The 576,716-nt window shown below is 39.1% G+C and overlaps 7 protein-coding genes and 2 long non-coding RNA genes across 39 annotated transcripts; 4 read left to right on the top strand and 5 right to left on the bottom strand.

The window, feature by feature from the left end:
• Nucleotides 1-69,420: 69,420 nt before the first annotated feature.
• SPP1 (secreted phosphoprotein 1) lies at nucleotides 69,421-77,028 on the top strand. 2 transcript variants are annotated; one of them, XM_017667097.3, is made up of 7 exons: nucleotides 69,423-69,563; nucleotides 70,692-70,759; nucleotides 70,872-70,910; nucleotides 73,829-73,909; nucleotides 74,177-74,218; nucleotides 75,251-75,535; nucleotides 76,219-77,028. In XM_017667097.3, exons 2-7 carry the CDS (start codon nucleotides 70,706-70,708, stop codon nucleotides 76,591-76,593), a joined length of 876 nt encoding a protein of 291 aa, XP_017522586.2. In that variant the 5' UTR covers nucleotides 69,423-69,563; nucleotides 70,692-70,705; the 3' UTR covers nucleotides 76,594-77,028. The 2 variants fall into 2 exon arrangements, with proteins under 2 accessions (XP_017522587.2, XP_017522586.2); XM_017667098.3 differs by lacking the exon at nucleotides 74,177-74,218 and having other exon boundaries at nucleotides 69,421-69,563.
• Nucleotides 77,029-123,865: 46,837 nt separating this feature from the next.
• PKD2 (polycystin 2, transient receptor potential cation channel) lies at nucleotides 123,866-168,864 on the top strand. The gene is made up of 15 exons (XM_073237321.1): nucleotides 123,866-124,524; nucleotides 131,720-131,833; nucleotides 142,296-142,429; nucleotides 144,128-144,378; nucleotides 148,126-148,350; nucleotides 150,737-150,965; nucleotides 155,118-155,285; nucleotides 157,577-157,758; nucleotides 158,849-158,969; nucleotides 159,731-159,829; nucleotides 162,288-162,409; nucleotides 162,663-162,780; nucleotides 164,436-164,599; nucleotides 166,022-166,169; nucleotides 166,525-168,864. The coding sequence occupies exons 1-15, from the start codon at nucleotides 123,978-123,980 to the stop codon at nucleotides 166,759-166,761; spliced, it is 2,859 nt and encodes a 952-aa protein (XP_073093422.1). The 5' UTR covers nucleotides 123,866-123,977; the 3' UTR covers nucleotides 166,762-168,864.
• Nucleotides 130,605-336,040, bottom strand: ABCG2 (ATP binding cassette subfamily G member 2 (JR blood group)). 14 transcript variants are annotated; one of them, XR_012131672.1, is made up of 21 exons: nucleotides 311,027-311,654; nucleotides 207,863-208,084; nucleotides 200,900-200,959; nucleotides 200,187-200,301; nucleotides 199,442-199,594; nucleotides 196,977-197,134; nucleotides 194,165-194,316; nucleotides 192,558-192,662; nucleotides 191,291-191,538; nucleotides 188,290-188,372; nucleotides 185,033-185,122; nucleotides 183,775-183,899; nucleotides 181,552-181,706; nucleotides 179,651-179,740; nucleotides 178,709-178,791; nucleotides 141,393-141,518; nucleotides 140,108-140,202; nucleotides 139,547-139,688; nucleotides 133,796-135,602; nucleotides 132,384-132,434; nucleotides 130,605-131,049 (listed from the first exon to the last, which is right to left on the bottom strand). XR_012131672.1 is itself a non-coding variant. In XM_037021132.2 (17 exons), the coding sequence occupies exons 3-17, from the start codon at nucleotides 208,063-208,065 to the stop codon at nucleotides 176,775-176,777; spliced, it is 1,968 nt and encodes a 655-aa protein (XP_036877027.1). In that variant the 5' UTR covers nucleotides 208,066-208,084; nucleotides 311,027-311,427; nucleotides 335,616-336,040; the 3' UTR covers nucleotides 176,718-176,774. The 14 variants fall into 14 exon arrangements, 9 of the variants coding, with proteins under 9 accessions (XP_073093425.1, XP_036877027.1, XP_017504872.2 ...); XR_012131670.1 differs by having other exon boundaries at nucleotides 140,108-141,518; XR_012131671.1 differs by having other exon boundaries at nucleotides 139,547-140,202.
• Nucleotides 336,041-336,802: 762 nt separating this feature from the next.
• PPM1K (protein phosphatase, Mg2+/Mn2+ dependent 1K) lies at nucleotides 336,803-361,473 on the bottom strand. Of its 3 annotated transcripts, none has more exons than XM_017642792.3 (7): nucleotides 361,212-361,473; nucleotides 352,383-352,895; nucleotides 351,379-351,479; nucleotides 344,215-344,380; nucleotides 343,916-344,060; nucleotides 342,815-342,949; nucleotides 336,803-340,470 (listed from the first exon to the last, which is right to left on the bottom strand). In XM_017642792.3, exons 2-7 carry the CDS (start codon nucleotides 352,820-352,822, stop codon nucleotides 340,339-340,341), a joined length of 1,119 nt encoding a protein of 372 aa, XP_017498281.1. In that variant the 5' UTR covers nucleotides 352,823-352,895; nucleotides 361,212-361,473; the 3' UTR covers nucleotides 336,803-340,338. The 3 variants fall into 3 exon arrangements, with proteins under 3 accessions (XP_017498281.1, XP_017498282.1, XP_017498283.1); XM_017642793.3 differs by lacking the exon at nucleotides 361,212-361,473 and adding an exon at nucleotides 360,463-361,080; XM_017642794.3 differs by lacking the exon at nucleotides 361,212-361,473 and adding an exon at nucleotides 360,220-360,412.
• A 61,312-nt stretch (nucleotides 361,474-422,785) lies between these two features.
• On the top strand, nucleotides 422,786-482,136 carry LOC118972932 (uncharacterized). 3 transcript variants are annotated; one of them, XR_005062082.2, is made up of 6 exons: nucleotides 422,786-423,154; nucleotides 445,191-445,329; nucleotides 445,854-445,923; nucleotides 465,134-465,216; nucleotides 472,032-472,105; nucleotides 481,728-482,136. It is a non-coding gene; the product is annotated as an uncharacterized lncRNA (long non-coding RNA). The 3 variants fall into 3 exon arrangements; XR_012131668.1 differs by lacking the exon at nucleotides 465,134-465,216 and having other exon boundaries at nucleotides 481,731-482,135; XR_005062081.2 differs by lacking the exon at nucleotides 465,134-465,216 and having other exon boundaries at nucleotides 481,728-482,135.
• LOC118972931 (uncharacterized) lies at nucleotides 471,838-486,864 on the bottom strand. 2 transcript variants are annotated; one of them, XR_012131667.1, is made up of 6 exons: nucleotides 486,730-486,864; nucleotides 483,178-483,233; nucleotides 475,288-475,417; nucleotides 474,457-474,520; nucleotides 473,517-473,697; nucleotides 471,838-472,046 (listed from the first exon to the last, which is right to left on the bottom strand). It is a non-coding gene; the product is annotated as an uncharacterized lncRNA (long non-coding RNA). The 2 variants fall into 2 exon arrangements; XR_005062080.2 differs by lacking the exon at nucleotides 474,457-474,520.
• On the top strand, nucleotides 485,731-550,988 carry HERC5 (HECT and RLD domain containing E3 ubiquitin protein ligase 5). 12 transcript variants are annotated; one of them, XM_073237312.1, is made up of 24 exons: nucleotides 485,731-487,542; nucleotides 489,429-489,549; nucleotides 490,204-490,280; nucleotides 492,086-492,187; nucleotides 492,583-492,804; nucleotides 493,957-494,048; nucleotides 494,292-494,422; nucleotides 496,284-496,429; nucleotides 497,918-497,994; nucleotides 498,703-498,806; nucleotides 506,951-507,010; nucleotides 508,545-508,638; nucleotides 511,265-511,454; nucleotides 512,647-512,801; nucleotides 518,028-518,141; nucleotides 519,060-519,170; nucleotides 519,946-520,116; nucleotides 522,326-522,469; nucleotides 523,065-523,231; nucleotides 546,899-546,965; nucleotides 547,840-547,910; nucleotides 549,327-549,510; nucleotides 549,594-549,696; nucleotides 550,707-550,988. In XM_073237312.1, exons 1-24 carry the CDS (start codon nucleotides 487,284-487,286, stop codon nucleotides 550,910-550,912), a joined length of 3,168 nt encoding a protein of 1,055 aa, XP_073093413.1. In that variant the 5' UTR covers nucleotides 485,731-487,283; the 3' UTR covers nucleotides 550,913-550,988. The 12 variants fall into 12 exon arrangements, 9 of the variants coding, with proteins under 9 accessions (XP_073093413.1, XP_073093414.1, XP_073093415.1 ...); XM_073237315.1 differs by lacking the exon at nucleotides 485,731-487,542 and adding an exon at nucleotides 487,584-488,033; XR_012131664.1 differs by lacking the exons at nucleotides 549,327-549,510; nucleotides 549,594-549,696 and adding an exon at nucleotides 547,424-547,556 and having other exon boundaries at nucleotides 550,707-550,831.
• Nucleotides 550,989-555,981: 4,993 nt separating this feature from the next.
• PIGY (phosphatidylinositol glycan anchor biosynthesis class Y) lies at nucleotides 555,982-556,775 on the bottom strand. The gene has a single exon (XM_017656133.3). The coding sequence runs from the start codon at nucleotides 556,773-556,775 to the stop codon at nucleotides 556,560-556,562; it is 216 nt and encodes a 71-aa protein (XP_017511622.1). The 3' UTR covers nucleotides 555,982-556,559.
• Nucleotides 556,776-556,821: 46 nt separating this feature from the next.
• PYURF (PIGY upstream open reading frame) lies at nucleotides 556,822-558,638 on the bottom strand. Its single transcript, XM_017656132.3, has 2 exons — nucleotides 558,348-558,638; nucleotides 556,822-557,009 (listed from the first exon to the last, which is right to left on the bottom strand). Exons 1-2 carry the CDS (start codon nucleotides 558,548-558,550, stop codon nucleotides 556,874-556,876), a joined length of 339 nt encoding a protein of 112 aa, XP_017511621.1. The 5' UTR covers nucleotides 558,551-558,638; the 3' UTR covers nucleotides 556,822-556,873.
• Between the last annotated feature and the right edge of the window lie 18,078 nt (nucleotides 558,639-576,716).

Here is a 576,716-nt window from a genome sequence, read left to right as displayed (position 1 = left end):
AATAAACTGAAAACCTTTTAAGCATGTTTGGGTGCGCACTGTGCTCTTTGCAGAACACCCCTCTGAGACCAGACTGCATGTGACAGCTTCAATAAGGCGGCATAAACCAAGGCAGCTGCTCTGTAGCACTAGGCCTGTAGGCTGTCAGGTGCTCACACAGGCTTTCTCACAGGGTGGGAATGCAAGTGGCACTGCTGGCTCAGCATGGAATGGGCACTCTGTCCATCACCCAGTCTAAGAGCAGACTGCTGACCACAGTAGGCAGATGCCTTCGATGCTTTGAAACGTATGGAGGCTACAGGGCAGGACCTTGGGAGACTAGGCCTCAGTGGCACCTAGTCATGCCCTCTTCTTTGATAAATGAGTGTTTTCCTCTTTAGAATCAGTTTGAACACACACATATGCTTGCTTTTCTAGACTAATCGTGCTTATTTCAAAAGACCTCTTCTGCTCGTAGGATATAGGAAGGGAATTTCTTATACTCAGTAGGCCTGGAGCACCTTCACACTTTTCATGGGGTACATTTATCTAATTATGTTCCTGGGAAGTCACATCATCTATCATGAACTATAAAGTAATAAGATTATTTTTTCACTAGTACATCAAAATATAAGTAAATGTTTTATTTCTGTAAGGTCACCATGGGTGATTTTTATTTAATCCAAAAACAACAACATTGTTGCAACTGTTTGTGAAATAACTGAGTAACTTTGGAAGTAACTTTCAGAACTGTGTAATGAGCACATAAGAAAGTGTCATTTTACAGTTACACCTCATTAACTGTATTCAGCTGCACTGACTTTTCTCCATATCAAATTCATCTCCAAAGTATGGAAACTTGCCATCAGACAATGGGAAGTGGTTCTGAGGGCAACTGAAAAGACAAGCTCAACCCCGTTTTAAGCACTGTTAAGCTGACTTAAATGAATGGATCATCTCCCTTTCAGACTGATTCTAAAGTGAAAATAGTCATTTTAAAAGTCTGTATTTTAGGCAGGAGCCTTTTAAAATACATTTTTATTGAGATACAATTCATATACCATAAAACTGCCTAAAAGCATAAAATTTGGTGGTTTTTAGTTTATTCACATACATGCTCTATGACTTGTACCATCATCACCACTGATGTCAGAACATTTTCATAACCCCCGACAGGAAACCCACACTCATGAGCAATATTCTAAAGAAGGGATCACCTCACATTCTCATAACCCCCTTTTAAAAGGAATTAGAATTAAAATGCTCCCCATATATTGTGGTCAAACAAACTGCTATTCTCTTCTGTCTTTCCCATTCTCCTCCTTGCCTCCATCAATGATTGGATGTCTAGTACACTTCCTGGTACTGAGATACAGCCAGGAACAAGTCAGATATGGGCCTTGATCTCTTGGAAACTTCCATATTGCTGGGAAGACCTATTAAACAACTAGTTTGAAGTCTGAATATTCTGATGAAAGCAGAAGCAGAAAAATCTATTTTTGACACAAATGACCATAAGTAATCTTAGTTTAATTGATTATTCAGATTGTCAGTCTCTGCACCTTATATATAAAATCCCATCTCTTCTGAGGTGGCATCTAATGATGCCAATCATATCCAGAAAATTTCTCTTAGCTATAATCCAGTATTATAGGCACGACTATTAGCATGACTGTGCTAGTTTAGTTTAGCAAAAGTTTTTATTTTTGAATCTTTATTCTTTTAAGAGCCAAACTGATCCTTTTTCTGCTCAAACCAGAAACATATAAATTTTACTAATTTTCTTTAAATTTGGAACTGTAACATATACTTTTATCCTGAAATATTTCAAGTCAAAAAAATTTGGTAGACTGAGGTACCAGTATATATTATATAAGTCCCTGTATTAGTTTCCTAGGACTGCCACAAACTGGGTGACTCAGAATAACAGAAATTTATTACCTTACAGTTGTTCAAAGGCAAGAAGTCAGAAATTAAGGTGTTGGCAAGGCCATTTTCCCTCTGAAACCTGTAGGAAAGGATCTTTCCTTGCTTCTTCCTAGATTTTGGTGGTTTGCTGGCAATCTTTGGTATTCCCTGGCTTAGAGATTTATCATTCCAATCCTCCATCTTCATGCAGCATCTTCTTCAGTAAATATTTGTCTCTGTGTCCAAATTTCCCCTTTTTCTAAGGACTGTAGACTAAAAGGACACCAGTCATTTTAGATTAGGGCCTACCCTAATGTCCTCCTTTTCACTTGATCACCTCTACAAAGACCCTATCTTCAAAAAAGGTCATGTTGTAAAGTACTGGAGGCTAGGATTTCAACATGACATTTCAACCCATAACAGCCCCCTGTAAAATGATACAATTTTTATTGATGATTGCATTAAATAACTAGACTGAACTACTCCATTCTGCACTGTATAAATCACTTTTATTTTTAGCAGAAAGTTTTTAGGAATTTTTTTAGTCAATCTACAAGTTAAAGAAGGCTATGTGTTATCTTTTCTACAAATGTAGTTTTTCTCCATTGTTCATGAAGAAGAGTCTTTAAGAGAGTAAATAAGAATCCTTAGGTCAATTTTTTTTAAATTGTGGAGATTTCTATCACTTTGAAAAGAACCTAACAATAAAGGAAAATTCATAAAGAAACATTATTATGGCACAGAACTAGATTTTCTTTTCTTATGACATTATGCCTTTATATCCAAGTGATTGAGCAGTTAGATATGATAAGAAAGGCACAGTGAAACACTGAGAAGTCTGCAGTCGACTGTATTATGAGGCAGAACAAGAGTAAATCCTTGAATTCAACAAATATTTATCAAGTGCAAGGTATGTGTATCTATCATACTAGGCAGTATGAGAATGGAAATATGGGGTAGGCCTGCCTTTAAGGAGTTTATTTCCTTAAAATAAAAATAAGATAAATATTGAAATACCTATTACAGAACATACTTCTTAAAAACAGAGCTGGCAAAGATTGATTCCAGATGAGAAAAGTGGAAAGTAAAGTAGAACTTTGCAATAGAAATGTATTTCCACCAATCAAAAGTGGAATAATGGTGATTAAAACACCTGCTTTAAGTATTAACGCTGTTCTTAAGTACTGAAATAGTACTTTATGGTGTAATACTGTGACTTCAATTTCTTTAACTGAAATCTTAATCTTTTATGTCTTGAGTTATACCCAAATGATAGTAGATGGCATTAAAATTTTGAATTGAACAGAGATGCACTGATTTTGTTTGTTTTTATAGATTCACTAATATTTAAAGCATTTTCATTCACCCATAATCCTCAGAGGACAAAGAAAATAACAATGGACAAAGCAAAGCTTCTATTACAAGATGATTTTCACTCTAGTTCAAGAACCAGAATGTAAATATGGTAGTATTTAAATTTATGTAATTATGTATCAGAATTTCTATCTATACATAATGAACCCAAGAGGATAAAGACAAACCTGAAAACCTCCTTTGAAACTAAAACTCAAGTTTGTTATCAACTGAAACACCTTCAAACACACACTATCATACATTCTCATACATACAAAAGTTCACAAGGCTGTCTTTAAAATTATCAAACAAGAAATGGTGTCAGCAACAACTTCTATTTGAAGGTAGCACATAACTAGTCTCCCCATTTCCTCATGAATGCAAAGTCAGAAAGAGCTTTATACATACAATCAATGTTAGTACAATTAAGGGACTGTACTGTTAAAGACTGTAATGTTTTTCAGACATCAAATATCTACTTCTAAATTTTATAATTATTTTTATTTGGTGTTAGCTTTTTAAACAATAATTCATTTTAATAATTTTTTGTCTGTTGATACATAGAGTGGGAGGAGTGGAGTGGTAACCAGGCTGAAAGACAGGTTGGAGCCTAACTAAAAAAGTCACAAAGAGACGCTGCGAGGAACTCTGCGCAGAAGTGTAGCTTCATAAGAGCTCAAAGGATTGTGTCATAAGGCGGAACTAGAGAGCAGCAAGTAAGAGATGCAGAGACCAAGGAGAAGATCAACCGAACTGAGACTTTTTCCGAATCATAACCAGTCATGCATGGGCTAGTGAGGCCAAGAAATGGACTGGGCATCCTGGGGAAGAGAAGGCTGGGCACGAGGGCAAGTCTGCATCACCAGCAACCTCATGTTTGGTCCATTTCTACTTCCCTCCCTGCCCTCGTGCCCCAGAGAGAACCTTCCCTTTTCATATACATTGTTTTAAATTCTTGAATGAACTCTCCCCTTAAATTTTTACTGGCATAAATCACTAGTTTCTTAAATTCAACATACCTAAAATTTAACCCACACTCCTACCCACAGCTAGTCCACACGCCACTGTCCTGCATTCCCCATCTTGCTGTGATGACCCCCTCCCCAACAGAACCCAAGTGAAATATTCAGCCTTCCTTTTGCCTTACCAGGTGTCACCAAGTCCTCTATAATCCACCTTCCAACACTCTCTAGAAACATCCTGACCTCTACATCTCTGTTGGTAGTTAAGACTTTTACCTGTTCTTGCCTGGACAAGATGATCATTCTGTATGGATTCTGTATGGATCATTCTGTATGTATTTGGATCTTCTTCCTCCTCTCAATAATCCATTTTCCATGCTGCTACAGAAAAAGACATTTCTATAATGCAAATATGATCTCATTACAGTCCCGCTTTGTATCATTGAATATATTTTCACTGTCTCCAAGATAGAGGAAAACCTCCTTAATGTGAGTTACAAGGTCCTTCAGGATCCAGCCCCAGCCTACCCATGGAGCTTCATCTCCTACTATTCCCTATATATGCTGTGTTGCCAAACTGGTGGCTTGTAATAAGTATCCTGAACAGCCCTTGCTAACAGCCTTTGTCATGCTCTTCCCTTGCCTAGAATGCTCCTCCCTCTGTTCCCCATGCTATTAGTTTCTTCTTGCTACTGTAATAAATTATTACAAACTTGGTGGCTAAAAATACCACCAATATTTTTCTCTTATAATCTGGAGACCAGAAACTGAACTCAGTCTCAGTGGGCTAAAATCAAGGTGTTAGCAGGGCTGGTTCCTTCTGGAAGGTCTAGAGAAGAGTTCATTTTCTTCATTTTTCCAGCTTCTGGAGATCACGTGCATTCCTGGCCCCTTCCTTGCACTACTCCAACCTCTGGCTCCCAGCCTTCAGTCTCTTTTCTTGTCAAATCTCTCTCTGCCTCCCTTTTAGGACATTTAAGATTATACTTTGGAACCAACTAGATAATCCAGAATACTCTCTCCATCTCAAAATACTTAATCCCATCTGCAAAATCCCTTTTGCCATTTTAGGGTAATTCTCGCAGGTTCCAAGGACTAGGACCTGGTATCTTTGGGGCCATTATTCAGCTTATCACACTTACCTTTTCATACTTCAGCCTTTGCAGACACAGCTTAAACATTTTCTCTTCTCTGGGAAATTCCATAACATACTACTGCTCCTCATTACTACCCCCAATTACCCCCAACTGGGTACCTCACTAAGATGACCAACTGTCTGTGTTTGGCTGGGACTGAGGGGGTTCCCAGGACATAGGACTTCTTGTGCTAAAATTGGAAAACTGCCCAGCAGATCAGGGTGAATCAGGTACTCAAGACCTCACCTTTCTTTCTATATCACACTGTGAATCCCTCATCACATTGAATTTTAATATGTAAAATCAGTTCTCTTGTCATTCTTTTTGCTGGACTATGGGCAGGACTATGCTTCTTTCCGGCAGATCCTCATGCTCAGTTTCTAGCACAGAGCAGATGCTCCCTACGTGAATGAATGTTAATGGAGCAGCCCCGCAACAGCAGACAATCTAGGCAAACTGGAAATTTCCTATCCTGCCACTAGAACCAAAACAAAACAGAAATCCATAAACACCAGTCTGATGTGCTATATTCTCTCAGTTATCTTTTTCTTTTCTTTTCCATTTGCACTTGCAAATTTGGGTTAAACTAGGTACAGTTCTTTGCAAGAATCCAAATATTCACAGTTCTTTACAGAATACATTGCTGAACAAACACAGGCTCTACTATTTATAGCTAATTGCTTCACCATTTTCTTGTCTTATCTGTTTCTCGAATGCCCCTTGCATAAACAAAGCAGATTGAAATACATTTTCTGTGAGTCTTACATTTCTTTATTCTCTTAAATGCTGATAAAATTGAGCCACTCAGGGAATTTACGCCATGAATGTCCCAACAGCTGGAGCACCAGACATGTGACTCACTGTGATAACACATCCAACCAGCAACCTCCAACCAACTTTGTTTACCTCTACATAAGTGTCCTTGGGCAAACGTGCCCTGCAAGTTACCCTGAGTTAATGGAAATGTAACTGAGGTAAACATTAAAAAGCAAGATTCAAGAACCTCTTTTAGCCATTGATTCTACAGGCCCAGTTGAGAGAAAAGTTATTTCTATTGCTAAGTAATGAATACATTTATACCCTGATACCAGATATGCCTAAATGCTTATTAGGAACAATATGAATGGAAACCCTGGACAAGGTAAGGGAATGGAGACAAGAAAGAATTAAATACACATCATCTGCTGCCCATAGTTTTAAAGAGAGAGAGAGAGAAAGTAGAAATTGAAAACCTGTTTATGCTATGTATATGCAAAACCATAAGCAGTGTAAGAAGATGAGATGTTCTTGATGAATGAGGAAATTAAACTTGGTGCTTTTAAATGAAGATGGAATATATTTTATCAAGAGATATCTAGATCTATAATGATAAGCTATACCATTTATTTGAAATTGAATCAGATCAATAAAAGTGAAGAATTTAGCCCAAATGCAATAGAGGGAAATATCTGGAAGACCCCAAAAACATAACACTATAGTTAAAAAGTAAATTATATTTAGTTTGGAAAATATCTTAAACTCTATTTAAGGTTTAAAGATCTTTTCTTTAATGTTTGGTAGGGATACAAAGCTTTTAATGAGTCTCCTCAGATTATATCTAAAGTAAAGTTAATCTGAATTCTTCATGAAAGAGGAGAATCCATAAAGAGTTATGACAGATGAGCTCTGATTTGAATCCTGGATGCACAGCTCTTTAAGCTCACCTATTACTTGCTTACAAGTAAGTCACTATAGTTATAATTTCACCTCTACACCCACTGAAGAATCATCTATCAAAGGACTGATTGGTTTTTGCCACTTGGTGAGCTACAAGGATGAACAAAGAAAACAGCTATTTGTGCTGTCCATACATGAGACATTATGCTACTCAAAAGGAAAATGAAATGTCCCCTCCTTTCACAGGGTCTGACCTGCTGGATACCTTATTCCAATGGATTAAAATAAATAACTGACATTAGTAGCTGATTTAGATAATCTCTTTCATTAAACCACGAAAGAAATTGGAAGGCTCAACTAAATTTGTGTTAAATATTAACTTCTATCAGGAATTGAAGCTGAAAGGCTCACTAGCAGAACAGGAAATTGTATTTTATGAATCCACATCACCGGCCTCTATCATGTTTGAGGAATACTGGGTGGCATTAATAATCCCAAATGGCTAAAAATCCACAAATAATGTATTTGGTCTTCATAAGGTTTTTTGTTTTGTTTTTAATTTTTTGATTTCTGACTCTCTAATTAGATGGTTATTTTACTTCTTTGAGTCCCTAATACCTCATTTTAGAGGTTTAGAATTTTATAGTGGAGGTGATCATCTAAGGCAGTGACTCCCTAATTTTTTAATTAGGTTAACCAGTAACAATTTGCCAAATTTGGTAACTTATTTAAAGTTGCTACCTTTGTATTTTGTCTGGTACATGAAAAAAAGAACAATTACCAACTACCATCATAATTTCATAAAAGAAAGGATATCTTCACTCCAAAAGAAAGCAGAAGGCTTATAATCTTCAGCGGCAAAAGAGAGAGCAAAATATATCTGAATAAATTTGGCTATCTGAAAAACTTAGCAATTTGTTTTCTCTTTTATCACAGACTAAGTAGAACTTTGTCAAAAATGAACACTGATCCACTATTGTTTGAAAACCACTGATCTAATTCCATCTCCTAACCTTCAGCTGAAGAAATTAAAACTCAGGGTCACTTAGTCAGAATACTGTATTAGGGTACTCCAGAGAAACAGAACCAGTAGGATATATATATATATACACTGGCCATTTACTTTAAGGAATTGTTATTAATTGCAAGGAATGGAAAGTACAAAATCTGTACGGTAAGCCAGCAAGTTTGAGTCAAAGGTTCAAAGCTCAGCTAGAATTTTTATGTTGCAGTCTTGAGGTAGAATTTTCTCCTTCAGGAAACCTCAGCCTTTGCTCTTAAAGTTTTCAACTGCTTGGATGAGGTTCCCCCATATTATGAAGGGTAATCTGCTTTGCTTAAAGTCAACGTATTGTAAATGTTAATCACAAATAAAACAATACCTTTACAACAACATCTAGACTAGTATTTGCCAAATACTTGGGCACTGTACTCTAGCTAAGTTGACACAAAAGCAATCATCACAGAGTTGACTAGTTTTGGGTGGCCAGGTATCCTGACTTCCTAGAGTAGGTACTCTATCCTACTTCTCTGACCCCACCTGCACCAATTAAGCCAATACTACTTCTTTTATATACCATTAATTTGGAGGATTAAATGAGATTGATTATATTTTTTATCTGACTATACCCAACATATAAAACTAGTAGAACTAACACTTTACCCTAGATCTGTAAAGATTATTAATTAGGATTATAGTTTCACCATTTTGTACATTCTCATATTCTAAAGCAAAGTAACAAAGTCAGGCAATGAACTAATTTTATCAAAATTGCAGATGATACAAAATCAATGTTGTAAATAATTTTATAATGAAGTTAATTAATAACCATTATGCAAAATCACATGAGCATAATTTTCTCAAAAGAAAAAAATATATCAAAATATCTATGTCTAGTTAAAAGACTTAAAGACTCTATTCCAAAATAACAATTATATCTGATGGTAACATAGATACTCTTTTCCTTTTAAATTTTTCATGTACTTTTCAGTCTTTTTAACAATGTTCACGTTTAGTTTTTGTAATCGTAAGAATCAACTACATTTTTAAACCCAAAGAAAAAAGTAAGTCCAACATTATATTTGTGTCAGTATGTTATGCCAACATGCTCTTAAATTTATTTGAAATAACACAGTTGTACATATTCAAATAAACAGATATTTTCATTTTGGTTTCATCTTGGTTGACTGGTTTGATAAAAATCCAAATCACATGCCAGTGAGTAAACTCACTGACCCACATGATCTTCTGAAAAACATTTTTTTAAGTGTGTAGTTGTGTTTCACAAACATTGAGAAGCAATAACTTTGGGAAGGTGGGGAGCAACATTTGTGTAAAATGCATGTGCCAGAAATTATAATGACAAAAAAGGAACCTAATGTCAAACATTTCAATAAATTACACTCTGTACTCTAGAACATTCTACTGGGAGGAGACCATCATTGAGTGGATGTATATTTTCTTTTCTTGCAATGCAGTGTATGAAGATTATTATAAAAGTATATGCAATATGTGATCTTTAATGTTTAAATATAAAAAATAAGTATATGCTTGTTTTTAATGGTAAAACTTAGAAATCAGATAGAAAAATCATGCATTTATTTCACTTCCTGTTAGTTTTTTAAAAAAAGGAAAAGCTAAAACAATGAAGAATTTTATAGGAGAGAAAAATGAAATTAACACTGTCAAATTCTATTCTGACTACATGTGATATTAAAGAGCAAAGAGATGCTTGGCCTTGTTTATAGAATTTGGAATCACAGTTATAAACAGACTCCATGAAGATTATATGGGTTGGGTTTTTTTAAGTATTATTCATTTTAAGTTTCATCACAAAATCATAAAAAGATTAAGGACATAAAAACAGAGAAGAAGAGTAAATATAACAGTTGGGATTATTTGTGTTGTAAGTTTCATAAACTCAACCCAAACTGGCTTAAGGAAAAGGAGAATTCATTGGTTCATGTAACTAAAAAATCAAGGGGAATGCTGGCTTCAATTGTGGCTGGATCTAGGAACACATAGGAAGTTACAAAGACCTGGCCTCTCTACATCTCCTTAATCTGCTCTTCTCCATTTTTAATTCTATTACTCAAAGTTCTCAATTCCAAACAACAGAAACCAACATTGGCTAATTTAAGCAGAAAAATTAATTTATTAAAAGATTTTAGCTAGCTCAGAGCTTAACTAAGAGACTTGAGAACCAGATTTGGAGACTTGTAGCCAGAAACACAACCCCAAATCACATTAAGACCCAGCCCACGGGAGACACCGCTGCCAGCACAGCTGGACCTAAGAGTTCTAATCCCATGCACTGAATACTCCTGTTAGAACCATTGCTAGTGGTACTTCTAGAGATGGGGTAAAGCTGACACTGCCTTCTCAGAATGGAATCCTTCTTGCTTTACTGATTTCTGATTAAAAGTCTGGCAAGAGTGGGTCTGACTGTCAGAGCCTAGAACACATACATCCTAGGACAAGAAAGAATAGGAAGGCAAGATTATAGAGGAAGCTAGTCTCATAAATTGGGGAAATGCTTCAACATAGGAAAGTTGTTCCAAGACGCTGAGTGGCCAAAAATAATAAAAAATATACACCACACCCTTCTTTCATAGGCCTTATATGCTGCCAATGGCTGCCAACAACTCCAGAATTAACATCTCCTCAGGTTCAGGTCCTTCAGAGGAAAGGCCTGGGCTATCCCCAGTAGACCTCACAGAACACTTTTGGCCCACTGGCTATGATGATGTTTCATGCCCAACTCCAAACCACATGGTCTAGGGTATGTGCAGCTTTGATTGGCTGACTCTGGATCACATGCTCTCCTCTGGAGCTGAAAGTGAAGCATTTGAAGTGCTTGTTCTGAGAGCAGAGAAGATGTACTTCCCAGACTGAAGGTGGTAGTTAGTTTCCAGAAGAGTGAATGGATGAAAGGATAAGGAGGCAAAAGTGACAGATGATTCCCACAAATATTTTGATATCCAACAGTTTCTTAGTTTCACCACAAGTGGAGCAAAATTGGTTAGACCATGTGCTCTGATTTGGGTGATCTTTGGTCATAATAATGATAGTTGCAGTATAGTAATAATAATATAAATCTAGCATGTGTAAGGAACTAGGCTGCTCTCTATTTATACACCTTTCAACAACCTGATGCTGGATATTACTATCACCTCCGTTTTACAAACGAAGGGACTGAGGTACAGGATGCTAAATAATTTGGTCAAGGTCAGAGACTTGTCTGAGTAAAGTAACTGAGATTTGAACCCAGGCAGTCTGACTCCAGAATCCATTCTCTTAACTATATATGATAGATTCTATAGAGAGTGAGTGAGTTACCTGTCACTGGTGATATTTAAGAATCCAGGTGACTGCCAGTGAGGGAGATGTGAAAGGTATTTTGCTATTTAAAAGATGATTAATCCTCTTTGTTACCTCCTCTCAGTAGGCGGTATATGCAGAAGCACTCTGTGAAGACCTTACAATCATTTCTCTGTGGCTCAGCAGTGTGGGTTCTGGGGCATGGGGCGATCAGACAGAGGGGATTGTGTGAGTCATGTTTCTCTGGCTGGTCCAGTTTGTCAGTATGTTCTAGGTCTGTGGCATGCCTGGGTATTAGCAGTTATTCTGCACTCCAAAAATTGCCCTAGCATGCATAACCGTTAACCAGTGGATGCCCATGTCCACACTTCCAGGCAGCTTTAGCAGTCTGGGCCTTCTCAAAGATCTGCTGTCTATAGACAAAAAAGCTTTGCTAACTGGTCTACCAGCCACTCATTCCCCATGCCATGCCCACCTGATGCCAAGGAAGAGCTGCAAAGCCTTCACAGGTCTCTTACACAAATTTATTAGTCACAATACAAATTCCATTTAGAAGATTATCTAATACCAATTAACTTTTGCCAGTCTCCACATTTGGCTATGGCAATTTTTACTTTTCTTCTAAACTGAATCATGTTAAACATTCAACCTGTGGCAGCAAAGTTAATTATGTTCATATGTGCTCTAGACAGACATCCCTGTCCCCAGCCTCAAAATCATTGCCTCCCCCTTCTTTCAGCTGGCAGAGCCTTATTCCTGTGACAGAGGCTGAAAATGTCAGATTCAGCTGTTTCTACTGTAACATCATTGCTGGAAATACTTGTTTTCAGCAAGATTAGTTTTAGTAAATAGAACTTAGAGGAAAAATGGGGTTAAAGGTAGATGATTCAAATCCTATGCAACTTATTGCAAGAATGCTAACAAAAATAATAATGGTATTTCAGAATATAATTTGAACAGCCCTAGGCAGGCAGATTAGCATAGCTGGAGCTACTGAAGATATAATAAAAATGCATTAAAATAACATGGACTGTTCACTTACGGTTCATTTCTAAATATATGTCATGCTTCAATAAAAAAGTACGTCAAAAAAAGAAAGAAAAAACAATGTGGAAAACATTGTGAAGTGCTGAGCCAGTGCGGCTACTGATAAAATGGGCATAGAAGTAAAACCTGCCACAAGCTTAGAGAAGAATAAAGCTGGGGATAAGGGTGACTCTCTGGAAAGGAAGCTCTTGGTAGAGGCACTCATTTTTAATTTTCTTTAAAAATAGTTAAAAGGGCTCCTGTCTATACACCTAAAGGCTTTTACCATTCTTGCTGAAGGTTATTCTCTCCTGCTATGTTGCTAAGTACTGCTCTCTTGCTATAGCAACACAACTTCCACATTATACAGACATTATTTTCCTGCTTAGCAATGTGCATGCACTAATTCATCTCCTGAAAATGGGCATTGCAGGCAGAACAGACTGTACTCACTCTCCTAGCCTTCCTTGCAGCTCAGAATGGCTGCATGACCTAGTTCTGACCAATGAAACAGAGGAAGACTGCTGAACGAACCCTAAGTAGAGCTCCATGCCTTCCTTTCCTCCTTTTGCACTCTGTCACATGAGGATGTAACACTTGGAGCAACTGCTGCCATTTCATAACCATTACTGTCACACTGAAGACAACTTAAGAGAAATCAAGAGGCTGGGTCCTTGACAACATCATCAAGACTCTGAGACAACCCTGGAACTCCTGGTCTCCAGAAGTAACTTTGAAGCCGCTTTCGGTCATACACAGTGCTCCTTACTCGAAGCTGAGCGTACACCGTTCTGCAGAGCATCCCATGCCCACCGTATGAGGTTCCTCGGGCTGCTGTGATGGAACACACGGACAGGGTGCCTTAAACAACAGAAGTGGTCAGGACTTTACAGGAAATACAGGAGGCGTTGGACTATTAAAAGACATCACAGGGATCCAATTAGCAAAATCCAGGTTGCTAACCTTCTACTGGACCAGTGTCTTCAACAAATAAATTGAAGGAAAGGAGATGCGCAAGTGGGGGAAGTGCGTGGGGAGGCGAATGAGAGAGAAGAAGAACCTGTAAGCCACAATATACTCAAGAGACTCCCTATGGAGAGACAATTCCCCGTGTGTCTCTTGTGTTTCTGCATGTCTTGTGAGCAGAGACATTAACCATTTTTTGGTTCTAGACTTTTTCAAGTATGTTGTTATAGTGAACTGATTTGGCAGCTAGAGACAGTCTGTCCCTCCAAAGCAGAGAACAGGTTGCTGTCTGTCCACTGTGATACAGACAATGTCTCCATCCATGGCACAGCCTGGCAGGTTTGCTTATACCCCATTACTAAAGGTTGGAGGTTTCCTAAGCTTAGGGCTCCTCAACTGTGACCCAAACCCACCCTGTGCAGCATCCACATGGCCACTCCACTCAGCCCTGCAGGACAGGGAGGCAAAATAAACCAACACAAAATGAAGCATATATTGCTTACTGTGCTGTGAGGAACAAAATCCTTTGTCTCTGACTCTTGGGTCTTCTGCCAGATGTATGAAATTGTGGTCAGCTAATTTTTAAGGTTACAGCTAGGGGAACATCTCAGACTCTTCACAGTTTTTTGGCTCCATCAACTGAAATGGACAGACCTAATTTGAACCCTGTAAGGAAAATCATTCAAGAAACACTTGAGAAATTTGAATGCTGTTAGAATACTTGATGATATAAGGAAAGATTATTCATTTTCTAGATAAGAAAATGTTATTGTGGTTATATTTAAAAGGATATGCTCTTTAAAGATAGTATGATGTTTGTTATAGGCTCTTTGAAACCAACTTTTATCATATTAAGGAAGTTACCTTCCTTTCTAAATGTGCTAAGTGTTTTTATTTTAAATGGATTTTGAATTGAATCAGATGATTTTTCTACTTCTGGTAAAATGATCGTATCATTTTTCTTTTTGACCTTATTTTGGTGAATTATTTTAACGGAGTTTTAAATTTGCACTTCTGAATTAAATTCTAATGAGTTGTGGTATACTATCATTAGTGTGTATTACTGGATTTAGTTTGTAGCATTTGGTTTGTGCATCTATGGTTATGAGTGTGGTTGGCCTATAATTTACCTTTGCTGTGAAGTCCTTTCAGGCTTTGATATCAAAGTTAAGACATCCTCATTAAACAAGAGGGGCAATGTTTCTTCTGTATGTACTCTTTGGAAGATTTTGGTTAATACTAGCATTAATTCTTCCTTAAATGTTTGGAAGAATTCACTCCATGAAAGCAACTAGACCTGCATTTGCTTTGTGGGAAGGTTTCTGTCAAGTCAAGCAGTCCCTAAGCAATACGTCTTTAGATGCACTGTTGTTTGGCAAGCAAATCACTGGTGAGCAAACAAGCTCAGATGCATTCAGACAGTTTATTATCTCAGCACAGCAGGCAGCATGGGCCCCTTGCCCCCAGTCCCAAAAGGGTGATACAGAGGGTGACACTATGCACAGGATGTCTTGTGTCACAGCTGAGGAATACTGAGCTTAGGAAATCCCCAGTCTTTCAAAGGGGCCGCTAGCCACCTGACCTACCTTCACTCTGCAGGTAGATGTTATCTTATTTTCCTTGTCAGGAAGTAAACGTACCCTCTGACCAAGAAAGAGGAACTATCCCTAGCTCCCAAAGCTGTTTTCCATGCAAACACCCTTGCAAAGATAAACATGCAGCAGAAACCCCAGGTAGAACTGCCTGGCTTCAATACCTTAATAGTTACATAACTATTCAGACTTTCTCTCTTTTGTTATGTTTGTTTGTATATGTGTTTGTGTTTTTGAAAGAGTTTGTGCATTTGATCCACATTTTCCAATCTATTTATGTATACTTGTTCATAACACCCTCTTATGAGTATTTGCAGATCTATAGTAATGTCCTCTTTTTTAATTCCTGATATTGGTAATTTAGTCATTTATATTATCTCTCTTTTTTCCAGGGGTTTATCAATTTTACTAGTCTTTACCAAATGTTTGCCTTTGTGGCTCCTATTTACTTTGTGTTTTTTATAATTTAATTAATTTCTGCTCTTATCATTTCTTTCATTTTATTTGATTTTTTTTCTTGTTTATGTGTTGTTTCTACTGTCCTTTTTCTAATTTCTTTAGATGCTTAGATTATTAAATTTCAGTCTTTCTTCTTTTTTAATGTAAGTATTTAATGCTGTAAATTTCTACTTGCCATAGCTTTAGCTGCATCCCAAGGTTATTTTTTAATTGTGGTAAAAGTACATAACATAAAATTTACCATCTTAGCCATTTTTAAGTGTACAGTATAATAACATTAGCTATATGCATATTGTTATGCAGCAGATCTCTAGAACTCTTTCATCTCGCAAAACTGAAATTCTGGGGGCGGGAGCCAAGATGGCGGCGTGAGTAGAGCAGTGGAAATCTCCTCCCAAAAACACATAGAGCTATGAAAATATAACAAAGAAAAATCTTCCTAAAATAGAGACCACAGGACACGGGACAACATCCAGACCACATCCACACCTGCAAGAACCCAGCGCCTTGTGAAGGGGGTAAGATACAAGCCCCAGCCCGGCGGGACCCGAGCGCCCCTCCCCCCGGCTCCCGGCGGGTGGAGAGAAACCGGAGCAGTTTTTTTTTTTTGGCGAGCGCTTTTTGGAAGCCTTAGAGGGACGGGCCCCCGTTGCTGGGGAGGCAGGGTGGCGGGACCGGTGAGGAGGTGCCTGGGAACGGCGCCGGAGGACAAAGAATATCCCGCGTTTCTCCCTGCGAGACCTGGGGGCGGGTGCCTGAGACCAGTGCCTGAGGACGGAGGAGGTCGCGCGTTTTTCCCCTTTTTTTTTTTTTTCTCTCTTTTTGGCAAGCGCTTTTTGGAAGCCTTGAAGGGACGGGGACCCCAGTGCTAGGGAGGCACGGTGGCGGGACTGGTGATCGGGTGGCTGGGACCGGCGCCTGAGGACAAAGAATATCCCCCGTTTTTCCCTGTGGGACCGGTGGGCGGGTGCCTGAGACCGGCACTTGAGGACAGAGGAAATCGCGCGTTTTTCCCCTTTTTTTTTTCTCTTTTCTGCGAGTGCTTTTTGGAAGCCTAAAAGGGACAGGGACCCCGGTGCTAGGGAGGCAGGGCGGCGGGACTGGTGAGCGGGTGCCTGGGACCGGCACCTGAGGACAAAGAATATCCCGCATTTTTCCCTGTGGGACCGGTGGGTGGGTGCCTGAGACCAGCACCTGAGGACGGAAGAAATCGCGCGTTTTTCCCCTTTTTTTTTCTCTCTTTTTGCCAAGTGCTTTTTGGAAGCCTTGAAGGGACAGGGACCCCGGTGCTAGGGAGGCAGGGCGGCAGGACTGGTGAGCGGGTGCGTGGGACCAGTGCCTGAGGACCAAGAATATTGAGCGTTCCTTCCCTGCGGGACCGGTGGGTGGGTGCTTTTTGGAAGCCTTGAAAGGACAGGGACCCTGGTGCTAGGGAGACAGGGCAGCAGGACCAGTGCGCGGGTGCCTGGGACCGGCACCTGAGGGAAAAAAAAAAAAAATCGCGTGTTTTTTCTTTTTTTTTTCCTTTCTGTTCCCTCTCTCATTGTTGCTGTTGTTGTTTTGGTTTGGAGAGTGCTTTTTGGAAATCTTAAAGGGGCAGGACAGGTCACTTAGACCAGAAGCAGGGAATCTGGGGATCTCTGGGCACTCTAACCCCCTGGGCAGCAGGGAGCACAGAGGCCCCTTACGGAGATAAATAGTCTCCTGGCTGCTCCCCCTCTAACGGGGCTCCACCATTTTGGAGGAACAGCCCCAGCCAGGCCAAGCCCACAGCAACAGTGGAGATAAACCCCAAAGCAACTGGGCAGGAAGCAGAAGCCCTGTCTGCGCACAGCTGCCCAGCACAAGCCACTAGAGGTCGCTATTCTCCCAGGAAAAGGCTACAAACCAACAAGAAGGGAAGCTCTTCCAGCGGTCACTTGTACCAGCTCTGCAGACTATCTCTATCACCATGAAAAGGCAAAACTACAGGCAGACAAAGATCACAGAGACAACACCTGAGAAGGAGACAGACCTAACTAGTCCTCCTGAAAAAGAATTCAAAATAAAAATCATGAACATGCTGACAGAGATGCAGAAAAAAATGCAAGAGCAATGGGATGAGATGCAGAGAAAAATGCAAGAGCAGTGGGATGAGATGCAGAGAAAAATGCAAGAGCAGTGGGATGAAGTCCGGAAGGAGATCACAGATGTCAGGAAAGAGATCACAGAAGTGAAACAATCCCTGGAAGGATTTATAAGCAGAATGGATAAGATGCAAGAGGCCATTGAAGGAATAGAAGCCAGAGAACAGGAACGTATAGAAGCTGACATAGAGAGAGATAAAAGGATCTCCAGGAATGAAACAACACTAAGAGAAATATGTGACCAATACAAAAGGAAAAACATTCGTATTATAGGGATACCAGAAGAGGAAGAAAGAGGAAAAGGGATAGAAAGTGTCTTTGAAGAAATAATTGCTGAAAACTTCCCCAAACTGGGGGAGGAAATAATCGAACAGACCATGGAATTATACAGAACCCCCAACAGAAAGGATCCAAGGAGGACAACACCAAGACACATAATAATTAAAATGGCAAGGATCAAGGACAAGGAAAGAGTTTTAAAGGCAGCTAGAGAGAAAAAGGTCACCTATAAAGGAAAACCAATCAGGCTAACATCAGACTTCTCAACAGAAACCCTACAGGCCAGAAGAGAATGGCATGATATACTTAATGCAATGAAACAGAAGGGCCTTGAACCAAGGATACTGTATCCAGCACGACTATCATTTAAATATGATGGTGGGATCAAACAATTCACAGATAAGCAAAAGCTGAGGGAATTTGCTTCCCACAAACCACCTCTACAGGGCATCCTACAGGGACTGCTCTAGATGGGAGCACCCCTAAAAAGAGCACAGAACAAAACACACAACATATGAAGAAGGGAGGAGGAGGAATAAGAAGGGAGAGAAGAAAAGACTCTCCAGACAGTGTATATAACAGCTCAATAAGCGAGCTAAGTTAGGCAGTAAGATACTAAAGAAGCTAACCTTGAACCTTTGGTAACCACGAATCTAAAGCCTGCAATGGCAATAAGTACATATCTTTCAATAGTCACCCTAAATGTAAATGGACTTAATGCACCAATCAAAAGACATAGAGTAATAGAATGGATAAAAAAGCAAGACCCATCTATATGCTGCTTACAAGAAACTCACCTTAAACCCAAAGATAAGCATAGACTAAAAGTCAAGGGATGGAAAAACATATTTCAGGCAAACAACAGTGAGAAGAAAGCAGGGGTTGCAGTACTAATATCAGACAAAATAGACTTCAAAACAAAGAAAGTAACAAGAGATAAAGAAGGCCACTACATAATGATAAAGGGCTTAGTCCAACAAGAGGATATAACCATTCTAAATATATATGCACCCAATACAGGAGCACCAGCATATGTGAAGCAAATACTAACAGAACTAAAGAGGGAAATAGACTGCAATGCATTCATTGTAGGAGACTTCAACACACCACTCACCCCAAAGGATAGATCCACCGGGCAGAAAATAAGTAAAGACACACAGGCACTGAACAACACACTAGAACAGATGGACCTAATAGACATCTATAGAACTTTACATCCAAAAGCAACAGGATATACATTCTTCTCAAGTGCACATGGAACATTCTCCAGAATAGACCACATACTAGCTCACAAAAAGAGCCTCAGTAAATTCCACAATATTGAAATTCTACCAACCAATTTTTCAGACCACAAAGGTATGAAAGTAGAAATAAATTCTACAAAGAAAACAAAAAGGCTCACAAACACATGGAGGCTTAACAACATGCTACTAAATAATCAATGGATCAATGAACAAATCAAAATAGAGATCAAGGAATATATAGAAACAAATGACAACAACAACACTAAGCCCCAACTTCTGTGGGATGCAGCGAAAGCAGTCTTAAGAGGAAAGTATATAGCAATCCAGGCACACTTGAAGAAGGAAGAACAATCCCAAATGAATAGTCTAACATCACAATTATTAAAACTGGAAAAAGAAGAACAAATGAGGCCTAAAGTCAGCAGAAGGAGGGACATAATAAAGATCAGAGAAGAAATAAACAAAATTGAGAAGAATAAAACAATAGCAAAAATCAACGAAACCAAGAGCTGGTTCTTTGAGAAAATAAACAAAATAGATAAGCCTCTAGCCCAACTTATTAAGAGAAAAAGAGAGTCAACACAAATCAACATAATCAGAAATGAGAATGGAAAAATCACGACAGACTCCACAGAAATACAAAGAATTATTAAAGACTACTATGAAAACCTATATGCCAACAAGCTGGAAAACCTAGAAGAAATGGACAACTTCCTAGAAAAATACAACCTCCCAAGACTGACCAAGGAAGAAACACAAAAGTTAAACAAACCAATTACAAGCAAAGAAATTGAAACAGTAATCAAAAAACTACCCAAGAACAAAACCCCGGGGCCGGACGGATTTACCTCGGAATTTTATCAGACACACAGAGAAGACATAATACCCATTCTCCTTAAAGTGTTCCACAAAATAGAAGAAGAGGGAATACTCCCAAACTCATTCTATGAAGCCAACATCACCCTAATACCAAAACCAGGCAAAGACCCCACCAAAAAAGAAAATTACAGACCAATATCCCTGATGAACGTAGATGCAAAAATACTCAATAAAATATTAGCAAACAGAATTCAACAGTATATCAAAAGGATCATACACCATGACCAAGTGGGGTTCATCCCAGGGATGCAAGGATGGTACAACATTCGAAAATCCATCAACATCATCCACCACATCAACAAAAAGAAAGACAAAAACCACATGATCATCTCCATAGATGCTGAAAAAGCATTTGACAAAATTCAACATCCATTCATGATAAAAACTCTCAGCAAAATGGGAATAGAGGGCAAGTACCTCAACATAATAAAGGCCATCTATGATAAACCCACAGCCAGCATTATACTGAACAGCGAGAAGCTGAAAGCATTTCCACTGAGATCGGGAACCAGACAGGGATGCCCACTCTCCCCACTGTTATTTAACATAGTACTGGAGGTCCTAGCCACGGCAATCAGACAAAACAAAGAAATACAAGGAATCCAGATTGGTAAAGAAGAAGTTAAACTGTCACTATTTGCAGATGATATGATACTGTACATAAAAAACCCTAAAGACTCCACTCCAAAACTACTAGAACTGATATCGGAATACAGCAAAGTTGCAGGATACAAAATCAACACACAGAAATCTGTAGCTTTCCTATACACTAACAACGAATCAATAGAAAGAGAAATCAGGAAAACAATTCCATTCACCATTGCATCAAAAAGAATAAAATACCTAGGAATAAACCTAACCAAGGAAGTGAAAGACTTATACTCTGAAAACTACAAGTCACTCTTAAGAGAAATTAAAGGGGACACTAATAAATGGAAACTCATCCCATGCTCATGGCTAGGAAGAATTAATATCGTCAAAATGGCCATCCTGCCGAAAGCAATATACAAATTTGATGCAATCCCTCTCAAATTACCAGCAACATTCTTCAATGAATTGGAACAAATAATTCAAAAATTCATATGGAAACACCAAAGACCCCGAATAGCCAAAGCAATCCTGAAAAAGAAGAATAAAGTAGGGGGGATCTCACTCCCCAACTTCAAGCTCTACTACAAAGCCATAGTAATCAAGACAATTTGGTACTGGCACAAGAACAGAGCCACAGACCAGTGGAACAGATTAGAGACCCCAGAAATTAACCCAAACATATATGGTCAATTAATATTTGATAAAGGAGCCATGGACATACAATGGCAAAATGACAGTCTCTTCAACAGATGGTGCTGGCAAAACTGGACAGCTACATGTAGGAGAATGAAACTGGACCATTGTCTAACCCCATATACAAAGGTAAACTCAAAATGGATCAAAGACCTGAATGTAAGTCACGAAACCATTAAACTCTTGGAAAAAAACATAGGCAAAAACCTCTTAGACATAAACATGAGTGATCTCTTCTTGAACATATCTCCCCGGGCAAGGAAAACAACAGCAAAAATGAGCAAGTGGGACTACATTAAGCTGAAAAGCTTCTGTACAGCGAAAGACACCATCAATAGAACAAAAAGGAACCCTACAGTATGGGAGAATATATTTGAAAATGACAGATCTGATAAAGGCTTGACGTCCAGAATATATAAAGAGCTCACACGCCTCAACAAACAAAAAACAAATAACCCAATTAAAAAATGGGCAGAGGAACTGAACAGAAAGTTCTCCAAAAAAGAAATACAGATGGCCAAGAGACACATGAAAAGATGCTCCACATCGCTAATTATCAGAGAAATGCAAATTAAAACTACAATGAGGTATCACCTCACACCAGTAAGGATAGCTGCCATCCAAAAGACAAACAACAACAAATGTTGGCGAGGCTGTGGAGAAAGGGGAACCCTCCTACACTGCTGGTGGGAATGTAAATTAGTTCAACCATTGTGGAAAGCAGTATGGAGGTGCATCAAAATGCTCAAAACAGACCTACCATTTGACCCAGGAATTCCACTCCTAGGAATTTACCCTAAGAACGCAGCAATCAAGTTTGAGAAAGACAGATGCACTCCTATGTTTATCGCAGCACTATTTACAATAGCCAAGAATTGGAAGCAACCTAAATGTCCATCTGTAGATGAATGGATAAAGAAGATGTGGTACATATACACAATGGAATACTACTCAGCCATAAGAAGTGGAAAAATCCAACCATTTGCAGCAACATGGATGGAGCTGGAGAGTATTATGCTCAGTGAAATAAGCCAAGCGGAGAAAGAGAAATACCAAATGATTTCACTCATCTGAGGAGTATAGGAACAAAGGAAAAACTGAAGGAACAAAACAGCAGCAGAATTACAGAACCCAAAAATGGACTAACAGGTACCAAAGGGAAAGGAACTGGGAGGATGGGTGGGCAGGGAGGGATAAGGGGGGGGAAGAAGAAGGGGGGTATTAAGATTAGCATGCATGGGGGGGAGGGAACAAGGGGAGGGTGGGCTGCACAACACAGAGAGGACAAGTAGTGACTCTACAACATTTTGCTAAGCTGATGGACAGTAACCGTAATGTGGTTGTTAGGGGGGACCTGATATAGGGGAGAGCATAGTTAACATAGTATTCTTCAGGTAAGTGTAGATTAAAAATTTAAAAAAAAAAAAAAAAAAAAAAAAAAAGAAAGAAAGAAAGAAAAGGGGGATTACTCCTTAACAGGATAAAACTATTGGTAAATCAAAGATCAACGCATGCTTTAAATATCCTTAATGTTGATCACTTAAAGGGTGTCAGATGATCAGCTATGGAGGTACTCTTTTCTGATAATATTCCTTTCTCTTAATTAAAAAAAAAAAAAAAAAAAAAGCAGTTACTGTGTGCTGACCTCCAATGAGTTCTGCACAGTGGTATAGAGGGCATGTCAAAGTGTGGGCAAAGGGTCTGTTTGTTTCTACGCAGAAGATCAAGGCCTAGCTTGGATACCCAGAAAATGAACTAAGATACGATATGAGGAGGAGCTTCCGGCATCAGCACTCTCTGGAGGACTCGTGCCGGGGGATGATCATCAAAAAGCCTCCACAGGGATCCGGACGATGCTGCGGTTGTGGCTGCATCCAGCCCACCATCTCCTGGACTTGCCATAAGAAGGAGGAGGGAGATGTCTAGGCTGGCATGTGCATACAGTGAGACAACGAATTTGACTGGATCTGTACTGTTGGAACTCAACCAGGAGTTGGGAGGGGTGCAAGTTGTAGCACCCCAAAATCTCATGACTATAGACTATCTATGGTTAAAAGAACATATGGGATGTGAACAGATCCCAGAAATGGGCTGCTTTAATTTGTCTGATGGTTCAAGTACAGTTGGAAAATATCCATCATATCATAGATAAATTTTCACAAATGCCTAGGGTGCCTAAATGGTTTTCTTGGCTTCACTGGAGATGGCTGGTAATTATAGATTTGCTTTGTTTATGTCACCGTATTCCTATTATGTCAATATGTGTGTGCAAATTAGTTAGTAGTTTAAAACCTATACATACTTAAGGTACTATACAAGAAGATATGTCAAAGAAATAATCAATCCTCCCAAGTTTCCTTCATATGCTACATCTATAGCTTTTCTTCTTCCTTCCTAATTACAAACTTTAAATAGAATTCGTGCCTCATATCGAATTTACCGAGTATCATAATTCCTCCAGGTGGTAAAGATACCTCGAGACAAGTGCTGGGCATAGAAGCCACAGGGCATAAATCTGCAAAGAAGTAAAAAGCTAACCTTTGCAAACAATATGGCTTCTCTCTCACTTACCAACTTTACATTTCCCTGTATGGCCCCGGAAGATGACTGGTTAGCCAGAGACGGGTAAGATTCCTCAAGGGAGGAACAACCTAAGACAGGCACAGTCGCAGGGGGGCCATCAGGTGAGAATTTGGGGGTCAACAGAGGTGAGGCTCAGAACCTCACCCCCCCTGCTTTGAGAGAAATCTTCTGCATCCGTGGATGTCTTGCTGCCCTTGTCTAGCCTGGATTAATACTTAGTCCATAGGCACACACCTGATCATCTGTATCATCTACATTTGCCTTCTTACAGCACTAAACTATGTTTTCTACCTTTATCTTGCATCTACCTACCACTTCAGCATTTTATTAAAAATAAAAATAATAATAATAATAGGAGAAATGTGGGATCAACATATAAATCAAGTACAAAAATCAAATGAATATTCATATTTGACCTGATGGTTTAAAGGTCATATTGCATGATCAAAACCGAAAGTTTCTGTGATGACTGCCCTTGTACTGTTCACCATGTAAGAATTTATTCACTCTGTAAGAATTCGTTCACCATGTAAGAACTTGTTCATTATGCTTCAGAAGATTGGAGACTGACGAGAATTAGGCTTGAGATGGATTAATGATTGTACATTGAGCATTGACCCCCCTATACTGAATTTTATTGTTGTTAACAACCATTTGATCAATAAATATGAGAGATGCCCTCTCAAAAAAAAAAAAAAAAAAAAAAAAAAAAAAAAAACTGAAATTCTGTACCAGTTGAACAACTTCCCCTTTCCCCCTGTTGTCTCTGGTAACCATACTTTTTTTTGAACCACATACTCTTTTTTTTTAAGAGTAAATTTTTGTTTGTTTTTTTCTCCCAGTTTTATTGAGATATAATTGACATAAACACTGTATAATTTTAAGATGTTCCACATGATTTGATGTATGTATATGTTGCAAAATGATTACCACATAGTAAACAAATTCTACTTCGTTTCTATGAGTTTGACTACTTTAGATACACGTCATATGAGTAAAATCTTAGAGTATTTTTTTTTGTAATTGGGTTATTTCATTTAACATAATGTCTTAAAGGTCCATCCATTTTATAGGATTCCCTTCTTTTTTAAGGCTGCATAATATTCCGCTGTATGTGTACACCACATTTTCTTTATCCATTCATCCACCGATTGTCATTTAGGTTGCTTCTACATCTTGGTTATTGTGATTAGTGCCACAATGAACGTGAATATGAAAATATCTCTTTTAGATCCTGTTTTTCAATTCTTTTGGATATATACCTAGAAGTTGGACAGTGGGATTATGTGGCAATTATATTTTTAACTTTGGGGAAATATCCATACTGTTTTCCATAGCAGCTACACCATTTTAGATTTCCACCATCAATACACAAAGCTTCTAATTTCTCCTCATCTTACCAAGCACTTGTTATTTTCATATGTTTACTGGCCATTTATAAATATTCTTTGGCAAACTGCCTATCAAATCCTTGTGAATTTTTAATCCAGTCATTTTGTTGTTGTTGTTGAATTGTAGTTCTTCATATACTCTGGATATTAATCCCTCATCAAATATATGGCTTATAAATATTTTGTCCCATTCTATAGGTTGCCTTTCATCTGTTGATTATTTCCTTTGCTATGCAGAAGCTTTTTAGTTTCATGTAGTCCCATTGTCTGTTTTTGCTTTTGCTGCCTGTGCTTTTGGTGTCATAGCCAAAATTTCATTGCTAAGATCAATGTCATTAAACTTTTCTCCTATATTTTCTTCTAGGAGTTTTATAATTTAAGGTCTTATGTTTGGCATCTCAGTAGTTTTCATAAGCAGTTTTTCATTGTTATTCAGTCAAAATAGTTTCTAATTTCACTGGTGATTCCTTTTTGACACAAAAGTAATTTCAAAATTAATTTCTTAATTATAAAACAATTGAGAAAATTCTGAGTCTCATTAAAAAAACATGAGTTTTAGCAATGTCCCTTTTCCCATTTAGCAAGACCTAGATTTAATTTGGTCCCCTTAGTTTTATAATGCTGCCAAAAGTACTGCTCAGGCCCTTTGTTTCATAATTGCATCTCTAGCAATCAGCACATCTGAAGAAGAATCTCGAAACAGTATTTAGCTCTTCGCTGCTATTTTAGCCCCCCAATGCTTGCAAACTGCTAATTTTATTTTTTTAATATTTTGTTTAGATAACCTAATTGTTCTCAGTGGATGGATTGACACAAACTAATTATTCTGCCACTTCCAGAAGTAGAAGTTCCATAGATAACTACTTAATAAATGCTTAATATACAAATATACCTTAAAAACCTTCAGTTGTTGAGGATCACGGGAAGATGACAGCGTGAGTAGTTCAGTGGAAATCTTCTCCCAAAAACATATATATTTATGAAAATACAATAAATACAACTTTTCCTAAAAGAGACACCAGTGCATACAGTACAACAGCCAGGATACATCTACATCTGCGAGAACTCAACATCACACGAAGGGGGTAAGATACAAGCTGCGGCCAGGCGGGACCCGAATGCTCCCCCACCCCAGAACCTGGTGGGAAGAAAGGAGTCAAAATGGGGAGGGAGTGAAAGCCCAGGACTGCTAAACAACCAGCTCTAGAAATCTCCACCCAGAGAACAGACACAAGGTGCACAGGGTGCTGGATATTAGAGAACCGGAAAAGCAAAACCTGTGGGCAGGTCCCCACAACTGGTGCCCCTGAGACAAAAGAAAAGCAAGTGCTTTCTGCAAGTCTTAAAGAGACAGGGACCCGACAGCTGGGTGAAGTAATCCCGGCACACTTAGACAGCAGCTGGAAATCCCAGGAACGTTAGGTGCCCTAACCCCCTGGGTGGCAGCACAGCTCTGAAGCCCCTCACGACACACAGAACTCCGGAGAGACGGGACCCAAAGAGGGCAACACTAAGACACATAATTATTAAAATGGCAAAGATTAAGGACAAGGACAGAGTATTAAAGGCAGCCAGAGAGAGAGAAAAGGTTACCTACAAAGGAAAACCCATCAGGCTATCATCAGACTTCTCAACAGAAACCTTACAGGCCAGAAGAGAATGGCATGATGAATTTAATGCAATGAAACAGAAGAGCCTTGAACCAAGAATATCATATCCAGCACGATTATCATTTAAATATGAAGGAGGGATTAAACAATTCCCAGACAAGCAAAAGTTGAGGGAATTTGCCTCCCACACACCACCTCTACAGGATATCTTACAGGGGACTGCTCTAGATGGGAGCACTCCTAAAAAGAGCACAGAACAAAACACCCAACATATGAAGAATGTAGGAGGAGGAACAAGAAGGGAGAGAAATAATCATCAGACTGTGTTTATAATAGCTCAATAAGCAAGTTAAGTTAGACAGTAAGGTAGTAAAGAAGCTAACATTGAACCTCTGGTAACCACGAATCTAAAGCCTGCAATGGCAATAAGTACATATCTTTCAATAATCACCCTAAATGTAAATGAACTGAATGCACCAATCAAAAGACACAGAGTAATAGAATGGATAAAAAAGCAAGACCCATCTATATGCTGCTTACAAGAGACTCACCTCAAACCCAAAGACATGCACAGATTAAAAGTCAAGGGTTGGAGAAAGATATTTCATGCAAACAACAGTGAGAAGAAAGCAGGGGTTGCAGTACTAATATCAGACAAAATAGACTTCAAAACAAAGTAACAAGAGATAAAGAAGGACACTACATAATGATAAAGGGCTCAGTCCAACAAGAGGATATAACCATTCTAAATATATATGCACCCAACACAGGAGCACCAGCATATGTGAAACAAATACTAACATAACTAAAGGAGGAAATAGAATGCAATGCATTCATTTTGGGAGACTTTAACACACCACTCCCTCCAATGGACAGATCCACCAGACAGAAAATAAGTAAGGACATAGAGACACTGAACAACACACTACAACAGATGGACCTAATAGACATTTATAGAACTCTACATCCAAAAGCAACAGGATACACATTCTTCTCAAGTGCACATGGAACACTCTCCAGAATAGACCACATACTAGGCCACAAAAAGAGCCTCAGTAAATTCCAAAAGATTGAAATCCTACCAACCAACTTTTCAGACCACAAAGGTATAAAACTAGAAATAAATTGTACAAAGAAAGCAAAAAGGCTCACAAACACATGGAGGCTTAACAAAATGTTCATAAATAATCAATGGATCAACGACCAAATTAAAATGGAGATCCAGCAATATATGGAAAAAAAATGACAACAACAACACAAAGCCCCAACTTCTGTGGGACGTAGTGAAAGCAGTCTTAAGAAGAAAGTATATAGCAATCCAGGCATATTTAAAGAAGGAAGATAAATCCCAAATGAATAGTTTAATGTCACAATTATCAAAATTGGAAAAAGAAGAACAAATGAGGTCTAAAGTTAGCAGAAGGAGGGACATAATAAAGATCAGAGAAGAAATAAATAAAATTGAGAAAAATAAAACAATAGAAAAAAAATCAATGAAACCAAGAGCTGGTTCTTCGAGAAAATAAACAAAATAGATAAGCCTCTAGCCAGACTTATTAAGAGGAAAAGAGAGTCAACACTCATCAACAGAATCAGAAACAAGAAAGGAAAAATAACGATGGACCCCACAGAAACACAAAGAATTATTAGAGAGTACTATGAAAACCCAGATGCTAACAAGCTGAAAAACCTAGGAGAAATGGACAACTTCCTAGAAAAATACAACCTTCCAAGAGTGACCCAGAAAGAAACAGAAAATCTAAACAGACCAATTACCAGCAACGAAATTGAAGTGGTAATCAAAAAACTACCCAAGAACAAAACCCCTGGGCCAGATGGATTTACCTCGGAATTTCATCAGACATATAGAGAAGACATAATACCCATTCTCCTTAAAGTTTTCCAAAAAATAGAAGAGGAGGGAATACTCCCAAACTCATTCTATGAAACCAACATCACCCTAATAGCAAAACCAGGCAAAGACCCTACCTAAAAAGAAAACTACAGACCAATATCCCTGATGAACGTAGATGCAAAAATACTCAATAAAATATTAGCTAACCAAATTCAAAAATGCATCAAAGGGATCATACACCATGACCAAGTGGGATTCATCCCAGGGATGCAAGGATGGTACAACATTTGAAAATCCATCAACATCATCCACCACCACAACAAAAAGACAAAAACCACATGATCATCTCCATAGATGCTGAAAAAGCATTCGACAAAATTCAACATCCATTCATGATAAAAACTCTCAACAAAATGGGCATAGAGGGCAAGTAGCTCAACATAATAAAGGCCATATATGACAAACACACAGCTAACATCATACAGAACAGCGAGAGGCTGAAAGCTTTTCCTCTGATATCAGGAACAAGACAGGGATGCCCACTCTCCCCATTGTTATTCAACATAGTACTGGAGGTCCTAGCCATGGCAATTAGACAAAACAAAGAAATACAAGGAATCCAGACTGTTAAAGAAGAAGTCAAACTGTCACTATTTGCAGATGACATGATATTGTACATAAAAAACCCTAAATACTCCACTCCAAAACTACTAGAACTGATATCAGAATACAGCAAAGTTGCAGGATACAAAATTAACACACAGAAATCTGTTGCTTTCCTATACACTAACAATGAACTAATAGAAAGAGAAATCAGGAAAACAATTCCATTCACAATTGCGTCCAAAAAATAAAATACTTAGGAATAAACCTAACCAAGGAAGTGAAAGACCTATACCCTGAAAACTACAAGACACTCTTAAGAGAAGTTAAAGAGGACACTAACAAATGGAAACTCATCCCATACTCCTGGCTAGGAAGAATTAATATCATCAAAATGGCCATCCTGCCCAAAGCAATATATAGATTCAATGCAGTCCCTATCAAATTACCAACAGCATTCTTCAATGAACTGGAACAAATAGTTCAAAAATTCATATGGAAACACCAAAGACCCCGAATAGCCAAAGCAATCCTGAGAAGGAAGAATAAAGTAGGGGTGATCTCACTCCCCAACTTCAAGCTCTACTACAAAGCCACAGTAATCAAGGCACAAGAACAAAGCCACAGACCAGTAGAACATAATAGAGACTCCAAACATTAACCCAAACATATATGGCCAATCAATATGCAATGAAGGAGCCATGAACATACAATGGGGAAATGACAGTCTCTTCAACAGATGGTGCTGGCAAAACTGGACAGCTACATGTAAGAGAATGAAACTGGATCACTGTCTAACCCCATACACAAAAGTTAATTCAAAATGGATCGAAGACCTGAATGTAAGTCATGAAACCATAAAACTCTTAGAAAAAAACAAAGGCAAAAACTCATGGACATAAATATGAGTGACTTCTTGATGAACATATTTCCCCAGGCAAGGGAAACAAAAGCAAAAATGAACAAGTGGGACTATATCAAGCAAAAAAGCTTCTGTACAGCAAAGGACACCATCAATAGAACAAAAAGGTACCCTACAGTATGGGAGAATATATTCATAAACGACAGATCCAATAAAGGATTGACATCCAAAATACATAGAGAGCTCACCCACCTCAACAAACAAAAGCAAATAATCCAATTAAAAAATGGGCAGAGGAGCTGAATAGACAGTTCTCTAAAGAAGAAATTCAGATGGCCAACAGACACATGAAAAGATGCTCCACATCACTTGTCATCAGAGAAATGCAAATTAAAACCACAGTGATATATCACCTCACACCAGTAAGGATCGCCATCATCGAAAAGACAAACAACAAGAAATGTTGGTGAGGTTGTGGAGAAAGGGGAACCCTCCCACCCTGCTGGTGGGAATGTAAATTAGTTCAACCATTGTGGAAAGCAGTATGGAGGTTCCTCAAAATGCTCAAAATAGAAATATCATTTGACCCAGGAATTCCACTTCTAGGAATTTACCTTAAGAATGCAGCACTCCAGTTTGAAAAAGACAGATGCACCCCTATGTTTATCACTGCACCATTTACAATAGCCAAGATATGGAAGCAACCTAAATGTCCATCAGTAGATGGATGGATAAAGATGTGGTACATATACACAATGGAATATTACTCAGCCATAGAAAAAAACAGATCCTACCATTTGCAACAACATGAATGGAGCTAGAGGGTATTATGCTCTGTGAAATAAGCCAGGCAGAGAAAGACAAGTACCAAATGATTTCACTCATATGTGGAGTATAAGAACATAAGAAAACTGAAGGAACAAAACAGCAGCAGAATCAAAGAACCCAAGAATGGACTAACAGTTACCAAAGGGAAAGGGACTGGGGAGGATGGGTGGGAAGGGAGGGATAAGGGTGGGGAAAAAGAAAGGGGACATTACGATTAGCATGTATAGTGTTGGGGGAGGGCACAGGGAGGGCTGTGCAACACAGAGAAGACAAGTAGTGATTTTACAGCATCTTACTATGCTGATGAACAGTGACTGTGAAGGAGTATGTAGGGGGGACTTGGTGAAGGGGGAAGCCTAGTAAACAAAATGTTCTTCATGTGATTGTAGATTAATGATACCAAAATTAAAAAAATAAAAAAAAAAACCTTCAGTTGTGTGTTACTTGGAAGATTATGTAATTCTCCTCTCCTCCTTTTAGGTAGTCAGGACTGTCATACCCATACATGGTATATCTATGTATGGAAGAAAGGAGTGGAAACTGGTAAAAGGTCTTACTTTTACATCTGGGTTATCATGGAGCACAGCATGAGAAAACAAGAGCCCAGGATGCCAAAGAGGCCCTGAGAATCCACAGAAATCTTGAGGAGAACTTTGGACATCCTCAGGGCAGCCTTTTTAAAATAATGAAGGCAACAAAGACTTCTGGATGACAATAGGATTCAAATACAAATGCAACTGTCATGCTATTCAATTCTCACCTTTTCTTTATCCATGCCTTTTTGTTGTTGTTGCTCTTCTGTTTAGAGTTTGTGCTAATTGTTAATGGTGCTGCAAGCAGAATCACAGGAGCAAAGCTAGAGGTGACAGGAAACTTGAGAGGCTGCTAACTGCATCAATGGAAAGGTAAGGAGGATGTTCCTAAGTCTGTTTCTGTCAGTTCTGATGTCAACTTATTTTAGCATGTAATAACAGTCATCTTATAGCTTGAAAAACACTTTATTGTTAAAATTTCTGTGTGGAAAATAACTTTATTCTTGCTATTCTAACATTCTGGTCCTAAGTACCTTTTCTCATTGAAACATCTGTATTACTGAATTTTGTTATACCTTGAGGCTTCTTAGGGATGTACTCATATTATAGCAGAATAGACTGTACCCTATCGAAGGGCAGCGCTGAGACAACTGACCCAGACTCCTTTGGAAACTGTCTGGCCCCAGACAGAAGACATCCATAACAGGCTTTAAAATGTTTCAACAGTTCTACCAGAATAGTCAGACTGTTAGAGATAATATATGGTTTGACAAGAGAAATGGAAAATTGGCAGACACATACTTGAAAGAAATAATAAGACTCTCACAAAACTGAGTAAGGCACACAAAAGAACAAAATTTAGAAGATGCCTATACAAACTCACCCACTCTTTCTTCTCTATACCCAAAATAATCCATTAATAAGTTAGTCTTTATAATAAAATTGTTCTGACACAGGATGTCTATCACTAAAGATTCAAGTCAATGTTTACCCACTGTGTTCCAAGAAATATATATTCTCTGAGATGTTAAGGGGATTCTCATAAAAGTATTTTCTATCCTAATCAGTTTGGATGGCTATATATAGTACATCTGCCTCTTGGAAATTCATAATGTACATATTAAATGCCCAGGGAATTCCTACAGTACAGACACACACTTACCTCAGCATTTAACAAAATTATTTTGGCCACTATATCATGGAACACTTCTAACATTTTACTGAATTGTTGAGCAGAACATTTTTTGGGAAATGTAACTTAATATCTAGGAAAAAATTCATTTCCAAACCAAAAATGGACTAAGATGACTGGAAACTTCACCTATGTAACAGATGTTTGAATTCACTGAGCTTTTCACTCATCCACTGGCACCTGTGGGCCTTAGCAAGGCAATTCACTACTTGATAGTTCCAGCTCACAAGGTCCAATTAACATAATTTAATAAAAGCAATGCACAGGCATAATGTGCTGTAAGAGGATCAAGATGAGTAAGTTCCCTCTAAACCACATTGTAATAGAGATGAAGTGAGTTGACAGAAATAGACCTCAGGTAAGTCAGTCTGCTGCTCTCCCTGCTCCCTGAAAGCAAATTGCATCCGACTCATTTAGCTGGTAGAGGTGTCAACAAGCCTCTCCTGGACCAGCAGCTCTAAGCCAGGCCAGGGGCTTGTTCATCTGCTGAGTCAGGGAAGTACCACACCAAGGACTGCAACTACACCTGGCAGTACCATCTTATGTTTCTGATAATCTACCACCATTGATGAATAGTAAAGCAATAAAATAAAATAAACTCTTAATAAATTTCTCCCACTGCTAAATAACTCTTTAGAAAAAGAATGAAAAGGTCATTTCCTTAAACAGAAATAATGCCTGGCCTCTCTTTCCTGATGCTGGGTTCTCTTCCCCTCGGAGATGTTAACAGTTTGTGGAGTTCAGGGCTAAAGTAGTAATAAAGTAAACTGTCCTAGTAGTGGTTGGTGTTGGGCTTTGAGGTCAAAGGGAAGGTCTGATCTTACTCCAGAAGAGAGTCGTATCCCTTGAGTGTAAAAGAATGAACAAGCAGCAATTTCCATAAGAAACAGACTTATGGGTCCTACCCAGTGAAGAGTTCTGTAAATTGCCAGACCTCTGAATGGAGTGGCTGCCTAAAACTGAAATAAAACCAGGAGGCACCCTCATCTCATACAGTGAAGGTGCTGATGGCCAAGCTTAGCACAGAGGAGCCTGTGGAGTTACCCACATGAGAATGTTCAGAAGAGCTGGACAATTAGCATTTCATTGGTAACTAGCATGGACCCAAACCAGAGGCCCGTCCTTGCACCATCTAAAGAGAGAAGAAAGAGAAGTCCATTAAAAATTATTGAATTTTGATGTCCCATTATCAAGGAAGTCTGCAGCTGAAACAAAGTACATTTATTCAGTAAGATTCTTAAAGGCAGTTTGTATATTTCTAAAGCATGCTGAAGTCTTGAAACAAAAATGCACAGAAAGCAAAAGTGTAACTATATTCTAACAATGAGTACAAACCAGTGGAGGACAATACAAAGTGAACTTGCCACAAAGAACCTACCTGGCCTTTTCCTTTCTGCAAGTCTGCCATTCTTGCCTTCATGCGGCTTCCTCTCAGTCTTCTCAAAATAGTCTTAACAGTCATGTCAACCTAACATCTTTTAAATATTGTTCCAAAGGCACTACTGTTGGAAGGCTATTCAAAGAAGCTGCTGCTCTGCTCCTTACACCCTTCTGATAGAAAGCCAGTAAGATCTTATTTTAAAAAGAAGTAAAACTAAAATTTTTTGTGTAATGTTTTCACGAGGAATATTTTTTAAATCACCCTGCTATAAAAATAGTGCTGCTCACTCCGTCAGTTCTTAATTAAATGCAGGCTTCTCAACACACTTAGAGAAGCAGAATAATTTGCCTAGGGTCTGCGGCTTTCTACACTATTCTAGCCCAAGCTCAAAGAAAGCATTTTATGCTCACCTTTTCCCAGTTTCATAATAACTAAAAACCTATCAAGAGAATTTTCTTCAGCCTGAAGTTGGAAGATAGGTTTTACTAGATACTTAAAACAAACTTAAAAATACCCAAGCATTGCATCTTTTTGACAAAGTCAACGGTTCGTCTCTAGTTAGCAAAACAAATGGCACTTTATTTAACTCAATAGATATTACACTTGAAACCCACCTGTCTACACTCTTTACTTAGGAGTTAAAAATGGTACAAATCCCTATAGAATTTTTCTTGTTCCAGACCAATAAATACTTAGCATGGGCATATAAACAATGCAGGATTGCCAAAAAAAATAATCTTATAAAAAGTACTTTTTAAAATTGTACTGCAAGATGCTCATGGGAATCCTAGAACATTTAAGTCATGACCACAAACTATTCAAGAGCCATGACCTTCCATAAAAAATGAAAACCTGGCATCAGTGTCATTACATGGTACATGCTGGGGTAGTCAGAGGTTTAAAGGAAAAAGGGGAAACTAGAAATGCCAAAATAGCCTCTGTCAACACAATTTCTGTAATTTACTCCCATTTGCTTTCACGTTTCCACTTGTGGCCTAACAATGATGCAACAGAATCTGCACATGTCATTCACCAAATTGACAGGTAAAGGCTCGGTGTCCCCAAGTGACTTAGGTTCCCCTAGCTATGTGCTTTTATAGCAACGGTGTGCTGGTGAATGTTTACAGCTGGCTCTCAGAGGGTGTAAATCTGACTTGTAGAAATTTCTGTGGCATATTCACACCATAGTTAATTTAAAACTCCTAATGTGACATCACAGAATACAGAGTTGGGGAAAGATGGGCAGTAGCACATTACTATATAGCAAGTCCACCAAACAGGTACCATTGATGCAGACAACCTCAAGAGCAAGATAACCAGGAAATGGTTGATTCTGAGCATGTATAGCCTTTGCTTTTAATATAATTTAATTGTGAGTTTATATAACTTAATGTTTAATAACCAGCTTGCAAAATTTCTAGCTGTCTCCTGGACAGCATACCTAGAGCTATCCATAGCATCCTGAAATTTTTAGCACCTACCATGATTGATTTTAATTGCTTACTTAATTGTCTTCTCTGATAGACTTTATATGTGATGAGGACAAAGACCCCTTCTACCTTGCTAATGAATTATCACAGTGCCTGCCACATGGTGCTTCAGAAATACATGATCTATAAAGCAAACAAAATGGAGAGATGAATGCCACAAATATCAGGGTTCAGTCACTTTCAGCTCCAGCTGCCACCACCCTACTCTGTGATATGGATCCCAATTCAAAGAATTCCTTAAGCAACATCTAACAGAGTTTCAACAAGTTAAGAAAGCTATAGCATAACAGGATATAAATTAAAGATGTTACAGCTGGAATGAAACAGACTCATCCATTCATTTGGCAAAAAACTGTTAGATGCCTACCATCTTCTAAGCATTATGCCAGCCACTGGTGATAAAATAGTGAACCAAAGAGAAAATGTCCCTCAGAGACCTTACATTCTAGTGAAGGAGATGGTCAACAAACACATTATCTAATGGATGTAGAACAAAATGTCAGGGGAGGGTAAGTTCTGTGAAAAGGAAAAGGGGAGAAGAGGATAATGAGCAGGCAGGGCTAGGCTGATGAGGAAAGCCCTCTTGAGAAAGAACTCTCTGTTAAAATACTTGAGTTAAGTGCAGGGGTCAGCCATATGCACATCTGAGGAATACTCCAGGGAGAGCAACCTATAGATGCAACAGCGTGAGAGATGGGAGGTATGGAAGTTGAAGCAAAGCATGTTGGACAAATGGCAAAGAGGTAAGGATGCTGCAGTGGAGTGAGCTAGGAGAGCATAGTTGAGATGAGGGTAATATGGGGTAGATAATGTATTGACCTAAAGGTCAGGGAAAAGATTTGGTATTACACTGTGTGCACAATGCTTTTAAAATTGTCAGGAATATAATTTAAACTACTTCGTTTAAGCAGCATGTGCGTGTGTGGGGGCGGGGTGGGGGGGGACTTTAATCAACGCCCTGGAGGCAGTTAGTATTTTTGATATTCTGAGCGGTAATTTACAGTCGGGCTTTAAGCATTTGAAAGACCACAATCAGGGGTCCAAGTTTCAGAAGTGCCTTCAGTAAGTGCTTCAAACATCACTGTCTAAATCTTCACTGAAAGGGTTTTAAACAGCAGGAAGGATATTGGAAATAATCTTTCATGGTGTGATTAGCAGTCTTTAATAAATATAGTTAGCTAGAAGTCTGTATAAGCACTTACTGCCCTTGTATGAAAAGGGTATAAAAATCTGGCAAGCCCCAAACATCTGACACCTCCAGGGCAGGGCTGTGACCAGGTTGTGTAAGGTCCTGTGTCTCCCTCCCACCCCACCCCCACTATACAGGTGCACAAACATACACCTAGCAAAGGACTCTGCCGCCTATTGGACTGTGATCCTATTAGAAGGCTGGTTCATCCTACACTGAGGTATTGACACGACTGCCTTAAAGGGAATATTGTGGAGTAGCAAGAGGATAAACTGAATGAGAATAAATAATTGTCCACTTTTATACCTGTTCACTAAAAACTGTGTATACCTGTGGCAGAACTCTTCTGAATATTCCCATAAAACGACTAGGGACTGAAGCTCTGAGGAAGGGGGCATGTAACATTCACCCGCCTCTGAATGTAAGTGGCAAATGTGTGGAAAGCCGTAGAAGGATGCTGAGCAGGTGGTGACATGCCCAGACTTGTATTTTAAATGTTCCTTTAGGGTGAGTTATTAATTTTTGAACATTTTTAAATGTTCAGTAGTAATGAGCACATCAACTTCAAATTTCTCCTCATAATAGAAACATAATAAACAATCATCCCTTTCTGAAAAAAGAAGTTACCAGAAAAGCTGTATCAAAACATGGGTGATAATACTTTGATACATGGTGATATAGATATTTAGTGGAAGACCTGGCTTTTGAAAGTCCTAAACCTTTCCAAAACTAAAGACGTTCACACTTAAGTGTTTTTCTGCAAGCAAACTGAAGATTTGGTTCACAGGAAGTTACTTACTCTATTCTTTCACACTTTACAGAGAATCCCTTTCTCTCATTAGGAAGACTCAAGTGATAAAAGCAGCATGTTTCATTACTATTACTGGAAAACAAATAATTACTCCTAAAATCTTATTTTAGCCTCCTGAGATCTCTAGGTTAGGAATTCAGGCAGAGCCCAGCTGGGTGCTTCTGGCGTGGGGGCTCTCATGTGGTTGTAGGTAAACAGTGGTAGGAGCTGGTGTAAATGGACTGGGGCAGCTGGATGATGGTCAGGCATCTCTCTCTCTTGTTTTTTCTCTCTGTCTCTCCTTATTTGGTTTCAGAGTCTCTTCATGTTCTCTCTCTATGTGGGCTACTTTGGGCTTCCTTAGAGTCAGGCTAGGGGGACTGCTTATATGGCAGCTGACTTCCTTGAGAGCAAGTATGCCAAGAGAACATGACAGAAGTATGTGGTGTTTCAACGACCTGGCCTCATAAGTCACACACATCACTTTCACCAGATGCTGTAGGCTAAGGTAGTTATGGAGGTCCTCCAGGCTCAAAGGAAGAGAACTTAGGCCCCCTGACCCCCCAACCTTTGATGGGAGGTGTGTCAAAGTGACACTGTAAGAAGAGACATGGGACATGAGACATTGTTGCATCCATCTCTGGAAAATACAATCTGCAACACAAAATAACAACCCAGATATGCTACACACAGACATTACATCAATGCCATTTATGTCATGTTTCAGGAATGATCACGTTCTTTGAGCCTTTACCATGTTCCCATCATTTGCTAAGTGCTTTCCATGCTTTATATTATCTAATCTTCACAACACTTCCTTGAGGCAGAGACTACCAATTTCTCCATTTTCCAGAGGAAATCAAGTTCCAGAGAAATTAATGTGTAGTGGAAAGCCTCCGCCAACTCCCATAGTAGTATCATTAAAATATAATAAAACCAAAATATAATAAACCAAAACACAATAAAAATGTCCAAGTGATAAAAATGAAGGTTTTCTACACAATTAGAAAAATTACATAATTAGAAAACTATGAAAAGAAAAATAACTTCGTATTTTTATATTTTTATTATTTTTAAAAATCCTGTCCATAAACGATGTGATGCATCGATAACTAATCCTTTCAATGTCCTCACTTTCTACATCTACAGGCAGATGTAGTGATAATTAGCATTCAGAAAGATAAAACTACTTTTCAAAAACCTCCATTAGCTAGAATCTCCCATTTCCTGACCACTGAAATTAGCCTTGGCTTCCCCTTATCTTCATTTACTATAGACACTTCCACAGATATTTTTACTCCTATATTGAAACAACATAAAAATAAGTGGAAAATATGGAAAAACTAGACCTTTCACATTACTGATAAATGTCTTAGGAAGAGCATCTCATTTCCTTATTCCGCTGAACGTTTCTTATGGACACTTCTGCTCAAGAACCATGCCAGTGCAAGTCAGAGGGAATTTAATGACCATATCTAGCCCCGTCTACTTTCATCCTTAGGATAATATGTGAAGGAAGAACTTTTGACAGGAAGACATTTTGTTCAGAAGGTACCCTCTCATCTTATCTAAGCTACCTGAAGGATAAAAATTGTCATGTGGATTTTGACGTGCTTATCCAACTCTACCAGTTCTTACAATATTTTCAGTGCAAGCAATGAATCATTATAGCACTCGATATCTAGAACTACTAAAGCAAACATTAACCTGAATGGAACAACCTGCCCTGTGAAGTGGAAATGTCTTCAAGACTTGGGCTTTTTGCTGAAAGAAAAATCAGAATGAATCCTTGTTCATGTAGCACTTTTAGTATCTGGGTAATGAGAGCAGTTTCAAGGACAGTATTGATATGCCAGCACAATCAGATGTAAGGTTTGCATGGACACCAAGTTCTGGGATGACCCATTGGAGATGCATCCTCTCATTAGCAGAACTCTCTCTTTTCCTCTCCTAAGCAGAAAGAATTCTTTGGATTCTCATTTCTTTATTTTGTTTCATCATTTCATCTCTTTATACATTGCATAGCAATCAGTCCAAATGCCTGCTATGCCACTAACCCATTGTGCAACATTGAGAAAGTTACTTGGCATGTCTGTGCCTCCATTTTCTCATTATACAGTGGGAATAATATGTTGCTCTCATAGAGTTGTTAGAAGGGCTTTAACATCCAATAAAAATTTACTAATGATTATGTTTGTGTCTCTCTTCCCAACCATGATAACATAGGAAAAAGGGATTTCAAAAGAAGCAAATTATAGTTACCTATATTAGACACTTATAGACACTTACAAAAATTTCTTATTATAGGGAGCTAGATTCCAAAATTCCAGTCCTAGTGACATTTTAATAGGCCTTGATGATATATCCTAAAAAATGCATAACAGGCAGTATTATTAAAATCAAGAGCTTGCTCCTGAGAACCCTCCCACCTGCCTGTGTTTATTTCCTTCAGCCCTAACCATCTTCTTTCATTCCCTTACCTCTCCTACTGGGCTTTTCATCTTGACTCACTTTTTGAACTATTTCTTGGTTCATGAATATTGCATTTCTTTCCCAAAACTTTCACTAGCTTGCTGCTTCCTAGAACAGCATCTCAATCATTTCCTCTCTTTTGGCATTCACCCAGGACTCCTCTCCAGTGCTTCCTCCACCTGCTGTGTATGACCTTGACTGGCATGACTTGGTTCTCTCCTCACCTAAACAAGGAAGGGCCTACCAAGGAGATAGCCAATACATGAACTGCTGTTAACCAGGATGGGAAGGCAAAATGCAAAATTAATAAGAGTAATCTTAGGGGATTGTGAAATTAGAGATACCCCCTCCCACACACACACAAATATTCTTTAATTTTTAAAAAGAGAGAAGAACATAAACAGGTATAGACCTTATAGTATCCAAATATTTGAAGACTAGATTAAGAATGTTGAGAATTCTAAACTCTTGTGAGATTTTGAAAAGTGGGTATCTGTTATTTTGTGCAGTAAAAAGAGCAGAGACATTAGGATCTGGCAGAAAGGTCAAATTCATATCTCATTGCTAAAGAGCATATAGCTTAGACCTTAACTGAGGCCTTGACCTATAACCTCTTGTCTATATGTTCAATAATGTCTTCCTTGCAAGAATGTTGTAAAGATTAAAGACAATCGAGACTTTATAGATACAGCATTGACCAGAAGTGAGGGTAGCAACCCTATGGAGAGACAGCCAGTAAATGGCAGATGGATGGCCAGTAGAGGCCATGGTAGGTCCACAATGACTATTATTAAATTTTAACTTTTGGCTTAAAGTCAGTAATATTTTAACTCCACTGTGTAACTCCAAAACTTCAATATAGTTTGCTAAATACAAATGCCTGTGTTATTGATATTTTGGTTAATGAAAGAATCAGGGCAGTGTTCAGAGTAAAGTAATTTAGAAGAAGGACTGAAGTTGCAAGAATCAAGGAGGTTAAAAACTAAAACTTCAAGGAATGGATTAAAGATGGCAGCATGAGAGGAGAGATAGAGGCTTCCTCCTAAAACTGGATACAATTAGAAAATATAGTTGGAGCAACTAGTCCTGAGAGAGCAACAGGAAAAAGGATGGCGTCAGACTGCACACACTTGGAGAAAAGAGCAGACCTCACCGAATGGGGTAACATACCAGAGCTATGGCTCCGCGGGACGCAAACCCTTCCCCCACCCCAGCTCACCGGCAGGAGGAAGAGAAATGGAGCAGGGAGGGAGTGGAAGGCTTGGGACTGCTGAATGCCTAGCTCCGGAGATCTGCTCTGGGAGCACAAACCTACATTTCATGATGCTTTCATGAGACTCTCATGATTATCGGTTTGGAAAGTTACTACAGGCAGAGTTCCTGAGGAGACTGGGATTCCGGCCACTTGTGGAAAGCAAGGATCCGTATCCAACTGCTCTGGGACAAAAACTTATACCTGTGTGCCCGGCCCACTGGCTCAGGCAGTGGAGACAGGCACAGCAGCCGGGAGGCAGGGTACAGCTATTTCCTACCCCCATGCACCAGTACCACTCCCCTGCAACCCTCAACATTGCTTCAGGGGCTGAGCAGCTCCAGAGACTACAGCTTCTGGACACTAGAGAGCACCATATACAAACATGAAATGCCAAAGGAACCCTGTCTAGAGTAAAATTATTAATACAACTCCCAAGAAAGATATAAATGATATGGACCTTGTGACTCTTCCTGAAAAGGAGTTCAAAATAAAAATCATCAATATTCTAATGGAGGTATGGAAAGACATCCAAGAACTCAGGAATGAATTCAGGTCGGAGATCCAATCGTTGAAGAGCACGATGGAGGGTATTAAAAGCAGGTTGGATATGGTGGAGGAGACAATAAATGAAATAGAAACTAGAGAAGAGGAATACAAAGAAGCTGAGGCACAGAGAGAGAAAAGGATCTAAGAATGAAAGAATATTGAGAGAACTGTGTGACCAATCCAAGCAGAAAAATATTCGCATTATAGGGATACCAGAAGAAGAAGAGAGAGAGAAAGGGATAGAAAGTGTCTTTGAGGAGGTAGTTGCTGAAAACTTCCCCAATCTGGGGAAGGACATAGTCTCTCAGGCCATGGAGATTCACAGATCTCCCAACACAAGGGACCCAAGGAGGACAACACCAAGACACATAGTAATTAAAATGGGAAAGATCAAGGATAAGGACAGACTGCTAAAAGCAGCCAGAGAGAGAAATAAGATCACATACAAAGAAAAGCCCATCAAGCTAACATCAGAATTCTCAGCAGAAACCTTACAGGCCAGAATGGAGTGGCATGATGTATTTAAAGCCATGAAGCAGAAGGGCCTGGAAACAAGATTACTTTATCTGGCAAGATTATCGTTTAAATTTGAAGGAGGGATTAAACAATTTCCAGATAAGCAAAAGCTGAGAGAGTTTACCTCCCACAAACCATCTCTACAGTCTATTTTGGAAGGACTTCTATAGATGGAAGTGTTCCTAAGGTTGACTAGCTGTCACCAGAGGTAATAAAACCACAGTAAATAAAGTAGAACAGCTAATTACGAAGCAAATGCAAAATTAAATTAACTATACTCAAAGTTATTCAAGGAATAGACAAAAAGTACAGAATTTGATACCTAATATATAAAGAATGAAGGAGGAAGAAAAAGGAGGAGAAATAGAAAAGAACCTTTAGATTGTGTTTGTAACAGCATACTAAGTGAGTTAAGTTAGACTCTTAGATAGTAAGGAAAGTAACCTGGAACCTTTGGTAACCATGAATCTGAAGCCTGAAATGGCAATAAGTGCATACCTATCGATAATCACCCTAAAAGTAAATGGACTGAATGCACCAATCGAAAGACATAGAGTCACTGAATGGATAAAAAAACAAGACGTATCTACATGCTGCTTACAAGAGACTCATCTTAAATCCAAAGACATGCACAGACTAAAAGTCAGGGAATGGAAAAAGATATTTCATGCAAACAATAGGGAGAAAAAAACAGGTGTTGCAGTACTAGTATCAGGCAAAATAGACTTCAAAACAAAGAAAGCAACAAGAGATAAAGAAGGACATTACATAATGATAAAGGGCTCAGTCCAACAAGAGGATATAACCATTATAAAAATATATGCAACCAACACAGGAGCACCAGCATATGTGAAACAAATACTAACAGAACTAAAGGAGGAAATAGAATGCAATGCATTCATTTTAGGAGACTTCAACACACCATACACTCCAAAGGAGAGACCAACCAGAAAGAAAATAAGTAAGGACCCAGAGGCACTGAACAACATAATAGAACAGATGGACCTAATAGACATCTATAGAACTCTACACCCAAAAGCAACAGGATACACATTCTTCTCAAGTGAACATGTAACATTCTCCAGAATAGACCACATACTCAGCCACAAAAAGCCTCAGTAAATTCAAAAACAATGAAATCCTACCAACCAACTTTTCAGACCACAAAGGTATAAAACTAGAAATAAATTGTACAAAGAAAGCAAAAAGGCCCACAAACACATGGAGGCTTAACAACATGCTCGTAAATAATCAATGGATCAAAGACCAAATTAAAATGGAGATCCAGCAATATATGGAAACAAATGACAACAACAACACAAAACTCCAACTTCTGTGGGACGCAGCGAAAGCAGTCTTAAGAGGAAAGTATATAGCAATGTAGGCATATTTAAAGAAGGAAGAACAAACCCAAATGAATAGTCTAATGTTACAATTATCAAAATTGGAAAAAGAAGAACAAATGAGGCCTAAAGTTAGCAGAAGGAGGGACATAATAAAGATCAGAGAAGAAATAAATAAAATTGAGAAGAATAAAAAAATAGAAAAAATCAACGAAACAAAAAGCTGGTTCTTTGAGAAAAAAAACAAAATAGTTAAGCCTCTAGCCAGACTTGTTAAGAGAAAAAGAGAATCAACATACATCAACAGAATCAGAAATGAGAAAGGAAACATCATGACGGACCCAACAGAAATACAAAGAATTATTAGAGAGTACTATGAAAACCCAGATGCTAACAAGCTGGAAAACCTAGAAGAAATGGACAACTTCCTAGAAACATACAACCTTCCAAAACTGACCAAGGAAGAAACACAAAATCTAAACAAACCAATTACCAGCAAAGAAATTGAAGCGGTAATAAAAAAACTACTCAAGAAAAAAACCCAGGCCAGATGGATTTACCTTGGAATTTTATCAGACATACAGAGAAGATCTAATTCCCATTCTCCTTAAAGTTTTCCAAAAAATACAAGAGGAGGGAATACTCCCAAACTCATTCTATGAAACCAACATCACCCTAATACCAAAACCAGGCAAAGACCCACAAAAAAAGAAAACTACAGACCAATATCCCTGATGAACATAGATACAAAAATACTCAACAAAATATTAGCAAACCGAATTAAAAAATACATCAAAAGGATCATACACCATGACCAACTGGGATTCATCCTAGGGATGCAAGGATGGTACAACATTCAAAAATCCATCAACATCATCCACCACATAAACAAAAAGGACAAAAACCACATGATCATCTCCATAGATGCTGAAAAAGCATTCGACAAAATTCAACAACCATTCATGATAAAAACTCTCAACAAAATGGGTATAGAGCGCAGGTACCTCAACATAAGAAAGGCCATATATGATAAACCCACAGCCAACATTATACTGAACAGCGAGAAGCTGAAATCTTTTCCTCTGAGAACAGAAACAAGACAGGGATGCCCACTCTCCCCATTGTTATTCAACATAGTACTGGAGGTCCTAGCCATGGCAATTAGACAAAACAAAGAAATACTAGGAATCCAAATTGGTAAAAAAGACGTGAAACTGTCACTATTTGCTGATGACATAATATTGTACATAAAAACCCTAAAGACTCCTCTCCAAAACTACTAGAACTGATATCAGAATAGAGCAAAGTTGCAGAATACAAAATTAACTCACAGAAATCTGTGGCTTTCCTATACACTAACAGTGAACTAATAGAGAAATCAGGAAAACAACTCCATTCACAATTGCATCAAAAAGAATAAAATACCTAGGAATAAACCAAGGAAGTGAAAGACCTATACCCTGAAAACTACAAGACACTCTTAAGAGAAGTTAAAGAGGACACTAACAAATGGAAACTCATCCCATGCTCGTGGCTAGGAAGAACTAATATTGTCAAAATGGGCATCCTGCCCAAAGCAATATACAGATTTGATGCAATCCCTATCAAATTACCAACAACATTCTTCAACAAACTAGAACAAATAGCTCAAAAATTCATATGGAAACACCAAAGACCCCAAATAGCCAAAGAATGCTGAGAAAGAAGAATAAAGTGGGGGGGATATCGCTCCCCAACTTCAAACTCTACTACAAAGCCACAGTAATCAAGACAATTTGGTACCTGCACAAGAACAGAGCTACAGACCAGTGGAACAGAATAGAGACCCCAGATATTAACCCAAACATTTATGGTCTATTAATATATGATAAAGGAGCCATGGACATACAATGGGGAAATGACAGTTTCTTCAACAGATAGTGCTGGTGTAAGACAGCTACATGTAAGAGAATGAAACTGGATCACTGTCTAACCCCATACACAAAAGTTAATTCAAAATGGATCAAAGACCTGAATGTAAGTCATGAAACCATAAAACTCTTAGAAAAAAACATAGGCAAAAATCTCTTGGACATAAACATGAGTGACTTTTTCATTAACATATCTCCCTAGGCAAGGGAAACAAAAGCAAAAATGAACAAGTGGGACAAAGCAAGCTGAAAAGCTTCTGTACAGCAAAGGACACCATCAATAGAACAAAAAGGTACCCTACAGTATGGAAGAATATATTCATAAATGACAGAGCCGATAAAGGGTTGACATCCAAAATATATAAAGAGCTCACACAGCTCAACAAACAAAAAGCAAATAATCTAATTTAAAAATGGGCAGAGGAGCTGATATCAGAATACAGCAAAGTTGCAGAATAAAAAATTAACACACAAAATCTGTAGCTTTCCTATACACTAACAATGACATTTCCAAAGAATTTCCAAAAGAAATTTTTCCAAATCTGAATTTCCAAAGAAGAAATTCAGATGGCCAACAGACACATGAAAAGATGCTCCACATCGCTTGTCATCAGAGAAATGCAAATTAAAACCACAATGAGATATCACCTCACACCAGAAAGACTGCCACCATTCAAAAGACAAACAACAACAAATGTTGGTGAGGTTGTGGAGAAAGGGGAACCCTCCTATACTGCTGGTGGGAATGCAAATTAGTTCAACCATTGTGGAAAGCAGTATGGACGTTCCTCAAAAAGCTCAAAATAGAAATACCATTTGACCCTGGAATTCCACTTTTGGCAATTTACCCTAAGAATGCAGCACTCCAGTTTGAAAAAGACAGGTGCACCCCTATGTTTATCGCAGCACTATTTACAATAGCCAAGAAATGGAAGCAACCGAAATGTTCATCAGTAGATGAATGGATAAAGATGATGTGGTACATATACACAATGGAATATTACTCAGCCATAGAAAAAAGCAGATCCTACCATTTGCAACAACATGGATGGAGGTAGAGGGTATTATGCTCAGTGAAATAAGCCAGGCAGAGAAAGACAAGTACCAAAGATTTCACTCATATGTGGAGTGTAAGAACAAAGAAAAACTGGAGGAACAAAACAGCAGCAGAGTCACAAAACTCAAGAATGGACTAACGGCTACCAAAGGGAAAGGGACTGGGCAGGAGGGATGGGAAGGGAGGGATAAGGGCAGGGTAAATGAAAGGGAGCCTTACGATTTGCATGTATAATGTGTGGGGGGGGGCATAGGGAGGGCTGTTCAACACAGAGAAGACAAGTAGTGAGTCTACAGCATCTTACTATGCTGATGGACAGTGACTGTAATGGGGTTTGTGGGGGGGACTTGGTGAAGGGGGGAGTCTAGTAACCATAATGTTCTTCATGTAATTGTAGATTAATGATAATAAAATGAATATTTTAAAAAAAACTAAAACTTGAACAGATACAGACATGAGAGCAGGAGGAAACTAAGGAGATTGAAGATACCTAAGCAGTTGCTCCTGGAACCAGATGGTACTGAACAATGCCCCGTGAGAAGGTTGCTTTCTACCCTGAAGGGCCCAGAGGGATTTTGCAGTGCCTGGAAAGTGATTTTTAAGTAGAAAGGAAAATGTTTAATAGAGTTATGTTTTGGCATATTACTTTACACTAAATGTCACATTAATGTGAGGCAGTTACATATACCCAGGAGGCAGAGCTCAGATTCCCTCTGTAAAGGCCTGATGAAATAAATAATCAGTATTATCCTAATTTAACAGCAGCAAGCAGGACTTAGGGGATATGTGTTGCATCTGTGCTCCTAAATGTAATAGCAAGTAACCCTGATTAGACTAGTGTCTCACTACTTATCTTGTCTTGATAGACTGCCACATAATCAATAACAAATACCCTTGTGCATAATCAGAAATGAATACCCTAGTACAATAATGTGAAAGATACAAGAAAGAATGAAATTAGACTGGAAAGATTCTTTCTTGGATATTGTAAATACTTCTGTAACCCAAAGCACACATAACTGCTTATCTAACATGCAGAACAAATGACTGAGGAACAGGGCTACTTATTTTAATTTAATATGTTACTTTATATTCCCAGCCAGCTGCAGAAGGATTTCTACAGAGCAGGAACAGAATTTCTATCTAGTGCCCAGCTTCTTAAAAATGAGTTTTTAAAATATTATTGAGTTTTGTCCCTAGTAATTACTATTCCAAACAACTGATGTTCTGGGGGCTCAAACACTGATCTTTCTATAATTACAGTCTTTGTCAGTTTCAGTTAGGTTTTTCAGTGTAGTTCCCAACTTCTAAGATCAGGAATTGAACTATGCTGCTTTGGTCAGTGTAGCAAAATGTACACTTGTGCTGTGGTGAGGGTTTCATCTTCCTAAGGCTGTGCTTATGGGCAGGGAAAAAACAAAGTTCTCCAATGGATAAACTGTCATTATTGCTTCGTTATAATAGACCTTCCTAGACTTCTGTTTTACTACTTAAAACAGGAAGTTAAAGAGACAAGAGCTTGCTTCACAAACCTAACTTCATATGGTAGAAAATAAACTGCATAAACTGGAACCAAAAGTAACAGCTTGATACCTTTTTCTTTAGCTATAAATTACTTTCCAGATTACACATTGTAACAGGAAGCAAATTACATGAATTGTGTTTTACAAAGGGGCAGGCCTTTTGTGACTTTGTGAAAAAGTTTTCTTGGCCAAATTTGACTTAAGTATTTTGATAACACTATGAACACTATCCACTATTTTAATACATTTATTGCTACATGATGGTATATGTTAGTTAACTTTTTAATTGCTAGCCTTGCCACTAGAATTCAAACTCCTTGAGGGCAGGGGCTTTGTTTGGTTCACTGCCCTCTGGTTAACTGCATGAATGAATGCCTGACAGTTACAAGCACATGCTTACCTATTATGTTTTCTTTTGTTCTAGAAACATAATTAAACTGATTTCACCCTACTAAGATACAAAATAAAATTTTTCTGCTATTTCATAATTGTAAACCTTAACAGAATTAATCAAAACATGTTTGTAACTACTTGAGGTAGTTTCGGTTTCCGTGATTTTCAAATGCAAAGGCAAAAAATAGAAGGCATAGTAATAAAGATACTTAGTAAGGTCATATTTTCTCATATTTTTGTGATGAGATAACAAAAGGATTTATTTTTCAAAAACAAGTGATCATCTTGTATTGAATTTTAAGTATGGTTTCAAATGGAAATGCATTCATAAACTTTTATATGTATTATGAACAAAATCAAAGTTCAAGTACAAATATTTTTCATTGACAAAATTACCTTTTATGATTTAGGCTTTCCAGTAATTAGGTAAGAAATAGTTTTTGCATTTTCTACATTGGACAGAGTATGCTAAATGATATGTATAAATCTACTCTGTCTGGTCAAGAAATGATTCCAGGAAAAAAATCTTTTTTAAAGCATTTTGGTCAATGAGATCAGATGTAGGAGTCCAGCTTCCTTCCTTCTCAAGGCAGTGGGGGGCGGGGCTGCTGTCGCCTGTGGTTTGGCTGGATGGACAGCAACTTGGGAGAAACATGATAGGAAAATGGGGGACAAAGAAATATGGGAAGAGGTATACAGATAGACTCTTTTGAATGGTCACAAATCGTGAAGATGTCTCTGTCCCACGTGAATATTTGCCAAAGGATGAAGCCAGAAGAGGAGGATTTTTATATTCAAGCGGATTAAGACACCCCTTCTGTTGACACCAGTCAGCCTCTTTTCCCAGCCACCCCTGCCACTGCCCAGCAGCTGGTGAACAAAGTGATCCCGGTGGCAGGGATTCAGGCTATGCAGGGGCTCAGCAACAGGGACCCCACTCACCACGGCCACCGCTGAGTGCCTGAACTGCCGGCAGCAGAGACTGACACTGAGCCGCCAGATGGCCCCATCTGCCAGGGTAATGAGCTAGCTGCCTGGTGGCGGGGTAACTGCGCCGGAGCACTTCCATCATGGAAGGGTCGAGGTTTTTCCTCAGTGGAATAGGTACTTTCTCTGGGGCAGGTTTGCTTTCCCTAATCTCTCTTCTACTGTGGAACGTTCACTGTGTTCCAGTCAGACTGGCCTACATTCATTCACTCAGTACATACCTCAGGTCCTTTCCTTCACTGGGGCCTTTGAACATATTATTCTGTGTCTCTGGGCCATTCTTTTCCCTGTTTTTACAGGCAGTGCCCGCTCATCTTTGGGTCTCAGTTTATCACTTCCTCAAAGAGGCCTTCCTTGACCATACTATCAAAATAACTGATTTGTAATTATCAAATCTGTTTATTTAGATTTATTTTTGCATTATTTCCTTCCTTTTCTCCCAGATGTCAATTACCGTGAAAAGGTGCACATTTAAACTTCTGTGGTAATTTAGAGGACAGAGAGAGCATTTCTTTTGGGGACGACCTGGTAAAGTTTTGCAGGAGAGTTGCTGCTCCTTCCATTGCAGTAGAAGAGATGCCATTCCTTGTATGGCAGCACATGCAACCAGTGTGAACATATAGAAAACAGGGAGCCCACTGGAGTCCAGCACCCCCTTCTGTATCAGCTTAGTGCTATTGCTGCCCATTTGCCAAACCTCACTGCTTGCACTATGTTCCTTCTTCCTCTCCTTTGCTCATAACTAGTAATTAAAAAGTTGTGATTAAGCCACAGCAATCAGAAAAAAACAAAGAAATACAAGGAATCCAGATTGGTAAAGAAGAAGTGAAACTGTCACTATTTGCAGATGACATGATATTGTACATAAAAAACCCTAAAGACTCCACTCCAAAACTACTAGAACTGATTTAGGAATACAGCAAAGTTGCAGGATACAAAATTAACACACAGAAATCTGTAGCTTTCCTATACACCAACAATGAACTAATAGAAAGAGAAATCAGGAAAACAACTCCATTCACAATTGCATCAAAAAGAATAAAATACCTAGGAATAAATGTAACCAAAGAAGTGAAAGACCTATACCCTGAAAACTACAAGTCACTTTTTAGAGAAATTAAAGGGGACACTAACAAATGGAAACTCATCCCATGCTCATGGCTAGGAAGAATTAATATCATCAAAATGGCCATCCTGCCCAAAACAATATACAGATTTGATGCAATCCCTACCAAATTACCAGCAACATTCTTCAATGAACTGGAACAAATAGTTCAAAAATTCATATGGAAACACCAAAGACCCCAAATAGCCAAAGCAATCCTGAGAAAGAAGAATAAAGTGGGGGGGATCTCATTCCCCAAGTTCAAGCTCTACTACAAAGCCATAGTAATCAAGACAATTTGGTACTAGCACAAGAGCAGAGCCACAGACCAGTGGAACAGATTAGAGACTCCAGATATTAACGCAAACATATATGGTCAATTAATATTTGATAAAGGAGCCATGGTCATACAATGGGGAAATGACAGTCTCTTCAACAAATGGTGCTGGCAAAACTGGACAGCTACATGTAGGAGAATGAAACTGGACCATTGTCTAACCCCATACACAAAAGTTAATTCAAAATGGATCAAAGACCTGAATGTAAGTCATGAAACCATAAAACTCTTAGAAAAAAACATAGGCAAAAATCTCTTGGACATAAACATGAGTGACCTCTTCTTGAACATATCTCTCCGGGCAAGGAAAACAAAAGCAAAAATGAACAACTGGGACTATATTAAGCTGAAAAGGTTCTGTACAGCAAAGGACATCATCAATAGAACAAAAAGGTACGCTACAGTATGGGAGAATATATTTGTAAATGACAGATCCGATAAAGGCTTGATATCCAAAATATATAAAGAGCTCACCCACTTCAACAAACAGAAAACAGATAATCCAATTAAAAAGTGGGCAGAGGAACTGAACAGACAGTTCTCCAAAAAAGAAATACAGATGGCCAACAGACACAAGAAAAGATGCTCCACATCGCTAATTATCAGAGAAATGCAAATTAAAACCACAATGAGGTATCACCTCACACCAGTAAGGATGGCTACCATCCAAAAGACAAACAACAACATATGTTGGCAGGGTTTTGGAGAAAAGGGAACCCTCCTACACTGCTGGTGGGAATGTAAATTAGTTCAACCATTGTGGAAAGCAGTCTGGAGGTTCCTCAAAATGCTCAAAATAGACTTACCATTTGACCCAGGAATTCCACTTCTGGCAATTTACCCTAAGAATGCAACACTCAAGTTTGAAAAAGACAGATGCACCCCTATGTTTATCGCTGCACTATTTACAATAGCCAAGAATTGGAAGCAAGCTAAGTGTCCATCAGTAGATGAATGGATAAAGAAGAAGTGGTACGTATACACAATGTAATATTATTCAGCCATAAGAAGAAAACAAATCCTACCATTTGCAACAACATGGATGGAGTTAGAGGGTATTATGCTCAGTGAAATAAGCCAAGTCGAGAAAGAGAAATACCAAATGATTTCACTCATCTGTGGAGTATAAGAACAAAGGAAAAACTGAAGGAACAAAACAGCAGCAGAATCACAGAACCCAAGAATGGACTAACGGGTACCAAAGGGAAAGGGGCTGGGGAGGATGGGTGGGTAGGGAGGGATAAGGGGGGTAAGAAGAAAAGGGGGTATTATGATTAGCATGCATAATGGAGGGGGTGGGAGAAAGGGGAGGGCTGTACAACACAGAGAAGACAAGTAGTGATTCTACAACAGTTTGCTATGCTGATGGACAGTGACTGTAAAGGGGTTTGTGGGAGGGACATGGTATAGGGGAGAGCCTAGTAAACATAATATTCTTCATGTAATTGTAGATTAATGATAACAAAAAAAAGAAAGAAAGAGAAGGGGGATTACTCCTCGATAGGATAAAACTAACTGCAAGTCAATGATTAATGCATGCTTTAAATATCCTTAATTTTGATCATTTAAAGGGTGTCAGATGATCAGCTATGGAAGTACATTTTTCTGATAATATTCCTTTCACTTAAAAAAAAAAAAAAACAGTTCCTGTGTGGTGATCTCCAATAAGTTCTTCACAATGGTATAAAGGGCATATCGAAGTGTGGGCAAAGGGTTTGTTTGTGTTTATACAGAGGATCAAAGTCTAATTTGGCTACCCAGAAAATGAATTAAGATACGATATGAAGAAGAACTTCCAACATCAACATTCTCTGGAAGAGTCATTCCAGAAGATGAACATCAAAAAACTTCAACAAAGATCCTGGCACTGTTGCAGTTGTAGCTGCATTCATCCCACCAGTTCCTGGACTTGCCATTGGAATGAAGAAGGAGATATCTAAGCTGGCCTGTGCATACAGTAAAACAACAAATTTGACTGGATCTATACTGTCGGAACTCAACCAAGAATTAGGAGAAGTGCAAGTTGCAGCACTCCAAAATCTTGCGACTACAGACTATCTACTGTTAAAAGAACATATGGGATGTGAACAGTTCCCAGGAATGTGTTGTTTTAATTTGTCTGATTTTTCTCAAAGTATTCAAATTCAGTTAGACAATATCCATCATATCATTGATAAGTTTCACAAATGCCTAGGGTGCCTAACTGGTTTTCTTGGTTTCACTGGATATGGCTGGTAATTGTAGGTCTGCTTTGGTTATGTAGCTGTATTCCTATTACGTTAATGTGTGTATGCAATTAAATTAGTAGTTTAAAACCTATACATGCTTATGTTACTCTACAAGAAGATATGTCAAAGAAATAATCAATCTTCCCATGATTTCTTCCGTCTGCTACTTCTATAGCTTTTCTTCTTCCTTCCTAATTACAACCCTTAAGTAGAATTCGTGCCTCATATCGAAATTACCAAGTATCCTAATTCTTCCAAGTGGTAAAAATACCTCAAGACAAATGCTGGGCATAGGAGCCACAGGGCATAAATCTGCAAAGAAGTAAAAAGCTATCCTTTTCAAACAGTATTGCTTCTCTCTCACTTACCAACTTTACATTTCCCTGTATGGCCCTGGAAGATGACTGGTTAGCCAGAGACAGGTAAGATTCCTCGAGGGAGGAACAACCTAAGACAGGCACAGTCGCACGGGGCCATCAGGTGAGAAATTGGGGATCAACAGAGGTGAGGCTTAGAACCTCACCCCCCCTGTTTTGAGAGAAATCTTCTGCATCCATGGATGTTTTGTTGCCCTTGTCTAGCTTGGATTAATACTTAGTCTATAGGCACACACCTGATCATCTACATTTGCCCTCTTACAGCACTAAATTATGTTTTCTACCTTTATCTTGCATCTACCTACCACTTCAGCATTTTATTAAAAATAATATTAATAATAATAATAATAATGGAGAAATGTGGGATTCACATATAAATCAAGTATAAAAATCAAACGAATAATCATAATTGACCTGATTGTTTATAGTTCATGATGCGTGATCAAAACCGAAAGTTTCTGTGATGACTGCCCTTGCACTGTTCACCATGTAAGAACTTATTTCACTATGTAAGAACTTGTTCACCATGTAAGAACTTGTTCGTTATGCTTTAGAAGATTGGAGACTGTTGAGAATTAGGCTTGGGGTTGATTAATGATTGTGCATTGAGTCCCCTATACAGAATTTTATTGTTGTTAACAACCATTTGATTAATAAATATGAGAGATGCCCTCTCAAAAAAAAAAAGTTGTGATTAACCACATTTACCTTAGCTGCTTTGAGCCCTTCATCCTTCTGAGTATTTGCAAAATGGTACAGTCTTATGAGAGACTTAAGAGAGTCTTAAGAGAGAGCCCAGGAGTAGCAGTGTGGTAGCAATTCAGTAGAATATACAAATAAAACCATGGGAAAGACAGCAAGCTGGGCTCTGGAGCACCCACCCATCTCCCTTCCGTCCCAAGTCCATAATGACTGTTCCCTCTCATTGTTCTTACTCACAGCCATGTGCTCTTATTGCTAGTTCTGTAAATGTTGCTCTAGTCACCTTTAATAAATGTTCTGTGCTATCACAGCACACTTGAGAAAGTGAAGGATTAAACCAGTCAAAGGCCATAGGTGTTTCCAAATTGAAGGAGGAGGGATTGGTGTCAAAGCATAGCCTGTATTTGGCACAAAGTGCCACAGGTAGATCAGTGGATTCCCTATGAAGAAAAGCACTGCTCAGTACTTTTGAGCTCAAAGTCACACTGATTAATGTCATTTCTTCCTAGAAGAATCATGTGGCCATCCCACAGGGGCATATAAACTTGTTCCAGCTAAATGAGTTGGGTGAGATGGGAACACCAACTTCTTTGATCAACAAATGTTAACTTTGTTCTGAAGGGAAAAAGTGTAACTGTAAATTCCCTGAAAGTATGTGCATGGTTATTTACACTTTCTTAAACCTGAATGTATTTATAAATAGCACCATTTAGCTATTTTCAATTAAGTATTTTTGTTTCCAGCATTCTCATATGGGAAATCCTACATGGCCCCTATCAAAGTCATTAATAGCAGGATGTGGTCAGAGCCTGCTACAGAATTGGTGTCCAACAATGATAATGACAGAATGGATGTCACTCAAAATACAGCTGGCAGTCTTTATTGCTGGGTTGATATTTGTTGACATGAAGATTCACACTACCATGCATCAGAAAAAGGGAAAGAGAGAGAAAGAGCATGGGGAGAGAGAGAAGGGAAGACAGGGAGAAAGAGAAAGAGAAAACTTCTATCAATTGTTTTTTATTTTCTATCTCAACTATTCCTTAAGGTTTCATTTATACTTCTCATGGAAAAGGTGATGTTGCCCAATTAGGACATGTGCTTTTTTCCCCAAAACAGCTCATAATTTTCCATATGTCAAAAAAACATCACTTGACTTCAGTATGCTAAAAACTCAGGAAACAGAGGGAACATAAGCTGTATATTAACCACAGCTTCAGACCTAATATTTCCTAATATATTGTCCATCTGAACACAGTGACTGTATTTTGCTGCAGCTCTCGCAATCCTGTTACCCTTCTTTCTTTGCTACTAAAACAGTCAGATTTCCCTTCAACATGTATTGAAAAATGTGCCTGAAGAAAGGAATTTCACTTTTAACTGTTTGAAGTGTTTTTCTATTGCTTGCTATTTGCCAAATCTCCCTGTTGTCACTGTGGGGTTTGTTTTCTCCTGTGCTTGTAAGATAGAACAAGTTACAGATCAACATGGTTTCTTACATTTAATATGGTGTATAACTTATGCATTTTCTGAAAGTGTATTTCCCATACTTTGAATTTAACATAAGCTCTAAACTCACAGGTATCATTTCTGAGTGATAATAATATTTAACCTTTATTGAGTGATTTATTAAGTCTCAGGACCTGGTCTAAGCTGTATATGTATGAGCATGTCTAATCCACACAGTATTCTGAAGGAGGTGCAGTTTCTGTCCATCTTATATAAGAGACCTAGAGAGGGGAACTAACCTCTTATATAAGAGACCTAGAGAGGGGATCTTGCTCCAGTTGCCCCCACTAGGAAGTGCCAAGGCAGTGTCTGAGCTGAGGCAGCCTGACCGCAGAGGCCTTGCTCTTGAGGGTAACGGTACACTGTATAGCAGTAATGCCTTGGGACATTTAAGAAAGGCCTTATCCTCTTTCATATTTGAGGCCAGAAAGCACTGAGTGGATCTGTGACTTACATAAATCCTCCTTCAAGGTTTGAACTTGCCAGACGGGTCAGTTAACAACGTCCTCAGCTCCCAAGGTTGTAAGTACACACGCTGGAGTAAGGCGCTGTAGACCTACATACACCAGCGCCATGTCACTGCTTCCTCCCTGCCATCAGGTTTGTGCCCTTGCTGCCCACTTATCAAGCTCACTGCTTTCACTAGGGAACATCTTCCTTTCCTTTGCTGGCAAACCAAGAGTTGGCGGAGAGGTTGTGATTATTAATATTTACAATGTATATAGAAAACATCATTTCCTATATTTACTCTGATTTATGATATCATGCAAATATTTGAACTGTGTTAATGAACTTCAGGGTCATGAGTAACATTTCTGAGAAAATAGATCTTTTAATCCCTTTTTAATCAAAGCTATTCCTTTCTCAGAGAATAGTTATATTATCTGATTCCATATCATCCTTGTTTCTGTTCTCTTATCTCTGAACGTTTTTTTTTCCATTTTATTGTCCTTATTCTTTTCCCTCACATATTCATTTTAAGAATTATTGATCTAGAAATGATAGCACACACCCCCTATTTCATTAGAAAAGGAAATTGTCTTTGTTCACTGAGAAAATAATTGAAAGTTTGGTTTGAGGCAAAGTACAGGTTCATGCTCTACGAGCTAATCATTCACAAAAATCATCTACTCTGGAAAATCCTTAGCAGTCTCTGATCCTTGAAACAAAGAAGGCATTAGTACTCAAGGAACAGTTGTTCATTTCTTTATTTGGAACTCCCTGTAGACAATGGTAAGGAGTGAGGAATATAGATCCTTGCTGATTTCTTGATAGCTTCCTAAAAATTCCCATGTTCCCTGTATTAAGAAAAGCCTATCCAGAAAACCAGAAACCATTTCAAGTACACATAACAGAAAGAATTTAACACAGGAAATTGATACCATGGAAGATGGAAGATCTGAGAAGCCAAACTGGCTCTGTGGGGCAACAACATCAGGTAGCTACTGCCCTCTCTAAACCAGGGAAGGGAGAGAGAATGGTAGAGCCTAGGGCCTGGGGTCACCAGGTGAAAACTAGGGCCATGCGGAAGGAACAGGGACTGTCTGAGATCTGCCAGATGCAGGCAAGGAAGAGATGGAGAAATACCCGGATTTTGCCTTCTTCCTGCCTATCTCCTATCAGTGCCATCCATTCATTCATCCATTCATTCATTCATTCCTGAGTGAAACTGGCCAAGGTCAAAGTGACATAGGGGCTTGGGATTGCTGCTTTCAGGGCCATTCCATCTGATCCGGAGCCAAGCAAGGAGGATGGGAAGACTGGATCTGACAGCAATCTGACCCTGTACAGGACACTTCCATTCTCTCTTCTGCTTTTCTGTGGCTAAACATAGTCATCCTTTCCCCACCAGAGAACTGTTACTCAATCTAAAAATATGAAACTTTAAAACTCCTTCAGTAAGTGGTCAGTCATCCAATTTTGTTACATCATCTGAAGGAGCTTCAAGGATAGTGTGTTTAAAACTGAAAAAAAAAATCTACTTAATCAGTGTATAAAGGATCTTGACACAAAGCTCCATCTCTGGAACATTTATTGAAATTTAACTGCAGACTATTTCCTTATTGAGTTTTGCTTTTCTGTTTTCCTGGAATACAATCATAAAGTCAAATTTGGCAAACTTACACTGGTAAATCACATTCTGCAAAATTATATTACTTCTTTTTACTTCCACAGAGATATTTCAATGACTATTTCAGAAAAGAAAAGATGATAAGGACTCAAAGAAAATAATGCAATATTCAAACTCTTTAAATTATTTTTTTATTTCTTAATTTTTAAAAATATCATGTTCTAAGCATCCATTGTAGCTTATAATTTTAAAAACCTTAAGGTGTATTAAAACCACCCAAAGAAACACTAAAGCTTGAGAGCTAAGAGACTTCATGCCAATTTGATCTGTTTTTACCAGATTCAGTACATTCTTACCTTTAGTCATCCCCCCAAAATTTTCATGAATTCCAGCAAAAAAGGCTTTGAGTTTTTTGAAGGCAAGTATGGAAAACTTGTTTGATTTTGTGTGCCCAGCAGTTGATAGAGTACCTCACATCTAGCAGGCATTCAGAAATATTTGTTGAATCGATTTGTCCCTGGGTCAGAAAGGGAAGAATGAGCATCTTGGGGTACAACACTCATGAAGCAGACAATGACCCTCGTAAAATACCATTTTACTACGAAATCTTTCTGCTCAAGAACCTACACTGCTTTTTTCATTGCTCATATGAAAGATGAATACTTGTCATGTAGTTAAATGTAGGTCTTATACACAACCAAACAATGATGTCATAAGTATATCCCAATATTGTATATATAAGATATTTGCATATTTGAGACATACTAAAACATTATTCTTTATGTATCTGAAATTCATATTTAACTGGGCATCCTATATTTTCATTTGCTAAGTCTGGCAACCCTACCATAGCAGTAAATACAAGTTTCTTTTTTATCATTGTCTTAAAAGGGGCTTAATTACTGGACATATTGAGCAGAGATGGCCGCCCAATGAGGTTATCCAGGCTTTTGTAGGGAAACTAGCTTCTATCATTCTTATAGTTTAATTTTAATAATTTTTCTGAATAAAATGACTTAACTTAGAAACAAATAACATAATTCAATAAATAAATAGGAAAAAAAATCTTTGATATTCAGAAGAACTGTGTTCTGAGTCCTCATCTGCAATTAAGTGATCATATGTCCCTGCAAAGCCATTTATCCTCTACTTCTTTATATAATGATCCTTTCTCATGGTGTTAAAGAAAACAAAGAACTAGGTTAAACTAGAAAAATTCCTTTGTGCCCTTTCCTCTCACTTCCTTCCATAGAAGCAATCATTGCTAACTTCAATAGTCTGAATACTTGTGCCCCCCAAAATTTGTATGCTGAAACTTAATCCCAGTGTATGGTATTAGGAAATAGGGACTTTGGCAGGTGCTTAGGTTATAAAGGTAGAACCCTCATGAATGGGATTAGTGCCCTTGCAAAAGAGACCCCAAACGGCTCCCCTGCCCCTTCCGCCATGTGAGGACACAGTAGGAAGACAGCCATCTGTGTGCCAAGAAGTGGCTTCTCACCAGATACCAAATCTGCCTGGGCCTGGATCCTGGACTTCTAGCCTCCAGAACTGTGAAAACTAAATTTTTATTGTTTATAAGCCATCTAGTCTATGGTATTCTGTTACAGCAGCCTGAACACATGAAGATACTATCCATTTGATCTGTATCATTCCCATTATTTTGTATGCATTTATACAAACATATATATGTATATATGCATGTTATTTTTTATTTACAAAAATGGGATATTTCACATACTATGCTGAGACTTTCATTTCAAAAGTCTTAGATGTCTAAAAACACTTATTTAATTTTTCTAATAGGTAATACACACACACAGACACATACATTGTGATAGGCAGACTTTAAAATGTCCCCTTTATAATCTCCAACTCCTGGTATTCACATCCTTGCTTAGTTTCCTCCCTTTGATATAGGATGGCCTAACTATTTGTTCTAACAAACAGAATAGGACAAAAGTGATAGGTAGTCATTTCATAATTAGGTTACATAAAATTTGACTTGCATTTTACTACCAGACTCCTTCTATTGCTTTTTCAGCTTTTCTGCTTTGAGGAAGCAATTTGTGGTGTTGAAGATGAACTGGGGAGGCCTCCATCCAACAAACAACTAGGATCTAAGGCTCTTAGTCCAACAGTCCTCAAGGAATTAAATCCTGCCAATAGCCATGTAGGCTTGGAAGCAGATCCTTCCATAATCGATCCTTCGGAGGAAACTCCAGCCTTGTCTAACACTTCACTTTGTGACGACTCTGATGCAGAGAACCCAGCTAAGCCATGTCTGAATTCCTGACCCACAGAAACTCTGAGAAAATAAATATGTGTTGTTTTAAGCTGCTAAGTTTCTGGTAATTCTTCTACACAGTAATATATACAACTAATGCACACAGGATGCAAAATTTAAAAGCTATAAAGTTTATTGCTGTGAAACTCTAAGTCTCCATTCCATTCTTGCCCCTAGCCAATCAGATCCCTTTCCCAGAGGCAAATGCTGTTACTAGCATCAATCCAGATCATCAATATGAAAGTATTTTAAATGCTTAGAAGGTAATAAATAAAGTAAAAGTATTAATATCATTAATCATACTAAAATTCTCTGATTTACAAATGATACTAAGATCTTTGGCTTAGTGAAAGGTGAGAACAAAGGGATAATTACAGAATTATCTCACAAGGGACTCTATGGAAAAAGCAGGAAAAGTGAGAGAAAGTGTCAGGTGAGCACATATAAGGAGGGATATTTACACCTGGCAGAAATTTCAAGTACATTTACAAGATTTTACCTAATAAGCTATTGCTTATGACCAGAAAGAGATCTGAAAATCATTAAGCCCTTGGCCTTCATATCATTGATTCAGTGTCCTATGCTGACTGTAAAGCAGAGCATTATCAGGATTAGAGAAAATAAAACAGAAAGCACTGTACTGTGTTGTTCAAAGCTGGGCCCATGCATTTGACACCACACATGGAATACTGTTCCTCCCACCTCAAAAAGTACTTGATGTAGCCAGAAATGACAGGTGGGAACTGGGTGGGGGTCTGATTCATATGCTTGAGCTAAAGAATAAACTAAAATAAGAAATATCTTTCATCTGTAATAACATGAGGCCTTTTCTGTTAAGGTCTAAATAGTAAATATTTCAAGATTTGTAGACCATATGGCCTCTTACCCAACTCAACCCTACTGTTGCAGTAGTAAAGCGGCCATAGACACTACATAAATGAATGGCTTGGCCATATTCCAATAATACTTTATTGACAAAAATAAATTGTGGGTGGATTTGGCCCAAGAGCTTGTTGACTCCTGATCTAGAAAAGTAAAGTAAAGGACGGATAGAGCTGCAGTTTTTCAGTTTGGCACCTGAGGAAAAGACCCAAAACCAGGAATAAATACCCCAGTGCAATGCCAGCTCAGTGCTGCTTTCTGAATACACTGATTTGGCTGACATTGATGGCACCTTTTTTAATTTGAGCCCAAACTTCTGCTCTGATCTCCATTCTTAGTGATTTTCTGCCCACCTAGAATCTGAGTTGTCTTAGAGCTCAAATGGAATCACAAGTCAAGAATTACCCCTCCTTTCTTAATGCCCTGCCTTCATACCACCCCTCTTCCAGCTTCTTGGGAGATTCTAAGACTAGAACAATAGTAGTAAGTTGGGAAATGCTACTTCTAATAGCCCAGCGGAGACACACGATCCATATTTTTTAATTATATTGACTGAAATTAGTATTTTTAAGTACTTGATGCTAAATTATTCTGTTTCAAAGCAACTAAATTAGTATTTGTTAGTCAATGTATAGAACTAGACATTTTATATTCTTGTTCTAAGTTTGCCTCAACACTTACATTATTGATTTCTTAGCATTCTTTCCCCAAAATCTCTCAACTATTATATGCTTTTATGTTTCATGGATTTTTGTAAAAAAATAATAATAATAACTTAACTCTTAGCTTTGTGTAAGAAAAAGATCTACACACAGCATGTGTTCACACATACATGGGACAGTCAGATAAAAGGGAAACTGATTTTATTTCCTGGTTCTAGTCCTCCTGCCCACATTACCACAAAAAATAAACTAGTTGCCCAATTTTATAAAACGACTATGAAAGTAAAATAGGTTTTAGGAAAGTAAACATATGTAGGATTCTTATCACTCTTTTTAAAAATAAAAATGAAATGTTTATTAATTTCCAACCTCAGTCAAAGGTTATGAGATTTAAATGAAAATGCACTATCTTCATCTTTCTAAATTCAGAACACCATCATCTTTAAGATACAAACTGTATTCCTGAGACTGAGCTTGATGAAGCAAGATGTATGTCTGAAATCTTACTAGAGGTTAAGATACCACAGTTCTACTTGCATCTAAACCAAATCCACATAAACAAAAATAAAGTGAAACCCAAGTCTGAGATGCTTTGGCACTGTCTCAGAGCATAAATAGGCCCCTTTCCCGACCCCAGCCTCCACTTCCTTCCCAGCCCAGACAAGTGGGTGTACCAGCTATGCTGATAGGCTATACGTGGCCTCTTTTCCTGCTTCACTAAGAACCCTGGCTAACCCCTTGGCCAACCTATGAGCCACAGACCAAAAGACCACCACAGATCTTTTGAGGAATATCAGTGAAATTTACAGGAAAGGGTCAAAAACTCCAGCTCCCAACCATAGACAGTTTCTAATGCAACCTACCATTTCCTCTAATTATGGTCATCTCCATACTAGAAACCATGGTGACAACATTCTTAAATTCTTCAAGTTTCCTAGAACTCAGCATCCACACAATATTTGCCCTGGGTAAAAGGCAACTAAGACTAAAATTAATCGTAAACACATTCCTACCAGGGAACAGAAGTCCACCAAAACCTTCAGAGAACATGACCTTAAGTCCTTAAATATAAAGGAGGATTTTACCTTAGTATCTCCCTACGCCTGTCTGCCCCTTGGTGAACAGGCCAAAAAGCAGAAGGGGCCTAATTAAGAAGTAAAAGCAAATGATGCTGTATGAACAATCAGAAGTTGTAAGATGAGTTTATTATTTATTAGGAGATAGCTATAGCCTCTCTCTTCTCAGAGGCAAGCTAATTTGACAATATTTCATGGAACTTGTACTATAGTCCAAATAAAATCAGTCCCCTAGTTTCCAACATTGGACACTATCTTGTACCAAGCTAATTCTATTCTGGTAAAAATGGAAAAACAGAAACAGAGGATCAAGAGAACTGCTCTCCTAATCACCTAAAATAGCTACCCATACTCCTTTTGGAATTAAATGAGTCACATACTGTATAAAATAATCAACTCCAGTTATAACACATTAGCAATTTCACATGGACTAATTCAGGGTTTTAGGAATGGGGAAGCAAAAATGAATAGAAAATTCCCTATACACATAGAAATTATATAAAAATTATGACAGCAAAATCTAAATCCAATCTCATAAGTCTAGTGATCTGGTACATAGATGCTAACATTAAAAAACTATGTATAAGCATTATTGTGTAGGGGTTGCATTAATCAGTATAACACCTGCTGTTGTAACAGATACTGGGACCTAAGGCAAAAGAGCACATTTTTGGTTCACATAATATTCAATATCAGGGTTCCTGGTCAGCAGACAGCTCAAGCTATGCCCTCTAAAAGTGCCTCAGAATCCTCTCCATTCAGCCAAAAGGTGAAGAATATGACTATGGAGAAGACACTTTTAGGTTTTAGATACTACAGCCTGGAAGTGAAACACACTACTTTAGTTCACATTCCATTAGCAAGAACTAGGAACAGGGCCATGGTCCGATGCAAGAGATGCTGGAAAATTTAGTTTCTGCTGGGCAGCTGCTTCCAAGGAACTACTCTAAACGATGAATCTTCATTGCAGGGCCAGCAGTACCTGCCATATTATTATGGTAGGTGCTGTAAGGAATCCAAATGTAATAGAACAAAAAGGCTAACGATAAAACTGTACCTTTGAATTGTGCCTTTTTCTAGATATTATATTGATAAGCAATTCACTCAAAGTTGAGCTGATCATGACAACTAATATTTTAGGTCATTGTATTAAGTATAAAGCTACCACTACTAACCTATAATCAGTAATCATGAATTTTTGAATTGCTGATCAAAGCAGATTACTGAGATGAGCAGAGATTTATTAACATTCTCTGACACTGCATGGCTCACAACCATAGCATGCATGACATTACCCAAATGACATATGGAAAAATAAAGCTTTGCATTTTGGTTAGATTTGAACCTATCATAAACAAATTATTCACTCTCTTTAAAGATATCCCATCGTCATTGTAACATAGCTTTGGTTGTATGTGTATTCATTTTTTTCAACATCAAAGTTGGATGCTTATAATTTTGATTCAGATCTTAAAAGTGAGTCTCTAAATATCATATTTCCTCCTCTGTACTGAATCCCAGCATCCTCTGGGAAGTTTTCCTGCCCAGACAAGTACCTCCTCTGGACTTCTACTGACCCTGTAAATATTTACTCAAAGGTTTTTGCAAGGAGTGAATGAAATCATGTCTATAGAAATTATTACACAGTAAATGGCTTCTATTTAATTACCTGAAAAATTGAGATCAGAATACTGAATTCCTATAGCTGTTAGGAATAGAGACATATGTTTTTAAATCTAGTACATCAAAGGTATTCCATGAAAACATACATAATTACCATTATTATTGTTATTATTATTTTGACTATCTCTCCTTTTAACAAGCAAAGAGAGAAGTTCTGGGCCTACTCTTCATTGCCATAGAAAAGATAAATTTGAAGGCATAATAATTACAAGGAAGAATTTCTAAGGTAAAAAACAAGGAGAAATTTGTTAAGCATGAAATGGGTGAGAAGAGGATGGAATTGATTCTAGGTAACTCAAACAATTTCACTGCATACAAAGTGAAATGAACAGGTTGTCTAGACCAGTCACATCTACAGATGCTTGGAAATGAAGAGGATGTGAGTACGAGATAGAAAAATCTAAAAACATCTCCAGATTATGTGAAAGCCTGATTTTCCTGATCTGTTTGGCAACAAAATTGCCTCCTAAAACCACAGTAGGCATCTTCCAAGAAAGAAACAAGCCAAACTTCTTCAGTCACTTTCTCCTGAGTCTCCCACTCTTGGTGTAACAGAATCCGAAAGAAATTCATGAGACCCATACTGAGAACACCCCTCTAAAAACATGTATTTGGAGAGGTAAGGACAAAAAATTCTCAGAAGATCAAAGATTGACTTATTAGAAACTGGCTTATTATTGACATCATATGTTGGGAGTGATTTTCCTCCTTTAAAAAATTAAGTTTGTACTAATATTATTATTATTATTATGAAATTAATTAATTTTTTATCTGTGATTTAAAAGATAGCAAACATACATGATTGTTTATTTAAACACACTTTAAAAGATGCTTTGACTTTCACCTGACTGCTGGTCTATTAGACAGACCTTGCATCAAAATCTTCCCTTTCTGGGTTTTAGTCTGAACTCCTCTTAGAACCTCAAGGCCATCTCTCTTCCCACAATCTGTTTGCTCATCCTACTGCAATGTCAGTATTTAATTCCTCAAAAATTTTAAAAAGAAACATAAAATCACAGAATTTTATTCAGCTCAAACTGAACTTAAAACTTATTTAAATGATCTCTATCAAGAAACATGAGACCCAGACATGTTAAAGGGCTTGTCAGAACCCCATAGATAATGGGAGAAGATCCTGGCTCTTCAAATTCTACAATGGCATTTTAAAGCATATATGCCGTCGTGCTCCTTTATTCATGGGAAATACATTCCAAGACCCCCAGTGGATCTAAACGGCAGATAGTACCAAACCATGTGTATAGTTGTTACCATTTACACACACACCTATGACAAAGTTTAATTTATAAATCAGACACAGTAAGAGATTAACAACAATAACTGACAATAAAGTAAGCAATTATGACAATATGCTATAATAAAAGTTATGGGAGTGTGGTCTCTCTCTCAAAATATCTTACTGTACTAGACTCACTCTTCTTGTGATGATGTGAGATGATAAAATGCCTACCAGATGAGGTGAAGTGATGTTAATGACGCAGGCATTGTGACGTAGCATTAGGCCACTACTGACCTTTTGAGATTTTATAGCAGGAGGATCATCTGCTTCCGAAATGTGGTTTCCAGACCGGGATTGACCACAAGTAACAGAAATGGCAGAAAGCGGAACCATGCATAAGGGGGTATTACCGTACCAATTGCTCTGAGAACCCAGCAGTTGACCCAGCTCCCTGGAGCTGGTAATAAATTCAAGTGTCACATAGAGCACCCACAGGATTAAGCATTATTTTTTTTTTTTGGATTAAGCATTATTAAAGTAGTGCTCCTTTATTCACTTGCTCCTCAAACATTTACTTAGTGCCTAACAGGAAACTGTAGAAACAAACATGAATAAGACCCAGTCTCTTCCTGGAGGGAGTTTACTTGTCAGTTTAAGGAGACAAGCATGGAAGGGCAATAATCACAGGTGTGCTAGATCCTGGGCAGGCTGCATTAGGGGCTTGTTGCACGGAGTACAAGAAGGGGAGTTGGATAAAGATAAATCTGGAGAGAGAAAAGAAAGGCTAGACCTCAGAGAACTTCATGTTCTGTAAAAAATAGTATTCACCTGACCAGCCTTCTTTGGGAGCAGGAATTGTGCCTGAAGTTCTCAGGTGTAATCTTTTCTGCCTGATCAGGATTTCTAATAGGACCCAGAGGAGATGTTCAATCTGAAGATTTATAAAAGCAACAGGAAATAATCATTAGTATGACTCAACTTATATTAGAATTACATACATTTTATTATAATTTTTTTATTTCATAAAATTTTTGTAAATTTCTTTGCAGTTAATTTTTTACTGCATAAATATTTGTTGGCACATAAACTGCTAAGGGATGAGCATGTCATTGGATGTTCATTTTATTGAAGAATTCAAACATTAAAGGGCCAAAATATACTGTTCTTTACATGTTTCAGTATGTCCTCTTATCATGTGCCTATATTATACAATCACAAACCACTCTTTGCATTCCAGTTTAACAACTAAACTTTTTCTTGTCCACATACAAGTTTTAGAAGGAATTTGATCATTTTGACCTTTTGATTCTAATAACCAAGCATTAGCCCAATCAAGAATGGAATCGTATGGAAACGCTACAGATCAAGCCTCTCTGACTTAAATCTCTTTTAACATTTTAATTCTGACTGTTGGAAAATCTTACTCAGGAAAAAATAAGTGTCAGTATATGTCTGATTACAAAAATCAAGAATCATGAGCCTCTTCAAAAGTCAGAATGACACACTATCTATCCCACACTTTGCATAAAGGTCTCCACTAGAAATCACTTTATCTTTTCATCTCAGGATCATCCAGACACATTCTTTAACCATGAACTCACAAGCTTTTACTCTGAGACCTGGGGATCAGTAACCTTTTGAGTGAGTGTGGGAAGTGGGGAAGGAGACAATAGCATGTACCTGGGATCGCTGACGGCAAGGACCCAGCCAAACAAGGATGCCTTGGTGCTCTCGGCCTCTGTGTTCTCTGTTACTGTGTCATTGTTGGGAACTATTTGCTCACCTGGCATTCCAAGAAATGGAAGGCCCCACAATGATTTTACAGTTCTGTTATTAAATACAGGTATGTTCTACCCTGCTGTAATAAGAAAACTGACAGAACCAGTTTATGGTCTGAATTCCTTTTCAGAAACGCTGCCATCGTGTGGCACTTCGGAGCTATGACCAGAAGCGTCCTCTGATGGGTCCTATGGGTCATTTCAAGATGACTGCAGCGACATCTATTCCTATAACTCTCTAAGTTATTATTAAATCACTCCCGTGGGTACAGAGTAAACCATCATGAGTCCTGTGGCAATCTTGTTCTTTTTAGAATTTGTGAACTTCCCCCCACCAAACTGACAGCATGACAAATTCATGTGGGTAATGTGTTTAAAGAAAATAACCAGCTTTTAAAAGCAGAAACAAGAAGTCTGTTTTGCAACTTCATAACCCGTGTGTTTTATATTTTATAGAGGTAGATTCCATCTGAATTATTGATATGAGTGCTTACAACCCACAAGTCAACAATATCAATTCATATGGAACGTGTCCAATTTAAAAGAGACACATTTTTCCTCTACCAATGTCCATAAAACCTATGGATTAATTATACTAATGATACTGGAAGAAATTATTTAATCCATATTTATATTAAAAGCAATATTTGGCAAACAAGAACTGACACCCTCGACAGAACTAACAATAAATAAATTCTTTATCTTTAATCTCACTTCACACATGATTCTAAGAATGGAGGTGTGAGGCAAATGAATAGCGCAGTCCCCATTTCACAACTGAGGAAGGTATATGAAAAGGTTAAGTAATCTCAAACAATATTAAATACTTAAAATGTACTCAGAACTCTGCTACCCCTATTTCCATTTCAATATTCAAACTTCACTTGTAATTCTCTTAGATTCAAACACCTTCTAAATACCCAGTAAAGTTTTTTTTAATATAGAATTTTTTTTAATTTTATTATTAAAGAACCAACTTCATATATCCTGGGAGAAAAAAATAGAAAAAGATAATTCATAAATCTAATCCATTCCTTTACAGATGTACAGATTACCCTAATTGATACACACAGTTTAAAGATAATTACACTTAATCTCATTTTAATAACCTATTCCATTTAAAGACATTACAAATTATGACTACCTGTCCCTCCTAAAAATTTCAGTAATAGTTAACATGAACACAGTGTTTCTGTGCCAAGGATTGTTAGTGTTACACAATTCATTTAAACTTCTCAAAAACCACATGAACTAGGTAACAGTATGTGCATTTGATAGGTGAAGAAACAGGTAGAGAGAGACTAGGTGATGTGTCCAAGATCACACAGCTTGTTAGTGGCAGAGGGAGATTCAAACCCAATCTCTGGCTCCTGAAGGGGCACTCTGAGCAGTAACCCTGCTCTGTCAGAACCTGCTTTATTCTGCAGCAGCTAGAGTTCATTAAAATTCTTCTGTTTGGTATAGCAAAGTATTCAGATTCATCACCTCCAATACAAACAATGAGACAAAAATCCATGTCCTTGAAAAGTCATTGTAAGTCCAACCTAAGGGACATAAATGTGGATTTTTTTTTGGTATCATTAATATACAATTACATGAGCAACATTATGGTGAATGTGGATTTTAATGTGACTAACGCCATTTATCTAAATGAAAAGCTGCTGAGTACTTGAAATCACGAAACTGAGCTTGAGTAGTAAGGATGGAGGGAGGGTTCTGAACTCATTGGACACCTGAGCAAATAGCCTTGTAGCTCTTAAATAAGTATAATTATGAGGCACAGCTGGTTACATATTTTACCTATCTTCCTCCCTTTATATGGGACTCTTAGATGCCCTTCCATGATGCTGAATGCCAATCCCATAAATGAAAATGCTAGTTAATAATATTGTACCTCAGTAATGTTCTAACTGTAGAGTCATTTGTGTGTGTGTTTACGTGAACCGCAAAACCAGAGGGGAAGTGTGGGAGCAAGTGGGTTGGGCAATGGCTGAAAACCTCATGACACATCTCTCCGCCTCCTTGTGTTGGTGGAGAATGTCTGGAGCAGCATTTAAATTCTGAGAGGGCTTCACTGTCAGCAGCAAGAAGAGAGCAGGGAGTGCAGCCTTGTCTGGCACTGGACTCTCCTCAGCCAGCCGCAGACCTGGGTAAGCCTGCAGTTCGCTACCTTTTTTGATGCCCTGTGCATTCAGCTTCATTTCATGGATAAAGTCAAGTTGTAAGGAAAACGGTTTAACTGTAAAGCTGTTAAGAAGATTTAAATTGTTCTAGTCCTTTAAATAAACATGCCAGATTCATTACAGATCTCCTGGAGGAAAGGTGAATGGCTGTTTTGAAAGCTAGTCAAATATAAAATTCAAAAATGCTTTCACTGAGTCCTCAAAAGAACTGAAACCACATCTTTCAGTCAGAAAAAAAGTAAAATTCTATGCCTCTAGAATACTTAAATCCCTTTGGAATGGTTGTATCTACATCATTTTAAATGGACAGCTGATATGATTTGGGGGCATTTAGAAGGAAAAGGATCTTTAGTGCTACTGTAAGTCAATGATAATGCCATTTTTTAAATGATGAGACACCCTATTTTCAAGGAAAAATCCCTTTCTTAATATTTTACTTCCATAATTAGTTGTTAAAACTTCCACCAAAATACCTACATGCCACTATGTAGGCTGATTATCACAAACAGAAAAGCTGTTGACTGTTTTCAATGTTTTCCTTTTCATTTCAAATTTCTAGAATACTTAAATAACTGGATTTAGAGAGAGCTTCACTTTACCTAAGTAATGCCTTTTTAGTTTTTAAGTTAAAAATCAGGTTTGAATTGCATGCAGGAAATATGGTGAAAGCAAATTTCTTCCATAGTTTCATTTTCTCCATATTTTTCTCCTCTGAGAAATAAATATTCCCACACTAGCTTATTATTTTAATTAAATGACTGTTTCTATATCTTTAGGTTTCAATAGCTGGAGATAGCAGATAGTGATGGTATCATCTCGGGGACTGTAAATATTAAAACTGAATAAATGTAGACTTGTAAATTTCTTCTCTCCCTTGCAGAACAGCAAGAGGCATAGGATACATGTAACGTTATGAATATTTATGGTCTAAAAAGACCATAGCAATAAAACAAAAGTTATATTTCTATGAAATAGAAAATATTCTACAGAAAGTATTTTTATTTGTGATTATTTCGTAATGCAGTAGCATTTTAAAAAGGCATCCTGTTTTAACCTATGAAGAAATCAAATAATTCCTTACAAAATATTTTGCAGGACAAATCGGCACCATGAGAATTGCAGTGATTTGCTTCAGCCTCTTAGGCATTGCCTGCACCCTTCCAGTGAGTACAGCTGAATCTTAAAGGAAATTCCTCAAAAGAAATGAATTGTGTGTTCCCATGAGCTAGGAACACATTCACATTGTAATCTTTCTTCATCTTCTCTGTTTCAAAGGTTAAACAAGCTGATTCACGGAGCTCTGAGGAAAAGCAGGTAAGCATTGTTAAGGTTTATCACGTAGTTAAATGATTTATTCAACTCTACCAGAGGCACAACAGACTATGTGTTGCAATTTCACGTATTTTCATAGTCAAACCTGTTGATTTTTAAGTATTTATTGCAACCTGCTTTCTACATAAGCCAGTACCAAGCACAGAACAGACCCAATTTAACAACGGTAGGGTTTTTTCAACTTTAGAGTGGTGCAAAAGTGGTATGTATTCAAGTAGAAAACATACTTCAAATCTTGAATTTTGATCATTTCCTGGGCTGGCGGTATGTGGTACCATGCTCTCTTGTGATCCTGGGCAGCGAGCTACATCTATCTCCCCATCAGCCACCCGATCACGGGGGTAAACAATCAGCACACTTACAGACCACTTGGTGCCCTCACAGCTGTTCTGTTTGTCACTTTCCGTACAGTACTCAATAAACTACTGGAGATAGTCAATACTTTGTTATAAAATAGGCTTTGTGTTATTTGCGCCTACTCTATGTGGGCAATGTAAAATTCATTGTAAGTGTTCTAAGAATGTCTAAGATAGGCTAGGCTAAGCTCTAATGTTCAGTAGGTTAGGTGTATCAGACGTGTTCTCAACTTAAAATATTTTCAACTTACAATGGGTTTATCAGGATATAATCCCATCATAATCTGAGGAAGATCTGTGTAGTTTTTTATAAATATATGCTCTTAACACCAAACTAGACTTTTTAATGTAATAAAATAACACTCTATGCCATTAACATTTATGCAAAATGAATTCTGTAAAGCTGTGTGACCTTTTCTTTCCATGAGTCAAAATACTGTAGTAGAAGTAGAAAATTCCTTTGCTTTCCTAAGTGTAAAATTTGTCTCACATACTGGACAGTGTGTATAACCACAATATTTACAATACAGTGACTCCTAAGATATTTGCTAAGAAGCCCATTATATAAAAAGTCTATGCTGCCTGAATCTATTGTGCTTGTCAGCTGATGTGATCACAGTCTTGTAACCAAACATAATTCCAAATCCAACTCTTTATTACAATTATTTGACCAGCACCATAGAAGTACCTGCCCCTCCGTAATAGGCAAACCTGTGCCAGCTCAACAACAAATGGGCATTGTCCTGAGGAGCTAGAACAAAAAGGCACACAGAGTTCCAGATGAACAGAATGAAGGCCAATGTACAGTTGCCTGAGGTCACTGAAAATAGATTGCTTTATGAAAACATTGACAGAAATATGGCTGTGTGTTTGGGTATGTAAGTGGGTGTGCATAGGCATGTCTGTTTTCTAATAGATTGGAGAGTACAAGTATTGATTGGTCACAGTAATAAGATAGAAAAATTAACATTGCCAGATAAGATAGAGGTCATTATACTATTTGAGGCAAGAACTTGTGCCTTTTTTATGGAATAAATATGGCAGATGAAGCCACGGCAGTATCAAGTTTAAATTGTATTTAGACAATAAATGAAGAGCTCAACCTTCCAGAATTCTAGAAATTTAGAGCTAGTTGGAAATATGGAAAAGTCTGTAAGGAGACACCTGTAAAGGTCAACATTGGTTATCTGTGTTAAGATTATTTGGAGGTTTTAGTCTGTTTATTTTGCTTATCTATATTTTCTTCATATTGTCTCTTTTAAATTATAAATTTAACTTATACATTCTCCCTAAGCATGTATTACATGTATCATCAGGATATATATATATATATATGTGTGTGTGTGTGTGTGTGTATAAATTATGGCATATTCATATATAATTTTCATGTAAGTATGTGTTTTAAAGAAAAAAAAGAGGGGAACATTGAACTCATCTAGATGGTAGTTTTCACATCTTTTTAAGGCAAGAAACCCTTTCTTTCAGCAAAACATTTTAGAGAAACCCAATATGAAGCTGCTCTGGTTAGAGCCAGACATGGGGAAACCCGAAGCGCCCCTGACTGGTTTCTTCCCTATTCTCCCTACTCCCCGCCCCACAACCCACCTGCCTACTTGGTGGCTGCAGAAGGAACCCTGTGAACCGCCAGGGCTCTCATTCTCAATGACGGGAATATGAAGTAACTGGCCCTGGGTGACAGAGCTGATGACACTTACTCAGAGCAATTTTCATTTTCTGCACTAAACTATTATAATCATTTTCCAGATAAATGACTTGGCAGAAGTTATGGCATTCCATTCATGTCTTTGGCACCTTAGAGCAATAGAACTTTTGTGCAATGATGTTAATATATTTCTGCACTGTTCACTCAGCTACTAGACACATGTGGCTACTGAACAGTCAAAATGTAGCTAGTACACCTGAGGGACTGAATGTTTTATTTTTATTTACTTAAATTAAATAACCATGTGACTAGAGGATACCATACTAGACAGCACAACCTTAGAGAGTATCTCCTTGCTCCACAGAGGGAGGAAACTATGAAGGTCAACATTAAGTAAGGGCACCTCTGCTTTAGATGTGCTTTATCTGAGAGGGAATTTCAGCTAGCAAACCCAGAACACAGAACAGGAATGTACAGGGTTATTATCAATGTGAAAAGCCAATGTGCCCAGATTTGAACCCTGGGTCTGCCATCTATTACCACTTAACTTCATTGTGCCTGAGTCTCTCCTGATCTGTAAAATGGTAATAAGAATGATACCTGTCTCATAGGGAGGTGAAAGAATCAATGAATAAATATTTGTAAATCACTTTGAAAGAACACCTGGTCCATAGTAAGTGCTGTCTAAGAGTTTATTAAATGAATCTGCAGTAAAAAATAAGTTATAAAAGGGGTCTCAAAGGTTCTGGTTGACTATATACATGCATATTATGCTTATCCATCAAGCTCAGTGAAGCATGGTTTTTGCAGCTTATCACTTAGTAATTTCTATGTTTCTTTTTAAAATTATCACAAATATGTAATTTTTTTTTTTTTTGTAGCTTTACCAGAAATACCCAGATGCTGTAGCCTCATGGCTAAAATCTGACCCATCTCACAAGCAGACTCTCCTAGCACTACAGGTATTTTAATTAATTTTAAAAATTAAATTTCTTGCAATTAAAGAATAACTACAAAACATAGCCCCATACAGGCTATTTGGGCTGGTTAAATGGATCCTTCCTACCTGCTGGTAAATATGAGCTTAGGACACCAATCCACCAGTCAGTTGGCTTCTTCCCACTTTAAGCCATCCAGCACTGAGGTTGCTTTGGGTAGAAAAGCCTACCTTTTGAACTAAAAAGTTAAGCATGGATGACATACACTGACATATGCCCTTCATTCTTCAGAATACAGTGTCCTCTGAAGAAACTGATAACTTCAAACAAGAGGTGAGTTCTCACTTTGAATCAGAGGCCCACCATGCCTTGGAGAAATGAAAGAACCCACTTTCTCCTGATGACATTAACTGGGTTCAATTCTGACAAAATCCCATTAGCAAATTTTCCAGTGAATTACCACTCTAAAACTTGCTCAGAAAGAAAACATGTACTTACTAAATGTCAGAAATATCAGGTTTCTTTAGATAAGTTTAGTGTGTCGGGACATATTTACTTGAAATACTGAGACTCTTACAATTTATCCAAGGGATTTTGTAGATGTTTTACCTAGTATCTGATAAACATCTAAGTAATGCTACCAAAGCTAAGATTTTGCTTCTAGGAATGTTTCTGTTCCTCATATAACTACTCTATTTGGACAAGTAATATATCTGCTAAGCTAAGAAATAAGTTAAATTTGTTTTCCTTAAGATTCCACTTGAATATGCTAAGAATCTCTAATAAGGAAAGTCTGATAAATGACCCAGTATATTTGCTAATCGGAAATTTAATAAACATTCATTGGCTATTTCAACTGACAGATTTGAGCTGTGGTTTACACTCATGCATAACAGAGTTGCCTCTATTAGCATGCTAATAGGACAGTTTCAAGTTTTGGTACATGAATTAATATGGATGTTCTGATCTGAGAATTCTCATTTCAAGTAAAAAACTAGTCTCACAATTATGCTTCTGCATTTATTGCATCACTGAATATGTTAAGTTAATGTCTAATATGAGCAAGGCAAAAAACAATCTCATCGATATAAATGTTATCCTCATATATTCAGCTTGAAAATATCTATGAAAATAACTTTTATGGGAGAAAAAGAAAAAAACCCCAGACTGTGATTCTATTTATCTCCGTGTTAAAAAGAAACTAGACCATGCTCACTGGAGCTCCTAAAAGCCACTGAGTGAATGCACTTTGTGAATGCAAAGATTCTGAAACTAAATAAAAGATAGTAAAAGACGATTGCACTGTAAAGGCTAAGGGAAAATTAAAACCCTTCAACTGATTTTTTCGGCCATGTTGGTTTTTAGACCCGCCCAAGTAGGTCCAATGAAAGCCATGATGACGTGGATGATGAAGAGGACGGAGACAACAGGGACAGCCAGGACTCCGCTGACGCCAGCAAGTCAGATGACGTGGATCACACGGATGACCCTGACGATTCTGATGAGTCGGATGAACTAGTCACTGACGTTCCAGCAACCCCCGTGTTCACCCCAGCTGACCCTACAGGAGACACAAATGACGGCCGAGGCGATAGTGTGGCTTATGGACTGAGGTCCAAATCTAAGAAGTTCTACAGATCTGCACTCCAGGTAAATCCAGACATCAGATGGTTATGATTAGAACCCAGTTCTAGGAAACCAGAGTCTGAATATTTATTCACTTATTCATCCATTCGGCATAATTACTTGGATGACCACTGAATACAAAATCTTTTTTCCACTTGGTGATATTATGTCTAAGTCTACAGAATTTCTCCCTAATTTTGTCTCTCAATCACAGTGCTGTTTTTCCAAATCCTGGCTATAAAGCATTTCTTCCATTCATTTTTTTAAATTAAAAAACAGCTTTAGAAAACAGCAATTATTTTCACAATACAGTGGTCATATTTAGAAGTTAAATACCTAGGAGGAATTGTAGAGTTGCAAATTACACTGACTCTGTAGTCAAAGGATCTGGATTTGACACATAGGCTTACCATTTACTATTCACTTGGCCTTTTAAATTTCAATTCACTTTTCCTTTATGTAAAACAGAGACAATGAGACCTAACATATAGGATTCATCACATACATATTTGATGGACTAAAGGCGATGACATATGTGAAAAGTCTTGGAAAAATACAAAGAAAGCAACATGCTGGTATTATTTTTTACTTCAACCAAATTTAGACAGTTTTCAGTATGAACTGGCCTAAAGGTTAGAAAGCAGAATTACAATGTTCCCATCCCTGACTGTTCATTTCATTCTTCTTCCATTTGTGCTGTGATTCAGTACCCTGATGCTACAGAGGAGGACCTCACTTCGCAAATGGAAAGCAAGGAGATAGATAAAGCACGCAAGGCCACCCTTGTTGCTCGGAGCCTGCGCGTGCCTTCTGACTGGGACAGCCAGGAAACAAGTCAGCTGGATGACCAGAGTCAGAGTGCGGAAACAAACAGCCAAGGGTATTCCAAAGAATATACGCTGAAGGCAAAGGATGAAAGCAATGAGCATGCTGATGTAATTGGTAATAAGGAAGATTCCAAAGTCAGCCAAGAATTTAGCCATGAAGACAAGCTAGTCTTTGACCCTAAGAGCAGGGAAGAAGATAAACTGAAATTCCACACTTCTCATGAATTAGATAGTGAATCTTCTGAGGCCAATTAAAAAAATAAAAATATAATTTCTTTGCTTTTAGTGAAAAGAAAAAAAATACATTATAGCAGGGTGGGAGAGAATATGAATTGCTTATTTCTCAGTGTAGTTAGTGAATGTATATGGATCTGGAAATACTGTTTTTGATCATTAGTTTAGTGTGTGGCTTCATGGTAACACCCTTGTAAACTAAAAGGCTTCAGGGTTTGGTCTATATTCTTTCCAAATAAGAAATGCAAACTATAACTGCCTTTTAATGTTTGCTATTCTTTTATGAATAGAAATTTATGTAGAAGCAAACAAAATACTTTTTGTAGAAGCATAGAATACTTCTACACATGTATAAGAGAGAATATAAAATTTTTTGTCACTATAATCTTTTGGTTTTTTAGTGTATATTTTGTTGTGATTATTTTTGTGTGAATAAATCATCTAGTTCAAATCTAAGAGTTCGGTGGTGTCCATCGCTTGTCTCTTGTCCAGCAATTAATAAATGTAACCATTTTAATGAATGTGCTAGACTGAGTAGAGAGCAATCTAGGGCCTGCTAGATCAACCATACAGTTTCTGGCTGAGCTAAAGTTCCCACTAATGGGAGCAAAAATCAAATGGGGGTTGATCCTCCAATCATGCAGGGCTCCCTAGACCACTTCCACCCAGTGGTAGCACGTTTTTCTAGTTTTCACAAAGCTGATATAAAAGCTAAAAAAAAGCCTAGATCCAATCACAAATCAATTTTATTGTTTCTTAATATTCTCCATTAATTTACTCAGTAAATTTATGGCTATGTTGCCCTTGGATGAAAACCTGACAGGTCCCATATCTATTAAGATCACTTGTAGATAATGAACAAATAGTTCCTTTGTATTGGAGAATTTTTAAATGCAGTTTCAGGTAATAATCAGAATTTTCTATTTCAGTCAAGACTAAAAGTTCTGGAAGCCTGAAATGAAGCAAGCATCTTTATTTCCATGTCTTGCTCCTCTGCTCTTTCTAAAACTAGAAATTCCATTAGGAAATTTTTTAAAATTCTCTATTAAACAACTCTTGGAACAAAATGGGAAACACTTGGAATTGCAGAATTTCTAAAAAGAATTGTAATGAAAACACAAAGTCAAGTATAGTTAAACCAGCAATCACAGAAAATCAAGCTTTAAATTCTTACAGCAAAAACAAAAAAAATAATGAAAATAAATAAACTGAACTCCCATTATAAAAGTTAGTAAAAAAGCACCAAAGTAAGGCAAAAGAAAGCAGAAAGAAGAAAATAAAGTTAAAACCAAGTAATGAGGTAGAGAACAGAAAAAATTGTAGAAATGAATAAACCAAATGCTGGTTCTCTGTAAAAAAAAATCCTGGCAAAATAGATAAGCCACTATCTAACCCAACAAAGGAAGATAGAAAATACAATAAAAAATGAAACCAATGGGGGGGCGGAGCCAAGATGGCGGCGTGAGTAGAGCAGTGGAAATCTCTTCCCAAAAACACATAGAGCTATGAAAATATAACAAAGAAAAATCTTCCTAAAATAGAGACCACAGGACACAGGACAACATCCAGACCACATCCACACCTGCAAGAACCCAGCGCCTTGTGAAGGGGGTAAGATACAAGCCCCGGCCCGGCGGGACCCGAGCGCCCCTCCCCCCGGCTCCCGGCGGGTGGAGAGAAACCGGAGCGGTTTTTTTTTTGGCGAGTGCTTTTTGGAAGCCTTAGAGGGACGGGCCCCCGTTGCTGGGGAGGCAGGGTGGCGGGACCGGTGAGGAGGTGCCTGGGAACGGCGCCGGAGGACAAAGAATATCCCGCATTTCTCCCTGCGAGACCTGGGGGCGGGTGCCTGAGACCGGTGCCTGAGGACGGAGGAGGTCGCGCGTTTTTCCCCTTTTTTTTTTTTTTCTCTTTTGGGCGAGCGCTTTTTGGAAGCCTTGAAGGGACGGGGACCCCAGTGCTAGGGAGGCACGGTGGCGGGACTGGTGAGCGGGTGGCTGGGACCGGCGCCTGAGGACAAAGAATATCCCCCGTTTTTCCCTGCGGGACCGGTGGGCGGGTGCCTGAGACCGGCACTTGAGGACAGAGGAAATCGCGCGTTTTTCCCCCTTTTTTTTTTTCTCTTTTCTGCGAGTGCTTTTTGGAAGCCTAAAAGGGACAGGGACCCCGGTGCTAGGGAGGCAGGGCGGCGGGACTGGTGAGCGGGTGCCTGGGACCGGCACCTGAGGACAAAGAATATCCCGCATTTTTCCCTGTGGGACCGGTGGGTGGGTGCCTGAGACCAGCACCTGAGGACGGAAGAAATCGCGCGTTTTTCCCCTTTTTTTTCTCTCTTTTTGCCGAGTGCTTTTTGGAAGCCTTGAAGGGACAGGGACCCCGGTGCTAGGGAGGCAGGGCAGCGGGACTGGTGAGCGGGTGCGTGGGACCAGTGCCTGAGGACAAAGAATATTGAGCGTTCCTTCCCTGCGGGACCGGTGGGTGGGTGCTTTTTGGAAGCCTTGAAAGGACAGGGACCCTGGTGCTAGGGAGACAGGGCAGCAGGACCAGTGAGCGGGTGCCTGGGACCGGCACCTGAGGACAAAAAAAAAAAAAAAAAATCGCTTGTTTTTTCCTTTTTTTTCCTTTTTTTTTTTTTTTTCTCTTTCTTTCTGTTCCCTCTCTCATTGTTGCTGTTGTTGTTTTGGTTTGGAGAGTGCTTTTTGGAAATCTTAAAGGGGCAGGACAGGTCACTTAGACCAGAAGCAGGGAATCTGGGGATCTCTGGGCACTCTAACCCCCTGGGCAGCAGGGAGCACAGAGGCCCCTTACGGAGATAAATAGTCTCCTGGCTGCTCCCCCTCCAACGGGGCCCCACCATTTTGGAGGAACAGCCCCAGCCAGGCCAAGCCCACAGCAACAGCAGAGATAAACCCCAAAGCAACTGGGCAGGAAGCAGAAGCCCTGTCTGCACACAGCTGCCCAGCACAAGCCACTAGAGGTCGCTATTCTCCCAGGAAAAGGCTACAAACCAACAAGAAGGGAAGCTCTTCCAGCGGTCACTTGTACCAGCTCTGCAAACTATCTCTATCACCATGAAAAGGCAAAACTACAGGCAGACAAAGATCACAGAGACAACACCTGAGAAGGAGACAGACCTAACTAGTCCTCCTGAAAAAGAATTCAAAATAAAAATCATGAACATGCTGACAGAGATGCAGAGAAAAATGCAAGAGCAATGGGATGAGATGCAGAGAAAAATGCAAGAGCAGTGGGATGAGATGCAGAGAAAAATGCAAGAGCAGTGGGATGAAGTCCGGAAGGAGATCACAGATGTCAGGAAAGAGATCACAGAAGTGAAACAATCCCTGGAAGGATTTATAAGCAGAATGGATAAGATGCAAGAGGCCATTGAAGGAATAGAAGCCAGAGAACAGGAACGTATAGAAGCTGACATAGAGAGAGATAAAAGGATCTCCAGGAATGAAACAACACTAAGAGAAATATGTGACCAATACAAAAGGAAAAACATTCGTATTATAGGGATACCAGAAGAGGAAGAAAGAGGAAAAGGGATAGAAAGTGTCTTTGAAGAAATAATTGCTGAAAACTTCCCCAAACTGGGGGAGGAAATAATCGAACAGACCATGGAATTATACAGAACCCCCAACAGAAAGGATCCAAGGAGGACAACACCAAGACACATAATAATTAAAATGGCAAGGATGAAGGACAAGGAAAGAGTTTTAAAGGCAGCTAGAGAGAAAAAGGTCACCTATAAAGGAAAACCAATCAGGCTAACATCAGACTTCTCAACAGAAACCCTACAGGCCAGAAGAGAATGGCATGATATACTTAATGCAATGAAACAGAAGGGCCTTGAACCAAGGATACTGTATCCAGCACGACTATCATTTAAATATGATGGTGGGATCAAACAATTCCAGACAAGCAAAAGCTGAGGGAATTTGCTTCCCACAAACCACCTCTACAGGGCATCCTACAGGGACTGCTCTAGATGGGAGCACCCCTAAAAAGAGCACAGAACAAAACACACAACATATGAAGAATGGAGGAGGAGGAATAAGAAGGGAGAGAAGAAAAGACTCTCCAGACAGTGTATATAACAGCTCAATAAGTGAGCTAAGTTAGGCAGTAAGATACTAAAGAAGCTAACCTTGAACCTTTGGTAACCACGAATCTAAAGCCTGCAATGGCAATAAGTACATATCTTTCAATAGTCACCCTAAATGTAAATGGACTTAATGCACCAATCAAAAGACATAGAGTAATAGAATGGATAAAAAAGCAAGACCCATCTATATGCTGCTTACAAGAAACTCACCTTAAACCCAAAGATAAGCATAGACTAAAAGTCAAGGGATGGAAAAACATATTTCAGGCAAACAACAGTGAGAAGAAAGCAGGGGTTGCAGTACTAATATCAGACAAAATAGACTTCAAAACAAAGAAAGTAACAAGAGATAGAGAAGGCCACTACATAATGATAAAGGGCTCAGTCCAACAAGAGGATATAACCATTCTAAATATATATGCACCCAATACAGGAGCACCAGCATATGTGAAGCAAATACTAACAGAACTAAAGAGGGAAATAGACTGCAATGCATTCATTGTAGGAGACTTCAACACACCACTCACCCCAAAGGATAGATCCACCGGGCAGAAAATAAGTAAAGACACACAGGCACTGAACAACACACTAGAACAGATGGACCTAATAGACATCTATAGAACTTTACATCCAAAAGCAACAGGATATACATTCTTCTCAAGTGCACATGGAACATTCTCCAGAATAGACCACATACTAGCTCACAAAAAGAGCCTCAGTAAATTCCACAATATTGAAATTCTACCAACCAATTTTTCAGACCACAAAGGTATGAAAGTAGAAATAAATTCTACAAAGAAAACAAAAAGGCTCACAAACACATGGAGGCTTAACAACATGCTACTAAATAATCAATGGATCAATGAACAAATCAAAATAGAGATCAAGGAATATATAGAAACAAATGACAACAACAACACTAAGCCCCAACTTCTGTGGGATGCAGCGAAAGCAGTCTTAAGAGGAAAGTATATAGCAATCCAGGCACACTTGAAGAAGGAAGAACAATCCCAAATGAATAGTCTAACATCACAATTATTAAAACTGGAAAAAGAAGAACAAATGAGGCCTAAAGTCAGCAGAAGGAGGGACATAATAAAGATCAGAGAAGAAATAAACAAAATTGAGAAGAATAAAACAATAGCAAAAATCAACGAAACCAAGAGCTGGTTCTTTGAGAAAATAAACAAAATAGATAAGCCTCTAGCCCAACTTATTAAGAGAAAAAGAGAGTCAACACAAATCAACATAATCAGAAATGAGAATGGAAAAATCACGACAGACTCCACAGAAATACAAAGAATTATTAAAGACTACTATGAAAACCTATATGCCAACAAGCTGGAAAACCTAGAAGAAATGGACAACTTCCTAGAAAAATACAACCTCCCAAGACTGACCAAGGAAGAAACACAAAAGTTAAACAAACCAATTACAAGCAAAGAAATTGAAACAGTAATCAAAAAACTACCCAAGAACAAAACCCCGGGGCCGGACGGATTTACCTCGGAATTTTATCAGACACACAGAGAAGACATAATACCCATTCTCCTTAAAGTGTTCCACAAAATAGAAGAAGAGGGAATACTCCCAAACTCATTCTATGAAGCCAACATCACCCTAATACCAAAACCAGGAAAAGACCCCACCAAAAAAGAAAATTACAGACCAATATCCCTGATGAATGTAGATGCAAAAATACTCAATAAAATATTAGCAAACAGAATTCAACAGTATATCAAAAGGATCATACACCATGACCAAGTGGGGTTCATCCCAGGGATGCAAGGATGGTACAACATTCGAAAATCCATCAACATCATCCACCACATCAACAAAAAGAAAGACAAAAACCACATGATCATCTCCATAGATGCTGAAAAAGCATTTGACAAAATTCAACATCCATTCATGATAAAAACTCTCAGCAAAATGGGAATAGAGGGCAAGTACCTCAACATAATAAAGGCCATCTATGATAAACCCACAGCCAGCATTATACTGAACAGCGAGAAGCTGAAAGCATTTCCACTGAGATCGGGAACCAGACAGGGATGCCCACTCTCCCCACTGTTATTTAACATAGTACTGGAGGTCCTAGCCACGGCAATCAGACAAAACAAAGAAATACAAGGAATCCAGATTGGTAAAGAAGAAGTTAAACTGTCACTATTTGCAGATGATATGATACTGTACATAAAAAACCCTAAAGACTCCACTCCAAAACTACTAGAACTGATATCGGAATACAGCAAAGTTGCAGGATACAAAATCAACACACAGAAATCTGTAGCTTTCCTATACGCTAACAACGAATCAATAGAAAGAGAAATCAGGAAAACAATTCCATTCACCATTGCATCAAAAAGAATAAAATACCTAGGAATAAACCTAACCAAGGAAGTGAAAGACTTATACTCTGAAAACTACAAGTCACTCTTAAGAGAAATTAAAGGGGACACTAATAAATGGAAACTCATCCCATGCTCATGGCTAGGAAGAATTAATATCGTCAAAATGGCCATCCTGCCGAAAGCAATATACAAATTTGATGCAATCCCTCTCAAATTACCAGCAACATTCTTCAATGAATTGGAACAAATAATTCAAAAATTCATATGGAAACACCAAAGACCCCGAATAGCCAAAGCAATCCTGAAAAAGAAGAATAAAGTAGGGGGGATCTCACTCCCCAACTTCAAGCTCTACTACAAAGCCATAGTAATCAAGACAATTTGGTACTGGCACAAGAACAGAGCCACAGACCAGTGGAACAGATTAGAGACCCCAGAAATTAACCCAAACATATATGGTCAATTAATATTTGATAAAGGAGCCATGGACATACAATGGCAAAATGACAGTCTCTTCAACAGATGGTGCTGGCAAAACTGGACAGCTACATGTAGGAGAATGAAACTAGACCATTGTCTAACCCCATATACAAAGGTAAACTCAAAATGGATCAAAGACCTGAATGTAAGTCACGAAACCATTAAACTCTTGGAAAAAAACATAGGCAAAAACCTCTTAGACATAAACATGAGTGATCTCTTCTTGAACATATCTCCCCGGGCAAGGAAAACAACAGCAAAAATGAGCAAGTGGGACTACATTAAGCTGAAAAGCTTCTGTACAGCGAAAGACACCATCAATAGAACAAAAAGGAACCCTACAGTATGGGAGAATATATTTGAAAATGACAGATCTGATAAAGGCTTGACGTCCAGAATATATAAAGAGCTCACACGCCTCAACAAACAAAAAACAAATAACCCAATTAAAAAATGGGCAGAGGAACTGAACAGACAGTTCTCCAAAAAAGAAATACAGATGGCCAAGAGACACATGAAAAGATGCTCCACATCGCTAATTATCAGAGAAATGCAAATTAAAACTACAATGAGGTATCACCTCACACCAGTAAGGATAGCTGCCATCCAAAAGACAAACAACAACAAATGTTGGCGAGGCTGTGGAGAAAGGGGAACCCTCCTACACTGCTGGTGGGAATGTAAATTAGTTCAACCATTGTGGAAAGCAGTATGGAGGTGCATCAAAATGCTCAAAACAGACCTACCATTTGACCCAGGAATTCCACTCCTAGGAATTTACCCTAAGAACGCAGCAATCAAGTTTGAGAAAGACAGATGCACTCCTATGTTTATCGCAGCACTATTTACAATAGCCAAGAATTGGAAGCAACCTAAATGTCCATCTGTAGATGAATGGATAAAGAAGATGTGGTACATATACACAATGGAATACTACTCAGCCATAAGAAGTGGAAAAATCCAACCATTTGCAGCAACATGGATGGAGCTGGAGAGTATTATGCTCAGTGAAATAAGCCAAGCGGAGAAAGAGAAATACCAAATGATTTCACTCATCTGAGGAGTATAGGAACAAAGGAAAAACTGAAGGAACAAAACAGCAGCAGAATTACAGAACCCAAAAATGGACTAACAGGTACCAAAGGGAAAGGAACTGGGGAGGATGGGTGGGCAGGGAGGGATAAGGGGGGGGAAGAAGAAGGGGGGTATTAAGATTAGCATGCATGGGGGGGAGGGAGAAAGGGGAGGGTGGGCTGCACAACACAGAGAGGACAAGTAGTGACTCTACCACATTTTGCTAAGCTGATGGACAGTAACCGTAATGGGGTTGTTAGGGGGGACCTGATATAGGGGAGAGCATAGTAAACATAGTATTCTTCATGTAAGGGTAGATTAAAAATTAAAAAAAAAAAAAAAAAGAAAGAAAGAAAGAAAGAAAAGGGGATTACTCGTTAACAGGATAAAACTATTGGTAAATCAAAGATCAACGCATGCTTTAAATATCCTTAATGTTGATCACTTAAAGGGTGTCAGATGATCAGCTATGGAGGTACTCTTTTCTGATAATATTCCTTTCTCTTAATTAAAAAAAAAAAAAAAAAGCAGTTACTGTGTGCTGACCTCCAATGAGTTCTGCACAGTGGTATAGAGGGCATGTCAAAGTGTGGGCAAAGGGTCTGTTTGTTTCTACGCAGAAGATCAAGGTCTAGCTTGGATACCCAGAAAATGAAGTTAGATACGATATGAGGAGGAGCTTCCGGCATCAGCACTCTCTGGAGGACTTGTGCCGGGGGATGATCATCAAAAAGCCTCCCCAGGGATCCGGACGATGCTGCGGTTGTGGCTGCATCCAGCCCACCGTCTCCTGGACTTGCCATAAGAAGGAGGAGGGAGATGTCTAGGCTGGCATGTGCATACAGTGAGACAACGAATTTGACTGGATCTGTACTGTTGGAACTCAACCAGGAGTTGGGAGGGGTGCAAGTTGTAGCACCCCAAAATCTCATGACTATAGACTATCTATGGTTAAAAGAACATATGGGATGTGAACAGATCCCAGAAATGGGCTGCTTTAATTTGTCTGATGGTTCAAGTACAGTTGGAAAATATCCATCATATCATAGATAAATTTTCACAAATGCCTAGGGTGCCTAAATGGTTTTCTTGGCTTCACTGGAGATGGCTGGTAATTATAGATTTGCTTTGTTTATGTCACCGTATTCCTATTATGTTAATATGTGTGTGCAAATTAGTTAGTAGTTTAAAACCTATACATACTTAAGGTACTATACAAGAAGATATGTCAAAGAAATAATCAATCCTCCCAAGTTTCCTTCATATGCTACATCTATAGCTTTTCTTCTTCCTTCCTAATTACAAACCTTAAATAGAATTCGTGCCTCATATCGAATTTACCGAGTATCATAATTCCTCCAGGTGGTAAAGATACCTCGAGACAAGTGCTGGGCATAGAAGACACAGGGCATAAATCTGCAAAGAAGTAAAAAGCTAACCTTTGCAAACAATATGGCTTCTCTCTCACTTACCAACTTTACATTTCCCTGTATGGCCCCAGAAGATGACTGGTTAGCCAGAGACGGGTAAGATTCCTCAAGGGAGGAACAACCTAAGACAGGCACAGTCGCAGGGGGGCCATCAGGTGAGAATTTGGGGATCAACAGAGGTGAGGCTCAGAACCTCACCCCCCCTGCTTTGAGAGAAATCTTCTGCATCCGTGGATGTCTTGCTGCCCTTGTCTAGCCTGGATTAATACTTAGTCCATAGGCACACACCTGATCATCTGATCATCTACATTTGCCTTCTTACAGCACTAAACTATGTTTTCTACCTTTATCTTGCATCTACCTACCACTTCAGCATTTTATTAAAAATAAAAATAATAATAATAATAGGAGAAATGTGGGATCAACATATAAATCAAGTACAAAAATCAAATGAATATTCATATTTGACCTGATGGTTTATAGGTCATATTGCATGATCAAAACCGAAAGTTTCTGTGATGAATGCCCTTGTACTGTTCACCATGTAAGAATTTATTCACTCTGTAAGAATTCGTTCACCATGTAAGAACTTGTTCGTTATGCTTCAGAAGATTGGAGACTGACGAGAATTAGGCTTGAGATGGATTAATGATTGTACATTGAGCATTGACCCCCCTATACTGAATTTTATTGTTGTTAACAACCATTTGATCAATAAATATGAGAGATGCCCTCTCAAAAAAAAAAAAAAAAAAAAAAAAATGAAACCAATGAAAGAGAAAATTTTAAAAATCAAAAGAGACTACTTTGCATAACTCAATGCAAATTGAATAGAAAACCTAGATGAATTGTATTTTTTTCTAGGATAATATAAACTACCAAAATTGACCTTGCTATGCATGGAAAGCATAAATAGAGAAATGTCTACACAGGAAGGAGAAAAAGTTATGAAATAACTAACTATAAAAACTATACCCAAATTTATAGGGGAAGTATATCAAACCTTCAAAGACTAGAAAACCCCAATACCATTTAAACTGCAGCAGATGAAGGAAAACTCCCAAATGATCTCTATGAAATGAGTATAACTGTCACATTCAAACCTGGTAATGGTTGCAAAGACACATACAAAAAAAAACTATAAATGAGTCTCACTTGTGACTAGCAATGGAAAAATCCTGAAGAAAATGCTCATAAACAGAATCTAAAAGTTTTAAAAATGATCATAGGATTAAAGATGATGGTGTGAGAGGTGAGACAGAGACCTCCTCCTAAAACCACATATAATATGAAAATCTAATTAATACAACTAATCCTGAAAGAGCAACAGGGAAGAAGGCTGCACAACATTGCATACACCTGGAGAAAAGAACAGACCTCATGGAACAGGGTAACATAGCAAAGCTGTGACTTGGCGGGGCCCAAGCCCTTCCCCCACCCCAGCTCACTGGCAGGAAGAAGAGAAACAGAGCGGGGATGGAGTGGAGGCCTGGGACTGCTGAACACCTAGCCCTGGAAATCTGCTCCAGGAACATGAACCTACATTGCATGGTGCTCTGGTAATTTAGTGGGGTTAGAAAGCTAAGACAGGTGGAATACCTGGAGAGACGGAAATACCAGCTGCTTGCGGAAAATGGGTATTCATATCCGGGTGATCTGGGTGGGAAGTCTGAGAGACTTCCTAAAAGTGAGATGGCTGCTAAAGGAGCAAGGATTGTACAGAGCTTAATGCTCAGGAGAAAGGACAGGTAGACAAAATTGTCCAGGTACACTTTGCCCAGCAGGTTAGGAGCTTAAAGGATCTTCAGGCACTCCATCCACCTGGATGGCTATGCAGCTCCAAGGCCCCCCACCATGACACACAGCCTGCTGTGTCTTCCTCCCGGCTAGCTGGCACCTGGCTAGCAAACCGGCAACCCCTGCGGTGGCATCAGGCTAGCCAGAGGGAAGCCCCACTTATGGCAGCTACAAACACAAAGCATAGATGCTTACAACTGTGTGTTTGGCCCACTGGTTCTGGCAGTGGAGACAGGCATAGCAGCCGGGAAGCAGGAAACAGCTCTTTCCTCCCCCCACACACCAACACCGCTCCTCTGCGACACAGACATTGTTCCAGGGGCTAAGCAGCACCAGAGAGTAGAGATTCTGGGCACTAGAGGGTACCACAGACAAATATGAAATGTCAAAGGAACGTGGTTCAGAGCAAAATTATGAATACACCTGAGAAAGAGTCAAATGAAATCAACCTCATGAATCTTCCTGAAAGACATTTCAAAATAAAAATTATTAACATGCTTATGGAGGTAAGGAAAATTTTCAAGAACTCAGGAATGAATTTAGGATGGAGATCCAATCATTGAAGAACATGATGGAGGGTATTAAAAGCAGATTAGATATCGTGGGGTAGACAATAAATCAATACAAATTAGGGAAGAGGAATACAAAAAAGCAGAGACACAGAGAGAAAAGGATCTGTAAGAATGAAAGAATACTGAGAGAACTGTGTGACTGATCCAAACAGAACAAATTAGTATTATAGGGGTACCAGAAGAAGAAGAGACAGAAAAAGAGATAGAAAGTGTCTTTGAGGAAGTAATTGCTGAAAACTTCCCAAATCTGGGGAAGGACATACTCTCTCAGGACATGGAGGTGCACAAATCTCCCAACACAAGGGACCCAAGGAGGATAACACCAAGACATATAATAATTAAAATGGCAAAGATCAAGGATAAGGACAGACTATTAAAAGCAGCCAGAGAGAGAAATAAGATCACATACAAAGGAAAGCCCATCAGGCTATCATCAGACTTCTCGGCAGACTTACAGGCCAGAAGGGAGTGACATGACATATTTAATGCAATGAAGCAGAAGGGCCTCGAACCAAGAATACCTTATCTGGCAAGATTATCATTTAAATTTGAAAGAGGGATTAAACAATTTCTAGATAAGCAAAGGCTGAGAATATTTAGCTCCCACAAACTACAGTGTATTTTGGAGGGACTGCTATAGATGGAAGTATTGCTACAGTTAAATAGCTGAGACTAGAGGAAATAAAAAGATATAGACAAATAGTACAGAATATGATACATAATATATGAAGAATGGAGGAGGAAGAAAAGGAGGGGAAAATAAAAGAACTTTTAGATTGTGTTGCTAATAGCATACTAAGTGAATTAAGTTAGACTCAGATGCTAAGGAATTTACCCTTGAACCTTTGGTAACCATGAATCTAAAGCCTGCAATGGCAATAAAGTACATAACTATCAATAATCACCCTAAATGTAAATGGTCTGAATGCACCAGTCAAAAGACATAGAGCCACTGAATGGATAAAAAAAACAAGACCCAACTATGTGCTGCCTACAAGAGACTCACTACACAGACAAACCCAAAGACATACACAGACTAAAAGTTAAGGTATGGAAAAAGATATTCCATGCAACTAAGAGGGAGAAAAAAGCAGATGTTGCAGTACTTGTATCAGACAAAATAGACTTTAAAACAAAGAAAGTCACAAGAGACAAAGAAGGACATTACATAATGATAAAGAGGTCAATCCAGCAAGAGGATATAACCATTACACATATCTATGCACCCAACACAGGAGCACCTAGATATGTAAAACAAATACTAACAGAATTAAAAGGGGAAATACATTGTAATGCATGCATGCATTTTAGGAGACTTCAACACTCCACTCACTCCAAAGGAAAAAATCAACCGGACAGAAAATAAGTAAGGACACAGAGGCATTGAATAAAACATTAGAACAGATGGACCTAACAGACAACTACAAAACTCTCCACCCAAAAGCAGCAGGATACACATTCTTTTCAAGTGCACATGGAACATTTTGCAGAATAGACCACATACTAGGCCACAAAAAGAGCCTCAGTAAACTCAAAAAGATTGAAATTGTACCAACCAACTTCTCAGATCACAAGGGTGTTAAACTAGAAATAAATTGTACAAAGAAAAGAAAAAGGCTCATAAACACATGGAGGCTTAACAACATGCTCCTAAATAATCAATGGATCAATGACCAAATTAAAACAGAGATCAAGCAATATATGGAGACAAATAAAAACAACAGCACAACACCCCAACTTCTGTGGGACACAGAGAAGGCAGTTCTAAGAGGGAAGAATACAGCAATCCAGGCCTATTTAAAGAAGGAAGAACAATCCCAAATGAATAGCCTAAAGTCACAATTATTGAAACTGGAAAAGGAAAACAAATGAAGCCTAGAGTCAGCAGAATGAGGGACATAATAAAGATTAGAGAAGAAATAAACAAAAATGAGAAGAATAAAACAATAGAAAAAATTAATGAAACCAAGACCTGGTTCTTTGTGAAAATAAACAAAATTGATAAACTCCTAACCAGACTTATTAAGAAAAAAAGAGAATCTACACACATAGGCAGAATCACAAATGAGAAAGGAAAAATCATGATGGACACCACAGAAATACAAAGAATTATTAGAGAATACTATGAAAATCTATATGCTAACAAACCAGATAACCTAGAAGAAATGGACAACTTTCTAGAAAAACACAACCTTCCGACACTGACCCAGGAAGAAATGGAAAGTCTTAACAGACCAATTACCAGCAATGAAATTGAATCAGTAATCAAAAAAAATACCCAAGAACAAAAGCTCCGGGCCAGATGGATTCACCTCTGCACTTTATCAGACATTTAGAGAAGACATACTACCCAATCTCCTTAAAGTTTTCCAAAAAATAGAAGAGGAGGGAATACTTTCGAAATCATTCTATGAAGCCAGCATCACTCTAATACTAAAACCAGGCAAAGACACCACAAAAAAAGAAAACTAGAGACCAATATCCCTGATGAACACAGAATCAAAAATACTCAACAAAATATTAGCAAACTGAATTCAAAAATACATCAAGAGGATCATACACCATGATCAAGTGGGATTCATCCCAGGGATGCAAGTATGGTACATTTGAAAATCCATCAATATCATCCACCACATTGACAAAAACCACATGATCATCTCCATAGATGCGGAAAAAGCTTTTGACAAATTCAACATCCATTCATGATAAAAACTCTCAACAAAATGGGTATACAGGGCAAGTACCTCAACATATTAAAGGCCATATATGACAAACCCACAGCCAACATTATACTTAACAGCAAGTAGCTGAAAGCTTTTTCCTTTAAGATCAGAAACAAGACAAGAATGCCCACTTTCCCCACTTCTATTCAACATAGTACTGGAGGTCCTAGCCAAGGCCATCAGACAACACAAAGAAATAAAAGGCATCCAGATTGGCAAGGAAGAAGTTAAACTGTCCCTGTTTGCAGATGACATGACACTGTGCATAAAAACTCTAAAGAATCCACTCCAAAACTACTAGATCTAATATCTGAATTCAGCAAAGTTGCAGGACACAAAATTAATACATAGAAGTCTGTGGCACTCCTATACATTAACAATGAACTAGCAGAGAGAGAAATCAGGAAAACAATTCCATTCACAATTGCATCAAAAAGAACAAAATACCTAGGAATAAACCTAACCAAGGAAGTGAAAGACCTACACCCTTAAAACTACAAGACACTCATGAGAGAAATTAAAGAAGATACCAATAAATGGAAACACATCCCATGCTCATGGATAGGAAGAATTAATATCATCAAAATGACCATCCTGCCTAAAGTAATCTATAGATTCAATGCAATTTCCTATCAAAATACCAACAGAATTCTTCAATGAACTAGAGAAAATCATCCTAAAATTCATATGGAACCACAAAAGATCTCGAATAGCCAAAGCAATTCTGAGAAGGAAAAATAAAGCAGGGGGCATCATACTCCCCAACTTCAAGCTCTACTACAAAACCACAGTAACCAAGACAATTTGGTACTGGCACAAGAACAGACCCATAGACCAATGGAACAGACTAGAGAGCCCTGATATAAACCCAACCATATATGCTCAATTAATATATGATAAAGGAGCCATGGACATACAATGGGGAAATGACAGCCTTTTCAACAGCTGGTGTTGGCAAAACTGAACAGCTACATGCAAGAGAATGAAACTGGATTATTGTTTAACCCCATACACAAAAGTTAAGTCAAAATGGATTAAAGACTTGAATGTAAGCCATGAAACCATAAAACTCTTAGAAGACAACATAGGCAAACATCTCCTAAATATAAGCATGAACAACTTCTTCCTGAACGCATCTCCTCGAGAAAGGGAAACAAAAGCAAAATGAACTCATGGGACTACATCAAACTAAAAAGTGTTTGTATGGCAAAGGACATCATCAACAGAACAAAAAGGCATCCTACAGTATGGGGGGAATATATTTGTAAAGGACATATCCGACAAGGGGTTAACATCCAAAATATATAAAGAACTTACATGCCTCAACACCCAAAAAACAAATAACCTGATTAACAAATGGGTAGAGGATATGAAGAGATGGTTCTCCAAAGAAGAAATTCAGATGGCCAACAGACACATGAAAAGATGATCCACATCACTAATCATCAGGGAAATGCAAATTAAAACCACAATGAGGTATCACCTCACACCAGTAAGGATGGCCAGCATCAAAAAGACTAAGAACAACAAATGCTGGCAAGGATGTGGAGAAAGGGGAACCCTCCTACACTGCTGGTGGGAATGTAAGCTAGTTCAACCATTGTGGAAAGCAATATGGAGGTTCCTCAAAAAACTAAAAATAGAAATACCATTTGACCCCAAAATCCCACTCCTTGGAATTTACCCCAAGAATACAACTTCTTAGATTCAAAAAGTCATATGCACCCCTATGTTTATTGCAGCACTTTTTACAATAGCCAAGATATGGAAGCAACCTATGTGTCCATCTGTAGATGAATGGATAAAGAAGATGTGGTACATATATATAATGGAATACTATTCAGCCATAAGAAAGAAACAAATCCTACCATTTGCAACAACATGGATGGAGCTGGAGGACATTATGCTCTGTGAAATAAGCCAGGTGGAAAAAGACAAGTGTCAAATGATTTCCCTCATTTGTGGAGTATAACAATGAAGCAAAACTGAAGGAACAAAATAGCAGCAGACTCAAACACTCCAAGAAGGAACTAGTGGTTACCAAAGGGGAGGGGTATAGGAGGGCAGGTGGGGAGCGAGGAAGAAGTGGATTGAGGGGTATTATGTTTAGTACACATGGTGTAGGGTATCACAGGGAGAACAGTGCAGCAGAGAAGGCACACAGTGAATCTGTGGCATCTTCCTGCACTGATGGACAGTGACTGCATTGGGGTATGGGTGGGGACTTGATAATATGGGTGAATGTAGTAACCACATTGTTTTTTCATATGAAACCTTCATAAGAGCATATATCAATCACACCTTAATAAAAAAATTTAAAGAAAAACATATAAACAAATAAAATCCAAACAGTACTTAAAAGGTATAATTTTGTTTAATATAAAACAAGAGAGAAGACAAAATACTTAATAAAAAATATGCCAAAACTATATTAGAAAACAAGCCAAAAAAGAAGCCTAGAACAAATAGAAAGACACCATTTATTCTCATACAGGACAATTTAACACCATAAAGATGTCCATTCTCCTCAGTTAATATATAAATGTAATGTGATTCCAATGAAAATAAAAGTAAACTTTTTTCCTAAAGCTATGCAAGCGAATTCTAAAGTTCATATGAAAAAATAAACATACAATAATATGAAGAAAAATCCTGAGAAGGGCAGTAAGGGAGGATTAGCCCTAAGAAATATTAAATCAGACTATAAAGCCTCTCTAATAAAAACACTGTGGTACTGGCAAATGAATAGAGTGGAAGAGAACAGTAAATCCATAAACAGACCCAAGTACATATGGGAATTACTTTATGGCACCTAAGATCACTTGGGAAAAGGTGTACTTTTTAATGAATAATGTTGAATGACTGGATATCCCTTTGGAAAATGATAAAATTGGGCTCATACCGCATACTGTATATCCAAATAATCTCTATAAAGCGGCCAGAGATCGTAGGGCTAAGAATACCTAAATAAGTAACACTTTGGAAAGAGGGGCCCTCTTGCCAATGCTAAGATGCAGACTTCATTAGAGAGGGTGAGCGGCAGTCCAGAGGATGGCAGAGAGTGATACTGGGTGTTTGTTCTTGCCCATTACTGGCAGCTGCTCCATAGAAGGAGCAAAACAGAGGCTACACAGCAGGAAGAGCCCATTTCCATGCAGTGTCCCTCCGGTGCCCTCTAACTGACAAAGCTTGCTACTGTGCCAGCTAGCAAAGGAAACATGTTTAGAGTCCAACTCCGGTATCACAAAACTGGACAGAAGCAATGGATTCTGAGCAGGCCAGCAATAAACTGACAGCTATCACAGGCTCCTTGAGAGGCTAATTCCTATTCTTGGGCAAAAGGAGTAAAAATTAAACCTTAGAAACCTCTTTAATGATAGAATACAAGGAAGCACTTCAGGACAAAATGGGGTCATATCCAAGGGTCCAAAGAGCAGACTTGAAGGGGACTTCTACTGGTCAAAACTGAAGTAATTTGAGAATTATGGCAGTAATGGATTACAAGCAATTGAATTTTTAAAAAATTCCATTAGTATGGAATGATACTGTAAGAAAAGAAAGCATACAAAGGGGAAGTTCTTTACAGATGAATGCCAGCTAATAATAAATGTAGAATGGTAAAATTAGAAAATCATTTTGCAATCCATAGTGCAATATTGATTCAGAAAATGATCACTAATGAATGTTAAAATCATTGCCCAAAAGGTTATTGGGAACAGAATATTCACACTGTCTCAGAATATCACCCCGCAAATTATTAATTCCAAAGGAAGAAGATACTTTTAATTAGAGAGGTTTGGTAGTCATCATCTTCATCCAGTAATCAAACTTAGCTTCCCAAATGGGACCACTACATACATGCTTCTTAATGTGTTGCTATAAGAAGTTTACAACATCACCTATGAAATGTTCATGAAAAATACTTAACAGAATCAAATCACAAGAAAACAAACCAATCCAGAATTTGAGTTACTCTATGATATAACTGGCCTGACCTTTCCAAAAGGTAGTTGTCAGATAAAAGGACACTCAGTTAAATTTGAAAGTCATATGAACATCAAATCATCTCTTAGTATAAGAATGGTAGCATATTATACTAAAGGATGATTCACTGCTTATCTGACATTGAAATTAACTGACCATCCTGTATTTTTATTTTCTAAAAATCTGTCAATCCTAGAAAAAAAAGTCTATGTAATAAGAGAAAAAGGAGAGAGGGGTGAGGCAGGGGTAGGGAGAGATACTGTTCTAGACTAAAAGCCTAAATGGGCATAACCACCTTGACTGAAAGAGAAATAAAACTATAAAACATTTGGGGAACAAGTATGGTAGTTTGAATATACACCAGATGATATACACAGATGATATTGTGGGATTATTATTAACTTTCTTAGATGTGATCATGGAATCACGTGTATGATAGTGAATGTCATTCTTAAGAAATGTATAATAAATATTTAGGAGTGAAGGGCCATGATTTGTGTAATTTACTTACCAAGGTTCAGAAAAAAACAGTACATAGGAAGAGAGAAACTAATGTGATAAAATGTATTATTCTTTCAACTTTTCTCAAGGTTTGGAAATGTTTCAAAAACTGGGAGTAGGAGGAAAGTGTAGGCAGAATAGAAAAATGTGTGATGAATAATATCCACAAAATCATATCTCAAAGATTGATATAAAAGTCAGGAACAGAAGGGAGCCAAGATGGCGGCGTGAGTAGAGCAGTGGAAATCTCCTCCCAAAAACACATAGAGCTATGAAAATATAACAAAGAAAAATCTTCCTAAAATAGAGACCACAGGACACAGGACAACATCCAGACCACATCCACACCTGCAAGAACCCAGCGCCTTGCGAAGGGGGTAAGATACAAGCCCCGGCCCGGCGGGACCCGAGCGCCCCTCCCCCCGGCTCCCGGCGGGTGGAGAGAAACCGGAGCGGTTTTTTTTTTTTTTTTCTTGGCGAGCGCTTTTTGGAAGCCTTAGAGGGACGGGCCCCCGTTGCTGGGGAGGCAGGGTGGCGGGACCGGTGAGCAGGTGCCTGGGAACGGCGCCGGAGGACAAAGAATATCCCGCGTTTCTCCCTGCGGGACCGGCGGGCGGGTGCCTGAGACCAGTGCCTGAGGACGGAGGAGGTCGCGCGTTTTTCCTTTTTTTTTTTTCTCTCTTTTTGGCGAGCGCTTTTTGGAAGCCTTGAAGGGACGGGGACCCCAGTGCTAGGGAGGCAGGGTGGCGGGACTGGTGAGCGGGTGCCTGGGACCGGCGCCTGAGGACAAAGAATATCCCACGTTTTTCCCTGCGGGACCGGTGGGCGGGTGCCTGAGACCGGCACTTGAGGACAGAGGAAATCGCGCGCTTTTCCCCTTTTTTTTTCCTTTTCTGCGAGTGCTTTTTGGAAGCCTAAAAGGGACAGGGACCCCGGTGCTAGGGAGGCAGCGCGGCGGGACTGGTGAGCGGGTGCCTGGGACCGGCACCTGAGGACAAAGAATATCCCGCGTTTTTCCCTGTGGGACTGGTGGGTGGGTGCCTGAGACCAGCACCTGAGGACGGAAGAAATCGCGTGTTTTCCCCCTTTTTTTCTCTCTTTTTGGCGAGTGCTTTTTGGAAGCCTTGAAGGGACAGGGACCCCGGTGCTAGGGAGGCAGGGCGGCGGGACTGGTGAGCGGGTGCCTGGGACCAGTGCCTGAGGACAAAGAATATCGAGCGTTGCTTCCCTGCGGGACCGGTGGGTGGGTGCTTTTTGGAAACCTTGAAAGGACAGGGACCCTGGTGCTAGGGAGACAGGGCAGCAGGACCAGTGAGCGGGTGCCTGGGACCGGCAACTGAGGGAAAAAAAAAAAAAAATCGCTTGTTTTTTCCTTTTTTTTTTCTTTCTTTCTGTTCCCTCTCTCATTGTTGCTGTTGTTGTTTTGGTTTAGAGAGTGCTTTTTGGAAGTCTTAAAGGGGCAGGACAGGTCACTTAGACCAGAGGCAGGGAATCTGGGGATCTCTGGGCACTCTAACCCCCTGGGCAGCAGGGAGCACAGAGGCCCCTTACGGAGATAAATAGCCTCCTGGCCACTCCCCATCCAACGGGGCTCCACCATTTTGGAGGAACAGCCCCAGCCAGGCCAAGCCCACAGCAACAGCGGAGATAAACCCCAAAGCAACTGGGCGGGAAGCAGAAGCCCTGTCTGCGCACAGCTGCCCAGCACAAGCAACTAGAGGTTGCTAGTCTCCCAGGAAAAGGCTACAAACCAACAAGAAGGGAAGCTCTTCCAGCGGTCACTTGTACCAGCTCTGCAAACTATCTCTATCACCATGAAAAGGCAAAACTACAGGCAGACAAAGATCACAGAGACAACACCTGAGAAGGAGACAGACCTAACTAGTCCTCCTGAAAAAGAATTCAAAATAAAAATCATGAACATGCTGACAGAGATGCAGAGAAAAATGCAAGAGCAATGGGATGAGATGCAGAGAAAAATGCAAGAGCAGTGGGATGAGATGCAGAGAAAAATGCAAGAGCAGTGGGATGAAGTCCGGAAGGAGATCACAGATGTCAGGAAAGAGATCACAGAAGTGAAACAATCCCTGGAAGGATTTATAAGCAGAATGGATAAGATGCAAGAGGCCATTGAAGGAATAGAAGCCAGAGAACAGGAACGTATAGAAGCTGACATAGAGAGAGATAAAAGGATCTCCAGGAATGAAACAACACTAAGAGAAATATGTGACCAATACAAAAGGAAAAACATTCGTATTATAGGGATACCAGAAGAGGAAGAAAGAGGAAAAGGGATAGAAAGTGTCTTTGAAGAAATAATTGCTGAAAACTTCCCCAAACTGGGGGAGGAAATAATCGAACAGACCATGGAATTATACAGAACCCCCAACAGAAAGGATCCAAGGAGGACAACACCAAGACACATAATAATTAAAATGGCAAGGATGAAGGACAAGGAAAGAGTTTTAAAGGCAGCTAGAGAGAAAAAGGTCACCTATAAAGGAAAACCAATCAGGCTAACATCAGACTTCTCAACAGAAACCCTACAGGCCAGAAGAGAATGGCATGATATACTTAATGCAATGAAACAGAAGGGCCTTGAACCAAGGATACTGTATCCAGCACGACTATCTTTTAAATATGATGGTGGGATTAAACAATTCCCAGACAAGCAAAAGCTGAGGGAATTTGCTTCCCACAAACCACCTCTACAGGGCATCCTACAGGGACTGCTCTAGATGGGAGCACCCCTAAAAAGAGCACAGAACAAAACACACAACATATGAAGAATGGAGGAGGAGGAATAAGAAGGGAGAGAAGAAAAGAATCTCCAGACAGTGTATATAACAGCTCAATAAGCGAGCTAAGTTAGGCAGTAAGATACTAAAGAAGCTAACCTTGAACCTTTGGTAACCACAAATCTAAAGCCTGAAATGGCAATAAGTACATATCTCTCAATAGTCACCCTAAATGTAAATGGACTTAATGCACCAATCAAAAGACATAGAGTAATAGAATGGATAAAAAAGCAAGACCCATCTATATGCTGCTTACAAGAAACTCACCTTAAACCCAAAGATAAGCATAGACTAAAAGTCAAGGGATGGAAAAACATATTTCAGGCAAACAACAGTGAGAAGAAAGCAGGGGTTGCAGTACTAATATCAGACAAAATAGACTTCAAAACAAAGAAAGTAACAAGAGATAGAGAAGGCCACTACATAATGATAAAGGGCTCAGTCCAACAAGAGGATATAACCATTCTAAATATATATGCACCCAATACAGGAGCACCAGCATATGTGAAGCAAATACTAACAGAACTAAAGAGGGAAATAGACTGCAATGCATTCATTGTAGGAGACTTCAACACACCACTCACCCCAAAGGATAGATCCACCGGGCAGAAAATAAGTAAAGACACACAGGCACTGAACAACACACTAGAACAGATGGACCTAATAGACATCTATAGAACTTTACATCCAAAAGCAACAGGATATACATTCTTCTCAAGTGCACATGGAACATTCTCCAGAATAGACCACATACTAGCTCACAAAAAGAGCCTCAGTAAATTCCACAATATTGAAATTCTACCAACCAATTTTTCAGACCACAAAGGTATGAAAGTAGAAATAAATTCTACAAAGAAAACAAAAAGGCTCACAAACACATGGAGGCTTAACAACATGCTACTAAATAATCAATGGATCAATGAACAAATCAAAATAGAGATCAAGGAATATATAGAAACAAATGACAACAACAACACTAAGCCCCAACTTCTGTGGGATGCAGCGAAAGCAGTCTTAAGAGGAAAGTATATAGCAATCCAGGCACACTTGAAGAAGGAAGAACAATCCCAAATGAATAGTCTAACATCACAATTATTAAAACTGGAAAAAGAAGAACAAATGAGGCCTAAAGTCAGCAGAAGGAGGGACATAATAAAGATCAGAGAAGAAATAAACAAAATTGAGAAGAATAAAACAATAGCAAAAATCAACGAAACCAAGAGCTGGTTCTTTGAGAAAATAAACAAAATAGATAAGCCTCTAGCCCAACTTATTAAGAGAAAAAGAGAGTCAACACAAATCAACATAATCAGAAATGAGAATGGAAAAATCACAACAGACTCCACAGAAATACAAAGAATTATTAAAGACTACTATGAAAACCTATATGCCAACAAGCTGGAAAACCTAGAAGAAATGGACAACTTCCTAGAAAAATACAACCTCCCAAGACTGACCAAGGAAGAAACACAAAAGTTAAACAAACCAATTACAAGCAAAGAAATTGAAACAGTAATCAAAAAACTACCCAAGAACAAAACCCCGGGGCCGGACGGATTTACCTCGGAATTTTATCAGACACACAGAGAAGACATAATACCCATTCTCCTTAAAGTGTTCCACAAAATAGAAGAAGAGGGAATACTCCCAAACTCATTCTATGAAGCCAACATCACCCTAATACCAAAACCAGGAAAAGACCCCACCAAAAAAGAAAATTACAGACCAATATCCCTGATGAATGTAGATGCAAAAATACTCAATAAAATATTAGCAAACAGAATTCAACAGTATATCAAAAGGATCATACACCATGACCAAGTGGGGTTCATCCCAGGGATGCAAGGATGGTACAACATTCGAAAATCCATCAACATCATCCACCACATCAACAAAAAGAAAGACAAAAACCACATGATCATCTCCATAGATGCTGAAAAAGCATTTGACAAAATTCAACATCCATTCATGATAAAAACTCTCAGCAAAATGGGAATAGAGGGCAAGTACCTCAACATAATAAAGGCCATATATGATAAACCCACAGCCAGCATTATACTGAACAGCGAGAAGCTGAAAGCATTTCCACTGAGATCGGGAACCAGACAGGGATGCCCACTCTCCCCACTGTTATTTAACATAGTACTGGAGGTCCTAGCCACGGCAATCAGACAAAACAAAGAAATACAAGGAATCCAGATTGGTAAAGAAGAAGTTAAACTGTCACTATTTGCAGATGATATGATACTGTACATAAAAAACCCTAAAGACTCCACTCCAAAACTACTAGAACTGATATCGGAATACAGCAAAGTTGCAGGATACAAAATTAACACACAGAAATCTGTAGCTTTCCTATACACTAACAACGAATCAATAGAAAGAGAAATCAGGAAAACAATTCCGTTCACCATTGCATCAAAAAGAATAAAATACCTAGGAATAAACCTAACCAAAGAAGTGAAAGACTTATACTCTGAAAACTACAAGTCACTCTTAAGAGAAATTAAAGGGGACACTAATAAATGGAAACTCATCCCATGCTCGTGGCTAGGAAGAATTAATATCGTCAAAATGGCCATCCTGCCCAAAGCAATATACAGATTCGATGCAATCCCTCTCAAATTACCAGCAACATTCTTCAATGAATTGGAACAAATAATTCAAAAATTCATATGGAAACACCAAAGACCCCGAATAGCCAAAGCAATCCTGAAAAAGAAGAATAAAGTAGGGGGGATCTCACTCCCCAACTTCAAGCTCTACTACAAAGCCATAGTAATCAAGACAATTTGGTACTGGCACAAGAACAGAGCCACAGACCAGTGGAACAGATTAGAGACCCCAGAAATTAACCCAAACATATATGGTCAATTAATATTTGATAAAGGAGCCATGGACATACAATGGCAAAATGACAGTCTCTTCAACAGATGGTGCTGGCAAAACTGGACAGCTACATGTAGGAGAATGAAACTGGACCATTGTCTAACCCCATATACAAAGGTAAACTCAAAATGGATCAAAGACCTGAATGTAAGTCATGAAACCATTAAACTCTTGGAAAAAAACATAGGCAAAAACCTCTTAGACATAAACATGAGTGATCTCTTCTTGAACATATCTCCCCGGGCAAGGAAAACAACAGCAAAAATGAGCAAGTGGGACTACATTAAGCTGAAAAGCTTCTGTACAGCGAAAGACACCATCAATAGAACAAAAAGGAACCCTACAGTATGGGAGAATATATTTGAAAATGACAGATCCGATAAAGGCTTGACGTCCAGAATATATAAAGAGCTCACACGCCTCAACAAACAAAAAACAAATAACCCAATTAAAAAATGGGCAGAGGAACTGAACAGACAGTTCTCCAAAAAAGAAATACAGATGGCCAAGAGACACATGAAAAGATGCTCCACATCGCTAATTATCAGAGAAATGCAAATTAAAACTACAATGAGGTATCACCTCACACCAGTAAGGATAGCTGCCATCCAAAAGACAAACAACAACAAATGTTGGCGAGGCTGTGGAGAAAGGGGAACCCTCCTACACTGCTGGTGGGAATGTAAATTAGTTCAACCATTGTGGAAAGCAGTATGGAGGTGCATCAAAATGCTCAAAACAGACCTACCATTTGACCCAGGAATTCCACTCCTAGGAATTTACCCTAAGAACGCAGCAATCAAGTTTGAGAAAGGCAGATGCACTCCTATGTTTATCGCAGCACTATTTACAATAGCCAAGAATTGGAAGCAACCTAAATGTCCATCGGTAGATGAATGGATAAAGAAGATGTGGTACATATACACAATGGAATACTACTCAGCCATAAGAAGTGGAAAAATCCAACCATTTGCAGCAACATGGATGGAGCTGGAGGGTATTATGCTCAGTGAAATAAGCCAAGCGGAGAAAGAGAAATACCAAATGATGTCACTCATCTGAGGAGTATAGGAACAAAGGAAAAACTGAAGAAACAAAACAGCAGTGGAATTACAGAACCCAAAAATGGACTAACAGGTACCAAAGGGAAAGGAACTGGGAGGATGGGTGGGCAGGGAGGGATAAGGGGGGGGAAGAAGAAGGGGGGTATTAAGATTAGCATGCATGGGGGGGAGGGAACAAGGGGAGGGTGGGCTGCACAACACAGAGAGGACAAGTAGTGACTCTACAACATTTTGCTAAGCTGATGGACAGTAACCGTAATGTGGTTGTTAGGGGGGACCTGATATAGGGGAGAGCATAGTTAACATAGTATTCTTCATGTAAGTGTAGATTAAAAATTTAAAAAAAAAAAAAAAAAAAAAAAGAAAGAAAGAAAGAAAGAAAAGGGGGATTACTCCTTAACAGGATAAAACTATTGGTAAATCAAAGATCAACGCATGCTTTAAATATCCTTAATGTTGATCACTTAAAGGGTGTCAGATGATCAGCTATGGAGGTACTCTTTTCTGATAATATTCCTTTCTCTTAATTAAAAAAAAAAAAAAAAAAAAAAGCAGTTACTGTGTGCTGACCTCCAATGAGTTCTGCACAGTGGTATAGAGGGCATGTCAAAGTGTGGGCAAAGGGTCTCTTTGTTTCTATGCAGAAGATCAAGGCCTAGCTTGGATACCCAGAAAATGAACTAAGATACGATATGAGGAGGAGCTTCCGGCATCAGCACTCTCTGGAGGACTTGTGCCGGGGGATGATCATCAAAAAGCCTCCACAGGGATCCGGACGATGCTGCGGTTGTGGCTGCATCCAGCCCACCGTCTCCTGGACTTGCCATAAGAATGAGGAGGGAGATGTCTAGGCTGGCATGTGCATACAGTGAGACAACGAATTTGACCGGATCTGTACTGTTGGAACTCAACCAGGAGTTGGGAGGGGTGCAAGTTGTAGCACCCCAAAATCTCATGACTATAGACTATCTATGGTTAAAAGAACATATGGGATGTGAACAGATCCCAGAAATGGGCTGCTTTAATTTGTCTGATGGTTCAAGTACAGTTGGACAATATCCATCATATCATAGATAAATTTTCACAAATGCCTAGGGTGCCTAACTGGTTTTCTTGGCTTCACTGGAGATGGATGGTAATTATAGATTTGCTTTGTTTATGTCACCGTATTCCTATTATGTTAATATGTGTGTGCAAATTAGTTAGTAGTTTAAAACCTATACATACTTAAGGTACTATACAAGAAGATATGTCAAAGAAATAATCAATCCTCCCAAGTTTCCTTCATATGCTACATCTATAGCTTTTCTTCTTCCTTCCTAATTACAACCCTTAAATAGAATTCGTGCCTCAGATCGAATTTACCGAGTATCATAATTCCTCCAGGTGGTAAAGATACCTCGAGACAAATGCTGGGCATAGAAGCCACAGGGCATAAATCTGCAAAGAAGTAAAAAGCTAACCTTTGCAAACAATATGGCTTCTCTCTCACTTACCAACTTTACATTTCCCTGTATGGCCCCGGAAGATGACTGGTTAGCCAGAGACGGGTAAGATTCCTCAAGGGAGGAACAACCTAAGACAGGCACAGTCGCAGGGGGGCCATCAGGTGAGAATTTGGAGATCAACAGAGGTGAGGCTCAGAATCTCACCCCTCCTGCTTCGAGAGAAATCTTCTGCATCCGTGGATGTCTTGCTGCCCTTGTCTAGCCTGGATTAATACTTAGTCCATAGGCACACACCTGATCATCTGATCATCTACATTTGCCTTCTTACAGCACTAAACTATGTTTTCTACCTTTATCTTGCATCTACCTACCACTTGAGCATTTTATTAAAAATAAAAATAATAATAATAATAGGAGAAATGTGGGATCAACATATAAATCAAGTACAAAAATCAAACGAATATTCAAATTTGACCTGATTGTTTATAGGTCATATTGCATGATCAAAACCGAAAGTTTCTGTGATGACTGCCCTTGTACTGTTCACCATGTAAGAATTTATTCACTATGTAAGAATTCGTTCACCATGTAAGAACTTGTTCGTTATGCTTCAGAAGATTGGAGACTGACGAGAATTAGGCTTGAGATGGATTAATGATTGTACATTGAGCGTTGACCCCCCTATACTGAATTTTATTGTTGTTAACAACCATTTGATCAATAAATATGAGAGATGCCCTCTCAAAAAAAAAAAAAAAAAGTCAGGAACAATTCCCTCATTGTTTACCTCATATTAAATCAGGAAAAGGCAGTCCTAAAATTTTTTATAAATAAATAATGTTTCAACTAACTATGTCCCATCACATATGAATCCTCCAATCACCCTGTGGACGCTTACCTCAGATATAGTCTGAGAATATTCCCATTCCTTTCCCTTTATCAGTAGCATGACCCAACCATGATTCAGAATTCTTTTTCTGGTCCCTGGCCTAGTCTTTCCCACTTCCGCTTTTTCAAGTTTCTGATAATGGTGGTTCCAAAGACTATTGGACTGAATTATGACAGTAACAACAGAATCTCCATGGGAGCCCATCGTGCCTGTGGAGTAGTACAGAGGCAAAGAACCTAATAAGCGGTTTTGATACTGATTTGTTCTGGGCTTGCAAGAAAAGGACTTTAAAGCCCTATTTGTGGAGAATGAAAAAAAACTGTTTTCTACATCACTATTTCATGAGGCAATTTCTTAATACTTCTTCAATTAAGGGAATTCACTTATTGAAGCATAATTATGTTCTCTACTTGTAACATCCTGGCCCAAAGCATACATTCTCTAACGCACTGTATATTCAACTCCAGTATTATTTCCATGAGGTCTCATTGACTTATCTACTGTATTCAAAATACCATCATGGCTCATGTCTGAGTAATCTAATATGGTTATTTTAATCCAAAGTGAAGCTAGATATTACATATTAGGTCTAAATCTCCAGTAATATTCCCTCCCACCCACCCACCCCAATGTGCAAACAAACTAACCCTGGAGACCTATGTGACTGAACATACTCATATAGTCACACTGGAAAAAGCATAGGTGAGCAACCCGAAAGACGCAAGATCAGTTGTCTCTGAGGGCCTAGCTGGGACAGACATAAGGGAGGATCTAAAAGGGTCCTAAAGGCGCCCTCAGTTTCACTGACATTATTTATAAAAGATCAAGGTGATAGAGTGAAGTAACTTTTTGAAGGTGAGAAGAAGGGTGAGGAGAGGCCTAACTCTAGATTCAGCTCAAATACCGGACTTTCCCCACACATCACCTTCCTCCTCATTCCAGATGCAGACAGTAAAGAGGACAGGGTTTAAGTGTTGAGGCTGACACATTTTTCTAAAAATGTCACTCATCATCTAAGTCTGTTCAGGCTGATACAATAAAAATACCACAAACTGGATGCTTTATACACAAGAGGAATTTATTTCTCACAATTCTGGAGGTTGGGGAATCCAAGGTGCCAGATTTGGTGTCTGGTGAGAGCTTACTTCCTTGTTCAAAGACAGCCATCTTTTCACTGATAAAAAGATGAGGGATCTCACCAGAGCCTCTTTTATAATGTCACTCGAGGCTCTGTCCTCATGACCTAATCACATCCCCAAAGCCCCACCCCCTAATACTATCCTTTTGGGGGCTCATATTTCAACATATGAATCTTGGAGGAACACAAACATTTGGTACAGTACCTAGCCCCTAGCCTCAAGGCATTTTAGGAGAGGCCACGCAGAATACAGGCGACTCTATTTGGCAGTGCCTCCAGAGACCTTTGAGCAGTTAAATCAGTGGTCTAGTCTACTTTAAGAAACTACACAAAGAAGAGAAGACAACCCAAAAAAGCAGAAGGAAATAATCAAGAGTGGAAATCATAAAATTAGAAACAGGAAAATAACAGAGAAAAGTCATTAAACAAAATTCTGATTCTATTGAAAAAATTAATAAAACTGAAAATCCTCTGGCAAGATGGAAAAAAATCTCCAATGATAGAAATTAAACAGGAGAGCACAAAGGATCCTATAGCTATTAAAAGGATAATAAAAAAATACCACTGTTATGAGCTGATTTGTGTCTCCCCATAAAAAAAGACATGTTGAAATACTCAGCGCCGGTACCTCTGAATGTGACCTTATTTGGAAATAGGGCCATTGCAGATACAGTAAGTTTAACTGACATGAGGACATAAGGGAGTAGGGTGGGCTCTTAATCCAATATGACTGATGTCTTTATAAGAAGGCAGTCTTGTGAAGAGAAGAGACACCCAAAGAAAATGCCTTTGACAATGAAGGCAGAGATTGGAATGCTACAGCGGCAAGCCAAGAAATGCCATACACAGATTGCTAGCAAATCACCAGAAACAAGGAAGAGGCTTGCAAGACAGGATTCTCTTAGAGGTTTCAGAGAGAACATGGCCTGCTGATACCATGATTTCAGACTTCTGGCCTCCAGAACTGTGAGACAATACATTTCTGTTGCTTTCAGCCATCAGATTATGGTACTTTGTTATGGAAGCTTCAGCAAACTAATACAACTATGAACAACTTTATATTCATAAATTCAACATCTTAGAAGAAATAGACTAACTCCTCAAAAACCACAAACACCAAAATTCAGGCAACATGGAATTGATAACTTGAATATCCTTATACTATTTAAGAAAATGAATTTTTAATTAAAAAATTCCTAAGAAAGAAATATCTAGGCTTGAGTGGTTTGAAGAATTTTGCCAGATATTCAAAGAAAAATTAACACTAATTTTACAAAACCTCTGCCAGAAAGTAAGAGGAGGAACATGTTCCAATTTACTTTATGAAACCAGTATTATCTTAGTATCAAAATGAGACCTAAACAGAGTACAACGAAGAAAACATATGCAAAGCTTGTTTAATATCTGAAAATCAAATCATATGAAGAAGAAAAATCACAAGATAATACCAATGATGTAATAAAAGTATTTGACAAAATCTGATACTCATTAATGATAAAAATCTTGGAAAAATGGGAATATAGGACAAGTTCCTCAACCTTATAAAGAACATCTATAAAAACCTCAAACTAATGTCATGTTGAAGGATGAATATTTAACATTGAATGCTTCCACTCCACGATGTTTCTAAGAATTTTTCAGTTTCTTACAGGTTACTCAATTTGTTGGCATATAATTGTTGATAATAGTCTTCACAATCCTTTATATTTCTATGGCATCAGTTGTTGTCTCCTTTTTCATTTACAATTTTATTTATTTGAGTCTTTTCTCATTCATTTCTTGGTGAATCTAGTAAAAGGGAACAAAGCAAGAATGTCCCCTGTCTCTCAACTGTGTTGCAGGGTTCAGCATCCCTAACTCCTGTGCTATTCAGAGATGACTGTACAAAGAATATTCCTTCCAACAGCTGTAGAATACACATTCCTTTCAAGCACACACACAACAATTCTCCAGGATAGATCACACATTGGGCCACAATACAAGTCTTAACAAATTTAATAAGATCGAAATCATATCAAGTATCTTTTCCAACAACAATAGTATGAAACTAGAAATCAAAAACAGGAAGAAAACTGGAATATTCTCAAATATATGGAAATTAAACAACACTCCTGAACAACTTATGGGTCAAAGAAGGAACTGAATGAGTAATCAAAAAGAATCTTGAAAGAAACGAAAATGGAGTAGAAACCAAAAATCCAGAAAAAGCAATTCTAAGAGAATTTATAGCAATCAGTGTCCACATTAAGAACAAAAAAACTCTCAAATAAACAACCAAACTACATTTCAAGGATCAAGGAAAAGAACAAACTAGGCCACAGTTAGCAGAAGGAAGGAAATAATAAAGATTAGAACAGAAGTAAATAAAATAATGACTAGAAAGACAATAGAACAGATCAACAAAACTAAGCACTGGTTTTCTGAAAAGACCAACAAAACTGACAAACCTTTTACTAGATTGACCAAGAAAAAGATGAGAAAAGATTCAAATAAATCAAATTGTAAATGAAAAAGGACACAACAACTAATGCCACCAAAATATAAAGGATCAGGAGACTACTATCAACAATTATATACCAACAAATTGGATAACCTGGAAGAAACTGATAAATTCTTAGAAACATACAACTTACCAAAACAGGTTAATGTAAAACCAGAAAATCTAAAGAGTCCAATAACAATTAAAAACATTGAATCAGTAATCAAAAATCCCCCAACAAAGAACAGACCAGCTGCTATTCTAGGCCAATTTGGCCCCACTACTGAGGCATTACTTTTCTAAATATTCTACTCAATGCCCCATATATTACAGTTTCTCTATTTTGGATGTTGAGAACTTAAAAAATTTCTGCTGCTCTGTGAAAGCAGGGGGAATTTTTCCACTTGTCCCTCTCTGGTAGTTCTCTCTTCTGCCTCAGGTAGATTCTTCAGGGCACACTCTGAACACTCAAGCACAACTCCCTGGACATCTTTGGAGCACTTTTTCTGTGCTGTCCTCTCCTCTCCGGTACTCTGCTAAGTCCATCTGCCTTGGCCTCCCCAGATTCTCTCAATTTACTCTGTCTTCTCAACTGAGGGGGACTACAACCTGGAAGCCCTCTCTAGGGAATTACTACAGCAACTATAGGACTCACATCATTTGTTTGTCTTCTTTAAAGGATTACTATTCATCACTGGCTGTTGTCCAATGTTTGAAAATCATTCTTTGTAAACTTTGACTTTTTTTTTTCTCTAAACTAAGTTCTTTAACTTCTCTAAGCTAAGATTTACCATCTGTCCTTGTCGATCCATCAGGACCAGGAACAGAAATCCTTTAAAAATAATTTTAACTTAAAAAAAAAAGAACAAATAAAATATATGACCAAAGAAAAATGAGAAGTGAGCTGACAAAATACACAGGAGGAATTAGGGATTTGAAATAAATGATTAGAGAAATAGAAGCCACATTGGAAACTAGAAAATAAAAGGCAGAGTAACATAGATAGCATGATTCATAAAAATTCTATTAAAAACAAAAATAGAAAACAGTAAAAAAAAAATCACTAGAAAGAAGATAACATAGAAATCAAACACCCAACATATGCACAATTGGTATTGTTGAATTAAGAGAACAAATAAAAAAACATTTCAAAATTATAAAAGAAGAAAACTTTTCTGAAGTGAGTGGAAAGTTGAATATGCTATACAATATTTCCCAGGAAAATAATTACGCAGAATGATCAACACAGGGATGTAAGATAGAGCAAAATAATAATAATAAAATAACAGAAAGTTTTTGGGCAGAAAAATCAAGTTATCTGCTATAGTGGAGAGAAAAGGGTGGGTTTCTGCTGACCTCCTATTTCTCCATGGCAATATTTAATGACACAGAGAGGTGGACGAATGTTTCCAGAATCCTGAAAAGGAGGAAAAATAGATTGAGCCAAGAATATTAAACCCAGTCCATTTATTTTATGTTTATGGCAACAGAAAGGCAATCTCAATTTTCTTCAGATTCTGGCAATAGTGTTGCTTTAAGGAGTCTTTCTTAAAAAAAAATGAATAAAAAAATCTATCTCAAAAGGATCGAATCAAGAGAACTCAGGGAAGGGGAACCCATGTCTAAAAAATATTGGTAATGAGTACTGAATACATTGAAATTTATAGGACAAAATATTGTATTTGTTATTTTAAAACAAAATGGAAGTTTACAGATTGGACAATGGAAAAGTTATTAATTTTTAAAAGTATGTGTTGGTAGAGAGTATACATTTGCTAATATCCTTATCTTTCAGAAGAATCAAAGCCTACTGAAAATTTTGATAAATCAAAAAAATGTTTGCTTCATTTAAAAAAATTGATGGTGGATATGAAAATTTACATTTGTAAAGGATTTCTAAATACCACTCTGACGGAAACCCAACATACCTCACTAACACTGGTGTACCTCTGGTACACTGATTAGTCCTTTACAGGTCAGACCAAAGTAAGGACTGTGACCAGAGTCATTAAATAAAATTAAACCATTAAAATTTACAAACTTAAAAAATCTTCCGCAGCCAGTGAACAAGAGTGTGAGGGAAGTTCCTATAACAAAAGCAAGCTGGTATTAGTTAAAGGTTAAACACCTAAATCGAAGGAACAGAACAGAGCATCCAGAAATAAACTTACCTCGTATGATCAATTGATTTTCAACAATCACACAAAGATGATTCTATGAAGAACGATATTATTTTCAACTAATGGGGATGAGACAACTGAATATCCTTATGCGAAAAACACAAACAAAAAAATTTGTTCCATATGCACCATATACAAAAATTATCTCAAAATGGATTACATAGCTAAATGTAAAACCTGAAATTACAAAACTTTGAGACAAAAATATAGGAAAAAATGTTCATGCCTGAATGAAGCAAAGATTTCTTAAGTAAGACACCAACTGCACAATCCTTAAAAGAAAAGTTTCATAAATTGAACTCTATCAAAATTAAGAGAATGAAAAGGCATTTTTAAAAGACCCTTTGGAATATTTTTTTTATTTTGGTGTCATTAATCTACAATTACATGAAGGACATAATGTTTACTAGCCTCCCCCCTTTACCAAGTCCCCCCCACATCTCCGTTCACAGTCATTGTCCATCAACATAGTAAGATGCTGTAAAATCACTACTTGTCACCAAGTTCACAGTCACTGTCCTTCAACATGGTAAGATGCTGTAAAATCACTACTTGTCTTCTGTGTTGCACAGCCCTCCCTGTGCCCCCCCAACACTATACATGCTAATCGTAATGCCCCCTTTCTTTTATTCCCACCCTTATCCCTCCCTTCCCACCTGTCCTCCCCAGTCCCTTTACCTTTGGTAACTATTAGTCCATTCTTGGGCTCTGTGCTTCTGCTGCTGTTTTGTTCCTTCAGTTTTCTTTTGTTCTTATACTCCACATATGAGTGAAATCATTTGGTACTTGTCTTTCTCCACCTGGCTTATTTCACTGAGCATAATACCCTCTAGCTCCATCCATGTTGTTGCGAATGGTAGGCTTTGTTTTCTTCTTATGGCTGTGTAATATTCCATTGTGTATATGTACCACTTCTTCTTTATCCATTCATCTACTGATGGACATTTAGGTTGCTTCCATAACTTGGCTAAATAGTGCTGCGATAAACATAGGGGTGCATCTGTCTTTTTCAAACTGGAGTGCTGCATTCTTAGGGTAAATTCCTTGAAGTGGAATTCCTGGGTCAAATGGTATTTCTATTTTGAGCATTTTGAGGAACCTCCATACTGCTTTCCACAATGGTTGAACTAATTTACATTCCCACCAACAGTGTAGGAGGGTTCTCCTTTCTCCACAACCTCGCCAACATTTGTTTTTCTTTGTTTTTTGGATGGTAACCATCCTTACTGGTGTGAGATGATATCTCACTGTGGTTTTAATTTGCATTTCTCTGATGACAAGCGATGTGGAGCATCTTTTCATGTGTCTGTTGGCCATCTGAATTTCTTCTTTAGAGAACTGTCTATTCAGCTCCCCTGCCCATTTTTTAATTGGATTATTTGCTTTTTGTTTGTTGAGGTGTGTGAGCTCTTTATATATTTTGGATGTCAACCCTTTATCAGATTTGTCATACTGTAGGATACCTTTTTGTTCTATTGATGGTGTCCTTTGCTGTACAGAAGCTTTTCAGGTTGATATAGTCCCATTTGTTCATTTTTGTGTTTGTTTCCCTTGCCCAGGGAGATATGTTCAAGAAGAAGTCACTCATGTTTATGTCCATGAGATTTTTGCCTATATTTTTTTCTAAGAGTTTTATGGTTTCATGACTTACATTCAGGTCTTTGATCCATTTGGAGTTTACTTTTGTGTACGGGGTTAGACAGTGATCCAGTTTCATTCTCTTACATGTAGTTGTCCAGTTTTGCCAACACTAGCTGTTGAAGGGACTGGCATTTACCCCATTGTATGTCCATGGCTCCTTTATCGAATATTAGTTGACCATGTATGTTTGGGTTAATGTTTGGAGTCTCTATTCTGTTCCATTGGTCTGTGGCTCTGTTCTTGTGCCAGTACCAAATTGTCTTGATTACTGTGGCTTTGTAGTAGAGCTTGAAGTTGGGGAGTGAGATCCCCCACCCCCACTTTATTCTTCCTTCTCAGGATTGCTTTAGCTATTTGGGGTCTTTTGGTGTTTCCATATGAATTTTTGAACTATTTGTTCCAGTTCATTGAAGAAAGCTGTTGGTAGTTTGATAGGGATTGCATCGAATCTGTATATTGCTTTGGGCAGGATGGCCATTTTGACAATATTAATTCTTCCTAGCCAAGAGCATGGGATGAGTTTCCATTTGTTAGTGACCTCTTTAATTTCTCCTAAGAGTTTCTTATAGTTTTCAGGGTATAGGTTTTTCACTTCCTTGGTTAGGTTTATTCCTAGGTATTTTATTCTTTTTGACGCTATTGTGAATGGAATTGTTTTCCTGATTTCTCTTTCTATTAGTTCATTGTTAGTGTATAGGAAAGCAACAGATTTCTGTGTGTTAATTTTGTATCCTGCAACTTTGCTGAATTCCGATATTAGCTCTAATAGTTTCAGAGCGGAGTCTTTAGGGTTTTTTATGTACAATATCATGTCATCTGCAAATAGTGACAGTTTGACTTCTTCTTTACCAGTCTGGATTCCGTGTATTTCTTTGTTTTATCTAATTGCCATGGCTACTACCTCCACTACTATGTTGAATAACAGTGGGGAGAGTGGGCATCCCTGTCTTGTTCCTGATCTCAGAGGAAAAGCTTTCAGCCTCTCAATGTTCAGTATGATGTTGGCTGTGGGTTTATCATATATGGCCTTTATTATGTTGAGGTACTTGCCCTCTATACACATTTTGTTGAGAGTTTTTATCATGAATGGATGTTGAATTTTATCGAATGCTTTTTCAGCATCTATGTAGATGATGATGTGGTTTTTGTCTTTCTTTTTGTTGACGTGGTGGATGATGTTGATGGATTTTCGAATGTTGTGCCATCCTTGCATCCCTGGGATGAATCCCACTTGGTCGTGGTGTATGATCCTTTTGATGTATTTTTGAATTCGGTTTGCTAATATTTTGTTGAGTATTTTTGCATTTACGTTCATCAGGAATATTGGTGTGTAGTTTTCTTTTTTGGTGGGTCTTTGCCTGGATTTGGTATTAGGGTGATGTTGGCTTCATAGAGTGAGTTTGGGAGTATTCCCTCCTCTTCTATTTTTTGGAAAACTTTAAGGAGAATGGGAATTATATCTTCTCTGTATGTCTGATAAAATTCCAAGGTAAATCCATCTGGCCTGGGTTTTTTTCTTGAGTAGTTTTTTTATTAGCGCTTCAATTTCTTTGCTGGTAATTGGTTTGTTTAGATTTTGTGTTTCTTCCTTGGTCAGTTTTGGAAGGTCGTATGTTTCTAGGAAGTTGTCCATTTCTTCTAGGTTTTCCAGCTTGTTAGCATATAGGTTTTCATAGTACTCTCTAATAATTCTTTGTATTTCTGTGGGGCCCGTTGTGATTTTTCCTTTCTCGTTTCTGATTCTGTTGATTTGTGTTGACTCTCTTTTCCTCTTAATAAGTCTGGCTAGAGGCTTATCTATTTTGTTTATTTTCTCGAAGAACCAGCTCTTGGTTTAATTGGTTTTTGCTATTGTTTTATTCTTCTCAATTTTATTTATTTCTTCTCTGATCTTTATTATGTCCCTCCTTCTGCTGACCTTAGGCCTCTTTTGTTCTTCTTTTTCCAATTTCGATAATTGTGACATTAGACCATTCATTTGGGATTGTTCTTCCTTCTTTAAATATGCCTGGATTGCTATATACTTTACTCTTAAGACTGCTTTTGCTGTATCCCACAGTAATTAGGGCTTTGTGTTGTTGTCATTTGTTTCCATATATTGCTGGATCTCCATTTTGATTTGGTCATTGATCCATTGATTATTTAGGAGTGTGTCGTTAAAGCCTCCATGTGTTTGTGAACCTTTTTGCTTTCTTTGTACAATTTATTTCTAGTTTCATGCCTTTGTGGTCTGAAAAGTTGGTTGGTAGGATTTGAATCTTTTGGAATTTACTGAGGCTCTTTTTGTGGCCTAGTATGTCGTCTATTCTGGAGAATGTTCCATGTTCACTTGAGAAGAATGTGTATCCTGTTGCTTTTGGATGTAGAGTTCTGTAGATGTCTATTAGGTCTATCTGTTCAAGTGTGTTCTTCAGTGCCTCTGTGTCCTTACTTATTTTCTGTCTGGTGGATCTGTCCTTTGGAATGAGTGGTGTGTTGAAGTCTCCTGGAATGAATGCATTGCATTGTATTTCCTCTTTTAATTGCTAGTATTTGTTTCACATATGTTGGTGCTACTGTATTGGGAGCATATATATTTATAATGGTTATATCCTCTTGTTGGACTGAGCCCTTTATCATTATGTAATATCCTTCTTTATCTTTTGTTACTTTCCTTATTTTGAAGTCTATTTTGTCTGATACTAGTATTGCAACACCTGCTTTTTTCTCTCTGTTGTTTGCATAAAATATCTTTTTCTATCCCTTGACTTTAAGTCTGTGCATGTTTTTGGGTTTGAGGTGAGTCTCTTGTAAGCAGCATATAGATGGGTCTTGCTTTTTTATCCATTCTATTACTCTGTGTCTTTTGATTGGTGCATTCAGTCCATTAACATTTAGGGTGATTATTGAAAGGTATGTACTTATTGCCATTGCAGGCTTTAAGTTTGTGGTTATCAAAGGTTCAAGGTTAGCTTTTTTACTATCTTACTGTCTAACTTAACTCACTTATTGAGCTATTATAAACACAGTCTGATGATTCTTTATTTCTCTCCCTTCTTATTCCTCCTCCTCCCTTCTTCATATGTTGGGTGTTTTGTTCTGTGCTCTTTTTAGGAGTGCTCCCATTCTAGAGCAGTCCCTGTAAGATGACCTGTAGAGGTGGTTTGTAGGAGGCAAATTCCCTCAACTTTTGCTTGTCTGGGAATTTAGTCCCTCCTTCGTATTTAAATGATAATTGTGCTGAATACTGTAATCTTGGTTCGAGGCCCTTCTGTTTCATTGCATTAAGTATATCATGCCATTCTCTTCTGGCCTGTAGGGTTTCTGTTGAGAAGTCTGATGATAGCCTGATGGGTTTTCCTTTGTAGGTGACCTTTTTTTTCTCTCTGGCTGCCTTTAATACTTTGTCCTTGTCTTTGATCTTTGCCATTTTAATTATTATGTGTCTTGGTGTTGCCGTCCTTGGATCCCTTGTCGTGGGAGTTCTGTGTACCTCTGTGGTCTGAGAGGCCATTTCCTCCCCTAGTTTGGGGAAGTTTTCAGCAATTATTTCTTCAAAGACACTTTCTATCCCTTTTTCTCTCTCTTCTTCTTCTGGTACCCCTATAATGCGGATATTGTTCCATTTCGATTGGTCACTCAGCTCTCTTACAATTATTTCCTTCCTGGAGATCCTTTTATCTCTCTCTGCATCAGCTTCTGTGCGTTCCTGTTCTCTGTTTTCTAGTCCATTAATGGTCTCTTGCATCTCATCCATTCTGTTTTGAAGTCCTTCCAGAGCTTGTTTTATTTCTGTATTCTCCCTCCTTAGTTCTTGCATATTTCTCTGCAAGTCCATCTGCATGTTTATGACTTTTGTTTTGAATTCTTTTTCAGGAAGACTGGTTAAATCTATCTCTCTGGGTTCCTTTTCAGGGGAGATGTAGCAGATGTCCAAGCGCTCTGGGTTAGTCTTGTCTGGATCAAATTTTTTGCCTTTTCATTTTGATAGGTGCAGTGGTATGCTATTGGCTTTCTGTCAGCTGGGAGAGCTAAGGCTTTCCACTTGTTCCTGGCCTCTTTACTGGGACAACTGCGACCCCTAGTGGCTTGTGTTGGGTAATTGCGTGTAGACTGGGTCTCTGTCTTGCCCGGCCAGTATGCAGGAAGCTCCCAGGCTGTGGGCATAGCCAGCCTCAGGCTGCTGCTCTGCTATGGCGGGGCCCCAGAGGGGTGATAGATGGGGGGCTGTTTGGCTGTTTACCTCTGTGAGGGGTCTCAGAGCTGTTGCCCAGGGGGTTAGTGTGCCCAGAGTTCCCTGGAATTTCCAGCTGCTGGACTGTGATCCAGAATGCTTCCATCCAGCTGTGGCATCCCTGTCCCTTTAAGACTTTCAAAAAGCACTTGCTTTTCTTTGTCACAGGGGTACCGGCTTCTAGACCTGCTCAAAGATCTTGCTGCCCTGTTTCCCCAGTTTCCAGCACCCCATGCATGCACTGTGTCTGTGCTCTGGTGCGGATGGCTGGGGCTGGGTGTTTAGCTGTCCTGGGCTCCCTCTCCCTCCCTGCTCCGACTCCTCTCCTCCCGCCGGAAGCTGGAGTGAGGGGCGCTTGGGTCCCGCCGGGCCGGGGCTTGTATCTTACCCCTTTCACCAGGCGCTGGGTTCTCGCAGGTGTGGAAGTAGTCTGGCTGTTGTCCTGTGTCTTCTGGTCTCTCTTTTAGGATTAGTTGTATTTGTTGTATTTTCAAAAATATATATGTTTTTGGGAGGAGATTCCCTCTGTCCTACTCACACTGCCATCTTGGCTCCACCTCCCCTTTGGAATATTATTTACGGCAAAGATTTCAAAGTTGTAATTTAATGATATTAAAAAAGAAAAGTATGGTTTAGCAACCCCCCAAATCTCTAATCTCCTATGTCTTGCAGAGTGGGACTGGCCAAGCCAGCCACCCACGTGCCCTACTTAGCCTACTTAACTCAGATCAGGGAGCCCAATCATATGTTCATATATTATCCTATGCATATCACTAACACAACTCTTCTAGTCAACCCATCAGTACTATTTCATTTACAAGGGACAGAAATCCTAACCTAAAATAAATTAATTAGAAAGAAAATTTGGGGGCTAATGAATTCCATGGGTAGACCTACCCTCAATTAGTATTAGCTCAGGGGACATCATCAAATGACATCATCAGAAGCTGGTCTTTCTCCATCTTCTTAGACCCACCTAAGATACAATGAATCAGAATCCCAAAGAGTTAGACTCCAGAATATTCCAAACAACAAAAAAAAATTTGTATTTTCAAAAATATATATGTTTTTGGAACATTTACTGAGTAATTGCTTTATCTATATATAGCTTGTCTTTCCAAGCTGATTACAAGCTTCTTCTTGCATGCAAAGACAACTTCTTTTAAGCCTCATGCATATCTAAGATTGTGTTAACTAAATATTAAACAAATATTCTGAAAAGTCTGGTAGATGTGGGGCTGCTGTAAATCTCATTCATGCTGACATCCAAAGAGAGCTGAAAACAATTCTGACATTCTTTTGGAAAATCTGGGCTAGTGCAAGTACAGTTGGATTCAGTTTTTGAACAACTACACCCAAATGGTATAAAATGGTGAATAATATTTTTTGAGCTGGTGAAAAGAAAAGCCTCACACCGTATTCCAAAGTGTTCTATTCTTGGCCTATATTGTTCAAAATTCCTTTGGACTTGGATAAGGACATAGATGATAAATATCAGATCTGCAATTGACAAAACTAGGAGATGGCAAATGATAAAAATTATTTCACAGCATTCTCGAACAGCATGGCCACCCAAACATTACTTCTAGTTCAGTTTTGATATTCTTCCAGTCTTCACATTATACATATTTTTATGTATACAGTTGGCTCCATTTTTCCCCTGACCATCAACGTTTTGGCTGTCAGCCTGTCTAGACTTACATCCTTTAAACTCCAAATATAGTAGGAGGAGAAGCTTTTCTTACTGAAAGGTTCTGCCCTGATTTCTTTTGAATAAAACAAGATCTCATGCCTGTCCTTTAATACCATTCACAGGACCCAAGGGGGCATGTTGCTGTGGTTGGTCACACCCGAGTTCCATGCTCACCACTTGGGAACTAGCAGTGGTATTAGCCCCATCGGAGGCACACATGGACTCTGAGCAGGGGAAGTTGGTTCCCTTTGAAACAGCTTCTCTGTTCTCCAGAAGCTTACAGTCTACTAGGGAGGACAACTGTGTTCATAGATATTTTCAATATGAGGTGGTAAGTATTGTGTAAAGGTTTACAGGGTAGAGGGGCAAGTAAATTCAAGCTGGGGTCAGTATTGTGGCTGTGGACGTTTCCAGAAAGATGATGCCTGAGTCTAGAAAGATTCATAAGTCTTTACCAGGTGTAGAAGAGAGCCTAGGAGTAATATAGGGATGCTTCCAGGCATCCTTGACTTTTAAGACTTAATCCCCTTGCAGGTGGAATATAGGTCTCTTCTTTTTCTCCCCAGAATCCAACATGGTACCTAGCATCTAATGGACAAAGTGTAGATGTTTGATGAATTTATCAATATTCCCTCACTATGTCTTCAACAAAAATTCTGTACGAATTTATAAGGTACGTATTTAACCTCATTATTCAGAGAAGGAAAAGGAGAGCAGTTAGGTCCTCAAAACCACAGTGCCAGCCAACCCTCATAGAGACAGAGACATATCCAAACCAAACTCCAGGTTTCTACAAATCCTAGTCTTGGGTTATTAGAACAGTAAAGTGAGAAATAAAACAAAGTAAAAATTTTCATATGGGTAGCAGTTCTTACAAAGTGCCAAACTCCAAAGTTTCTTCTAATGAGTTCAGATGTCAAATAGTAAAAATTTGTTTTACAATGCTCTTGAATAAATAAAGACTGGGGAAAAAATTGAGAGGAAACATGTTTGTTTGGGTGGGTTGCTAAGCAACACCACCCATCCTGGAGCCTCCTTTTGGATTTCCTTTTGAAGGTGGAATCTGTGGGACCATGGCTATTTCAGCTTGCGTCTGCTTTATGGGTTCACACCGAAAAGTAAAAGCAAAGCAGGACACAAACAGGCAATTCTAAAATTACAGAAGGGAGAGGTGTGGAGAATTCTAAATATTAAATTAGACTGGACTGTTTTTAAAGTTGCCTTTAAACGTTTTTTCTGGTGTTCACGGTGGCACTAAACTAGGAGATGGGGTTTGTATACATGTGCTCAGAAGAACCTACCACACAGATGAAATAAAACCAAACAGCCTCCAAATAGCTATGTTACCTATCCCACATGGTATTTCAGGCCCTGCAAATGGAAATTTGTAATATGGCAATGGGATTGTGGCAACCAGATGCAGAAAAATACGAATTTGCACATCTCACTTATTTAATAAGAGAAAACTTATGAGAAACAGGATTTTAAGATGGGTATTAAAGGAAGGAATTCTGTGGGTAGGGAGAGAAATTTACAGCCTCAAGGCCTTCTCAAACAAAAGCTAGGAACTCTGAAGAGGAAAACCACTGCAAGGTAAAAGCACAGAAGAGGACATTAATAAACCAGAAAGAATGAGTAGGTATTTGAGCAGGAAGCATTGGATGGCTGGTGGAGGGTTTATGAAGACTAAGATTAAAACTTGTAGTGAAACTCCTGGAATGTAAGACTGAGGATATAATGGATCGGATACTATCCAAGTAATATTATACAAACAGTTCTGTGAATATTTTAAAAACCACATTTCTTGAGATGATTTGTAATTAATATTTTGGGTAAGCACGTATCGAATTCTGAATTTTATATGCAAACACACTTCCAATCAATCTGAATTCTTTTGTGGATAAGAGTATAAGGAAGAATGTTTCAAGTTTGGGTTTAAACAATGGGCACTATTTAAAAAGACATTTTGTTATTATTATTAACTACAGAATAAAGTCTGTACTCTCATGTATCTGAGCCCTTCCATGATCTGGTCCTCCCTACCTTCCCCTCCCATGCCAGCCTGAGTAGTTTCTCTTCTCAACCCCTTCTTGTTTTGAGTAAGTCAGCCTTCCTGCTGAGTTGATATTAAATTATATTCTCATCTGTTGTTATTTAGACTCAGGATGTGTATCTTTCCAATGAGATTTTAAGTACCTAAAGAAGCTGACCCGAAGTCTTTTGTTTTTTTTACTCTTAACTAAAATAATAGTGTTATTTACTGTGCATCATAAAAGCACAGAACTTGAACCCACTAAACAGTAATTGAATTACTTTGTTCCTTCTATTATTCCTTGATATTATTGTTTCTCCATTCAGTACTCCCTTTCATATGTCTCTGGACAATAGACCCACTAGCAAAGAATAATTAAGAGCAAATAATAAATGACTAAACTAAGCAGTAATCTGCTCTCCTCTAAACCTTGCACTGTGGAAAATCAAAACATCTTTGGGCAACAAATATCACAAAACTGAAACTAGCATATTGAGCGGTGACTTAGTAATAGCTTCATGTGGGTATAACTTATTCCATGAGCCCTTGGGCCATAGAGGAGAGTCAGTCATATATAAAAGTTAAAAGAAGCTCTTCAAGAAGAATTAGGAAATCCCAATCTTAGTCAAATGGCTAGCTGGTGAAAGAAAATGATGGCACCTGACAAGACTGAGTCCCTCCACAAATTCACTGGGAATGTAAGCTCCTTAAAGGCCAGGCTTTTTGGCTGTTGCATTCCTCCTGGTGTTATACCTGGCACGTTGTAGGCGCTCAACTATTTATATGGAATCCTCTGTACTGAGCATGAAGTGCCAATCCTCAAGAAACTCATAGTCCAGTTGGGACAAAGAATGCCAAGGAAATAATTATAAGATTCAACCTGCCTGCCATGTATTAATTCACGTAATACTCATGAAAACACTATGAGGTGAATTTATGATTCCCATTTTTCCAGGTACAGGGAGGTAGGGTGACTTGCTCAAGGTCTCACAGCTAGGAGAAGGCAGAACAGGATCTGACCCCAGGGTTCAGAATTGGCACACTGCAGGCCCAAGGCAAAGCATGTTTGTGACTCGAGGACCACTGGTGCTTCTCCTGGCCTTGGATCCCGCACAGTGCCTCACTGGGGATGATGAGGCCCTAGGAGTATGGAGGAGATGTTTCATAACACTCCACCCATTCGGAAAACATGGATGCATCTCACACTTAGGAGGCCCCCAGAATCCTCTGAGAAGATTCAGAATTTCAGGCCTAAATCAATGAAGTTGGAGAGAGCACCCAGGACCTATATCTTTAATAAGGGCTGCAAGTGCTGCTGATTGTCTTCTGATCACATTTTAAAATGCTGCATTAGATGTACTCTCCAACAGAACCCCTCGTTCAGATTTTTTACTCTCTTTCCAGGCCTGGCTCTCCGCTAGCATGTGTCTGTTAAGAATCCATTGACTGTTCAGCTTGGTGGTGCTGGACAGGCCATTGGCATCTTTAGAGCGTCCTTGGATGACAGACATCATCACCCTTACCCAGAACTGGTATTTCTGGCTTATTTTGTCCATCTTCTCTTGAGGGCGGGGGCTGTGTCATACTTGCTCTGCATACCTAGCTCCTAACTCAGGGCCCAGGAGATGTCTTTGGGATGCATTGATGGACAGTATGTGCCAGGCCTAAACTTCTCCAGACCCAACTTAAGTGAAGGGCACTGATACATACATAGATGAACCGCAGGACTGGGGGATGGGTAGCCAATGATCTCCAAAATAAAATCAGCATGTTATGACCACATGGGGAACCAACAAAGCAGAAGATTGTTTTCAGCAGAACTGGCTCTTTCGGGCTGAACTGTGTCCTCTGCAAAAATCCCTATGGTGAAGCCCAAACCCCAAGTACCTCAGAATGTGACTGCATTTGAAGATAGAGGTTTTTTTAAGGCAATTAAGTTAAAATGAGATCATAAGAGTCCACCCTAGTCCAATATAACTGGTGGCCTTCTAGGAAAGACTAAGAGATTGGGACACAGACACGCACAAAGGTAAGACCATGTGAAGGCACTGCAGAATGGCCACCATCTCCAGCCAAGGAGACAGACCTCAGGAGAAACCAACCCTGCCTACACCTTGATCTCAGATTTCCAACCTCCAAATTGTGAGATTTGGTATCTGTTGCTTAAGCCACCCAGTCTGTGGTAACTTGGTATAGCTACCCTAGCAAACAACAGGAGCGGATTATGAAAATTTACTCATCCAAAGTACAGAAATGACATTTTACCCTTTAAACTGTCAGAAGCTCTCAGAGGTGTCTAAGCATCAGTATGACATGAGCAACTTTGGTTCTGGGTAAGGCATACCTCAGAGATGTTATAAGTTCAGTTTCAGACCAGTACTATAAAGCAATACCACAGTAATGCAAGTCAAATGAACTTTTTGGTCTCCCAGTGCACATAAAAGTTATGTTTATACTATACTGTAGTTTATTAAGTATGCAATAGCATTATGTCAAAAAAAAATTTTAACTAAGAAATACTTTATTGCTAAAAAATGCTGAACATTATCTGAGTTTTCAGCGACTTATAATCACTAATCATAGATAAATGACAAACATAATAATGGACAAGTTTAATATGCTGTGAGAATTACCTGAATGTGACACAGGAACACCAAGTGAGCAAATGCTGTTGTAAAAATGGTGCCAATAGACTTGATCCATAGAGGTTGCCACAGACCTTCAATTTGTAAAAGATGTAATATGTGTGATGTACAATAAAGCCAGGTATGCCTGTGTAATCTGGAGACGGTGGAAAGACACCCTCAAGTGGAGAATGGAGGTGGAATTGACAGATCTATTGTTGCAATGAGGAATGAAACAAGACATAGGGCCCTGGCCTAAATCATTGACAAAGGGAATTCAAAACAGAGGACCTATCAGGGAGACATTTGTGGGGCAGAAGTAAGATTTCCGGAAGATGACGTGTGGGACGGGAAGAGTAGACAGTAAGGGTATCTGAAGAACTGTAGCTTGGGAAGTGAGGAGACAGTGATGCCTCAAAGCTCAGCTGGGTATAGAGGAGGTGAACCAGGCTGTAAAGGCGGGGGAAAGATAATACGTTCAATATGGCATAGGTCAGATCTGACATCACCGCAGAGCCTCGCGTTGGGTGAGCTCGGTAGAGTGGGGCTACCGTCCTGAACCCGGGCCTGAGGTGGGATGCGGTTACTCAGGAGCCACTGTGGGCTCCAGCAGCGGGGAGGGCGGGGAGAGCTCACCCTCGGAGCACCAGCCAGCTGAGAGTCCCGAGGCCGAATCCTGGGCAGAGACTGAAGAAGCCATCCAAAGAGTAGCCGAATCAGGGAGAGCAGGGCTGCCAAAAACCAAGCAAGCCCGCATTGGTAGTTAGCTTCCAAATGAAGAAAACACTGCTTTGCCGCCGCTGCAGGCCAGCTGGCGCTGGATCTCACTAGGTCACACCACTCCACAACACGGTTTTCTCTCGTTCTCTCTCTCCCTGCGCTTGGGTAAATCGAGGCCGGAGTGGGCGGGGGTTAACGGGGACGTAGGCATTATCCCCAGGGCGCTCAGGCCGTGCCAGCTGCAGAGGCGCTTTCCCCGGAGGCGCGCGGGCTTGCAGCGCCCCCCTCCCTGCCCGAGCCCGGCCGCCCCGCTCCCCCTCCTCCGGGAACCGGGCCCGGGAGCGCCCGCCCAGCGCGCCGCCCGCGGAGCGGCTTCCTCGCGCCTCCCCCACCGAACGCGCCCCGGCCGCGGGGCTAGGCGGGCCGAGGGGGCGGGCGAGGGGCGTGGGGCGGCGGGGCGGTCGGGGGCGGGGAGCAGGAGGTGGCGGGCCCGGGAAGAAGGGAACATGGCTCCTGCGGCGGGAAACGCCGAGCGGCGCGCGGGGCGAAGGCGGCCCGAGAGCCAGTGAGCGCGATGGTGAACCCGAGCCGCGTGCAGCCGCAGCAGCCGCCCGCGCCCCGAGCGGCGGGCCCCGGCCGGCTGATGGCGGGCGGCCTCCGCGAGCACAGGGGCCTGGAGATCGAGATGGAGCGCATCCGGCAGGCGGCCGCGCGGGACCCGCCGGCCGGAGCCTCGGCCTCGCCCTGCCCTCCGCTCTCGTCGTGCTCGCGGCAGGCGTGGAGCCGCGACAACCCAGGCTTCGAGGCCGAAGAGGACGAGGAGGAGGAAGAGGAGGTGGAAGGAGAGGAAGGGGGAATGGTGGTGGAGATGGACGTGGAGTGGCGCCCGGGCAGCCGGAGGTCGGCCGCCAACTCCGTGAGCACGGCGGGCGCCCGGGGCCGAAGGCTGGGGGGCTACCCCGGCGCCGGCCAACCGAGCGGGAGGCGGCGCCGGCGGGAGGACCAGGGCCCGCCGAGCCCCAGCCCGGCCGGCGGCGGGGACCCGCTGCATCGCCACCTCCCCGTGGACGGGCCGCCGCCTCGAGTGGCCTGGGCGGAGAGGCTGGTTCGCGGGCTGCGAGGTAAGAGCGCGACCGGCAGCGGCGGATGCACAAACCAGACCCGCGGGCGCCGGCCGGAGCCATCGCCCGCCGCGGGCAGCTCTCCCGGGCTCCACCTGGCATCCCCTTGGCGTCCTCGCCTCCCTTGGAAGCGCATTCCCCACCTCTGCTAATTCTGCTCTATTTCCGGTACCCATCACGGAATTCCACTGCGCCCTTGTTGGTACACATCTATTGGATACCTCCTTCTTCTAAAAGAAGAAGGTAGGGCAGCATATTTTTACTTCTGGAAATAAGTGAAAACCGTCTTAGTGAAGGGTGCATCTGGAGATTTTTTTTTCTTGTAGGAAAGAAATGAATATTCTAATACAATTGAATTTGCAGTCGTGGTGGCCATTGCATATTTGCTAATTTCACTAGATCCAAACGAAAACTCCATAGTGGTACCAACGGTCTGCTGCTTGTCAGCTTGCCCTGTTGCCCCTTATCCCGTGCTGAAAAGAGCCACAGTACTGTGTTACCCAGGCTGTGGGAGGTGTGCCATTGGGTTGTCATTGATGTTTTGTGATGTGGGTGGCTGTTTGGGGGAGAAGGAGCTGTTGACAACACCAGAACAGAATAAAACTAGGTCTGTGGAAACAGTTATTTGGCCGTTTCTGATTCTAGGCATTTTTCTGAAACAGCTGTAAAGAAAAGGTTACATTGTTTAAAAAACTTTGGAAGAATGTTTTTAAATAACTAAATTAATGTTCTTTGAAATGCCAGCAAACCAGTGAAGTCACCAGATACCAGCTCTGTGTAAATTGTGTGTCAGAATTCAGTGCACCCAGCTCTCCAAAAGACAGGAAAGGAATTTCCAAATTTGCCAGCGCCTATTAAGAAGGCACAGAAGTTTCCAAGAGCAGATGGGATCCTGTTTTCACAGTTTTGTCAGAGACATCCTTACAGAAGAGTTGCATTTGCTCTTTAACACCCAAGTTATTTTAATCTTCACTGTTAAGAGTTCCCATTCTCAGTTCTTTTGAACGTTTCCCTTTCCTTCTGTTCCCTTTCTATCAGTTTTGAAAGTCTTGCACAAAAACTATCCAGGTGTTTTTATAATAGCAATGTGATGAAAGCCAAGTCAGGCCTACATCAAATCCCAGTTCTACCACCCATTGGCTGTACGACCTTGAGCCAACTGTTTAACCTCTCATCCCCAATTTTTGCCTGTTTTTCTTAGGTAATCATAGATATAGTCATTTAGTTATTGACTCAGGAGCATTAAGTGAGATGAGACAAGGAAAATATGTAGCAACTCTGCCATGTTGTGAGTGTTTCATAAATATAAATTAAATTCTTAAAGTGTACATTTTGGTACTTCTTTTACATGCTTATGCTAGTTAATTTGATTCAGGGCATGGTGGGGAACAAAAGATCCTTTTTGAGTAATGTGTGTGGTAGATTAGTAAAAACTTTTAATACTTTTAAGGTTCCAAACTATTCAAATTTTATGTTAATTTATATTGTTTTAAATGTGCTTTTTAAAACTGAAGTGAGAGAGAAGTTTCTTGTAAGTTAATAAATGATGGTAAGCGGTGATCTTTTTAACTTGGTTTAAGCATTTGATAACACACTTAACCTTCTTTGAATAAACTCAATAATGAAATATATTTTTATATGACTATATACATACACACACAAGTTTAATTTTATTTCAGGTAATTTGCAGTGAATAAGCTCATAGTAAAACATAGTCAAACCTGATCACTGGTCTAATTAGTAGAACAGGTTCAGGAAAATCTTATTGATAAAAAAATTTTAGAATAAATTTCATTTTACTACCTTTATGAAGAAATATAATTGACACTCTTGTCACTTATTAAATAAGCAACATTTGTTACATAATTGCACCCACTCTGAAAATAGCAATGTATTATGTGCAACCAAAAAAAAGAAAGAAAATAGCACATCACCATTTTTCTTGATAGAAGACCAGAAAAGTAAAATGAATAACCATGAGTTCTGATTATTTCCCTCTTGTGACACCAATAATAAAGATCTTATATGCATTATGTAAGTAGTGCCCAGGATCAGAACAAAAAATAACTTGCAATTTCTAAAGGTGAGAGAGATTTCTCAGGTTTGGAGTGGTCAGGAGCTTCCATGGAGGTCTTCTGCCTTAGTGACTTTACAATAAACTCAGGCTTACTGGGCCTTGGTTCCTTGTTTATGAAGTGGAAAAGCTCAACCTCCGAGAACCCTTCTGGCTTCAACGCACACTGTGTTGTTTAGTCACAAGAAATGGTCATTTTTGCTCATTGGACAGAAGGTAGATCTATCTAATTAGCAGAAGTAAAATAATAAAGGAGAAATGTTTGAGACCTGATTGGGGGAAGCACTGTGACTAACCAAGGAATTCAGAATTTATCCCTAAATATTTGGAAGCAGTTGGACCAGAGGAAACAAAGATGGCTAATAGATTTAAAGATTGCCCCCTAAAGTATCATCAAGCTCTCTAGGGCAAAGAAAATTTATCCTCTACCTGAGTTACCACATTTTCTGTATTTCCAAAGTTGAATATGTTTTATGGATGTATCAACTTTTTAAAGTCATTTCCTGTTCATTAGTTTAGACATACACGCTTGGGGTCCTCCCAGAAGTCTTAAGTACTAGCTGTTTTGGTCAGAGTAGGCTAAGCTGCTAGAACAAATAGATATTTCCTCTTCCATTTGCTATATTGTATCAACACTACCCATTCCAGAACATTTTCATCAGCCCAAACAAACTCTATCCATTGAACAATCTACTCCCCATTTCTCCACACCACCCCCAAATGCCATTTAACATCTATTCTACTGTCTGTAAATTTCCCTGTTCTAAGTGCATGATATTCATGGAATCATACAACATTTGGCCTTTCGTGTCTGGCTTATTTCACTTAGCGTAATGTTTTCAAAGTTTATTCATGTTGTAGCATGTATCCAGACTTCATTCCTTTTGATAACCAAGTAATATTCAGTTGGATCTATGAACCACATTTAGTTTCTCCATTCATCAGTTGATGAAAGACTTGGGTTATTTCTACCTTTTGACTATTGTAAGTTTCCCTTTATTTTTAATCCAAACCTTACTCCATCACTTCCTTTATCCTTGTTATTTGGACTATAATTTTGAACAAATGACATTTTGTGTTTTCATTACTGTGGGGATTTTTTGAGGGAAGGTTGCTACTCTGGGGTTTGTGATAAGATTATGCTCGTAACAGTATCTGTCCAATCAGCAAACGTAGGCCTCCTCTGTGGTAGGTGCTAGGGATACAAATATGAATAATACAAGGTCCTAACTCTCAAAGAGTTCAGAATTTAGGGGACACAGAATGTAAGTAAATAATTGCAAGATCCCAGGTAAGGGGGGGACACAAAGAAGAGAGGACCAGTTCTATCTGGGGAGACCGGAGGAGTGGAACTTAGTTGCATGTTGAAGAATGAGGGGGAAATTGAGGCAGGGACAGTGGTAAGTGCAGACAAGCCTGTGGCTCACTGATACTTTTTCCTGTAGCCAGAGCCAGTGGGGCAAGCAGAGGGCTGATTATGTCAATCTGAAGATAATTCTAGCAGGAATGTAGGGAATGGGGAGAGGTGGATAGCCCTGATTGCTGGAAGAAGAGGTCAGGAGAGGGCTGACGAAGACAGAGGAGCAATGGAGGCTGCAGCTAAGGTATGTAAGCTGGAATGGAAGGAAGCTAGATTCAAGAGATGGAAACCATCAAAATTGTGGACCAGCCCCACATGAGGGTTGAGAAAGGGGCCTATTTGAGGATGAAACATGTTTCTGGCTTGGTGCCATTGACCTAAACAGAGCCAATATGTTTCTAGAGAAAGAAAGAAAAGGAAAAGTCACAGTTTGGGCCATATGAGTGTAAACTGTTGATGGTGTAATCAGGTGGAACTGGCCCTTAGCTGTGGCATATTCTTGTTTGCACACCAGGAGAGGCCTAAGAATTCAAGATTAGGAGTCAGTATCATATAAGGTAGGAACTGACTTATTCTATAGAAAATGGACCAATAGTAGTAAAAAGTCAGTTCCCTTTCTAAAGGTGTCCCTGCAATTCAAATTAATATTAGGAAGGATTGTGTTGATCTTTCCAAACAAGACCCACAATATGTGAACACAAAATCAGGATTCTTTTATGATACAAATGCAGTGAGCACTTAGTTAGGCTATTCACAGTGAACTCAAAGTCCACATGAATTTGGGTCTTTATGCCATTCTGAAATCTGGGCCAACTAGGCATCAGAGGTAGGACATTTTACAGATTTGGACCTTTTTCTGTAACTATAGATGGTCCCCTTCCTACCAGTCTGCATGATTTACACATAATACTTCTGATTCCCAGAGCAACACTACAAAGGGGTACTCCTATCCCATCTTCAGGTGAGGAAATAGAGGCTCCTGACATTAGCTAAGGTCTCATAACTCAGAAGGTCTCATGGCTCATAAGTGGCTGAGCCCTCATTTGAACAAAACTCTGACTCCAAAACCCCTCATTGCACCCTCTCACAAACAGTAAGTCACTGGGGTTTAGTGTATGTCAGATGGGTCAGTGTTAGTGCAGGGCAAGATATGTACATTTAATCGGTTTACCATGGAACTGAAATATTTACAGATGAAATGAGACAATAGCTAGGATTAGTTTCAAAATAATTGGGGAGGTATGGGTGAGGGCTTAGATGAATCAAAGTTGGCATTGATAATCAGTGAAGCTCAATAAGAGAACATTATATCGTTCTCTGTGATTTTTTAAATATATTGCAAAACAAGGCTTTAGAAGCCTTTGGTAAAGTAGTTGCAAAAATGGAATTTTTTTTCAAAGTCACTTACATTTGGGATTTTTTCTTATGTTTGGATTATCCATCTCAGAGTTCCCCTATTTTCATATTAATAAATGACATTGCACAGTGGAATACATGCTGTTTATATCATGTGCTCTGACTTTGGCCTCTACCATTGACCAAGCACCCTCATAAACATGAAAGTTGGGTATTGTCCAGTGTCCCCCTAATACCACATTCTCCCTAACAACTAGAGACACCTTAAGTACTGAACATGGATGCTGGGAAAGTATTCCCTCCACAACTTGGGACAGCTGGGGGGAAAGGCAACAGTTAATTTTGAGGAATGCTGCATTTTAGACATGAACTCTGTTCTTAACCATTCTTATCTGTCAGTTCTGCTACATGTGAAAAGAACTCTTCTTCTACAGAGCAACTACTTCTCTAGTTTTTTTCTATTTGTGGATGCAGCCATTTCTTACCCATCAGAATGCAGAGGTCTCTGTATGCTAAGACAGCCTTACTTAGTGGGGAAACTGGATGAGCTTTTTAAAGCCATAAACATTTGAGGACGTAGAGTAATTTAGAAAAAGCAAATGCATGAAAGTATAGTATATAAAAATATAAATAAAGGGATTTGTTTCTTTTCATTTGAAATGTTTTATTCAAGGGCTGGAATTAAATTACCATAGACCATTGCAACCTTAACTTGAACAAAATTTTATAGGAGTTTGGTTTTTCTATTTATAGGTCAAGCAATACCGTTTGTAAATATTAAGAACCATGACTCTTCCTTATTGCATAATTGTTTATAAACCATGGGAAAGAGTGATATCCTCAACCAAGTAAGGCAAGACAACAATCCTTTCTGATGGTAAAGAAACTGGCAATCTCGACTTATGTGTATATTTTAGTCCTGGCCTCCAAAAGAAATATACCCAGAGAAATGATGTGGTTGGGTCCTAGGCTACTGAGCTTAATATTTGGCTGCTTCTGTGTTACTCAGAGCTGTAATTTTCCATGTCATCTACATTTTTAATAATTGTTTAATATGATAGAGTTTAAGTGAACAAAAACATTCTGCTTGCTGCATTTCTTCTGAGTGAGTAATTCCCTGACAGCTAGCAGATCTTGGCAGAGGCTAACCTGGTCATAAGTTTTGCTCCACTTTCAGTATGGTAAAATCTATGATGTGAAACACAGTGTCTTTGAATTCAGATGCTGATTTTCCTAAAGGAAATTTTGAGAGGGTGGAGGAAAAGGAAATGAAATACCCAAATTCAGGAGTAGAATTAATATATCATGTATTCTGAGACTTAAAAAAAACATAACCACTGGTAATAAAGTCATCTCTTCAAAGTAAAAGAAGGCATACCATTTTCCCCTGTTCTCTGTGTGGCTTGATTGTAACATAAGTGGCTCAAGTTTCAGTGACGAAGGGCTTAAAGTCTGGAATAAAAGGGTGCAGCAATATGCAAGCGCCAAGCTGGCTGCCATTAAGAGCCCACCTAATAATATAATTGAAGGGATTGAGAAGTTTGTCTCTTTTGGAAAACATGAAGGGTTTTCCAAGTAGTGAGCAATGTGACTTTACAGCACCGTCCATCAATGGGGGTTTGATGGCCACCATGTCTGTCCGCAGGCCGAGTCCAAAGACACCGTAACTGTATCCAGCAAGCTCGCAGAGGGTTATGTCATCTTCGCTCAGCCAGCCCAACACCTTTTTCATCTGCTAAAACAGAGCGTGGTTCCTGATTTTACTTTTTCTCCAAAGAGAGGATAAATTGCCACTTTTAATTTAAAGATATGTGCTTATTGGCATGTTAAAAATCTGTTAAGCTAAGCATGCTTAATGTAGTCAGCATTAAGTTTCTTAGAGTACAAAGATGGATACAGAGCTGAGACTTTATGCCATTGTGCTAGAAGCTTGACAGATGTTTCCATAGTGAAATGATGCTCCAACCAGGACTTCTTGTCATCAGAGAGGGCCTAAAAGGCATCATTTGTGATGTAGTTTTATCACATTCTAACCAGGTTTCATAATTACCAAGTTGTGCCCTCCCCAAACAGTAAGCACTGATGTGTGCACAGTTATTTAATCTCCTTTTTTAAACTGCCCTCACTTACTGCTCTCTTTCTAAAATTTCACTAAAATATTTTCTAATGAGATTGAGAGTTTAGACAATGATCAGTTGTTGCCTTGTGTTCTGCATAGGGGGGCACATAGAGGCTAACGTATTCTTAAATAAAAGATACTCCTGCTAAAATAATTTGTTAAATTCAGAGTGTACTAAAAGGTAGAATCTCCCTTAAAGGTTATACTATATATTTTATGTGTTTTCCCTTTGCAATTCATGAGATTTTTAAAAATAAAATGATATTTTAAAATTATTATTTTAAAGGTCTCTGGGGAACAAGACTCATGGAGGAAAGCAACACTAATCGAGAGAAATACCTTAAAAGTGTTTTACGGGAACTGGCCACATACCTCCTTTTTCTCATAATCCTGTGCATCTGTAAGTAGAACATTTCCTTCCACTAAGGAAAAGTTTTGAAACTATTTGACCTGTCAAACTTGTAATTAAAAGAAATTATATATATGTACCAGAAAGGTTAATTCAGAAGTTGTCTGTTTTCAGTTCCAATTTAGAATTTGGTAAAGCTCTCTTCTTGCCTCTGGTGAACATTAATTAAAATTTAGCATCATTTGATTGGCCAGTTCACTGTCAGTTGTGACCATTTCACTATGAGATACACATGGCAACCTGCCGGACCCCAAGAAACCAAGTAAAAGAATTTTTGCAGTAGAGTTAACAGTAATTACAGTGTCGCTATTAATACATCAATTAACAAAGTCTAAGAAGTATTATTTTCAACAGAATGGCTTTCTAAGTTTATCTTTTAGGAAACACAAATAATGTCACCTAACATTGCTCTTTTGTTCATATATGTTTAAAAGTCCCCTTCTTTTGGATTTGGATGTGTTGTATGGATGCCTTCATTCTAAATCATAATTTCTTCCAAATCTTTGATAATCAATGGATTTTTACTCTGTAGGAAACTTACAGTGGACTCATCACTTTCTTCTTCTCTTCTGTTAGCATGTCCCTGCATCTTCTGGGAGGGGAGAGGAGAAAAGCCTTAGTCAAAAATGAGTCCTAGAAACTATATGCCTCAAAGTGCAGGAAGTCCCAGGCAATGAATTTATTCTCTGAGTCAAAGCATATTGGATGATTGAATTCTGCTGTGGCCCTTCAGAACCTCTTTAGTAAAACAGCCCAGAAGCAAACTCCAACCACCAGGACCTCTTACCATACTCCTCTGGGAAAGGAGTTCATTCCTATAACATAAGCTTAGAAACTAACACTAACCTTGGAGAAATCCCTTTCTTTGTATATGGAGAGAGTCAAAATTTAATCAACACTTAAATAGTGCCATTCTTATTATATTAAAATTGACCACTTGGAAGACTTTAATTAACTAAATGCTAAAAACTTCACTGAAACATTTATTTTTCTATTTACTAGGTTTATAAAAAGAAAAAAAAGGTTTTTAAGTTGAACATGAAAGATGAAGGAAACATTTAAGTTTCAATATTGGTAATTTTAAGACATTGAATATTAATTTATTTATTTCCCCACACTGGTTTTTACTAATACTAGTAAGTTCTTAATAAACTTTAACAGGGCATGACTTACTACATTTTCTGAGACTTTGCCTATCCAAGAAAAACAGAAGTTACTTAAGCTAAAAAGCATGTAATGAATAATATCCGTCTTCTTGGACTTCTCAAATTTTCTGAAATTTTCTGTTATTTGATGAGGAAGGAATATAGCTTTTAAAATGACAAATATCTTTTTTTTAATAGAAAATAAGTAAATAAAAAATGTCTCCTTTTAAAACATGTTATCTAAGACATGCTGAAAAGCTAGAAGTGAACTGTTCCTTACATTAAAAGTTATAAAGCAAGAGATGTGATATTCTTAATTTCTATGTTCTAAGCTGTTAGGGCCTAGAATACTGAAGTAGAGTTTGCTTCCTGCATAGAAATGATGCTTAAATATTAAACTACAGCAGCCTTAAATATTAACAGGTTGATTAGAATCATTATTAGTATTGAGTTTTCTCGAGCATGGCACAGAATACTTCATATGCAAAATAGAAGTATCCCTATAAGTAAGTCTAGAATTTCAGTCATCCCCAAAACTGCCTCAGCATCAGAATCACCAAGAGAATTTTTTTCTGATTATAGTTTGTCCAGATATACTAAATCAGAGCCTCTCAGATGTGGCCCAGAGAAGTGAGTTTCAGATGCACCAGCAATTTTGGGAACTCAGCCAGATAAATGAACTAAGTTGCTAGAGTTTTAGTAAACATGTCTTAAGTCTTATAATTAGTGTTTTGTTATTTATTTTAGAATTTTTATTCTTTTGTTCTTTTTCATTAATGACATTTTTTTTAGTCACTTACATACTTACAAGATGCACAGTTTCATTTGCAGAATATTGTAGAATCTCTGGCTTAGAAGGGGTTTTAGCAGTAATACAGTCAAGCCTCCACTGAATGCCAGAATTTCCCCTCCAACATCCCTCTCAAATGGTCAGTCATCCTGCCTCTGGTGGAACAAAAGTTTCACAGTAAGGGACTTACTTCTTTGAAATAGTTCATTTTGTTTTTCTATGGCTGTTAGAAAGTTCTTCCATATATGAAGCCAGACACTACCCCATCTAACTTCCACTCTTAGTTCTACTCTCTGAGCCCACTTATACCAACTATTTTTCTATGTCTCATCATCAACATAGCCCATCAGAAGTTTGAATACAGATATCCCACCTCCCAAAAAGTCTTCTGTAGGTTAGACCTTCCCAGTTCCTTTAATAGTTGATCAAGTACATGGAGACATGCCACAGGACAGAAACTCCCTTTAGCATGTGTCCCGTGAGTCCCCTTGAAAGCCCAGCAGGAGCTCTCCTGTGAACAAGTAGAGAAGTGGGGCCATGAGCCGCCTCCTCCTACTGACTACACTGTAGTTCATTCTTTCTGCCATTGCCAGCCTTTACATATAAATGATTTGTTCGTCTTCCTTGAGCACTTCTTCCTGGGACATAGTGGAGGACCTCCCTTTCAGTTCTGCTAAACTTCATCTCATTAGGATCTGCTCATCATCCCGGTGTGTTGACAATGTCTTGGACTAGGTTCATTCATATATATCAGCTATTCCTCTCAGCTTCAGAGGATCAGAGGAGTTGATATCATCCATGTCCTCATCCTAGCAAATTAATAAATCAAAAAAGACTGGTCTGAGAAGTCAGTATATCAGTCAAAGCTCTTTGGGTAGAGCTCACTGGATTACATGATATTACTATTCTATGTAATGCAGGTTGTTCATAAAAGAGGATCATAAGAAAGACTTTTTCAAATGCCTGTCTAAATAACTCTACCATTTCTCTGTCATCTGTTGGCCAAATTTAAAAGGAAGTGAAGATAGGCAGGCATGATTTACTCATAGCAAAGCCTTACTAGTTTCCAGTGATTGAATCCTTTCCCCATTGCTCAAAACCTTTTTAATTACTGGTTTTAAAATCTTGCTAGCAATGTCAATATCAAATGACCATGATAATGAACTCAAATGCATTACTCTGTGACTAAATGAGATAATGCATCTAGCCCTATGCCTTGCATATTGGAAGCTCTTGATCTGAAGTAGATAGGGTTCTGAAAGGCAGCTTAACATATAGGAAAAGTGTAGTTTTTGGGGTTTTTTTTTTTTGTATCACAGAGACCTGGATTCAAAGCCCAGCTCTACCACTTATGTACTAGGAAACTTGAGGAAGTTGTTTAACTCTTTTGAGCCTTTGTTTCCTCATTTATAAAATATTAAGAGATTTTATGAAGATTAGGAATTACATATGAAATGACTGTAGGGTGATGCCTATTGTATAATAATAGTAAGAGCAGAATTCTACCCAAAAGATTGCCAAAGGATTTTGGATACTGGATGAATTATTTCATCAGTGGGCTTTAGGAACTATAGATCCTGTTTGCATGTTCATTTGGAGCAGCTAAGTGCACATCAAGAGCTTATTTTCCATCTTGTCAGTGTTAGTTCTAGCCCTTAGGTCTTTAGAATCAGGCTACTTAACCAAGAGGACAGAAGTAATGAAAATGAGGAAATGAACAAGATAATCATAATACAGCATATGTCGCAGGACAGGAAGGGCCCTTTTAAGAAATCTGTATATCTCCATTTCTTTATCTCTGGAAGAAGGAGATTTGCCTTGTATTCTGAAAAAAGAAATGAATAGTATCAAATCAACACATTGTAAACCTTAAACTTATACAATGTTATATACCTCAATTTTAAAAAAGAAATGAATAATTTATTTTACTGGTATAAATCTTGCAAGGATGATCATTTAAAGATAATTTTCCTAATTTGCAGAATCCATGCAGATTAATTATTGATAACGAGGTCAGTGAAGTCAAAGCCAGCAGGTTAATCATCACACTGGTGGGGAGCTGAATCAGTTCCAGTGACAAACATTCTGAAAACTCACCACGGAGCTTCCCCCAATAAAAAGGCTCCATCATAAGATCACAGGTTACAGTCCATGGGAAGTTACTGTTAAAGACTGACGATGGGTGAAAAGCTCTTTGTCCTTTCTGATAAACCGCACAGAAAGTGTCATAACTATATTGTCATGTGTAAAAATTACTTTAAGCATGGCCTTTACTCCACATGCATAGCTTTATCTTTTTTATGTTTTTGTGGTAACTCACACGTAAATATATAAACATATCTTGTTTTCAAAGAAAAAAGTAATATTAACTCATTACAGGCATTCACAAAAGCACTTGTGCCAACAATCTCTCTCCCTTAATGATTTCCAGCACAACTTGTTAACTTGCAATTTCCTGTGAATTTTAACCAAAACTGGATTAAAATATTTGGAGGGGTTTAATAATTTTAATTCACCCCTTGTTTATTGTGCAGCGTCACTTCTGCCTCCTGAAAGGCAATCACCAACATCACTAAGGGCCTCTTAAATGCCAAGTTTTATGGGCTCTTTTCAGTCTTCCTGTGGCATTTCGCATTCTAGAAACTTCCCTTTTTGGCTTCTGTGACCCATCTCTTACTGTGTTCCTCCTTGCTGTATTCACTTTCTTACTTGTCTTCTTTCTGAAAGTGTGTAGACAGTGTATTCTCTGTGATTGGACCTTTGGCTTTGCTTTAGGTGAACTTTTCCAGTTTCAACTCTATTTGTATGCTGTTGACTCCCTCACCTCATAGACCTCTCTTGTGAACTGCAAAACTTGTGCCAACTTTTACTGGCCATCCCCAGTGGTAATCTCACCCTTAACATTCCTAAAGCTGAACTCATCACCCTACCCACCCACATGTGCTTCGCTCATGTCCTCTGTGTGGGTTAATGGTTACGGCACCCACATGAATGCCTCACCCAAACCTGCACATCATCCTAGAGGCTTCCATTGTGAACATTCTGCCTCATTCTCCCTTGTTAATTCATCTGAAGTCTGTCCTCTTTCATACATTGCTGTTGTCCCTATTTTAACCTTTCATCATTTCTGTCCTGGATTTTTCATTCGACTGTTTAGTAATTTAATTAAAAACAGATGTAGGCTCTTCCCTTAAATGTGCTAAGTGACATGAAAGAAGACAACTGGGGAAGAGCATTCCTCTACAGGGAAGGCCTCTCTGAGGCCTGAAGCAGGAACGGGAGCCAGTCAGATGAAGAGAGAACTGCATGAGTGAAAGTCTGAGGCAGGAAGAGCTCAGAACATTCTGAAAGCCAAGTGAAGACAGTTACTAGAGAGAGTGACATCGGATGAAGATGGAAAGGTGGTCGGGGGCCAGCCAGGGCAGTTCTGGTAGGGTGTGGTAAGAGGTTTACAAGGGGAAGCCAGGTTTTATGTAAAGGAAGATAAGATTTATTTACATTTTAAGAAGATGACTGAATACCACCAGCCCACGGATGGGCTGAGATCCAGTGTCTGGACATTTAGTGCTCCCAGGCACTGCCTCCAGACCAGATTAAATTAGGTCACCCTTCTATTCTGCATGCTGTCATCACCTCACCTTCAAGACAGAGTTTAAAAGCTGTACTCAGTGGACTAGCATTTCAGCATGCAGTCTTTGCTTACTTCTTTAGAACTGCCAGTCCCTATTGAACATCCAGTGCTCCGCCCACATCAAACCATGTAGGAGCGTCCAAAAGGCCTCAGCTTATGCTGTCCCCTTCCTGTGGGCCTGTTTCCTTCCTCCTCATCCTTTAGGATCCACTCAGGAGCCAGATCCATGGAGAAGCCTTTCTCAGCTAGCCCCCGAGCTGCGCTCACATCGGCCCGCCTCTGTCCCGGGACTTCTCACCCTGGATTGCCAACCTAGTTCTGGCGCCCTCTCCCTCAGCACACGAAGGAGAAAGGGATGCTGTTCAGTGCATCTCGGAGATGCCACGTCTATGTTCTTACTGACCATTGACAACTGCCCATTCTCATTCTCTTTCTGTTCAAGCACTTCTCATTCATTAACACAGAACTTCTGAATGTGACAACTAAAACAGTTCAAGGCTCATCATTCTTTGATGTTTGTATAGTACTTTGCATTTATAACCAGCACTTTAAGTTTGTGGACTCCCTTCAAATATTTATCTCCACAGCATTCCTGTGGGGATATGGTACAACACAGAGATAGCAAAGAAAGGTTTCCTGTTCGGGATGATGGCTTCACTTTGTGGCCTGGAATACTGGGGCCAAGGCCCCTTGCACTACTGTCTTTACATCTGGTATATTTGTACTTGTGTAGCCATGTTGATCTTCTCTTTGTCCCAAGAGTTATTAAGAGAAAAAAATTTTTTCTTTAATTTCTAAATGGCTTGGTTTTATCTGTATGTGTATCCTTTTAAAGTTAATTTTCTGGGTCTGTAGCTTAAAAAAATTTTTCCTGGTTGGTTTTTTGGTTTTCATGGGGCTCTCTTTGTTTTGTGGGTTTCTGTTAGGTTTGTTTTTTTGTCATAAAACAACAGAAATTTATTCTCTTACAGTTCTGGGGCCTGGCAGCCTGAAATCAGTGTGCCCGCAAGCTCATGCTCCCTCTGCAGGCTTCAGGGGAGTCCTCCCTTGCCTCTTCCCAGCTGGTGGTGTTGGCCCACCCTCTGTGGCATCCTGGCATGTAGTTGAGTCCTTCCAGCCCTCCGTCTTCGTAGGGTGTTTTCCCTGCATCTCTCTTCATGTGGCCAACTCCTTATAAGGACACCTGCCTCATTGAGTCTTAATTTAGACATCTACTGATGTTCCTTTGGGACCTATTACTAAATATTGCTAATTTTCGTAACTGTTCCATGGATATTTGAAAAGAATGTGAGTGATCTCTTTTGGTACTACGAGTATAAAGTTTGAGGTCTATACATTAAGTTACCTATTCAGTTAAAACCCTTTATGTCCCTAGATTATTTTTGTCTATTTTCTCTGTCAAAGATTGAGAGATAAAAATTTAATTTTCCAGCTACAACTGTGGTTTTGGTAATTCTCCTTATATTACTAGAAGGTATCACTTCATATATCTTGATGCTGTTCTTCAAGACAAGAGTTCATTAAAGTTAAATCATTGTGTATGGTGTCATTTATCAGTATAAAATAACCTTTTAATTTAACTCAATACTTACCTTATTATCTCTTTTGTCATGATCATATCACTTAACACCTTTTTAAAAATATATTATTCCTAATACATATCTAATATATATTTCTCACTTATTTTTAACTTCATTTTGAGTGTCATAAAAATTTTAGAGATGCATTTTTTATTTTTTTAACCAATATTTAAGACTGTCTTCTAGTAAATTTAACCTCACATCTCATGCTTTTGTAAAATTTCTCTTAATTTTTCCTTTTTATGCTTTTCTGTTATTTTCCATTTTTCCATTTCTTTAGTTTCATTGAAAAAAATTCTTTACTTTTTATTCTAATTATTAGAGTTTATACAATATAATCCCCTTTATAAGTTTTCAAAAAAATGTATCTGAGCTTGTTTTCAACAATATCAAGAATGCCTGTTCCTATTTTGAAATGAGACAGTGTTTTAAAACAGGTTTTGGTGATGCTGTGATAATATTTTTATTCTGGTTTATGGGAAATGGAACTCAGGAGTTAATAGAAGGACTTAAATAGCAGAAGAATATATGTACTTAGAATGCATATGTGTCCTTTACCTTATACTTTTTAACATTCTCCTTTCCTTCTTTTCTGGTCCTCATTTAAAGTTCTCTATTTCATGCTGTGTTTTTTTTCTTCATAAGCCAATTCATTTGAAGAGTGATTGCTACCTTCCAAGTGGGCTTTCTTCATCAGGGACTGAAAGGAGAAATGGTGTAATAGTCTTGTATTTCTCTTGCATTTAATAGTATGCAAAATGTCTTTGCACACATTTCTCCAGTCGGACTACATAAAAGTACTAGATGTTATTATTTCCATTTTCCAGACATTGGAACTAACTTTCAGAAAAATTAAGTAGTTGTCTGAGATCCCAAGACACCAGGACCCACAATGAAAGCAGACATAGACAATCAAGATGAAGCAAAGCTGAAACTCAAATCCGAATCATACTGACTGAATCCCAAGGGTCCTTTAGTTACAGCCTAGATGGGCTCATTGTACAGCTCATGCCTGGAGCGTTTGGAGCTATAACTAGAACATACCCCCATGGACCAGCCAAGAGCCTGGCACGAGGGACAGAGTTAACGTTTACTGATTATGTTATGTTAGAATAATACCTTCAAAGCTAGATGGCGCTGTTTCTCTGGATGTCCAGCAGGTGGCACTACATACCCAAGGGAAGGTCTATCTCTTTTAGTGAAGCTGTTAAATTCTGTACAGGAATACATATATAATGATAACATGTTTACAAATAAAAAACTTAGTCATAATTCTTTTTTAACAACAACAAAAAAAACAGGTAAAAAATCTGAGAGTGATCTATATTAATCAACACAAAGCAAACCTAATTCAAGTTAATTGAAAAATCCACTTAGTAATTGTTTCATTGGCTTTGGGGAGCCTCCACTACTACTCTTAGCATCACTGGCTTTGTCCCCCACTGTCTTTGCATCCAAAGAAGCCCTTTGTGGAGTACATGGTACCGTGTCTATCCCTTGGTGGGAGCTGGGTGGGTAGTTGTGTCCCTCGGAGTGACAGTCTGCTTCTCTTCATGAGGACAGATACCACATGTCACTCACCTTCATGTCCAACACCTTGTCCCATAACGTGGATGGATTAAAAGTCTAAGCCCTTAAATCTGGTCCAATATAATCTTGAGAGGTGGCAGGTCATGTAACCCTTGAAGAGGAGGGTTCTTGTGCTAACTAGTGAGGATGGGTGAGGGAGCCTATCTAGGGACTAGAAAACACTTCCTCCCCTTTAGGTGGAGCACACAAGCTGTGTGATTGTGTGTATTTACTGACCCACTGACTGCTTAAGATGGACTCTCAAACACACTTGTGTTCAGATCACTATTATCTACTCTTTTAATCTTGATTTTCTGTGATACTTGGATGGCAAAGAGGACTATATAAGGGAGAAATTTTACTAAATAACATTTAATCCCCAAAGCATTTAATACAAGGTTTTAAAATGCATTTGATGATACCTGAAGATTACTACAGAATAAGCTAAAGTATTACTCAGCTGCTGGGTGTTGAGAACTGTGGTCAACAGAAGTATAAAGGGGAAATGTTTCCTTCCCTTGAAGCTTTTTGTCGGCTAGTTTTAGGAATTGTAGCCTATTGCAGCTGCAGTCATTAGAGTCCAGCGTAATTATAACAGCACTTGGTAAGTGATATGATTGAGCGATCCGATAAGGGGGACAAGCCACCATTATTAGACATTCAAGTGTCAGCCACCATATTTGGTAGTTTATAGTTATTTTTACTTAAGCACCAAAAATATCCTATGGGATAGTTAATTATCCCCGTTTTATAGAAGAGCAACTTGCACAGGTCACATAGTCAGTGATCTATGCCCTGATCTGTGGCCTGCTGAGCCTCTAGGTGATCTCCCCACCTCTCCAGGACAGCTCAGGATGGGCTGGTACCATTAGCAAGTCTCACAGCAAGGGTTCAGCTTGAGTTTGAGAGTTCCACACAAGATTTGATAGGTAGATGGGAGGCAGGTGTGTCTGTTAGGATCCTGGAAGGAAAGAAATGGAGAACAAAAAGTGGTTATTAGTTTAATGAAGGGACTATTTACATTAAACTAAACTGAGTGATAAAAGAAAGTTCACTGAAGGGGTTGGCAGAGTTACAGAAACAAGGGGCGGTGGGACCCTTGGGATAGTCCCCTCCAGGCCTGAGGGGACCGGAGAGGGAACGGAGTGGTGTGGCCCGGCAGCTGTGGCCAAGGTTGGAGGGTCCCCTGCCGCGTTGCACCCAGGCGGGGCGGGAACAAACCCCGCCTCTCCCTCCTCAACCCCCAAATCCCGTTCCAGCCTCCCTTTGGCTGAGTGTGTGGGAAGCCAAAGGGCAAGGGGCCCCGTGTGGTTTGGTCTGTACAGTCGGCCTCAAAGCCCAGGACAGTGAGGAACTGAGAACTGATGTGGGAGCAAATCAAGAGGGGCCTGCCCTGTGGTGGTGGGGAGAGTGTACAGCGCAGGGTGCGGCTGCGCATGGCCTCCACAGGGCCGGGGCACAGGGCCTCGCTGGCCTGGAGGTCTGGCCTCCGAGGAGGTGGGAGAGGAAGGTGAGTGGGCCTGGCGGAAGTCCCAGATGTCAAGTGAAGGCGCCTGCTCTCAGTTTGATAACTCAATAGTAAGCCAGTGTTACCTCTTCTGTAAGCCCGGAAGGTGGGGTGAGGGGGGATCCCTGGGAGAGGGAGGAAGGCGAGGGATGCGGCTGTGTGCCCGGCCCCCGCGCGGGAGTGAGGGCGCAGGTTACCGTGTGTTCACGGGGCTCCCTTCCTGTATTGCAGTGACCTACGGGATGATGAGCTCCAGCGTTTACTACTATACGCGGACAATGTCCCAGCTCTTCCTAGACACCCCGGTGTCCAAAACGGAGAAAACTAACTTTAAAACTCTTTCTTCAATGGACGACTTCTGGAAGGTATTTGCAAATGACTTTGAAAGTACATGTAGCGCTGAAAATTGTGCATCCATCTGGCTTCATAAATTCAAGTCAGCAGTATCTGCAGGGCTGACTATGTGAGATGTAAGTTAGGGTGAGCTGTCAGAAATTACAGGCCCGCTGAAAACCTGGGATGTGCCTTCCCCATGCTGATTATTTCATACCTTATTGAATCCCCATAAACACCGCTCAAGGTAAGTGTTAACATTATGCCCCAGGCTGTAACTGAAGGAACTGAGATTCAGAGTGTTTACACATAGCTAGGGAGTAAGAAAAATGAACTTCTTTCTAGTCTGACAGATACTTCCTCAGCCTAGTTTATAAGTCATTCAGTCATCCGTGAGTCAATAAATATCTGTTGAGCATCTCCTAGAGTGGAAGGCCCACAAGGGCAGAATTTGGTTGTCTTTTTTGTTGGTGGATCACCACCATCCTCCTTGTTGGTGACCCCTTAGCATAGCACCTGATACAAGGAGGCACATTCTTTCAAAGATCTTTAATGTGAAATTCAACCCAATCCCTTCCCAGACTGCCACAAAATAGTAACAGAGCAGAAGCAATGAGTGATACCACAGGAAAAATATTAAACTGATCTGGAAGATACGGTGCTCAGAATCCAAGAAAATTGGGAAGGAAGTTGGAAATGAAACGATTGTTTCTTCCTGGAATGATACTTTCTCCAATTCTTACTAAACCTTGAGATCAGAGCTGTTGATTTTATAGATGGAGGAAACTCGATCCCAGGAATCTCTTATACTAATGTCAAAAAATACTTGGCATGTAAACCACACTTGTATAATGTGAATCTTTCCCCACCTCATCAAGGCAAATCAGTCCATCTCTGTTGACCACCTTATAAGGATAAGACAGAGAAACAGCTTGATCTGTCTTCCTATAGACAAACTAATAAGAGACTTCTCACATATACGCAATTCCATGATGCTGAATGCCAAGCTTTAAAAGCCAGGGGTGGACAGAATGTGGAGGATTGCGAGCACGGGGAAGGCAGTATAGCACAGAGACGAGTAGTGACTCTATAACATCTTACTATGCTGATGGACAGTGACTGTAATGGTGTATGTGGTGGGGACTTAATGGGGGGAGTCTGGTAACCACAGTGTTGCTCATGTGACTGTATATTAATGATTCCAAAATAAAAAAGGGAAAAGAAGCCAGGGCTGTGGTGATTTAGAGAGTTCACCATAGGACAAAATAGTCCAGACAATTAAAAGGTCCACCAGATGGAGATGGCAGACTGGTAATCAAAACTATCACCTTTTCTTCTCCAAACAAGTTTAGAAAAATGATTATATGGGATGCTGTTTTAATAATGGGAAAAGAAATTGATCTTGTTTGTGGATTTAAGCAAACCATACCCCCTGTCTTTAGTCCTAGGGCAAAAATCAGAGTTGCCATTTATTAAATGCCCACTCTGTGCCAGGTGTAGCAACCAAGCAGAAGACTGGCATTACAGTCTCAGGAACCCTGGCTCAAAGGGCGATCCTGCTCGAGTCCTCACAGCTAGCAAGCAATGGAACAAGATCCAACCCAAATCTCTCTACAGCACAACCCACCTGTGCATGTTACTCTGTGTTTAGAGTCACCAAATTATTGCTCTTTAGGAACAAAACAGCTGCTAAACTCAGAGCTTTGCAAAAACATTTCCTTTTCTTTCAGTTCACAGAAGGTGCCTTATTGGATGGGCTGTACTGGAAGTCACAGCCTGGCAACAGAACCAGGGCTGACAACCGAAGCTTCATCTACTACGAGAACCTCCTTTTAGGGGTACCACGGATACGGCAGCTCCGAGTCAGGAACGGATCCTGTTCTATCCCCCAGGACTTGAGAGATGAGATTAAGGAGTGCTATGATGTCTACTCTGTGAGTAGTGAAGACAGGGCTCCATTCGGTCCAAGAAACGGAACAGCGTAAGTGTGTGTGGCTCCTGGCCACAAGCCCTGGCCTCTCATGAGCATTCATTCACTCATTCATTCATTCTCTAATCCCTTCACCAAGGAGAAGATACCTTATGTGAGTCTACAATGCTTGCATTTAGGGCCGTTACCAAACCGACCTTGGCTTCTCAAGTTTTCTCTACTTTTTAACCCCTTTCAGCTTCTTTATACATATTTTCCAAAAGGCTAAATTGTTGACCCTATGACCCACAGGAAAGAAGCTATCTGGGTCTTAAGGGGTTTCTTCTGCCATGACTGGATCTTATTTTTATAGATCCAGTAACGTCATTCACTAGGTTGTTAACTAGGAGATTTTCTGGTACAGAAATTCTTTTTTTATTAGCGCTTACAAATAAATTTTTCTACAGAGTATACTAATTTAAAATGTAGAGTTAGCTTACGGGGCAGTTTCTCTGGTTTAAAGCCTGTCCTCAGTGCTCAGTGCTGGCTTGTAGTTGTGAGTTTGTGTTTGTAGCATGTATGTTTGCAGGGGTTTGGGTGCTCTTTGGTGACCATACTTAAAGCATCTGTGTGTTCAGGGAGGACAGTCATTGCTTTTAGAGTGACTGTAGTTCTAAAGACATGAAAGGGGCTCTCAGGCTCTCCTAAGGTGGACCTTTTGGAGAAACTGCCCCTGGGTGAGTCACTGTGTTTAGAACTGGCTGCTTATCTTTACTCAGCTAATTCTATCACTTCATCTAGATCCCTTTCTTGGGAACTGAGACACTCAGAATCCAGATTTGTACAATAGAGGCAAACACCTTTACTGTGATCAGATTCTTTATCTATCTAACACCCTATTTATAACCAGAGTCCTAAGAAACAAACTTAGTAAATATCAGAAGATTGAGAATAAAGGGACCAAATAATCTCAGATTTTTTCATTTTTTTCCAGATTATGACAGTGATTTTTCTCTCTACTGCTCCTTTTTCTAATTCCTGCAAAGCAGAAGCATCCCCTTAAACTGTGGCACCTTATCCTATATTTTACTTTATCTCCTGTCATTAAATGTATGCAGCCACTATTCCATGCCAGGCACTATTTAAGAAGTGGTTTCATGCATTAATTATGTCATCTACTTTTCAGAAAACAGCTCTGCAATAGATGCTATCTCTATTCAGTAGCTGAGAAAATGGAGGTTCACTTATCCAAAGCATCATAGCTAGGAAATGGAACCAACTGGGAATTAACTGGCCCAACTCCAAAACCCATTTCCTTCTACTACACCACAGTGCTTCTTCCATGTTAACTATGTTGTTAGGATGACTTCTCGCCACCCTCAGCTCACTGTCAGTATTCAAGCTCCATGCGAGCAGAACTCTTTCCTGTGCACTGCTGTATTCTCAAAGCCTTCAGCAATGCCCAGTATATCAAGGTGCTCAATAGACCCCTGTGGGTGCATGGATGAGTAAGTGATCTCCACCGCAGGGTGGACAGCTGTAGGCGATTTTTCCTGCATGTATCTAAGCCATCCCTGGATCCTTCCATATTCCCAAGTTAGTTCCATTTCTCCTTCCTTTCCACCCCAAACTTCTTCAGAGTACAGTCTTCATTTGCCACCTCCGTCTCCTTACCATTGATTCATGCTTTAAAGCTTAGGCCTTTGCTTTTTATGCCTCTCTTGGAAGCTCCTAGTGGGTCAGTTCACTTTGTTCCTCCACTGAGCCACCCTCAGCCTTCACCCTGATCAGCCTCTGCAGAATGCAGCTGGCTGGTTCCTCTGATCTGACCTCTGTGAGTGACACTGAACTCTGGTTCTCTGACTTCTGACTTCTGCAACCCCCTCCTCTCATGTCTTCTCCCATGTTCCCAGGCTCTATCTCTATTTGATGATTATCGTTTCTTCAGCAAATATACTGAGTGTTAACGTGTGCCAGGCATGTTCTCAGCAAGGTCTCATTTGCCAGCAATGGCCTGGTCCTGGCTGGGGTAACAAAGCAGCCGTAAAGAAAACAGAAACAAGCCCCGTCTTCACAGAACTTGTGTTCTAACAACAGAAGACAAACCTCTCTTCTACCTACATGTCGTACTGACTCCTGCCATTCAGTGTGCCCCAAACTGAACTCCAATATATTTATTGGATCTTTTCTCCCTCCTGTTAATGGCTCCACCATCTTTTCAATACCCAAAGAGACTCCAGAGTCATTTTTCAGGTGTCCCTTCTCCAGAGGGACTTCCGACTTCCAAGTTGGCTGCCCAGCTTTGTTGGCAGACATTCAGTGGCACTGTCTCAGTCCTTCCTGTTCTCTCCCACTATTGCTGCTCCAGTTTAGGCCTCATCACCTTCAGTTGTTGCAGGAGCTGCCATCTGAGTAGTGTCAGGGGCCCCAGAACAACCTCAGGCACAGTGGGTCTCTGGAAGGAGTCACTGAATTCAGCATATAGTCTTGTTACCAGCTCAGGTTTATTGCAGTGAAAGGTTAGAAATGAAAGCAGCGGAAACCAAAGTGCCAGTAAATGCATAGCACATTGCTCCAGCAGACACCTGGAGCAAAGCATGGAGGCAACAATGCAGGCTTCCAAACATCCTCTGTCAGTCCAGTCACACAGCACACGCTCAGTTCCTCAGCAATGAGTTGTAACAACGCGTGAAATGTTGTCTGTCAGAGCGGCTCATTAGAGGCACAGTGCCCCTGGTGTTTCCTGGGTGCTGGTCATGCAGGCTTCTCCTGCTGGGCCTGTACCAAACTCCAGACTCCCAGAAGAGAAGTTGTTGTTTGGCTTAAGCCACCTTGTTTGCACAGACAGTGAGCCCAATCAGAAAAAGCTTTATTTCAGTGGAGGGAACTCTTTACCAATGAAGTCCCAGGAGCCAGATAAGATCCAACCTAACAAGCAGGCCTTTAAAGGAAAGGCCATCTCAGACCCACTGTGTTAACTCTTTTTCCCTTCAGTGGCTCCTTCACGCTATGGGAGCCAAACCGAGCTACATGCAGGGGGGCCTTTTGGCTTCTCTGGCTCAGCCTGGCTTAGGCTGGAAAACGCCCTTCCCATCCACTGTGCAAGGTCCAAATCCTGTTCACCTCTCATGGCCCAGGTCCAAGACAGCTTCTTCAAAAAGACTTCTTTGACCCACCTCCCCATCGTTAGACCTCTGAATAAGCATAACTTCCCTCTAATGTGCCCAAGCAATTTCTCTAAACTTCTCTTTTGGTTCTTATCATCATCTACCTTGTATTTTAATTGTTTAATTAGAGCTTTTCTATCCCTACTTATTGTAAATTTAGGAGAGAAAAGGTCTCAGCTCATCTTTATATCCCCATTAATGCCAAAGAAACGTCTGGTTCCTAAGAGAGCCTTTGCAAATATTTGTGGAATAAATGCCCAAGTGCTGTGTCCCCAGAGTTCCAACTAGTTGCCAGCAGTAGCATTTGATGAACTTGTACCTCTTTAGGGACATAGAGTCTCCTAGTGGCTGAGTAGTTATCCAGGGCAGGCGACCATATAGACCAAGGGCTGATAGCACACATGGGCTCTAGAGACAGACAGTCCTGGGCTAGGTTCCTGATGCTACCCTTGAAAGCGTTGAAGCTGAGTTGACCCCTTTAAGTCAGGTCCCTCATTCCTAAAATGGCAGTAAGAACTGTATGAGAACTAAGTGAGGAAACACTAATGAAGTGCCACATGCAGCACATGACCCAGAACCATCCTGTGGTTGCCAAAAGCACCCCACTGATTTTACCTGTTTGTTTTGTTTTCATCTTTAATTTTTGAATTAGTTGGATCTACACAAGTGAGAAAGACTTGAATGGGAGTAGCCACTGGGGAGTGATTGCCACTTACAGCGGAGCTGGCTATTACTTGGATTTGTCCAGAACAAGAGAGGAAACAGCTGCTAAGATTGCTCATCTCAACAGAAATGGCTGGCTGGACCGAGGAACCAGGGCAACTTTCATTGACTTTTCAGTGTACAATGCCAACATTAACCTGTTCTGTGTGATCAGGTTTGTACGAGGGCACCCACGCCTCTCAATTCTGTGTATTTGCATGGTTATTCTAGTCTGGAAATAGGCCAATAAACTGTTGCCCACCAATGTCTAAATGAGAGTGCCAAAGTTCAGAACTGATAGCAAGGTAGGGATGAAAAAAATGAAAGGCTTTCTGGGATAAGGATATTTGGGGGAAGGGAATTAGGATCCCAGAATATTATGAGTTGGGAAGAACCTCAAGTCTGGTCCAAGTTCATTCCAAAGCTAAAACCTTCCCAGAAAAATCACTGTGTTTTGCCAACATCTATCCTTACCCATTATGAGGGTGATTGGTGCTACCTGCTCTGTTACCAAGGCCTCAGCTTTCAAATATTTACTTACTACTCTGAGTTTCCCACTCCCAGAGAATGCCCATGCTGTTAGAACACAAATTCAGTGGCCAGGGGCTGAGCCTATATGCAGTAGGATACCCAGGTACTTGGTCAGGCTCAAGATTTCCTAAAGTACATAATGATCCTTTTACAAATCCTGTGACATTGCTGTGAGAATCACTCTGGTGAAAGTGAGGAAACTGACAAGAGATCCCACTGGCCTCTTGTTCATTCATTCATTTATTCAGCAAACATTTACTGGACACTTAATATGTGCCAGGCACCATTCTAGACTCTTGGGACACATCAGTGAACAAAATAAAGATCCTTGCCCTTGTAGAGCTTACAGTCAACCAGGAGTAGACAGACAGTAGACAATAAACAAAAGAAAAAATTAATTCAGTAGTATGTTAGAAGGTAATATGTGCTATGAAAAAAAGAAAAAGTTGAACAAGGCAAAGAGGATCCACAGTTTACCCACTTTAATCCTCTTGGTAAACACTGACAACACCCAACATTGCCAGCATGAATTACTTGCCCATATATTTACCTATCAAATAAGGATAAATTCTAACATCCTTATTCTGGGGGCTTAATTCAACTCTGCTTTACATGGCCAGTTGGATTTTCCCAGTCCTTGTATGTGACAACTTTTGCAGAAAATAATGTCACATTAAATCAAGTAATGGTTATTGCTAGAAATGAATGAAAATCCATTGCAATTATTATTAAAGTTTTTCTAATGATTCCAGTGAGGATAGGAAAAGGCTACAAGAAGGCAGGCAACTGTGATTAACATTAAAGGAAATATCTATTTATAGAAGGTCTTGAGTATGTCTTCCACTTCCCACTCTTTAAGAGTGAATATTGTTAAGGCCATTACTTCATTTCCCTACACTTGTCTAAGTTGTGGAGGGGCTGACAGAGGCAAGGCCAGGAAGGGCTGTAGAGAAGATGACTTGGTGCACAGAGGCCATTTCCTGCCCTTGTGAGCTCACACTGATGCTGTCACGAGGCTCATCTTTGCAGTATTGCTCTCCTGAGTTTCTGATTCAGCACATCAAAGAGGAAAAAAAAACAGGAAGTTGACTGCAAAGAGGAAGGAAAAACTTTCATGCTTCTTGACCAAACCAAATTTGTCATAGTCTCTGCCTGTATTTGATTATTGCTTGTGCAAAGCCCTAAATACTCAGGTTCAAGGTGTGGATACCCAGCCTGTAATGGAAGAGAGAGTTATGCCAAATACTGAAAGTCTTTTAAAAATCTTAAAATTAAGGAGCTGGAGATGCTATTTCTAGTTGTATAGAGAAACTGTACCATTAGGTGAATCATGTAACTTCTCAGTATGAAACGTACAGAATGGGAATTTGGCAAGAAGCATCCTTGTTTCAGTTATGGTGAAGCACTAAGGATCAATGCCATCAGTATGAATATAAGACCTATGTTACTGTTTCAGACAATTAGACATTTACTGATGAGCACTTAATAGCTGGGAAGGGTAGCAAAAAGTACCCGCTAAAGGCATATGATTCGGTGCTACTTAGATATTACCAAATGAATGAATGAAAAACCGAGTCCTTATCTTTATATATATACAAAATATAAAAACTTCTCAACAGGTCATATATGTTTTCAATACATGACTTACATTTCTTAGGTTCTTCATTGTCTAGTTCTATGACCTGCATTCAATAGAAGTCCTAGGAAGGCTTGTGTGTTGATTAACTTCTGCATTTAAAAAAAAGCTTACAGCATTTTGAGCAGTGTAAATGCTAGAAAAGTAAAGGGTAGACGGAGGAGGAATAATCTCTTCGGTCTAGGAGGCCTTGGGAAGTCTTGTTCCTTTTATGGCACAAAATTCTACAAGTATGGAGTTACCAGCTGTAATAAAAACATTTTGCCACCAGTTTGGGGTGACTTTTGGTCATAGTTTTATTACCTTATAGTGCAGGGAGAGAATAGATAGACATCCTTTCTTGGCTGAATCCATGTGTTTTTGTTCCTGTTTAATTGTTCTTATTGCAATGCAGGTTATTGGTTGAATTCCCAGCAACAGGCGGTGTGATTCCATCTTGGCAATTTCAGCCTGTAAAGCTGATCCAATATGTCACAACTTTTGACTTCTTCCTGGCAGCCTGTGAGATTATCTTTTGTTTCTTTATCCTTTACTATGTGGTGGAAGAGATATTGGAAATTCGTATTCACAAGCTACACTATTTCAGGAGTTTCTGGAATTGTCTGGATGTTGTGATCATTGTGGTAGGTTTGAGAACACCACCAAGTTCCTTACTCTGTTATAAAAACATGTTAGAGTCTTTGATCTCCTCGGTATTGTGGATCTTGATATTCCTGAAGGAAAATCTAAAGTTTCTTCTCTATTATGTCAGCTTTAGTTACTAGTTGCTTTCTCGTTCTGCATGAGTAACCCTTCTGCATGTGAAAGTGGAGAGGCATTTACAGTAAGTCTCAATTGGCCATACCAGTAACAAGAATAACTTAGTACTTCATGTTTGGCTTTTGCATGTCATATGGGATGGGAAGGAAAAACAATGTTTGTTTTGTTTATTCTGGTTTTTTGCTAATGATATTTTTTTTCAGCTGCTAGCAAAAATTAATTTATATTTGTTTGCACATGTGTAAAATTGTGACAAAAAGAAACATCCTGAAAATATTGTGGAAACAGAAAAAAACCTCCCAGTAGTTCAGAAATTTCCTGCAAACAATCCAGTGTACAAAATATAAGTGATGGCCATCAAGGTTTTCTGTATGACATGTAAGAAATCATAAGGCAGTTACAGTAGAGTCAAGACAGTGACACCTTGTAGATACACTGCCTGCCCTTGACTCTAACTTCTTACACTTGTTCAAAATGGTTTCCTAAGCACTTTCCTTCCAGAGGCCACAAAATAGAAATGTAATTTTGCAAGCTTTTCTCCCTTCAGCAATATCACATAAGCTTTGCTAAGCCCTGTTACACATTTAAGCACATAACGACAAACAATTTTTGCATGCTTAAAAGTCCATTCTTTCCATCATCCAATGACAGAGATGCCCCCAAATCTCAGTAAGTGATTCATTACCCTACGAGCATTCTCTTTTCTGTTATCCTACCTCTTGACTATTCTTCTTCCTTCTCAACCAAAAATTTATTTGAGCTTTGTGACACATTTACATCAAGTCATCCGATTATCACTAGAATTAGTTGGTGAAATATAGAAAATATGTTACTAAGTATGTTATCAATGTTTTTAAATATGGAAAATACATGTGAGTAAAAAAATACTTAAGACATAAAAAGAACCATATAGATAGGTGTTGCATGGCAAGAACAATCTTAACAGGAGCCATAATAATAATGGCTAACATTGTAGAAGTTAAGCTGTCTGTGCTGGGCACAGTTCTGAGTGCTTTTCGTTTACGGAAGTTCATTTAATCCTCACAGTATCCCTCTTAACAACTCGGCCATAGCCTCTCAAACCACGTACAGGTATACCTCAAAAAGAGCTTTTACCTAAAATAAAAATTCCCATAGAATACAGCATGGAGCCTCTCAGTTTTGGCGCAGGTGCAAGTGTATCCCTTCTTTACAGTGCTGTGAATTTCAGTAGCCTGTGTGCCTTTATAAAGAACAAGGAAGGGCTACTGAAATGCACAGTCCCTATGGATAAGCTCATGATCCCCCAATTCTCAATGTGTTGATCAGGAAGAGTTACAAAAGAATTTCAGTATTTAAGGAGGCAGGAAGATGATACTGGAAGCAATTTCTCAGAATTTTCTGTGCTGCATGATGGCAGAGTACAGTACATATAAACTGAAAATTATTTTAGAAAACAATTATTATTTGGAACTCTGGATGCAAACCCTGCCATTTTGGTTCATATACACATATTTAAGTCATTGAGAAAAATGGTAAAAAGTTGAGTGTTGATATTATGCCACTTAACATATTTCTTTTTTTTAACCAAATACCTTCAGTATCAACAAAAAACTAGTAAATGGCATTCAACTTTTTTGGTTATGTACACCTACAGTAAAAACTTTGACAGTACACCCTAATATATTGTATTTATAAATTGTGTGTGTGTGGAGCACACACACACACTTCTATACCAGGTACATTTGTAAACACATATGTAACATAGAATTTGAGATATAAGAACAAAAATAAATACAAATGAAATTCTAAGATCCTCTTATCACCTACCTAGAAGTTTTAATATTTTATTCCCACACCCCAGTGAATGGCCTTTTACCCACTTTGGAGGAGACTGGAAAAAATAGCTGATGGTATCATGGAAATTGAGGATAGTTTTTTGGCTGAGCAGCCTCAGAATTTTGCAAGTGTTTCTTTGAAAACTTGCTTCACTATTCTATTGTTCTTATTTTTTTAGACTCTAGTACTACCAAGATACCAGTTCAGACAGTGTGCCTTTATAAAGAACAAGGAAATGCTGCTTCTCTTTTGAAACCTTCTCTGACCCAGCAGAAATAGGGGCATGCTTACTGCTCATCCCTCCAAGGAAGCCCTGTGCTCCATTGGACCTTCAACCCTATGAAAACAGTCAGGGCTTCTTAATATGACCTGGCCCACATCTGCCGGAGCACACCTGAACCTTGCAATGCTGTCCTAGATGTAAATATAATGGCTTGGAATCACTTTGAAATTACTTCCTCAGTTTTCCTTTTTTGTTTCTTTTACACTCTGAAATCTAGAGTTTAGTTGCTTTAATCAATCATTTTTTGTAAGCAATAGCCTTTACAAACTAGCAGAATTGCTGAAAAAAGAAAAGTATTGAGAAATCTAAATTAAGGTAATTTTGTTGATTGGTAGCCTGAAGATTATTAATTCATTTATTCAGTAAATGTTTTCCAAGCATGTTCTATGCGGTGGATGTCATTGGAGATGTAGGAGTGAACCACCCAAGCCCTTGCCTTATGAGTTTATGGTAAGGAAAGAAAGTTCTTTTGCAGTTTAGGGATGAGGATACCAAAGAAAACTCAGGAGTGACATAACAACTCAAATGCTCACAAAATCTGTCTCCTCATCTCTTTTCTCTCATTCCCTATTTTAAAGAAAATGTCTCAAGGAAATGTAGTGTATCAGTATGATATTGTTATTATATAAAGGACCATACATTCCATGTTTTTATAGATGTTTGTCCTGGGTGGGACAAAAACAATTACACTGGTGAGAGTTGGGTAGAGGCTCCTTGTTGGATCCAGTCATTCGACCCTTCCCTCTCATCCAAGGTCATGTAGGAAAACATTTCCAGTGTATTCCAGAAAGCTCAAAGAAAACATTCCTACCACCAGCACAAAAACGCAAGATTAGCTCTGAGAGTCCTTCCCAGAGAAGAAAAGAAGGTAAGAAGGTTGGCATTTAATCTGTGACTGGCAGCCAGGCAGGTCTTTGATAAATCACCTGGAGCCGTGAGCAGGACAGCATCTCAAAAATGGCCAATGAAGTGGTCTTTGAGGAGAGACCAACTGCAAGAAGAGCAGAGGATGGATGGCAGAGGTCACAGCACCTGCCACAGCCCCCCTGCCATGGATTCAGACCCCCCATGGAGGCAAGGTTGTTAAGGTTAACACTTAGCACTTCCCACACACACACTTTCATCCAGCGGTGGTGGATGCCAGTAGGGATCGGTGCTCCCCTTGGATCTGGTTGTATGGCCCAAAGCAGTTGTGAAAAGTTGTATGGTCATGAGTTAAGGAAGAGAAACAAGAGGGAATCCATTTGCTCACATATTCCCACTGCAAGCCCTCTTGAGCGTTCTCTATCCATCTTTCCACCATCTTTTAAGACCAAGGTCATTCTTCCTCTTATGAGCACTCCATTTAAAATGTCTTGTTTTACTCTTAGCCTTATGTTATGCCAACTTCTGAGTAGGTTTTTGTGTCAGTTATCTTTGTGTGTTTATCTGGTTTTGAACCACACTATAGGTTTCTTAAGTACAGAGTGTGTGCACTTTACTCCCATCTGTTCCTCCTGGTCCCTAGCACAGTGATGTGTACATAGGGAAAAAAAAAACACCACCACAAACAAAAACAAAGCAAGATGAGGCCGAGAAAGCAAAGGATAGAAAGTGATTTAAATGAGGGTGGCAGAAAAAACAGAAGGCATTCCTGTTTGAGTTTGATTCCGTGTCTCTTATAGTACATACATGCACAGATGTGCTCACTGTATTTCTCTTCCTCACCAAAAAAGTGTAAGCAACAATCGTTTTACTTGCTTTATGGCTGTGCCCAGCACTTTCCATCTGTGTGAATGACTTTTGTGAATGCCATTGGGTAAGTAGAATGGTGAGCCCGAATTACTACATTGGTTAAGAAAAATAAACTAGTCACTTTAAGGTAAGTTCTGTATTTCTAAAACACTGTAATAATATGTAAATCTCTGTGTTCCAGCTGTCGGTGGTAGCTATAGGAATTAACATACATAGAACGTCAAATGTGGAGGTGCTACTACAGTTTCTAGAAGATCAAAATACTTTCCCCAACTTTGAGCATCTGGCATACTGGCAAATACAATTCAATGGTGTAGCTGCTGTCATAGTATTCTTTGTGTGGATTAAGGTAATGTGTAAGTTCCATGCTCTGGATCTTTAATTATACTTTTCCCTTCTTTCTATTTTCATGAGTCACACAAAATGTTGGAAGACTTGAATTTGCTTTTGTCATCAATTTCAAGTAGCCAGCCAAAGCTGTTCCATATTTTGCAAGTTCCTAGTGGGACTGGTGATCCTTCATCTCACTGTGAATGAAGCTCCCTGCTTACTGCACCTGTCCCTGTAGGTTTCATTTAGCAAATGCAAGAGGCCTTTCCAGTGTCAGCTGGTCCTGGGGCCCCAGGCTGCACTAGCACAGAGACAGGTCTGAGTTTCCCCTGACGTGGGGTGACCGGGGAAGGAAAGGGGACTAAGCAAAAGACAAAGAAGGGTGGGGCGGGGGTGGGGAGAGGCGGGGAGAGTTGCTGCCTTGAAATGTTTTCCAGAAGGATTGCCTCTTTTCCAGGTGGAGGCCATAGGGAAGCTTTACCTAGAATTGAGGTGAGGACAGACACCTTCCAAGAAGTTCCTTACCACTGACTTCCTTCCTTTCCCAAAGCATAATGTTCATTTCCATGTATGTGAAAGGTTTTGGCATTTCATATACAATGAGCCTCAATTCTGGAGACGGAGGAGATTTCGTAATTCTGAGACAGTTGCCAGGCTGTCGCCAGTCAAGTTCTATGACTGCGCTGTCTAATTAGTAGCTAACCACAAGTGGCTATTTAATTTTTAATTAATTATGATTCAATACAATTAAACATCCAGTTCCTCATTACTCTAGCCAGATTTTAAGTGCTCAATGTCTGTCTATACATAACTGGTGACTACTGCACATATTCCCATCATCACAGAAAGTTCTGTTGAATAGCACTGTTTTAGAAGGTCCTCACCAACAGTTACTTGTTTTCCTGAATTGATATTCATGCCTGGAAAGGCTGAGATCTATCAGAGGGCACAGACTTCATCCTGGGTCTTGTGCTATTTATTCAGTTACATGCTTGTTTCAGGAAAAACCATCACTAACACACCAAACCTTTATCATAGTATAATAATAATCATCAGCATAATGAAGATCTCATAGGAATAGTATAGGAATTATATTAAGTAATGTGGTTCCAACAACCCTCAAAAAAACGATATTGTATCCAGAAACAGTATATAAGAGTTTTTTTTAGTACAATTCTAGAGATTTAATTTATGCCTCAGGCTGGTGGTTTTATTTAGTGCTTTGCTTGTAAATATCTTCCCCCCAAAACTTTATGAACCATTAGGTTCTTTAAGGCAGGAATGTGGCTGGGCTTGTAATATACCCCCCGGTTCTTCCACCAAGGCTTCTAACTAGAGCCACACAGGCATCATACTCGCTGGGCTGGGAACTGCACAAACTGGGCAGCTGTCGTCAGAGCCTTGTCTTCAGAAACACTCAGTATGGCTTTGCTGTCAGAGCTGGGTTCAGACCCTCACCCTGAGCCCCAGCAGACGCCTGGGGATAGAACACCAATATTTCAGTCACTGTGCAGACGGGAGGTAGTGTACATAGGCCCTTCCCATGGCGGCTGGCACATAGTTGGTGCATAATAAATAACAGTTAATAATATGCAAGGAGTATTTCCTGGAGATTTTTTTTTTTTACCAGTTTTTATTTGTGGCTTTTTTTCCTGTCTTAATTTTTCTTAGGGGAAAAATATCTCTACTCATTTGAGTTATAATTAAACTGGCTTTTACAATATTGTAACCACCATGTAAAATGTCAGCAACATGAGGGCAGCTTTGTTCTGCTCACTGCTGTACTCCCAGTTCCCGAAGTAGCACCTGGCACATGGCAGGCTCTCAACAAATAACTTTTTGAGAAAATGGAAGTTGCTGGGTTTGAAAAAAAAGCAAGTCATTTTTCTTCTCTCTCTCTTCTTTTTAAATTTTGGTAAAATACATATAGAAGTTACCACTTGAAATATTTTTAACTGTACGATTCAGTGGCGGTAAATACATTCACAGTGTTATACGGCCATTACCATTGTGCGTTTCAGAACTTTTTCATCATCCCAACTGAAAATATATAAACACTGATGCCCAATTGCCCGCTCACCCCTGCCCCTGGTAGCCTCTATTTTACTCAGTCTCTGTGAGTTTCCCTACCCTAGGTACTCCATTTAAGTGGAATCATACAATATTTGCCTTTTTGTGTCCGGCTTATTTCACTTAGCGTGATGTTTTCAGGGGCCAGCACTTCATTCCTTCCTAAGGCTGAGTAGTGTTTCATTGATCATATACAGTTCGTTTACCCATTCATCTGTTGATATCTTCCCTCTCTTACAGCTCTTCAAATTCATCAACTTCAACAGGACCATGAGTCAGCTCTCCACAACCATGTCTCGGTGTGCCAAAGACCTCTTTGGCTTTGCCATCATGTTCTTCATTATTTTCTTAGCATACGCTCAGTTGGCGTACCTTGTGTTTGGCACTCAGGTTGATGACTTCAGTACTTTCCAAGAGTGTATGTAAGTACATATGAAATTAAGAAGGAAATGTAATCAGGGATACCACTGCCTTCTCGAGGATATGGAAGTTTTGGTGGCTATTTAACCAACAAGTGTTTGAAAATAGTTTTTTTAAATGAGAATTCTCTTTCCCAGAAGCATTGACCCACCAGTGCAAAGATGATAATACATCCTCAAAGATGAATGCTTAAGAAAACAGCTCAACAGCCATACAATGTAATAGAACAGCTATAGTAAACCGACACTGTTCCAAAGACTGAGGTCTCTTTAATGCCAAGTGGCAGCTTTTAAGAGGCCATTTGTCTATATTTTTCCTATTCCATATTACTGCCATATATTTTAAACTTTAAGTTATTTTCCAAGAAAAAAAAATAGCATTTCTAATGTCCTAGGAGAAACTCAAACCAGTATAGGAACTATTAGTCAATATAATATTAAAAATAAACAAAAAGAGCCAGTATCAGATTTCCATGCCATTTAGAAAGGAGTTAGTTAGGAAAGGAAAAGAGGACCATTATAACGGAAGTTAATAGGGCTTTGTGCCTGAGGATCTCTAATTAATATTGCTGTTTGATAAAAGTCAGGAATGGAAATTATTTTACTAAGACCCAGTATTGGCAACACATGGCACTCTTCACCCAGCTTTGAATGCGTGTGAGAATATTGGATCTCTGAATACATACAATTTTGGCTATCCTTCAAAATAATTTTTTTTTAAAGAGATTTTAAATTCAGACCCCGGGTGACTATTTGAAGGCTTAGAGTTACCATGTTTTATCCAGATGATGTATTAAATTTTTATAGCTGATAACTTTATAAGTCATCTAATAATTATTTTTTCTTTTATATTTTTAACCAAATGGAAATAACATATTTAGCATGGAAGCATATTATTTTTACTACAGAAGGCTTCAGCTGCTCATATAAGTAGCAAGAATTTAGCAGAGGGATTCACAATTTTCTTTCATTTGGCAGATATCTTCACTGATAAAAAAGGTCCAAAAGCATGAAATCTTTAAAAAATGTTACATCAATGCTGAACATTCTTTGTTTTTGTATCGTAGTGTGTTGTCTCATTTTGTTTTTATAGCTTCACTCAATTCCGTATTATTTTGGGCGATATCAACTTCGCAGAGATAGAGGAAGCTAATCGAGTTTTGGGACCAATTTATTTCACAACATTTGTGTTCTTTATGTTCTTCATTCTTTTGGTATGTACACTACTTTTGTTTATAATGAGGTGCTTTAAACTTCATAAATCACCATCTTTTTTTCTTTCACACTGTATTCCCTATCGTTTTTTAAAAGATGCAGGAAGTAGAAAAATATGTATTTATTAGAAGACATATTTTATGTTACTTCTCATTGATTCACAGTTTTAAGTCTTCAACAAATATCTTTTCCATGTTCTTTCACTTATCCACATATGTGTCTGTTCAATGCAAAAAATGGTTCCTGTGCAAATCCATAGAGTTACCTAAAATTGTGCTTGTCCTGAGAAGTGGGATGTGCTTACATGCTTTTTTAACATAAGCGTCAGCACTTTCATAGTCACCTGCTAGTGTGACTTTTCATTCCTCTTTTTCCTCTTTCCTTTCTGAAAAATAGGAACTGACAAAGCAAGCAAGAGATAACCTATGTAAATTGCTTAGGACAAGGTCTAGTGTAGGGTAAGTGCTACAGTCTTAGACTTACCATAAAGGAACTCTTACTGATTGAGTAAAATAGATCACAATATGTGGGTTTGTAAGGAAGAAAATGTATTGCACTTGGCATAACTTAATGGAAAAAATTATTTTCCCAAAGAATATGGTAGCAAAACTATTAATCTATGACTCCTTCAGGTATCAGATTACCAAAAATAATAATAATAATAAGTGAACAAAAGAGCATTTGTCAAATTTGGGTAGATATTGATAAAATATATTTAGGTTTCTTCTTTTAATCTCAACCTTCTTTTATTTACAAACAGAATATGTTTTTGGCCATTATCAATGATACTTACTCTGAAGTTAAATCTGATTTGGCCCAGCAGAAAACTGAAATGGAACTCTCAGATCTTATCAGAAAGGTATGGCAAGCCCTGATTCCCAGAACTGTTCTGTTTTCTATTATAAAATCAGCATTGTTTCAGCCAGATTTCCAAATTAACATGGATCCATTGTCATTGTTTAAAATAAAGAGTACATTGCCATCTATCAGGTATAATTTATGTTTTCCCTCTTGGAGCAAGATAGAGAGATCTGCTATCTTGGGCTTAAAATCTGGGGATCCTTTAATGCCTGGGAATTGAATTCTCAATAATCTCCTTTGACTCTTAAGAGCTGAGCTGCTGGTTTCATCCCCTCTGTGTGTTTTGACACCTCCTCTAGTCAGCTCTCACTTCCAGATACAGAGTTCAGAATAAACCAGAAGGAAAGATTATAAAGACATTTCCACTTTTTCTACCTCAATTACAACTTTAAAAAAAAAGAAAATGAAAAGTTTTAGAGGCAAGTATTTTGTAGTTCATTCTTTATCCTTGACCTTCAGGGAAATTTTTAAATAGTCAAAGGAAAAGGTCCGAGAAGTAAGGCCACAGTCAGAGGGCCTGAGAACTTTTACTTACGCCCCTTCTCAGGAAGTGTTTAATTGTTAAATAGAAGGACTGTACCGGAAAATTGAGCAGGTGTGTTCTTCTCAATGTGACTTCTTTATTTGGTTTAAAGTATAAAACTTAAGCAAAAACAAATAACTGCATCTAAAGTACATAGGTGGTTCCCTAACATCATTTTGCTAAGATACAGTGGCTCCTTGAACTGTAATATTTTTCTGTTGGTTCAGCTCTAGGACTAAGTTGTCTGTGAACCATCTTGTAACAGAGAACTTCTACTTCTAAAAAAACAAAGTCCTTTGGATAAAACCTAGCTTCGTGTTATTCTAAGTCTTGCTTAATGGTTCACTACATTTTAGCACATCTCCAGGGTGCATGCAAGCAGTCCTCATTTTGCGCTTTGATTCTGATATGCACAGGTTTCAATTATTTCAGTTTAATTCAGCTTATTTCAACCTCTCAATCCAGTTCAAATTTCAAGTTATCCAGTATATTGGCTGTGAATAATAGCATAACGTACAAACTTCATTCCTGGCTCTTCCATCTGTAAATCATTACATAAACAACAGGTGTGGATCATAACCAATGACCAATAATGTCACTTCTTTCAAAGTCTTTGATTGGTCACTTCACATCTGCCATTCAGTCACACGCAAAATTCGCAGTTGTGTTGCCCCTTTATCTCCCAGTGATAAATCCATGTGACTTTTACAAAAATTCATAATTGAAATAGAGAATGGGCCAGCAAAGATGCAAGTATAGCAAAGAAACAAAGAATGATAACACTGGAAGTGTAAGTCAAAACAAATGTAATGCGTTTATGGAAGAAATAGGTAGCTAGCCATGGGGACGTTGACACTGCTGCCATTCAAGAGATCTGGGCATGCAGCCCAAAGAACAGAGTGAAGGCAAACTTATCAATATAATTGAGGAAAGTAATTGTGATGAGAAGGATGAATAAGTCTCAGAGGAAGTGACACTGGCAAAAAAATTCACAATAAAGGAACTCTTGGAGATATTTCATAACATTGAAAGTGCAAAAGATAAAGTATTGGGAGCTGATCTGTATTAAGGATTATAACTCATCAAGACAGAAAAGATGCTCAAAGTATATATACTATATACTATGATATAGTATAACCATATCATAAGTTATACAAGAAGAAGAAAGCAAGCACTGTTCACACTACTCTGGATAAGTTTTTTACAAAGAAATTAAACACTTTAATTTTCAGTCTTTCTACTGCTTCAAATTTCAATGTACTGAATAAATATTCATTTTATTATTTTTTAAATTTCCCTATAAATTTATAACCAAGACTAATGGAGTTTTAAATGCTTTGCCTAAAAGTTTGAAAGGTCCTGGGACAATCATTTTCCTGTTGATTATTAGCATCACTTTGCACAGTTTGAGCTCGCCTGGCCATTTCTGCAGTCCTACACTGCCAGGCAGAGCAAGGCCTGCCTGTACTTAGTGAAAAATCCTCATTCACATTTTCCTGAAATATTTTGAAATACTTAATATAGGTAAGGAAATTACTATGAGATAAAACAGAAAATAACCAGTCAATCCATTACTCAGGTTTCTCGGTGTTCTTAAGAACTGTTGCACATTCCTGCACATTCTGAGGCAGACAGAGGTGGAGCAGGCAGTGATTTCATTTCTGTAATCTAAATTTGAATACACATATAAGCAAAAGGCCCTTGGTTCTCTTGATTTACTGGGAGATCCTGACTCTTTCCATGTAGCTCTTCTACAAGAGTTTTATGGGAGACTTGGGAGATGATCATTATTCATTCAGCACATACTTGCTGAGTGACCAGCTTACACCAAGGTCTGTCTGGTCATTGGGTTTGCAGTAGTTACTATCGTAAATGAAAGGGAAAGCAAGTGCAAAAGGAGAATAATCCAAACGAAGTCTTTTATTTTCAACAGGGCTACCATAAAGCCTTGGTCAAACTAAAACTGAAAAAAACCACAGTGGATGACATTTCAGAGAGTTTGCGGCAAGGGGGAGGCAAGTTAAACTTTGATGAACTTCGACAAGATCTCAAAGGGTGAGGATCACACTTTCTGACACCCTGAAAAATTCCTTATGTAAAGATAAATTCTTGGTGATAAGGATATTTCTGGCCCAAGTCCCCAGAGAGACACCTTTTTATTCAGAGGTGGGTGTCTTTCTGGAACACACTGTAAGAGGAAGACTGGCCCTGATTCAACCATTTCCCCTTCCTCCTGAATGTCGATGGCTCTGGGTTTGGGTGGGACCGTGTACATGAATGAGTTCATCTAACCTCTCAACAATTTCAGAAAAGGCCATACCGATGCAGAGATTGAGGCGATATTCACAAAATATGACCAGGACGGAGACCAAGAACTGACTGAACATGAACATCAGCAGATGAGAGACGACTTGGAGAAAGAGAGGGTGGGCCTGGTTTAGGGGAATGTGATGCGATCAGCACCCCCAGTATCTCAAGCACTGTATTCAGTGGATTAAGTGGTGGATTACTGACAGTCTTCTTGTTCTCTCTCTCTCTCTCTCTCTCTCTCTCTCTCTCTCTCTCTCTGTCATAATTTATGTATCAATATCTGCTTATTCCAAAAAGGATATATAACAATAATATATAGAAATGCAGTATAAATACCATAAATATAAAAAATCAAATGAAGAGAAGCAAAACAAAAGTGAAATATAAAACTAGACTATGAGTGAAGCTAAAAATACTTCATAACAACACACAACAAATGCTGGTGAGGATGCAGTGAAAGGGGAACCCTCCTACACTGCTGGTGGGAATGTAAATTAGTTTAACCATTGTGGAAAGCAATATGGAGGTTCCTCAAAAAGCTGAAAATAGAAATACCATTTGACCCAGGAATTCTACTCCTAGGAATTTACCCTAAGAAAACAAGATCTCTGAATCAAAAAGGCATATGCACCCCTTTGTTTATCACAGCACTATTTACAATAACCAAGACCTGGAAGTAATCTAAATGTCCATCAGTAGATGAATGGATAAAGAAGAGGTGGTATATATATGCAATGGAATATTACTCAGGCTTGAAAAGAAAACAAATCCTACCATTTCCAATAACATGGACGGAGCTTGAGAGTATCATGCTCAGTGAAATATGCCAGGCAGAGAAAGACAAGTACCAAATGATTTCCCTCATTTGTGGAGTATAAAACAATGAAGCAAAACTGAAGGATCAAAACAGCAGCAGACTCAGACTCCAAGAAGGGACTAGCAGTTTTCAAAGGGGAGGGGTGGGGAAGGGTGGGTGGGGAGAGAGGGAGAAAGGGATTAAGGGGCATTATAAGCAATCACAGTATAGGTAGGTCATGGGGAAGGCAGTACAGCACAGAGAAGACAAGTAATGACTGTAGCATCTTACTATGCTGATGGACAGTGACTGCAGTGGGGTGGGGGTGACTTGATAATATGAGTGAATGATGAAACCACAATGTTGCTCATGTGAAACCTCCATAAGATTTTATATCAATGATACCTTAACTTTTAAAAAAACTGGTTAAATAAACTAAAGAAAGAGTCCATAGTAATTGAAGTACAGAGAATACAGATGAATGTTATACATAAAAGCCACTCTCCTATGGGGAGATAGTATAGAACAGTGGTTTCTAAATGCTGCTCCACAGAACACTGCTAATAGGTGAAAAATTCCAGTCATTCTGAAGTGTGAACAGGAAGACGAGTAAAAACTTCACGAAGCTGTATTTAGTCAAAATTCTTCTTTGATTATATCCTTCCTACTTTGTAGCTATTAAATATTTTTCTTATGAAAAGTTGATAATTTCTTTTTTTCTTTGCTTCGTTGTGTTTCTAATATTCTTTCTTGTCCAAACAAAAAGTTGGAAACTCCTTACTCTTATTAAAACCTGTTTTGAAAAGTTAGCTAATCCTTGAAATTCAAAAGTATGGGAATCACAGTCTGGTGATAGCCAGAAAGAAATCCTAGGTAAATGGCACACGCCTATTTCCCATTCACCCAAGCCCCAAGTCAAGCTTCTGTGGGGTCTAGGTGTTACTGGCTCTCACTCAGTGATCTCATGTTCTTCAGGAGGACCTGGACTTGGATCACAGCTCTTTACCACGTCCCATGAGCAGCCGAAGTTTCCCACGAAGCCTGGATGACTCTGAGGAGGAGGAGGATGAAGACAGTGGACACAGCTCCAGACGGAGGGGAAGCATCTCCAGTGGTGTTTCTTATGAAGAGTTCCAAGTGTAAGTATAACAGAACTGGCAGAATTTGAGTTGATAAAAGTCCAAATGAGACCAAGCAACTTCTCCCACCTCACTCAATTTGGTCCTGTGGGATTCACATATAAATCAAGTATAAAAATCAAGTGAATAATCATATCTGACTTGATTTTTATAGTTCATCAAGCAATAGTTCATGATGCATGATCAAAACAAAAACAGTTTCTGTGATATGACTGCCCTTGCATTGTTCACTATGTCAGAACTTGTTCACCATGTAAGAACTTGTTCATTATGCTTCAGAAGATTGGAGACTGTTGAGAGTTAGGCTTGGGGTTGATTAATGATTGTGTATGGAGTCCCCTATACAGAATTTTATTGTTGTTAACAACCATCTGATCCGTAAATATGAGAGGTACCCTCTCAGCACCACTCTTGAGCGCTGTTAAGCCTTGAGTCCCCTGGCTGGCCCTTTCAGATCTTCGGTATCTCATCGTGTATCCTCCCTTATCTGCGGGGCAGAGGCAGGGAGGAGACTGACAGGTCCTTTGCATTACTGATCATCACTTTTTTCATAACTTTTATTGATAGTTGTGTCTCCATTTACATGTGTTAATTTTTTAAAATGTTTTTATAGCCTAGCCCATAGTGTATCCTGGAGAATGTTCCATATGCACTTGAGAAAAATGTACATTCTTCTCTTGTTAAGTATTCTATAGATGGTTGTTAGGTCTGGTTGGTGTACAGTGTTACTCAAATCTTCTGTTACCTTGTTGCTCTACGTAGTTGTTCTTTCCACTTTTTGAAGGTGGGGTATTAAAATCTTCAACTATTATTATTAATTTGTTCCTTCATTTCTGTAAGGTTTTGCTTTGCGTATTTTGGAATGCTTTTGTTAGATGCATACATGTTTATAACTGGTATACCTTCCTAATGCATTGACCCACATTCATTATAAAAGAGAGCCTCATACCTCTCAGTCACTCTTGACTGAATTAGAACCTAATTTCTGATGTCTCTTTAGAATGCCATTGTATAGATAAGCAAGAACATATTTAAATGATGTCCTATTATTTAATGTAACCACTTTTCAGTGACCCACTGTTAGTAAGCAGAACTCTAGTAAATATCCTGGTAGTGTAAAATCACACATATACTTATTTCCTTTAGAAAAGTTCCAAATATGGAATATATGAATAAAGGTAGGCATACATTAAGACTTCCGATACAGTGTTGACATGCAGAAAAGTTGTGCCAGTTAGCACTCCCTTCAACAATGTCGAGAGTTTATTGCCAAAGTTTGAGACTATCTAGACACTGGTTCAGATTACCCTATAATTCTTTTGTTTAAGAAAAAATCTTGGCACTTCCAGTTGAAAAGCCAACTGGGCTGAAGAGACAACAGCACATGGTGGCTTAGCCCCTCTCAACTGTGGTTTCCTGCAGCCTGGTGAGACGTGTGGACCGAATGGAGCACTCCATCGGCAGTATTGTGTCCAAGATCGATGCTGTGATCGTGAAGTTGGAGATCATGGAGCATGCCAAACTGAAGAGAAGGGAGGTGCTGGGAAGGCTGCTGGATGGAGTGGCTGAGGTTAGTGGCTATCAGAAGCTCAATCTGATTCTATAAATTATCAAGGGAGTCATGTTTTATAACCCTTAATCTGAGAGGTTTCTCTGTCTCCCTGACTGCAGATCAGTACAGTTCAAATGATAATCTGGAGATGTTGCTTTTTTAATAGCCCACACACTGATGGCCCTGCCTTTGCTGGATGGTAGAATTAAGCAAAAAAAGTTACTCCAGAGAACTGCTATTATGTGCTATAAATTTCCAGCCTTACTTAATTACAAACAGATTATTTGGCCCCCAAACTTCCTAAGGCAATTTCTAAGTACAAGAGCATGCATCACCCAGCCTCCAATACCCTGGTTTCTTTTTTCTTTATTAGGATGAAAGACTGGGTCGAGACAGTGAGATCCACAGGGAGCAGATGGAACAGCTCGTGCGGGAAGAGCTGGAGCGCTGGGAATCTGATGATGGAGCTTCCCAAACAAGTCATGGTTTAGGCACACCTGTGGGACTAAATGGCCAGCCTCAGCCCCGAAGCTCCCGCCCTTCTTCTTCCCAGTCTGCAGAAGGAATAGAAGGCAGAGGTTCCAATGGGAGTTCCAATAGCCACGTCTAGAATGTTTGTTTGTATGTGTGTTCCTAATAGGTGAGAAGGTGTCTGTTCTGGATTGTCATAGCAAGTACACTATTTATATGCCCTGACCACCATATCATGCTGGTCGTTATGACCAGCTGTTAATTCTCCTGCACTTTAATTTATTTACATAAACTTTTCCCATAAGATCAAAGATTTTTTTTTCCTCATAAAAGAAATCTAGGTGTAAATATTAAGTACAGAAAAAAATATCTTTGTAAAGTATGTGGGGTGGTATGCCCGCATGCTACCATGTATGAGTCTTCTCAGTTGACAATGAAGTAGCCTTTTAAAGCTAGAATAGGACAGTCAAAAGGCTTCTGAGTTTTGTTTCCAGTCACAAAAATCAGTATTGTCATATTCTTGCCCAGTGTGTGAAGGGAAAATAGGGGCATTCCTTTCTACTCAGGCTTAGCTCATGGGCTGAATACATAATTTTCTTTAAAGAAAGGAGCCTTTGTTTTCAACTACCTTACTGGGGTAACTTTTCCAAAAGATGAACTGCAAAAGAACTCCAAGCCATAGAATGGTTATGTAGTCATTATGCTAGAATTTGTATGAATGGTTAGATAAATGTCCAATACTATGCTTGTTATTTTATCATATCTGATGTCTGTGGGAATAACCATTTCGTTTATTTACAGTATTTTTGCTATCATTTGAAATGAGCTGCATGAAACCCCCAAAAATCAATTATGGGTGAAAATGTCATCTCTAGCCATAACACAGGAAAATTAGAAGATCCTTATCAAAAAGTTCGGCTTTTTCTAATAATTAGTTTAGTATAAAGATTTATCCATCTTTCCTGCCTGGCTCAACTTATTTGCAACTGAATTTAATGTTGTAACTGAACTGGGATGAACAACTTACTAAATTTTTTTTATATGTACTGAAAGTTTAACTCAGCAAATATGTTCATTTTAAACAAAATTTTAAAGGAGTTTTCAAATTCCCATGAAAATATTATAAAATTTAAGTTTGAGTTTTATACTGTTTTAAGAACACAGAAATCAAATACTCTTTATCCTGCATTTCAAAACAAGAATTTGGAATCTAAATTTAGCTCAATTTAATGAAAAGGAATGTTTGATACTGAAAGTTCATCTATTATCAGACCATATCAACCAAAGTTTGTTTGCAAGTTTTTTCATTAGGAGTGGTTGTCACCATATTTATGGGGAAGAAATATATTTCTCAATAAAAAATTAAAACCCTGTTGTTTAAAAGTGTTGAGTAAAGTTACCTTTCGAGAATTAATGGGACAAGAAAGAGGATGCAGTGCTGGTAAATAACTTTTCATTTGGAGAACAATAGAAGAGAGGCCTGATTTTTAATGCCGTATTTTAAATTCACACATTGTTCATTTAATTTGTAGAATATGTCAATCAGATCTTCAATGAAAACATGAGCAAAAAGACCTTTCCAAGCTGGCTCCTACATAGGAGACATAAACAGTTACTTCCTATGGCTTCATCTGAGTCTTTACTTTATTTTGTATATGCTTCACAAAGTTCTTTATAACCAGGTACTAAAGTTTGCATTCCAGGGTTATTGAGTGTACGTATTTGTGTATATGAACCATGTTGTTACATGTAAACAAACTTCAGTTTGAAGTGCAGTCATTATGTGGTATCCATGTGTATTGACCACGTGCCATATATCAATTATGGTCACTACCAAGTCTTTTTATGATACTTACTGTTACACTGTTTTTCATTTTACCTGTAGGATTTTGAAGAATTGTTTTTTTTATCCTTGTTACTTTTTTTTTTTCTTTAGTCATGGAAAATTCCTTCCTCTTCTCTCCCCTATCATCTTCCCCTCTATAGTAGTATTTTTAAGATGTTACATATGCAAGTCTCTGTTGATAATCAAGGATTTCATTAATGTATAATACTGAGCACTTTACTTCTTAATAAAGACTTGATATAATAGCAGATAATGAGTTGTCTGTTTCCTAAGTAGCAGCAGTTGGTTAACTTGCCTTGTATCATGAGGCTGATAGTAAAGGCTTAGACTTTATGTCCAAAAGAACATAATTGGCACATTACTACTTCTACAGCATGTAAATCGAGTAAGTTATTCAGATGATCGTATAATATCTCCTAGTGTGCAGGTGCCACATTTTGTTCATGCATTCCTATAGTGAATGGGTGACTCTCATATTTCTGCTGTTTCAGAATCTTTGTACACAGTTCACTTGTTGACTTTTCATGAGTACCTCTGTGAGTATATGAGAGGAGTCAGAGTGCTGAGTCCTAGATATATAAATACGTAATTATACCCAGAACTGTGAGGTTGCCCTCCCGAATGACCACACCAGTCTGCAGTCCCACTGCACTCAGAATGCCAGTTTCATACAGACCCTTACCAACGCTGTATGATTCAGCTTCCAGATCTGTTTATGAAATGGTCTTAAAGTGAGGTCTCATTTTATTTTGCATCTCTCTGATTCCTAATAAGGTTGAACATCTCCTCATACAGTTGTTGAACATACAGGTTTCCCTTTTTTATAAATTGCCCATTCAAGCCTTTAAAATCTTATATTTTGGTCTAGTGGGAAATAAGTATGTTTTTATTCAGTCACTATCTTTCCACTAGGTTGTGGTCTTTTTTATTCATTTACAAAAGTTCCTTGTATGGTTTTAAGCATTAATCCCTTATCAGTTTTGGACTCTGGGTAATCTCTCTCCTCCAAGTGTCAATGTTGGTCTAGTTCTTATATAGTCAAATCTACTGTTTTTGGGGTTTTTTTGCTTTATTGTGTGTTTGGGGATCTAGAGGCCCAAATAAAAGATCACACACTTTTCTTTCTTAAACTTAGTTTTACATTTCACACTTAATACATCCTAAAAATAACTTTGTGAAAGGTCCATAGCCATTTTTCACCATATGATGAGCCAGTTCTGTCAACACTCCTTATTAAGTCATTTTTCCTTAGCAGTTCATGTTGTCACTGATATATTTCAGTTTCATGTATACATGGGTCTGTTTTTGAACTCTTTAACCTCTTACACCAATCTATGAATGTTCCTGCACAACAATTTTTAATTAATAATGACTTCATAGTATATCTTCAGATGTGTTCTCTTTAGCCTCCTTTCTTTTCATTTGCAAAATCAAACTATTTTTGTAAGCCTTAATTTTTCTATGTAGATGTTAGAACAGGTTTGACCCACCAAAAGTGATTTGTCAGCAGAGCTGAGCAGTGTGGTAACTGCTTGCTTTGCCTGCTGCTCCACCAGTGTAGAACAGCTTGTAATTTAACACTTCAGGCCTGGGAGTTCCAATACAACAGAGCCTAAAGCTGCAGAGACAGGGAGCATAAATTCTGCAAATGGGTTAATGGGAATGATATTGAGAAAGGCCACTATTTCTTGGTCCATGGACCTGTGTTTTCTACCAGCTGGGAATAGGCACTCTTGGTTTAATGCAGGGATCTGCAGACTTTCCATAAAGGGCCAGAGAATAAGTGTTTTAGGTTTTTGAGCCATAAGGGTCTCTGTTACAACTACTTTGCTATCATAGTGCAAGAGCAGCCATAGACGATACAAATACAAATGGGCATGAGTGTATTCCAAAGTAAGTTTTATTTACAAAAACAGGCAATGTGCTGGATTTGATTTGCAGGCCATAGCTTGCCAACCCTTGGTTTAATGCACAGAACAGATCCTGGATGATGGTGCTCCAACACCCCTGAGGATGTCATCCATGAACTGGCACTAACAATGCTAATAACCAGTGTGCTGTCCTGCAGGATGTAAGAGTAATAGCTAAAATATAGTGAGTTCATCCTATGAGCCAGGTACTTCTAGGCACTTAACATGTATTACCTTGCTTAATCTTCACACCTCCACTGAGGGATAGATACTACTGGACTCCCTATTTTATAGGTAAGAAAGATACAGATGAAGCTAAGTTAATTAAGTGCACAGACCTGGTGGACGGTGGATGACAAAGTGGGGAGAAGGGGCAAATTTGCCTGAGTACTTGTAGAGAGAAAAAGCCCCCATATTTACCCCACAGCTTCTAAAACACTTGTAAGCACAACTCCCTAGTTTCTATTGAAGCCCATTGTCCCCATCCTGGCTTTTGCACATGTTTGCAAAAGTGACCCACCAGAAGTGATTTGTCAAGCTGCCCTGGTAATACTGTAGTGCATTCCAAACCAAACCTAGCAAGGAAGTCATCTGTGTGACCTTTGGCTGGTCAGTCTCTGAAACTCAAGTTTCCTTATCTATGAAATGAAAAAGATGGAACAGCTTGAGGTTCCAAACAGTAAACTGCCAACTACTTCATTATTGAGATGATGCCTGAGGTTTCACTGCTTGGCAAAGAAAGGAGTCCACATTGTCACTTGGATCAGAGCTGCACCACTTTTGGCTATCATTTATCAAAGACACATACATGCTGCCTGTGAGGTTACCAGGTGAAGATTGACTTTGTGAGTTAAAGAAGGTTTGATGATTAGGTGATGTTAATGAGCTCATTTGGTTCCAAATGTGAGCCTGATATTAGGTGGATAAAATACATGGTTTTGAACAAACTGTTACACCATGATTGGCTCAAGATCAAATTATAACAAATGTAAGTTAAATGGCTATAGCTGCTTACTACAATCCTACATCATTTCCCAAAGAATTACTTAGAATTCCCACATCCACCCCTCAGCAGCTCTTACTCAACCAGGGAGAAAAAAAAAAACAGTCTTTCCTTCCTTGCATAAGCATCCAGATGTCATTGATCCTCACCAGACAAGTTTGGGAAACAGCAAAGGAATGTGGAAGTTCACATTCTAGAAAATAAAGATTACTTTGATTTAGAATATAAGTATCTTATGTTCATATTGCTAAGTGGGGACAAAAAAATAGGCTACAAGTCAATATATTAGTCAATTTTTTTTTAGTGTATGCCCAAAGATGGAAGGCCAAGAGGTCCACCAAGATGGTAGCTAGATTTGGTGGATTTCCAGGTTTTCTTTCTTTAGGATCCTTACTCCATTTTGGATAAAAACAAACCTTTGAGGGTGAGGTGGGGATACTGATTGTCTCCCACATTGTCTTGGTGGTGATGAGCTGTTCCAACTATTAGGTTAGTCGGACACACAAATTCCCATGAGGGTAGTAGACAGCACTTGAATTAGTCTTAAATCCAATTCTATCTTTACCAAAGTTTCACACCTGAGAGAGGAATGTCACAAGTTTACATAACATTGTACTGTTTAAATTAGTAAATTGGTGCTCTGCTTTACCAATGCCTCCTTGAGGATGGCTGCTGTGAATTAATTCCTCAGAGCACAGCAATGCCCCTATCAACACCCACAGCAATGCAAATGCATTGAAAAAATTAATAAAATCTAATTCTCAAACATGCAAAATAGGATCCCCCACAAATCCCTGGTGAGGGCTGGTCTTAACTGGTAGCCAACTCTGCTAAGGAAGAGAATAAAGTACTAGGAAGTGATATATTTATTCTATTATGTATTTCAATATAATATCCTGAAAATTAAATTTCATAATTAAATCAGCAACACATTTCTTAGCAACCTGGTTTATCAACATTTTAACTGTGGTCTCACATGCAGCAGGAGCAACAACTGTTCACAGCAGGAGTCTGCCAGCTGTGGCCGGCGGGCCCAAGCCAGCCCCCACTGCCTGTGCTGTATAGCCTTGCGCTGATAAAGCTTCTACATTTTTCAGGAATGGCTTTACATCTTTAGAAGGTTGTTAAAAAAAATAAAAGGCAAAGACTGAAAAGTATTTATGATTGGATCCCTTCACAGATAAAATCTGTCAGTGCTGGTATACAGGAATAAAAAAGTTGGGGCTGCCCCACCAGTCAAAACAAAATGTTAAAGAAACCACACACAAAACCAACCAGATAAACAAGAGAAAGGTTGACCTTTCAAACAGAAGAAGTCTCTCCTTGATTTTAGCAACTTTGAGTCCAAATCTGCATAATAGGACAGTGAAAATGTTTTGGTAACAATTCCAGTTAAATGATAGGCTTATACCAAGGCATATAGTGGAAATTGTAAAATCCTCTTGGGCGGCTGCTCTTCTTGAAGTCAGTTGAAAGACGGATAGATAATTCAATATAAACAACCATGTAACCATAAAATCTTAAACCTAAAAGAAGTTCTTATTTTATAGGTGCAGAAGGAATTCAGAGAATGTGTGGGTGCATAAAAACAGCATAAAATGCAAAATAAGTATTAAGAATCTGTATTATTCCCATCTGAGATAGGTAGAGCAATATATCCATTGTTAATTACCAAATAAATTACCATAGAATTTATCCAACCAGGACACTATAATAAAATGAATATATAGTTAGTACATATTTTTTTAGAAGTTATATATATTTTTATATGTCTTAGTTATTTTTACTGATGGACCTGTAAAATGTAAAACATAAATCTATTTTCAAAAATAACTTTCAGGATGCACCACATGAAATTTCTTTGGATTATTTCTGTGCACACAAGAAATTGGTTACAATACGAAATATATTTTTTTACCATGGCTACTGGTCAAGTTTTAATGCACTGCAATGACATGGAAGTAGCCTTAAGTCATTGACCTTCTATAATCCTACTGCTACATCCAAAAGAAAAATTCTTTAGACACAGTACAGTGAGAGGTGTCATAAAATGGTATACAGCTCTGCCACAGAGGAATACAAAATAAAACAAAGTACAGAATTTCTATAAAGTTAATGCCTCCAGAAGGACTCTTCACCTAAGACAATGATCCTCAGGTTCCAGGGACAATTATAAAGTTATTGCATGTGTAAACTTGCATGACTGGCTGGCTGGTCTCCTCAAAGAAAAGCACCGTACCAGCCCCTTGCACATGGGTCAGTAGTGGCTGTCAGTAGGTCAGCATTGATGAGAGCCTAGGCTGTGGGACCATGAGCAGCCGCCATCCCTCTGTCTCAAATGGTCTGTTCCAGGGCCCATTGAGCAAGCACTGGGACGGCCTAAAGATATCTTATAAATATGAGTAATGCTACCTTTCAGATATATGTAGATGGTATTGAGGTTAATGACATTCAAATCTTGACCATGAAGGATGGCTTCAAAGATGGTGAAACAACAACGACTTCTTCAACACTCTTTCCAACCTACCTATTTTTCCTTTCCTTTCTTACCACCTCACCAACTCTGCCAAGGAGCCTTCCACAGCAACAGTCTTGCTCTCCTGAAAGCCCCATGAGCTCAACTGAAGTATAAATAGTAAGTAACATTCATTTATTCCTGAGGTTTCTTTCACTTTAAGCCAAAACAACTGATTTATCCTTTCACTAGACACTAGTTCTTCTGACATCCAACAAAATAAAAACAAAGTTGGAAAGAATAGACATATTCTGAAGTAATTTCTATAGTAATATTTTATTTTCTACTGTATAGGACTTTTGCTTTTACTTATACTTTAAAAAATGTTCCTTAACTTAAAAATGTTAAGATGGCAAATTTTATTATGTTTACCAAAGTAATTTCTAAAAAAGAATTATGTGAAAGAGATAACTGTAATACAAAGGGAGGATAAGTATAATAGAATATAAAATTCTTATTAATTTTGCAAAGTAATGAGCATTAATATTTTTGGCTGTTTTGTTTCTTCTGTTACGTACATTTCATATATAAATTATATGTTTCTCTGGGTAATCAGAGAGGAGTGTATACAGAGAATTGTGAGTAGGCCAAGGTTGTGTAAAAAGAAGGAGTAGTACTAAGAACAGGAATAACTGATTAACCCTAACAGTTATACAATAATCAGATAAAATTGTGGGTGCGATAATGTGATACAAGATGATGCATCAATCAAATGTCACACACAAAAAAAGAAAACAATGTTCTTCAAAGTTCAAAGATAAAAATAGAATGCTATGTCCCTGGATCGATGTTGCAACAATACAAGTAGGGCTCCCACTGCCAGCAGATGGTATTCCAAGATGACAAGTCACAGGGGGTCTATACTCTGGTGATCCTCAGCTCACTTATTTCCATAATAGTGAAAGTGTTCACTTTTTTAAAAGGGGATTAAATGTAATGTGATCTCCTGAACTGGATCCTAGAACACTAAAATAATATTAGTGGAAAAGTGGTGAAGTATGAATAATGTGAATAATTTAATGAACAGTAATATGCCAGTGCCAATGTGTTAGTTTGACAGGTACCATGGTACAGAAAATGTTAATACTTAAGGGAAGCTGGGCAAAGAGTATACAGGTACTTTCCACACTATCTTTGTAACTTTTCTGTAAATCTAAAATCATTCCAAATTAATAGTTGACTAAAAATAGGGAGAGACTTAATTAAGGATGTACCTGAGTGCACAGGAATACAAAACTGAGCTGTTGGGATGTTCTCATAATAGCAACAGAGGGGAGCACACAAGCATCATTTCAGAAATACCCCAGAGAGGAAGATGTAGTGGCTGGAAGAGGGGCACTAGGGGCTGCCACGCGCTGGTCACATCCCATGTCAGGATGTGGCCTGGTAGCTGCATGGGTGTGTTCCTTCTAGGAAAATGGACATAACTACACGTCCCTAGCATTAGCTGTCAATAAAAAAATGTTGAAAAACACTTCCCTATGACTGGTAAGGGTTAGAATGAAGAGAAGATGTATAAGTAAGTCCTGAAGAAAAAAGGCTGTATAGGGACAGTCACTATATCCTAATCTACAATTTTCAGAGTTGGGAAGGATTTAGGAAATTACCAAATGCTGTTGTGGACAGTTCTTCATGGAGGTGGCCCTTGAGATACTGACACCATAGGGCTCACAGGGCCCGGACTCTGTATTTGAGCCAAGTTCCTCAGGATATTGTGGTGTACACCCACCTGGACAACCCCAGGCAGGGTAAGTCTCCTGGCCCACTACACCTACCACACAAATGCCTGGCTGAAATCCCTGATATATTTTAATTCCACTACTATTTAATTCCACTAGAAATCTCAGTAAGTTCCTATAACTTGAAAAGTTTTATCAAAGCTTTTCTTTACTGGATTTTTCCAACATAGTTTAGATTTCATACTTCTGTCAGGAATGTTAGGTAGAAAGATAGACCACGAGCAGCTGGAAAAGGGGAAGAAGATAAGGCTCAGAGAAGAAGCCACCCAGATAAGTCTCAAAGAAAAACTCAACCAAACTCTACCCAGGGCTGGGGTCCCATGTGGAGATAACAAAGGCTTTGCAGGGAGGTGACTTCCTCCCCAACCAGACCCCAATGGGAGTACAAACAAACAGAAATAAGAACTGCACAAGTCACCCTCAGCACAGGGAAAGGACAGGCTCACTGAGAGGGATGGCTATGTAGAAACCTGTAAATCCCACCTTGTCCGTCAAAGAGGTGCCTCCCAGCCAGATGTCATACATAAGCCTCCTGCCTGACAGACAGGGGCCTTTGCCTACCTTGACTCTGGCCACCTCCTCCCTTAGAGTGTATTCAAATAAAACTTTCACTCTGCTTTGCTGTTGTGCTTCTGCCTTTCGATTCTTTCTTGCTGTGGGGACAAGGACTGAGGAGAACAAATGCAACTCATAACACGTCCACTACAGCATCAATACATGTGTTATTTATTATTTATTAAATAATGGCAGATGACAGATTCACAAAATACTGAAGCTGGAGGGCAACTAACCTTGTAATCATTTTAAAAGTGAGGAAATTGATACCAGAAATGTAACTTGTCAGAAGTTTCTAGAATTCAGTTCTTCTCTAGGTTAAGAAAGTAAACTCACTTTCTCCCACGTTTACTGTCTGACTAGATGAACTAATATGCCACACGTAATATTACTAGTTTATGACTTGTGTTCTTTCACGTATAATTCAGTTCATTGTGATTTCTATGAATATTTCTGTTAAACATAATTCTTGCTGAACCACAGTATGATGGCAAATGAAGACAACAAAAAAACCTTCACTGAATATATCCATCAAGTTGTTCTCTTTTTAATGTGTGGGTACATCATGTAAATTAAAGGGGAATTTAAGAAAACTTTTTAAGAAACAATAACTTTAGGTAGGTGATTATGAGGAAGATGACAATCATACAGGCCAAGGCCACATGATTTTTCCACAGGCCCCAACGTGAGATATCGATGCCCTGGCTTAGCAAAAATTCTTCACCAGTACATCTGAAATTCAACAGAAAAAGAATATAACTTCATCTTTACATCTGTCAAATTTTACTCAGTATATTCACTGTTTCTTAAAGAAGCCTATACATTACTAAGTCTGAAATAACTATCCCTTTATATATATAATAGGAAACAGCCCATGTGTGCTTACAATTCTGTTAGATACTATGCTAAGCAATCTGCATATAATTGTTTAGCTAATCCCTAAAACAACCCAATGGAGTAGATACTCTAACAACCCAATGGAGTAGATACTCTATACATGTCAAAGATGAAGAAAGTAAGGCTTAAAGAGCTTGGCCCAGTTCATGACTCACCCTTTCAACCCAGTTGCTAGCCTCTCCAAATTCATTTGTTTCCATAACTATAATGCTGCTCTCTTCAAAGGGCAGAAACATTTACCAAGCAATTTTTTATTCACTGTTAATTGGGGAAAAAAACCTCAGCTTTTGCATATGAATCTAAGGCCCTTATGCCTTAGATTATAGAACTCATTGCCCACAAATCAGTCACAGAAAAGAACATAGGCTAAGAATACTTCCTAGTTTCTAAAACTAGGAAGAGGTGAGGAAGGGCTTCCTCCCAGAGGTGCCCTCGGTCAGCTCTTAACCAAGACTGGAATGAGCATCGCCGTTGCTTGGCTACAGGACAGACACCACTAGCAGGCCTGTTGGCAAGCGGAAGACTTAGTGGTAGCTGGAGTCAAGCAGGATGGAGTAGTGCTGCCAGTTTAGAAGAGCACCTGGTACTAAAAATACCTGGCACAGCCACAATTCTTGCCCGGTACCTTTATTACCTGGTATCTGGGAACTCTTGGAATTCAGTTGTTCAAAAAAAAAGTCATACCCACATCAAAAGAGAGGGAGTATGGCCAACATAAAGGAAACGTCTCTCCATGTATGTTTTCTGTTAATACTGCAAAATAACAATCCATCCTATTACTAAGAATTATTTCTATTCTACATGGGTGTTCATGAGATTTAGGATACCAGCATTCTCTTTTCTCTCATTAATTAATGTATCAAAACAAACCACTAACAATTTTCAAAAAGGAGAGGTTATTCAATTTTTAAAACAACATCCTCTAATTTTATTAAAGTCTATATTTCTGTCTTAGTGACATGCAATAAAATGGGACTTCCTTCTCAGATTACTGAATAGGTGCTACTTTAGAGGATTTATCCTTTGATAAGGGATAGTCTAATCAATTTAAAAGAAAAAAATAGTAACAGTGAGGGCTTTGATTTCATGATGTCTTCTAAATGCAGAAGAGCAAAGTGCCAGAACTGTGGCAGGAATGTGTTCACTCTCTTTCCATCTTGCTGCCCCTTTAAGCTCATACACTGGCCATGGGTTGGGCTCACAGAAATCCGCAAGTTCATGGACCTAAATACTTCACAAAATCCATACTGATCAATTACTGTAAAGCCTTGCTATAATATCAAAGTAGCTCATTTCAAACTCAAATGTTCTAAAAATGAAAACTAAAACTCACAATCAAAACTGCAACAGGACCTTTTAAATGGCCCAAAACAAACAACACATAGGGAACATTTCCCCAGCATAAACAGCATTTGGGCTGCAGTAGAATGCCTAGGGGTTGTGACATACACGCAGCACCTTCACATGCATCAGGGTTACAGCTCCCTTCACAGCAAGAAAATTTAGGCTCAGAGAAGTCAGTGCCCCTGCAAGGACCCATGCCAGCTCTCTGCCCAGTGGCCTTGCTACATCACCCACAGTGGTGTAAGCAACCCCACCATGACACTGAACGCAGACTTACATGGCATAGCTACAGGTTCCATTTCTTGTTACATTGAGTCCTGGACAGAAGTTTAGTCCCAAAAATTCATTATGCCGCAAAGCCTAGCACACAAACAAGTCAAGGTAAGGGGTTTTACATTTCAAAAAGTTCCCAAAGGATTATCACAAATCACATCCTCTTCATTTAATCTTCATTATTATTTCTAAAAACAAACCAACCTCCACATTCAGTCTTCTTCGTCACACCAAAGCAGCTCAAACTATTTTCCCTGGCAATCTAGAGGACTACAGTTGGGATTCTGGCTTCTAATACAAAGGGAGTAAGGTATTGGCCAACGGAGGAGACTGCTAGCTGGATGACCCTTAGCCCCTTCCTTCTTATCTCCCCAGTTTGATAACCATATAAACTCTATAATTAAAATCATACAAGGTGGTACGTAATGACTATTGTTAATTCATGGTAACAATCTTTTATGTTGTTCCTGTTTGTCTTCATCAAAGCCAGTTACAGTTCTTGGGAATAAGGAACTCAACTCTACTATTTCAAGGCACAAAGCTTTCTTTGGAGTTGATTTTTTGCTTTCTAATGCCAATAATGTCTGTGAGCATCCTGTACTCTTTGTTTTTCTTCTAATTTTCCTTTCAATATAAAACATGTCTTCTAGCCTCCCACCCTCTCCTTTATTTCTTTACTGAACTGAAATGCAGCTGTAATTTGTCACATGGATCCGTCACCATGAGCCGTCTCCACCCTTCACCTCCCTCAAACAGGAGAGGAAACCCCAGGTGATGATTGAGGTGATCCCGGGCTTAATATGAATGCTCTTCCACGACCCCTAAACAGAAATTCCCAGACACTTGCACACTCATGGTCAGGAACATGAGATGGTTAGGCTTTCGTTCATTTGCTCCTAGCTTGGGAACTGTGAACCAGTCCCGGTGAGAGAAGAGAGAAACTCACTGTGTAGCCGTAGCAAGGAATGCTGAAGTACTGAAGCCACGAGAGCCAAGGCACAATGGTTCTGAGATTCACCAACAGCCCTGAAAATATCTACAGAGAGCAAATGCCAAGAGTCAGAACTGGTGGATGATTTCATGAAGAATTCCACAGAATACCCTCTTAAGTCCTCTACGATCATGTAAAATTTCTGCTAGGCCAACTCTTTCTTGAAATTCCTCCCAATTCTCAAAAGACTTATACCATACCTTCTTTGCATGTGTACACCTCGCTATAGCTAAGGCCATCTAAGGTTCTAAAGGAATGATAATATAGCTATAATAAATGTTTCATTTAATTAGAAGATCCTTAATTGTCAAGGCCTTTCCTTTCTCTGTAACTGCACACAATGGAAGGTCAAGAAGTACTTAATGTACTAATGATACAACCACTGTATGTTCCCACCAATAAACATACCAGCACATACCCTGAGCCTCTAATGCCCCTCTCTACTTCCACAGCACAGTAAGACTTGCTATTTAGAAGCATTTGCCTTCTATCTCTGTATGGCTTTAGGAATAATTTGGGGTTCAGATGCATGATAAAAATATCCCAAAGCCTGGAGTTAGTTCACAGTATAATGTGGTGAAGTATAGCATAAGATATGGTCAACACCCTCATTTAAAGCCCCCAAAAATCAGTTTTGCAGTGGAGCCCAGGAAGGACCATTCTAGCAAGAGACGGCTATGTGAGGGATGGTGCCTATAAAACTCCTTACTGGCACTAGGCAATCTGAGATTCACATAATGACATTGTGATGTGACAACATATTTTTAAAATTAATATAACCAAGTGCTTAAGGTATAACACACAGCACCTCTGAGTAAAGTATGGTTTTATGATTGGTTTTAAAAGTTCTGTATATAAACCTTTAAAAAATAATAAATCAAAATATCTAATATAGCAAATAAAACATTTTGACATATTGAGGGACATTTTCTTGAATAACATTATAGGAACTACATGCAAGGTTTATTGCATTCTCAGTAATGTTTAGATTTGGTGGTTTTCAAACTCAGAAATGGAAGAATTAAACTTTGTCAAGAGTCTGTGTTCATTATGTTCCTTTTAAAGACATCTACTCCTCCTAGCAGAAGTGACCATGTGTATCAATAGGCTAAGCACTCCTATTTACTGGATGTCATAGGGGGAAATGTGGTAACTGGCTCCCTTCACCTGTTGATATTCATTTATGTGAATGAACAATTTCGGAACATGAAGATGAAGTAACTGTTTAAAAAAAAAAAGTAAGTAAACATAAACTGATAAAAGAGAATGTCAGGAGCCCAGAAAGGAGGGGAGCAAATACTGTGCAGACTTTGGAATTTCTCAGTATTTTTAAAACAGCCCTTTTCAAAGAACAGGAGGAACCCAAGACAGACCAACCATGCCCCATGCTGTTGCAGTTCTCACATGGCTTAGCTTTTTCCATGCAGAGTGGCGGACACACAGCCAAACCGTCTCGGCCACTGGAGCTGTTCTCCAGCACCAGCACAGAAGCCAGGCAGGTAACCTGTTGTTTTTATGAGAGAATCTTCTACTCAAAATTCCTCTGGTTTTTGAAGTACCAATTTAATCCAGAGTTTACAATATGTCACCAAGAAGCATCTTTTAAAAGCTCATTTGTGACAACATGTTAACTAAAGTTATAGTAATAACTATATTAGAACAGTAGCAAAAAAGGCTGGGTAAGGTCAAGGAAAAGCAGGTACATTCTCTGATACAAGCTGTACCTCAATGTACAGCCCCCTTAAAGCAGAGTCCTCTTTACATAACCCTCAAAGCAGGTTTTACATGATAGGTGAATTTGCAGGAAGAAACCAGAGGAAATAATTACTTCTCAGAGAAGCACAGTTCCTACTCACCATCATAAACACAAAAGAGATGGTCGTAAGAAGTGTTGCTACGGACACCACACTCTGCCCTGCTGCTATGGCCAGTGCCATGGAGCTGGCTGAGTAAGCCACCATCATAAGGGTGAACATCATGATGAAGAAGGCATCTACCACTGGTTTCAATCCTTAGGAAGAAAAGTGCAGGTTAATCCAACTGTCTAGGTCACTGTGTGTTGGTGGCTGTTTATTGTGCAAACAGCACTATAATATTCTGAGAAACTAGTATCAGAATGAAAAAGTCATCTCTACCCAGCTACCCTGGGTCACCAATTTCATTGTCCTCCTCACCTGCCAAAACTGCATAAAGCTATTGTACAGTTTTCTTTTTATACTTACTGCAGAAAATAGTATTTTTCTTTTTATACTTACTGCAGAAAGGTATTTCCATGTAATACCTATGCTCCTTTATGTGTAACTATTTATGTAAGATTATGCATGTTCTATGTATACATATACATATGCATGATACGGTAACAATTTCTGAGCACCTGAGATGGAGAGCTGCAGGCAACAAAACTAGCCAGAATTCTACTGCCTTCTCTTCTAAGAATGGAACTTGTCAAAAGCACATTCATTTCACCCAGACATCTCCATATTACTCACTCACTGTTTGCGATAACTGCATTAGTTGAAGAGACTAAAGAAAATCAGGTTACATGACCTCCAGTGGTTTTAATATCAACTGGGGCAGCATATCCATGATCCAAATCTCTGAGACAAATCATCTTATAACTCTGGGATTGAGGGGTGGGGTTAAATTATGTTTCATAAAGCTACTTCATAAACTCTAATGGGCTAATATTATGGGTCATATAACCTGACAATTTTGGAACAGCCACAAGAATACCAGTCAGGAGTCTGAGGATCTACATTCTACGCTTAATTCTTTTTCTTTTTTTCTTTCATTTTTAAAGATGAATAGATGGTTGGTGGTGAAGGAATTGACAAAATTTTTGTGAAAGAATAACAAAAAATAGATGGAAAGTGTAATTTTACCAATCTTATCCTTCAAAAATTACTGTCAGTCTGCTCCTGTCTTCCTACAGTCTTTTAAAAAAATGCATTGAAGTATAGTTGACATAATATTATATTAGTTTCAGGTGCACAACATAGTAATTTGACATTTATATACATTTCAAAATGCTTACCATAGTAAGTGTAGTTACCATCATCACCATACAAAGTTACTACAATGTTATTGACTATACTCCCTATCCTATACTTTTTATCCCCATGACTTACGTATTTTATAACTAGAAGTTTGTACCTCTTGATCCCATTCACCCATTTTGCCCAAACCCCCATCCCTCCCCTGTGCAACCATTAGTTTGTGTTCTGTATTTATGAATTTGTTTCTGGGTTTTGTTTCTGTTGCTTGCTTGTTCTGATTTTAAGTTTCACATGTAAGTGATGTCGTATAGTCTCTGTCTTTCCCTGTCTAAATTATTTCACTTAGAATAATGCCTTCAAGGTCCATCATGTCATAAGTGGTAGGATTACCCTTTCTGTGGCTGACTAATATTCCATTGTTTTTATATGTACTGCCTCTTCTTTATTCGTTTACCTTTTGATGGAAATTTGGGTCACTTCCAAATCTTGGCTATTGTATATAATTGTGCTAAGTCCTTTATGCCACAACTCTTGTAAAATGGAAGTTTCAACTCAATCAATGGATCTTTGTCAAAAATATATATTTCGTGTGTGTGTGTGTGTGTGTGTATGTGTGTGTTAGTGAAACATGGAAATTCTGATGCAATAAGCCTGATGACGCCTAAACACAATGCACAAATGAATCTGTGTATACCTAACACACAGTATTTTTATTAAACCAATTAAGCTCCTTTCACTATCTTTACACACACATACACACATAAATAAAAATAGATAAGTAATAAATATCCCGCTGTAGCTCCTCCAGCATAGTCTCAAGTAGTGTTATGAATTATTTCTATTTATATATGATACATAGCATCTCTCAGTAAAATATAGTTCTAGGAATAGTTTGAAAAGCTAGTTTGGGAATAGTCTTGACAAAAATGTCCTGAGAAAACAGCTCTCTCAGAGCGTGCACAATGAATAGGTGCTTCCTTATCTCACGGCTTGGCTTATAGCTTTGAGAACCAAAAAGATCTTGTAAAAAGAAATTGACTTCCCCTTATACTACAGATACATACATTTTGTCTTATTGCTTACCTAACAAGAAGTATGTTATACAAGTAAATATAATACTTGGTAATAGCCTCATAGGTAGTAAATCAGATATCAGTTTTCCAAAGAAATAAGATGACACTCTGTAGTATCCACTGATATATTCATGTCTAAAAAACAAAAATTCATCCTTCATTAGTTTAGGAAGGCAGAGACCAGATTAGACTGCTTGCTGTATAGACTTCTGCTGCCACCAGGGATCTAACAACTATAGCTTCTCACACGCTCAGAGCTGACCCACTGCCCTTTATGCCGGTCAGCAGCGGGCACCGTCCTGGATGTGAGCCTCCCCTGGGACGGCAGCCCCGGAGCCCCCTGCAGCACCCTTCCTTCCTCCTCGGCAGACCTCCCTCCCAATGCCATCCACTCTGCCTCCTGGTGAGGAGGTTCTGCATCTGTCCTCCAACAGGCTCTCCTTGGAGAGCAGCACTTTAGTAATAATAGAGGCTTTTCTTTCTTCCCATTTCTGATTATGAGAAGATGGTGTTGCCCTTCTCCGAGGCTCCCAGTGTAGCTTCAGATCACTAAATTCTTCTTCCACTCTCATGGTAAAAAAATAAAACAACATTTCTTCCTTTGACAAACATGCCTTCCAAACACACATCCCTGCCAGTTTTTTAAATTTTCTCTCCTCTGATCAGCCCTACGGCTCTTCCTCTTCCTGGTATATTCCTCCTGTAATTCCAGATTCTTCCACCAACATCTTCATTCTTTCCCTCTCAAATGATTCTTTTCCTCAGCATGTAAAGATGGGCAAATCACTTTCCACTTTGAAAAACACAAGAAACAAAACAGCCCACACTTAATTTTAAGGCTGCCTCTGGCCATTTGCATTATTCTCTTCACTGAGGGCTAAACTGGCCACAATCTTTGTCAACTCTACCTCCCCACCTTAAATTTACTGTTCAACCCACTACATTCTCTCTACCAAGCCCCTCAAACTTTTTTTGGAGAAAGTAATCATGATTTCTTACCTGCTAAAAACAAAAGATCCTTTTCAGCCTCTCTATTGCTTGCTTTCTCTGCAGCATCTAGATTTGCTGGCTATGCTCTCATCTTGAAACTCCTTTTCCCCTTGGTATCGGCCCCACAAGCTCATGATTTCCTCCCAGCCTCCAGCTGCTTTTCCCAATTAACGTTGGTAATCCCAGGAACCAGTCAGTGGCCCAAATCTAGCTGCCCCAGTATAACCAGCAGTCCCTGATCCTGGACAGCCGCCTCCCCAGAATAGAGACCTACTCACATAAAAAGCTTCTTCTCCACAACGAAGAGCTCCACAGCTGACACGCTGCTGAAACACTGGTTGGTTGTCAGGAAGAAAAGCACCCCAGATCTGTGAGGAGAGAAAGGGAGAAAGGCACTGCCATCAATTCAAACTCTTTCCTCAGATGATACCTTATCAGTGATAAACAGACAACTGTCCTAGGTACAACAGAGAGGGTAGAAGGAGCCCCATCATCCACCATGGTACCCTTCGACTCCACAGAGTCCCATTTGAAGTTCATGGTCTTGGTTAGCTATGGATTGAAGTGTCCTCCCCAAATGCCTATACTGAAGCCCTGCTGCTCAATGTGATGATGTTTAGAGATGATGTCTTTGGGAGGTGATTAGGTTTAGATGAGGCCATGAGGCGAGGCCCTTAGAAGCACAGGAGAAGCATCAGAGCTCTCTCTCCGCCATGTGAGCGCCCTCTGCGGGCCAGGAAGAGAGCCCTCACCAAATCTGACCATGAAGACCTGGCCTCCAGAACTGTAAGAAATGTAAACACATATAACCCCCACAAAAGGAAGAGTCTATAGACACTCAGTAACTGTTTTTATTTATTTTTTTCAGTAATTGTTTTTAACACATAAATAAAAACAAAGAAACAAACAAATAAATAACTTAGGGAACAGGCTGTCCTAAAAGTAAATGTTTATACAATATTTATAACAGAAAATAGCAGGGCCTAGGACACAAGCATCTATGCAACTTATCTGCATACAAGCCTAATGTCCAAGTAAAAGCTCATTTCAGAAACATGGACATGGCAACAGTTCTGCTCCTGCTGTTAAGCCCCATATCTAACAGTACAGTAGTTCATCATGATTCTGAACTAGCAGGTGGTAACATTCCTACTAAATTGTAAGATAATTTATTTTATAGCAAATACAGTTTTTATTGTTAAAGAATTTAATGTATTCTAATTCTTTCCCATGTGGTAATTCATGTCTGTAATATCTACTTACTGATACAAATACATTTATTTTTAAATACATTTTCTCTTAATATACATTACTCTGTTTAGCTATCACCGCCTTGTAAGGTAACTGTTAGGTCAAATAAGCTCATGCTCTACACAGAATTAAAACCCAGCTTGTTGGTTACAAGTCAAAGAAGAGCAAAGAGGGTGTCTTTTCGGATAACTCATTCCCAAAGAAGAGAGCTAAACTATTGCAACTTCCTGCATACTCTTCAATTTCAAGTGATGGAAAAGAGGAAGCAAGCTTAAGTCAAAACTACAAAGTAAAATAAACTCAATGCCATGTTTTTCCAAAAATCATTTGAAGAAATAGCTAAAGCTCTTCTTTATTTCTCTGGATTCTTCTACCAAGAACTTTAATGGCTAGAATTCCAGTTGAGGACAGAGTTCACATTTGTTTTCCTAAATATTTCCCCACTGCACAAAACAAAAGATCCACAGCCTCTAGATCCTGTGATAAATATTCCGTGTTTAGTGAAAATATGGCATCTACAGGGAGAACAAACCATAAGTTACTAGCAAGTCTGAAAACAAGCCAGAGAAGAACACAGCCCTCAGAGAAGGTGAAGAGAAAAACAGAATCCAAACTCTGGAAATGAGCTTTGCCATAATCATCTCATTGCAGAGTGCCACCATCTGATTCTACACAGGAGAGATGTCATGTTACCTGACTGAGGAATTGACTTCTATGCTTATTCTTTCTCTCATGCAATCAGCCTTCTCCAGACATTAAAATAGATTCCACTTATGCTAACTGCAACTTTCCTCAATACTACAATGGGGACACCACTGCTCACCACTCTGGGCAGGAGGGAACCTGAGACAGTGGCTTCCAGCTCAGAGCCCTCAGTCCACAAGCACAAGGAGAACTCTGTGGTCTTGAGCATTGCTGAGCACCTGTGTTCAAGAGCATACCAGAGCCCATTACAAAATCTCAGCATGAAACAATAATTTCAAGGACACATTATGACTGAAACCAGATAAGGTACAGTAACATAAGAGTTAACCATGTAAAAGTTATAAAAAAAAGCCCCATCCACCTCCCCACATCAAACAAATCAAAAAATAGAAAGGAAATTAACTCAGGCAACAAAGAAAAAAAAATAGATAAACTCTATTATGTCAAAATTTAAAACTTCTTGTGCATCAAAGGACATGATCAACGGTGAAAAGATAACCCTAAGGAACACTTACAACAATAGAAAAATCTAATTAAACAATAGGCAAAGGAGTTTTAATAGACAGTTCTTCAAAGAAGATAGACAAATGGCCAATAAGATGCTCACATTAAAAGATGCTCAAATCACTAATAATTAAGGAAATGAAAATCAAAACCAGTGAGATACCACCCTCACATCTATTAGGATGGCTATTATTATATAAATAAGTAAAAGGAAAAAAGCAGAAAATAGTAAGTGTTGGTAAGGTTGTGGAGAAACTGAAACCCTTGTGGACTGCTGATAGGAATGCAAAGTGGTGCAACAGCTACTGTATACAACAGGAATGGTGGTTCCTCAAAAAATTAATAGAATTGGCCAATGATCTACTAATTCCACTTCTGGGAATCTTCACCCAAAGGAATTTAAAGCAGAGACTCAAACACATATTTATTTGTATACCCACATTATCAGCAACATTATTCACAACAGCCAAAGGGAGGAAACAACCCATTTATCTATAGACAGATACCGGGATGAACAAAATATGGTCTATCCATACAATGGATTACTCAGCCTCTAAAAGGAAAGAAATTCTGACACATGCTACAGCTGGACGGAGCTTGAAGACATGTTAAAGGAGATAAGCCAGTCATCAAAGGACAGACACATGTGATTTCACTTACATGAGTACCTGGAGTAATCAAATTCAGAGACAGAAAGTATAATGGTGGCTTCCATGGGCCGGAGTAAGGGGGAATCAGAAGTTAGTGTTCAGTGGGTACAGAGACTCAGTTTGGGAAGATGAAAGAAGTTCTGGAGATGGATGGTGGTGATGGTTGCACAAGAATGTGAATGCAATTAATGCCACTGAACTGTACACTTAAACTGGTTAAGAGGGTAAATTTTATATCTGTATAGTTGACCACTATATATATATATATATATGAAAATTAACTCCCCTACTCAGCTTTCAATTCGACTTACAAACTACTCCTCAGTTTACCCTGTACTTGTCTCAAATTCAAATTCTTAATGGATTTTCATAAGCTTGAAAAAAATGACAGCACTTTCTCAAAATCAAGATCCAAATGTACTTACCTATTCTGGATTCCTGTAGGATCACTTTTTAGATCATAGAAAATGGCACCTATAACCAATCCCAGGATGACTGTTAAAATGAGCTTTCCAAAAAGAAAGGAAAAAAAGGGTTTCATTTAGAGGTAAAAAGTTTAATATACCATTTATTATTATATATAGATACATAATCAAATCTCTCCATTGAAATAAATACTTTAAATGGCTTGGCCAAAGTCCTTGAGAGAATATGAAACAGTGTATGCTATTAGATTGTTTTCTAAATTAAAATTAAAAATAACTTACTGTATGTAAGAGACTGACAGGGGAACAAAAGCAGAGCACTGGCAAGCTAAGATTCCTCCCAGTGCTTCACTACGTACTGCTGACTCAGGGTCCGGTGCAGGCTCCCGGCCTGGGAGTGCCCTGCAGAGCAGCAGGACAATACAAGTGTCCAGCAAAGTAATTTGAGGAATAAAATAAAGTCCAAGGGTTGAACCCTGGCCTGAACTCTCAACCACTGTACTGGTAAACATGCAGTTTTATATGTCAAGAGGCTATCTTTACTCTTAACATTAAAAATAAATTAAAATGAACAAAATCTGTAAAGCACACATTAAAAAAATTTCTAACAATGGAATTTTGCATGATAAGGAAGTAAGGAAGTAGGGTTAAGGGGGCTGCCTATCTATCCACCTCAGAGAACCCATGCCTGCAATGGGAAACTGCATTGTCCCTGTCACCATTCAGCCAGCTTCTCCTGAGGGCACCCAAGCACCTGCATGACTCATTCTGCTGTCACTGCTTCTCCATCAATACCCTCCCCCTCCCCCACCCATCAGGACTACAGCCGACAGCATAGACCTTCCAATCTTTCCTCCCTCACTCAGCCTGTTTGAAGACTCCTAAGAACACTGGATAAGTATTACTTTTGTTTTTAAGATTAATAAAATAAATGTCTCTTAAGGACACTTCTGTAAATGAAGGGTTGGGGATTACACTATGATATAATTTATTTAAGAAAATTCTACTTAATGTACTTTTGAAGTAAATATAAAAATAGAAGAAATAATAATCTAAAGAAAAACTATTCCACATGTACCTTGGAAATTTCAAAGTTAAAAAAAATAACATCTCAGTACTACAACAGTGCAATGGTATTAAGACCTGAATCAACTTTTTCCAATTATACTTTTAGCATGAAACAAACCATACTGGAAAATGGGCTCATGATCTGTGAAGGCTTGTACGTGAAACTCTTAGTCTGGAGGGAATATGATTTAAAATGTCCTTAAAAATTCCCTTGCTAGTAAGATCGTTAGAAACTTGAAAAAATATCTATTAGCCTGGCATATTTTAATTCCCCTCAGAATATATTGTGCTTCATGTCAACAGATCAAGCTTCCAAAATAAATGATGATGACTCCATTAACATATGTTTATGCACATGTACACAAGTCTATACTTTTACACAGTGTAAGAATATTCAGACTTTTAAAACTGGGCCCCCACCCCCATGCTTTGTTTTTTTCTGCATTCAAACTTGGTTATCAACAGACCGATGCTGGTATTATCATTAGGATGTTTCCTAAAGGTTTTTAAGTTTTAAGGTTTTAAAGTTTGAAGTTCTAAATGGATTTTTCAAAGTCAGCTTTTAAACATACTTATAAAGCGATGTATCTTGTAATTTTGTCATGCTTTTCCAAGGCACATCTATGTTATTCTTTCATTAAGGGAAAGAAAACAGGCAAACTAAACTTTACTCAACAGAGCACTCAGAGAGACACTGTCGACGAGCTGTATGCGTCTGGCCTCTGTTTTGAACAGAAGGAAAGAAAAGAAATTCCCTAAATATGCTGTTCTGTCTTCATTCATTTCTCAAGCTGAGTTCTGAGGGGTGATTACAGCCAGCCATCACTGAACAGAATTCATCCATAGTCAAATGTTAAATATGTTAATGGAAACAATGAATCTCCAAGAGATAGATATAAGTATTTTCCAACCTGAATTGACCAGGAAATCCCTGGCATGTTAAATGAACATTAAATCTTCTTCTACAGATAATCCATTCATTTCAAGATATTCCAAGCACAACCACTAGTTAAATGCATTATCAGAAGCAAAGTCTGAATCATGTTAATAAATAGCTCAAAACTAAGTATGGCTATAAGACTACCAATACAAGATTAATCTGCAGGAAGTCATACAACATTTTAATAGCTCCACATGCAGATACTTAGAGAAGTAAATGACATACATACAAGATTAAAAACACTAAACCAGAGGTCAGCAAGCTTTGGCCCACAGGCCAAACAGGGCCTGTTGCCTATTTCTGTTCACCCCATGAGCCAAGAACAGTTTTTACCATTCTTCATTAATGGTTGAGAAAAAGAGAAGAATAATATTCCTTGCCCATGAAATTCATATAAGATTCAAATTTCAGTGTCTATTAATAAAGTTTTATTGGGACACAATCATGTATACTTATTTATGTATTATCTTATGGCTGCTCTCTCACTAAAATGGCAGAGTTGACTACCTGAGACATAGACCACATGGCCTGCAAAGCCTAAAGTATTTACTATCCAGCCCTTTACAAAAGAGGTTTGTCTGCTCCTGTCCTAAGCTAACATTCCAGTATTTATAAATCTGAACAAGAATTGCCCCCACCCAAGCCGATGCCCTGAGAGATTCAAGGTTCTGTCATTATTCTATGATCAATGCCACTGGACATTGTTTGGATTCCTTTGTGGAATGGAGTTCACTGAGGAGGCATGCAGGCTGGATGTGCAACCTGAAGGCAGTGGCCTGAGGTTTGCCCTGAAGAAAACCTAGCACCAGAGGCAGAACTGTGGTGTGTCAGAAACAGGTCCATATTCTGGACTGCTTCTACATCCCAAACAGAGGGGTGTCAATAAATGGAAGGGTGGGTATGAGACAATCATAATCCTGTATTAGATCATGTCAGAACTAGTGTTCCCACATGAGCATTTCACAGCCTAATATGAAGAATCTGTCAGTTTACCTGAGCTACAGAGGCCTGGGGATTACCCAGTAAGTTTTTGAATGAACGCTTAGAAATCCATCTGAGTTGATGACAGAAGGAGGTAGCATAGGTGATCTCCTTGAAGGCTGGGCTCTTCTTTTTCTGATGCCCTGAGAGTTGATCTAACTCAACTTGTGTTTCTCTGAAGAAGGTGGAGCGGGTATAAAACTCAGCTAATTTTTCTATGAGTGGAGTATCTCCTGTGGAAGACTCTTCAGTCTCTTTGGCTTTGGAATAAATGTGGATAAAAAGGGAAAGATCATGAACAATAACAACTGAGTCAGCCCATTTTCCTGTAACTTCTTTGTTGGATTCTTCTCTAATACCTTAACTCTAAAGTTTGAGTAAAAATTATTAGACCTGTCAATTGCTCTACACATTAGAATTCTGATTCTAAAGTGTTAAGTATAAAATTCTTATTTCTAAAAATTGAATATTAAAAGTGATTAGATCTGTCATTGCATTACACATTTTAAAAATATAATTAACTGGCCTATTTCCATAAATTTATGGGTACAGCAAACCTCTAACCTTTTCCTAACTATAATTTTTGGTCCCTAATTCTTTTTAAATAGACTTATCTTGGGGAACTGTCATTCCTAATAGAAAAATTTGGTCCTTGCTTTCTTCTATGTGCAAATACATAAATTACCAAGTTTCTTATTTCAAAACACTACAGAAACATGAGCATTTTAAAAAATGGAAACCCCCCTTGGAAGTGACACTAGCACATAAATGTTCACTTATACATTAAATAAAAAAACACAACACTCATGGACAAAATCTATATTGACTGGTGCTGTAGATTAAATATTTGTACACCCCAAAAATTCATATGCTATAATCCAATTCCCAATGTGGCAGTATCTGATGGTGGGCCTTTGAGAGGTGACAAGGTCATAAGGGTGGAGCACTCGTGAATGGAGTTAGTACCCTTTATGAGAGGCCCCAGGGAACTTGCTCCCCACTGCCACCATGTGAGGAGGCAATGAGAAGATGGTAGGCATCTCTGAACCAGGAAGTGGGAAAATTCTAAACAGACACCACATATGCCGTCACCTTGATCTTGGACTTCCCAGCCTCCGTTGGTAAACCACCTATATAGCACCCATGGACTAAGACAACTGGTATCAGAGGACAGCATTAACATAAATTCACACTACCACATTTTAATGACCTACCACATTGCACAACTTTAGCCAATTCAAGCCCGCAATAATCTGTGACTCTCAACAGATGTGCATACCTTCACCATCTTGGTTCTCCCTGTTTAATACCACAGCAGAGGAGTCTCCATTAATGATGTCCAGGAAGAAGTCTGCAGGATTATTATAGGCCTCACAGTGGTAGCCTACAAAAGAAAGCAACTCAGGCACACAAACTTGATGGTCTTGGACAATAAAGACATACTTTCTGGGGACGAGATTGTGAGGCAAGGGGAAATAGAAGAATCTAGTGATTTCTCCATCTTCTTTCTCTCTCCTCCCCTCACTAATTTTTCCTTTCTTCTTATATATTCAGTAACACAATATTTCAGCAATTCTGTCTCCTGGCAAAACAACATACTCCAAACCAATTTTGGACTCTCAGAAAGTTTTACATGACTGCTTGGTCTTTATCTGTCACAAATCATGAGCCCTGAAACAGCTATCAACATGCACTGGTGCTTATCAGAACTTCATCAAAAATCTAAAAAGAGGTCCAAGAAAAAAATATATTAAGTTGAAAAAAAACTTGCAACAAGGACACTAGGACTAGTGATCCTCAAAGGGCAGTTAAGGCACAGTTTAGGAGAGACCCTGGGCACCTTCTGTCCTCCAAGTTTACCTAAGGACTGCCAGAACATCAGTACCAACTTTAGCAATAGTTGCCTCTGCCCCCTACTAAATTCAGGTCCAGATGATCATCTGTTATGCTGCTGTAATTCCTATATAGAGAACAAATCACCAAAGCACCATTCTTAAGGGACCGTAACTGGCAGGGCACGCCTGAGCATTTACCTCGACTCCTTGCGGCATGATCATCTGAACTCAAATTGGCCTGTAGTCTGACTCTTAAGTTCAACTCCCCTGAACTCTCTGAACCTCTATGTGCTTGTTAATTTTAAATAGCAGAGATTTAACAAAAACAAATATTAAAAGATGTCTAGTGAATATTTAAAACTATATTTGTGGTCATGGAGCATCATTTATAATTATATCTAAATATCTCTAAAATGAAGTTGAATCATTAAAAAAATTACATATTTCCATTTTGAATAGAACCAGATAGTCCAGAACTGTCAGGAATTTTGGCATATCAAAGTCAGACTTACCAGTAGTCATCCTATTGAGTGGTAAGTTACTCATATCCACTCAAGGCCTAAATCTGCAATCTAATATTACTAGAAAATTCAGTAGCATCTCCATGAACCCTCACCAAGGCCAACATCCCACTGAAGAGGAAAAACTGATAAAGCTTGAACTATAATATAGTCAAGAAGACAATCTGGGGACATTAGGCCTTTCCAGAAACGTTGGACTGATAGATAACTGGCCATGAGGCCAATACATATATAAAACTATTAGGGAAAGGTCACTAGAACTGGGAAGCAGAACAGAGACAGGCCCAGTAGATATAAATACTCATAACACACATGCATGCATGGTTACCAAACAGGACAGGAAAGACACTTAAATAAAAGTGCTGCAAGATGAAGAAAAATTCTAGCACCAAACTAATCAAAATGTTTTGGAGTAGGGGAACCCCTGGTATGTCTGTTCAAAGAACAAACAGCACTTCCATCAACCAACTTTATTTTCTTTTAGGATTCTATTAGTGAAGGATCTTACTGCATGAAAAAGTCAATCATACCAGCTGATGAAAAGTACCCTAAAGCCTCCTGAGCAGGCCCATGGAACATTAATCTTCCTGAGGCCAACAAGGTCAGGCTGTCAAACAACTTGAAGATGGAATAACGAGGTTGATGAATGGAGAAGATGATTGTTCGTCCCTGTTTAGACATCCTAAGTTAAAAGGGAGAAAGTAACAACACATCATTAAACATCTGAAACTTGCACTTCTTGGCAACATACTTTTTTTCTGCCTTTAGATCATTTGTTCCTAGTTCAAAATTTGATTTTCTCCTATGAACTTCTCATCTCATATTATGTGCTTGACAGTCAGGGGACCTAAATTCAATGTTTTTATGAAACACCAGGGTTTCTAAAGTGTGTGTCATTCTATTCAAACTATACACACACACACATATGCAATATTTATATTCACATGTTCACAGTTATTTCCTAGGTCTGTCTGCTAGGTGGACCTAGAAACAGTGAAACTCCAGTAGCAGAGAGCACAGTAAGTAATCGAATCTTGGTTTGTAAATCATAACTTTGCTGAAAGGAATCAGAGCTCCTTAGAGAAGCATCTGACACAGGAAAAGTATAATATAAGTCTGGAACATATTGAAGTAATGCTTGAAGAATGACTAAAGACATGTCAAAATGACAGGAAAGCCAGGCAGCAGGGGTTCCCACTGGCCAAATCAGAAGTTAATCTGGTCATAAAAATAAATAAGAATAACAGATTATATATTGAATAAAATAAGAACGTGACAAAATATAAATGAAGAGAGAAGGAGGGAAACTTCTTTACAGTAGAATGCCAACTAATACATGTAAAAACAATGATGTAAATAGAAAACCACCACTTGGCAACCATCACACTAGTTGATACAGGCAGGAGTTGTTAGTATATGCTAAAACTGATGGGTAGAGATTTGATGTGGAACAGGATATGGGCATGATATCCAATTATTTCTCCAACAAAATATTATCAATTACAAGGGAAAAAGTTATCATTTCACAGCAGATAAACCCAGAAGACACCAACATAAACAGGTGATCAGGTGATAATGGTTAATACTGCCCATGGTAGGAGAAGTTAAAATCATGTACGCCTGTGTTTTGCACGGAGCACACTACATTACTTCTGTGGTGTTCCTGACAAGAAGTCATGAGGAAACGCTGGATGGATCCAGGATGATGGCTGCTCTGCGACATATACTCTTGAAGATGCACAAGGACATGAGAGGCAGGTGAAGACCTAAGAACTGTTCAGGATTAAAAAAGATAAGAAGGATTGTTTCTGGAAAGACTCTTAAGCCAAAAGAGAAAAAGAGACACTTCTGGGACAGCTGGTGAAGTCTGACTGAAGTTGACTGGGTGGTGGCGATGGCATCAGTGGTGACTTCCTAGCTGGGAGGTGTGCAAGGTGGCCATGTAGGACTGGCCTTGCTTTTTGTAGTTACACTCCTGAGTATTTAAGGGTGATGGCACATGATGTCAGAAAAAGATTATGTGGGGTGGAGGTATGGAGAGAGAGCAAATGCAGTTAAAAGGTAACATTGGGGAATCTAGGTAAGTGGACATGTGATTTCTCTACACTGCTCTTGGAACTCTCCTGTAAGACTGAAACCCAGAAACACGTTCCTCCCAGTCTTCTTTCTTGATGTAAGTATATACCATTCTTTACCCCATTCTTCTATTTTCTAAGTCCCAAATCTTAGAAGTCATTCTCTCAATAATCATACCCATGTACAAGAGAGCTGATCATGTTGATTCTATCTTCAAAACAGATCCAGAATCTACCCACTTCTTTCCGCCTCACCACTACCTTCCTAATCAAAGCCAGCATATCTCAACTAAGCTAATGCAAAGAAGCCTCCTGGCTGGCTTCCTTGGACTAACCCTTTCTCGACTTAGAGTCTTTTCTGTACACAGCTGCTGCTCATCTGTTCTAAAACTTTCTTACAGTCACGTACAGGGTCCATATAATCTGCCACCCACTCAGTTCTAGCTTGTGTGCTATTCTAATTGTCCTAGACTGAATTGTGTTCCAAAGAACTCCTGATGAAGTCCTGACCCTCAGCATCTCAGCGTATGACTGTACATGGGAGACAGGATCTTTTAAAGAGATAATTACAGTTAAATAAGGTCATAGGGGTCCAATATGAACAATATCCTTATAAAAAGAACAGATTAGAACACAGTCACACCAAATGAAGTGAAGACACAAGGAGAAAACGGTTACCTACAAGCCAAGGACAGAGGCCTCAGAAGAAACAATTCTGCTGACACCATAATTTTGGACTTCAAGCCTCCAAGAATGCAAAAAACTTAATTTCAACTGTATAAGGCACCCAGTCTGTGGTATTATGTTATGGCAAACTGTGCAAACTTATCAATAAGCAACCCCTATTTCTCTCAGGTCACTGGGTTCCAGTCCCTCTGATCTCTTTGGTGCTCTAAACACATCGGACATGCTCTGCCCCAGGGCCACTGACTGCTGCTCCATTGAGAAGTCTCTTCTACCAGATAGCCAGGTGTCACTCACTTGCTCCCAATCCAAACATCACATCATTGAGGTCTCCCCAGACCATCCAGCTATATGATATAGTACCCCCACCCCCACTACAGGTTTCTTTCACTATATTCTTATCCTGCTTTATTTTTCTTGAATCACTTATATCGCCTAATGACTGTTACCCTCCAACAAAGAAGGAAGAAGTATTTGTCTGCTGTGCTCTTTCCTGAATCCCCTGCACCATGAATAATAACATGTACACAGCAGGTGACCAGATATTGGATGAATCAAAGAATCGTGTTCCCACCGCATTTACCTCTTCAGGAGCAGAAGGACAGCACTCGCCGTGCTGGAGTCTAAGCCAGTTGTTGGTTCATCCAGGAATAAGATGGAGGGATCAGTGATAAGCTCCAACCCAATACTAGTCCTTTTTCTTTCTCCTCCAGACACGCCTCGGATAAACTGAGTTCCAACCTAAAGCACAAATACTGTCATTATTAATAAAGACAACCATAGCCACCAACATTAGTTGACCTTCTAACACATACCAACCATGGAAGAGGCACTTTATCTCACTATCTTCATTTATTCTGAACAACAAATAAATGGCTATCTGGGGAAAGAGGTTTCTCTTTATTTAGATGAGTAAACTGAGGCTCAGGTTAGAGCTATTGTGGATAAACCTGATATGAAATCCCTGTTTTTGACAGTCCTTTATGTTCCCTGTCAAAACAAATACCTAGTTTTAAAATAAAGTTTGAACACTAAAAGACATGGCCTAACATAGTGAAATCACAGACCAAAAAGGGGGTTAAGACAGGAGAGGAAAAGGTGAAGGCATCTATAAGTCATTAGTCTTCTTATACTCTCCCCACTGCCTCTCCACCAAAAGTCCTCAGTGAGCCTTGGCAGCTAGGACAGTTCACTTTCTACCACACTACTTTAGCACATCTTAAATCACCTTACAGCTTCCCAAACTGACCCTGTCTATGCCCTAACTCACTGCAGAATTCCCGACTCATTATTTCAGACAAATCCAAAAAGCAGAATATTCTACAGGGCAACTGGCTCAGTCTTTTTAACTATTCGATGTCACTGTATGTGGTGGGGGAGCAGAAAGGTATTGGGGGAGGCAGGACACAATTCTTATAGTACGAGTCTTCAAAGAGATAATAAGTGCTACTCATGCTCTTGATGGGATCCTATAACAACTGGAGAAATGTGAATGAATATGGGATTGACATACCTGATGTTAAGATATTGTTAATTTTATTAGTTGATAATGGCATTGTGGCAATGTAGGCAAATGTCTTTTTATTCTAATGAAAAATAAGTATTCAGGATTGAAATATCATCAGTATTTATAACTTTCTTTAAAATACTTCAGGAAAAAAAGGAGTAATTATAGAACAATAACTAGGAAATCTAGGTGAATGTTATTAGTTATCTTACCATTATATTAATAATACTACAGTGAAAGCATTACTACAGCAATCAGAGTATTCTTTCAACTTTTCCATTATGTTTAAAATTTCACAAAAAGCAAAAATTTTTAATGTACTGTTTCAATCAATTACATAAATAAATTATAAGTCAACAACTATTATAAATCAGTGATAATTTAATAATAATAAAAAAAAGAGGTCAACAACCACCTTCAGCTTATTTCCCCTGGAAATCCCTGCAAAGAACTTAGGACAATGACTGCCTCTAGTAAAGAACTTTTCCCTAAAGAAAAAGAAAGGAAATATGGGAAAGACAAAATCAAATAAACAGACCCAAAGCAAGGGTGGTGAAGGGAGGCATTTCAGAGTTGTTCTTCCAAATAAAATATAACAAAATACACTGTATGTAAAGGAACGTCAGAAAGAATCATAGAAAGCAGCAGCCAGCATTAACTCTAAGAGATGTCACAGGAGGATTAAAGTATAGCCATCTCAATCTAACAAGCTCATCTTCAGCAAAGCTTCAAATACCTTCCCAGCAAATCTTTCATACCTTACCATCAATTGTAACATTCACCCATCCATCCCATTTCTCCTTCCTGATCCTGCACAACCAACAAAAGGAGGTACTTTTGTCTCTCTCGCCCACAACTGTTATCTCCAAAACCTGGAAGAGCCCAGCACGTAACAGATAATCTGTAAGAAACTGTTGGCAGAAGAAAGGGAGAGTGGAAAAGAAGGGAGGGATGGGAGAAAAAAGTGTGAAAGGCAAGGCTAGAGAAAAGCAACTTGGATGCCACACAAATTAGAAACAAACCCTAATTTAACTGGATATGATTTTGGAAGCTGAATTATAGCAAAGTGAAACATACAGAGTAAGAAATCTTGGATTTTCATCCTTTAAGAATCAGAAATGTACCTCGAAAGCCACGGAACACAGTCCCCTGAAGGAAGAGAGGAAGAATAACCAAAGGGGGAAAGAAAACAGCAAGAAGGAAAGTCAGTATAAAGACACTGACTGAGACATGGCAAACAATCTGGGTGGGGTAGGACCAAGAGCTGGAATAACAGGCAAAGGGCCACATGTTCTTGGCAAAAAACCCTTTTACGTACTAACGCACACTGCCATGCCTCATTTCCAGGAATCAATCATTTTTAGATTTTTTTTTTTTTACTGGTTAATTTCCATCTTCATACTATGTAACTAGTCACTTTTCTTGTCATTATAGCCACTTTTGACCACACATATTACAGAACACTTCTGAATAAGAGATACTACTCATACAAGTGAGGTCCTGTTTGCTGGCTATGATACTATCATTTTTTTCCACATTACCTTGGAATCAGCCACTTTACTCAGACCTAACTCTTGAATGACCTTGTTAACCCGTTCATTTTTTTCATGATTTGTCATAGTTGACGGAAGCCGAAGAGCTGCTGAGAACTGTAAGTTTTCTCTCACTGTCAGAGTTCCCATCACGACATCATCCTTAAAGCAAAATGGTATTTTAATAAGAAATATCAGGTCTTTTCTAATACCACCACTCTTCATTATATGTAAAGTAGACTACAAAAATAACACACCCAAAGGTAAAGTTCTAGCTAATGATGAACTTGAAATTATACAAATTACAATAACTGCATATACAGACTGCTGCAAAGCCTGACAAAATCACTTTCATTCCCTATCTGTACACCCCAACAGTACATGGGTAATTTTTATTACAACTAGGAGACATTTCCAGACAGCTCTATACAAGGATTTGCTCTATACAAACATCTTTCGAAGCTAGGGGAAGGAGAGAGGTGAAGGGAGGGCAAAAAAATAAAATAGTGCTGTCTTTTGGAAATGATATAACTAGAATTTTTATCATTGCCCTTACAAGGGTCCTATTTCAGATTCTCTCTGCCTTTTCATTTAACACTACTCTGAATCTCACGGGAGATTATGAAAAGCTGGTGTAAAGAAAGCTGGTTCTAAGAGTATGTCGTATAGTCAGTTGGAAGGATACTGAACTATCAGCTGAGGCACTTGCCCACATAGAAACAGAAGAATAAAATGCAAATCCACAAATACTTACTTGCACCACATAACCTGAATTACACTTGAAATTGGCAGGTTGAGGAGCTCCATTTACCAAAACATCTCCAGATAATCCATGTGGATCTTTCCTTGCAGCTAAGATATCTAACAACCTATGAAAGGACATATATGTTGTTGTATTTTTTTTCTCAAACTGTGGTGTATCTCTCAGCTACTCTGAATCCAGATTTTGCTTAAGTTAGAAAATTAGCTGATCAAGAAATTATATGGTTTAACTAAAATTATATATATGTTTAAATTCTTACTTTCTTTTTTTACTACATGCTACAATAAAGCCCAGAACCATGAAAGCAATCACCATTGCCTGATCCAACACAGACCTCCCAAAGAGCCTACTGCGCCGTCTGACCTTGTGGCTCCCAAGGCAGGCCATGTTCTCCTTCGTCTAAGACACAGCCTTCACTTCTGCCTTTGGCTCCATCTCCCCACTTTCAATTTTATCCCCTTCCCTTCCCTCACCGTTAACTCAAATCATAGCAGACAACTGTGTGCCAATCACCTTATCATATCCCATTAGTAAAGCTGGCCTAATAGTACCTCGGGACAACCACAAGCTAGCATGACTGTATGTCATCCACAGCACCTAGAACCAGCTAGACACGCAGCAATGGACACCTTCTCATGTAAAAGTGATTTTTAAAGTCACATTAAAGCTGCAGAGAAAAGGCTTACTTATATTGTTATACTCACGAAGATTTGCCTCCACCCGTGGGTCCCAGAATGGCATTGAGGCCAGGTCTCATGATCCCACTGTAAACACAGAAACATAATGACTTATGGCCTTAAATTTGTGGCCTTAAACCTGGTTCTATTAATTTAAGGTTTACACTAAATACACTCAGTGAAAGCTGATGAACATAGACAGAAAACAAGGGCAAACCAACTCTTAAAGGTAAAAGGCACCGAACTGTTGATTAATAGAAGTCTAGCATGCAAAGGATGTTAATCACTAAAAAGAAAAATAGCTCAGGTCCTTCGAAATTCCATTCACTTATTCTCTACACCACTCATATTTTTTGGAAAAGAACACAAGAACTTTCAAGGTTCCTTGAAGTAACAAATTGTAGTGAAGCATCTGTTACACTTACTTCTCTTAACACAGTGTGGAGTTTTTCACAAGTCTTGAATAACATTCGATGACAATTACCGTAAGGTCAACTCATTTGCTACCTAGTCAAGTTTTACACAATAAGTCAAAGGATTTCTAGAATCACCAGCACTAGTGTTCTAACTGCTCAAATCTAGTCAGACCAAGAAACTATATATCTGAAGTAGAATTCAGTGACTAGAATAAAACACCTTAGGGTTAAAAAGAAAACATCACCAATTTTTAATCCTCACAAAATTCTTAATTGAATTAGACAAGTAAAACATACCCTCAGGATGTATCATTTACTTCCTTGTAAAGTATCAGATAAGTGTACTGGAAAATGCTCAAAAGTAGTAGATGCCACTTTCTATATGAGATAACCTTTTTTAAAGGATATATAGATATGGTGTACACACAGCATGTTCCAAAGTAAGCAGATATTTGAGGTAGTGAATATTCAGGTGGAACAAGAAAATGAAAAAAATTAAGGCAGTGTTGACTGTACTGAGACTCAGGAAGACAAATACATTTGACCCTTGAACAACATGGGTTTGAACTGCACAGGTTCACTTACATGAGGATTTTTTTTTTCAATAAATATACTGGAAAAGTTTTTGGAGATTTGTGACAATTTGAAAAAACCATTTTCTTTTCTCTAGTTTACTTTATTGTGAGACTATGATATGTAATACACATAACATACAAAATATGTGTTAATAAATGGTTTATGTTATCAATAGGCTTCTGGTCATCAGCAAGCTCTTAGTAGTTAGGTTTCTGGGGAGTCAAAAGTTAATCAGCAGATTTTTTTATTGCATGGAGGTCAGTGCCCCAACACCCACATGGTTCAAGGTCCAAATGTAATTTGAATTTTATCTTGAAGGCAATCAGTAGCACGGTAAAGAGAATGGACAGGAGCAAGGAGAATGAGGTAGGGCCTCTGCAATTGTAAAGGCCTAAAGAAGCTCTTTTAAAACCCTTGTATCTAAACCCAATCTCTCTTTGGAATTGGCAGGTAAGTCAAAATTTATTCCACAGAGCAAAGAGTATCTATTCCAAGTGGAAGGTCCAAAGCTGAAAGCTATTTCCTTCTTGGGTAATGATTTTCACAGAGGCCAGTTCTATGATTATGCAGTTGTCATGAGTGATCGCCTTCAGACAGTAAGTGTAGGACATGCCTCAACACGGGAGGATCTTAGCACCAACTACTGTGCTGTGTGAGTGATGGCTGGTGGGGACCAGGGGGAGGTGTACCTTTCACTTGCCCCATTAACCGAGGTGCCTCTCACTGAAACACTGCACAAATGCAATGAGTCAGGCACACCAGGAACAAGGGGCAGAACAGAAAAACCTCATTCTTCCAGTGACCTGCCAACTCCATGTAAAAAGGTTCACTTATGGCTGGGTGACCTTTCACGATACATTTATCTATAGTTCTTGATGCATCTTTTTTATTAATAGCTACCTAGTAACTACTTCTAAAATGACCAGAAAAAAAGCTTGTTATTCACTAAGACTTCATTGTCAGAAAACCTTTCAAGGTATTTAATATATCTACTTAGATACCAAGAAATCCTAAATGATTAACCCAAAACTGAATGCAAATGTTCTGAGACAAAGAATTTTACAGGTCCTTGAGTTGGGTTTACTTTGGCACTAAACCCTAGCATTATAGAAAACAACGATAATGTACAATCATAAATGCAGGAGCTCTAATTTGGAGTAGTGGTTAATTCTCCCTCATTTCATTCAACACAGTTACCCAGTGTCTACTATGTACATACAAGACACATTCAGGTCATGGGCCACAGCTGAGGATAAAACTCATGAAGTTTGCCTTTCCATCCATGGATCAGCAAATTACAGAACTCACCAGTTTTCTGTTTGCATAAACAAAGTTTTATTGGAATGGAGCCACACCCATCATTTAAGTCAATGGCTGCTTCCATATACTACAATGACAGAGTGAAGAAGCTGCAACACAGATGTATGGCCCATAATGCTGAAAATATTTACTATCAGGCCCTTTACAGACAGTGTGCTGACTGTTGTTCTATATACAGTCTAAATTCCCTCGTTTCCTCACCCTACCTTCCCACCCTAGTATCATCCCTCAAAACCCATTCCCACCCTCATTTACTGCTTTACAGTATTAATGTGCAGGAAAATCACCCTCGCTATACTGTCCAACCTTGCCAACAAGAATTCTGTCATCTGGTTTTAGCCCTACCCCACCCGTCCCATAGCAGGCAGCACAGTAGGCTACAGTGGTTATTCCAGTGAGCACTGAACATATGAAACGAAACAAGTTAAAGGATTGAGGCCACATCTATTACACCTCAGTGGATAATGGTTAATCCTTTGGTCTTGTTTAGGGACCAGAAGTCATTGCCATTCCCACTGCTTGGAGCATTGCCTTTCCCTACCCTTCCCTAAATACACACACACACACACACACACACACACACACACACAAAATCTTCATTTTCTCTCTCCCTACTCTCCTGGCCCTCCAATTTAGGGCTAGAGACTTCCATAATGTCTTCTAATCCCCTATTACAGTACAATGACACAGCAAAGTGCTCTAGTTGTCTGAGCCCCTATGAGACTAGGTTTCTGAGTCACCAGCATCCTGCACAACGGCAGGCTCCTCGTAGACATTCAAAATATGTTCATTGAGTCTCTACATTTTTATAAATGGCAATTACTTATAGGAAAACAAACAAAAACGTTTTTCAATAAAAATAAAATTCAAGAAGTAGGAGAAACTTACAAAAAATTGGTATGATCTGATCAGAAAGAAAACTTAGTTATATTCCCTACTTGTTATTTCATGTTTAAGTAATATGTCAATCATCTCTATTAGACCTCCCTTCTTAGTGCAAAGGTGAAGGAAGTTCTGGGTGAAGTTCTCAAGAACCCAGTCTAAGAAGGGAAGTGGGAGGAAGGAGAAGACAGCTGGGGGGTGGGGAGATTTCTTTTATTAAGGAATAAGAAAATTGAATCAGCAAATCATAAGTATATTTAGGAAAATGAGAGCTGGGTTTTCACTTTCTGAGATGTTTTACAAAAATGGAAATGTGGGATATTAGATCACAATTAGAAGTATTCACGAGAAGTCATGGGTTTTAATCTATACATACAAATAGATACAGAAAGTTTTAGATCTATGTATAGTCACATGTGTGTACATATATACACACATACGTTTCCCAGGTCTGTCTACCAAGAAGGCTTAGAAGTTATGACATCCCAATAGCAATGAACATTCCAAACACCCACGTCTTGATTTGTAAATACCATCTTCCCCCAAAAGGAACATCAGCTGATTACAGGTCTGAGGCAAAGTACACAGTGAATCTGGAACTTCTTACTGTTCCAACAAAATACTCAAAGAATGAGAGGATATGTCAAGAGGATGTGTTAAAAAGCAAAACAAAACACAGAACCTACCTTAAAAGTTCTCCAAGTAACTAAATGAGGAATAGGCTGATCGAAATGAACAATGATAAAAATGCATTACTACTGAATACTATTGAATAAAATATGAATCCATGAGTCTATACTGATATAAAGAAATAAATGAACAGGTGCTGAAGAGTATTTTTGACTTTTAGTAGAAAGGAATCTAATCCATACAGAAGAGGGGGATGAAAACAGAACACTACCCTTTGGTAACTCTCAGAGTGATAGACACTGTTGATTCAGGCAGGAGTCACCAATGAGTGCTGAAGCTGGTGGCCCAAAATTTAATTTTATAGATCCCAAAATAATCTAATGTATTTCCCTGAAGATTATAGGACATGCACACATCTACTGGAATGGACCATTTTTTCCATAGATCTTCAGCATTGGTGAGGAAAAGATCAAATGCTGGGTAAGGACATAAACTAAGCATAATAGAAAGGTTTTTCATAAGGCAGTAAAATCTCACCTTTTTTAATTCTCATAATCAGATATTGTTTTATCTCCTGAGGACATCAAGTTCTAGTTACTTAGTTCTACAAATGAGATTACAAAATGTCCAAAGGGAAAACAAAAATCAACATTCTCATCAGATTATTTGGAATATAGTTACTACTTTGAACGGTGGTGGTGCTAATCAACCACAAATCAAAAATAAGGTAAATGAGAGCAACCTATCCCAGAATCTCTACCTAGCTGAAGCCAGCAGATAGAAAAAAAGATTAGAAATACTGCAGCAAAAAAAGGGATGGTCTTGCTCATGGATGCCTAAACCAGGAATTTAAGTAAATAAGAAAACCAACCCCTGGCATTCTTTTAAATGTATAATTTGAAAGAATTGCAAATTTGATTGAGCTTTATGAATCTAATAATGCACACAAGGATAAACTCATTTATTGCTAAAATGCATATCACTGAACAATAAAGACATAAAGCCTTGAGCAAATAATGCTTTTATTGTATCAAGCTATGATCACCTAGCTTGAAAACATAACATAAATGGACCTTCAGACAGTATGCACTTTAAATCTGTTCAATCCACACATATTTAAATCATTTGTTACCTTTCACATATTGGCACAAAATCTGAAGTGACCAGCATTTTTGCTCCACAAAAATCTTGTCAGCTTTTCAGAAAGGTCAGTCAATTCTAATCTAGGCTTCCAGCAAAAGAGAAAAGTTTTGCATGGACCATTCCTGTCCTTATTCTCCTAGTCAAAATTTCTTAACCAACACAACAAAGCAACATGGAAGTGGGTTTGACAGTAGGTGTTATTGCATGGAGAACATTCTCCCTAACCCTACAACAGCACCTGACCTCAAGGCAACCCAGTCCAGAACCCCAGTGAATCTTCCCCACCCATATCCAAAAACTTTCTCTCTATTTATCATCTCCTGGCCCTTGGGAAGCATTTTGCTGCTAGTAACGGAAAAGACCACAATCCCATCTTATGCATCAAGAAAACATGAAAGACATCTGATTCCATATACATTTTCAGCCAAAGGGCACACTTATAACCACTCCTCTAGTCTTAGAGAGCCAGAAAAAGTCAATTGCTTGTCTGGAGTAATTATTTCCTCTGTGAAACAAATTACCAAAACACATAGGCCATGCAGTCTGAGCAAACCTACATTCACTCTCCACTCCAAAGGTAACATGAATCAGGCTCAGTTCTCTAGAAATCAGAAAAATATAAAAACCCTAATGGCTATGAAAGAACAGAGATACATGGGACCAAATAGATTATGTATATTCATTTCTCTGCTCATTCTACACCACATGATGAAGCTGTTGCTGGATGAAGAGAATGAAAATCAGTTTTGTACTGATATGAATTGTAAAATATAATTCAATGTAGTGATTTGAATCCTAAATTCTCTAATGACTTTGACTTCAACTGTGTAACTTAAGCTAAGCTATAGTTGTCTTATATTTAAATAGTTTCTGTCTCTATAAGGGGGGGAAGCATTAAGTAAATGGTTATAGATTATAAACTACTATATAAACAGACCACTCATTTAAAACAAGCGTATTTGAAAACCGAAGTACTTTTACAATATATTGTCATTTCAACTTTCTGACTCTTGTAGAACGTAAAGGACATAAAGTATCTAAATGCCTAAGTACCTAAAGTATCTGGCTCATAAGGTTCAGTAGATCTCTCTGTTTCATAGATTAGAAAACTGAAGCTCAGAGATTACAATATATCCCCATGATCAAGAAGTAATAAATCATATGGCCAGGCCACTTTTCACTAAACCACAAGGCTTACCCAGGAAAAACCCAATGACACATTAATTGTTTGGTTTCTCAAACAGAAGTTGATGCACACAGTACTACCACTTTAAAAACAGTTTGGCAGTCCTTTCAAAAGTTAAATATACACCAAATATGTGATCCAACTATTTTTTTATTTTTTTTAATTAAGGTGTCATTGATATACAATCTTATGAAGTTTTCACATGAGTAACATTGTGGTTTCAACATTCACCCATATCATCAAATCCTCATACCCCATTGTAATCACTGTCCATCAGCGTGGTAAGATGGCTATAGAGTCATTACTTGTCTTTTCTGTACTGTACTACCTTCCCCATGACCTACCTATATTGTGATTGCTATTATAGTGCCTGTTAATCCCTTTCTCCCTCCCTCCCCGCACACCCTCCTCAACCCCTTCCCTTTGTAACTGCTAGTCTCTCCTTGGAATCTATGAGTCTGCTGCTGTTTTGTTCCTTCAGTTGTCAGTTTTGCTTTGTTGTTATACTCCACAAATGAGTGAAATAATTTGGTACTTGTCTTTTTCTGCCTGGCTTATTTCACTGAGCATAATACCCTCTAGCTCCATCCATGTTGTTGCAAATGGTAGGATTTGTTTTCTTCTTATGGCTGATAATATTTCATTGTGTATATGTACCACATCTTCTATCCACTGATGGTGATGCAACTATCTCACTTCTAGTTTAGCCAGAAGAAATGAAAGCATATTTACGGACTTGCACACAAACGTTCACAAAATCTCAATTTGCAATTAGCAATACCTATGAAGCTCACTGTATGTCAATAAAACTATTTAAATAAAAGTTAATGCACATACTTGATATTTGACAGTATTTCTTTTTCAACTGTTTTTCGACCAAGTAGAAAGCCACTCTTCACTTTAACTCGATAGCAGATGTTATGAAAACTTAATACTGTCCCTTCAGTTAATGTCTTCAGGTCATTGGAGGTCATCCCAGGGAGGCAACTGGTGTTTCTTTGTGCCATTGGGACAAAAACTTGGTCATTACTGGAAGACATCTGGAGAATTTCTGCCTTTCTGTAGAGGTAAAAGCAACAGTAAGTTGGTAGTACAGATAAATGAGGTTATAAACACTAGTTAACAGTAAATTTAAAACAAGTCCATCTTGGTGAAAATTTCCAGTTACAAAATACCTAAGTCCTGGAGATGTAATGTACAGAATGGTGACTATGGTTAATAGTACTACATTATATATTTGAAAGTTGCTAAGAAAGTAGATCTTAAAAGTTCTCATCACAAGAAAAAAAATGTGACTTTGTGTGTGATGGATATTAACTAGACTTACTATGATGATTATTTCTCAATATATACAGATATTAAATTATTATGTTATATGCCTGAAACCAATATAGTGTTATATGTCAATTAAATCTCAATTTAAAAAATAATTTAAAGAGATCCAAATATTATTTAAAGGATGTAAAATATCACATTAGTCATTCTTACATTGATTACAAGCTTAAGTAAAAATATTTTGGATATATTGGGCTCAATAAAATATACTACTAATTTTATTTTTTAATTTTTTTAATTTTTAATTTTGATATCATTAATGTACAATTACTTGAACAACATTAAGGTTAGTAGACTCTCCCCATTATCAAGTCCCCCCCACATACCCCATTAAAGTCACTGTCCATCAGCATAGTAAGATGCTATAGAATCACTACTTGTCTTCTCTGTATATACTGCCTTTCCTGTGCCCCACACACACACATTATGTGTGCTAACAGTAATGACCCATTTTCCCCCTTATCCTTCCCTTCCCACCCACCCGCCCCAGTCCCTTTCCCTTTGGTAACTGTTAGTCCATTCTTGGGTTCTGTGATTCTGCTGCCGTTTTGTTCCTTCAGTTTTTGCCTTGTTGTTATACTCCACAGATAAGTGAAATCATTTGATACTTGCCTTTCTCTGCCTGGCTTACAGTTAGGATCGACAACATACAAAAGACAAACAACAACAAATGTTGGCAAGGATGTGGAGAAAGGGGAGCCCCCCTACACTGCTGGTGGGAATGTAAACTAGTTCAACCATTGTGGAAAGCAGTATGGAGGTTCCTCAAAAAACTAAAAATAGAAATTCCATTTGACCCAGGAATTTCACTCCTAGGAATTTGCACTAAGAATGCAGCAGCCCAGTTTGAAAAAGACATATGCACCCCTATGTTTATCGCAGCACTATTTACAATAGCCAAGAAATGGAAGCAAACCTAAGTGTCCATCAGTAGATGAATGGATAAAGAAGATGTGGTACATATACACAATGGAATATTATTCAGCCATAAGAAGAAAACAAAACCTACCATTTGCAACAACATGGATGGAGCTAGAGGGTATTATGCTCAGTGAAATACTACTAATTTTTTAAGAAAACAAGTTTGTTTTAAACTGCAATGTAGTAAATAGCTCCATTTCCAATGAACGGGCCATATCATGGTGACAAGAACAATGCTGGAGTCTATATTAGGGAAGCAGTTACAACTCTGAATACATAAACTCCAATTAGATGTCAATGAAACATCTAATAAGTAAATATGAACAGTATGAAAATTACTCAAAACTTATGAAACAGGAAAAAAATAAGTGGGAGTTAGACTTATCTGGTTTGAAAAGCATATATGATTTAGACTGAAGATCAAAGCCAGACTGATCACCATCACCCCATTTTTGTTTGCTTATTTGCTTTAATTTGGAGCTTATGATGTAAATTATTACAAAAAGAGGGTTAGCCAGGCAATCAGGGACAAGAGAAATTTCTCTGAATCTATATAGATCCAGACTTTGCATCCCTGCTTGTTATATTCCTTCAGTTAGCTAAGAAGATAAAGTCCAAAACTGTTTGGGATAACACAGTCATTTCCTTAATAAGTGATCGAATTTAAATTCTAGGAAGATTTAGAATTAAGTATAAAAATGATTAAGAAAGTCAAACCAATGGTTAATCAGGTAAAAAATTTAAAACAAAAACTCAGTATTAAATGAAGTTTAAAATGTTTCATTATGTGTGCTAACAGGTTACAAAAGTCCCCTTTAAAAGATTTAGACTGAGATCTTAAGGTAAACTTAATAGCTTGGGAAATAGGTTTGAAATGTGAAACTTTCACAGACCTAGTTTTCATTTTTAAAAAGCAAAGTAACTCATGAAGAACTTCCTCTCTGGCTATGATAAATAGTTGTTCCAAACCAATCATCCTCCTAAGAACAACTGTAAAAAATATAGGATGCAACTGTTTGTATAATTCTCTCTGATGAGAGCAACCAATCAACCAGGACTTGAGGTGCCCAAATCCTGGAAAGGAGGGAACATGAAGGCAAAACCAGAATTGAGTGCCCTTTCCTTTTGAGGTAAATTGCACACATGTAGGGTAAAACTCAGAAAAAACAGGCAGAAAAAGCTGCTAGACACCAAAATGTTAGCAGCCTCTCACTGCTAGGAGATGAATTTGGAGTTGCAAGTCTACCAACTGGAAGCCCCATGTTTTTGAGATCCCAGAAGGGTTATGCCCTGAGAATATGGGCAACCCAGAAACAGACCAGCCCTTCCTTAATCAAAGTGATCCACTCATACTTTATTTTTCTGCTAGAAAAAAGTTAAATCTACTCTGAAAGATATGATTGTCCAAATTTTCAATCAAAAATTACCAAGAAGAAACAAATCCTACCATTTGCAACAACATGGATGGAGGTAGAGAGTATTATGCTCAGTAAATAAGTGAGGCAGAGAAAGACAAATACCAAAAGATTTCCTTCATTTGTGGAGTATAACAACGAAGCAAAACTGAAGGAACAAAATAGCAGCAGACTCACAGACTCCAAGAAGGGACTAGCGGTTACCAAAGGGAGGGTGGAGGATGTTGGGTGGGGAGGGAGGTAGAAGGGCTTTGAGGGGTATTATGGTTAGTACACATTGTGTGAGGGGTCACGGGGAAGGCAGTGTAGCATAGAGAAGGCAAATAGTGAATCTGTGGCATCTTACTACACTGATGGACAGTGACTTCAGTGGGGTGTGGTGGGAGATGTCTCTATATAAGGGTGAATGTAATAACCACATTGCTTTCCTTGATACCTTAATAAGAAACAAAAAACTACAAAATGATTTAAAAAAAAATTACCAGGCATGCCTGAAAACAGGACCTAATGTTAAAAAAAAAAAACAGGAAAAATAGAAATAGACCCAGTAATGCAGACTAGATTCATCAAACATTGTCATTAAAATAACTGAATAATATGTTTAAGAAAAATAAATGAAAAAACAGACTATCACCAAAGACCCAGAATCTGTATTTTTAAAAAATCATCTATGCTGATGGACAGTGACTATAATGGGTTATGTGGTGGGGACTTGATAATAGGGGGAGTCTAGTAACCATAATGTTGTTCAGGTAATTGTACATTAATGATAGCAAAAAAGAAAAATCAATAGATGAATTTAACAGTAGTTTAAAAACAGATTAGTAAAGAGAATCAGTGAACTGGTAGATTGGTATGTACAAAAAAATTCCAAAGCAAAGCATGGATGAAAATTATCATCATGGACAAGAAAAACAAAATGAAAATTCCATGAAACAGCTTAAGAAACATATGGAGCATGATTAAAAAGGTCTGGCACACATGTAAGTGAAGACCATGGGAGAGGAAAAAAATGGAGCAGAATCAGTATTTGAAAAAATACTGCCAAATATTTCCCAAAGCTAATGAAAGTTATCAAGCCACAGATTGAAGAAGCTCTAGATCACCAAAGCAGGATAAATATGAGAGAATCATACCTGAGCTTATCAGAGTAAAACTGCCAAAACCCAAATTAATCTCTGAGAAATTGTTTCTGTATGCAAAAACTGCTCAATTGTTATCACATTTATAGCACTCTATTCAATTTTGGAAGCTGGAAAGTAGAAGATTGGCCTCCAGGAAATTAAAGGTAAATAGCTTAATTTTAAATCACTGAACACAACAAATGATAATAATTAGCCAAAATCCTATTCTCTTAAAGCAGTGAAAGAGAAGGTACAAAATCAAGTAATTTACAGACCTTACATGTTGACTTATGAACTTCTTAAGCTGTGTCCCCATGTCTTCAGAAGCCAAACTATGCCAGTTCTAATGCCAGCAATCTTTCTCCTACTGCCATTCCCATTTGGTGTTCAATCACTTAGGACACTCTCTAAACCTCTTGCAAGACTCATTAAGAGAACCAAATAACATACTGTTTGAATTTAAGGAGGTCACTGGATCAAGAAGGAAATTGTTAGGAGATTTTTTGGTGAGATATTCTGCTAATAAAAGGTACCAACTAGAAAGAAGTACCCAGGAAAGATCATCCAGGCTCATCCAGGCCCGTACAAGACAGGTGGCTAAAACAGATAAATACAATCACAACTTTAGAAATGTGTACAGAGCTTGCCTTCACTGTGATAGGATTATTTGTAATCACATTTTGTAAGGGGTGCCTGGTTCCTCATTAGGATTCTAGCAATCTTCTCAGGAAGACAGCAGAATCTCAGTAATTCTTGTATTACAAGTCAAATGACACCATCCAGCTGATGCACATTGTATCAAAGAACAGTTTTTTTTTTTACTTCTAACAACAATGTGGAATGATGCATTGCTCTAAGATGAAACAAAAAATCTATAGTAATGATTACAAAATAAAGAACGTATTAACCTTAAAGTACTCCATCTCCAGTTAAGACAGTGCTCTGGGTTTAGATGAGTCACTGCCAGCAACTGCCTTTCTCCATGGTCAGAAGCTTTCTGGGCATATATGTTGCTCCCAGTGGAATAGCATCATCTTTTCTTTAATATTTAGTATTATTGGGAGTTTATTAAATATGAGACCCTACATTTACTGCTTTGAAATTTTTTTATTAAGGTATCATTGATACACAATCTTATGAAGTTTCACATGAGCAACATTGTGGTTACAACATTCACCCATATTATCAAGTTCCCCCCACATACCCCACTGCAGTCACTGACCATCAGTGCAGTAAGATGCTATAGAGTCACTAGTTGTCTTCTCCATAGCATCATCTTCTTTTTATATAAAAGCCCTCAGTCATATCTCAAATTGTCGCTTCCTTGCTCCTAGAGCATCTACTGGTCCTAACTGGATTTTTACCACTTTCTGTGCACTACCCCCACTGCAAAGCTGTAGTTTTCACAATATTTTAATTCTGTTCTGAAATTGGTCTACAAATATCTCTACATAACACTAAAGCTGGTGACTTTATAAATAAGAGGTTTACTTTGCAGAAAGAAAAAAATAAGCCTTATGCATTTATGTCTATATGTGATACTTGCAGAATCAAAACTGAGGCTCATGAAGTATACACACACACACACCCCACTGTATTCAAATTAAATGGACTTATATTGTGTCACATCAAATGCTACAAATATTTATAACCAGATACTAAAAATAGGAATGAATAATGAGTACACTGCTGATAATAGGTAAAAAAAATATAATAAAGATAAAAGAAGAATCCAAATGGGTTCAGAACTCACCTGATCTCAGTCTACTCTAATATATATCTGATTATATCTCTTATCCAGCAAGAAAAATCCTTTCAAACATGATGGAAGGGGCTTTGAAAAATGAGATCCTTTCCCCCTCTCCATATGTCCTTATTCTAGTGGTCTACCTATGTCACCTTTCTTCTCTTCTTGCTACTTTGTAACTAGTGAGGCTATATTTTTACTTTTTTGAAAGATCTGAACAGTTCTCTTCCATAGATGCTTGTGTATCTGTTGTAAGAACAATAACCAGCATTTAAAATACCATTTTTCTCTATTTTACTCTTTACCATACTCTTAGTTTCATAGTCTACTGTAAATGGAGTACGTAATACAAGGGAAACTGCACACAGGCTTAGCAAAGAAAAGTACACAGGCTGATTCTAAAGTCCTCAGCCAGACATCTGCCCAGTTATAACTGTTGCACATGTTGGTAGAAGCCAGAGTAACCTCAGGTTATGAGTTCAGGGCCTTCCTCTTACATTTTTAACCTGGGAATAGTACTAGTAAGTGGAGAGTTACAATTCTGCCTCATAGCCAGAAGGACAGGGCTGTGTAAGCACATACCTACTCAACTATTTATAGTAACCAAGAGATTACAATCCTTCAAGAAGTTTGGCTTTCAAGTCACTGTTGGGTGATGGCTACAAAACTTTTATGAATGGATGGAAAGAGGAGCAGGAGAGTACTGAATATTGTCAGCAAAAGAACTCAAAATCTGAATTTTAACTTCCATAAATTATCCCTTGCATTTAAAAAGTCCTCCACTGACCAAGGGTTTTCATGTTATCTCTCATTTGACAGCTCCTCCCTGAAATACCCAGTGTTGACACTATATTCAGGTACACACAGTGCTCAGTAATGTAGAACAGAAGTCAAACTGTTGAAGTCTTCAGGCCACAGAAACAATCCAAGTCTGGCACTCTAGGCCCTCAATGCATCACAGCAGAGTGATCTGGGGAATGTGACTCAAAGGATAAAGCCAGACAGACACAAAGACACCCCATCATGGAAGGTCTGTACAATCAGCAAGAAGCCACTGAGGCCGTTTAGGCAAGAAAGGCTCAAGATATTGATCACATTTAAAAGACTACTCTGGCTGCTGTGTGGCAAGCATGGCAGCAAGGGCCAGTCAAGAGGCTATTGGAGAAACCCACATGAGACATGACTGAATGAGGGGATGAGCCTGTATGACAGGCAGATGTCAAAAGTTCCAGGGCTCAGTTCCAACATGCTGAGTTTTAAATGCCTGTGAGACATCTGAAACAGAGAGAGCTTTGGTTAAACACTGAGAACCATAAACAAGACTCCTGTGGATGACAACCCAGCCTACCTTCTTGGGGTCCTCATTATGCAGTAATGTATTTGTTCCTTGATTTTTACAAAATGCTACAGACTCACATTCGATTGAACAACCAAGCAAAACAGTGAACTGTTTTTCAAGAGGCACCAATAGATTTCCAAGAAGTACACAATTGTAAAGTTTAGGATGTAGGCAGCTGCAGTGAATTTCAAAATCCAAATAGATAGTCTTTGTCTTCAGCCTCCCCAGCCCTTTGACCTTCTCTCTGATGACCTTGACCTCCCTACTATCTCAGCCATGTATGTTCCCAACCTTGCAGTGTGAATAGACACTGTCTTCTCACCCAGCTATCTTTCCCATCTTTTATCCATCTCCTGTCTTTCCAGCCCACTGCCTCCACTTATCAGAGGCCAACTTCCTCAGAACCCCCTTTGCTCCTTCCTGAGGCTAACTAACAGTCTCCTTTCATTCACTCTGCTCACTCAAGTACATCTCTCCAGAAATGTCCACCACCCCTCACTTTTTCACCCCTGCATCAATTTTTCCTTCTATTCTAATTACAAAATTCTGTGATTCTTCTCCTTCATTCCCCTCACCTTCTTTTAAGATGGCATATAAACCCCAAATTCTAGCAGCCCCTTGGAGTCATTTTTTTCTTAAAAAAAAAAGAGAATGATCGCACAGTTCCTGTCCATTACCCTCTCTCTCTCCCACTTCCTTTTAAAACCACTCCAATCAGGTGCTCATCCCACCTCATCCCCACACCCAAACAGTGTTAACAAAACTAAGTGACTGCCAAAGTGGCATACCCAATGACTTTGAAAAATTAAAATATAATTCATAAACCACAAAATCCACCCTTTGTAAGTATGGACAATCAAGTGGTTTCTAGTGTATTCATGATCAATTCTTAGTCTTCACCTTAGGTAAACCAACAGCAACACTGTCAGAGTTGAATATTCCCTCCTAGAAACTTTTCTTCTGTTTAGTTTCAGGACACTCCATTAGGAAGCTCAGTTTGGGACACATACTTTTTAGACATCCCTTTAATCACATAATTACACAACATATTACTTACTTTATAGATGGTAATCTGGCTCCTAATGTACAAAAAACCTATAAGTAAGGCTCAAGGAAGTGATTCTTTATTCATTGCAGTTCAATGTAACAGAGTCAGATGGAAAGGTACCTATGCTTCTTTCCACATTCTTCAGGAACTTGCAGAGGGGAAATAAAATACTGCTGTTCACTAAACACATGTGGCTACTACTCAGCAGCTGAAATATAGCTGGCTATAACATTTTGATGTTACTTAATTTCAATTCATTTAAAATAATGTGGGTAAAATTGCAATATTTCCAGAATCTCTCACCTGGCTTTAGTGCATCTTCATAGAATCGGTATTTCCAGGGGATGGAAAGGAGTAGTCCATCTCCATATGAATAGATAATTACAAGGGTGAGCAAGGGCTTATCTGGACCAGAGAGGTTGAGTGAAAGGCTCTTCTTCTTCAGCCTGGTAGTGAGAGACACCGGGGAGCAGAAGTGGATGACTGCTTGTAAGGAATAACCTTTATTTCTCCCTCCTGTGGCTGATTTCGATTTCAAATGTATTTGTCCAGGATTTTCCCCCCAGAGTTACACCTGGTGGTAGATGGCAGGACCTCTGAACCCAAAATCTGTCTACATGGATGGGACCCTTGGGCAGGCTGCCCTTAGAGATGGTGGGGAGCTGCCCAGAGTCCCCGCATGGATAGTGGGGAGGCCTCAGTGGCTGCAGCAGTAGAGGGTTCAGCTTCAACCTGGAGCTCTCTACCTATGGGGCTTCCAACTGCGGAGCTCCTAGTAGGGAACCAGTTTAGGGTAAAGCACTTCTGAGAAGGGTGGGACCTTCCTCAGAATTGGGGAAGGGTGGAAACACCGGAAGCAGTGGAATTAGCCCTCTGTGAGATAGAAGGCTGCTTAGAGGCCCTGACTGGCCATTTAGCAGCTGGCATTGTATGATCTCTTTTCCTTGTTGCTTTCTTTGTTTTGCAGTCTACTTTGTCTGATACTAGTACTGCAACACCTGCTTTTTTCTCCGTATTTTTTTGCATGAAATATCTTTTTCCATCCCATGACTTTTAGTCTGTGTATGTCTTTGGGTTTGAGATTAGTCTCTTGTAAGCAGCATATAGATGGATCTTGCTTTTTTATCCATTCTATTACTCTGTGTCTTTTGATTGGTGCATTCAGTCCATTTACATTTAGGGTGATTATTGAAAGATATGTACTTACTGCCATTGCAGGCTTTAGATTCATGGTTACCAAAGGTTCAAGGGTAGCTTCTTTACTATCTAACTATCTAATTTAACTCGCTTATTGAGCTATTATAAACACAGTCTGATGATTCTTTCTTTTTCTCCCTTCTTATTCCTCCTCCTCCATTCTTTATATGTTAGGTGTTTTATTCTGTATTCTTTTGTGTTTCCTTTCACTGCTTTTGTGAATAGTTGATTTTATTTTTTTGCCTTTAGTTAGCATTTGGTTTGTCTGCTTTCTTTGGTGTGATTTTATTTTCTCTGGTGACATCTATTTAGCCTTAGGAGTACTTCCGTCTAGAGCAGTCCCTTTAAAATATCCTGTAGAGGTGGTTTGTGGGAGGCAAATTCCCTAAACTTTGGCTTGTCTGGGAATTGTTTTATCCCTCCTTCATATTTAAATGATAATCGTGCTGGATACAGTATCCTTGGTTCAAGGCCCTTCTGTATCATTGCATTAAATATATCATGCCTTTCTCCTCTGGCCTGTAAGGTTTCTGTTGAGAAGTCTGATGATAGCCTGATGGGTTTTCCTTTATAGGTGACCTTTTTCTCTCTAGCTGCCTTTAAAACTCTGTCCTTGTCCTTGATCTTGGCCATTTTAATTATTATGTGTCTTGGTGTTGTCCTCCTTGAGTCCTTTCTGTTGGGAGTTCTGTGTATTTCCGTGGTCTGTTCGATTATTTCCTCCCCCAGTTTGGGGAAGTTTTCAGCAATTATTTCTTCAAATACACTTTCTATCCCTTTTTCTCTCTCTTTTTCTGGTACCCCTATAATGCAAATATTGTTCTGTTTGGATTGGTCAGACAGTTCTCTTAATATTCTTTCATTCCTGGACATCGTTTTATCTCTCTCTGCCTCAGCTTCTCTGTATTCCTGTTCTCTGATTTCTAGTCTCTTGTACCTCATCCAATCTGCTCTTGAGTCCTTCCAGAGATTGTTTTATTTCTGTATTCTCCCTCCTAACTTGATCCTTTAGCTCTTGCATATTTCTCTGTAGGTCCATCAGCATAGTTCTGACCTTTCTTTTGAATTCTTTTTCAGGAAGATTGGTTATATCTATCTCCCCAGGTCCTCTCTCAGGGAACCTACCATTTGCAGCAACATGGATGGAGCTGGAGAGTATTATGCTCAGTGAAATAAGCCAAGCGGAGAAAGAGAAATACCAAATGATTTCACTCATCTGAGGAGTATAGGATCAAAGGAAAAACTGAAGGAACAAAACAGCAGCGGAATTACCGAACCCAAAAATGGACTAACAGGTACCAAAGGGAAAGGAACTGGGGAGGATGGGTGGGCAGGGAGGGAGGAGGGGGAAGAAGAAGGGGGATATTAAGATTAGCATGCATGGGGGGGAGGGAGAAAGGGGAGGGTGGGCTGCACAATACAGAGAGGACAAGTAGTGACTCTACAACATTTTGCTAAGCTGATGGACAGTAACCGTAATGTGGTTGTTAGGGGGGACCTGATATAAGGGAGAGCATAGTAAACATAGTATTCTTCATACAAGTGTAGATTAAAAATTAAAAAAAAAAAAGAAAGAAAGAAAGAAAAGGGGGATTACTCCATGACAGGATAAAACTATTGGTAAATCAAAGATCAACGCATGCTTTAAATATCCTTAATGTTGATCACTTAAAGGGTGTCAGATGATCAGCTATGGAGGTACTCTTTTCTGATAATATTCCTTTCTCTTAATTAAAAAAAAAAAAAGCAGTTACTGTGTGCTGACCTCCAATGAGTTCTGCACAGTGGTATAGAGGGCATGTCAAAGTGTGGGCAAAGGGTCTGTTTGTTTCTATGCAGAAGATCAAGGCCTAGCTTGGATACCCAGAAAATGAACTAAGATACGATATGAGGAGGAGCTTCCGGCATCAGCACTCTCTGGAGGACTTGTGCCGGGGGATGATCATCAAAAAGCCTCCACAGGTATCCGGACGATGCTGTGGTTGTGGCTGCATCCAGCCCACCGTCTCCTGGACTTGCCATAGGAATGAGGAGGGAGATGTCTAGGCTGGCATGTGCATACAGTGAGACAACGAATTTGACCGGATCTGTACTGTTGGAACTCAACCAGGAGTTGGGAGGGGTGCAAGTTGTAGCACTCCAAAATCTCATGACTATAGACTATCTATGGTTAAAAGAACATATGGGATGTGAACAGATCCCAGAAATGGGCTGCTTTAATTTGTCTGATGGTTCAAGTACAGTTGGACAATATCCATCATATCATAGATAAATTTTCACAAATGCCTAGGGTGCCTAAATGGTTTTCTTGGCTTCACTGGAGATGGATGGTAATTATAGATTTGCTTTGTTTATGTCACCGTATTCCTATTATGTTAATATGTGTGTGCAAATTAGTTAGTAGTTTAAAACCTATACATACTTAAGGTACTATACAAGAAGATATGTCAAAGAAATAATCAATCCTCCCATGTTTCCTTCATATGCTACATCTATAGCTTTTCTTCTTCCTTCCTAATTACAACCCTTAAATAGAATTCGTGCCTCATATTGAATTTACTGAGTATCATAATTCCTCCAGGTGGTAAAGATACCTCGAGACAAGTGCTGGGCATAGAAGCCACAGGGCATAAATCTGCAAAGAAGTAAAAAGCTAACCTTTGCAAACAATATGGCTTCTCTCTCACTTACCAACTTTACATTTCCCTGTATGGTCCTGGAAGATGACTGGTTAGCCAGAGACGGGTAAGATTCCTCAAGGGAGGAACAACCTAAGACAGGCACAGTCGCAGGGGGGCCATCAGGTGAGAATTTGGGGATCAACAGAGGTGAGGCTCAGAACCTCACCCCTCCTGCTTTGAGAGAAATCTTCTGCATCCGTGGATGTCTTGCTGCCCTTGTCTAGCCTGGATTAATACTTAGTCCATAGGCACACACCTGATCATCTGATCATCTACATTTGCCCTCTTACAGCACTAAACTATGTTTTCTACCTTTATCTTGCATCTACCTACCACTTCAGCATTTTATTAAAAATAAAAATAATAATAATAATAGGAGAAATGTGGGATCAACATATAAATCAAGTACAAAAATCAAATGAATATTCATATTTGACCTGATTGTTTATAGGTCATAATGCATGATCAAAACCGAAAGTTTCTGTGATGAATGCCCTTGTACTGTTCACCATGTAAGAATTTATTCACTATGTAAAAATTCGTTCACCAAGTAAGAACTTGTTCGTTATGCTTCAGAAGATTGGAGACTGACGAGAATTAGGCTTGAGATGGATTAATGATTGTACATTGAGCACTGACCCCCCTATACTGAATTTTATTGTTGTTAACAACCATTTGATCAATAAATATGAGAAAGGCCCTCTCAAAAAAATAAAATAAAATAAAATAAAAATAAAAAAATAAAAAATAAAAGTAATAATAATAATAATAATAATAATAATAATAAGGGAGAAATGTGGGATTCACATATAAATCAAGTATAAAAATCAAACGAATATTCATATTTGACCTGATTGTCTGTAGTTCATAATGCGTGATCAAAACCGAAAGTTTCTGTGATGACTGCCCTTGTACTGTTCACCATGTAAGAACTTATTCACTATGTAAGAATTTGTTCACCATGTAAGAACTTGTTTGTTATGTTTCAGAAGATTGGAGACTGTTGAGAATTAGGTTTGGAGTGGATTAATGATTGTGCATTGAGTCCCCTGTACAGAATTTTATTGTTGTTAACAACCATTTGATCAATAAATATGAGAGATGCCCTCTCAAAAAATAAAAATTAAAATAAAAAAAATAAAAACAGAATAACCACGGACTCCTCCAGGGGAGGAGCCACACCCTCTCCAGGTTGTGAAGCACTTCATGCTTCACCCCTATACCCAGGATGAGCTGGTGGACATGAGCATTCAATATGGGCAGAAACCATCAGAACCTCTGCCTACATGGCTTTTATATCTTTGGGATATGGGGGTAGAATCATTGTTATGTCGGGTTCTGAAATGAATAGACTGGCTTCCCTGACAACTCACTCTTCCCTTGGCAGTGGTTGCAAAGTGCCCATCATAACCTTAGGGCATCAGGCACTTCTGGATTGGCTGACAGCTGCCATCAGGGCAGTTTGGCCTTATCAGTGTGATTTACCATACTTACCCACAAGCTGGAAAATGTATGCAGAGCTCCAGCAGGTGTTATGGAATTGGGCATGAAAAATATCATCTATAACATGAACCCCCAGGGCTCCTATGAGGAGTTGTTCACCATAGGAATGAGAAATCTGGTGCTGCATACAGCTCCACCATCTCTCTTTGAGTCCCTAGTGACTATTTTTGCTCCCCACATAGGGCAACCTGTAAATGAGGCTACTCATACTTTAGCAGATCTGGGGTGGGTTGAAAGAAGAAGAGCACAGAAGGAAGTACAGGCTACAACCGAAAGGAGAGGTGCAAAAGGCCCCGCTAAGGTCTCTGGGACCCAGATGAAAGTTGATTTGATAAAGGCCAGGGAAGTGAAAGAAAAACTTGATGGGCAGCCCAATAGGATCTTGTTAGAACTGTGGCACCAATTAAAGCCAGAGAAGCAGTTCCAGCTACTGAGGTCCAGGGCACAGAAGCCAGAGTCAAATCCCCATGTCTGGCGTGTGTCCCTGCAAGACTCCCTCAGGGACAGTTCTCAGGTTCTGCCTGGGCCCTCACCCCCACAAGATGATGATTGGGCATCGCATTTCAACTGAGGGGTGTCAAGGTCCCCACCTTCTCTATGCTGGGGACTGGAGGCCACATGTAGAATTAGCAATTCATTAGTCCCCTGTGAACGTACAATGTGTCCTGGCACTGGTAGACACAGGAGCTGAGTGTTCTCTGATTCATGGCAACCCTAAGGGTTTTCCCAGGACCTCTGCTGTGACAGATGGGTATGGGGGTAAGGCAATTAGAGTGAAGAAAGCCCAAATCCCATTGGGGATAGGGCATTTACCCCCAAAGTTGTGTACTGTGTACATCTCTCCCATCTCTGAATATATTTTGGGGGCAGATATCCTGCAGGGCCTGTAATTACAGACCATTGCAGGTGAGTTCAGACTGAGGGTATGTGTGGTAAAGGCAGTTCTGAGGGGACATGCTAAGCACCCATCTGTAGCTCTGCCTGTACCTTGGTGGGTGACAAATACTAAGCAGTATAAATTGTCTGGGGACACAAGGAAATTGGAGAAACTCTACAGGAGTTGGAGAAAGTGGGCATCAAAAAGCCCACTCATAGTCTTTTTAATTCCCCAGTGTGGCCAGTGAAAAAGCCACACAGTGGCTGGTGTATGACTGTGGGCTACAGGGAATTGAATATCACTGTACTTCCACAGGGATACCTCCACAATCCCACCATTTGTCATGGACTTGTAGCCCAGGACTTGGACAACTGGAGAAACTGAAAACAGTGCAGCTGTATCACTACACTGATGATATTACACTCACGTCTGATTCTCTTTCAGATTTAGAAGGGGCAGTCTCTAGACTGATGCAACATCTACAGGAGAAAGGATTGGCTGTGAACAGCACCAAGGTTCAAGGACCTGGATTGTCTGTAAAATTTTGGGGAGTTGTCCAGTTGGGTAAAACTAAAGTTATTCCTGATGCAGTCATAAACAAGGTCCAGGTTTTCCCCACCCCTACCACTACGGCAGTATTACAAGAGTTTTTGGGTCTTTTGGGCTACTGGAGGGTGTTTATCCTGCACTTGGTACAAATTCTTAAGCCTTTATACCAGGTGGTACAAAAGGACATCAGGTGGGACTGGGATGAGACACGTAGAGCTACTTTTACTGCTGCTAAGCAAGCAGTCAAGGCCATGCAGGCCTTGAGTTTAATGGACTCATCAAGGCGCTGTGAGCAAATGTTCATGTAACCAAAGATGGTTATGCATGGGGTCTTTGGCAGCAGTTTGAACAGACATGCCAACCTATTGGATTCTGGTCACAACATTGGAAAGAAGCAGAGGTCTGGTACACCTTGATAGAGAAGCAACTGGCTGCTGTGTACCATGCCTTGCTGACTACAGAGCCCATCGCTGGAACAGCTCTGACCAAAGTAATAACCACCTGTCCCATTGTGGGGTGGGTGTGAGACTGAACCCAGAGGACATGGAGTGGCATGGCACAGACGCCTACACTGGCCAAATGGAGTGCACAGAACCTTCTCTACTAGCCATTTAAGTGGAGAACTCCAACGGTTATTGGGCTAGTGACGTATGTAGATCAGTGGAAAGGAGGAAGAACTTGCTTTTGAGCCATTGGTAGCTAAGAGTCCTTATCAGGAGGGAAAAGCCCCTATACCTGAAGATGCTTGGTATACAGATGGCTCCAGTTATGGGCAGCCCCTGAAATGGAGGGCTGTGGCTTTCCATCCTAAGACTGAGACAATGTGGATGGAGGATGGAAAGGGGAAGAGCAGCCAATGGGCTGAGTTGCAGGCAGTATGGCTTATGATCACCCAGGAGCCCTCCCCCACAGCTGTCTGCACTGACAGCTGGGCTATCGGGGCTTGACCCTGTGGCTACCGACATGGTACCATGCCAAGTGGATGGTTGGTCACCAGCCCCTTTGAGGGAAAGAGTTGTGGCAAGACCTATGGGCCTTTGGTCAGACTAAGACTGTTACAGTATATCATATGACTGGCCATTTGCCTTTTGCATCCCCAGGGAATGATGAAGCAGACACACTGGTTCAGGTGTAGTGGCTAGAAGGAAAGCCTACCTCTGATGTGGTCCAATGGTTACATCAGTGTTTGTGGCACATGAGGCAAAAGACAATTTGGTTGTAGCCCATCGGTGGGGCTTGTCATTTACCTCTGAAGAAGTCAGCAGAGCCTGGAAGGAATGCATTGTATGCTCTAAGAGGGACTTACACTGAGTCCTACAGCAACATGGGACAATAGTAAGGGGGCCAATACCCCTTGTTAGGTGGCAGATAGACTACATTGGGCCTCTGCCCGTAACAGGAAGATATCGGTATGCCATGACTTGTGTGGACACGGTTACTGGACTATGAGTTGCTTTTCCTGCACATCACGGAGATCAGCAAACCACCAAGAGGGGCCTAGAGCATCTATTTGCAGCCTATGGCTAGCCGTACATTATTGAGAGCAATCAAGGCACCGTCTTTACTGGACATGATTTACAGGAATGGGTGCAGCAATTAGGAATAAAGTGGAAGTTTCATGTACCATACAACACTACCAAGTCAGGCATGATAGAGAGGTACAATGGTTTGCAGAAATCTGGCCTGAAGTCAGATACCAGTAGTCTATGGGGCTGGTCAGTTCGCTATGGACAGTGCTATGGCATTTGAATGAGAAGTCTGAAGAAGGAGCCTTGAGCCCTGTGGATATGCTAACACACATTGCTGCCCTTCCTATACAACTGTATGTGCAAATCAAAGAGGAGTTTTTGAACCCAGGATATGGCCAGCAGAACAACATCCTGCTGCCAGTCTCAACTGCATTAAATCCTGGAGACACTGTTGAAAGGACATGGCCTTGGACATTTTGACACATGGACCAGCATTGGCTAGCCCTTCTGGCACCTTGGGTAAAAGGTATGGAAGCTGGCCTCCTGTATGTTCCTGGAGTAACAGAAGAGTGGCCCCTAAAGATCATGGTAGCATACCCCAAATGTCCAGGAGGTAAGAGCATCTTATGGGGAAGTTTTGTTTTATCTTTATGGCCAGTGCATGTACCTCCTGTAGCCTATATATTGACCCATCTGTAACTCCCACAGATCTAGGGGCTCCCACTAGACCAGGATGAGATCCCATTCCTACTACTGTCCTATCACAGAACTACTCTCTTGCATGTATCCTACCTGATGAACAAGATTTGCCTATGTTGGTATCTTTAAAACATGTATATTATCACCCTTAAGGTTATTTTCTTCTACAGTCCCAGTGGCCTGGATGCACCCCCTGGCTGCAGCTGCTGCATGATGATTACTCTGAACTCCCTAATTTTCAGCTACTGACTGCCTGTGGAATGGGTGAGCTATGGTCTTAATCTGCATGGGACTTTGAACCTAGCTGAATCCTCCAGCTTGAGGATTATCAGGATTTTATGTTATTAGTCTGGTTATGGTACTCCAGTTTTCTCATCCAGGGGTCACTGCGGAAGATGGGGAACGAGTAGATTGTAAGGCAATATTTCTGAAGTGGTAAAATTGCAATATTTCCAGAATCTCTCGCCTGGCTTTAGTGCATCTCCATAGAATAGGTATTTTCCAGGGAGTGGAGAGGAGTAGTCCATCTCCATAGGAATAGGTGATTACAAGGGTGAGCAAGGGCTTATCTGGACTAGAGAGGTTGGGTGAGCAGTTCTTCTTCTTCAGCCTGGTCATGAGAGACACGGGGGAGCAGAAGTGGATGACTGCTTGTAAGAAATAACCTTTATTTCTCCCTTTGGCTGATTTCGATTTCAAAGGTATTTGTCCAAGATTTCCCCCCAGAGCTACAAATACCCAAATGTGGCTAATGTTACCACATTGAGCAATGCAGCTTTAGAATGATTTACTTTTTAAAAACATTTACTCATTCCTGGGTTATTTTTATAAATAACCAGTTATACAATCCCATAAAAGATGCATATACTTGCTATACCCTCTATCAAACTCATTACTGAGTTTCAAAACAGCATAAAACTCTATTATATTTATCTCAGAAAAGGTAGTGCTATATATTTCAGGTTCAGATTAACAAATCTATTAAATAACCAAGTTTGGCAATGGCTGAAAAAACAGTGCTTCAGTTTCTTCTAGAACTGTCATCTGAATTGCATCACTTTCCCCAAGTGAAACAAATGTGGTGAATTTCTAAAGAATGAAATCTGATCTACAAACGGAATTCACATTTTACCAAAACATTTTTGACCATACATAAATTTCATAACATTTTCATAATGAGTTTCATACTATTTTATTCAGAATTTCAAATACCAAAGGTAGGCGTTGGGGAAGAAAAAACTTTCTCTACCTCTTGAGGTTCTTCTAACTGCTCTAAGAACAAAATTGACATGAGACAGGTTAAAAAGAGAAAAAAACAAAGTTCAATTACATATGTATGGGGAAGCCATAGACATGGGTTCCAAACACAAAGACAATGGGGTAAATATGCCATCCTGAACCAAGGAGAAGGGGGTAGGAAGCTGAGACTTCTAAGGAAAAGGGAAGTAATTCTCAGGAATATGAAAAGACCAAATGTTTGATAAGCACAATACTTGATGGACCACACAGAAGCAATGAGGCACAGAGAGCAATATTAACAGATTTTGCCACATCAGATCCTTTCTCCTACACCTACTTTACATTACAAAACAGCTGTCTAAGGTGAGAGCTCCCCTGCTGGAGTAGTTCCTCTAACCAAATTCTTTCTTTTTTTTTGTTTTTTTTCCCAAATTCCTTTTATGCAGTTGTTGGGGCTGAAAGGTGTCGAAGTATCCTCAGACTTTTGGGCCTTGATGGTTCTCAAATCAAAATAATCTGTATGTCACAAAGGCACATCATGGTGCTATCAGGACACAGGCCAATGAAAGAAAAGCAAGAATGAATTTGAATAAGCTATAGCCCTTCCAGACACCCTGTAGAGCTTTCCTATTAAAGTGACAAAGATCTCTAGCAATGGCCGATATTTGGATTACAGCTGTGCAGGTTAGCATTAAAATTTTTCTAGCCCAGGCTCATGGAGCAGGAGCTTTCTTCTTGTGTATCTCCCATATTAACAAGTAAAACAATGACATTCTTAATGTAGCTTCTTTAGACTTTTCTGCAAATCAACCATTTCTGAAAGCCATATTCACATTTGAAAACCAAAAATTTACCTACACATGCTACTGTAAAAGCAGGGCCCTAATGTCCACTGTTAGTGTCCCCTTCCAAGCTCCTCACACCCTCTTCTCAACCATTCCTTCTGAATCAAAGACTAAATCACAACATGCCACACCACTGCTGCAAAGTAGCTTAAGGAAGGCATTATAAGCACCAGCAAAAGGAAGTCACTAACCATCACGTTTAGAAGAGCCACCTAGAGAAGTTAGATTTCTAGTAAGATTACGAAACTATATATAAATTTAGAAAGAGGGCAAACACACACAGATTATCTTCATTTTAAAAGGTCAGGACAAACCTTAATGAATAATATCTAAGAACTCAATATATTAACACAGCTAGAATTCAGAGAAAATATAATTATCCTGTTTCAAATCAGACATTCTTTCAGCCAAGAATGTCCTTCCCCACCTCTTTGCCTAAAACCTCACTTTCATCTGATAAATTAGAGATTACAGCACAGCTCCATCCCTCAGGGAGTACAAAACCTGGGAGGAGGGGGGAGTTCAGAAGGGGCCTCCTAAAGGAGACTAACCAGATAGATGGGAGGAAGAAAAAGGAGAGGAGAAAACCTGGTTTTAGAAAAGGAATGCAAAAATCCTTTAATTGAAAGAAGAAAAAGGAGAGGAGAGAACCTTGTTTTAGAAAAGGAATGCAAAAATCCTTAAATTGAAAGAGATCATGCTGAGATACACACGCCCTTCAGTATGCTGGAGTTTAGCTTTCAGGAAGAGGCAGTAAGAAAATGCAGCTACTGAAGCAAGCTAAAAGCCACTAACAGGTGAGTATGACTCTCATCACTCATCCTCATCTCCCTCTTTTCAGTTTATGAGGGGGACCTTCATAAGGCCAGAGAGGGATCTACAGGAAATTAATGACTTACGGAAACAAGGTATAAATTACAAAATAAAGTTACTTTTGGTAGGTATAATATTCTTTCCTATATAATGCCAACTCTACTCACAGTTTTGCTTAAACTTTGTTTTTTTTTTTCATGTTTATTGGAAATGTGAACAGTAAACAGTGTTGTAAACAATAAAACTCACCCTCTTTAAGTATGGTTTTTCAAATTTTGAAATTTCCTCAGGGAAACCCCCTCCTTCTACCCTGGCTGCTGACAACCACTGATGTTTTCTGTCCTTTTTCAATTTAATCTTCATCTTCTCTTTAAACAGATACAAATGCACATAAAGTAAACACCCTGTATGGCTATTCCTTTTTCCTTTACATTCCCACAAAATTTGCAAGAACTGTGTCCAAATTAATTTTAATCTCTGATAGAAAATTGAAACGTTATAAAATACATAGTCAAATTGTGAATAAAAATGATTAGGACCAGGCGTAACTTGCATGTATGTCACATCCCAAAGTTTCTGAAGTTTACCTGCAACTTGTCCAGCACTTTCCCAGAGGAAACTGATGTGTTTCATCCCTAAGGCTACTGGTAAAATGGACCATATGGGATTTGCCTTCCTCCCACCCTTAAATGTGTATGTAGTAAAGTACCTTGGAGTAAACTTGAAGAAATTGATTGTCTTCTCCAATCCTGTTTCTCATGAATGTAAAATTCATTCAACAAATATTTACTAGGCTTCTACTACATGGCAGGCACTAGGGATACAGAAGTAAACAAAATAAAACACATACAAACATTCCTGCCATCAAGACATTATGTGTGAAAAATGTCAGATAGCAGTGCTATGGAGAAAAAAATAAAACAGAAGAGGAGAGGTGGTCAGAGAAGGCCTTTCCAATGAGGCTTTGAGCAGAAACCTGGTGGTGGCTCTGTGGAGGTGAAATGCAAGCCCAAGCACTAGTCTAAGGAGCAGCAAGGAGGACAGTGGGGCTGAAACAGAGGGAGGGAGGATGGAAGAACACAGGAGATAAAGTCAAAGGTCAGGCCAGCCCACGTAGGACCTGTCACATCCACTGCAGGGAATCTGGCTTTGATTTCGAGTGAGACTGGAAGGCGCCACAAAGTTCTGAGTGAAGGAATGAAAAGATCAAACTATGAAAACGATGACTCTGACTTGGGAGGGTGGGGGATGGAAGAAGCTGGGGGAAGGAACAGAGCAGGGAGACCAGTAAGAGGCTACTGTAATCATCTGAGAGCCAAGATGGGGACACTCTCCTGCACCTGTCCCCCACAGTCTCTGACCCACAAACACCAGACACAAGATAAACACTCAGAAACTGTAAATAGAAAGAGTACCTGATTTCTAAGGAAGAGTGTGTTCAGATATGTACCTAAGGATACCAAGAGCACACCCTGAGTGCAGCACTCTCTTCTTTGTTCACAAGAAGGTGGGTGTTGGGGGGCAGGCCCAGGAGTCCAGCAGGCATGAGGCACCTAACTTCTGCAGCAAGGCCACAGCCAATGGAAGTTTTAAAAAACAGCAAATCTCGCTGTTTGACCTGATCCAAAATAATTTTTCCACCTTCCCCAATGCTGCCCAATCTGGAAAACACTAATGCAAGTATAAATAATAATGGTTTAGCTTCAGGCCCATAGGAACTGAAGAAAAACTCATTTACATTTAAGAGGGAATTTAAATAAAAGGAGTTTTGGGGGAAGATGGCCTTAAGACAGGCTGGGGAGCAGGGAGAGAGACACTGGCAGAGGCCCTGGAGGTGTAGTCACCACCCTTCATCCTCCGTCCCTTGGCGCTGCTGATCCCACCAAACTGGCACAGTGAGCAGATGAGCAGAGGGGAGGGGTGAGTAGAGAATTTTAGGATCCTGAGGTCCCAAGACAAAACCAAGTGGAGCAGGCAAAAATAAGGTGTCATTGAGTTAGAACTTACCCAAAGCTACACAGTCCTGGATCTAGAATTCAATCTTTCTTCCCAAGAGCCTAATACATTTGTGCTACATTAAGGTTAATATCTTGTACCTTGCTTAAAGTTCAATAATCACAATCACAATCATACACAAAGAATTATGAGTAGACAATCAGCTGAACTGCACTACTATTACTTGAAATTCTAGGACTTAACGAGAAAGACATTGTACACAGAGGTACAAAAGTGTGTGTGGTGTGTGCAACTATCTTCTTCACAAAATCATAGAGGTATTATAGGAGGTAGATAGCCAGAAATGACCAGGGAGAGGGCTGGGGACTTTGCCTAGTCTTTACATTTGGCTAGATGCTGGTTAATAGTCTAAATATGCTGTTCTTGCAGGATGTGGGGAGTGATGGTATAGATACCAGACCTGCCAAGACTGACTGGTTCCAACATGGAGCAGCTGACCCTGATTTCACCTCAAAGTACATTATAGATCAATAGCATACTAAAAATCACACCCCATGGCATCTTGACAGTTCCAAGGCAGACCATACTAAGGACAAAAAGAGGGTGTCACCCTATTTCCTAGAAATCCCCTCCCTAATGAGAGAAAACCCCACCTATCCCGAGGAATATTCCACCACTGCTTAAACTTCAGCTTCAAGACCACGCAACCTGAACCCCACTAGGCTGTTCATCTCTGGAGCATGCCTGCACTCCCTCCTTAAGTGTGCACTTTGCTTCATGAAACTGCTGGGCTGCTTATAACTGGAACACACCCGCACTCCCTTCTTGAGCATGTACCTTCACTTTATTAGACTACTTGTTGCTTGTATCTGCTTAACTTGATCATGAATTCTTTCTTGATCAGAATTAAGAAACCTTTCCCTTGGACATAAACATGAGCAACTTCTTCATGAACATATCTCCCCGGGAAAAGGAAATAAATGCAAAAATGAACAAGTGGGACTATACCAAGCTGAGAAGTTTCTGTACAGCAATGGACACCACCAATATAACAAAAAGGCATCATACAGTATGGGAGAATATATTCATAAATGACAGATCCAATAAATGGTTGACATTCAAAATATATAAAGAGCTTACCCACCTGAACAAACAAAAAGCAAATGATCCAATTAAAAAATGGTCAGAGGATCTGAACAGACACTTCTCCAAAGAAGAAATTCAGATGGCCAACAGGCACATGAAAAGATGCTCCACATCACTAGTCATCAGAGAAATGCAAATTAAAACCACAATGAGATATCACCTCACACCAGTAAGGATCACCACCATCCAAAAGACAAACAACAACAAATGTTAGCGAGGTTGTGGAGAAAAGGGAACCCTCCTACACTGCTGGTGGAAATGTAAATTAGTTCAACCATTGTGGAAAGCAGTATGGAGGTTCCTCAAAAAACTCAAAATAGAAATACCATTTGACCCAGGAATTCCAGTCCTAAGAATTTACCCTAAGAATGCAGCAGCCCAGTTTGAAGAAGACATATGCACCCCTATGTTTATCGCAGCACTATTTACAATAGCCAAGAAATAGGAGCAACCTAAGTGTCCATCAGTAGATGAATGGATAAAAAAGATGTAGTACATATACACAATGGAATATTATTCAGCCATAAGAAGAAAACAAATCCTACCATTTGCAACAACATGGATGGAGCTAGAGGGTATTATGCTCAGTGAAATAAGCCAAGTGGAGAAAGACAAGTATCAAATGATTTCACTCATCTGTGGAGTATAAGAACAAAGAAAAACTGAAGGAACAAAACAGTAGTAGACTCACAGAACCCAAGAATGGACTAAGTTACCAAAGGGAAAGGAACTGGGGAAGATGGGTGGGAAGGGAGGGATAAGGTGGACAAAGGGGTATTACGATCAGCACACATAATGTAGCAGGGGCTGGGGTGGGGCATGGGGAAGGCAGTATAACAACACAGAGAAGACAAGTAGTGATTCTATAGCATCTTACTACACTGATGGACAGTGATTGTAATGGGGTATGTGGTGGGGACTTGATAATAGGGGGTGTCTAGTACCCATAATGTTGCTCATGTAATTGTACATTAATAATACCAAAATAAATAATATATTAAAATATATATACACAAAGGTAATTTTGAATGTAGAAAAAGTTCTTAAATAGTAAAAAAAAAAATTTAAATCATCTATATATATGTAGAACATTTTATTACCATTTTTTCTGCAAGCTCCTGCACATATAAATTAAATATACTAATATAACAATGCTGCTCTTTCCTCTGTTAATTCTTGTAGTGGGCAACATTTATTTCTGTAAACTACTTTTGACTATTATAGATACTTTGCATTAGTATATAAATTTTAGAATCATCTTGTCATTGTCTGCTCCCTTCTTCCACAAATGAAAAGTAAACGAATAAATAAATAAATAACTCTAAACCCTGCCAATTTCATTTATTTCTCATAAAAGACTTAATTCAAATTAGCAACTACAATGAGGTCCTCTACAGTGTTTGAAATTGAAGGCATTAGTCATCTTTGTAGAGATGCATTTGTTAGGTCAAAAACCTAGTGAACTTTAAAAGTCCAAAGAAATTCCAGTAACACACCTACTGCCCAGATCATGTTTTCTAACAACATTCTCTGAAAAAAGGAACCAGAATGCCTTGGAGAAATGATTGATTCCAGGATTGGGGCATGGAAAGTACAAAATGAACCTGGAGCATGCTATTGTAGGGACCAAGAGCAGGTCACCCCAAGATGTGTCATTGTGACATGCAGATTATTTTGAGCTGAAAACCATCAAGGCCCAGAATACTCAGGAAGATACTTAAACAAACACACACACACACCTAAAATTGTGTAGAGAGAATACAGTTGGAAGAACTGCTCCAGGAGAGCTGTCACCTTAGATAACTATATTATAATGTAAAGTAGGTTAAGTAGACAGGGAGGGATGTGGCTTAGTCTGTTAAAATTCCTTTCTGTGCCCCATTGTTTCTGTGCGCCCCATCAAGTATTTTGTTTATCAAACATTTAGTCTTTTCATATTCCTGTGAATTACCGCCCTATTTCCTTTGAAGTCTCAGCCACCTATCCCCTTCTCCTTGGTTCAGGATGACATATAAACTTCATTCTCCGAGGGTCTTTGAATCTATGACAGTTTTCAACTCAAAATAATCTGCATGTCACAATGACACATCTTGGGGTGACCTGCTCTTGGTCCCTACAACAGCATGCTCCAGGTTCATTTTGTACTTTCCATGCCCTAATCCTGGAATCAATCATTTCTCCAAGGCATTTTGGTTCCTTTTTTCAGAGAATGTTGTTAGAAAACATGATCTGGGCATGTTGAACTATGTACATAGTTAAACTTTGTTTTTTCTCTCCCATTAATCTGATTTATGTCAGTTTGATTTCTAAACTAACTAGAAGAACCATGATGGGTAGAGGAAATTCCTTCCTCCCCAACACTGTGATAGAGAAAGTAAGGACAATGTTTTAAAAAAGGGGAAATGGTGGAATGGTGGGATGTCAAAAGGGCACAGAGGCCAATATGAATGAGGCACCCCCAGTGGCCCAAGCTGGAACAATTTGAGCAGCAAATTAAATAATGACAGTATTGGGTTATAACCCATATAGTAAAATAAAGCCCATAAATTCATACTAATACAAATAGTTGAATAAATAAATGGGGAAGAAGGGACAGCTCTTTTTTTTTTTTTTTAGATAATTATTTTTTATTGAAGGGTAGTTGACACACAGTATTACATTAGTTTCAGGTGTACAACACAGTGATTGAACATTTATATACATGATAATTCTAGGTACCAGCTATCACCATACCAGGTTGTTACAATATTTTGACTATATTCCTTATGCTATACATTACATCCCGGTTACTTATTTATTTTACAATTGGAAGTGTGTGTATATATATATATTTTTTTTGTGAGGGCATCTCTCATATTCATTGATCAAATGGTTGTTAACAACAATAAAATTCTGTATAGGGGGGTCAATGCTCAATGCACAATCATTAATCCACCCCAAGCCTAATTTTCATCAGTTTCCATTCTTCTGAAGCATAAAGAACAAGTTCTTACATGGAGAACAAATTCTTACATAGTGAATAAGTTACATGGTGAACATTACAAGGGCAGTCATCACAGAAGCTTTCGGTTTTGATCATGCATTATGAACTATAAACAGTCAGTTCAAATATGAATACTCCTTTGATTTTTATACTTGATTTATATGTGGATACCACATTTCTCTCTTTATTATTATTATTTTTAATAAAATGCTGAAGTGGTAGATAGATACAAGATAAAGGTAGAAAACATAGTTTAGTGTTGTAAGAGAGAAAATGTAGATGATCAGGTGTGTGCCTGTAGACTATGTGTTAATCCAAGCTAGACAAGGGCAATAAAACATCCACGTATGCAGAAGATTTCTCTCAGAATGGGGGAGGGGGGGTTCTAAGCCTCACCTCTGTTGATCCCCATTTTCTCACCTGATGGCCCCCCTGCGACTGTGCCTGTCTTAGGTTGTTCCTCCCTTGAGGAATCTTACCCATCTCTGGCTAACCAGTCATCTTCTGGGGCCATACATGGAAATGTAAAGTTGGTAAGTGAGAGAGAAGCCTTACTGTTTGAAAAGGTTAGCTTTTACTTCTTTGCATGTTTATGTCCAGGACAGCTCTTCTTTACAGAAGAATTCTAATTAGTAAACATAGAAGAAATGAGAAAAAAAAGTTTTTACACCATTAGAACAACATAGTGTAATGTACATCAAGTTCCACCATGGATGCTAAATTAGTGAATAAAAGTATACAGAGAAACAGGATATTTGCATAGCCCAAGTTCCACTCCAAACATATCTACTAAGTACAAGGGGAAAAATGATATCTTTCCACTAGGGACCTGGCAAATGGCATCTAAACCAAGGTTTACATTAGTAATAAAACATCATGTACCCTTGATAAGATGCTCTGGGATTACTTCTGGTATTTCTTTTCCAAAATGCATAACCTCAATCTAATCAAGAGAAAACATCAAGTACTAATTGAGGGGTTTCTACAAAATGACTGACCAGTACTCTTCACAAGTGTCAAGGTCATGGAAAACAACAGAAAGTTGAGGAATTGTCACAGACTGGAGGAAAATAAGAATATATAACAATCAAATGCAACATGAGATCCTAGACTGGATCCTGAACAGAAAAGGGAGAGTGAAAAGCCGGTGAAATCCAAATAAATCTACACTTTAGTTAACAGTATTACAGTATAGCACCAATGTTATTATCTTTATATTGAGTTTTCACAACTATACTATAGTTATGCAAGATGTTACAGGAACTCTCTGTAGCATTTCTTTGGGCAATTTTCCAGTCTAAAAATTATCTCAGAGGAAAAAAATTAAAATAAATAATGAAGTAACCTCAGTATTTTTCAGTGTTTATAATGGAAGCATAATGTCAGACTTAAAATGCCATCTTTGTTATTGAAAAACTTCCTCATCAAGATCTACACAATTCAGTCAAAACATTGTTTTATAAATAATAACACATGAAGACATTTTGACATATTTATGATTAGCTGAAATTAGATATGAGAGTTGTGAGATTTCTCCTAAAAACTAAGCTTTAGAGGCTATCTCTATCATGTTGAGAAGGAATTAAGAGCAGGAAACTTACATTTTGCAAACTATTCTCCAGATGCTATTTGTACCTCTTCTTTGTTTAGATGAAAATTATGAAGGGAGAGGAGAATAGCAATTTGCTTTTTGTTGAAAAATTCAAACTTTTTAGTTCATTCTATGAGGCAAGATGGAACACATCTCCCTGCCAGGAGTTTGAGAGGTATGCATCTACATATGAAATCAGAGCACAGTGTAGCTCCGGAACAACTAAGTAGCAAGGGCGAATTTATACTGTAGCAGTCTGAGTGGGTCAACTGGCCCTAGGTTGCTAGTCACAACTGTGCCTAAATCAACACTGTACATGTCAACTGGATTCTACTTCCATAGAAGTGATGAGTGGTATGGCAATAATAACAATAGCACTATTAGATTTAGGTAGGACTGAAATGACCATTAGATTTTTAACTTGAACTAGTGTACTGCTTTATGTTTTCTGAAGTCCAAGTGTTCTATCTGTGATAGTATATTTATATACTGTTATATGATGTATCCTAGAAAGACATAAAACAATATCCTTGTGTTATGAAACAGGATCCTCATGTTATAAATGGATCAGAAAAATTATAAATCAAAGACAGATGGGGGGTTGCAAAACCAAGACTCAGGGTGTCTAGACTTCCTAAACCACAGTAGGTATGGATTGGAATAACAGACAAGCATTATTTCCTAAATTCTTGCATTTCCTGTAGTTTTTTCCTTCTGTATTTAATAAGAACAAGTAGGTATTAGAAATAAGTTATTAGTTATTAAAAGCAAGAGGCACACCTAGACACATTATCTTCTGGATAAACTAAGGCTTATCATCCCAACCAACTGCTATCAGTATATTAATTAATGCCTCAAACCAAGCTACCCATGGCGGCTGCTAGCTACATGTGGCTACTTAACACTTGAAATGTGGATAGTCCAAACTGATATGTGCTATACATGTAGTATATACACCAAATTTCAAAGACCAGCATGAAAAAGGAAAGTAAAATATCTCCTTCACAATTTTAGATAGATTGCATATTGAAATTATAATATCTTCAATATATTGTTTATATAAAAAGAGGCAGATATGGTTTTCAGTTTCTAAACAATACTGGGCTACATGGTCTCATTTGATCCTCACAACTTGGGCACAGGTATTTCCATTTTACAGAAGAGGCTATGAGCCAGTACTGACATGCCAGGACCAGATCCCAGGTCTTCAGACTTCTACTGCCAGATGACTCCACTGGCTAAACACTTATATAATAAAATAGCTTCAACAGTGTTTATTAACAATAGGGTAATAATGAGAAGGCCTTTAGCATTCCTGGTGGTGGGTCATGTTAGAATACTAAGTGTTCTCAGCACACCTGACACTCTGTACTACTATATTGGCACTTTGAACTGATTCATATTTTACTTCTGGAATCCTTAAATAAAATACAGATCTCTCCCATCCAAGCTCATATGTTCTCTAGTCTCATAAAGAAATTATGGTCCAGAGAAATGAAGTGAATTCATCAAAGGTAGAAAATGAAGGAATGACAGTTTATTAAGTAAGACCCAAGTTAGGTCTGGGTTTACTTCCTAATAGCTCATACACTACTTTCATGTCCTTGTACCCCTTACAACAAGTTGCTCTGTGAACATCTAAGGAAAATATTAAACAAATTATCATGCTGGATCAAAGAAAAGAAAGAAAGATATGACTAATTTCAAAAAGAGCTCAATATGCTCTTTTAGTCCCACTTAAGAGTGACGCTATGAACTCTCAGCCTCCTCCTCTATAAACGTGGGACTAACAGTCCTCCCAGGAAGGCTTAGTGTGAGAATTAAAATAAGAATGGATGTAAAAAACATTTGCACACACTAAGCACTCAAACCGCCCATTATCGGCCATTTACTTCATTATTCTGAGGAACTAAGGAACTTGTCTTAAGCAATTCCAAACTAATATGGGATGGTGAGGAAGAGGAGTAAAATGAAATGTTTTTTTCTCCCTTTCTAAATATTCCATTGTTCCTTTAACTTTTCTACCCCTTCCCTCCCCTGCCCGTAGGGGACAGTCAGGATGGGGCCAGGGTCACTAATGAAGACAGAAGTAGGAGGGGCAGGACCTTCTGTGTGAAAACACCCAAATTATGAATACCTCTCAGGCAATTTTCCCTCTTTCCTTGTAAGACACTCGGCTCAAGTGTCTTCAGAGGAAGGTTGTAGGATTTGTGCTTTCTAGAGACTTTACTTTTCCCCTTCTGGATAACTTAAAGAACTTAATACTGTTGAAATGACAGAGACTGCCTACCTAGTGCTATCTGGGGCTCAGCACAAATTTCCAGCTAGCCCAAGGTTCTAAAGAGTAACAAGGTCTTTTCAGTCACAGCCTAAAGGGACTGGACTCTGATGAGCAAAGTGCAAGAAACCTCATTCAACAGTGTTTATGACCTTGCTAAGACTGCACTTCACTTTACTTGCAGAAAACAAAATTTCTTTGAAATCAGGATGGGAGCAACACGTTTGCTTCACCCACACCTACCTACCCACTATTAACTTCAATGCTACAATTTTATGAACATTTTAATCTCTATAAATGGCTATGTGGCTTAAAAATTATATAACCACTTTCTAACAGTACCCTAGTGAAAGAGAATACCTGGTTCAAAAACCTATTGGGGACTATCATGAAAAGAGGCAGTGACTCTTAATGGGCTTTTAGGCAAGGTGATGAAAATGGGATAGTTGCACAAATTGTGCACTTTCAATAGGCAAACTGAAGGTATGACAATTACATCTTATAAAGTTGTTCTCAGGGAAAAAAAAACAACATGAGGTCAAAATAATTCAGACACTTTATCATTATCGGTTCACATCCTGGAGTGAACTGGGAACTGATTTTTTTTTAAGAATAAACTTCAGCTTCCTGTAGCCCTATACATAGAGAGGAAGGCCATTCAGGTTCCTAATTTTTCACTAAAAAAGCTCAGCCTGAACATAACTCCTTATAACCAATAAGTCCTATAAACCTTCCCACTTGATATAACATTCAACTGCTGCCAAACTTCTATCAAATACTGTTGACAGAACTAGAGTACTTGAAGAGCATGAGGTCTATCTATTCCTCGATAAAATCTAGATTTATCCCCAAATAAGCCCCAAACCATCAAATAGCAGCATTATGACCAGAAGGTCTTAGTATCCAACAAGTTGTTTCTCATAACATTTAGCGTACGGAAAATTACAACTATAGCAAGCAGTCTTATAAGCATACTATTGCACCTACTGTCAGATGGGCATATAGAATGTGCTCTCACTGCCATCCTTCAGTCTCCTCTGCATCCTTCTGTGACCTAAGACATTTCCCTCAGAAGAAAATGCCAGGAAAAGCTTCTGTAAGGAGCTGGTATGTTTCCCCCCACCCCCACCCCACTCCTTATCTTCACTGAATTATGTGACTGATGGGTCCCTCTTTATTATGGCCTCCACGATGCAATTTTAATTAGCATAGGTCTGTCCATGTCCATTCGAATGTGCTCCCCTATGGTAACTCGACTCTAGGTTGTATTCCCCATTTGTAATATTTATGCTTGCCCCAAATGTTTCATGGATGCTTAATAAAAATAAATGCAGAAGTAGGTTTTGGTTGTAAGTGTATTTTAATACCATCTTGAAGCAAAAGAACACCCAGAGTCTGGAGCAAAGATGACCAATAGACATTTGTTATTATGAAAGTTTTTCTTTTTTATGTAAATGGATGAGCTTTTATATTTCTATTTTTAGGGAAGAAAATAAAAGGCAACATTACAGGGTTTTGAAAAAACTATTTGCTAGATTTACAATGTAATTTTTTTGTCTTGTATATTTCTGTATGGCTTTAACTTCTTAAGAATTACTTTTAATATGCATTTTAATAAGCTGGAGGGTTTTGAGGTTAGTCATTAAGCCAACCATTCACAGAAAAATTGCAAAAAGGAACTGAATAAATCTTTAATAAACCTTCCCAAGTTGTGGACCAACTTTGTGTCCTGGGGACACGTAAAAGACATAGAATATATCGTTAACCCCCTTAAAAGTACTAACAAATTACTCTCTCACCTTGTAGTCACTTCCACACTCAGTAAGTTTTTATCCATCCAGTATCAACTCTACATTCGGAGAAAGGCATGAGTTTTACCAAACCAACCGGCTCCTAATACACACTTAACTACCAGACACAAAATCAGTTGCCGCACGACATCATTTTCTGAAAAACCAGTCTAAATTTTCAGTTTGTATTTCATACTCACTTTCAAATGAAACTGGGAGGGAGTAATTAAGCCCGAGTCATCTCGACTAAAAATCTGCTTTCTACCAAATGAACACGCAATTCCCACTGATCTTTCAAGCCACACACCCCAAAGGTTTTTAACCATTTACTCACACCGGTCAGTTTAACAAAGGACTTAGGTCTCAGAGGCAGTGTGCTCAGAGGCAGGGCACTAACATCATTTATATGCTGGGTCAGCCAGACCTAAGCATACCTAAGGAAGCAGCTCCTAAATTAACAGTGACATCAAGCATTCCTACTGTGTTTTCTAAGTCGCGAAGAGCTTTTCCAAAATCTCCCTGCCTCGCATTCAGGCTGCCTCTTGCCTGCGTTTCCCAGTCTTTGTCCAACAGTCCGGAACTCTCACTCCTGCGCGCTCGAGACTGGGTCTGTAAGAACGCAGGATTCAGCACTCGGCCGGCAGGCGCTGCAAAGCCAACCCGGAGCGACCATCCCCGACCGACGCCCACAGCTCGGCGGGCAGCCACCTCCCACGCCCGCGCGCTCCCCGCGGCCCGGCACTCACACTCGCAGCGGGCCGCCTCGGGGGGCACCGGCACCGGGTCACAGTCAAGCGTGGCGGCCGGCGAGCCGAGGTTGCCAGGGCGGGCAGGAGGCGAGCGCAGGCAGCGCCGACGCCGGCTTCGCTCCGCACGCCTTGGGTTACGTGCTGGTAAAGCGCAGGGCGGGGGCCAGCCCTTTGCGCCCGGCGGCCTCCGGGTCGATGTCCAGGGGCGGGAGGAAGGCATGGCGCCGCCTGCCCGGTCGAGATAAGCGCCCGGCGCCCGGGCCGAGTGCGCCTACGGCTTGCGCGGTGACTGAGCGGGACACAGGATCGGACCGCCACCCTCCCGCGGGCCCGGCTCGCGGAGATCACTATCCAGGAGCACGCGGGGAGAACAAGAGGTCCCGCTTCCAGGGCGTATACGAAAGGGACAGTGGCCATTAGTCCAGGTAATCACAGGTCCCTACCCGGGCTGATTCGTACCTCCTCATGCCTGAATGGATTGATTAGTCACTGACGGTGTCCCGTACCCCTAAGCACCAGGGAACACTGACGCCCAAAGTTTTCACCGTCACACACGTTGCCCACCCCAGGAGCAAGTAGGCGAACTCTATTGGATAAACTTCTGTGAAATTAGGTGCTTGCACCGCAGATTCCTGAACCTAAGAGGGGTGGGGGGCTAATTAAAATATTAATGTGGACAGTTTAAATGTATTCTTCACATTCCTATAATAAATACTTCCTTGCAGTACACTGATCGCTATGGAAAGGGTGACAGTGATTGTGCAGATTCAGGAAATGGGTTATCAAGTTTTATTGAGCAGAGCTATCCCAAATCCAAGGGCTGCACCTAACCTCAAAATCAGTACTGACACCTAGATATTTGCTGGTTTGCATTTACAAACAAAAATCTTATTATCAGTTAAATTGTTCAAAGCAACACTAGGATATATTATTAATTCTTCACCAAACACAAGAAGCCTAGATAAGAAATTGATTATACATAAATTTTTTAGAATATTAAAAATATCATACTGTATGCTTTTAAAGAACTTAAAAGTATATTTCCATGATGTGCCCAAATATTTGGTGGATTTGGCTTTTTTGATTAATTTTGAGTCAGTTTGAAGACCCTTAAAGATCCATACACAAATATATTTGTCATTTTAAGCCATGGTTGGGAAAAATTCTTCAGAGCTGGCTCTTAATAACTGTTTGCAAAATTGAAAAACACCCTCTAAAGAATAAAACTTATTGATATCAGCAAAAATGAAAAAATTTCCTAGCAAATTCCAAAAGCAATTCCAAGAGCGGACTTAAAAAAATGGAGAAAATACATGAAATTGACAAAAAGAAAAGCATATTTAAAAAAAACAGGATAGTAAGTTGAATATAGCATATAGCATTCTGCAATTACGTAAATGAAAACAAACCAAAAACTAAGCATAGAAAACAGCTGGCAATACAAGAAAAATGCTAGTTTCTTGGTGTTAATAGTATGGGATTTTTTTTCTTTCTAGTTTAGTACAATTTTCTAAATTTAAGGAAGGTACACAATTTTTATATTAGAAAAAAATGAATTGTATCTGAAAATAAATTGATAAATGTCAATTCTTTTTTAGTCCGTAAAATGTGCATATGAAGACACATGACAATACTTAGAGTCATGTTCTCACCCAAAATAAGGCAAAAACCACTAAAAACAACTTTCTGCCTTGTTTTTAGTCTAATCTTTAAACTACTTTAGTTTGTGATTTTTTTCATATTGATATATTGGTTTATTTGCTAACTAAAGTTATATTAGTTTCTAACACCAGCCTACTACTTTATCAAGCTGGTCATTACCATCAAATTGACAAATTCAATTAAAGCCAGCATTTAATTAAAGATTTAATGAGATAATATGTGTAAAGCACTGAACAGAGTCATTATCACTGGTTAGCACTCCATAGATGGTAGCTATCATTATTTCGCAAACTGCTATATCACACAGCTACTAGTAAGAGAAGGAAACTGGATTATTGTCTAACCCCATACACAAAAGTAAACTCCAAATGGGTCAAATACCTGAATGCAAGTCATGAAAACATAAAACTCTTAGAAAAAACATAGACAAAAAATCTCTTGGACATAAACATGAGCAACTTCTTCATGAACATATCTCCCCAGGCAAGGCAAACAAAAGCAAAAATGAACAAGTGGGACTATATCAAACTAAAAAGCTTCTGTACAGCAAAAGATACCATCAGTAAAACAAAAAGACATCCTACAGTATGGAAGAATATATTCATAAATGACATATCCAGTAAGGGATTGACATCCAAATTATATAAAGAGCTCACGCACCTCAACAAACAAAAACCAAATAATCCAATTAAAAAATGGGCAGAGCAGCTGAACAGATACTTCTCCAAAGAAGAAATCCAGATGGCCAACAAGCACATGAAAAGATGCCCCACATTGCTAATCATCAGAGAAATGCAAATTAAAACCACAATGAGATATCACCTCACACCAGTTAGGATGGCCAACATCCAAAAGACAAACCACAACAAATGTAGGCGAGGATATAGAGAAAGGGGAACCCTCCTACACTGCTGGTGGGAATGTAAATTAGTTCGACCATTATGGAAAGCAGTATGGAGGTTCCTCAAAAAACTCAAAATAGAAATACCATTTGACCCAGGATTTCCAGTCCTAGGAATTTACCCTAAGAATGCAGCAGCCCAGTTTGAAGAAGACATATGCACCCCTATGTTTATCGCAGCACTATTTACAATAGCCAAGAAATGGAAGCAATCTAAGTGTCCATCAGTAGATGAATGGATAAAGAAGATGTGGTACATATACACAATGGAATATTATTCAGCCATTAGAAGAAAACAAATCCTACCATTTGCAACAACATGGATGGAGCTAGAGGGTATTATGCTCAATGAAATAAGCCAGGCAGAGAAAGATAAATATCGAATGATTTCACTCATCTGTGGAGTATAAGAACAAAGAAAAAACTGAAGGAACAAAACAGCAGCAGACTGACAGGACCCAAGAATGGACTAACAGTTACCAAAGGGAAAGGGACTGGGGAGGATGGGTGGGAAGGAAGGGATAAGGGGGGAAAAGGGGCATTGCGATTAGCACACATAATGTAGTGGTGGGGGGTGAGGAAGAAACACGGGAAAGGCAGTATACACAAAAAAGATAAGTAATGATTCTATAGCATGTTACTATGCTGATGGACAGTGACTGTAATGGGGTATGTGGTGGGGACTTGATAAAAGGCGGAGTCTAGTAACCATAATGTTGTTCAAGTAATTGTACATTAATGATACCAAAAGAACTGCTATATCACAGTTTCCCATCATTCAGTATCTTTCTACAACTTTATATTTAATGCCTGCATGCTATTCAATGTCCATTATGTACCATAATTAATTTAGCCAATCTTCCTATTATTCACAAAACATCCTTCTAAATGTCATTGCACACATCCAGGTAAACTGCAGGAGGGGAATTGCTAGGGCAAAAAATAATGCTCATTCAAAAATTTTTTAATACATATAGCCAAATTTTGTAGAAGAGTTTTGTGCCAAATTCAGAGCCTCCCAACTATTTAAAAAGTTGCTTGTTCACTTAAACTCTTGCAAACACTGGATAGAGTAATGATTTTAATCTTATTAAATTTGATAGGTGACAAAAAATAGCATAATGGTGTTATGATTTATATTTCTTTGACTTAGAGTAAGCCTCTTTATTCTAATGATCACTTGTGGTTTATTTGTAAATTTTCTATGTAAGGGCTTTTCCCATTACTTTCTATTCATTTCCTAGATAACAGAACAAATAAACAGAAAGAACCTGACTTTCTGATCATTGATCTGTTGGACTATCTTCAAACTGACTGAAGTCACTCTTATCATGTTTTGTGTGGTTTGCACTCAAACCACAGAGTTATCAAAGTTATGATTTTTTTACATTCCTAACTGAAAGCTTTGGGGCCATCTGGAGTCCACATCCTTGAAACACACATTGGGGATTATAAATGGGGGCAGGGCTGAGGTGTCACCGTGTGCTTTTGTGGGCAGTGCACCTGGGACATAAATAGGGCATATGCCCTCTGGTGAAGGGAGCAGACAGACTCATTAATTAAAACACTTGAACCTTGCTTTTGAAAACTGCTAAAATACCGGGAGCTTTTGCAGGTGGAAGGTAATATTCTTTCCCAATAATCACACCAGTGAGGGGCTTGCTTGTGTGGCTTTCACAGGGTATCAGTGCTTGGTGGCATATCAACAACAGACATGGGCTAAGGATACAAATTCATTAAATGTTGATAAGGATACGGCTTACACAGAATGGCAACCAAAGCAAAATCTAAAACAGTCTGCTTATTAAAGGAACAAAATTCCTGAGCCTGCAACTCCATGAATCAGGCACTCTACTTTCAAAGCTACCATATGGATCCACAAGAAGTTCCCGCATCCTTCTCATAGGAATTTAATATCCTCCTGCCCTCCAGCACTTACCCTGAGCTCCCAGTCTGTTTGCCTGGCTGGCCACTAAGTGCAAGGATCTGGTAAGATCCAGTACATTCTTTTTTTAAAAAATTACTTAATTTATTTATTATTTTTTTATATTTTTATTAAGGTTTGATTGATATACACTCTTATGAAGGTTTCAGATGAAAAAACAATGTGGTTACTACATTTACCCATATTATCAAGTCCCCATCCATACCCCAAAGTACTCACTGTCCAACAGTGCAGCAAGATGCCGCAGATTCACTATGTGCCTTCTCTGTGCTAACCTGTTCTCCCTGTGATCCCCCACACCATGTGTACTAAATATAATACCCCTCAATCCCCTTCTCCCTCCCCACCCACCCTCCCACACCTCTCCCCTTTGGTAACCACTAGTTCATTCTTGGAGTCTGTGAGTCTGCTGCCATTTTGTTCCTTCAGATTTGCTTCATTCTTATACTCCACAAATGAGGGAAATCATTTGGCACTTGTCTTTCTTCGCCTGGCTTATTTCACTGAGCATAATGTCCTCCAGCTCCATCCATGTTGTTACAAATGGTAGAATTTGTTTCTTTCTTATGACTGAATAGTATTCCATTGTGTTTATGTACCACATCTTCTTTATCCATTCATCTACTGATGGACACTTAGGTTGCTTCCATATCTTGGCTATTGTAAAAAGTGCTGCAATAAACATAGGGGTGCATATGTCTTTTTGAATCTGAGAAGTTGTATTCTTTGGGCAAATTCCAAGGAGTGGGATTCCTGGGTCAAATGGTATTTCTATTTTTAGTTTTTTGGGAACCCCATATTGCTTTACGCAACGGTTGAATTAGCTTACATTCCCACCAGCAGTGTAGGAGGGTTCCTCTTTCTGTGCATCCTCATCAGCATTTGTTGTTCTCAGTTTTTTCAATGCTTACCATCCTTACTGGTGTGAGGTGATATCTCATTGTGGTTTTAATTTGCATTTCCCTGATGATTAGTGATGTGGAGCATCTTTTTCATGTGTCTGTTGGCCATCTGAATTTCTTCTTTAGAGAACTGTCTCTTCATATCCTCTGCCCATTTGTTAATCGGGTTATTTGCTTTTTGGGTGTTGAGGCATGTAAGTCTTTATATATTTTGAATGTTAACCCTTTGTCAGATATGTCATTTATAAAATATATTCTCCCATACTGTAGGATGCCTTTTCATTCTGTTGATGGTGTCCTTTGCTGTACAGAAACTTTTTGTTTGATGTGCCCCATGAGTCCATTTTTGCTTTTGTTTCCCTTTCTTGAGGAGATGCATTCAGGAAGAAGTTGCTCATGCTTATATTCAGGAAATGTTTGCCTATGTTATCTTCTAAAAGTTTTATGTTTTCATGACTTACATTCAAGTCTTTAATCCATTTTGACTTTATTTTTGTGTATGGGGTTAAGCAATAATCCAGTTTCAATCTCTTGCATGTAGCTGTCCAGTTTTGCCAACACCAGCTGTTGAAGAGGCTGTCATTTCCCCATTGTATGACGATGGCTCCTTTATCACAGATTAATTGACCGTATATGGTTGGGTTTATATCAGGGCTCTCTAGTCTGTTCCCTTGGTCTGTGGGTCTGTTCTTGTGCTAGTACCAGATTGTCTTGATTACTGTGGCTTTGTAGTGGAACTTGAAGTTGGGAAGCATAAATCCCCCTGCTTTATTCTTCCTTCTCAGGATTGCTTTGGCTATTCGAGGTCTTTTGTGGTTCCATATGAATTTTAGGATGATTTTGTCTAGTTCATTGAAGAATGCTGTTGGTATTCTGATAGGAATTGCATTGAACCTATAGATTGCTTTAGGCAGAATGGCCATTTTGACAATATTAATTCTTCCTGTCCATGACCATGGGATGTGTTTCCATTTATTGGTATCTTCTTTAATTTCTCTCATTAGTGTCTTGTAGCTTTCAGAGTATAGGTCTTTCACTTCCTTGGTTAGGTTTATTCCTAGGTATTTTATTCTTTTTGATGCAATTGTGAATGGAACTGTTTTCCTGATTTCTCTCTCTGCTAGTTTGTTGTTAGTGTATAGGAATGCCACAATTTCTGTGTATTAATTTTGTATCCTGCAACTTTGCTGAATTCAGATATTAAATCTAGCAGTTTTGGAGTTGATTCTTCAGGGTTTTTTATGTACAGTATCAGGTCATCTGCAAACAGGGACAGTTTAACTTCTTCCTTCCCAATCTGGATGCCTTGTATTTCTTTGTGTCGTCTGACTACCATGGCTAGGACCTCCAATACTATGTTGAATAGAAGTGGGCATCCTTGTCTTGTTCCCAATTTTAAAGGAAAAGCTTTCAGCTTTTCGCTGTTAAGCATAATGTTGGCTGTGTGTTTGTCATACATGGCCTTTATCATGTTGAGGAACTTGCCCTCTATACCCATTTCGTTGACAGTTTTTATCAGACCCAGTATATTCTTTGCTGCTTATTCCATGTGGCAAATTTTCCCCATCAAGTCCTTGCTTTAGGAAAGCCTTATTTTGGGCCTGTGGGGCATTTGGGTTTTATAATATATAGAACATCTGTACTGGATCCAGTTGTGTTTGTTTTCACAACCACTCCAAATTAAAGCAAATTAAACAGTGCAAGAGGCTGTATGCACTATGTTCCCCCACAGCTTTTCTCACAATTACAGGAGGAACCTTTTATGAACCTGGTGAGAGAAAGGTCAGTCTGGTGAGTAAGGGAAGGAATGGAAACACAGTATTGATGATGCTTCCCAATAATTTTGTTATAGAAGGAAAGTAAAAGAAAGAACACATAAAGGCTATCTCAGGATTCAGAGAAAGTACTTCTTCTTTGGTTTAAATTTGACAAGCCAGAATACGTATGGATGCCTGGAGAACAAGTCATAAAGAAGGAAAAGTGGTTGACTGGTATAATCAGACCCTTAGGAAGCAGAATGGAAATGGAGTCCAGAGGAATTAGTATTAGAAAAGGAAAGGAAACTCTTTTTTATAATTGTGGCAGAAAGGAAAGGAATCAGGATGAATCCTCACGTAGATAAACGTCTCATTTAGGGAAAAGAGGGAAAATTGAAAGAAATGTCTGACCCATAATTATACTTTCTCTCAGAAGTTGGAGGATCTGCTAAGAGTATAGGTGTGAAAGCGAAGATCCAGGCTTTGAGAAAATGATGAATACTGGACTAGACCAGCATATGTTTCCTATAGCTGCTGTAACAAATCACCACAAATTGAGTACCTTAAAACACCAGAAATTTATTACCTTACATTTCTGAAGGTCATAAGTCCAACATGGGCCTCACTGGGCTAAAATCAAACATATCAGCAGGTCTGTGTTCCTTTCTGGAACCTTCTCCAGGTCCTAGAGGCTGCCTGCATTCCTCATCACCCATTCCTCTAGCATCTAAGCAAACAATAGAGCATCTCTCTCACCCTGCTTCTACCATCACATTTCTTTCTCTGACTCTCATCTTCCACCTCCCTCTTCTACTTTTAAAATCCCTGTAGTTACATTAGGCCCACTGGATAATATTTGTATTTTAAAGTCATCAGATTAGCAACTTTAATTTCATTGGCAACCTTAATTCTCCTTTGCCAGGTAACCTAATATATTCACATTCCGGGTATTATGACATAGACATCTTTAGAAGACTGTTATTCTACCTCCTATAAGGCCCAAGGAAACAAAGATGCTAGTGTAGGGACCCACACAGACCCATGGAGTTGGTATGAAAATTACTGTTTTAAACTGAAGACATATGAGATACAGCCAATGCAGAAAGAAGCCTTTTTGGTGCTTCTCTTATCTGCCTAAAAGCAGAGCCTTCAGAGAGTAAAGGAGTCATAAATTCCCTCTCAAGGGAGCTCACTGCCAGGAAGACCCACCACTTGGACCTGGATAAGAAATTGAATAAACAAACATCATTCCAAACCTTCATACTTTCCTAAAAAGGGAAAGTATGTTTTATTTTCTGAAAAGCCCATTTGTCTTTTCTAAAAGTCCTCTATTTTCTCATAGAAACCCTTTCTCCCCCTACCCCTGTCACCACTCTTTCCCTTATTAAATTGGTATATAAACCCCACAAACCTTGCTTTTCTCCTTTAATCTGTCTTTCAGCCCCTAGCCACCCCACTGGATGTAAATCGTTAGGGGAAATGTTTTTCCTCCCAACACTAGTAAAGCACCTAGAGAGAGATTGCACAGCAATGCCAAATATCCCTAAGATGAGATTCTATAAATGCAGCACCATGAAAGCCACAAATGGGCCTGACAGCCCCACTCACAAAGAGGTAACGACAGAGAAGATAGAAGGTTCAATAAATTCTAGGTTGAGGTTCTGCTGGGTGGGTGAGGTAATAGAAAAATGTATCAAGGAGTTGAGTGGGTGAAATGATTCATCACAGAAAAGTGAAGCCAAAAAAAGACAAGTAGAAAGGAAGCCTATGAAGGGGACACTTGGAGTTTGAAGAGATGAAACAGGAGGATGAAATCCTGAACAGGAAACTGGCACTTTATATTAGCACTCCAGGTTTTGACAGGGTCCCGTGGTGGGAACAGGACAGCAGGACCACGGAAGTGGAAGGGAGGTTTTGGTCTTCTATTGCTGAGTGAAAGATTACTAGCAATTTAACATCTTAAAATGACATTCGTTTATTATCTCACAGTTCTAGAGGTCAGGAATCTAAGCAGGCAAGGCTAGGCTCTGCTTCAGGTATCATGGGGTCAGATCAAAGTATAGGGACAAATCATTGTGTCAGACAGCCTGGCTCTTATTTGAAGCTCTTATCTAAAGAATCTGCTTCCAAGGACAGGTTGTTGGCAGAATTCAGTTCCTTGAAGCTTCAGGACTAAGGTCCCCCTGTTTCCTTGCTAGTCAGGAAGCAAATCAGCTCCCCCAGGCTGCCCACATTTCTTCTCATATGACTATCTCACCTTCAAACTTTGAATCTATCAAATATCTTCGCAAACTTCGAATCTCTTGGACTTCTCTTTCTGCCTTTTAAAGAGCTCATTTGAGTAAATTAGGCACACCTTTGTAATTATCTCAGTATCTTGGGGTCAACTGACTTGGGACTTTAATTACAACTGCAACATTCCTCAGAGCAGTACCTAGACTAGTGTTTGGTTAAATAACCAGTGAATGAACTGGAATCTTGGGGGCTGGGGGAGAAAGAGATTTTTGGAATTCTGCCTACCATGGAGGTGAAGTTGAGAAGATCAAAGAGCACAAAAGGTAGGGTGAGGGATTGGTGATCTAAATACACACAGACTTTGCCAAATTAGAGATATATTTATTAGAGAGAAGAGAAAAGCCAAAAACCAGTTGTCAAAGTCTTTTATAGATATGACAGGAGAACAAAAAGAGGCATAATACAGATAATACAGAGAGAGATGTTGTGTGTGTGTAGTGGTTGTGGGGGAGTGAAAGTGTACATCAGTACATCAGGAGGTGGTGGAGGTGTTAAGAGCCCAGATGTGGAGGAGCCAGCCCACATTGGCTCATATAATTTGCTATATATAGCAGACAAAAGACCAAACAAAAAAGAATTTATTTGGTTATAAAGTTCACAGAGGTTGTCAAGCCCTAAAAAATAAGCACAGCAAGGAGAAAAATATATATAATTAGGTACTGATAATTAACCTGCAGAGTCAGGAAGTGGGGTAGAGAATGTACCATTTGTCCCTGCAAAATAGACTGAAAGGTTAAATGTTGGGTGTTTGACAAACTTGTTTTCATATATCCATAAAGTCTTTTGTTTAAGTAAACTTTTCACTTTAAGTATAACACACATACAGAAAATCTAAGTAAACAGCTTGATATATATCCACAAAGTGAACATACTTATATATCTGTTACCTAGATCAAATATCAAATATATACATATGTGTGTGTGTGTGTGTGTTGGTTATTTGTCGATTATATCTCAATAAAAACAAAAACAGACAAAACTCATGTATAGTGATAGGAGTCAGTAGAGTAGTTCTTTTTGGAAAGGACAATAAGTAGTGTAGCATATAAGGGTGACTTCTAGGATATTGATAATAGACAAGCAAACAAACATATGTATGTGTGTATATATATATATATATATATATATATATATATATATATATATATATATATATATATATTTGATCTAGGTGGAGATACATTGGCATGTTCACTTTATAAATATACACCCAGCTGTTTACTTAGATTTTCTGTACTGTTCCTGTATGTGTGTTATACTCAATGTTAAAGTTTACTTAAACAAGACTATGAATTTGTGTTATAAGGAAAAGAAAGATGGCCAAAGCTAGATGAAAACAAGCTAATTAAGTAGGTTACATCATTGTAGAACATGTATGCAGTATTTGTTCATGCAACCTAGCCCCCAAAAGGATCTGAAAGGTGTATTCTGGAGGCCTTAAAATGCCAAGCCTAGACTTACCTCAAGAGTGGGAAACTAAACTATTTAAAGTTTAGTGCAGAAGGATGACATTATCAAAGTAGTGTTTAAGAAAGATCAATCTGTTCATATATAGAATGGATGGGAGGATAGAGGAAGGCAGAGATCAGTCTGGAAATGAAAAAAAAGAAAGACTGTACTAAAGAAATGATGGAGAAATTTTTGAAGAAAGAGGCATGAAAGAACACTGCAAAGGAAGAATTTACACTACCTAGTAACTGATAAAACATGGAAGGTATGAGACCAGAAAGCTAGAGGTGGCTTTAAGATCTCAAACCTTAGAGACTGAAAACCTTGGTGTCTCTAATGGAAATTATGAGCTTTGAAACTGTGTCTTCCACCTTACTATATTTCCTAAATATTGTCTCACTCAGGGCATTGAATACAACAGATACTTGATAAATATTTATTGACTGAATAATAAAAGAGAGTTTACCTTATGTTGTTCAGGGGCCTATCCAACCTTCCCTGAATCTGCAATGTTGTAAAAGTAGAGACGGTTTCATGAAAGAACCGTCTGTTCTGAGGTTTTCATATGATACATTACTGACTACTATAAATATTTTACTGCCTGTAGAGATAAGAGTTTATTTATGGGAGGAATTGAAGTTAAAGTGTAGTGATCATTAAATAACACGTGATTCATTGTACAATGTCTTAGAATTTTCCCCCATCTGTCTGTCATGCTTAATATCATAACAGACAGTGTCCACAAAGACAAAGCTTACAGCCTCAACCAGAACCCATATTAGGCCAAGAAACATATGTTAATTATTCTGTGCGTGTCAAAGCCATAGCCAATCTAGATGTATTCAAGTTTCATCTTACCTCTACAAGTGTTTGCTATTTGATCCTTGGGTGCTTCAATTTCTGACCTCACGTTAGGGGAGATAATACCCATGTCACAGGGTTGAATAAAGATAAGAAATAAAATAATGTGCATTTGGGAAATATAAGGTAACCTCAATTTTTACCCATGCCAATAATAACTGCTAAAATTCATTGAGAACTTGTACTTGACAGGCAGTGTTCTAAGTGTCTTTAGGTTTTGAGGGATTTTTTTAAAGCCTCATTTAATCTTCACAACAATACCCTTAGGTGGCTGCTATTAAAATCTCTATCTTACAGATGACAAACTAAAGCACAGTGAGATTAAGCAATCTGTCCAAGGTCATACAGCTAGTAAGCAATCTATGCTCACATATTTGCTCTTTGTTATTAGTGCTGATATAAGAAGTAATGACATCTACATCACGTAATACAAACTGCTAAAAAAAAATTAAGAGAGAGAACGTTGAATTAATTTGCTTACCATTAAAATCTTCCTCAGTCACAATAGATCAAAATAGAAAAAGGAAAACAAGGAAGTCTAAGCAGTTGCAAATCCAAGGTAAATATTTCCATGAAAAAAAGACAAATAGTAAGAATTACTAAAGCTTGCAGGCTGAGGGCCTTGGGTCTAGAAACAGGTAATGGTGGTAAGAAGTCTGGCTGGACAGAAGGAACTCAAAACTACACAGAGCAGGAAATGAGCCAGGCTCACTGCTTGAACCCCAGGGCAGGGATGGGGCTGCCCACTCATACAAGGGTGCAAGTGGTGAGAGGCAGTGCTGCTCAGCTCTGCCAGAGATTTATTGCTGGTTGTGTGGAAGGGGTATTGAGGCACAGACAGAGCACATGCGTGGGGAAGTTCCCCAGACCATCTTGCCTCCCTGGCACCTCTAAGAGGCCTCTGTGCCTGACTAAACCGGGCAGTGATCACTGAGAGCCACTGGAGTACACCTCAGACTGTGAAGTGCCTTGGGAAGGGTACAAGCGTTCAGTCTTTCACTATTGCGTATAATGTTAGTTGTGGGTTTCTTATATATGCCTTTATCATGTTGAGGATGGTTCCTTCTATTCCTAGTTTATTGAGTGTTTCTTGTCATGGAAGGGTGTTGAATTTTGTCAAATACTTTTTCTTCATGAATTGAGATGATCATGTAGTTGTTTTCCTTCATTCTGTTAATGTGTATTTCATTGATTGGTTTTCATATGCTGAAACTTCCTTATATTCCAGGGTTAAATCCCACCTGGTCATGGCATATAAACCTTTTGCTATATTGCTGACTTTAGTTTGCTAGTATCATGTTGAGAATTTTTGCAACTATATTTACAAGGCATAGTGGTCTGTAGTTTTCTTTTTTGTCATATCTTCATATGGCTTTGGTATCAAGGAATGCTTGACCTCATAGAATGAGTTAGAAAGTATTCCCTCCTCTTCAGTTTTTTGAAAGAGTTTGAGAAGGATTGGTGTTAGTTCTTTAAATATTTGGAGGAATGTACTGAAGCCATTTAGCCCATTGCTTTTCTTTGTTCTGAGGTTTTTGATTATTGATTCAATCTTCTTGGTCATTATAGGTCTATTCAGATTTCCTATTTCTTCATGAGCTATTTTGACAGGTTGTATGCTTCTAGGAATTTGTCCATCTTACCTAGGTTATCCAATTTGTTGATGGATAATTATTCATAGTTTTCTTTTATAATACTTCTTATTTCTATATAATCAGTAGTACTGTCCCCACTTTCATTTCTGATTTTAGCAACTTGAGTCTTCTTTTTACTTAATCAATCAGCTAAAGGTTTGTCAATTTTCCTGATCTTTTCAAAGAAACAACTTTCGGTTTCATGGTATTATTTTTATACTCATAAATATACCTACTTATAAAATATGTTATAGGACTTAGTCCATAACTTTATAATTGCTTACTTAAGTACTTTCCTCATGAGGATATGAATTACTTTTTAAGGCTAGTTTCTAGCTTTATAAAAGGTACTCAGTAAATTCATTGTTAAGTGAATGAATGAGGTAAAGCTAAAGGGATATACAAAAAGAAATGTACATAAATCATAAATGCGAAGGAGGCATGGGTGGTTTGAAGTAAATGTGCAAAGTTGACCCTTATGTACTGAACACAATACAATTCCTTTAACAGCATGAGATTTTTTCCTGTTATTGTTTAAAACAACAGTCATTGAGGTGGGTTTCTATTATTAAAGCCTGTTTTTGACACAGCTCAGAGTTCTTGTTCACATCTCTTTGATGCCTAAATTTATTTATCATGAGCCAGCAAATAAATCCTCAGTTTTAACAGGAAATACTGATTTTCTCTTTGTACTCTTGCCTTAGCTGAACACATGATACCTGATGTTTTTCTGTGTCCTCAAATCAAAACTGTGCCTTCATGTTCCATAAAACCTTGCATACAGTCATTGCAATTAAGCCATTCAAACATGTAGGAGTTAATTAACAAGATTAAAAGGGCATTTGGTTAATTATAATGTCCCTTACAATTCTACCAGTTCACGATTCTGCTGAAGATGTGTTACTCAGTTACTAAGTTTAAATATTAATGACATGCTCACCAGCAGTGAATATTCAAACTGTAGTCTGGAAGTCCCAGAGTACCAAGGAGAGGCTTCAGAGACCCCACAAATCTTTTATGTAAATGTCATTTTTAAAATATTTTAACCATTTAAAAAAATGAACGTATAAGCCATAGATTGAGAGAAAATATCTGTAATTCATATATCTGATAAACAACTTATATCCATAGCATGGGTTTTTTTCTCAAAAAATAAATAAGTAACATTTATACATTTTGATTCTATTCTGCAAATAAAATTAAATATGTTAATATTGCATACGCTTTTTTAAAAATGTGTAGAAGAACAACTTATATTCATAATATAAAGAGCCCTTACAACTCAATACCAAGAAGATAAATAACCCAATTTAAAAATGGGCAAAGGATTTAAATAGATATTTCACCAAAGATATATGAATGGTCAATAAGCATCTGAAGAGATGCTCAAAATCATTAGTCACTATGGAAATACAAATGAAAATCACAGTGAGATACCACTTCATACCACTAGAATGGTTATACTCAAAAAGACAGACATTAACAAGTATTGGTGCGAGGGTGTGAGAAACTGGAATCCTCATACATTGCTAGTGAGAATGTAAATGGTATGATTACTTTGGAAAACAGTTTGGCAATTCCTCAAAAAGTGCAACATATATTTACCATATGACTCAGCAAATTCACTCCTAGGAATCTATCCAGTAGAAATAACAACATGTAGTCACATAAAGATCTGCAAGCATTGTTTACAGTTGCATTATGCATAAGAGCAAAAATGTAAACAATCTGAATGTCCATCAACTGGTGCACAGAGAAGCAAAATTCAGTGTATCTATACATAGAATACTGTTCAGGAATAAAAATGAAAGACTCATGTTAGAAGATGAATGAACCTTAAAAACATGCTAAGTGAAAACAGTCAGACAAAAAGATTGTAGGATTCATTTAACAAAATACCTCGAGTAGGCAAAGCTAGAGAGTCAGAAAGTCAATTTGTGGTTGTCTGGGTCTTGGAGTGGGAAAGGGGAATGATAGCAAATAGGCATGAGGAATTTTTATTTTTTTAACACAGCTCTTCCTATCATACATGCCGCAATCATCAGTTACAACATCTTGTGTATATTGGTCCAAAAGAGCCCATGCACATACTCACATCAGTCTGCAGTTCAATTTGAGATTTGTTTCCACATCCAAAGTAAATTTCGACTGTGCTAATGGGGGATTCTAGAGCCACGGTAGCTGTACCCCCCAGTCATTAGGGCTAATATGTTTGACAGCTTTAAGTGCCATCAAGTTCCCAACCCACTTTGACCATTGCATAAATCCCCCAACTAGAGAAGGAGCAGCCTTGACCCCTGCCCTAGGTCTGTTTGTTCTTAAAAGGAGAAAGTTCTGAGTAGGAGGTGCTATTGAATGCATCAGATGTACATCAGTCTGAACCACACAGATCTCAGCAAGAGGGGCCCTTCCTTCTTGGTCTGCCTCCCATTTTAGCAATGTGGTCGGGCCAGAGTGCTTGCAACATAGTCATTATAGAGAACGATGTGATCTCCATTATTGGCACTCCTACACAACTGGCACAGCTCCCTCATTTGCTAGTTGAGGAAGATGCCTCTGTACTCTCACTGGGCTTTTGCCCAAACCCATCTTTTATATCATCTCTTCCCAACCTACTGTAGGAGTAGACCTAAGTACATTTCAATATAACCTACTGCCTGGTGTCACCAAACACTTTATCAGTGAGGTCTGCTATTCTTCCCCTGGGCCTGTCCCATACTTGCTTAGTCAACATACTAGACAGGTCTCATCTGTGTTTTTTCAAAAGCTCATTATTACCTTATCAGCTCCAGAAAAAGAGAGTTTTAAATCCCATGGAGTCAATCTGCTAAAAGCAGATGAGAAACTGTTCTGTGCAGTGTTATCTCTTTTACTGAGACACAGACAGGCTAACTTTTGCAGCAGTTTTAATAGGAGCAACAAGTACTCTCTCAGAAACAAAAATTACTTGAGTTTGTGAATGAGAGCAGTTGCTCTGTGACTACACCCAGGATTCTGTGTGCAAATCCATTTACATAATTTTATATATTATAACTGGCAAGTATGCTCTCAATTTTGTTAGGAATTGAAACTCTCTTTTTGCTGGGCATTCAAGACCATAGAGAATGTCATCTGTAACTTGCCAATCAACAAGATATCATTTTAAAGCTTTGGACATCAGAAAAATTGTCCTCTGATACCATAGGAACATTCGAGTTCAACAGGTAACACACTTCAATACCAATTATACATTGCTACAAAACACATAAAATGAATCAGTTTATGGGCTTCTTGATGTCAAAATTGCTTTAAATTTTTATCCTTCACTGCAAGTTCTATAACGAGATTCAGACACTTTTTACAGGAACACAGACCACAGGCATTTTCACACAGACACTAACACACCAGTTTCCAGGAGATCATCTACTCTTCTCAGCTGTTACAGCCAAGAAATAAGGGGTGAGAGGGGGAACTCAGAGCATTAAGCATAGGTTTGCAGGAAGCTTTCTGAGATGATAGAAAGATTCTAAAATTGGATTAATAATGGTTACACATGTCTATATATTCACCAAAATTCATTGGATTATATGTACACTTAACATTTATGATCTAAATGTCCATATGCAGTTTTTAGAAAAGCCAATAATATGTTCATTCTAATATATATATATTTCTTTCTTTTCTTAAAGCATTTAAGCTGAACAAAAACATACTTACTGTGTCCTTTCATGTACTGTCTACCAAGTTTAACATATCAGAAGCCACTGTGCTAACGTGTTGTAATGATATGTGTTTCAGAATAAGTCTTCTCATGTTCATCTGTTTAATCAGAGAAAATCATAAAGTTTTACGATGAACAAAATACGAGAATCTAAAACCATTTCTGACTACTAATCTGTGAATCATATTTTTCTCAATACTATACAAAACCAAATGTAGAAATAACTTTATTTCAGAGGCTCTCAAAAACTGTAATAAACCCTTTGCACATTTTGATGATCACCAAAAATACTCTCTTTTCAGTGACTAACTTCCTAATAAGTAAATGTTATAAATTTTTTAATGAATATTGTTTTTATATATTAAAGTTATGATTTATTTTTGATTTCTAAAAAATTTCCTGTTGCTAAAACAAAAGAAAGCTGAACTCTCCTGGGCCATAGGTGGTACAAAAAGATCAAGCTCAACTATATTTTTGCTAGAAGAGTGATTAGAAACAAGTTCAGTTTAAAAGAATACCTTATTATTGTCCTCTAAGGCTGCCACGATGGTAGATTGGATTTTACTTAGACAGCAAAGGTTTAATGTCAAAAAACATTTAAAAAAAAAAAGAGGTGTTCCATTTCCTCCTCTATTCAACATTTCATAGAAACATAGAGTGCTCTTTCCCTCTTCCTCTTTCCTGTTGGCTGGAATCTAAACATAATGACTGGCATATCTGTAGCTATCTTGGACTGCAAGATGACTTTGAGAATGGAAGCCACATATGGTAATATAACAAGATAGAAGGAATGTGGATTCTTGAAATCATAAAATTGTTATACTATCTCCAGAATGCCTACCTCTGGATTCCTTGAACAAAAAAGATAAATAAATGTCTACAGTGTTTATGCTACTCTCTTACAATGAAACTTAATCCTACTGAGTATTCATAGATCAGAATGGTACAGATAGAGGGAGTTGTGGGCACAAAGATCCTGAGATAAGAAATGCTTGGCATCTTCAAGGAACAGCAAGGTAAATGTGGCTGAGGTATCAGTAATGGGTGGGAAAATAGTAGAAGATGAATTGGGGTTAACGGGGAGCCAGATGGTGTAGAACTTAGTGGCTTATTTGTACATCAAGATTTTATAAAGATATGGAAAGCCACCAGAGGCTTTTGAGAAGAAATGAGACCTGACTGATTTATATTTTAAAATAATCTCTTTGTGGAGACCAGACTGATGCTGATGTATAAAAATCCTCATGGTGAGCAGGAGCTGGTTCTTCAAGAAAATAAACAAAATAGATAAACCCCTAGCCACACTTTTCAAGAAAAAAAGAGAGTCTACACACATAAACAGAACCAGAAATGAGAAAGGAAAAACCACTATGGACACCACAGAAATACAAAGAATTATGAGAGAATACTATGAAAAATTATATGGTAACAAACTGGATAACCTAGAAGAAATGGACAACTTTCTAGAAAAATACAACCTTTCAAGACTGACCCAGGAAGAAACAGAAAATCTGAATAGGCCAATTACCAGCAAGGAAATTGAATTGGTAATCAAAAAACTACCTAAGAACAAAACCCCTGGACCAGATGGTTTCACTGCTGAATTTTATCAAACATTTAGTGAAGACCTAATATCCATCCTCCTTAAAGTTTTCCAAAAAGTATAAGAGGAGGGAATACTCCCAAACTCCTTCTACAAGGCCAAAGATCACTCTAATACCAAAACCAGTCAAAGACAACACAAAAAAAAAATTACAGACCAATATCCCTGATGAACATAGACATAAAAATACTCAACAAAATATTAGCAAACCGAATTCAAAAATACATCAAAAAGATCATCCATCATGATCAAGTGGGATTCATCCCAGGGATGCAAGGATGGTACAACATTCGAAAATCCATCAACACCATCCACTACATCAACAAAAAAAAAGGACAAAAACCATATGATCATCTCCATAGATACTGAAAAAGCATTTGACAAAATTCAACATCCATTCATGATAAAAACTCTCAGCAAAATGGGAATAGAGGGCAAGTACCTCAACATAATAAAGGCCATATATGACAAACCCACAGCCAACATTATACTTAACAGTGAGAAGCTGAAAGCTTTTCCTTTACATAATTGTACATTAATGATATAAAAAAATCCTCATGGTGGGCACATAAGTATTTATTATGAAATTTTCTAAACTTATATTTTAAAATACCCTAGGTTATAATATTTCATGAAACACTTTTCACAGTCACCTTTATTCATTGGCCAAAGCTAAAGTAGTTTTATAATAACCTATCAGAACAAAGAATGTGTTAACACAAAGAGTTTGGTCTATATAGAAACTAAAAAACAGACAGTCAGTATGTTGAGAGTCCATATGTATGTATGAGAGCATATGGTGGGCTTAGAGAGCTTTGCACTTGAATCCTGCCTCTGGGTTTTACTAACTGGGTGGGTGACCTTGACTAAATAATTTAACTGAGGATAACTTAATAATTTAAAAACTAAATAATTTAATCAGCCCACATATGGTCTCTTTATTATTATTAGTCACAATTATTAATTGGAGAATACTTAACCACACTTACAACATTGAATCTGGACAATATGAAATTTCCAGCCCCTAAAGAAGTTTTTCCTGTTATGGGTGGAGACAGCTCACACAAACATTTGTATTTACTCGGATGAAGAAAGCTCTTAAATATATCCGTTGACCTTTATTCTGATACTTGGAAGTGCCTGTTTAGGAGACATGAGTAACTCAATTACAGAAAAGAATATCCCATAAGAAAATCTATCACTAATTATTATGATTCATACCTCAGTTTCTCGTGACTTTAATTATTATGAATCAGCAACTATGACCCCCATCAGCACAAATACACTGAAAAGATTCAACTTCTGGAGCCACACAGGGGAGACCTGCTTCCTAAACTAGGTTGATCTTACCTCAGTACTGCTTACTGAGTACTTCCTACTGCTTGAGCAGCAATTAATATTGAGAACTAATTTAGACATAGAAATAAACAAAGAATGTGTTTGTCATCACTGTTGAGGGCAGACATGGCATTTAAAACCATTCAAACAGACTTCCAATTTCCAGTCAGTCATATAAGGACCTTAGAAACCACTGTTCTGCCCTAACAACAAATAAAAGCCTGAGCAAACTGACAAATCAATATATTTCCTTAGATCTGTCAAAGAAGTGAGGACAGAGGGTAAAGTGCTTCCCCTAAAGTTGCAGAGACAGCCAGGCAAATAGAAAATCACAATTTAATGGAGCAGAAACCCACAAACAGAAACCTCTGTGGGAACCATTTCCTGTGCAGGAAAACCTGCATAGTAATTAACAAATTCCTAGAAGTTCAGAGTAGACAAGTTTAGGAGCTAACAAATCCTAGGCAGCCCCTTGCTTTTGTGAGTTTTACCTCCTAGAGTTCTACCAAGTTCTTACAGGAAAAAATTAGAGAAAAATGCCCTTGCACTTCCTACAGGAAAAGGAACCATTTTGAAACAAATCAAAGCATTCTGTTCTTTAAAAAAAGCTTGCCCTCAAGATAAATTATTTTATCAACGCTTAATCTATTGGGTTTTGTTCTGAGCCTAATGAGACAGGGACCATGGGTTTAGACAGAGTAGAGTGAGGGCCTCCAGAAAAGGCAAAGCAAGATAATTATAGTCAGAGCAAAGTAACAATATGCAAGGAAACCCCCTACCAAAACTCCAGGTTAAATATTAAGCTCTAGAGTCATTCTTCAGTGAGATCAGTTAATATTCCCCAGATAAAGGAAAGTAGCCCATGTTTTTCATTATGTTATTCATATGTAATCATATGGAAGATTCACATTAGCATGCTAAAAAGCACAGGCCCATGTGCTGTTTTTCCTCCTTTAAACTTAATCCAGTGATTTGCAACCTGGGCAATTAATAATAGCAAGCATGCCCAGCCATAAACAACATAGAAAAGCAAGAAAGATTGCATCTGAAATTGCCTTTTAAACTTTTTAGCAAACAGACAATAACTCAGCCCAACTTGAGGGCAGGGCAGGCAGTCTTGATTGATGGTTGATATGCTCCTAAACCAAAAAAGGTGTTATTCTTGGAAAGAAATCTGCAGTAAATTTCTTATGTTAATTTTGCAGAATTATCTGTAAGACTGATGAGAAAAGAGACTTAATGTATCCTCAAGGATGAACATTCTAGGACCACTTAATAGGTCCACATCCCGAGCCTTTATCACGTTATAAAACCCCTAGAGAGTGCACGACCATGGACTCTCTTGTCCCCTTTTGCAATAAGCCAGGAGCTCTGTCCTCTCACTTTATCTCTAAATGAAAGCCTCTCCCTTGCACTCCCACTTTGAGTGTTTGCAAAGTTCATTCTTCGACTGTGAACAAAAATGACCTGGGAAAAAGGAAATACCCAAACCCAACTCCATCCAGCCATTTTTTGTAGTATCTGAGGTTGGGTAGGAGGATAAGAAGCACTAGTGAAGTTCACAGCCTGGGAGTACAAGCCCACTAAAGAACTAAGACTTAATAATAGTACTATAGAATGATACCCCTCTCCTCACACCTTATTACCACATCACTTACTGCAGATCTATTTACTGCAGTTCCTTTTACCCAGTTACCTTATTACCACATCACTTACTGCAGATCTATTTACTGCAGTTCCTTCCAACAAAAAAATGACAACACATACAAAAAGGCAAAAAACACAGTCTGAGGAGACAGAGCAAGCCTCATAACCAGACTCAGATGTGTCAGGGACATTGGAATTATCGGACCATGAATTTAAGACAACAACAATTAAGGTGCTAAGAGCTCCAATGGGAAAACTAGACAATGTGAGAAATCAGATTGGAAAAGTAAACAGAGATGGAAATTCTAGGACTAAAAAATAAATGTTAGAGATTAAAAGCACTATCATAAAATGAAGAGGTCCTGAAAGATGCCAGAGTGAGAGATGAGACAGAGGCTTTCTCCTAAAACCACAGATAATACGAAAATAAAATTAATATGAGTAATCCTGAAAGAGCAACAGGAAAGAGGGCTCTGCCAAACTACATGCACCTAGAGAAAAGAATAAACCTCAGAGAACAGGGTAACATACCAAAGCCATGGCCCAGATGGACCCCAGCACTTCCCCCACCCCAGCTCACCAGTGGGAGGAAGAGAAATGGAGCAGGGAGGGAATGGAGGCCTGGGACTGCTGAACATCTAACTCCAAAGATCTGCTCTGCAACCACAAATCTACATTTCATGGTACCTTCTTGGCACACTTGTGATTAGGGGGTTGGAAATCTGAGACAGGCAGAATACCTGGAGAGACTGAGATTCCAGCCACTAGTGGAAAGCTGGGATCCATATCCAGCTGCTTTGGGACAAAAGAAAGGTGGGCACTCTGAGAGACTTCCTAACAGCAAGAGGGGTGCTAAAGGGGCAAGAATTGCACAGAGCTTATTGCTCAGGAAAAAGGACAGGTGGAAAAAATAGTCCAGGTGCACTCTGCTCAACAGATTGGTAACTTTCTAGATCTTCTGGTGCTCCAGCTCCCTGGCTGGCTACAAAGCTCCAAGGACTCCTACTGTGATACGCAGCCTACTGCACCCTTCTCCCGGCCAGCCCCAGCTGGCTCAAAAACAGGCAACCCTACCCTGGCATTAGGCCAGCCAGAGGGAAGCCACATCTACAGCAACTACAAAAGCAAAACACAGTGGCTTATACCTGTGTGTTCAGTCCACTGGATCTGGCAGTGGAGGCAGGTATAGAAGTCAGGAAGCAAGAAACAGCTCTTTTCTACCCCCAGGCATGAATATCAATCCTGTGTGACCGCTGAAATTGCTTCAGGGGCTGAGCAGCTCCAGAGAGTAGAGCTTCTGGGCACTAGAGGGTGCCATATACAAATATGAAATGCCAAAGAAACATGTTCAAAGTAAAATTATGAATACAACACCTGAAAAGATTCAAATAAAATGGACCTCATGTGTCTTCCTGAAAGAGATTTCAAAATAAAAATCATTAACATGCTCATATAGGCACACAAAAATATTCAAGAACTCAGGAATGAATTCTTGTCAGAGATCCAATCATTGAAGAGCTCAATGGCAGGTATTAAAAGCAGAATAGAGGCAGTGGAGGAGATGATAAATGAAAGAGAAATTAAAGAAGAGGAATACAAAGAAGCTGAGGCACAGAGAGAAAAGGACCTCTAAGAATGCAAGAATATTGAGAGAAATGTGTGACCAATCTAAAGGGAACAATAATTGCATTATAGGGGTACAAGAAGAAGAATAAGAGAGAAAAGGGATAGAAAGTGTCTTTGAGGAGGTAACTGATGAAAACTTCCCCAATCAGGGGAAGGAGATAGTCTCTCAAGCCATGGAGGTGCACAGATCTCCCAACACAAGGGAATGAAGGAAGACAACACCAAGCATATATTAATTAAAATGGCAAAGATCAAGGATAAGGACAGACTATTAAAAGCAGCCAGAGAGAGAAATAAGATCACATACAAAGGAAAGACCGTCAGGCTATCATCAGACTTCTCAACAGAAACCTTACAGGCCAGAAGGGAGTGGCATGATGTATTTAATGCAATGAAGTAGAAGGGCCTAGAACCAAGAATACTTTATCCAGCAAGATTATCATTTAAATTTGAAGGAGGGATTAAACAATTTTCAGATAAGCAAAAGCTAAGAGAATTTACCTCCCAAAAATAATCTCTACAGTGCATTTTGGATGGACTGCTGTAGACAGAAATGTTCCTAAGGTTTAATAGCTGTCACCAGAGGTAATAAAACCACAGTAAAGAAAGTAGAACAGTTAATTACTAAGCAAGTGCAAAACTAAATTAACTATCCCCAAAGTCAATCAAGGGATAGACAAAGAGTACAGAATATGATACCTAATATATAAAGAATGAAGGAGGAGAAAAATAGAACATTTAGATTGTGTTCATAATAGCATATTAAGTGAGTTAAGTTAGACTCTTAGATAGTAAGGAACTTAATCTTGAACCTTTGGTAACCATGAATCTAAAGCCTGCAATGGCAATAAGTACATACCTATCGATAATCACCCTAAATGTAAATGGACTGAAAGCACAAATCAACAGACACAGAGTCATGGAATGGATAAAAAAACAAGACCCATCTATGTACTGCCTACAAGAGATTCACTTTAAACCCAAAGACATACACAGACTAAAAGTGAAGGGATGGAAAAAGATATTTCATGCAACTAGGAGAAAAAAGCAGGAGTTGCAGTACTTGTATCAGACAAAATAGACTTCAAAACAAAGAAAGTCACAAGAGACAAAGAAAGACATTATGTAATGATTAAGGAGTCAATCCAACAAGAGGATATAACCATTATAAATATCTATGCACCCAACACAGAAGCACCTACACATGTGAAACAAATAATAACAAAATTAAAAGGTGAAATAGAATGCAATGCATTCATTCTAGGAGACTTCAAAACTCCACACACTCTGAAGGACAGATCAACCAGAAAGAAAATAAGTAAGGATACAGAGGCACTGAACAACACATTAGCATGGATGGACCCTAAAAGACATCTACAAAACTCTACGCTCAAAAGCAGCAGAATACACATTCTGCTCAAGTGCACATGGAACATTTTCAAGACTAGATCATATACTAGGACACAAAAAGAGCCTCAGTAAATCCAAAAAGATTGAAATTGTACCAACCAGTTTCTCAGACCACAAAGGTATGAAACTAGAAATAAATTATGAAAAGAAAATGAAAAATTGCACAAACACATGGAGGCTTAACAACATGCTCCTAAATGACCATGGATTAATGACCAAATAAAAACAGATATCAAGCAATATATGGAGACAAATGACAGCAATAATTCAACACTGCAAAATCTGTGGGGCACAGCAAAGGCTGTGTTAAGAGGAAAGTATATTGCAATACAAGCCTACCTCAGGAAAGAACAATCCCATATGAACACTCTAAACTCACTATTAATGAAACTAGAGAAAGAAGAACAAATGAGGCCCAAAATCAGTAGACAGAAGACATAATAAAGATTAGAATAGAAATAAATAGAATCGAGAAGAATAAAACAATAGAAAGAATCAATGAAAGCAAGAGCTGGTTCTTCAAGAAAATAAACAAAATAGATAAACCCCTAGCCACACTTATCAAGAAAAAAAGAGTCTAAACACATGAACAGAATCAGAAATGAGAAAGGAAAAATGATTACAGACACCAAAGAATTACAAAGAATTATTAAAGAATACTATGAAAAATTATATGCCAACAAACTGGATAACCTGGAAGAAATGGACAACTTTCTAGAAAAATACAACCTTCCAAGGCTGACCAAGGAAGAAACAGAAAATCTTAACAGACCAATTACCAGCAAAGAAATTGAATTGGTAATCAAAAAACTACCTAAGAACAAAACTCCTGGACCAGATGGCTTCACTGCTGAATCTTATCAACATTTAGTAAAGACCTAATACACATCCTCCTCAAAGTTTTCCAAAAAGTAGAAGAGGAGGGAATACTTCCAAATTCATTCGATGAGGCCAGCACCACTCTAATAACAAAACCAGGCAAAGATAGAACAAAACAAAAAAATTACAGACCAATATCCCTGATGAGCATAGATGCAAAAATACTCCACAAAATATTAGCAAAATGAAATCAAAAATACATCAAAAATATCATCCACCATGATCAAGTAGGATTTATTTCAGGGATGCAAGGATGGTATAACATTCAAAAATCCATCAACACCATCCACTACATCCACAAAAAGAAGGACAAAAACCACATGATCATCTCCAGAGATTCTGAAAAAGCATTTGACAAAATTCAACATCCATTCATGATAAAAAATCTCAACAAAATGGGTATAGAGGGCAAATACCTTAACATAATAAAAGCCATATATGACAAACCCACAGTCAACATTATACTTAATAGTGAGAAGATGAAAACCTATCCTTTAAGATTGGGAACAAGACAAGGATGCCCACTCTCACCACTTCTATTCTATATTCTATATAGTACTGGAGGTTCTAGCCAGGGAATCAGACAACAGAAAAACTAAAAGGCATCCAGATTGGCAAGGAAGAAGTCAAACTGTCCCTGTTTGCAGATGACATGTTATTGTACATAAGACAACCTAAAGAATCCACTCCAAAACTACTAGATCTAATATCTGAATTCAGCAAAGTGGCGGGATACAAAATTAATACACAGAAATATGTTGCATTCCTATACACTAACGATGAACTAGCAGAGAGAGAAATCAGGAGAAGAACTCCATTCACATTTGCATCAAAAGGAATAAAATACCTAGGAATAAACCTAACCAAGGAAGTGAAAGACCAATACTCTGAAAACTACAAGACACTAATGAGAGAATTTAAAGAAGAAACCAATAAATGGAAACACATCCTGTGCTCACAGACAGGAAGAATTAATATTATCAAATTGGCCATCCTGCCTAAAGCAATCTACAGATTCAATGTAATCCCTATCAAAATACCAACAGCATTCTTAAATGAAGTAGAGCAAATCATTCTAAAATTCATATGGAACAACAAAAGACCCCGAATAGCCAAAGCAATCCTGAGAAGGAAGAATAAAGCAGGGGGAATTACACTCCCCAACTTCAAGCTCCACTACAAAGCCACAGTAATCAAGACAATTTGGTACTGGCACAAGAACAGACCCATAGACCAATGGAACAGACTAGAGAGCCCTGATATAAACCATGGTCAATTAATCTATGATAAAGGAGCCATGGACATACAAAGGGGAAATGACAGCCTCTTCAACAGCTGGTGTTGGCAAAACTGGACAGCTACATGCAAGAGAATGATACTGGATTATTGTTTAACCCCATACACAGAAGTAAACTCAAAATGGATCAAAGACCTGAATGTAAGTCATGAAAACATAAAACTCTTAGAAGACAACATAGGCAAACATCTCCTGAATATAAGTATGAACAACTTCTTCTTGAATGTATGTCCTCGAGCAAGTGATACAAAAGCAAAAATAACACATGGGACTAAATCAAACTAAAAAGTTTCTGTACAGCAAAGGACACCATCAACAGAACAATAAGGCATCCTACAGTATCGGAGAATATATTTTTAAGTGACATATCTGACAAGGGGTTAGTTAACATCCAAAATATATGAAGAACTCAATGCCTCAACACTCAAAAAGCAAATAACCCAATTAACAACTGGGCAGAGGATATGAAGAGACAATTCTCCCAAGAAGAAATTCAAATGGCCAAAAGACACATGAAAAGTTGCTCCACATCACTAATCATCAGGGAAATGCAAATGAAAACCACAGTGAGATACCACCTCACACCAGTAAAGATAGCGAGCATTTAAGAACAACAAATGCTGGCGAGGATGCAGAGAAAGGGGAACTCTCCTACTGCTGGTGGGAATGTAAGCTAGTTCAAGCATTGTGGAAAGCAATATGATGGTTCCTCAAAAAGCTAAAAATAGAAATACCATTTGACCTGAGAATCTCTCTCCTTGGAATTTACCCAAAGAATACAACTTCTCAGATTCAAAAAGACATATGCCCCTATGTTAATTGCAGCACTACTAACAATAGCCAAGATATGGAAGCACCCTAAATGTCCATCAGTATATGAATGGAAAAAGAAGATGTGGTACATATACACAGTGGAATAGTATTCAGCCATAAGAAAGAAACAAATCCTACCATCTGCAACAACATGGATGGACCTGGAGGATATTATGCTCAGTGAAATAAGCCGGGCAGAGAAAGACAAGTGCCAAATCATTTCCCTTATTTGTGGAGTATAAGAATGAAGCAAATCTGAAGGAACAAAACAGCAGCAGACTCACAGACTCCAAGAAGGGACAAGTGGTTACCAAAGGGAAGGGGTGTGGGAGGGCAGGTCAGGAGGGTGGGAGATGGGGACTGAGGGGTATTATGTTTAGTACACATGGTGTGGAGGGTGGCGGGGAAAATAGTGTAGCACAGAGAAGGCAAACAGTGAATCTGTGGCATCTTTCTACACTGATGGACAGTGACTGCATTGGGTATGGGTGGGGACTTGATAATATGGGTAAATGTAGTAACCACATTGTTTCTCATGTGAAACCTTCATAAGAGTGTATAGCAATAATACCTTAATAAGAAATTTTTAAAAAATGAAGAGGTTCTTTCATCAGCTTATTAGCAGACACAACACAACTGAGTAAAGAATCTGGTAGCTCGAGGATATGTCCACAAAAATTGAAAGCAAAGAGAAAAAAGACTGGAAAAAGTGGAAAAGAATACCCAAGAACTGCAGTGCAACTACAAAAGATGTAGCAAACATGTAATAGAAATTCTAAAAGGAGAAGAGAGAAAAGTACAAAAGCAATACCTATAGCAATGATGATTTGAGAATTTACCCAAATTAAGGTCAGATACCAAACCACGTCTTGTCAGGCAGGTTTCTGTAACAAATTATGATAGACTGAGGGACTTTAACAACAAACATTTATTTCTCATAGTTCTGGAGGCAGAGAAGTACAAGATTGTGGGTAAAACTGTAATCTTTTCAGAATCTCTTGCCTGTCTTTAGTGCATCTGCATATCAATAAGTGTTCCCAAGGGGTTGAAAAAATTAGTCCATCTACATATCAATAGGTAATTACAAGGGAGTGCAAGGGTTTATCTGGACAGGAGAGGTTGGGTGGATCTCTCATCTGCTGCAGCCTGGTCAAGAGAGAGACGGGACAACTGCTTCTAAGAAATAAATGGGTTCCTTAACTTTACATCTCCCTTTGACTGATTTCAGTTTCAGAGGTATTTTGCCCCAGGATTTCCCCCCCGCCAGAGTTACAAGATCAAGGGGCTGACAGATTCAGTTCTGGTGAGAGTCTGCATCCTGGTTAGTAGATGACCATTTTCTTGCTGTACCCTCACAGGGCACAGAGTAAGAACAAACTCTCCTGCCTCTTTTTATAGAACACAGATCCCTAAAGGCTCCACCCTCATGACCTAATTATCTCCAAGACCCCAGGTCTGACTACCATCATATATTGGTTAGGATTTAAACATATGAATTTGAGGCAGGGAACAAGGGGAGACACAAACATTAAATCTGTAACATCACAAAACCACAGGAAGCTGATAAACAGCAAATAAACTTAACCTAAACATTTCACAGTCAAACTGCAGAAAATCAGAGAGAGAGAGAAAAATATCAAAAGAAGCCAGAGGGGGAAAGCATCTTAGCTATAAAGGAGCAAAGCCAAGAGTTATATCCAACTTTTCCTCAGAAACCATGTGAGAAAGAAGAAAGTGGAATGAAACATTTTAAGTGTTATGAGAAAGAAGAAAGTGGAATGAAATATTTAAAGTGTTGGGAAAAAAAAATTCCACTAATCCAGATTTTGTACCATACAAAACTATCCTTCAAAAATTGAAGAAAAATAAAGACTCTCAGACAAACAAACATTGAGGAATTTGTTGCCAGTACACCTGCCTTGAAAGAAATGTTAAAATAAGTCCTTTAGAGAGATGAAAATTGATATAGGTCAGAAATTTAAGGACAACCACTAAGTTTTTTTAAATGTGTAATTTATGTGCTAAGAAAGGAGAGAAAATAGAGTCATTTAATTTCAGAGAAAGCAGATTTCAAATCAAGGAAAATTAGTTAAGAAAACGAGGGCCATTATGTAATAGCAAAGTGGTCAATTCTCTAAGCAAATGTAACAATCTTTATGGTGTATGCACCTAAAAACAGAACATCAAAATACATGAGGCAAAACCAAAAGAATTGCAAGGAGAAATAAATGAATCCACAATTATAGTTGGAGACTAAAAGACTGCTTTAACAGAAATGGACATACCCACCAGGCAGAAAATAAATAAGAACAGAGTTGAAGTCAACAGCACCACAAATTATATTGGATATAATTCACATCTATAAACTATTTCCTCCAAAAGCAGATTACATATTCTTCTCAAGATCACATGGAACACTGACCAAAAGAGACCACAGTCTGTGTCATTAAACATATTTTAACAAATATAAAATAATAGAAATTATACAGATATGTTCTCATGCTACTTAAACTAGAAATCAGTAAGAGAAAGATAACTGGGCAATCCCAAAATATTTGGAAATTAAACAAAATACTTTACATGGGTCAAAGAGAAAATAATATATGGGTTGAAAAAGAAATCTCAAGACTGGAGGAGAGAAAAATGGCAGAGATAGGGAGGCAAAGCAGAAACTTCCTTCCACATACACACCAAGGAAGCAACTACAACAAATAAAACTAAGCATGAAAATGACTTAAAGACTACAGAATAGACCATCTACACCTGCTGAAGAGGAGAAGACCACACAGAGAAGGGTAAAGCGGCATACAATCAGTACCCAAGCCCTTCCCTGATCCCAGCTCACAAGTGGGAGGGAAAGGAATGGATAAGGGAGTGGATAACAGCTCAGAAACTCAGCACACCTGACCCTGAAGATCTGCTCTTTGAACATGAGTCCACATTGCATTGGACTTTGGTGATAACAGGCCTGGACAGTAGGCAGAATTGGAGCACTCTAGAAAGCTAAGACTCTTGTTGCTTGTGGAGAACAGGCGTGCTCTGTCAGGTCCACTGAGACCCAACAGACAGGCATCACTATGAAAGATTTATCAGAGGTGGGAGGTGTGCCAGAGGAGTAAGGGTTGGGGGGAGCTCTATCTGGAGCACAAGTGACAGGTGGATAACACCACTCCAGCCTTCTCTTAGCACAACTGGTTGGCCACTCATGGGAGCCAGCCCCAAATGCTCCATTCCCCTCACTGATTGCCCAGCTCACTTTGTGCTCCCCCACACACCTGCCCAGCCTACCCTGCCAGCACAGCAGTGTAGCCATTGCTGCCTGGGAGACAGAGGGCAGCCCTGCCCACAACATTCCCTACAGAAGAACCACTGCTCAGCTCACAAAGGGCCCACTGAGGCAAGCTGTAGACTCCTTTACACTGAAGATAGGCAGAAAGGCAGACCCACCCATAGCCCACCAACAGCAGCTGCAGCTCCACCACAAAGGAGAACCAGACACTGGTGAGTAGAGTCTTGAGCTTCCTGGCATCACAGAATGCCATCATCATAAAGTCATTACTCTCTAGACAAGGAAGCATAGCAGATCCATCTAAACAAAGGAAGAAACACAGAAACCCAGACAAAATGAAGGGGAAGAGAATATATTCCAAACAAAAGAACAGGGTAAGACACAAGAAAGAGGGGACATGAAATGGAGATCACCAATTTTTTAATAAAATATTCAAAGTAAAGTCATAAATATACTCAGTGACCTGCAGAAAATAATTATCTTAGAGAACCTCAACAAAGAGAAAATTTGAAAAAGAGCCACTCAGAGCTGAAGAATACTGTACATGAATGAAAAATACAATGGAGCAAATGAATAATGGCTTGCTACAAGGAAAGAACACCATCACTGGGATGGAAATAAGAGAACAGGAGAACAATGAAGCTGAGGAACAGAGGAAATTTCTAAAAATGAGAGGATGCTAAGAGAGCTGTGTGACAACTTCAAACAAAAGAACAGTTACACAATAGGGATAACAGAAGGAGAAGAGAGAGAAAAAAGAGGAGTAAGTCTCTGAAGAAATAATGGCCAAAAACTTCCACAATATGGGGAAGGAAATAGACATAGACATCCAGGTACTCAAAGCTAGAGGAGAGAACCCCTAACAAAATGAACCCCAGGAAGACAACACCAAGATACACGGTAATTAAAATGGCAAGATTAAAGATAAAGAGAATTTAAAAAGCAGCAAGAGAGAGACAGACAGTTACCAATAAGGAAACACCATAAGGCTATCAGCAGATTTCTAAGCAGAAACTTTACAGCCAAAGGAGATTGGCATGAAATATTTAATGTACTGAAATGGGAGAACTGACAACCAAAACCTTCTACCCAGGAATGTTTCATTCAGAATTAAAGGAGAGATTAAAACTTTCCCATATAAATGAAAGTTAAAAGAATGCACCACCACTGAACTGGTCTGACAGGATATGTTAGAGGGACTTCTGCAGATGGAAATGTTAAACCTAAATATTTTTCATCAGTGAAAATAAAACCACTATTAAAATAATAGACCAAGTATGTACTATGCAAGTATGAAGTTAAGAAAAACAAAAACAGTAAAATCAACTATATACAAAATCACTCTAGGGATACACCAAACATGTAGATTATGACATCTAATACATAAAGTGTGGAGAAGAAAGAGTAAAAAAGAAGTACTTTTAGATTGGGTTCAAAACAGAGTGACCATCAAATAAATATAGACTTATATATTTAGGAAATTATCTATGAACCACATGGTAACCACAAACTGAAGCCTATAATAGATACACAAAAATATTTTTAAAAGAAATACAAACATAACACTAAAGAAAACCATCAAATGACAAGAGTATAAGAGAAGAATAAAGGAACACAGAGGAACTACAAAAACAACCAGAAGACAATTAATAAAATGGCAGTAAGTACATACCTATTAATAATTACCTTAAATGTAAATGGACTGAATGCACTAATAAAAAGACAAAGTGCTTGGATAAAGAAACAAGACTTTATGCTGCTGCTTACAAGAAACTCATTTCAGACCCAGAGACATACACAGACTGAAAGTGAAGGGATGGGAAAAGATATTTCATGCAAATAATTGGAAGAAAAAAGCAGGAGTAGTACTTATATCAGACAAAATAGACTTCAAAAGAAAGAAAGTAACAAGAGACAAAGAAGATTACATAATGATAAAGGGGTTGGTCCAACAGGAGGATATAACCATTATAAATATCTATGCACTCAGGATAGGAGTATCTAAATATGTAAAACAAATATTTACTGAATTAAAGGGGGAAATAGATTGTAACATCTTCATTTTAGGAGACTTTTAACATACAACTTACATCAATGGACACATCAACCAGACAAAATAAATATGAAAACAGAGGTACTGAACAACACATTAGATCAGGTGGACTTAACAGATATCTACAGAATATTCCATCCAAAAGCAGCACAATATATATTTTTCTCAAGAGCACATGCAATGTTCTCCAGAAGAGATCACATATTAGGACACAAAAAGAGCCTCAATAAATTTAAAAGATTTAAGTATCAGGCATCTTTTCAGATCACAGCAGAATGAAACTAGAAATAAACCACATGAAGAAAATAAAAAAACTCACAAATACATAGAGGCTAAATAAAATGCTTCTAAATAATCAATGGATCAATGAATAAATTAAAACAGAAATCAAGCAATATGTGGAGACAAGTGACAACAAAAATATTCAACAGTTCAAAATTTGTGGGACACCACAAAAGTGATTCTGATGGAAGCACACAGCAATACAAGCCTACCTCAAAAAACAGGAACAATCCCAAATAAACAGTCTAAACTCACAACTAAAGAAACCAGAAAAAGAAGAATAAATGAAACCCAAAGTTAGTAGAAGGAGGGACGTAATCAAGAGCAGAGCAGAAATAAACAAAATAGAGAACAATAAAACAATAGAAAAAATCAGTAAAACCATAAACTGGTTCTTTAAAAGATAAACAAAACAGACAAACCCCTAGCCAGATGTATTAAAAAAAAGAAAGAGGATACAAATAAACAAAATCAGAAATGAAAAAGAATAGATATAATTGACATCATAGAGATACAAAGAATTATTAAAGAATTCTATGAATAATTAGATACCAATAAATGGGACAGCTTGGAAGAAATGGACACATTCCTAGAAAAGTAAAACTTTCCAAGATTGACCCAGGAAGAAACAAAATCTGAACAGACCAAATACCAGTAATGAAATTGAATTGGAAATAATAAAAGAAAAACTCCCAACAAACAAAAGTGTGGGACCAGATGACTTTACAGCTGAATTCTTCCAAACATTTAAAGACTAGCTAATAGCCATACTGACAGCCAAAGTATTCAAAAAAGAGGAAGAGGAGGGAAAACTTTCAAACCATTTCTATAGGGCCAGCATCACTCTCATACCAAAAACAAAGACTACACACAAAAAGAATACACAAATATCCCTGATGAACACAGATGCAAAAATCATCAACAAACATTAGCAAGCCAAATTAAAAAAACATATTGAAAGGGTCATCCACCATTACCAAGTGAGATTTATTCCAGGGATGCAAGAATGGTATAATATTCATAAATCGATCAATCAGATATACTACATTAACAAAAAGGACAAAAACCACATGATCATCTCAATAGATGCTGGAAAACATTTTTAAAAATTCAATATCTATTCATGATAAAAACTCACAAAAAATGGGTATAAAGGGGACATACCTCAACACAATAAAGGCTATATACAACAAATCCACAGCTAACATCATACCTAATGGTGAAAAGCTGAAAGCATTTCCTCTAAGATCAGGAACAAGACAAGGATGCCCTCTCTCAGCACTTTTATTCAACACTGTACTAGACATCTGGCATGGCAATCAGACAAGATAAAGAGATAGAAGGCATCTAAATTGGTAAGGAAGAAGTTAAATGGTCACTATTAGCAGATCACATGATATTATACATAGAAAACACTAAAGAATCTACCAAAAAATGATTAGAACTAAGAACTGGACTCAGCAAAGTTGCAGGATACAAAACTGAAACACAGAAATCTGTTGTATTCTTGTATACTAACAATGAACAAGCAGAAAGAGAAATCATGAAAACAATTTCATTTACAATTATATCAAAAAGAATAAATACCTAGGAATAAACCTAACCAAGGAGGCGAAAGACCTATGCTTTGAAAACTATAAGATACTCATGAGAGAAATTAAAGAAGACATAAATAAATGGAAATCTATCCTATGCTCATGAATGGAAAGAATTAATATTGTCAAAATGGCCATCCTGCCCAAAGCAATGTACATATTCAATGCAATCCCTATCAAAATACCAATGGCATTTTTCAATGAACTACAGAAAATAATCCTACAATTCAAATAGAACTACAAAAGAACCAGAATAGCCAAAGCAATCCTGAGAAAGAACAAAGCTAGGGGTAGTATAGTCCCTGACCTCAAGCTGTACAAAGCTATAGTAATCAAAACAGTATGGTACTCACACAAGAACAGACCCACAGATCAATGAAGCAGAATAGAGAGACCAGATATAAACCCGCACATATATGGTCAATTAATATACAATAAAGGAGCCATGATAGACCTAAATGTAAGACATGAAACTGTAAAACTCTTAGGAGAATACATAGGCAAAAATTTCTTGAACATAAGCATGAGCAATTTTTTTCCTAGACATATAGCTTTGGGCAAGGAAACAAAATAAAAAATGAAGAAGTGGGACTGCCTAAAACTAAACAGATTCTATACAACAAAAGACATCACCAGCAGAACAAAAAGGCAATCTAGAGTATGGGAGAATATATTTGTAAACAATTTATCTGATAAGGGGTTAACATTCAAAATTTATAAAGAACTCACATGCCTCAACACCAAAAACAAATAATCCAATTAAAAAATGAGCAGATGACCTAAATAGACATTTCTCCAAAGAAGAGATACAGATGGCCAACAAGCACATGAAAAGATGCTCCACATTGTTAATTATCAGGGAAATGCAAATTAAAACCACAATGAGATATCATCTCACACCAGTTAGGATGGCCAACATCCAAAAGACAAGGAACAACCAATGCTGGCAAAGATGCAGAGAAAGGGGAACCCTCCTACACTGCTGGTGAGAATGTAAATTCAACCATTGTGGAAAGCAATATGGAGGTTCTTAAAGACTAAAAATAGAAATAGTGTTTGACCCAGTAATACCATTCTTGGAATTTACCTGAAGAAAACAAGATCTCTGATTCAAAATGATATATGTTCCCCTGTGTTTATCACATCACTATTTACAATAGCCAATATAAGGAAGCATCCTAAGTGTCCATCACGAAGAGGTGGTACATATGCACAATGGAATATTATTCAGTCATAAGAAGAAAACAAATCCTACCATTTGCAAAGACATGGATGGAGCTAGAGGGTATTATGCTCAGTGAAATAAGTCATGCAGAGAAAGTCAAATACCAAATGATTTCCCTCATATGTGGAGTATAACAATGAAACAAAACTGAAAGAGCAAAACAGCAGCAGACTCTCAGACTCCAAGAAAGGACTAGTGGTTACCAAAGGGAAGGGATTGATGGGTGGGCAGGGAAGGAGCAGGAGATTAAGGGGCATTATAATTAGCACTCACAATGTAGGTAGGTTATGGAGAAGGCAGTACAGCACAGAGAAGACAAGTAATGACTCTATAGCATCTTACTATGCTCATAGACAGTGACTGCAGTGGGGTCAGGGGGGACTGATAATATGGGTGAATGTTGAAACCACAATGTTGCTAATGTGAAACCTTCATAAGATTGTATATCAGTAATACCTTAATTTTTAAAAAGGCACTCTAAAGCATGGGAGAATATATTCATAAGCAATTTATCTGATAAGAGGATAACATACTACATTTATAAAGAGTTTTTATGCCTCAACACCAAAAAAAGCAAATAACACAATTACAAAATGGGCAGCTGACCTGAACAGACATTTCTGCGAAGAAGAAATACTGATGTCCCACGGGTACATGAAAGGATGTTCCACATTGCTAATCATCAGGGAAATGCAAATCAAAATCACAATGAGATATTACCTCATACCAGTTAGAATTCCACTATCCAAAAAACAAGAAATAACAAATGTTGGTGAGGATGCAGAGAAATGGAACCCTCCTACACTGTTGGTGGGAATGTAAATTGGCACAACCTCTATAGAAATCAGTATGGAGGTTCAAAAAAGTAAAAATAGAGATATCATTTGACCCAGGTATTCCGCTTCTAGGAATTTACCTAAAGAAAACAAAATCCCTGATTCAAAAAGATATATGCTACCCTCTGTTCATTGTAACACTATTTATAATAGCCAAGAAATGGAAGCAACCTAAGCACCCATTAATAGATGAATGGATAAAGAATAGGTGGTACTTATAAACAAAGGAATATTATTCAGCCATAAAAAAGAAAGAAATCCTGCCATTTGTGACAATATGGATGGACTTGGCATTATGCTAAGTGAAATAAGCCAAGTGATAGACAAACACAGTATGATTTTCCTTCTTTGTGGAATCTACAAACAAAATAGCAATAGACTCATAGACACAGAGAAGTGACTGGTGGTTACCATGAGAGAGCAGTTGGGGGTAGGTGGATTGAGAAATAAAGGGGCAATCTCAATCATAACACAAGTTGGTCACATGCAGGGTAGTACACCATGGAGAACACAGCAAATAGTTCTGTAGCATCTTTCTATGTTGACAGATAGTAACTGCACTAGTTCAGGTAAGGATTTAGTAATGTGTTAACTGTTGAACTACTGTGTTGTATACATGAAACCAAAATAATATTGTATATTAAGTATACTTCAATAAAAAAAGAAATGTTAAGAGAAATTTTAAAACATTTTAATGAAAATATAACATCAAATTTATGTGAGATGCAGCAAAAAAAATTTCTTAGAGGAAAATTTATGGCACTGAATGCACATATCAGGAAAGAAGAAAGATCTAAAATCAGTCATCTGAGTTTCAACTCTAAGAAACTAGAAAATGAAGAGGAAATTAAATACAGAGTAAACATAAGAAAAATAATAAAATTAGAGCAGAAATAATGAAGTTGAAGACAGGAAATTAACAGAGAAAAATTAATGAACAAAATACCATTCTTTGAAAAATCAATAAAATTGATAGGCCTCTAGATAGGCTGAGCAATTTTTAAAAAGAGAGAGATGACACAAATTATTAATATCAGAAAGGAAGAAGTGTATATCACTATAGAACCCATGACATTGAATAAATATAAATATATAATAAAACATAAACAACTCTGTACCTACAATTTTGATAATTAAGATGAAATGGATGAATTCCTTGAAAGACATAATCTGCCAAAACTCACATAGGAAGAAATAAAGAAATTGAATCAATATTAATAACTTTCCAAGAGTTATTACAGGCCCCAATGAGTTTACTGTAGAATTCCACCAAACATTTAAGGAAGAAATTATACCAACTTCCTACAGTATCTTCAGAAGATAGAAGCAATTAATCTACTTCCTAACTTAGTCTATGAGGCTAGCATTACCTTAGTACCAAAACCAGACAATGACATTACAAGAAATCACAAAATAAGAAGAGGAAGACCATTACTTCCATGAATATAGATGCAAAAACCTTCAATAAAATACTGGTAAACTGAATCCAACAATTTAAAACATATGTATATACTGCAACTTAGTGGGATTTACCTCAGGTATGGAATGCCCAATATTTAAAAGTCAATTAATGTGATCCATCAATTAATGTTCCCTAATGTCAATAGGCTGAAAAAGAAAAATCATATGATCATATCGAGATGCAAAAAGCATTTGAGAAAATACAACATCCGTTCATGATTAAAAATTCTCACAAAACTAGGAATAGAGAATTCCATTAGTTTGATAAAGTACACCTACAAAAAGCCTACAGTTGACATCATATTTAATGGAGAGAAACTAAAAGCTTTCCCACCAATATCAGGAAAAAATAAAGATGTTCCTTCTCATCACTCCTTTTCAACATCACACTAGAAGAAGTCCCAGCAAGACAATAAGAGAGGAAAAGGAAATAAAAGTCATCCATTTGGGAAGAAAGAAATAAAACTGTCTTTGATTGCAGATGACATGATTGTGTAGAAAATCCAAAAGAACAATCAACAATAAATATTCCTGTAACTTAAAAGTGATGTAGCAAGGTTGCAGGATACAATATACAAAAGTCAACCACTTTCCTATACACCAGCACTGAACAGTAAAATTTGAAATTAAACCACAATGCCATTTACATTAACATCTCCCAAAAAGAAATACTTAGGTGTAAATCTAACAAAATATGAACGACATGTGTATAAGGAAAATTACAAAATTCTGATTAATGAAATCTAAGAATAAATAAATGGAGATATTCCATGTTCACAGATAGGAAGACTCAATATTGCCAAAATGTCAGTTCTTCCCAACTTGATCTATAGATTCAATGCAATCACAGTAAAAGTCTAAGCAAATTATGTTGTGGATATCAAAACTGACTCTTAAGTTTATATGGAGTGGCAAAAGACCCAGAATGGCCAACATAATATTAAAGAACAATATTGCAGAACTGACAGTACTTGACTTCAAGATTTTCTATAAACCTACAACAATTAGGTCATAGTCAAATAGATCATTCATGAAACAGCATACAGAGTCCAGAAAAAGACTCACACCTATATAGTCAACTGGTCTTTGACAAAAGAGCAAAGGCAGTAAAATGGAGCAAAGACAGTTTTAAACAAATGGTTCTGGAGCAAATGGAGAGTCACATACTAAAAAAAAAAAAAAACCTAGACACAGACTTACACCCTTTACAAGAACTAACTAAAAAGGATCAATCATAGACCTAAATAGAAAATGCAAAACTATAAAACTCCCAGAAGGTAGGAGAAAATGTAGGTGACCTTACATGTGGTGATGACATTTAGATTCAACACCAAAAGCATGACCCATGAAATAAATCACTGATCAGCTGAGCTTCATTAAAATTCAAAACTTCTGTTCTTCAAAAGATACCACCAAAGGAATGAGAAGACAAGTCACAGATTGGGAGAAAATATTTGTGAAAGATACCTGATAAAGGACTGCTATCCAAAATACACAAAGAACTTTCAAAATTCAACAGTAAGAAAACAAACAGCCCAATTAAAAAATGGGCCAAAGACCTTAACAGAGGCTAGCATTACCTTAGTACCAAATTAGCACTCACAATGTAGGTAGGTTATGGAGAAGGCAGTACAGCACAGAGAAGACAAGTAATGACTCTATAGCATCTTACTATGCTCATAGACAGTGACTGCAGTGGGGTCAGGAGAGACTGATAATATGGGTGAATGTTGAAACCACAATGTTGCTAATGTGAAACCTTCATAAGATTGTATATCTTAGGGATATATATAGACAGCAAATAAACATAAGAAAACTTGCTTCCTATTATAAGTCGTAATTGGAATTACAAACTAAAACAAGATACCACTCTACAACTATTAGTTTCATTTAGCCCTCTTTCTGGTGTTTGAGGGATTTTGGTTTCTACCAGGTTCTTTCGCCATTTCATATTCCTAATGGTTACTATGGAATAATACTTTGTGTTGGCAGCACTCTCTAGTTTCCAGAAGCTCTTTCTGGTGCTGCCTGTGGGGGCCCGGCCTACGGCCGAGGCTGAACCCCACTCTAGCTGGACAATGCCCTAAAGATGGTGCCTGCTTCCTGCTCACCACCCTTTCCCCTCTTCCCTTTTGGGGATTGGCCCAGCAGACTTCCGTACCCGTGCACAGCTCGTGCTGCCCACTTAGAGTGGTGCGTGACACCTATCCGCTTAAAGGTCACGCATGATACTGTCCCGGATTGGTTGGGTGACTGAATATAAGGGAGCCCGCCAGGAGGGAGAGGAGCTTCCAGACAACTGCTGTAACCGCCGTGAGAGATTAGACAATAAAGCCTAGAGAAGAATCAAGACCTTGGGCGTGCTGCCTCGGCCCCTGAAGGGTCGCGACACTGCCCAGCACCTGGAGTGATGGTGGGGTTCACAGGTGCACAGTGCCAGTGCCCGCTGGGAGGAAAGAGCACTTTTCTGCTTCCCAGCTGCTGTGCCTGCTTCCACTGCCAAGGCCAGTAGGCCAAGCATGCAAGGAGGATTCTCTATGTTATGCTCTTGTAGCTGCCATAGGCTGGGCTGTCCTCTGGCTTGCCTGGTATGATGGTGGGGCAGCTGTGAACCAGTGCCCACCAGGTGGAAGGAGCAACAGGATGCGTATTATAGTCAGGAACCTTGGTACTGCATTGCCAGCCAGGGGGATGGAGTGGGTGAAGCTCCTGAAAGTTCCGAGCTTGCTTCACTGAGTGTGCCAGGATGATATTGTCCACCTGTCCTTTCTCCTGAGCAACAACCTTGGCATAATCCTTACTCCTTTAGCAGTCCTCTTGCTGTTGGGAAGTCTTTCAAAGTGCCCACCTTTCTTTTGTCCCAGAGAGGCCAGTGTCGGTACGTGTTCTCCACAAGCAGCTAGAATCTCAGTCTCTCCACGTATCCCACCTGTCTTTGCTTTCCAACCCCTCTAATCTCCAGGGCACCATATCATGTGGGTTCGTGCTCTGGAGTAGATCTCCAGAGGTTGGTATTTATCAGTCCTGGGCTTCTAATCCCTCCTCACTCCATTTCTCTTCCTCCTGCCAGTGAGCTGGGGTTGGGGGAGGCCTTGGGTCGTGCCGGCTCATAGCTTTGCTACTTTACCCTTTTCTGCAAGGTCTTCTCTTTTCCCCAGATGCAGGCCATCTGTTAAAGTCTCATTTCCATTCACTCTTTCAGTCTAGTTGTATTTGCTGTATTTTCATGTTATATATGGTTTGGGGAGGTTTCTGCCTCACTTCTCATGCTGCCATATTGTTTAATCTCCTCACTCTTCTTTTATAAGACAACAAGGCTGCAATGCTAGAGGGTCAAAATGTGTGTCATAAATATGCCTCTTATTTTCTCACTTCCATCCCTTTGCTCACTTTATAGCTTCTCATGCCTTTCCTCATTCTCAAATTTCAACTCCAACATATTTTTAGTAGGAGAATGAAACTGGACCATTGTCTAACCCCATACACAAAAGTAAATACAAAATGGATCAAAGACCTGAATATAAGTCATGAAACCATTAAACTCGTGGAAAAACATAGGCAAAAACCTCTTAGACATAAACATGAGTGACCTCTCCTTGAACATATTTCCCCAGGCAAGGAAAACAACAGCAAAAATGAACAAGTGGGAATATATTAAGCTGAAAATCTTCTGTACCGCAAAAGACACCATCAATAGAACAAAAAGGAACCCTACAATATGGGAGAATATATTTGTAAATGACAGATCCGATAAAGGCTTGATGTCTAAAATATATAAAGAGCTCACACGCCTCAACAAACAAAAATCAAATAATCCAATTAAAAAATGGGCAGAGGAACTGAACAGACAGTTCTCCAAAAAAGAAATACAGATGGCCAACAGACACATGAAAAGATGCTCCACATCGCTAATTATCAGAGAAATGCAAATTAAAACTATAATGAGGTATCACCTCACACCAGTAAGGATGGCTGCCATCCAAAAGACAAACAACAACAAATGTTGGCGAGGCTGTGGAGAAAGGGGAACCCTCCTACACTGCTGGTGGGAATGTAAATTAGTTCAACCATTGTGGAAAGCAGTATGGAGGTTCGTCAAAATGCTCAAAACAGACCTACCATTTGACCCAGGAATTCCACTCCTAGGAATTTACCTTAAGAATGCAGCAATCAAGTTTGAGAAAGACAGATGCACCCCTATGTTTATCGCAGCACTATTTACAATAGCCAAGAATTGGAAGCAACCTAAATGTCCATCAGTAGATGAATGGATAAAGAAGATGTGGTACATATACACAATGGAATACTACTCAGCCATAAGAAGAGGGCAAATCCTACCATTTGCAGCAACATGGATGGAGCTGGAGGGTATTATGCTCCATGAAATAAGCCAAGCAGAGTAAGAGAAATACCAAATGATTTCACTCATCTGTGGAGTATAAGAACAAAGGAAAAACTGAAGGAACAAAACAGCAGCAGAATCACAGAACCCAAGAATGAACTAACAGGTACCAAAGGGAAAGGGACTGGGGAGGATGGATGGGTAGGGAGGGATAAGGGGTGGGGAGAAGAGGGGTATTAAGATTAGCATGCATGGGGGCGTGAGGGGAAAGGGGATGGCTGTACAAGACAGAGAAGACAAGTAGTGATTCTACAACATTTTGCTATGCTGATGGACAGTGACTGTAAAGGGGTTTATAGGGGGGACCTGGTATAGGGGAGAGCCTAGTAAACATAATATTCTTCATGTAAGTGTAGACTAATGATAACAAAAAAAAAGAAAGAAAAGGGGGATTACTCCTTGATAGGATAAAACTAACTGTAAATCAACGATTAATGCATGCTTTAAATATCCTTAATTTTGATCTCTTAAAGGGTGTCAGATGATCGTCTACTGATGTAAACTTTTCTGATAATATTCCTTTCTCTTAAAAAAAAAAAGCAGTTCCTGTGTGGTTACCTCCAATGAGTTCTACACAATGGTATAAAGGGCATATCAAAGTGTGGGGAAAGGGTCTGTTTGTGTTTATACAGAGGATCAAAGCCTAATTTGGCTACCCAGAAAATGAACTAAGATACAATATGAAGAAGAACTTCCAACATCAGCACTCTCTGGAAGAGTCATACCAGAAGATGATCATTAAAAACCTCAACAAAGATCCAGGCAATGCTGCAGTTGTAGCTGCATCCATCCCACCGGTTCCTGGACTTGCCATTGGAATGAAGAAGGAGATATCTAAGCTGGCCTGTGCATACAGTAAAACAACAAATTTGACTGGATCTATACTGTTGGAACTCAACCAAGAATTAGGAGAAGTGCAAGTTGTAGTGCTCCAAAATCTTACAACTACAGTCTATCTACTGTTAAAAGAACATATGGGATGTGAACAGTTCCCAGGAATGGGTTGTTTTAATTTGTCTGATTTCTCTCAGACTGTTCAAGTACAGTTGGACAATATCCATTATATCATAGACAAATTTTCACAAATGCCTAGGGTGCCTAACTGGTTTTCTTGGCTTCACTGGAGATGGCTGGTAATTATAGATCTGCTTTGGTTATGTAACTGTATTCCTATTATGTTAATGTGTGTGCACAATTTAATTAGTAGTTTAAAACCTATACATTCTTAAGTTACTCTACAAGAAGATATGTCAAAGAAATAATCTTCCCATGTTTTCTTCCATCTGCTACCTCTATAGCTTTTCTTCTTCCTTCCTAATTACAACCCTTAAATAGAATTCATGCCTCATATCGAATTCACTGAGTATCATAATTCCTCCAAGTGGTAAAGATGCCTCAGGTCAAATGCTGGGCATAGAAGCCACAGGGCATAAATCTGCAAAGAAGTAAAAAGCTAACCTTTTCAAACAATATGGCTTCTCTCTCTTTACCAACTTTACATTTCCCTGTATGGCCCCAGAAGATGACTGGTTAGCCAGAGATGGGTAAGATTCCTCAAGGGAGGAACAACATAAGATAGGCACAGTTGCATGGGGGCCATCAGGTGAGAAATTGGGGACCAACAGAGGTGAGGCTTAGAACCTCACCCCCCGTTTTGAGAGAAATCTTCTGCATCCTTGGATGTTTTATTGCCCTTGTCTAGCTTGGATTAACACATAGTCTACAGGCACACACCTGATCATCTACATTTGCTCTCTTACAACACTAAACTATGTTTTCTACCTTTATCCTGCATCTACCTACCACTTCAGCATTTTATTTAAAAAATAATAATAATAATAAAGGGAGAAATGTGGGATTCACATATAAATCAAGTATAAAAATCCAACAAATATTCATATTTGACCTGATTGTTTATAGTTCATAATGAGTGATTAAAACCGAAAGTTTTTGTGATGACTGCCCTTGTACTGTTCACCATGTAAGAACTTATTCACTATGTAAGAATTTGTTCACCATGTAAGAACTTGTTCATTATGCTTCAGAAAATTGGAGACTGACAAGAATTAGGCTGGGGGTGGATTAATGATTGTGCATTGAGCATTGACTCCCCTATACAGAATTTTATTGTTGTTAACAATCATTTGATCAATAAATATGAGAGATGCCCTCTCAAAAAAAAAAATACCCTTCTGCCACTGGGACTAGAAGGGCAAGCAACCTGCTATGCGCTGCTGAGGTACATTACATTTTAGCTTTTTATCTTCTTGAGGATGTTTTCTAAGCAGAAAAGCCTATTCAAAGTTTACTTGGGTTTTAGAAATTAAGATTTGATGATAAAGTTATAAATTGAAGACTCTAGCTTTTGTTAAATGTGTAAATTCAGTTTATAAGTGCTATTGTTATATTTAGAAGTCTATAAAATTTTTATTGAAGTATTATTTATATACAATCTTTATTGGTTTTAAATGTACAACACAGTGGTTCAACAGTTACCCATATTATTAAGTCCTCACCCCCTCTAGTGAAGTTACTATCTATCAGGGTAGAAATATATTACAGAATCATTAACTATATTCTCCATGCTGTACTACTTTCCCTGGGACCAACTTACATTGTGATTTAGAATTATTGTGTCCCTTTATTCCCCTCCCCCTCCCCATAAACCCTCCCCAACTTCTCCCCCTTGGTAACCACTAGTCACCTCTCAGTGTCTGTGAGTCTACTGCTGTTTTGTTCCTTCTGTTTTGTTTTGTTTTGTTTTTATATTTCACAAATAGTGAAATCAAATGGTATTTGTCTTTCTCCTCCTGGCTTATTTCACTGAGCATAATACCCTCTAGACCCATCCATGTTGTTGCAAATGGCTGGATTTCTTTTTTTATGGCTGAATAATACTCCATTGTGTATATGTACCACCTCTTCTCTATCCATTCATCTATTGATGGACACTTAGGTTGCTTCCATATCTTGGCTATGGCCAATAGTGCTACAATAAACATGGGGTGCATATATCTTTTCAAATCAGGGATTTTGTTTTCTTCGGGTAAATTCCTAGATGTGGAATTACTGGATTGAATGGTATTTCTATTTTTAGTTTTTTGAGGAACCTCCACAATGCTTTCCACAGGGGTTGCATCAATTTACATTCCCACCAACAGTGTAAGAGGGTTCCCATTTCTCTGCATCCTCACCAACATTTGTTATTTCTTGTCTTTTGGATAGTGGCCATTCAAATCGGCATGAGGTAGTATCTCATTGTGGTTTTGATTTGCATTTCCCTGATGATTAGTGATGTGGAGCATCTTCTCATGTACCTATTGACCATCTGTATTTCTTCTTTAGAGAAATGTCTCTTCAGGACTTCCACTCATTTTTTAATCTGGTTATTTGTTTTTTGGTGTTAAGGCATATGAGTTCTTTGGATGTTAAACCCTTATCAGATGAGTCATTTATCAATATATTCTCCCACACTGCAGGATGCCTTTTTTTTTTGCTGATGGTGTCCTTTGTTGCACAGAAGATTTTAGTTTCAAATAGTTCCGCTTGTTCATTTTTTATTTTGTTTCCTTTGCCTGAGGCGATGTGTCCAGGAAAATGTTGCTCATGTTTATATGCAAGAGATTTTGCCTATGTTGTCTTCCAAGAGTTTTATGGTTTTATGTCTTACATACAGGTCTTTGATCCATTTTGAGTTTACTTTTATGTATGGAGTTAGACAGTAATCTAGTTTCATTCTCTTACATGTAGCTGTCCAGTCTTACCAACACCAGTTGTTGAAGAGCTGTCTTTTCCACACTGTATATTCATGGCCTCTTTATCATATATTAATTGACCATATATGCTTGGGTTTATATCTGAGCTCTGTTTTGTTGCATTGATCTATGTGTCTGTTCTTGTGCCAGTACCAAACCTTTGATTACTGTAGCTTTGTACTATAGCTTGAAGTCAGGGCACATAATCCCCCCAAGCTTTCTTCTTCTTTCTTAGTATAAGTCTATAATTTTATTATTCACTTCTAAGATATCTTTCAATAATGTTTGGTCTAATTTATAAATTTAATTAAATACTTCCAAATACTTTAAGCTGTACTTGGAAGAAAAATAGTCACCATCCTTAGAGTGTTGTGGGTCCCCTAAAATACCCACATGTTCAGAGATTTATAGTTAATATTTATTGTACCAACCTAGTGAGAATTCACAGCTGGATCATAAGGGAAAGACACAGTCTGGAGGACTCCATCTGCAGGCTTCCTCATGTTCCCTCTCTTCCATGAGGGGGTCACACAGAGCACATTCTTCCTCCAACAATGAAGATTCAATGACTTGTGTGCAAAATTTGGATCCAGGTAAGCCCCACTAGAGACTTATAGTCCAAGGTTTTTATGGGGGCTGGGTATGTGGGTACACTCTGTCTAGCACACACCAAAATTCCAAACTCTCAGAGGGTGCACAGGCATTTGGCATAAACCATGTCATTTGCACAAACAGTATAAGCAAAATGAACCACCTTTATCAGTTAACTGCTGACTGGGAATACTTTGTGGCCCAACTTCCAAGGTAGCACCTAAGAAGTAATCTTGAAAACAGAACTTTCTAAGGATAGAAGTCTTAGGCCTACTGCATTAACTCTTTTATTTATATGTAGGTACTCCCATTTTCTAATTTAACAAACTAAGCCTTCCCAAGTGCTCAAATAACCCATAAAAAGCAAGGAATTGAAATCAATTAAATATAGTTGACTTTAGTGCTTTTAAATGTCTTGTTATTTTCTACAAAGTTAGTAGTATTTCAACTGTAAATCAAACACAGAAATCACTTATTTAATTACACATTTGAAATTGGACAAAATTGGTCTCATACTCTAATAGGCCAAATTCTATTAAACAGTAGAATAACAAATAGATAAAAATTACTTAATATAAAAGTATTAAAATGGGAATTTGATTATCTTAAACATTTCTATGATTAATCCCAAATCTTCCTGGAATGAAGATGCTTTAACACTAAGGAAAAACTGTTACCCCCTAGCATGTTGGCAGATTTCCTAGCAGCTGGTTGATGTACCATAACACAGAAACTAGAGAGTTCTGCAGAGACTGATTTCTAGCTTCAAGGTGACTTTTGTGATATCCTTCCATTTAAGTTACATACTAGCTAATTCTTCTGATTGCTGACCAAAGTTCATAATTTACCATAGGTTAAGATTGATAGGATACTCTTTTTTTTTTTCAGTTGTAAGAAGGGGCCTTATTGCAGCTGTCATTTTGGTTTAAATTTAAAGCTTTTTTAACTTAATGAAATTCTTCATTCTTCTGTATTTTGGCTTTTATGGTCACATTTTTTTAGATACAAAAATTATATCAAATTGGATATTAGGTATGTGCTTATAGTTTTATCTATGTAGTCACAACTTTCAAAGTCATTTTCTCCTTTTATATTTAAAAAAACTTTATTGTTTTGAGCAACTTTAGATTCATAGAAAATTTGAGGGGAAGACACAAGATTTCCCATATATCTTTTGCACACCCCAAACACACTCTCCTCCACTATCAAATACTCCACCAAACTGATGCGTTTGTTGATCAATTGAGGAACCTACACTGACACATCATAATCACCCCAAGTCCATTGTTTAAGTAAGGTTCACTCTTGGTGATGTAATTTTATGCATTTTCACAAATGTAAAATGACATGTATCCACCATTGAAGTATCATACAGAATCATTTTTCTGCCCTAAAAAAAAAATCCTTCATGCTTCACATTCTTCCCTTATCCATACCAGCTGGTGACCACTGATCTTTTACTTCCTGCATAGTTTTGCCCTTTCCTGAATCTCACATACTTGGAAATCATACAGTATGTAGCCTTTCCAGATTGACTTCCCCACTTTGTATTGTGCACTTCAGTCTCCTCCATGTCTTATCACAGCTGGATAGTTTATTTCTTTTTAGTGCTGAATAATATGCCATTGTCTAAATGTACCACAGTTTATTTCTCCATTCACCTGTTAAAGGACATCTTTGTTACTTCTAGGTTTTGGCAATTATGAATAAAGCTGCTATAAACATTCATCTTCATGCTTTTGTGAGGACAATTTTTCAACCCATTTGAGTAATACCAAGGAATGCAATTGCTGGACCATGTGGTAGGTGTACATTTACTTTTATAAAAGACTGCCAAACTGTTTCCCAAAGTGGCTGTACCATTTTACATTCCTACCGGCAGTTCGTGTTGCTCCATGTCCTGGCATGCACATGGTATTAGTGTTTTGGATTTTGGCCTTTCTAATAGGTAGATAGTGTTATCTTATTGTTGTTTTAATTTGCAATTCCATAATGACATATGATGTGGAGCATCTTTTCATATGCTCGTTTGCCATCTGTATATCTTCTTTAGTGAGGTGTCTATTTAGTTCTCTTGCCATTTTTTAATCAGGTTATTTTCTTAAGTGTCCTTTACATATTTTGGATAACAGTCCTTTATCAGATATATTTTGCAAATATTTTCTCCCAGTCTATGATTTCTCTCCTCATCCTCTAGACATTGTCTTTCACCAACCAGATGTTTTTTTATCAATGCTTATCAATGATTTTTTTTCATGAGTCACGCTTTTGATGTCGTATCTAAAAAGTCATTGTCATACCCAAGGCCACCTAGATTTTCTCCTATGTTCAAGGAGTTTTATACTTTTGTGTTTTCTATTTGGGTTTGTTTATATCTAATTTTTGTGAGGATATAAGGTCTGTGTCTAGATTCATGTTTTTGTATGTGAGTGTCCATTTGTTCCAGCACCATTTGTTGAAAACTATCTTTGCTCCATTTTCTTACCTTGCTCCTTTATCAAAGATCAACTGACTATATTGATACAGGTCTTTTCCTGGGTCCTCTATTCTGTTCCATGACCTATTTGACTATTTTTTTTTACCAATATCACACTGTCCTGATTACTGTAGCTTTGTAGTAAATCTTGAAGTTAAGTAGTGTCAGTCCTTCAGTATTGTTTTCCTTCTATTATGTAGGTCATTCTGGTCTTTTGCCACTCCATAGAAACTGGAGAACAAGTTTACTGATATCCACAAAATAAGTTGCTTGGACTTTGTGATTACACTGCATCTATAGATCAAGTTGGAAAGAACTGACATCTTGATAGTATTGAGTCTTCTTACCCATGAACATGGAATAACTCTCCATTTATTTAGTTATTCTTAGATTTCATTCTTCAGAGGTTTGTAGTTTTCCTCATATACATGTTGTTCATATTTTGTTAGATTTATACCTAACTATTTCATTTTGGGGGATGCTAATGTAAATGGCTTTGTGGTTTTATTTCAAATTCTATTTGTTCATTACTGGTGTATAGGAAAGTGGTTGACTTCTGTATATTGTGTTCTGTAACCTTGCTATATCACTTTTAAGTTCCAAGAGTTTTTGTTTTTGTTGAATCTTTTGAATTTTCTATATAGACGATCATGTCATCTGCAAACAGAAACAGTTTGTTTTTCTTTCCCAATTGGAGAACTGTGGTTTCCTTTTCTTGTCTTATTGTCTTGCTGGGACTTCTAGTATGATGTTGAAAAGGCATAGTGAGAAGGGACATCCTTGTCTTGTTCCTGATCTTGGTGGGAAAGCTTTTAGTTTCTCTCTATTGAATGTGATGTGAGCTGTAGGTTTTTTGTTGATGTTCCTTATCAAACTAAAGGAGTTCTCCTCTATTCCTAGTTTTGTGAGAATTTTTAATCATGATGGGTGTTGGATTGTGTCAAGTGCTTTTTTTGCATCTATTGACATGATCATATGATGTTTCTTCTTTAGCCTATTATGTGATGAATTACATTAATTTATTTGAAATGTTGAACCAACCTTGCATACATAGGGATAAATCCCAGTTCGTGTATAAATCCCATTTGGGATTCTTACAGTATAATCCCAAAGGGTGTAGAGTTCTTTTTATACATTTTGGATTCACTTTGTTAATATTTTGTTGAGGATTTTTGCATCCTTGTCATAAGAGATATTATATTGCTCTACAGTTTTCTTGTAATATGTTTTTCTAGTTTTGGTATTAGGGTGATGCAGGTCTCATAGACTGTTAAGAAGTATTACCTTGGCTTCTATCTTCTGAAGGATATGATAGAGAATTGGTATAATTTTTCCCTAAATGTTTGGGGGAATTCTCAGTCATCTCATCTGGTCTGGGTTCTTTCTGTTTTGGAAAGTATTAATTGTTGATTAGATTTCTTGAAGATATGGGTCTGTTCAAATGATCTATTAGGTCTTTCTTATTTTTAAGAGAAGATATTTGTATTGTTTTGGGTGGCTTCAATATATAGTCTTGCTATCTACTTGTCAGGAGTTCTCAATATCCATTATTCTAAAATTACAATCATTATCTTAGGCATACTCAGAAATTAATTCATTTATGTCTAGCAAGTGGATAATCTAGATCTAGTGACTAATTAAGTTCACGTGTAGACATTGATATTGCTGTTCCCTCAAACTTGTAATTTCATACTAGAAGTCATTAGCAAGCTTCAATACTTTAAATTATAAGTTAAAACAGCATTGTAGAACTGTTTTTATTATCCTAACAGCTAACACAGCTTGCTTGGAAAAAAATATTGCAAGGTCAAAATCTCCTAGGCTGTGCTCTTTGGTTCTTTTGGAAGATTCTTGAATATAGTTATAGATACACTAATCTTAAACTGATACAACTAATATAAAATCATAGCAGTTGGCTTAGGGTTACATCAGAGTCACCTAAGGTGTTTTTTAAAAATAAAGACTTAAGAAACACACACACACCCAAAAGAGATTCTGATTCATTAGATAAAAAAGTCAAAAATTGAGATTTTAAACAAATACCACCAGGTGATTCTGACTTTGATGCAGGTAATATGTGGACCACACTTTGAGAAATAATATTTATGGGATAAGAGAAGATAGATTTGGTCTTTCCTTTCCCCTTTTTTAGTATGCTAAAATGAACCCAAAATTGATTCTGAAGAAAATGCCTGGCATTGTCTGTTAAGGCCTGATTTGCCTTAACATCCATAAAAGGATTTCAAAACTAAATAGTGAGTTTTTGTAGACTGCATACAGACGAGAACTTAAATTCACTCTTAACTGAAATGAGTGAAGAGAAAAAAAATTCTGTGTTGGTCAGAAAAGGGTAGAGGTGGGATGCAGGAATAATGAGCAGGCCAGACTCAGTCTGTACAGGATTGCCAGCTGTCATGCTTTTGTAAATGAATCATATTCATTTAAGCTTGGTTAGTGTGCTTATCACTAGAGTAAAAGACCCAGGTACAATTTCTCAAGGCATTTGCCAGCATGAAATGAAAAGGCATCTATTTGCACTAGCAATTTTCAAAGTCAAGCCTTTCCAAAGGCACCTTGTAAGGAAGAAGCCATTAATGAGTGATTGTATTTGATTATTGGCTATAACTGTTTTTCAGTAATTTACATAAATTCTAGCTACATTAAGAAGGAGAAAATGTCCCAATAACTTTGTATTTCATTTCTAATATAACTCTGTTAACTTGGTTGTCTCCTTGATATTCTATGGAAACCATACTCCAAATTAAAGCCTTTCTTTGTTTAACGAGGTAAAACTACTATTCTGGAAAAAGTATAATTAGTTTGGTACAACTGGTTCTTACAGTCTTTGTCCTTGTGCTCATTCTTTCTGTGTGTCCATATATCCAAGTACCATCTGTTCAATAACCCATTTCAGAATTCTGAGAAACTAAGCTTATCAGCTATATTTCCTGGACCAAGTACTCTTGGTTATTGTCGTAACTTGAAATTTCTCCAAGAAGCACCAGCTTCTGGATACAAATGAGAACACAGGGATAGTGATTATTTGAATTTCCTGATTCAGGCCTCTATCTCCATGACACAGGACTTCCAACTTCCAAGTAACTTCTGGGATCATGTTCTGACATAAATCTCCTAATGCCCTTCTCTCTGGTCCCTTCCATGTCTGATGTCCATGAAGCATTCAACAGTGGTGCTCCATTACTGCAGCCGACTCACATGAAAACCCTGATGTTCATTCCCTGGCAAGGATTTTTGTCTTCCAGGGCTCTGAAAACTGAAAGGAAGCTCTAAAGGCATCAGAACAGAAGCCTCTGTGGGGCCCACAGAAGTGAAGAAAGACGGCACACCTTGCTCGTTGCCCCATCTCAACTGTTTTCACTTGCAACACTTCTGACAACAAATTTGTGAGGTTTTTTCCTCATGCAAACCAATTCTCCAACTCTCCAGACACCGAGCATCCTACACTTCAGTTCAGTCCCACCACCAGTTTCCCAGAATTAGCATAGACTGAAGACTTAAAGGTCAGTCACACAAAGCTGCCCCCAACTTCAGGCACCAGGAACAACAGGCTTCTGACCAATCAGTAGCAAATCAGGGTCCTCTCATCAATTTGCTCACAGAATACAGGAAAACAATTTATTCACTAGTTTATTAAGAAGGATACTACTCAGGATCTGCCAAATGAAAGAGATACTTAGGGCAAGGTATGGAAGAAGTGGCTCAGATCTTCCATGTCCTCTCTGGGCATACCACACACACAGAACCTTTATGTATTCACCAACCCTGAAATTCTCCAAATCCCCTTATTTAAGGTTTTTTTTTTGGTATCATTAATCTACAATTACAGGAGGAACATTATGTTTACTAGACTCCCCCCTTCACCAAGTCCCCCCCACATACCCCATTAGTCACTGTCCATCAGCACAGTAAGATGCTGTAAAATCACTACTTGTCTTCTCTGTGTTGCACAGCCCTCCCCATGCACCCACACACATTATATATGCTTATTGTAAGGGCCCCTTTCTTCTTCCCCCTCTTCTCCCTCCCTTCCCACCCATCCTCCCCAGTCCCTTTCCCTTTGGTAACTGTTAGTCCTTCCTTGGGTTCTGTGATTCTGCTGCTGTTTTGTTCCTTCAGTTTTTCCTTTGTTCTTATATTCCACATATGAGTGAAATCATTTGATACTTGTCTTTCTCCGCCTGGCTTATTTCACTGAGCATAATACCCTCTAGCTCCATCCATATTGTTGCAGATGGTAGGAATTGTTTTCTTTTTATGGCTGAATAATATTCCATTGTGTATATGTACCACAACATCTTTATCCATTCATCTACTGATGGACACTTAGGTTGCTTCCATTTCTTGGCTATTGTAAATAGTGCTGCAATAAACATAGGGGTGCATCTGTCTTTTTCAAACTGGGCTGCTGCATTCTTAGGGTAAATTCCTATAAGTGGGATTCATGGGTCAAATCGTATTTCTATTTTGAGCTTTTTGAGGAACCTCCATACTGCTTTCCACAATGGTCGAACTAATTTACATTCCCACCAGCAATGTAAGAGGGTTGCCCTTTCTCCACAACCTTGCCATTTGTTGTTGTTTGTCTTTTGGATGGTGACGACACTTACTGGTGTGAGGTGATATCTCATTGTGGTTTTAATTTGCATTTCTCTGATGACTAGCGATGTGGAGCATCTTTTCATATGTCTGTTGGCCATCTGGATTTCTTCTTTAGAGAATTGTCTGTTCAGCTCCTCTGCTCATTTTTTAATTGGATTATTCACTTTTTGTTTGTTGAGGTGTGTGAGCTCTTTACATATTTTAGATGTCAACCTTTTATTGGATCTGTCATTTATGAATATATTCTCCCATATTGTAGGATGCCTTTTTGTTCTATTGATGGTGTCCTTTGCTGTACAGAAGCTTTTCAGCTTGATATAGTCCCACTTGTTCATTTTTGCTTTTGTTTCCCTTGCCCAGGGAGAAATGTTCATGAAGAAGTCGCTCATGTTTATGCCCAAGAGATTTTTGCCTATGTTTTTTTCTAAGAGTTTTATGGTTTCATGGCTTACATTCAGGTCTTTGATCCATTTCAAGTTTACTTTTGTGTATGGGGTTAGACAATGATCCAGTTTCATTCTCTTACATGTAGCTGTCCAGTTTTGCCAACACCAGCTGCTGAAGAGGCTGTCATTTCCCCATTGTATGACCATGGCTCCTTTATCACAGATTAATTAACTATATATGTTTGGGTTAATGCCTGGAGACTCTATTCTGTTCCACTGGTCTGTGGCTCTGTTCTTGTGCCAGTACCAAATTGTCTTGATTACTGTGGCTCTGTAGTAGAGTTTGAAGTTGGGGAGAGAGATTCCCCCCCCCCACTTTATTCTTCCTTCTCAGGATTGCTTTGGCTATTTGGGGTATTTGGTGGTTCCATATGAATTTTAGAACTATTTGTTTCAGTTCATTGAAGAATGCTGTTGGTAATTTGATAGGGATTGCATCAAATCTGTATATTGCTTTGGGCAGGATGGCCATTTTGACAATATTAATTCTTCCTAGCCAAGAGCATGGGATGAGTTTCCATTTGTTAGTGTCCTCTTTAATTTCTCTTAAGAGTGACTTGTAGTTTTCAGGGTATAGGTCTTTCACTTCCTTGGTTAGGTTTATTCCTAGGTATTTTATTCTTTTTGATGCAATTGTGCATAGAATTGTTTTCCTGGTTTCTCTTTCTATTAGTTTATTGTTAGTATATAAGAAAGCCTCAGATTTCTGTGTATTAATTTTGTATCCTGCAACTTTGCTCTATTCTGATACCAGTTCTAGTAGTTTTGGAGTAGAGTCTTTAGGGTTTTTTACGTACAATATCATGTCATCTGCAAATAGTGACAGTTTAACTTCTTCTTTACCGATCTGGATTCCTTGTATTTGCTTTGTTTAACTGCCATGGCTAGGACCTCCAGTACTATGTTGAATAACAGTGGGGAGAGTGGGCATCCCTGTCTTGTTTGCAATCTCAGAGGAAATGCTTTCAGCTTCTCGCTGTTAAGTATGATGTTGGCTGTGGGTTTTTCATATATGGCCTTTATTATGTTGAGGTACTTGCCTTCTATACCCATTCTGCTGAGTGTTTTTATCACACATGGATGTTGAATTTTGTCAAATGCTTTTTCAGCATCTATGGAGATGATCATGTGGTTTTTGTCCTTTTTGTTTATGTGGTGGATGATGTTGATGGATTTTCGAATGTTGTACCATCCTTGCATCCGTAAGATGAATCCCACTTGGTCATGGTGTATGATCATCTTGCTGTATTTTTTAATTCGGTTTGCTAATATTTTGTTGAGTATTTTTGCATCTATGTTCATCAGGGATATTGCTCTGTAATTTTCTTTTTTGGTGGGGTCTTTGCCTGGTTTTGGTATTAGGGTGATGCTGGATTCATAGAATGAGTCTTGAAGTATTCCCTCTTCTTCTATTTTTTTGGAAGACTTAAAAGAGAATGGGTATTATGTCTTCTCTGCATGTCTGATAAAACTCCGTGGTAAATACGTCTGGCCCAGGAGTTTTGCTCTTGGGTAGTTTTTTGATTACCGCTTCAATTTTGTTGCTGGTAATTGGTCTGTTTAGGTTTCCTGTTTCTTCCTTGGTCAATCTTGGAAGGTTGCATTTTTCTAAGAAGTTGTCCATTTCTTCTAGGTTTTCCAGCTTGTTAGCATATAGATTTTTGTAGTATTCTCTAATAATTCTTTTTATTTCTGTGGTGTCCGTTGTGATTTTTCCCTTCTCATTTCTGATTCTGTTGATGTGTGTAGATTCTCTTTTTCTTTTTATAAGTCTGGCTAGGAGCTTATCTATTTTATTTATTTTCTCAAAGAACCAGCTCTTGGTTTCACTGATTTTTTCTATTGTTTTATTCTTCTCAATTTTGTTTATTTCTTCTCTAATCTTTATTATGTCCCTCCTTCTACTGACTTTAGGCCTCACTTGTTCTTCTTTTTCCAATTTCGATAATTGTGTCTTTAGACTATTCATTTGGGATTGTTTTTCCTTCCTTAAATATGCTGGATTGCTATATACTTTCCTCTTAAGACTGCTTTTGCTGCGTCCCACAGAAGTTGGGGCTTTGTGTTGTTGCTGTCATTTGTTTCCATATATTGCTTGATCTCTATTTTGATTTGGTCATTGATGCATTGATTATTTAGGAGCATGTTATTAAGCCTCCCAGTGTTTGTGAGCCTTTTTGCTTTCTTTGTACAATTCATTTCTAGTTTTATACCTTTGTGGTCTGAGAAGTTGGTTGGTAGAATTTCAATCTTTTGGAATTTACTGAGGCTCTTTTTGTGGCCTAGTATGTGGTCTATTCTGAAGAACGTTCCATGTGCACTTGAGAAGAATGTGTATCCTGTTGCTTTTGGGTGTAGAGTTCTGTAGATGTCTATTAGGTCCATCTGTTCTAGTGTGTTGTTCAGTGCCTCTGTGTCCTTACTTATTTTCTGCTGGTGGATCTGTCCTTTGGAGTGAGTGGTGTGTTGAAGTCTCCTAAAATAAATGCGTTGCATTCTATTTTCTCCTTTAATTCTGTTAGTATTTGTTTCACATATCTTGGTGCTCCTGTATTGAGTGCATAGTTATTTATAATGGTTATATCCTCTTGTTGGATTGACCCCTTTATCATTATGTAATGTCCTTCTTTATCTCTTGTGACTTTCTTTGTTTTGAAGTCTATTTTGTCTGATACTAGCACTGCAACACCTGCTTTTTCTCCCTGTTGTTCGCCTGAAATATGTTTTTCCATCCCTTGACTTTTAGTCTGTGCATGTATTTGAGTTTGAGATGTGTCTCTTGTAAGCAGGATATACATGGATCTTGCTTTTTTATCCATTCTATTACTCTGTGTCTTTTGATTGGTGCATTCAGTCCATTTACATTTAGGGTGATTATTGAAAGATATGTCCTTATTGCCATTGAAGGCTTTAGATCTGTGGTTACCAAAGGTTCAAGGGTAGCTTCTTTACTATCTTACCGTCTAACTTAACTCGCTTATTAAGCTATTATAAACACAGTCTGATGATTCTTTATTTCTCTCCCTTCTTATTCCTCCTCCTCCTCCATTCTTTATATGTTAGGTGTTTTATTTTGTGCTCTTTTGTGTTTCCTTTGACTGCTTTTGTGGGTAGTTGATTTTATTTTTTGCCTTTAGTTAGTGTTTGATTGTTCTGCTTTCTTTGCTGTGATTTTATTTTTTCTGGTGACATCTATTTGGCCTTAGGAGTGCTTCCATCTAGAGCAGTCCCTCTAAAATACCCTGTAGAGGTGGTTTGTGCAAGGTAAATTCCCTCAGCTTTTGCTTGTCTCAGAATTGTTTAATCCCTCCTTCATATTTAAATGATAATCGTGTTGGAGACAGTATTCTTGATTCAAGGTCCTTCTGTTTCATTGCATTAAATATATCATGCCATTCTCTTCTGACCTGTAAGATTTCTGTTGAGAAGTGTGATGATAGCCTGATGGGTTTTCCTTTGTAGGTGACCTTTTTTCTCTCTCTGGCTGCCTTTAATACTCTGTCCTCGTCCTTGATCTTCACCATATTAATTATTATGTGTCTTGGTGTCCTCCTTGGGTCCCTTGTGTTGGAAGTTCTGTGTGCTTCCGTGGTTTGAGCGACTATTTCCTCCCCCAGTTTGGAGAACTTTTCAGCAATTATTTCTTCAATTACACTTTCTATTCCTTTTTCTCTGTCTTCTTCTTCTGGTACCCCTATAATGTGAATATTGTTTCATTTGGATTGGTCACACATTTCCCTTAATATTCTTTCATTCTTGGAGATCCTTTTATCTCTCTTTCCATCAGCTTCTCTGTGTTCCTGTTCTCTGATTTCTATTCCATTAACAGCCTCTTGCACCTTGTCCATTCTGCTTGTAAGTCCTTCCAGAGATTGTTTTATTTCTGTATTCTCCCTCCTTAGCTCTTGCATATTTCTCTGCAAGTCCATCAGCATGGTTATTACCTTTATTTTGAATTGTTTTTTGGAAATTTGGTTAAATCTATCTCCCCAGGTTCCTTCTCAGGGTAGGGTGTCTGTGTGATTCTGGTCTGGATCAAATTCTTCTGCCTTTTTATGGTGAGATAGAGATAGTTTTGGGCGGTTGGCATGTGTGTCAGCTGGGAGAACAAAGTCCCTTTCTGCTTGCTCCTCACCTTCCTCTCCTGGGAGAATGGCATCCCTTAGCAGCTTGTGCTGGGCAGCTGTATGCAGATGGGGTCTCTGATTCTTGCCCGGGCCACTGTGGAGGAAACTCTGCACATCTGCTATGGGCGTGGCCAGTCTCAGGCTGCTACTCTGCTATGGCAGGGTGCCAGAGGGGGAACAGGCAGGAGGCTGTTTATCGCTGTGAGGGGCCTCAGAGCTGCACTGTTGCCCAAGGGGTTAGGACACCCGGAGTTCCCCAGGATTCCCAGCTGCTGGGCTGTGTGTCCCGGGATTCTTCCGTCAAGCTGTGGGGTCCCTGTTCCTTTAAGACTTTCAAAAAGCATTTGCTTTTGTTTTGTCCCTGGGGCGCCAGCTGTGGGAACCCACTAGCAGGTTTTACTGTTCCATTTCCCTAGTATCCAGCACACCACGCACTGTGTGTCTGTGCTCCCAGTGCGGATGGATAGGGCTGGGTATTTAGCAGTCCTGGGCTCTCTCTCCCTCCCCACTCCGACTCCTCTCCTCCCACCCGGGAGCTGGGGTAGGGGTGGTACTCGGGTCCCACTGGGTCACAGCTTGTATCTTATCCCCTTCATGAGGCACTGGGTTCTCACAGATGTAGATGTAGCCTGGCTGTTGTCCTGTATCTTCTGGTCTCTCTTTTAAGAATAGTTGTATTTGTTGTATTTTCTAAAATATATGTGGTTTTGGAAGGAGATTTCTGCTGCCCTACTCATGCTGCCATCTTGGCTCCACCCTCTCTATTTAGGGTTTTTATGGAAGTTCCATTACATAGGAAAGATTTATTAATTATTGGTCACTGGTATTTGAACTCAATTTCCAGCCACTCACCGAAATTCCAATATTTTAATCACATGGTTAGTTTCTATGGCAACCAACCCCCATACTAAAATTTTCTATGGGCTCACCAAGAATCATTTTATTAGTATAAACTCAGGTACGGTTGAAAGTAACTTGTTGTGAGTAACAAAAGCTGCTCTATCACCCCATCACTCAGGAAATTTCAAGAGGTTCAGAAGCTGCATCAGGAATCAGGGACAAAAACCAAATATGTATTTCTTACTGTATCACGCCCCAAATCTCACATATCACACCTGAAAACAGGCCATCACCTTCTACTGTAGGTCTTCTTTCCCCAGGGCTCAGACCTAGCCTAGGACACCATGCTGAGGTCCAGACACAATACCATCCTCTCTGCTTTACCAACCCATCGATGTACTCAGTAAATCTGAATTCCGGTTTCAACTCCATTACTACACTAGTCCATTTCCAGTTTCCGGTTCTTCTTCTGCTTTCTAGGTAAATGAGAATACCCTGCTTAGCCCAGCAAGTAGACAGGACTCAAACAAGATGAGGGCAGAGGGCAAAGAAGCGGCCAGCAAGCTGTACAGAATGTTAAATTGAGAGATCACCAGCAGAGACTATACTAAGAGATGGTCACAATGCAGTAGGTGTTGGAATTCAGAAATGTCCTTTGTATGGAAGTTGGAGGGATGGGGATAGTTTAACAGGGTGGAGACATTGCAGAATGATAGCAAACAGTAGGTATCAGGACCAATACCCTGCATAGAGCAAATGGAAATATAAGCCATTGAGACAAGTGGATAAAACCAATCCTGGCTCATTCCTGAGGGTCTTGTTCCTGAAACTGAGTTTTTGATAAAGGCCTTGATACACAGTGGTTCTATAACCATATGTAAAAATTATTTTGACACACTGGGATATAGTTATTCATTAACTCAATTTATTTGGGGGACCAGCAATACACAAAGCATTGTAGATTGAGTCAGTTCTTGTTCTCAATTTATAATCCAAAGAGAGAAAATTACACAAACCAAGATACTAGACAGAATCATTGCCTCATGAATGAAACACACAAAGTTAATAGTTCAAAGGAAAAGAAAAACAAAACTATTGAAATATAATCCTATTTTACTCTCATAACCACTAAGAAAGACAAACACTATTATTTCTAGTTAACAGGTAAGGAAACAGAGGCTCAAAGATGTTTAATAAATTTCCCTGGGACAACAGCTTAAGAAGTCACAGAACTTAAAGCCCATGCTTCATTTCTCCTCCTTCCATATAAGCAGTGGTGAGCGGTGGAGGTTTCAGAGGAGAGGTAACATTCAGGTTTCAAGATTAGAAGCATTTTCCATTTAGTGTTCTCTTATTTGTCCTTTCCTATCTTGGTTTTCATTTGCTCACTACAATATTTATTTCTGCCTTTGATAATTTGGATATTTTCAAGCTTCTTGGGAAGACAGAAGCAAGAAACTTGAACTGCACCTTAACAAAAATCATCTACTCTATTTCATAAATTCTAAGATGTACATTTTTCTCCCATCTTAACATCAGTAAAATCAGGATGAGGTTTTAAAGCAATGGCATCTTACAACTACTGTTAGCCAGGTGGCATTCATGACATAGTCCTCATCGCCTGTGCAGGCCTGAAAACCTAAAGTATCAGCATCAAAACATGCAGAATGTGCATCAGTAGGTTGGATCAAAATGGCTGAAACAATAGTACCAGTCTTCACCTCTTGGAATCAAACTGTTCTTAGAAAGAGGTGATGGAATGTATGTAGCAATATTCTTGAGTGTTCAGTGTCAGCCAGCAAAGCAGCTAAAGAGCCTAGGTGCAATGAGTTTTAATTCCTTCATGTATTAGTTTAACTAGCTATACTCCCATACTCTTGAAGGCACAGAGTCACTGTTGTGTGAAAAGCCAACAACATCCATGGTTGAGTCAATAAGGCTTCAGAAGAGTTAATCTCTGAAGGTGAATAAGTTTTAGGAATACTTAACCAATTAATTTTATTTTTAATTTTCCTTTTTTGGTATGCACAAAGTAACATGATTTTTAAAAATTCCAATCAAATTTTATAGAGCTCTTTCAGTAAGTAGAAAATAAAAATTCTAAGTAAAATAAAGGCTTTTTTTTTCCAGCTCTATATCAGGGATTGTATTGTTGGTATATAAAATAATAATAAAATGATGAATTTTAGATTCAAGAGAATATAGTATTATCAATATACTGAGTTTTTCTTGCATTTTTCTTGCCAAAGATAACCTAAAGACAAAAAGAATAAGCCAACAAAAATATCTGGTATTTACCATTTTACCTGTAAATGACTTTTTGACTCAATTTTAATAGAACTGTAAAAGTTTCTTATGTTTGTGCCTTAGTGGCAGACCCCTCTTTATATACATCTAAAGACAGATCTTTTTTAAAAATTCCAAGCAACCTCTGTAGGAGTATTTCTTTGAGGGTGTGCTAGGCAGGTTTAGAACATTGCTAATTCAAATATGAGTTGGTAATTAAATATCTTTGATTCAATAAGATATGATAAGGTGTAATAATATAAGCAATATTTCTGTGTTTGGTTGAAGTGGAAAAACTAATTATAAACCCATTTGTAGTTGATTCTGAAATTCTCTCTTTAGCAGCTTTCCTTCCTACTTTTTTTCTTGAGCTACTATTTACATTACTTCCTATTCAGTGATGATGGAAGGTACAGCTCCAAAGCAGCATAAATAAGTCCTGCAAGGTTGTGCTACAGATAGCTAGAGAGACATACATAAATAAATGAATGAACAAATAAATGAACAAACAAACAAATACTTTAGAAGTATAACATAAACAAGAGTTGAATTTATTTGTGCTTGTTAAGAAAACAGTTTGGCTGATTAAGGAAATAAATGTGATTAACAGAGTGTTTAAGAAGAGACATTTTTAACATCTATTTTTTAATGTTCTCAGCATGCAACCCATGTCTAAAAGAAGAAATAAGCAAGTACAGAAATAATTACCATTATTAAAAAACAAAAATTCAACCAAGTAAATTTTAAAGATCTGTTTGGATTTTTTAATCAATTCATGAACTGGGTGGCATACCTTCTAGCAAGCAGAGGGGAGCTCCTTGAGCTGTAGAAAAGGAAAGGTTTTTAAAGGCAGAAGATTGCAGGAGGAAAATATTAGAAAAGAATGCATCGTTTTAGGCAAGGTTACCCTCCTAAGGGGAACTAAAGGGGCCTATCAGTAAGTTTTCTAGCGCAAACCAGGGAATTCTATGTTGATTGGCTAAAGGTTAGCTACCTGGGAGACTAAAACTGTAGTTAGATTAGGTATAAAGTCTTGGTTTGCTGACATGGGACTTCTAACATAACTGATTTCATTTTGAGCCAGTGGTCTTCTTTTCAACATTATATGATATAGAAGATAAAGGGCATACTCAAAAGAACTATGCAAATTTAGAGAACACTTCAACTACTTCCAAATTACCAAGATGTTTGGGGGAACAGAGCAGTTCTCTTGAAGATACAATCAAACTAGGATGGCACTGAGGGGAAAAATGGAATAGGCAATAAATATAATTAGGGAGGCAGCGTGGAGAGGAAAGTCTTAATTTTCTCTTCAAGATAAAACCAGGTTTGGTCATTTTTTTCTTTCTAATCTGTTCATGTGTCAAAACAAGGCAAAAATATATATAGCAAATTATTTGTAGTAAAAACAAGGCAAAAAAAAAGAACTATTTGTAGTGATTTTGGTGAATTTGAGCTTTTATGGTAGAGCTAACATAATTTAATTGGCCATACTCACACTATGCAAGGCAGGGTATGAGCATGTCCTACTTTGCATAGGAAAATCCCAGTTTACACATATCCCGAACTAAGCATTAATTGTGCACCTTTTCACTTTCAAAAGTAAATGCAGTTGCCCAAGCTTTAGATGAAGAAAAATAATGCCTTGCTAGACTCTGTCGCCCTCTTGTGATTAAAGCATGAAAATCCTTTACAGAAATGAGTTTTCCTTGAGGTGACACTAGGGAATTTCATGTTCTGGTACTGCTTATTCTGGAAGGAGAAACCACAAAATGTGAACATCCAAAAGGGGATCATCTACTAACTTCCCACCAAAGATCTCAGCTTTGAATTTCATGTCATCAGACTTTATCAAAGACTGCCTCCCATGGTTGCTGTTATTTTTGGACTCCAGAACCCTCTTCCCCGATTTATCAGTAATTTTAGTTCCTGGTACATGTTCAATCTCTAACACAAGTTCAGTTTACTTCTTGGTGAATTCACTACACACACAGGTGATTTTCCTGGCATGCTGGCCTCTGACTACTTCTCTCCTCCAATGCTCTCATTTTCCATCCTGCCTCACCTGTGCGCTCCCAAGTCATGCCATAGACATTGTCATTACCAGTCTTACCTTATGTATTTCACTCTTTAACCAGCATATCCTATCTTTCCACCTACTCCTTCAAGGAATCCAACTCCAACAAAACTTGACCCCCACAAGGAGCTACAATCCATTGTTTTACTAATACTTCACTATGCCTCACCCCCACTGTTCTTTTTAGTCTCCAGACCAGCTGAAATTCCAAGATAATTCAGTATAATACCCTTGCAAACTCCCTTAATGCCCTTGCTTCTATTTTGCATTGCCACTTGTTTTACAGAACCACAAACTCTAGTTAAATTCAAATCTCACCACTCTGTGCCTAGATTCCTGCAGCTAAATGTGGGTGAAAAAAACACATAAAAACACTGATTCATCTGATTTTAACTTTATGATCAAGAATCTCAATGCTGGGACCCTCAATGGTGCCCAGCAACTCACACATTTTCCTAGCCCATTCATTCTTCTGTTTTCCTATTTAAAAATGTCACTATTTCTTCTTTCTCGTCTGTCTTTTCCCATAGTTATTCTCAGTCTATCACCTTATTTACTATTTTTCTAAGAAAACTGAGTCAGTAAAAAAGACTTCTAAATTATCTCCCTCATCTGCCCACCTACCAGCATACTCTGCCTTCCCTTCTATTACTCTGGCCCAAATGAACAGTCCATGCCTCTGTATAAGGCCTAAGGCAATGCCTCCACTTTGTAGTAAATCCCCCCCTTTTCCTAACTCAGTGACAGGAATTTTCCCTTTTCTCTTCTACATCAGGTATAGATTTAGATAGTATATCTATATACCCACTGTATACTTACATACCTATATATCTGTCTATCCCTCTCTACTGAATTATTCCCAAACTTATAAACATGCTATTATTTATTTAATTTTCAACATCTCTCTTCACCTCACATCTTCCAACCACTGCTCTATTGTTCTGCTCTTTTTTATATCAAAACTCTTCAAAAGAATTCCGTAAAAGTCTAGATAGTAAATATTTTAGGCTTGTTGGGCATGCAGTTGCTTTTGCAGCCACTCCACTCTGGCACGCATAAATGATAAGTTAATGAGTGGGTGATTCATGGAGAGGAAAGAGAGGAAATGCTGATGTCCTGGGAAATGAGAAGCTGAAAAGGGGGTCCACATGGAAAGTTGAAGGGAAATATTTCTTCCTCATGCACACTCACTCCACAATCACAGATAATGCTATTGAAGTTAAACTTTCAGTTTGACTTTTGAGTATTGTCCCCAAAAAACTCCCTCGGAGTACATTTACTAATACAACCTCCAGGTGGAGCCTTTTCCTTTTTCTTTAAGCTGTTTTTATTAGTTTATTCTACAAATAGGTATTGAGCCAAGATAACTAAGTGTTAGGATACAGTTTTGAATTAGACAAAGACCATACCCTCAGAATGCTTACATTCTAGTGATGATAGATGATAAATACGTATATAAATGTGTAAATGAGGTCATTTCAGATAATGGTATGTCCTACAAGGAAATTACATAGAACAATGGGAAGCTTTCTTAAGGTGATACTATTTTAGTTGAAAATTGAATAGATAAGAATCAGCCATGCAAAGACCTGAAGCCAAAGAGTATTTTTCTTTTATTGTGGTAAAATATCCATCACAAAAAATTTACCATTTTTTTAAGAGTATAATGGCATTCAATACACTCACAGTGTTGTGCAACTCGAGTTGTTGTCTTTTTGAGTATTGTCCCCAAAAAATCCATCTCCAGAACTTTTTTCATTTTCCCAAACTGAAATGCTGTACCCTGACTATAATAACTGAAATTATTAAACAATAATTCCTTACTATCCCTTCTCCCCAGTAGCAAGCACCATTCTACTTTCTGTTTCTGTGAATTTGACTTCCATAGGTACTACTTATAAGTGGAATCATACAGTTTGTCCTTTGATAAATGACATAGTTCACTTAGCATGATGTCATCAAGGTTCATCCATGCTGTAGCATGTATCCGAATTTTTAACTTGAAATAATATTCCATTATATGCATATAGCACATTTGGTGATATTCATCTATTGATGGACATTGTTAGCACCTTTTGACCATTATATTGCTGCTATGCATATGAGTGTACAAATTTTTGAGTGCCTACTTTCAATTCTTTTGATATACACCGGAAGTGGAACTGCTGGATCGTATGGTAACTCTATGTTTCATTTTTTAGGAACTGCTAAATTGTTTTCCATAGCAGCTACACCATTTTTATATTCCTACCAGCAAAGCACAAAGGTTCCAATTGCTCCACATCCACTCCAACACTTGTTATTTTCCTTTTTTTGTTTTATTATGGCCATCCTAGTGGGTATGAAGTGGTATCTCATTGTGGTTATGATTTACATTTCCCTAATGATAAGTGATGATGAGCATCTTTTCATGTGCTTATTGGCCATTTGTTTATCTTCTTTAGAGAAATGCCTATTCAAGTCTGTTGCCCTTTTTAAAATTAGGTTGTTGGGCTTCTGTTGGTTTTGAGCTATAGGAGTTTTTTAAATATTCTAGATATTAATCCCTTATGAGACATACAATTTGCAAATATTTTCTGTCATTCTGTGGTTGTCTTTTGACACTCTTAAAAATGTCCTTTGATGCATCAAAGTTTTTAATTTTGATTAAGTCCAATTTATATAGTTTATCTTTGACTGCCTGTGATTTTGGTATCATATTAGCAAGAAATTACTGCCAAATCAATGTCATGAAAGTTTTCCCCTGTGTTTTCATTTAAGTTTTATACTTTCAGCACGTACATTTAGGTCTTTGATACAGTATAAGGGCCCAGCTTAATCTTTTGCATGTGGATATCCAGACTTCCCGGCACCATTTATTGAAAAGACTGTCTTTTCCCCATTGAATGGGTTTGGCACCCTTGTCAAAAATCATTTGGCCATATAGATGAGAGTTTATTTCTGGGCTCTCTGGTCTATTCCATTAGTCTGTATGTCTTTCTTTATACTACCACCACAAGTTTGATTACTGTAGCTTTGCTGAGGGTAGAGTTTTAAATCAGAAGTCAGCAATTTCAAAGAACTAGAGCAGGGATCACCAAAGATTTTCTGTAAAGGGACAGATAGTAAATATTTTGGGTTTCACAGGCCATGTGAACTCTGTCACAATTACTCTACCCTGCTATTATAGCACTGAAGTAGATACAGAAAATACATAATCAAATGGGTATGGCTGTGTTCCAATAAAACTTTATCTATATAAAGAATAGGTGGCAGGGTGGATTTGCTCAAGGGCAATAGTTTGATACCCCCTGGATTAGAGGTTACAGTTGGGCATTTTCAAATGCCTAAAGGAAAGCCAGTGTGATAAAAACAAAACCAGGAGGAGACATGAAGTTAGACAGATAAGCAAGGGCTAGATCACACAGAGAATAGTATACCACAAAGATGATTTAATTTATTCTCTCTCACCCATTTACTCACCAAACATCCATCAAGGACCTACTAGGAGCCAGGCACTGGGATTACATAGGAGTTAGTTGGGCTCAGTTTTCAGCCTCATGGAGCATCAATGTAGAGAAAGGGCATAAGCTACAGAGTTTTATATGCGATACCATTTTCTTTCTAAATCGTGGTATATGCTCCATTCCATCACCTGAACCATGGGACTCCTGCTCCAAGCTTTACCCCACTGCCTTATTTCAAGCCTTTATTAATTCTCTCCAGAATGACTGCAACAGTCTTCAAACAGCTCTGTGCCTCAGTCTTACCTTCTTCCAAACTAGCCTCCATAGTGCAGAAAGAGAGATTTCTAAAATACAATACTGATTGCACTTCCCAGATGCAAACTATGTTGAAGGCTTTCATCACTTGCTAGTGTTAAGTCTAAGTTCTTAGGATGACATGTACAGCCCTGTGTGATAGGTCTCAGCAACATCTGCTTTCTTTTCCCTTGGTGGGAAGTGCTAGTTGACAGCCCAACATCTACTCACACATGCTCGTAAGAACACGTTTGACTCATGATTAAACCCTAGATGATCAAAGATCATTTGATGGCTGTGTGATTTCTTGTTGTTGGAATTTCCATTATAAAGTATAATTATGAATTGAGCAAGACATCGTAATAATAAGAGCAAACACGTACAGAAATAGTCTGTGCCTGGCACTAAGTCATTTTACCCTCACAACTACCTTATGAGGGAGACAGTAAGTAGCACTGTCCCCATTTTACAGATTAGGATCACACAGGTCACACAGTTTGCATGTGTGATGGCATCAATATTCAAAACCAGAAATTCTGGCTCTTTAATCTGTGTTATTAAGCATACTAAGTCTGCACATGAAACCATAAACATGTTATTTTAACAGTGAGTGAAGCTTTGCCTGTGGGCTGAAAGTGTGGTCTCTGGGCAGCAGCATTAAGAGTGCCTGGGAGCTTATTAGCAATATAAATTCTGAGCTGGGCTCTGACCTACTGAATCAGAACCTCTGGCTTTGGGACTCAGGAAACTAAATTTGAGCAAGCTCCCCAGGTGATCTTTGGGCAGGATAAAGTTTGAGAAGCCCTGTTGTAAAACATTTATTCCTGAAGAGGAAAGGCCTTAATGGAGGCAAAGCTTAAGACAAGCATATGAAGAATTTTGACAAAATAAGTAGAAACAGGATTCTTTTTAATGCACAAAGCTACCAAATGATGAGATGAAAAGAAAACAAACCCTAATACAGAACAATACAGGTTGCCATAGGTCTTAAGAGCTTACTTGAGAGGATAAAAAAAAGCACAGGATAAACCTAAACTTAGAACAAACAGGCCTGAGTTTAAATCCAGCATACCCACTACCCAGCTGTGTGCAAATTGCTTAACTAGAGCCTCAATCAAGTGGGATAATGCATGTGACAGTGCTGGGTATGGAAGGGTAGTGTGGTGATCAAGTTTCATTCTCTGCAATAACTCTTTACGAAAGAATATATGCACTTTCTCTTCTACTCAGAAAATAGGATTTTGAGTTTTGCAGTGACTCAAGAGAACTCTTTCATGTACGCTGTAGGTGGCAGGAGACACACAGTTGGAACGAGGGTTTGCTTTGGGCTTGAAGAGAAAGAAGTGGCCTCATGGAAGAGACTTGGGTCAGATTACATGACTCTGAACTCGTTTGTAGCTTTGCAATTTCTCTCCCTAAAAAAAATTTAATTAAAACCTGGGATTGCTTAAGCCAATATTCAGCCCCATATGCTCTAACTACCCACCAGCAGGTTGCTGTCCTGTGGGCTGTGTACAGTAGCTTCTTGTTTGATTGGTCAATGTTTGTGCCACATAGTTGTTAAATTTTTAAATAATATGTCCAGTTATACCCCATAATAGAAAGGAATGTTATTTGAAGCTTATTTCTAACAGAAGCAATTCCTCTTTCTCCGAGATGGTTTAATGGGTTCATGCTGCATCTCACCAGGCCTGTTCAACCCTCTGACCTTTGATTCCATTGCATAGTCCTTGACTTAAAGATAATAGTTCCAGCATGTTCCTTAAAACAACACAACTTCTGTCTCAAGGACATTTCTCCAGCTGAGAAAGACAGAAGCTACCGCACTAGAAGAACCACTATGCATGTGTGGCGAATAGTTCTATTCTAGGCTAAGGGTTCTCTTACTAATTTTGTGAAGCTGTGATTCTCTGACCACCACTCCCCTTTCTTTCCCCTTTTTTCTCCCATTGCTATTTTCTCCCCTCAACTAGGCACAGAATAGGTACACTGTCTGTCTACTCATTTTTATTCTCTTGGCTTTTTTCCTTCATTTGGATTAAAAGTGACTTTCAGGTAAATATGTATCATTTAGGATAGGGAGCTGCTCAGTTTAAAGGTCTCTCACAAGAAGATAAAACATTTTTTATATTCCTTACTTGAACTGACTTTAAACCATGTAATAGGGTCATCTGCCTTACAATAATCACCTCCAAATGATAGGAGAAAGACACCAGTTATTTTTCTAGCATGCATACTTTTTGATTGAAGCTGAAATGTTCATAGTGACCATTAGCTACAACAACTGAGAAGTGACATGGACTCTTAATCTCCCAAATTAAACAATTATAGAAAGATTTCTGGCTCTGCTCAAAGTGGTCTGTGCAATCTAAGGAGCAGTCCAACATCCTCTCTTACTTGGGATGATTTGGCTTACCACATCTAGGACCTATTTAACAGAAACCTCAAAACTTAGACATCCATCAAAGCCAGTACAGCTAGAGCAAGGATGGTGTCTAATTTTTTTCTCAGGTGCTCTACATAACTCATGTGCTCATTCAGATACCTTTATTCCATGTGCTCATTCAGATACCCAACCCTATCTCCAGAAAAACAAAAAACCTAGAGGGTTTAAGTTTAAGCTCTTGTTACTCAAGGTGTGGGTCACAGACCAGCAATGCTGAGACTGCCTGGGAGCTTGTTAGAAATGCAAAATCTCAGGCCCACACCATAACCACTGAATTCTGCTGCTTTTTAACAAGATGTCTAGGTGATTCAAACTCATATTAAAAGTATGAGAAATAATGGTTTAAGTAACACATTTGTTAAAGCACACACCCAAAAAAAAAAAAATCAAGATTCTCTATTCAGTATGTACATTTGGAAAAACAAAAACAGACAAACTCACCTCAATTATACTGTATGATGTTGGAAGGAAAGCAGCCCAACCTTGGTAGAGGCAGAAGTGTTACTTAGATTTTTCACTTGCAGATTTTCCTTTAGAGACTTCAACTTTTATCCATGTCCCTTAAAGTCTAGGAACCTCCCTTTGCCAGTCCTCAGGGGACAAAAGAATTGAAAGAAACTTACCAGCCCAGGCAAGGTCTCGCAAGTAGCAGAGAGACAGGCTTTCCAAATAAACTAGCTTTGAGGAAATGTCCAGGGTGAAACTAACAGTTCTCATATCCCCTTGGATTCCTCTCTTCTCCACCTTTAGCTTGTTATTGCCCCCATTTCTTTCTCGACCACTGGGATGCACAATGAAAACTTAATGTCTCCAATCAGTCTGGGATCATTTTTCTGGCATTCCTGGCAAAGGGATAGGAAAAGAAGAAAATTCACATGTCAGAGAGGTATTTTTATATCTTTCTCTTTGTGCAGTAGAATCCTGATGGCCGCACCTCAGAAGCTAACAACTTCAGGAAGGATAAAAACCAATTCTTGCAAATTGTTTTGCTCTATGTAAACTTCCGGTCTTTTGCTAGCTCTGACGTTTCACTGGGGGTCTTTTTTCATAGGCCCTGCCTTCTAGCAAAAAACTGCAAGAGGAAGACAACACAGATTTGGAAAGAAAGTGAAAGAAACCCAAGCAAAAGCAGTGTTAGGTTTCAGTGCGTACACCCACCAGGGAGTGCAAGGGGAGAGACAAGCTGTGATTGGAACATGCTATCCTTCTAATGTTTTCCTTTTCTAAGCCAGAAATATAATAGGAAGTTAAGACTGTATTAAATAGGCATTTCATATTCTAAAAGCATGATGATGTCAAATAAAATTATGTGACCTTTACCAAGAACTTCTGGTCCTATTCTTTACTAGGTTGGACAAATTTTGTCAGCCCAGCCTCGCCAACTATAAAATGCTGATAACAATACTGCCTTCCTTACGTTGTTGGCATGACAGTATCTTGAGATAAGTGAAATGCCAATTACTGAACTTGCCATGTGGTAAGTTCTCTTTATATTTAAGTCACTGTCCTGATTCTTCTCTCTGTTGTGCATCCCTAAGCACAAATCAAGCATTTGGTAAATATTTAAATGAAATGAAAGTTTTAAAAAACTTGATGTTAAAAAATGTCATGTATTTTTTTACTTTTTTATTTCAGTAAAATACATGTAACAAAGTCTGTCCTTTTAGCCATTTTTAAAATTAAAGTATCACTGAGAGATTAAAGATGGTGTGAGAGGTGAGACAGAGGCTTCCTCCTAAAACTGACTATAATTCAAAAATATAGTTGGTGCAACTAATCCTGAGAGAGCAACAGGAAAGAGGAAGGCGCCAGACTGCATACACCTGGGGAAAAGAGCAGATCTCACGGAACAGGATAATGTACCAAAGCCGTGGCTGGGTGGGACCCAAGCCCTTCCCCCACCCCAGCTCACCAGAGGGAGGAAGAGAAATGAATCAGACAGGGAGTGTAAGGCCTGAGACTGCTGAATACCTAGCTCAGGAGATCTGCTCTGGGAGCACAAACCTACATTTCCTGGTGCTTTCATGATACTTGTGTGATTACAGGGTTGCAAAGCTAATACAAGCAGAATTCCTGGAGAGACTAAGATTCCAGCTGTTGGTGGAAAGCAGGGATCCATATCTGGCTGCTCTGGGACAAAAGCTTATACCTGTGTGCTTGGCCCACTGGTTCAGGCACTGGAGACAGGCATAGCAGCTGGGAAGCAGGAAACAGCTCTTTCCTCCCCCCAGGAACAAATACCACTGCCCTGTGGCCCCTGACCTTTGCTTCAGGGGCTAGGCAACTCCAGAGAGTAGAGCTTCTGGACATGAGAGGGTGCCATATACAAATATGAAAAACCAAAGGAACCTCGTCCAGAGTAAAATTAATATAACTCCAGAGAAAGATTTAAATGACATGGATCTTATGACTCTTCCTGAAAGGGAGTTCAAAATAAAAATCATCAACATGCTAATGGAGGTGTGGGAAGATATCCAAGAACTCAGGAATGAATTCTGGTCAGAGATCCAATTGTAGAAGAGCACAAGGGAGGGTATTAAAAGCAGGTTGGATTCGGTAGAGGAGACAATAAATGAAATAGAAACTAGAGAAGAGGAATACAAAGAAGCTGAGGCACAGAGAGAAAAAAGGATCTCTAAGAAAGAAAAAAAAATATTGAGAGAACTGTGTGACTAATCCAAAAGGGACAATATTCACATTATAGGGGTACCAGAAGAAGAAGAGAGAGAGAAAGGGATAGAAAGTGTATTTCAGGAGGTAATTGCTGAAAAATTCCCAAATCTGGGGAAGGAGATAGTCTCTCAGGCCATGGAGGTTCACAGATATCTCAACACAAGGGACCCAAGGAAGACAACACAAAGACATACAGTAATAAAATCGGCAAAGATCAAGGATATGGACAGACTATTAAAAGCAGCCAGAGAGGGAAATAAGATCACATACAAAGGAAAGCCCATCAGGCTAACATCAGACTTCTCAGCAGAAACCTTACAGGCCAGAAGGGAGTGGCATGATGTATTTAATGCAATGAAACAGAAGGGCCTGGAACCAAGATTACTTTATGTGGCAAGATTATCATTTAATTTGAAGGAGGGATTAAACAATTTCCAGATAATCAAAAACTGAGAGAATTTACCTCCCACAAACCATCTCTACAGTGCATTTTGGATGGACTGCTATAGATGAAAGTGTTCCTAAGGTTTATTAGCTGTCACCAGAGGTAATAAAACCACAGTAAAGAAAGTATAACAGCTATTTAATAAGCAAATGGAAAATAAAATTAACTATCCCCAAAGTCAATCAAGGGATAGACAAAGAATACAGAATATGATACCTAATATATAAAGAATGGAGGAGTGAGAAACAGGAGGAGAAAAAGAAAAGAACCTATAGATTGTGTTTGTAACAGCATATTAAGTGAATTAAGTTAGAATCTTAGATAGTAAGGAACTTAACCTTGAACCTTTGGTAACTATGAATCTAAAGCCTGCAATGGCAGTAAGTACATACCTATTGATAGTCACCCTAAATATGAATGGACTGAATGCACCAATCAAAAGACATAGAGTCACTGAATGGATAAAAAAACAAGACCCATCTATATGCTGCCTACAAGAGACTCACTTTAAACCCAAAGACATACACAGCTAAAAGTGAAAGGATGGAAAAAGATATTTCATGCAACTAACACAGAGAAAAAAGCAGGAGTTGTAGTACTTGTATTAGACAAAATAGACTTCAAAACAAAGAAAGTCACAAGAGACAAAGAAGGACATTACATAATGATAAAGAGGTCAATCCAACAAGAAGACATAACCATTATAAATATCTATGCTCCCAACACAGGAGCACCCACATATGTGAAACAAATACTAATAGAATTAAAAGGGGAAAAAGAATGCAATGATGTATGCATTCTAAGAGACTTCAACACTCCACTCACTCTGAAGGACAGATCAACCAGACAGAAGATAAGTAAGGAGACAGAGGCACTGAACAACACAATAGAACAGATGGACCTAACAGACATCTACAGAACACTACACCCAAAAGCAACAGAATATACATTCTTCTCAAGTGCACAGGGAACATTTTCAAGAATAGATCATAAACTAGGCCACAAAAAGAGCCTCAGTAAATTAAAAAAGATTGAAATTGTACCAACAGTTTCTCAGATCACAAATGTATGAACCTAGAAATAAACTACACAAAGAAAATGAAAAATCCTACAAACACATGGAGGCTTAATAACATACTCCTAAATAATCAATGGATTAATGACCAAATAAAAACAGAGATCAAGCAATATATGGAGACAAATGACAACAATAATTCAACACAGCAAAATCAGTGGGACACAGCCAAGGCTGTGCTAAGAGGAAAGTATATTGCAATACAGGCCTACCTCAAGAAAGAAGAACAATCCCATATAAGCAGTCTAAACTCACAATTAATGAAACTAGAAAAAGAAGAACAAATGAAGCCCAAAGTCAGTAGAAGGAGGGACATAATAAAGATTAGAGCAGAAATAAATAAAGTCAAGAAGAATAAAATAGAAAGAATCAATGACAGCAACAGCTGGTTCTTCAAGAAAATTAACAAAATAGATAAACCCCTAGCCAGACTTATCAAGAAAAAAAGAGAGTCTACTCACATAAACAGAATCAGAAATGAGAAAGGAAAAATCACTACAGAAATACAAACAATTATTAGAGAATACTATGAAAAATTATATGCTAACAAACTGGATTAACTACTAGAAATGGACAAGTTTATAGAAAAATACAACCTTCCAAGGCTGACCAAGGAAGAAACAGAAAAATCTAAACAGACCAATTACCAGCAACAAAATTGAACTGGTAATCAAAAACTTACCTAAGAACAAAACTCCTGGACCAGATGGCTTCACCACTGAATTTTATCAAACATTTAGTGAAGACCTAATACCCATTTTCCTTAAAGTTTTCCAAAAAATAGAAGAGGAGGGAATACTTCCAAAATCATTCTGTGAGGTCACCACCACTCTAATACCAAAACCAGGCAAAGACACCACCAAAAAAGAAAATTACAGACCAATATCCCTGATGAACATAGATGCAAAAATACTCAACAAAATATTAGCAAACCGAATTCAAAAATACATCAAAATGATCATCCATCATGATCAAGTAGGATTTATTCCAGGGATGCAAGGATGGTACAACATTTGAAAATCTATCAACATCATCCACCATATCAACAAAAGGACAAAAACCACATAATCATCTCTGTAGATGATGAAAAAGCATTAGACAAAATTCAACATCCATTCATGATAAAAGCTCTCAACAAAATGTGTATAGAGGGCAAGTACCTCAACATAATAAAGGCCATATATGACAAACCCACAGCCAACATTATACTTAATAGCAAGAAGCTGAAAGCTTTTCCTTTAAGATCAGGAAGAAGACAGGGATGCCCACTCTACCCGTTTCTATTCAACATAGTACTGGAGGTCCTAGCCACAGCAATCAGACAATACAAAGAAATAAAAGGCATCCAGATTGGGAAAGAAGAAGTTAAACTGTCCCTGTTTGCAGATGACATGTTATTGTACATAAAAAACCCTAAAGAATCCACCCCAAAACTACTAGATCTAATATCTGAATTCAGCAAAGTTGCAGAACACAAAATTAATACACAGAAATCTGTTGCATTCCTATACACTAACAATGAACTAGCAGAGAGAGAAATCCAGAAAACAATTCCATTCACAATTGTATCAAACAGAATAAAATACCTAGGAGTAAACCTAACCAAAGAAGTGAAAGACCTATCCTCTGAAAACTACAAGACACTCATGAAATAAATTAAAGAAGATGCCAATAAATGGAAACACATCCCGTGCTCACAGATAGAAAGAACTAATATTGTCAAAATGGGCATCCTGCCTAAAGCAATCTATAGATTCAATGCAATTCCTATCAAAATACCAACAGCATTCTTCAATGAACTAGAGAAAATCATCCTAAAATTCATATGGAACCACAAAAGACTTGAATAGCTAAGCAATCCTGAGAAGGAAGAATAAAACAGGGTGAATTATGCTCCCCAACTTCAACCTCTACTACAAAGCCACAGTAATCAAGACAATCTGGTACTGGCATAAGAACAGACCCATAGACCAATGAAACAGACTAGAGAGCCCTGATAGAAACCCAATCATATACGGTCAATTAATCTATGATGAAGGAGCCATGGACATTCAATGGGGAAATGACAGCCTCTTCAACAGCTGGTGTTGGCAAAACTGGACAGCTACATGCAAGAGAATGAAACTGGATTATTGTTTAACCCCATACACAAAGTAAACTCAAAATGCATTAAAGACTTGAAAGTAAGTCATGAAATGATTAAACTCTTAGAAGACAACATAGGCAAACATCTCCTGAATGTAAGCATGAGCAACTTCTTCCTGAACCCATCTCCTTGAGAAAGGGAAACAAAAGCAAAAATGAACTTATGGGGCTACATCAAACTAAAAAGATTTTGTACAGCAAAGGACATCATCAACAGAACAAAAAGGCATCCTACAGTATGGGAGAATGTATTTGTAAATGACAGATCCGACAAGAGGTTAACATACAAAATATGTAAAGAACTTACATGCCTCAACACCTAAAAAGCAAATAACCCAATTAACAAATGGGCAAACGATATGAAGAGACAGTTCTCCAAAGAAGAAATTCAGATGGCCAACAGACACATAAAAAGATGCTCCACATCACTAATCATGAGGGAAATACAAATTAAAACCACAACGAGATATCACCTCACACCAGTAAGGATGGCCAGCATTGAAAAGACTAAGAACAACAAATGCTGGCAAGGATGCAGAGAAAGGGGAACCATTTCTTGTGGGAATGTAAGCTAGTTCAACCATTCTGGAAAGCAATATGGAGGGTCCTCAAAAAACTAAAAATAGAAATACCATTTGACCCTGGAATTCCACTCCTTCGAATTTACCCAAAGAATACAACTTCTCAGATTCAAAAAGACATATGCACCCCTATGTTTATTGCAGCATTTTTTGCAATAGCCATGATACGGAAGCAACCTAAGTGTCCATCAGTAGATGAATGGATTAAGAAGAGGTGGTACATATACACAATGGAATACTATTCAGCCATAAGAAAGAAAAAAATCCTACCATTTGCAACAACATGGATGGAGCTGGAGGACATTATGCTCAGTGAAATTAGCCAGGTGAAGAAAGACAAGTGCCAAATGATTTCCCTCATTTGTGGAGTATAAGAACGAAGCAAAACTGAAGGAACAAAATGGCAGCAGACTCAGAGATTCCAAGAATAAACTAGTGGATACCAAAGGGGAGGGGTGTGGGAGAATATGTGGGGAGGGAGGGAAAAGTGGATTGGGGTATTGTTTAGTACGCATAGTGTGGGGGATCACAGGGAGAACAGTGTAGCACAGAGAAGGCACATAGTGGATCTGTTGCATCGTATTACACTGATGGACAATGACTGCATTGGGATATGGGTGGAGATTTGATAATATGGGTAAATGTGTAGTAACCACATTGTTTTTTCATAGGAAACCTTCAAAAGAGTGATATCAATCATACCTTAATAAAAAATTTTTAAAAATTAAAGTATCATTGATATACAATCTTAGGAAGGCATCACATGAACAACACTGTGTTTTCAACACTCACCCATATTATTAGGTCTCCCCACCCCTGACCCTATTGCAGTCACTGTCTATCAGCATAGCAAGATGCTATACAGTCACTACTTGTCTTCTCGGTACTGTACTGCCTTAACCTTAACATACGTATATAGTGACTTAGAATTATACTGCCCTTAATCCCTATCTCCCTCAGTACCCATCCTCCCCAACCCCTCCCTTTTGGTAACCACTAGTTCCTTATCAGAGTCTGTGGGTCTGCGAATCTGCTGCTATTTTGTTCCTTCAGGTATGATTTTTTTTTTATATTTTTATAAATTTTGAAATCACCTTACAGAAAAGTTCTAGTTACAATAGAAAAATTTTTCCTGAGGCAGAGCCAAGATGGCAGCGTGACTAGAGCAGAAGAAATCTCCTCCCAAAACCACATATATCTATGAAAATATAACAAAGACAACTCTTCCTAAAATAGAGACCAGAGGACACAGGACAACATCCAGACCACATCCACACCTGTGAGAACCCAGCGCCTCGTAAAGGGGGTAAGATACAAGTCCCTGCCCAGCGGGACCAGAGCACCCCTCCCCCCAGCTGCCGGCGGGAGGAGAGGAGTCAGCAGGGAGGGAGAAGGAGCCCAGGACTGCTGAACACCCATCCCCAGCCATCCAGACGAGAGCGCAGACACAGCGCATGCGTGGGGTCCTGGATATTAGGGAAACAGGGCGGCAGGACCAGTGAGTGGGTGCCTGAGGCTGACGCTGGAGAACAAAGAAACGTGAGCGGCCATTTTTTTTTTTTTTTTGCGAGTGCTTATTGGAAGTCTTAAAGGGACAGGTACTCCAATACTAGGGAAACAGGGAAGTAAGACCGATGAGTGGGTGCCTGAGACCAGTGCCTGAGGACAAACAAAATTGTGCATTTTTCTTTCTTCTTTTCAATTATTTATTTAATTTTTCTTGTTGTTGTTGTTGCTGTTGGTGTTTTGGTTTGGAAAGTGCTTTTGTGCTTTTTGGAAGTCTTAAAGGGGCAGGGCAGGACACTTAGTCCAGAGGCAGGGAATCTGGGGATCTCTGGGCACTCTAATCCCCTGGACAGCAGGGAGTACAGAGGACCCTTATGGAGATAAATAGCCTCCCGGCCGCTCCCCCTCCAACGGGGTTCCACCATTTTGGAGCAGAAGCCGGAGCCAGGCCACACCCACCGCAACAGCAGAGATAAATTCCATTGCAGCCGGGAAGGAAGCAGAAGCCCTGTCTCCACACAGCTGCCCAGCACAAGCCACTAGAGGTCGCTATTCTCCCAGGAGAGGAAGGCCACAAACCAACAAGAAGGAAAGCTCTTCCAGCTGTCACTCGTACCAGCTCTGCAAACTTTCTCTATCACCATGAAAAGGCAAAACTACAGGCAGACAAAGATCACAGAGTCAACACCTGAGAAGGAGACATACCTAACCAGTCTTCCTGAAAAAGAATTCAAAATAAAAAACATGAACATGCTGATGGAGAGGCAGACAAAAATGCAAAAGCAATGGGATGAAGTCCAGAGGGAGATCACAGATGTTAGGAAGGAGATCACAGAAGTGAAACAAACCCTGGAAGGATTTATAAGCAGAATGGATAAGATGCAAGAGGCCACTGAAGGAATAGAAACCAGAGAACAGGAACATACAGAAGCTGACATAGAGAGACATAAAAGGATCTCCAGGAACGAAACAATACTAAGAGAACTATGTGACCAATCCAAAAGGAACAATATCCATATTATAGGAGTACCAGAAGATGAAGAAAGAGGAAAAGGGATAGAAAGTGTCTTTGAAGAAATAATTGCTGAAAACTTCCCCAAACTGGGGGAGGAAATAATCGAACAGACCACAGAAATACACAGAACCCCCAACAGAAAGGATCCAAGGAGGACAACACCAAGACACATAATAATTAAAATGGCAAGGATCAAGGACAAGGAAAGAGTTTTAAAGGCAGCTAGAGAGAAAAAGGTCACCTATAAAGGAAAACCCATCAGGCTAATATAAGACTTCTCAACAGAAACCCTACAGGCCAGAAGAGAATGGCATGATACATTTAATGCAATGAAACAGAAGGGCCTTGAACCAAAGATACTGTATCCAGCACGACTATCATTTAAATATGATGGCGGGATTAAACAATTCCCAGACAAGCAAAAGCTGAGGGAATTTGTTTCCCACAAACCACCTCTACAGGGCATCTTACAGGGACTGCTCTAGATGGGAGCACTCCTAAAAAGAGCACAGAACAAAACACACAACATATGAAGAATGGAGGAGGAGGAATAAGAAGGGAGAGAAGAAAAGAATCTCCAGACAGTGTATATAACAGCTCAATAAGCGAGCTAAGTTAGGCAGTAAGATACTAAAGAGGCTAACCTTGAACCTTTGGTAACCACGAATTTAAAGCGTGCAATGGCAATAAGTACGTATCTCTCAATATTCACCCTAAATGTAAAAGGACTTAATGCACCAATCAAAAGACACAGAGTAATAGAATGGATAAAAAAGCAAGACCCATCTATATGCTGCTTACAAAAAACTCACCTTAAACACAAAGACATGTACAGACTAAAACTCAAGGGATGGAAAAAGATCTTCCAGGCAAACAACAGAGAGAAGAAAGCAGGGGTTGCAGTACTAATATCAGACAAAATAGACTTCAAAACAAAGAAAGTAACAAGAGATACAGAAGGACACTACATAATGATAAAGGGCTCAGTCCAACAAGAGTATATAACCATTCTAAATATATATGCACCCAACACAGGAGCACCAGCATATGTGAAACAAATACTAACAGAACTAAAGAGGGAAATAGACTGCAATGCATTCATTTTAGGAGACTTCAACACACCACTCACCCCAAAGGATAGATCCACCAGGCAGAAAATAAGTAAGGACACACAGGCACTGAACAACACACTAGAACAGATGGACCTAAAAGACATCTATAGAACTCTACATCCAAAAGCAACAGGATATACATTCTCCTCAAGTGCACATGGAACATTCTCCAGAATAGACCACATACTAGGTCACAAAATGTGCTTCAGTAAATTTCAAAATATTGAAATTCTACCAACCAAGTTTTCAGACCACAAAGGTATAAAACTAGAAATAAATTCTACAAAGAAAACAAAAAGGCTCACAAAAACATGGAGGCTTAACAACATGCTTCTAAATAATCAATGGATCACTGAACAAATCAAAATAGAGATGAAGGAATATATAGAAACAAATGACAACAACAACACAAAGCCCCAACTTCTGTGGAACACAGTGAAAGCAGTCTTAAGAGGAAAGTACATAGCGATCCAGGCACACTTGAAGAAGGAAGAACAATCCCAAATGAATAGTCTACAATCACAATTATCAAAACTGGAAAAAGAAGAACAAATGAGGCCTAAAGTCAGCAGAAGGAGGGACATAATAAAGATCAGAGAAGAAATAAACAAAATTGAGAAGAATAAAACAATAGCAAAAATCAATGAAACCAAGAGCTGGTTCTTTGAGAAAATGAACAAAATAGATAAGCCTCCAGCCAAACTTATTAAGAGAAAAAGAGAATCAACACAAATCAACATAATCAGAAATGAGAATGGAAAAATCATGACAGACTCCTCAGAAATACAAAGAATTATTAAAAACTACTATGAAAACCTATATGCCAACAAGCTGGAAAACCTAGAAGAAATGGACAACTTCCTAGAAAAATACAACCTCCCAAGACTGACCAAGGAAGAAACACAAAAGTGAAACAAACCAATTACGAGCAAAGAAATTGAAACAGTAATCAAAAAACTACCCAGGAACAAAACCCCGGGGCCGGACGGATTTACCTCGAACTTTTATCAGACACACAGAGAAGACATAATACCCATTCTCCTTAAAGTTTTCCAAAAAAAAGAAGAGGAGGGAATACTCCCAAACTCATTCTATGAAGTCAACATCACCCTAATACCAAAACCAGGCAAAGACCACACCAAAAAAGAAAATTGCAGAACAATATCCCTGATGAATGTAGATGCAAAAATACTCAATAAAATATTAGCAAAAAGAATTCAACAGCATATCAAAAGGATCATACACCATGACCAAGTGGGATTCATCACAGGGATGCAAGGATGGTACAACATTCGAAAATCCATCAACATCATCCACCACATCAACAAAAAGTAACACAAAAACCACATGATCATCTCCATAGATGCCGAAAAAGCATTTTACAAAATTCAACATCCATTCATGATAAAAACTCTCAGCAAAATGGGAATAGCGGGCAAGTACCTCAACATAATAAAGTCCATATATGATAAACCCGCAGCCAACATTATACTGAACAGTGAGCTGAAAGCATTTCCTCTGAGATCGGGAACTAGACAGGGATGCCCACTCTCCCCACTGTTATTTAACATAGTACTAGAGGTCCTAGCCATGGCAATCAGACAAAACAAAGAAATACAAGGAATCCAGATTGGTAAAGAAGAAGTTAAACTGTCACTATTTGCAGATGATATGATATTGTACATAAAAAACCCTAAAAACTCCACTCCAAAACTACTAGAACTGATATCGGAATACAGCAAAGTTGCAGGGTACAAAATTAACACACAGAAATCTGTAGCTTTCCTATACACTAACAATGAACCAATAGAAAGAGAAATCAGGAAAACAATTCCATGCACAATTGCATCAAAAAGAATAAAATACCTAGGAATAAACCTAACCAAAGAAGTGAAAGACCTATACCCTGAAAACTACAAGCCACTCTTAAGAGAAATTAAAGGGGACACTAACAAATAGAAACTTATCCCATGCTCATGGCTAGGAAGAATTAATATCATCAAAATGGCCATCCTGCCCAAAGCAATATACAGATTTGATGCAATCCCTATCAAATTACCAGCAACATTCTTTAATGAACTGGAACAAATAATTCAAAAATTATGTGGAAACACCAAAGACCCTGAATAGTCAAAGCAATCCTGAGAAAGAAGAATAAAGTAGGGGGGATCTCACTCCCCAACTTCAAGCTCTACTATAAAGCCATAGTAATCAAGACAATTTGGTACTCACACAAGAACAGAGCCACAGACCAGTGGAATAGAATAGAGACTCCAGACATTAACCCAAACATATCTGGTCAATTAATATTTGATAAAGGAGCCATGGACATACAATGATGAAATGACAGTCTCTTCAACAGATGGTGCTGGCAAAACTGGACAGCTACATGTAGGAGAATGAAACTGGACCATTGTCTAACCCCATACACAAAAGTAAATTCAAAATGGATCAAAGACCTGAATGTAAGTCATGAAACCGTAAAACTCTTAGAAAAAAACATAGGCAAAAACCTTTTAGACATAAACATGAGTGACCTCTTCTTGAACATATCTCCCTGGGCAAGGAAAACAACAACAAAAAATGAACAAGTGGGACTACATTAAGCTGAAAAGCTTCTGTACAGCAAAAGACACCATCAATAGAACAAAAAGGAACCCTACAGTATGGGAGAATATATTTGTAAATGACAGATCCGATAAAGGCTTGACATCCAAAATATATAAAGAGCTCACATGCCTCAACAAACAAAAAACAAATAATCCAATTAAAAAATGGGCAGATGAACTGAACAGACAGTTCTCCAGAAAAGAAATACAGATGGCCAACAGACACATGAAAAGATGCTCCACATCGCTAATTATCAGAGAAATGCAAATTAAATCTAGAATCAGGTATCACCTCACACCAGTAAGGATGGCTGCCACCCAAAAGACAAACAACAACAAATGTTGGTGAGGCTGTGGAGAAAGGGGAACCCTCCAACACTGCTGGTGGGAATGTAAATTAGTTCAACCATTGTGGAAAGCAGTATGGAGGTTCATCAAAATGCTCAAAACAGACCTACCATTTGACCCAGGAATTCCACTCCTAGGAATTTACCCTAAGAATGCAGCAATCAAGTTTGAGAAAGACAGATACACCCCTATGTTAATCGCAGCACTATTTACAATAGCCAAGAATTGGAAGCAACCTAATGTCCATCACTAGATGAATGGATAAAGAAGATGTGGTACATATACACAATGGAATACTACTCAGCCATAAGAAGAGGGCAAATCCTACCATTTGCAGCAACATGGATGGAGCTGGAGGGTATTAAGCTCAGTGAAATAAGCCAAGTGGAGAAAGAGAAATACCAAATGATTTCACTCATCTGTGGAGTATAAGAACAAAGGAAAAACTGAGGAAACAAAACAGCAGTGGAATTTCAGAACCCAAAAATAGACTAACAGGTACCAAAGGGAAAGGCACTGGGGAGGATGGGTGGGTAGGGAGGGATAAGAGGGGGAAGAAAAAAGGGGGTATTAAGATTAGCATGCATAGGGGGGGAGGGAGAAAGCGGAGGGCTGTACAAGACAGAGAAGACAAGTAGTGATTCTACAACATTTTGCTATGCTGATGGACAGTGACTGTAAAGTGGTTTATAGGAGGGACCTGGTATAGGGGAGAGCCTAGTAAACATAATATTCTTCATGTAAGTGTAGATTAAAGATTAAAAAAAAAAGAAAGAAAGAAAAGGGGGATTACTCCTTGATAGGATAAAACTAACTGTAAATCAACGATTAATGCATGCTTTAAATATCCTTAATTTTGATCTCTTAAAGGGTGTCAGATGATCAGCTATGGAGGTACACTTTTCTGATAATATTCCTTTCTCTTAAAAAAAAAAAAAAAGCAGTTCCTGTGTGGTGACCTCCAATGAGTTCTACACAATGGTATAAAGGGCATATCAAAGTGTGGGGAAAGGGTCCGTTTGTGTTTATACAGAGGATCAAAGCCTAATTTGGCTACCCAGAAAATGAACTAAGATACAATATGAAGAAGAACTTCCAACATCAGCACTCTCTGGAAGAGTCATACCAGAAGATGATCATCAAAAACCTCAACAAAGATCCAGGCAATGCTGCAGTTGTAGCTGCATCCATCCCACTGGTTCCTGGACTTGCCATTGGAATGAAGAAGGAGATATCTAAGCTGGCCTGTGCATACAGTAAAACAACAAATTTGACTGGATCTATACTGTTGGAACTCAACCAAGAATTAGGAGAAGTGCAAGTTGTAGTGCTCCAAAATCTTACAACTACAGACTATCTACTGTTAAAAGAACATATGGGATGTGAACAGTTCCCAGGTATGGGTTGTTTTAATTTGTCTGATTTCTCTCAGACTGTTCAAGTACAGTTGGACAATATCCATCATATCATAGACAAATTTTCACAAATGCCTAGGGTGCCTAAATGGTTTTCTTGGCTTCACTGGAGATGGCTGGTAATTATAGACCTGCTTTGGTTATGTAACTGTATTCCTATTATGTTAATGTGTGTGCACAATTTAGTTAGTAGTTTAAAACCTATACATGCTTAAGTTACTCTACAAGAAGATATGTCAAAGAAATAATCAATCCTCCCATGTTTTCTTCCATCTGCTATGTCTATAGCTTTTCTTCTTCCTTTCTAATTACAACCCTTAAATAGAATCCGTGCCTCATATCGAATTTACCGAGTATCATAATTCCTCCAAGTGGTAAAGATACCTGAAGACAAATGCTGGGCATAGAAGCCACAGGGCATAAATCTGCAAAGAAGTAAAAAGCTAACCTTTTCAAACAATATGGCCTCTCTCTCACTTACCAACTTTACATCTCCCTGTATGGCCCCGGAAGATGACTGGTTAGCCAGAGATGGGTAAGATTCCTCAAGGGAGGAACAACCTAAGACAGGCACAGTCACAAGGGGGCCACCAGGTGAGAAATTGGGGATCAACAGTGGTGAGGCTTAGAACCTCACCCCCCCTGTTTTGAGAGAAATCTTCTGCATCCGTGGATGTTTTAATGCCCTTGTCTAGCTTGGATTAACATATAGTCTACAGGCACACACCTGATCATCTACAATTGCTCTCTTACAACACTAAACTATGTTGTCTACATTTATCTTGCATCTACTTACCACTTCAGCATTTTATTAAAAATAAAAAAAATAATAATGATAATAAAGGGAGAAATGTGGGATCCACATATAAATCAAGTATAAAAATCAAATGAATATTCATATTTGACCTGATTGTTTATAGTTCATAATGCATGATCAAAACCAAAAGTTTCTGTGATGACTGCCCTTGTACTGTTCAGCATGTAAGAACTTATTCACTATGTAAGAATTTGTTCACCATGTAAGAACTTGTTCATTATGCTTCAGAAGATTGGAGACTGACAAGAATTAGGCTGGGGGTTTTAATTAATGATTGTGCATTGAGCATTGACTCCCCTATACAGAATTTTATTGTTGTTAACAACCATTTGATCAGTAAATGAGAGATGTCCTCTCAAAAAAAAAAAATTTTTCCCAAGCCATTTGAGAGTAAGTACAGACCCAATGCATCATAACAATGTACTTGCTTATTTCCTTCAAATATTGCTTTGTTTTTTTACTCCACAAATGACTGAAGTCATTTGGTACTTATCTTTCTCCACTTGGCTTATTTCACTGAGCATAATACCCTCTAAATCCATCCATGTTGTTCCATATGGCAGGATTTCTTTTCTTTTTATGGCTGAATAATATTCCATTATGTATATGTACCACCTCTTCTTTATCCATTCATAACACTTAGGTTGCTTCTGTATCTTGGCTGCTGTAAATAGTGCTTTAATAAACATAGGGGTGCATATGTCTTTTCAAATCAGGGATCTTATTTTCTTTGGGTAAATTCCTACAAGTGGAATTACTGGATCAAACAGTGTTTCTATTTTTATTTTTTGAGGAACCTCCATCTTGCTTTCCAAATGGTTTAACCAATTTACATTCCCACCAACAGTGTAGGAGGGCTCCCTTTTCTCTGCATCCTTGCCAGCATTTGTTGTTTCTTGTGTTTTGGATGTTGGCCATTCTAACTGGTGTGAGGTGACACCTCATTATGCTTTTAATTTGCATTTCCCTTATGATTAGCAATGTGGAGCATCTTTTCATGTGCCTGTTGGCCATTTGAATTTTTTGAAGAAGTGTCTGTTCAGATCCTCTGCCCATTTTTTAATCGGGTTATTTGTTTTTTGGGTATTAAGATGTATGAGTTCTTTATATATTTTGGATGTTAACCCCTTGCTGTGTATGTTATTTATGAATATATTCTCCCATACTGTAGGCTGCCTTTTTGTTCTACTAATGGTGACTTTTGCTGTACAGAAGCTTTTTAGTTTGATGAGTCCCACTTGATCATTTTTTGTTTCCCTTGCCTTGTGTTCAGGAAAAAGTTGCTCATGTCTATATTCAAGAGATTTTTGCCTGTTTTCTTCAATGAGTTTTATGGTTTCGTGGCTTACATTCAAATCTTTGATCCATTTTGAATTTACTTTTGTGTATGGAGTTAGACAATAATCCAGTTTCATTCTTTTACATGGAGCTGTCCAGCTTTGCCAACATAGTTGTTGAAGAGGCTCTCTTTTCCCCATTGTATATTCATGGCTTCTGTATTGTATATTAACTGACCATATATGCATGGGTTTATTATATCGGGGATCTCTATTATGTTCCACTGATCTATGGGTCTGTTCTTGTGCCAGTACCAAATTGTTTGGATTACTATGGCTTTGTATTAGATCTTGAAATTAGGGAGTGTAATCCCCCCAGCTTTGTTCTTCTTTCTCAGGATTTTTGCTATTCGTGGTCTTCTGTGGTTCCATATGAATTTTAAACTATTTGTTCTAGTTCATTGAAGAATGCTGTTGGTATTTTGAAAGGGATTGCATTGAATCTGTAGATTGCTTTAGACAGAATGGCCATTTTGACAGTATTAATTCTTCTTATCCATGAGCACGGGATGTATTTCCATTTATTGGTGTCTTCTTTAATTTCTCTCATGAGTGTCTTGTAGTTTTCAGAGTATAGGTCTTTCACCTCCTTGGTTAGGTTTATTCCTAGCTATTTTATTCTTTTTCATGCAATTGTAAATGGAGTTATTTTCCTGATTTCTCTTTCCATTAATTCATTGTTAGTATATAGGAATGGAACAGACTTTTGTGTATTAATTTTGTATCCTGCAATTTTGCTTAATTGTTACTAGTTCTAATTGTTTTTTGGTGGATTTTTAGGGTTTTTTACATATAGTATCATGTTGTCTGCAAACAGTGACAGTTTAGCTTCTTCCTTACCAGTTTGGATGACTTTCATTTCTTTGTGTTGTCTTATCGCTGTGGCTAGGACCTCCAGTACTATGTTGAATAAAAGTGGTGAGAGCTGGCCTGCTTGTCTTGTTCCCAATCTTAAAGGAACAGTTTTTCGCTTCTTAGTATGATGTTGGCTGTGGGTTTGTCATATATGGCCTTTATTATGTTGAGGTACTTGCCCTCTATACCCATTTTGTTGAGAATTTTTATCATGAATGGATGTTGAATTTTTTCAAATGCTTTTTCAGCATCTGTGGAGATGATCGTGTGATTTTGTCCTTCTTTTTGTTGATGTGGTGTATGATACTAATTGATTTACAAGTATTATACCATCCTTGCATCCCTAGAATAAATACCACTAGAGCATGATGGATGATCTTTTTGATGTATTTTTTAATTCAGTTTGCTAATATTTTGTTGAGAATTTTTGAATCTATGTTCATCTGGGAGATTTTTCTGTAATTTTCTTTTTTTGTGGTGTCTTTGCCTAGTTTTGGTATTAGAGTGACGCTGGCCTCATAAAATGAGTTTAGAAGTATTCCCTTCTCTTCTACTTTTTAGAATACTTTAAGAAGGATGGGTATTAGCTTTAATTTACATGTTGGATAAAATTCAGCCATGATAAGTTTTCCTTCTTTAAATAACCAGCCACACTCCGGAGCAAAATTACTTCCTTTTCCTTTAACAAAAATGTGTTTCTCCTCCTCATCCTTCTTTCACCAAAAGCACACATCCTTTTTTTTTTATGCAGAGATCTTTTCGTCATTACTTCTACTACTTTTAATTACACTTATTAGAGTTCCTAGCTTTTAGAAACCTTAACTAAGAAATAAATAATTGTGAACTCTTTTTTAAATTAGCATTCTGTGAATTGGCAAGCTGATACTTTTTATGATTTCCAGAAATATGTGCTTTTATAAAGTACAATCTTTCAATAAAGTACAAAATGTATTTACTAACAGAGCCATATTTTATCTTTAGTTTCTCTGTAATAAGGAAGCCAAAATTAGATAAACCTACAATGCTCAGTAATTAATATTTCACTGCCTTATCTAGAAATAATCTAGACATTTAACACATTGCTATTATTTAATTTAAAACAAAACTCTGAAGTTGCAAGCTACCAGAAAGATTTTGGAAGGTATTTTCAAGTAAAAGTTTCATCAAACCACCTTATTGTCAACAAATTTTGAAACAGAGATAACATGAGCTTATTTTTAGTAAACTTAGATAGAATAAAAGTTGTTTAATGCTATCTCTTGTATAGAAAAATTCTCAATAATTTGTGTAGATACTCTGCCTTCGAAGAGATGGAACATAACTCCCCATCCCTTAAGTGTGGGATGCTTATAGTGACTTCCTTCTAAAGAGTACAGAACAGAAAAGGAAAAAAGAAAAGTACCTGCAGTGGATAAACAAATGAACACTATTTCATGCAAGTTATTAAAGTCAACATCATCAATGACAAATCATGTTGACAGCATGTACCCACAATATACAATGACAATGGCCCTTCATCTCTGTGGTCTTTATCCTCCAAACCCATGCATGACCCCTGTAGAACCATGAAAAAACATCAGACAAACCCAAATTGAAGGACCTTCTAGAAAATAGTGACCAGTGTTTCTCAAATTTGTGAAGGTCCTCAAAAATAAGGAAAATCTGAGAAACTATCACAGTTTACAGGAGCTAAAGAGGCATGGTGACCAGATATAATGTGGTATTCTAGGACAGGAAAAAAATGTTAGGTAAAAACTAAGTGAGTCTGAATAACTATGGATTTGAATTCATAATGATGTATCGATACTAATTTTTTAGTTGCAGTAAATGTACCACCATAATGTTAACAATAGGGAAAACTAGGTGTCGGGTACATAAAAACTCTCTGTGATATTCTGGCAATTTTTCTATACAACTAAAACTACTCTAACAAAGTTCATTTTTAAAAAAAGTTTTTTAATGCTGATACTTCTAAAGACATGTCTATTTTGTTAAACTGACAAACTTAAATTAACTTTAATACCAAATATTTTTTCCAGCTAATGTGAATTTGAGAAACACTGGGATAGTTTTTCTTTTTTAATTCTGAGAATTTAGAATGCCCAATCCTTATAGGCACTTGCCTTTAACCAATTAAATAGAACTCAATAAAATTTTAGCAATCACATATCTGTGACCACACACACAGGCAAAGGCAGAGTTTAGAAGACAATTTAAAGTTTTTTCCTAAATTTCAAATGACCTTTCCTGCTTTTCAATCTCCCTTTGGTAAGAATTACTTTCCTGAAGTTTGTACTTTAAAGAAATTATCTAGGCAGGAGTTAACATTTTTTGTTTCAAAGGCACAGAGACATGCCTCTGATGTATACATACGGGAGGCTCAATATTTGGCTTTCAATTTGGCCAAATATTTTGTCATGGCATTATTAAATTTTTCTAAGTATCTTGTTGGGTTCAGCTGGGACAAACAGTAAATATTTCTGGTAGTAATGAACAACCCATTAATTTTTAATTTTAGGTTCTTTTTGGAGTTTTTAAAGGAATAGAAGTTTATCAAGAAATTTTTCAGAATCTTATTAACTCTGGTAGGGATCAATTGTGGGCTCTCCTTTGAAGGTAGATATGGGGATATCTGTAAGGTCAATAATTTAGTGGATTTTGTGGGTTCAGTCTTTCCTTTTTTTTTTAGAAAAACCTAATTTCTCAGTAACTTTTTGTAGCAAAATTTTTAATGAAGCTGGAATTTTGAAGACTTTGCTTTTAAGTGCACTTCTTAAATGATTTTATCTAAACATTCTTCACAATGGCAATAGTTATCCTAAGTCATAGTTCCCCTAAAGGCTGACAGCAATTTGGTAGGACCCTAGCCTCAAATAGAGTTTAACTCACATTTCTGTCCAGCTATATCTGACTGCAAATGCGGTGAAACCCACCTTTCTGTCTTGATTATAGGATCCTCAACCTGATGATTACTAAGCCAAGTGCTTAGAACATAAAATGAATTAATGAAACTTTCATTTTGTAGATAATTACAGCTTTCCAGGACTATAGTTTCTATTTTTTGTTTGTTTCTGTTTTATTTTTATTGAGGTATGAACAATAAAATTCATAAATCTTAGTGCACAGCTCAATAAACGTTGACATGTAAAGGCTCTTGTAACCATCACCCAGATCAAGACATCGAACACTCTAATTTTTTTCCCCTTTCCCTATTTCACTCATCCCTCCAGCTCTCCCCTATGACAACCCCCAGGCTGTTCTCTGTATTTATGAGTCTATTTCTGTTTTGTTTGTTCATTTGTTTTATTTTTAGATCACATATGTAAGTGAAGTCATATTGTATTTGTCATATACTTTGTCTGATTTATTTCTCTTAGCATAATACCCTCTAGATCTATCCATGTTGTCACAAATGGCAAGACTTCATTTTTATGGCTGAGTAAAATTCCATTATATAAATGTACCACCTCATCTTTATCCATTCATCTATTTATGGACACTTTGGTTGCTTCCATATCTTGCCTATTGTAAATACTGCTACAATAAACACAGTATATACCTTTTAAATCATTTTGTTTTCTTCAGGTAAATACCCAGAAGTGGAATTGCTGCAACCATAGTTCTTTTAGCAAGTGTGCCAGAAGGTAGTGTTAACTTTTTAGAAAAATTAAAGCTCTCACTAAAATCCATAGTTTTTCAAGTGTAGTGCACAAAAAGACAAGTTTTGGAAGCTCAAAGGGACCCCAAAGTGGCCACTATATTTTTAAATCATCTTTAGTAATTTCAGTTAATTAATATAAAAATTTACAGGAAGAGGCATGGTAACTTCTGAACATAAACTCAGCTGGAGTTCCCTAGGGTAAAATTTCCCAGGAATTTTTAGAAGCTGAAAGCCCCATGTTAAAGAAAAACATGAAACAGGGGGATCTCTGATGAGGTGAGCCTCTCCAGATAAATCTAGGTACTCAACAAATATAGATTTTACCAGACAGCAGTGGCTGTGAAACCAGCTGAGACAGTTGTTTCCTGGGTGATCACCCCCAGGTGGAGCTTTGCCCCCAGAATACAAACAATGTGGCAAAGACCTCCTCCAAAAGGCGAGAGGTCAGGAGCCTGAGAGGACTCACAATGAGGAATCAGAAGTCACAGGTGTGGTTTGAGCACAAGGGATTCATTTCCAGGGGATTCCAACAAACAAACAAGCATTCATTTGGGATTAAAGAATTGCAACATGGGGAGCACAGATTCAGATAGATACCCAAATAGTGTTCCTACCGTAGGGTGAAAGCAAGGGTAGGAAAAGGAACAGGGCTATTGCATGAGTTGAATGGAAGAAAAAAAAGTGCTTTTCTATGGATGTTAACAAGTTAAGCCACTCTGGGATATACACTGATTGCTGCTGATTTTATCCTCAGAAAGTCGACAATTCTCAGTCCTACGATCAAGCTATCTGTTCCCTGTTGGCTTGCTTAAAAAATTGCCATTTTGCTCAGTCAAAACAAAGGTGAGGAAGGCAATTTCTCTGTAATGACTACTCCAGTTCTATTTTAAATGGCTTCAATTATGTAAAATTTTCACAAATACAGAGGGTTATATTAAACCTGATTCTTCCCTGAGCTTCCCAATAGGAACTTTGGGGCAGGAATTCTCTCTAATTAACTTGGCTTTTGGTTTTGACATTAGACATGCCTCTCCCATTTCTTCGATCCTTAAGTGGAGGTCTAGAGCATCAGGGAACTTTCACAGTATGAAGATGTTCTTGGCAAGACCTAGGAAGACTCTTGGATTTGTATCATCTTACAGCATCATTGTTTCTTACTTGAAGCACCACTGGCATATTTTTTTCTCAGCTGTACCAGCATAACTTGCTAGGACCAACCGAACAAAATTGTGAAACAATGATTCTTGGCCCACCTACCCAATTTGGTTGTAACTGAAGAAATCTGAGAGCTTATTCCTCTTAGGAACACAGTGATGTTTATTCTTTCCATGATTCATCATTTTGGAAGAGTGTACTCTCAAGTTTTCAAATAAGACTGAGGAATGACATAACTCTTCTCTATTTTAAGTATGTCATTCATTCATGCATTCCAAACTTTTTTGAATGCCTACCATGTGCCAGACCCTGTGCTAATAGTTAGAATTTTGTAGGAAAAAGACATAGTCCCTGCCCTCAAGGAATTCACAGAGTAAAGGTGAAGAAAGGGGATGAAACAAAGAGTTATAATATAGGGTAATAAGTGTTAGGATAGAAGGCTGAATTGGATGTCATGGGAATAAATAGAAGGGAAATTTAACTCAGACTAGACGAATCTTGGAACAAATGTCCCAGAGGAAATAACATCTAAGTTTCGAAGCTCACCAGGGAAAAAAGTGGGGAGATGTATTACAGGGAGAGAGAAATGTACACAGATTAGGACAAGGCTTAACAAGGAAGATGGAATGGAAGAGATTGCACTGGAGTAGTGGCAGGCAAGTGACCACGAAGAAATGTTTTTTTATGCTATGCTAAAGAGTTTTAACTTAAGTAGGAGGTGAGAATGAAAACTGCAAAACATGAATGTGCAGTGATCAGCATGTGAAGAATGAAAAAGGGTGACCCTCAAGGGCAGAGAAATTAGCTGAGAAGCCACAGTGTCTGATGGCTTTAAGGAAATGACAGTGAGGATGGAGCAGAGAAAAAACAAATTACAGATGTGGAGGAAAGGGATCTGAGTGAGAAGCACTGCCTTCATTAAGATAGGCAAATTAGAAGGAAAAGATTTAAGTGAGAATTCCATTCTGGATATGTTGAAGTTGATATGCCCACAGGACTTCCAAGCCGACATTCCCAGTCCATGTCTGGACATTTCAGTCTTCAGTTTAAGAGAGAAATCTTGGACTGGGAGTATAGTCAGAAGTCATCTGTAAACAGTGATAGGTGCAGTTGTAAGAATGTATTGGCTTGTACAAGGAGAGTACACACTGGGAAGAGGGTTGATGGCAGAGCTGAAGAATACCAACAAAGGTCAGGAGACTGAGAAGCAGCTGGGTGGGTATTTAGAAGTAAAACCAGAAAAGTGACAGGAAAGCTAAGAGAGGAGACTATTTCAATGAGAGGGGAGTAGCCAAGAAGGCTGAATGCTGAAGAGAGAGCAAATAAGATAAAAACTAAAAAGAATCCAATAGGAAGTAATTGTGGACCTTCGAAATGGATGTTTCATAGGTGTGGTGGAGTCAGATGGCAGAATGCAGTAAATGAGAGTTGGGGAAGTAGGGGCCTAATAAGGAGCCGGGAATGTGCTCTAAGTCTGGTTAACTTTGGTCTCGGTCTTGTCTTGGTGTGCTTTCACTATGTCCTCCCCTTCTTCCCCTGACACGTCTTCCAGTTATTCTGTCCTTCCTATTTTTCAGTGGATAGTTGCAGTGTTCTTAGGTTCCTTAGGGAATTTTTTTCCATCTAATGATTAATGTATAAGTACTTGTTAACCTTAGCTGACTTCTGCAGCGTAAAATTGACTTTGGGATAAAATAGGGCTGGATTTGAACCCTTAGCCAGCATCCTCAGGTAGTTGTTTTTTGCATTTTGTTATCTGCATGAGTTTTACTCTGGATAGAATTCCTCTTAAACTAGCCGTGGGTTAGAATTGAGACCCTGGGGTGGAGGAAGCTCCTCCCTCTTCCATCCACTCCTCTGTGGCTCTCAGGGGAAATCTCCTTTTGACATACTCAAAAGTGTGCACATTATTTAGAAATGGCCATGCCAGTTTTACATGATCTCACCATTCTAGCTCCTCCCATTATACAGTTAAGAGAGCCCGACAGTCCCTAAATTCGGATTTTAAAGAGAGACTCCGGTTGCTTGATGACTAGCTAAGGACTGGGCCTGTTCGGGATCATGTCCAAACCGCAGTATCACTAGACACAGCAAACCTGGCTACCCGGCCAGTCATGTAAGCAGGAGCTACGGACAGAGTATAGTTCCTGGGGATGGGGGTTTGAGATGACACGACAGAAACCCCTTTGGGACGTGAGACAAATCGCTCCATCTTTTCCGTCTTATCAGCGAAGTGGAGTTAACACTTGGTGGAAGCTGTGCTGTGCCACCCAGAACCCACCTTCAGGACTGAAGGACCAATTCCCCTTCAGGGCCGGGAGCACTGCCAAACGACAGCTGTCCTCTCCAGCATCTGCCATCCGCTCCGGGCACCTCCCTCCCTTGCCGACAGTCCCGTCCTCTCCGCAAGGACAGTCTGTATCCGCCGACCGGTGGGCCCGGAGGTAGAGGCCTGCTCCCCGAGCCGCCAGGGGCGCGCGGAGGGAGGAAGAGCCCGCGGCCGGCGGGGCCATGGAGCTGCTCCAGCGGGAGCTTCTCTCAACTTTAGTTTTGGGGTCTGAGGCGCGTTAGTCTGTAACCGCCGGGGAGAAGGAGGGGAGGAAGGAGGAAACAAGAAAAGAGAAAGGCAACCAGCGGTGCGGCAGCCGCCTAGGGAGCGAATGGAAATGTTCTCCGGCGCCGCGGAGTTGCCTTCCGGAGGGGCGGCCGCCACACGGGGGAGCCCGAGCGCGGGCGGAAGTGGGGATGCCGGGCCGCGGCCACCTTGAGCTGCGGTGCCTCGGGGGCCGTGCCCGCCGCCCTCGCCGCTGTTCGCGGCTGGGCCCGCCCAACTCCGACGCCTCGGGGAACCCTCGCCCGCCTTGTCAGGGAGTACAGGGCGGGGAGGCAGAGACCACGAATCCCCGGCAGCAGCCGTCGCCTCTTCCGCCCCACGGGCCAACGCCAGTGCATCTCGTTCACCACCAGGGTCCGCCCTGGAGAAAGGCCTTAGGAATGCAGTGACTGTGGGAAAGCCTTTACTCCGAGGCTTAATTAACTCCTTTCAACATCCAGAGTCCACACTGGCTAAGGCATTATATATGAAGGGAACGTGCATTCACATTTCGTTTCATTCAACACCAGAGAGTTCACACGGGGGCAAAAGCTTCTTAAATGCAGCAAATGTGCCCAGGGATCTGGCCTTATTGAACAGTTCCTACTAAAGATCCTATGAGCGCCTTGGGTATGTGGGAACTCCTTTCCCAGAAACTATGAGCAGCGTGAGCCTCTAGGGGAACCTTGTTGCTTAGCAATTAGGGAATGTATCTGCCCGTTTTGTCCTAAAGGCCTTATCTGAGTGCTGGTGACTTGCAGAGAAGACTAGCCTTCCCTATGATGCTCCCAATGTATTCTGCCACCCTCCATGCCCCCACCCCAGGAACTGCCCGCCTCACCTTGCTTTGGAGTGTAAAATGATAAAGGCCTTACTGTTTCAGCCAAAAAGCAAACAATGTACTTTATTAAAATGGTGTTTTGAACACTTCAGATGTGTGGTAGTCAGTTCAGTTACTCTAACACATACATTAAAACAATGGTCAAAGCAGCAATTACATCAAATCCCTATAGGAAAAAGGACAAAGTATGGCCAAGTAGTTCTTTGGTAAATTATAAAACACATGTACAAATTAAATTTTTCAGTAGAAATTAAATTTGGAACATAACAAGTGCTAGATTCTGTACTGGAATCCAATGACAGATAAGTGGTTCTTAGAAATGGAAGAACTCCATGATTTCACAGCCTGAAACACTCAATATGACTATCAATGGACCATTTCAACCACCTAACAAATCAATAGTTGCTGCCAGAATCAGTAGGTCTCATTCCACATGCCAGAAGCAACAGGCAGGTCTTAATCTGGCTTGTAAGGACATGACTTTTTTATTTCTGCATAAGTCATCCAGATAAGTAAATCTAATAAAAAAAAAAAAAAAAGGTAACCCAACCAAAATTTTGTGTCACTTTCCACAGACATAGGTATGTGAACAATTGAGGCACTAAAGGAAAATACAGATACACATTTAACTGATGCTAAACGTGAACCATCCCTTTCCCCAACCCTGCCTTGAAACATTTTCTTACTATCGAATTACCATGAAATTAAATCCTTGTCCATTCTTAGAAAGGAAACTAAATATCCTATCTGATACTGAAGATTTTCTGCCAAGATTATTTCAAAAATCAAATTCCACTTTGAAAAAAGTTTCTATTTAGATTATGTGCTAGAAATTCTTCACCATATTTTTTAAATGTTGTTAACTTAGGAAGAGTTCACATCATACAGATTCAAATGATTCCCCAAAACTTTTGTTTTCCCCAGAAAGACTTTGAAGCACAGAAATAGAAAGATCTGTAATGAATGGTTGATGGACAACAGGACAACAGGACTGCATTTACTTTTCAGCATATAATACCTTATATTTGTGAAAAAAATCATTGCAAATAAAGTTTGGCAACACATTTCAGAAAGATGATTTATATACTATATGTAACTCAAAGGCAAACATAAATACAATTGATTTAAGTTTAATTAGATTAATATAATTTACACCATATTTATACCCACATGGTAATAACCACATGGCAAATTCACAGTTATAACAATTATATGTAGAACAGCCCTTTTTTTACTATTTGCATAATTCGCAGTAGTAGACTTAGAAGCCTAATAGATGTGTGCTTATCTTTTATAGATTATACTTTAACACTGTGGGGCTTGAAAAATGAACACCAGTGTGTTTTTATACTTTTGTCAAAGTTGGCTGGTTTTGGATTTTAAGTTTTTCTCATAAAGCAGAGAGAAGCTACCCAGACCACAGCCTATGTGCCCTACATATCCCTCTGTCAGACCTGGTAATCCACCTAAATGCTTTAGTGACTCTTAGACCTTTGAACTTGACAACATTCCCACGCTTACTTTTAAAAGTAAAAAAGAGCAATAGCAATGTGAAGAACTCAAAACAAAAATGCAACCTATATCCCTAGAATGTGATTTTGGGCTTTAGAGTTTTTGTTTGCTTGTTAGTTTGGAAATTCTCCATATCCCCAAATGTAGCTTCTATATTCATGTTCCAGGACCTGACTCAGAAAGAGCAAGAAAGTTTTCTAGCTTTCTTTGTCTACCTTTAGCTCTCATTTCTCAGACAATGAATACACTATATTCTTTCCAGTAATGTTCTTCTTTCTTTCACCAAACTTCTTTGAAAAAGTAAAATTGAACTATTTCCTTACTGTTTTTTTTCAAAGGACAATTCCTGATTAATATAGACAGGAAAACTCAAGATTTATTTTCTTCCATTCCCAAAATGGTGAGAAGAAGATGTGCATATTTATAATGGGTACGCTTCCTTTTAATAGCCTTTAAATATAACTTGAAGGAAAAAAAAGTCAACCCTGAAAACAGAGAGCATAAAGCATATAACAACTTTAGCTTTTTGGTTCCTTTTTCTTTTGTTTCTACAACAAAACTCCATGTCATTCTTAACACTCAGTATTTTTCTCACATCCTATTACTTTATATGCAAATTACCATACAGCAATGTAGCTTTAATATGCTGGTTGTTCTTCAGTTTTCCACAGTAGTTACCCACTAAAAATACTTTCCTATAGCCATTTTTAAAAATCTATTTCCTCATCTGGCAATAACCATTGATTCTCCACTATAAAACTGCCTTTAGTTTTGGTCAAGAGTCCTCAGGGATACACATAAATAATTTAAAGCTAACTGGTGAAGGAGCTATACATGATTGTTCCCTTTAATTTTCTGTTACTCTAAAATATATATACATACATACACCACACATACAACAAATTTACACTGTCTGCATTAATGAACTATACATATAATTCCCAACATACATTTAGAGATTCACATTTTAACAGTAAACTGACATGCAGATGTAAGGAAATATGGTTTTATACTCCTACATTACATAGCAGGATGAAATATAGAGTGTTTCAATGTTTTCAATTTGCATATTTTTTCTTGTGAGTCTTAGAAATAAGCAAAAAGACATAGATATCAAACTATGCTATCAATGACATTATTTTTACTGACAAATTATCCAGCTTGCTTATTCTATACAAAAAGTGATATAAACATACTATATACAAAACACGAAACAGAGTTAGAGATAACAAATGGAAACTTTATACAAAATACTTGATACCATCAGTATTTAACTTTATATAGCCCTGACCAAAGGATTCAGCCTGTGCATTCTTTACTGATATGAAGAACAGTCGAATCTTTATAGCATTTCTTAGCTACAGAAAAATAGGAATGAGGCAAGGGGTGAGGTGGGAGATCTGGTGACACAGCTAAAATACACAAATGCACTGTTGTAAATATGTGTACAATTCAGCAGTGTCATATCTTATGAATTAATTTCTTTTGCATTGTTACATTTACCAGTAAGTAGCCCAGAATACAAAATACAGTAAGAGAACTCAGTTTTCAGACTATTCCTTGGTATAGTTATTTTTAAAAAATCACTTGCAGATAATACATTGAGTAGCTGTCAAATACTGACCAGTTTTGAAAAACCTGAATACAAAAACCTATTCAAATGAATAAAGGACAAAAGGACCAAGAGAAACTCATAGTTGCCTATGAGTTAAAAATTATAAATTTAACACTCAGCGAGTGTATCAAAGCTACTTTTCACCCAACTTAGAGACCCAATAACCAAATTATAATATATTTTTATACTGAGTACATAAAGTTGGAGACACAATAACCGAATTACAACATATATTTATGCTGAGTGGTACAGTTGAACATAAATGACAGGTATTTATGAAAAGCTACTGTGTAAATGGTTACTAAGCTTACACTGACTTATGCACTGACCTAGTGAGTCACAGGATCACTCTGGCACAGTTGACTTGTTTGCTCTAATTGATTTTTGACATACTCAGTGAAAAACTGTTACACAGAAATTCAAAGTCCCAGCCCACCATGTGATCAGGCCCATCGTCCACTGGAGGCAAAGCTTCTGCTGAACGAGAAGTTGATTTCAGAGTTCTTGTATTTTCCCCAAGCACCAAAAGGCACCACTACGGCAGTACTGTTATCTTCAGTACCATACTGTATGGCCTACGGGTTTGGAAGGAAGGAAGGAAAAAAAAACACTGGCAATAGGAGTCTGTACAAAGAGAAATCATCCTTCCTCTAGAAGATCAAAGTGGTTTAACACACAATTAATAACCCAATTATTTCACAGTTGTTTGTGATTCTTTCATTGTGTATCAATGCCACATAGTTTATTACATGGTACACAGACTAACAAATGACCCAAAACGACCATACTGCCTATATCCCAACTGAAGCACTTTTGCCAATAAAACACCAGTGAACTAAGGTACAAAATACACAGCTCTTGAAGAACAAAACACAAGTAAAGCATTTAGCATAGAGATTAATACAAGGCAATAATTCAGTGTTAGCTTTTACCAACAATTCTGCTTCTAAGAATTTAGCTTGAAGAATAATAACATAAGGAAATGGGTGTGTATAATGATAGAACTAGAAGAAAGTTTATTATGTTCCCTACAAAATGGAAAAATGTGGTATAAACTAATTTCCCACAGTAGGCAAATTGTAAAACAATTTTAAGAACTAACTCAAACAGCAAATGATATAGTTAGCATTGTAAGAGTGCCTGGGATGATATTTAACAGCAAATGTATTTCAAAAGGCATTACAGCGTAAGGCCAAAACTGTGGTGAAAAGAAGGGTTAAAATACAAAAAATATCTGATATAAAAGCTTCAAAAAATAAAATTTTACAAATTGAAAGACCAGTTCTTTTAAATTTGCAATATCAGATGAAGTACTCACATACTTAATATATAGAAATTTCTTACAATAACTATGAAAAAGACAAATACACTATGATAATGGGAAAGGCAAGCTGTACACAGGTAAGAAATACAAGTGGTTAATAAACCTGTGCAAATGTTTAGCTACACTAACAAAGAAAAAAGATGCAAATCTGAAACACTAAAATTTGATTTTTCTGTGCATCAAATTGGCAAAAAATTACCTATGATAAGAATTTGGGGAAACACAAACTACAAAACATGCTAGTGAAAAATGTAAATTGGAATAGTATTTCTGGAGGGCAGTTTGGCAAACTTACAAAAGCTCTAGAACACTGTGAATTATTTTACCTAGCCATTTTACTTCTAAAAGTTTAATCTAAGAAAATAAAATCTGAAGGATACAGATATGCATACATAGATTTAAAAAACATTTATTACAGGTTCCCCCTGTAATATGGAAAAGTGAACAAAAAACTGAATTTGCTTATTAGGGGAAATGTTAAATGAATTATAGTACCTAGAGTCGAATACTATGCAGTCATTACAAATGCTGCCCTCATGAATTAGAACACACATATCTCAAGAAGGTAGTTGAAATTAGAAAACAAGTGATCATTCATAGAACTGGGCCCATTTTCTTAATCTCATGAACACACACAGTAACCCAGGGAATAATTCATGCTTACCCATCTATTTTCAAGCAAATAATGCTTTTTAAGTATGATCTTATATCTGAATTACAAATATTAGCCCTTAAAAAGTTTGGGCCCAATTTGGCTCCCTAATTGTACAATTAGGAAATGTAAAAATAGGTGTTGAATTTAAAATAAAGCACACCTCTAATAATGAGTGATAGCTATAGCTTAAAAAATTAATCTACCCAAACAGAAAATTAACCAACAATGGAAATGTTACATTTTCTTTACTGGGTGTTATCCAGCTTCCAAAGTTTAGCCTCAGGCTGACACATTGACACACAACCCACCCATACACTTTTTGCATTTGTTTTTTCCACATACCCATTTTTAAAAACCAGAAGTTGACTATGCTATAGTGTTCCCATATAGGATATTTACTTGGAGCAGTCTAATTTAATGTCCAGTGGTTGGACTTGGAAACCCAATTCTATAACTTAATAGTGTTGTGATCTTAAATAAGTTACTCCTAAGCCTATGTGCCTCAGCTTTCCTCATCTGTGTAAAAGGGATAATACTAGTTCTAACCTCTGAGGGTTACTGTGATGATTACATGAGTTACATACATATAAGCAGAAGAGTGACACAAAGTAAGTGATAGGGATCATTGCTATTATTATAATTTACTATTGCTTGTTCCTATCATTTCAAGATGTGTACAAAAATAAAAAATAAATACAGCACATTTCCTTGGTAAACAAATTTTACTTAACTACTTAGGAGAACTGTAAAAAGTTTTTTAATCAGAAGTGTTGTGGAGTCAAGTGTGAAATTCACTGTAACACTGATGCCAGAACAAAGATTTTGAAGAACACTCAAGCCTGTGGTGGCCCCTGCAAGCTGCACGGAGACCCACATCTGCCTTTGCCCTTTCTCGGCCCCCCACCCTTGGGACTCCTTAGCAGAAGCTCTGCTGTGTCACCTGTTCAGTCACTGCATTGGCTGCTTCACTGGGATCATGGCACTGATGGACAAAATCACAAATCTCCTGACTATTCACCATGAAGTTAATTCCATCTGTAGTGAGGACCAGGAAGCTGTCATCAGCATGATGTATCTGAAGTTAGAACCAAACGCACAGGATTATAAACCAGACTTGGCCTTAGAGTGATCTTAATTTAAAAACTGTGTTTGCTGAGCGGTCATCTGTGTATAAGAGCTTACAGGCAAATAGAGTTCAAATGGAAGGCCTGTATTTAAGGCAAAAGTAGCAACATTTAGCATCTACCACTGAGGACAAACCTAACAATTACTTAGTAACACCACAAAGCAAGAAGCCAGACAGCCAAATGCTGGGAGGCAGCGTGACGGGGTGGTTGCCAGCACTGTCATCTGGAGCCAGGCTCCCTAGGTTTAAAACCTGCCTCATTTTTGCCAAAGTAAACATAGGTAGGTTGACCTCTATATGTTCTAGATTTATTTTCTCTGTAAAATGGGGGCAGTAGCTATTTTAAACAGAGCCTGGCATATAGTAAAATGACAAAATGAATACAAGTGGACGTCTGTAAGACATGAAACCAGTCGGTTAATTAACAATCATATGCTATTACTGGGAACCTACAATATACTGTGCCAGGTACTAGAGTAGACTGGGGGTTGCAGAGAGGAAGTGTTGACTCACAACTGGGTGTGTGTTGGGGAACTGTAAGGTAATGGGGCATTGATAAGTGACATGCAAGAGATGTCACCCAAATAGAGGTGGGGCGATTACCTAGCTTGGAGGAAAAGGAAGTCAGGGTCTGCTTCCACATGCAGGCATTGTAATGATTAGGGACAGGTGAGCAAGGGCAACAGAGCCATTCAACTGAGCAAATTCTACAACAGATGAAGCCAAACCAAGCACTCCATCAGACATTAGGCCCAGAGAGTGGCGTCTTATTTTATCTGAAAAATTTATCTATCATTCTGTAAGTTACTCCCTTTATAAGTCATTTGGGTTTCAATTAATGCCTCAGAGAAAGCCTGTAGCTGAAGACAATCTTGCATTCATTCCTTGCAAGTATATCTGCAAGTCCTTTCTTACCCTAATCCTCTTTGTTTCAGGTTCTGCTATCACACCGCTGGTTTTAAGTTCCAAATCTCCAAGACTCCTTGTCATGGCAAGTCTGCCATTCACATGAGGCTGTCCCAAACTATTCCAAGCTATGAAACCACCACATTTCTTGATCCTGGCCATGAAAAAGTTAAAAGACAAAGATGTGATACCCAGAAAACCAAGGCCAGTTAGAAATAAGCATGAAATCCATTTAAGATGCAGGATTTCATTTCTATCTTGAAGTATATAAGCATCATCCTCACAGAATGATCAATCAGTGGAGGTACCTTTCTTTTTCATCTTTTCTTTCTGGAGTATGGTCAATGGTCAGCTTTATGGGTTTTCCTTTTCTACACAAAATAGCTCGGCTATCCCCGACACTGGCTACAACCAGTTCAATGCCATCTCTCAATAGGGCTACTGTTGCAGTAGTCCCAGAGGTCAGAAGGGTTGCTGCAAACATTATGAAAAAAGAATACATGTCAGTGACAGTCAAATGATTGGACCCAGAATTTTTATTACAAAATAAAATACAGGCATCTTAAACTAATGCTAAAATACATCATTCTAACTTAACTAGAGCTATGCAAATAAAATGCAATGAACTATATAAGAAAGAGCATGCAGAGAAAGAAGTATTTAATTCAGTAACAAGGCTCCATGCAAACAGAAAGAGTTGCTAACATAATGTGGTTAAAAAAAATGCATCACTATCTCCAAATGGCCTCTACTTATATAAAGTAGAGTGGGCTTGAACTTATAAGAGTTACAACACCTTTTGCATACATCAGGTGTCATAATTATGACACTTTAATTAGATTGGCTAATATGGCAGGATGACTTCTTAAGTCTCCTGAGCCCGTTCAGGCAAGCTGAATTCTCCATCATCTATTCACTCAGAGATTTTGTCTTCCCTTCCTTACTATCCTGTGGAAGTATTATCAGTTAATAGGTTAAACAAGATAAGCCAACAGCATACCATTTGCTCTTCAGGTGCTACATTTGATATGCTTTCCTCCTTTAACTGTTTTAACTTTACAAATGTTCCCCCCAAATCCTAAAGTGGCTAAAGGTTCACATTCTTTTTTGTTTATCGTTGTCCTTCCCAGACAAGAAACAAAGTTAGAGCCATCATGGTAGTAAGAAGAAACTGGGGGACAGGAATGAAATTCATTCTATTTTCCCATAAGCCAGGTGGCGTTCACTCTCCGAGCTTCAGTAGCATCTAAGTAACTCTATCAGAACGCAGGACAGTACTGTCATATGCTATGCCTGTGATCATGTTCTGGGCCCAGAGGGTCCAAAAATATTAATTTTCTGTGACCAATAACACAGAAAATTAAATGTTAGGTGGCTTGAGGTCTGCACTATTTCCTCCACCCAATCCAAACTGCATTCTGGTATCTTTCTTTGATATATTCTAACAGTATCTTCTCTTAAGTTCTTTACCACTTATTTAAAATTTTGAAGGTGCATTGAGCCTTGCCAAAAGTGAGAATACTGTGAAATTATGGGCAAAAAAGTCAAGCAAACTGGAAGAAATTGAAAAAGATAACTTATTTAAAGCAGGTATTGTCTTCAATCACATAGTTAATTCTTTAAATTATCTAAATAAGCTACTTAGGTGATCATCCAAAGATGGCTGACTAGTGGTAGATTTAGGGAAAGATGAACTGCTATTGATTTGGCTGATTGAGGCTCAATCTCTCCAATTTTTTTTCAAAAAGATATTTTAAAAACCTCATCAGTAATGCATTTTGGAAAGATATATATATACATATATAAATATATTTTCCAATTAGTATATTAAAATGCCTGCTTTAATCAGAAAAGTAAAATGGAAAAACACAAATAAACCCTACTTATTTATATCCATGCTGAATTTACTTTGTTGAGAAATAGCATTTATAGTAGCATTATCTTCCCATTTATCTCTTGATTTTGGAACTGTTGTGCCAAAGTGATAATATCTTGGCAATGCTAAAACATACTACAGTTTGTCATTGTTAAACACACATGTTTTAGTGGACCAGTGGTATTTATGTTGCAAATGTCAACTTTTTGAGTTTCCCAAACCATATGATGGAATCTCTACAGTTTAGACACTGTCATCTTTCAAGTGACTGGAAGAACCAGACAAGAGAACACAGGCATTTTCTCCCATGCTCCCTGTCCAGAGAATTTAGTATTCCTCTCCTTTGTTTAAACTATCAGCAGCTTTTTCTTTTTTTCTCCCACCAGGGAAAATACTTTCTTTTCTTCTTTCTTTTTTTTGAAGTATCATTGTTGAAATATAATCTCTTACTGGTTTCAAATGTACAACACAGTGGTTCAACATTTACCCATATTATTAAATCTTCACTGCCACTAGTGTAGTTACTGTCAACATAGGAAGATACTATAGAATCATTGGCTATGGTCCTCCTAGCAGCACCTTTTTTAAAAGTAGTTTTTAATTGGCTACATCAAGAGTTAAAATTTCATAAATGAAAACGTTAAGTTTGGCAGTTTAGGGTTATAATTCATGGCTTTGCTGCCCAGGAATTTAAAAGAGCTTGAGTTTTTACCAACCCAACTTCACGGTTCCAAAATCTCAAGATTTATGGGAAAGTGTTCAAAACTAACTGTTGATTCTGGTTTGCTAAGCATCTAAGAATATAAATATTAAATCAACATTTATTTTCATTTAACATTTAACATGGAAGTAAAAATTCTTTTTGCCCTAATAATAAAACTATAAAACTAAGACATCTTTCAATAAGTTCTTAACACTCACTGGACATTTTCTACTGCAAGTCATCTCAACTAATGGGACAAAGAGGATGTGGGAACCTTCCAGTAGTCCAGGCTAGGAACCGCTGGACTCCTTCACCTGGGACAAAATTAAGCAGATCTCTCTTTCCACTGAAGCCCAGCATATAGTGTCCACGGGCTCCAGGTCTAGAGCTGCTGACCAGGCACAGTTCTCTGCCACAAATAACACGCACAGAGGCAAATAGGAAATTCACCCAGGAATTGTGCTCAAACATTACAAACCTGCAACACAGGGGAGGACAGAGAAAGAGCTGCAAAATAAGGGGAAGGCTTTTTTGGTGAAAATTTCACTAGCAAATTACATAATATTCCAGGAGATGCCAAATCAATGATTCCAAAACTCAGTTTGCCCAAGTTGATGGTATTGTGTAGTTAAGTCTATTTTTTCATCAGAGTAACATTTAGTCTTATGACTTCCTGAGGTAGGAAAAACTCTACAATGGCATGTGTGCCAAAACAGTTATGTGGTTACACAGACACACATTTATACACTCACACACACACACACACACAAAAACACTCTAACTTAAACAGTCTTGAAGAGTAATCAGTACCTCTACTGAGTTGGAAAAAACACTGTAAATTTGTTTGCTGGAAATATCTGAACTGTCCCAACCACAAAAGGAAAATTTCAGAGAGAGCACTGAATAATCTGTGTCTGACAAGCAGTGCATATTTGGAGAGAATGTGAACTACACTATACCACCAAATTACTGGGATTTAAATACATATCAAGAAGGAATCAAAGCACCTCCTATACTAGATATAAGGAGTAATGTACTTGTTAAGGTGTTCAATGTAGGGATTTTGTATCTAGAAGGCATTTTTTAAATAGAACGATTAATTTAAATTAATTGTTTAAATAATGGCTAGTAAAGCTTTTGAGCTCTAATACATGTTTAAATTTTTTTGTAATTCATAAAATGGGTGTTTCTGCAGCTCTCTCTTTTCCCCAGTGTTGCAGGTCAATACATTGAAAGAAAAATGATCAAGATTTTGAATGGCAACATAAAGACTAAAAGCTGTACTTCCAAGTATAACCCTCTTGGTAATTACTGTTTACAGTGTGAACAATAATATGTATAAACCAATATAGTTTTGGCATTTATTCAAATGGGTGTTCTAGACATGTATGAATGAATCCTGAACACCATATCAATGTAATGAGCTGAAGCAGTAACAGCACAAAAAGACTCTCTCTTAATGCCATCCCTATTTTTTCCTTTTGGCTTTCCCCAGCATAAGAAGGTCCTCAAAAGCATTGCATTTCTAACACTGATTTGTTTTTTTGTTTGTAGTTTAATTACTCCAATAAAGAGATCACGCAAAATGAAGAGCATGGAAGTTTCCAATGAGACTCAGAATGCTGCCACTAACATCTCCACTCTGGATCAAAGCAAGTCTTTTCTTTTTGATTCATTTGTCTCTTGGGGAGCTTTGTTGCTTTCAAACCTTAAGCAATCTAGAGCTTATAGGATATAATTCTCAGTTTTCTACCATCTGGTTGTTTTTCATAAACAATAGACTAATGGGATATCATTTGAATTTACTGGCTGGTTTCAGTAACTATAAAAATACACATGACAATACAAAAATATTCAAAGATGATGAAATAAGCAATTTGTAAATAAGGATAAATTCCAAACACATCAACAACAAATCAATAAAGATACCAGGCAACTTCTTAAGGGCATGATTCTTAACTATCTCTTTGGTAGGTGGCATTCTGATTTTATTTCTCCTAAAATTAGTCACTATAAACTGAAACAGTAAATATTTTAAATGCTAATGGGATAATTTGAAGTACTTTATGCAGATGTGACAGCTTTGCACTGAAGTCTTAAAAAGAGACTCTTTTGCTTTATTATTTTCCATTTCTCTTAATAAAGCTAATATTACATGATTGAAGGGCACTCCTCCCATTTGTACCTGGAATTCCACTATTAGTGATTCATCATTCCTGTGGCTTAACCAATCTCCTTTCAGGTTTCTCCTACTTAAACTTCAAATCTATCCAGGAGTGATAACTCATTAAAACACATATATTAATAATTTGGTTAAGTCAGCTGGAGGATAACCAAGGAATAAAATCATAATAACTTGGGTAAGAAAGTGTAGGCAGTGGAGATCAATTTGGTTCAGGTAATTGAGTACCTTCCAGATTCTATGCAGCTGAACACTGGAAATTCAAAAAATAAGCCACAGTCCCTACTCTCATCCTGTTCACAGGAAGGGTTCCAGGTGGGAAAAGGGGGCTGGAAGAAAAAGTGACAAACTGGAGAGAACAAACTGCACTGAACTTCGCCATTTTATTTAACTAGTATTGGTTCTACCTACAGGTATGCCAAAAAGAATATTATCTACTCTTATGATGATACTGCTTCAGTTCTTACTGAAAATATACCAAATGTTTTTAATTCTTACTAAAAGAATTTAAACTAATAACTTTGAAATGTGAAATGTTATAAATTTTTTTAAATATGAAGTTAAACAATATACAGTAGCCTATCTTTATTGGCTTTAATATATTTGGTAAAATAGTGCCACAAGCATCAAAGAGCAATGTTTGCTATCTTTGAAAGCCTTGGCCACTTATTAAGAATAAATGTTAAAGTTGTTCTCAAAATACTCATTTAAAAGCATATACAAAATCTAACTGATCTATAAGAAATACATACAAAATAAGATTTAAGAACAATGTTGTAATAGACCCATTTTCTTTTAGTAGCCCACTAAGCATCATTTTGTTATGCTCCATTACACTTGCAACCAAAAGCCATTAAGTGAAAAATAAATTTTAGAATATCTTATACAAGTTTTGAGGTCATTAACTCAAAGCATATGACAAAGGAACCAAGTTAAATAAATATGTATTCATTTCATTATTAGAAATGGATATTTCTCTGGCTAATTTCTTTGCACAACTGTCTGCTTATATAAAAAGGCATCTTTAGAAAGTTTCCTTTAAGGTAGGCAAGTTAAGTAAATTCACTCCCTAAGTTCAAATGGCCTTTACTATAATCTATTTAATAAACAAAAGGAATCCTCTTATATTTTACACCATATCTCTCTGTTTAAGCCTCTGGACTGTACCCGTGACAGTTTTTCACTGCCAGCCACAATCTGACAAGCCTGAATGTTCTCTTCAACAAAACTTGCCCAGTAAGCTGTTTACAGAACAGCTAGCACTCACTACCTGCGCTAAGGCCAACAAACATCGTCATGTGACACAGCCCTCTGGTTATGGATGAAATAAAAGCATACCAATATACAGTTACAAAAAAAAAAAACTATTAGGAACTGTTTTAATGTCCTCTTCTTTGTATGTTTCACCCATTAGGAACAAGAGCTAAATCTCCTGTCTAAAATTTACTCTCTCAATCCTTATTTGCATAAGATGACAGGCCAGCTGCAAGAAACAGTGTCCAGAAGAATGAAGAGAAAATGGGCCTGAATGATTTACAGAGAAGAAATTAAATCCACGGACAGTGGATCTAATACTTTTCTGAGAAGTACCAATATGGTAAGGTTCTCAACAAAGAGCAGGAAAAATTTCTTAAAATGGCAAATAGAGCCATTCTGAGTCACCTTCTCTAATCCTCAGCATTACATATGCCCATGAGAGAGGCCAGGTGCGTGCCAGAAAACTCCCAGCCTTAACTCTTCAATTGACCTTGACCTCTCTTGAGTTTCAGTTCCTTATCAGTGAAATGGGGAGAAGTTTCACCCCTATGCGCTCCAACTGAAACTGTGAAAATGACATTTCTGTGGCGCACTTTGACGTCCTTTAAACAAAAGGATGAACCAAACACAGATTAATATTACTGCATAATTCACTTTCAAATCAGTTATGAGGTCTATATGCATACATTTATATATGCCTGCTGCAGACGTTGTCGATATTAACTTTATAGGGAAATGACTCTGGGGCCAGCTAATTATAAAATATTAGCTATATTTTACTGAAATGCCTTTGGTAAGTTCAGTCAAAATCAGAAACATTTTACTTTCAAAATTTAAGGACATACAGTTCAGAAAATTTTAATTCAGCTGGCGTGCCTTTGTGTTTAACAAAGAAAAACAAAGTATCACTAGTTACCACAAAGAAAAGCAACAAAAAAAAATCAAGCTTTTTTAAACAAGTGGTAGAAAAAAATACCTTCCTTCTAATTATGCAAAGCAGTGCGTATTTGACATTGTTCTTTGCCATTTAGGACCAATTACTGTCTGGGTAGATGAGATTACCCTGGAGTGAATTTCAGTAGTTGCTCTTCAGATTCATCTAAAAAAAACAAAACAACAAACTCTCTATGGTATGGACTTCTTGCCCATAAAAAGAGCAATTGAACTAATTTTTTAAATGTTAAATCTTTTTGAAAATTTAAATTCAATATAAGAACCATTTTGAAGCTTTAATTTCTGAAAAATCCTCCAGTGTATTTCATTTGAAATTGAGGTCCTAACATTAGTTTGTATTCCAAACAGCATTTAAAGTGATTCTTTACATAAAAATCATTTTCAACATTAGCATCCTTACAAATAAACTGACATAAAAGTTCTTACCCCTAAAGTGCTTAAATTGTTTCCTTTTTACCAGACATTCCCCAGGACCTTAAGGAATATGACTATTTACTTACCATCAGCAGACAGGTGGGCGTGCCTTGCAAAGGCTTTATCTATTTCTAGAAAAGCCAAGGTCAACACAGTTTCCAAGTTCTTCTCCTTAGCAAGCAAATTCCTTTGTGGAGAGGAAAAAAGAGCCCCCAGACAATCATTTTTATGATAGGTTTCCCGTCTTCCTGTAGGTCCCTCTAACTAGCAAAGCATCTCATACAATGGACCTCCGTGGCTTGCTTGACAGATTCTTCAAATCCACAGATTAACGAATCAAATTGGGAAAGAATTAGACACAGAGATAAACCTTTAAGGACATTAAGATTAAAGTTCAAGTCTCTGTCTTTAAGAGATTAATCCTTATTACCACAATCCCAAGAGGTCAAGAGTTCCTTCATATTAGACTAAGCCACTGAGTTCCTTTGTGGAATAAAGCAAAATATGAATAAATCAATATAAATAAGACAAGAAATAGTCATATGGCCCAAACTGTCACATATTCTCCCTTTTAATTTTAGCAGTCGTATGATCCTCAAAAATACATTAATAATTATTGCAACAAATACACTATTTAAAAAGCTCCAAAACCTCATTCAATACATCTCCCCATACTAATGCCAATCATCTAAAGCTCTTTTCAACAAGTATTCAAAGCTATTCATACCATTTCCTGAAGCCTAATTACCACTTATTGAAGCACTGTGTGCCATGCACTGATAGAAACGCTTCTCGTAGAGTCTCATGGTACATGAGATCATATACTTTAATTCATTTGAAATGATCACAAATCAAATGCTCGTGATTCTAGTCAATGTTCTCACCAGGTAAGGTACTCAAACACGTATTTCTAAAATGGTAATCATCACCAGTAATAAAAGGCATGCTTAAGCTACCGCTTTTTTATAAAAACAATAGTATTAAACCACTTTAATAACTATGTTGACAGTGAACATCTCAGCCAAAAGGTAAATTTTAAACATGAAGCACAAGGCAAACTGCAGTCAAGAGTGAAAGTCACTGTACGTACGTGATGCACTTCTCCATGTGCATGTGACAGAAGTCAGCAGCTGCTGGCCCGCTATGTCCATCATACACGGCAAAATAAAGGACCTCATCGGTTAGCTGAGCAAAGTTAAACCGGTCTTCATTTTCTTTTCTTTTGCCAATCTGTGAGGCGCTGCCCACGTTTTCCAAGCTGACTTTGGGAATTGGCTTGCCATACTTAATGCTGGGCGGCAGCAGAATTGGCTCATCAATGCGGTTATCCCAGATCCCAAAATTATCCCAGGTGGCTGGATGCCCACTACCGTCTGTGTCAAATCGAGAACACCTGAACTCTGAAGTGGAGCTGCAGCATGTGGGCGTCACCCGCCTGTCATCCCACAGCAGGCGGGAGCTTAGCAGCATTCTCCTTCTCACCTGGTTCCCAACACTTCTAACCAGAGTAATTAAGGCAGCTGTTGACATAACTCAACTCCAAAGGACTCAGTAATGAGGTCAATGAAACAATAATGGAATGTCTTCAAGAAAAGTGATGCAACTGAGTAGAAAGAGACAGGGAGAAAGAATCCATCAGTTACTTCAACTACTGTATCATTAGATGTTACTAAAAATGAAGGCCATAAAAACAATGTAGCATTTAACAGCCTACTTCTAAGAATAGTGGCTCAAAAATGTATTGCCTTAACTTACCCCATTCAGAGTGTACTAATCCTATAAGAATTTGACAATGTGCACATACCATACAGAGCAAGTGCTTTTCACAGTTTAACCTACAATCATCTGAGGATCTTATTAAAGTGCAAATTCTGATGCTTTCTGTCTGGGGTGCGGCCTGAGAGTCTGCACTTCAAGTCAGCACCCAGGTGATGGCAAACTACTCGTCAGGCAGGCCCATGTTTTGAGTAGCAAGAACACAGAATACAGGTGTAAATAAATATTCTTCCCTTCATTAACTCCATTGCTCTGAAGAAAAGGGAGGGGCAAGTACTAACAAAAAGTCTCTAATGAAAGCTAGAAATAAGAAAAAATAATTGTTTCATCAAATATTTATGATAGTTCTGTACTCAGAGTCCCCAAGATTTAGCAAAGACAACCTAGGATCTAAGTTCTGCTTTAAGATTTCTCAACTTACTAAACTTTACATACTATATTACTACAGTCAATGTAAACTTGTTCATGCCAACAACCCACAGGCACAAGGATAAGCCAGTTCTGATGTGTGTCATCTCAGAAATTGGGTGACAGTACATCTGTGACAAGCAGCCCTGACTTAGGAGCAACTGACATATGCATTTATATTAACAGCTGCAGCTCTCCTCTCCCACTAATCCAGCAGGCCACTCCTGACACTCACTGAGGGCAACTCCAGCAGGAGACAGCCCCAAAGAACTAGACTACACTTCTTTGAAACTATTACTCTGTACTCAACTTCTGAACTCAATCCTAAGAGCCTCCTCTGCATGTTGTCCAGGGGAATTCCTACACCCATCAGGAAAGGGTGTGTTTCTGGCAGTTTTCCAAACAAAAGGTTCCAATCAGAAATTCATTTCCATAGTGCTTTGTTCTGTTACTTTAAGAATTAAAAGCCAACTTGAAAAGATAGCATAGTATTAAGATTTGATAAAGCTGGTTAAAAGGTTTACAGGTATTGTATTATTCTCAATTGCATATGTGAATTATTTCACAATGAAAAATGAACTTGAGGAAATATATTTCCCTAAAAGGCACAAACATAAGCACAAAAGCTGCCCAGCTTGAGTGTATCCATAAGAAAATGCATTACAGATTTCAATCATTTTCAATTAAATTTTTCTACATCAGTCTAGCAATGTGTAAGAAGGGCCATTACTCCTTTCAACGAGTAAAACGGAAGGATCAAACGAGGTTCCAAAGAACACTTTTAGGTATCTAAACAGTAATTTATGAGCCCAACTTCCATAAAGAATTTAGAATAAACATGGCCTCCCAAATAATTAATGTATCCCAAAAGACTTAGAAGTCAATTCCTTTCTGGTCTTTTAGTTAACATCATGTATAAAAGACTGAAACTCAAAGCAATCTACAGATTCAATACAATCCCTATCAAAATACCAACAGCATTCTTCAATGAACTAGAACAAACAGCTCTAAAATTCACATGAAACCACAGAGGACCTTGAATAGTGAAAGGACTCCTAGGAAGGAAGAATAAAGCTGGAGGATCATGCTCCCCAACTTCAAGCTCTACTACAAAGCCCTGGTACTGGCATAAGAATAGACCCATAAATCAATGGAACAGAATCGAGAGCCCAGATAAAAACCCACACATACATGGCCAATTAATATACGATAAAGGGGCCATGGATATACAATGGGTAAATAACAGTCTCTTCAGCAACTGGTGTTGGCAACACTGGAAAGCTACATGTAATACAATGAAACTGGATTACTGCCCAACACACAAAAGTAAATGTGAAATGGATCAAACACCTGAATGTAAGACATGAAACCATAAAACTCTTAGAAAAAAACATAAGCAAAAATCTCTTGAAAAGAAACATGAGCAACTTTTTCCTGAACCCATCACCTTGGGCAAGGGAAACAAAAGCAAAAATGAACAAATGGGACTACATCAAACTAAAAAGCTTCTGTACAGCAAAGGACACCATCAGCAGAACAAAAAGGCATCCTACAGTATGGGAGAATATATTCGTAAATGACATATCCGACAAGGGGTTAACATCCAAAATAGCTCACATGCCTCAATGCCCAAAAATCAAATAACCCGATTAAAAAATGGACAGAGGCATAAGAAGAAAACAAATCCTACCATTTGCAACAATGTGGATGGAGCTAGAGGGTATTATGCTCAGTGAAATAAGCCCGGTGGAGAAAGACAAGTATCAGATGATTTCACTCATCTGTGGAGTATAAGAACAAAGAATAAACTGAAGGAACAAAACAGCAGCAGACTCACAGAACCCAAGAATGGACTATCATTTACCAAAGGGAAAGGGACTGGGGAAGATGGGTGGGAAGGGAGGGATAAGGGGGGAAAAGGGTCATTAAGATTAGCACGTATAACGTAGGGCAGTATAACACAGAGAAGACAAGTAGTGATTCTATAGTATCTTACTACGCTGTTGGACAGTGACTGTAATGGGGTATGTGGTGGGGACTTGATAATAAGGGAGTCTAGTAACCATAATGTTGTTCATGTAATAGTACATTAATGATAGAAAAAAAAATGGGCAGAGGTTCTGAACAGACACTTCTCCAAAGAAGTTCAGATGGCCAACAGGCTCATGAAAAGATGCTCCACATTGTGAATTATCAGGGAAATGCAAATTAAAACCACAATGAAATACCACCTCACACCAGTTAGGATGGCCAACATCGAAAAGACTAGGAACAACAAATGCTGGTGAGGATGAGGAGAAAGAGGTACACTCCTACACTGCTGGTGGGAATGTAAATTAGTTCAACCATTGTTGAAAGCAATACGGAGGTTCCTCAAAAAACTAAAAGTAGAAATATCATTTGACCCAGTAATACCACTTCCAGGAATTTACCCAGCGAAAACAAGATCCCAGATTCTAAAGACATATGCACCCCTATGTTTATTGGAGCACTCGTCACAATAGCCAAGATATGGAAGCAACCTAAGTGTCCATCGGTAGACGAATGGATAAAGAATATGTGGTATATACACAATGGAATATTATTCAGCCATAAGAATAAAAAAGATCCTACCATTTGCAACAACATGGATGGAGCTAGAGGGTATTACACTCAGTGAAATAAGCCAGGAGAGGAAAGACAAGTACCAAATGATTTCACTCATTTGCAGAGTATAACATCAAATCAAAACTGAAGTAACAAAACAACAGGGGACTTAGAGACTCCAAGGAGGGACTAGAGGTTACCAAAGGGAAGGAGGTGGGAAGGGTGGGTGGGGAGGGAGGGAGAAGGGGATTAAGGGGCATTATGATTAGCACACATAATGTAGGTGGATCACGGGGACAGCAGGATAGCACAGAGAAGACAAGTAATGACTTATAGCATCTTACTATGCCAATGTACAGTGATTGCAATGGAGTGGGGTGGGGGGAACTGGGCTTGATAATATGGGTGAATATTGTATCCACAAAGTTGCTCATGTGAAACCTTCATAAGATTGTATAACCGTGATACTTTAATAATAATAAAAAAAGTAAAAAGAAAAAAGATTGAAACTCATTTCTGTGATACTATTGGGAGTGGTGAAGATATTAGCATCTCTGGTTATCAAGTATCAAAGAAAAGCAATACACTGCACTACAAAAAGAGGTTTATTCCTTTGTTTCTGATTGATGGTTATGTTTTACTCAGTAACAATAACTAAGTCAAATAAAGGTGATGACTTGTGGAGGAATTTCAAACTATAATATGATCTAGCAAGTAAGGAAACTACTAATTATTAGATGATTCACACGGCAGCTTTATACATATAGAAAAAATAAAACTTTTAAAATGCTTACTAGAAACACTCATATTTGAAGAGTGCACCAGAAATTAGCAAAGTACTATTCTTTTTTTACTGAAATACATAATTGACATACAACACTATATTAGTTTCAGTACAACATAATGATTTGATAATTTGTGTAAGCAAAGTACTACCTTTGGCTTCAGGCATGTACAGGCATATCCCGCTTCATTGCCTTCAGACATTGAGGTTTTTACGGCTTGAAGGTTTGTGGCAACCCTGAGCCCAACAAGTCTATTGGTACCATTTTTCCAACAGCATTTGCTCACTTCTTATCTGTGTCACATTTTGGTAATTCTCACAAGATTTCAAACTTTTTCTCTGTGATTATATTTGTTATGGTGATCTGTGATTAGTGATTACAACTTGCAGAGAGCTCAGATGACAGCATTTTTAGCAATAAAGTATTTTTTAATTAAGGTATGCATATTGTATTTTTATAAAGAGTACTATTATACACTTAACAGACTACGGTATAGTGGAAACATCACTTTTATATGCACTGGGAAACCAAAAAATTCATTTGGCTCCCTTTATCATGATTGCAATAGTCTGGAACCAAACTGCAGGATCTCCAGGAGATGCCTGTATGCAATCTTTAGCTTTGGTCCATTTCCTTGTCATGTACCTGCTTTGAACAAGAGTTCTAGAATTACAAACAAATAAATATTTAATAGTTTTTCTGCAGCTCTCTTAGGACCCTCATCCTCCTCTCACTCTCCCCCTTCTATTCTCCAAAAATAAAAAAATAAAATAAATAAAACAGAGCTACATTCTTAGCAAGGAACAAACATCCCCTGGAAACATTAGTTAAGAATGAAATAAAATGCAAGTTGGGCAGTTTCTTTAAGCCTACAAAGACTACAATCAAACACCATCCTGGCCTCCTTCTTCACTTATTATCTGCACAATCATCTCAGAAAGTAAGCAGAAGAGGAAAACCATAGGAAAACATTTACTGTAAAGCATACCCTTGGCAGAGATGAGCATGAGCTGGATATATAGCTACTTTACAAAACTAGGTCAGCATCACTTATGCAAGCAGGAGACTTTGCCTAAAAGTGGTTCCATTTCCTTTTCCATATGCAACATAATTAAATCATACTAATCTCTTTCATATTTCCAAAGAAACAATTCAAAGAGGAACTGGGCTCCCAAGCTAAATAATAACTTTGAATTAAACCTGTACTTCAAGAAGAGTGTCCTCCAGAACTTCAAACCAGAAATCAGCCATCATAGGCCCCACAGTTCACCAGATACCCAAGGAGATGACTATATGCTGCCTAGCAGGCAAGAGAGAATAAAATTTGTGATATGAAAAAAATACTAGAGCCTTCAAAGAAAAGAAAAGCACTGTTTGTATATAGCAAAAAAGAGTGACGAATCAACTGACACTTAAAAAATATTTTTACTATTTGCCAGTTCAGCAGTTATAAATTGGCATGTTTATTATTCTGCAAACTAAAAAACAGTTATTCAGGAATCCTTTATGTCATCTCTCAATCAGAAATCAAGGCAAGTTTATGTTTATAAACCACTTTAACATTTATATTCAACCTCTGAAAGTCAAAGTCATCCAAAAGAGTCAAAGGGCAGTTTGAAGACACAAAAATGTCAGAGCAAAAGTTAAATTAACTAAGAGCACACACAAGAAATCATCATGGCACACATATTCTACTAATAAAAATAAACATTTTAAACTATGTTAAGCAAAAAAATAAAGATAAATGACTGGAATCCTAGCTACATAACAAATTATTTATATAAGCAACCTGGACTACACTGATAGTCATATTCCCATAAGGAAAAAATATGGACATTTCCACCTATACAAACTGTCTTCCAAATTCCTTTTTACTTCCCAATCAAAATTAAAATGTATGGCTCACAAAGTTCCTTTAATCACATGAATTTTTAAAACTGTGTGAGTGTCCACATGTATATACATACATATATACATGCAAAAAAAATCCTATGTATTCTACATATTGTCAATGAACACCTGAAAAATACTTTTATTTTTTCATCATTTTCACACCGATTCGTCTAACAATTCATCTCCCTCTTCCTCAATGCTTTAATTCATTAATCTATCCCTGACATAGAACTCTGACTAGTGAACAAAGGTGACTCTTAACAATTCGGACTAGCAGGGGGAATTCGCAGCAAAGAGGGTTAAAAGGAAGTTGTGAGACAGCAAGAGTAGGTATAGAGATTCTACATGAGAGCAGTGGTAAAAACCCACATCCTGAGACTAGGAAAGCACAGGTGCAAAGCATCGGGAAGGAAACAAAATGCATTTGGCTTGTAGCAAACTTTTGAAGTATACACTTTATTTAAAAGTAAAAGGGGAGGCAGGTGAAGAAAAGCCTCATATACAGCTTACATGATTGCTATGCCAATTTTTCCTCTGACTCCTATTTTATAATCCCTCAATGGTTTAAACACCTCAGAGGTGTCGAAATTTATTTTTGGAATAGGGAGGCACTCATTGTCTCTGGCAGGAGAGTGAGCTTGGGATTTGAGTTAAACAGCTTTTCACTGTTGAAAGCAGTGAAAAGGGCATTTTTTTGTTACCGTTTTTAGCACATGCCAAAATTTTTCAGGAGTTCTAAGGATCAGTACTACTGACACCTGCCTAGATTTATCCTTCCAGCAAAAATATTTAAAAGGAAGTATTCATAACTACCCATTATCAAGTGGCAATTGAGTACCTTTACATCAGTAACTTCCACAATGGATATTCTTAAACCAAATGTTTATCAACTTTTTAAGAAAAAAACAAATACATCCCCATAAATTCAAATGGTATGGAAATCTCCAGACTCTATTTCAGGAAGTTTGGACTCTAGTACCTTCTTTTTCAGTACCCTGCTAGGAGGATGGGAAACAACCTGCACTAGTCCACAGGAGGGAAACAAAACACACCCTAAAGGACTCCTCTTAGGTTTGCTGTGAACATATGTTTAGGTGTGAATAGAAAAAGAACATACTAGCAGTGATAAGCATTCATTATTGTAATTCCACAGATCTTTTGAAACATTTTAGTTAACGTGGATACAACTCACAGACCATATTCCAAACCTATACCTTTATATTGCATGTGAGAAGAATTTTCCTTTACATTCAGTACTACATCCACAGCGCCTCTCCCCTTTTCTTTCCTCTTTTCTAAGATTCCACTCAAGGGAGGTGCCTATGTTGGCGGTCAATGGAAGGTGACTAAGGTTGCAAGAAAAGAAAATCGGGGAGAACTCACTTCTCAAAATGATAACTAAGACATTTTATTACACAGTGATACATCTGTTGTTTTTCTAGAATACCACAACACCACTGCTATTTTTCAGGCCATTACCTGTCACTTTAATCGCTCCTTCTGAACCCACCCGATAACTTCAGTCCTTCCTTTGCACAGGTACAGGTGCAAAACACTGAAAAGGCCTTGCAGTACATTTCCAGCCTGAAGCTCAAAAAACCCAGTGGAACTTTAAACCCTCCAAATTCCGTGGCTATTTTCACCCGGTGTCTCATCCTTACCACCACCTCCTGTGAAATCTATAGAAAGCAGCGGCTGCTAAAAAAAAACAAAAGATATTACCAGCCACAAGGCCTCGAGAAAGCAAAACCCACGTCCTCAGATCAACACCAAACAGGTCTCTTCATCCTTCTCTGTTCTGATCCCCTGAAAAGTTCACCTACGGACGGGTCAGGATCCTGGCCTCGGCTCCCTAGAGCCGTGACAGATTAGAGGCCAGGGAGACATGGGGCAGGAAGGGCACGCTCCAGACTGCGCAGCGCACGACACTGCAGATGGCTTGGTTCCCCCCGGCACCTTCCGCCGCCGGGTCTCCGCCTCTCAACCACCCTCTCCGTTTACAGATCCCGGGTGTCGCCACGTTTCCTTCACTCCGGACACAGCTGCCGCGCCGACCCAGCGCCGACTCCAGCAGCACCCTCGCGTTCCGGGTTTCCGGGAGGGCGACGCCAGGCCTCGCCAAGGGCAAACACCAGCAGGCAGCGCGGCCCCTGCCCCCCATCCGTGGTCCCTCCCTCCTTCCAACCCCGGCCCACGCTACTGCTGGGCAGGCGCCTGCAGCCCGCGACCAAGTTTAAGGCCGAGCGCCGAAGCCCGCCGCGCCAGAGAAGAAAGCAGTGCACGGAGAACCCTGACACTGACCGTGGGGCTCGGAAGGAGCTGGGGAAATAAATGTACACACGCCTCCCTCCCTGACGAACCCTTCGTTTACTCTCTATTCCGAGGACCGAGGCTCAGAGGGATGTGACTCAGCCTATTAATTATATTAACAGTTAACAGAAATAAATGAAGTGCACTCTCTAGACTCTTACCTGGTAATAGTTACGTCCCTGGAAATGTTTTAATTAGCTAACGAAGGGTGAGACAGGGGCTTTCTCGGTCGGTAAATAAGATTGCCTCCTCCGGTGTTTCTAAATGCTGAAGCAAGTAGTGAGAACAGCCACTGGCCCGCCCGCTGGAAATTCTTGAGAATTTTTCGCCCGCAGCGCGGCAGCCGGAGAGAAAAGCCAGTTCCATTGGACTGACGGCAGCTCCGACCAATCCGTGCTCAGCGAAGCGGCGCACCGCGACCAATCACAGATTCCAACAAGAACGAGCCTCCCCGCGACTGCAGTTTGGTTTGCCTGACTTTAAGAAGCGTACCGTAGAGCGACGTCGACTTGGACCAGTAGTGGCTCGCAGTGACGTCCCGCCTTCCTGAAGGCATTGGCGCGCTGGCCAATGAGGGGAAGTTACGGCGGTGGGTGGGGTCGGCGGGCTTGGTACTTCGCCAGCGGGTCGAGAGGGGTGTGTCCTTTGGAGCCCAGCGGTGATAGTTGAGACAACTAGGAAACTGAAAATGGAAAGCCAACACTTCGGACAAAGGGGCTTGAAGGGCATCTGATTTCATTGCTATTCTTTGACAAACTCGCAGTGCAGTGTTTTTCGTGACTGAACAGTTTTCGTGGGAGCCCTTGGGAATGTGGATTCATTCATTCGGCCAGTACTTCTGTGTTTATGGACGACCTTTTGTATACCAGGCACTGTGCTAGGCTCTGGATATACAATCCTGACAACAAACTGAAATGATAGCTGCCTTCATTGAGTTTACAGGAGAATGAGGAGGAAGAGGGAGAAAACAAACAGGTAAACAAGCAAATAAAATACCAAGTCATGTCAAGAAAGGAAATAGACAAGGTGCTTATAGAGAACAATAGGAGGCTGAGGTTAGAGAGGGAGGATTGTTATATGAGACATCATCAAATTTAAACAGATACTCGAAGAGAGTCAGTCAGCCCAGGAACCAGGAAAGTGATGATTGTTTTGTGCAGAGGAGACAGCAGAACAAAGCTCCAGAGATGAGATAGATTGACATTTTGGAATTAGAGAAAGAAGGCCAGTGTGCCTCTAGTACAGAGGGAGGGGCAGAGCAGGATGACGTGAGGTGGATGAGGTAGACAGAGGCCTGACCAGGTAGCCAAGGCTTGGAGTTACACTTTACATTTAATGAGACTCTATTGAGGCATTTTAAGCAATGGATAAAAGGATCTGTCTTAGACTTAAATCACTTTGGTTAATTGTAGAAAATAGGTAGAATCAGCTACTGGGAGATTGGTTAAGAAATTATATCAGATGAGATTTAAGATGGTAGATTGGTTTAAACTAAGGTGATACCACTGGAGATGGAGAAAGGGAGAAAGATTGGAGATTTTATAGGTAAATTACTAGCTTATTTTGACATATTAGGTATCCTGTCCTGGGAAAACTGTTACCAGTGCACTTCATTGAATACTTTGTTTAGGGAGTGGTTCTCACCTTTATGGCTCACAAATTCTAGTAATGTCACTGAGGATTATTAAATTGGGTTGAAATTTAATTTTCATGTGTTTCCTAGAATTTTTTAAAATCTTTTATTGAAGCATAATATATATACAGAAGGGTGCATATATCCCAAGTATATGTAGCCCAATGAATTTTCACAATCAGAACACACCTGTGTTCCAGATCAAGAAACAACATTATTAACAACGCCCACAGACCCCATCATACTGTCTTCCAATCATAGACTATCCTGACTTTTAACAACATAAATGAGTTTTGCCTATCTTTGTACTTGATATATATAGGATCATAAAGAACACATCTTTTATGGCTGGCTTCTTTACTCAACATTGTACTTGTGAATCTCTTTTATTGTTACATGTAGTTGTAGACCATTCATTTTATTCATTCTGTGAATATACCACAATTTATGAATCCATTCTTCTGATGGATGTTAGGGTAGTTTTCAGTTTGGAGCTATTGCAGATAATGCTACTATGAACATTCTAGTACATGTCTTTGGTTGATGGACTTCTCTTTTGATGAAGAATTTTGTTGGCTGAGTTTTACATATATTTAAGTTAATCTTTAATCTGTTCATCAATAATGTACCACCATGTATCGCAATATCTCAAACATTTGGACCAGATAATACAGGACTTTGCCCTCACAGATGTGAAAAGTTTTGGCATCAACAAGGAACTATTGACATGGAAAATTTTAAGCTTGGAAGTCTAAAACATTTTGAGTTATGTTTGGCATTTTAACTTTCTTTTAAAGTACTTACAAACTCCATGCCCAGCATTGAGAGCATCATGAGTCTGCTACATCCTTTTACTACAATAGACTATAATCCACAGTCATTTGATAAACAAGGTCATTTAGGCTGTCCTGAAGAATATGTTGAGGATTTATATCTGAAATTATATCTGAAAACCATTCCATATCCTACCACCAGTGGTTTTAAATAAAGCCAGCACTTTTGAATTATATACTTCTGCTTTTTGAATCTATGAAACATGGCCAAATGTAGTACAAATGTACATGTACTCAACATAATGGATCACTGCATAATGTCCAAAAGAAATCAAGTGGTCACAACACTCTGTACCTTAATTAAGTTGAGCTTTTAAAAATTTTACTTTGTAGTTTGAAGAGTTGAACTATTTAATAGTAGTGACTATTACGAAGTTATACCTAAGGTCATAAGGCCAGTTTGGTAGGTGGGTGGCATGGGGGCTTATAAATTATAAAGTGAGGATTAGGAGTTTTGAGTTAGCCATTTGAGATTTAGGCTAATGAATCATCAGAATGGAACTGTTAAAAGATAAACTGAGGAACATTGAACATTTTAGGAGTTTATTTGAGCAAACATGGATTGGAATTGTGCAGCACCAAACGAGAAGTGGTTAGCAGTACTCCACTGACAGAAGCCAAGGCAAGATTTTATAGAGCAGATGAGAAAGAAAATAAGCTTTTTGATTGGTTGCAGCTTAATCAGTTACCTTATTTGGAAAAGTGTAGTTGGCTGTTTGTGACTGGTTGCCCTTATGTTTTTGTTTTTGAACCTTGAGGCAATACAGACTTAGGTTTAGTTTGCTTAAGTGAGCTACTAAGGCATTAAAGCCACCTCAGTCTGATGGCCTCCTTATTTAATAAGCACTAACCATTTTTCTGATCAGTCACTAATGCTCCTGGGAGGCAAATACTGTTATAATAATGAATTGATACTTTTATTGTTATTCACTACTGAATAATCACATTTTTATTGTCAAAAAATTAGAAGTCGATATTTTTATATACTCAGTGAAGTGTATCAGAATATACCACCCTTTTTGAATATACTGTGTCTCTTTGGCATATGGATTATTTTGAGCGAACATTAATTAAAAACCAGGAGATGCAGGAAAAGCTCTTTACTTCCCTCTGCCTAAAAAGAGTATAAATTTCCCTTTTTGTAAAGGAAATTGTATTTATAAAGGAAATTTCCATTTTTTAATGGTGTCTCCAGGAAGTACGGAGAAGGGAAGAGAGCTCCTCCAAGAGCGCACACATGACTCTCTTATCTGCATAACAAGACCACCCTTACTTACCACGCATTTCCTCTCCTCACCTTCCCATAACTTGCTTCCCGCCACCCAGAAACCCCAAATCATTTTTCCTTTGTTTAAACTAAGGTAGTATATAAACCTCAATCATTTGGTCTTCTAGAGTTTTATTTTTTTGTGAAACTTCTACACATACTTAATTAAAACTGTTTTTTATTTATCTTGTTAGTTTATCTTTTGTCAGTTGAATGTCCAGGGCCTCAGGCACAGAACCTAGTAAGGTAGAGGGAACCATACCATTTTTTCTTCTACATTAGAATCAGCAATTTTCCAGGTAAGTATCTAGATGCTACTTTTGGCCTCATGCCTAAAACATGGACTTGCAATACAAAAAAAAATGTATTTTCCACAGCCAGCTCTTCTATCCAGAATTGCTAGCACCAGATGTCCCTTCACTGGGTCACTAAAATAACTGCCAAAACACTGACATAAAGAATTTTTTAATCTTGTCCTTGAACCCAATTAAAACTTAAAGCAATCATTTTATTTTACAATATCATTGTTGCTTTTTCCCATGTAATTTACATCCACAAATATGGAATAAATGAGCCTCATCCAGTACCAGTGATATAGAGATCTGAATTATCTTTCCAGTTCCATCTTTGGCTTTTCTATTTGACTTTATTCAAGTATTAATTTCACTATGCACCATTCTCATATAGAGCTTTTATGAGGAAAACTGTATATTTTAATATATATTGTAGGAAAGGTTACTGATGTAATTGCATTTTGTTACTGAGATCACCAAAGCTCAGAAACGTGGAAATGAAATATGCTATTAGCACCATTTGCCAAATATTTCTTGCTTTCCACCACCCAGGCAGTTTCTGGACCTTTTGTGAGTGGTGCTGTAGCAAAGCAGGGCACTTATGACTAGTTCAGGTCAATGAATTTTGAGTGAAGGTGACAGGGTTTCTGAATTGTAGCATTTAATATTCCTTGGGAAGACCCTTAGAGGCTCACTTCCCTCAGCCATTGCAACAATGTTCCTGATCACAGCTGCTCTTTCAGTCTGGTTCCCTAGTGGCTATGAAAAGCAGAATCATGCTGCCAATCTGTTATGGCCATATACATAAGTGAGAAATAAACCTTTGTTGTTTTAAGCCATTGATACTGTTTGTTACTGCATCTTGAGCTAACTTAACCTACCTATCCCAACTAATAAAAATAGTGGCTCCAAGGCAGAGAAAGACAAGAACCAAATGATTTCACTCATCTGTGGAGTATAAGAACAAAGCAAAAACTGAAGGAACAAAACAACAGCAGACTCACAGAACCCAGGAATGGACTAACAGTTACCAAAGGAAAAGGGACTGGGGAGGATGGGTGGGAAGGGAGGGATAAGGGGGGAAAAAGGGGCATTACAATTAGCATACATAATGTAGCAGTGGGGGGGACACGGGAAAGGCAGCATAACACAGAGAAGACAAGTAGTAACTCTATAGCATTTTACTACGCTGATGGACAGTGACTGTAATGGGGTGGTGTGTGGTGGGGACTTGATAAAAGGGGGAGTCTAGTAACCATAATGTTGTTCAAATAACTGTACATTAACAAAACCAAAAAAAAAAATAGTGGCTCCAACTTAAAATCATTTGGCTGAGGTTTTCCTGTGGCACTTTTAGTCAAAGAGAAATTTTCATTCATTTTTTCAAGTTCCAACTGCATATCAGGTACTGTGTACATAGGCTCTGTGGTTATAGCAATGAACAAACAACATAAATGTGGTCTCTGAGCTCATGAAAATTGGGAGGGGACAAGGGAGACAGTAGGTATGTATCTAAGTGTAATGAATACTATAACTGGAAAAGTATGGTGTTCTCTAAGTACTATCCTAGGAGTCTTGCGGTTCATCTTCCCCTTTCTGTTTCTGTCCATCTTTCTTTTAAGTTAGGGATTATTCAGTTGCTGAATATTATACAAGGCTATCTAGAAAGACTGAGAGAAAAAACAAGTTTCTAACTCTGGAGAAATATCTGGGAAACATAGAAAATGTACTTCGCTGGATTCTGGAGCCTGGACTCCAGCATTGCTTTTGAGCAATGTGACGCCTCAGACAAGTAGCTAATTTTGCTGTGCCCCTGTTTCAGCAGATATAAAATGGCACTAACTATAACCTGCCCTAGCCAACTTCCGTAACTGCTACAAGAATTAAATTAGGTAGAGGATGTAAGTGTCCCATATAAATAAACAGTGTTATTACTTTTTGAAGATTTTACAGTGTATTAGAGGAGCCTATAAATAGACAGTTTAAAAAAAATAATGAAAACACTGGGTCCACATACAAATCAACATATAAACAAAGTAATATTGTACACTTCTAGCTGTGGGAAATGGTACTGTATGACAGTAAAAATTATACTTTCAAGTATCAAAACCTCAGTGGTTATTGCCAAATAATATCTGCTTATGTACTGCCATTAGAATATGGTTGACACAGGCCCAAAATTCCCTTGTAATCTTCATATAGATTATTCAATATATTTCTTGTCAGTGGAATGAAGTGAGTGTATGAATAACTAGTTTTATGCAAGAAGATAAACAGAAAAATCCATACAGTATTAAGGAAGACTGCCAGTAATCTGTAATATAAGAAAAGAAGTGTACACTTACTATCTATTAGTTATAATACCTAATTTCCTAAACCCACTCCCTTGAGTCTCATTTAAGTTAGAGTTCAGAATCTCAAATTAACATTGTAAGAGATGATGAAAGGCATATTTGTCACTGATTGTCAGGCAACCAAAAGCATGAGTTATTGGTGTGTACAAACTTACCTACTTATTTTGTATGCAGAGTGGGTGTAGGTGCTGAACTGCTTTTCTATTGGTCAGTTTCTCTTCTAATGGCAGAAAAGAACATATTATTTTTCCAGCTAATTAGCATACTCTGGGAAAGTACCCAACTGTGTTTCTTTCCCTGGCAGTGTTAAATATAGACTTTAAAACCAGGGATAGTGTTTACTGTTTAAAAGTCAACTTTGCTTTTGCCTTACCTAGATTTTATATACACAAATACTCCAGGAAAAGTTTTAAAAACTCAAATCAATTAATAGCACATAATAGTTATGCTATGAAAAGGAAGCAAAAGATAGCCCAGTTCTCTTGAAGATGCTTTAATATAAAGAAAATAAGAATCAATAGTCATCTTCCCAAGTTGAAGTCAGGAAAAATTTCCCAATGTCACAAAGGAAAACAAAGTTGGTGTTCCCTACCCCAACCCCATCTTCTCATACTCAAAAGGAAGAGGCAGGAAGCTGGATTTGGAATGAGGGCCAATTTACAGCAAAGAAAAAATTGGGTGGGAATCAGGAGAAGGACATCAGCCTGCTGACATAAGGGACCACAATGTGGCCTGAAATATGACCCAATGAAAAAAGTAAGGAAACAGATGCTTAGTGCTCTTTGGCAAGGAACTGTACAATTATACAATGCGAGGTTATGTAGTGCTTTCTACCTGTTCTTGCTTTGTCTGGTTTCCTCCTCCTCCTAGCTAATCCTACACCCATTGATAGTTCTTTTCTTCTTACAGCACTGTCTCACAGAGCTTTAGTATCTCCCCATTTCTAACTGGGGGGAAGAAAACCATAAGCTTTTAAGGCTGGTATTCAAATTTTTCCATAGGCTGCTCCTGCCCTTCACCAACATTATGACCCTCATTCCAATTAGAAAACTCGGCATTTTTTAAACCTACCATTAGTATTCATGCTCCTTCCCTCTTTCCAAGGCAAACTTTCATTTTCTCCTCTTAGTTTTCTTACATCTTCAGAACTGGAAGGATTAAAGTGAAAGGTTGCCATATTACTGATTGTTTGTAGTCTCACTGAAAACCAGGATAAAGAATCAATCACCATGTGTTACAAGCAAGAACAATAATTGCTAAATGTGTTAGGGTTCCCCAGAGGAACAGAACCAATAGGATGTACATGCATGCATGTATGTGGAGACACAGAAAGATTGAGGTTTAAGAAATTGGCTTGCAGATACAAGATGGTGGCATGAGAGGTGAGATGGAGAACTCCTCCCAAAACCATATAGTATTAAAATATAGTTAATACAACTAACCCTGGAACAGCAACAGGAGGGAAGGCTGCACCAGACTACATACAGACCTCAGGAACAGAGCAGCCCTCACAAAACAGGGTAACATACCAAAGCCTTGATCTGGCAAGACCCAAGCCCTTCTCTCACCTCAGCTCACTGGTGGGAGGAAGAGAAACGGAGCAGGGAAGGGGTGGAAGCCTACAACTGCAGAACACCCAGCCTTGGAGGTCTGCTTTGAAATACAGACCTACATAGTGTGGAGCTCTGGAGGTTGGAGGGGCTGGAGAGCTGGGAAAGGCAGAGTGCTTGAGAGACTGAGATTCTGGCCATTTGGGAAAGACAGGAATCCACATCTGGGCACTAAGGGACAAACGAAAGGTAGGCAGACTGAGAGGCTTTCTAGCAGCGAGAGGACTGCTGAAGGGGTGGGATTTGCACAGAGTTTGCTGTGCAGGATATAGGTGGACAAGGTTGTCTAGGCATGCTAGCTGGTTGGGAAATATGAAGAGCTTCAGCTGCCATCCCACTGGCTGGCTACTCAGCTCCGAGGCCCCTCACTGTGACACGTAGCCTGCTGTGCTTTCCTGCAGGTCTGCTCACACTGGTTTGCAAACTGGCAGTTACTGCGCTGGTGTCACGCAAGCCAGAGGGAGGCCCTGCTTCAAATAACGAGAAACACAAAGCACAGAGGCTTACACCTGTGTGCTCAGCCAATTGGCTCTGATAATGGAGACAGGCAGTGCAGCTGGGAATCAAGAAACAAAATTTTCCTCCCCCTAGGCACCAGGACCACTCCCATATAACCCCCAACCTCACTCTAGGGGCTGAGCAGCTCCACAGCTTCTGGGCACTAGACAGCCCCACATAGAAATATGAAACGTCAAAGGAACCTGGTTCAGACTAAAATGTCCCAAACCCCAGAAAAAGGGCTGAATGAAGCTGAACTCACCAATCTTCCTGAAAGAGAGTTCAAAATAAAAATTACAAACATGCTCATGGAGGTATAGAAAAATATTCAAGAACTAAGGAACAAATTTAAGACAGAGATTCAATCATTAAGAAATTCCATATCTGAAATGAAACATACAATGGAGGGATTTAAAAGCAGATTTGATGTAGTAGAAGAGATGGTAAATGGAATAGAAATTAGAGAACAGGAATACAAAGAAGCTGAGGCACAGAGAGAAAACAGGATCTCTAGGAATGAAAGAATATTGAGAGAACTGTGTGACCAATCCAAACAGAACAATATTTGCCTTATAGGGGTAGAACAAGAAGAAGAGAGAGAAAAAGGGGAAGAAAATGTCATTGAGGAGGTAATTGCTGAAAACTTCCCCAATCTGGGGAAGGAGACAGTCTCTCAAGCCATGGAGGTGCACAGATCTCCCAACACGAGGGACCCAAGGAAGACAACATCAAGACATATAATAATTAAAATGGCAAAGATCAAGGATAGAGACAGACTTTTAAAAGCAGCTGTAGAGACAAAAAAGACCACATACAAAGGAAAACCCATCAGGCTATCATCAGACTTCTCAACAGAAACCTTACAGGCCAGAAGGGAGTGGCATGATATATTTAATGAAATGAAGCAGAAGGGCATCAAACCAAGAGTACTCTACTCAGCAAGGTTCTCATTTAAATTTGAAGGAGGGATTAAACAATTTTAAAATAAGCAAAAGCTCAGAGAATTTACCTCCTACAAACCATCTCTACAGTGCATTCTGGAGGGCCTGCTATAGATAGAAGTATTCTTAAGGCTAAATAGATGTCACCAGGGGAAATAAAACCACAGCAAAGTAGAAAATTAACTACTAAGCAGATGCAAAATCAAATCAAATACTCAAAAACTCAATCCAGGGATAGACAAAGAGTACAGAATATGATACCTAACATATAAAGAATGGAGGAGGAAGAAAAGGGAGAAAATAAAAAAAGAACCTTTAGGTTGTGTTTGTAATAGCATACGAAGTGAGTTAAATTAGACTGTTAGTAAGGGAATTACCCTTGAACCTTTGGTAACCACAAATCTAACACCTGCAATGACAATCAGTACATACCTATCGATAATCACCCTAAATGTAAATGGTCTGAATGAAACAATCAAAAGACATAGAGTCACTGAATGGATAAAAAAACAAGACCCATCTATACGCTGCCTACAAGAGACTCACTTCAAACCCAAAGACATACACAGATTGAAACTAAAGGGATGGAAAAAGATATTTCATGGAACTAATAGGGAGAAAAAAGCAGGAGTTTCAGTACTTGTATCAGTCAAAATAGACTTCAAAACAAAGACAGCAACAAGAGACAAGGACATTACATAATAATAAAGGGATCAGTCCAAAAAGATATATAACTATTATAAACAGCTATGCACCCAACACAGGATCACCTACATATGTGAAACAAATGCTAACAGAATTAAAGGGGGAAATAGAATGCAATGCATTCATTTTAGGGTCTTCAACACACTACTCACTTCAAAGGAAAGATCAGCCAGACAGAAAATAAGTAAAGAGACAGAGGCACTGAACAATGTATTAGAACAGATAGACCTAACAGACATCTACAGAACACTCCATCCAAAAGCAACAGGATACACATTCTTCTCAAGTGCACAGGGAACATTTTCAAGAATATATCATATAGTAGGCCATGAAAAGAACCTCAGTAAATTCAAAAAGACTGAAATTGTACCAACCATCTTCTCAGAACACAAAGGTATGTAATAGAAATAAATCACACAAAGAAAATGAAAAAGCCCACAAACACACGGAGGCTTAATAACATACTCCTAAATAATCAATAGGTCAATAAACAAATAAAAACAGAGATCAAGCAATATATGGAGGCAAATGACAACAATAATTCAACAATACAAACTTTGTGGGATGCAGCAAAGGCCATGCTAAGAGGGAATTATATTGCAATACAGGCCTACCTCAGGAAAGAAGAACAATCCCAAATGAACAGCCTAAACTCACAATTAATGAAAGTAGAAAAGGAAGAACAAATGAGGCCCAAAGTAAGTAGAAGGAGAAACAATAAATATTAGAGCAGAAATAAATAAAATGGAGAAGAATAAAACAATAGAGAGAATCAATGAAAGCAGGAGCTGGTTCTTTGAGATAATAAACAAAATAGGTAAACATCTAGCCAGACTTATCAAGAAAAAAAGAGAGTCTACACACATAAACAGAATCAGAAGTGACAAAGGAAAAATCACTATGGACACTGCAGAAATACAAAGAATTATGAGAGAATACTATGAAAAAGTATACACTAACAAACTGGATAACATAGAAGAAATGGACAACTTTCTAGAAAAATACAACCTTCCATGGCTGACCCACGAAAAAACAGAAAATCTGAATAGACAAATTACTAGCAACAAAATTGAACTGGTAATCAAAAAACTACCTAAGAACAAACTTCCTGGAACAGATAGTTTCACTGCTGAATTTTATCAAACATTTAGTGAAGACCTAATACCCATTTTCCTTAACGTTTTCCAGAAAGTAGAAGAGGAAGGAACACTCCCAAACTCATTCTATGAGGCCAACATCACTCTACTACCAAACCCAGGCAAAGACACCACAAAAAAAGAAAATTATATACCAGTACTCCTAATGAACATAGATACAAAAATACTCAGCAAAATATTAGCAAACAGAATTCAAAAATACATCAAAAAGATCATTCATCATAATCAAATGGGATTCATCCCAGTGATGCAAGGATGCTACAACATTCAAAAGTCCTTCAAACTCATCCACCATATCAACAAAAAGAAGGACTAAAACCACATGATCATCTCCATAGATGCTGAAAAAGCATTTGACAAAATTCAACATCCATTCATGATAAAAACTCTCAGAAAAATGGGTATAGAGGGCAAGTACCTCCCCACAATAAGGCCATATATGACAAACCCACAGCCAACATTATACTTAACAGCAAGACTCTGAAAGCTTTTCCTTTAAGATTGGGAATAAGACAAGGATGCCCACTCTCCCCACTTTTATTCAACATATTTCTGGAGGTCCTAGCCAAGGCAATCAGACAATACAAAGAAATAAAAGGCATCCAGATTGGCAAGGAAGAAGTAAAACTGTCCCTGTTTGCAGATGATATGATATTGTACATAAAAACCCCTAAATAATCCACTACAAAACTACTAGATCTAATATCTGAGTTCAGCAAAGTTGCAGGATACAAAATTAATACACAGAAATCTGTTTCATTCCTATACACTAATGATGAGCTAGCAGAAAGAGAAATCAGGAGAACAATTCCATTCACAATTGCATCAAAAAGAATAAAATAAAATACCTAGGAATAAACCTAACCAAGGAAATGAAAGACCTATACTCTGAAAACTACAAGTCACTCATGAGAGAAATTAAGGAAGATACCAATAAATGGAAACACATCACATGCTCATGGACAGGAAGAAATAATATTGTCAAAATGGCCACTCTGCCTAAAGCAATCTACAAATTCAATGCAATCCCTATCAAAATACCAAAAACATTCTTCAACAAATTTGAGCAAAGACTTCTAAAATTCATATTGAACAACAAAAGACCCTGAATAGCCATAGCAATCTTGAGAAGGAAGAATCAACTGGGGGGATTTATACTTCCTGACTTCAAGCTCTACTACAAAGCCACAGAAACCAGGACAATTTGATACTGGCACAAGAACAGACCCATAGAGCAATGGAACAGAATAGAGAGCCCAGATACAAACCCAACCCTATATGGTCAATTAATACATGATAAAGGAGCCATGGGTATACCATGGGGAAATTACAGCATCTTCAACAGGTAGTGTTGGCAAAACTGGACAGCTACATGTAAGAGAATGAAACTGGATCATTGTCTACCCCATACACAAAAATAAACTCGAAATGGATCAAAGACCTGAATGTAAGTCATGAAACCATAAAACTCTTAGAAAAAAAACAGACAAAAATCGCTTGGACATAAACATGAGTAAGTTCTTCATGAATATATGCCCCCCGGCAAGGGAAACAAAAGAAAAATGAAAAAGTGGGATTATATCAAACTACAAAGCTTTTGTACAGCAAAGGACACAATCAGTAGAACAAAAAGACATCCTAAAATATGGGAGAATATATTCATAAATGACATATCCAATAAGGCATTGACATCTAAATTATATAAAGAGCTCACATACCTTAACAAACAAAAAGCAAATAAGACAATTAAAAAATGGGTGGAGGACAGGTATCCGGAAGATGCTGTGGTTGTGGCTGCATCCAGCCCACCGTCTCCTGGACTTGCCATAAGAAGGAGGAGGGAGATGTCTAGGCTGGCATGTGCATACAGTGAGACAACGAATTTGACCGGATCTGTACTGTTGGAACTCAACCAGGAGTTGGGAGGGGTGCAAGTTGTAGCACTCCAAAATCTCATGACTATAGACTATCTATGGTTAAAAGAACATATGGGATGTGAACAGATCCCAGAAATGGGCTGCTTTAATTTGTCTGATGGTTCAAGTACAGTTGGACAATATCCATCATATCATAGATAAATTTTCACAAATGCCTAGGGTGCCTAAATGGTTTACTTGGCTTCACTGGAGATGGATGGTAATTATAGACTTGCTTTGTTTATGTCACCGTATTCCTATTATGTTAATATGTGTGTGCAAATTAGTTAGTAGTTTAAAACCTATACATACCTAAGGTACTATACAAGAAGATATGTCAAAGAAATAATCAATCCTCCCATGTTTCCTTCATATGCTACATCTATAGCTTTTCTTCTTCCTTCCTAATTACAACCCTTAAATAGAATCCGTGCCTCATATCGAATTTACCGAGTATCATAATTCCTCCAAGTGGTAAAGATACCTCGAGACAAGTGCTGGGCATAGAAGCCACAGGGCATAAATCTGCAAAGAAGTAAAAAGCTAACCTTTGCAAACAATATGGCTTCTCTCTCACTTACCAACTTTACATTTCCCTGTATGGCCCCACGAGACGACTGGTTAGCCAGAGACGGGTAAGATTCCACAAGGGAGGAACAACCTAAGACAGGCACAGTCGCAGGGGGGCCATCAGGTGAGAATTTGGGGATCAACAGAGGTGAGGCTCAGAAACTCACCCCCCCTGCTTTGAGAGAAATCTTCTGCATCCGTGGATGTCTTGCTGCCCTTGTCTAGCCTGGATTAATACTTAGTCCATAGGCACACACCTGATCATCGGATCATCTACATCTGCCCTCTTACAGCACTAAACTATGTTTTCTACCTTTATCTTGCATCTACCTACCACTTCAGCATTTTATTAAAAATAAAAATAATAATAATAATAGGAGAAATGTGGGATCAACATATAAATCAAGTACAAAAATCAAATGAATATTCATATTTGACCTGATTGTTTATAGGTCATAATGCATGATCAAAACCGAAAGTTTCTGTGATGAATGCCCTTGTACTGTTCAACATGTAAGAATTTATTCACTATGTAAGAATTCATTCACCATGTAAGAACTTGTTCGTTATGCTTCGGAAGATTGGAGACTGATGAGAATTAGGCTTGAGATGGATTAATGATTGTACATTGAGCGTTGACCCCCCTATACTGAATTTTATTGTTGTTAACAACCATTTGATCAATAAATATGAGAGATACCCTCTCAAAAAAAATAAAATAAAAATAAAAATAAAAAAATAAAAAATAAAAGTAATAATAATAATAATAATAATAATAATAATAATAATAAGGGAGAAATGTGGGATTCACATATAAATCAAGTATAAAAATCAAACAAATATTCATATTTGACCTGATTGTCTGTAGTTCATAATGCGTGATCAAAACTGAAAGTTTCTTTGATGACTGCCCTTGTACTGTTCACCATGTAAGAACTTATTCACTATGTAAGAATTTGTTCACCATGTAAGAACTTGTTTGTTATGTTTCAGAAGATTGGAGACTGTTGAGAATTAGGTTTGGAGTGGATTAATGATTGTGCATTGAGTCCCCTATACAGAATTTTATTGTTGTTAACAACCATTTGATCAATAAATATGAGAGATGCCCTCTCAAAAAAAAAAAAAAATGGGTGGAGGAGAGGGCGGAGCCAGGATGGCGGCATGAGTAGAGCAGTGGAAATCTCCTCCCAAAAACACATAGAGCTATGAAAATATAACAAAGAAAACTCTTCCTAAAATAGAGACCAGAGGACACAGGACAACATCCAGACCACATCCACACCTGCAAGAACCCAGCGCCTTGCAAAGGGGGTAAGATACAAGCCCGGTCCGCGGGACCTGAGCGCCCCACCCCCCGGCGCCCGGCGTGTGGAAAGAAACCGGAGCGATTTTTTTTTTGGCGAGTGCTTTTTGGAAGCCTTAAAGGGACAGGGACCCCATTGCTAGGGAGGCAGGGCAGCGGGACCGGTGAGAGGGTGCTGGGGACCGGCACCTGAGGACAAAGATTATCGCACGTTTTTCCCTACGGGACCCGGTTGGTGGGTGCCTGAGACTGGCGCCTGAGGACGGAGGAAATCGCATGTTTTTCCCCTTTTTTTTCTCTTTTTGGCGAGTGCTTTTTGGAAGCCTTAAAGGGACAGGGACCCCGGTGCTAGGGAGGCAGAGCAGCAGGACCGGTGAGAGGGTGCCTGGGACCGGCACCTGAGGACAAAGAATATCGCGTGTTTTTCCCTGCAGGACCCGTGGGTGGTTGCCTGAGACTGCCGCCTGAGGACGGAGGAAATCGCATGTTTTTCCCCTTTTTTTTCTCTTTTTGGCGAGTGCTTTTTGGAAGCCTTAAAGGGACCGGGAACCCGGTGCTAAGGAGGCAGGGCAGCGGGACCAGTGAGCAGGTGCCTGGGACCGGCGCCTGAGGACAAAGAATATCTCGTGTTTTTCCCTGCGGGACCGGTGGACGGGTGCCTGAGACCGGCACCTGAGGACGGAGGAAATCGTGCGTTTTTCCCCTTTTTCTTTAACTTTTTGGTGAGTGCTTTTTGGAAGCCTTAAAGGGACAGGGATCCCAGTGCTAGGAAGGCAGAGCAGCAGGACTGGTGAGCGGGTGCATGGGACCGGCACCTGAGGACAGAAGAAATCGCGCATTTTTCCCCTTTTTTTTTTCTCTTTTTGGCGAGTGCTTTTTGGAAGCCTTAAAGGGACAGGGACCCTGGTGCTAGGGAGGCAGAGCAGCAGGACTGGTGAGCAGGTGCCTGGGACCGTTGCCTGAGGACAAAGAATATCGCGTTTTTCCCTGCGAGACCGGAGGACGGATGCATGAGACTGGCGCATGAGGAAGGAGGAAATCGCGCGTTTTCCCCCTTTTTTTTTTCTCTTTTTGGTGAGTGCTTTTTGGAAGCCTTAAAGGGACAGGGACCCCGGTGCTAGGAAGGCAGAGCAACAGGACCGGTGGGCGGGTGCCTGGGAACGGCGCCTGAAGACAAAGAATATCGCGAGCTTTTCCCTGTGGGAACATTGGGTGGGTGCTTTTTGGAAGCCTTGAAGGGACAGGAACACTGGTGCTAGGGAGGCAGGACAGCAGGACCAGTGAGCGGGTGCCAGGGACCAGCGCCTGAGGAAAAAAAAAAAAATCACGTGTTTTTTCCTTTTTTTTTTTCTGTTCCCTCTCTCATTGTTGCTGTTGTTGTTTTGGTTTGGAGAGTGCTTTTTGGAAGTCTTAAAGGAGAAGGACAGGACACTTAGACCAGAGGCAGGGAATATGGGGATCTCTGGGCACTCTAACCCCCTGGGCAACAGGGAGCACAGAGGCCCCTTACGGAGATAAATAGCCTCCCAGCCACTCCCCCTCTGATGGGGCTCCACCACTTTGGAGGAGTGGCCCCAGCCAGGCCATGCCCACAGCAACAGCGAAGATAAACTCCATAGCAAACGGGCAGGTAGCAGAAGCCCTGTCTGTGCACGGCTGACAAGCATAAGCCACTAGAGGTCGCTATTCTCCCAGGAGAGGAAGGCCACAAACCAACAAGAAGGGAAGCTCTTCCAGCAGTCACTCGTACCAGGTCTGCAAACTATCTCTATCACCATGAAAAGGCAAAACTACAGGCAGACAAAGATCACAGAGACAACACCTGAGAAGGAAACAGACCTAACCAGTCCTCCTGAAAAAGAATTCAAAATAAAAATCATGAACATGCTGACAGAGATGCAGAGAAAAATGCAAGAGCAATGGGATGAGATGCAGAGAAAAATGCAAGAGCAATGGGATGAAGTCCAGAGGGAGATCACAGATGTCAGGAAGGAGATCACAGGAGTGAAACAATCCCTGGAAGGATTTATAAGCAGAATGGATAAGATGCAAGAGGCCATTGAAGGAATAGAAGCCAGAGAACAGGAACGTATAGAAGCTGACATAGACAGAGATAAAAGGATCTCCAGGAATGAAACAACACTAAGAGAACTATGTGACCAAGCCAAAAGGAATAATATTCGTATTATAGGGGTACCAGAAGAAGAAGAAAGAGGAAAAGGGATAGAAAGTCTCTGAAGAAATAATTGCTGAAAACTTCCCCAAACTGGGGGAGGAAATAATCGAACAGACCATGGAATTACACAGAACCCCCAAAAGAAAGGATCCAAGGAGGACAACACCAAGACACATAGTAATTAAAATGGCAAGGATCAAGGACAAGGAAAGAGTTTTAAAGGCAGCTAGAGAGAAAAAGGTCACCTATAAAGGAAAACCCATCAGGCTAACATCAGACTTCTCAACAGAAACCCTACAGGCCAGAAGAGAATGGCATGATATACTTAATGCAATGAAACAGAAGGGCCTTGAACCAAGGATACTGTATCCAGCACGACTATCATTTAAATATGATGGCGGGATTAAACAATTCCCAGACAAGCAAAAGCTGAGGGATTTTGCTTCCCACAAACCACCTATACAGGGCATCCTACAGGGACTGCTCTAGATGGGAGAACTCCTAAAAAGAGCACAGAACAAAACACACAACATATGAAGAAGGGAGGAGGAGGAATAAGAAGGGAGAGAAGTAAAGAATCTCCAGACAGTGTATATAACAGCTCAATAAGCAAGCTAAGTTAGGCAGTAAGATACTAAAGAAGCTAACCTTGAACCTTTGGTAACCACGAATCTAAAGCCTGCAATGGCAATAAGTACATATCTTTCAATAGTCACTCTAAATGTAAATGGACTTAATGCACCAATCAAAAGACACAGAGTAATAGAATGGATAAAAAAGCAAGACCCATCTATATGCTGCTTACAGGAAACTCACCTTAAACCCAAAGACAAGCACAGACTAAAAGCCAAGGGATGGAAAAACATATTTCAGGCAAACAACAGTGAGAAGAAAGCAGGGGTTGCAGTACTAATATTAGACAAAATAGACTTCAAAACAAAGAAAGTAACAAGAGGTAAAGAAGGATACTACATAATGATAAAAGGATCAGTCCAACAAGAGGATATAACCATTCTAAATATATATGCACCCAATACTGGAGCACCACCATATGTGAAGCAAATACTAACAAAACTAAAGAGGGAAATAGAGTGCAATGCATTCGTTGTAGGAGACTTCAACACACCACTCACCCCAAAGGATAGATCCACCAGGCAGAAAATAAGTAAGGACACACAGGCACTGAACAACACACTAGAACAGATGGACCTAATAGACATCTATAGAACTCTACATCCAAAAGCAACAGGATATACATTCTTCTCAAGTGCACATGGAACATTCTCCAGAATAGACCACATACTAGCTCACAAAAAGAGCCTCAGTAAATTCCACAATATTGAAATTCTACCAACCAATTTTTCAGACCACAAAGGTATGAAAGTAGAAATAAATTCTACAAAGAAAACAAAAAGGCTCACAAAAACATGGAGGCTTAACAATATGCTACTAAATAATCAATGGATCAATGAACAAATCAAAATAGAGATCAAGAAATATATAGAAACAAATGACAACAACAACACTAAGCCCCAACTTCTGTGGGATGCAGCGAAAGCAGTCTTAAGAGGAAAGTATATAGCAATCCAGGCACACTTGAAGAAGGAAGAACAATCCCAAATGAATAGTCTAACATCACAATTATCGAAACTGGAAAAAGAAGAACAAATGAGGCCTAAAGTCAGCAGAAGGAGGGACATAATAAAGATCAGAGAAGAAATAAACAAAATTGAGAAGAATAAAACAATAGCAAAAATCAACGAAACCAAGAGCTGGTTCTTTGAGAGAATAAACAAAATAGATAAGCCTCTAGCCAAACTTATTAAGAGAAAAAGAGAATCAACGCAAATCAACATAATCAGAAATGAGAATGGAAAAATCACGACAGACTCCACAGAAATACAAAGAATTATTAAAGACTACTATGAAAACCTATATGCCAACAAGCTGGAAAACCTAGAAGAAATGGACAACTTCCTAGAAAAATACAACCTCCCAAGACTGACCAAGGAAGAAACACAAAAGTTAAACAAACCAATTACGAGCAAAGAAATTGAAACAGTAATCAAAAAACTACCCAAGAACAAAACCCCGGGACCGGACGGATTTGCCTCGGAATTTTATCAGACACACAGAGAAGACATAATACCCATTCTCCTTAAAGTGTTCCAAAAAATAGAAGAAGAGGGAATACTCCCTTAGTCATTCTATAAAGCCAACATCACCCTAATACCAAAACCAGGCAAAGACCCACCAAAAAAGAAAATTACAGACCAATACCCCTGATGAATGCAGATGCAAAAATACTCAATAAAATATTAGCAAACAGAATTCAACAGTATATCAAAAGGATCATACACCATGACCAAGTGGGGGTTCATCCCAGGGAAGCAAGGATGGTACAACATTCAAAAATCCATCAACATCATCCACCACATCAACAAAAAGAAAGACAAAAACCACATGATCATCTCCATAGATGCTGAAAAAGCATTTGACAAAATTCAACATCCATTCATGACAAAAACTCTCAACAAAATGGGCATAGAGGCAAGTACCTCAACACAATAAAGGCCATATATGATAAACCCACAGCCAGCATTATACTGAACAGCGAGAAGCTGAAAGCATTTCCTCTGAGATCAGGAACAAGACAGGGATGCGCACTCTCCCCACTGTTATTTAACATAGTACTGGAGGTCCTAGCCACGGCAATCAGACAAAACATAGAAATACAAGGAATCCAGATTGGTAAAGAAGAAGTTAAACTGTCACTATTTGCAGATGATATGATACTGTACATAAAAAACCCTAAAGACTCCACTCCAAAACTACTAGAACTGATATCGGAATACAGCAAAGTTGCAGGATACAAAATTAACACACAGAAATCTGTAGCTTTTCTATACACTAACAACGAATCAATAGAAAGAGAAATCAGGAAAACAATTCCATTCACCGTTGCATCAAAAAGAATATAATACCTAGGAATAAACCTAACCAAAGAAGAGAAAGACTTATACTCTGAAAACCACAAGTCACTCTTAAGAGAAATTAACAGGGACACTAATAAATGGAAACTCATCCCATGCTCATGGCTAGGAAGAGTTAATATCGTCAAAATGGCCATCCTGCCTAAAGCAATATACAGATTTGATGCAATCCCTCTCAAATTACCAGCAACATTCTTCAATGAATTGGAACAAATAATTCAAAAATTCATATGGAAACACCAAAGACCCCAAATAGCCAAAGCAATCCTGAAAAAGTAGTATAAAGTAGGGGGGGATCTCACTCCCCAACTTCAAGCTCTACTACAAAGCCATAGTAATCAAGACAATTCAGTACTGGCACAAGAACAGAGCCACAGACCAGTGGAATAGAATAGAGACTCCAGACATTAACCCAAACATATATGGTCAATCGATATTTGATAAGGGAGCCATGGACATACAATGGCAAAATGACAGTCTCTTCAACAGATGGTGTTGGCAAAACTGGACAGCTACGTGTAGGAGAATGAAACTGGACCATTGTCTAACCCCATATACAAAGGTAAACTCAAAATGGATCAAAGACCTGAATGTAAGTCTTGAAACCATTAAACTCTAGGAAAAAAACATAGGCAAAAACCTCTTAGACATAAACATGAGTGACCTCTTCTTGAACATATCTCCCTGGGCAAGGAAAACAACAGCAAAAATGAGCAAGTGGGACTACATTAAGCTGAAAAGCTTCTGTACAGCGAAAGGCAACATCAGTAGAACAACAAGGAACCCTATAGTATGGGAGAATATATTTGAAAATGACAGATCCAATAAAGGCTTGACGTCCAGAATATATAAAGAGCTCACACGCCTCAACAAAGAAATAATAAATAACCCAATTAAAAAATGGGCAGAGGAACTGAACAGACAGTTCTCTAAAAAAGAAATACAGATGGCCAACAGACACATGAAAAGATGCTCCACATCGCTAATTATCAGAGAAATGCAAATTAAAACTACAATGAGGTATCACCTCACACCAGTAAGGATAGCTGCCATCTAAAAGACAAACAACAACAAATGTTGGCGAGGCTGTGGAGAAAGGGGAACCCTCCTACACTGCTGGTGGGAATGTAAATTAGTTCAACCATTGTGGAAAACGGTTTGGAGGTTCATCAAAATGCTCAAAACAGACCTACCATTTGACCCAGGAATTCCACTCCTAGGAATTTACCCTAAGAACACAGCAATCAAGTTTGAGAAAGACAGATGCACCCCTATGTTTATCGCAGCACTATTTACAATAGCCAAGAATTGGAAGCAACCTAAATGTCCATTGGTAGATGAATGGATAAAGAAGATGTGGTACATATACACAATGGAATACTACTCAGCCATAAGAAGTGGAAAAATCCAACCATTGGCAGCAACATGGATGGAGCTGGAGAGTATTATGCTCAGTGAAATAAGCCAAGCGGAGAAAGAGAAATACCAAATGATTTCACTCATCTGAGGAGTATAGGAACAAAGGAAAAACTGAAGGAACAAAACAGCAGCGGAATTACCGAACCCAAAAATGGACTAACAGGTACCAAAGGGAAAGGAACTGGGGAGGATGGGTGGGCAGGGAGGGATAAGGGGGGGAAGAAGAAGAGTGGTATTAAGATTAGCACGCATGGGGGGGAGGGAGAAAGGGGAGGGTGGGCTGCACAACACAGAGAGGACAAGTAGGGATTCTACAACATTTTGCTAAGCTGATGGACATTAACCGTAATGTAGTTGTTAGGGGGAACCTGATATAGGGAGAGCATAGTAAACATAGTACTCTTCATGTAAGTGTAGATTAAAGAATAAAAAAAAAAAAAGAAAGAAAGAAAGAAAAGGGGGATTACTCCTTGATAGGATAAAACTATTGGTAAATCAAAGATCAACGCATGCTTTAAATATCCTTAATGTTGATCACTTAAAAGGTGTCAGATGATCAGCTATGGAGGTACTCTTTTCTGATAATATTCCTTTCTCTTAATAGAAAAAAAAAAAAAAAGCAGTCCCTGTGTGCTGACCTCCAATGAGTTCTGCACCGTGGTATAGAGGGCATGTCAAAGTGTGGGCAAAGGGTCTGTTTGTTTCTATGCAGAAGATCAAGGCCTAGCTTGGATACCCAGAAAATGAACTAAGATACGATATGAGGAGGAGCTTCCAGCATCAGCACTCTCTGGAGGACTCTTGCTGGGGGATGATCATCAAAAAGCCTCAACAGGGATCCTGGCGATGCTGCAGTCGTGGCTGCGTCCACCCCACCGTTTCCTGGACTTGCCATTGGAATGAGGAGTGAGATGTCTAGGCTGGCATGTGCATATAGTGAGACAAGGAATTTGACCGGATCTGTACTGTTGGAACTCAACCAGGAGTTGGGAGGGGTGCAAGGTGTAGCACTCCAAAATCTTATGACTATAGACTATCTACGGTTAAAAGAACATATGGGAGGTGAACAGATCCCAGAAATGGGCTGCTTTAATTTGTCTGATTTCTCTCAGACTGTTCAAGTACAGTTGGACAATATCCATCATATCATAGACAAATTTTCACAAATGCCTAGGGTGCCTAAATGGTTTTCTTGGCTTCACTGGAGATGGCTGGTAATTATGGATTTGCTTTGTTTATGTCACCGTATTCCTATTATGTTAATATGTGTGTACAAATTAGTTAGTAGTTTAAATCTATACATACTTAAGGTACTCTACAAGAAGATATGTCAAAGAAATAATCAATCCTCCCATGTTTTCTTCCATATGCTACCTCTATAGCTTTTGTTCTTCCTTCCTAATTACAACCGTTAAATAGAATTCGTGCCTCATATCGAAGTTACCTAGTATCATAATTCCTCCAGGTGGTAAAGATACCTCGAGACAAGTGCTGGGCATAGAAGCCACAGGGCATAAATCTGCAAAGAAGTAAAAAGCTAACCTTTTCAAACAATATGGATTCTTTCTCACTTACCAACTTTACATTTCCCTGTATGGCCCCGGAAGATGACTGGTTAGCCAGAGACGGGTAAGATTCCTCAAGGGAGGAACAACCTAAGACAGGCACAGTCGCAGGGGGGCCATCAGGTGAGAAATTGGGGATCAACAGAGGTGAGGCTCAGAGCCTCATCCCCCCTGCTTTGAGAGAAATCTTCTGCATCCGTGGATGTTTTGCTGCCCTTGTCTAGCTTGGATTAATACTTAGTCCATAGGCACACACCTGATCATCTACATTTGCCCTCTTACAGCACTAAACTATGTTTTCTACCTTTATCTTGCATCTACCTACCACTTCAGCATTTTATTAAAAATAAAAATAATAATAAAGGGAGAAATGTGGGATCCACATATAAATCAAGTATAAAAATCAAATGAATATTCATATTTGACCTGATTGTTTATAGTTCATAATGCGTGATCAAAACGGAAAGTTTCTGTGATGAATGCCTTTGTACTATTCACCATATAAGAATTTATTCACTATGTAAAAATTCGTTCACCATGTAAGAACTTGTTCATTATGCTTCAGAAGATTGGAGACTGGCGAGAGTTAGGCTTGTGATGGATTAATGATTGTACATTGAGCATTGACCCCCCTATACTGAATTTTATTGTTGTTAACAACCATTTGATTAATAAATATGAGAGATGCCCTCTCAAAAAAAAAAAAAAAGACAGAATGACATTTTGGTTCGAACTTTAAATTCAAGATGATACTATTCTATTTTGAATACTGAATTTAGGATTGCTTTGGTAACTAGGTATCAAATCTAAGAAAGATGGCTAAAAGTTTTAAAGATACTCTGTTCTCTCTTTTCTACAAGTAAGCCACCGTGTGTACTTTTAAAATTGAGATACATAATATTCACCGTTTAAAAGTGTACAATTCAGTGGTGTTTAGCATATACCCGGAGTAGTCCAACCATTACTACTAATTCCAGAACATTTGCATGCCCCAAATGAAACCTTATACCTATTAGCAAACATGCCCCCATCCTTTAGCGACCATTAATCTACTTTCTATTTCTATGAATTTGCCTATTCTGGGCACTTTATATATACTGAATCATATGTGGCTTCTGGTGTCTGGCTTCTTTCACTTAGTATAATGTTTTCAAAGACTATCTATATTGTGGCATGTGTCAGTACTTCATTCCTTTTTATGGCTGAATAACATGTCATTGTATGGGTTTACCACATTGTTTATGCATTCATTAGTTGGTGGGCATTTGGATTGTTTCCACCATTTGGCTGTTATTAATAATGCTTCTATGAACATTCATGTACAAGTTTTTGTGTGGACATATGTTTTCAATTTTCTTGAGTATACACCATGAGAGTGAAATTTCTGGTTCATGTGGTAAAGTCTGTGTTTAAATCTGAGGAACTGCCACTGACTGTTTTCCAAAGTTTCTCCACCATTGTACATCCCCACTAGCAGTGTATGAGAGTTCCAGTTTCTCCTCATCCCCATCAACACTTGTTATTTTCTGTCATTTTTATTATAGCCATCCTAGTGGGTGTGAAGTGCTCTCTCTTTGTGGTTTTGATTTGCATTTCCCTGATGACTAATAAAGTTGAGCGTTTTCGTGTTTAGTGACTTACTTCGAAATCTTCTTTGGAGAAATGTCTAAATTTTGAGAAATGCCTAAGATGTGTACTTTTACCTCCAAAGATTTTTTTAAATATGTAAAATAAGTTGAAGAATTGTTATAAAAGAACCAGCTGAAGTCTTTGGTTGAATTAATACATTCCTGTATTTTGCAAAGTATCAGTATTCAGACAGTGGATGCATTAAACAAGAGCTTGCATATTGAGGACTGGGGCAACACAGAATTTAGAATTGTGGTGTGTGAATTCAGACCCCATGATTTACTTCTCTGGCTTTCTCTCCTAATATTGAATTTGTTAAAATATAGGCAACACAATTGCTCTTGAGTCTCCCCACCCCAGAACTGTCTTAAAGATGTGAGAGCAAATTGGCACAGTTTTTCTCAAGGACAAAATTTACCAACGATGTTGCAAATGTAGATGATTTTTGATTCAGTAATTCCACTTCTGGGATTTATCCTAAGAAATCACTATCTTTGTGAAAATATTTTTACAGAAATGTTTATTGCAACATTAGTAATGATAATTTTAAAAAGTAGAAACCATCCAAAAATCCAACAGTGAAGGGATTGTCTAAATACATGATGACAGGAATAATGCTCTTCAATTAAAATTTATTTGGTAGCAATATATTTATTGACATAAAAATATGTTCAAAATGAAGTATTTCTAGGGAAAAAAAGGAAAGGGCATAACAGAATGTATAGTATAATCCCAACTCAGTTCAAAGAATATGAATTCATCTGCATGTGCATGGTAAATACATGAAAGGGCAAATGTCAGAATCTCAACAGTGGGGAGGATTGTGTCTGATATTTACTTCTTCCACATCTGTATTTTTGCTTCTTTTTTTTCTATTTTCCAACAATCCACTTCAATTACTATGTTAAGACAAATTTTAAAAGAATAGAGTCAGTCTATTGTTACTTAAAAATTAAAATATGTCACAATCAAAGCCTAATAAATATCACTATAACAGAATGTCTTATGGATACTTAGAATTGAAATTATTGTGCATGTGCTTAAAATGATCATATTTGGAGTTCATGAAATAAAAAATATCATTGGCTAATAAAAAAAAATGGGTGGAGGAGCTGAACAGACACTTTTCCAAATAAGATTCAGATGGCCAACAGGCACATGAAAAGATGCTCTACATCACTAACCATCAGAGAATTGCAAATTAAAACCACAATTAGATATCACCTCATACCAGTTAGAATGGCCACCATCCAAAAGACAAACAACAACAGATGTTGGCGAGGATGTGATGAAAGGGGTATCCTCCTACACTGCTAGTTGGAATGTAAATTAGTTGAACCATTTTGGAAAGCAGTATGGAGGTTCCTCAGAAAACTAAAAATAGAAATACCATTTGACCCAGGAATTCCAATCATAGGAATTTACCCTAAGAATGCAGCAGCCCAGTTTGAAGAAGACATATGCACCCCGATGTTTATTGCAGCACTATTTACAATAGCCAAGAAATGGAAGAGACCTAAGTGTCCATTAGTAGATGAATGGATAAAGAAGATGTGGTACATATACCCAATGGAATATTATTCAGCCTTAAGAAGAAAACAAATCCTACCATTTGCAACAACATGGATGGAGGTAGAGGGTATTATGCTCAGTGAAACAAGCCAGGCAGAGAAAGACAAGTATCAAATGATGTCACTCATCTGTGGTATATAAGAACAAAGAAAAACACTGAAGGAACAAAACAGTAGCAGACTCACAGAACCCCAGAATGGACCAAGTTTCCAAATGGAAAGGGACTGGGGAAGATGGGTGGGAAGGGAGGGATAAGGGTGAAAAAGGGGCATTATGATTAGCACACATAATGTAGTGGGGGGTACATGGGGAAGGCAGTATATCACAGAGAAGACAAGTAGTGACTCTATAGCATCTAACTATGCTGATGGACAGTGACTGTAATGGGGTATGTGGTGGAGACTTGTTGATAGGGGGAGTCTAGTAACCATAATGCTGCTCATGTAATTGTACATTAATGATACCAAAATAAAAACAAATAAAAAACAAAAGAAATTGGCTTGCATGCTGTGGGAGCTGACAAGTCCAAATCTGAAGGGAGGGATCAGACCATGCATATATTTGCAGGAAAAGTATTTCAGACAGTGGAAAGATCAGGAACAAAGACTCTGTAGCAGAATGGCAGGCTGGAAACCCGAGGAGGAGATGATGTTTGTAGCTCAGTTCCCAAGGCAGCCTGGGGGCAGAGCTCCTTCCTTTTTGGCAGATGTCAGTGTTTTGCCTCTTAAGACTTTTGACTGACTGAATGAGGACCACCCACATTATACAGGGTAATCTGCTTTACCTCAAAGTCTACAGATTTAAACGTTAATCCCTTATAAAAATACCTTCACGGAGACATCTAGATGGGTGTTTGACCAAATATCTGGGTACCTTGGCTTGGTCAAACTGACTGTAATATTAACCATCACTTAACTGGTACTCATGCTTATTCTATCCAGGCACTGTTTTTATATGTGTCACATGTAAATTATGTGTATTACATGCTTTACATGTATTAAATCATTTGATCTTAACAACCCTATAAGGTAGGGTTATTATTGTCATCCCCATTTTACAGATGAGTCACAGAGAGATTAAGTAACTTGCCTGAGGTCTTGTAGCTTGTAAATGACAGCACTGGAATTTGAATCCTTGTAGCCTGGCTCTAGCTTATGTTCTTAATTACTGTGTTTTTTAGCTACCAAGAAAAAGAAAGTGGAAGCTAAACTCACTGATACCTTGCATGTTCTTCCCACTGCCCCCATAAACATCTTTGTTTGCCCACTATAAACATCTGTTCAACTTTCACAGAAACCTTACATATGTCCACACAACAGCCCTTTGATATAGGTAATACTATCTGTATTCTACAGAAGAGGAAATGTTGAGGCACAGAGAAGTTAATGACTTGCCCCAGGCCATACAGTAATGAGTGGAATTGCAGGAGTTTGAACCCAGGTCCCTGAGCCTCCAAACACATCCCCTAACCACACCATCTGTTTACATAGTTCCTACTCATCTCTGTTTTGAAGACTTTAAACTGCTCTAACAAAAATTGGCTTTCTGTTTTGATGTATTACACAAGTGAAATACATTTTACGTATGAGCATAAATTTCTGACTACTTCATGCTCCATTAAAGAACATAGATTGCAGCTAAAGTAAATGGAAAGAGGAAAAAAGGACAGCAGTTCCTATTTTACCAGATAGAGATCAGATAGTATCATTTATTGGGGGTCTTCATTTGGTGTTTAGAGAAAGCTCATGGAGAAAACACATCCCTCTGAAGCATTGAAGATGGAGAAAATGAGCAGTTAAGCTACAATATAAATTGAACCTGAGGGGTGAATTTGCCTAAGACTAGCCCGCTTGCAAGGGCTTCCATTGGGAAAGAAAACCTAAAACAGAACTTGCCCATTTTGCAGTACTGGCTTGCTACGTTGGAATTAGATTAATTTACTTTCAGTGCATTTTTAGTGACAAATGTACAATGTCACCTTATTCCAAAAGGAGGCTTGGTTTCCTAATGTGGCCCAGGAGAAGGCAGAGCATCCTACACATTTACTGTAGATAAGAATCATAATAGTGTTTGCCACTAAGGGACCTTTCACCTATTCCTTCTTAACTCACTGACAAAATTTATAGTTTGGGAGTGAAAAGGCCCATAAGTCTTTTGCCTGTCCAGAAGTCAATACAATCAAAGAATTTTAGAGCTGGGAGGTATTTATTCATTTCCTCCTCTTCCTTTTCTCTTCACTTTTCAGAATCGAAGGCAAACTCTGAAAGGTGAAAGGATTTGCCTAAAACCTCCAAACTGGGAACTATAGACTGGGATTGCAGGCCAAATAGCTAGCATCCCAGGTGAGTGCTAATTCCATCTTTCACACTATGTGCAACCATAACTCCTAAAAACAGGCAACAAAGCTAGGGATTCTCTCAGGGACATAGCAATGTAGAAAAGGTTTGGAATATTAGGTGTACTTCTTCTTCAACAACTGTAGGAAAGATGCTAAGACAATGAGTAAGATTGACTCTGGGCAATAATTGTGAAGCAGGTAAGGTGTGAATTCAGTGGCCTCATTCTTGCCTCTTCTAAGAAGCCATATAATATAGCAGTGGAGAACAGGAATCTGCAAACACCCAGCTGTTTCAGTTCTTACTCTATGGTTTATAAACTGTGATCTTGAGGCTGGTTTCTTAACCTTCCTATGCCCAGTTTGCTCATGGGAGATGGTAGTATTTCTCAAATCATTGCTTCTTGGGAGGATTGAATAAACTCGGGTAAACTATCGAGTCATTTTGGCCTTAGACAACTTAGTAAATGTTAGGAATTTTTATTATTCTCTGTCATTTCCTGAAACACCCTACCTTGTTCTGGGCTTGCTTGTCTCTGACAAACTCTTTCTCATTTACTCAATAAATGGCTCTTCACTCATTCAAATAATGTGGATTTAATGCACCCTTCAATATACCAGAAACTGTGCTAGGAGCTGAGGATATAACAGTGAACTAAATAGACAAAATTTCTGTCCTTGTGGAACATACACTCTAGAGAAAGGAAAAGAAAGCAAAACAAATGTAACAGTGAGTGGTCTATAGAAAAATTATGATGAATAATGGCATAGGGCAGGGAATATTTGCTATTTGAGGGAAAGAAGCTAGAGAAAACCTCTAGGAATTAGGAACATTCTAGGCAGAAACTATCATAAAGAAAGGGAACAGACTTAGATATAATTGGAGAAAGGTTTCCATGTAGAGGAAGGGCAAACACAAAGGCCCTGCAGCAGAGTGGCAAGTAAGCCAGCATGACAGGAACATAGTGAATGATAGTAAATAGAAATGAGATTGGACAGAAGCCAGATCTGAAAGGCATTATGGGCCAAGATAAGTGTAACTCCCAGGTAAAGTATTTTCCCAGCCTGGGGCAAAATATCTTTGAAACCAAAGTCAGTCAAAGGGAGAGAAGTGGGAGAAAATGTTTATTGCTTATAGGCAGTCATCTACTTGCCTGAGTCTCTGGCAACCTGGCTGCAAAAAGAGGCCCTACCCAACCTCTCAGGTCCAGATATGCCCTTGCTCCCCCTTGTAATTACCTATTGATATGGAGATGGACTACTTCTCTCCACCCCTTGTGTAAGTCAGGGGAGCAAATCCCCCAGGGCAAAGTACCTCTAAAAACCGAAATCAGTCAAAGGGAGAAATAAAGTTTAAATTCCATTTATTTCTTACAAACTGCAGTCCAGGGCCCTCTCTCTTTCCAGCTCCAGCAGCAGCAAAACCAGCACTCCCCTCACCTCTCAGGTACAGATAAGCCCTCCATTGCCCACGTAATTACTCATTGATATGGAGGTGAACTTCTCTCCACCCCTGAGGAATGATGCAAGTGCACTGAAGCATACTTCTCTCCACCCTTGAGTGCCTGTTGATATGCAGATGTGCTAAAGCCAGGCAAGATATTCTGGAAATGTTACAATTTTACCTACAGGCCACTGTTCCAGAAATCTCGCCTTACAATTTACTCATCCCCTCTTCCAACCAATCTAATAGCGTACAATAACAACAGCAGAAAAATCTCGATAATCCTCAAACCAGAAGATTCAGCCTATGCAGATTAAGTAAATGTACTTTACAGCACAGTCTCTCACTAAGCACGAAATATCTTTTTACACTTGTTTACTCATTCCTAACAACTATGCTAGATTGCTCATAAAACTTTTACCAAACATTAAACAAAGTCAAGCCTCTCTTTAAGCATTTTTTTCTTGACAACAGCAACACAATCATAATTCTCAAACCAGAGGATTCAGCTAGGTTCAAAGTCCCATGCAGATTAAGTCCAAAGCTCATACATTCCAGCCATCATGCAACAGCTGCAGCCAGGGGGCACATCCAGGACACAAGAACTATGAAAGCATATAAGTGTGATTTTGAGGGGCTACTTTGCTGTTATTCCAGGAATACACAGGAGACCAGCTTCCAGGCCTTTTCTCCAAGGTGCCAGAAGAGCCAGCCATAACCAGTCCATATGTTGAAATGTCCAAGGCCATGCCCATTTTATTCCTAATTGCTGCACCCATCCTTGCAATGCATGTCCAATAAAATAGGTGCTTTGATTGCTCTTAATCACCTGTGGCCAGCCATAGGCTGCAAAGAGACACTCTAGGCCCCTCTTGGTGGTTTGCTGACCTGCACGATGTGCAGGGCACTCCTTCCAGGCTCAGCTGACTTCTCAAAGGTCAATGGCAAGCCCCACCGATGGGCCCACCTTGTCTTTTGCCCTATGTGCAACAAACACTGATGTAGCCATTGGGCCACATCAGAGGCAGGCTTTCCTTCTAGCCAGTGCACCTAGGCCAATATGTCTGTTTCATCATTCCCTGGGGATGCCAAAGGCAAATGGCCAGTCACATGATATATAGTAGGTGTCTGTGCCATGCCACTCCATGGCCTTTGGGTCCAGTCTCTTATCCACCCCGTGATGGGATAGGTGGTTATTACCTTGGTGGGAGCTGTTTCGGTGATGGGCTTCGTAGCCAGCAAGGCACAGTACACAGCAGCCAGTTGCTTCTCTATCAGGGTGACCTGGACCTCTGCTCCTTTCCATAGTTGTGGTCAGGCTCCGCTGGTGGCAGCAGGAGCAGTGGCAGAAGCGGTAGCCTTAGGCTGGGGCCATGGGCTGGGGTCAGTACAGCCAGCAGTGGTGGTGATGCCTCCATGACCACACGAGTGTAGACACATGTCCCTTGGCATGAGTGCCACTTCTCCCCATCATTTCCAAGTGCAGCCCTCCCAAAGGTCATACCCATTATAACGGATTTCAGATTCAGAGGAACCCTTCTGACTGCACCAGATGTAAGTCTGAGGAGAGGAAATCCCAGGCAAAATACCTCTAAAAACTGAAATCAGTCAAAGGGAGAAATAAAGTTTAAATTCCGTTTATTTCTTACAAACTGCAGTTCGGAGCCCTCTCTCCTTCCTGCTCCAGCAGCAGTAAAACTGGCCCTCCCCTCACCTCTCAGGTACAGATAAGCCCTCCATTGCCCAGGTAATTACGCATTGATATGGAGGTGAATTTCTCTCCACCCCTGAAGAATGATGCAAATGCAATAAAACCATACTTCTCTCCACCCTTGAGTGCCTGTTGATATGCAGATGTACTAAAGCCAGGCAAGATATTCTGGAAATATTGCAATTTTACCCACAATAAGAAAAATAACAATGCCCCCCCAAACAACAGAAATATTCTGGCATGTATGCATGCTGGTGAGAATAATTTTGAAGGGAATGAAAGTCTAATTTACAAGAAAGAAGATGATTGTAAGAGCAAAGTCCTGAGTAGGTGGGAGAGAATGGGATTCATTCCCTGGGGTTGAAACAGGAGGCAAAACAGATTACAGGAGCACAGGTGAAGGTAGATTGGTGGGTCTGGTAGTATAATGACATTCTCTCAGATCACTTCTATTTGCTTAGTAAATTAGGAACCAATATTCTCAGTGGAGAGTTAAGATGGAGAAAGAAGTATGGAGGTTTGAGGAAAGATGAAGAGGGCAAATTAGTCATCTAGGATGGGGGATGAGTTAGAGAAATCAGGATAACTAGACAGCTTTAAAGATATACTTGAGGTTAGATTCATGAATTCAGCATGAGACCAGTTAGTGTGTGCTATTTTTCTCCAGCCATATTCAGCTGCTGTAGTATAGATGCAGATTAGGTGAGATTTGACCAAGTTTAAGTGTATAACAAAGCAGGAAAGGGGCAAGGGAAGTGATAGACTATAACAATGGACCTGTGTGTGGTAGGAAGTTAAGAAGACCAAGTTTCTGTTGAGACTTCAGGATTATAGAGGAATCACAAGGTGCTTGGTTGCTTGAGATTGAAACAATGTAACAGTATATTCCCCACACACAGGGATTCGGTGGTATGGAACAGCTTGCTGATCATGGTCAGGCAAGTCCGTTAGTTTATAATACAGTATCCAGATAACCTTTGCAGAGATAGATTAAAATACAGCTAGCATCCTGAATACACCTATAGTGACCTAATAGCTCCCACTGCAACGGTTCCTGGGTGCTGACTCTCCCCTAACCTTGTAGTGAATGTATAAAAGCATGGCCCTGTTGCACTCAGGGCTCAGCCTTTGGATAGGAATTCACTGAGCCAGTGCCGGCACTAATAAATGCTACTTCTTGCCAAACGTCTTGGTGTCCCGACTCCTTGTTTGTAGTTCCTGTGGTTCCTGCAACACCTAGGAGTCCAAGCTGGTTAAACAGAAAAGAGATGGCATGAATGATGTCATGGGAATTTAAACGCCGGCAGAGTCAGTGGATTGGCCATACCAGCTATTGTATAAACCTAACATTGCTTTTTCCCCCAGAATACTCTAAAATATGAATGACTGGTGAATGGCATATAAAGATAACTCTCCATGAATTTAATGAGAAGATAAATGATTCTAACAGAAATGAATGAATTTCTAATGGGAGAATTCTAATGGCAGAAACACAAGCAGAAATTCTATGGGTATTTGACAGAATAATGGGGGAATATTGAAGGAAATGTTGTAGTAGTTAGATAGCTAGACATGAGCAGGAAGAGGGGTTAGGGATTTTGCCTAGTGTTTACATTCAGCTAGATGCTTGTTTATATTCTAAATGTTCCATATAAACTGTTCTTGCAGGATGTGGGGAATGAGGGTATAGATAACAGACTTGTCAAGACCTACTGGTTCCAAAATGGAGAAGTTGACTCTGATTTCACCTGAAAATACATTATATACTCATTAGCATACTAAAAATTCCACCCCTTGGTGTCATGACAGTTCTGAGGCAGACCATCTAAGGACAAAAAGAGGGCATCACCCTATTTCCCAGGAATTCCATCCCTATTCAGAGAAAACCTCACCTATCCCAATGAATATTCCATCCCCTGCTTAAACTCCAGCTATAAGACCACCCAACCCAAACCCCACCAGGCCAGGCTGCTCATCTCTGGAGTATGCCTGCACTCCCTCCTTTTGAGTATATACTTTCACTTTATTAAACTACTCTTTGCTCATACCTACTCTTTCTGCTTGTGAAGTTTTTCTTCATCAGTCAAAAACCCTCTCCTGGATTAAAGTCTCACCTAGCATGCAGGGAAATCTCCCCAGACTGGATTTCCTGACAATAGAAAGAGCTTCAATAATGCTATTTGAGGATTTTCCTACTAAGGCTGACAGTGCTCCCTGGGGTCCAGAACAGGTGGTGCGTTTTTGGTATCAAAAGGGAGTTATTCATCAACCAGAAGTCTAACAAGATGAAAAAGTGGAGATCCACTTAATCTTGAAAGATCAAGACATGTTATATAAATAGTACAGGGCTGGAATTTGTATTAAGAACTTTTATATTAATTTGTTTTCCAGACAAAGGAGCATAAGGAAAGGTGAATTGTCTTAATAATTGACTTCAGTCACCATTTAGCAGCCACAGAGAATTCTGTGGGAATATATATATATATATATATATATATATATATATATATATATATATATTCTCCATCTTAAAGGAATTTATATAATACAAAAAAAATCAACAAAGATGCTAGAAATAAGAATGGATGGATTGAAAGAATCAATGGATATACTAATATAGCCATTAATAAACTAATGTGGTTCTTCATGGGAAGTGAGATTAATTACATATTGTGGCAGAGACAGCTAGATTCCTGATTCAATATCCATTCTACCTGTCCTCCTTAATAACAAACCCCTGATTTTTATCTGGGCAAACTGCTGGCCAAAATAAAGATCATTTTCTAGCCTCCTTATAATTAATGAGGTATTGCTGTTAAATTCATGCCATAAAATTTCATGTAGGAAATACGTGACTTCCAGAAGGCCACAATACAAAGAAAGGAAGCATGCCTTTCTGTCATTCTCCTTTCCTGGAATAAGGACATGATGGCTAGACATGAGAATTGTCTTGGTCATGATGTGACATGGTAGAGATGGCAGAGCAGTAAGATAGAAGGAGGGTGAGTCTTTGATGAACATGGAGCAACTGTAAGAGTTCCAGAATGCCCACCTCTGGACTTTTATATGCAAGATAAACCTTATAGTCCTAAAATTACTATAATTTCTGTTAATCTCTCTGGGATTTTCTGTTATGAGCTGCCAGATTTGATCATAAACACACACATTTATCATTGTAGATACCACAGTATCTGGAATGGGATTTTCATATGAGTCATTCAGTAAATATTATTTGACAAATACCATAATTTGTGATGATGGTTTTGCTTCTGAAAGTGCTGCTTTTAGTGGAAACTCTAATGGTATTTCCCAAAATATAGCAGTTTTTCTATTGCCTATAATGGAAGTAGCCTCTCAGAGTAACTTTACAGACATATACACACACACACTTGCACACATACTTAGAAGCAAATATAAGACAGGACCTAGATTTTTCCACAAATTTGTTCTTAAAAATTAACATATGTATCAATTAGTTATTGTCATGTGACAAATTATTCAAATATTCCTTGGCTCAAAAAAACAATCTTTTACTATGTTGTTGCTTTTGCAGTGTGGCTGGGATCAGCTGAACTAAGGTTGGCTAACACAGGCAATGTTACATCTCACGGCAGGGCTACAGGTGTGCTGGATCGGCTCTGCTCTGCATGACTCATTCTTGGCTAAGTGGCCTACCCAAGGTATGTTCTTCTGGTGATGACAGCAGAAACACAAGAGGAGGAAACATGCAGGGATGTTTTAGGGCTAAACATGTGTGATGTAATGAGTTAAAAGAAATACATATTTGGTGTGTTGCCAATGGGTTTCAGCCCCAGGCAAGTTTGCTGTGAATTCAGTGTGACCAAAGAAATCGACAGCAAAACGTTCTTGGCGTGAAAGGGTTTATTACCCGGCTTGTTCTCCAGTGGTAGGTCGAGCACTAGCATCTCTACCTCTGCCCAGAGCACTGGGCGGAGCTCTCTATATAGCGCAATAATAGCTTATTGCCTACAGGTGTGGAAGTGGCAGCTCAGCAACAGGCCAGTTACATCATCAGGTGGTTTAAGTTCAGTGAGGATCCTGGCCATAGGAACCCCAACTTCCCACATTTGGTAATTCATATGACCAAATATATATATTTCCCAGGTATATTTGGCCTTCATCCATAGTTCCTTAAAAAACTCTTGGGCGGGAGTTTTCTCATGTTAATGAGAGACTTTTGGACCCCCCACCCAAGGGCAAGGGCTGGAGGTTGGATCAGCCAATGGCCATTAATTAAGTTAGTCATGACTATACAATGAAGCCCTCACAAAACCTATGAGAAGAGATCGCTCTCTTCACTGCTTGATTGGATCCTGCTTCTTGGTCAGGAAGAGCTTCTATCCTTGGGGAACCAAAACACCTCCACGTGCCACCAAGCCAGGCCCCAGGCTTCACAAGGATAGAAGCTCCTTTATTTGGGACTTTGCCCTATGTGTGTCTTCATCTACCTGTTAACTTGTATCCTTCACACGATCCTTTATTAAACTGATAAAGTTAAGTGTTTTCCTAAATTCTGTGAGCCACCCTAGCAAATTAATTGAACTTAAGGGGGAGGTCATGGGAACCTCCAGTCTATAGCTGGTAGGTCAGAAACACAGGTAACTGTCTGGGGCTTGCAACTAGCATCTGGAGTGGGGAGTGGAGGGCAGTCCTGTGGGTTGGAGCCCTTAACCTGGGAATCTGGTGCTGTCTCTGGACAGACAGCATGAGAATTGAGTTGAGTTCGCCAACACCGTAATGGTGTTCAAGAGTTGCTTGGTGTAAGTATGTATGGAAAGACCACCTCCCACATATTTACACACATTGGAATTGGGTCTGGGTATGTGAATGAAGTTATATGACTATTACTGTTAGGTAATAATATACTAGTATTACTGTGTATAATAATGTTACTGTTATACATATGTAACTCTAGGGGAAAATCCTGGGAGAAAATACCTTTGAAACAGAAATCAGTCAAAAGGAGAAATAAAGTGGGAGAAACCCATTTATTGCTTACAAGCAGTCCACTTTTGCTCTCCTGTGTCTCTTGAGACCCTGCTGCAGAAGAAAGGACCCCACCCAGCCACTCCTGTCCAGATAAAAACCCTCTTCCCCCATGTAATTACCTATTAATATGGATATAGCTACTTCTCTCCACTCCCTGGTTCCTTCACTTACAATGCTTTGCTCTATTAAAGTGATCACCAAATCTTCTTTTATTTCTCATGGCAGAGACTAAGCCCTGCTTGCTCTAAACTCTTGGAGCATACAATCTGAAACTTTCAGATATGTCCACTTCTGCCTTGCATCATTTTGTGCATTTGTGTTTATGTGTTAACACCTTCTAGACACTAGTTTTTCATAGTGCTCAGGGATCACCTGTATTAAAATCACCTGCCTTAAAACTATTAGGGGAACATTGTGTATTTTCTTTGGTTCTTGTCCCTGCCACAACAAAGAATTGAAGGGCAGAGACACAGCAGTGAAGCAGAGTAAACGTTTTATTTAAAAGTACATACTTAAATAGAGAAAAAGTGTGGACAACCTCAGGGAGGAGTTGGTTCAGAGATTCAGGGAAGTCAGAGTACAAGGTGAGGAAAGATTTTATTAAAGCAAGAATGTCAGAGAATGACAGATCAGAATAATAATGAAAGTTCATTGAACTACTACTCAGCATGGGGTACATCTCTGCTAACTCCTTAAGCCAGTGCCACAGGGTGTCCAGTGTCCACTTGAATCTACATGGCATGGAAACTGAGTCCCTACCACCCCCAGGATTTGCGGGAGCTGCAGAGCGCTGGATAGATTATGTTCTATGAACTTCCTAGAGACAGAGGAAGGAGACTTTCAGGCAGGCTACTGAAGAGCATGACCATGAGCTGCAGTTCCATCCAGATCACCCAGGCGACGGTAATTTGCAAGCCCAGATCTGAGGTCTCAACAGCCCCTCCTTACTTATCTGAAATAGGACAGAGGGAGTGAAGGTTTGAGCTTAAATCCAGAGGATTAGAAGTTTATTTAAAGCAAAAAGGTGCACACTTAGAGAAAGGTGAGTGTGGGCTACTTCAGAGAAGAGGCTCACTGAAAGATTGGGAAAAGGCTATGCACTTAGAGCAGGCGACCTTGGAGAGAGGTACACACTGAAAGGTTTGAAAAGAGTTTTATCGGTGGTTGAGTATTTTCAGGAATGCGACAAAGGGCTGGAGGTGTGGACTTGTTAAGTGGTCCCACAGTGTTCATCTTTGACAAGACATTAAGTTTCTTCTTTTCACTTAACACAAGAAATTTTCTGCTTTGATTCCTTTCCAGGGTATCAGTTTCCTTCTGGAAGCATATCAGTCAAGACTGTCTGCCCTGCCTCCAAAGTGGGCTAAGTTATTGTCTGTTTGATTAAAATGCAACTTAGCTTTAAGATAGAATTCTTCCTGAATAAGCTGGGCCTTTGAGCAGGCTAAAGTAAATCTTACAATGGTATGTGCTAATTGACACAATGAAAGCACAGGCTATGCTGAGAACTTTTCTTTAACTGGGGAGTAGTAAACATTCTAGGTCAAGCTGCTCCTGGCCTTCTGAGCTTTCTATTTTTAACTGGTTAACTGTTTGAGTCCCTTCTAGTGGGCTTTACTGGCCTTTTTCTTTTTTCACCTCGCTCATATCTATTTTCCTGCCTAACAAAACAATGAGGATTCTCAGACTCCAGGGCCAAAAATTCATTTATTTAGTCTGGAAGAGGGTCCAGAATTTGTATTTTCTACAACTTCACCAGAGGATCTTATGGATACTAAAGTTTGAGAGTAAAGACCCAGTAACTCCACTCCTTGGAACTTACCAAAAGAAAACAAAATCCTTGATTCAAAAAGATGTATGCACCCATATGTTTATTGTTGTCATCTACAAAAGACAAGGTATGGAAGCAACCTAAGTGTCCATAAGCAGATGAATGGATACAGATGTGACCCATATACACAATGGAATGTTATTCAACCATAGGAAAAGAAAGAAACCCTGCTATTTGCAACAACATGGATTGGCCTAGAGGGTATTATGCTCAGTGAAATAAGCCAGTGAAATAAAGACAAACGCTACATGACTTCACTTACATGTGGAATCTAAAAACAAAACAAAGTAAAATGAACGAAACAGCAGTAGACACACAGACACTGAGAAGTGACTGGTGGTTACCATGGGGGAGGTGTTGGGATAGATGGGTGGGTGGGTGAAAGGGTGGGGGTAAATGGCAGAATTTCCAGAATTTGCCACCTAGCCTCAGTCCATTTACATACCAATGAATGTTTCAGAGCTTCCTGTGGATCTGGGGCAAGGAGTGAAGAGAAAATGGCCATTCTCTCCTCCCCTCTGTTCCTGATATATAATTCGTCCTGTGTCTGCCAGTCACCAAGGACCCATCCACGGAGTTCCTCCCAGAGTGGGTGGGGGGAGGGGAGTGTAAGGTGCAGCCTGAGAGGACAGTTAGAGCTCAGCCTGCCTAGTGAATTCAAGCAAGCTGTGAGCCATAAAAATAGTTTCTCCCAACCTGCCCTTTCCCTTGCCTTACTTCGGTTTCACCAGATTCACAGGGGAATATTTTTCCCAGAGGGGAGCCCCCTTACTCCAGGAGCCAAAAGGGGATAAAGAGGCATAAAAATCTCAATCGTAATATAAGTTGGTCATGGGGATGGAAATGCATCATGCAGAATATAGTCAGTGGTTCTGTAACATCTTTTTTTTTTTTTTTTGAGAGGGCATCTCTCATATTTATTGATCAAGTGGTTGTTAAAAACAATGAAGTTCAGTATAGGGGGGTCAATGCTCAATGTACAATCATTAATCCATCTCAAGCCTAACTCTCGCCAGTCTCCAATCTTCTGAAGCATAATGAACAAGTTCTTACATGGTGAACGAATTTTTACATAGTGAATAAATTCTTACATGGTGAACAGTACAAGGGCATTCATCCCAGAAACTTTCCGTTTTGATCATGCATTATGAACTATAAACAATCAGGTCAAATATGAATATTCATTTGATTTTTATACTTGATTTATATGTGGATCCCACATTTCTCCCTTTATTATTATTATTATTTTTATTTTTAATAAAATGCTGAAGTGGTAGGTAGATGCAAGATAAAGGTAGAAAACATAGTTTAGTGCTGTAAGAGGGCAAATGTAGATGATCAGGTGTGTGCCTATGGACTAAGTATTAATCCAAGCTAGACAAGGGCAGCAAAACATCCACGGATGCAGAAGATTTCTCTCAAAGCAGGGGGGATGAGGCTCTGAGCCTCACCTCTGTTGATCCCCAATTTCTCACCTGATGGCCCCCCTGCGACTGTGCCTGTCTTAGGTTGTTCCTCCCTTGAGGAATCTTACCCGTCTCTGGCTAACCAGTCATCTTCCGGGGCCATACAGGGAAATGTAAAGTTGGTAAGTGAGAAAGAATCCATATTGTTTGAAAAGGTTAGCTTTTTACTTCTTTGCAGATTTATGCCCTGTGGCTTCTATGCCCAGCACTTGTCTCGAGGTATCTTTACCACCTGGAGGAATTATGATACTAGGTAACTTCGATATGAGGCACGAATTCTATTTAACGGTTGTAATTAGGAAGGAAGAACAAAAGCTATAGAGGTAGCATATGGAAGAAAACATGGGAGGATTGATTATTTCTTTGACATATCTTCTTGTAGAGTACCTTAAGTATGTATAGATTTAAACTACTAACTAATTTGTACACACATATTAACATAATAGGAATACGGTGACATAAACAAAGCAAATCCATAATTACCAGCCATCTCCAGTGAAGCCAAGAAAACCATTTAGGCACCCTAGGCATTTGTGAAAATTTGTCTATGATATGATGGATATTGTCCAACTGTACTTGAACAGTCTGAGAGAAATCAGACAAATTAAAGCAGCCCATTTCTGGGATCTGTTCACCTCCCATATGTTCTTTTAACCGTAGATAGTCTATAGTCATAAGATTTTGGAGTGCTACACCTTGCACCCCTCCCAACTCCTGGTTGAGTTCCAACAGTACAGATCCGGTCAAATTCCTTGTCTCACTATATGCACATGCCAGCCTAGACATCTCACTCCTCATTCCAATGGCAAGTCCAGGAAACGGTGGGGTGGACGCAGCCACGACCGCAGCATCGCCAGGATCCCTGTTGAGGCTTTTTGATGATCATCCCCCAGCAAGAGTCCTCCAGAGAGTGCTGATGCTGGAAGCTCCTCCTCATATCGTATCTTAGTTCATTTTCTGGGTATCCAAGCTAGGCCTTGATCTTCTGCATAGAAACAAACAGACCCTTTGCCCACACTTTGACATGCCCTCTATACCACGGTGCAGAACTCATTGGAGGTCAGCACACAGGGACTGCTTTTTTTTTTTTTTCTATTAAGAGAAAGGAATATTATCAGAAAAGAGTACCTCCATAGCTGATCATCTGACACCTTTTAAGTGATCAACATTAAGGATATTTAAAGCATGCGTTGATCTTTGATTTACCAATAGTTTTATCCTATCAAGGAGTAATCCCCCTTTTCTTTCTTTCTTTCTTTTTTTTTTTTTATTCTTTAATCTACACTTACATGAAGAGTACTATGTTTACTATGCTCTCCCTATATCAGGTTCCCCCTAACAACTACATTACGGTTAATGTCCATCAGCTTAGCAAAATGTTGTAGAATCCCTACTTGTCCTCTCTGTGTTGTGCAGCCCACCCTCCCCTTTCTCCCTCCCCCCCATGCGTGCTAATCTTAATACCACTCTTCTTCTTCCCCCCCTTATCCCTCCCTGCCCACCCATCCTCCCCAGTTCCTTTCCCTTTGGTACCTGTTAGTCCATTTTTGGGTTCGGTAATTCCGCTGCTGTTTTGTTCCTTCAGTTTTTCCTTTGATCCTATACTCCTCAGATGAGTGAAATCATTTGGTATTTCTCTTTCTCTGCTTGGCTTATTTCACTGAGCATAATACTCTCCAGCTCCATCCATGTTGCTGCAAATGGTTGGATTTTTCCACTTCTTATGGCTGAGTAGTATTCCATTGTGTATATGTACCACATCTTCTTTATCCATTCATCTACCAATGGACATTTAGGTTGCTTCCAATTCTTGGCTATTGTAAATAGTGCTGCGATAAACATAGGGGTGCATCTGTCTTTCTCAAACTTGATTGCTGTGTTCTTAGGGTAAATTCCTAGGAGTGGAATTCCTGGGTCAAATGGTAGATCTGTTTTGAGATTTTTGATGAACCTCCAAACTGCTTTCCGGGTATCCGTTTCTCGAGACGGCTGATAATTATAGATTTGCTTTGTTTATGTCACCATATTCCTATTATGTTAATATGTGTATCCAAACTGCTTTTTCTGGGTATCCAACCTAGGTCTTGATCTTCTGCATAGAAACAAACAGACCCTTTGCCCACACTTTGACATGCCCTCTATACCACGGTGCAGAACTCATTGGAGGTTCAACAATGCTTGAACTAATTTACATTCCCACCAGCAGTGTAGGAGGGTTCCCCTTTCTCCACAGCCTCGCCAACATTTGTTGTTGTTTGTCTTTTGGATGGCAGCTATCCTTACTGGTGTGAGGTGATACCTCAATGTAGTTTTAATTTGAATTTCTCTGATAATTAGCGATGTGGAGCATCTTTTCATGTGTCTGTTGGCCATCTGTATTTCTTTTTTTTAGAGAACTGTCTGTTCAGTTCCTCTGCCCATTTTTTAATTGGGTTATTTGTTTTTTCTTTGTTGAGGCGTGTGAGCTCTTTATATATTCTGGACGTCAAGCCTTTATCAGATCTGTCATTTTCAAATATATTCTCCCATACTGTAGGGTTCCTTTTTGTTCTATTGATGGTGTCTTTCGCTGTACAGAAGTTTTTCAGCTTAATGTAGTCCCACTTGCTCATTTTTGCTGTTATTTTCCTTGCCCAGGGAGATATGTTCAAGAAGAGGTCACTCATGTTTATGTATACGAGGTTTTTGCCTATGTTTTTTTCCAAGAGTTTAATGGTTTCATGACTTACATTCAGGTCTTTGATCCATTTTGAGTTTACCTTTGTATATGGGGTTAGACAATGGTCCAGTTTCATTCTCCAACACGTAGCTGTCCAGTTTTGCCAACACCATCTGTTGAAGAGACTGTCATTTTGCCATTGTATGTCCTTGGCTCCTTTATCAAATATTAATTGACCATATTTGTTTGGGTTAATGTATGGAGTCTCTAATCTGTTCCACTGGTCTGTGGCTCTGTTCTTGTGCAAGTACCAAATTGTCTTGATTACTATGGCTTTGTAGTAGAGCTTGAAGTTGGGGAGTGAGATCCCCCCTACTTTATTCTTCTTTTTCAGGATTGCTTTGGCTATTTGGGGTCATTGGTGTTTCCATATGAATTTTCGAATTATTTGTTCCAATTCATTGAAGAATGTTGCTGGTAATTTGAGAGGGATTGCATCAAATCTGTATATTGCTTTGGGCAGGATGGCCATTTTGACGATATTAATTCTTCCTAGCCATGAGCATGGGATGAGTTTCCATTTATTAGTGTCCCCTTTAATTTCTCTTAAGAGTGACTTGTAGTTTTCAGAGTATAAGTCTTTCTCTTCTTTGGTTAGGTTTGTTCCTAGGTATTTTATTCTTTTTGATGCAATGGTGAATGGAATTGTTTTCCTGATTTCTCTTTCTATTGATTCATTGTTAGTGTATAGGAAAGCTACAGATTTCTGTGTGTTAATTTTGTACCCTGCAACTTTGCTGTATTCCGATATCAGTTCTAGTAGTTTTGGAGTGGAGTCTTTAGGGATTTTTATGTACAGTATCATATCATCTGCAAATAGTGACAGTTTAACTTCTTCTTTACCAATCTGGATTCCTTGTATTTCTTTGTTTTGTCTGATTGCCATGGCTAGGACCTACAGTACTATGTTAAATAACAGTGGGGAGAGTGGGCATCCCTGTCTTGTTCCCGATCTCAGAGGAAATGCTTTGAGCTTCTCGCTGTTCAGTATAATGCTGGCTGTGGTTTTATCATATATGGCCTTTATTATGTTGAGGTACTTGCCCTCTATTCCCATTTTGTTGAGAGTTTTTATCATGAATGGATGTTGAATTTTGTCAAATGCTTTTTCAGCATCTATGGAGATGATCATGTGGTTTTTGTCTTTCTTTTTGTTGATGTGGTGGATGATGTTGATGGATTTTTGAATGTTGTACCATCCTTGCTTCCCTGGGATGAACCCCCACTTGGTCATGGTGTATGATCCTTTTGATATACTGTTGAATTCTGTTTGCTAATATTTTATTGAGTATTTTTGCATCTGCATTCATCAGGGGTATTGGTCTGTAATTTTCTTTTTTGGTGGGTCTTTGCCTGGTTTTGGTATTAGGGTGATGTTGGCTTTATAGAATGAGTAAGGGAGTATTCCCTCTTCTTCTATTTTTTGGAACACTTTAAGGAGAATGGGTATTATGTCTTCTCTGTGTGTCTGATAAAATTCCGAGGCAAATCCGTCTGGCCCCGGGGTTTTGTTCTTGGGTAGTTTTTTGATTACTGTTTCAATTTCTTTGCTCATAATTGGTTTGTTTAACTTTTGTGTTTCTTCCTTGGTCAGTCTTGGGAGGTTGTATTTTTCTAGGAAGTTGTCCATTTCTTCTAGGTTTTCCAGCTTGTTGGCATATAGGTTTTCATAGAAGTCTTTAATAATTCTTTGTATTTCTGTGGAGTCTGTCATGATTTTTCCATTCTCATTTCTGATTATGTTGATTTGTGTTGATTCTCTTTTTCTCTTAATAAGTTTGGCTAGAGGCTTATCTATTTTGTTTATTCTCTCAAAGAACCAGCTCTTGGTTTCGTTGATTTTTGCTATTGTTTTATTCTTCTCAATCTTGTTTATTTCTTCTCTGATCTTTATTATGTCCCTCCTTCTGCTGACTTTAGGCCTCATTTGTTCTTCTTTTTCCAGTTTCGATAATTGTGATGTTAGACTATTCATTTGGGATTGTTCTTCCTTCTTCAAGTGTGCCTGGATTGCTATATACTTTCCTCTTAAGACTGCTTTCGCTGCATCCCACAGAAGTTGGGGCTTAGTGTTGTTGTTGTCATTTGTTTCTATATATTTCTTGATCTCTATTTTGATTTGTTCATTGATCCATTGATTATTTAGTAGCATATTGTTAAGCCTCCATGTTTTTGTGAGCCTTTTTGTTTTCTTTGTAGAATTTATTTCTACTTTCATACCTTTGTGGTCTGAAAAATTGGTTGGTAGAATTTCAATATTGTGGAATTTACTGAGGCTCTTTTTGTGAGCTAGTATGTGGTCTATTCTGGAGAATGTTCCATGTGCACTTGAGAAGAATGTATATCCTGTTGCTTTTGGATGTAGAGTTCTATAGATGTCTATTAGGTCCATCTGTTCTAGTGTGTTGTTCAGTGCCTGTGTGTCCTTACTTATTTTCTGCCTGGTGGATCTATCCTTTGGGGTGAGTGGTGTGTTGAAGTCTCCTACAACGAATGCATTGCACTCTATTTCCCTCTTTAGTTCTGTTAGTATTTGCTTCACATATGGTGGTGCTCCTGTATTGGGTGCATATATATTTAGAATGGTTATATCCTCTTGTTGGACTGAGCCCTTTATCATTATGTAGTATCCTTCTTTACCTCTTGTTACTTTCTTTGTTTTGAAGTCTATTTTGTCTGATATTAGTACTGCAACCCCTGCTTTCTTCTCACTGTTGTTTGCCTGAAATATGTTTTTCCATCCCTTGGCTTTTAGTCTGTGCTTGTCTTTGGGTTTAAGGTGAGTTTCTTGTAAGCAGCATATAGATGGGTCTTGCTTTTTTATCCATTCTATTACTCTGTGTCTTTTGATTGGTGCATTAAGTCCATTTACATTTAGGGTGACTATTGAGAGATATGTACTTATTGCCACTGAAGGCTTTAGATTCGTGGTTACCAAAGGTTCAAGGTTAGCTTCTTTAGTATCTTACTGCCTAACTTAGCTTGCTTATTGAGCTGTTATATCCACTGTCTGGAGATTCTTTACTTCTCTCCCTTCTTATTCCTCCTCCTCCCTTCTTCATATGTTGTGTGTTTTGTTCTGTGCTCTTTTTAGGAGTTCTCCCATCTAGAGCAGTCCCTGTAGGATGCCCTGTATAGGTGGTTTGTGGGAAGCAAAATCCCTCAGCTTTTGCTTGTCTGGGAATTGTTTAATCCCGCCATCATATTTAAATGATAGTCGTGCTGGATACAGTATCCTTGGTTCAAGGCCCTTCTGTTTCATTGCATTAAGTATATCATGCCATTCTCTTCTGGCCTGTAGGGTTTCTGTTGAGAAGTCTGATGTTAGCCTGATGGGTTTTCCTTTATAGGTGACCTTTTTCTCTCTAGCTGCCTTTAAAACTCTTTCCTTGTCCTTGATCCTTGCCATTTTAATTACTATGTGTCTTGGTGTTGTCCTCCTTGGATCCTTTCTTTTGGGGGTTCTGTGTAATTCCATGGTCTGTTCGATTATTTCCTCCCCCAGTTTGGGGAAGTTTTCAGCAATTATTTCTTCAGAGACTTTCTATCCCTTTTCCTCTTTCTTCTTCTTCTGGTACCCCTATAATACGAATATTATTCCTTTTGGCTTGGTCACATAGTTCTCTTAGTGTTGTTTCATTCCTGGAGATCCTTTTATCTCTGTCTATGTCAGCTTCTATACGTTCCTGTTCTCTGGCTTCTATTCCTTCAATGGCCTCTTGCATCTTATCCATTCTGCTTATAAATCCTTCCAGGGATTGTTTCACTCCTGTGATCTCCTTCCTGACATCTGTGATCTCCCTCTGGACTTCATCCCATTGCTCTTGCATTTTTCTCTGCATCTCTGTCAGCATGTTCATGATTTTTATTTTGAATTCTTTTTCAGGAGGACTGGTTAGGTCTGTTTCCTTCTCAGGTGTTGTCTCTGTGATCTTTGTCTGCCTGTAGTTTTGCCTTTTCATGGTGATAGAGATAGTTTGCAGACCTGGTACGAGTGACTGCTGGAAGAGCTTCCCTTCTTGTTGGTTTGTGGCCTTCCTCTCCTGGGAGAATAGCGACCTCTAGTGGCTTATGCTTGTCAGCCGTGCGCAGACAGGGCTTCTGCTACCTGCCCGTTTGCTATGGAGTTTATCTTCGCTGTTGCTGTGGGCATGGCCTGGCTGGGGCCACTCCTCCAAAGTGGTGGAGCCCCGTTAGAGGGGGAGTGGCTGGGAGGCTATTTATCTCCGTAAGGGGCCTCTGTGCTCCCTGTTGCCCAAGGGGTTAGAGTGCCCAGAGATCCCCATATTCCCTGCCTCTGGTTTAAGTGTCCTGTCCTGCCCCTTTAAGACTTCCAAAAAGCACTCTCCAAACCAAAACAACAACAGCAACAATGAGAGAGGGAACAGAAAAAAAAAAATAAAGGAAAAAACACACGATTTTTTTTTTTTCCTCAGGTGCCGGTCCCAGGCACCCGCTCACTGGTCCTGCTGCTCTGCCTCCCTAGCACTGGGGTCCCTGTCCCTTCAAGGCTTCCAAAAAGCACCCGCCCACTGGTCCCTTCGGGAAAAACGTGCGATATTCTTTGTCTTCAGGCGCCGGTCCCAGGCACCCTCTCACCGGTCCTGCTGCTCTGCCTCCCTAGCACCGGGATCCCTGTCCCTTTAAGGCTTCCAAAAAGCACTCACCAAAAAGAGAAAAAAAGAGGGGAAAAGTGCATGATTTCTTCCGTCCTCAGGCGCCGGTCTCAGGCACCCCGCCCACCGGTCCCGTAGGGAAAGACACGCGGTAATCTTTGTCCTCAGGCGTTGGTCCCAGGCACCCCTCACTGGTCCCACTGCCCTGCCTCCCTAGCAATGGGGTCCCTGTCCCTTTAAGGCTTCCAAAAAGCACTCACCAAAAAGAGAGAGAAAAAAAAGCGGGAAAAACGCGCGATTTCCTCCGTCCTCAGGCACAGGTCTCAGCCACCCGCCCACCGGTCCCTCAGGGAAAAACACGCAATCTTTGTCCTCAGGCGCCGCTCCGAGGCACCGCTCACCAGTCCCGCCACCCTGCCTCCCTAGCAACGGGGTCCCTGCCCCTTTAAGGCTTCCAAAAAGCACTATCCAAAAAAAAAAAACCCGCTCCGGTTTCTTTCCACCCTCCGGGAGCCGGGGGGAGGGGCGCTTGGGTCCCGCCAGCCTGGGGCTTGTATCTTATCCCCCTTGCAAGGTGCTAGGTTCTTGCAGGTGTGGATGTGGTCTGGATGTTGTCCTGTGTCCTCTGGTCTCTATTTTAGGAAGAGTTTTGTTTGTTATTTTTTCATAGATCTATGTGTTTTGGGGAGGAGATTTCCACTGCTCTACTCACGCTGCCATCTTGGCTCTGCCTCTGTAACATCTTTTTATGTTGACAGTAATTGCACTAGTTGGGGTGAGGATTTAATAATGTGGGTAAGTATTGAACCACTGTGTTGTATACTTGAACCCAATATAATATTATATATCATCTATACTTCAACAAACTATAAATAAGTAAATAAATAAATATTTAAAAATTAAGTTTCAGAGTAAAGTTCTAAACAATTGCTCCTAACAGGTAGGGGCTATGTCTGGCATTTTTGCATTTTTTGTAGCACCAACTGCTTGCTTAGTTACTCAGTAAACCTTGAGTTGAACAGCTTGGCTGACTGGTAATATATCAAAAATGTGAATGTTTTTCTCTTAATCTCTGTGACTTGGACAGCTAGATTTTTGTGTGTTTTTGCATGGGCAATATTTAGTACTACTACTACTAAAAGCACCTCATTTTCCTTGTTTCCCTGAGAGAACTACTCCCACCAAGTATCACATTATATAGTACAGATGAAATTTAATCTACTGGCTGGCTAGACTAGAGTAACAAATTCTGGCCACAGTGATTTGTTCAAAGGTGCACACACAACCCAAGCTGGGATGGGGAGGAAGGGGAGCAACCTAGCACTATGGCAAGCTCTTTGTGTTGGGGTTGCTAAACTGCAATCATATATCTTGAAGTCACCACAAAGCTGACTGAGAATGAAACCACAAAAGAAGAAAATAGAGACTAGAGATGGGTAAGACAGACCCTGAGGACGTAATTTGACTGCTTAGATCAAAGTTCACACCTTGAACTTCCAAGTATTAAACCAGTCAATGATCTTTCTAATTTAAACTAAGTTGAAATAGCTTGCTTTCTCTTACAACAGGAGTCCTGACCTAAATCTTTTATATTTCCCTCTACCACTTGATACTGAGCCTTGGGATTTTCCTAGCTCTTTGTGCCAATAGGAAATACACTAAATGTGATTTCACAATATGGCTCAGGCCTGTTCAGACTGCTCTATTATTGCATGAGTCTGATTTAAATCCCTCTGTCAGAAGGGATTTAGTTTTGTGCATGAAATGAGTGCTCAACCAATTTAGATGAGAATATTCTAGAAGTTCCCTTTCTTAGGAAGCTTCCCCAATTCCCACACTTCCTAATACTCCATGTTAAGAGGATCTCATAGTTTCTATGTGTACACCTTTTTCTATCCTTCTTTATTTTAAGTTATAATATTTTTTTTTCTATTTTAATTTTAATTTAAATTTTTTTGTATCATTAATATACACTTACGTGAACAACATTGCAGTTACTAACTAGATTCCCCCCATTATCAAGTCCCCACCACATACCCCATTACAGTCACTGTCCATCAGCATAGTAAGATGCTATAGAGTTACTACTTGTCTTCTCTGTGCTATACTGCCTTCCCCGTGAACCCCACCACCACATTATGTATGCTAATCATAATGCCCCTTTTCCCCCTTATCTCTCCCTTCCCACCCATCCTCCCCAGTCCCTTTCCCTTTGGTAACTGTTAGTCCATTCTTGGGTTCTGTGAGTCTGCTGCTGCTCTGTTCCTTCACTTTTTTCTTTGTTCTTATACTCCACAGATGAGTGAGATCATTTGATACTTGTCTTTCTCAGCCTGGCTTGTTTCACTGAGCATAATACCCTCTAGCTCCATCCATGTTGTTGCAAATGATAGGATTTGTTTTCTTCTTATGGCTGAATAATATTCCACTCTGTATATGTACCACATCTTCTTTATCCATTCATCTACTGATGGACACTTAGGTTGCTTCCATTTCTTGGCTCTTGTAAATACTGCTGCGATAAACATAGGGGTGCATATGTCTTTTTCAAACTGGGCTTCTGCATTCTTAGGGTAAATTCCATTATAACATTTTCTTACCCGATTTCCCAAATGAGGTTCCTTTTTTTTTTTGTAATCTCCAATGCCCAGCCCAGTGCTTTGCACAGAGTAGATATTTGACATACCATTATTGAATGAATGGGTGAATAATGAATGGTAGTAATTACATAAATTAGGAAAAAATGGTTTCTTTTCCCATACTTTCTCTAAGAAGGCTGCAGAAAATCACTAACTCTGTTTAAGACTTCTACTCATTGATCTTGTTGTCTTATCTTCCATTCTTTGAGGGGTATAGGGATGGATATTGATTAATTATTCAAAATCTGGCAACCAGGTGAAAGGTTAAATTATAAATGAAGAACAATGAAAGAACTGTTATCTTGGAAAAGGAAGATTTGGGGTGGAAAATAAAACTGTCTTCAAATACTTGAAGTGGGTGGGAACCAGGGTAAAATCAGGCCAATAAATTCAGCCTGAGGTTCTCCTGCAGTAGATAGCCCTAACAGTTGGGCTCTCAGAGGTAAAACAAGCTGCCTCAGAACTTCTTGAGCTCCCAATTCCTGAGGGTGCCACTGTAGAACCCCTAAAGATCATTTGATGGAATCTGTAGAACATAAGATAGTGTAGGTCAGGAATTTCAATGCCTCACTTTTAACAAGGTCTCTTGCCACCTTAAGAATATTAAATTTTGGAATCTTTTTAACAATTCTAAGAATCTTAGAATCCTCTAAGAATTTTTTTTAAATTCCATAGAAACTTTGCTCCTTGTTTAATGAAACATTTGCAGATAAAGAGTTCTACCCTCCTCTTGCTCCAGTGCTAACTGATGGTCAAGGCCAGCATGTAGCCCAAAGGCAGGGCTTTACATTTAGTTAGAACAGGGCTCAGAAGCATGGGATCATCCAACATATATGCCCTGTCAAGTTTATGGCTTTATTAGTGTAACCTCTATTCAAGTATGTATGTGTATTCATGTATGTCTGGGTAATTTTGCTTGTTGCCATTGGGTGATTACTAATTAATTAAGGGTGCAGGCCCTTTGTATGAGAACCAGAGAACCAAAGACTGTGTTCAGAGTCAGATGGTCTAAGGTCCCACCTTCATCAGACTATCTCAGGATATAGTAGTAATAATGCATGTTCCTGGGTCCCCCCAAGAATTCCTAAATGAGACTCTTTGGAGCTTGTCCCCAGGAATCTGCATTATAACAAGTGCAGGGATGTAAACGAATTTTCCCTCTGAACTTCTGAATTCTTAGCCGAGACCCCTGTAATAAGGGTGGATTAACAAAAGAAAAACAAAGGGTTATTAACATGCATATCTCATGGACACTTGGGAGATGCCCAAGGAAAAAATGAGTAATTCAAAGAAATAGCTTTAGAATTTTGACTTAAAAACAATCTTAATAGTGGAAGGGGAGAAGGATAGAGGCCTCCTAGGGAGAGTAAATGATTTTTAGGAAAGATGAATTGGTCCTTAGAAGAACTGATGGAAAGTATGATAGTTTGCAATAAATTTAATCTGGGCTTGGGGTCAACTAGGCTCCTCTCCTGAGATGAGTCCATCCTCCCTGGTTGATGAAACTTCAAGGGTTGAGATTTATGACAATTGAGTTTCTTTTGGAGGCTCTTCCTTTAAGCAGATAAGGGGAGTTCAGAGAAAGCCTTTCCCTGCATTAGCTGTTTTCCAAGCATCCACAACTCAAAATAGTCAATATGCCAAAGTGACCTATAGTTTGAGGCTCATGACTTTAGAAGGTTTCAGGATAAATGTGAGAGTAAATTCCCTCCCTTGAATACAAAAGTTATCTCTTTGGGGAAAACTGTAGACTGTTCTCAAATGTCAAAAGACAGACTGGCCCATTAGGGAGTGTATCAGCTGAAATTTTTCATTGCTAATTCTCTGTAAAAACATGACTTCAATTAAAATAATAGACATCAAATTATATTTTAAGTTTCCTAGTATTGAAAAGACATTTTAAATTATGATTATATAATTCACTACATATTAAGTAATGCTTGGTTTTAAAAAAAATCGGAGACCACACAAAAGAAGGTAATTATGTGAGGCTATGGAAGTGTTAACTAACTAAACTTATTGTGGGAATCATTTCACAATATATACATATATCAGATCATCACATTGCAGACCTTAAAGAATTCTTAAAGTTAAAACTTTGAGTCTTTTCTGGCTTTCTAGTTTTAACTGGCTAACTCTGAGTCCTTTCTAGTGGGCTTTACTGACCTTATTCTCTTTCCATCCCACTCATATCTATTTTCCTGCCTTACAAAGCTGGAAAAAATAGAAATTCGGAAAAACTGGAGGCAAGCTATTTAGAGTCTTCAAATAATATTATTAATATTTTCAAACTTGTGTGTGATAACCATGAAGAATGAAAAAGATGTAAATGACTTGCCTTATAAGCTTATAATGAAACAGTCTTATGTCTACACTGGAAACCAAGTGAAAGCTACAGTGGAAAAATTAGATAATACTTCTCATTTTAGGCTGACATATGGCATCTCCAAATAGGTTCTGTTCCAGGTCATAGAAAGTCAGTTAAGCTGCGCATGAAAATAATTCCCGAGATACACACTTAGTTTGAATTAGGACCTATCTGTTTGTCAGGAAATGAAACATACAATGGAGGGATTTAAAAGCAGATTCGATGTAGTAGAAGAGATGGTAAATGGAATAGAAATTAGAGAACAGGAATACAAAGAAGCTAAGGCACAGAGAGAAAAAGAATCTCTAGGAATGAAAGAATATTGAGAGAACTGTGTGACCAATCCAAACAGAACAATATTTGCATTATAGGGGTAGAACAAGAAGAAGAGAGAGAAAAAGGGGAAGAAAATGTCATTGAGGAGGTAATTGCTGAAAACTTCCCCAATCTGGGGAAGGAGACAGTCTCTCAAGCCATGGAGGTGCACAGATCTCCCAACACAAGGGACCCAAGGAAGACAACATCAAGACATATAATAATTAAAATGGCAAAGATCAAGGATAGAGACAGACTTTTAAAAGCAAATTAGAGAACAGGAATACAAAGAAGCTAAGGCACAGAGAGAAAAAGAATCTCTAGGATTTGGTAACCATGAATCTAAAGCCTACAATGGCAATAAGTACATACCTATCAATAATCACCCTAAATGTAAATGGTCTGAATGCACCAATCAAATGACATAGAGTCACTGAATGGATAAAAAAACAAGACCCGTCTATATGCTGCCTACAAGAGACTCATTTCAAACCCAAAGACATACACAGACTGAAAGTAAAGGAATGGAAAGAGATATTTCATACAACTAATAGGGAGAAAAAAGCAGAAGTTGCAGTACTTGTACCAGACAAAATAGACTTCAAAACAAAGAGAGTAACAAGAGACAAGGAAGGATATTATATGATGATAGAGGAGTCAGTCCAACAAGAAGATATAATTATTATAAATATCTGTGCACCCAACAGAGGATCACCTACATATGTGAAACAAATACTAACAGAATTAAAAGGGGAAATATAATGCAATGCATTCATTTTAGGAAACTTCAACACACCACTCACTCCAAAGGATAGATAAACCAGACAGAAAATAAGTAAAGAGACAGAGGCACTGAACAATGTATTAGAACAGATGGACCTAATGTACATCTACAGAACACTCCATTGAAAAGCAACAGGATACACATTCTCTTTAAGTGAACGGGGAACATTTTCAAGAATAGATCATATACTAGGCCACAAAAAGAACCTCAGTAAATTCAAAAAGTTTGAAATTCTACCAACCATCTTCTCAGATCACAAAGGTATGTAACTAGAAATAAATTACACAAAGAAAACCAAAAAACCCAAAAAAACATGGAAGTCTAATAACATGCTCCTACATAATCAATAGATAAATGACCAAATAAAAAGAGATCAAGCAATATATGGAGACAAATGACAACAATAATCCAACAACACAAAAACTGGGTGATGCAGCGAAGTCTGTGCTAAGAGGGAAATATAGAGCAATACAGGCCTCCCTCAGGAAAGAAGAACAATCCCAAATGAACAGTCTAAACTCACAATTAATGAAACTAGAAAAGGAAGAACAAATGACACCCAAAGTCAGTTGAAGGAGGAACATAATAAAGATTAGAGCAGAAATAAATAAAATGGAGAAGAATAAAACAATAGGGAGAATCAATGAAAGCAGGAGCTGGTTCTTCAAGAAAATAAACAAAGTAGATAAACATCTAGCCAGACTTATCAAGAAAAAAAGAGAGTCTACACACATAAACAGAATCAGAAATGACAAAGGAAAAATCACTACTGACACCACAGAAATACAAAGAATTATGAGAGAATACTATGAAAAATTATATGCTAACAAACTGGATAACCAGAAGAAATGGACAAATTTCTAGAAAAATACAACCTTCCAAGACAGACCAAGGAAGAAACAGAAAATCTAAACAGACCAATTACCAGCAACAAAATTAATTGGTAATCAAAAAACTACTTAAGAACAAAATTCCTTGAACAGATAGTTTCACTGCTGAATTTTATCAAACATTTAGTGAAGACCTAATACCCATTCTCCTTAAAGTTTTCCAGAAAGTAGAAGAGGAGGGAACACTCCCAAACTCATTCTATGAGGCCAACATCACTCTAATACAAAACCCAGGCAAAGACACCACAAAAAAAGAAAATTACATACCAGTACCCCTAATGAACATAGATGCAAAAATACTCAGCAAAATATTAGCAAACCAAATTCAAAAATACATCAAAAAGATCATCCATCATGATCAAGTAGGATTCATCCCAGGGATGCAAGGATGGTACAACATTCGAAAATCCATCAACATCATCCACTACATCAAAAAAAAGAAGGACTAAAACCACATGATCATCTCCATAGATGCTGAAAAAGCATTTAACAAAATTCAACATCCATTCATGATAAAAACTCTCGGCAAAATGTGTATAGAGGGCAAGTACCTCAGCATAATGAAGCCCATATATGAAAAACCCACAGCCAACATTATACTTGACAGCGAGAAGCTGAAAGCTTTTCCTTTAAGATCAGGAACAAGATAAGGATGCCCACTCTCCCCACTTTTATTCAACATAGTTCTGGAGGTCCTAGCCAAGGCAATCAGACAACACAAAGAAATAAAAGGCATCCAGATTGGCAAGGAAGAAGTCAAACTGTCCCTGTTTGCAGATGACATGAAATTGTATATAAAAAACCCTAAAGAATCCACTCCCAAACTACTAGATCTAATATCTGAATTCAGCAAAGTTGCGGGATACAAAATTAATACACAGAAATCTGTTGCATTCTTATACACTAATGATGAACTAGCAGAAAGATAAATCAGGAGAACAATTCCATTCACAATTGTATCAAAAAGAATAAAATACCTAGGAATAAACCTAACCAAGGAAGTGAAAGACTTATACATTGAAAAGTACAAGTCACTCATGAGAGAAATTAAAGAAGACACCAAAAAATGGAAACACATTCCGTGGTCATGGTTAGGAAGAATTAATATTGCTAAAATGGCCATTCTGCCTAAAGCAATCTACAGATTCAATGCAATCCCTATCAAAATACCAACAGCATTCTTCAATGAACTGGAGCAAATAGTTCCAAAATTCATATGGAATGACAAAAGATCCTGAATAACCAAAGCAATCCTAAGAAGGAAGAATAAAGCAGGGGGAATTATGCTCCCTGACTTCAAGCTCTACTACAAAGGCAGAGTAATTAAAACAATTTGGTACTGGCACAAGAACAGACCCATAGACCAATGGAACAGACTACAGCCCAGATATAAATCCAACCATATATGATCAGTTAATATATGATAAAGGAGCCATAGATATACCATGGGGAAATGACAGCCTCTTCAACAACTGGTGTTAGCAAAACTGGACACCTACATGTAAGACAAGGAAACTCGATTATTGTCTAACACCATACACAAAAGTAAACTCAAAATGGATCAAAGACCTGAATGTAAGTCATGAAACCATAAAGCTCTTAGAAAAAAACATAGGCAGATCTCTTGGACATAAACATGAGCAACTTCTTCATGAACATATCTCCCCGGGTAAGGGAAACAAAAGCAAAAATTAATACATGGGACTATATCAAACTAAAAAGCTTCAGTACAGCAAAGGACACCATCAGCAGAACAAAAACATATCCCACAGTATGGAGAATATATGCATAAATGACATGTCTAAAATTACATAAAGAGCTCACACACCTCAACAAACCAAAAGCAAATAAGCCAATAAAAAATTGGTAGAGAATTTGAACAGACCCTTCTCCAAAGAAGTAATGCAGATGGCCATAGGCACATGAAAAGATGCTCCACATCACTAATCATCAGAAAAATGCAAATTAAAGCCACAATGAGATATCACCTCACACCAGTTAGGATGGCCAACATCCAAAAGACAAACAACAAATGTTGGAGAGGATGTGGAGAAAGGGGAACCCTCTTACACTGCTCTTGGGGATGTAAATTAGTTCAGCCTTTGTGGAAAGCAGTATGGAGGTTCCTCAAAAAGCTCAAAATAGAAATACCATTTGACCCAGGAATTCCACTCCTAGGAATTTACCCTAAGAATGCAGGAGCCCATTTTGAAAAAGACATATGCACCCCTATGTTTATCACAGCACTATTTATAATAGCCAAGAAATGGAAGAAACCTAAGTGTCTATCAGTAGATGAATGAATAAAGAAGATGTGGTACATATACACAATGGAATATTATTCAGCCATTAGAAGAAAACAAATCCTACCATTTACAACATCATGGATGGAGCTAGAGGGTATTATGCTCAGTGAAATAAGCCAGGCGGAGAAAGACAAGTATCAAATGATTTCACTCATCTGTGGAGAAAAAGAATGAAGGAAAACCTGGAGGAAAACCATAGCAGACTCACAGAACCCAAGAACGGACTAACAGTTATCCAAGGGAAAGGGATTGGGGAAGATGGGTGGGAAGGGAGAGATAAGGGGGATAAAGGGTCATTACAATTAGCTCACATAATGTAGCGGGGGAGCCCGGGGAAGGCTGTACAACACAGAGAAGACAAGCAATGATTCCATAGGATCTTACTATCCTAATGGACAGTGACTGTAATGGGGTATGATGGGGGGACTTGATAATAGGGGGAGTCTGGTAACCATAATGTTGTTCATGTAATTGCACATTAACAGTAGCAAAAAATAAAGAAAAAACGCACATGAAAATAATGTTAACAAGAGGAAAATTACAGCCCATAATGGAGCAATCTAAAGAAAGGGCCCTCTTGTCAGTAAACCAAGATTTAATACCTAACCTAACTGCAGTTTCTAGCTGCTCAAGAATGTAGACTTTACCCAACCAAACTGGAATTTCCTGGAGGTCATCCTCTGGAAGAGACTTCCTCCCCTCCCACTCACAAGGACAACTTTGCCAAAACAATGCATTCCTTGCTAATAAATTCCTTTCTTATTTTTACACTCTCTTTGCCTTTAAAAACCTTTCTCTCCTATAGTTCATTGGAATTCCCCTCCACTTGCTAGAAGGGAAGTTGCCTGATTCATGAATCATTTAATAAAGGCTGTTCGATCTTCAGATTAACGTGGTTGGATTTTGCTTTTTGAAAATGACAAGGGGTGATAAGATGGGAGATAATTTTTCTTGTATTTTGAAATAACAGTTTGCTTCCAGTTTCAATTTATGTTTTCTCTTTATTTCTATTTTATTATTAGAGATTATATGGTCCAAAGGCTTACTTATATCCTATTGTCACTGACTTCCAAGTCATCAATTAAAATAGCATGGTATACTGGATCCAGACAAGAGTTTTCTGGAAAAGAGGCATTCATAAGTTGTAATTCTATGAGGTTTTTTTTGTCTTTGGAAATAAAAATCAGGAATCTCAGGCTGTATTTTGTTGGTAAAATGCAGGATGTAAATATAGAAAGAATTACAGTCAACCTCACTTATCCAGTGAGTTATCTCACTTTAGATAATGTGTTGCAGATGGAAATTTTAAAAACTCTTACTGATACATATATGTATATGTATATGTATATATGTACACATGTAAGTGTGCATAAATGGCATTAATCATAAATATGTGTTTAATGAATTTTTATTACATTTACACCCTGGTAGCCACCATCCACATCAGGATGTAGAAAAATTTCAGCACTACGTAAGGTACAACTTTCATTGCATTTTGAAGTAATATATTTAAATTATAATTCAAAGAAATTAAACATATTTAAGTATTTGACATGTTAAAATATATTTTTAAAATATGTTCATACATTACAGAAAAGTTGAAAAATTACTAGAAAATAATCATCCATTTTTTTACCACCTTAATAAAACTTTTAATTTCTTACAGTTTCATTCGTCTTTTTTACATATTTTAAAAATATTGTGAGCAGAGTATGATAAAACTTTAAATACTGTTCTTTTTAGCCTAGCCTTGTATCATATACATTTTCCATGCTGTTTTATAATTCTTTGTACTTACAATTATTTGCTCCCGTATAATATTGCATTGAACGAACATACTACAATGTTCTTAACTATTCCCCAACTATTAGAAATGAAATGTGTTCCAGCATTTTACCCTTTGCTGTGATGAATATTTTTGTGTACAGGGATTTTTCAGTTCAGTAATGGCTTTTCAAACATTTGTTTTACTAAAAACAAAGAAAATCCATATCTTTCTTTTACTACTGTTAAAAATAGAAACACAGGCCTAAAGACAGATTAGAAAATGCTAATGGCCTATGTCCACAAATCAAGACTTAATACTTAACCTAACTGCAGTTTCAGCTCCCTAGAAATATAACCTTCAATTAGTCAACATGAAATTTCCTGGTTAGCACTAGGAAATTTACTGAAAGACTCCTTTATTTCCCTTCAGGGTGCCCTTGCCTAAACCAATGGATTCTCTGCTAATAATTTCCTTTTTTCTGCTCCCTCTGTATCTTTAAAAACCTCTCCTTTTTTGCAGTCCAACGGAGCTTCTTCTTGCTAGATGGGCTGCTGCCCGATTCTTGAATTGCATAATAACACCAGTTATGTCTTCAAATTTACCTGGTTGAATTTTATTTTTTACCAGTCCCTTTCCAAGACACTAACTTTACTTGACTTTCTAGTCATCAAATACAGGATCATAGTACGCAAATCTTAAAGGACATTGGAAGTAACTCAGTTCTGCTTAATTCTATAAAATTTCCAAGAGATAGTAATCCCACTTCAGTACGATCACTTCCACCAGGTTTAGAATTGCTATTTCCATGTTCGTTATAGACACATAAAACTAAGGTGTAACTTTTGAGCCAGCCTCTCCAGCTTCCTAGTACAAAACCGTCCCCCCTACTCCACCCTGACTCCAGCAACTTCTACCCACTGCTTTTAGTTGTTTATTTGCCAGTCTTCCTCTCTATGCTCACCATCTTCTCTCTCCAATTCCTCCACACCCTCTCCACCCTACGTTACCCCCGACGCTGACCTGAATGGACTACATCAGCATTTGGCTCCTGGGTCCCCCAGAAACAGAAAGAGCAGGGAGTTAGGAAGCGTATTTACTCTCTTGGCTGTCTCCCTACAGAATCACTCAAAGCTGGCTGTGTCCTTCCATCAAAGATCACAGCCCCTTTCAAGGTGACTCTCTCCACAAAACATTTTTGAGTCCCTCTTTCTGGGATTTATTAACCAATATCTCATGTGTCCCTTCAGGCCAAGGGTAACAGCCCCAGGATATTACCCTATCCTTGTCACTTTCCTCTACCCTTCCATACTTTTGTAACGGCCCATTAACTTATTTGGACTATCCTAATTTGAGGATACCATCTGTTTCTTATTTCCTGCTGGGATGTGTCTGACTCACTCTAGATAGACTCTTAACAGATGCAACCCAGAATGTCACAAAACTGGAGTTGAAACTGTTTGCTTTGTTGATACTGGCAGTTAAATAGTACAGAAAAGACTGGCATACCTCGCTCTTCTGACCCCTTGCATTCATCATGGCATGGCTCAGTAGCTTCATAAATCCCTGTCAGAATGAGAAACTTCGCTAAAGAACTTAGATGATAAAAGTTTATTCACAATGACTTGTGAACTAAAGGAGTTTTGTCTGGCTTTCCTTTAAAATTCAGATTTTTTTCTCATGAAAATTCTCATACTAGGTAAGTATCTGCCCCAGATCTATTTTAATAATGGCCTGAATAGATTAATAGAAGAGCTAGATATGTATTTCCCCTTCATGGATGTTCAATGCCTAAGAGATTATAGATGAAATAATAACTCTGATAATCATAACTTTAAAAAAAGAGTTCATCTCTCTGAGCACTCAAGTTTTTCCACATCTGTAAGACAAGCTCCTGTAGTAACTAAAATAATTCTTCCAAGCCTTTGGGAATATTTTTTGGCTTAATCTGAGTTTTCATTTTATAGGGAAAATGCTTTATTAGTATTAAGGTGATCCTGAAGGGATTGAGAATTATTAGGTTAATTATTCCCTTTTAGAAGGAATGCTCCAAACAAATGAAGGTGTACCAGGGGTTAACTCAATCTATTGTATTATTTTCTTCATATGTTTCTCCTTCCAGTAGGACTTGTTTTGCTTTTACAGTGAAGAGGGTGTAAGTAAAAAAAAAGATGTGAAGGGCAGAATCAAGGCCAAGGAAACCTGAGGCTTCCTCACTAGATACTGAGCATCTTCTCTTCTCACTCCTGACTCTCCTTATTTGATCTCATCTATTTCCATTTCTCCAATGACCACTTATCACAGATGACTCTCAAATTAAAATTCCTAGTGCAGCCCTGTCAGAGCTCCAGACCCACAGATACAAGTCTCCTTGACATGACCAAATGGAGATATCTCAGAAAACCTCAGCTTCATGACCTATTTTCTTGCACCCGGGTTTGCTCCTCTTTCTGCACTTCCTACAACATGAGTGGCACCATTATCCACCCAGTTACTCCAGCCAGACAGGTAGGCGTCATCCTGGACACATCATTTCCTCATCCCCTCATCACTGTTCATCCACTTTCTGCCCAAACTATATCTCAAACACATCTACTCTGTCCTTTACAGAGGCCAACTGCCTAGTCCTGCTACCCTCCAGAGTCCTAGACCTGTTGCTCTTGCCCAGGCAACAACAGTCACCCTTAACTGGCTCCTCGGTGTCCACTCTTCCCAGCCTTTCAACTAGTTCTCATCCTACAGCTCAAGTGACTTTGAAGTGCAAATACGTTCCTGTCTACACACACACACACACACACACACACACACACACACACACACACACACGCTCTCCTTCACTAACACTTCAGTGTCTTCCTTTTCCTTACCATCAAAATAAAAAATTTTAACATGGCCTGTGAATTACTTCATGTTTTAGTCCTGACTGACTTCTCCCAACTAGGAGTGGTTAAAAAGTATTGTTGGCTGAACAATACTTGAAAATTGGAAACTGAACAACTTGAAAGAATCAAGTTGACTTACTTATGACTAATTCTTATCAGAATCAGCAAGGGGACACTGGATTGCAGACGGATTACCTCAGCCCTGAACAGAAAAGCACACACGATGATGGAGCCAAGGGAAATGCCAATGGAGAAAAAGACATTTTTTATAGCTAGACACAGAGAAATAATTGATTTCTCTTTTCTTAGAAGTGTCTCTAGAGTTGGCTGTTTGATTAAAGTTGCCCTTGAAAAAGAAAGCAATTAACTTAGAATATACAGGAAGCTAAGAATTCCAAGAGTCAGAAAAAATACCAGGAAGGCCAGACAACAGGTCACCGGGGCAGCTGTGAGAAGTTTCATTTTTGATTCTATCATTTTTAAGCGAGAAGCTTATTTGCTCACTATTGCTAGAAGTAATACTTGAAACCTTAGAAGAGGAAAACTGCTCCTTTTCCCTTTGCCACGTCATGTTCTGCTGGATCTGGTGAGTCAGCCCTTCAGTACTGATGCGGTGCTTGTTCTCATCTAGGAGCAGGGCATTCTGAGGTAGTAAAGCAGATAGAAGAAATCCTACCTTCACAGAGCATGCCATCAGGCAGGAGGAGAGAAACCATAAACACGGAAAATCATGTATTTAAAGGATAATAAATGCAACGGAAAAAATAAAGCAAGGAATGGTTGGGAGTTAAGGAGTGGATCTAATCTTAAATAGCATGGTCGGGAGGAGCCTCCAGAGAAGATGGTAGTGAGCCCTGTGCATGTCAGGGACAAGACTCCAGGCAGAGGGACCCGGGTGCAAAGGTCCCTAGATGAAGCATTCCTGGCTTTGTGAAGGGACCATAAAGAGGCTGGGGGGTAATGAGCCAGGTAAGAAGCAAGCAAGTGGGAGAGGCTCTGAATGGGGTCAGAGTCGAACTGAGGCTGGACTGCACAGCCAATGTAGGCTTTGGCTTTCACTTTGGGTGAAATGAGTGAATTTCTCCTCTTTAAAGCAGAAGCTGAGATCTAAGATCTGAAAACCACTTCTAAGTCTCCATACCTTCCACCACCCTGTTTTGTCCCTACTCATCTCCCCCCTCCTGAATGTCTCTGTTAATACCAGGGCCATGATAAGGAGGCAGTAAGTGAAACATTTTCTTCCCATGCAAAATTTAAGGGGGTGCCAAAAACCTCAGTAGTCACTGGATTTCCTTTTGTCTTAGTCTCTGGTATGGCAGAGTGCAACATTGCTTTGGCCCTGTCTTTAAATTTTGATATTTTGCTTATTGTGGATTTGGGGCATTAATTTTGGTTTTTAAAAAGATAGCATTGAATATTATTAATTACTGATGTTTCTTGGCACTGTTCCCCTTAAATTTTGTGCCCAAGGTGTGTCCCTCACTCACCTTATCCTAGTCCCCACCTTGATGCTCTCTCTTCTCCCTGTTTCCCCAGTGTCAGCCTAAACTAAGGGTCTATAAACAGTTTCTGTAAAGGCCAGATAGTAACAATTTTAGAGCCATACTTTTTGGGCCATACAGTCTCTGTCACACTGCCACTGGAGCACAGAAACAGCCACAGACCATAAAGGAAACAAGCAACATGGGCTGTGATCCAATATGTCGGAGGAGGTCATTGAGAAGACACTACTGCCAGTTGACCCCCAGAGCTGGACCCAGTCAGCGGAAGGCTCCTCATCTCCTCCCCTGTCCTTGGAACATATGTCTGCCCACCAATCCCACGGTGGGAGCCATTTCAAGGGTGCAGCCTTGAGAGAGCAATGTGTCGCTAAGTCCATCTGGATGGTACATGTGAAGTTTGAAGCCTTTTTATAAACTGAGATTCTGACAGGCAGATCTATTCATCTTGCAGTTGCCCAGGGAAGCTTCTGGGTAAACTCCCTTGCTTACTGAACCTGCCACCTGCCAGTCTGGAGTGACCGCCTCTTTCTTGGGTCTCTCCTTGCCCAAGTTTAGGGACCCAATGTACCAAGGCCAGTTTCACTTAGGGAACTCCTGAGGTTGCAGACCAGCACAGTAAAACTTTATTAATGGATACTGAAATTTGAAGTTAATGTGATTTTCATGTGTCATGAAATATTATGCTTCCTTAGACTTTAATCCCCAACCATTTAAAAAAGTAAAAATCATTCTTTGCTCACAGACCTTGCTGCCAGGGGCAAACTGGTTTGGAAAGCCTTGATCTAAATTGCCAGTGCCTTAAAAGTGTCTTTCAAAAGTACTGTTTTCTCTCCTCTTGTAGTTGCTCAAGTACTCCCAGTTGACCACACTGAGGGCAGTTTCAGGGCCGTTGGGTGAAACTTGTTTTTCTCTCCTCCCTCAAATATACCCTCCTTGTGGAACCAGACCAGTCTCTACTGCCCTCTAAACAAACCAGATTCACTGCCACCTGCCTTTGACCCTGTGGCTTTTACTTTCTCTCCAGCACCCTGCAAGGTCATTCTCCTTTTTTGACTCCCCAGCCACTAGCGGCCTCCTCTTTTAATCTGAACTACTACCGCAGTTGCCAGTTATACCTCATTTCATTCTTAATTCTAACGTTTTCTTATATTTCAGTTTTATACATGTATGAATTATGCTCTGGAGATGCCACCTTATCCTCTATAAATCTTTCAGGATGCCTAGGCCAGAGCAGAGGCCATGGTAGAAGCTTGACTGCTCATGAACTAACTCTAGCATTATTATATCTTATTTTAAAACCAACATTCAAATAATCAAGTGGGACTGATGACATTCTCAGGCCAAGCCCTCTGAACTTTGGGGGTAGGGAATCATTTTAATTTGATACCCAGATTATTGGTGTTCTCTTACTTCCTTCGCTGTGATTAGTGACATTTTGTACCATGTGTTATCCCTTGCCTTATGATGTACTTCCATCATATCCCCTACTTTTTCCTGATTCACCAATTTACTAAATGAAACCCTTAGGTTAAACAGAGACCTGTTTGACCACTTTCAACTAATGGAAGAGGAAGAAGGAGTAGTCATTAAGCATGTAGTTACGTGGCAAACAGTCTGTTAGGAAACTTACGTTGAGGTAGGAATATTATTCCTGGCTTTCAGATGAGGGGACTAAGGTTCAGAAAAGTTCAAAACTCATCTAAGCCTAAGGAGTGAAACTAAAATACCCAGGAGGTAACTGTAAAAGAATGTAAAAAGGTTTAACCTCCCAGACAGGACTGAGGAAGTCAGCTTTCATCCTGCACATGCCTCACCTCTGCATCCCCCTTCCGCATCTGTACTCCTACCAAACTTTCTAATGTTCCCGCTGTATTATGAGATAATGTGTAAAGCTCATAGCACAGAGCACAGCACATGATACTCACTCCAAAAGTGTTACATTTTCTTCCTCTTAATCTCTCCCACTTCTATTTTCCAACCTCTACATACCTTTTATCAAATCGAATGGCTATTTTAAATCCACACCTAAATAAATATATGTCATTTTATTTTATTTTATTGAGGTGTAATTCACATATAGCATGATATTAGTTTCAGGTGTACAATACAATGATTTGATCCTTGTATTACTGTGAAGTGATCAGTATAAGTCTAGTTACTATATATAGATACAAAATTTTTCTTTTTTTTGTATCATGCATATGTCCTTTCAAATGTTGAAGTATTTACATTTAAAAAGGAGGTGAAACTAATTTTAATAATATGTTTTAGTTAACCCACTATATAAAAAACATTGTCACATCAACATGTAGTCACTGCAAAAATTAAGTTTCATACTAATTCTTTGTATTTTATACTTTCAGCCACATCTTAAGTGCTCCATAGCTAGATATATGGCTACTATATTGGACAGAACAGGTCTACATGATTCCTCAGAGTTATACAAACAGACAAAGGAACTGAAATATTTTTCTCTCTGCATTCCTTGGTAAAGGCCTGCCCCTGGGTCATGTAATCCCAGGTACTTCAGTGTTCCCTGCAGTTAGGCTAATAGTCCTAAACCTAGGAGAAATGAGCACTTCTTTTCCAGAATTAAATTTTTAAACCACAGGAAAAACATTTTGGCCTAATTTAGGTTTTGTTCCAATTTTTTGAACCTACAGAGGTCAGGAGAATTAGCATCGTAATTTTCCCAAACAGGTCATGTGCTCATATAGGGGAAGAAAAAATCATTTTCCCTCTACCGTTTTGAGTTCCTAGCTGAGACCCCTGTAATAAAAGAATGATTAAGAAGGGAAAAACAAACAGAAGGTTATTAACATGTGTATCTCATGTGCACACGGGTGATGGCTAGGGATAAATGAGTAACTCAAAGAGGTGACTTAGATCCAGGCTTAAATATCATCTTAGGGAAAGGGGAGGTCTCTTACGGAGAGTAAATGATTTTTAGGACAGATGAATGAGTCCTTAGAAGAACAGATAGGAGGCGTGGTAGTTTGTGACAGTGTGTCTGATGAAATCCCCCCGGGAGGAGATTTATGACAACTGAGTTCCTTTTGGAGGTTCTGTCTTTAGGCAGAGAAGGGGAGTTCAAAGAAAGCCTTTCCCTGCAGTTGCTGTTTTTCTAAGTGTCCACAGCTCAAAATAGCCAATCTTCCACAGTGGCCTATTTGCAGGTGGCATGTTCTGAACTCCTACAGTCATATTTTGGGGTGCATATTTTGCTCTCCTTCACTCACATGTAAACAAAAGTTGGCAGATGAAATTAAAGACAGCATGCGTGGATATAGTCATTGGAGGCAGTTATGTTATGTATACACCTATCCCAGTTTGTTCCATTGTCAGCATCCGATTTTTAAAAAATAGTAGAATAATTGATTAGAAGCCTACTACTTTATACAGAATTATACAGCTCAGGCTTAATTTTATACAAGTCAGCACAGCTAATGGTGTTTGAAAGGTTGGTTTGTTGGGACAGGTGGATACTGTCCCATTCTAACTCCAGATCTATCTCATGGGTGGTGGTTCTTTGTGGTGGTGGTGTTTTTTGAAGAAGTTTCAAGAAAAATAATAATTTTTACAAAACTAGTACAACACTAGAGTTTGTAGGCAGTTCCAGCCCTTGTCTCTATCATTTCAGGGTTACTATAGCTTCTAGGGAGCATTGTCCCTTTTAATTCTTGCTGAAATCCGAAGGTCTCCACATGTTTGATGATTTGATTGTATCTTGAGGTTTGCACACTCCTGGAAGGCCCTATAAACTTAAGTCATGGCTCACTTGTCCCAGTATCTGACTCCTGTCTAACGCTATGGTCTTACATCCATCAAACACCTTTGCATGTATCCAAGATTCCACTGCAATTGAGGCAGTTCATTAGTGGGAATAAGTTCCATAAATTTAATTAAATTGTAAGTAAATCCCTGTGTTTCCTTGAGAAACTTAGAATGCTTTTTGTGTACCAAGACTCTCTGGCATGATATGATGATATACTAGTCATACCACTTCTGAGCTGTGTGACTGGGAAGTTACTTTACTCTTTAATGTCTCAGTCCCATCTTACATGAAATAGGGATCATAGTTATATCTACTCCATAGAGTTTTTTTAATGATTAAAAGAATAATTCGGCGGAGCCAGGATGGCGGCGTGAGTAGAGCAGTGGAAATCTCCTCCCAAAAACACATAGAGCTATGAAAATATAACAAAGAAAAATCTTCCTAAAATAGAGACCACAGGACACAGGACAACATCCAGACCACATCCACACCTGCAAGAACCCAGCGCCTTGTGAAGGGGGTAAGATACAAGCCCCAGCCCGGCGGGACCCGAGCGCCCCTCCCCCCGGCTCCCGGCAGGTGGAGAGAAACCGGAGCGGTTTTTTTTTTTTTTTTTTTTGGCGAGCGCTTTTTGGAAGCCTTAGAGGGACGGGCCCCCGTTGCTGGGGAGGCAGGGTGGCGGGACCGGTGAGGAGGTGCCTGGGAACGGCGCCGGAGGACAAAGAATATCCCGCGTTTCTCCCTGCGAGACCTGGGGGCGGGTGCCTGAGACCGGTGCCTGAGGACGGAGGAGGTCGCGCGTTTTTCCCCTTTTTTTTTTTTTCTCTTTTTGGCGAGCGCTTTTTGGAAGCCTTGAAGGGACGGGGACCCCAGTGCTAGGGAGGCACGGTGGCGGGACTGGTGAGCAGGTGGCTGGGACCGGCACCTGAGGACAAAGAATATCCCGCATTTTTCCCTGTGGGACCGGTGGGTGGGTGCCTGAGACCAGCACCTGAGGACAGAAGAAATCGCGCGTTTTTCCCCTTTTTTTTCTCTCTTTTTGCCGAGTGCTTTTTGGAAGCCTTGAAGGGACAGGGACCCCGGTGCTAGGGAGGCAGGGCGGAGGGACTGGTGAGCGGGTGCGTGGGACCAGTGCCTGAGGACAAAGAATATTGAGCGTTCCTTCCCTGCGGGACCGGTGGGTGGGTGCTTTTTGGAAGCCTTGAAAGGACAGGGACCCTGGTGCTAGGGAGACAGGGCAGCAGGACCAGTGAGCGGGTGCCTGGGACCGGCACCTGAGGACAAAAAAAAAAAAAAAAAAATCGCTTGTTTTTTCCTTTTTTTTCCTTTTTTTTTTTTCTCTTTGTTTCTGTTCCCTCTCTCATTGTTGCTGTTGTTGTTTTGGTTTGGAGAGTGCTTTTTGGAAATCTTAAAGGGGCAGGACAGATCACTTAGACCAGAGGCAGGGAATCTGGGGATCTCTGGGCACTCTAACCCCGTGGGCAGCAGGGAGCACAGAGGCCCCTTATGGAGATAAATAGTCTCCTGGCTGCTCCCCCTCCAACGGGGCTCCACCATTTTGGAGGAACAGCCCCAGCCAGGCCAAGCCCACAGCAACAGCGGAAATAAACCCCAAAGCAACTGGGCAGGAAGCAGAAGCCCTGTCTGCGCACAGCTGCCCAGCACAAGCCACTAGAGGTCGCTATTCTCCCAGGAAAAGGCTACAAATCAACAAGAAGGGAAGCTCTTCCAGCGGTCACTTGTACCAGCTCTGCAAACTATCTCTATCACCATGAAAAGGCAAAACTACAGGCAGACAAAGATCACAGAGACAACACCTGAGAAGGAGACAGACCTAACTAGTCCTCCTGAAAAAGAATTCAAAATAAAAATCATGAACATGCTGACAGAGATGCAGAAAAAAATGCAAGAGCAATGGGATGAGATGCAGAGAAAAATGCAAGAGCAGTGGGATGAAGTCTGGAAGGAGATCACAGATGTCAGGAAAGAGATCACAGAAGTGAAACAATCCCTGGAAGGATTTATAAGCAGAATGGATAAGATGCAAGAGGCCATTGAAGGAATAGAAGCCAGAGAACAGGAACGTATAGAAGCTGACATAGAGAGAGATAAAAGGATCTCCAGGAATGAAACAACACTAAGAGAAATATGTGACCAATACAAAAGGAAAAACATTCGTATTATAGGGATACCAGAAGAGGAAGAAAGAGGAAAAGGGATAGAAAGTGTCTTTGAAGAAATAATTGCTGAAAACTTCCCCAAACTGGGGGAGGAAATAATCGAACAGACCATGGAATTATACAGAACCCCCAACAGAAAGGATCCAAGGAGGACAACACCAAGACACATAATAATTAAAATGGCAAGGATCAAGGACAAGGAAAGAGTTTTAAAGGCAGCTAGAGAGAAAAAGGTCACCTATAAAGGAAAACCAATCAGGCTAACATCAGACTTCTCAACAGAAACCCTACAGGCCAGAAGAGAATGGCATGATATACTTAATGCAATGAAACAGAAGGGCCTTGAACCAAGGATACTGTATCCAGCACGACTATCATTTAAATATGATGGTGGGATCAAACAATTCCCAGACAAGCAAAAGCTGAGGGAATTTGCTTCCCACAAACCACCTATACAGGGCATCCTACAGGGACTGCTCTAGATGGGAGCACCCCTAAAAAGAGCACAGAACAAAACACACAACATATGAAGAATGGAGGAGGAGGAATAAGAAGGGAGAGAAGAAAAGAATCTCCAGACAGTGTATATAACAGCTCAATAAGCGAGCTAAGTTAGGCAGTAAGATACTAAAGAAGCTAACCTTGAACCTTTGGTAACCACGAGTCTAAAGCCTGCAATGGCAATAAGTACATATCTTTCAATAGTCACCCTAAATGTAAATGGACTTAATGCACCAATCAAAAGACATAGAGTAATAGAATGGATAAAAAAGCAAGACCCATCTATATGCTGCTTACAAGAAACTCACCTTAAACCCAAAGACAAGCACAGACTAAAAGTCAAGGGATGGAAAAACATATTTCAGGCAAACAACAGTGAGAAGAAAGCAGGGGTTGCAGTACTAATATCAGACAAAATAGACTTCAAAACAAAGAAAGTAACAAGAGATAAAGAAGGCCACTACATAATGATAAAGGGCTCAGTCCAACAAGAGGATATAACCATTCTAAATATATATGCACCCAATACAGGAGCACCAGCATATGTGAAGCAAATACTAACAGAACTAAAGAGGGAAATAGACTGCAATGCATTCATTGTAGGAGACTTCAACACACCACTCACCCCAAAGGATAGATCCACCGGGCAGAAAATAAGTAAAGACACACAGGCACTGAACAACACACTAGAACAGATGGACCTAATAGACATCTATAAAACTTTACATCCAAAAGCAACAGGATATACATTCTTCTCAAGTGCACATGGAACATTCTCCAGAATAGACCACATACTAGCTCACAAAAAGAGCCTCAGTAAATTCCACAATATTGAAATTCTACCAACCAATTTTTCAGACCACAAAGGTATGAAAGTAGAAATAAATTCTACAAAGAAAACAAAAAGGCTCACAAACACATGGAGGATTAACAACATGCTACTAAATAATCAATGGATCAATGAACAAATCAAAATAGAGATCAAGGAATATATAGAAACAAATGACAACAACAACACTAAGCCCCAACTTCTGTGGGATGCAGCGAAAGCAGTCTTAAGAGGAAAGTATATAGCAATCCAGGCACACTTGAAGAAGGAAGAACAATCCCAAATGAATAGTCTAACATCACAATTATTAAAACTGGAAAAAGAAGAACAAATGAGGCCTAAAGTCAGCAGAAGGAGGGACATAATAAAGATCAGAGAAGAAATAAACAAAATTGAGAAGAATAAAACAATAGCAAAAATCAACGAAACCAAGCGCTGGTTCTTTGAGAAAATAAACAAAATAGATAAGCCTCTAGCCCAACTTATTAAGAGAAAAAGAGAGTCAACACAAATCAACATAATCAGAAATGAGAATGGAAAAATCACGACAGACTCCACAGAAATACAAAGAATTATTAAAGACTACTATGAAAACCTATATGCCAACAAGCTGGAAAACCTAGAAGAAATGGACAACTTCCTAGAAAAATACAACCTCCCAAGACTGACCAAGGAAGAAACACAAAAGTTAAACAAACCAATTACAAGCAAAGAAATTGAAACAGTAATCAAAAAACTACCCAAGAACAAAACCCCGGAGCCGGACGGATTTACCTCGGAATTTTATCAGACACACAGAGAAGACATAATACCCATTCTTCTTAAAGTGTTCCACAAAATAGAAGAAGAGGGAATACTCCCAAACTCATTCTATGAAGCCAACATCACCCTAATACCAAAACCAGGAAAAGACCCCACCAAAAAAGAAAATTACAGACCAATATCCCTGATGAATGTAGATGCAAAAATACTCAATAAAATATTAGCAAACAGAATTCAACAGTATATCAAAAGGATCATACACCATGACCAAGTGGGGTTCATCCCAGGGATGCAAGGATGGTACAACATTCGAAAATCCATCAACATCATCCACCACATCAACAAAAAGAAAGACAAAAACCACATGATCATCTCCATAGATGCTGAAAAAGCATTTGACAAAATTCAACATCCATTCATGATAAAAACTCTCAGCAAAATGGGAATAGAGGGCAAGTACCTCAACATAATAAAGGCCATATATGATAAACCCACAGCCAGCATTATACTGAACAGCGAGAAGCTGAAAGCATTTCCACTGAGATCGGGAACCAGACAGGGATGCCCACTCTCCCCACTGTTATTTAACATAGTACTGGAGGTCCTAGCCACGGCAATCAGACAAAACAAAGAAATACAAGGAATCCAGATTGGTAAAGAAGAAGTTAAACTGTCACTATTTGCAGATGATATGATACTGTACATGAAAAACCCTAAAGACTCCACTCCAAAACTACTAGAACTGATATCGGAATACAGCAAAGTTGCAGGATACAAAATCAACACACAGAAATCTGTAGCTTTCCTATACACTAACAACGAATCAATAGAAAGAGAAATCAGGAAAACAATTCCATTCACCATTGCATCAAAAAGAATAAAATACCTAGGAATAAACCTAACCAAAGAAGTGAAAGACTTATACTCTGAAAACTACAAGTCACTCTTAAGAGAAATTAAAGGGGACACTAATAAATGGAAACTCATCCCATGCTCATGGCTAGGAAGAATTAATATCGTCAAAATGGCCATCCTGCCGAAAGCAATATACAAATTTGATGCAATCCCTCTCAAATTACCAGCAACATTCTTCAATGAATTGGAACAAATAATTCAAAAATTCATATGGAAACACCAAAGACCCCGAATAGCCAAAGCAATCCTGAAAAAGAAGAATAAAGTAGGGGGGATCTCACTCCCCAACTTCAAGCTCTACTACAAAGCCATAGTAATCAAGACAATTTGGTACTGGCACAAGAACAGAGCCACAGACCAGTGGAACAGATTAGAGACCCCAGAAATTAACCCAAACATATATGGTCAATTAATATTTGATAAAGGAGCCATGGACATACAATGGCAAAATGACAGTCTCTTCAACAGATGGTGCTGGCAAAACTGGACAGCTACATGTAGGAGAATGAAACTGGACCATTGTCTAACCCCATATACAAAGGTAAACTCAAAATGGATCAAAGACCTGAATGTAAGTCACGAAACCATTAAACTCTTGGAAAAAAACATAGGCAAAAAACTCTTAGACATAAACATGAGTGATCTCTTCTTGAACATATCTCCCCGGGCAAGGAAAACAACAGCAAAAATGAGCAAGTGGGACTACATTAAGCTGAAAAGCTTCTGTACAGCGAAAGACACCATCAATAGAACAAAAAGGAACCCTACAGTATGGGAGAATATATTTGAAAATGACAGATCTGATAAAGGCTTGACGTCCAGAATATATAAGGAGCTCACACGCCTCAACAAACAAAAAACAAATAACCCAATTAAAAAATGGGCAGAGGAACTGAACAGACAGTTCTCCAAAAAAGAAATACAGATGGCCAAGAGACACATGAAAAGATGCTCCACATCGCTAATTATCAGAGAAATGCAAATTAAAACTACAATGAGGTATCACCCTACACCAGTAAGGATAGCTGCCATCCAAAAGACAAACAACAACAAATGTTGGCAAGGCTGTGGAGAAAGGGGAACCCTCCTACACTGCTGGTGGGAATGTAAATTAGTTCAACCATTGTGGAAAGCAGTATGGAGGTGCATCAAAATGCTCAAAACAGACCTACAATTTGACCCAGGAATTCCACTCCTAGGAATTTACCCTAAGAACGCAGCAATCAAGTTTGAGAAAGACAGATGCACTCCTATGTTTATCGCAGCACTATTTACAATAGCCAAGAATTGGAAGCAACCTAAATGTCCATCTGTAGATGAATGGATAAAGAAGATGTGGTACATATACACAATGGAATACTACTCAGCCATAAGAAGTGGAAAAATCCAACCATTTGCAGCAACATGGATGGAGCTGGAGAGTATTATGCTCAGTGAAATAAGCCAAGCGGAGAAAGAGAAATACCAAATGATTTCACTCATCTGAGGAGTATAGGAACAAAGGAAAAACTGAAGGAACAAAACAGCAGCAGAATTACAGAACCCAAAAATGGACTAACAGGTACCAAAGGGAAAGGAACTGGGGAGGATGGGTGGGCAGGGAGGGATAAGGGGGGGGAAGAAGAAGGGGGGTATTAAGATTAGCATGCATGGGGGGGAGGGAGAAAGGGGAGGGTGGGCTGCACAACACAGAGAGGACAAGTAGTGACTCTACCACATTTTGCTAAGCTGATGGACAGTAACCGTAATGTGGTTGTTAGGGGGGACCTGATATAGGGGAGAGCATAGTAAACATAGTATTCTTCAGGTAAGTGTAGATTAAAAATTTTTTAAAAAAAAGTAAGAAAGAAAGAAAGAAAAGGGGGATTACTCCTTAACAGGATAAAACTATTGGTAAATCAAAGATCAACGCATGCTTTAAATATCCTTAATGTTGATCACTTAAAGGGTGTCAGATGATCAGCTATGGAGGTACTCTTTTCTGATAATATTCCTTTCTCTTAATTAAAAAAAAAAAAAAAAGCAGTTACTGTGTGCTGACCTCCAATGAGTTCTGCACAGTGGTATAGAGGGCATGTCAAAGTGTGGGCAAAGGGTCTGTTTGTTTCTACGCAGAAGATCAAGGCCTAGCTTGGATACCCAGAAAATGAACTAAGATACGATATGAGGAGGAGCTTCCGGCATCAGCACTCTCTGGAGGACTCGTGCCGGGGGATGATCATCAAAAAGCCTCCACAGGGATCCGGACGATGCTGCGGTTGTGGCTGCATCCAGCCCACCGTCTCCTGGACTTGCCATAGGAATGAGGAGGGAGATGTCTAGGTTGGCATGTGCATACAGTGAGACAATGAATTTGACCGGATCTGTACGGTTGGAACTCAATCAGGAGTTGGGAGGGGTGCAAGGTGTAGCACCCCAAAATCTCATGACTATAGACTATCTATGGTTAAAAGAACATATGGGATGTGAACAGATCCCAGAAATGGGCTGCTTTAATTTGTCTGATGGTTCAAGTACAGTTGGAAAATATCCATCATATCATAGATAAATTTTCACAAATGCCTAGGGTGCCTAAATGGTTTTCTTGGCTTCACTGGAGATGGCTGGTAATTATAGATTTGCTTTGTTTATGTCACCGTATTCCTATTATGTTAATATGTGTGTGCAAATTAGTTAGTAGTTTAAAACCTATACATACTTAAGGTACTATACAAGAAGATATGTCAAAGAAATAATCAATCCTCCCATGTTTCCTTCATATGCTACATCTATAGCTTTTCTTCTTCCTTCCTAATTACAAACCTTAAATAGAATTCGTGCCTCATATCGAATTTACCGAGTATCATAATTCCTCCAGGTGGTAAAGATACCTCAAGACAAGTGCTGGGCATAGAAGCCACAGGGCATAAATCTGCAAAGAAGTAAAAAGCTAACCTTTGCAAACAATATGGCTTCTCTCTCACTTACCAACTTTACATTTCCCTGTATGGCCCCGGAAGATGACTGGTTAGCCAGAGACGGGTAAGATTCCTCAAGGGAGGAACAACCTAAGACAGGCACAGTTGCAGGGGGGCCATCAGGTGAGAATTTGGGGATCAACAGAGGTGAGGCTCAGAACCTCACCCCCCCTGCTTTGAGAGAAATCTTCTGCATCCGTGGATGTCTTGCTGCCCTTGTCTAGCCTGGATTAATACTTAGTCCATAGGCACACACCTGATCATCTGATCATCTACATTTGCCTTCTTACAGCACTAAACTATGTTTTCTACCTTTATCTTGCATCTACCTACCACTTCAGCATTTTATTAAAAATAAAAATAATAATAATAATAGGAGAAATGTGGGATCAACATATAAATCAAGTACAAAAATCAAATGAATATTCATATTTGACCTGATGGTTTATAGGTCATATTGCATGATCAAAACCGAAAGTTTCTGTGATGACTGCCCTTGTACTGTTCACCATGTAAGAATTTATTCACTCTGTAAGAATTCGTTCACCATGTAAGAACTTGTTCGTTATGCTTCAGAAGATTGGAGACTGACGAGAATTAGGCTTGAGATGGATTAATGATTGTACATTGAGCATTGACCCCCCTATACTGAATTTTATTGTTGTTAACAACCATTTGATCAATAAATATGAGAGATGCCCTCTCAAAAAAAAAAAAAAAATAGAGTCAGGCACCCAAAATATCCAAATATTGGAATTTTCAGACTCAAAAGATAAAACAACTATGATCACTATGTTTAGAGGGGGGATAAAAGATGAACTTATATAAAACTGTAGGGTACAAGAAAAGATAAAAAGTGACACAGAAAATTGGAAAAAATAGAGCTTCTGGAACTGAAAAACAAAGCAGTGGGATTAGTAACTTAATGGATGGGTATAAAGCAAGTTATATATACTAAAGAAAGAATTAATGAGTTGGAAGACAGCTCAGAAGAAAATATCTACAATGGAGCAAAGATAAACCAATAGGTGAAAAATATCAAGGTCGAACAAGGAGAAATAAAGCAGAGTGAGACTGTATAATATACATTTGATGACAGTTACAATAGGTGATGAGAAAGAAGATGTGTCAAAGGCAATATTTAAAGGGAGAGTATCTGAGATTTCCCCAGAACTGATGAAAAATATCAAATCTACAGATTTAAGAGGTTCAGTAAATTCCAAGCAGTATATCTTTTATAATCAAATATAAAATCTTAAAATCAGCCAGAGAGAAAAGGTAACCTTAGGAAGATCAACAACAAGAATGATACATCTAAAACATAAGAATATAAAAAGATTGAGAATAAAAGCCTGGATAAGTTATGCCATGGATCTCATAAGTATATTAATATCAGATGAAAGAAAATTTAAGGAAAAAATCATTACTGGTAATAAAAAGGGTCACTTTATAATAATATAATTATTACATTAAATTATGAATTATGAAAATGATGTGTTATATTAAATATATTAATACTTACATTCAGTTATAAATTAAATTATTTTAATAAAGTTATGGGAAAATATAACTTTACATGTAAGTATGGACTTACATTACAGGACCGTAAGACAGACTTTCAAGAAATGTAAAAATTGACAATCATAGTGGGAGATTTTACATGTTTCTCGATAATAATAGAATAAGCAGAAGAAAGTAAAAATACAGAAAATTTGAACAGGACGGTTGACAAAAGTGACCAAGAGGACATATAAAAAACACTGCACCAAACAACTATAGAAAACACATTCTTTTTAAGCAGATTCAACATTCTTATAAAGTAGCCACTCATTGGGCCACAAAATAACTCTCAATACATTTTAAAGGTACAATAAATAATGATCTCTGTTCATAATGTATTAAGCTAGATATCAACAATAAAAACATAACAAGCCATTTCAAAATTTGGGAACATTTTGAAATTAAAATAGGAAATGATAACATATTGAAAAATCTATTCAATACACTAAAGTATTCTGTTCAGAAGAAAATACAGATCCTCAAACATACTTTAGAAAGGAGGAAGACCTAAAAATTAATGAATTAAAAATTCATTCCAGGAAGTTAGAAAAAGACTGGCCAAATAAAACCAAAGCTAATAGAAAGCAGTAAATATTAACTAACAAAATAATAAAAAAAGACAGCAAATGTCCAATAGAGAGAAACATCAAAAATAAACTTGGCTCTCTGTGAAGACTGATTACAGACAAACCTCTGGTAATATTGATCAAGACAAAAAAAGAAGCACAAACAACAAGTGTGAGGAATGAAAAAAGAGACCCCTTACAGATGCTACTGACATTTAATCAATAGCATGAGAATGTCGCTATGTCGAAAAATTAGAAAATGTATATGTAATAGGGAAATTTCTAGAAAATAAAACTTCCCCAATCTAACTTCAGAATAGAAAAACTGAAAGGTTCTCTAACCATTAAATAAATTAAATCGGTAGTCAGAAATCTTTTCAAAAGAGAAACTCCAGTCTCTGATGGCTTCATGAGGGAGTTTTATTATAGAGTCAACAACAGAAATATTAATGAAGTTTCTCTAATTCTTTCCAAGAATAAAAAAAAAGAGGAATCACACCCCTTCCAACTCATTTTATTACACCAGTATGACTTTGTTACCAAACCTGACTAGAAAGAGTAGCTGCAGGCATAACTTCCACATAAACATAAATGCAAAAATCCTAAACAAAATGTAAGTAAATAGAATCCAACAGCATGTAAAACACAATGCACTATGGCCAAATTGGGATTCTTTCAGGAATGCAAAGTTAATTGAACATTAGAAAAACAACCAATGTTGTTTGTCACATTCACAAGCTAAAGGACACAAGCAATATAGAATTCCCTATGCGGGGAATAAACAGCTTCAGTGTGATAATTATATACTGCAAAACACAATATGCTATGTATACCATTCCATAAAATGTTGATGATGTTATTATGTATATATTACATTTACTGAATGTTACGTACAAATCACATTTAGTAAAGCTGCCAAAGTCTTCAGAGAAGGCTGAAATAAAAAAAATAAAAAAAATAAAAAAAATAAAAAGAATAATTCATGTGAATTTCTAATGACACTGCCTGTCACTTAGAAGGCACTAGTAAATATTAGCTAGCTGGCAGTAGAACAAGATGTGAAATGGTTTGAGTTTCTCAGACTTCAACAGAAGGCAGTTTATTATATTCCTTCAATGATTTTCCATAACATGACCATCTGAATTTCTATATTCTGATTCAACTTTTCCTACGTATTATAAACTAGTGATGAGTAAGGACATAAATGTGAAAAAATTCTCATAAAACTTCATGACACAATGCTGAACTCTCCTGGTGAACACTATAGTGGGGACAGCCTTCTGTCTCGACTTCAATAAATTGCTTTATCCTTTCACTCCAACCTTTTATTGTAGTTCTTGTATCAGCACAGGATGGGTGTGGGATGGGGCACAGAAAAGAAGAAAATGTCTGGAAAATAGAGTATTTACGTGAAAAACAACAGTTCAAACAAGATGAGATGATAAGATAGTTAAATAATAAGTTAAAGATCCCTGGCCACTCACTCATATAGAGGCTTGAGTAAGTTTTAGATAAGCTGTAGAAAATAACTGTTCTTGCATAGTCTTACTGAATTGTTAAACCCTGTCACCAGCACCAGCTTCATTATGTGGGACTCAGTATAAAGGAGTCCCTGTTCAAAAATGCAGAGTCCCTTCTCAAAAAGCAGGAAAAACATGCAGTTACAGGTACCAGAACTCTTCCACAATCTTTCAATTTGTCAAGATGTTTTTTATTTGTTTTTTAATGTTCTATGTAAAGAAAATAAGGATTTTAAATTATCAGCATGAACTTCACCATTCCTTTTCACATTGTGCAATGCCAGTTTTAAATGCAAATGTTAGCATTTAATTCATATACAAAATAATCAGTTATACAGTTAGCATTTTATAGCTCTTATTGTGTATTTAATTTTGCCTGAATAATAGAAATACTGCACCAAAGTAACTCAACTGTTTTATTTCACTTCTTGATACCTGCGTGTTCCATCAATACTCTTTTGGCCAATGATAAGGAAAGACTGAAAGGAAAAGGAATTACGGGTTTTACCCTATCTTTCCTTTTTTCCTATCATTATTTCAGCATAAGTGGTTGGCTAATACAGAGCAGTAACAAAAGTAAGAAAGGGTGTGATAGGGTTCCTTGCTTGCTTGTGTTTCATAGAATGCCCTTGCCTTCTTTCTGTGTTGGAAGCCAAGTTCTGATTTGAACAGAAAGCGTGACCTCTAGGGACTCTCTGTGTCCCTGCTTACCTTGTTGCAGATGTATGCTGCTTACTTTATCCTAGTTCAGAGTCTCATTGAACTCCCTCACGTCGTGGATCCAAAGGAATCCTGTACTCATAGGGCATTTCAAACACTATATGCAAACTGGGTAGCAAGAAATAGCAAACACGCTGCACACATCTCCTCTGCTCGAATGCATGATCCAGTGTTCCATCAGACATCACTTACGAAACACAAGTTCAAAGACAAAGTTTTTAAGAATTTCAAGACAGTGATGGCAGAGCATTAACCTAAGCTCAGGGCCTGGTGAGAGCAGACAAGTGCACTGGCCACTTGCCCACCTGCCATGTATGTTTGGACCAAACATCTTCAATTCCCTGCTAGTTGAGAAGAGACTGCTCATTGCCACCTAAGATCTTTTCTCTCCTACATCCTTGGTAACAGAACTCCAATATTATTTGGGGTGGTAAGGTGCTTAGCTAAAAATTATGTTTCCTAGCATTTTCTGCAGTTACTCTGAACTCTCAGTTACTCAGAGTAGCCATGTGAATGAGTTTTGTTTAATCAGATGCATGTGGAAAGAAGGGAATAAAGAAAGAAAAGAAGAAAGAAAGGGTGGGGGTACGTAGGGAGGGAGGGAGGAAGGAAGGAGGAAGGAAGGAAGGAAGGAAGGAAGGAAGGAAGGAAGGAAGGAAGGAAGGAAGGAAGGAAAGAAGGGAGGGAGGGAAGGAAGGAAGGAAAGAAGGAAAGGAAGGAAGGAAGGAAGGAAGGAAGGAAGGAAGGAAGGAAGGAAAGAAGGGAGGGAGGGAAGGAAGGGAGGGAGGGAGGGAGGGAGGGAGGGAGGAAGGAAGGAAGGAAGGAAGGAAGGAAGGAAGGAAGGAAGGAAGGAAGGAAGGAAGGAAGGAAGGAAGGAAACCCTCAGTTTGTTATTGGGTAGCGTTTTTAGAAGTTCTAAAAAGTGAGTGGTTTGAGTGGCAACTGTTTCTAGGATTCAGGGGCACTCTTCCTCTTTCCTCCCAGTTCAGGACTGTGTTTTGGAGCTCTGAGGTTGCTGGTAGACTTCAGATAAATGCAGTGTTATAATGCAGTATGTTATAATGATATAAGGATCATATAATAAAACAAGTGTAGCATATAGTGTTTTTTTCTAGCATATAGTGGATTTTCTAAGAAATTTAAAAACCAATATCTTGTGATAAGCATGGTAAAGAAAATCATTAAAACCCTTGTGAATAATTACCAGACTACCTACAGGAAAGAGATGTCAACCATTACTCTGCCAACTATGAATAGGTCGTTTTGTAAGAGTAAAGCGATGAAGTCGACAAATACTGCCACCTAGTGTTAAAAATCAAAACTACCATTTCTTAACTGTGGAAACTGAAAGGTTGGGTTTGAGTTAGGTGGGTTTTTTCTCAGACTGATTAGTACTTGCTATGCTAACTGTCTTGTCCATTTGTGAACCACTAGACAACGTTTGCCAGGAGTTCCCTGGAGGTAACTGGGATGGTAGTTGGAATGTAATCATTAACTAAGCTAATGTATGGAATGTGTTCCATTTTCCATTTTTCCAGTCTAAGTGCTGTCCTGGCTAAGCAGCACAGGGATGGTCTTTGAACTCAGAAGGGGTTAAAACAGAAGGGAATCTAGACTGAGGATAGTGGAGGAAAGCAATGGAAATTCAGTGTTCTGACATCTTCTCAGATGTCCTTCCAGCTGATCCTCAGGTTGGACCTCAGGCCTATTTTCTCGCCTCCTAACTTGTTCCTTCTGCCCTTTTTCAACCCCATTTGCTCCATCATGACCCTTTAAAGGCTTGTCCTCTCTCTCATTCCCTTTCTAATATCCCTGTCACATCACTTTGAATCAGTGCTCTTTTGTGAGAAGGAAGGTAGAGAAAGGGGTGGTTTGAATCTAGAGTCCCCCATTTATCTTAGTATTTATATTCAGCAAGTCATTAAAATTTTCTAAGTCTCAAGTTATCCATATTTGTAGGGGGTTCAAATATGTGCTTTACAGAGTGGTTGAAAAGTTTAAATGGGGAAATGTGTTGTGAGAGAAACTGGCATATGGTTGAGTCAGGAAATTTTATTTTCTTTCCCTTCTCTCATTCTCCTGTCGTCCTTATATCACTGTTAGGGAAAAATTAGTAAAAAAGAAAACTTGGCTATTGATATGAGATATCAGGCATAAATAATCTTCCAAGCTTGATTTTCAAGACATGATTACAGGCAATTTTTATTGTGTTTCTGTTTTTTTCACCTGGATGTTTTCTGAGAAAGTGAAGCTCATTAGATGTGGTTGCATTGTGGAAAGAAAAAACATCCACTGTTCCACTTACTCACCTGTATTTGAGACAAGTCACTGTTGCTTCTCTGAGGCTAAGTTCTTCATCCATGAAATAAAGACAACGTCTTTTTCATGCCTACTTACTCTGCGCTTATGAGGACACATGAGGTAAAATAGCTGAAAGGATTTTGTAAAGTTTAAAGTAAATACTAATGTAATAATTATTATATTTTCTTTGCTCCATGTTGTACCCATAGTGGACATTCAATAAAGATTAAAAAAAACACATTAACCTCCATCAGTGGATGAATGGATAAAGATGTGGTACATATACACAATGGAATACTATTCACCATAGGAAAGAAACAAATCCTACCATTTGCAACAGCATGGAAGGAGCTGGAGGATATGATGCTTAGTGAAATAACCCAGGAGGAGAAAGACAAGTGCCAAATGATTTCCCTCATTTGTGGAGTATAACAATGAAGCAAAACTGCAGGAATAAAATAGTAGCCGACTCACAGACTCCAAGAAAGGATTAGTGGTTACCAAAGGGAAGGGGTGTGGGAGGGTGGGTGGGAGAGAGGGAGAAGGGGATTGAGGGGTATTATGTTTAGTACACATGGTGTGGGGGGTCACGGGGAGAACAGTTTAGCACATAGAAAGCAAATAGTGAATCTGTGGCATCTAATTATACTGATGGACAATGACTGCAATGGGGTATGGGTGGGGACTTGATGATATGGGTAAATGTAGTAACCACACTGTTTTTTCATGTGAAAACTTCATAAGAGTGTATGATATTAAGGTATCAATAATACCTTAATAAAAAAAGACATTAATCATGAATTTTACCTAATTAATTCATCCAAGAGTTACTGAGTGACTATTAAGTTCCAGACGCTATATTTAGCATGTATTGTGTAAAAAGCACTTTGCTAGGCTTTGGTGGGGCTACGAAAATGATTAAGGTCCTTCCTAGAGTTGGTTGGGCAAAGACGGGATAATAGAGCACTACAGAGTAAAATTAGTACCAAGTTGGGGAATGTGTGCTTACTAAGGGCATCATTTGTTGCAGGAGCCCAGAAAGAGGAGCAAGTGATGTTGTGGAGTTCAGGAAAGGCTTCACCAAGAAAAGGCATTTGACATATATATTTTTGTAAACAGAAATGGGGAAAAGGAAATTCCAGGTAGAAGGTGCGTTATGAACAAAGGCATGCATTTAGCAAAAAGCAGGTAGGACAGGGCAAGTTGTGGCATGGAGTCTCTTCATAGCCATAAGGAATAGACCTGAACGCTATTTGTGTAGCTGAAACGTTTTTTTAAAAACTCTATATCTAAAATAATTTGTATGCTTTGTTTTAAAAGCATGTTTGGATTATATTGTTCTTAGTTGTCAGGAGAAAGCTTGAGTTGTTTAATCAAGAATCATCTTTTGAAAAGATTATTTTCAGAGAAATGCTCAAATAAAGTAACCCTATACTTAAATGTTAGTGTTAATCTGGACAAATGAATTTGTCCATCCACTCACTCTACAAACACTTACTAAATACTTTGTATTTGAGAGAATGCCAATGATTTTTTTCATGTTTAATGTGTTAACTCTACATTCAATATTAGAAATAATAATTACAGGACTCTTCCTTTATTTGGAAAACTTATGTTTCACAGTACTCTATAAGTCTCTTATGATACTTAATCTTTAAGCTTTTTGACCTGAAATTAGTCTGATTCCTCCTTTTTCTAACAGGATGGGAAAGTGTTCGCATTTGGAGACAATAGCTGTTGACAGTTGGGATACAGCCCCAGTGCTAAGAAGTGAGGTCCACGACTCGTGGAAAGAGTTGATGGCCTAGTTTAACAGATAGATTGTGGAAAGTAATAGGCTTTTTTTTCTTTAGTGTGAATAGAAAGTGTTATATTTTATTACTTAGAACTTATTCACACATAATGTTACTATCACATGTTAAAATTCTAAAATATGTGACTATTCTTTTTGTAGATCATTTTCCTTCCTGAAAATTTACTTCTTTTAAATATGGTTTAATTTTTCCATTTTTTCTTCTTTGTGCTAGACATTTCATTTATTCAACAAGAATTTGTTCTAAGTGTACTGTGTATGGGTTACCTTACCAGGTGCTACAGGGAGCAGTGAGCTTATAACAAAAGTAGTGTTACTTTCCTATTTAGGTTGGTAAGACAAAATTAAAGTGATCTCATGCAAGCATGATGTATATTTGCATATGTAGTCAAAGTTTGGCCTAACCTAATTATGAGGACACTCTGAATATTATCTGCCCAATTCATAAACAAAAACAAAAAATCTTACATTTAAAACACAAATTATAGAAACCATAGTAAAGACTCATCAATAATATTCTATCTTTAAGGGTAGTAATAAGTTAATATTCACCTACCATTTGTTTAGCCACATCATTCAGTACCCTGTAACCCTAACATTGTGATAAGGGATCTGGGTACTTAATATAAGATTAATCTTTTATTTTGTGTTAAGACATCATCTTTCTCAAAAAGTGTGAATATATTGCATGATACCTTATAATGTATTCTCTCTCCTGCAGTTATCATACCCTGGCATATATGTCTCCACCACTGGGCGGGTGGTGCCTTCTGGTCTCAGAACAAGTTGTACAAGAAGCCCAGCTCCTCCAGAGGCTCTTCCAGAGAACCTTGACATTAGCTGCCTGATTTCTGCTGATGGTATGAGCAGTCCCACTAATTCATGATTTTGTGTTAACCAGTGACACTGGAGGAGAAATGCTATTTCAGTTTCCTTTCAAAGAAGTGCTTAGACCTGTGGTTCTTTTAGTACTGTTATTTTTAATTTCAATAATACACATTTTTCTTATGCGTGATTCCTAGAGTATTTGGTACTCTTTCTAAAGATTAAGGTAATACTAAAGAAGATCCCAATTTGGTTATTTAAGCATCAGAATGATATACTTTTATATATTTAATTAAACCTCTTCTAAAGCATGTCAGCCTGGTTTTATTATGCAGGTGTATGGAAAATTAAATATTAAGCTAACTAAATATACAACATATAATCTGATCACATCTTTTAGGTTGTTTATAGTCAAAATCATTTAGAAGAATATAAATTGCCAATAAATAAGTAAACTTTGCTTGGTAATACATCAGGATTTTTAAAGAATTTTTGTAGAGCAGTTTTAGGTGCTTTTACTTCTAAAAGCAATAAGCATGCATTTATGACTTTCCTTTAGATCTGTGGATGTTCAAGTCAAACACATTTTTGCTGGAACATAAGCCAACTTTGTGACAACTTGTCAGCAGGTATCTATCACACTTTCTGCTTCTTTTAAAAATCATTCTTTTCTCTAGATTTCAAAGCAGTATTTGAAATAGGGTATCATTTCTATGCATTCAAATGCTTTGCTAAAATAATAAGATGTTTAAATGCCTTTTTAAAAATACTACATAATTTTCACTTCCTCACTTAGCTGCCTAACAGAGGAGAACCCCAAACCCAAATTCATTGCTTTTACCCTTATTTTTTATTTTATAATAACATTAATGATGATAATAACAGTAATGATTAATATTAGCTGTAGTAACCATGACTCAGAGACCAAAGTACTCCAAATGAATCAACACATTTAATTGTCATATTAATTCCAACTGGTATTTTTTCTCCCATTTTACAAATGAAAAAACTGAGTCTCAGAGAGGTGGGATCACCCAAAGTTGCACTGCTAAGAAGTGGCAGAGATGGATTCAAACCCCAGCAATCTAGCTCCAAAACTTGCACCATGCTACAGTGCCCCCTGATTGTTAGCAGAGAGGATTTTATTATTATCTTTTGGGGTGAGTTCTAAAATATTTGTATGGAGACAAAAGTATACATAGTTATTTTCTAATTTGTATTTTTCTCTTATCAGGAATGTTTTAAACTTGACATCCATATAGACTCTTACTGTATTCCCTAGGACAGAAAATAGAGGCAAAGGTTTCTGTGCCTCTGGGCACTGAGGAGTTCGTATTTGGTCACCCTGTTACAACGTTCAGTCAGCCCAGCTAGTGATTGCCTCCTGTATCCCAGGCTTTGCTCTTGTGCCTGGGATAAAAATGAATAATTCCCTCTTTCATCGCATTTGGATTCTGCAGGGAAGGACAGACAATAAATGTTGAAATGTAAAATAAGATTATGTTAGAGAGTGACAAGTGCTCTGAAGAGAATAAAATGGTCCCATTTGGGACTGATGAGCTGGGCTTCTTCAGAAATGTTAGTTGGGAAGACCTCTTAGAGGCTGTGACATTTGAGCACAGACCTTGGCCCTGCTTGGGCCCAGAGAAAGAGTATTATAGGTAGAGAGAACCACACCCAGAATGGCCATGGGGCAAGAATAAGGTTAGCACGTGTAAGGGACAGAAAAAAGGCCAGGCAGGCAAAGCACAGCAGGAAAGGGTGAAGAGTTATGTGAAACGGAGGCAGCTATATGAGATGGCATCAGTTAGGTGAGATGGGGTCAGTAAGAGGAGAAAGTGCTTCTAGAAAGAAGAAGCGGCCAATCCTGTCACACACTGCTGGGAGGTCAATAAGATGAGCACAGAGTTTATTTTTGCTTTGTTAAGAGTCACCTCAGAGGAGACAGGCTGAACCCTGCATATGTGGGGCAGTCAGAGCACAGGAGTGGAGCAGGTGGAGGCAATGACTGCGACAGTCCTGTTTTTCTGTGAAGGAAAGCACAAAACCACGGCAGGGCTTTGTTGTTGTCTAGAGAGGTGATATTTAGGTGTGCTTGCACACCAGCAAGAGCGATCCGGAGCAGGTGGGGAAAGTGAGGATGCATGAGATAGACTGAATCACTGCAGAAGCAATGTTGCAGAACAGGAGAGCGAAAACAGGATCCAGTGTAGAATTTCGGGATTTGAGCAGAAATATTTATCCCATTCTAATGAAGAACAGTGGAGGTAAGGGCAGGTCAGGGGTGGGGGAGTGATTAGTTCTTGCCTGATTGCTTCCATTTTCTCAGGGATGCGCAAGATCCTCATTTGAGAGTCAGTGAAAAGAAGGAGGAGTGTTAGAGGTTTACGAATGAAGGGGAGGTGTGCAAGAGTTGTTCAGACAGTGAGAAAGCAAATGCTGTGGGAAATTACTAGACAGTATTGAGTGCCATTTGAAATTCGTGGTTGTAGACTTAGAGGGAAACCATCAGCCAGCAGTTACGTGGCTTTCTCCAGTGGTGTTTAGCTGCTTGGATTCAATTTGGTAGTAATCATAAGTTGTTTAACTACAGATAGATTTTTGCTAGGTACTATACGAAGGGATAGAAAAGTTAGAGGTATTTGAAAGGACTAATCATAGTGCTGACCATGGAATCTAAGCTGGGTAAGGAAGACACCGGCAGGGCGATGGATAATGAACAAATAATAGGATGCATGGGTTGGAGACCCTACTGGGCTCAGAGAATGCTGGGCTGAGTTTCACTCTAAAGTACCTTAGTCTTTAAGGCTGCTGTAACAAAACACCCAGACTGGGTGACTTACAAACAGGAGAAATTTATTTCTCACAGTTCTGGAGGCTGGGAAGTCTAGTATCAATATGCCAGAATAGTCAATGTTGGTGAGGGCCTGCTTCCTGGTTTCTGGAGGGCTTTCTTCTCGCTGTGTCCTTACATAGTGGAAGGGGCAGAAAGAGCCCTCTGGGATCTCCCATAAGGGTACTAGTCCCATTCCTGAGGTCTCCAATCACCTCCCCAAGATCCCACCTCCTAATACTGCCAACATTAGGGGTTAGGCCTTCACATATGAATTTTGGGAGAACACAATTCAGTCCATAACATTCTGTCCCTGTTCCTCACCCTCCAAAGTTCGTGCACTTCTTGCATGCAAAAACATTCATTCCATCCCAACAGACCTCAAAGTCTTAACTCATTCTAACATCCAAGAGTATTTAGAAGGTGGAACAATTATTGATGATTATAAAATACAGGGTATCACCTATATCTAGGCAGTGATTTTCAACTAGGGGTGCTTTTTGCCCCCCAGGAAACCTTTGGCAATGTCTGAAGACGTTTCAGATCGTTGTAACTGAAGAGAGGCATTTGTATTGGGGCGGCTGCTACTGCCGTCTAGTGAGCTGAGTCCAGGGTTGCGGCTAAACATCCTAGAGGGCACAAGACCATCCCTCACGTCAAGGAATTGTCTGACCCAAAATGTCAGTAGGGTCAATTTAGAAACCCTTATCCAGGGTGTGGGTGGCTGAGGTGGAGCAGAGAAAAAGAGTGAAGATGAGATAAAGAATTAAGAGATCAAGGTGGGAAATAAATTATGTCCATTAATTCTGAAGTTGCCAGAATGACAGAAAGATAAACAACCTGCATGGTGGTGCTGAGGAAGACAGGAGGGTGCTAAGGTTTTCAGTGACTGAAGGGTAGTGACTAGGATGTTGGGAGATGATTACAAAAGAAAGGGAGGTGATGATATAATCTGATGTCATGTACTTCAGAGAAGCCGTGTTTGTTTGTTTGTTTGTTTGTTTTGGTATCGTTAATGTACAATTACTTGAACAACATTATGGTTACTATACTCCCCTTATTATCAAGTCCCCCCCACATACCACATTACAGTCACTGTCCATCAGCATAGTAAGATGATATAGAATCAGTAGATACTTGTCTTCTCTGTATATCCTGCCTTTCCCGTATTCCCCCCACCCCCTACCGCTACATTATGTGCGCTAATCGTAATGCCCCTTTTTCCCCCTTATCCCTCCCTTTCCACCCATTCTCCCCAGTCCCTTTCCCTTTGGTAGCCGTTAGTCCATTCTTGGGTTCTGTGAGTCTGCTGCTGTTTTGTTCCTTCAGTTTTTTCTTTGTTCTTATACTTCACATATAAGTGAAATCATTTGATATTTGTCTTTCTCCACCTGGCTTATTTCACTGACCATAATACCCTCTACCTCCATCCATGTTGTTGCAAATGGTAGGATTTGTTATCTTCTTATGGCTGAATAATATTCCATTGTGTATATGTACTACATCTTCTTTATCCACTCATCTACTGATGAACACTTAGGTTACTTCCATTTCTTGGCTATTGTAAATAGTGCTGCAATAAACAGGGGTGCATATGTCTTTTTCAAAATGGGCTCCTGCATTCTTAGCATAAATTCCTAGGAGTGAGATTCCTGGGTCAAATGGTATTTCTATTTTGAGCTTTTTGAGGAACCTCTATACTGCTTTCCACAATGGTTGAACTAGTTTACATTCCCACCAGCAGTATAGGAGGGTTCCCCTTTCTCCACATCCTTGCCAACATTTGTTGTTGTTTGTCTTTTGGATGGTGGCCATCCTAACTGGTGCGTGGTGATATCTCATTGTGGTTTTAATTTGCATTTCCCTGATGACTAGCGATGTGGAGTATCTTTTACGTTCCTGTTGGTCATCTGAATTTCTTCTTTGGAGAAGTGTCTTTTCAGCTCCTCTGCCCATTTTTTATTTGACTCATTTGCTTTTTGCTTGTTGAGGTGTGTGAGCTCTTTATATAATTTGGATGTCAACCCCTGATTGGATATGTCATTTAGGAATATATTCTCCCATACTGTAGGATGCCTTTTTGTTCTACTGATACTGTCCTTTGCTGTACAGAAGCTTTTTAGTTTGATATAGTCCCACTTATTCATTTTTGTTTTTGTTTCCTTTCCCCGGGGAAATATGTTCATGAAGAAGTTGCTCATGTTTCTGTCCAAGAGATTTTTGCCCATGTTTTTTTCTAAGAGTTTTATGGTTTCATGGCTTACATTCAGATCTTTGATCCATTTTGAATTTACTTTTGTGTATGGAGTTAGACAATGATCCAGTTTCATTCTCTTACATGTAGATGTCCAGTTTTGCCAACACCAGCTGTTGAAGAGCCTGTCATCTCCCCATTTGTATATCCATGGCTCCTTTATCGTATATTAGTTGACCACATATGCTTGGGTTTAGATCTGGGCTCTCTATTGTGTTCCACTTACTGATATATGGGTTGTTCTTGTGCCAGTACCAAATTGTCCTGATTACTGTGGCTTTGTAGTAAAGCTTGAAGTCAGGGAGCATAATTCTCCCTGGCTTATTCTTCCTTCTCAGGATTGCTTTGGCTATTTGGGGTCTTTTGTCATTCCATATGAATTTTAGAACTATTTGCTCTAATTCACTGAAGAAACTGTAGGTATTTTGATAGGGATTGCATTGAATCTGTAGACTGCTTTAGGCAGAATGGCCATTTTGACAATATTAATTCTTCCTAGCCAAGAGCATGGGATGAATTTCCATTTATTAGTGCCTCTCTAATTTCTCTTCAGAGTGTCCTATATTTTTCAGGCTATAGGTCTTTCACTTCCTTGGGTAGGTTTATTCCTAAATATTTTATTCTTTTTGATGCAATTGTGAATGAAATTGTTTTTCTGATTTCTCTTTCTGCTAGTTTTTTAATATATAGGAATGCAACAGATTTTTGTGTATTAATTTTGTATCCTGCAACTTTGCTGAATTCAAATATTATATCTAGCAGTTTTGGAGTGGATTCTTCAGAGTTTTTATGTACAGTATCATGTCATCTGCAAACAGGGACAGTTTAGCTTCTTCTTTGCCAATCTGGATGCCTTTTATTTCTTTCTGTTGTCTGATTGCCATGACTACGACCTCTGGAACTATGTTGAATAAAGGTGGAGAGAGTGGGCTTCCTTGTCTTTTTCCAATCTTAAAGGAAAAGCTTTCAGCTTCTAGCTGTTAAGTATAATGTTGGCTGTGGTTTGTCATATATGGCCTTTATTGTGTTGAGGGACTTGCCCTCTATACCATTTTATTGAGAGTTTTTATCATGAATGGGTGTTGAATTTTGTCGAATGCTTTTCCAGCATATATGGAGATAATCTTGTGGTTTTTGTCACGCCTGATAAAGGCTTTCATATGTTACCCTGTGTTCATGAGGTCTGCTCTGTTTGTGAGGTCTGCATGCAGTCTGGTTCAGCCTTCTTTCTTGTTGCTGTTTTAGGGTTAGTTGTAGCAATTAACTATATTTTCATACTATTTATGGTTTTGGGAGGAATTCTCTGTCTCCCCTCTCATGGAGCCATCTTGAATCCTCAACAAATTGGGTATTAGCTATTCTTTAAATGTTTGGTAGAGTTCATCTGTGAAGCCATCTGGTTCTGGAATTTTGTTTGTTGAGAGTTTTTTGAATACCAATTCAATTTTCTTACTGGTAAGTAGTCTGTTCAGATTTTCTGTTTCTTCCTGGGTCAATCTTGGAAGGTTGCACTTTTCTGGGAATTTGTTCATTTCTTCTAGCTTGTCCACTTTATTGGCATATAACTTTTCACAGAATTCTCTAATAATTCTTTGTACTTCTGTGGCATCATTTGTAACATTTCCTTGTTCATTTCTGAATTTATTTGTGTGTTGACTCTTTTTCTTGATAAGTCTGGCTAGGGGGCTGTCTATTTTGTTTATCTTCTCAAAGAACCAGCTCTTAGTTTCATTGATTTTTTTCTATTGTTTTATTCTTCTCTATTTTATTTATTTCTGCTCTGATCTTTATTATGTCCCTCCTTCGACTAACTTTGGATTTAATTTGCTCTTCTTTTTCCAGTTTCTTTAATTGTGAATTCAGACTGTTTATTTGGGATTGTTCTTGTTTCTTGAGATAGGCCTGGATTGCTATGTACCTTACCTCCCTCTTAGAACTGCTTTTGCAGCATCCCACAGATTTTGAACTGTTGTATTTTGTTTTCATTTACCCCCATGTATTGCTTGATTTCTGTTTTGATTTGTTCATTGATCCATTGATTATTCAGAACCATGTTTTTGGCCAGTGCTAGGAGTTGGAACAGCCAGCCAGTCTGATGACATAGTTCCTTTCACCAAACCCCACTGTCTCAGAGAGTGGAGCTTATCTAGCATCTGTGCCACAAGTGTTACTGTATTATCTATTACTTGCCATGTGTGTGTGTTCCTGGTTGTTTTTTTTTCTTCCTTGAATAATACTAGTTCTACAAGTGTTCCCAGGAACACGATGCCAGAAATAAGCCAAATTAACCATTCCCTGGCAGAAAAGTGAATGTCAGAGACAAGAGGAAGAACTGAACATGAAATGGCAAAGAAGTGGCTCTGTCTGATAAACTATTAACCACTTTTATTTGGTTCTTAAGCCTTAATCATTTTATCCTAGACATAAGAAATGCTTTGTTGTGAAGGCATTTGCATTTTAATTATGATTCTCTTCTACCACCTCTGGTTTGAAGAAGTTATTGACATATTGACATCATTCATCCATCATTTATTTAACAGAGGAATATTGTGTATGAACAATATCCCAGACACCTAGATAGATGAGGGAGGACTAGAAAGTGAGACACTTTCTATCTTACAGCCTTCAGTAAGGTGGATTGTTTTTATATCTTCATAGTTTATTCTTTGGGATGGACTCCATATGTTTCTGTTTTCAGAAGGATGGATTTTATTTAAATCTAGATGATTTGATAACATCAACTATGAAGGATTTTGGTGAGATATAGCAGTAACATGCCCAAAGTATATCCAGAATTTGTAAGACTCTTAGGAGAGTAGTTATTTACATTAATGATGATTCCATATCATTAGTTATATAGTCAGACATAAGACAAAAGAAGGCATGCTTTATAGTATGTTATGACTTAACCCTTGTTATTACTTTTGAAGTGAAATTATAATATTTTCATCTCTTGCTTGCCTAACTGCAAGTTTTTAAAAGAAAAGGTAAAATTTACATGAGGTTTACTTTCATTTACAACACTGGGGGATATTTAAAATGAGATGTTTTGAATCAGTCATTTTAATTTGTGAATTTTATTATGAACAAAATATCTAACAGAAAAAACTCTAGGTTTTTATGGAGTTCTTCATTTCTTTAAAGATTAGACCACTATAAGTTCTAATTCCTAATTCACGTTGCTCATGTCCTCTGCCCTGCTGTCCTTTGTTACCTAATTAGAAGGAATAGTTTTTTTTTTTTCAGGATCTTTGTATCTACAAGTGATCAGTTCATTCTAACAGTGCTTTAGTACTTAGAGGCCAAGTCTGTACTTTGCATTTATTTGCAGGATCAGTATGGAAAATGTATTTTATTTATCTTATCTTTAACTAGTCTCAGTGCTACAGAGAAAAATCTAGCTTCTCTCCTATTTAGTTTGACATTTGATTTGATCCAGTAGTATAAATTATTCCTTTCTGAAAAGATTTGGTCTTCTATTTCTTCCCCTTTCTGTGCTCTCCAATACAGTGCCTGGGAACTGTTAAAAAATAAAGTGAGGCAAATTTTAAAATTCAAGAGTTTATTTGAACAAATGCTGGTTCACATCAGGCAATACCAAACCTGAAGTGGTTAGGAGCACTCCACCACCAAGAGCCAGGGGAAACATTTATGTAGAGAAGGTACAGCAGCAAAGAAAAGAAATTATTTGATTTAGAGCTTAAAGCCTAGTTGGCTCTTTGTGACTGGATGTCCTCAGGTTTCGATTTCATAACTGTGAGGCATGTATGGGTCTAGATTTTGTTTGTAGAGGTAGGCCACTGTGGCATTAGAGCCATCTAGGTGTAGTGGCCTCCTTATTTCATTAATTTAAGGTATATAAGGGAGGATAGCAATGTGAAGGGAAGGCACCCTTAGGCTGCCCTCTGCCTTCTCTGGCCTTCTTGCCCTGCCTGTCTGTCTGTAGAAGATAAAACTCATTCTAGTCTGTTTGGCTAGGTCATGTCTGTTCCTCCCTTGTTGAGTTGACCCCAGGTTGGCTTACTGGTTCAGAAGGTAGTTGTGCACATCTTGTACCCATTGCTGGCCACTGAATGGAACTTGCTTATCTCCTGTTGCAGGCATTCCTTGCCCCTTAGCAAATCCCTGTGGTCCCATTGGTTCATAACCTTTCTCAGTCACACCTCAGAGGACTGGAGGCACTGTTGGTTCCAACAGCCTCACGTGGGAACTAGAGAAGCCCAGGGAAGCTAAATGCCATGGTTTCCCATTGTCAGCTGATTAGGCTTGGGAAAAAAATACAATGATCCAGGATGTATAAAAACAGCAAGGCAAGCCTGAGGTAAGAGATTCAAAGAATCTTAGGGCATAAACTATCTGTTGCTGCTTTACACTGAAGAGTTGATGGATTTTTCAGGAAGTTTCTAATAATGAACAATCAAGCCATTTGCTTCAGATGGCTAATCAGAATAGTAAATGCTAATGAATACTGAATGCCAATGAAACAGAGGAATCCCAAAGTAATGTAAATGTAGATGGTAAGGTATGTGGTAGGTAGGTAGTTTCAGATCTCATCGTGCAGGCTGTGTGGAGTCAAATGATTTCAGCTCTCAGGCATATAAAATTTTGCTATTATTGCAGCCCAAACTCCTTGTACATACTCCAGACATAATAAATTGCTACCTACTCTAAGATAATGTTTTGTAAATTTTTCTTATAAATTGATTTTGAAAATACAAATTTTTCAGAGTAAATTATTTTGAAAGGAGGCAGAAAGTTTGTATCTTATAAATAATAAAACATACAATAAGTAATATAAATTATATATAAATAATATAAATGAATAAGTAGTGTAAAATAATAAATAACATATACGAAGTTTAGAAATATTCATTTCCATCTGTTTATATGGTCTTTTTGCATTTCTTGTATCCAAAGAGAATCTGGAGAAAAATTTTTATCGATGTGGACTTTGGGGTAAATTGCAGAATTTCCAGAATCTCCCACCAAGCCTTTGCCTTTTATATGTAATACACTGAAAGAAATCAGCTTTTTTGACCCTATTCTAGAAGTTACTTGATTTTGTGACAACATTTTCCCATATACATCTACTGGCATCCCACAGAAATCATGTTCTTCTGGAAATCTGAAAAAACAAATTGTAAGAACATTAATGTAATAATAATACATAGTATTGTGCCATTTATTGTTGCATATATCATCTTAACACTTATGGCAGTATATTTAAGACTATCTTAAGATGTGTTAGATAGAATAAATGATTCTAGCTGCTGTAGCAAACAACTTTTAAATCTCAGTGGCTTAACATAATGAAAATTTTTTTCTAGATCATAATCCAATGAAGGATGGAGATAGGCACCTAAAAGGGAGGAAAAAATTATTTTCCCTCTACTCATCTTTGTTTCACTGCCTGGGGCCCTGCAAATTAGACTGAGAAAAACAGATTAACAAGAGAAAAACCAACAGTCAGTGAATGTGTGCATCCTGCCCATTACTCAGTGAAGAGTAACCTAAAGGGGTAGTCAGAACTTGGGCTTATGTAACATACTGGCAAAGAATAATTTTATAAAGAAGAGACAAGCCAAAGGAAAAGGACTTTGAGCTCTTAGGGACACCAAATTTTGGAAAGGCACACATATGGGAGAACTGATGATAGATAAGGGGCTAGTTAGTAAAGTCTATATGTGTAGACTATTTTTAAGTGCTAGATCATATCTGCCAATCAGGCTGTTATCCCCTTTCTGGCACAGAAAGTTGGGGGCAGGACAATATCTTCACTAGGGAAGTTTATATTCTGTTTTCAGGTGAGGGAAGCCAGAGAGCTCATTCTGTCTGATTCTTTCACTTGCCTTCAGCTCAAAATCATGGCAGAGTGGCATATTTTAGGGCATATGTCCTGCTGTCCTTCCTACCTCTGCATAGGTTCATTTAGGGGTGACCCTTCTTTCTGGAGTTCTAGGCCCTGAGGCCAGAATTCCTCCAATAGATCTTCTGTGTTTGATTGGCAGGTGAGGAAGAGTATATGGAAGGCCACATGAGAGGTTTTAGGGGCCATGCATGAGATGTTATATATCCCTTTCACTCATATTCCCTTAGCTAAAACTCAGCCCCCTGGCTCCATCTAACTGTAGGGATGGCAAGAAATGCCATCTTGTGAGCCCCAGATGATGAAACAGGACCGGTGAGGTGAACACATGGCCATTTCTCTGCCATGAGAGCAGTTAGGTCAGATAGATCTGGGTATGGTTCCCTGATCTGTCACGATTGACTCAGTATGAATATGCTCATGTGATTTCACTTTTACTTCCTTCATGTACCCAGACATAAAATAGGGAGGATGGCTCTCACATACTTCTTCAGGGGCATTTGGGATGCAAGGAGTGATGGAGTTTGAACAGTAGGTTTTAGGAAAACTAAATGATTATTCTACTTGGAAAATGGTGGAGTGAAACCCCTGGTCCCATAGCTTGTTTCTTACAATAATGTTATATAAAATATCCTGGGCTTTTTCCTGATCCAATTTCGACTGCAGATACCTACATGTTTTAGGGACAATCTGCTCAGAGCTCTTCTTGTCATTCTCCACACCAAGAAACACTATCAGTTTTCCTTCTGCTCCAAGAATGTCCTGGATGCATGATTCCAGGAACTGGAGGAGTCCGGTGCTTCCATTCACTGAAGCTGTTTGTAAAATGAGTCACCAATCTTCACGAGTCCTGAGTAAGTGTGATTACTTTTATGTCACTTTATTTGTAATCTCCCTTTGTAAAGTAGAAGTTGTAGCAAATTTTAGACAGAAGATTTCAAAATACACAAATGTTTAAGTACATAGTATGTGAATTATTGAAAAATAACCTAAAGCAATTATAATCATTACCCTTATCCTATGCAGCATGCATAGTATTTTTATTAAGGTATCATTGATACACACTCTTATGAAGGTTTCACATGAAAATCATTGTGGTTACTACATTCACCCAATTTATTGAGTCCCTCCCCATACCCCATTGAAGTCACTGGCCATCAGCATAGGAAGATACCACAGTCACTACTTGTCTTCTCTGTGCTACACTGTCTTCCCCGTGACCCCCCACACACACCATGTGTACCAATCATAATACCCCTCAATCCCCTTTTCCCTCTCTCCCCACTCTACCTTCCCCACCCCTCCCCTTTGGTAACCACTAGACAAATAAGAATCATGAGGAGTCAGATGTTTTTTAAAGTAATATGTAAAAGGGAAACATTCGGGATAAAATAATTAGGGATTTAAGGAGTGAGAAACTTTATGAGGACTTAGGATGTTTTGTAATGAACTCCTTTCATTAAGAAAAAGTATGCATCACTGTAGTAGTGAGTAATATTCACTGTAGTTTTATCACATTTTCCACTCCTGATATTGGTTATTTCCTTTTTTTTCTGGATCAGTCTAATGAGGAAGTGATGTTTTTTTGGTTTGTTTTCTTTTTAAAAGAATCAACCTCATTTGGTGTTCCTCTTTTCTGTACATGTTTTTTATCCCCTTAATTTATGTTCTTAGATTCTTTATTTCTTGCCTTCTATCTTTTGGATTTGATGTGATGATGGCTTATTTAATCATCCTTTTGGGAAACCTTCTTGAAACCCTTAAGCTCTTCTTTAGTCAGAAACTGTATCCTAGATGCCTGATTACATGTTGCTTTTACCTTCCAGATCATGGGTTATGGGCTGGTAATATATGCCCATGGGCACCCTCCTATTTTTGTAAATAAAGCTTTATTGGAACACATCCACACTCACTTGTTTACATATAGTCTGTGGCTGTTTTGTGCTACAAAATGGCATCGCTGAATAGTTGCACCAAAGACTGTACAGTCCCAAGCTCAAAATATTTACTATCTGGATTTAAGAGTTGATGACTACTATACTAGACAGTAAGCTGTGTGTAAGCCAGGACAATTTTTAGCTTATGTTTTGTCCCATGCCTGACAGGTAGTGTGTGCTAAATTAATATTCATTAATTAGTGGAGAAAAGGTTGAATTTGTCAGAAGTACCTTGGATTTTTATGTTTTTTTTAATTCTCAGGATCTAGAAACTGATTATAGTAAACCTCTGCCCTAAGAATTGGTTTATTAATCTCCACTGCCAACATCTAATGCCTTTTAAATATTTATGAAAATTAGAGAAATTATAAATTAAAAAATGGAAGTTTTATAGAACTCTACATCATCATTGACAAATGCAGTGGGTTTATACAGCTCTATTCTGATTAAATAATTTATTGATAGAAAATGAAATTCATAAGTCGTATTTTCTTTAAGGTAAACAAAGCTAACTATCAACTATCAGAAAATACTTTCCACATAAATGAAATCTCTGATTTGTTGGACTTTCATATAAAGAGAAAACTCTTCTTTAGGAATAACAACCTACTAAGAAAAATATTTTTACTTCTGAGAGTTTTCACATTTTAAGGGGGATACATCAGTAGCTATTGTAGGTATCTTTTGATAAATCAAGATTTGAAAAATTTCCTCGTTGCATTGCTGATGTGAGTTAGTGATCACTGAAAACTGAAAACATCTTATACTCACAAGTCAAATGCATTTTCTTAGAAATTCATTTCTAGGTAATTTGGATTCTTAAAAACAGATTCGAAAAGTATAGAAGGAAATAATTTAAGGTGATGAGGTAAAGGAATAAAGTTCTTTGAATTATCAAAACTGTTATCTCTAATTTTTTTAGATACCTGCACAAAATAGTATTCTCATTATTTTCAGTGATTTTCCATTTATTTTAATTTGCTGCCCCAAATTAAATTACTGTATGCTTATTCCCTTAGAAAACTGCTGGTATGTATGCCTTACTTTTTTTTAATATGTAGAATTTCAAACATACACAAAATAGAGATGATGGTATAATGAACCCATCACAAAGTTTCAGCAGTCATCAACATTTTGCCACACTTCCTTTATCAACCACTTTTGCTGTTTTTGTAGTTGTTACTATTTACACTGAAGTATTTTAAAGCAAATCGTAGGCCCAATTTCTTTTCACCTTGTTAGGGTCCAGGCTTCCGAGGCTTCCCCAGAGAACAAACTACACAGGCATAGAGATGTAAATTCAAGCAAAGTCTTTATTCAGCCAACTAGTTGGGGTCCAAGTCAGCCCGACGACGCAGCGGGTCTCAACAAGGACCCTGAGCACTCAGAGCCAAGGGTTTATATAGCAATTTCAAAGCACTTAACTCATAGCAATTTTCTATAACTATACATTATTCTTGCAAGACATATATCCTGGGGTTAAGCAAGGGCAGGGTAAGACTACTCCTCAATGGTTAGGGAGGTTCTGCACGATAAGCTTGGTATGTAAGATTTACTGACCAAGGTTAGCTGACCAAGGGTCACAGCTGCCCACCACCCGGTGCTCATGATTAACTTGTTTTTCAAGGCCTTACCCAGTTCCAGTTTTTCTTTCTAAGTCACATACTCAGAAAATGGCTTCTAGGCCTTTAAGATGGCTATGCTTATGCTAACCTATTTCTATTCTTACATTCCCCTCTTCTTCTTGTATCTATTTCAATCATGAAATTAGGGGTCATCTGTTTGGTTAACACTCTGATAGTTCTGTCTCAACACTATGATTTGCACGGTGCTAATGCGTTCTTTGATAAAGGTAACACATGGAGTGACTCCGGTTTGGCGGGCCTACTACTTGTTAGAATAAGCTGGGGTGGTGCTGATTACTTCTGTCTTGTTGTAGAGGGAGGTGTAAGTTTTAGGAACTCTCTCAATGCAGGTCCTTTGCCTACTTGCAGAGGATAAAGTGAGTCTCGGTCTTTGTCTTCTACAGATAGGGACTCTAGCTGCTGCTAGGGAAAAGGGGCGATGACCGCTCTGGCTGCTTCGTGCTGAGAAGGGGGTGCAGTAAAGGGTGCAGCTAGGTCTCTATTACTGGTCAGTTGAGAGGGCTTCAGAAGGCTGGCGCTTCTATTACTATTTGCAGTTTTGTGGCTTCTAGGCAAGATAAAACAAATTGTGTTATTAGGTTATGTAGCAACATCTGGAGTTGGATTTTCTATTCTGGAGGCTGCAGTTATTGAAACAATACTTTTCTCTAAAATCACCCTCATTTTTATTAGAAGTAACCAGGTTAAGAAAATAATTAACAGCTAGCTTGATCATTTGCACAAGTGCAGCAAGAAGAGCAATTGATTACACAGGCTCTTTTAAATATGCTTTGCTGGAACTTTTTGTAAGGAATTTCAGATTGAACTTTTAAAGGCCTCTTGAGGCCAGACAGCCAAGCTAGACTTGCCATCAGGCTTTGCCTGCAGTACCTGTAGATTTGGATGAATTCTTCTCTTCTCGAGGTCTCTGAACCTGCCAGGAAGTGACCTTCTTTACTCACCTGGTAAGGCTGCTGGGAACTCTGTAAGCAAGGTACCAGGCCAGTTCTTCCAAGGGGCTTTGTTGGCTTTATAAAGTCAATCTTAGTTCCTTAAAGTTGTTCACATCTGAGTCCATGCACATGTCTCTCAGGTATGACATTCCAGTCAAAGCCCTGGCAGTATAACCAGTGTTCTTAAGTAGTCTTCTCACAAGGAAAGCAGATTCTTATTGAACTCATGCAAATAAACATACTGCCATGGAATACAAAAACAGTCACTGAAAGTTTTTAAACTCTGGAGGGATCAGGTAGAGAGAAGGAAGTTTCAATTCTGCTCATAAAGATAGTCATTTACTAAACTGTTGTCAGTTTAAGAGAACAAGGTTAAAACACTTTATCAGCAACATTTGAAACAAAAAGACACAAAATCATTTTCTTTAGTTTATGTAATCTTATGTAACTAATACCTGTTCTGCTGAAATCTAGTTCTTTACCAGTTTAGGGATAATACTATAAATGACAAAAGACTTACAAATGACAATGGTTAAAGATCTGATGAGAGCTTACTGTAAGACAGTTGACATAAGGAAATTCTGATATTTCTGTAATACAAAACATTTAGTAACAAAGTTTAGCATCATTCTCTTTGACAGTGCTTTCCTGGTAAATAAATAAATATATATCAGATAAATAAGCCAAATTAGTCAAATACTTTCTCTAATGAGAAAAAATTCTTCTGACATGTTCCAGGGGCCCTCTGGAAAATATCAGAGTTAACTAGAGGTAAAAGCACTTTTTTTTGAACTTAGCATAAGTGTCCAAGACCAGATACAAAAAAAGCAGAGAAAGTGCTTAAGTCTACAGGTCTTCTCTGAAAGCTTCAAGAATGTTTTACTCTTTAATAGTAGATATAAGCTGCTATGCAAATTCTATTAAAAGCTCTAAGATCATTTGCATTAAAAAAATATGAAGAGTCCTCTGAAGGACTACTACTAGTAAGATGGCAAACTTCCGGCTTCTCTTCGGGGGGGGGGGGGGGGGGGGGGCCTTGGTTTCCGCCGGCGCCACCTGAAGCCCAATCACCTCTCGCTCCCCTCCCAGCACCTAGCCAACAGCCACCAGCTCCGTAGAAGTGACACCTCAATCAATTCATGCCCCTTCCTATATAACCTAGCACCTTTCCCTAATAAAGCGGAACTCTCCGGTTAATTGCTGCTATGTGTCGCTCCTTTCCTTTCATCCCCCATGTTTTTTTTTTTAAAACATACAGCATATAAATTAAACAAGAAGACCTGGTGGTTGTCAAAAAAATCTATTACAACCTTTCTCAAAAGTGGTCACACGTTTGTCCATTTAAACTTTTACAGTGAAACTTGTTTTTCTGGGAGAAACATAATCTTGTCTAGATTCTAGTTTAATTTTTAAGAATAAATTTTGGTTTGTTAACTAAGTGCATTTAATCAGCTGAAAAAAGCTTTGTTACCATTCTGCTTAGGAGGATAAATTAAGAAAACAAATAATCAGTAACAACTTTAATCATTTGTTGGTTAGAGATTTTTCCACTTATAAAAATATATGGAATAAATAATTCAATTTCTCAGGCCATGCAATCGTTTTCAATAACAAAATATTTCAAAGGCAAATAAAGCTTATACAGTTGTTAACAAACTTTAGCTTTTAGTCTTTTTAATATTACGATTTCATTTTTTTTTTTTTTTTTAATATTCTGGCAACTCACTGAGACTTTAAGCATGAGAAACTGCTTTGATCTTTCAACATTAAGAGCAGACTAACAGTTAAAGAAAACTGTTTAACTAGAAACGAGATTCTAATTTTGCTGTGCACTTGATATCAAGACTCACTTGCTTTAATTTCACTAGGCACGACTATATCTGTAAGAATATAGTAATTTATTCTTCATTTGCCCTATGGTCCCAAGCACATAAGCCGGTGAGAATTAGCCTGGGCTTGCCTGCGGCTTGACTGGGTTTATCTCACTTAATCTCTAAACATCCTGACCCTCCCCCCCAAAGCAACAGGCTGAGCGGGTCTTCCACAACAAAAGGCACCACGCTGTTTTCTCTCTTTAAACAAATAGCTGTACTTTAGAACAAAGTTACTTTCTTTATCACAAAACACATTCTTTAGCATGCAGAAGACTTTTCATTCTTTATACTTTTTCTTATTAAAACATACATTTTTTAGCATAGAGAAATGTTTTATTACTTTGAGTAGTTTTAATTAAAACTTAAAACCATTAGAAACTTTAATTTCCAGTGAACACCGAGAAGCAGGCCATTGTAAACTGTTAAACTAACATTCTTTAGATTGACAAATTTATGAACACATTTTATAATTTCTGTAACCATGAGCTTTACAGCACAATCTCTCATAGAGTATATCTTCTTAACTTAGCAAAACTTTAAGGTTTTAGGTTTCTACAAAGATTCTCAGGCAGTAGGTAGGTATACACACTGTAACACACAATTAAAAAGAGGTTCACTTGCTTCAGTCATTTAGTTCACTCATTCGTAACAACTATTCTAGATTACTTACAAGACCTTTACTGAATATTAGACAAAGCCAAGCCTTTAAGCATTTTATTTTTAAAAGATTTAGCAGATAACATGACTTAAATGACCTCAGGTAAATTTAGGCAGCTGATAACTACAAGCACATGCCCTCCTCAGGCAAACTCAAATTAGCATTAATGCTTAACACTTTTTATCAGGTTTTCTGGAAGTTTTAGAATACCCAATTTTCACAAGCGCTTGTCTTTAAATCAATTTCATTAATACCATCCGGAGGTAGAAAGATATATTCATTTACACACTTAGGGGGTCGTCTGAGTCTGTCTCATGGTGAGAAAGAAGGAAAAAGAATATGAGGGAGACAAAGGCGAAGGATGAAGATGCCACTTCAAACAAAATGACTGTTGTATGTGCTTGTGAACGAGTGCCTGTCGTTGCACAGTTTTCCTTCCATGGGGGACGCGAATTTATCTGGGATTCGCAGCTGTGACCCCCTTATCCTGTCACGGGAGTCTTCTAGCGGCGGGCGCCCTAATGGCTCTTAATTGCCCGACCCGTGCCCGCGGGGAATGATGTAGTGGCAGAAAGGAGGAACGGAGAGAGCAGGAGAACCTTAGAACAAGGAAACTTAAAATGAGAAGCGCAAAAAAATATAAACCGAAACCAAAACACAGTAAAACAGTCAATGATAACACTAAGCACACACACACCACATCTGATCGCACTCGTTCGGACCGGTCCTTCTCTCACTCTGGTGCGCACCACACTCACCACTTTCAGGGTCTTCAAAAACTCTCGTAATTCTCCTGAAGGGCGTCCACTCAGACTGCCGCAGGGTGACGAGCTCGATCTTTTCCTCCTCGGGCGCCAGTTTTCTGCCGATCGGATTTGCCTTCCTAAGGCCGAGTCACTCGGACCCTAGGGCCAGGATTGGTTACCTGGGCTTTTACCCAGGGTCGCTAACCTGGGGGCCGGGACTACTAGCCCGGACTTCCTCACTCGGGACCACTAACCCGAGACCATACACGGGATGGTGACTCCCGCTTTATAATGGATTTATGCAGACACGAGGGGGCGACCCTCGAATTACACTGCCCCGTCCGGACAATTAGACCTTGCCTCCAGCTGTCCTTTGTTCTCAGGGAAGCTGCTCGTATCCCGGACGAGCCCCCAAATGTTAGGGTCCAGGCTTCCGAGGCTTCCCCAGAGAACAAACTACACAGGCATAGAGATGTAAATTCAAGCAAAGTCTTTATTCAGCCAACTAGTTGGGGTCCAAGTCAGCCCGACGCAGCGGGTCTCAACAAGGACCCTGAGCACTCAGAGCCAAGGGTTTATATAGCAATTTCAAAGCACTTAACTCATAGCAATTTTCTATAACTATACATTATTCTTGCAAGACATATATCCTGGGGTTAAGCAAGGGCAGGGTAAGACTACTCCTCAATGGTTAGGGAGGTTCTGCACGATAAGCTTGGTATGTAAGATTTACTGACCAAGGTTAGCTGACCAAGGGTCACAGCTGCCCACCACCCGGTGCTCATGATTAACTTGTTTTTCAAGGCCTTACCCAGTTCCAGTTTTTCTTTCTAAGTCACATACTCAGAAAATGGCTTCTAGGCCTTTAAGATGGCTATGCTTATGCTAACCTATTTCTATTCTTACAACCTCTCCATTCTTTTGTTCATTATTTCTGGTAAAACAACCAGATGCATCAATGGATTTAGGTGGTAACCACATGACTGTGCCACTGAAATGTTTTCCTCCAACCTTTACTTTCATAATTCCATCCATTGTTTTGGTTGAAATTTGCAAAATGGTGATACTTACAATCTTATCTTTCCTTCCAAAGTTATTAACCAAATTCTGCAAAGAAGAACTTTTCCTCATCAATGAGGCCACTTGGCTACCCTGAAGAATCATTCACATAGGAAGGTAGAATAATGCTTATCCTTTTTCCTTAATAATTAAATATTGCCAAATTACTGTATATAGAGATCATACCAATTTATGTTACTACCAGCACTATATGAAATGCCTCTTTTCCACACTTTTACCAGAGTGTTACTAAACTTTGTGATCTTTTTCAGTTTGATGAGTTAATCATATTTGATTTGTTTCTCATTATTCAATAGTGACTGAATCATCACTTTGTTTAGACACTATATCCACTTTTTTCATACTATGAGCAATACTGAAATTATCTAGTAATTATTCTTTCTCTCTCCCTCCCTCTCCCCCTTCTTTTATTAAGGAATCATTGATAAACAATCTTATTAAGGTTTCATATGACCAACATTGTAGTTATTACATTAACCCATATTCTCAAGTACCCCCCCACACACCCCACTTCAGTCACTGTCCATCAGCATAGTAAGATGCTAGAATAACTACTTGTTATCTCTGTGCTATACTGCTTTCCCCATGACCTCCCTACATTATGGGACTATAATGGCTAGTCCCTTCTTGGAGTCTGTGAGTCTGCTGTTGTTTTGTTTCTACAGTTTTGCTTTGTTATTGTACTCCACAAATGAGTGAAATCATTTGGTACTTATCTTTTTCCTCCTGGCTTATTTCACTGAGCATAATACCCTCTAGCTAGTAGGATTTATTTTCTTCTTATGGCTGAATAATATTCCATTGTGTATATGTACCACATCTTCTTTATCTGTTCATCTACTGATGGACACTTAGGTTGCTTCCATATCTTGGCTATTATGAATAGTGCTGCAGTAATCATAGAGGTGCATATGTCTTTTTGAATCTGAGAACTTGTTTTGTTTGGGTAAATTCCTAGGAGTGGAATTCCTGAGTCAAATGGTATTTCTATTTTCAATTTTTTGAGGACTTCCATATTGCTTTCCACAATGGTTGAACTAGTTTACATTTCCACCAGCAGTGTAGGAGGGCTCCCCTTTCTCTGCATCTTTGCTAGCATTTGTTTTTCCTTGTCTTTTGGATGTTGGCTATCCTAACTGGTGTGAAGTGATATCTCATCGTTTTAATTTGCATTTCCCTGATAATTAGCAATGTGGAGCATCTTCTCATGTGCCTGTTGGCCATCTGAATTTCTTCTTTGGAGAAATGTCTGTTCAGATCCTCTGCCCATTTTTTGATAGGGTTATTTGCTTTATGGGTGTTGAGGTGTGTGGGTTCTTTACATATTTTGGATGTTAACCCCTTATTGGATATGTCATTTACAAATATATTCTGCCACACTGTAGATGCCTGTTTGTTCTGCTGATGGTGTTCTTTGCTGTACAAAAGCTTTTTAGTTTGATGTAGTTCCACTTGTTCATTTTAGCTTTTGTTTACCTTGCTCGAGGGGATGCGTTCAGGAAGAAGTTGCTCATGTTTATATACAGGAGATTTTTGCCTCTTGTCTTCTAAGAGTTTTATAATTTCATGCCTTACATTCAGGTCTTTGATCCATTTCAAGTTTACTTTTGTGTATGGAGTTTCAATCTCTTACATGTAGCTGTCCAATTTTGCCAACACCAGTTGTTGAAGAGGCTTTTTCCTATTGTATATTCATGACTCCTTTATCATATATTAATTGACTATAAATGCTTGGGTTCATATCTGGGCTCTCTATTCTGTTCCATTGATCTATGGGTCTGTTCTTGTGCCAGTACAAATTGATTACTTTTGGCTTTGTAGTAGAGCTTGAAGTTGGGGAGCATAATCCCCCCAGCTTTATTCTTCCTTCTCAGAGTTGCTTTGGCTATTCAGGGTCTTTTGTAGTTGCATATGAATTTTAGAACAATTTGTTTTAGTTTATTGAAGACTGCTGTTGGAATTTTCATAGGGATTGGACTGAATCTATAGATTGCTTTATGCAGGATGGCCATTTTGACAATAATAATTCTTCCTATCTATAAGCATAGAATGCGTTTCCATTTATTGATCTTGTAGTTTTCAGAGTAAAAGTCTTTCACCTCCTTGGTTAGGTTTATTCCTAAGTATTTTATTCTTTCTGATGCAATTCTGAATAGAATTGTTTTCCTGATTTCTCTTTCTGCTTGTTCATTTTTAGTATATAGGAATGCCACAGATTTTTGTGTATTAATTTTGTATCCTGCAACTTTGCTGAATTCAGTTTTAATTCTAGTAGTTTGGGGTGGATTCTTTAGGGTTGTTTCATGTACAACATCATGTCATCTGCAAATAGAGACAATTTAACTTCTTCCTTACCAATCTGGATGTCTTTTATTTATTGTGTTTTCTGATTGCTGTGGCTAGGACCTCCAGTACTATGTCGAATAGAACTGGGGAGAGTGTGCATCCTTGTCTTGTTCCCAATCTTAGAGGAACAGCTTTTCACTGTTAAGTATGATGCTGGCTGTGATTTGTTATATATGGCCTTTATTATGTTGAGGTGCTTGCCCTCTATACACATTTTGTTGAGAGTTTTTATCATGAATGGATGTTGAATTTTGTTGAATGCTTTTTCAGCATCTATGGAGATGATCATGTGGTTTTTGTCCTTTTTGTTGATGTGCTGTATGATGTTGACGGATTTTTAAATATTGTACCATCCTTCCATCCCTGGAATAAATCCTACTTGATCATGATGGATGATCTTTTTGATGTATTTTAAAATTCAGTTTGTTAGTATTTTTTTTTTTAGTATTTTAGCTTCTATGTTCATCAAGGATATGGGTCTGTAATTTTCTTTTTTTGTGGTGTCTTTGACTGGTATTGGTATTAGAGTGATGCTGGCCTCATAGAATGAGTTTGGAAGTACTCCCTTCTCTTCTACTTTCTGAAAAACTTTAAGGAGGATGGGTATTAATTAGGTCTTCTCTAAATGTTTGATAAAATTCAGCAGTGAAGCCATCTGGTCCAGGTGTTTTGTTCTTAGGTAGCTTTTTGATTACCAATTCAATTTCATTGCTGTTAATTGGTCTGTTCAGATTTTCTTTTTCTCCCTGGGTCAGTCTTGGAAGGTTGTATTTTTCTAGAAAGTTGTCTATCCAATTTTTTAGCTATAGATTTTCATAGTATTCTCTCATAATTCTTTATATTTCTGTGGTGTCTGTTGTGATTTTTCATTTCTCATTTCTGATTCTGTTTATGTGTGTAGATTCCCTTTTTTTCTTGATATGTCTGGCTAGGGGGTTATCTATTTTGTTTATTTTCTCGACGAACCAGCTCCTGGTTTCATTGATTCTTTCTCTTGTTTTCTTCTTCTCAATTTTATTTATTTCTATTCTGATCTTCATTATGTCCCTCCTTCTACTGACTTTAGGCCTCATTTGTTCTTCTTTTTCTAGTTGGATTAATTGTGAGTGTTGACTGTTCATTTGGGATTGTTTTTCTTTCTTGAGGTAAAACTGTATTGCTATATATTTTCCTCTTAGAACTGCTTTCACTGCATCCCACTGATTTTGGGGTGTTGAGTTGTTTTCATTTGTCTCCATATATTGCTTGATTTCTGTTTTTATTTGATCATTGACCCATGGATTATTTAGGAGCATGTTGTTAAGCCTCCATGTGTTTGTGGGCTTTTTTTTGTTCTTTGCATAATTTATTTCTAGTTTCATACCTTTGTGGTATGAGAAGCTGCTTGGCACAATTTCAATCCTTCTGAATTTACTGAGGCTCTTTCTGTGGCCTTGTATGTGATCTATTCTGGAAAATGCACTTAAGAAGAATGTGTATCCTGCCCATTTTTGTTTTAGTGTTCTGTAGATGTCTGTTAGGTCCATTTGTTCTAATATGTTGTTCAGTGCCTCTGTCTTATTACGTATCTTCTGTCTGGTTGATATGTCCTTTGGAGTGAGTGGTGTGTTGGTCTCCTAAAATGAATGCATTGCATTCTATTTCCCCCTTTAATTCTGTTAGTATTTGTTTCACATATGTAGGTGCTCCTGTGTTGTGTGCACAGATATTTATAATGTTTATATCCTCTTGTAGAACAGACCCCTTTATCATTATGTAATGTCCTTCTTTATCTTTTGTTACTTTCTTTGTTTTGAAGTCTATTTTGTCTAAGTACTGCAACTCCTGGTTTCTTCTCCCTATTATTTGCATGAAATATTTTTTCCATCCCTTCACTTTTAGTCTGTGTATGTCTTTGGGTTTGAAGTGAGTCTCCTGTAGGCAGCATATAGATGGGTCTTATTTTTTTATCCATTATGTAACTCTCTATCTTTTGATTGCTGTGGTCAGTCCATTTACAGTTAGGGTGATTATTGATAGATATGTACTTATTGTCATTGCAGGCTTTATATTTGTGGCTTCCAAAGTTTCAAGAGTAGCTTCTTTACTATCTAACAGCCTGACTTAAGTTGCTTAGTACACTATTTCAAACACAATATAATGGTTCTTTTTTTCCTCTCCCTTCTTTTTCTTCCTCCTCCACTCTTTATATATTGGGTATCATATTCTGTACTCTTTCTGTATCTCTTGACTGACTTTGGCAATGGTGGATTTAATTTTGCATTTGGTTAGTATTTAGTTGTTCTACTTCCTTTGCTGTGGTTTTATTTTCTCTGGTGACAGTATTTAGCCTTAGGCATACTTACATCTATAGTAGTCCCTCTAAAATACACTATAGAGATGTTTTGTGGAAGGTAAATTCCCTCAACTTCTGCTTATTTGGAAATTGTTTAATCCCTCCTTCAAATTTAAATGATAATTTTGCCAGGTAGAGTATTCTTGGTTAAAGGTCCTTCTGTTTCATTGCAGTAAATATATCATGTCACTCCCTTCTGGCCTGTAAGGTTTTTGTTGAGAAATCTGATGAAAGCCTGATGGGTTTTCCTTTGTATGTGATCTTTTTCTCTCTCTGGCTGCTTTTAATACTCTGTCCTTGTCTTTGATCTTTGCCATTTTAATCATTATGTATCTTGGTGTTGTCTTCCTTGTGTCCCCTGTGTTGGGAGATCTGTGCACATCCATGGCCTGACAGACTATTTCCTTCCCCAGATTGGGGAAGCTTGCAGCAATTATTTCCTCAAAGGTTCTTTCTCTCCCTTTTTCTCTCTCTCCTTCTTCTGTAAGTACTTCTATAATGTGAATATTGTTCCATTTGAATTGGTCACACTGTTCTCAATATTCTTTCATTCCTAGAGATCCTTTTTTCTCTCTGTGCCTCAGCTTCTTTGTATTCTTATTCTCTAACTTCTATTCATTTACCATCTCCTCTACCTCATCTAATCTGCTTTCAAATCCCTCCATTGTATGTTTCATTTCAAATATGGAATTTCTTAATGATTGAATCTCCTCTTAAATTTGTTCCTGAGTTCTTGAATATTTTTCTGTACCTCCATGAGCATGTTCATGACTTTATTTTGAAATCTTTATCAAGAAGATTGGTGATTTCAGTTTCACTTAGCCCTCTTACTGACAACTTTTCCTGTAGTTTTGTTTGGCCAAAATTCTTTTGTTCTTTCATTTTTTTTAGTGATTCCTATGGAATAGTAACTTCATGTAGGCAGCGCCCTCTAGTGCTCAGAAACTCTACTCTATGAATCAATGGTGGTGGTCGCAGGTGATTGGAACCAGAGCCTGATGGGAGGAAAGATCTCTTTCCTGCCTCTGCTGCCAGGTCTAGAGGGCCCAGCACACAGGGAGGAGCCTTTGTGCTACGCCCCTGTAGCTGCCGTAGGTGGGGCCACTGTCTGCTTGGCCTGGAGTGATGGTGGGGGCAGCAGGTGTATGGGACCAGTGCCTGCCAGGAGGAATGAGCAGCATGCTCTTTATCGCAGTGGCGGGCCTTGGGGCTCCATTGTCAGCCAGGGGGATGGAGGGTCTGAAGCTCCTCAGAGTTCCCAACCTGCTGGGCTGAGTTGCCGAGATGATTTTTGTCCACCTGCCCTTTCTCCTAAGCAGCGAGCTCTGGATAATCTTTGCCCCTTTGGCGACCCTCTTACTGTTGCAAAGTCTTTCAATGAGTCTGCCTTACTTTTGTCTCAGGGGCACCAGTTGTGAGTACCTGTTCTCCCCAAGTGGCTGGAATCTCAGTCTTGTCACAGTATTCCACCTGTTTTTGCTTTCCAACCCTACTAATCTCCAGAGCACCATGTAATGTGGGTTCTTGCTCCTGCAGTAGATCTCCAGGGCAGGGTAATTAGCAGTGCTGGGCTTCAACTCTCTCCCCACTCTGTTTCTGTTCCTCCTGCCTGTGGGCTGGGGTCAGATAGGGCTTGGGTTCTATCAGATCACAGCTTTGTTACTTTACCCTTTTCTGTGAGGTCTTCGCTTTTCCCCAGACACAGGCTCTGTTCTGTAGCCTTCAGTTTGCTTTTTCAGGATTAGTTGTATTTGCTTTTTTTGTGTTTTATATGGTTTTGGGAGAAGGTTTATGCCTCACTTCTCAAGCTGCCATCTTTTTTCCTTCTGGCATTCCGTTTTTGAAGGGTATTTTACTGATGTTCTGTAAGACCTTCCCCCTGCTCCTACCCTCTCCTTATCTGGTTCCTTAGGTCTGCATACTCTTACATAAAGTGAAAATAGCAATTGCTCAATTAAGGTGAACAACATAAGCAATGAAACAGAATCATATATGCTTAAAAGCAATGTATAACATATACTAGTGTAGGTGTTTTAATTTTCTTATTTATTTAAAAGCTGAATTACATAAGTAGTTACTTAGTTCACAGTTATTCAAATTTTTTTAGGGAAGAATGTACTGGCAATAATGGTATTATGGTTGATTATTCAGACTTTCTTTCATGTTTGGTATCTGAATACATTTTGGTTGCTCCTACACTGCGACCAAAATGATGTTGCTTTAATTCCAGATGGCATCTCAGTACCTGTGGACCAAACCAACAAGTAAATTTTGAGACCCAGAACATCTTCAAATACATGAAAGGTTTGTATCCCTATACTTTATAAATGTATTTTAGGTTCTCATATGATTGTTTTAGTTCCTCAGATTTATAAAAATAGAGACCAAAGGTGGGATTAAGTCAGGACTAAATATTTTCTTTGCAGCACTTTTCACTAGTTATGCATTTAACAATTATTTTTGAGCCCCTACTCCTAGGTGCTGGAGACACTGCAGTGAAAAAGAGACAAAATCTGGAGCTGAAATTCCAGTAGGGCAGAAAGATGACACACAAATACATTATTATGTAACATAATGTCAGATAAGGATGAGCACCAATTAAGAAACTAGAGAATTACAGGTAATGGTATGCTGGAGCCAGCAGGTACCAGCTGGTGAGAGCTGATAATTACATTTTCAAAAATGTTGAGAGTTTATTATTAAAGTGTTAGTAGCTTGAAATCAGCTACTGTGGGAATATTTACAGAAATTGGCAAATGCTGCAAACGAAGATTCTGGCTCTTTTATCTTAAGAGAGCTGATTGTTAAACATAACCAGCACACCGCTGGGTACAGGGGAAGGCACAGGGCTTTGATTTAAATAGGACAGTACATGAAGGCTGCTCAACGGGTGGGAGACTCAGATTTCTGGTGGGTATCTGGTGGAAATACTTCCAGTAGCAACTGTGCCTTCAGGAGGTTCATTACGCCGTGAACACAGACGTCGCAGAAATATTTTCACACAGTGACAGAGAAGAGAGAGAAAGAGGAACAGAAGACTGACTCTGAAAAGTCATATTCATATGGAACTCTGATGAATGACAGCAGCTGCCAGGTAGAGAAGAAGCATTCACTATATGATTTGGGACCTGTGCACTAAGGTTTCAGTTTGCCAAGATTCAAGTGGAAGTGAGAAGAGACTGCTGAATGGGGCTATGGTCAGGTAATGGAGATCTTTTTGATCCTGATGAAGTTTGGAATTTACCCAAAGGGCAATGGGAAGCCTTGAAAGATTTTCAGCAGAAGTATGACATATTCAGATATATGTTTAAAATATCATCCTGACTATGAGAAAAACGGAAGCCAAACAGTCTTAGACCTTCTGCTGTTTCCCTAAGGCTCTTTGTTGTAGCTGACCAGATGTTTTTGTATCCTTGTGTTGTACAGAGTTGTGTACTATGGAGAAGTAACTTACTTTTCTTTCTCAATAGGAATGGTAAAAAGGGCAAAGTGGAGAATATTCTAGTCACTGGTATAATATGTTATTGAACTTTTTTTATTTTGCTTTCCTCAAGGAAAGACTGTTTTTAAGTGTTTTGAGTACATCTTCAACACCTCTGTAAAGATAGTTTATGAGGACTTTGAGAGAATTTTATGATGTCTGTGACAAAAACATATTTAAACACTTGCAGCCTAAAGAAATAATGACAGAAATAGCTGAAAATACCAATTATACCTGGGAACAATTTGAAGAGGTAGGTTATGACTATAGTGCTCCCAGTTCTTCCAAAAAACTTCTATGTATTCCCCGTAAAAGCCATTTTTCTCCTTTTTTCTCAGGAATTCAAAAGTGGTGAAGGATACCACAAATCACATCTTCATATACTGATGTTTTGGAAAGCTTTCCACAAATTAACCTTGAAGGAAAAGAAAAAATTCCTGAGTATTACTAATAGATCCGTGATTATGTATCTTTTTAAAAGATAAATCTCTTATTTGAGATGAAATCATTATTAATAGGTTGTACATGTTAACAGCAAAGCAAGCGTTTAAAGCCACTTTCCTGCCTTCTAGACCAGAGTTCATTCTCTTACATAAACCTGTTTTCCTTTATTAAAAAAGTGGTAATAATATAGTGCTACTTTAACTATCTTCTCTACATTGACTCTAATCCTGCCTCCAATTTTAGTTTGTGTCCTTTTTCCATTCTAGTTGGCTCCCAATTAAGCCTTTTATCTCACATTCCTATCTTTATTTAATTATCTAAGTTCTACAGAATTAGGGTAATGTCAACTGTCTTGAATACTGTTATAAAATTGATAATAACAGCAATGACCACTGATGATAACAGCATTTACTGTGTGCTTACCTTATGCCAGGCATTGCACTGATCACTTCACATCTATTACCCTCCCCCCCACCCGCCCTTTTATCTTCATAGCAGCCTTATAAGGTAGGTACTTATTTTTCCTCATTTCAGATCTGAGGTAAAAGAGGCTTGAGGCATTTAGTAGCTTGCCTATGCTCAGACATCTGGTGAGTATCAGAACCAGAATTTGAACCCATCAGGCCAATCCAAAGCCCAGGCTCTGAACCACTAAGCTCTTGTGACCTCGTAGAACTTCTCTTGGTGGGAACCCTGAAAATTTCTAGGAGAGATTTAATGATTTTCTCACCTCCTCAGTCGTTTTCAGTTCTTCCTGAAATACACATCTTTTCTTCTTGCTATTTTTGCTGCTACTGAGGATGGTGAAGGACAATTTCAACTTCTGCACAAATGCAACCTCCTTCTCCCCAAGCACAAACTTTCCAATCTTCTTTCTTAATGGAAAACGCTTGCTTCTGCTCAGTGGGTCTGTCATCTTACCTCTTCCCATCTCTGGCCTTCTCTGGGGCTTTCTTCCCGTGTCTTCAAAGCTCACCCAAATCTTCTCCTTGAGAACTAACTAGCCAGATGTGACCTCTGAGGAGCCCCGGCTATCCCAGCCTGGTGCTTTCTCCCTGCCCTGAGTCTCAGGGCTCTGTGGGCTCTCACCTCATACTTTCTGTTGCACCACATTAAACTTCCTTGTAACTTGCTATTATCTTTTCATGTATGTAATTTCTCCTCAGTTATATCATGAACTCACTGGAGACGAAGACCAAATGTTATGTTTTCTATGTTCCATATGGTCCATATAGTTTTCTCTGCATAAGAATACTCAATACTATTTGTTAAATGAAGTGACTAATTTCTTCCTTTTCATTTTAAGTTTTGATCTTTCTGCAACCTATCTTAGCCAAAGTTTATTCCTTTGTAGTTTTTCTTAGATGAAATGGCAGGCTGCATATAAGAGGATTACAGGAAATGGAAATCCTGCTTCACTGTCCTGAAACTTTCAGTGAAAGAGATAACCTGAGATTATTGATACGTCATACTATTCTGGACCTCCCTAAATATTCTATAATGGAAAGAGTGGAGAAAGCACTTCAAATAGTCATCAATAGCAACAGAGGATTTGTCTTACCCAGGGTCACAGAGTAACAGTGACTCTAAGAGTCTCGATGAGGTCTCAGATTCTCAGGTCCTCTCATCCTGCAATTCTTCTGTTCTTCCTTTGGGCAAATGAGTACAAAGTGTTGTTGGACTTTAATCAACTAGTGGACAAATGTTGGGATAAACAAAGTGATGAATCAAGGACAATATTTTTAATGAATCAATATTTCCTGATCCCTAAACTTACTATTGAAGGGCCATCACCAGTAAGATGGCAAACTTCCGGCTTCTCTTTGGGGTCCTCGGTTCCTGCCAGCGCCATCTGAAGCCCAATCACCTCTCGCCCCCCTCCCAATTCCAGCACCTAGCCAACAGCCACCAGCCCTGTAGAAGTAACACCACAATCACCCCATGCCCCTTCCTATATAACCCAGCACCTTTCCCTAATAAAGCGGAATTCTCCGGTGAATTGCTGCTGTGTGTCGCTCCTTTCCTTTCATTGGTGCCGAAACCCGGGAGACGGGACACCCAACTGGGCCCGGTCTTCCCCCGACACCAGCAGCAGCTTGCCCTCATCCTCTTTTTCCGGCGCTGGCTCATCACACTCACCACTCCTCTCTGGCCTTTAGGTAAGTTTTCCCCCTGAGTGGGCCACTCTTCCCCGAGCTATTGCAGTCCATTGACCGTGATCTCCCGGCAAGGCCCTGACATTCGGGGACGAGGAGGGAACTCTCCCCACCTCAGGCCTTCATGGCTGCGGCGGACCCTCAGGCCCCTCCTCTAACAGCCATAAATCCCCGCCTCAGGCCTTCACGGCTGTGGCGGACCCTCAGGCCCCTCCTCCAACAGCCATAAATCCCCACCTCAGGCCTTCACGGCTGCGGCAGACCCTCAGGCCCCCCTCCAACAGCCATAAACGAGGTGACTCCTTTGCAGATGAGAACGCTCCCTTTTTCCCCCCCCTCGTCCTTCTGTTCTGTCCACCGAAATCTGTTCTGGCTGCTGAAAATTCCTAGTACTAGGTTCCTCGTGACTCTGGCACTCTGCCTTCTTAGGGAAGTCTGGGTGACGACCCACACTTCCTAAGAAATTCCGACTCATATACGAATTTCCGCAGACCACCAAGGATCATCGGGGATGCCCTTTGTCTCCTTGTGGTCTGCTTCCAGTCTGAGGATCTCCGTTCGTCTTCCCCTGTTTGTCTCCTTCTCTGTCCTTTAGCCATGGGAGCCTCCTCATCCCTCCCTGAAAGTTCACCTCTTGAATGCCTGCTTAAGCATCTGGCTACCCTCTCCCTGACGCCTGATATAAAACCAAAACTTCTCCGTAAATATTGCTCCCAAGATTGGCCGACATACCCCTTAGACATAACAACCAATGGCCTGCAGGGGGAACTCTTGATCCTAACATCACTTGCAATCTCTTCAACTACTGCCAGCGCCTGAAAAAATGGAAGGAGATTCCCTATATCGAAGCTTTCCGCCTCCTCCTACCCCCACCCCCTCCCAAGTGCTCCTAGCCTGCAAGCCGCCACCCCCGCAGAAGCCTCCCATTCACTCCCTTCCCCTTCTCCTACAACAGCCCTTCTCCCTTCCTCCCCCACCATCTCCTCCCCCATCTCACCTCCTCCGCCTTCGTCCCCCGTAGATTAAGCCTGAGACTTTCAGTACCCCCCTTTAACTAGGTCCCGGGGGCCTCCTCCATCTTTGCCCTCATCACCTGTTTCTCCCCTGTTAGGGACCGCCTTTGTCTTCTCACATGTTTGTAGGGAGAATGGGAAAGCACCTTCCCCCATGTCTGAATGCAGCATGGGAAAGCACAAGCTAGAGAACAACCGGTGCAGTCCTTGGAAGTTATCTGTCCACAAAAACATATCTTGTCCTTGAAGACAAGCCAAGACGCCTCACTCTGAAAATAGGGAGACCTTGAAGATGTGTAGAAACACCGCCCCTGCTTCTAGCTCTGCCCTTCCCCCACTTGCCAATGTGGCAGGAATGGAGAACAAAGAACATTCTGTTTACGCATTCCATAAGCAATTAACTGGAGCCCTGGTGTAGCTCAGTTAGTAGAGCATGGGACTCTTAAACTCAGAGTCATGAGTTCAAGCCCAACTAGAGCAGCAGAGGCAAGCAGCTGGGCTGCTGGCTGGCGACATGTAGGTCCAATTCTATCTTTATTTTCTTTGCCCCCCTTCCACACTTCAGGACCTGCTCGACTAGGTGCAGCTAGACGGCGTCACTCCCCCACAGACTGAGCCAGAACCCTTCAGTCCCCCTCAGACTCGGTCCTGAGGGCCTCCCAAAATTATCGCCCTCCCCTCCAGGACGTAGCTTAGACAGACTCACTCAAGCTCTATTACAGTATACCAGCCTTGACCCAGAAACTCCTGACGGAAGACATGTCCTTATGACATACTTCCTAGCTCAAAGCTACCCCGACATTAAAGCTAAACTCAAAAAGTTAGAACAGAGCCCCGCTACCCCCACAGACTGAGATCCTAACAGTAGCCTTTAAAGTCTTCCATAACTGGGAGGAGGAGAAAGAGTGCCGTAAACAAAAGGCTGATCAGGCCAATTTCCAAATGTTGGCCCAGCTGATAAAACCACAACCTGGGCACCCCTCTACAAACAAGTCCCCCTCCCCAGGAGCTTGTTTCAAGTGTGGAAAAGAGGGACATTGGTCAAGGGCATGCCCCTCCCCCAGATCTCCTACCACCCCATGCCCCAGATGCCACAAAAAGGGCCACTGGTGGTCTGATTGCCCAACCACCCGAAGGGGAGGCTGGACGAACAACCCCCATCCTAAGCCCGCCATAGTGGGACTGGCAGAAGATTGACGGCGCCCAGGAGCTTCTCACCCAATCATTTCGATCACCAAACAGGAGCCCAAGGTTACTTTAATAGTAGTTGGTCGCCCCATCTCCTTCCTCCTAGATACAGGAGCCACCTTCTCGGTCTTGTGGGAATACCGGGGCCCTACCATGCCTGCCATTACTCCTATAGTTGGGGTAGGAGGTAAACAGATTTTCCCATTAACCCCCCACCTTTTATGCACAATCCAAGACAATCCCATACCTTTCTCCCACTCCTTCCTGGTTATGCCCCAGTGTCCCATCCCTTTACTAGGACGGGACATCCTTTCTCTCCTCCACGTTTCCATAACTATATCCACTCCCACAGCCCCCAGTACTCCCTTTCTGATGGCCCTCATAGCTGACGACCCCCCTCTACCCAATGAAAGCTCCGGTTCCACCCTCATACACCCTGTAAATCCCAAAGTTTGGGACATTACAAGCCCCTACGTGGCTCTATGTCCTCCTGCCTCTATCAAATTACGTGACCCCTCTCAGTATATCTGTCAGGCCCAATATCCCCTAACCACTTCAGCCCTCATAAGCCTCCAACCCATCATTAGATCTCTTAAACAAAAATTACCTCAGACCCACTCACTCCCCATTTAATACCCCCATATTAGCTGTTAAAAAAACCAACGGACCTTTCCACCTTGTCCAACACCTTCGCCTCATCAACATGGCCGTTGTCCCTATCCATCCCTTAGTTCCAAATCCATACACCCTTTTATCGCAGATCCCTGCCTCGGCCTCCCACTTCTCAGTCCTAGATCTCAAGGATGCATTTTTCCTATCCCTCTGGACCCCTCCTCCCAAGATTTTTTTCGCCTTCACCTGGACGGACCCATACACAAGACATTCTGAACAACTCACTTGGACAGTTTTGCCACAAAGCTTCTGAGATCGTCCCCATATTTTTAGACAGGTCCTAGCTCAGGACCTCAAACAGTTTCATCATGATCACTCCAAGTCCACCTTATTACAATACATGGACAATCTTCTACTCTACAGTCCCTCGTGGGAACAGTCTCAACTTGACACTGCCTCCCTACTTAACCTTCTAGCTTCCAGAGGTTACCGAGTATCCCCCGTCAAAGCTCAAATCTCTTCCCCTCCTGTCACTTACCTCAGATTCCTTCTATCTCAACAAAGAAAGTCCATTACCTTAGACAGAAAACGGCTCCTCTCTGACCTGCCCGTTCCCAAAACCAAGACAGAAATCCTTTCCTTTCTAGGCCTGGCTAGGTATTTTAGAGCGTGGATCCCTAACTTCTCCCTGTTGGCAAGGCCCCTATACAACCTCAGCAAGGGCCCCCCTGAAGAACCATTATCCTCCTTACCGCGACACTCCTTCATTAAGCTCTGTCAAGCCCTTGTGGAAGCCCCAGCTCTCCATCTTCCTGACTTGTCAAAGCCCTTCTCATTATACATTCATGCGAGGTCCAGTCAAGCTCTAGGAGTCCTAGGCCAATATTATGGCCCATCCTTTGCCCCAGAAGCTTATCTCTCCAAGCAATTAGACCCCACAGTTCGGGGATGGGCCCCCTGCCTAGGAGCATTAGCCGCTAGACAGCTCTTGCAGAAGGAAGCTCATAAACTGACATTTAGGGCACCCCTTACCATTCTGTCCCCACATCACCTAAAAGATCTCTTAACCTACAAAAGTTTACAGACTCTCCCTCCCTCCAGACTCCTGACCTTACTGTCCTCTTTCCTCCAAAATCCCGTTCACCCCCTTTGCCATCAATACCCGAATCATGACTTTTTCCTCCTTTACTGCTCTCTCGCTTTTTTTCCTCATTCCTATTGTCTTCTCCACCACCCCAGCCTCCTTTGTATGGCAATTCAAAGTCAGACAGACTTACACACAGCATCAAACAAAAGTTACTGCCCTCATTGCCACATCAGACTGCCCTCTGAAAAGCTGCTCTGAGCCTTTATACCTCCACTTTCCTCCCTCCACCGAAGTGTTCACTAGCAGCTACCCTTATTCTCCCTACCTCTGCTTCCTCTATGACCAAAAACAAGCTTATTGTAGGCGATGGCCAGACACCTACAGGAGATGTCCCTACTGGTCTTGCGCCATTCACTACATGGGTAACTTCTAGTACCCACAGTATTACTCCTCAAACTGTTTCATGAAATATCCCAACGGCTCATTCTCCTTATCAATCCCAGATCCCTGGGACTCTCGATGGGCTGCCGGAGTCACAGCCTCAGTTTACTATGGGGGGGTCCTCGACCCCCCACAGTGCCCTTCATATCTCTCGAAAGTATGTTCCCGCTCATTCCCAGATCTCTCAAGTTGCATCAGATATCAGACATTCCGAAAAAGTCATTATCCAAACTCTTGACGGCGCCTCTTCATCTTCTTATCCCCGCCCCTCTTCCCATTTCTCCTACTCTTCGTTACAGCTCATTCAGGACACCACCATCTTTCTCAACCATACCCTTAACACAGCCAATTGTTTCTTGTGTGCATCACTACAGCACCCACTGCTGGCCACCATGCCCCTTAATATTTCCAACTACTCCTTCCATGCAGAAAGACAACCCCTCTGCCTCCTGGCAGACATACCCCTATGGGAACCAGAATACACAGATAATCTCACCATCCACCACTGTGTAGGCCCAACTCCACCCCCCTCCAGCGCACTTCACTGCCTCCCAACTCCAGCACACCCTGCATTCTCGTCACCCTAATCCCACAGCTTACACTTTACAGCATGGCGGAATTTCTTGAGCTCCAACCTCCCTTGCCCTCGTGCACAAAAAGAGCTGCTTTCCTTCCCATCATGGTCGGTATCTCTTTGACCACCTCAGCCATTGGGGCAGGGTTTTTGGGAGGAGCCTTGGGTCACTCTCTACTCTCTATGGGCAGTTAGAGATCTCAATGCCAAACTTGAGGGCGCCCTGACATCCACTGCCGATTCCCTAGCCTCTCTCCAAAGACAGGTCACTTCGCTAGCTAAGGTCACCCTTCAAAACCAGTGGGCCTTAGATCTGCTTATAGCCGAGAAGGGCGGCACCTGCGTCTTCCTCCGGGAAGAGTGCTGCTATTACATCAACAAATCCGGCATTGTAGAAACTGACATTACAAAACTCACCGACCTTGCCTCCAGCCTCCACTCTGCTTCCAATTCCAACCCATTCTCTTCAATACTAAGAAACCCCCTCCTTACCTGGGTCTGGCCCATTGCAGGCCCCATAATAATCATTCTTCTCGCCTGTCTCTTCTTACCCTGTATAATAAAGTTCATCAAATCCCAAGTCGGAAAAATCTCTAATCAAGCTTTCAACCAGCTTTTACTCAGGAACTACCAGCTTCTGGCCACAGAAGATCCCTCACCCTCATGTAACCTCCTCACCACACGCTGAGATGGACCCCTCTCCCCTTTGGAAACTGTTCCTGGAAACAATGGCCGCAGACGCCTGGCTCCTGACACCCATATCCTCTTGGCACCATTAGAATCAACAGGTCCTCGACCTATGGTTACAGGGAACCTTCATTGATTTCCAACCTGAAGAAGTCCACATCTACTCGTCTTTACTGTGGGGAGTCCTATCAATCCTTTCCTCCCAATCCTCAAGCCCTCACTCCCTTCTCTGCCCCTGTTCAGCAGGAAGCAGTCAGAGAGAAAGCAACGTCCACAACCCCATAGAGGAGAAACGGGGGAATGAAGGGCCACCACCAGTAAGATGGCAAACTTCCGGCTTCTCTTCGGGGTCCTCGGTTCCCGCTGGCGCCACCCGAAGCCCAATCACCTCTCGCCCCCCCTCCCAATCGCAGCACCTAGCCACCAGCCACCAGCCCCGTATAAGTAACACCACAATCACCCCATGCCCCTTCCTATATAACCCAGCACCTTTCCCTAATAAAGCGGAATTCTCCGGTGAATTGCTGCTGTGTGTCGCTCCTTTCCTTTCAACTATTAGAATGTTTGCTTTTCACTGAATTATTCTTCAACAATAACTATTTTAAAATAAACTGAATACTAAAAGCGAACAGATTTTTAAAAATATTGCATATCTAATAAACACTATAAATATGAAAAATGCTGAAGTTTGAAGACATAAAGACACAAACTAATTCAACATATTTTTGAGGCATGCAGATGTATATTTTATAATCTGGAATATCTCCAGAGTTTTGATTTTAGCCAATTCTTGAATAATTTATTTGAAAAATCTAATTGTTAAGGGACTTATTAACTCACTGAATAATGATTTACAATCAATACTGTGTTCCAAGAATCATTTAAATGCAGAGTCCAACCTGGAACTCCTGGTCTAATTGTACTTGGGGAACATGAAGAACATGAAATATGTCTCAGCATCATGGCTACAGAATGAATTAAAGGAGATATGTAAGTGTTGCTGTGTGTGGCCAATGAATTTTGTAGACCAGCTCTATCACATATTAACTTTTAAACTGTAAGCTATTCTATAAACGCCTGCTGTTATCCCCAACAATAAACAGAAGCCTTGTGTCAGGGGTACTTTGGGAAAGGAAAGACTATGATGGGGTGAGGTCCAGGGGGGGATGCTGATGTGGAAATAGGGCAGGCTTACCTGGGGATAAACAAAACAAATAGAGAAAGCACCAAGGACAGTACACAATAAAAACATAAGACCCCGGCAAATCCTCAGAGTTATTTTGGACAGGTCTCATTTCTACAATAAATGTAATGAAGACCCAGAAGTATTCTATTTGAATTTTAAGGGAAAAGAGGTAAGCTCAACATCTTATTGATCCCTAAGCACCTGACTTTTGGTTGTGACCTTCAGGCCTTTCAACTCCAGCATTACCTTTTCTTATGCAAATGAATGAACTGTAGTAAACATTTAAGGGAGAGAGTACCATTTCTTTACGTACTCATTCAGAAAACAGAGGAAGAGGAAACACTTCCCAATTAATTCTATGATGCCAGCATTACCCTAATACTAAAATCAGACAAAGACATGAAAGAAAGAAAATTATAATTATCTCTCGTAAACAGACATAAAAATTTTTTACAAAATTTTAATGTATCATACATATTCAGTGAAGCAGAAAAATAATAATAATACCTTATGACCAAGTGGGGTTTAATCCAGAAATGCATTTGAAAACCCATTATATTTCACTGTAATAGACAAAGAAAAATCATATAATTACTTCAAAAGAGGCAGAAAAGAAATATTACAAAATTCAATAGCTATTCATGTATGCTAAATACTCTTAGCAGACTAGGATCAGAAGAGAACTTCTTCAAGATAAGAGTCTACATACATCTAACCTCATAATGGCTTAAGACTGAGTGAATGCTTTGCTACTAAATTGGGAACAAAGGAAGGATGACTTTCATTGCTTTTATTCAACATAGTACTAAAGGTAGCAGTCCATACAAGAGGGCAAAGAAAAAAAAGAAAAAACATAATGATTGGAAATGAAGGCATAATACTACCTTATTTATAGACTGCATAGTCATCTATAGCAGATTCTAAGGATCTACAAAACAATCTGAAATTATTAAGTAAATATAGAAAGTTCTCAGGATTCAAGGTCAATACATAAAAACTACTTCTATATACTCACAAGAATCATAAATTGAAAATTTTAGAAGTACCATTTGCAATATCATCAAAAAATAAATACTTAAGAATAAAATTTAAATGTGGTCAATTGTAAACTGAAAACTAGAAAAGTGGTGAAAGAAATTAAAGAAGCTTTAATGCAAAGAGATATGCTCATGGATGGAATAATCAGTATTAATCAGCATGTAGATTCTTCCCAAATTAATCCAATTTAGTGCAATCTCAAAATCCCTACAGTCTATTTTATAGAAATTGATAAACTGATCCTAAAATATATATGGAAATGCAAAGGACCTAAAGTAGCCAAAACAACTTTGAAGAAGGACAATAGTGGAGCATTTGAATAAACTCATTTTGAAACTTAATTAGAATTTACAGTGTGGTACTGGAGCAAAACAGACATGTAGATCAATGGGACACAATTAAAAAGTCCTTGAATAAATTCAATAATATAGAGTCAACAGAGTTTTGACAAAGATGCCAAGGCAATTAAATGGATAAAAGCAAATGGGAACAACTGAAAATCTGTAAGGAAAAAAAATGAACCTGTACCCTTACATCATACCATAAAGAATAACTGATTCTAAATGTAATAAAGACCTAAAACTATAAAACTTCTGGAAGATAACGTATAAGAAAATTTTTATAACCTTGGTTAAGTCAAGCAAGCTTTCTTTTTTATTAAGGTATGATTGATATACACTCTTATGAAGGTTTCACATGAAAAAACAATGTAGTTACTACATTTACCCATATTATCAAGTACCCACCCATACCCCAGTGCAGTCACTGTCCATCAGTGTAGAAAGATGTCAGAGATCCACTATGTCCCTCCTCTGTGATACACTGTTCTCCCTGTGATCCCCCACACCATGTGTACTAAACATAATACCCCTCAGTCCCCTTCTCCCTCCCTCCCCACCCGCCCTCCCACACCCCTCCCCTTTGGTAACCACTAGTTCATTCTTGGAATCTCTTGAGTCTGCTGCCATTTTGTTCCTTCAGTTTTGCTTTGTTCTTATACTCCACAAATGAGGGAAATCATTTGGCACTTGTCTTTCTCCGCCTGGTTTATTTCACTGAGCATAATGTCCTCAAGCTCCATCCATGTTGTTGCAAATGGTAGGATTTGTTTCTTTCTTATGGCTGAATAGTATGCCATTGTGTATATGTACCACATCTTCTTTATCCATTCATCTACAGATGGACATATAGGTTGCTTCCATATCTTGGCTATTGTAAAAAGTGCTGCGATGAACATAGGGGTGCATATGTCTTTTTGAATCTGAGAAGTTGATTCTTTGGGTATATTCTAAGAAGTGGGATTCTGGGGTCAAATGGTATTTCTATTTTTAGTTTTTTAGTTTCTTGAGGAACCTCCATATTGCTTTCCACAATGGTTGAACTAGCTTACATTCCCCCCAGCAGTGTAGGAGGGTTCCCCTTTCTCCACATCCTCGCCAACATTTTTTGTTCTTAGTCTTTTTGATGCTGGCCATCCTTACTGGTGTGAGGTGATATCTCATTGTAGTTTTAATTTGCATTTCCCTGATGGTTAGTCTTGCATCTTTAGATTAGAAAGATGTGGAACATCTTTTCATGTGTCTGTTGGCCACCTGAATCTCTTCTTTGAAGAACCATCTCTTCAGATCCTCTGCCCATTTGTTAATTGGGTTATTTGCTTTTTGGGTGTTGAGGTGTGTAAGTTCTTTATATATTTTGGATGTTAACCCTTTGTTGGATATGTCATTTACAAATATATTCTCCCATACTGTAGGATGCCTTTTTGTTCTGTTGATGATGTCCTTCGCTGTACAAAAACTTTTTAGTTTGATGTAGTCCCATGAGTTCATTTCTGTTTTTGTTTCTCTTTCTTGAGGAGATGGGTTCAGGAAGAAGTTGCTCATGCTTATATTCAGGAGATGTTTGCCTATGTTGTCTTCTAAGAGTTTTATGGTTTCATGACTTACATTCAAGTCTTTAATCCATTTCGAGTTTACTTTTGTGTATGGGGTTAAACAATAATCTAGTTTCATTCTCTTGCATGTAGCTGTTCAGTTTTGCCAACACCAGCTGTTGAAGAGGCTGTCATTTCCCTATTATATGTCCATGGCTCCTTTATCATATATAATTCAAGCAAGTTTTTTTTTAAGACAAAGGCATAAACTACATAAAAGAAAAAAGATAAATCCCATCAAAATTAAAAACAGCTCTTCAAAAGATGTATGTAATAACATAAAAAGGCAAGCCACAGACTGGTAGAAAACATTCAAAAAATCTAATAAAGGACTTGATATATAACACAAAGAACTCTACTATATGTAAAGAGCTTTTGAATAAATCAAATGAATAAATGGGCAAAAGATGTAAACAGACCCTTCACCAGAGAGAGATTAGCACTAATAAGCACATGAAAAGATGCTCAACATCATTAATCCTTAGGGAAAATGAAATTAAAACCGCAATATTAAGACATCACCATAGACCACTGTAATTACTACAGTTAAAAAAGAGTAACAATACCAAATGTTAGAAAACATACAGAGCAACTGGAACTCCCATAAATTGCCGAAGAGAATGCAAAATGGTATATGTGTTTTGGGAAAGTCTGGCAGTTTCTTATGAAAGTCCTGTAGTTATCGTATGATGCAACAATTCCATTTTTAGGTATTTAGCCAAAAGAGAACATTGATCTTGTCAAAGGCTTGCTCAGTCATTGCTTCTCTATTCACTGTAGCTAAAACTGAAAAGGACTCAAAAATCAACAACTGGTGAATGAATAAACAGATGGTATTATATCCATATAGTGGAATACTACTCAATAATGAAAAGGGAACTACTGATGAAACAATAGGATTAATCTCAAAAGCATTATGCTAAGCGAATAAAGGCAAAGACAAAAGACTGTGTAGGTTTGTGCAATTGTAAGAAATTCTAGAAAAGTCAAAAACCTATTGACGGATCACTGTGCCGGCACCGTGTAAATAGTTTCTCTTTTCAGTTTCTTCGCAATCCGATGGCAGCGCCTGTAACAGAAATGCTTACCAAACTTCCCTTACAACGGTAGTTTCTGTACAAGTTCGCATGTGACAAGGCTCCTCTTTGTGGAATTTCGGTTATTCTTCGAAAGCCATGTGGTCCAGGAGTTGAGGTGACTGCTGCCCGTTCCGGGAACACCTTCTCAGCTCCGCTCCCCAACCCATCACCCACCAGCACTCCGTTTATTTGGGCCGCCTTCTAGGCCATTCTCGCGTCGTTCGTTTCCCTTTCTCTTTCCATTTCGATTCTGCCCCCTTAAAAATAAAATCAGTTTCGTTTCCGACTTGACCTGCAGGCTCCGCCCCCAAACAGCGCTCGCGAGCCAGACATCTGAGCAGCCGCGGTTGAGCAGAGCTTGCGGGTAGCCGAGGCAGCTGTGCGGTTGCCTGTCTCCCGCTCGGCACCGCGACGCCCCGGGCGGTGGACGTCCTCAGGCCTCAGAGCTTCCCGTCTTTCCTTTTGCCTGGCGGGTGATTGGACTCCGTCTCCACCGAAGGTCCGGAGAGCAGAGGCGCACCGTGGAGCCCGCGAAAGCGACGACGGAGCCGAGGCCACAGAGGATGTCGCGGAGCGGCGCGCGCTCGGCTCCCGGTGTGGCCGCCGCGGCCTGGTCCGTCGCGTCTCGCGCGGCGGAGCCGCAGGGCGCGCAGCTCTGGCTCTTCCCCTGCGCCGCGGGCCTCCGCATGGCGCTGTCCCAAAGGACAGAGGCGACTCGCCAGATGTGCTGCGCGCGCGAACGTCTGGTGGTGCTGGAGCGCGGCGGGGCCGGCGTCGAGGTCCACGACCTGTGGGCGGCGAGCGACAGCGCCAGGAAGCCGAGTGAGTGGGGCCCGGCAGCGCCCGCTCGGCCGCCCCGCCCCGGGCTGCGGGGAGGGTGGGCGGCCGGGAGCCGGCGTCCGCACGGGCGCTTTCCATAGTGGTCCGGCTTGAGGTGAAACTCCGAAGCCGGGCGGAGCTGCGGCGGCCGGTGGGGTCCGTGGACCCGCGCCCGGCCCGGGTGGCGTGTGGTGCGTGCCGCGCACAGCATCCACGAGGCCGCCTTCATCCCTGCGGGGAGTCGGCGCCGAGTCGGGCTGTGGAGAGAAATAAGGCGTCCGCTCCGTCGTCTTAGCCGTGCCTTTATAATTGGTTATGTTCGAAAGTTTGCTCTCCACTTACCTTATTTTTAGAATGTACTGCTCTGATTTTGTGAACCTTTGGAGAAAATAGTTACGTCGTTCTCAACGATATATCCTAAGTTTGCAAGCTATTTAAAGCGTGCTTTCAGTCGCACTTCTCCAAGGTGGCAGTCTCCGTATAGATTCGATCAGGTACTGCGGCTTGGGTTTCGCTGGTGAGGAAAGCAAACGGACACACTCTCCATCTTTAAGATTTCGTCTGTTGAGTAAAGAATAGAATACTTTACAGTATAAAATTCGTTTTGCTTTTAACTTGAGCGAATGCGAGCACCTTTTGTGTATATGTATGTTGGTCGTTTACATTCCTTTTTGGTGAACTGCCTCTTCATAACTTTGCCTGCCTTTAAAAAAATCGAGTTGTTAGTTTTCCTTATTTATCTGAAAGAGTTATTTGAATATTAAGAGTAGCCCTTTATCGGTTACATACGTGGTAATTTTTTCCCCGCTTGCCTTTAGTTGACGTTGTTTTATATCTACTTCCTCAGTTTCGAAGGCGGCTTATGGATTTTGTGTTACGTTAGAAAGCTATCCACATTCCAAGTTTTATTTTTAATGTACTCATCTTTACAGTAATTTAAGGCTTTTGTTTTCAGAGTTAATGTTTTTGGTACGCTTCGAAATTATTTTGACTTAAGGAGTAAGATAGGAGAATCTAGGTTTATTTATTCGTTTCTCCAGATGGCTAGCCTGATGTGCCAATATTTTTTTAACAACCTTTTTTCCAACTTTTTAAAAATGCGGAACCTCTAAAAAACGTTAGTCTGATGAGCCATTTCTTCTCTATTACCAAACTCTTTGATTCTCATAGCATTCGTAATATGAAGTGGTTTGTGCTTTGAGATTTTTACTTGAATAGATTCTATTTCATTAGAAATGAATGACCAGCTTCCCAAATCTATCTTACTTTAATTTTTGTGAGCAAACTAAATAAGAGTAAATGGTAACTAGTGGACAGTTTTAAATCTTTCAACTTTTGGAAAGTGCTAAAAATATGCACTAATGCCAATAAAAATTCTTTTAACAATATCCACTTTAAAAACTGCCCCCAACACAATTTCTTTTAAGAATATAGGCTTTGGCTTCTGTATGGAGCAATCAGGAGGTATTTATTATTGTTACTTGTTTTGTATTTTGGAAATGGTATATCTTAGAATACACCATATATTTGCTGCTAAAATGAGTTGTTATATTTTCTTACAGGTTTTTTCATTTGTCACTTCAAATTTCATTCTTTGTCTCAACTTATTACCCAGGAATCTAAAAACAAATATATTAATGAACTATTTTTAGGGTGTGCTCAATAAAACAATATGAATCAGTACTTCCCAATTTTAAAAATCCATTGTCAAAACAATAGTCACTGTTGATTTGCCTGCACGGATTTTCTTTAAAGAGAAGTTCATCTTAACTCAAAGGTTGTCTAGTTGAATTTTTTTTCAGGTGTTTTAAGTATATTATAATAAAGTCAGTAGTAATAATGGGTAATAATTAGAGTGATGATAGTTCTTGGTTGGATTTGCTCTGCAGAGTGCATTAAGTTAGGAAAAAAAATGAAGATACATTCCGTGGATCAAGGAGCAGAGCACATGCTGGTTCTATCCTCAGATGGAAAACCATTTGAGTACAACTATAGCATAGAACATGCAAGGTAGGGAACTTTTTTATTAAAAATTATTTAAATTTTATTCAAAAAGCAAATCTTAATTTTTGTAGGAAAATACTACTTCATATGATCCTTTCCCCTGTTTTATTTAGTGTCATCTTAAATAAAACAATTCTGAACTGACCAGTTAATTTTGTCAGTAAACTACAAACCAATTTATGTCTCCTAGGGCATGTATCATATGTTGCTTTGATATTTAAAGGTAATAATTGGTTAGTTCACCTAGTCCCAAATTGGATTTTCACATTCATTAGCTCACCCAACTCTCATAATAATCCTGTAAGTGAGATTTCCAGAAATAAAAGTTCTCAGACTAGGGGGAAAAAAAGCCTCATCATGGAATGATTTGTGAGACTTTTTCCTAGTAGATTATGTAAACAAAACTTACATCCATCTTGTATTAGTCCTGCATTATAAAATTACTATTTGCAATTATACTGTACACATTATTTTCCTGTTAAACCAATAATTAAAACGTGGTAGTATTTTTATAATAATTTTAGATGTACTAGATGTGAAGCAGTAAATTAAAAATGTTTTCCTACGTTTCAATCTTAAATACAATTAATTTTAACATTGATGTTGTGACTGATTAACATAATGGTTATGATTAACATAAAATATATTTTCTTTCAATAGGTTTCAATGCATTTTACAAGAAAAAAGTATAATTCGGATCACATGTGGGGATTATCATTCTCTTGCACTTTCAAAAGGTACTTTTCTGGAATATTAATTGTTTCCTAGACAGGAATACATATGTATAAATGCAGAACTAGTAGAATGTGTATTTTACTTTGTAACAGGACAGAAATATGGTTTTGAATGTGATATGGTTCAGAACACTGTTCTTAAAGGAGATGAAAAATGAGAGAATTTATGGACCTGTAAAATCTCCAGGTATCCAAAATTACTACTACTACATTTGTTCTGTTACATGACAAAACTAAAACAATTTCATCATAGTGTTTGATGTCCTTTATTCAAGGGACCCAATCCATGGATGGGGGTTACAGTGCCTCTCAAGCAGTGGAGCACTGTTCCTGAGGGATTTTGGACAAAAGCGAATTTTATAGAGCATTTGAAACCAAATTGCTGAAATGGAGCATGATTGGCTGGGGTTGTACTTCTGACCTTACTTTTAAGTAAGAACAAATAAATTGATATGGATCCATAGTTGGCTTGGTGTATGGGGATTGGCTGACTGGATATACTATTTCCAGTCAAGTGGCACTTTTATAGGAACACAGTTCTGTTTCCTTATATATATATATGGAAGGAGCAGCTCCATCCTAGGTCTAGAGATTTATTTCAACAGTTCCTAGTTTTTATTTTTCAAATATGAAACAAAGAAAATACTCTGAATAATCAAAATCATTTTCTCTGAAATCAGGAGCAGGCATAGGCCACCCTTTTCCAGAACCTTCTTCCCATTTCCTAATGTTCTTCTAGCTCCCATGACTGGAGTTCAAAATCCTTTGGGTCTGCTTTTGTGGCCAATTTGCAGGTTTCTGGTGTGTTTTAACATTACATTTTGAATTCAGGGATTCCCCAAGCTCTTTATTATTTCCTACTTTTAATCAGAGACCACAATGATGGGAAAAGCAGTGGATATGGATTGTTTTCTAAAGAAACTTGACCATAGAGGAATTAAGACAGGAGGGTCATAGAGGGGAATTCAGGGTCAATGAAATTTTTTAATATCCAGAACAGACATAATAATGAGCTGACTGGAAACTGGGATATTCAAGAGAGGTAAACAATCAAGTGTTTGACCTGTACTGAAGGCCCTGTGGAAATTTGAGAGTAGGAACTTGTATTGGAAAAAAATTAACCAGGTTGTTTGACTTCATACATTAATGAACAAAAGTTTCGTTTTGAGGATCCACATGTTTAGGTTATCAAGATAAAACAGACACACTGTGCTTTTAAGAAGCCTAGGTGCTAGTGGTACAGGAGGAATATGTTTTCAGATTTTTTTATTGGTAAATCACAATCTAGGAAAGAATGAAATTTGGGAAAGCAAGAAAGGGAACTTGATTATGCTCACTGTTATATTCCTGTGCCTGGTAGGCACAGGATAATTTTATTTGAAGAAAGGGCTCTGACTTCCACCATATCCTGCACAGTATCTTGGAAAAGAGTTGCTCAGATACATTTTTTCAGACTCCATTAGGTATTGTCAGTTCCATTAGATAACATCTAAGAACTCCATATATTCCATTAATGCTGACAGTGTAAAGATACTGTGCTACAATTTCAAATGTATTTTTCAATTGTTTATTAGGATTTCAGGCATTTTACAAGAAAAAAGTATAATTCGGATCACATGTGGGGATTAGGGGTGGGGAGGAGGTAGAGAGAAAAACAGTAGTTTTAGTTTTTATTTTCCTACATATAGAATGTTTCTGTTTTTTGTGGACCCATCCTGTGGGTTTTTAAAAGTAAGTATTTCTCAAATTTGATTATATGTTCAGATAGCTTCATTCTACCTCTCCTTTGTGTGTTTTTGCTGCTGCAGCAGAAATATCTCAGATTGGGTCGTTTAAACAGCAGAAATTAATTTCTGAACAGTTCTGGAGGCTGGAAATCCAATTCAAGGTGCCAGCAGATACAGTGTCTGGTGAGGATCTGTCTTCCATGGTGGAGAGGGCAAGTGCTTTCTGGGTCTCTTACAGGGCACTAATCCCATTCATGAGGACTTCACCTTCATAATCTCTTCTAATCATCTACCAAAGGCCCCACCTCCATATACCATCACATTGAGGGTTAGGATTTCAACATGAGCCTTTGAGGGACACATTCAGTCCATAACACTACCCTGTGAGGTAGGAGTAAGGAGGTATAACTTAAACTGAAGAGAAGATTCTTCTGATCTTTCTGACTCAGACGTATGGGATCTGAGAAGATGAGTATCAGAGATTGTAATAGTATAGTATGAATAACATATAATACTACAGGGTAATGTCTGCTGCATTTTAAACATAATAAGACAGCATTTTCTTCTTTTTTGTCAAGGTGGTGAGCTTTTTGCATGGGGACAGAATTCATATGGCCAGCTTGGAGTTGGAAGAATATTTGCTTCAACCCCTACACCAGAGATTGTGGAGCATCTCTCAGGAGTCCCCTTGGTTCAGATTTCTGCAGGAGAAGCCCATAGCATGGCTTTATCCATGTCTGGAAACATTTACTCATGGGGAAGAAATGATTTTGGACAACTCGGTCTGGGCCACACCAAAAGTATGGAAACATGTTTTCAGATGCATATTATCAGTGTATGTACTTATTAGATAGTAGAGATGAATGTAACACAGACCACCCTGTCAGAAATGGTACACATACTTGCTTTAATTTGTGCTGTGCTCCCTGTTCATCTCTGGTCTTCAGGACAGAATCAGTCTAACAGCCATGCATTGTGTGGAAGTTGTTGCCCTGATTGACATACGTCAGGGCCGTGTGGGACAAGGGAAAGAGCATTGCCTGGGGATCAGAATACCTGCGTTCTTTTCCCACTTTACAGGGCCTTGCCATGTCATTTTTCTCTAGGCTTTGGTTTCTTTTTCTGTAAAGTGATCAGTTTGATGAAATCACTTCCAAAGTGCTTGTAAACTTAAAATGGCTACTAATATCATCTTATGACAAAAGGACACTAATGTTCTGTTTAGAAATTCACATATCCTAAACATTTTCTATAAGGTGTTAAGAAGATGTTATTTAAGGTAACATCTGTGTACACACACACGCACACACGTAATTGCTGTTTTTGAACTACCTCACAATGCAGATGACAGAATTTCTTAATACCCGAACATCTTGTTAGAATTTTCAGGTGTAGCAGATGCTGCTGCTTTATCAGCTGTGGAAATGGGCATATTATCCCCTAGCTTACTGGTCAAACTGCATTTCTCCCTGATGTGGTCCAGTGCCAGTTAAGAAGGAGAACCCTTAAGTTGGTGTTAGAAAAATATTTAAAGGAGGGAAAGGAATAAAGGGCAGTTAATTTTTTTACTAAATCTTGAAGTGCTTTGACAAATAATTGTGAGAGAAAGAAGAGGTGATGTAAGGCAAGGACACTGTAGTAGAGAATTTGAAAGAAAATAACTTATGTTCATTAAAAGGGTAGTTCTACTTGGGAGTTGGAAATACCAGATTTGCTGCAGTTAAAGTTAGTCAAGTTAAAAGAGAAGAATGGGCTCAGAAAATGTGTTTGACAGTCACAGGTGAGTGCCCCACCGTACAGGCCTAGGGAGGGCTTGTCCCCCCAGAACATGTTGGGGACTTAACTGGTAGGTGAAAGGAAGTGGTTTGGGTATTTTTACCAGCAGCTTGAATGTCTAGTATGAAATTCAGCATTTCCTTTTGGTCAGTTCAACCATTCTTTCCTTTGCATAGATAAAGAGTCTCCTTCCCTTATTGAAGCCCTGGACAATCAGAAAGTTGAATTTCTCACATGTGGTGGCTTTCACGCTGCCCTGCTCACAAAGGTGCGTGTACCCTTACTTCTTGGACTGTATTTCTGGAGGAACCCTTTGTAGTAGGGAAAGCACTAGAACACCTAAGTGTGGGCAGCTCATGTTTCCCAGGGAAGAAAGGTCATACCTCCCACCTGATAATGTGGAGACTTTGCTTTGACAGTGCTTTTGTTAATTATTCACTGATGGCTGTGCGTCAGCGAATATTCTGTGGCGTATTTCTGTGGAATCTGATGTTATGTTCCCTTTCCTTAGGATGGGCTGGTGTATACTTTTGGCGCTGGAATATACGGGCAACTTGGTCATAATTCAACAGAGAATGAATTAAGACCACGTTTGGTGACTGAGCTTGTTGGGAATAGAGTGACCCAGTTAGCTTGTGGAAGGTAAGTTATACAGTGTCAGTGACATTTTCAGCTATGTGAAGATGCTTAATTTACATTTTTAGATAATCATAAATCTTTTAGTGTATATATGTTTGTTTTCTTTTATTTTTTTAATGAACAGATATATTTACTTCCTGTTGCCCCTTTAGTGAAATACCTTTGTACCTGTTCAAGTGCATTTTTTTTTTTAAGAAAAATAAGTCACCCTTTATTTGGGAAAAAAACAAACATGAATCAAAAAAGATTATTCATAGATGTACTCACTTTCTTTCATAACTCCTCAAGGCCAACATTCTTGGTTACCATAATTCTTTCAGAGTGATCACAGTAAAGTATAAGACAGTTGGTTTACTAAGTAGAATACCCTGAGAAGTTTGATTTTCATAGCTCTTTTTTTTTTTAACAACAAAACTTGATCAGACTCATTGGTTTACTTAATTATCTTCCTTGAACATCAGTCAGTACACTTCTCACCAGTAGGATCTTGGGTCTTGGTTGGAGCTAAGAAATATTTTCACCCAGATGCATTTTTTCTTCTTTTAAGCAACGTTCTCCTCATTAAACATAAGCAAGTTCAGACCCTATCTAAATATTGGGTTCATTTGTTTATTGAAACCTTTACTATAAAAAACTGGTGTATGTACTTTCAGTCTGTAAAGTATTCTGTTACGATCTTGGAGTAAAATTACATGAAGTGGATATTAAATTATAACAGATTATTGCAATGGTATAATTCTCTGCGTTGGGTATCTGTGTTAACCAAAAAATATTATTACCACTTTGGATTTTTTATAACAAATTTCTCTTTGAGTAGCATGTGTTACAATAGGAGTTACCACATTAGAGATGTTTTAATGCAAACCAAATCAGTACCCTTACTAACACAGGAGAACTCACTGGAAAGACTCATGGAACTCACTAAAAGCTCTTATATTCATGGTCACATTAATTGCAAGGTAGGAGAATACAAACTAGAACTAGTCGAAGGAAGAGATGCAGAGAGTCTAGGAAGGAGCTGGAAGAGGAGCTTCCAGTGTATGCTCCCTGTGGAGCTGTGGATGGTATTACCACCTCCCGGCCTGATATATGATTGTGTGTTGAGTATTGCCAACTAGGGAAGCTCACCCAAGTCCAGAGTTGTTACTGGGGTTTCGTTGGTTAGTCATGATTGATTGAATCACTGCCCACAAAGTTGAACTCAACCTCCTGCCTCTCCCTCACTTAGGTTGTGCTAACCCGCAGTCAGAGAGGCTCTCCCAGCCACCTGGATGATCTATTAGCTGCAGCCTGAGGGGCCTACTATGAATAACAAAGACACTTCTATCACTGGGGAAATTCTATGGATTTAGAGTTACCTCCCGGGAACTGAGGATAAAGGCTTGACCTCTGTTTGAGCAAGGCTAAAATTCTTCATGCATCTATGTAGTGGCAGAGACCATTGAGCAAATGAGTAAGAAAATAGTGTGATAAATCAAAGATCTTAGGGAAATAGAGTATGAGCTCAGAGGATCACCAAATTCCATCTTCTAGGGTGGGTAAAGGAGGGACTCAGACACGGCTTCCAAGAGGTGGTAACTCTAAAGCCAAGGCTTGAAAAAAGAGTAGAAGGTGGGGAAGATGCTTGTTCCTGAGAAAGGAAACACCATTAGCCAAGGTGTTTTGAGTAGATTTACTGCTTCCAAAATCATCTCCGCCACACATGAATGATTTCACAGTCTGCAGATGGCTAATTTCATTCATGGGGTGTTGTTTAACTAGTTCCATCCACTGGGTAACCTAATGGCAGCAGTTCACCATGTTGCTGCATACTCTCGTCATTGTGGACAATTGAGAATTGAGCGTATGTGCTTTTATTTAATAGGTGGCACACACTTGCCTATGTTTCTGATTTGGGGAAGGTCTTTTCTTTTGGTTCTGGAAAAGAAGGACAACTGGGAAGCAGTGGAACACAGAATCAGCTGATACCACTTCCCATGAAATTGCCGTCAGATGAAGAGCTCAAATTTGGTAAATTCCATAGGAGCACAGGATTTGGCATAAATACCTTTGTTGAGAAACTGATTTTTCTAAGTTTGTAATGTGTCAAGAAAAGAAATGTATGACCATGAAAGGAGTTCCTCTAAATACCAGCTTCATTTTTTTACTTGTTAACAGTTTAAATTACCCACTTGAATTCACTAAGTCAGAATAACCATTGGTTTTCTCTTACCCCTTCAGATTACAATTTATGTGGACTCAAATGATACAACATAAAATAGACTATATGAATTCAGAGGCATATGTGACTTTTTTTTAAAATTAATTTTATTTTGGTATCATTAATCTACAATTACATGAAGGACATTATGTTTACTAGGTTCCCCCCTTCACCAAGTCCCCCCACATACCCGTTCACAGTCACTGTCCATCAACATAGTAAGATGCTGTAAAATCAGCATATGTGACTTCTTATTTCAGTTTGAAAGTAACCTGTTCATTCTATGGTGATTGGCTTTCTTACCTGGTTAAATGAACTCATAATCATGTAAAACCCTCAGAGTAATGAGGATCTGCAATAGCCTGGGCACCATAACACATGTTATTTCATCTACCCTTGAGCAGTTCTGGGAGATGTGTATTCTCAGTCCCATTTACTGGGGGAGAGAAAAGCAGAGCAACTTGGAGAGTGTAGGGTTAGCTGATTCTTGTGGCCAGTAGGTTTGGCAGGATTTGAACTGCGCCCTGCATGACTGGGAGCCTGAGCTCTGAAACATTCCAGAGTATAGAAATGCCTCAGAGCACTTTGGCTACTTTTATCTGAAAACCTAGTGGTAGCCTAAAATACCAAAAGCCTCACTTCTGAGAAATGAGCAGTAGGGCTATTTCCTTTAAACCAGTTCTTTCTTGCAACCACTTAGACTTCTGAAGTACTTATTTACATTCTTCACAGCCAAGTTGTGAGTTGAATTTTGAGTTGTAGAATGTGGCATTTAGTAATAGAAGCAAAATTAATCCAGGAAACACTTAACTAATCAAATATTTGACTGTATTTTATTTATAGTTGACCCTTGAACAACTTGGGGGTTAGGGGCACTGACCCTCTGCACATTTGCAAGTGTGTATATAAGTTTTGACTCTTTAAAACTTTACTAATAGCCTTCTGACTGAAAGACTTACTGTAAGTTGATTAACATATTTTGTATGTTATATGTATTGTGTACTGTATTCTTAAAATAAGCTAGAAAAAGTTTTTTTTAATTGCTGGGATTATTAAAAATTTTTTTAAATATATTTATTGAAAAACGCCCCATGTAGAAAGTGCACCCATGCAGTTCAAACCCATATTGTTCAAGGGTCAGCTTTATTTCTGCTTCATGGGTGGAAAGTGTGCTGTGTCTTGGTCTGTCAGAAAGATAAAAGGACTAAGTTTCTTAAGAGCCTGAAAGTATTTACATTGAGTATGCATGTTTGTGCTAACTAACTTGTTTAAAATCCTACTTTGTATTTCCCTTTTAGAGAGCCATGCCTCAGAAAAGGAGTTAATAATGATTGCTGGAGGGAATCAAAGCATTTTGCTCTGGTTGGAAAGAGAGGTAAAAATAGATTTCTAGATGTTCTGTCACTTGGTCCTTTAAGCAAAATGAAGGGTTCCAGAATCCAGTGGTGATTACTTAAATCATCAGGTTACTAAGCTGACATTTGGTGAATAGCTAGATGTTATTGATCTTTTATTGTCTAAACTATACAAATTTTTACCCAAAAAAACCAGCAGGTTTGTCCCTGGTGATTGTCAAATCAGAGGGATCTCCTTACTTTTGCTTAACTTTTGCCTTGCCAGTAGTATCGGGTCAGTGTCCTAGCAAGCCAACAGGTTGACATTCTGAAATGACTTTGCTAGCCAATACTAAAAAAGACCCAAGGTTCACAGGCTTATGAATAATCAGTCCATAACTTCTCACCCTGGTTCACCATGGCCAGTTGAGTTTCTTCTACTTCTGTACATACTCCTTTTAAAATCTTCCCCTCAAGGCTTTATGATGTGCATTTTAATCCTACCACTTCTGTGTGAAGTGCTGGATGTTGAGATGCTCAGAAATTTACTTTGTATCTAAAATCCTCCTGGACATGAAGTTGGCAAACAGGGAAATGACCAACTGATTGCTAATAGAATCTCACTTTATGATTCCCCAGAGTTGTATTATCCATGTTTAAAAATCTTCATTACCCACTCTCCTTAGAATGTGTCTAAAGCTGGATACCTGTTTCTGTTGGGTCTAAATATGTTTTTCTTCTTTTTACAGAATCCCTATGTTAATCTGAGGAGGAAAATTCCTACATTGAATGAAGTGACTGTAAACAGGTGGATTGCTGATGTGGGGACTAAACAGTGGCAAAATGCAAAAAGGTATACTCCATGCATCTGTCTTGTTATATAGCTCTCTACAGTAGTGTTTCCCCCCAGCTAGTTCTGTGCAATACAGGATTGTGAAATTTTGTGGTCTGTTCATGGTCCCTTAGCCAGAGATCTCCAGAGAAACAGAAGCAATTGTGCGTGTGTGTGTGTGCAGAAAGAAGGATATTTATTTATTTATTTTAAATAAGGTATCATTGATAGACAATCTTATAAAGGTTTCCCATTAGCAACATTGTGGCTTCAGCACTCACACATATTATTTTCAAGTCCCCCTTTCATCCCATTGCAAGCAATCACTGTCCATCAGTGTAGTAAAGATACTATAGAGTCGTTACCTGTCTTCTCCATGCTGCACTACCTTCCTGGTGACCTACCTACATTGTGTGTGCTAATTGCAGTGCACCCCTTAATCCCGTCCTCCCTCCCTTCCCGCCCACTCTCCCCACTCCCTTACCTTTGGTATCTGCTAGTCCCTTGGAGCCTGTGAGACTGCTGCTGTTTTGTTCCTTCAGTTTTGCTTTATCGTTACACTCCACAAGTGAGTGAAATCATTTGGTACTTGTCTTTCAGAAGGAGATTTATTTATTTATTTATTGTATTATTTTTATTTTGGTATCATTAATGTACAATTACATGAGCAACATTATGGTTACTAGACTCCCGCATTATCAAGTCCCCACCGCATACCCCATTACTGTCACTGTCCATCAGCATAGTAAGATGCTATAGAATCACAACTTGTCTTTGTGTTGCACTGCTTTCCCCATGCCCATCCCACACACCATGTGTGCTAATCCTTAATGCCCTTCTTACCCCTTATCCCTCCCTTCCCACCCATCCATCCCAGTCCCTTCCCCTTTGGTAACTGTCAGTCCATTCTTGGGTTCTGTGAGTCAGCTGTTGTTTTGTTCCTTCCGTTTATTCTTTGTTCTTATACTCCACAGAAGAGTGAAATCATTTGATACTTGTCTTTCTCCACCTGGCTTATTTCACTGAGCATAATACCTTCTAGCTCCATCCATGTTATTGCAAATGGTAGGATTTCCCTGCTTCTTATGGCTGAATAATATTCTGTTGTGTATATGTACCACATCTTCTTTATCCATTCATCTACTGAAGGACACTTAGGTTGCTTCCATTTCTTGGCTATTATAAATAGTGCTGCGATAAACATAGGGGTGCATATGTCATTTTCAAACTGGGCTCCTGCATTCTAAGGGTAAATTCCTAGGAGTGGAATTCCTGGGTCAAATGGTATTTCTATTTTTAGTTTTTTGAGGAACCTCAGTACTGCTTTCCACAATGGTTAAACTAATTTACATTCCCACCAGCACTGGACACATCCTCCCCAAAAGTTGTTGTTGCTTGTCTTTTGGATGGTGGCCATCCTAACTGGTGTGAGGTGATACCTCATTATGGCTTTAATTTGCATTTCTCTGATGATTAGCAATGCGGAGCATCTTTTCATGTGCCTTTTGGCCATCTGAATTTCTTCTTTGGAGAAGTGTCTGTTCAGATCCTCTGCCCATTTAATTGGATTATCTGCTTTTTGTTTGTTGAGGTAGGTGAGCTCTTTATATATTTTGGATATCAAACCTTTATTGGATTATCATTTATGAATATATTCTCCCATACTGTAGGATGTCTTTTTGTTCTACTGATGGTGTCCTTTGCTGTACAGAAGCTTTTCAGCTTGATATAGTCCCACTTGTTCATTTTTGCTTTTGTTTCCCTTGCCTGGGGAGATATGTTCATGAAGAAGTTGTTCATGATCATGTTTATGTCCAAGAGATTTTTGCCTATGTTTTTTTCTAAGAGTTTTATGGTTCCATGACTTACATTCAGCTTTGATCCATTTCGAGTTTACTTTTGTGTATGGGGTTAGACTATAATCCAGTTTCATTCTCCTACATGTAGCTGTCCAGTTTTGCCAACACCAGCTGTTGAAGAGACTGTCATTTCCCCACTGTATATCCATTGGTAATATTAATTGACCATTTTTGCTTGGGTTTATATCTGGGCTCTCTGTTCTGTTCTACTGGTCTGTTGGTCTGTTCTTGTGCCAGTACCAAATTGTGTTGATTACTGTGGCTTTGTAGTAGAGCTTGAAGTTGGGAAGCGAGATCCCCCCTGCTTTATTCTTCCTTCTCAGGATTGCTTTGGCTATTCGGGGTCTTTTGTGGTTCCATATGAATTTTAGAACTATTTGTTCCAGTTCATTGAAGAATGCTGTTGGTACTTTGATAGGGATTGCATTGAATCTGTAGATTGCTTTAGGTCGGATGGCCATTTTGACTATATTAATTCTTCCTAGCCAAGAGCATAGGATGTATTTCCATTTATTAGTATCCTCTTTAATTTCTCTTAAGAGTATCTTGTAGTTTTCAGGGTATAGGTCTTTCACTTCCTTAGTTAGGTTTATTCCTAGGTATTTTATTCTTTTTGATGCAATTGTGGATGGAATTGTCCTGATTTCTCTTTCTGCTAGATCATCGTTAGTGTAAAGGAATGCAACAGATGTCTATGTAGTAATTTTTTATCCTGCAGCTTTGCTGAATTCAGATATTAGTTCTAGTAGTTTTGGAGTGGATTCTTTAGGGTTTGTGATACATAATATCATGTCATCTGCAAATAGTGGCAATTTGACATCTTCCTTACCAATCCGGCTGCCTTGTATTTCTTTGTTTTGTCTGATTGCCATGGCTAGGACCTCCAGTACTATCTTGAATAGCAGTGGGGAGAGTGGGCATTCCTGCCTTGTTCCTGATTTTAGAGGAAAAGCTTTCAGCTTCTCGCTGTTAAGTATGATGTTGGCTTTGTGTTTGTCATATATGGCCTTTATTATGTTGAGGTACTTGCCCTCTATACACATTTTGTTGAGAGTTTTTATCATGAATGGATGTTGAATTTTGTCGAATGCTTTTTCAGCATCTATGGAGATGATCATGTGGTTTTTGTCTTTCTTGTTGATGTGGTGGATGATACTGATGGATTTTTTAATGTTGTACCATCCTTATATCCCTGTTATAAATCCCACTTGATCATGGTGTGTGATCCTCTTAATGTATTTTTGAATTCGGTTTGCTAATATTTTGTTGAATATTTTTGCGTTGAATGTTAATCAGGGATATTGGTGTGTAATTTTCTTTTTTTGTGGTGTCTTTGCCTGGTTTTGCTATTAGAGTGATGCTTGCTTCGTACAATGAGTTTGGAAGTATTCCCTCCTCTTCTATTTTTTGGAAAACTTTACGGAGAATGGGTATTAGGTCTTCACTAAATGTTTGATAAAATTCTGTGGTGAAGCCATCTGGTTCAGGAGTTTTGTTCTTAGGTAGGTTTTTGACTACCGATTCAATTTCGTTGCTGGTAATTGGTCTGTTTAGATTTTCTGTTTCTTCCTTGGTCTGTCTTGGAAGGTTGTATTTTTCTAGAAAGTTGTCCATTTCTTCTAGGTTATCCAGCTTGTTAGCATATAATTTTTTGTAATATTCTCTCTTAATTTATATTTCTGTGGTGTCCGTCATGATTTTACCTGTCCCATTTCTGATTCTGTTTATGTGTGTAGATTCCCTTTTTCTCTTAATAAATTTGGCTAGGGGTTTATCTATTTTGTTTATTTTCTCGAAGAACCAGGTCTTGGTTTCATTGATCTTTTTCTATTATTTTATTCTTCTCAATTTTATTTATTTCTTTTCTGATCTTTATTATGTCCCTCCTTATGCTGACTTTGGGCCTCATTTGTTCTTCTTTTTCCAGTTTCAATAATTATGACTTTAGACTATTCATTTTGGATTGTTCTTCTTTAAATAGGCCTGGATTGCTATATCCTTTCCTCTTAGAACTGCCTTCGCTGTGTCCCACAGAAGTTGGGGCATGGTGCTGTTCTCGTCATTTGTGTCCATATAGTGCTTGATCTCTGTTTTAATTTGGTCATTGATCCATTGATTATTTAGGAGCATGTTGTTAAGCCTCCATGTGTTTGTGAGCCTTTTTGTTTTCTTCGTACAATTTATTTCTAGTTTTATACCTTTGTGATCTGAGAACTTGGTTGGTAGAATTTCAGTCTTTTTGAATTTACTGAGGCTCTTTTTGTGGCCTAGTATGTGGTCTATCCTGGAAAATGTTCCATGTGCCCTTGAGAAGAATGTGTATCCTGCTGCTTTTGGCTGTAGAGTTCTATAGATGTCTGTTAGGTCCGTCTGATCTAGTGTGTTGTTCAGTGCCTCTGTGTCCTTACTTATTTTCTGTCTGGTGGATCTGTCCTTTGGAGTGAGTGGTGTGTTGAAGTCTCCTAAAATGAATGCATTGCATTCTATTTCCTCCTTTAATTGTGTTAGTATTTGTTTTACATATGTAGGTGGTCCTGTGTTGGGTGCATAGATATTTATAATAGTTATATTCTCTTGTTGGACTGACTCTTTTATCATTATGTAATGTCCTTTATCTCTTGTTACTTTCTTTGTTTTGAAGCCTATTTTGTCTGATATTAGTACTGTAACACCTGCTTTTTTCTCCCTATTGTTTGCATGAAATATCTTCTTCCATCCCTTGACTTTTAGTCTGTGTATATCTTTGGGTTTGGGATGAGTCTCTTGTAAGCAGTATATAGATGGGTCTTGCTTTTTTATCCATTCTTTTACTCTTTGTGTTTTGATTGGTGCATTCAGTTCATTTACATTTAGGGTGATTATTGAAAGATATGTACTTATTGCCATTGCAGGCTTTCAATTCGTGGTTACCAAAGGTTCCAGGGTAGCTTCTTTACTATCTAAATGTCTAACTTTTAACTCACTCATTATGCTATTATAAATACAGTCTGATGATTCTTTATTTCTCTCTCTTATTCTTCCTCCTCCACTCTTTATATGTTAGGTGTTTTATTCTGTACTCTTTTGTGTTTCCCTTGACTGCTTTTGTGGGTAGTTGATTTTATTTTTTGCCTTTAGTTAGTATTTGGTTGGTCTGCTTTCTTTGCTGTGATTTTATTTGCTCTGGAGGTATCTATTTAGTGTTAGGAGTGCTTCTATCTAGAGGAGTCCCTTTAAAATACCCTGTAGAGGTGGTTTGTGGGTGGCAAATTCCATCAACTTTTGCTTCTCTGGAAATTGTTTAATCTCTCCTTCAATTTTAAATGATAATCTTGCTGAATACAGTATTCTTGGTTTGATGCCCTTCTTTTTCATTGCATTAAATATATCATGCCATTCTCTTCTGGCCTGTAAGGTTTCTGTTGAAAAGTATGATAATAGCCTGGTGGGTTTTCCTTTATAGGTGATCTCTTTTCTCTCTCTGACTGCCTTTAATACCCTGACCTTGTCTTTGATCTTTGCTGTTTTAATTATTATATGTCTTGGTGTTGTCCTCCTTGGGTCCCTTGTGTTGGAAGATATGTGGGCTTCCATTGTCTGAGAGACTATTTCGTTCTGCAGCTTGTGGAAGTTTTCAGCAATTATTTCTTAAAAGACACTTTCTATCCCTTTTTCTCTCTCTTCTTCTTCTGGTACCCCTATTGTGTGAATATTGTTCTGTTTGGAGTGGTCACACAGTTCTCTTACTGTTCGTTCATTCATAGAGATGCTTTTGTCTCTCTGTCTCAGCTTCTCTGTATTCCTGTTCTCTGATTTCTATTCCATTTATAGTCTGTACCTCATCCAGTCTGCTCTTCTATAGAGTGTTTCATTCTGTAGTCTCTCTCCTGACATTCCTTAGCTCTTGCATATTTCTCTGCAGCTCCATCAGCATGGTTATGACTTTTATTTTGAATTATTTTTCAGGAAGATTGGTTATGTCTGTCTTGCCAGGCCCTCTCTTGGGCTATGACTTTTATTTTGAATTATTTTTCAGGTAGATGGCTTATATCTGTCTCGCCAGGCCCTCTCTCAGCATTGTTTGAGTGATTTTGGATTGGACCAGTTTCTTCTGCCTTTTCATGGCGATTGAAATGATCGCCGGCAAGTGGTGCGTGTGTCAGCTGGAAGAACAAAGTCTCTTCCTGCTTCTTGGTCACCTTGTCCTTCTCTGCTGCGTGTCTGGTTAACTGCACACCGGGAGCAGTCTCTGGGTTAATTCCCTGAGCTGCCATGGACGGGGCGGCCCTTGGTATAGCATAATGCACTGCCAGGGGTTGCAGGTGCACAGCGTGTGTTCTCCTGTGAGAGTGGCAGGGACCCCTTCATGCCCTCGGACTTTGCCTGGGCCTCCTCTGCCTGTGCCGCGTGATTGTGCAGTGGGGGCAGCCTCTGGGTCTGGCCTGGTTAGCTGTGCGCTGGGAGAAGACTCTATGTGGTTGCTGTGGGCGGGGCTGCTCCCTGGCTGGTCTGCAGCAGTGGTGGATCGGCCCAGCCGGTTTGCTTGCAGTGCAGGTAGGGGGGAATGAATGACAGGCTGCTTTTCGCTGTGAGGGAAGCTCTACCTGCATTGCCACCCAGGGGGTTAGGGTGCCTGTAATTCCTTAAGATTCCCACCTGTTTGGCTGAGTCTGCCGGGACTGTTTTGTCCATCTGTTATACACTTGTCCCTTTAAGACTTCTAAAACTTTTAAAGTGCCTGCTTTTCTTTTGTCCCAGGGGAGCTGGCTGTGGGGACCCACTTTCAGTCTGTCTCGGATTTTACTTTTCTGTTTCTCTTATATCCAGTACATTATGCAATGTGTGTCTGTGCTCCCATTGCAGATTACTAGAGCTGGTTATTTAGCAGTCCTGTGCTTCTACTCTCTCCCCACTCTGATTCTTTCCCTCCCACTGGTGAGCTGGGGTGGAGGGAATGCTCAGGTCCCACCAGGTCACGGCTTTGTATCTTTCTTACTCTTTTTGTGGGAATGCTGAGTTCTTGGAGATGTAGATGTAGCCTGGCTGTTGTACTATATCTTCTGGTCTCTCTTCTAGGAATAGTTGTATTTGCTGTATTTTCAAAATATGTATGGTTTTGGGAGGAGATTTCTGCTGCCCTACTCAAGCTGCCATCTTTTACTCTCCAAACTCAGGAGATTTATTTATAAGGAATTGGTTCATGCAGTTGTAGAGACTGGCAAGTTCAAAATGTGTAAAGCAGGCAAGCAAGCTGGAGACCTAGGGAAGGGTGGATATTGCAGCTTGAGTGCCAAAGCAGTCTGGAGGCAGCATTCCCTCTTTCCTTGAGGGACCCTTAAGCTTTTTCTCTTAAGGCTTTCAACTGACTAGATGAGGTACCCACATTATGGAGGGTATTATGCTTTACTCAAAGTCTTCTAAGATAAATGTTAATCTCATCTAAAAAAATACCTTCATAGCAACATCTTAAATTGGTGGTTGACCAAATATCTTGGTACCATGGCCTAGCTAAGTTGACATACAGAATTAACCTTCAAATTACACACTTTAAATGTGTGAACTGTTTGGTGTGTAAATTACATCTCAAAGTTGTTTTAGATTAAAAAATAATTAACATTCACAACTAGCATCTAAGCTTTATGAGGGCAGCTTCCCTTTCTACAAGATTCTTTGAGCCTTGATACGTTTGCATATATTGTAACTCTGAGGAAGAAATATACTGTACAGTTTTCAACCCTGTTTGACCTTGGAAGCACCTGTTTTTGGGCTTCACATCTGAACAGTTTGGGCTACCTTGCTCTAAAGGATAAAACCCCTACTGTTTGTAAAGATTACACTCATTTTTACAAACATTTCCTTTCAGCAATATTTTTAGGTATGGCTTTCTAATTCTGGAAAGTCATTTTACAAATTGCAATTGCATTATAATTTGCAAGCATAAGTGATCAAGAACTTTTTGTGCAATTACTTCTGAAATGGAATGGAGCATTACCTCACTCTGCCTACTCCCGCCTTTTTACTACTTACAGTAATGTTTTTTGTTCCTACTTCAGTGGAAAAGAAAGAAATAGGTTGTAAAACTGAGTAGGATTAGGAGTGTTTTATATGCCAAAGAAAATGTCCCGGGTCTTTCCTTTATTGCTTTCCAAAGGCTTCCCTGAGTATGTACCTTTTTTGTTTTCTCTGTTTGCCACTGAATTTTGAGAGTTAGCAAATGGAGTAGACTTACAGATGCCCAAGGCTATGTACAAACAACTTGGAGACTGGGGGAGAATTTGGAGAACATTGCTATGAGTTATTTTAACCACCGTCTTATTTCTAATACAGGGAAATCAGAGAGATATTTTCATCTCCTGCTTGTCTGACTGGAAGTTTTTTAAAGGAAAGGTAATATATATAATAAATTAAAAATTCAGTTAAAAAATACTGTACAGCATGTTAACTTTAGTTAATAATTGTATATTTGAAAGTTTGTCAAGAGAGTAACTCTTAAAAGTTCTCAGTACAAAAAAAGAAAATTTGTAACCGTGGTGATGAGTGTTAACTAGACTTATGATAATCATTTTGCAATGTATACATATATTGATTCATTGTGATGTACACACCTGAAACTAACACAGTTATATGTCAGTTATAAATAAAAAGAAGGAAAGATTGTGAAGAAAATGGTTTGATGGTAAAATAATTACTTCTGTGTTTATCTCGTTAAAAATTACTTTGTAATTTTTTTTAACAAAGGCAATGTATGTTTGCTGTAGAAAATGTCAATAATAGACACACACACACAAAAAAAACAAAAAGTGGTAAGTCAGCAATACCATTTTTTAGGAGTAATAGCGAATATTTTTGTATATATCTTTTTTTCTATGTAAGTGTATTCTTTTACAAAACATGGGAGTATATTGTTTTACATGTAATGTATTTGTCCATTTTCCATTTCAGTCAATTTCCATATTCAATATTTTTCATAACATTTTTATGGCTGCATGGTATTCCATGGAAAGGGCATACCTTAATTTAAATATGCCCTTATTGCAAGATATTAAGGTTTCTCAAACAAACAAAACAAATAGATGCATAGACACAGAACATACTGGTGGCTGCTATAGGGGAGGGGGTAGAGGGATGGGAAAAATAGGTGAAGGGGAAATACTAGTAAGAATGTTTGATATCTTCATCTGGGTGAAGGTTTCATGAGTGATATACACATGTCAACATACATCAAGCTGTACACTAAGATTTGTGCATTTTGTATGTACTTCAGTTTTACGTTTCTTTGAATTTTTGAATATTATGAAAGAATGACTTGACACTTCTCATAAATATTTATATAAATAGAAATTCTATTTTTAGATGGTAAATATATAGTTCTTACAAATAGTATCTATATTTAAATAATGTATTCAGTAAAAACATAAGTTACGAGTTCAGATGCTTACACATTTCATTAGCAAATTTCTGTTGTAACACTAAAAAATGTGCTGCTCTGAAACTCCTTTTTTGTGGTCTTCATTTCCAGTTCATGTAATGGGGGAAGTGGTCATTTTTCCACAAACAGGAAGAACTGTTACCTTTTCTGTGACTTTTTTTTTGTTTTGGGAAAATATATATTGATTACCCATTTAAGGTAACAGTAAGTCTGAGTTAAAGTCTGAAAGCATGTTATGTTAATTCAGTGATGAATTCAGCCTTGAGAGTTTGTGTCACTTTAGAAATAATCATGTTTGTCAACTATATTTTCAATTGTATTTGTGTTCAACCAAATTATAGTTATTGTAAAGTTGAGAAATAAGAAATTCATTGAAATGAAATATGTTTTAGAAGAAACTTTTCATCTGGATAATCTATTAAAATACTTTTTTTGAAGTGTCCTTTTTTATTTACTTATCCATCTATTTATAAATTTGTCTTCCTACCACAGAATTGCTACAGAAATGATTCCTGTTCATTTGGATTTAAGTAAAGCAAGAAACACCTTCAAGGAGTTAACCCAGAAGGAGTGGATTACTAACACGGTTGTATTCTTCATATTGTTACCTGGAAAAAGAAAATACACCAGAACATTTTTTATAAGAATTCAAAATTGTAAGAGTATTGTGTTTTGAGATTATTGAGACTGTAGCGTATCCAAATTAAGTTAAACTCAGATATCACTCAGAAGTTTGCCCACTTAGGATGCAGTAGGTGGTATAATCACGTAAATTACAAATAGTTAATCTATACATGTAATGTGTACTACATACACTCCCTACAGAAGGAATTTTTTTCAACTCAGGGCTTTAGGAAGATGACAGAAGGATTTGTTGTGATTGTTAGCACTGGAGTAAGAATACTTTATTTTCAATGCTTTTAAATGTAAGTAAAGAAATGAGAACATTGTTTCTGATATGAACATCCCCCTTACCAAAGACTGCCTGGATTCTTCCTCTCTGTTTTTTAACATTGCACTTTTTTATAGGTTCTAGAATGTTCTTGACCTTTCTGGGATTGTTGCTTCTTTGTCTCAGCACTGTTATTACTATCTGTGGGTTTCCTACTTGCAGATGTTCTAAACATGCTTCCTTTATTAATTTATTACCCAGTTCTGATGTACTGGTAGCTCTAGGAGTGGTACTTCCCCTGTTCTCTCCATCTGTTTCTATCTAGGTCTCACTCTTTTTTTTCTCCCCATCACTTCTTTACTTGCTCCCCCCATCCTTGATCTTTCCCTCTTTCTCATTCTCTTTCCCTCAGTCTTGCTCTCATCTCTCCCTCCTTCCTCTCAGCTCCCTCACCTGCTGTGTTGCTCTGTCTGCCCTAATTAGCATTTTGTATCTTAGCTGCAGGTTTTCTATCACATGCACTTCTTTTCTCTTTGCTCTCAAGGGAAGGTGGAAAGTTTAATTCTGTTCACTTTGGCAGAATCACAGTGCAATGAGGGGTCTCAGGTAAAATGGCTCTCTAATTATGCATCTTTATTGAGATGCTGCAGCACTTTCCACTATAGTGGAAAGATCATGAAAAATAGAAGACCATTTTTGCATCTATGAAGGGAAAGGGTTGGACCAGTTCATCACTAAGGCTAATAATACCTCAGTTGTGCCAGAACAATATTATATAATGTGCAGGCAATTCTAGTCATAGAGCAGTCATCCATTGTTTTAGACGAGATAGTTGGATTAGACACCTGTAATGTTTCTATTTTGAGTTTCTGTGATACACATTCACAGACTTGGCATTCATCCACCTGCTTAGCAAACATTTGAATACTGGCTATGTGTAGGGCACTGTGATGAGCACTCCTGATAAAAAAATGAATGTTATGGACATGGACATGAACATTTAGGAATTAGTGGGGAGACTGGATGTGTTTTACACTGCACTGTCTTCCTGAATGTGTAGCTTAGAACATAGTGAGTGTATACTAAATATTTTTGGATCAATGAATTCAGTCATTCCTAGGGCAGCACCTGGTCAGCTCTACTTAGAGTACTCAGAATGAGGTACCCAGGGGAAGTAGGCATTGCCCAGGTGCCTGTAGGGGCAGGGGCATTCCTGGCATTGGGAAAGTGTACACTAAGGCGCAGTGTGTGGAACCATAGAACTGGTTTGAGAGTATTGGCAGTTCTAAAGGGCTTGTTATCAGTTCGGAGGTTTGGGAATGTGCTAATGATGAGAAGAGGTTGGAGGAGCATGTGCTATTGAGACATACCAAAATAGAGTTGTCGTTTATATGTAACTCCAAAACTGAACCAGTAGGAGGAGCCCAGTATAATGTTTTGATATAAAAATAGTTACAAGAATTTATATGATTAGAGATAAGATATAGCTAGTATCATAATTTAGTGATGAAGAACATGGGCTTTGTAGTTAGAAGAATACCAGGGAGATTCTCACTTAGCTGTCTGACCTTGATCAAATTAATTTCTTTGAAGTACACGTTGCTTATCTATGAAGTGTAATTCACACAATATTATCTGTCTTACAGAAAAACTACGAGGGTTAAATGACCTAATATATGTAAATCACTTAGCACGATAACTGACAAATAAGTGCTCCATAAATGCTAACTTATTTTTTAGTGGGTTTTTAAATTATTTCTGTTATCTGAACACATCTAACATAAAAATTCAGGTTTGCGTTTGAATTTTTCCTGAACTCTATCATTCTGAATTGGGGAAATAAAGGTGATTAGAAAGATAGAACTAGAGTTTGTGGTGAGACAGGTGATCCTCTGAGGAGCTAATAGGAAACCATGTTGTCTTTTTTTGTTGCGGTTGTTGCTTTTTATTTGTTTTGGGTTCTGACACATTCTTCCTCTTTAAAAAAACAGAGGTGTGATAGTGGAACCAGAGGGTAGAGTGTATTCCTCTGGGAGGGCTGCCTATTAGTTCTCAGTTCATTGTTCATCCAGTGTAACTCTTATACTGATTTATTGATCTGCTTTGTGCACCCCAACAATTGAAGGGGACAATACTTGTAACATGTCTACACCTCAGGAGGCTGGGTGAAGTGGGGTGTAAGCATGGGTTTTAGAAAGAGTAAATGATTTTTCCAATGTCGTAGTAGAATGAAACTCCAGGTTCTGTGCTCTATTAGAGCAAGTAGCAACCAGTCCTGCTGTGTTTTGAGTGTCTTTTCTCTGATCCTTTTTGACCATAGATAACCACGTGTCTCAGGGATAATCTGTTCAAAAATCTTCCGTTTCATTCTCCACACCAAGAAGCTTTAGAAATTTTCTTCCTTCTTCCAGAATGTCCTATGATGCATGATTATAACAACTGGGAGAGCCTAGTGGTTCCGTTTGCAGAGGCTCTTTGTAAAATGAGTGACCATTCGTCAGGCATAATGGGTAAGATTCATGATTTACGTTTGAACATGCTTTACCATCCTCAGTAGAAATAATCCCTAGTACAGTTATGGCAAAACTTAGTGTAGAATACATTCGTGTTTTTTAGGTCATATTTGCATGTTGTAAAGATGCTGTAGAATTAACTGGTCATCCAAAATAGATTGTTCTAGTACCTTTTTAATGTTCTTGTAATGATTCATGCATGGTTTGGTCATGAGGCCCTTTTCCCCCAGTTTTTCATGATGGAAAATTTCATACACAGAAGTTGAAAAAAAAGTACAGTGAACACCCATAGACCCTTTACCTTAGAGTCAGCCATGACTATCATGTGTGCTTCCTCTATGTACTGATCCTATTTTATTTTTGCTGAACAATTTGAAATAAGTTGGCACATCATGACAATTTACTCATAATATTTCAGCATTCATCTCCTAAGAATATGGAGTCCTATATTACCATGACATCATTATCCCACCTAATAAAGTTAGTCACAATTCCACAATATTATATAATATCTGAACCATATTCAGATTTCTTCACTTGTTCCAAAAAGTATTTTATAGCCTTTTTTTTTTGTTGTAAAGTAAAGAGTCCAGTCAGTTGTCTTGTTGAGTTCCCCACATCTGGATTTGTCCGAATCTTTCCTCCTTTCTCTGTATTTCCAGTCCACTGGAAATTAGGTCTAGGAGTTTGGTTAGATTTTAACAAGGTTTTTGACCCAAACATCATACTTAGTCTAGGGAAGTTCATTCTTTCTTATGTCTTATTAAATCCAGGTAACATAAGCTAGTTTAAAACTTTTTTTGTTGTTTTTTTTTTAAGAGTTAAAAACTCATGCTGGGAGTACAAAAAGAGTTGGCACAATCATGAATAATTCTTTATCTCGTTTTGATACAGTGTGCTTATTTCATCTGGGCAAAACTGTGGCTAATTTTTTTCTCTTTATCACAAATTAATTAGATCAAGTTGTGGTTTTTATTACTGTCAAGGAATTTTTTCTAGGACATTAAATTATAAACTTTTTGTTGTAGCCATATCTACTGAAAAATGTATTAGAAAATGTGTTTTTGGAACTATGATAAGTAAGAAAATAGTCTATACTAGTTTTGAAAGATACTGACCAGTTTTCATCTTTAAGAATCCAAGGGAAATTACATTCTAACATTTATTTAACCAAATTTGTATCCCTTAGAGAAATATTGGGCATCTCTGCAAGAATCTGCTCTCAGCCAACTGGTCCAGATGTTTAAAAGAGCCATCACTGCTCAAATGCGCTATTGGACTGAAAGTCCAGAGAGTAACTGTCACATTAAAGCTCTCCTGGAAATGTTGAAAAGGCTACACAGGGTAAGGGTTCTTTTAGAAACCCATGTATCTTTATTTTGCAGTAAAATTGCATTGGTTTCAGTTGGCCTGAATCTTAATGAGATGTTATGAAACATGAAATTTATGTTGCTGTTTTAGAAATTTGCTTTCTTAAGTTAAGTCATACATATAAAGGAGTATGTATGGTATCTATGTACAGTTTGAAGAAACGTAATAAAACAGACACTAGTGTAGCTACTGCCCATGTTAAAAAAAGATTTTCAGTACGTTAGAAATGCCTGTGTATCTCTCACAGACTGTACCCCACCCCCACCTGGAGGTAGCCTTGATCCTGGATTTTGGGTTAATCATTCCCTTACTTCTCTTTGTTGTTTTACCACTATATATCTCTCTAGACACTATGTTGTTTAGTTCTGTTTTTGAAATTTATGTGAATAGAATACATGATTCCTACACAACATTTTGTTGTATGATTCACCAGATTGATACCTATGACTGTATTTCATTCATTAGTATGAGTCTACCATATTTATCCATTCCAGTATATGGGTGGTTATATCTGCTTTTGCAATTCTTACTTTTTTTGTAGGGGGGGGGATTTCTCTGTGAGAAAATACACTGCTGTAAATATTTTTGTACATATCTCTAGTGTTCATGTGTCAAGAATTGGTTTTTAGTTTCCAGACCTACTTCTGGAATTGATGGGTTTAGGATATGCATGAGTTCTTTATTGGGAGTGTCAAATGCTCTTCCAAAGTGGTTGGGCCAGTTTATATCCTCTCCAGGAGATGATAATTCTCTTGCTCTATGTCTGACTTTAATATTTGGAAAGTATTTTTAGTCTGAAGTGGTACCAAATTAGATTTCAGTTGCATTTCCCTGGTTCTAATGCATTTCAGAGCATATTTTCATGTTTATAATGGTAGTACTTGTTTTCTCTTCTATAAAATGTCCTTAATTTTTGCTCAACATAAATGTATTGTTTGACTTTTCTCATCGATGGGAGTTTTTAAAATTTTTATTATCATTACTTTGAAAGCTAGTCCTTTGTCAGTTGTATGTGTTGCAATATATTCTGGTTTGTAGCTCATTTTTTCACTTTATGGTGTTTTTTGATTCACCCACATTCTTCATTTTAAATAGATAAACTTGTCAATCTTTCCTTTGTAACTTTTACTCCTAGTGTCTTGTTTTAAGCTTTTTTTCTATTTTAAACTGTTACCCTAAATCCGGGATCAGCAGGGTTTCTTTGGGGAAAGAACCAGTTAGCTTTGTGAGGCATGTAGTTTCTGTCTCACCTGTGACTACTGTACTGCGATAGTAACATGAAAGCAGCTACTGGCAACACGGAAATGAGTGGGTGTGGCTGCATTCTAATAAAACTTTCCGAAAATAAGTAGAGGGTCTGATTTGGCCCTGAAAGCTGCCCTAGATGGTCTTCTAACAGAAGTGATAGCTTGGGCCAGGGAAAGAGTACAAACAGAGGCCCAAATATGTCTAATAGTTAAGAGGTTAGAAATCTAGCTAACAAACTGTTGAATAAATATGCTCTAAAAGAAAAATATACTCTATTCTCCCACCTTGACAGATAGCCTTCCTAGTGACAAGGGAGGCCAGGTTTGAATTTAGAGATCTCAGACTCCTTACAGAGGTCTGCACTGAAAGGTGGAGCCTCAGACAGATACATCCCCAAGTCCTCTGCATTCTTTTCCTACCTTAGTTTCTTCCCACACCAGAGGTGTCACATGGCCATATGTGGACACCTCAGCCCATATAGTCTGCATTCTATCCCCACCTCCCACAGTAGCTGCTCCTTAGCCAATCTTGGAACCCTGGAGCCTGGGGGTGTGCTCTCTTCTGTCTGCTCTCCAGAAATCAAATGGGAAGAGGCCTGACCAGGTCCTGAAAGCTGACTTTGGAGCCATTTGAGTCGGGACTTCAGATGTGGGGGTATCTGGAACTCAGTCTAGAAGGTGATGTGTTGGCTGCTGCAGACAGGTTGCCTTGGCCCTGCAGGCTCTATACTTACCCAGTGGGAGGGAGGCTTTGCTGGGAGAAGGCCAGAGCAGGGACCTGTACATCTTGGCTCCAGGTTAGGGGCAACTCTTTCCTGGGACTGAAGGGGGTATTATTTGAGCTTTGCTTTCACAATTTGGTGTTTATCCAGTTAGAAATTTTTTTCCATATGAAAATAATTACCTGTGAGCTTTGCTTTCATAATTTGGTGTTTAATCCAATTAGACAGTTTAATTTTCCATATGAAAATAATTACCTGCACGACTTACTGAAATTCTGCCCTTCCCTGCTGTAGATAATGCAGACTCTGTCATACAACAAATTTCTGTGTGTAAGATTCATTTCTGGGCTCTCTTCTCTACTGTTGGTCATTTTTTATGTACCTAAGTAATAATAGTTTATATCTGGTGAGAAGTACCCCTCTTATTCTTGAAGTGTATCTTGGCTATTTTTGGCATTTGGCTTTAAAATACAAATTTTAAAATGGGCTCGTCATGTTCCACACACACACAGTAATCTTGTTGGGAATTTGGAGTTGCATTGAATCTCTATTTTGGGGATATTGCTATCTTTACTATTTTGAATCTTCATTGTGTCTATTTCTTCTACTTATTAGATAAATCTTTAAATCTTTCCATAAAGTTTTGTTATTTTACTATGAAAGTCTTGGATATGTTTAGTTAAATCTATTCCAGCATATTTCATTTTTTTAGGTTTTTGTAAATGGTATCTTTTAATTACAGATGCATTGGTTTTTAATTTATTTTTTTGGAGTACATTGACTTTTTAATATTTTTTACAGCCAGACAATAAGCTAAATTCTCAGACTGTATCTAGTAATTGACCTGTATTTTTATTGCATTCCTATACAATCATATGTTTGAAAAAATAATGTTTTTTCTTTCCAACCCTTGTGTATTATTTCCCTTGCCTTATTGGACTGGCTGTGCCTTCCCATACAGTGTGAATAAGAAGTAGTAGTAACAGTGGGCACCTTCCCTTGCCTGTGATTTTAAAGGAAAATTTGGAATATCATTATGAAATAGACTGTTTACTATAGGGTTTTTGAAACCAACTTTTATAGCTTGATTTTTTTCCTAAATTGTTACACATTTTAAACCTAAAAAAATGACTCTCTTCTTTCCTATTGACATTCCAGTTATTTATATATTATATATTCTCTATCTTCCATATTTCTTAACCTGTCATATTTTCCATCTACTTGTCTGTCTGTACCACATTCTGATTTCTTCATCCCAAGCACTATTTTCCACTTCCAGAAGTCTTCATTGGTTCTTTGAATTTTTTTCTTGTCATTATTTATAATTTCTTCATTCTTTTAGTTTCAAGCTTTCCTTTTACTTATTTAAATCTTTATCTTATAATTCTAGTATCTGAAGTGTTTGCAGGTCATTTTTTGCCATCTCTTGTGTCTGCTAACGTTTCCTCTTAGTGTGTTCATCATCATGTGTTTTGTGACTGTGTGTGTGCATGTGTGCGTGTGTGTGCAATGCCCATTTGCCTTGAAACTTTATCTGTTGAAATTTTTCAAGGGCTGGGTTTCTCCAGGATGAATTTGTCTTGAGACAGCACCAGTTTGAGACTATAAATTAAATTCTTTGCTTGTGGCTTTTAATTTCCAGGTGGTAAAAATTTGGTGGGGAAACTTTAAGGCAAGCACTTTCGTAATTACAAATTCTGTGGGATTCGTGTTTTTCCCTACTCAGTACCATTTTAACCAGCTGCAGTTAGTCTCATTGTCTTGGGGAGTCAGGGTGGGGCAGGTTGGTACAGAAGTGGAGGAAAGAGCTTGTTCATTTCTAGTTTACTTTCACTCTGATGGTGTAGCACTTTTGGGTCACAGATTTGTAAGACAAGTCTCTGCTGTTAGCTTTCTGCTTTGAACAGAGTCTGGGCTTTGTCATCTCTCCCTAAAGCCCAAATCGTTGAAAACTAATGTTCACTTTCACTAGGTTTGACAAATATTCTCAAAGCAAATGCCATCTTAACTTTGTTTTTAAACCTAATTATTCCATATCTACTTACAAGATCAGTATTGCATTAAAAAATACTTGTCTACAGTTTATCCTGTGTTTTCTTGTTGTTTCAGTGAATCAAGGTGCCTAATGTGTTACACTGCTTTAAAAAACATCTGTCATATTGCTATCCTTAGTTACTTGCAAAGGTTTTTTGTACAAAAGAGAAATAAAAATAACTCGGGTTTTGAAAAATTTACTGAACAGCTCAGAGAAAGTATATTCTAATAAACTTTTGCCACTTACAAAGAGAATCCTGAGAAATTCTGAAGTTGTAGTCAAAGAAATCCTCAAGGATTCCTGCTTTGTCCTTTGACTCTTAACTGGTGACATCAGAATATTTGTCAAGCCTCCACGTGTTCCTCCCACCTCAGAAGGGGGACCACAAGGCCTGAGGATGAAGTACCCACTTTGTCTATGATTCTGGGGATGTTGAGACTATTGACAATTCAAGGCTGAGATCAGCAGGTCCAGAGGACCATAGTCACAGGGCTGAAACAGCTTCAGCATACTCGGGCTGCTAGTGCTGGGATGCCTGGGTCATTTGGGGGTCTGGTCCAGAGTCAGTCAGACTATTCCAGATGAGTGGTTTTAACTTAACACAGCCAAGAGGGCCTTTTAGAAGACCTCCTGAGATGAGTCAATTAGACCAGAAGTGTGCCCATCCAGGTCCAGTACTGGTGGTCATTCACGTCCATAGCATCGCAGTCACTATCATTGTCCTCAGTGACTGATGATTAGCATTGTGCTGGGTGTTCATGTGCCTGTCATAGTCACCCTGGTCCTCTCACTGAGCGGGAGGCTGGAACACTCCCCCTGTGTGGTGGGGGGTGCTCTGCATGTGCCTTGCTCAGAGGGAACATGTGTTAACTGTTAAGCTCTGAAGAACATGACCTGAAGTATTGAGCCTCAGTGCTTTGCATTCGTAGTAGTTTACTTTGGACTTAAAGTTCTTTAAAAACTTACTTATAAGTTATAAGTAACTAGAAGTTTATCATCAATTTCTGCTATTAAATCTTAGGTATTCTTCATGTTCCTGAAAATTTGGGGCTTAGGCAGTAGTGGAACTAAATAGAACTTTATCGTGGTCATTAGAAAGGGAGTTTAATTTGTTCTTCTGGTAATCTCATTCATAGCAAGTTAACAAAATTGTCTTTATGCCCTCTGAGAAAATTGTATATATTTTTTATTTAAGATAAACCAGGCTAAATGTCAACTGCCTGAAAATATTTTCAAAATAAATGAACTCATGCACTGGCTTGATTTTTATGGAGAAGCGTATAGAAGATCCTCTTGGAAAATGAGCTCAGTAAGTATGGCATAATATTTAAAGGGTGAAATTGATGATCAGTGACTTTTTGTAGGCATTTGTGCTAAAACTTTCTGAGTTTCCAAAAACCCTTGCAGTCTGCACAGTTTTCCAATAGCAATAACAGCCTTATGGGAAAAGCAAGACAGACCCCTCAAAACCTTTGCAGTTTTGTAACGAGACCACTAACAGAAAATGGTTGCTACCTGGGAAGGTCATTTGGATTGCCCGGTCAAATAGCTCATCTGGAGGCTGTAAGAATATGAAGAGTGCAGAAAAACAAAAGGGAAGAAAGCTGTCCACACCCTACCAGAGGACTGGTAGTAGTGAGATAACATAGGCGGAAACAGAGCTCTGCTCTTACAGTAGGTGATGAGGGAAGCATGACTCACCAGGAGCCAGCAGTGCAGGGCTGCAACTCTGGGGAGGGTGCCCTGGGTGCTAGTACTCCTTTTCTTGTCTTAGAACTAAAGGCTCCTTTCTGCCAGTTCTGCAGCTCACCTGAGGTTCTTTTCCTTTCCTCTGAACGTTATAATTCTGCTTAGTGCATCAACCCTTCCTTGGCAAAGGTCATATATGTGCTAACCAGCTGGCCACAATGTATCATTTCCCTACCTAACACTTGCATCTGAACTATTCATATTTCAGAAGTGCAGGTTGGAGAACAGACTCTTTGGGGATGTGTTCAGAGTTTATAATTAATTGGTAAATTACATGAGCACTGAAAATCCTAGGTTTATATACCTTTCACTGAGACATAAACATTTTCTTAGAATTCTTATAAATAAATATTATCAGCAACTTTGCTTTGGCTGTAAGTACTAAGACCTTAAATCATCAGGGATGTAAGGCTGTAAGGTAAGGCATAAGATTTCTTTTTCCTTTCATTATCAGAATTCTTGTCATTTCCATTTTTAGGGCACTTCAGGAGACCTCCATTATCCTGTCATATTCAGTCATTTTCCATTTGTCTTTAATAATTTATCGAAAATTAAGCTACTGTATGCAGACTCACTTTTAAAAATACAGGTAAGTTTGCCTATTTGTCTTCATTAACAAGTCAAATGATGTGCCTCCTTAGACATACTACATTTTGGGGTGATAAGGGAGCCTCCCCACTGGTGAAACCAGTGGTTGTAGTATTCAGGGAGCTCACATTCCGGTGAAGAAGGCAAGAAAGTCATACTTTATGAAGCGTATTAGGGCCTCAGTAGCACAGGTGAGAGCATCGGCAGCTGGCCTTGTTGTAGGGCTTGTACTTTGAGGTTAGTGCCTTGCAGTCTTCTGGATGGCATTCCAGGAGGCATAGCCGACTTGGGCTTGATTGGGACGAGCACCAGTATTTAATGATGTCCAGTCTAATGAAAAACATAGCAGTGGAAGTATAACTGATAGAGGATTCTTGAAATTCTGACCCATGCAAATGGCTGGTATTCCCTGATAATGCCATAATAAAGGTTTATAAAAAGTGTTTCCCTTTCAATAAACTTTGGCCAGCCGAGTCAGTTCTGTTTGTCAGCATGTGCAGCAAAGAGATTTTTAGCTTCAGTTTTGAACAATTGAAAATGCCTTGGAATTGTCCTCATTTTTGTAAGGGTTGAATTTGTCAGTACAGGTAAGGCATTTGGAACTGTTGGCTCACACAAAGTAAGTATTCAAAAGTGTTAGCTATCTCATGGATATAAGACTCTTCTCATAAGTGTTCGTGCCATGCACTTCAACAAACTGAAGCAGTTTATTCTACTTTATAAATTTCTATTCAGAGCAAATGGTGAAATAAAGTGAAACATTTCTGTTTTTCTAGGAGAACAAAATTAGAACTTATATGAGGTTGGTTGGAATTATGGAACAAGGAGCGTCTGAATTAGCTTTGCTGCCCACCTTTAATCTCATAGTTAGAAGGAGTCACTTAATTGAGGATGTTTTGAGACACCTATATCAGTATGAGAATGAAGATCTGAGGAGGGAGATAATGGTAAAGTATAATTCTCAATTAATGTATTTGCTTCTGAGAGAAGAAAAACATGAAAGAATGTAACAATGGGCCTTAGGCGGGCAGGAGGTGTGGATTATCTCCCTTCCTACCAGGTAGTCTGTTTCAAAGTGACACTGAACTCCCTTGGGCTAAGGAGCAGCAGGTGAAATGGTTGTCCTTCCCCAACCTGGTGAAATAGAAAGTCAGTAAGACATCCAGTCCTTCCTGGGGCTTGACCTAGCCTACTGGCTACTCACTACCTTGCAGTGTTCCTGTGAGATGGGGTTGACACAGAGAAGAGTTGAGGTTTTATTTCAGCTCTCACGCTTTGTGGAAAGAGGACTTTCTCTTTATAAATAACATAGTTTTTTGAGGGTGTAATTACAGGTACCACCATGTGCTCAACATTTATTAATGTTCTTTGGTTTAGTTACTTTGTTACTAGTAGATAGTGGACATAGAATAATAATAATAATGACTAGTAGATCTAGTGAGTGTTTTCCCTGTGCCAGGAGCTGTTGTAAATGCTTTATACATACTTGGTGTAACCCTTTAACAACACTGTGTGGAAGGTTCCATTTCCCCACATTTTACAGATAGGAAAACTGAGGTATAGAACTTTAGGTAACTTAACAAAGGGTAACACAACTGATAAGTATCCAAACCAGGATTTGTCGTAACCATCAGGCTTTAGACTTTCCACTTGAGACAAAGATTTGCCTGATGGAAGACCCCAGTTTATTACTCAGACCCACATACTTTTTGCACATAGGCAATTTTAAGTATCTGACAAGCTCATGTGATTCTAACTTTGCTCAGCCAGCCAATCCACTCAGTTATTGTAGCTCTATTTTTTTATTTCATCAATCCGTTTTTTAGATGTAGGTAACATTTGATAAGCAGTTAACATTTTCCAGACTCTGAAGCATGTTCCATGTGTTACCCCATTTTATCTTTCTGATAATCTTGTGGGAAAACAGCCTTTCTGAGATTAAGGAACTTGTCCATAGGATGTGGCAGAGTAAGAATTTGACACCTAGTCTTAAGAAGATTTTAAACAATTCACTAAGGTTTGAAATTTGCATCTCTGGAAAAAAGAGGCGTTCATCCAAATAAACCAGTGAAAGGAGCTTTTTGGGAGTTCTGGTGGATCATCCAGATGGAGGAAATGATTAGCAGGCCTTTGGAAATAAATGTGTGTCGATCAGGGAAAAAGATAAAATAGATACGAAGGTTTAGTGCCTGCGAGTGATACATGAAGTTCAAAGAGACAAATGAGCATCCAGGGAAGGAGAGAAAAGATAGAAGTGCTGGCATAGAACTGCTGTAATTTCTGGTGTTAAACCATCAGAAGAAAGAGAGAAAACCTAGCTAGTGCTTTATAAAGAGAACAAGGGAGGAAAGAGTGTGAAGAAAGAGGAGGCCATCGGAAGTGTAAATGATTTTACCTTGGTGAAATCAAGGTGACGAGACGTGAGAAAAAGTGCTTGGAAATGGGGGTTTACAGGTTCTTAGTTCTCTTGAAGAGAAGCTTTTAAGTAGAGAGATGGGTTTGAAAGTTGGTCATTATTCTTCAATATTTGGCCACCTCGAGTAGAAGCCAGTATTTTTTCTGTATTGGAGACAACAGTGTGGGGAGTTCTTTTTTTTTGTAAGAATAGGAAGCCCTTAGCACATTTGTAAATGAAAGTAAAGGATCCCAAAAAGGAAAGGCAGGAGCAGAGTGAGTAACAGAAAGCAAGGACAGGTTATGATAGAATCACCTTGGGAAGGTATTGGGATCAACAGGTGCGATGGCGCCACCTTAAGGACCAAACAGCCAAACCAGTAAATGCTGAATGTGTGCTCTGATTTTACAGTGTTTGAAAGATCCTAATATTTATGATTTCTTTATCTTTTCATTATACTTCATATACTTTATAATAATGTTGCCACTTTCAATTTAGTGGTAACAGGCTCTGAGGTTTGACAGGTATCACATTAAATCTAGGCTGCACCATGCAGCAGTTGTATGACATTGGGAAAATTAGCTAAATTCTTGAAGCTTCATCACCCTGAGAATGAATGGGAAGACTAAATATGATAATAGAAGTAAGAGTCTTCCCACAGTGCTTGTCAAATACTTGGGTCCACAAATAATGTTGGCCCTTTCTATTAATACATAGCAATACAGAGTCCTGAAAGACATGCGTGTTTGCTGTTCCCTCAGGTTTCCTTTAGTGGAGAAATTGAACATGATTTTGGAGGAGTTAAGGCAGAGTTTTTCCACTGCCTGTTTGAAGAGATGACCCGGCCAGAATACGGCATGTTCATATCTCCTGAAGAGGCTCGCTGCGTGTGGTTTCCTGTCAGGGTGAGTCCTCTTTTCTTTGCTTGTGGTTACCATGACCAAAAAGAAGTGTCACATACCACAGAAACTTAGGTTGAATAGATTGTTCATATAAAGAGAGGAGTTAATTGGTATAATTGTGGAGATAATCTTCAATTCTAATAAGGTGATTATTTTCTTTAAACTGGAGTGTTCATTCCCTGTGTCCCCATGTCTGCCCACGTAGGAAAACTTAAGCAATGTGTGTTTTTGACGGTTTATAAAATGTATAGAAAGAAAGGAACCCTTCCTTTCTCAGGCACTCATTCTTTGTTTCAGTCCTGTTTTTCTCAATAAATGAAGAAAAAGTCTTAGGAAAGAAATTGCAAAAGCTTTCATTTACAAGGATGACCAAGCCTGATGTATTTCTATTCCTGTTATTGCTTGTAGTAACCAAAACTGTAGCAGAAATTTAAACTGACTTAATGACTAAATACAAACCTTAAATATTCTTATCTCAAGCTTTTTGATTTTAACTTATAATTTGACTTTGTGAAAGGGGAAAAAAGGTTTGCCTACTATAAATATTCCATTCTACTTGTAAAAATTCATAATATGTGAAGATTTTTTTTCTTTTCAGCCTAAGTTTGAGAACAAGAGATACTACTTCTTTGGGGTTCTCTGTGGACTTTCCCTTTTCAGTTGCAATGTTGCCAACATCCCTTTTCCATTGGGTCTATTTAAGAAACTTTTGAACCAAATGCCATCATTGGAAGACTTAAAAGAACTCAGCCCCATTTTGGGAAAGTAAGTACATGTGGTTCCTTTTTTAGAACCTATGGAACATATATTTGGGTAAATACAACAACCCAGTGGTATTTTCCTGTTCACCAGTAGCATTCTAGGTACTTTAAAGCAATTTTAACTTTGGGAAGAATTGTTGGATAAGTTGATATTCCTCTTAGTACATGCAGTAATCTTTGAACATTTTTTGTGTAGAAACTGTTTTGGACACAACTTAGGGGGAAACATGGGGAAGGCAGAATAGCACAGAGAAGACAAGTAGTGACTCTATAGCATCTTACTACATTGATGGACAGTGACTGTAATGGGGTATGTGGTGGGGACTTGATAATGGGGGGAATCTAGTAACCACAGTGTTGCTCATGTGATTGTATATATATATATATATATATATATATTTTAATTTTATTGGTATCATTAATCTACAATTACATGAAGGACATTATGTTTACTAGGCTCCCCCCTTCACCAAGTCCCCCCCACATCCCTGTTCACAGTCACTGTCCATCAACATAGTAAGATGCTGTAAAATCACTACTTGTCTTCTCTGTGTTGCACAGCCCTCCCCGTGCCCCCGCACACACTATACATGCTAATCGTAATGCCCTCTTTCTTTTTTTCCCACCCTTATCCCTCCCTTCCCACCCGTCCTCCCCAGTCCCTTTCCCTTTGGTAACTGTTAGTCCATTCTTGGGTTCTGTGCTTCTACTGTTGTTTTGTTCCTTCAGTTTTCTTTTGTTCTTATACTCCACATATGAGTGAAATCATTTGGTACTTGTCTTTCTCAGCCTGGCTTATTTCACTGAGCATAATACCCTCTAGCTCCATCCATGTTGTTGTGAATGGTAGTATCTGTTCTTTTCTTATGGCTGAGTAATACTGCTTTGTGTATATGTCCCACATCTTCTTTATCCATTCATCTACTGATGGACATTTAGGTTGCTTCCATTTCTTGGCTATTGTAAATAGTGCTGTGATAAACATAGGGGTGCATCTGTCTTTTTCAAACTGGAGTGCTGCATCCTTAGGATAAATTCCTAGAAGTGGAATTCCTGGGTCAAATGCTCAAAATATCATCAAAATGGCCGTCTTGCCCAAAGCAATATACAGGTTTGATGCAATCCCGATCAAACTACCAATAGCATTCTTCAATGAACTGGAACAAATAGTTCAAAAATTCATTTTGAGCATTTTGAGGAACCTCCATACTGCTTTCCACAATGGTTGAACTAATTTACATTCCCACCAGCAGTGTAGGAGGGTTCCCCTTTCTCCACAGCCTCGCCAACATTTGTTGTTTGTCTTTTGGATGGTAGCCATCCTTACTGGTGTTAGATGATATCTCATTGTGGTTTTAATTTGCATTTCTCTGATGACAAGCGATGTGGAGCATCTTTTCATGTGTCTGTTGGCCTTCTGAATTTCTTCTTTAGAGAACTGTCTATTCAGCTCCTCTGCCCATTTTTTAATTGTATTATTTGCTTTTTGTTTGTTGAGGTGTGTGAGCTCTTTATATATTTTGGATGTTAACCCTTTATTGGATCTGTCATTTTCGAATATATTCTCCCATACTGTAGGATACCTTTTTGTTCTATTGATGGTGTCCTTTGCTGTATAGAAGCTTTTCAGCTTGATATAGTCCCATTTGTTCATTTTTGTGTTTGTTTCCCTTGCCCGGGGACATATCAAGAAGAGGTCATACATGTTTATGTCTAAGAGATTTTTGCCTATGTTTTTTTCTAAGAGTTTTATGATTTCATGACTTACATTCAGATCTTTGATCCATTTTGAATTTACTTTTGTGTTTGGGGTTAGACAGTGATCCAGTTTCATTCTCTTACATGTAGCTGTCCAGTTTTGCCAGGACCATCTGTTGAATAGACTGTCATTTCCCTATTGTATGTACATGGCCCCTTTATCGAATATTAGTTGACTATATATGTTTGGGTTAATGTTTGGACTCTCTCTTCTATTCCATTGGTCTGTGGCTCTGTTCTTGTGCCAGTACCAAATTGTCTTGATTACTGTGGCTTTGTAGTAGAGCTTGAAGTTGGGGAGTGAGATCCCCCCCACTTTATTCTTCTTTCTCAGGATTGCTTTAGCTATTTGGGGTCTTTGGTGTTTCCATATGAATTTTTGAATTATTTGTTCCAATTCATTGAAGAATGTTGCTGGTAATTTGAGAGGGATTGCATCAAATCTGTATATTGCTTTAGGCAGGATGGCCATTTTGACGATATTAACTCTTCCTAGCCACAAGCATGGGATGAGTTTCCATTTGTTAGTGTCCCCTTGAATTTCTCTTAAGAGTGACTTGTAGTTTTCAGAGTATAAGTCTTTCACTTCTTTGGTTAGGTTTATTCCTAGGTATTTTATTCTTTTTGATGCAATTGTGAATGGAATTGTTTTCCTGATTTCTCTTTCTATTGGTTCATTGTTAGTGTATAGGAAAGCTACAGATTTCTGTGTGTTAATTTTGTATCGTGCAACTTTGCTGTATTCCGATATCAGTTCTAGTAGTTTTGGAGTGGAGTCTTTAGGGTTTTTCATGTACAGTATCATATCTGCAAATAGTGACAGTTTAACTTCTTATTTACCAATCTGGATTCCTTGTATTTCTTGTCTGATTGCCGTTGCTAGGACCTCCAGTACTATGTTAAATAACAGTGGGGAGAGTGGGCATCCCTGTCTGGTTCCCAATCTCAGAAGAAATGCTTTCAGCTTCTCGCTGTTCAGTATAATGTTGGCTGTGGGTTTATCATATATGGCCTTTATTATGTTGAGGTACTTGCCCTCTATTCTCATTTTGCTGAGAGTTTTTATCATGAATGGATGTTGAATTTTGTAAAATGCTTTTCAGCATCTATGGAGATGATCATGTGGTTTTTGTCTTTCTTTTTGTTGATGTGGTGGATGATGATGGATTTTCGAATGTTGTACCATCCTTGCATCCCTGGGATGAATCCCACTTGGTCATGGTGTATGATCCTTTTGATATACTGTTGAATTCTGTTTGCTAATATTTTATTGAGTATTTTTGCATCTACATTCATCAGGGATATTGGTCTGTAATTTTCTTTTTTGGTGGAGTCTTTGCCTGGTTTTGGCATTAGGGTGATGTTGGCTTCATAGAATGAGTTTGGGAGTATTCCCTCCTCTTCTGTTTTTTGGAACACTTTCAGGAGAATGGGTATTATGTCTTCTCTGTGTGTCTGATAAAATTCCGAGGTAAATCCGTCCGGCCCCGGGGTTTTGTTCTTGGGTAGTTTTTTGATTACCGTTTCAATTTCTTTCCTCGTAATTGGTTTGTTTAACTTTTGTGTTTCTTCTTTGGTCATTCTTGGGAGGTTGTATTTTTCTAGGAAGTTGTCCATTTCTTCTAGGTTTTCCAGCTTGTTGGCATATAGGTTTTCATAGTAGTCTTTAATAATTCCTTGTATTTCTGTGGGGTCTGTCGTGATTTTTCCATTCTCATTTCTGATTCTGTTGATTTGTGCTGATTCTCCTTTTCTCTTAATAATTTTGGCTAGAGGCTTATCCATTTTGTTTATTTTCTCAAAGAACCAGCTCTTGGTTTCGTTGATTTTTGCTATTGTTTTATTCTTCTCAATTTTGTTTATTTCTTCTCTGATCTTTATTATGTCCCTCCTTCTGCTGACTTTAGGCCTCATTTGTTCTTCTTTTTCCAGTTTTGATAGTTGTGATGTTAGACTATTCATTTGGTATTGTTCTTCCTTCTTCAGGTGTGCCTGGATTGCTGTATATTTTCCTCTTAAGACTGCTTTCGCTGCATCCCACAGAAGTTGGGTCTTTGTGTTGTTGTTGTCATTTGTTTCTATATATTCCTTGATCTCTATTTTGATTTGTTCATTGATCCATTGATTATTAAGAAGCATGTTGTTAAGGCTCCATGTTTTTGTGAGCCTTTTTGTTTTCTTTGTAGAATTTATTTCTAGTTTTATACCTTTGTGGTCTGAAAAATTGGTTGGTATGATTTCAATATTTTGGAATTTACTGAGGCTCTTTTTGTGAGCTAGTATGTGGTCTATTCTGGAGAATGTTCCATGTGCACTTGAGAAGAATGTATATCCTGTTGCTTTTGGATGTAGAGTTCTATAGATGTCTGTTAGGTCCATCTGTTCTAGTGTGTTGTTCAGTGCCTGTGTGTCCTTACTTATTTTCTGCCCGGTGGATCTATCCTTTGGGGTGAGTGGTGTGTTGAAGTCTCCTAAGATGAATGCATTGCAGTCTATTTACCTCTTTAGTTCTGTTAGTATTTGTTTCACAAATGCTGGTGCTCCTGTGTTGGGTGCACATATATTTAGAATGGTTATATCGTCTTGTTGGACTGAGCCCTTTATCATTATGTAGTGTCCTTCTTTATCTCTTGTTACTTTCTTTGTATTGAAGTCTATTTTGTCTGATATTAGTACTGCAACCCGTGCTTTCTTCTCACTGTTGTTTGCCTGAAATATGTTTTTCCATCCCTTGGCTTTTAGTCTATGCTTGTCTTTGGGTTTAAGGTGAGTTTCTTGTAAGCAGCATATAGATGGGTCTTGCTTTTTTATCCATTCTATTACTCTGTGTCTTTTGATTGGTGCATTAAGTCCATTTACATTTAGGGTGACTATTGAGAGATATGTACTTATTGCCATTGCAGGCTTTAGATTCGTGGTTACCAAAGGTTCAAGGTTAGCTTCTTTAGTATCTTACTGCCTAACTTAGCTCGCTTATTGAGCTGTTATATACACTGTCTGGAGATTCTTTTCTTCTCTCCCTTCTTATTCCTCCTCCTCCCTTCTTCATATGTTGTATGTTTTGTTCTGTGCTCTTTTTAGGAGTGCTCCCATCTAGAGCAGTCCCTGTAGGATGCCCTGTATAGGTGGTTTGTGGGAAGCAAAATCCCTCAGCTTTTGCTTGTCTGGGAATTGTTTAATCCCGCCATCATATTTAAATGATAGTCGTGCTGGATACAGTATCCTTGGTCCAAGGCCCTTCTGTTTCATTGCATTAAGTATATCATGCCATTCTCTTCTGGCCTGTAGGGTTTCTGTTGAGAAGTCTGATGTTAGCCTGATGGGTTTTCCTTTATAGGTGACCTTTTTCTCTCTAGCTGCCTTTAAAACTCTTTCCTTGTCCTTGATCCTTGCCATTTTAATTACTATGTGTCTTGGTGTTGTCCTTCTTGGATCCTTTCTGTTGGGGGTTCTGTGTAATTCCATGGTCTGTTCGATTATTTCCTCCCCCATTTTGGGGAAGTTTTCAGCAATTATTTCTTCAAAGGGACTTCCTATCCCTTTTCCTCTTTCTTCTTCTGATACCCCTATAATATGAATATTATTCCTTTTGGGTTGGTCACGTAGTTCTCTTAGTGTTGTTTCGTTCCTGGAGATTCTTTTATCTCTATGTCAGCTTCTGTACGTTCCTGTTCTCTGGTTTCTATTCCTTCAATGGCCTCTTGCATCTTATCCATTCTGCTTATAAATCCTTCCAGGGATTGTTTCACTTCTGTGATCTCCTTCCTGACATCTGTGATCTCCCTCCGGACTTCATCCGATTGCTCTTTGCATTTTTCTCTGCATCTCATCCCATTGCTCTTGCATTTTTCTCTGCATCTCTGTCATCATGTTCATGATTTTTATTTTGAATTCTTTTTCAGGAGGACTGGTTAGGCTGTCTCCTTCTCAGGTGTTGTCTCTGTGATCTTTGTCTGCCTGTAGTTTTGCCTTTTCATGGTGATAGAGATAGTTTGCAGAGCCTGGTATGAGTGACAGCTGGAAGAGCTTTCCCTCTTGTTGGTTTGTGGCCTTCCTCTCCCCCTTCGCGAGGCACTGGGTTCTCACAGGTGTGGATTTGGTCTGTATGTTGTCCTGTGTCCTCTGGTCTCTTTTAGGAAGTTGTCTTTGTTATATTTTCATAATTCTATTTGATTTTGGGAGGAGAGTTCCTCTGCTCTACTCATGCCGCCATCCTGGCTCCGCCCCCTGTTAATGGATTTTTGAATGTTGTACCATCCTTGCGTCTCAGGGATGAATCCGACTTGGTCGTGGTGTATCATCCTTTTGATATATTTTTGAATTCCGTTTGCTAATATTTTGTTGAGTATTTTTGCATCTACGTTCATCAGGGATATTGGTCTGTAGTTTTCTTTTTTGATGGGGTCTTTGCCTGGTTCTTGGTATTAGGGTGATGTTGGCTTCATAGAATGAGTTTAGGAGTATTCCCTCCTCCCCTATTTTTTGGAAATCTTTAAGGACAATGGGTATTATATCTTTATTGTATGTCTGATACAATTCCGAGGTAAATCCATCTGGCCCAGGTTTTTTTTCTTGAGTAGTTTTTTGATTACCGCTTCAATTTCTTTGCTGGTAATTGGTTTGTTTAGATTTCGTGTTTCTTCCTTGGTCAGTCTTGGAAAGTTGTATTTTTCTAGGAAGTTGTCCATCTCTTCTAGGTTTTCCAGCTTCTTAGCATATAGGTTTTTATAGTACTCTCTAATAATTCTTTGTGTTTCTGTTGGGTCCGTTGTGATGTTTCCTTTCTGGTTTCTGATTCTGTTGATGTGTGTTGATTCTCTTTTTCTCTTAATAAGTCTGGCTAGAGGCTTATCTATTTTATTTTCTTGAAGAACCACCTCTTGGTTTCATTGATTTTTTTCTATTGTTTTATTCTTGTCAATTTTGTTTATTTTTTCTCTGATCTTTTTTATGTCCCTCTCTCTGCTGACTTTAGGTCTCATTTGTTCTTCTTTTTCCAATTTTGTTAATTGTCATGTTAGAGTATTGATTTGGGTTTGTTCTTCCTTCTTTAAATATGCCTGGATTGCTATATACTTTCATGTTAAGACTGCTTTCTCTGCGTCCCACAGAAGTTAGGGCTTTTTTTTTTTTTTGTCATTAATTTCCATGTATTGCTGGATCTCCATTTTCATTTGATTGTTGAACCATTGACTATTTAGAAGCGTATTGTTAAGCCTCCATGTGTTTGTGAGCCTTTTTGCTTTCTTTGTACAATTAATTCTAGTTTCATGCCTTTGTGGTCTGAAAAGTTGGTTAGTAGGATTTCAATCTTTTTGAATTTTCTGAGGCTCTTTTTGTGGCCTAGTATGTGGTCTATTCTGGAGAATGTTCCATGTGCACTTGAGAAGAATGTGTATCCTGTTGCTTTTGTGTGTAGAGTTGTATAGATGTCTATTAGGTCCATCTGTTCTAGTGTGTTGTTCTGTTCCTCTGTGTCCTTACTTATTTTCTGTCTGGTGGATCTGTCCTTTGGAGTGAATAGTGTGTTGAAGTCTCCTAAAATGAATGCATTGCAGTCTATTTCCTCCTATAGTTCTGTTAGTATTTGTTTCACATATGCTGGTGCTCCTGTGTTGGGTGCATATATATTTATAATGGTTATATCCTCTTGTTGGACTGAGCCCTTTATCATTATGTAATGTCCTTCTTTATCTCTTGTTACTTTTTGTTTTGAAGTCTATTTTGTCTGATACTAGTACTGCAACACCTGCTTTTTTCCCCTATTGTTTGTATGAAATATCTTTTTCCATCCCTTGACTTTTAGTCTGTGTATGTCGTTGGATTTGAGGTGAGTCTCTTGTAAACAGCAGATAAATGGGTCTTGTTTTTTTATCCATTCAGTGACTCTGTGTCTTTTGATTGGTACATTCAGTCCATTTACATTTAGGGTGATTATCGATAGGTATGTACTTATTGTCATTTCAGGCTTTAGCTTCATTGTTACCAAAGGTTCCAGGTTACTTTCCTTACTATCGAAGTATCTACGTTAACTCACTTAGTATGCTGTTACAAACACAATCTTAAGGTTCTTTTCTATTTCTCCTCCTTTTTCTTTCTCCTTCATTCTTTATATATTAGGTATCAAATTCTGTACTTTTTGTCTATCCCTTGATTGACTTTGGGGATAGTCTATTCAGTTTTGCATTTGCCTCGCAATCAGCAGCTACACCCTCCCTACCGTGGTTTTACTACCTCTGGTGACAGCTATCCATCCCTAGGAACTCTTCCATCTATAGCAGTCCCTCCAAAATAGACCTCAGAGATGGTTTATGGGAGGTAAACTCTCTCAGCTTTTGCTTATCTGGAAATTGTTTAATTGCTCCTTCAAATTAAAATGATAATCTTGCCGGACAAAGTAATCTTGGTTCCAGGCCCTTCTGCTTCATGGCATTAAATACATCATGCCTCTCCCTTCTGGCCTGTAAAGTTTCTGCTGAGAAGTCTGTTGTTAGCCTGATGGGCTTTCCTTTGTATGTGATCTTATTTCTGCCTCTGGCTGCTTTTAACAGTCTGTTCTTATCCTTGATCTTTTCCATTTTAATTACTATGTGTCTTGGTGTTGTCTTCCTTGGGTCCCTTGTGTTGAGAGATCTGTAGATCTCCATGGCCTGAGAGACTGTCTCCTTCCCCTGATTGGGGATGTTTTCAGCAACTACCTCCTTAAAGACACTTTCTATTCCTTTCTCTCTTCTTCTTCTTGTATCCCTATAATGCAAATATTGTTCTGCTTGGATTGGTCACACAGTTTTCTCAATATTCTTTCATTCTTAGAGATCCTTTTTTCTCTGTGCCTCAGCTTCTTTGTATTCCTCTTCTCTACTTTCTATTTCATTTATTGTCTCCTCCACCATATGCAACTTGCTTTTAAAGCCCTCCATCATCCTCTTCAACGATTGAATCTCCGACCTGAATTCATTCCTGAGTTCTTGGATATCTTTCCGTAACTCCATTAGAATGTTGATGATTTTTATTTTGAACTCCCTTTCAGGAAGAGCCATGAGGTCCATATCATTTAAATCTTTCTTGGGAGTTGTATTGGTAATTTTACTCTGGACAAGGTCCCTTTGGCATTTCATGTTTGTATATGGCGCCCTCTAGTGTCCAAAAGCTCTATTCTGGAGCTGCTCAGCCCGTGAAGTAATGTCGGGGTTCACAGGGGAGCGGTACTCATACCTGGGGGGAGGAAAGAGCTGTTCTCCGACTCCTGCCTGCTGTGTCTGTCTCCACTGCCTGAGCCAGTGGGCCAGTCACACAGGGATGTTTTTGTCCCAGAGCAGGCGGATATGGATCCCTGCTTTCCACAAGCAGCTGGAATCCCAGTCTCCCCAGGAACTCTGCCTGTATTAATTTTCCAACCCGCAGTCATGGGAGTCTCATGAAAGCACCATGAAATGTAGGTTTGTGCTCCCAGCGCAGATCTCCATAGCTAGGTATTCCGCAGTCCCAAGCCTTCCACTCCATCCCTGCTCCATTTCTCTCCCCGCACCCCCCCGCCAGTGAGCTGGGTTCAGGGAGGTGCTCGAGTCCCGCGGAGCCACAGCTCTGGTATGTTACCCCGTTCAGTGAAGTCTGCTCTTTTCTCCAGGTGTGTGCAGTGTGACGCCGCCCTCTTTCCTGTTGCTCTCTCAGGATTAGTTGTGCCAATTAAATTTTCTAATTGTATCCAGTTTTAGGAGGAAACCTCTGTCTCTCCTCTCACGCCGCCATCTTTAATCTTCATTGTATTCTTTTTGATGCAACTGTAAATGGAATTGTTTTCCTGATTTCTGTTTCTACTAGTTCATTGTTAGTGTTTAGGGATGCCACAGATTTCTGTGTATTAATTTTGAAGCCTGCAACTTTGCTGAACTCAGATATTAGATCTAGTAGTTTTGGAGTTGAGTCTTTAGGGTTTTTTATGTACAGTATCATGTCATCTGCAAACAGGGACTGTTTAACTTCTTCCTTGCCAATCTGGATGGCATTTATTTCTTTGTGTTGTCTGAGTGCTGTGGCTTGGATCTCCAGTACTTGGTTGAATAGAAGTGGGAAGAGTGGGAATCCTTCTCTTGTTCCCGATCTTAGGTGAAAAGCTTTCAGCTTCTCGCTGTTAAGTGAAATGTTTATTGTGGGTTTGTCATATATGGCCTTTATTATGTTGAGGTACTTGCCCTCTATACCCATTTTGTTGAGAGTTTTTATTATGAGTGGATATTGAATTTTGTCGAATGCTTTTTCAGCGTCTATGGAGATGATCATGTGGTTTTTGTCCTTTTTTTTGATGTGGTTGATGATGTTGATGGATTCTTGAATGCTGTAACATCCTTGCATCCATGGAATAAATCCTACTTGATCATGATGGATAATCTTTTTGATGTATTTTTGAATTTGGTTTGCTAATATTTTGTTGAGTATTTTTTCATCTGTGTTCATCAGGAATATTGGTGGGTAATTTTATTTTTTTGTGGTGTCTTTGCTTGGTTTTGGTATTAGAGTGATGCTGGCCTCATAGAATGAGTTTGGAAGTATTCCTTCTTCTACTCTTTGGAAAACTTTAAGGAGGATGGGTATTAGGTCTTCCTTATACAAACTAAATGTTTGATAAAATTCAGTGGTAAAGCCTTCTGGTCCAAGGATTTTGTTCTTAGGTAGTTTTTTGATTACTAGTTCAATTACTTTGCTGGTAATTGGTCTGTTCAGATTTTCTGTTTCTTCCTTGGTCAGCCTTGGAAAGTTGTATTTTTCTAGAAAGTTGTCCATTTCTTCTGGATTATCCAGTTTGTTAGCATATAATTTTTCATAATATTCTCTTGTAATTCTTTGTATTTCTGTGGTATTCGTAGTGATTTTTCCTGTCTCATTTTGATTCTGTTTATGTGAGTAAACTCTTTTTTTCTGATAAGCCTGACTAGGGGTTTGTCTATTTTGTTTATTTTCTCAAAGGACCAGCTCTTGCTTTCATTGATTCTTCCTATTGTTTTATTTTTCTCGATTTTATTTATTTATGCTCTAATCTTTATTATGTCCCTCCTGCTGATTTTGGGCCTCATTTGTTCTTTTTCTAGTTTAGTTAATTGTGAGTTTAGACTGCTTCTATGGGATTTTTCTTCTTTCCCGAGGTAGGCCTGTATTGCAATATACTTTCCTCTTAGCACGACCTTCACTGCATCCCACAGATATTGCAGTGTTGAATTATTGTTGTCATTTGTATCCATATATTGCTTGACCTCTTTTTATTCGGTTATTGATCTATTGATTGTTTAGGAGCATGTTGTGAAGTCTCCAGGTGTTTGTGGGATATTTCATTTTCTTTGCCTAATTTATTTCTAGTTTCATACCTTTGTGGTCTGAGAAACTGGTTGGTACAATTTCAATCTTTTTGAATTTACAGGGGCTCTTTTTGTGTCATATATGATCTATTCTTGAAAATGTTCCACGTGCACTTGAGAAGAATGTATATTCTGCTGTTTTGAAGTGTAGCATTCTGTAGATGTCTCTTAGGTCCATCTGTTCTAATGTGTTGTTCAGTGCCTCTGCTCCTTACTTATTTTCTGTCTGGTTGATCTGTCCTTCAGAGTGAGTGGAGTGTTGAAGTCTCCTAGAATGAATGCATTGCATTCTATTTCCCCTTTTAATTCTGTTTGTATTTGTTTCACATATGTAGGTGCTCCTGTGTTGGGAGCATAGATATTTACAATGGTTATATCTTCTTTTTTGGATGGACCCCTTTATCATGTAACGTCCGTCTTTGTCTCTTGTGACTTTCTTTGTTTTGAAGTCTATTTTGTCTGATAAAAGTGCTGCAACTCCTGCTTTTTTCTCTCTGCTAGTTGCATGATATATATTTTTCCATCCCTTCACTTTTGGTCTGTGTATGTCTTTGGGTTTAAAGTGAGTCTGTTGTAGGCAGCATATAGATGGGTCTTTTTTTTTTTGTCCATTCAGTGACTCTATGTCTTTTGATTGGTGCTGTCAGTCCATTTACACTTAGGGTGATTATCAATAGGTATGTACTTACTGCTGTTGCAGGCTATAGATTTGTGGTTACCAAAGGTTCAAGGTTCACTTCCTTACTATCTAAGACTCTAAGTTAACTCACTAATATGCTATTACAAATACAATCTAAAGGCTCCTTTTTTTCTCTGCCTTTTTCTTCCTTCTCCATTCTTTATATATTAGGTATCATATTCTGTACTCTTTGTGTATTCTTTGATTGACTTTGGGGATGGTTAATTTAATTTTGCATTTGCTTAGTAGTTAGCAATTCTGTTTTCTTTACTGTGGTTTTATTACCTCTGTGACAGCTATTAAACCTTAGGAACACTTCGATCTATAGCAGTCCTTCCAAAATACACTGTACAGACAGTCTGTGAGAGGTAAATTCTCTCAGCTTTTGCTTATCTGGAAGTTGTTTAATCTCTTCTTCAAATTTAAATGATATTCTTACCAGATAAAGTATTCTTGGTTCGAATAAAGTATTCTCGGCTCGAGGCCCTTCTGCTTCATTGCATTAAATACATCATGCCACTCCCTTCTGGCCTGTAAGGTTTCTGTTGAGAAGTCTGATGATAGCCTTATGGGCTTTCCTTTGTATGTAATCTTATTTCTTTCTGTGGCTGCTTTTAATAGTCTGTCCTTATCCTTGATCTTTGCCATTTTAATTATTATGTCTTGGTGTTGTCTTCCTTGGGTACCTTGTGTTGGGAGATCTGTGCACCTCCATGGCTTGAGACACTATCTCCTTCCCCATTTTGGGGAAGTTTTCAGCAATTACCTCCTCAAAGACACTTTCTATCCCTTTTTCTCTTTCTCCTTCTTCTGGTACCCCTTTAATGTGAATATTGTCCCGTTTGGGTTGGTCACACAGTTCTGTCAATATTCTTTCATTCTTAGAGTTTGTTTTTTTCTCTCTGTGCCTCAGCTTCTTTTTATTTCTCTTCTCTAGTTTCAATTTTCCATTTCATTTATCATGCCCTCCACCGTAACTGATCTGCTTTTAATACTCTCCATTGTGCTCTTCAATGATTGGATCTCTGACCGAATCTTTTCCTGAGTTCTTTAATATTTTTCTGTACCCATGAGCATGGTAATGATTTTTATTTTGATATCCCTTTCAGAAAGATTCATGAGGTCGATGTCATTTTAAATCTTTCTCAGGAGTTGTATTCATAATTTTACTTTGAACCAGGTTCCTTTGGCATTTCATATTTGTATATGGCACCCTATAGTTCCCAGTAGCTCTGCTTTCTGGAGCTGCTCAGCCCTTGAAGCGATGTCGGGGTTCGCAGGGGAGTGGTATTGGTGCCTGGGGGGATGAAAGAGCTGTTTCCTGTGTCCTAGCTGCTATGCCTGCCTCCACTGCCTGAAACAGTCGGCCAGTCATACAGGTGTAAGTCTCTATGCTTTGTGTTTGTTGTTGTTGTAGACCGGTCTTCCCTCTAGCTGGCCAAACACCAGGTTAGGGTTTGCCAGTTTGTGAGCCAGGTGGGGCTGGCCAGGAGAAAGGCACCAAAGGCTGCATATCATGGAGGGGGTCCCTGGACGTATGTAGCCAGCCAGGGAGCTAGAGCTCCTGAAGTTCATGAAAGCTCCCAACCTCCTGGGCAGAGTGCACCTGGACAATTTTGCCTACCTGTCCTTTCTGCTGAGCAGTAAGCTCTGTGCAATCATTTTCCCTTTAGCAGCCCTCTTGCTGTTAGGTAGTCTCTCAGACTGCCCACCTTTCTCTTGTCCCAGAGCAGCCAGATATGGATCCCTGCTTTCCAGAAGTGGCTGGAATCTCAGTCTCTCCAGGAATTCTGCCTGTCTTAGCTTTCCAGCCCCCTAATCATGAGAGTACCACGCAAGCACCATGAAATGTAGGTTTGTGCTCCCAGAGCAGATCTCCAGAGTTAGGTATTCAGTAGTTGCAGGCCTCCACTCCCTCCTGCTCTGTATCTCTTCCTCCTGCCTGTGAGCTGGGGTCAGGAAAGGGCTTGGGTCCCGCCAGGCCCCAGCTTTGGTACGTTACCCTGTTCCGTGAGGTATATTCTTTTCTCCAGGTGTATGTAATTTGGAGCAGCCCTCTTTCCTGTTGCTCTTTCAGTTCTACTAATTATATTTTTGTATTATATGCAGTTTTAGGAGGAAGCCTCTGTCTAACCTCTCACGCTGCCATCTTTAATCAGAATTTTTATTTAAGAGATTTTTGCCTATGTTTTCTTCTAAGAGTTTTATGGTTTCATGACTTACATTCAGGTCTTTGATCCATTTCAATTTTACTTTTGTGTATGGAGTTAGACAGTGGTCCAGTTTCATTCTCTTAAATGTAGCTCTCCAGTTTTGCCCATGCCAGTTGATGAAGAGGCTGTCATTTCCCCATTGTATATCCATAGCTCTTTTTTCGTATATTAATTGACCATATATGCTTGGGTTTATATCTGGGCTCTCTATTCTGTTCCACTGATCCATGGGTCTGTTCTTGTGCTAGTACCAAATTGTGTTGATTACTGTAGCTTTGTAGTAGAGCTTGAAGTTGGGGAGCATAATCTCCCCAGCTTTATTCTTCCTTCTCAGGATTGTTTTGGCTATTTGTGGTCTTTTGTGGTTCTGTATTAATTTTAGAACTGTTTGCTCTAGTTCGTTGAAGAATGCTTTTGGTATTTTCATAGGGATTGCATTGAATCTGTAGATTGCTTTAGGCAGGATGGCCATTTTGATAGTACTAATTCTTGCTATCCGTGAGCACAGTGTATTTCCATTTATTACGTCTTCTTTAATTTCTCTAATGAGTGTCTTGTAGTTTTCAGGGTTTAGGTGTTTTACCTCCTTGTTTAGGTTTATTCCTAGTATTTTATTCTTTGTGATGCAATTGTGAATGGATTTGTTTTCCTGATTTCTCTTTCTACTAGTTCGTTGTTAGTATATAGGAATGCAACAGACATCTGTGCATTAATTTTGTATCCTGTAAGTTTCCTGAATTCAGTTATTCTAATAGGCTTTTGGAACTGATGTTCATTTTAAATGTTGTTTTATATCACCACCTTGAAAGTAAAAATTTAATTATAAGGTAAAGAGAAGCCACCATCTTGCAAAAAATATTGTCAACATATCTAATAGAAAGCATTAATACCCCTGCTGTGGAAAAATTGACAAAGATATAAGATGGCAGTCCATAGAAGAAGCACTATGAATGGCTTGTAAATATTATTACCCTATTATGATTATTATTCCCATTTCATAGATGATGAAAGTGAAACAGAAACAGGTTAGGTAATTTTTCCCAGGGTCCATAGTGACAGAACCATGATTTAAACAGTCTTCCAGAATCCAAGTATTCATTATTATACTAATGAGGAAGAAAAGAAAAACATGAAAAGGACATGATTTGGAAAGGAGATAAACTTTTTATCAAAGACATTGGAAATAACCTAAATAGTGCTTATACCTCAGATTACTTAGTAAACTTAATAACTCAACAAACATGCTTAGCAGATGTAAAGATTGTGCAGTATGTATCAGTCTTTCTCAGACTTGTAGGTCTTTGGATTCTCTTTAAAATTATTGAGCCCCAAAGAGCTTTTACTTAACGGGCTACATTTGTCAGTTCTTACATTAGTAGAAATTAAAAGTGATAGATGTTCTAATTACAGGAATACACAAAAAACTTGTTATGTTAGGTATCATATAGTCTCTGGAAACCTCTATTCTATACTTAATGACAGAATGTAAAAAGGCAATATCTTACTGTTATTATGAAAATAGTTTTGACATTATGGACCCTCCCTCTGTGAAAGTCCTTATAGATTCTCAGTACTTGGTGCTCTGGGACACACTTTGAGAACCACTGATCTGTTTTCAATAAAACTCCAACTTTATGAATTTTGACAAGTGGATTTTTAAATGTATATGAATGAGCAAAGGGCCAAGAAGGAGGAGAAATAATTTGAAAAGTAAAGACGGGGGGGAGCGTGGCCTATTAGATAGCAAGAATTATTAGCTATGTTAATTAGAAGGTTACAGTATTGGTACAGCAGGTTTACCAATAGAAGAGAAGTGAGCTCAGAAGCCAACCCACGTGCATGTGGAGTTTGGTTACAGGTGGCATATTAGATGAGTGGGAATAGAAGCACTGTTCAGTTAACACCTCTGGGGAAAAAATGAGAGTGGATACCTTCTGCAATACACAAAAAGCAACTCCATGTGGATGAGTGACTTAAAAATATGGACAAATCTCTCACCTTTGCAATTTCTTAAGCAAGACATAAAGAATAAAAAGTACCAACATTAAAGACTGATAAATTTACCTATAATAAGGTTAAAGAACTTGTTCATCCAGACATACCTTAATATTAAGGGGAAAAGACACTCCTCAATGTGGTTTTTTAACACATTTTGAGGGTGGTAGAAAATGGGACAGGGAGGCATCCCCTATGGGTAGGTATAAGGTATAAGCTATGTTCCTCTTTTGGGTGGTAGTTTCACAGGTATTCTCATAAATACACCCACAAATAAGCAAATGTGTGGACACATGACAGAGAGTAGTGAACCAAGTATTAGGGTAAATTTGATTTTGTCAATTGGGTTCCCATCACCCTTCTCAAATCTACCCCTAAGAAACTCAATAATGAATAAAACATGGTCTATCTCAAAACTGTAATTTAAAAAAAAATCCAGGACCAGGAGGAGCCACGATCACGGCATGACTAGGGCAGTGGAAATCTCCTCCCAAAACCATATATATTTTTGAAAATACAACAAATACAACTATTCCTACAAGAGAGAAAAGAGGATACAGTACAACACCTAGGCTACATCTACATGTGCGAGAACTCAGCATCTCATGAAGGGGGTAAGATACAAACCATGGCCCAACGGGACCCGAGCACTCCCCCCACCCCAGCTCCCCAGTGGGAAGAAAGGAGTTGGAGTGGGGAGGGAGTGGAAGCACAGGGCTGCTAAATATCCAGCTCTAGTAATCTGCACCAGGAGCGCAGACACACATTGCATGGTGTGCTGGATATTAGGGAAACAGAAAAATAAAATCTGCGAGTGGGTCCCCTCAGCCAGCTCCCCTGGAACAAAACAAAAGTGAGTGCTTTTTGAAAGTCTTAAACAGACAGGGGCCTCACAGGTGGATGGAAGTGTCCCGGCACACTCAGCCCAGCAGCTGTGAATCCCAGGGAACTTCAGGCACCCCAGCTCCCTGGGAGGCAGTGCAGCCCTGAGGCCCCTCACGGCAATAAACAGCCTGTTGTTCCCCCTGCAGTGGCATGGCCCCTGCAGTGCCGGAGCAGCCAGGGAGTGGCTGCGTGCACCTACTCACAGCGGTGGAGCAGCCAGGGAGCGGCCGTGTGTGCGCACACAGCAGCGAAGCAGCCGGGGAACGGCTGCACCCACAACAGCCACCTAGAAACACCTCCCGGCATGCAGCCACCCGGGCCAGACCCACAGGCCACTGCTGATGCACAGCTGCCTGACAGGCAGAGGAAACTGGGGAAAGGCGTGAAGGGCACTGTTCTCACAGGAGAGCACACCAGGTGCACCTTCCACTCCCCGCAGGGCTCTGGGCTATACTGATAGTGACCCCGCCCACAGCAGCTTAGGGGATTAATCTGGAGGCTGCACCAGGTGTGCATGTAACCCATACAGGCAGCAGAGAAAGGCGAGGTGACCAGGAAGCAGGAAAGGACTTTGTTCTCCTGACACACGTGCTATCTACCTACAACTACCTCTATCTCCATGAAAAGGTAGAAGAATTTGGTTCAGAATTACACAGACAACCCCTAAGAAAGGGCCCAGGGAGATAGATTTAACCAGTCTTCCTGAAAAGGAATTCAAAATAAAGGTCATAACAATGCTGATGGACCTGCAGAGAAATACGCAAGAGCTAAAGGATCAAGTTGGGAGGGAGAATACAGATCTGGAAGGAGTTAAGAGCAGACTGGATGAGGTTCAAGAGGCCGTTAATGGTATAGAAATCAGAGAACAGGAACACAGAGATGCTGAGGGAGAGATAAAAGGATCTCCAGGAATGAAAGAATATAAAGAGAATTATGTGACCAGTCCAAATGTAACAAACAATATTCACATTATAGGAGTACCAGAAGAAGAAGAGAGAGAAAAATGGATAGAAACTGTCTTTGAGGAAAGAATTGCTGAAAACTTCCCCAAGCTGGATATAACCATATAGACCACAGATACCCACAGAACTCCCAACACAAGGGACCCAAGGAGGACAACACCAAGACTTATAATAATTAAAATGGCAAAGATCAGTGACAAGGACAGAGTATTAAAGGCAGCCAGAGAGAGAAAAAAGGTTACCTACAAAGGAAAACCCACCAGGCTATCATCAGATTTCTCAGCAGAAACCTTACAGGCCAGAAGAGAATGGCATGATATATTTAATACAATGAAACAGAAGGGCCTTGAGCCAAGGATACTGTATCCAGCATGATTATCATTTAAATATGAAGAATTTAAATTCCCAGATAATTCCCAGAGAAGCAAAAGTTGAGGGAATTTGCCTCCCACAAACCACCTCTACAGGATATTTTAAAGGGACTGCTCTAGATGGAAGCACTGCTAAGGCTAAATAGGTGTCACCAGAGAAAATAAAATCACATGAAAGAAAGCAGACAAACCAAATACTAACTAAAGGCAAAAAATAAAAACAACTCACAAAAGCAGTCAAAGGAAACAAAAGAGTACAGAATAAAACACCTAACATATAAAGAATGGAGGAGGAGGAATAAGAAGGGAGAGAAATAATCATCAGATTGTGTTTATAATAGCTTAATAAGAGAGTTAAGTTAGCCAGATAGTAAAGAAGCTGCCCTTGAACCTTTGGTAACCACGGATCTAAAGCCTGCAATGGCAATAAGTACATATCTTTCAATAATCACCCTAAATGTAAATGGACTGAATGTACCAATCAAAAGATACAGAGTAATAGAATGGAAAAAGAAGACCCATCTCTATGCTGCTTACAAGAGACTCACCTCAAACCCAAAGACATACACAGACTAAAAGTCAAGGGATGGAAAAAGATATTTCATGCAAACAACAAGAAGAAAAAAGCAGGTGTTGCAGTACTAGTGTATCAGACAAAATGGACTTCAAAACAAAGGGAGTCACAAGAGATAAAGAAGGGCATTACATAATGATAAAGGGCTTAGTCCAACAAGAGTATATAACCATTATAAATATATATACACCCAATACAGGAGCACCAACATATGTGAAACAAATACTAACAGAATAAAAGGAGGAAATAGAATGCAATGCAATGCATTCGTTTTACGAGATATCAACACACCACTCACTCCAAAGGACAGATCAATCATACAGAAAATAAGTAAGGACACAGAGGGACTGAATAACACTAGAACAGATGGACTTAACAGACATCTACAGAACTCTACAGCCAAAAGCAGCAGGATACACATTCTTCTCAAGTGCACATGGAACATTTTCCAGAATAGACCACATACTAGTCCACAAAAGGAGCCTCAGTAAATTCAAAAAGATTGAAATTCTACCAACCAACTTTTCAGACCACAAAGGCATAAAACTAGAAATAAATTGTACAAAGAAAACAAAAAGGCTCACAAACACATGGAGGCTTAACAGCATGCTCCTAAATAATCAATGGGTCAATGACCAAATTAAAACAGATCAAGTAATATATATATGGAGACAAATGATAACAACAGCACAAAACCCCAAATTCTGTGGGACCCAGCAAAGGCAGTTCTAAGAGGAAAGTATATAGCAATCCAGGCCTATTTAAAGAAGGCAGAACAATCCCAAATGCACAGTCTAAAGTCACAGTTATTGAAACTGAAGTAAGAAGAACAAATGAGGCCCAAAGTCAGCAGCAGGAGCCTGACATAATAAAGATCAGAGGAGAAATAAATAAAATCGAGAAGAATAAAAAATAGGAAAAAATCAGTGAAACCAAGAGCTGGGTCTTTGAGAAAGTAAACAAAATAGATAAGCCCCTAGCCAGACTTATTAAGAGAAAAGGACAATCTACACACATGAACAGAATCAGAAATGAGAAAGGAAAAATCATGACTGACCTCACAGAATTACAAAGAATCACTAGAGAATTCTATGAGAATCTATATGTTAACAACCTGGAAAACCTAGAAGGAAATGGTCAACTTCCTAGAAAAATACAACCTTCTAAAACTGACCAAGGAAGAAATGGAAAATCTAAACAGACCAATTATCAGCAAAGAAATTGAATCGGTAACCAAGAACAAAAATCCCTGCACCAGATGGATTCACCTCTTAATTTTATTAGACATATTGAGAAGACATAATACTCATTCTCCTTAAAGTTTTCAAAAAATAGAAGAGGACGGAATACTTACAAACTCATTCTATGAAGCCAGCATCACTCTAATACCAAAACCAGACAAAGACCCCAAAAAAGAAAATTACAGAGCAATATTCCTGATGAACATAGATGCAAAAATACTCAACAAAATATTAGCAAACTGAATTAAAAAATACATCAAGAGGATCATACACCATGATCAAGTGGGATTCATCTCAGGGATGTAAGGATGGTACAATATTTGAAAATCCATCAACATCATCCACCACATCAACAAAAAGGACAAAAACCACATGATCATCTCCATAGATGCTGAAAAAGCATTCGACAAAATTCAACATCCATTCATGATAAAAACTCTCAACAAAATGTGTATAAAGGGCAAGTACCTCAACATAATAAAGGCCATATATGATAAACCCACAGCCAACATCATACTGAACAGCGAGAAGCTGACAGCTTTTCCTCTGAGATTGGGTACAAGACAGGGATGCCCATTCTCCCCACTGTTATTCAACATAGTACTGGAGGTCCTAGCCATGGCAGTTAGATAAAACAAAAAAATACAAGGAATCCAGATTGGTAAAGAAGAAGTCAAACTGTCACTATTTGCAGATGACATGATATTGTACATAAAATACCCTAAAGACTCCACTCCAAAACTACTAGTACTAATATCTGAATTCAGAAAAGTTGCAGGATACAAAATTAATATACAGAAATCTGTTGCTTTCCTATACACTAACGATGAACTAGGAGAAAGAGAAATCAGGAAAACAATTCCATCCACAATTGTATCAAAAAGAATAAAATACCTAGGAATAAACCTAACCAAGGAAGTGAAAGACCTATACCCTGAAAACTACAAGACATTCTTGAGAGAAATTAAATAGGACACTAACAAATGAAAACTCATCCCATGCTCTTGGCTAGGAAGAATCAATATTGTCAAAATGGCCATCCTGCCTAAAGCAATCTACAAATTCAATGCAATGCCTATCAAAATACCAACAGCATTTTTCAATGAACTGTAACAAATATTTTTTAAGTTCGTATGGAACCAGAAAAGACCCTGAATAGCCAAAGCAATCCTGAGAAGGAAGAATAAAGCAGGGGGAATCTTGCTTTCCAACTTTAAGCTCTACTACAAAGCCACAGTAATCAATACTATTTGGTACTGGCACAAGAACAGACCTTTAGACCAGCGGAACAGACTTGAGAGTCCAGATATAAACCCAAGCATATATGTCAATTAATATATGATTAAGAAGCCATGGACATTCAGTGGGGAAATGAGAGCCTTTTCAACAGTTGGTGTTGGCAAAACTGGACAGCTGCATGTAAGAGAATGAAGTAGATTCCTGGCTAACTCCATATACAAAAGTAAATTCGAAATGCATCAAAGATCTGAATGTAAGTCATGAAACCATAAATCTCTTTGGAAAAACTATAGGCAAAAATCTCTTGGACATAAATGAGCAACTTCTTCATGAACATATCTCCCTGGGCAAGGGAAACAAAAGCAAAAATGAACAAGTTGGGACTACATCAAACTGAATAAGCTTCTGTACAGCAAAGGACACCACCAATAGAACAAAAAGTCACCTTACAGTATGGGAGAATATATTCATAAGTAACAGATCCGATAAAGGGTTGACATCCAAAATATATAAAGAGCTCATGTACCTCAACAAACAAAAAGCAAATAATCCAATTGAAAATGGTCAGAGGAGCTGAACAGACAGTTCACCAAAGAAAAAATTCAGATGGCCAACAGACACATGAAAAGATGCTCCACATCACTTTTCATCAGAGAAATGCAAATTAAAACCACAATGACATATCACCTCACACCAGTAAGGATGGCCACCATCCAAAAGACAGACAACAGCAAATGTTCACAAGGATATAGAGAAAGGGGAACCCTCCTGCACCGCTGGTAAGACTGTAAACTAGTTCAACCATTGTGGAAAGCACTATGGAGGTTACTCAAAAAACTAAAAATAGAAATACCATTTGACCCAGGAATTCCACTCCTAGGAATTTACCCTAAGAATGCAGCAGCCTGGTTTGAAAAGGACAAATGCACCTCTACATTTATTGTAGCACTATTCACAATAGCCAAGAAATGGAAGAAACCTAAGTGTCCATCAGTAGATGAATGGATACAGAAGATGTGGTACATATACACAATGGAATGTTATTCAGCCATAAGAAGAAAACAAATCCTACCATTTGCAGCAACATGGATGGAGCTAGAGGGTATTATGCTCAGTGAAATAAGCCAGGTGGAGAAAGACAAATATCAAATGATTTCACTCATCTGTGGAGTATAAGAACAAAGGAAAAAGTGAAGGAGCAAAATACCAGAAGACACACAGAACCCAAGAATGGACTAACAGGTACCAAAGGGAAAAGGACTGGGGAGCACGGGTGGAAAGGGAGGTATAATGGGGGAAAAAAAAGAAAGGATCGTTATGATTAGCATGTATAATGTGGGGTGGAGGCACGGGGACAGCTGTACAACACAGAGAAGACAAGTTGTGATTCTACAACATGTTACACTGATGGACAATGCAATGGGGAATGTTGGGAGAACTTGGTGATGGGTGGAGTCTAGTAAACATAATGTGCCTCATGTAATTGTATAGTAATGATACCCAAATAAAAAAAAAATTAAGTGAGGAAAAAAGTAAACTTAGATTTCTCCTTCTACCAGAGGCTTTCCCCAGTGACACATATTAGAAAGACTTGATCATGTTCTTCCAAGCTATGTTTGTACCATTGACATAGTTTCTGGCTGCACATACATCACTGTAGTGTAGGTAAGACTTTCATCAGCATATACATGTGCTAGTCTTAGGGTTTATTTACAGTGATGTCTGAGTCTCAACTTTAATCTTAGTAAGTGTTTATTGAATGAATGAATGAGTGAATGAGCTAATAATATGAGGCATACTACTTTAAAAGTATGAATAAAGTACCATAGGATGACAGGATGGAGGTACAAAAGGCAGACTGTTGTCCATGCTGATACAACTTCTATCTTCACAGATGCCATGAAACAAGGTAGTCAGAATTCAGATCTTTAAAGCTTGTTCATTTTCGGCCAGCATATACAGAGAAGGTCCTTTGACCTGTCCACTCCTCAGATTTCCTGAGTAGTACCTGATATTTAAAAAAAGATTTATTGTTTTTTTCTGTAAGTCAAGTTTAAAAGCTAAATAAAGGTAATACCAGTTTGAATAAGTTTTAGCATCCTCAAACATGTTATCAACCTTTCTAAATAGAAACCTAACAGTCACTGGGTAAAGGAAGGTTGAGTGGAGGGAAGAGAGCTGGGAATCAGTTGAGGAGCCTGCATAATTGCAAATAAACTTTCTATACATCACACTTACAGTCGAGGTCTGACTTTATTTAGACTATCATTACGTAGAGCCATAGGTGCTGTTGACTGTACCTGACCCCCCACCTTCAGAAGAGTCATGTACTTGACATGTATTTTACATGTTTCTAATGATCATGATTATTGACTTTTTAAAACCAAAATTGTTTGTTCTTAAGGAGTTTGCAGACACTTCTGAATGATGAAGGCGATGGCTTTGGAGAAGTATTTTACATCTATTTTAATGTGAGTAACAGTGAAAACCAGATTACAGATCAGATTTAATCTGATTAACCCTTTACATTCTGATCTAAACATGTCACTCTTTAATAATTAAAGACAGACCTTAAATTAGCTCATGGAAAAGGTTTTTTTCGTCATTTTTCATGAGCTAGATGCATCAGAGTTTGCTATGGAATGAATAACACACAGTCGCTTGCTTAAAAGAGAAGATAATTCTGTGTGTTTCTGGGACGGGCTGATTTAGCTGGGCTGGAGGGTGTATAATGGCCTTGCTTACATGCCTGATTCTTGGCTTTGTGGGTTATCAGCTGGAGGAACAGCTTGTCTGCATTCTGGTGGTCACTCGTCCTCCAGGAGGCTATCTGAGGTTTCTTCCCAGGATAGTCTCAGGGTTACAAAGAGTAGGGAGAGATGGCAGGCCCCAACATAAAGGCTTCTTTCCAAACTTTTTCTTCTGTCAGATCCTCTGGCCAAAGCGACCACACCAGATTCAGGGGCTGAAGAAACAGTCTCCACCCCACCATGGGAAGTGTTGCAAAGTCACATTGCAGAGGGGCATGAGTACCGCAATGGGAGTAATTTGTGGCCATTTTGGTAATCTGCCATACTGGGTCTATATTATATAAAGTGAAAACTGAGATACGTGAATTTGCCAATAAATTGTTTTCAGTATAATCATTTAAAATGCAAATTATTTAAAAAATATATTTTTCATTCTACATAAGATGGTCATTATTTGCACATTCCTTGCTATTTTTTAATGGCAAAAATGTACATTTCTATTAATTCTTGAGGTAAAGTATTAGTCTTCACAGTGTCTTTCTTGATGATAAATTATTGATTATTTTGGAGATACTGAGTTTATTTATGGTTACAGGTGCATTGGGACAAAAGTGATGTAGACCTAATTCCTAATGGAAGTTGTGTAATTGTCAACCAGACAAACAAGTAGGTACAAAGAAATGAAGTATTTGTTTTGTTCATACACTGTATTTCACTGGGCTCTAAAAATTTCTTATAGTTACTATTATTTTCCATTCCCAAGTAATCGTTTTTCAATAAGGCAGAGAGTTGATGTGTATGTGTGTATGTCCCAAAGTTTATATTCTGGAAGGAAAAGGCTTTCTCAGGGAAAAATACTACTTTCCCTTATCATCCTGTCTAGAATTATACCGTCAGTCCCTCTCTCTGTTTTTATTCCCTCTCCCTGCTTTACTTTTTCTTGTTATATTACACATTACCTACCTTTAGGATTCTTTTGCTTATTTACATGTCAGTGTTTCCCCTACTCTAGTGAGCTGCATGGTGGCAGGAACTAGTCTTGTTTACCATTGTATATGCAGAAGCTGGAGTAATCTATAATGGGGCCGTAACACTCACTTAGTATTTCTTAGTATTATTAGATGTTACTGTGGTAGTTTGACTTCTCAGCTCCTTGTGGGGTGCCATTTAAAGCCACAGAGCTTGGGATTGTAGAATAGTCATACTGGCAAAGGAGATACCAAGTGAGCATTCTGGCCTATTATTTTTCTTGTTTTTTAATCTTTACTTGCTTTAAAAAAACTTTGTATTGAGTATAACAATACAGAAAAGTATACAACCTAAGTGTACAGATTAAGAAATAGAACATTTCCAGCTCCCTCTATATATTTATGAATATACTCCCAATTTAGTTGTAGTATTGATAGACATAAAAAGTTTCTCTGCCTCTTAACAACTACTTTTTGCCTCGTTCCTTTCCCTGAAAGAATTGACAAGTTTGCCCAAAGAGAAAAGCTGTAAAGTAAAATCCTGGGCTCACTTCAGTGAGCTTCCCTTCTCTTAGCCCACAGGACTTCTGAGGTATTGACTCAGACTTGGAGGCCTGGAGCTGGATGTGTTTTTGAGTATTATCTGGCTTTTTATAGTTCTTAACAGGTCACGTTTGCTATAAACTACTTCATCACACCAGAAATATAAATCCCTTCTTTGTGTTTAGCCACAAGTAATATTAATTACTGAAAAATTCAGATAATACAAAAAAGTATAAAATAAAATATGAAATCTCCCCATCTACCAAGCCCATTCCCCAGATCTCATCATTGTTAGCAGATCAGGCTTTATTCTTACAGACTTTTTCTATTCTCATCTATATCAGTTCCCCTAGGCATGTGACCCTGAGCAGTCACAACTTCACTATCTCAGTTTTTTCATTAAAAAGTCATAAGAGTCTGCCTTAAAGAGTTTTATGAGGATTAAATTTGATAATACATGAAAAATAGTTGTAACACATAGTAAGCACTTATTTTTATTCTCCTCTTCCCCACCCCCAATTTTGTTCAGGGTATTGCAGTAAGCTGAAATCATTTTTTTGTTTCATTAAAGGAGAGACTATGTTTCTAAGTGTGTTGATTACATTTTCAACATCTCTGTAAAGGCAGTTTATGACGAATTTCAAAGAGGCTTTTACAGAATGTGTGACAAGGAGATTATTGGATTTTTCCTTCCTGAAGAACTAAAGGATGTGATGATTGGAAATACAGATTATGACTGGGAAACATTTGAAAAGGTACATCAAGGCCAAGCAGTATGGATTTAAGTTTATGTTCTGTTTCCTTAACACTTTTTTAATTTTTTTGCATTTTTCTCTAGAATGCACATTATGAACAAGGATATGACAGTTCCCATCCCACTATAGTGATGTTTTGGAAAGCCTTACACAAGTTGACTATGGAGGAAAAGAAAAAGTTCCTTGGTAGGTTTTATGTCAGGAGTGGATCTGTGATTGTATATCTTTTTAGGAAGTATTTGTCACAGGCACCATTGGCACCAAGTCTTAGACCATAGGAGTGTAAGAGCCACTCCTAGTACAGTTGAATGTCCTCTGTGCCAGGTTGTCTCAACATCGAGAAAATACAGATCTCTTTCCACAGATTTCAACCCTGACTACTGCTTTTACATTTTCTTCTTGTCTTCATCCATGCTGAATACTGAGCCTTCTTACTGTAGTTGTGGCATTCAGTTATCCAGGCCCGTGGGGTTAGTCAAGCTGTGTAATGTCACTTGTCTCTAAACTACACCTTCCAGATTTGATCTGTTTTATGCCTGCTCAGTGGTTTTTCCTGAGACTTGTCTCATGAGTTTCTCATTTTCTTACTCAATTTCCTTATGTTTGAGAAACATTAATTCTGTTGTTCTTATTTTTGTGGATACCATGGATGTTGGATCATACCCAGACTTCTCCAGAGGCCCAAACTAACTTGCCAGTCTTATCTCTTAGATGGGAAACCTTTGATGCACCCAAACGGTTCCAGTGTCTGTACATTCCTGCACTTACTTTGTACCCTTCTTCCACAGGCTTTCTGGAAGCTCCTTGCCCTGCCTTAAACTTTCACCCACCTCCTTGTTGCCTCTCTCAAACTTTCTCTCTTAGTTCTCCCAGTCCTCCCAGCCTGATGCTCCCTGCTCCGGGCCAAAACATTGGCACTCGGAGGGTCACTCTGTTCCATGGCACTTTGGTTGTCTTACACCCTTTTATTTTTCTCTTCTTGTTTGTCTCTTTCTATACAAGAATATAACCCCAACCAGACTATAAGCTGCTTGCGGGCAGTGGCTGTGTGTTAGACTTTGTCCTGCTGTGGCCCCAGTGCAGTCTAATGGAGGACTCTGCACATGGGCCCTCGGTAGATGTCTTTGCGTGAACATATTTCCTCTCTGTAAATTTTGATGTCTGTGGAACAGATCGCTCAATTTTATTCTTTTTAGTGTTTCTTACAGGAACTGACAGAATTCAAGTAAAAGGTTTAAAGAACATGAAAATAACGTTTTGCTGTCCTGAAAATTTTAATGAAAAAGATCCCATAAGAGCACAGACGTATTTTAGTGTCCTCTTCCTCCCTAAGTATTCTACAATGGAAAGAGTGGAAGAAGCACTTCAAGTAGCTATCAACAGTACCAGAGGATTTGGCTGACCTACCTCACACTTTTTACATCTTTTTTGGAAATACTTTCAAAAATAAAATTTTCAACTCAAAAGTTAACATGAAAGTCTTTGCTGACAGTTCAGTGTGTTTACTTGCTCTTTTAGAACTGCTGTTTTTGTGTGTAAGACGTATTTAGTAATGATACAGATTAGGCTGTTAAAATAAGATAACCCCAAACTGATACATTAAGTAAGACAGAAGTTTGTTTTTCTTCTCATAAGTCTGAGTGTTTTGTCCAGGGCTGAGGTGGTGTTTCTCCCACTTAAACTGCTCTAATGAAAGTTACAGATGACTTCCTTGTTACAGATTTCAGGGGGCGCTTGCCCATTTCTGCCTTAAATCCCACTGTTGCCTTTGAAACCATTGACTACTTTGTCCTCAAAACTGTCATGAACAAGACGGTGTTTCCTTTTTCTTGGTGCCTTTCACATTTCTTGGTATGCTTCTCTTACCCTTCCCTGACCTATAATGCTAGTGTAGAGATCTTCTCTCACTCTTTGCATACTCCTTCCCAACCCCATGGCCTCAGTTATTACTTACAGATGGGTGGTGTCTCTCTTACCTGCAGGAAACGGTATGTTTCATCACTGCAGCCATGTTTCTGTGTAGTCTGTGTCTCTCCCTGCGTTCCCCTTGGCTCCTTCATCTTGCCATGTTCAAGAAGAAAATGCTCCTTTTTCCTGTATCCTGCAGCTTGGAGTGGTAACCACCTGTATCTCCAGGCAGAAGCCTGCAGTTATCTTCCCTTCCTCCTCTTCACCCCACGTTCAGTCAGTCAAGTCCTGGCATTCTAGTTAATTATCTCTTAACCCCACTGCCAAAGCTCTAGTTCAGGCTCTCCTCACCTCTTGTCCCATCACTACCATTGTCTCTCAGTTGGTCCTCTTGTATCAGGACTAGCACTGTCCAACAGCCTTCTGTGCAGCTGGGTATCTTCACTGTTTGATGAGAAGACCACTGCCTCAGATAAGGTTTAGTCTTCATCTTTGAAGAATTTTGAAGAGAGAAACTTCACTGTCAGTAGTGGGAAAAACCAGTCTAGAACTTTGCTGTCTAATATATGGCTATTTAATAACATCTAAGATTCAATTCCTTGGTCACACTAGCCACATTTCAAGTGCTCAGTATCCTCATGTGATGGGCAGTTACTGTGTTAGTGCAGCTGAGCACTTGCCACTGAGAGGTCCATAACATACAACCCCTTAGATTTTTTCATGTTTTTTTTTCCTTGAAGAAGGGCCGTAGTGTTTTATCAGCTGCACAAATCAAAATGATGTAAACATAAGGCAATAAAGTCCAGTTTTGTTAACAGTCTTATTACAGCTCCCAAATCCATCCTGACATGCCCTCTTTACAGCTCCAGCCTGGACTCCCCCCGTTGCTCTGCATACACAGTGTACTTCATTCTAGTCATTTTAACTATTTTAGGTACCTGCGTGGACCACTGTCTCACATTTTTTCGTGCCTGGAACCCTCATCCCACCCTCATTCCCCTTCCTCACCTCATCTTCAATTCTGCTTCCTACTCTTGGTAGTTTCCACTCATTTCTCAGATTCACTTAAGCCATCATGGCTGTCTAGAAGATACCATGACACTGAAATAGTACATATTTACAACATAACCAACAGTTGGTGGAATATGGCTACCTCCCTCAGCTTTTCACAAGTGTCCAGAATTCCTTCCCTGTGCTTAGTTGACCATGAGTTAGCCAGAAGTGCCACCTAGTGGCATATGAGGAAGATAAGCAATCATTTCCAAACTGACCATTTCACTGAGGGACAAAACTTGGACAGGCCTTTCTCTCCACAACTGCAGAGAAGTAGGAATCTACTGTGGATCTTGGCTATGGTAGTTTAATATTTTCCACCTAGTTAAAACTTCCACCAGGTCTTGAACTAGGTATTTCCATCTTACAGATGCAGAGTCTGAAGTTCAGAGAGGCTTCCTTCCAGCCCATTGGGCAGGATTGGAAGAAAATGAAGAGGGAGAGTAGGTTATGCTGTCCTGTTGCTCCCTCAAAATTCTGACTCAGAAAGTGAGAAAGTGGGAAGGATCTTACAAGCTGGGTAAAGACTCACTGTCAGTGATGCAAATGACATCAAGGAAGATAACCTTGGTAAGAGTCTCTAAGGAGGCAAGATACTCTGACATTGTTAAGTCAGCTAATTATTGGAGAGGCAGAGTGCTAACAGTGGCTAAGAGTCCTAGTTCGTGAAAGAGACAATATTTCTCATGGATTTATAGTGCAACAACTGGAGGTGGTAGGCTCCATGTCATGGTGTGTGACTTGAGCTATGTAACGGGAAGCTAGTGAAGGAAAGTCCCCATAACAAATAGGAAGCCAGGATGACCTGCTAGCGAGGAACTTGGGAGAGAAACTAGAAAACTTGAAGAATTCCCAAGAAAGAGAGAGGGTAGTAGAAGTAGCACAACATAGTTAATAAAGTTTAGAAGACTTGAGACCTACATTCCATTTTTGGCCATGCCTCTAACCAGCACTGGACCCCCCACTTGGAACCACTAAGCATTGCTGGACAGATAGTGTTTTGTTTTGGGTTTTTTTGGTAAAAGCTTTATTGATAAATAATCCACACAGTCCAGCCATGTACAATGTACAACTCAATGCACTTACATTCACAGAACTGTGTAACTTGCCCCATTCACAGAACTGTGTAACTATTTCCATGATCAATTTTAGAATATTTTTCACTCCAGAGAAAACCAGTACCTTTAGCCATAACTCCACAATCTTCTCTTCACCTCTAGCTCTATGCAACTGTGAATCTACCTTGTTTATAATTTATAGATTTTCCTCTTAGAGACATTTCATGTAAATGAAATCCAACAATATGATTTTTATAACTGGCTTCTTTCACTTGGCATGTTTACAAGTTTCGTTAATGTTGTAACATGTATCTACTTCATTCCTAAGTGGGCCAAGTACCACATTGTATTTATTGCACTGCATCGCAGCACCACATTGTGTTTACCCATTCACCAGTTGGTGGGTAGTTGGGCTGTCTTCCACTTTTTGGCTATTATAAACGATGCTGCAGTGAACATTTGTGCGCAAGTTTTTGTGTGGACATATTTTCAATTCCTTTGAGTGTATACCTAGCAGTGGAATTGCTGGGTTACACGGTAACTGTAATGTGGGACTACCAACTGTTTTCCAGAGAAGTTGCATCATTTTATTATATTCTCACCGGCAGTGTATGAGGGCCTGAGAAATCTCTTAAAACTTCAGATCTGTTCTTAAGAGTGCCAGTGAGATAGAGAAACATTACATCTTTGTAGCTCTATTCTTTTCCCCCACTTTTGTGCTGTATTGTTATGCTTATTACATCTACATGTTACAAAGTCAACAATACTTTGTTGTAATTATTACTTTCTATAATTGAATGTATCTTAAACAGAGAACAAGCCTGTATACTATACTTACCAAGTGTTAGGTTTTCTTGTGTGTTTCCTTAGGACAATTTCCAGGACTAAAAGTTTATCATTTTCATCAGTTGGAGTTGTTTCACCAGGAATTGGTCTGCAGAGCCCCTCATGATGCCATTGCAGAAGTCAGTATGGCTCAGTTCTTTACAAAGCACTTTCACATTGTAAAGTTTAATTTGTTCTCATGATTTTATGAAAGAAGCAAGGTAGGCATTTCTAGCCCTAAAGATGAAGTTCAGAGATGTTAAATAACTTGCCTATAGTTATAAAACCTGTTAAAGTCATGCGTTCACTTTTTCAGGAAGTACTCATTACCTGTTCTGTGCTATGCATTACATTAAAAATGTTGAATAATTTACTGTCTACACAAACAGAAAACAAGCAATTGCAGTACAGGTTAACTGCTAAAATAGATACAAATGTGGTACTTTAGGAGACGGTTAAGAAGGGCATCAGGCTTGAGGAAAAATTTGAATCCAAGCATTTTGATTCCTAATTCTATTTTTCTTATAAATGGAAAGGATGAGTTTACTCAAGAGAGGCATCATATAGTGGCTAAGGAGGCTGACTGAAAAAAGTCACATTGCCTGATGTTGTCAGCTCCAGTCCAATTATTGCTGTTACCCTGAGTAAATCACTTTATCTTTCTGTGCTTTCCTCACCTGTAAAATGGTGCTAATATAACCTAAGGTTGTAAGATTATAAAGATTCTATGCAATATGCTCAGAACTGTACCTATTGTAGTTTGTACTGTACAAATGATTGCTAAATAAATTATCTTAGTGATAGGCTAGAGTTAAAACTGAACTCCTCCAGGGGTATGCTTGTCAATTTCCTAAATGCTATAAAAGCTTGACATGAGCTAAAATTGAATCTTCAGAATACAGCACTTGTTCTGTCAGCAAACTTGTTTCATGTACACTGCCCACAGTGAGATTCAGGGTAAATTAAAAAGTAACTTCATTTCAGAAAATGACAGGAACCTCTTATCATCTCCCAGTTTTTTGTATATTGCTATCAGGCAATTTACTACAGTACAATATTTATATAGTTACAATATTTGCAATTGTACTATAGTATATATTGAATTAATGCAACAGAAAGTACTTCTAACTTCATTTTAATTTTCTTTTGAAGGGGAAGAATTACTGTCTAGACTGTTATACTACTTTATGATTCTAAGAATCAGTTAGGTTTATGTTCAATTCCTAAGTGTCTTTTAGGTAACTACTGAAACATTTATACCTCTGAAATAGAATTGTACTATCCTCAATCAGTCTTGTTGGAAGTTCTGGAAAATCAGGAACTATTATATTAATGTGTCAAATACTCATGCCCTTAATAGTGTTAAATAGGTCTCCTAAGGCAGAAAAACAAACAGGAATATAGTTCAAAATGTTGCTGAGCTCAATGGAACACAACCAGCTATTTGCAAGTCTTCCAACCAACCTCTACCCACTACAGTACATACACTCCTGGGAAATTACTCTATTTTGGGTATTAAATGCCTCTCTAAACATAGTCTACACATTAAAATTTGGAAAAGTATTACATTTTCCCTGCCTTAGAAACACATTCTTGTGACAAAAAAATGTAAATGCTGCAAACTATGGAAAAGTGTCAACATCTTATTTTATTATTACTAATGTAAGCATTTAATGCCAAAGAAATAAAGGCAATTTTACAAACTCATAATTTTTACAAGTACATGAAATTTCCATTTTGTTACGTAGTTTTACATTACACTAGTTCAAATTCATTTCTCCATAACTACTCCAGTGTAGTTTCTTTGGAATTATTTCATTCATCCTTAACATGGGACTTTACCAAAGACTTTAACCTAAATTAAACACATAAAATTTTAAATTTTTAACTCTTAGGCAAATGGCATAAGACATGGAGTCAGCAGGTGATGGTTGGGCCTGTTAATTTCCAACGAGACACTTTATTGAAATGTTTCTTTCAATACAGTGTTCATCAGTTAGAACCTTAAAGAAAAGAGGGCAGAACAAAAAGTACAATAAAAGAAACTTCTGCAGCTTAAGACTCCCATAGCCCTAAGCCTCTGACGGAAGCATGGCAAAGCATCTCCTGCAAATTAAGTTTGTTTCCAGTATTTCCATGTAGTTGAGTTTTCAGGAACAGATGCTCAAGACATATCATTTACATACCATCTTGGCTCTGGTTGCATTAATTATGCCTGAAGAGTTTAATACCCATCCAAGTCCAAAGGTGGAAGAACACATAAACTGGTATGGTAATCGGCAGGAGCAAACTGTAAAAGCACAGGCTGGTTGTGCTAGTGCAGCCCTGTGGGAAGTTTTCTTCCACAGAGGCAGAGTAGAAGAGTCCTGCTAAAGAGACCAATGGAATAAGTACAGTCAGCATAGGAAGAGACAGAAACATTCTTCTCCCCCACGTATTACCCACCACCCTTTTTAAAAGGTAGATGAAATTAGGTAAATTTGGTTGTTTTGTGTGCTGTCGTAGTTTTTAATTATGATCTAGTGCTGCTCCTCTTCCTTTTTCTTTTGATGTGTCATCCTAGCTGCCTGTGGGATCATATTAGGAATCCCATCAGTAACTGGATAGGCTATTCCCAGCTCTTCGTTAATCAATTCGTTTGTTGATGCTTCATATCTGAGGGGGGAAAAAAGAAAGACAAAATCAACTGTGGAAAACAAAATGCTTGGAAAAACGTGATGTTCAATAAACACCACCACTTAACCAATTCTGGATGTAGAGTTAATCCCAGAGAAAAATTAAACTGCTTTTAATTCTAAAAGCAATAACAGCCAATTGAACCATTTTCTTAGAAAATGAATTCTAATCATTTACTATTCTGGTCAGTTTATCACTTATTTTCTTTTTCACTTTATTCTGAAGCAATGCCTTAATTTTTTTTTAAATACCAGTCAAGAAACTTTCATCCGAATAGTCCATTACTCTGGTCAACTCCAAAACAAACCATCCCCTTAATTTGCTACTGGAAAAATTAAACTTCCTCTTTTTAGAATACATGCTTTACCAATCCATTAGAAGGAAATCACTGAAAAATCAAAATACACAAAGTTTGAGAAAGATGAGAGAGAGAAATAAAGCCATTTTGATAAGCAGCAGGTCTGCAGTGAGCTAGTTACACAATTTGCTAAAAGGCAGATCAAATCGTAATTTCAAGGTTTAGGAAAACCGAATGAGCAATATATTCATAATGGGAAAAATCTAGAAAGAGATGCAAAAAGATGAAAATAAAAATAGCAATCTACACCCAAAGATAATCACTAATAACACTTTGGTGTATAGTATATTGCCTTTGCAATACTAATGTTGTCAACGTTCTGATTTAGCATCCGAGAACTGCAGCTCTGTTTTATCCTAAGGACTCTGGGCTAAAGGTTAAGGAGCTAGTCCAGAACTAAGCAGATGGGCAGCACAGTTTAAAAGCTTAAGATCGGCAGGCATGAGTTGTACACTGCATTTCCACAAAAATCTGGAGGCCACAACGGTATTTTTCATATTTCCTTAAAATCTGAATGCCTTGGACTAGTCCTAAATCCCAAACAGTTCATAAATTTGGCTGTACATTAGAATCACTTAGGGTCCTTTTAAGAAAACAAAATTGCTCAGAGCCAGCTTCTATTCGGTCCTCCGGGGGTGGTGCCCGGGAGTCGGCATTTTTGAAAACGTGCCCTGGCGACTCTAATACGCAGCCAATGGCAAACTCACAAGACAACTCCGATCCTTCCGTGGGTCGGTGGTCTGAGCTGGGAGGCCTGGGGCTCCGCTTCCGTTCGGCCTCCTCCAGCCCTTCCGCCGCAAGAGGGAGGAGCACCGGAGCTCGCCCGGCCGGGGTCCAGAAAATAGCAGCGGAGAACGCCCGAACTGAGCTGGGAGGCTCCCCGCGGGCTGCGAGCGGCCGCGCGGTCCGTCCCCTGCAGTGGGAGGCCACGGGGGGAACCCGCAGCAGGGTAGTCTCACCTGACTGGCTTTTTGGACAGCGGGCACACCAGGAACTCCAGCAGCGCCAGGTCGAAGGCCCTGGGCAGTCCCTCCGTCCTCTCGCTCTCGCCTGGCGACGGCCGCCGCCCAGACGCCTGCAGGCACCTACTGGCCACGGCAGACCGCGGCGCGCGTGCCCGCCGCAGGGCTGAGCCGAGCCGGCCGCACGCCCTGCTCAGCATGACCTAGCAGGCGCCGGCGATCGCAACTCGCTGCACCCTCCACCAGCCTGAGCCGCTCCCGCCGGTCCCAGCGGGCCCCGCCCTGCTCCGCCCCCGGTGCGTGGAAACGCCGTCCTGGAGCAGACGGGGACTAGCACTTTGGTTCCGGGAGCACTCCGGACCCGATTGCTACGCTCGGAGCCGCGTTCCGTAGCTAAGAGCGCGGCCTACAGCCGGTGGACTTTGGTGACTGTTCACTGTATTTACAAATTACAAACAAAACCAAAGCCCAGTCGGGTTGTGTTGCGTTTTCCCCAGGGCCTGTCGCCGGGGTGCCAGGAAACCGATGGTCGGACCTCAAATTCTCAGTGAGACTTGGACCCACGTGGTTATCTCCAAAATGAGTTTCAAGTACAATTTCATATTGGGTACGTTAAAAGCATTAATTGTTTTACGGAAATCTTTACTTTGCCATAGTTCCTGCAACCTTGTTTGGGACTTTTCCCCCGTTCTCTCATTTAAAAAAATTAAGAACCTGAAAATGGCTTAGGCCTCTAAGACTTCAAGACGTCATTTTCTTACCCTGTGGGACTCATTTTGAATTTAGTTGCATAATAAAACACAACTGATTTACTTATATAAATGAGCTTGGAGACAGCAAGGGGTCTGTGCATCAGGCAAATATTCATTAGTTAAATGGGCCACCCATTCAGTGGATTTTCTCACCCCATGTTTGCTCTGACTCCCCGAAGGGGTGATGGGGGTTTGATCTCTTTCTGAGTTAAGAGCATGGGCCCTGGGGCCTGGCAGCTTGGTTCCAAATTCTTAGTTTACTAGCAGTGTGACTCCAGCAAATGGTTTAACTTCAATTTCCTCACCTGTCTAATAAGACTAATAATTGAACCTACCTCATGAAATCCCCTCTTGGGATTAAAATGTGATAATACATGCAAACGGCATTTAGAAAAGTGCCTGGAACAAATTAATGCTCAATTAACATCATCTTGTGATATTTATTTCCTCTATTCTTCCTAAATCAATATACTAAAAGATTCTTTGTTAGTCATCAGCTATTTCCCCTGTTTTGCTCAATACTGACATTATCAGGCTTTATTATTTCACAGTTTGAGCTTCTGGGATGTAGGGGTGGGAATGAGGAATGCACAGATACAAATAGAAGATAATGTTTTAAAATTTGTCTTCCACTCGATTTAAAAATAAATTGGGAAAATTTTATATTTGTTCACTCTATTTTAAAATATCTACTACACTATTTGATGTTTTTGTTCACTAATGCTCAAAAGAGTTCAACATAGGGTAGTTGTCAAGGTTATAGTCTCAAGAAGGATTATTGTAGAGTTCCTGTTACCTTCACATTATTTCCTACTAAGGCAGTAGTAGGAATTAATTTTTCAGTTGTAGTTAGTTGATACTTTGGGCCCTAGGGAGGCAGTGAACCATAGGAAAGATACGTTTCAGTCAGGTGTGGGGAAGCAAAGCCTGAGGTCTGCCAGCACTGAGTGGGCCCAGGCCAGGCTGGGCAGGCTGAGGGTAGCGACAGATACCCATGCTGGAGACCAGTTTCATTAGCTTTAGCAGGCCTGGCCTGCCTGACAGATCCCTATCAACTGGGTTTTCTAACCAGTTATAAATAAATTAGTTTCAGTTTGCCTCCACCTAGAAGTTTGGAACCATATCAGTTTACTTTAATCTATATTAGTATTGGAGAAAAATGGAGAATAACAGCAAAGTATTGATAACACCTTCAGAATTATAATTCCAATAATCCACTATATTTAAGGAATGTGTGAGTGTATGATGTATTAGTTCAAACCATGTAAATATTAAGTTGCAAAATGTCCCTAAATAGCCCTCAGTAAGTAAGGAATATTAACTAATTTCTGCACGTAGCTGAATGTAGGTGACAGTATGGGGTTGTAAAATAATGAGTCCTTTTATACTATTGGCATGACTGATCTTTCCCATAAAACAGCCCTCTGCACACACTTAATAACCTCATAAGCTCCAGGCTTAGGTACCATATTTGCTGTGTGACCTTGGGAAAGTTACTGAAACTCTCTCCCTCAGTCTTCTCATCTGCAAAATAGACTAATAGTACCTACATTATTAGAGTTGTTCAGAGGATTAAAACAACAAAAGGGAGGAAGTTAGCACAGGGGCTGGAACAAACTAAACATTTAGGGAATGTTAGTAGCAAAATCACTTATTGTGGTGAATTCGGTGAAAATTCTGATGAAACAAGAAAACACAATGTAGCAGGGGCACCTTAATTTTAATTGGCATGGAACTTTTAGTTTCTAATGTGAATAATATTGAAACACAACACCTCAGCTATCATACATTTCTATGTATGAATTAGAAATCTCCAGGCAAAGGAGACTCTAGAACACATTTTAATAAAGTCCCATAAATACCAAATTTGGGGTTACTGAAATATGAGAATCTCTGATCCAGAGAGAAAAGTAAATAAAAATCAGTTTTCCACTAGGTGGCATCATCCAGTATTTGAACTGTTGCTTCTTGCTTGCACTTTTCTTTCTGTGATTACAAAGATTTGCTTTTATTTAGCCAGTTGTCTCCTTAATTTGAAGACATCTATTTTAGGAACAACAACAAAAAATCACAAAAATTGTAATAAATTGCAATAATGAGTTTGCTAAAGAGTCTAATAGATAAATGGACAAAAAGTATGAGAAAATTACACAGGAGAGAAAGTACAGTTCATCAATAAACACATAAAAAAGCTTATCCTCAAGCTTAGGTGTTAGGTAATCCTCAGGGTTATGTGATGTCGATGGTGATGGTAACGGTTCAGTTCCAGGGGCCTGGGCTAGGGTTAGGATTAGGTGTTCGGTAAGGTGTAAGGGGAGGCTAGGGTTATGGTTAGAGTTCGGGTCTGGCTCTGATATGAAGTCAAGGGCGAGATTGAGGTTCAGGGTTATGGTGAGACATGGGTGACATCAAAGGTGATGGTAAGTGGTCAGGTCCAGGGTCCAGGGTTAGGGTTAGGATTAAGTGTATGGTAAGGTGTACTGGGAGGATAGGGTTATGGTTAGAATTAGGGTCCAGCTCTAATGTGAGGGTGAGGGCAAGATTGAGCTTCAGGGATATGGTGAGGTGTGGGTGACATCGATGGTGACACTGAGGGGTCAGGTCCAGGGGCCAGGGCTAGGTTTAGGGTTTGTGTTTGGTAAGGTGTACGGGGAGGATAGGGTTCCTGTTACAGTTAGGATCAGGCACTGATGTGAGGGCAATAGAGAGATTGAGGTTCAGGGTTATTGTGAGGCATGGGTGATGTTGATGGTGATGGTGAGGGGTCAGATCCAGGGGCCAGGGCAAGGGTTAGAGTTAGGTATTTGGTAATGTGTATGGGGAGGATAGTGTAACAGTTAGAGATATGGTCCGTCTCTGATATAAAGGTGAGTCCAAGATTGAAGTTCAGGGTTACAGTGAGGCGTGAATGATGTCGACGGTGTTGTGAGGGGTCTGGTCCAGGGGCCAGCACTAGGGTTAGGGTTTGGTGTTTGGTAAGGTGTGTGGGGAGCATAGAGTTCGGGTTCAAGTTATGGTCTGGCTCTGAAGTGAGGGGTATGGTGAGATTGAGGTTCAGGATTATTGTGAGCCATGGGTGACGTCGATGATGACGATGAGTGGTCAGGTCCAGCAGCCAGGGCTAGGGTTAGGGTTAGGTCTTAGGTAAAGCGTATGGGGATGATAGAGTTCCAGTTAGAGTTAGGATGTGTCTCTGATGTGAGGGCGACAGCGAGATTGAAGTTCATGGTTACGGTGAGGCATGGGTGATGTGAATGGTAACTGTGAGTGGTCAGGTATAGGGGCCAGGGCTAGGGTTAGGTTTAGGAGTTCGGTAAGGTGTAGTGGGAAGATGGGGTTATGGTTAGAGTTATGGTACAGCTTTGATGTCAGGGCCATGGTGAGACTGAGGCTCAGGGTTATGGTGAGGCATGGGTGACATTGATGTTGACGGGTGCAGTCAGTTCCATGGGACAGGGCTAGGGTTACAGTTAGGTGTTCATTAAATATACTCAGAGGATAGGGTTCTGGTTAGAGTTAGGGTTCGGCTCTGATGTGAGGGGTAAGGTGAGATTGAGGTTTAGGGTTACAGTGAGGCATGGGTGACATCGATGGTGACAAGGGTTCAGGTCCAAGGGCCAAGTTTTGGGTTATTGTTATGTGTTTGGTAAGATATTGGGGAAGGTTATCATTACAATTAGAGTTAGGGTTTGTCTCTGATGTGAAGGGGAAATCAAGATAGAAGTTCAGGGTTACGGTGAGGCCTGGGTGAAGTCAACGTTAACAGTGTGTGGTCAGGTTCAGGGCCAGGGGTCGGTTTAGGTTACGTGTTTGGTAAGGTGCACAGGAAGTATTGGTTTACTGTTACACATTGAGTTTGGTTCTGATCTCAGGGCAATGGCGAGATTGAGATTCAGGATTATGGTGAAGTGTGGGTGACCTTGATGGTGAGGGTGAGGGTGAGGGTTCAGGGGCCAGGGTTAGTGTTAGGTGTTTTTAAGGTGTATTTATAGCAAAGGGTTATGGACAAAGTTTGGGTTGGGATCTGATGTGAGGGCAAAGATGAGACTGAGCTTCAGGGTTATGATAAGGCTTAAGTAATTTACATGGTGACAGTGAGGTGTCATGTCCAGGAGTTAGCGCTAGAGATTGGGTTAGGTGTTTGGTAAGTTGTATGGGGGTGATAGGGTTAGAGTTAGAGTTAGAGTCTGGCTCTGATGTGAGGGCGATTGTGAGTTTGAGTATCAGTGTTATGGTGAGATATGCATGATGTCGAACGTGACAATGAGGGTTCAGGTCCAGGGGACAGGGTTAGGCTTATGTGTTCGTAAGCTGTACGGTGAGGATAGGGTTATGGTTAGAGTTAAGGTCTGGCTCTGATGTGAGGACAAGGGCGAGATTGAGATTCAGGGTTGCAGTGAAGCCTGGATGACATCGAAGGTGAAGATGACAGGTCCTGTTCAGGGGCTTAGGCTAGTGTTAGGGTTAGGTGTTGGGAAAGGTATATGGGAAGTATATGGTTACAGTTAGAGTTCGGATCTGGCTCTTATGTAAGGGCAAGGGGGAGATTGAGGTTCAGAGTTACAGTGAGGCATGGGTGATTTCAATGTTGACAGGGTTCAGGTCTAGGGACAAGGGCTAGGGTTAGGTTTAGGTGTTTGGTGAGGTATACGGGGAGGAGAAGGTTATGGTTAGAGTTAGGGTCCGGCTCTGATGTGAGGGTGACAGCGATATTGAAGTTCAGGGTTATGGTTAGGAGTCGGTGATGTCAAAGGTGATAGAGAGTGGGCAGGTCCAGTGGGCAAGGCTAGGGTTAGAATTAGGTGTTCAGGAAGGTGTTCAGGGAGTATAGGGTTACGGTTAGAGTTTGGGTCAGGATCTGATGTGAGGATGAGGGCCAGATTGAGGTTCAGGTTCATGGTGAAGTCTGAGTGACCTCAATGGTGACGGTGAGGGGGTCATGTCCAGGGGCGTGAGATAGGGTTAGGTTTAGGTGTTTAGAAAGGTGTAGAGAGTAAAGGTTTATGGTTAGAGTTCCAATCTGGCTTTGATGTGAGGGCAATGGCAAGATTGAGGTTCATGGTTGCAGTGAGGCATGGGTGACATCGATGATGACGTTGAGGGTTTAGGTAAAGTTGTCAGGGCTAGGTTTAGGTTTACATGTTCTGTAAAGTGTACGGGGAGCATGGGATAATGCTTAGATTTCAGGTCTGGCTCTGATATGAGTGCAATGGTGAGATTGAGGTTCAGGATTACAGTGAGGTTCAGGATTACAGTGAGGTGTGGGTGAGGTCAATGGTGACCATGCTGTATCAAGTCCATGGGTCTGGGCTAGGGTTAGAGTTAGGTGTTCGGTAGGGTGTACAGGGAGGTTATACTCAGGGTCCAGCTCTGATGTGAGGGCATGGGTGATACTGAGGATCAGGGTTACAGTGAGTCATGGGTGATGCCCATGGTGACAGTGATGTGTCAGGTAAAGGTGCCAGGGCTAGTGTTTGGGTTAGGTGTTTGGTAAGGTGCACAGGGAGGATTGGCTTACTGTTACACTTCAGATCCCATTCTGATGTGAGGTCGATGGCAAGATTGAGGTTCAGGATTATGGTGGGGTGTGGGTGGCGTCAATGGTGAGGGTGAGGTGTTACGTCCAGGGACCAGGGTTGAGTTAGGGTTCTGTGTTCAGTAAGGTGTATGGAGAAGACAGGGCTTTGGTTAGAGTTTGGGTCCTGCTCTGATGTGATGGCAAGTGCGCAATTGAGTTTCAGGGCTGCGGTGAAGCATGGGTGACAACAATGGTTATGGTGAGGTGTCTGGTCCAGGGGCCAGGGTTAGAGTTAGGTGTTCATTAAGGTGTATGGGAGGATAGTGTTATGGTTAGAGTTATGGGCTATCTTTGATGTGAGGGCAATGGTGAGATTGAGGTTCAGGATTATGGTGAGGCTTATGTAAGTAACATTGATGGTGACGGTGAGGGGTCAGGTCCAGGAGCCAGGGATAGGGATTGGGTTAGATGTTCGGTTAGTTGTACGGGGGTATAGGGTTATGGTTAGAGTTAGTGTACAGCTCAGACATGAGGACGAGTGCAAGATTGACGATCAGGGTTACGGTGAGGCGTGCATGATGTCGAGGGTGATGGTCAGGGGTCAGGTCCAGCATCCATTGTTAGGGTTAGGTGTTCGTTAAGGTGTACAGGGGAAGAAGGTTATGGTTAAACTTAAGGTCTGGCTATGAATTGAGGGTGAGTATGAGATTAACATTCAGGGTTACAGTGAGACCTGAGTTACATTGATGATGATGATGAGGGTCCTGGTCCAGGGGTAAAGGGTAGGGTTCGTGTTAGGTGTTTGGTATTGTTTATGGCATCCATAATGTTATGGGTAGAGTTCTGGTTCTGCTCTGATGTGAGGGCAAGGGTGAGATTGCAGTTCAGGGTTACCGTGAGGCATGGGTTATGTAGAAGGTGATAGTGAGGGTTCGGGTCCAGGGTCCAGGGTTAGGGTTAGTGTTCGTAAGGTGTATGGAGAGAAAGGGTTACAGATAGAGTTCAGTTCTGGCTCTGATGTAAGGGCGAGGGTGAGACTGAGGTTCATGATTATGGTAAAGCATTGGTGATGTCTATGTTGACAGTGAAGGGACACTTCCAGGGACAAGAGCTAGGGTTAGGGTTAGGTGTTCAGTAAGGTGTACAGGGATGATAGCATTACAATTAGAGTTCGAGTCCTGCTCTGATGTGAGGGCAACTGCACTAGTGAAGTTCTGGGATATGGTGAGGCATGGGTGATATCGAAGCTGATGGTGAGGGGGAAGGTCCAGAGGCAAGGGATAGACTTAAGGTTAGATGTTCAGTTAGGTGTATAGGGAGTGTAGGGTTATGGTTAGGTTTCATGTCTGGCTCTGACGTAAGGGCAGGGGCGAGATTGAGGATCAGGGTTATGGTGACATGTGGGTGGTGTCGATGGTGACAGTGAGGTGTCAGGTAAAGGTGCCAGGGCTAAGGTTAGGGTTACATGTTAGGTGATGTGCATGGGGAAGATTGGGTTACTGTTCAACTTCGGAGCTGGTTTTGATGTGAGGTTGATGGCATGATTGAGGTTCAGGATTGTGGTTGGGTGAGGTTGATGTAGGTGGTGAGTGTGAGGTGTCATGTCCAGGGGCCAAGGTTGGGTTAGGATTATGTGTTTGGTAAGGTGTACGGGGAAGACAGGGCTATTTTTAGAATTTGGGTCCTGCTCTGATGTAATGGGAGGGCAAGACTGAGTTTCAGGATTATGGTGAAGCATGGGTGACAAAAATGGTTATGGTGAGGTGCCTGGGACAGTGGCCAGGGTTAGTGTTAGGTTTTCGTTAAGTTGTACAGGGAGGAGAGGGCTATGGCTATGGTTAAACTTAGGGTCCAGCTCTGATGTAAGGGTGAGTGTGAGATTGAGTTCCACATTACAGTGAGATGTTAGTTACACTGATGGTGACAATGAGGGTCCTTGTCCAGGGGCAAAGTGTAGGATCCGGGTTATGTGGTCGGTAAAGTTTATGAAGTGCAAAAAGTTGTGGTTAGAGTTCGGGTACGGCTCTGATGTGAGGACAAGTGCAAGATTGAGGTGCAAATTTACAGTGAGGCTTGGGTGACACTGAAGGTGACGGTGAGGGTTCAGCTCCATGGGACAAGGCCAGGGTAATGGTTAGGTGTTCGGTAAGGTTTCTGGGCAATATAGGGTTACTGTTGGAGTTCGGATCTGGCTCTGATGTGAAGGCAAGTATGCGATTGAGGTTCAGAGTTACGGTGTGGCCTGGATGACATCGATGTTGACAGTGAGAGGTCAGGTCCAGGGTCAAGGGCTAGGGATAGCGTTAGGTGTTTGCAAAGGTGTACTTGGACGATAAGGTTATGATTAGAGTTAGGGCTCGGCTCTGATGTGAGGGCGATAGCGATATTGAGCTTCAAAGTTACAGTCAAGTGTGGGTGATGTCGAAGGTTATGGGGAGGGGGCAGTTCCAGAGGCCAGGGGTAGGCTTAGGGTTAGGTGTTCGTTAAGATGTATGACGCGCATAGGGTTATGGTTAGAGTTTGGGTCTGTCTCTGTTGTGAGGGTGAGGGTGAGATTTATGTTCAGAATTATGGTGAGGCCTGGGTGACATCGATGTTGACAGTGAGGGTTCAGGTTCAGGGACAGGGGCTAGGGTTAGGGTTTGGTGTTTGGTAACATGTACAGGGAAGATAGGGTTATGGTTAGAATTAGGGTCCAGCTCTGAAGTGAGGTAGACAGCGCTGTTGAAGTTACGAGTTACAGTGAGGAGTGGTTAAAGTCAAAGATTTCGGTGATGGGGCAGGTCCAGAGGCCTGGGCTAGGGTTAAGGTTATGTGTTCGGTAAGGTGCACGGGAATGATTGGGTTACTGTTACACTTCGGGTCCGGCTCTGATGTGAGGGTGATGGCGTGATTGGGGTTCAGGGTTACAGTGAGGTGTGGCTGAAGACAATAGTGATAGTGAGGTGTCCATTCCAGTGGCCATGGTTAGGGCTAGGTGGTCATTAAGGTGTATGGCTAGGAAAGGGATAAAGATAGAGTTTGGATCGGAATCTGATGTGAGGGTAAAGGCGAGATTGTGCTTCAGGGTTATGGTGAGGCATATGTAATGTCGATGGTTATTGTGACGGGTCAGGTCCAGGAGCCAGGTCTATTAATTTTGTTAGGAGTCCGTTAAGTTGTAAGGTGGGAATAGGGTTATTCTTAGAGTTATGGTCCGGCTCTAATGTGAGGGCGAGTGTGAGATTGAGTTAAAAATTTATGGTGAAGCATGGGTGATGTCGAAGGTGAAGGTGAGGGGTCAGGTTCAGGGGCTATTGTTAGGGTTAGGTGGTCCATAAGGTGTATGGAGAGGAAAGGATTATGGATAGAGTTTTGGTCGGGATCTGATGTGAGGGTGAGTGTGAGATTGAGGTTCAGGGTTACAATGAGACGTGAGGTACATTGATGTTGACAATGAGGGTCCTGGTCCATGGGCATGGGGTAGTGTTCAGGTTAGGTGTTCAAAAATGTTTACAGGGTGCATAGGTTATGGTTAGAGTTCAGGTCTAGCTCTGATGGGAGGGTAAGGGCGAGATTGACATTCAGGGTTATGTTGAGGCATGGGTGGCATCGCAGGTGATGGTGAGGGTTCAGGTCCAGAGGCCAGGGTTATGGTTAGGTGTTCATAAGCATATGGGGAGGAAAGCATTATTGATAGAGTTTGGGTCGGGATCTGATGTGAGGGCAAAGGCAAGATTCAGCTTCAGAGTTACGGTGAATTGCGGATGACATTGTTTACGATGATTGTTCAGATCCAGGGACCATGGCTAACGTTAATCTTAGGTTTTGGGAAAGTTGTACAGGGAGTATAGGATTATGGTTAGAGTTCATTCTGGCTCTGATGTGAGGACGAGGGGTAGTTTAAGGATCACGTTTATGGTGAAGCCTTGGCGATGTCATTGGTGACAGTGAGGGGTCAGGTATAAGTGCCAGGGCTAGGGTTAGGGTTACGTTTTCAGTACAGTGCATGAAGATTATTGGGTTACTATTACAGTATGGGTCTGGCTCTGATGTGAGGGAGATGGTAAGATTGAGGTTCAGCGTTTCTGTGAGATGTGGGTGACATTGATGGTGAAGGTGAAGTGTCCGGTCCAGGGTCCAGGACTAGGGTTATGCTTAGTTTGGGGAAAGGTGTACCGGAAATATGGGGTGATGGTTAGAGTTTGGTTCCGACTCTGATGTGAGGGCAACGAAGACTGAGGTTCAGAGTTGCAGTGAGGAATAGGTGATGTTGATGATGATGTTGTGAGTTTAGGTAAATTTTCCAGGGCTAGGTGAAAGGAAAGGCGCGACACATAGCAGCAATTCACCGGAGAATTCTGCTTTATTAGGGTAAGGTGCTGGGTTATATAGGAAGGGGCATGGGGTGATTGTGGTGTTACTTCTACGGGGCTGGTGGCTGTTGGCTAGGTGCTGGGATTGGGAGGGGAGCGAGAGGTGATTGGGCTTCAGGTGGCGCCAGCGGGAACCGAGGACCCCCGAAGAGAAGCCGGAAGTTTGCCATCTTACTGGTGGGGGCCCTTCATTCCCCCCTTTCTCCTCTATGGGGTTGTGGATGTTGCTTTCTCTCTGGCTGCTTCCTGCTGAACAGGGGCAGAGAAGGGAGTGAGGGCTTGAGGATTGGGAGGAAAGGGTTGATAGGACTTCCCACAGTAAGGATGAGTAGATGTGGACTTCTTCAGGTTTGGAAATCAATGAAGGTCCCTGTAACCATAGGTTGAGGACTTGTTGATTCCAATGGTGCCAAGAGGATATGGGTGTCAGGAGCCAGGCGTCTGCAGTCATTGTTTCCAGGAACAGTTTCCAGTGGAGAGAGGGGTCCATCTCAGTGTGTGGTGAGGAGGTCATGTGAGGGTGAGGGATCTTCTGTGGCCAGAAGCTGGTAGTTCCTGAGTAAAAGCTGGTTGAAAGCTTGATTAGAGATTTTTCCGACTTGGCATTTGATGAACTTTATTATACAGGGTAAGAAGAGACAGGCGAGAAGGATGATTATTATGGGGCCTGCGATGGGCCAGAGCCAGGTGAGGAGGGGGTTTGTTAGTATTGAAGAGAATGGGTTGGAATTGGAAGCAGAGTAGAGACTGGAGGCAAGGTCGGTGAGTTTTGTAATGTCAGTTTCTACAATGCTGGATTCATTGATATAATAGCAGCACTCTTCCTGGAGGAAGACGCAGGTGCCGCCCTTCTCGGCTGTAAGCAGATCTAGGGCCCGCCAGTTTTGAAGGGTGACTTTAGCTAGCGAAGTGACCTGTCTTTGGAGAGAGGCTAGGGAATCGGCAGGGGATGTCAGGGCTCCCTCAAGTTTGGCATTGAGATCTCTAACTGCCCATAGAGAGTGACCCAAGGCTTCTCCTGAAAACCCTGCTCCAATGGCTGAGGTGATCAAAGAGATACTGACCATGATGGGAAGGAAAGCAGCTCTTTTTGTGCGTGAGGGCAAGGGAGGTTGGAGCTCAATAAATTCTGCCATGCTGTCAAGTGTAAGCTGTGGGATTAGGGTGACGAGAATGCAGGGTGTATCAGAGTTGAGAGGCAGTGAGTTGAAAAGACTGCCATTACACTAAAAGAAGTGTCCCAGTTGCATGAAAGTCTTAGAGCCGGAGGTAGGGGTGTAGATAGAGAGGCAGTGAAGTGCTCTGGAGGGGGGTAGAGTTGGGCCTACACAGTGGTGGATGGTGAGATTATCTGCGTATTCTGGTTCCCATAGGGTTATGTCTGCCAGGGGGCAGAGGGGTTGTCTTTCTGCATGGAAGGAGTAGTTGGAAATATTAAGGGGCACGGCGGCCAGCAGTGGGCGCTGTAGTGATGCACACAAGAAACAATTGGCTGTGTTAAGGGTGTGGTTGAGAAAGATGGTGGTGTCCTAAATGAGCTGTAACGAAGAGTAGGAGAAATGGGAAGAGGGGCGGGGATAAGAAGATGAAGAGGCGCCATCAAGAGTTTGGATAATGACTTTTTCGGAATGTCTGATATCTGATGCAACTTGAGAGATCTGGGAATGAGCGGGAACATACTTTTGAGACATATGAAGGGTACCGTGGGGGGTTGAGGACCCCCCGTAGTAAACTGAGGCTGTGACTCAGGCAGCCCATCGAGAGTCCCAGGGATCTGGGATTGATAAGGAGAACGAGCCGTTGGGATATTTCATGAAACGGTTGGAGGAGTACTACTGTGGGTACTGGAAGTTACCCATGTACTGAATGGTGCAAGACTAGTAGGGACATCTCCTGTAGGTGTCTGGCCATCACCTGCAATAGGCTTCTTTTTGGTCATAGAGGAAGCTGAGGTAGGGAGAACAAGGGTAGCTGCTAGTGAACACTTCGGTGGAGGGAGGAAAGTGGAGGTATAAAGGCTCAGAGCAGCTTTTCAGAGGGCAGTCTGATGTGGCAATGAGGGCAGTAACTTTTGTTTGATGCTGTGTGTAAGTCTGTCTGACTTTGAATTGCCATACAAAGGAGGCTGGGGTGGCGGGGAAGACAACAGGAATGAGGAAAAAAAGCGAGAGAGCAGTAAAGGAGGAAAAAGTCATGATTCGGGTATGGATGGCAAAGGGGGTGAACTGGATTTTGGAGGAAAGAGGACAGTAAGGTCAGGAGTCTGGAGGGAGGGAGAGTCTGTAAACTTTTGTAGGTTAAAAGATCTTTTAGGTAATGTGGGGAGAGAATGGTAAGGGGCACCCTGAATGTCAGTTTATGAGCCTCCTTCTGGAAGAGCTGTCTAGCGGCTAATGCTCCTAGGCAGGGGGCCCATCCCCGAACTGTGGGGTCTAATTGCTTGGAGAGATAAGCTACTGGGGCAAAGGATGGGCCATAATATTGGCTTAGGACTCTTAGAGCTTGACTGGACCTCTCATGAATGTATAATGAGAAGGGCTTCGACAAATCAGGAAGATGGAGAGCTCGGGCTTCCACAAGGGCTTGACGGAGCTTAATGAAGGAGTGTCGGGGTGAGGAGGATAATGGTTTTTTAGGGGGGCTCTTGCTGAGGTCGTTAAGGGGTCTTGCCAACAGGGAGCAGGGAGAAGTTAGGGATCTACGCTCTAAAATATCTAGCCAGGCCTAGAAAGGAAAGGATTTCTGTCTTGGTTTTGGGAACGGGCAGGTCAGAGAGGAGCCATTTTCTGTCTAAGGTAATGGACTTTCTTTGTTGAGATAGAAGGAATCTGAGGTAAGTGACAGGAGGGGAAGAGATTTGAGCTTTGACGGGGGATACTCGGTAACTTCTGGAAGCTAGAAGGTTAAGTAGGGAGGCAGTGTCAAGTTGAGACTGTTCCCACGAGAGACTGCAGAGTAGAAGATTGTCTATGTATTATAAGGTGGACTTGGAGTGATCATGATGAAACTGTTTGAGGTCTTGAGCTAGAACCTGTCTAAAAATATGGGGACTATCTCGGAAGCTTTGTGGCAAAACTGTCCAAGTGAGTTGTGTAGAATGTCTTGTGTATGGGTCCGTCTAGGTGAAGATGAAAAAATCATGGGAGCAGGGGTTTAGAGGGATAGAAAAATGGGTCTTTGAGATCTAGGACTGAGAAGTGGGATGCTGAGGCAGGGATCTGCGATAAAAGGCTGTATGGATTTGGAAGTAAGGGATGGATAGGGACAACGGCCATGTTGATGAGGTGAAGGTCTTGGACAAGGCGGAAAGATCTGTTGGTTTTTTTAACAGCTAATATGGGGGTATTAAATGGGGAGTGAGTGGGTCTGAGGTAATTTATGTTTAAGAGATCTTGAATGATGGGTTGGAGGCCTATGAGGGCTGAAGTGGTTAGGGGGTATTGGGCCTGACAGATATACTGAGAGGGGTCATGTAATTTGATAGAGGCAGGGGGACATAGGGCCATGGAGGGGCTTGTAATGTCCCAAACTTTGGGATTTACAGGGTGTATGAGGGCAGAACCGGAGCTTTCATTGGGTAGAGGGGGGTTGTTGGCTATGAGGGCCATCAGAAAGGGAGTACTGGGGGCTGTGGGAGTGCATATAGTTATGGAAACGTGGAGGAGGGAAAGGTTGTCTCGTCCTAGTAAAGGGATGGGACACTGGGGCATAACTAGGAAGGAGTGGGAGAAAGGTATGGGACTGTCTAGGATTGTGCATAAAGGGGGGGGTTTAATGAGAAAATCTGTTTACCTCTTACCCCGACTATAGGAGTAATGGCTGGCGTGGTAGGGCCCCAGTATTCTCGCAAGACTGAGAAGGTGGCTCCTGTATCTAGGAGGAAGGAGATGGGGCGACCGTCTACTGTTAAAGTAACCCTGGGCTCCTGTTTGGTGATGGAAATGGTCGGGCGAGAAGCCCCCGGGCCCCATCAATCTTCTTCTGCCAGCCCCACTACGGTGGGCTTAGGATGGGGGTTGTTCATCCAGCCTCCTCTTCGGGTGGTTGGGCAATCAGACCCCCAGTGGCCCTTTTTGTGGCATCTGGGGCATGGGGTGGTAGGAGATCTGGGGGAGAGGCATGCCCTTGACCAATGTCCCTCTTTTCCGCACTTGAAACAAGCTCCTGGGGTGGCTTGTTTGTAGAGGGGCGCCCAGGTTGTGGTTTTATCAGCTGGGCTAACATCTGGAAATTGGCCTGATCAGCCTTTTGTTTACGGCGTTCTTTCTGCTCCTCCCGGTTATGGAAGACTTTAAAGGCCACTGTTAGGATCTCAGTCTGTGGGGTAGTGGGGCCCTGTTCTAACTTTTTGAGTTTAGCTTTAATGTCAGGGTAGCCTTGAGCTAGGAAGTATGTCATAAGGACATGTCTTCCTTCAGGTGTTTCTGGGTCCAGGCTGGTATGCTGTAATAGGGCTTGAGTGAGTCTGTCTAAGACCTCAGAGGGCGTTTCATCTCTCTTTTGAATTATGTCTTGGAGCTTTTGAAAATTGACTACTTTACGAGCTGCCTTTTTCAGACCTGCTATTAAGCAGGAGGCAAAAATATCTCGAGAGCGGAGACTTACGGCGGTGTTATAATTCCAGTGTGGGTCTTGTTAGGGGACAGCAGTGGGGCCAGGGGGATAGGTGGGGTCAGTCCTGTGGGTTTCGGTAGCGTGCATTTGGGCGAAGTCCCAAACTCGTCTATGCTCTTCAGGGAGGAAAGTATTGGCCAGGAGCATGAAAATGTCATGATGCGTGAGGCTGTAAGACTGGAGGGTCTATTGAAACTTCCTGATGTATGTCGTGGGATCAGTGGAAAAGGAACTTAGGCATTTCTCTAGTTGGGCTAAATCTCTTAAATGCCTTTGGATCCTGCTACCTCCAGGAGGGGGGCAATAATTTTGGGAGGTTCTCGGGACTAAGTCTGAGGGGGACTGAAGGGTTCTGGCTCAGTCTGTGGGGGAGTGACGTGGTCTAGCTGCGCCTATTCAAGCAGGTCCTGAAGTGCGGAAGGGGGGCAGAGAAAATAAAGATAGAATCAGACCCACGTGTTGCCAGCCTGCAGCCCAGCTGCTTGCCTCTGCTGCTTTAGTTGGGCTTGAACTCATGACTCTGAGGTTAAGAGTCCCATGCTCTACTAACTGAGCTACAGCAGGGCTCTAGTTAATTGCTTATGGAATGTGTTGTTCTCTATTCCTGCCACATCGGCAAGTGGGGGAAGGGCATAGCTAGAAGCAGGGGTGGTGTTTCTACACATCTTCAAGGTCTCCCTTTTTTCAGAGTGAGGAGTCTTGGCTCATCTTCGAGAACAAGATATGTTTTTGTGGACAGATAACTTCTAAGGATTGCACCGGTTGTTCTCTAGCTTGTGCTTTCTCATGCTGCATTCAGACATGGGGGAAGGTGCTTTCTCATTCTCCCTACAAACGTGAGAAGACAAAGGTGGTCCCTAATAGGGGAGAAATAGGTGATGAGGGCAAAGATGGAGGAGGCTCCCGGGACGTAGTTAAAAGGGGGGCTGAAAGGCTCAGGCTTAATCTGCGGGGGACGAAGGCAGAGGAGGTGAGATGGGGGAGGAGATGTGGGGGAGGAAGGGAGAAGGGCTGTTGTAGGAGAAGAAGGGGAAGGGAGTGAACGGGAGGCTTCTGCGGGGGCGGTGTCTTGCAGGCTAGGAGAACTTGGGATGGGGCGGGGAGAGGAGGAGGTGGAAAGCTTCTATATAGGGAATCTCCTTCCATTTTTTTCAGGCGCTGGCAGTAGTTAAAAAGATCGCGAGTGATGTTAGGATCAAGAGTTCCCCCTGCGGGCCATTGGTTGTTATTGTCTAGGGGGTATGTCGGCCAATCTTGGGAGCAATATTTACGGAGAAGTTTTGGTTTTATATCAGGCGTCAGGGAGAGGGTAGCCAGATGCTTAAGCAGGCATTCAAGAGGTGAACTTTCAGGGAGGGATGAGGAGGCTCCCATGGCTAAAGGACAGAGAAGGAGACAAACAGGGGAAGACGAACAGAGATCCTCGGACTGGAAGCAGACCACAAGGAGACAAAGGGCGTCCCCGATGATCCTTGGTGGTCTGCGGAAACTCGTATACGAGTTGGAATTTCTTAGGAAGTGTGGGTCATCACCCAGACTTCCCTAAGAAGGCAGAGTGCCGGAGTCACGAGGTACCTAGCACTAGGCATTTTCGGCGGATGGAGCAGAAGGAGGAGGGTGGGGGGGAAAGGGAGCGTTCTCATCCACAAAGGAGTCACCTCATTTATGGCTGTTGGAGCGGGGCCTGAGGGTCTGCCACAGCCGTGAGGGCCTGAGGCGGGGATTTATGACTGTCGGAGGAGGGGCCTGAGCGTCCGCCGCAGCCGTAAAGGCTTGAGGCAGGGATTTATGGCTGTTGGAGGAGGGGCCTGAGGTTCTGCCGCAGCCATGAAGGCCTGAGGCGGGGAGAGTTCCCTCCTCATCCCCGAGCGTCAGGGCCTTGCCAGACGATCACGGTCAATGGCACTGCGATAGCTTGGGGAAGAGTGGCCCACCCCGGGGAAATTTTGCTTAAAAACTTTCAGCACTGATGGAAGGGACTGTGAATGTGTTTATGACTGTCGGAGGAGGGGCCTGAGGGTCTGCCGCAGCCGTGAAGGCCTGAGGCGCGGAGCGTTCCCTCCTCATCCCCGAGCGTCAGGGCCTTGCCATACGATCACGGTCAATGGCACTGCGATAGCTCGGAGAAGAGTGGCCCACACCGGGGGGAAAACTTACCTAAAGGCCAGAGAGGAGTGGTGAGTGTGATGAGCCAGCGCCGGAAAAAGAGGACGAGGGCAAGCTGCTGCTGGTGTCGGTGGGAAGACAGGGCCCAGTTGGGGTGTCCCGTCTCCCGGGTTTTGGCACCAATGAAAGGAAAGGAGCGACACATAGCAGCAATTCACCAGAGAGTTCCGCTTTATTAGGGAAAGGTGCTGGGTTATATAGGAAGGGGCATGAATTGATTGAGGTGTCACTTCTATGGGGCTGGTGGCTGTTGGCTAGGTGCTGGGATTGGGAGGGGAGCAAGAGGTGATTGGGCTTCAGGTGGTGCCGGTGGGAACCAAGGACCCCGAAGAGAAGCCGGAAGTTTGCCATCTTACTGGTGGGGGCCCTTCACTAGGGTTAGTGTTATGGATCTGTTAAGGTGTACGAGGAGGATAAGGTTATGCTAAGAGTTCGGGTCTGACTGTGATGTGAGGGCAATGTGAGATTGAGGTTCAGAGTTGCAGTGAGGCATAGGTGATGTCGATGATGATGTTGAGGGTTTAGGTAAATTTACCATGGCTAAGGTTAGTGTTACGTGTATGGTAAGGTGTACGGGGAGGATAGGGCTATGCTAAGAGTTCCGGTCCTCCTCTGCTGTGAGGGGGATTGCGTGATTGAGGTTCAGGCTTACAGTGATGTGTTTGGGAGGTCAATGGTGACCGTGATGTGTCAGGTCCAGAGGTCAAGGCTAGGGGTGTGGTCCAGTGTTCTGTAATGTGAACGGGGATTATGGGGTTACAATTATAATCAGGGTCCAGCTCTGATGTGAGGGCAAGGGTGATATTGAGTTTCAAGTTTATGGTGTGGTATGGGTTATGTCAAAGATGACAGTGAGGGATCAGGTCCAGGGGCCATTCTTAGGGTTAGTTGTTCATTAATTGGTACAGGGAGGAGAAGGTTACAGTTAAACTTAGGGTTCGGCTGTATTGTGAGAGTGAGT

The sequence above is a fragment of the Manis javanica genome, chromosome 5, assembly GCF_040802235.1.
Source record: "Manis javanica isolate MJ-LG chromosome 5, MJ_LKY, whole genome shotgun sequence".
Classification (NCBI taxonomy): domain Eukaryota; kingdom Metazoa; phylum Chordata; class Mammalia; order Pholidota; family Manidae; genus Manis; species Manis javanica.
The sequence above is the reverse complement of the archived record's forward strand: the minus strand, read 5'-3'. Positions and strand labels throughout refer to the sequence as shown.

Bases quoted from the DNA above. Each gene is read 5' to 3' on its own strand.
- SPP1 (XM_017667097.3), top strand. From the start codon at position 70,706: ATGAGAATTGCAGTGATTTGCTTCAGCCTCTTAGGCATTGCCTGCACC. The intron at 74,219-75,250 runs GTGAGTTCTCAC...GTTGGTTTTTAG, and splicing joins CTGATAACTTCAAACAAGAG to ACCCGCCCAAGTAGGTCCAA. The intron at 75,536-76,218 runs GTAAATCCAGAC...GCTGTGATTCAG, and splicing joins TCTACAGATCTGCACTCCAG to TACCCTGATGCTACAGAGGA.
- PKD2 (XM_073237321.1), top strand. From the start codon at position 123,978: ATGGTGAACCCGAGCCGCGTGCAGCCGCAGCAGCCGCCCGCGCCCCGA. The intron at 124,525-131,719 runs GTAAGAGCGCGA...ATTATTTTAAAG, and splicing joins GCTGGTTCGCGGGCTGCGAG to GTCTCTGGGGAACAAGACTC. The intron at 148,351-150,736 runs GTTTGTACGAGG...ATTGCAATGCAG, and splicing joins AACCTGTTCTGTGTGATCAG to GTTATTGGTTGAATTCCCAG.
- ABCG2 (XM_037021132.2), bottom strand. From the start codon at position 208,065: ATGTCTTCCAGTAATGACCAAGTTTTTGTCCCAATGGCACAAAGAAAC. The intron at 181,707-183,774 runs GTAAGCAATAAG...TTTCTTCCTAAG, and splicing joins TATAACATACTTCTTGTTAG to GATTGAAACCAGTGGTAGAT. The intron at 176,923-178,708 runs GTAAGTCTGCGT...GTTGAATTTCAG, and splicing joins GGAACCTGTAGCTATGCCAT to ATGTACTGGTGAAGAATTTT.
- PPM1K (XM_017642792.3), bottom strand. From the start codon at position 352,822: ATGTCAACAGCTGCCTTAATTACTCTGGTTAGAAGTGTTGGGAACCAG. The intron at 342,950-343,915 runs GTAAGAAAGGAC...TTCTAACTTCAG, and splicing joins CTGAAACAAAGAGGATTAGG to ATACATCATGCTGATGACAG. The intron at 340,471-342,814 runs GTGACACAGCAG...CCAAACCCGTAG, and splicing joins CCAATGCAGTGACTGAACAG to GCCATACAGTATGGTACTGA.
- HERC5 (XM_073237312.1), top strand. From the start codon at position 487,284: ATGTCGCGGAGCGGCGCGCGCTCGGCTCCCGGTGTGGCCGCCGCGGCC. The intron at 522,470-523,064 runs GTGAGTCCTCTT...TTTTCTTTTCAG, and splicing joins GCGTGTGGTTTCCTGTCAGG to CCTAAGTTTGAGAACAAGAG. The intron at 523,232-546,898 runs GTAAGTACATGT...TTTGTTCTTAAG, and splicing joins CTCAGCCCCATTTTGGGAAA to GAGTTTGCAGACACTTCTGA.
- PIGY (XM_017656133.3), bottom strand. From the start codon at position 556,775: ATGTTTCTGTCTCTTCCTATGCTGACTGTACTTATTCCATTGGTCTCT.
- PYURF (XM_017656132.3), bottom strand. From the start codon at position 558,550: ATGCTGAGCAGGGCGTGCGGCCGGCTCGGCTCAGCCCTGCGGCGGGCA. The intron at 557,010-558,347 runs GTGAGACTACCC...TTCCCCCCTCAG, and splicing joins CTGTCCAAAAAGCCAGTCAG to ATATGAAGCATCAACAAACG.